The sequence below is a fragment of the Capricornis sumatraensis genome, chromosome 11, assembly GCF_032405125.1.
Source record: "Capricornis sumatraensis isolate serow.1 chromosome 11, serow.2, whole genome shotgun sequence".
NCBI classification, from domain to species: domain Eukaryota; kingdom Metazoa; phylum Chordata; class Mammalia; order Artiodactyla; family Bovidae; genus Capricornis; species Capricornis sumatraensis.
The window spans coordinates 96431121-97007836 of NC_091079.1; the positions used below are offsets into that span (position 1 = coordinate 96431121).

General features: G+C 39.8%; 1 protein-coding gene across 1 annotated transcript; it reads right to left on the minus strand.

The window, feature by feature from the left end:
- Positions 1-52347: 52347 nt before the first annotated feature.
- RALYL (RALY RNA binding protein like) lies at positions 52348-473532 on the minus strand. Its single transcript, XM_068983445.1, has 7 exons — positions 473262-473532; positions 180491-180566; positions 149454-149486; positions 115692-115739; positions 104214-104377; positions 72797-72910; positions 52348-52562 (listed from the first exon to the last, which is right to left on the minus strand). Exons 1-7 carry the CDS (start codon positions 473515-473517, stop codon positions 52348-52350), a joined length of 906 nt encoding a protein of 301 aa, XP_068839546.1. The 5' UTR covers positions 473518-473532.
- Positions 473533-576716: the final 103184 nt, after the last annotated feature.

Genomic DNA, 576716 nt, shown 5'->3' on the forward strand with positions numbered 1-576716 from the left:
ACAGATGACCACTCATTTGTTCTCTATATCTGTGAGTCTATTTCTGTTTTATATGTTCATTTAAAAATTTTACTTTTCAGATTTCACAAAAAAATGTTAATATACAATATTTGCCTTTCTCTGCCTGACTTATTTCACAGAGGAAAATACCTTCCAGCTTCATTCATGTTGTTGCAAATGGCACATTTTGTTCCTTTTCATGGCTGAGTTTTTTTTTTTTTAAATCCATTTGGTTGTTGATGAAGTATTAAGTGTCTTCCATATCTTGGTTATTGTAAATAATGCTGCAATAAACATTGGTATGCATATATATTTTTGAATTAGTATTTCTGTTTTCTCTCAGATATATACTCAGGACTGGAGTTGTTGATCTGATAAAGTGTCTGAAGAACTATGGACAGAGGTTTGTGACATGGTACAGGAGGCAGTGATCAAGTCCATCCCCAAGAAAAAGAAATGCAAAAAGGCAAAATGGTTGTCTGAAGAGGCCTTACAAATAGCTGATAAAAGAAGAGAGCTAAAGGCAAAGGAGAAAAAGAAGAAATACCCAGCTGAATCCAGATTTCTGAAGAATAGCAAGGAGAGAAAAGAAAGCCTTCCTCAGTGATCAGTGCAAAGAAGTAGAGCAAAACAACAGAATGGGAAAGACTGGAGATGTCTTCAAGAAAATTGGAGATACCAAGGGAACATTTCATGCAAAATGGGCACAATAAAGGACAGAAATGGTATGGATCTAAACAGAAGCCGAAGACATTAAGAAGAAAGTGGCAAGAATACACAGAAGAACTGTAAAAAATAGATCTTCATGACCCAGATAATCACAATGGTGTGATCACTCACCTAGAGCCAGACATCCTGGAATGCAAAGTCAAGTGGGCCTTAGGAAGTCACTATGAACAAAGCTAGTGGAGGTGATGAAATTCCAGCTGAGCTATTTCAACTCTTAAAAGATGATGCTGTGAAAGTGCTGCACTCAATATGCCAGCAAATTTGGAAAATGCAGCAGTGTTCACCAGACTGGAAAAAGTCAGTTTTCATTCCATTCCCGAAGAAAGGCAATGCCAAAGAATGCTCAAATGACTACACAATTGCACTCATCTCACATGAGAGCAAAGTAGTGCTCAAAATTCTCCAAGTTAGGCTTCAACAGTACATGAGCTGAGAACTTGCAGATCTTCAAGCTAGATTGAGAAAAGGCAGAGGAACCAGAGATCAAATTGCCAGGAACCATTGGATCATAGAAGAAGCAAGAGAATTCTAGAAAAACATCTACTTCTTCATTGACTATGCTAAAGCCTTTGACTGTCGATCACAATAAACTGTGGAAAACTCTTCAAGAGATGAGACTACCAGACCAACTTACCTGCCTCCTGAGAAACCCATATGCAGGTCAAGAAGCAGCAGTTAGAGCTGGACATGAAACAACAGATTGGTTCCAAACTGGGAAAGGAGTATGTCAAGGCTGTTTATTGTCACACTGCTTATTTAACTTATATGTTGAGTACATCATGAGAAATTCTGGCCTGGATGAAGCACAAGCTGGAATCAAGATTGCCAGGAGAAATATCAATAACATCAGATATGCAGATGATACCACCCTTATGGCAGAAAGTGAAGAAGAACTAAAGAGGCTCTTGATGACAGTGAAAAGAGGAGAGTGAAAGAGCTGGCTTAAAGCTCAGCATTCAGAAAACTAAGATTATGGCATCACTTCATTTCAAATAGATGGGGAAACAATGGAAACAGTGAGAGACTTTATTTTCTTGAACTTCAAAATCACTGCAGGTGGTGACTGCAGGCCATGAAAATAAAAGACACTTGCGCCTTGGAAGAAAAGCTATGACCATCCTAGACAGCATATTAAAAAGCAGAGACATTACTTTGGCAACAAAGGTCTGAACAGTCAAAGCTATGGTTTTTCCAGTAATCATGTATGGATGTGAGAGTTGGACCATAAAGAAAGCTGAGTGCTGAAAAATTGATGTTTTTGAACTGTGATGCTGGAGAAGACTCTTGAGAGTCCCTGGGACTGCAAGGAGATCAAACCAGTCAACCCTAAATTAAATCAATCCTGAATATTCATTGGAAGGACTGATGCTTAGAAGAAATGGAGTAGCCGTCAGAGTTAACAAAAGAGTCCGAAATGCAGTACTTGGATGAAGTCTCAAAAATGACAGAAAGATCAAGGCAAACCATTCAGTATCATGGTAACCCAAGTCTATGCCCGGACCAGTAATGCTGAAGAAGCTGAAGTTGAACGGTTCTATGAAGACCTACAACACCTTGTAGAACCCCCAAAAGATGTCCTTTTCATTATAGGGGACTGGAATGCAAAAGTAGGAAATCAAGAGATACCTGATTAACAGGCAAATTTGGCCTTGGAGTACAGAATGAAGCAGGGCAAAGGCTAATAGAGTTTTGCCAAAAAAACGGACTGGTCATAGCAAACACCCTCTTCCAACAACACAAGAGAACACTACACATGGACATCATCAGATGGTCAATACTGAAATCAGATTGGTTATATTCTTTGCAGAATCTTCTCTCTCAAAGATGGAGAAGCTCTATAGTCAGCAAAAACAAGACCGGGAGCTTCAGTTGTTGCAGGGCGCTTCTGCCAGTCCTCGGGTGGTTTTCAGTTCAATTTATTCCCTGTGACGATGCCCTGTTGATGTGTTTGTGCAGGGAGATGAGCTCGGGGCCATCCTCCCCTGCCGTTTTGATCCCCCTCCCTGTTTCTGCCCATATTTAATGCTAAACTTGTCACCATGTCATTAGAAATTCTACATAATCACAATGGTAGCACAATTTGCCAATGTTCTTGAAACATATTGAGATATATTGTCAAATCCCTTTGCAGAAAGTTTGCAAGTTAATACTCCCACTAGCATTTTATGAGAGTACTTACATATGCGAATTTAAGAGTTTGACCCCCACTGTTTCCTAATCAAAACAGAATATTATATATGTTTTAATATCTGCTATTTTTATAGCTGTTAAACAGGATCTCAATGCTACTTTAATTAGCAATCTTATGTTGATTAGCTGTTTAGTCATAGCAGAATTTCAATTGTGTTTGGATCAGTCAGAAGAAATGACACACACATAATGCTATAAAGCCCCAGTCTGGAAAAACATGCAAAATTTATCAGAAAAGATATGGCTACACAGAGCAGAAGCAGATGAAATGTATATCCATGCAACTTTCTTATTGTTCTCATGCCCTGTGGGGCTGGCAACTTTCCCAAAGGTGAAAAAGAAGCAGAATTATCATTTCACCAGTTTCTGTTCTATTCAGCAGCACATCACCATTGCTAAAGAATAATCCTGACAACTCTCCTATAAGGTCATGTAGACAAAGAAGTCATCCTAGCTCCCGAGCCAACACATTAGTAGGAAGACCATGTCCAGTTCTGGGAGCCAGTGCTCAGGTGACCGCCTTGTCTCCAGCTAGTTGGGATTCAAGGCTGTCAGGTTTTGCAAATTGTTTGTGCCATTTGCCAAGATATCTAGTGATGTGCTTGAAGTCTCTCATCAGTGTAATCTTTTCCTAAAATTGGATATTAATCTTAAATGTTCAAAGCTTCTTACAGTTTATCTGTTTGATAATGTTGACTTACAAATATTCCTTTTTTTTTTTTTTTTTGGTGATAAAATCTTTTCCCCACTGAGTTCTTACTGTTTTTATGCATAGAAAGTTCTTCTGTATCCAGAGAAGGGATAGTGTTAGTTGAGAGCTTAAAGTGTTTTTAAAGTTTGTTTAAAAATACTAACTTCAGATGTAAATGTTTAATTTATTGTGATGAGCAGTGTAAGGATTGGCATTACATTTTATATATATTTTAAGCACCTAATCAACTGCCCCAGATTTATTAATTATTGTATCATTTTTATTGATATAATAAATACTTTTATCAAATATTAAGTTCTTACATATAATGGGGTCTTTCCAGGATGATCTAGTCTATTTAATAATCTGCTGCCATTTTAAAAATTCTTTCCTACTTTTTTGTCTTTGATTTCTTAACATTCTGGTTTAATTATTATTGTAATGGGATACCAAGTTCTCCATCCTTCATTTCTTTCCTTCAGAATTCTTTATCATTAATTTTTTGTTATATATTTTATTTATTGGTCAAAAGGTAGAATTTAAAATAAACAAGATTTCCATTAAAACCCAAATTTCATTGATGCTGTCACTGGTTTTACGCTATTGCAAGGCACTGAGCTAGATGCTGAATGTTGAACAAACAGACCCAGAAGAACCCATTCTTCTCAAGAGCTATAGTTTAGTCGGGAAGACAGACAGTAAAAACATCAACAACAAGCATGTAAATTACAAATCATGAAATGCCACAAAACAAACCATCAAGATGCTTTGGTAAAGAGTAATGGAGTCAGGGCAAAGGATGGGGCAGACTACCTCAGGATGGTGTAAACCCTTAGCTGGTAATGAAGAGGTGGAGGGTCAGCTTTCTGGACAAGAGACTAGCAAAGGCGAGAAGCTGAAGTGTAAGAGACTCCGGTTTGTTGAAGAAAGAGAAGAGGCAGGGAAGGCTGGAAGGGTTTGGCTCTTTGGAGCCTCATGGGGAACGGCAAGGGCTTTGGGTTTACTCTAATGGATTTGAGAAAATATTTAGGCTAATTGAAATAATGTTTAGGCTAATATTGAGGCTAATTGAGAAAATATTTAGGTTTTGAAGTAAAGGTGTAACAATTTACACTGAAATTTTTAAAAAGGTGACTTTTAGATTGGAGCTGTCAGTTCAGTTCAGTGGCTTAGACGTGTTCGACTCTTTGCGATGCCGTGGACTGCAGTGCTTTAGGTGGTGTGGAAACAAGGAGCTAATTTGGGGGGTGATTTCTGGAATATTATATGGAATTGAGAAAAGTAAAAGGACCCAGGGTATATATGAGGATCAGTTTAGTTCAGTTCAATTCAGTCGCTCAGTCGTGTCCGACTCTTTGTGACCCCCATGAATCACAGCACGCCAGGCCTCCCTGTCCATCACCAACTCCCGGAGTTCACTCAGACTCACGTCCTTCGAGCCAGTGATGCCATCCAGCCATCTCATCCTCTGTTGTCCCCTTCTCCTCCTGCCCCCAATCCCTCCCAGCATCAGAGTCTTTTCCAATGAGTCAACTCTTCGCATGAGGTGGCCAAAGTACTGGAGTTTCAGCTTCAGCATCATTCCTTCCAAAGAACACCCAGGGCTAGAAGCAATAAAATACAATGGGAGATTGGAGACAAAAGTGAGAGAAGAAATCTAAGACGACTCCTCGGTTTCTGGTTTAATGGTGAGTAAATGGGCTACTCTGATGGCTTAGCAGTAAAGAATCCACCTGCAATGCAGGAGACATAGATTTAATCCCTGGGTCAGGAAGATCCCCTGGAAGTGGAAATGGCAACTCAATCCAGTATTTTTGCCTGGAAAATCCCATGGGCAGAGGAGCCTGGTGGGCTACAGTCCATAGGGTCACAAAGAGTCAGACACCACTAAGCACATTCACGGTGAGTAGATAGGGCTAACCATTAATAGAGATGGATTCTCTAGAATAGGATTCATTTTGGGTGGAAGATCAGGAGCTGAGTTTGACATGCTTGTGGGGCATCTAAGTGAAACTGTCCAGTGAAAAGTTGGCTGTAGAAAATGAGAGGCCAGGATGATAAGTAAACTTTTGGGATTTATCAGCATATAAAATGGCATGAAAGCAAAGGAGTAGAAAAGATCTTTGAGACTTAGGGAAAATTTTATATTGAATTACTGTACAAGAGATTGATTTATTTAAAACGTCAAAACTTACCAGCTAGTGGCACCTTTTATCTATTCATATACTTGTATCTGTTATTTTATGAATAAAATTTTGTGGTGTGCACTATGTAGCTTAGTGCATTTCTTATTGAGTTTATTCCTCAGTATTTTAAGTGGGTACTTTAACATTATGAAAACAATTATTATTCATTAGATTTTCCACAGTTATTATTTGTATAATATAAAGCTATATTCACCTTTACTTTTTTAAATATTGAAAAAATTAACTCACAATTAAGCCTAATAGTGTTTTTTTCTTACTTTCTTGGGTCTTAAGGTTGACAATCACATCCTGTGCAATCAAAAAATGTTCTCATCTTTCTAATTGTCATACTATTAATTTCTCTTTATTGCTTTACTGCACTAACTTTCCAGAGAAGGCAATGGCACCCCACTCCAGTACTCTTGCCTGGAAAATCCCGTGGAAGGAGAAGCTTGGTAGGCTGCAGTACATGGTGGAGTGTCGGACACGACTGAGCGACTTCACTTTCACTTTTCGCTTTCCTGCATTGGCGAAGGCAATGGCACCCCACTCCAGTGTTCTTGCCTGGAGAATCCCAGGGACCGGGGAGCCTGGTGGGCTGCCATCTATGGGGTTGCACAGAGTCAGACACGACTGAAGCGACTTCGCAGCAGCAGCAGCAGCACTAACTTGCTCATCTAGAACAAGTTAGAAGTACTAAGTAGAGGGTATTCTTGTATTAATGTAAATTTAACTGTGACATCTGTAATGGTAAGAAGTGTAAAGTTATTTTCTGATGCTTGTAAGGGTGTGTGTTTGCAATGGCTGTTGTTGTTTAGTTGCGAGGCCATGTTCCACTCTTTTGCAGCCCCATGGACCTTCCAGGCTTCTCTGTCCATGGGATTTCCCAGGAAAGAATACTGGAATGGGTTACCATTTCCTTCTCCAGTAGGTCTTCCCGACTCAGGGGTCTAACCTCCATCTCCTGCATTGCAGGTAGGTTCTTTCCCACTGAATCACCAGGGAAATGTTTGTGTGGTTGCTCGTGCACAGCATGTACCTGTGTATGAGAGTATGTGGGAATTTTTGTCATGAAATTCTAGTTAATCACAGAGAACCTTTTACATCTTGTTGAATTTTTTGCTTATATTTTGTTTTATTTCAGTTATGTCAATGTTAGAGAGCTATTTATATTTGACTTTGGGGTGTTACCTTTTGATCAAAATTTTATGTGATAGTCATACTGTCTTCATAAAATTAATTACGTAGACTAAACCTTCTTTATGTATCTTAGAATGGATTTCATGGCAGGGAAATGAACTGTTCTTTGAATATTCAGGAATAGCTGGTGATATTTGTGAAACTGCTGAACTTACAGTTCTTTTGAAGATTTATTTCTTCATTTTTAACATTTTAGTGTTATTTTTCTTATGACTCTTCTAAGCAACATATCGCAGATATGGCTAGCCCAATATTGGTTGTTTTTACCACTCAGTAGGGTGATAAAGCAGTTTCATTTATTATTCTAAGTGGTGTTTTCTCATTCTGTATTTCGGCGTGAAAAGTAAAGCTCTGCTTCAGGCTCAAGCGCCTGCCTGCCTCCCTCTGTCCCCCCGCTTCCCTCCCCCGTCCTCTCCCACGTTCCTTTCTCCTCTGGGGGTGCAGACGGCGGCATGCTCGATTTTGTCATTTTTGAGAATTTATGCTCTCTCATTCTGGTAATGATAGCCTCTGTATAAAATATAGACTTGGCACTTGCGATTGTAAATTTCACCAGGGTTGAGGGTTTCATCTCTTTTATTCACTGATGCATTCTAAGAACCTGGGAGAGAGTCTTACACTCTCAATGCACAGTCATTTGTTAAATGGATATAAGATGAGACATCAATATATTTCCTTCTCTTGTCCTCTCCTAATGAACTGCTCTAACTCAGTCTGGAATTATTAACCGGGTTATTATTTTTGTTCATTATTTTTATATTTCATTTTATAAATATCATAGCGGTTATGTATGCACAATTCTCTATGATTTACTGAACGGAGTGATTATCATTACCTATTTGTATTAGAAATGTCTCTCGCAATGTTGTTTTTAGTTTTTGAAATCATATAGTATAATGCTTTCAGGTAAGTTTCTCTGTAATTTTTTTAGAAACTTAATGTGAATGATATGTGTTCTGAGTCTATAGATATCTGAAATATTTCACTGGTGCCTTCACACATTAAGTGCAGGTTTGTAGGTGTAGCATTTTGAACATAAAAGGTTTCTTCTCAGAACTTCACTTTTCCCTGTTTTGGAATGACTGAGAACTTTCTAGGTTTTTTTCTTTATGATGTTGGATTTTCTTTTAAAATTGACATTTCTCAGAATATGGAAAGCCTTTTCAGTCTTTCCAAATTTTCTTCAATGGTGTCTGATTTTCACAACTTTCGTTTTGACCTGTTTTCTTCTTGAGGATCACCTGTGATGTTTATGTTGGATCTTCTTTCTCTGCTCTCAGGGTTTTTTGATTTTTTAATTTATTTTCAATTGAAGGATTACCATCAGCCTTTAATGTCGTCTTTTTCTATGTTCACTTCTTCACTTTTACTCTATACTCTTTGGAAATCTCTTAAATTTGCCCTACAACACAATTACTTGGTTTGATGAAGCAGGAAGTTTGCTTTTGTTTATTTTGTTCTGGGGATTCTTGTATTTTCGTTAAAAATTACTGTGTTTATATCAGTTCTTTTAAAAATGCATCTGTGGTCACATTTTATTACATGTTATAACCCTTTATAAAAAACAGAGCAATTGTTTTAAAAACTTTCTCCTGTTTTATGAAAAAGGTACTTTTAGAAATCTGATCATTCTCTGCATTTTGGCTGAAACATCCCCTCTTCTTTACAGTGCAGCTTGTTTTGGAGATATTTTGTGTTGACTCTCTCTGCTCACACGCCCATCTGTGAATGCAGGGTTGTGTCTCCTGTTTGCAGTCACAGGGCGGGTGCGGGATTTCTTGATTGGCTCTTGCTGCTCGCATGCAGGTCACTTCCCCGGCCAAGATTCAGGCTTCTGTGGCAGGTTTCTTGCCATAGTCTCTGTAGTTTGCAGTACACAGAAAGACTCTGGCTCGTTTGGTTTGTTCTGGGATTAACAGATATTTTTCTCCTATTTTAACTATTTTGCTCTCTGCCATAACAGAGCACCAAAACAGGAAGCTCTTTTTTGACATATATTATTTAGAAACAAAACCCTAAAAACTTTTTCCTCCAATATTCACTACTTCTAATTAGTTTCTTTTTTTTTTTAAACTAACTACAATAATTATTTGGGATTTTTGTCCAGCTGTATTTAACAGAAAACACAACTCTAAGTTATTTGAAATAAGAAACATATTTTTAAACTCACATAGTAAGTCTAGTGGCAGTGTGGATCCAGGCCTTTTCATTTAGTGGCTCAAAGACATTATAATATCCCAGGTATTTTCCTTTTTTTTCTTTTCTCTGCCATTTTTAATATGTTGGCTACTTTCTTCATCATTGAGAGGTGGCTGTAGGAATTCCAGACCTCACATTCTTACACAGCTTGGTTTGCAAGCAAGAACAAAGAACCCAACTCTCTCTCTGTCTTCTGAGGAGGAGACATCCTTTCTGAAGGGAGATCCAGCAGGAACCCCCTCATATCTTGTTAGAAAGAAGTGCGCTGCATGCTTCTTCCTAAATAATAAGTTGTTAGGGAGATAAATTTCTATAACTGGCTTATGCCAGTGGTTCTCAGCCCTTGTTCAGCTGCTAAGTCATGTCCAGCTCTTTGCGATCCCATGAACTGCAGCACATCAGCCTTGCCTGTCCTTCGCTATTTCAGGATCTTGATTCAAAGAAGGGGTGGCTGACAGCCTATCATTTTTATGCTGTTCAGCTACCCGCGATTTTGTGTGATGGGCAGTTAAGTGTCTCCACAGCTGTGGAAAGGATGGAGCTAATGAGTATGCAGGCGTGTTACCACTGGGACTGACTTGGAAGATAGTTTCTTTGAATGTGGGGAATAGCTTTGTTTTCTCAATATTTGAGGAATCAGGGTAGAAAGTTGTGGTGAATCCAAGCTTTGCACTTTATACTTTGGAGCACCTATGCTTCTCTGTTTCAGCAGGTTGAACAAAGTTAAATTAAAAAACACATGTCCGTCCACTTCTGTCGGAGCTGTAAGGAACAGGACTTGGGCAGAGTGCTCTTTTTAATTTGCAGTGCTGTTTAAAAATTTTTTTTATTCTATCTTTATTCAGCTAGTTTCCAATATTATTCCAATTTAATTAGTTTTTGTTGTTGTTTGTTTAATTGCCCAGGTAATTTATATACAGACAGGGTTGAGAACCACTGACCTTCAGTTATATAAATCTCTCTCTCTCTCACAAGTTGTTATTTAGGAAGGAGCACATAACACAAATCTTTCCATCAAGATATGAAGGGATACCTGCTTCATCTCCCTTCAGAAAGGTATGCCTGCTTCTCGGAAGACAGGGGTGAAGGTTGGAATAATGTTGGTATTTTCTTATTCACTAGACTAGGTGCCCTGAGCAAAGGGATTCTGTCACCCCTGCATGCCCACCATCAAGTACACATGTGGGATACAGTAAGGGCTCAACACAGATTTGCTGAACAAGTGAGCAGGCTTCTTTGCTCTGAGCAGACCAGTCTCGGCACAGGCCAGACTCAACAGAGCTGTTGATCAACCTAGAGTGCAGGGACTTGCGGGTTCTTTACTTCTCTAGGGTCTATTCTGGACTTGGCAGCCCAAGTGGTTCTTTTAAGTTGGATCCTATAATTCCTGCGCTCAAAATCTCCGCGTCCAGTGCAGCTGAACGGTCCAGTGAGCTCAGAATCGCGTTTACGGCTCTGCGACCTGAAACCGTGGCTTTTCTTTGGCTTCACCTACTTTCCTGTCCCATGTTTAATTCTAACCCAGCTGTACCGCCCTCCTTGCTTTTCCTGAACCCACCAAGTACATCCCTGCTTCAGGGGGTTTACACCCTGCACCTCCTGCTCAGGACACTTTGCCAGAAATGGCCCACGGTCTGCCCCTTCTCGGACTCCAGGTCCTTGCCAAACACCACCGCAGGGAGCCTTCCCTGATGAGCCTGTGTAGACCCCCATGGAGAACCTCTGCAGCTTTTCCTTCCTCCCAGCTTTTCTAGTCTGTTACCATGACTACCTGCAGCACCATGCATCAGCTTGTTAGCTGGCCTGTTGCGTGTCATCCCCTTAAGAATGTAAGCTTCTCAAGGACAGGCCTTTTCAGTGTCTAGTGTTTATAGCCGGACCCTATCGTTAGGAATAGCGCTCAGCACAGAGTTGGCGCCCAATTAAAACTGACCGATTAACTGATCTACATTCTTGACTTGGAAACTGGAGCTAACCATAGCTCTCCTGCAGCTTTTCTGTGCATTCGTGATAATGCATATAAAGGTATTAATATAGTTCTCAGAACAGAGTAGCTGCTTAACAAATTATAGCTTTAGCTTTTTTTTTTTTTAACAGTAGGTAGAAACTCAGAACATACCCTCTTTCATTTAATTCCACAGACATTTATGGAGAAATGACTAGTTAAGTAAAAGGCATCATTTGTACAGGATACAAAGATAGGGAAGGCATAGTCCTTATCATTAGAGATGCAGCAGGTAAACCCGGGGCCTATGCCACACGCTAGGGCACCCCGAACTCTTGCGTGAACCATGTTTAGGCCCCTAGTGTGGTTCTGAATACCTCAAAGGCTGATGGCAAGTCTTTTCATTAACGAATGAGAAATTCATTTATAAGTTCCTGTCTGCAAGAATGGCTTAGAACATTAGAGTAACTCAGCGCTCTTTCTTTAAGTTTTAGTCTATAGAATCCAAAAGTCTCTAGAAAAGGCAGATCACAAGCTTACAGATTTCTGATTGACTCAAAGATCCAAATTTCTACCTTTAACATGCAATTTATATCACCCATGTCTCTATATCGTCAATATGTATATTTCTATGTACCTATACATAGACGTTTTGAAATAAATCACACTTTTATCATTCTAAGGTATTTTAAGCCTGCAAAAGGATAGAGAAAAGAAATGAACACCAATGTGTCTGTGCGTGTTTGCTCAGTCACGTCTGACTCTTTACAACTTCGTAGGCTGTAGTCTGCCAGGCTCCTCTGTCCCTGGGATTTTCCAGGCATGAATACTGGAGTGGGTTGCCATTTCTACTCCAGGAGCTATTCCTGCATCTCTTGCGTCTCCTGCTTTGGTGGGTGGATTCTTTATCATGGTGCCTGATCTATCTTTCATTCAAACATTTTTCCTAATAAATTAAAAAATGTTACAGATGCTATTAAATACCCTTATTTTATCCTCCATTCTCTTTTTTTTTAAAAAAAAATTAATTATTTAATTGGAGACTACTTTACAAAGAGCACTACAATATTGTAAAGTAATTAGCTTCCCTTCTTTTTCTTAACAGAGATAACCCTGAACTTGTTTCTCATTACTATAGGCTTTTTGAAATTTTTTTTTTAATTTTTCAATTGGAAGGTAATGGATTTAAAATGTTGTTGTGGTTTCTGCCGTACAACAATGCAAATCAGTTATCATCATATGCACATGTCCGCTCCGCCTTGAGCCTCCTCTCCCCTCCCACCCCTCCCCTCCAGGTCGTCACGGAGCAGCAGGCTGGGCTCCCTGTTATACAGCAGTGATCTGTTTTACACATGCTAGCGTATATGTGCCAACTACTTTCTCAATCTGTCCTCCCCCCATACTGTAGAATTCTTTTGCTTTGTTTTGCAACTACTAAATCCTAGGTACGGTTTCATTCATATTCACATTAAAGCAAAACAAAATAGGAAATCTCATTTAGAACTCTGATGTCTGCCTTGTCTGGAAAAATCAGGAAAACGGGTGAATCCAGGTCTGCATTTCTGACTTAGACAGCCACTGGCCTCCTCATCTTCACGGTTGCCTTGAAGATCTACTAACTCACCTCAGGCCTGATTCCCGCATCTGTATTTCTTATCAGGCCTCTGCAGGCATTTGCATTTGTAATTCCTGTTTTCTGAACTTTAATCCATTTAAAATAGTTTCTTCTTACCTTCTGTTTCACTTCTATCATTTTTTGTGTGTATTTCTGCTTTGAAAACTATTCTTTTGTTGAAGCAGGTGGATGCAAAATTGGTATTTTCCCCTTTCCGTTATCTCCAGTGCCCAGTTTGCCTAACTTCCCAAGCAGTGGGCCTATTGTCCCGTCTTTCTTTCTTGAATGCATTGCGAAATGCCACTTTTTTTTCTTTCATGAGACTGACGTTATCTGAGTTAGAAGTCCACTCTCCTCTCCTCATTTATTAAAAGCTTCCTTGTTACTTATTAAACTAAACCTTCAGGGATCATAATCCCCAATAATATATATTTTGTTGATCTGGTGTATATTTTGTTCCATCCTTGTCATCAAAGGAAATTCTTAAGCCAGGAATGGGCAGTGAATAAAGAGAAAGACCCATGGTTTTATATTTCAAAGCCTGGGTGGAGAAAATCAACTCCAACAACAAAGAATTATTTCATACATTTGAATTATTCATTTTACTTTGGGAGCAGTTAATGAATATCTGAGAAAGTGTACTGGCCTTAATTTATAATAATAAATTATAGAGATGCTACACTGTTTATTGACTACTATGAGGACAGACAAATGGTAAATTTGGAAAAATATACACAGGTGTATTTTTCTAGTAGACTATACCTGCAACAGTTCCTTTCTGGAGCATCAGATTATGCCAGAAAAATACAGCTACTTGGCAGCAAACTATGAAATCACTCTGTTGATTTTATGCTCTTACAGAAGTGTGCTGTGCTTAGTCGTTCAGTCATGTCTGACTCTTTGTGACCCCATGGACTGTAGCCCACCAGGCTCCTTTCTCCATGGAATTCTCCAGGTAAGAATACTGGAGTGGGTAGCTATGCCCTCCTCCAGAGGATCTTCCCAACCCAGGGATTGAACCCAGGTCTCCAACCCAGGTCTCCTGTATTGCAGGCAGATTCTTTACTGTCTGAGCCACCAGGAAAGCCCATTACAGAAGCATATACAGGCTCTTTGCAGCTTCAGAATTAAAACACAATTACAAAATCTTCAATACTCATTATGGTTAAAACAAGTATACTACATTGTGGCATTCGCATTTCCTTAAAAAGGAAACACATTTCCTGATCCAGCCTCTAGGTTGTAGTGGGCAAATTGTTGAAGACTTTAAATAGGAAAATGCAATATATTTATTTTCTTTAATAACAGAGTTCCTTTTGTTCTTCAAACTTTTTAAAAAATATTCTTTGTTGGATGAAATTGTGTAAGATTGCATTAGTTTATAATTAAAAGACAGAGAAAGAGGATTACTCACCTTAGTGAAATTAAAGTAGAAAAATAAAAGAAAACGCACAAAGGTGATTTTAGATGCTCAATTTCTTTGTAAAAAGTGGCCTTAAGCCTATAAAGTGCTTTTGGTGAGGTTACATGTTTTCTGTCTGCTCTTTAATGATGAGCTGACAATCATTTGGTAGCAGAGTATTAGTTAGGCAGAGCATCAGTTCAGTTCAGTTCAGTTGCTCAGTCGTGTCCAACTCTTTGCGACCCCATGAATCACAGCACGCCAGGCCTCCCTGTCCATCACCAACTCCCGGAGTTCACTCAGACTCACGTCCATTGAGTCAGTGATGCCATCCAGCCATCTCATCCTCTGTCGTCCCCTTCTCCTGCCCCCAATCCCTCCCAGCATCAGAGTCTTTTCCAATGAGTCAACTCTTTGCATGAGGTGGCCAAAGTACTGGAGTTTCAGCTTTAGCATCATTCCTTCCAAAGAAATCCCAGGGCTGATCTCCTTCAGAATGGACTGGTTGGATCTCCTTGCAGTCCAAGGGACTCTCAAGAGTCTTCTCCAACACCACAGTTCAAAAGCATCAATTCTTTGGCACTCAGCCTTCTTCACAGTCCAACTCTCACATCCATACATGACCACAGGAAAAACCATAGCCTTGACTAGACGGACCTTAGTCGGCAAAGTAATGTCTCTGCTTTAGAATATGCTATCTAGGTTGGTCATAACTTTTCTTCCAAGGAGTAAGCGTTTTTTAATTTCATGGCTGCAGTCACCATCTGCAGTGATTTTGGAGCCCCCAAAAATAAATACCTATATTCAAGTAGTTTTGCCTTCAATACTGTCTCAAAATTCTGTATTTGGATTAAAAATATGCTTTCTAGAAATATAATCCATACTATTCCTTCCGTCATGGGTGAGGGCCCTCTGACTTTCTATTACATACCAAATTAATGTGCTCCAGAATATGTCATCCCATTTAACGTGTAGGCATATAGAACATGTAATCTGCATATTAATAAGGTTATGCTGCTTTCATTATTGCACTGATTTTGTGACATTACAAATGACTTAAAAATTCAAGCTGAGTATTAAAACTAAATGCACCCCAAAAGAAAGATACACACCAACTTTGTTTTAAAAGAAGCCATATTTATTAAGAAATTATACACTTAATTCTCCTAGTCTGTGAAGATGGTTTCTTCCATTTCCACAGCACAAGACAACAGCTAAGGGCATTTGGAAACACTTGCAATGCCAGGGAATGGAGAATCCTTAGTAATAGGAGATGGAATGAAGCGATGTATGCATTAATTTGAACTTTTGGATCCAAAGGCAAAACAATCTTCCTTGCCAATCTAGTTCTCATCTGTATTGGCATTAAAATCCATCCATGGGATCTCCCACCCACACTGAAATATTGGGTATTAATTGGATCATTTCAGTTCAGTCAAGCAGAGGATGCTCAATTTAATTACAGGTCAAACCAACAATCCTTTAACTATTGAATCACATCTGAAATATTTGCATTCTTTATTAATAAAAATGGTGCTTATTGAGGGCAGAAATACAATTTTTCAAATATTTTATCATTATTATCTGAAGTACTTTAAACTATAAGTTAAAAATAAATTATAAAAACTAGCATACAATGTATCTTTTCTTACATGACATTGTTGGAAATAAGTTTAAGTTTATAATTGCAATATCACCTGACTTTTATATATGATCAACAGTAAAACATGCTAATCATAAAAATAGCTTTTACAAATATACATTTGTATACAGTGTCTCCCTTACCATTCATAAATGTCCTTCACATTTTAAGACTTTTAAGACTTAAAAAAAAAACACATAATTAGCAAAGGGAAGAACACATTTACAATCTAAACCATAAAAACCTGACAATTATACAGCTTAGAACATAGAAGAAATGGAATTTCTAAAATTGAACAATACTGTCCATTTTATATTTGGGTTTTTATAAATTGAACCAAAGATGCTGTTATCCTGTAGGAAACCTCCTTTCACATTTCTGGGGGTTTTCACAGTTTCTCTTTTCTGCTTTGATGGCATCATTCATTGCTTTAAATCACTTTATCTGTAGAAACTGAGAAAGAAAAATTATTTAAAATACAGAAATTTTTATTTCATTGCTGATAGCATGCAAAGATATATAAGTTAGATTTTACGGCTTAATGAGGCAAAAGACGAAAAGAGTCTTAGATCTCTAGGATAAAGCTTCTGAGAAGCTTTAAGTTCTCAGATCGTTTGTTATACACAATACTAAAGTTATATGTTTGTAGCATGAAATGATTTTTTTAAATCCAGTTGATTTACTGATTGAGACCAACAATTATTTTTCAATTACTTGTCGCGGTCAGAAGAGAACCACTAGCAGATCTAGGCTGAGAGGTCTGAGATGCTCAGGAACCTTTATTGCCCCTAAAGAGTGAACATGGAGTAGTTTTTCACCTGGAAAAGGCTTTAAGAGCGCATTCCTAAACCTTATATTCCTAGGATAGGAGGAAAAATCAATACAGGGATCTGATCTGAGTTATGCAATGGTTGGTTACAAAAGAAGGAATCTAGAGGCAAGAAGGACAGTGAATGACTCAGGGTGCAACCATGAGCCAGGAAACACCATTTAAGAGGGAAAATTCAATTGGTTGAAGAACTGAATTGAGAATTGAATATGAATATGAAGATAAAATAATGCAAAATTATTTAGACTAGTGGAGAAGGGTAATTATTTATTCTAGAATCCTATCAAGTTTGAGGTCTTTCTGTTCAGGTAAAATATATAACTAAACCCACTATCCATCAACCTCAAAGATTTTTTTGGCATTAGATGGGAAACGTACGCCTCAGAGTCAAAGACAAGTAAACCAATTAGGATGGGAGTTGCTGTTGAGAGGAACATCATACATCTGTTATCAATATACCTAGCAGCGCTCCTGGTTATCAATCCCAGGGGAGAACTCCAAACATTTTTGTCTTGGTATTGTAGTATCAAGGTTGTCAACCAAAACCCGATATGATCAAGCTTTGGATGGGATGACCCCTTTACAGCTCTAACAGTGTGTGCTGGTCCCTACGGTTAGCGGGTCTCCCTGAGAGTGGATGGAGGGTAAGTCATCTACGTGTATCCCCGCTGCTGCCTGAGAAGGACCTGGAGCCCGCTCTCATGGAGTCTGAAATGCTAGAAGATAGATGCATGTCCGAGGACCACTGCTTTACACCTTTAAGCAGAACAAAGGAACACTTATTTAAGTTAAAACCAGAAAAGTATTGGGTTGGCCAAAAAAGTTCATTCTTTTTTTTTTTTACCCCTGTAAGCTGGCTCTTAAAACCAGGAAAGTATTGGGTTGGCCAAAAAGTTCATTCATTCATTTTTTTTTTTTCTTTTTTTTCCCCTGGCTGGCTAAAGCTAGCTCTAGTTGCCTTTAGCTGCCTTTTAACTTCATTGGAAACAATTTTGTTAGACTGTATTGTGACAGCTGGCATATCATTGTGTATTTAAAAAAACTGTATCACAACTGGTGAATTTTTTGTGTAGCCATTTTAATATTGAAGATGAAAAACGAAAGCAGCATTTCTGGCATATTATCCTTTATTGTTGCAAGAATGTTAAAAATGTAACTGAAATGCAAGAAAAAAACTTGTGCAGTGTATGCTGCTGCTAAGTCGCTTCAGTCATGTCCGACTCTGTGCGACCCCAGAGATGGCAGCCTACCAAGCTCTTCTGTCCCTGGGATTCTCCAGGCAAGAACACTGGAGTGGGTTGCCAGTTCCTTCTCCAATGCATGAGAGTGAAAGGTGAAAGTGAAGTTGCTCAGTCGTGTCCGACTTCGCGATCCCATGGACTGCAGCCCACCAGGCTCCTCTATCCATGGGATTTTCCAGGCAAGAGTGCTGGAGTGGGGTGCCATTGCCTTCTCCGTTTGCAGTGTATAGAGAAGGTTCAGTGACTGATCAAACCATGTCAAAAGTGGTTTGTGACGTCTTGTGCTAGAGATTTCTTGCTGGACGATGCTCCAAGGTCAAGGAGACCAGTTGAAGCTGTCAGCGATCAAATTGAGACATTCATTGAGAACAATCAAAGTTACACCACAGGGGAGATAGCCAGCATACTCAAAGTATCCCTGAAAAGCATTTGCATCAGCTTTGTATGTTAATCACTTTGATGTTTGGGTTTCACATAAATTAAGCAAAAAAACCCTTGACAGAATTTCCATACATGATTCTCTATTGAAACGTAAGGAAAATGCTCCATTTTTTAAACTAATTGTGACAGGTGATGAAAAGTGGATACTGTACAATAATGTGGGATGGAAGAGGTCATGGGACAAGCCAAGTGAACCACCACCAACCACACCAAAGGCAGGTTTTCATCCAAAGAAGGTAATGTTGTGAATATGGTGGAATTGGAAGGGAGTCCTCTATTTTAAGCTACTTCCAGAAAGCCAAATAATTAATTCCAACAAGTACACTCCCAATTACACCAACCAAGAACATCACTCCATGAAAAGCGTCCGGAAATAGTCAACAGAAAAGGCATACTCCTCCATCAGGATATCGCAAGACCACATGTTTCTTTGATGACCAGGGAAAAACCGTTACAGCTTGGCTGGGAAGTTCTGATTCATTTGCTGTATCAAGCAGACATGGCGTCTTTGGATGTCCATTTATTTTGGTCTTTGCAAAATTCTCTTAAAGGAAAAGCAATTTCAATTCTCTGGAAGATGATTCTTTGCTCAAAAAGATAAGTTTGGGGAAGAGTTTGGAATTATGAAGTTGGCTGAAAAATGGCAGAAGGTAATGGAACAAAACAAAGTTCTCGATGAAAATGAAAAATGTGTCTCTTATTTTTATTTTGGCCAGTCCAATATTTCTGTATAAAGCTGTGAGGCTGACAAAAGCTTTGTGGGCTCTTTACTTCTCAGTAAGAAAATGTTGCAGACCAAAGCCCTATCTCGTGAGGCTGAGTGAGGGCTGGCAGCTCACGCACACAGGCTGCTTCTCCGGTAGTTACTGACACCTGCGAGTGGCCAGAGAACCCGGGAACTCGACCTTCTGCTGAAGTTTTGAGGCCTGTGATACAGAGATTATGAAGAAGACTGACATAGCAGTTGAGGTGGTGAGAATGGCCCGGGACGTCGGCAGCTCTATGTCACGTGTCCAGTCAAGATCCCAGGCGGAAAGGAGCTCAGGGAGCCTGGAAGGTATTTTCTCTTCTTCTGTGGGCATGTGCCTTTCACACTCAAGGGCAGATGTGCGTCTCAAAGGTTTTAGTTAACTAGATGTCATCTTCCTTAGTGAGTACATACCTTTTAGTTCTAGGAAGACATAGAGTTGACTCGAATATGTTTACAGGAACAGAAATCACAGTACTAATATTTTTGTGTTAAGAAATCTGTGAACATTTGGTATTGTAAATATGTGTTATTTCAAATAATTTAGTCTATTAATGTGACAGCCTTATGATTTTGTCTTAGAGTTTGCACTTAAAAATTGAGACATAATATTTCAGTTTGTGATCTGTCTTATATCCTCATCTTGATAATCAAGTGTGATACTGGACAGTCTAAGAAAACTTTAGGACATCATATATTTAACTTATTAGATTTTAAGAATTATTTCCTTCTCAGAAAGATTTTGTTAAACCAGACAAATAAAGTACTTAAAAACAGAATAAACAATATGTTAAATTTACAAGTGTCATTTACAACATTTAATTAATCAGGGACAATCATTTTTTCAAAGAATTCTTTGAAGTACTTTGTAAAATTTGTTCTACTTATAAATATAATCCTAATAATTAATGCTTAACAATTTTCATTTTAAAACTTTCATAAATTAAACAACTAAAAATAACAAAATATATACCCTTAACAATCTTTTCTCCAGTCAGAGCATAGAAAAAAACTTATATCACCAGGAAAGAAACTGCATGGGTTAGGCTTAAGCGCATTTTAATGTTTTGACATTCTCTCTCTCTCTGCTTCTTTCCCTTAGTCCGCTTTCTTTTTCTTCTTATCTTCTTCCTCACACAATATATATTATATCTTTACTGATAAAATACATATGTATTTAAAAAAAATTAAGACGTCATCCTACGTGTTCTTTATGTAGTTCCAGGCTGTGTGCATTTACGTGAGAAGAGACAATGAGATCTTGAACTTAAGGGTCAAACTCAATGTGCTACTTTTTGTGTGGTGTAAAGAAATTTTGTACATTTCTTATATACATGTATCAGAAATTATCCCTTATAAATGTGGAATGAATACCTTAATAAATAAATTTAAACTTAATGGATGGAGGAGCTTGGTAGGCTACAGTCCATGGGGTCGCAAAGAGTCGGACACGACTGAGTGATTTCACTTTCTTTCTTTCTTACAGAAGGATAAAAGTGAAAAGTGAAAGCTGCTCAGTCCTCTCCGACTCTTTGCGACTGCATGGACTATACAGTCCATGGAATTCTCCAGGCCAGAATACTGGAGTGGGTAGCCTTTCCCTTCTCCAGGGGATCTTCCAGACCCCGGGATGGAACCCAGGTCTCCCACATTGCAGGTGGATTCTTTACCAGCTGAGCCACAAGGGAAGCCCAAGAATACTGGAATGGGTAGCCTATCCCTTCTCCAGGGGATCTTCCTGACCCAGGAATCGAACTGAGGTTTCCTGCATTACAGGCGGATTCTTTTACAACTGGGCTATGACTGACTTGCAAGCATAAGGCATTGTGGTTTGGGGTTTTGATGGATGATTCATGTGTGCACGAGGCTATATGCTTGCATTGCACTCTTTCCTCCAAGACCTCCATTGATCACTTCATTATTACAGATGGAAGTTGCTTAAAATGCTGCAGTAGCTGTGTATACAAAGTTTACTAATCGTGCTTCTTCAGGTTAAGTGATGGCAGATTACATGAAGTGGGTGTTATTAACCATATGGATACAAGGCATGAATATAATTCTCCTTATCTAAACCAACAGCAAAATACATTCACCCTGCTTTCCATAGAACTTGTAGTCTGAGAAAAGACCAGTTGTTGCTTCTAAAGACAAGGGAGAAAGGGAACAACTATGACATTCTTGCTGCCTTTTTCTCAAAAATGACTGTCACATAAAGAGCTGATTTGTTTAGTATAATGTGAAACTAATTGTGCTTTCCTTCTGTTGAATAGTGGGTAATTTATCTACTGGCTGTGTAGGCGCTTGGATGCTTTTAAAATAAATCCTCCCGATGATGAATGCTTTTTCAACTCTTAGTGTCTCCTATTTCTGAAAAACAAGAAGAGCCACTCATATGGGCTTAGTTTGTATTGAACCAAGCAATTTACTTCTATTCAACAAAGTTGAAAAGGAGAGTATTAATCTACAGGGAAAGCACATCTAATTTGGAACCTCATGAATTAATATATTTGAAATAAAATAAGTACAGCAATATATTGAATAAATACACCTTATTTAGAACTCTACCACAAAAACATACTTTAAAGAAATAGTCTTTCTTTCATGTCAGAAATGCTTCTGTTATCTTTTTTGAATTGAGATTTATAATAAATAAATATAGATAATCTATATTTCTATAAAAGCAAAAAAGTTAAGAGAAGAATGTGAGTAATGGAAGCTATATAACATTTTATGGAAAAGCAGTTCTCATGAGCAGGAACAATCTATATTTTTGTCACCACTAATCATGTTTACTGAGTAATTATTCAACCATCCACTTTTTATAAACAATGTGAAGACATCTGGCTTTTACAAATCCCTTATCACAATTGGGATCCAATTCAATCCAAATTTCTAAATAATATAAACAGAATCCCAGCAGTGACTGTTTATTACAAATTAGAAGTTACCTTCTATTGATACACTCTGGGGCCAAAACTGCATTATACTTTGAAGTGAAAGAACCACAGCAGAAGGTCCATAATCATATGACAACCAAGAGGGTAGTGACTCACTGCTGTGTCTACAGATGAACGCAGCTGCTCTACTGTGTGAGTCTTGGCGGCTGACAGCCTCTAATCCTGGCGACGGGGACTGGGTAGGGTAATTAAATAGTCAACTCAGAAATCCCACTAGCGGATTAAAGGCAGAAAGGGAGTTTGAAGGGAGCTTGAGAGATGTTACAAGCTTGTACAGTTGTTCTGGTGGGAGTTCTTCGTCAGCTGTGTAACTACAGTCAAGCATTTCAGTTGGGTGCAACTGATGGCCGACCTACAGCCCACATTAACGCCAGTGCTTCTCGGTGAGTGGGCACTCCGTGGGCCAGCCGTCTTCTGGACGTGCCACCCGGTCCTCTTGCTGCTTCTTTCCTGTCTCCGTCCCACTTCCTTCCTCCTTACTTATTTTCACCTCCAATTCCTAACAGTTCAGCTGTATTTTCCACACTCATTATTCTGTCCGTATTCCTCCGTATTCCTCCGTCTTTCAACATTCATCAAATAATATGACCATGAGACAAAACCCTAGCTGTTTATATTATAGCGGCTCACAAATATCCAGATCCTTGGGCTCTATTTCGGAGAAGGCAATGTCACCCCACTCCAGTACTCTTGCCTGGAGAATCCCATGGATGGAGGAGCCTGGTGGGCTGCAGTCCATGGGGTCACTAAGAGTGGGGCACGACTGAGTGACTTCACTTTCACTTTTCACTTTCATGCATTGGAGAAGGAAATGGCACCCCACTCCAGTGTTCTTGCCTGGAGAATCCCAGGGACAGAGGAGCCTAGTGGGCTGCCGTCTAAGGGGTCGCACAGAGTCGGACACGACTGAAGTGACTTAGCAGCAGTAACAGAAGCAGGCATTATTTCATACCAAATGGAAAGATGAAAAGACTAGGAAAATCAATCATTTTTTATAAAATCATTGGATTTACTACAAAGCTAATGCTCAGATGTTTGATGTCCTCTCTGATAAAATGAAGAAAAATAGAAAGCAATATTATAAAACCATCAGGAAAATAAAAAGAAAACAAAATTAATGTTAATTTAAATTTACCAAATCCAAATAACTTGTGTTCTTACAAATATTATAAAGTGACTGCCACACTTATGACATTCATATTTTAGTTAATGACACTGATGGTATAGATAAAATATAATTTTTGATATTGAATTGAAAATAATGTGCTAATGTAAAATGACGATTAAAAATGCCATTTTCCTTATGGATATTTGGTTTGGGACATGGCTTACCGCATGTGATTTCTAAAAAACTCTTTTCAGAGTTAATTGCATCATTTTGGATCTAATTGCTGCTATCTCTAACAAATACATTAGTGCACTAACGGTTTTTACATCTAGACACACAGATCATTTGTGTTTCTAGAGTCCACGTCATTTAATTGAAATCGCAAATAATGTTCAAATAAGAGGCACATATTGTCTTCTTTTGGATTCATTAATTCATTGTTTACCACAGTAAGCAATTTGTTTAGTGAGATAAAGTGCCACACTGTCAGGAGCCGTACAGTTCTTCTCTATGGTCACCCCAGAAGCATTAGTGAACCAGAGGAACGGAGTGGTTAAGAAAGTGATTCGTGAGTGAAGAAGGACCTGGCCTGACTCCCCAGCCGAGGCAAGAGGGCTTTCCCTGGTAACCACTGCTGACGGGCACAGTTTTGACGGAACCAGCTGAGGCGGGCACACAGCTCGTCACCTCACAAAGACTCCGGCTCCATTTGTGGAAGAGAGTGGGGAGAAGAGAATTTGCTTCTTTGAGTCTAAATCTGCTAATTGGCTGAGCTATATACTGAGAGAAAACCTAGAGAATGCGGTAAGATCGGACAGCCAGACCGAATTTGAGAGGTACAGAGGTACCAGGAGGATCCCATCCATGGGACAGAAATTCAGGTCATTTCTCCAAAACAGTAAGAGAGAGGAGGGCAGAGACCAGCTCTATGGGGGAGTGGATTGGTATTAGACAAAACGTTAGGGCAGGAATCTGTTTTGATTCACTTATTCATTTCTATATGTGGACCCCATTTGTTCCCAGGAAGAAAGTAGGATCCAGCTGCTAGAGTAAACCTAGAGAAATGAATGCACTTACAATAAGAGAAACAAGAATGTCTTACAATCTGTGGCATCTGAATTCTTACCTAAGACTCCCTTAATTTGTCCCAAGCAAGTTGATTATGTTTGGGCTATTCTTAGTATCTGGGACGGGGTTAAGACAGTGGGCATGGACAACAATCAATATAATAAATTTTATGTATATAGTGTGTGAAAGTTCATAAAACACTTTAAGTATGTTCCTGTTTGATTTTAATTACAAACCAGTGAGGTAGGTCACTGGGCAAGAATCATCCTCACAGTAGTCACTTATCCTTGGATCCGACAGTGAGTGTCTTGACTAAATCAAACCCACGGTGCTTTATTTGGGAGCGGTGCTTTCTGTAGCGTTCTATTCTGCCTAGCTGTGAGCCGGACAGTGGGGAGTCAGGCGTGTGCAGGCTCAGTTGTGTCTGACTCTCTGGGACCCTGTGGACTGTAGCCCGCCAAGCTCCTTTGTATGTGGGATCTTCCAGGCAAGAAAATTGGAGTGCCTTGCAGTTTCCTCCTCCAGGGGATCTTCCCAACCCAGGGATCGAACCCAATCTGCATTGCAGGCAGATTCAGACTGGGCACGATATTAATTTTAGCAGAGGTGATCTCAACTGGGATGTGAAAATACACTGGTGTTCTAGTGGTGAGTGGGGTAAAAGAGATGGAAAAAAGAGAAAGTACTAGGATTCGTATATAGCCTACCACCTACCTTTCTCTGTTTGGATTGTTTTAAAAAGTTCTGCCTTGGATTAATTCAAATCATTTAAACTAAAATCTTACTTTAGGCATCTGTCTAAAGATCTTTTATGTTGTAAAAATACGTTTGCTTAAGAAAAAAGAATGTTTAACTTCAGAGCAAAATTATCTAATGCAGGTTACAAGTTTTATTTAAAATGTCTGTGTAAAAATTTAATTAAATACTGAAAAATAATTGCTGAATTATATGATTTACCAGAGCTTGAATGTTCTGTTACACAAAGTAACACATTAATATTTTTCTTAATTCTTTCTGAAGATAATTATGATTGTGTTTTGAGTGTTTTGGGCTCACTGACAATCATATTTGAGTAGCTGAATTGATAGATCATAGTAATCTTATTTGGCCCATAACTTGTATTTGATCATGCACTGATTTCTGATTTCTCATGCTAATTATATAGTGTCTAACAACCATTAGTTACTCTCAATGGTGGTAAAAGATAATGATAATTTTAGGATAATACTTCAAATTGCTTAAGTTAATTCCAGTGCTAGAAGCCAAATGCTGATTAATGCTATGATTATTATGAACTTTGAAATTTTACACATTTTATTGCTTTCTACAGTTCTTTGAGTAACTGCTTTTGGCACACAAGAAAAAATATTTTAAAAATTATTTTATATATAACTGAAATGTGATTTAGAATTGATTGGTTTAGAGGTTCAAATTTAAAAGCCCTTGACAATAATATAGTTAATTCACAACCATTGAGAATAGCTAGGGAAAGGTTTTCATGGTTATTTAACAATTTTCATTTAATTTAATTAAATTTACTATATATACATATCAAATAATTAGAACATAATAAAATATCTTCAATTTTAAAACTGAGCAAAATTAATCTGAGAGAGCAAGTGAAATAGTAAAGTAAAATAAATAATTATACTATTATTTTATTAATAAAGTGTTTTTATCAATATTTGAGAAATTCAGTTAATTAAAAAATCTTAAGGTTTAAAGCTTTGAAATACTGTGAAAATATTCTTGGCACTCAAATTATGCAGGATCTAATACAATCCTGAATAATTCAGAGAGATCTCAGAGTCATTGCCTGATTATTAAAAAATAAATCCCAGAATTGTGAAACAAGAAGGAGGTATTGGAAACTGGACTTTGTCTTATAGGATAAATTTATATCATACTGCCTACTAGTGCCTTTTTGAAATAGGTTTTGGATACCAGCTCACTTACCTCTGTTTTCTTTTTAATACTATCAGAGAATGTAGAATTTAGAAATAGTATCAATTATATGATCATTCTGGTATGGGTCAAGATAAATAAGAGCTTGGAGCATTTTAATTCAATAAATTGATGACATAATTTAAGATAAGCTGAGTTCTGGAAGACTTATGTAAACAAATGTGTCCCCAATTTTTATTGGAAATGATTTTTTTCCTTTATAATTAGATTCCTCTAAGAAATCACACTTTATGGACCCTAACAGAAGGCAGTATCATCATTTGTTCATCGGCTTTGACTTTGGAAATCTAGGAAAGACTCATGACCACTAAGCTGTGCTGTGTGTTGAAGGGGAAGGGCACTGCGTCTGCCTAGCTTTCGGTAATTATCACCTATACCTGGTGTTTATTGCTGAGCCATCCCTCTGTGCTATTACCTGGCACATAAATGCAATATCTCCTACAACTGCTATGTACATGTGGAACTATAAATGATTCTATAGCATTTTACAAATACTCAAATCTTAACAGAGAGAAGTCTGAGGCAATAAGGAAAGAAAGTCACCTACCCGGGGTCTTACTGAAAGGGGTAAAATAAATCCAGTCCAAAATCGCACTGTGGCCCTCGTTTGAAGGCCAAACTGAAATAAATACGTGGTTTGAAATAAACATCAAAGGATAGGTGGCTCATGTCTGAATGTAGGCAACAACGTGCTCTCCACACCAAACATCCTCTAAAAAATGTGTGTTCTCAGTGGGAGGTGCTGGGAGGATAATGGTTCAGATGAAGTTTCAGACAGAATGTCCCCAACGACTTGTTGGTTTCTTCAGGCCTCAGAAGCTGCCTTTTGTCTAATGGGGTTTTGGTAGATGAGTGCTTGGAAGCCAATAGAGAAGGCATTTATGACACTATTCTGCAGAGTCTCTATTTTTCTGCTAACAATGTAGGCAAGTGAGAGAGCACAGGAAGTTGGCTTCTGAGTCACGGAGAAGAATTACGAATATTTACTTATTTGCACATGACCTTAAAACATTTTAAATAAATTAACTTTATTTAATAGGGTCACAGATAATGGTATTTTGTAATTGGGCTTCTGTATCATTTTTATTTTTACAGCACCATCAATGGCCACATAACTATAAGGTGATAAGAGCTACCCATTATTAAATATTTTAGTGTAATTATGTCATTGGCTAAACCCATCTGAGTTGTGAAAAGAAGTAACCAATTTTATCTGAAGAAAATATTCCATAAGAAAATACTATATCTCATATAGGAAAGACATCAATTTTATGGTGAATGTCTTCAACCTAATTTATTTTCCTGCTGGGTTGGATGAAGCTCAGGCTGGAATCAAGATCGCTGGGAGAAATATCAATAACCTCAGGTATGCAGATGACACCACCCTTATGGCAGAAAGCAAAGAAGAACTAAAGAGCCTCTTAGTCAAGGTGAAAAAGGAGAGTGAAAAAGCTGGCCTAAAACTTAGCATTTAAATAACTAAAGACCATGGCATTCAGTCCCATCATTTCACAGCAAATAGATGGGGAAAAACTGGAAACAGTGACAGACTTTATTTTCTTGGGCTCCAAAATCACTGTGAATGGTGACTGTATTCACAAAATTAAAAGATGTTTACTCCTTGGAAGAAAAGCTATGACAAACCTAATCAGTGTATTAAAAAGCAGAGATATCACTTTGCTGACAAAGGTCCTCATAGTCAAAGCTATGGTTTTTCCAGTAGTCATGTATGGATGTGAACGTTGGACCATAAAAAAGGCTAAGCATTGAAGAATTGATGTGTTCAAACTGTGGTGCTGAGAAGACCCTTGAGAGTCCCTTGGACTGCAAGGAGATCAAACCATCCAATCCTAAAGGAAATCAACCCTAAATATTAGTTGGAATAACTGGTGCTGAAGCTAAAGCTCTGATACTTTGGCCACCTGATGTGAAGAGTCAACTCATTTGAAAAGACCCTGATGCTGGGAAAATTTGAGGGCAGAAGCGGGTGACAGAGGATGAGATGGTTGGATGGCATCACTGACTCAATGGACATGAGTCTGAACAAGCTCTGGGAGATGGTGAAGGACAGGGAAGCCTGGTGTGCTGCAGTCCATGGGGTAGCAAAGAGCCGGACATGACTGAGCACTGAACAATTTACTTTTAGAAATAGTTACTCGATTTAGAGATAGTTCAAGGAAAAATGTCCTTGCTTAGCATTAGCATTTACAGAGCTCAAATGTGGCCTCAATGATTAGAAAATGAAATTAATCTTAAATTTTAAGGCTATTTAAAATTCTGGATAAAATTTGAGACTGACTTCATAGTTATTACTTTTTATATAAATACCATGATAATTTAAGCTTTTTCAATTCATACTAACATTTTTCTTTACAGTAAAAATTAAGAAAAAAATTTTAAAAGAGATGACATTGAATGCTTTTTATAGGAACAAAAATTGCAAATTTTGAGCACACAGAAAATCCAGAGGAATGAGATGCATCAAGGTATTTAAATGAGAAGGTATGCATGTGATTAAAAAGAAGTATCAAATTCTGTAAAATTTGGCATACTCTCCTACTGCGAGCTAACAAGTCAATTTGCATGTAAAATTTCTGCCAATTTCAAGTAGGAAACTGCAAGGCAGACGACTGCAGGAGGGTGACGGCCAATCAGAGTGCCATTCAGTCACCCTCTCATCAGTGTGGAGTGCCGGGTGGCACGGCTGAGCTCCCTGTTCTCAGAGAGGAAAGCGAACGGCAGCAGGTGCCCAAGACGCCGTCAGGTGGGAAGGTGCATCGGAGACATTGACTCGCATTGTGAGAAAATTGTCCTGCTCCGTGTTCTTACAGTCCTGACTGCATTAAAGAGAAAGTTTTCTGCTCACGCTTATTCTAACATCTCTCTACTACTGTCTACATTTTTTTGTCTTTGTTTTCCGTGAGAGAGGGGAGGGGGCGAGAGAGAAAAACAGGAATGCCAGATTTTTCAACATATGAACACAACAAACTAAATTTAAAAAGCTGTATCTTTTCATTATATTTATTTAAAATATATTCCTTACTTATGAAAAGGATAATATGGTTTTCCATTTACTGGGCTGAACTATAAGTTTAGTTTTAAAGATATGTTTATTTTACATTAAAAAGATAAGTCAATTTAATTTTAAAATTAAGTTAAATTGTCACCAAGGATCATAAAGGTACAGCACTGATTAAAATTAATAACATCTGTAAACACTAGTCTGTGAAAGTATCTAAGGTCACTGGAATCTTACAGACCCTTACTGAATTTTGAGTAGGCCTTTATTATCAGGATGACCTTAGGGAAGTTACTCTCTAAAACCAGTTACTTATAAAATACCTATTCCCCAATATTATTTTAGGCAATAAATGAAATGACATATATTAAAAAACTCATTATTATTCCTGGAAGGAAATGCAAATGGAAAAAGCAGTTTCCTTTTCCTCTTTTATTTTCTGACTTGGAATGAAATAAAAATCTCTCTCTGTGCATGTGTGTCTCTGCGTATGTATATGTTGAATCACACATTTTCAGTTTTTTGCTTCTGTAAGATAAGCTATTTTTCTACATTTTTGAAATAATTAAGCCCCCAAAGATTGCACACCTTAACCAATTCACAGAGCTTTAAATGGCAGCAGCTATAGATGTTATTTCCAGTAGGCCACGGGTTAGCAAAGTTTGCTTTTAGGAAATGTTACTGCACATTATTAATATGTATTCCTGAAAATGTGGCAAGGTATCCAGAATACTTATCAGGTTCTAGCTGATAAGCATTCTTATCAGTCCTCCAAAGGCCTGAACTTTCATTTCATCCCAGGCTACCCTGAAGCTTGTCATTTTTCCATATTCAGAGCAAGCCGAGAGACCGTGGAGTTTCATAAGGGGAGACTCTGCGGTAGAGCAGGGCTGATGGTGCGGACTGGTTTGCTCTTGCCAGAGTTTTAAGCACGGGGAACAGCGAGACACAGGCCCCTGCTGCTTGGTAATAAAGGCACACGGTGTGGGGGTGAGGGTTTGGGTTGTAGAGGGGGAATGTGAAGTGAAGATGGCCCTTTGCAATTCAAATACAGGCAAATAGATTTAGGAATTCACTTCCAGAATATGGGGCAAGGAGTGTAAAAGGTCGGCACCATTTAGACAATTAATTTCTTTTCCACTGGGACCCTGTCAGTTGAGCTATGAATCAAATTGAAAAAAACCTTTTTTCCCCTTTCTTTCAATTTCTGATCTAATGAAAAGCTTTCACACCTTTTCTCATTTCTTCTGTCACAGATTATTAGATTCAGTGTAGCCTGAAAAGGTATAACATTAGTTCCATCAGAAATACTGCTGTTAATGACTTTCTTAGCTTACTCAAGCACAAGTTTCCGGCTCTGATATTTATCAAATGATCATAGTCATTTAACTACTTTTAAAATTTTTGCTCTGAAGTTTTTTAAGTTTATCATACTCAATATTTTAAAAACTAGCAATAAAAAGTCAGTAAAGTCCTATGTTTACAATACTTGGTAATAGATCAACTGTATTTGGAACATTAAATTCAAAACTTAAAAAAAAAGCACTAGTGATTTGGTGGGTAAAATTCTTAGGCCAATAAATTCAACAACCTTTGTATAAGACAATGGGAGGTTAGTATCTACAATTAACTGTCTCTTTTGGGAAATGTCTATTAACCCATCCAATAGACAAGTGTTGGAACATCATCCTGTGTAATTAAAAACTTTGGATGAATGAATTGCCTGATGTACCTAAGAAATAGTTTCTGATATTTCCAGATAGAATATTACTTGTGAATAACATTTCAGATTTAGAATAAAGAAAACATAACTGAAGTTTTCAGTGTTTTATAGATTTGATATTATGAAAAAGAAATTATTACTAATATACAGATCTGGAAGAATAAAATGATAATTTAAAAAATTTAGTATCATATAGCATTGGTGCCAGAAGAATGAAGGAATATATTAGTATTGTGTCAGGGATCCAACATTCATTATTTAACAGGATGAAATGAATTACTTCTATGGACATCTTTGAATATAAAATAGGTAGGAAAGGTTTAAGACACTAATTTTCACCTGGCTGTTAAACAAATGCAGTCAACGCATTCACATCCACTTCAGTGCCTGGAGTCTTTACTGACACACAATTGTCCATCTGAAAACAGTAAGCAGTGAAAAGGCACAGAGAATTTAATAGAATTTGCATATGATATGCCATGGTGCACACAGGATGCTTTAGATACCAGGACTAAGTCTAGTTAAAATTTTATGACTCTAAAATGATATTTCCATGGTTACAGGGCAATTTTAAAAAGGCCCCTTTACAAGATGCAATTTGTATTCTCTATGTTTCCCCTAAACTGAAAGTAATTCTAGTTAAAATGATCCTTTAAAAGTCAAATGAAGCAAATCTACACCTACTAGGCAATCAGTGAGTTATTTATTTCTCATGAGTGACTGACAGAAAAACTGAAGCATCTTAACAAACATATAATAAGCTTTGTTGAACATACTCATAAGCACATGTGTTCACATATTTCAAAATTATTTTACTGAAATAAAAGCATCAATTTTAATAATCAATAAAATTATTAATAAAATAATAAAATTAATTCTTTTGATTCTCTTATGCTTTACATCATTTCCTCAAACTATTTTTATTTCTTAAGGATTAGTGAAAGTCATTCAGTCGTGTCTGACTCTTTGTGACCCCATGGACTATACAGTCCATGGAATTCTCCAGGCCAGAATACTGGAGTGGGTAGCCTTTCCCTTCTCCAGGGATCTTCCCAACCCAAGGATTGAACCCAGGTCTCCTACACTGTAAGCGGTTTCTTTACCAGCTGAGCCACGAGGGAAGACCAAGAATACTGGAGTGGGTAACCTATCCTTCTCCAGTGGGTCTTCCTGACCCAGAAGTCAAACTGGGGTTTTCTGCATTGCAGGCAGATTCTTTACCAACTGAACTATCAGGTAAGATCTTTATTTCTTAAAAATACTGTATATTTGTTTCAACAGTATCTTATAATTTACAGAAAAAAAGATCTTTTGCCTCATTAGGTAGGTTTAAGATGCTGATGAAAGAAACTGAAGATAACACAAACAGATGGAAAGATATAACAGGCTCTTGGATTGTTAAATGAGCAAGTATCAGTCATTTAAAAATTGTTAAAATGACCGTACTATTCAAGGCAATCTATAGATTAAATGCATTCTTATAAAAATACCAATGGCATTTTTCACAGAACTAGAACAAATAATTTTAAAATTCATATGAAAGTACAAAGGACTCCAAATAGCCAAAGTAATACTGAGAAAGAGCTGGAGAAGTCATGTTCCTTGACTTCAGACTATACTCTAAAGTTACAGCAATCAAAACAGTATGGCACTGGCACAAAAAACAGATACATAGATCAATGGGACGAATAAAGTTCAGAAATAAACCCATGCACTTATGGTCAATTAATCTATGGGAAAGCAGGCAAGAACATACAGTGGAGAAAAGACAATCTCCTCAATAAATGGTGCTGAGAAAACTGGAGAGTTACATGTAACAGAATGAAATTAGAATATTCTCTTACAACACGTACAAAAATAAACTAAAAATGAATTAAAGACCTAAATATAAGACTGGGTACTATAAAGCTCCTAGAGGAAAACATAAGCAGGACACTCTTTGACATAAATTGCAGCAATATGTTTTTGGATCTGTCTCCTAAAATAAAGGAAATAAAAGCAAAAATAAACAAATGGAACCTAATTAAACATAGAACCTTTCACACAGCAAAGAAACCCACTGACAAAACTAAAAGACGGCCTACTGAATGGGAGAAAATATTTGCAAATGATTTTGCAAATTGCGATTTGCAATATGATTAATAAGGGATTAATATTCAACCCATATAAATAGCCTGTTCAACTCAGCATCAAAAACAAATAATTCTATTAAAAAATGAGCAGAACTAAACATTTTTTCTAAAGAGGAAATGTAGAAATGCCAATAGGCATCACTAATCATCAGAGAAAGGCAAATAAAGCCACACCTTTTAGAAAGACTATCATCAAAAAGAACATTAAGAAATGTTGGTACGGATGTGAAGAAAAGGAACTCGTGCACACTGCTGGTGGGAATGTAGATTGGTGCAGTCACTATGTAAGACAGTATGCAGGTTTCTCAAAAACCTAAAACCTGGAACTAGCATATGACCTAGCAATTCCATTCCTGCTTATATATCTGAAAAACACCAAAGACACTAGGTTGAAAAGAAGCATGCACCCCAGTGTTCATAGAAGCGTTATTTACGATTGCCAAGATATGGAAGCAACCTAAGTGCTCATCAACAGATGCATGGATAAAGAACATGCGGCATAATGTATTTAAGAATGCTGCTCAGCCACGTCGCCATCTGCAGCAACGCAGACGGATTTGGAGGGTACTCGTGCTGCGCGCCTGCTGAGGTGCTCAACTGTGTCTGACTCTCTGCTACCCCATGGACAGTAGCCCACCAGGCTTCTCTCTCCATGGAAGTGTCTGAGCGAGAATACCGGACGTGGGTTGCCATTTCTTTCTCCGGGAAATCTTCCTGACCCAGATGTCTCTTGCATCTCCTGCATTGACAGGTAGATTCTTAACCACTGCCTCACCCGAGAAGGTGCTATGCTAAGTGAAATAAGTCAGATAGAGAAAGAAAAACACTGTATGATATCAGTCATATGTGGAATCTAAAAATATACAGCAAACTGTTACCAGTGAGGGGAAGGGTGATACAGGGGTAGTGGGGAGACACAAATTATTTGGCATACGATAAGCTTAATGTAAAGTGAACAGACTTGTGTACACAACAGGGGGAGATAGGGTGGGGCAAACTGAGAGAGTAGCACTGAAACATACATTGCTGCTGCTGCTAAGTCGCCTCAGTCGTGTCCGACCCTGTGAGACCCCATAGACGGCAGCCCACCAGGCTCCCCCGTCCCTGGGATTCTCCAGGCAAGAACACTGGAGTGGGCTGCCATTTCCTTCTCCAGTGCAGGAAAGTGGAAGTGAAGTCTCTCAGCTGTGTCCCACTCTGAGCGACCCCACGGACTGGAGCCCACTAGGCTCCTCCATCCATGGGATTTTCCAGGCAAGAGTACTGGACTGGGGTGCCATTGCCTTCTCTGAAACATATACATTACCACATGTAAAACAGAGAGCCAGTAGGAATTTGATATATAATGCAGGGAGCTCAATCTGGAGTTCTGTGAGAACCTAGAGGGGTGAGATGGGGTGAGGGGGTGAAAGGGAGGTTCAAGAGAGAGTGGACATATGTATGCCTATGGCTGATGTGTTGATGTGCAGCAGAAACCAACACAGTATTGCAAAGAAATTGTCTTCCAATTAGAAAAAAAAGATAGGCTCAGTGATGTTCTGTACAAGAGGGATGCAGCCTAAATGGTAGAGTAACTGTAAAAGGAAAGTAGCACTTTAAGATTGCATAAAAATTTAAAAAAATTGTTTTAAATTAGCAAATTTTAGTAGCTTTAAATAACACATATTTTTCAATACTAGTTTCATTAAAGGTAAAAATTTAGGTGATTACTGGTGGTTAACAGAATTCACTTTGTACTTAAACTTCTATTCACCTTTCACAGGCCTCTATTTAAAGTATCTATCATATTCATTTTCTTCAGAGAATTCCAAGTAGACATTTTAATTGGAAAGTTAAAATTTAAATAATAAAGGAGTGCTTAACAATGAACAGTCAAGTAACCATTAATTGAATCCTCTAGTGATTGTATTAATTTTATGGAGTAGGTTCAGATTGAAGAATATGTTTTAGAATATGTCTCTAACTAGAATGTTAGCCTCATTCTATATAACATCAGATATGCAGATGACACTGCCCTAATGGCAGAAAGCAAAGAGGAACTAGAAGAGCCTCTTGATGGAGGTGAAAGCAGGCAGTGAAAAAGCTGGCTTAAAACTAAACATTCAAAACACCAAGATCATAGCATCCAGTCACTTCATGGCAAATGGATGGGGAAACAGTGGAAACAGTGAGAGACTTTGTTTTTTTGGGGGCTCCAAAATCCCTGCAGATGGTGACTGCAGCCAAGAAATTAAAAGACGCTTGCTCTTTGGAAGAAAAGCTATGACCAACCTAGACAGCATATTAAAAAGCAGAGACATTACTTTGGCAACAAAGGTCTGTCTAGTCAAAGCTGTGGTTTTTCCAGTAGTCATGTATGGATGTGAGAGCTGGACTACAAAGAAAGCTGAGCATGGAAGAATTGATGCCTTTGAACTGTAGTGTTGGAGAAGACTCTTGGGAGTCCCTTGGACTGCAAGGAGATCCAACCAGTCTATCCTAAAGGAGAACAGTCCTGAATATTCATTGGAGGGACTCAGGCTGAGGCTGAAGCCCCAATACTTTGGCCACCTGATGCGAAGAACTGACTTATTAGAAAAGATCCTGATGCTGGGAAAGATTGAAGGTGGGAGGAGAAGGGGACAACAGAGGATGAGACGGTTGTGTTAGGTAGTTAGAGTAGGCAAAAGGAGTCCAAAATAGTGGTGGCTAAGAGACAAAGGGAATAGAACAAAGGAAATAGGACAAATGAAGGACCAAGGACGGGAGTGGGAACCTCAGGTGAAGGAAACAGCCCTCCCGCCTCGCTCAGTTTACAGAGGGCGGGCTCAGGGGGAGGAGAAACACACATAAATAGAGGAGCCAAGATTGAGCCTCTGTCTTCGCTGCTCGTGTTTTGGTCAGCCCACCCTCATGCCTCGAGGATGTATTTTTCTTTGCTTGCGAAATAAAACTGAGCTGTAACCGAGCTGTAACACTGGTCTGCCACTTCAAATTTTAGCTGCGGCAAATTTTAGCTGTGACAGAACCAAGGAAATCACACACTCCCCCAATAGTTGGATGGCCTCACTGACTCAACGGACATGAGTTTGAGCAAACTCCGAAGGACAGGGAGGCCTGGCGTGCTGCGGTCCATGGGGTCACAAAGAGTCAGACACAACTGAGTGACTGAGCCACGGTACCACGCTAGAATACAGGGCTTCGCCCGTGGCCCAGCGGGAAAGGCTCTGCTTGCAATGCAGGAGACACAGGAGACGCAGGTCTGATTCCTGGGTCAGAACGATCTCCTGGAGGAGGAAGTGGCAACCTACTTCAGTGTTCTTGCCTGAGAAATCCCATGGGCAGAGGAGCCTGGTGGGCTGCAGTCCACGGGGTCGCAAAGAGTCGGACACGACTGAGTGTCTGAGCATGAGCACCAGTTAACCAAGGTGTAAACTTCCGCTCAGCTACCTCCCCAAAGAGGTTCTTTCCTTCTTATTCACTTTCTCTTACTGGTGCTTAAAATGGTGCCTGTGCATAATAATCATCTAATAGGTATTTGCTGCTGTTGCTGCTGCTGCTAAATCGCTTCAGTCGTGTCCGACTCTGTGCGACCCCATAGATGGCAGCCCACCAGGCTCCACCATCCCTGGGATTCTCCAGGCAAGAGTACTGGAGTGGGTTGCCATTGCCTTCTCCCAGGTATTTTCTAGCTTTCTGAATTAAAATGGCATGAATGGAAAAACATTTATCTATGCTCAACTGTTTAAGTTTCATAAAGTTCAGTGTCACTGAGGGCCCTCTTTCCAATAGTTTTTGCCCCTTGGGATTTGGGAATAATTTATAGGAAGAGAAAGATAATTTTGCCTCTTCAAATCTTGTAAGAATTTATTGACTTAATGTTTGGCTAGACATTATGAGAATGATAGCATGGGTTTTGTCCTTTTGACATAAAAATAGGCATTATGAGCAGACCACACAGAGAGGCTCCTTTAAGAATCCTATGTTACCCATATGAGTGTGTAGAATCTTACGCATCCTTAATGGAATAATGGTTGTCTCCCAGTTAGCCAGAATAGGATGCTTCTTTTCCATAGATAAAACTTCATTGTGTGTGTGTGTGTGTGTGTGTGTGTGTGTGTGTGTGTTTGATTATTTGGATGGGAGTCTCTGCATTCAGACTGAAGACAGCTACTGCTGTGCTTGGCAACGAGAAGCCGCCACCGCGATGAGAAGCCCTTGGGCCACGACTAGAGAGTCGTCCTCGTTCGCTGCAGCTAGAGAAAGGCCCACGCGCAGAGACCCAGAGCAGACAAAAATAAATAAACAAAACTTACGAACGAATAAAAAGGACAAAGGGACCAAATTCCCCTCACCGCCTTTCTTAGAGTGTCTGTTTACAGGTCAAGTGAATCTGAATCCTTCTTCCAACTTTTGACATAGGAATAAATCTCAACAGGAGTTAACCCTACTCTCGAGCAGCGTAGAGATATCTCCAAAATCATGGGCCAGGTAGCCTCTGAAAGTGGAACTGTTAGTCACTCAGCAGCATCTGACTCTTTCACAACCCCACGGACTGCAATTCCCCAGGCTGAAGCTCCCCTGTCCATGGGATTCTGCAGACAAGAATACTGGAGTGGGGCGCCCTTTCCTTCTCCAGGGGATCTTCCCCACCCGGAGGTCAAACCCGGGAAGAATACTGGAGTGGGGCGCCCTTTCCTTCTCCAGGGGATCTTCCCTACCCAGAGGTCAAACCCGGGTCTCCCACACCGCAAGCAGATTCTTTACTGTCTGAGTAACCAGGGAAGCCTCCATAATAATGTTGAATTTTACTTGAGCCCTGTGATCCTAAGAAACAGTGATGGTCAAGAATCCTGCTTCCCACCCCGACACCTCCCCCACCACCCCCGCCAGCCACTATTTCACCCTTTGTGTTTTGGGAAATGTTTCCTGCAAAGAACCATGATGATTCTGGCAAGATCACTGATGTTTCCTTGTTTACCTGCGACACAGCTAGACACAGAGGGATTCTTATTCTTGAACCCATAAATGACTAGCTAAACTGTTTTATCCTTGTTGATCAATGATAACAAAATTCTCATTAACCAAACTTTGGATAAACTTCTCCCTTCTGGGACACCGAACTTTGGCCCAACATCAACCTGAACCAATATACAGTCTCCCGATGAAAGAATCCCTCCTGGAAAACCAGCCGCTCCCGTTATTGCCATTTACCCCATTTCCTAACATTCAGCTCTTTCTAGTCTTGTTTACTTCTCTCTATTCAAAGAAAAACCCATTTGGCCTGACTCTTGAGATAGTCACAGATCTTATGTTCAAGGCTCTCAGAATAGTTCTATCTTTCCTTGCAATGATTCTTTCAAATAAACCATCTCCTAACCTTAACTCTAACTTAGTAAATCCATAAACATGCAATTTTTCTTTGACATTAACTTTGTGGTCACTCTGGTGCTTGCATGCAAGCAAATGTGTGAGTGTTTACTTAAGAAATTGCGCTTTCTCTTCTATGTTGGTAGCCCAGGTTCTTTTTGTCGCCAGAATTGTTTCATTTCTCCAACAACTTTCGTAACTAGCCTTTTGAAATCTGATGGCATTAATACCTCAGATTGCTCTATTTTCCTCCAGCACATTAGAGCATTACTAGAAAAACAGTGCTTTCCCCATCTTTTTATACACTTAAGACTTATTTTTGGACTGCCTCTCATTTCTAAAGCACTTCAGTACCATTCTCTTCATCTTTTGTCTCCCTCCTCACAGAAGCTCTGGGATTGTGAAAATCTCTAATTTCGTTTGAGTCTGTACTCTAGATTTATTATCCTGCCTCTTCACATTAGTAGAGAGACCATTTGGAAATTGCCTGTCTATCACAATACATTTAACATCTCAAAATTCCTTAACTCTAGAGACCACATTGCCCTCCTGCTGAAGTTGGAATCATAACATCTAGTATACTTATCTGGGCATACTTTAGTTTTGAAATCTCTGAAATTTATTTCCTTATGAACTTGTAATTTTTTTTTTGTATACTTTGGGGACTTAAAAATTGCAGATGGGGAAACTTAGTTTCTGTTTGTTTTAAAGCTTGGTGTTCTAGCTTTCCTAACCAAATTTCAAATTTAACTGAACGTCAGGGCTGTATATTGTCACCCTGCTTATTTAACTCATATGCAGAGTACATCATGAGAAACACTGGACTGGAAGAAGCACAAGCTGGAATTAAGATTGCTGGCAGAAATATCAATAACCTCAGATATGCAGATGACACCACCCTTATGGCAGAAAGTGAAGAGGAACTAAAAAGCCTCTTGATGAAAGTGAAAGAGGAGAGTGAAAAAGTTGGCTTAAAGCTCAACATTCAGAAAATGAAGATGATGGCATCTGATCCCATCACTTCATGGGAAATACTTGGGGAAACAGTGGAAACAGTGTCAGACTTTATTTCTTTGGGCTCCAAAATCACTGCAGATGGTGACTGCAGCCATGAAATTAAAAGACGCTTACTCTTTGGAAGGAAAGTTATGACCAACCTAGATAGCATATTAAAAAGCAAAGACATTACTTTGCCAACAACATTTAGTCTCCTTTAGAATGGACTGGCTGGATCTCCTTGCAGTCCAAGGGACTCTCAAGAGTCTTCTCCAACATCAGTTCTTTGGAAGGACTGATGTTAAAGCTGAAACTCCCATACTCTGGCCACCTCATGCGAAGAGTTGACTCATTGGAAAAGACTCTAATGCTGGGAGGGACTGGGGGCAGGAGGAGAAGGGGACGACAGAAGATGAGATGGCTGGAAGGCATCACTGACCCGATGGACATGAATTTGGGTGAACTCTGGAAGTTGGTGATGGACAGGGAGGCCTGGCATGCTGTGATTCATGAGGTCGCAAAGAGTCAGACATAACTGAGCGACTGAACCGAACTGAACTAAATTTGGGTTACTTAAATTTGCATTTTTATCCCTCACGGGAGGTAATAATACAAAATCACAGAAAACCAACACGACAGAGTCAACAGTGCCGCGCTGACTCTGATGTGCGGTTTTAAGCCTCCTGCTGTTCCTCCTCAGTGCCTTGATGGAGCAGGTTGCTGCCTGAACGACCTAGCGAATAAGTTATAATGAAAACTGTTTGTTCCTCTGCTTTGTATAATATTGCTCTAAATCACAGAGGGCATCACACACAAGTGTTATTTAGAACACAATACATAAGAAAATGTACTTAAAAATGATAAGAGCACTCCCAGTTCATCTGAGGATATGTTTCTCTCTTTCTTTAAGAAATATTCATTAACATTAACACGCGCTAAGCACCACACTAAGGAACAACACCAAAGGAAACAGGCGCTGAGAAATTCACAAATCAGTGAGCCAGAAAGAAAGGAAATCACTAGTCACAATAAAGCAAGTTAAGTGTGAGGAGACACATACACTGGGGTGTAAGAAAAAGCAAGCCCAGTGGTGTCCGGAACAGGCTGGGGACCTTGCGCAGGGAGGATTCATGACATGCAACATCGGTCTTAAAGAGACAGCATGTGCTGACCAGTCAGATGGAAAAAAGAATGGGGAAGGATATTCAAGGAAGGAGGGACAGCGTATACCCAGGAGCGTGATATAATGCATTAGATATTGTCAAGTAATCCAGCACCCCTCTGTTCCACCCACCTCACTCATCCCTATGTCCTGCCAGACGATGAAGGCTGGGTTATGCATGAGAAATCCGAAACCAAAAGAAACCCTCCAGCCTGCAAGGGGTGGAAATGGACATTTTTAAAAAGTAGCAGCAGCAGTGGAGTGAGCGACTGAATAAGGTTCTGCACAGGTTACGGAGGACTCAATCAACTCTGGGAGTATCAGGCAGGTTTCTAGAGGGTATGGCATTAGGAATTTATTTTTATTGAAATAAAAATGGATTTTCACCAGAACAAGGAAGAGAATGCCGTTTCAGGAAAGTCAGTCTCCACTCCTAACTTACATTTCAGGCAACTTCTATTTATATAAAGGCAATCACACACTACTGTCTTGTACAAGGTCTTTTTCACTAAGCATAACGTTTCTAAAATGTTTCACATATTAATGTTAGCTCTCTTTCATTACTGAGTAGTCTCCATTGAGTGAACAGACCCCGCTTTATGTATCCGTTGTCCTATTGATGAATTGGGTCTGGTTTGGGGATACTATGAGTAGAACTGCTAAAAGGTTCTATTCAAGCCCTTCCTAGACACATAGTTCCATTTCCTTTGAATGCTGAGGAGCTGAGCTGCTGCCTCAGTTATGTCTAGTTTTATAAGAAATTCCCAGACATTCTGATATTCTAGATACAGTGCATGGTATCTGCCTAAGCACGTTGGACAGTTTCAGCACGCTGCATCTTTGCCAACATGCCAACATTTGATCCTACCAGTCAATTTTGGCCATTCTGGGGGAGGGCGTTTCATTTTACTTTATTGTTGGCTTAATTTTTATTTTCACGAATACTAATGGGTTTGAGCGAATTCTTACGTGTCTCTGTCTTTGGTTAAGAGCCTGCTCATCTTTCTTCATGTACTGTGTGCTCTACCTCACGGTCCTCAACCCTGGCTACACGTTAAACTATCTTTGGACTTTTGCTTGGGCCCCACCCCCCGAGTTTAATCTGATTTAGTTGTTAACAGCCTGAGCCGCCTGTCACTGGGATTTATAAAGAGGTACTCTTTGTAATTCTATGTGCACCTGGATTTGTAAACTCTGTTGCTGTAGTCCAGTGATTTTCAAACTATAAGTAACAGAGTCACCTAGAGGGCTTGTTAATACACACATTGCCAAGCTTCACCTCAGAGTTTCTGATTCAGGGAGTCGGAGTTAGAGTGAGAATATGCATTCCTGGACATCTGCCTTTCTGAAACATTTCCACATGATATGGTGCTGCGGGTCCTGCGATCACCCACTGAGAACCACATCCCAAGAGACACTAAAGTCAAGCCTTTCCTCTTGGTATTTTCTGTTGGTAACGCCATTTAAGCCTTTGTTTTCCTTGTACAAGCTTTTTCGTTAAGTACCAAACCCCAAATGTGTCTCAACCTTGGTGAATCTGTCCAGAGTCATTTGCTCTGTCATTTCACTTCCCATACACTACTGTCCTGATGCATGGGATAACTGCATTTGTGGCATGGCTTTGCTAATATCTGTTTATTTTTTCTGGTGACAGCACATTCCTCTCCTATCCAGTGAGCGCTCTATGGACTCAGAAGCCACTGTGCCATGTTTTTTGACTGTTCAACAACTAACAATATCTGGTACATTACTGAGTTTCCATTATTTCGCTGAAAAATTTCTTGGTTCTTTTAATGAATGAGTGGCTGGATGACCACAGAAAATGTGATATATAAGGCTTCTCACAGGCTTGAATTCTTCAAAACCACAACTGACCATCTTTTAAATTAAACTGGTGGCCAGGTCACATGAGCCAGCGAACAAATCTATAACAAAAACTAAAATAAAAGCCATATGTCACTGTAGGCTACAGTTAGCATTATCTTTTTTTTAAAGTCATTAAAGGACTTGAAAAGGAATTCTTTTGAATTGAATAAGGCAGCAAGTACAAAATCAAAGAAAAATTTTACAAGATGAAAACAAAGTATAATTCCTCTCAGAATATTACATTTGTTTCCTGAAGGCTTTCTTATCAAATAAGAAGTGCTTTCAAACAAATTTGACTCTCTAGAGACTTTAAAGACACAAACTTTCATATGAAAGACTATGTTGCTAGAAATTCGATAATATTTTATTGAAAGCTTCATTTGCAAAATGAGATGGCAACTATAATATTAATAATGATAACAGCTGCAATTCACTTCTTAAATTATGTTGCAGACTTTGTTACGTGCACTTCATGAATTATCTCATTTAATCCTTCAGTTCTGTTCAGTTCAGTTCTGAGCTTACTAGAGCCTTATGTTGTTCAGTTGCTAAGTCAAATGTGACTCTTTGAGACCCCATGGACTGCAGCACAACAGGCTTCCCTGTCCATCATCTCCCTAACTTTGCTCAAACTCATGTCCATCGAGTCGGTGATGTCATCCAACCATCTCATCCTCTATCGTACCCTTCTCCTTCCGCCTTCAACCTTTCCCAGTATGAGGGTCTTTTCTAATGAGTCACTTCTTCACATCAAGTGGCCAAAGTATTGGAGCTTCAGCATCAGTCCTTCCAATGGATATTCAGGGTTGAATTCCTTTAGGATGGACTGGTTTGCTCTCCTTGCCTTATTTTGTTCAGTCATGTCTGACTCTTGGCAACTCTATGGACTGCGACGTGCAAGGCTCCCCGTTCTTCACCATCTCCCAGAGCTTGCTCAAAGTCCATTGAGTCAGTGAGGCCATCCTACCATCCCATCGTCTGCCGCCCCCTTCTCCTCCTGCCCTTGCCTTATGAGGGGGTGTTATTATTCCACTTTCATAGGTAACAATGAAAATAAGTTAAAAGAACTTAAACAGTGTATTGAAGGCCAGTATTCAGGACTATATCTATGGAGAGTTGCCAGGTAAATTACAGGAAGCTCAGTTGAATTTGAATTTCAGATAAATGGTACTTCTTTTGTTACAAGTATATCTCATGGAATACTGGGAACATGATAATATTAGAAAACTATTCATTGTTTATCTGAAATTAAAAATTAACTGGTATCCTATGTTTTTATTCGCTCAATCTGAACAACCTACTTCTAACTCACTCCAGAAAAATTTGCATCAGACCGCTAGGTTACAGGCACCTTAATTCTCTCTTACTTACGTACAGGTAATTCTTGATTTACTTACATGAAATTGTGGCATAAACTTCAAACATTTAACACAGCCTCAAGAACCATGAACCATGTGGATTCCATTTTGCGGATCTCCACGATCCCGGGCACCCCACATGGGCTGTGGGGCAGGAGCTGGGCGAGGTGTGCGTCTGGGGTGAGTGTGCCTGCTGCAGGCTGAGTGGGGAGAGCTCAGGGCGGACCAGAGGGAGCGGGCAGACGGCGCGGGGTGTGGGGATCGCTGTGGGGACCTCCGGTTCTCCTTGGAGGAGGTGGACAGCTTGCAGAGAGCTTTAAACAGAATGACCGGCTTAAGCTTCAACGGGACCAAACTGACTAAGGCTCGGAGAGCAACGTGAGGGGGACGAGGGTGGAAGGCGAGGAGCAGGGAGCCGCCGCAAACATTCAGGCAGCCGCTCGAGAGGCTGCTTTCCATGGCCTCTCGGCCCTCAAAGGCTTTACGGGCTCAGGCTTCAAGCTCTGGGTGGTAACGTCCACCGGGGAGCGGGAGAGAGGGCTATGGTTCTCCCAGTTTGGTGCGGCTTCAGGCGGAGGCCTGAGGGGATCCGGATCCAGGCGCGCCGTGTGGGTGTTGCATCTTTGGGGCGGACGAGGCAGCCCTGCTGGCAGAGAGCCATATTCTGTCACAAAGGCAGCAGCAGAGGCCGCGGCAAGGCTGTGCTGTCAGGGGAGGGCAGGCGGCAGGAGACGCTCCCGCACGCGGCCGGGATCCCCCCGGGGTCCCGGAAACAACCGGAGATGCTGGGCGGGGGGCGGCGAGGTCCTGCAGCCCTGCGAGGGTTCCTATGATGCTCTTAGACTTCATTGTTAACTTAACCGGCATCTAATTTGCACCTAGATAGGCGTGGAAGCATTCAAGGTCACCAGATTAAATGAATGAAGTTGAACACACAGGCAAAATACAAATGCCCTACAACGGAACTGCGGGGACGTAGCAGACTTTTCACAGGGAGCTCTGGGCTGCGAAAGACATGGATGGCCGGCTTGTCCAAACTCACGAAGGCCCGAACTGCTTCTGTCACACTGGAGACAGAATTCCGTTTTTAACAACCCAGCCATCTAGCCTTCCGGGGAAAATGAAAGTGTACCCTAATGGTCTAAGCAGAGCTCTTCAGCTAAAATAAAAATGATTGAAATCAAAGCGAAGTGAAGAAGTGAAGTGAAGTCACTCAGTCGTGTCCGACTCTTTGCGACCCCATGGACGGTAACCTACCAGGCTCCTCTGTCCATGGGATTCTCCAGGCAAGAGTACTGGAGTGGGTTGCCATTTCCTTCTCCTTGATTGAAATCAAGGGAGATGCCGAACAGACTAGTGTGAGATTGACTCTGAGGAACATTTCTGTAGAAAGGGCAGAGGAAGAGGCTGGATCCCAAGGTGGGATGCCAGAGCAGAAATGTCAGCCTAGCATACCCTTTACCACTGATCAAAGGGTGCAGTGAAGTCGCTCAGTCGTGTCCGACTCTTTGCGACCCCATGGACTGTAGCCTACCAGGCTCCTCTGTCCATGGGATTTTCCAGGCAATAGTACTGGAGTGTAATTGCCATTTCCTTCTCCAGGGGATCTTCCTGACCCAGGGACCGAACCCGGGTCTCCCACATTGTAGACAGACACTTCACCGTCTGAACCAATATTTCCCGTGAGCAGTGCGGGTCACGTAGCTGTCATGGCCCTGGCCCTTTGTACCTCAGAAGCAGGTCATGCGTGCTGTACGCATGCACCAGACTGGTCATCCTATCCCTGACTCCTTCCAAATTATGGGTGGAAACTTACTTTCTATCCTTATTATCTGTGGCAGGAAGATTGGGAAGACAGCCTACGATGGCACGCCAGAGGTTGAGATGAAGGCCTTGAATACAGACTCAAAGCAAAAGGCTGAGTAAACACTTCCTTGCTCCCTTGTGATACATACCACTAACTAACCCACTTGGCACCACCTTTGGGAATGTGCCTCCCAAATTCCTGTTTGCCCTCTAGCTAGTGTTTAGTCCAAATGACAATATTAAAAAGAGACTGCAGCACGGAGGACATGCGGGAGCATTCAGGTGAAGGATTTAATTAGGAAAGAAACAGAAATCTTCAAAAAGAAGGAAAGGTTTTCAGTCCACTTCATAAAGAAAGAACAAGAATATTGATTAAAATGCTTTATGCATTCCAATTTTTCAATGGTATATCAGAATGCCTGCTTTGAGTTCTCTTCAATTACAGCACCGGATTTGCAGTCCACACCTTCCCAAGTGTGCACAGAAATTCAATAGCTTGTAAGCCCAGGTGGCTCTCTGCTTAGTTGAATATTTTGTTAAATGCTGAAAGATGTACTATAATGTAGTACTCAACTTGCATAACCAAGTATGAGACTCGCCAGCTCGGTAATTCTACTGTGGATTCTTACTAGATTTGCCTGATTTGACTACATGTACTCAGCAGGAGTAATTACAAGAAGAATTCACAAAAGCTCAAATTCACTAATGCATTTAAATGTTTGCACTGTCTACAGTTTCCTTTGGGATTTGATGTCACTCTGTCATTTCAAACCTCAGACTGATAAAAATACAGATTCCTGAACTCTTCCCCAGATAGTCTATATTAGCATTTTAAGAAGCACCTTAGGCCTCTGGATATAAGTTGACCAAAAACTTTGCTTTGGAAAACACTCATCAGACTCTCAACATCTCCTGAAGGTAGCTGACAGCTTGTGATGCCCTTGGATGGGCATAGTTGCCTTTCTCATCCATCTTTTCTCATGTACCTGGGAGATTTCATTTGCCCTTTTAAATTAGCAGGGCACAAATCAACTCTCAATATTCAGTGGAAGGACTGATGCTGAAGCTGAAACTCCAATACTTTGGCCACCTGATGCGAAGAGCTGACTCACTGGAAAGGACCCTGATGCTGGGAAAGATTGAAGGCAAGAGGAGAAGGGGACGACAGTGGATGAGATGGTTGGATGGCATCACCGACTCAATGGGCATGAGTTTGAGCAAGCTCCGGGAGACAGTGAAGGACAGGAAAGCCTGGCGTGCTGCAGTCCCTGGGGTGGCAAAGAATCGGACACAACTTAGTGACTGAACAGCAACAAAGCCCTCACTTCTCTATAGAATTTCCATTCGGCACAGATTACTACTTAATGGATGATGTCATTTTATATGAAAGGGGATTACAACTCTGCTGGATATAGAAAAAGGAAGAGTTTGAAAGGCAAGTATTTTATTTGTGAAGTTTGTAGTAGCTTTACAAAAATATCTACTTTGCTATCTGTCTATCCATCCATGCTCCCACCCCCCACATAATATGAAACATCTAATGTATTTTGGGCATTAAATATACTTTCCCTAAAATGATCTGAAAACAATGAAGGGTGATTTGAATATTCTTTCTGCATGTTAGCAGGTGCTGTTCCTTAACTCAGCATCCTTTGAGGTAAATTTCTACTATCTCTTCTGCCAGGAGCCTTTGTTGACTCCCAGGGAAGTGTGATTCCCCAGCTGTAGATTGCATCTTCCATATGGGTCTTATCATGATATACTGCTTAGCATGTTTTTTCTGCAGCCTTTATCCTCAGTTAATTCACAGCCTTCTTGAGGGAAAAAATGTATGATTTCCTTCATTATTCCCATAGCAAAAACCTCATTAGTGGTCAATCAATAAATATTTGCTAATGGATTTATTCAGAAATGAGTATGGTAGCAGTTAGATAATTGTATGCACAATGTATCAATCTAGAGTTCAATTTATAACATATTCAAACCTTAACTTACAGGCACTAATGAAATATATGGGCATAGATTATTGTAGAGTCAAAGATTTTAGCCTTGGCTGACTTCTCATAAATTATCAAGTCCAAGTCTAATACTTTTACATAAGGAAATCAGTCTTTTCTAGGCACTAAGCTACTGGAGTAAAAGAACCATTGACTTAAATATTTCATTTTACAAAAAAGCGATAATTTTAGTTATCTGTACAGCTTTTGTAGCACCTGGTTCACACACAACAGGCCCCTAAATGCAGACTGAATGGATTGTTTAATGGAAATGGAACCCACTAACTGGATATTTAGATCCAGACGATGCACAGAGCCAGTGTTCATGCCGTCAGCTTTTCACAAGCTCTGCAAGGGGGGCCACCACTTACGGCTACTCCTCAAACACATTTTGCTGGATCTCCCTTGCTTATTGTACAGGATACAAGTCTTATTTCCCATTCTTTTTAGATTTTCTCTGAGCAGCTGCCTAAGCACATGGATATCAACTCTTCTTTTTAGTTACAACTGTAGGCACTAAAAACCTAATTATTGATAGACTGCATTCTTGCTGAATCTGTAATCATATCTGCCCTTCAAAAAGAGAAGATATATGTCTTTCCTTTCCAGGAATCAAGGATGACTCAGATCATGTGGTCAGGAAAAGAGAGAACAGTAGAACAGGGAATTTTCTCTCGGCCAGTTCCTAGGAGTGACTCCGCAGTCTCCATTTAGACCACAGGGACTGAATTTACTCAACGCTCACTCATTATTTTCCAAGTCTTAGGAATAAAAGGAGATACTGGAGATCGTGTCCTTACCTCCCATTAGCTAAGTCCCCCAGTTATAAAGCAGAGGTTGAGGGAGAAAAAACCTGAGACCCTCCAGCAGCAAGAGTTCTAATCAGTTACTTCTTGAGCATTTAGAGCATAAACCGAACACCATGGTGTGACTTTGTTCCCCTGGCTGCATGCTAAACCCTTGACCTTCAGAAATGGTGTTCCTGGAACACAGATTCACTCAGAGGAAAGATCAAACAGAATCAGTTTTAGAAATTTTCAATGTAACTTTGCTATTTGCAAATAAGAAAGTTGAGAGAGAAGTTGCAATGAGGGGGAATGGGCTGGATCAGACAGTGACAGGTCTGGGGCTAGAATGGGCCTTGCTATCTTTTTCACGACAGCTGGCCTTGTCTAACTCTTAATGCTAGCTGATCCTCGGAGTGATCTCATGCACGTGTGGATGAGCCCCCTTGCATCCGAGCCTCTCGCTCTCCTGAATTCTTCCTGATTCAGGGGCTTCTCCTCTGGTCCCACTTCCATCAGCCCCTCCCATGGATCTTCTCATCATCTGTCAACACCTCTGAACTAGCTCAGTCTCTGAGGACAGCCATCACTTTTCTCTTGTTTATTTCCTCTTCCTTCCTCTCCTCCTTCACAGTATAGGGGCTTCTGTTCACTCTATGCCTCTGTTTTCTCCTTCTCAGTCCCCAGCTCTGTTCCCTGACTTCCCTGCTCGGGTTCAATTCCATGATTTCTCTAGTCAACCACTCTTTTTTTACTTATGTCCTCAACTCTATTTATTGGTTGTGTTTGATTTATTTGACAACAATCCAACTGATAAAATCTGATGGAGAGAACCCCACAGCTGTGCTGGCTGATGCCTCCGTAACAGCGGTTCTCGAAGAGCTCCCCACACTGCCAGCAGCAGCACAATGCGGGAACCTGTTAGAAATGTGAATTCTCAGACACACTCAGCGTACTGAATCAGAGATGCTTGGAACGGGACACTGCAATCTGCATTTCTAACTATCTGGAATAGGAGTTAACAGGCTCCAGGTACTTCTGATCTACCTTAAAGTTTGCAAAATTAGAGTAGTACGCTAATTCTTGGTCTTTAACCTTAGCTAGCTATGAACATTAACCATCAATCTTTATATATTTTCAAATTAGTGGTCTTCTGTGCTTTTCATATTAGCTTCTTCAAATCTTCTCAATTCTCCTCAAATCTATGATAATGCCCATCTCTCCTCACTCCGTGGAAACAGTGACAGGCCTTATTTTCTTGGTCTCTAAGATCACTGTGGATGGTGGCTGCAGCCACAAAATTCAAAGATGCTTGCTCCTTGAAAGAAAAGCTATGGCCAAGCTAGACAGCATATTAATAAGCAGAGACATCACTTTGCCAACAAAATTCCATAGAGTCAAAGCTATGTTTTTTGCAGTAGTCACGTACGGATGTGAGAGTTGGACCATAAGGAAGCCTGAGCACCAAATAATTGATGCTTTTAAATTGTGTGCTGGAGAAGACTCTTGACAGTCTCTTGGACAGCAAAGAGATCAAACCAGTCAATTCTAAAAGAACTGAACCCTGAATATTCATCAGAAGGACTGAAGCTGAAGCTGAAGCTCCAATACTTTGGCCACCTGATGTGAAGAGCCGACTCATTTGAAAAGACCCTGATGCTGGGAAAGATTGAGATCAGGAGGAGAAGGGGACAAAAGAGAATGAAACGATTGAATGGCATCACTGACTCAATGGACATGAGTTTGAGCACAGTCAGGGAGATAGTGAAGGTCAGGGAAGCCCAGCGTGCTGCAGTCCATGGGATCACGGAGTTGGATGCAATTTAGCGACTGAACAACAACTCACGCTTCAGAGATTATCACCCTCTGACTTATAGTTCGTGCTTGAACTCCCTTAAGGACCTGCCACCACATCCTCAGACTTAATACAGTTTGCTGCAATGAAACAGTGTTCCTCTTCATGTTGAAGGTCAGCCTATACGTACATCTACATCCTAGACTCCTTTCCTATCAGTACCAGGGACTTTCTCCATTTTCCCTCACCAAGTTCTCTCTCTCTCTCTCCTGGCCTCTTCCACCCAACTTCATCATAATTTAAATTCACACACTTGGGGATTTTGATTTGAAATATGATAAAAAGCACTGTAGATGTTTAAGCAAAGGGGCAGCATTGTCTGGGTTACAGTTTAAAATGACTTGTATCCTTCTTGTGCAGAGAATAGATTGCATGGGCTGAAGCAAAAAGATCAGTTCAGCTGTACTGGAGATGTAACTAGCTCTGGGCTACAATTTGGAGGTGGAATTAATGGGGATAGGTGGAACAAATCAGAAGTAATCTCAGTCTCTTTGGTTTTTAACAGCTGTGTGGATGATGATGCTATTTACGAGAATGAGAAAGACTGGAAAGCAATAAGATGGCTGGAAAAATCAAGAATGTTTCTGGCATGTTAAGTTTCAACTGCTTGCCGAAGAGCTCTACTTGAGTCTAGAATTCCAGGAAGAGATAAGTAAGAAGCAGAAATGTAGATTTAGAGGTCTTTGGCCTATAAATAATACTTAAAGCTCTGGTATTTGATGAAGTTCCATTGGTAAAGTGTGTAGAGAGAGAAGGTGACCCACGGCAAAGCCCTGGGCTACTTCAGTATTTAAAGTGGGGATGTGGAGGGCAAGTTTCTAGCACAGCTGGGTGAGAATGAGCAATTGGTATTCCGAGAAATTCTCCTAAGCAGTTTCCAGCCAAATCCCACTGAGGGGTAAATTAAGAACAGAGAGGCAACCATTAGTAATGACGTCATGGAAGCGTCCTGAGACCTCAAGAGCAGTCACACTGAGAGAGCAACAACAAAAGCCGGATGGGAGTGGGCTGAGGGACTTGTGCTGGTCGATTAAAGTCCTGCCTGAGGAGAAGCAGGGAAACTCGCCAGCCTTTCGTTCTAGTCCCTGCTCAGTAGATTCCAGAAATGAAAACAGTCCTAAAAATAGGTACTTAAACCCTTCAAACTGAGGCAGACTTTGGTAGAAATAAGAATGGTTGTTAAAGGCTCCTATCTCAAAAGCTTAAATAAAGGTACCATGCAATTTAAACAGATTTGGAATGTTAAAAAATCAATACAGAATTCCATAGATGAAACAAAGTGTAGTTACCATGCTAAAAAGCAGCCACAGCAAAATTACCACAGTAACAGTGGGTATTCAAACAGATTGGAGTCTGATGTTACCTAGGGTTAAGTCAAGTTTAATATAACCAGTCCATTATATTTGAGAGCTGGCAGCACACACACAGACACAGACACAGACACACACACACACACGCACACACACACACACACTTGCCCTCTCATCATTTGTATTAGTCAGTCCCTTAAAGATAGCATATTTAATTTCATGGCTGATAAAATATGAGAAATAGCATCCTCATCAGCATATATTTACCAATATTACCAGCATATATTTCCCTGATGTGTTTATACAGGAAAGAACATCTGGAAATGAGCAGTATAGTTATTACAACATTGGGAAAATGAAACATGTAACGAATCAGGTCTTAAATCTACAGCTCATAAGAGCTGGTCGTCAAGCCGCACAGACACTGAGGACGATAAACTGGCCTCACGCTAAAGGGCAGCCTTAGTGAACGGAGTGTACAGGGCTGCTGACCATGTAGCTAATACAGGCATCATCAGCGAGTGACCCTGTTAACTGGGAGGGGGCCATGCGGCTCCCAGTAGATGGCGTTTATTGCCAGGATATCATACCCAGGTGATGGCTCAAACGCAAGATTCCTGTTGTGATGAAGCACTTGAGAAAGAGAACTTTTCATCTGAGACTGCGAATATACCCAATTCTCACCTATCATGTTCTTGTTCGTTCATTTATTCCCTCATATTTTAAATTAGCAACAGTATATTGAGCACTTATTATGGGCAGAGCACTGTCCACGTTTGCCTTAAGCAGGCGCCCAGGAGGAAGAAACAGGCCCCGGAGAATTCACCTCTGTCTTAGAACGAACGGGTTGCGGACATGCCGGCACTGTTTCCTACCAGCTCGTGAGCCCCGTCCTCGTCGAAGTCCTCCTCCACGCCGTCGGTCAGCTCCTCCCCGTCGGCGTCGGGCGCTCCCTCTGCGGGCTCCTCCGCGGAGTGGTCCGCGTTCTCCGACACACACTCGTCCTGGATCAGCTCTAGACTCGCTTCCAGCTGCTTCTTCTGAGCTTCTGGAGGAGGGGGAGAAAGCAAACGACTGCTACCTTGGGGTGCTCACGAGCCATTGGATAAACCATGAAAAAGCAGCCTAGGAAGGGTCAATTCTGTACTATGAAGGGTGTGAGAAAGACAAAGTCATGTTAAGCTCCAATTAATTCAGTTGCATAAACTATTTCATATATAGGCATGTGGTTACGTGTAAGCATATTATGTGTTACAGAATTAGAAAAGTTTGGGGAATCCAGAGGGTCTGTGTATACAAAGAAACAAAGATTTACGTAAACAGATTGATCTTTCTGGCTATACATAGTCCTTTCTGATAAGGACATTTTCTCTGAGGAGAAAATACAGCAACAAAAAAGGGGGAAATCAGATAAAACATAGAACTTGTTCACTCAAGGAAGGAGGACGAAGAAAGCTCATTGATAAGTTCAAACCCAAGTGAAAAAGAGGGGAAAAGTGCAAAAGCAGGTATGTTGACTGTCAGCACGTCCATGTGACCAATCCTTTGATATTTTATTCTAAATTTTGTTGGTAGATGTGATTAGCTGCAATGGTTAAAATTCTGGGGTTGGAGAGCTGGGTTCAAGGTCGAGCTTCATCACTTACCAGCTTTGTGATTCTTAAATGATCAACCCTCCTTATGCCTCCGTTTTCTCACCCACACAGTAGGGATAGATACCGCTTCAAGTAGTGAATCCAAGTGCTTAGTAGAGTGATTTGCGAATAATAAGTGCTCAACAAATGAAGCTACATTCTACATAAAGAGAACTCTTTCTAATACCAGGGTGTGCACATTCCATTAACAGAGATTTGCTCAAGTGGGAACTATGCAGACAGCAAAATGATCATTTTCCCTAGTGGCTGGTTTTCATCTTTTGTGAAAATATCAAGAAGCATCGAGTACTGAATAAATGAGACCTTTCTTAGGTACTTCCTTCTTTTATTTCCATGTGTACATAATCATCCCTAAAACTGGCTGCTTTTCACTCATTTTGACTATTATTATTTGATCAGATGGTTACCCCAATATTTGCTTTGAGTTTTAAAAGATGTTACATTTTGAGTGGGTTTATATTTTATAGCAGTAAGGATAGTTTATAGGGCCAAAATATTTTGGGGGTATTCATTCCTGGACTCTTTCATAATATGGGTTAAAAAAGAAATACACATTGTCATATACATTTTGACTCAGAACAAATCTTTGCAAATATGTAAATCAACAAATGGATAAACATTATGTACAAATAAGCAGAGATCTTCTTCTATAAATAATTTAAAATTTCAATAATAGTTACTTATGAAATATGGGTGTAATGTCAAGGAGATATCGTGGGTTCAGTTCGACCACTGCCAAAAAGTAAATATCAAAATAATGCGAGTCACATGAACTTTTTGGCTTTCAGTGCATATAAAAGCTATGCTTACACTATAGTCTGTTAAGGTGACAGCAGCATTATGTCTAAAAACAATGTACATACCTTAATTAAAAAATACTTTATGGCTGAAAAATCGTAATCATCATCTGAAGCTTCAGTGAGTCATAATCATTTTGCTGATGGAGGATTTAAATATTTCAAGAAACACCAAGATGGGACACAAAGACATGATGTAAGCAAATGCTGTAGGGAAAATGGTGATAATGCCTCTAAATGAGTTTTTGCATTTTAAATCTTCAAGTAATAAACTTTATGAATTGAAAAGAAGACAGAAGCGTTGTGCCCTGGCCCTGCTGCACAGGACAGACTACTAGTTCCAGCTTAGTTACTCACCAGTGGGATTATGCATGGAGGATAGAGTCTGTTTTAGCTACTTGGTCAGGCTATACAAACATATTAAGCTGACCTTTCCTCAAGTACAAAAAAGCTTTCAAAATAATATGTAGATTATGAGGATTATGAAGTTTATATTTAGGAAGTGTTTTGCAGACTATGGAGGACAACATACATGCGTATTGTAACATACAAAAAGGAATGCTTCTCATCGTGAAAGTGTCAAGACAACAATAACAAAACTACCAAGTCTGAAACAAGAAGCCTGATAAGACCAGAAAATAACAGTGAAAAAAACCTGTGGGACTGAGGTTGTTCAGAAGAAAAGAACTGACTGATTCAACCAAGGCTAAAAATAATTAGTAGGGGCATTTTAAAATGACAAAACGTTGGCACTTTCTCTTCTCATTTACTTTACATGTATAGATGCAGACCATATATTCCTTGATAGATTTTTAAAACCAATTTGTTAGCTTCAGATTTTTCCGTGTAACAATATAATGATGGAAACTCTGCTTTGAAAGCTATACATTTTATCTTCATTTGCATATCTGAATGTTCTGATGGAAGCAAGAGGCATAAATTCTCCCCTTTTCTCTGACATCTAAATAAATTTTACATAGAAAGTCCTATGATCACTACAAAGTGGTTACTGTTGAAGCTAACCAAGGTTTTCTTTTTTTTTCTAAACCTAGAAAATTATTATTTTATTTCCAAATAGGGAAATAGGTTAAAGAAAAAAGAAGCTTTAATCTAGAGAAAATAACCTAAATATCTGGATTAAAAGAAAGATAAATTAGGCAAGAGATACAACCAAAACCACAGTGAACTTAACTGTTACTGAAAATTGTGAGATTTTATTCGTCCCATCTCTCTAAACATATCATTGCTTTCTGCAGTTCCAGACCGTTAACTGAGGCTGACCAAGCTACACACGTATGACTAGTATCTGCTGAGGAAACACTGTGATGAAAACCAGAGTTACCGTATAATCCACTCCTGATTATATATATAATCCCACTCCTGAACGTATAGCCAGAAAAGATGGAAACTCTAGTTGGAAATGACATGTGCACCCCAATGCTCACAGCAGCGTTACTTTCAATAACCAAGACATGAAGGCAACCTAAGTGTCCATCAACAAATGAATGGATAAAGAAGAAAATGAACGGATAAAGAAGATATGTCTCTCACACACACACACACACACACACTGCAGTATACTCAGCCATAAAAAGAATGAAATAATGCCACGTGCAGCAACATGGATGGACCTAGAGATTATCAGACTAAGTGATGGAGTCGATAAAGAAAGACAAATATCGTACGATATCACTTATATTTGAAATCTAAGAACAGTACAGAGGAACTTATGTACTAGGTTAGACAAAAAGTTTGCTCAGGTTTTCCAGGAACATCTCATGGAAAAACTGGAACTTTTTGTCCAGCCCAATACAAACAGAGAAACAAACTCACAGACAGAAAAATCTGTGGTCTCCAGAAGGGAAGGGAGGCGAGGGATACATCAGGACCAGGGGGTTAGCAGATATAAGTTGTCATATTTAAAACGGATAAACAACCAGGATTTACTGTATGGCACAGAGGACTATATTCAATATCCTGCAATACCCTAGAGTGGAAAAGAATAGAAAAAAGTATGAATCATTTTGCTGTAGACCTGGAGCTAGCACAATATGAAAATAAACTACATTTTAAATTTTAGAAAAAGCTAAGATGGGCAGACTAGTGAGAGCACAGGAAAGCTGGACCCCTCTGGCATCAGTCGTGCCGTATGCTCCACCCTGCTGCGTCTATATCACCATCCCTTGGCGGGCACACGTGTTTGCTACTCTGGATCTCCTACTCTTTCTCCTAAGTTTGTACTATCCCTTGATGCCCTTATTTCTAGCCACTTTTGGTCACTACGATGCTTGTTCCAATGCTCCGGCTCTCCAATCCTGGTGTTGGCATTTTAAGACCAAAGGAAAAAAAAAAGAAAGAAAAAAAATGAAGGTTTGGGATTGGATAACTATTATTTTATTAAAAAATGTTCCCAACCTTACAACTTTTCCAAGTGCCAAACTTTCTTATTTTAAATCACTGTGTTTATTCTTTTGTTATCATACATAAATGGGCTTCTGGTTGCAATTCCCATTCTATTGGAAATTCATTTGATCTGGCATCTCTGTTTCTTCTCTAATGATATCAGAAATATTTGTTCTTTAAGAATCGCCACTTTTTGATATTGAAAGTTTATATATATATATCCCCCCCTCCCCTAGAAAATCTCTGTCACAGAATCTATGCAGGACCAGATCTTGGAGCTGTGTAAGTCTCATTTGGCTTTGCATAACAATATGATTCAGTTATCTTTGGAATCCAAGCTGACTTTCCTGATCTTCTTAGCTGAATACAATCCCTTCTCCTTTGATTAACCAAAGCTTGGATCAAATAGTTCTCCTGTTGTCCTCTCCTTTTCTCATTAGTGTTTAAGCTTCCTTGAAACTTGAGCTATTGCTTCAAAAGGTCATTGTCACACTCTAAGCAGATAATAAAGATATTGATCTTTTGTAAAGTGAAAAATGCAATACCAGTCAGTTATCAAGACATATTTTGATGTGCTCTGCACCCCTCGCTGAATGCCTCAAACACCGAAGAGAGAAGGTGTTAGAGATAATATAGGATTTGAGATCCACACATTTGCTAATTACTAGTTCTAGAATTTTCTTTTCTGAAAGATGAGCATAAAAATAGCATCTTTCAGAGGGTTTCAGTGTACTCAAGTGAGGAAAAAGAAGTGAATATGTTTTTAAATAAAGGCCACACAAACATGTTACCTTAGAAGGTTCCAAATAATTATTGAGTTGAATCTGTATTGATTGCTTAATGGCTATAGATAAATTGTCCATGGCAAAATAATTCATCACTACTGATCATTAAGAATTATAGATTACAAAGACAATTCCGGCTTTGATATGGTCCCTTAATTTCTGTTTAGACAGATGACGTTTTAAATTACTCTGTTTTGTGTACTAATATGCAATATATGTGTAACTCCTCTGATGACCTATTTCAAAGGCAGTTGTGCATTAATATAGCATATTGCAAAAAACACCATAACATCCTCATTCATCCGCTCATTAATTTGAAAGCTAAATGAATGGGAGATATTATCTGAGTTGAGAAAAAAGGCTTAATTGATTCATAGAAGTTCAACAGACATATAATCAATATGTGCTTTAGTAATGTGGTCATCACAAATTTTTGTCATTATCACTGGAAAATGTTATAATCACTAAATGGTGATAGGTTTCATGAAAAAAGCACACATGAAAGCTTATCTTGTTCATTAAACTGCTGGTTCACAATAAGCAGTTTTGATCCAGTTACTATATTGCTGAAATAGAAAGAAAGCAACTTATTTTTTTTTAATAATTATCTAATTTTACTTCTACTAGAAATGAGTAGCTTAGTAGTAGTTGTAGGCTTTTAGTTTATTCTTAATGTCATAGCAGTCTATTTATCTGCAATTCTTTTTCTACTTATTTTTACTTTTTATTATGGTTGTATGTGTATGCACGCGTATGTGCACTTATATCTCTACTCCCGAAGTTTCTTTGGGTCAGAAACATTTTTATAGATTTTTGTAACTTGGAGCCTTATGTGCAAATTAAATATTTCTTGAATATATTCCTGAATTTTTATGTAACTAAAAAATGAAAATAAATGCTTGGGCATCAAATTCTTTTCACAGAGTCAAAGTGATTTTTGAATTTGGCACTGTGGTAGCAACAATATAAATTCTGCAAGAAACTAAAAGAAACCTCCTTGCCACATTTTACACAAGAGCCCCACACCGCTAAGGCAAAGTTAACTGCGGAGTGTGAGAGCGTCTCAGAGAAAAGTTGTTCACGGTTATCCTGACAGGTCTTGAGGAGAAAAATAAACTGTGAAGACTTCAGGTGGAGGCGGGCTGCCTTTGAACACTGGTGTCCGGGAGTCCTCACTGACTTTTCAAGTCAGAGTGGGTGTGACCACAACATTTCTTTTGGGAGAAAAGTGAGTTAGTTTTAGATTTTTTAAAAGAATATGTCAGGAGCCAAAAAGTTCACAGCTTGTGCCTAAAAGGTATCTCTCTCTGCTCTGCTAAGTCGCGTCAGTCGTGTCCGACTCTGTGCGACCCCATAGACGGCAGCCCCCCAGGCTCCCCCGTTCCTGGGATTCTCCAGGCAAGAACACTGGAGTGGGCTGCCATTTCCTTCTCCAATGCATGAAAGTGAAAAGTGAAAGGGAAGTCGCTCAGTCGTGTCCGACTCTTCAAGACCCCATGGACCGAAGCCTACCAGGCTCCTCTGTCCATGGGATTTTCCAGGCAAGAGTACTAGAGTGGGGTGCCATCGCCTTCTCCGAAGGTATCTCTAATATTATATAAATTATGAATTCCAAAAGAATAAAAGTTCATTTTGGCTGCAAGTTAGCAGTCGCTTACAAAGTGCTGACTATGGGACATTCATTACCCTTAGGCACTGAAGCATCCTGAAGGGCAGGCTTATTTCCCATTTCCCAGAGGGAGAAAGTGAGGCATGCAGATGTTCGGGAAGGTGGCCACAATGAGCTGGAGTTCCCATCACAGGTTGTCTGACTCCACAGCCTGGGTTGCTTTCTAACATAGCTCAAGAAAAAGGCCTAATTGAACACACTGGGTGAGTGCTGAATCAAAAGCCAGACAATTTTTTTAGGCTTAATTTTTTTTTAATTTTAAAATCTCTTATTGAAGTATAATTGGTTTGCAATACTGTTAATCACTGCTGTCCGGCAAAGTGATTCAGTTACACACATATAACACAAGTGTGTCAATATACACTCACAGTCTTTTTTAAGAAGCATTCTTTTCTACTAGGGTTTATCATAGGCTGAAAGTTGGCTTAAAGCTCAACATTCAGAAAATGAAGATCATGGTATCCGGTCCCATCACTTCATGGGAAATAGATGAGGAAACAGTAGAAACAGTATCAGACTTTATTTTTGGGGGCTCCAAAATCACGGCAGATGGTGACTGCAGCCATGAAATTACTTACTCCTTGCAAGAAAAGTTATGACCAACCTGGATAGCATATTCAAAAGCAGAGACATTACTTTGCCGACTAAGGTCCATCTAGTCAAGGCTATGGTTTTTCCTGTGGTCATGTATGGATGTGAGAGTTGGACTGTGAAGAAGGCTGAGCGCCGAAGAATTGATGCTTTTGAACTGTGGTGTTGGAGAAGACTCTTGAGAGTCCCTTGGACTGCAAGGAGATCCAACCAGTCCATTCTGAAGGAGGTCAACCCTGGGATTTCTTTGGAAGGAATGATGCTAAGGCTGAAACTCCAGTACTTTGGCCACCTCATGCGAAGAGCTGACTCATTGGAAAAGACTCTGATGCTGGGAGGGTTTGGGGGCAGGAGGAGAAGGGGACGACCGAGGATGAGATGGCATCATGGACTCGATGGACGTGAGTCTGAGTGAACTCTGGGAGATGGTGATGGACAGGGAGGCCTGGTGTGCTGCGGTTCATGGGGTCACAAAGAGTCGGACACGGCTGAGCGATTGAACTAAACTGATTGAATGTCACTCCTGGGGCGGCAGGGACTACTGCAATGAAGCAGAAGCCTGTTTCTTGGTCCTGTATATAAAAGCTGACATCTGCTAACCCCACCCTCCCAGCTCACCCTCCCCCGGCCCCAGTTCCCTTGGCAAGCACAAGTCTGCTCTTTATGTCTCTGTCTGAGTCTGTTTCATAGACAGGTTCCTTTGGGTCATATTTTAGAGTCCACATATAAGTGATACCATCTGTTGTTATCTTTCTTTTTCTGACTTACCTCACTTAATACGAAAATCTCTAGTTGCATCCATGTTGCTGCAAATGACATTATTTCGTTGTTTGTGCAGCTGAGCAGTATTTTATTGTGTGTGTATATATATATATATATATACACCCCATCTTTTTTATCCATTCATCTGTCCATGGACATGCAAGTTGTTTCCACATCTTGGCTATTGTGAATAGTGTGTCTATAAACATGTAGGTGCACGTATCTCTTGGAATTATAGTTTTGTCCAGATATATGCCAAAGAGTGGGATTTCTGGCTCATGTGTTAATTCCGTTTTTAGTTTTCTGAGGAACATCTATGCTGTTTTCCACAGTGGCTGAACCAACTTATGTTCCTATCAACAGTGTAGGAGGGAGGAACCAGGTAATTTTAAATACAAGAATGAAGAAGTCTGCTTAGGGATACATGTTCAAACTAAGCAATGGCTATCAAAGGAAAAGACGTGCAAGTGACAGGTAAATACTTCTGTTTAAGGAAAAATGCCTCAGGCTCTAAAAAGCCTTGAAAGGAAAGAACTTGATACTGAATTTCAATCTTCATACTCAAATACTTTTCCTGTACATCTCATTCTATTTCAAGACACATATATGATCTAGAAAACAAGTTAAAATTGTTGGGATTTATCTTAGAAGCATTTTTATTAAATTCAGTTTGCTGTAGAGCTATTATCATTAATATAACTCTGAAAATTGGTTGAGTTGGCAATTATATTTTTTGAAATGCTGGCTTAATTGCTAGCTAATTGCTAGCTGAATTGTACTTAGCAGATGGTTGGAAAGGATGTTGACATAAAACAGTCACATTACTCATCAGAGTCAGCTAGTATCCTGAAACCATTGTTTTTGCATTGGAGTATAAACTATATTTTTTAAAAATTCTGCAACACCTGTATATAATATGAATTTAACTCAATTATTCCAGTAAATATCAATTAGAAAGATGTACATTTTATGACTGGCATTACTAATAATGACATAAATGAGCATCAAGGAAGTTACTCAAGAGGAATGCTTTTAGATTAAAATATTAGTTACATCAGCACATTCTGGGACAAGATGACCTCAAAGTGTTCACAAGAAGCACCCTTGATGGTAGAGGTAACCAAAAATTTAATAAAATGATTAAAAAAATCACTGAGCTACTGTTTGTTTAAATCCCACTAATTTTAAGGAACAGATATTATTTTACTCATTTTATACATTTTATAAGGACCTTTCCAAATTTTTTGCAGCTAGTAAGTCCTGGAAATAAGTTTCTTCTGGATGCGAATCTGGCTCTGTTAATTTCCAACACTGGGCCCTTGGATGTTTCAGCAGTATAAATCTATGTGTCCCATAGAAGATGAATTAGGGAGGAAACAAACTAGAATTGGAGAGAACAGCTAAAAGTTCTTAAAAAACTAAGAAAAAGGCAACAGAGCATGTCAGTGGGCTTGGGAATTAGCAGTATCATTGGAAAAAAGGACGGAAACCGTATAGACGTAATAGAAGCAGAAGACATGAAGAAGAGGTGGTATAAATGCACGGAAGAATTATACAAAACAGGTCTTCATACCCAGATAACCATGATGGTGTGATCACTAATCTAGAGCCAGACATTTTGGAGTGCAAAATCAAGAGGGCCTTAGGAAGCATCACTACAAACAAAGCTAGTGGAGGTGATGGAATTCTAGCTGAGCTCTTTCTAATACTAAAAGATGATGCTGTGATAGTGCTGCACTCAATATGCAAGCAAATTTGGAAAACTCAGCAGTGGCTACAGGACTGGAAAAGGTCAGTTTTCATTCCAATCCCAAAGAAAAGCAATGCCAAAGAATGTTCAAGCTACTGCACAATTGCACTCATCTCACACGCTAACGAAGTAATGCTCAAAATTCTCCAAGCCAGGCTTCAACAGTACGTGAACTGAGAACTTCCAGATGTTCAAGCTGGATTTAGAAAAGGCAGAGGAACCAGAGATAAAACTGTCAACATTCACTGGATCATAGAAAAAGCAAGAGAATTCCAGAAAAAATTTCTGAGAAAGCAATAGAAATAGTGACAGACTTAATTTTCTTGGGCTCCAATCACTGCAGATGGTGACTGCAGCCAAGAAATAAAAAGATGCTTGCTCCTTGGAAGAAAAGTTATGACCAACTTAGACAACATATTAAAAAGCAGAGACATTACTTTGCCGACAAAGGTTTATATAGTCAAAGCTATTGTTTTTCCAGTAGTCATGTATGGATGTGAGAGTTGGAACCTAAAGAAAGCTGAGCACCGAAGAATTGATGCTTCTGAACTGTGGTGCTGTATAAGACTCTTGAGAGTCCCTTGGACTGCAAGGAGATCCAACAAGTCCATCCTAAAGGATATCATTCCTGAATATTCATTGGAAAGACTGATGCTGAAGCTGAAACTCCAATACATTGGCCACCTGATGCGAAGAGCCGACTCATTAGAAAAGACCCTGATGCTGAGAAAGATTGAAGGCAGGAGGAGAAGGGGACGACAGAGGATGAGATGGTTGGGTGGCATCACTGGCTCAATAGACAAGAGTTTAAGCCAGCTCCAGGAGATGGTGAAGGACAGGGAAGCCTGGCGTGGTGCAGTCCATGGGGTCGCAGAGAGTCAGACACGACTCTCTGAGCGAGTGAACAGCAATCAGACAATAGAAGGTGTTGAGTAAAAAGATGCCAAAGGTCAGATTTTGCAACACTAGTCATAGTAGGGTCAGAAGATGATGCTGAGGTCGGCAGTGTGGATGACAGGATTTGTTACATGGTAATGTGACAGAAGTCGGACATGGAAAGAAGTGTGTATTTAGAGGAGAAAGGAGTCCGCTCTGAAAGGCTATGACTGCGCTGTTACAAAGAAAACCTTGCTGTTAGCCTCGGCGTGACTGCTCTTTGACAGCCTTTATTCTGACTATGGTCCTGACTTCCTTTTTCTTAGAGCATTTACTTTAGAATCCTTCCAACTGTGGATTCTTTCTATGCTTCTTTGAAGTGTACATCTTTTTACAAATCTGGCATGTCTTCTAAAGACCTGGAGGCCCTCCCTTTGAAATGCAATCATCGGAAAAAGATGGGACGACTTCTGTCTCCTGGTCTCCATGGACCAACAGGAGCCTGACTCCCATAGACTCAGTCAGCAAACACAGGTGGCCTCCTCTTATTGATCAGCCTCCCTACTAATATCCTCCAATACATTTTTATCATTGCACTCTTGCATTTAAAAACCCGCCTGCCTTTTGTTTCAGTAGAGCTCAATTTCCATCCCCTATTGCAATAGTCTTTTTTTTTTTTTAATTCCAATAGTTTTGACCCTGACTACAGCAGTCTTGAGTGAAGTCTTCCTTGTCATTTTTAACGTGTCCAGTGACACTTATCTGATGGATGTCACAGGATGTTTCCAAGAAGTAGCTGGGAAAGTCCTGATCCATTTGCTAAAGATAACTCAATCTCATCTCCCTCACCCTGTAAATTGGGCTTCTTGAAAACAACTTTTGTAGTTAAATATTTCCACAAGATTTGTTAAGAAAAATAGCAAGTCCCACTTGCTTCACCATTCTCAGCTCTTTAAGGGCTTTGTATTTGCAAAGCTGTTCTGTTAAAAACTTGGCTTTGTTTCCCAAACAGCATGTTTCTATTGCTACCTCTTGATTAAGTTTTATTCATTGTCTACTGACATCACGCTTGGGAGACTGGAGACTCAGTTCTCTGTCTACAAGTCCCCACTTCCCATCTCCTTAGAGAGCTCTACACGAGATTAGATCAATTTTCAGTTTTTACATAAATTTAACTATGTAAATGCTTTGGGAAGCTAGCTGTTAGTATATAATGAGTAATTTTTTCTTTCCCAAACAGTATTTTACTTTCTTTGGAGGTAAAAGAAACATCCATTTCCTTTGGGTGTTTGCGTGTTGTTAACTTAATTCTCTACGTGCTTCTATGCCTCTTTGACTTGTACAAATGCTTCTGTAAACTTACCTGCTCCTCAACCACAATGTGTGAGTCTCATCTCAATGAATTCACTTCCCCACCTATTAGCCACTGGACCCATTTCACCCTCTTGACAAAGTCTCTCCCAGGACTTCTGAACTGGTCTCCCTGGACTCAGTTACTTCCAGGTCTCTTTCTTAACTCATGCTAGACTCTTCCTCACCATTCTCCTGAGGATTCCCTTTGCCTTCGGATTCCTTGCTTTGGGAAAGTCATGTTTTTCCCTTTTAGAGTTTAACTCCTTGCTTTGGGAATTAGGTATAGAACTGCAGCCTGCAAATACTCTTCTCTCAGAATTTTTAGGGCATGTTTCCATTGCCTTCTAGCTTTTAGTGTGGCTGCTGAAAACCCCGTTGGCATTCCGATTCCTGCTTCTTTATATAAAGCATTTTCTGTCTCTTCTCCTTGCTGTCTCTCTGGGAGCTTGTAGGATCTTCTCTTTGGCCCCATGTTCTGAAATGTCACCATTTCCTGCTTTGATGTGCACCAGTTACAGGCACTCAGGGGATCCTTTCAGTCTTGTTGACTATGTTCTTCAGTTTTGGTTAACTTTTTCCCTGAAAAACTTTTTTTGGATGATCCTTCTCCTCTTTCTTTCCAAAGCCCTGTTTTTTAGATATTTATCCAGTAATTTCCATACCCTTCCCTTCCTATTTCCCATCTGTAGTTTCTTTTGTATTGTCTGGGAGAATTTCCTGAAATTTGTCTTTCAATTCTGTGTTATTGATTTGTGCTATCATATGTTAATTTCTAAAACCACTTTCATCTGCCTTTTAAATACTGAGTTTTAATCTTGTGCTCTTATTTCATGAATGTAATGTCTTCTCTTTCTCTCGGAGGGTGTTAACCAGCGGTTCACTGTTTTATTTGGAAGTTTCATTCTTCCTGCTCAATCTGATTCCTCCGTTTTGTTTTTTTTTGGTTCTTTGTCTCTTCTCTTTTGGTATTTGTTTTTAATGTTAAATGCTTTCTGCCATCTGGTGAACCTTGTCTGCTCATATTAACAGTATTAAAATATGGATGGACAGTTTTGTAAGAATAACAGGATCTTGTTTCTGCAGGGTGATACTGTTTCCTTGGCTTGTACCCATGCCAATGTCTTTAAATCTTTTTTCTTAAGCTGCTCATATCCCAATTAAAACCTCTTCCAGTGGCCTACCAGTAGTCTGGAAGGGGAAAAGAATTCTTGGAATTTCTAGAGTAACTGTGTAAACTTCTATTTTTCTCCCTGTTAAAAACTGCCTTCAAATTTGTTAGTTGTCTATTACATCTGAAATTTGTTGTTTTCACTTTCCTAGAGGAAACTTCTTAGGGCTTCTAGTGGACCAGGAAGAGTTGGGAACGGTGACATAGAAATCTGTTTCCTAACAGATTTTTAGCCATTTATACCCTCTTTTCCATAGGAATATGATAGCTTTGATCCTGAGCCTTTTGGGAGTTCTGTGGTTAAAACTGGATTCATTTCTAGGATGTGTTAAGTCAGGCAGAGTTCTCCATCAGCTTTCCAGCTTCTAAAATTTTGTTCTCATTCTCTTTTACGTCTAAGAGTTTTCTTTTTTCAAACCTAGACATTATTTTAATGCAGTATCAGGAGGGAGCAGAGTTTAATTCACGTGTGCAGTTCAACATCTGTAACCAGACACAAGACCAATGTAATCCAAAGTCTAAGTGATAGCAGTCAGGTATTCAGAACAGAACCAGTAGTCACATTATAGGCTGCAGCAGCAGATTACATCTGGAGCAACATTTTCCACTCTGAGGACCACAGTGTGCAGTTGATAAACTATAGAATGACCAGAGAAGGGGGACGGCAGTGGTTCAAGATCCAAAACTAAAGTACAGGAGAAGCAGCTGAAAAAGTTACTGATATTTATCCAGAGTCGACAAAGGTCCGTCTAGTCAAGGATATGGTTTTTCTAGTGGTCATGTATGGATGTGAGAGTGGGACCATAAACAAAGCTGAGTGCCAATGAATTCACGCTTTTGAACTGCGGTGTTGGAGAAGACTCTTGAGAGTCCCTTGGACCACAAGCAGATCCAACCAGTCCATCCTAAAGGATATCAGCCCTGAATATTCATTGGAAAGACTGATGCTGAAGCTGAAACTCCAATACTTTGGACAACTGATGCAAAATACTGACTAATTAGAAAAGACCCTGATGCCAGGAAAGACTGAAGGCAGGAGGAGAAGGGGATGACAGAGGATGAGATGGTTGATGGCATCACTGACTTGATGGACATGAGTTTGAACAAGCTCCAGGGGTTGGTGATGGACAGGGAAGCCTGGCATGCTGCAGTGCATGGGGGTCACAAAGAGTCGGACACGACTGAGCAACGGAACTAAACTGATTCAGACAATAGAAGGCTTCAAAGTTCTTTGACAAAAATTTGAATGCAACTAAGTTGAGTGTCTCTGGCCACTTATACAGACTTCCTATTCAGAAGTTTTGGAAGAGTTACAATACTACAACTCTTTTATGTATTTAATTGGCTATTATATTCACAAGAAATTAGACACTCAGCTTGGTTTCAGAGGGCATAAAAGGACACATAAACCAAATGCAAACAAAGTTTATTTCAGCTCAGTATAAGGAGCACTGATGCATAAATATGTGGCATTTGTTTGTAATATTCTAATTTTTGGACATTATTTTTTTTAATCTACACTTTTTACCAAATATATTCAGTTCAGTCACTCAGTCATGTCTGACTCTTTGTGACCCCATGGACTGTAGCATGTCAGGGCTCCCTGTCCATCACCAATTTCCAGAGCTTGCTCAAACTCATATCAGTCGAGTCAGTGATGCCATCCAACCATCTCATCCCTGTCGTTCCCTTCTCCTCCTGCCCTCAATATTTCCCATCATGAGGGTCTTTTCAAATGAGTCAGCTCTTCACATAAGGTGGCCAAAGTACTGGAGATTCAGGTTCAACATCAGTCCTTCCAATGAACACCCAGGACTGATTTCTTTTAGGATGGACTGGTTGGATCTCCTTGCAGTCCAAGGGACTCTCAAGAGTCTTCTCCAACACCACAGTTCAAAAGCATCAATTCTTCAGCACTCAGTTTTATTTATAGTCCAATTCTCACATCCATACTTGACTACTGGAAAAACCATACCTTTGACTAGACAGACCTTTTTCGGCAAAGCAATGTCTCTGCTTTGTAATATCCTGTCTAGGTTGGTCATAGTTTTTCTTCCAAGGAGTAAGCGTCTTTTTATTTCATGGCTGCAGTCACCATCTGCAGTGATTTCGGAGCCCCCAAAATAAAGTCTGTCACTGTTTCCATTGTTTCTCCATCTGTTTGCCATGGAGTGATGGGACTGGATGCCATGATCTTAATTTTTTGAATGCTGAGCTTTAAGCCAACTTTTTCAATCTCTTCTTTCACTTTCATCAAGAGGCTCTTTAGTTCCTCTTCACTTTCTGCCATAACGGTGGTGTCAACTCTGTGTCTGAGGTTATTGATATTTCTCCTAGCAATCTTGATTCCAGCTTATGTTTCATCCAGCCCAGAATTTCTCACGACGTATTCTGCATGTAAGTTAAATAAGCAGGGTGACAATATACAGCCTTGACATACTCCTTTCCCAATTTGGAACCAGTTTGTTGTTCCATGTCCAGGTATAACTGTTGCTTCTTGGCATGCATACTGATGTCTTCAGTTCAGTTCAGTTCAGTTCAGTTGCTCAGTTGTGTCCAATTCTTTGCGATCCCATGAATCGCAGCACACCAGGCCTCCCTGTCCATCTCCTGGAGTTCACTCAAACTCACGGCCATTGAGTCAGTGATGCCATCTAGCCATCTCATCCCCTGTCGTCCCCTTCTCCTCTTGCCCCCAATCCCTCCCAGCATCAGGGTCTTTTCCAATGAGTCAATTCTTCGCATGAGGTGGCCAAAGAATTGGAGTTTCAGCTTTAGCATCATTCCTTCCAAAGAAATCCCAGGGGTGATCTCCTTTAGAATGGACTGGTTGGATCTCCTTGCAGACCAAGGGACTCTCAAGAGTCTTCTCCAACACCACAGTTCAAAAGCATCAATTCTTCGGCGCTCAGCTTTCTTTACAGTCCAACTCTCACATCCATACATGACCATTGGAAAACCATAGCCTTGACTACATGGACCTTTGTTGGCAAAGTAATGTTAGGAAGCAAGTAAATTGGTCTGGTATTCCTATCTCTAAGAATTTTCCACAGTTTGTTGTGATCCACATAGTCAAACACTTTAGAGCAGTCAATGAAACAGAGATAGATGTCTTTATGGAACTCTCCTGCTTTTTCTGTGATCCAATGGATGTTGGTAATTTGATCTCTACTTTCTCTGCCTTTCCTAAATCCAGCTTGAACATCTGGAAGTTCACAGTTCACGTACTGTTGAAGCCTGGCTTGGAGAATTTTGAGCATTACCTTACTAGTGTGTGAGATGAGAGCAACTATGTGGTAGTTTGAGCATTCTTTGGCATTGCCTTTCTTTGGGATTGGAATGAAAACTGACCTTTTTCAGTCCTTGGCACTGCTGAGCTTTCCAGATTTGCTGGCATATTAAGTGTAGCACTTTCACAGCATCCTCTTTTAGAACTGAAATAGCTCAACTAGAATTCCATCACCTCCACTAGCTTTGTTCATAAGTGATGCTTCCTAAGGCCCATTTGACTTTGCATTCCAGGATGTCTGGCTCTAGGTGAGTGATCATATCATCTTGATTATCTGGGTCATGAAGATCTTTTTGTATAGTTCTGTGTATTTTTGCCACCTCTTCTTAATATCTCTTGCTTCTGTTAGGCCCATACCATTTCTATCTTTTATCGAGCCTATCTTGCATGAAATGTTCCTTGGTGTCCATAATTTTCTTGAAGAGATCTCTAGTCTTTCCCATTCTATTGTTTTCCTCTATTCCTCTGCATTGATCGCTGAGGAAGGCTTTCTTATTTCTCCTTGCTATTCTCTGGAACTCTGCATTCAAATGGGTGTATCTTTCCTTTCCTCCTTTGTCTTCAGCTTCTTGTCTTTTCTCAGCTATTTGTAAGGCCTCCTCAGACATCCATTTTGCCTTTTTTCATATACCAAATGTACAGGCAGGATGAACTTATCCTACAGGACTGAAGTGTGACCTCTCTAATGGTCAGCTCTAATGGGTAGGACAGGTTAGCTATTTTCATTGGAATTGTCCAAGTGAGTCTGACAGGTCACACATGAGGCCTACCACTGAGAATAAAGTTGAATTAAAGAATGCCTAATTGCCTTTTCATATCAGAGAGTCTTTGCAGGGAATTTGATTTTTTAAAAGAGGTCACTGTCCATTGTATGGTATTGTCTTTAGTTTTACTTCTGTCTCCTTTTACCTTTTATGATCATTTTGCATCACTATGTAAACCACACATAAATTGTACTCTTCGTATCAATTTATGTCAATTAATGACTCTCTTTTAAAAGGATCATCTAAGAAGGACAATTGGAGGCCAAACTGATACGTGTTATTTGTTGTTTATAATAATCCATAGTCACCATATTCCAAAGCAATGTTATTTGAATTATTCAAGTAGGAAAAAATAACACTTGCAGAGTGGATTCATATTAATCATGATTTAAAAGATAGACCATATGTCTGAGGCCATAATCCCTACCTCTAATTTTCATTTGTGGGGCCTGAGACCTAGAGAAGTTAAATGACTTGCTAAATCATGCCTACTGCATAGTACACAGTGTTTGAAGATTTAGAAAAGTTAGTGAAAACATGACCTTGTTCTGAGGAAGTTCATATCTTCAAAGGAAGAGACAGGATACCATGCAAACATCTATTACCAGCAATTTAAGGCACAAAAAATAAAAAATGATGTCATTATAACCTCATTACAATTACTCCTGTTAGCTTAGGATTTCATACAAAAAAGAAAAAAATGATCCTATGAAACTTGAACTCAGGATAAGTTCCATGCTGTGTGGCTTTATCCTGCATGTAACCCTCCATCTCTGCTGCCACTATCCTAAGCTGGAAATTTTCATCATCAGATGGAATAAGTTGGAAATGAGAGGTCTATAAAAGAGCAATAGTGAAGAGTGAATATTAACTACTGAATAACTGGCCTGCAACCAAATAAACAATAAAATGAGTATCCCCTTAAATTCTGTAAGGAGGTAGCAGGCACTTAAAGAGATTTAAAATATTTCTCTCCACTTTCTATCATGTAGTACAGACACCAGGCAACCCTAATTTCTTTTCATGAAGAAAATTTAGAAAGTGATCATCTTAACTCCATATTTATGAATATTGTTCAGGAGACAATTACTAAGAGAATGAAATTACAAATTAAATAATTCCATTTTCTTCCTACATGTTCAAGTAGGAAAGACAGAAATATCAAAGGTTTAAGGCTATCATTTTAAAGATAACTGCCTTGTGACTGGGAAAGTTGAAACACATACAAAAATAAGGTGACAGCCTTTCATGAGAAGAAAATTCAAGCTTTGAATTTTAGTGGCGTGTTTATAGATGATCTTCTAAGAAGATATACGGAAGGTATTTTTCATTGCAGGAAACTGGAAGTTATAATATGATGGAATAAGGATCACATTTTTCTCTTTGAGGTGATTTATATTTAAATGAGTTCTCCATAATCCTTTAAACTGAAGTGCAAATTGGTTATCAAAGTCCTTTGCTGTAAGGGTTGTTTTACATAATAACGAATTTCACAGAAGTTCCTCAAAGGGAAACATTGATTTAGGCAACATCAGGATATTTCAGTTCTGGCAATGGTTTGGATTAGTGCCATAGACAGCAGATAAAAAGCTTTCTGAAATCTAAATTTCTCCATTAAGAAGTATAGGCAGCGCATCTTTTCTCAATAGAAAATGTGACAGAAATTTGTAATAAAAATGATCTTATTTTGTCTATTATTTATCTATCATTTCTCCTCCACACTAACTCAATAAAAGTTAATGAGAGTCTAGGTACATGGCTTATGATTTAAAAAACTGGTGTCAGGGAAGTAAGAAGTATTTGTTTCCCTATATATGCTTACATTTCTATGGACACTAAATGGCTCCAATTATGAAGCATTTATTCTGGGCTAGTAAGTAACTTACATTTGCTACTTGACTCCCTTCTCGCAAGGTCAGGTAGCCATTACTGGCCTCATCTGATAAACGAGAAAACGGAGGCGAGGTGGCGTGTGAGGATTTGAACCACAGTATACGTCTCTCAGCCATTAGGCTCGGCACCCCCTCAACACCGGCTTCATTTCTGAACCCTGCGTCACTAATCACCGGAAGGTCGGTGCTGGTCGCCTGCCCAGTGTCACGGGCAACAAACAGGCTGGATCTCATCACCGGTTGTTACCTCAGGAGCCTCACTGCAGGCAGATCCTGAGCGGAACCTGAGGCTGATACCTCAGAGGAGGCACTCCTTTCCCTCACCAGACCTGGCTTGGAGACTCTAGGTCTATCACGAACCATTCATGTAGTCATGGAAAAGTCACTTTACTTCCTCGGGCCTTCCTTTTCTCATCTGCAAAATGAGAAAGCTGGATTCGATGAGCGGTTTTCAAAACTGTCTTGCTTAATTTTGAAAAGTGAAGCTCTTTCAGCCAATGAAATCTTATGATGAATTTCAACGTATAAAATAGACGCAGGTGGAGCCACACTACTTGGAGAAAGGGCTGGGTTTGGAGGAGTCGTGGGTCCCTCTATCTCCCAGGTCTTCTTTCAGCCCTCAGCTCATTTTCAAGGAGCTCCTGAGACATCAAAGACCTAGCAGAATGCAATTTGCAATGTACGTCTAGCTCATCTCCAAGTTTACGCCAGTTCTGTTTAAAATGTGTAATTTTACAACTCTTGGTTGCCATATTAAAGGGTATTAGACTAGGGAACTCAAATTGGCACTCTGTAGCTACCTAGAGGGGTGGGATGGGGTGGGAGGGGGGTTCCAGAAGGAGGGGACAGATGCGTATGTGTGGCTGATTCATGTTAATGTGTGGCAGAAGCCAGCACAATATTGTAAAGCAATTATCCTCCAGTTAAAAATAAATAAATAAAGAGAATTAGCATGGAACTAGGGTCAGGGCTGATATTTCAAAGAGAAGACATTAAGCTAAAGAATCAAGTCAAATGAAATGGCCTTGGGTGGCCAGGCATATCGTTGATACTGACATCCTGAAACTGAGTTCTGAAGTTTTGTGGAGTTGCAGCAGTTCAAGAGTGGGACTTTACAAACATGGCTTCTGAAATCTGTTCAATTTTGCTGCAGTTAATTTAATGAAATATGAATATAATTTTAGCCCTGATAGACTATTCCATTTGCTGATTTAATTTTCTTAAAGGTCACTTGATATTGAGATATAAACCTTTAATATAATCCAACTGTTACTTATTAGCATCAAAATACTTTTCCTTTCCCTCTCTCTTTTAAAAAATGTGAATTTTAGGCAACTTGGCTCATCTTCTTTAAAAAGGAAAAATCAGATTCCATCATTGCAGTTCTAAGTTTAAAGACGATGTGTGTGTATCTGCTAAACACTGTTAGGCTCAGCCAGCGTGCCTGAACCTGCCGTGTCTTGGTGACTGACAGGGTGTGAGTGGTTTGATTCCCACACGTCTGCGGCCGCAGCTCTTTTCCACTTACCAGCCTCCGCCTTCTGTTGCTTCTCAATCTTCTCCAGGCGCCCTAGCAAGGAGTCAATTTTAGTTTTGATCTGGGTTAATTCTTTCTTGATTGTCTGCAACTCGTCTGATTTCACTGGAGAGGGGAGAAGGGAAAGAATGCAATAGAATATCGAATGCACCATGACCCGAGCAGAGCCTAACCCACAGACACTCTAAGTTTCCTCCACACTCTGTCACATTCCACGACACCTCTCAGTCGTATCTGTTCCTCGTTGCTTCCGGGACCCTGGAATACACAAGCAGTGGTTCTCGGCATTTGACCCTGAATCTTTTCACCAAAGGTTATGCAGTGGGACAGAAGAATCTGGAAATGATTTTTGCAATCACTAAATGATACTGAATTCGGTTCTGGCAAATGATAGGGTAAGTCTGTTCTATCAGATGGATTCAGATTGAGAAATGGTTAAATCATGACAGGTATGTTAATACTGCTTTGAGGAACTATGTTGCAATATATGTTTCAGCAGTCAGTGATAGTTTTAATCCAGTTCCCTGATGATGGACTGAAATCGGGGCATAACATTTATCCTCTAAAGAAAAATCTTTAACGCTAGAGAACTCTCTCCAACTTGCTGGACTTTTGGTATTTTCTTTTTTAAAAATTGCAGCAGTGGGTTGAACATACCTCTTTTTAAGCCCTGTGGCTGGAAGGAAAGGAAATTCACTGAAGTTCCCACTGGTATTTTCTACAGTAGCGGTTCCTCTTCGAGGTTTTGGATGTTTAGTGGGACTAATTAAAAATGGGATTAACACAAGATTGACTATTTTTAATTTTGCCAAGTAAGGATGTTAAAAATAACAGCAAACATTCTACTATCAATGATAATAACAATTATTTTATAAAGAGATAGACTTAAGAAAAGGTCAGTTTCCTATTTAAGGACAATCGTTTCAATGAAAATTGCTTATGTTTATAAAAAATTCACTGCCTTGTTCTTATTTTCTCATTTCTCTGAGAATCACTGGAAACTCTGCCATGAACCCTCAGTAATAAGATCAAAGATTTTTAAAACTATAACTCTAGAAGAGCTATACTTGTCTATGAGCTTTCATTAAGTGAGTTTTTGGGTGCCCATGCCTCAGTGGAGAGCTGGGCTTAAATATCTGGGGTGAGGATTTTGATGTTAGTCTACTATCCATCTCTTTCACTGTTCCTTTCAAGTTTATAATAATCTTGGTTGGATATTCTTAAAGAAATTGAGTGTTTAGTTCGAGTCTTTAGTCTTCAGGAATTTTTGTAAGTAATAAAAAACTAAATGCAATATGTGTTTGCTTGAAACAGAGCTATCTGTCAACTAAGGCATAAGATATAAGCTATATGATAAAGTATGCATCAATGTACATTAATTGCTCACCAGACTTTCTCCAATATAAACATGAAAAAAAACATTTTCTATTGTAAAATAAGAAATTTTCCATAACAAGCAAATTTTTATTTATGATATAAAGTAGTTTACAAAATAAAAACTGTAAGAATAAGTGACCCTGTAGAGAGTTTTTATTATGAAGAACCAGATTGAAAGGAGAACACAGTTTAAAATAGAGAATTACTCCTACGTCAATTATTTCCAAGACATCAAAGTGCCATTGTTGAATCTCAACTAAATTTGAAAATCATCATCTGTCATAATTGCAAATTGACTCTGCTTTGAAGAATGATTTTAATTTCCTTTGATGGAAGCATGTCATGTAGTTTTACTTAAATCTATCAAATGTGATAGAAACTATTTTGTCTTAAAACATTAGATGTTGGGCCAAGAGAAATAGGACTGTGGCTGGAGATTAATAGAATATATATTTTCAGTAAGTGGGGTCACTCCTCAGCCCAGAAATGAGGTTCACTAATTATCTCCCTTAAAAAGACATAAACAAATAAATCACTAATATCCCACTTAATAGAATGTCTTTTAAGATTGGAGTGATATTACTACAAAATTTGGGATTACTTAGTTAAGACGATTCAAGCTTAGATAAAACTAATGATGTAACCTGTCTTCTCCTCCCTGTCCTTATCCGGGAATTCTGAATCAGCCTTCAGCCCTGTGCAAATATCCCAGCTCCACTCTTGGGATGGTGAGCAGCAGATGCTCGTTAAAGTCTTGCAAATTGGGGCCTAGAAAATCTTGGCTGCTTCTTGAGCGACTGGGAAAGCTGTTGGCTTTGTGCCCTTCAGGGCTCTGCTCGGGAGAAAGCTGCCCACTCACCTGGCCTGAAGTCCTGGAGCTTCCTCTTTCAGTGAGGTTATCTGTAGGTGGGGTCTGGGTCTGGGCTGCTGTATCTGGTTTCCACATGATGCTCCTGAGACAAGCCATCTCTGTGTCCAATATGCCTTTATCTGTAATCTTTTCTGCCTTGTTCTACTTTGGGAGGTGGGGCTCCTGTTGAGAATGTTTCTACTGAACCTGGGATTAAGCTCCTGCTTGTTTTTACTTACTCTGCCAAAATAGATGTATATTTTACAACTACAGATTTCCAAACCTAAAATTTTAAAAATTTTGCAACTTAGATGTCAGACATGTTTTGAAAACTTAAAGTCAGTTCAGAATTGAGGAGAGTCTTAGGTGTAAAGCATCCCTGTCCATTTTCCTTTCTTTTTTTACCTCTTTCTTTTCCTGTCCATTTCCATTGAACTCTTAATTGGGTTTCTGCTTTTAGTTCATGTCACCTCTTAAATAGTGACTGCAAAGTCATATATATAAAAGCCATAAATCCTCTCTATTGAAAACTTCCAGAATGTCCCAATTTCTATAGAAGAAAGACCAAAAGCACAAAGAAAGCTGAGCACCAAGGAATTGATGCTTTCGAACTGTAGTATTGGAGAAGGCTCTTGAGAGTCCCTTGGACTGCAAGGAGATCCAACCAGTCCATCCTAAAGGAAATCAGTCCTGAATATTCATTGGAAGGACTGATGCTGCAGCTGAAACTCCAATACTTCGGCCACCTGATGTGAAGAACCAACTCATTGGAAAAGACCCTGATGCTGGGAAAGATTGAAGGCAGGAGGAGAAGGGGATGACAGAGGATGAGATGGTTGGATGACATCACCAACTCAATGGACATGAGTCTGAGTAAAATCCGGGAGTTGGTGATAGACAGGGAGGCCTGGCGCGCTGTGGTTCATGGGGTTGTAAAGAGTCAGACACTACTGACCGACTGAACTGAACTGAACACATTCACCATTCTTCAAACTGGTCTTCAGGGTCTGCTCTAAAGTATGTTTCCAGGTATATATTCCATTGTTTGTGAAAGCAACGTCATTTGAACAGAATAACTTAATGCTTGAGCTAATAGTGTGTGCAACCAGATAGGCTGATTTGCATCTATGTTTACTGGAGAATCACTTGTAATTACTAAGATTCAGGTTCCTTATCTTTAACTTCCACCCTTTACCCTAAAGACTTGTTATAAGAATTTAATGAAACAGTGTACATAAAGCACTTAGCATCATGACCAGAATATCATCAAGCAAAATACCTGATAGAAGCAGAAAATACTATTACTATTATTTACATACCTTTTCCAGCAGAGAGTCTTTCTTTTCTCTATTATGTCTATCTGCTTTTTGGAGCTTAGTTTTAATCTTACCTCCCCTATTAATTCTTCTTAGTTCAGCCCACTGGAAGGTGGATTTCTCATCTGCAGTCTATTTAACAGCATTTCACATTTACTGCTAGACACTGTTAGGACCAAACTGGACCCAGGACAGGCTCTAAGGGGCAGGCTAGGCCTGAGGTTTAGTCTCTAGGAAGGCTGAGGCACTGGGAACTCCCGCAGGCAGTGTAGCTCGACCAATCAGAAAAATCCCCGTAGCCCCTCGCCCATGCCAGACCCGAGCCAATCCAGATAGGGATGTGAGGTTTAAAAGTCCTGCGTGTGCATATGGTTTAACCAATCAGCTATGCTGTTATAGGAACAAAGAACCGTCTGTATAGAAGTATATGTGATTCAGAGCTCGGGGCTCTTGTCGGATTCCACTGTGCTGGATGAGACCTGGGCCCTAACTCGAGTTAGCAATAAACCCCTTTATGCTTTTGCATTGGTGTGGATGTCTTATTCTCTCAGTTTTGGGGACTCGGACTCTGGGCACAACATTTGGGGGCTTGTCCGGGATCCCTTTAACTGGGAAGAATAACACTCTCCCGGTAGAAGGGGTTTCCTCACTAGGAGGAGAGATCTCTGAACACCGGTGTTTTCTGGTTAAGTCCAGCGTAAGGCCGAGGCCCAGCATCGTGCTAGGGAGGCGGCTGGCTCTGTTTTCTGGTTAAGACCGGCGTAACGCCGAGGCCTAGCATTGTGCTGGGGAGGCGGCTGGCTCTGTGGACGTCCTGCCGGTAAGATACTCTCAAGGGGAGAAAAAGGTTAAAAAAAGGGGGCCGGGAAGACCTAGTACTGTGCTTTTGGCCGATGTACATTTGTTGTCTGTTGCGTCTGTGTGAGTGCCGGCACTGTCTCTGCTCTTTGTGTGCTCATTTGGTCTCCTGTGTTTTTCTCTGTAATCATGGGACAAACAACTTCTACTCCTTTGTCTCTTATGACTGACCACTTCTCTGATTTTAAGTCTAGAGCACAGAATCTATCGGTGCTGGTGAAGAAGAAAAAATTAATAACTTTTTGCTGCGCAGAATGGCCGACCTTCCATGTAGGCTGGCCCTCAGAAGGCACCTTTGACTTGGGAACTGTACACCAAGTCCGAGATATGATCTTCCGACTGCGGATCGGACACCCTGACCAAGCCTCCCCCCTTCCTTGGGTAAAACCTTTCTTGCTTCAACAGGGATTTTCTATCCCTCAGGTGTTGGCGACACATGTAAGAAAGAACCCAAAGAATCTCAAGGAGCCTGAACCAACGGCGCCACTATATACCCCATCTTGCAGGGAGAATTGTTAGGGGAAGCACACTGATTGAAACTGCCCCACCCTGGCCAGGCACCATAGTAACCATTTGCATGAGTTGTTTTATGACAGGAGATCCTGATAAAGAATATGGAACTAATAAGCCTCCACCAACCGGAAGAGTTCGGGAAAGCTTTAAAGGAGACACCGCCTGTACATTGTGAGCCACGCAGCAGAGCAGTTCTCCTGGGTTTCCTTACCCTGCTGCTCTCCACCCGGGTGCCCTTTCCCAATAAAATCTCTTGCTTTGTCAGCACATATGTCTCCTCAGACAATTCATTTCCGAGTGTTAGACAAGAGCCCAGTTTTGGGCCCTGGAAGGGGTCCCTCTTCCTGCAACAAATGGTGACTCTGGTGGGATTCTTCTTCGCCGAGACTGACATCCTGACCACTCGGGGTACTCAGGGGCCAGCTTGCCTGACGATGGACCAGACCCAGCAGCCGCAACTGGGACCTTTTTGTCCCTGGTCTCCTCCTGACGCAGACAACTGGCCAGAGTGCCCTGACCGGTAAGAAACAAGAGACTTTATTGATCTCTCTCTCCTTCTCTCTCTCTTTCCTCTCCTTAACCCTTCCTATCCTTCCCTGTTTTTCTAGTCCCCTGGTCCTGGACCCAGGAATCTGGTCGAAGGGCCCTCAGCCTGAGCTGAGGATTGGAGACTGATCACCTCCTTTTGGCAGAAAACTCTTCTGATTTCTGGTAGGGCCGAGTTCCAGTCCCCCCTTCTCTGGAAGCCGAGGGAAAAGTCCCGTAACGCCTGGGTATCTGTAGGTGGCAGGAGACGTCTGTAAGGCCACCCCTTTTGCCCCCTCTCCCGCCTCCTCCCCCTTCTTCTTTCAACCTGGCTTCCTTTCCTCCATTAAAATCTTTGATGTTACAGAAAGCCTTGGTGGGCTACAGTCCACAGGTCGCAAACAGTCTGATACGACTGAGCGACTTCACCTTCACTTTGATGAAGACTGCCGGGTTTATATGTGTGTATTTTAACTCTGTGATCTGTGTTGTGATTTTTGATGGCCATTTTGCTTTGTCTGGCCACCGTGTGGTTTAGACCTGCCGCCATTTGTTAGAACTTGATTTTCTTTCCCTGTGCCTTGAGACCAGGACTCTCAGAAACACTTATCTAGACCATCTCTAACTCTTGACACTGAAAAAAAAAAGGACTTGAAGCTAGATCTTGCACTGTGTCTGTCTAAATATGTCTTGGTATGTCTCTGTCTCTGGGTAATATTTTTGAGGTTAATTTGTATATGGAATCTATTTATCTGGCTTAAAAAAAGGTAAGTGCTTACAAATCAAGTAATTCTAAATTAAACAATAAATTCCAGGTTCAGGTGAACTGGAAAATATTCAATGTTAAATACCTGATATTAATGTTTGTTTGTTGACCTATTTAAAATAGACATGTCTTAGAGTAATTAACGTTAAAAAAACATTTTCATTGTACCTAGGTTTAATATAAGTTAAATATTATATCTGTTACAAGTTTGTCAATAAGAAAATTACCTCAAGTAAAAAAAAAACTTCAAAAAAATGTAAATGAGATATGAGCTTTTAGATAAACTCTATTAAGAATAATTATGCTTTAGGAATGTCTGTCTGAAATAGTCTGTCCAAATTGGGGTAACTTAAGTTGGGTTGTGCTAAACTAAGTGATGGAAGTTCACTGACTAGCTAGCTCATTTCCAAATAGAGTAAGATTTTAAAACATTTATTACTGAACATTAGTTTCCTCTTACAAAGAAGCTAAAGAAATTTGAGACTGTTAATGACTAAAAATAAGCTGGTGCAAAAACTTGAATTTGGCTTTTCTCTCTGTTAAAAGGACACACTTTCTTCAGATGTTGAACTGCATTTGACAATAGATTTAAGTTCATTTGCTTCTTAAATGGTCTGTTCTGTATTTGCCTCTGAAATCCCATATTGTTACTTTGGCTGAGTGAATAGCTATTGTTTCACAGTGACCTATAGTCCCATCTGACTGAGTGCTCGAAACCTTTCTGATATTTGTTGACAAAACTTCCTAAATCATTCTAGGAAGCACTTTTGGCTTCTAGCTAACTTTGGGAGGCTTCAGAGGGCCCCTGAAGCATCCCAAAGAGAGATATTAAACTGTGTTTATTTGGTTGGTTAAATTACATGGAAAAGATTATCAGATGAGTAATAAATCTGCTCATGTTATAATGTATGGTAAAATAACTAATACAGATATCCTAAAAATTATATGGAGTTTTTAACATTCTGATATGTCTGGTATTTTAATGAAAAACCTGATGACTTCACAAAAGTTAGCAAAAGGACTGAATGAACCAGCGAATATGCTTATAACTTTTATGGTTTCTATCTGAAAAATTATGGGTTTAAATTTTATGTTTTCAGGGAGTAAAAAAAAATCTTCCTCTCAAACTAATTATGACAATACTTTGGTAAAATTAAATGTTATAAACAAAACAATTATATTTTCTATCTGACTCCTCCAAAAATTGGAAGTTCTTAGGTTTCCAGTAAGTTTATCAAATGAGTTAGGAAGGTTATCTCACGGATACAAAAATCTCAATAAATGTTTGAGACCTTAAAAAGGAAAAAATTCACCTAGATTTGTTAGGCAAAATCTGTGATAAGACTTTGGTGTGAAATTCCCAGCCTTGTTTTATTTTAAAAGTTCAGTCTGAGACTCTATATATGTTTCAGCAAAATAAAAAGCGTATGATCAATTATGGTTATAAAAATCATCAGACCAAAATCAGTGAGAACAGACCTATTTTGCAAACAAACTAGCCTTAATTTGGTTATATTTAAGAAAAATAAGGGTAACTTAAAAAAAAAAGATATTTCAAAATGTTAAATACCAGTTTGTTAATGGAGGTCTGCATCTAGTAAGACTCATCTCTTAGATAGTTCTTTGCTGTTATGTGATGTTAATGTAAAATTTAATTAAATTCTTGAAAAACACCCTAAGTTTGTTTCTGAAGATCAGATGCCTCATGACCTGCAACCAGGACTGAAAAACGACATAATTTAAGGGACTGTCTCCAACATGGATGGAAGGACTTTTTTTTATCAGGAGAAACTACACTACACCAGGATGAGAAGACGATGACATCAGAGGGAGACAGCTTCCCCAAGATGCTGGACCTGACTCTATGATCATTTATGTTTTCTTGACTTCTTAGACCTTTGCATATAAGTCAAATGCTTTTCTATCATGGGCCTGATCCTATGCTAGTTTCAAAATCAATCCAATTGTTGGGTTTGTGGCCAATTACCTGTGTCTAGTTCTGGGTTACCTTGGTAAATTTCTCTATTACCAGACTCTAACTGGTTGGCCCTGAGAAAATTTACTTAAAATTTATAGTCATTTTCAGGTCACTATGGTATTACTAGATAGGATCCCCTCACCAGGCCAATTAATAATGCCTGCTCTGACTCTGGCTATAAATTTGAGCTTTTTTTCTATTACCCAAGCTCAATCAGAACAAAAAAAGTTTCTGCAAAGGAGGGGAAAATCTCCCACAATTATGAGATGGATTTATATAGATAATACCAGGCTACAGTAATTTAGGTTTAAAGTCTCCCCTATGTTAAAGAAAAAAAAAATTTTTAAATCATACTAAAGATAATCAGTCTAGTAACACTAAAAAACTGGGCTATGTGCCTTATAAATGGTGCCAACATGTAATTTCTCTTAAAGATTAAGATTCTACAGGGCAGACTAAGTCAGTGACCTGAAGATATACTGGGCTACATCTAACGGAAGTTCTTAACATAAGTCTTACTTGTGGCTTTACTAATACTGCTGGCTATGTTATTTGTATTTCACCTGTTTTACAAAATTGCTGTTTCTTACACTGTCCAATATGTGTGTGAGGCCTCTAACAAAACAATATATAGTCCCATATGAGATCAATGATGGTGACAGTGTAACTCTAGATATGGCAAAAAGCAACAAGAGGGAATATTTTCCTGGACCAAAAAGCTAGTAAGTCAGGTGGTCCAAAAAATTTTGGATACTGTTTCATGGCCTAGTCCAGTAACAGCACATTGAGTGGCCTGTTTACCTGAGAATGGACACTCTCAGCACCCTGGGATAAAATGGTCATGAAGTGCCCCCCTCATAATCATGGTCAAGTTTATGAGCAAAAAGGGGCTCTGCCAACTGAAAACTGACACTTGCCATCTGCATCTACGAAGATTAAATCATGGCCGCTGTAACTGCTGACTTTCAACGCCCCTGAAAGGAGTTCAGGGTGAAAAACAGGAATGAGGCACTCTGTGCTCTGAAAAAAACTGGCAGAACAGGGCTTCAGATAGTTAGATCTTTTCAGGAAAAGACTTTATGAGTCCCAATTCTTGCATCTTCTCATACCTAGAGAAACACTGATGTCATTAACGGTGAAATCTGCTTTGGCTGTTAAGGAAAAGTTGACAATTAAAAGTCAAAATAGAGTAGCTATGGTTCAGATATCCTGGAAGATAACTAGGTGATGCTATGGGTGTGCTTTCAGATTAGACCTTGTATTGCTAAACACTTGAGTTTTCTGAGTCGTGTCAGGCTTGGATGCCACCATTTTCAAAACAATGTCTGCTGGAAGCTAGTAACCTTACTTTTTATAAAACTAGGCAACTGGCTACATGGCGACAAGTCTCCCTGAAGTGCCAGGTCCAGACTGGGTTTCAGACCTATTCTTCTAAAAAGAAATGATATTTATTTTGTCTACTAAATTCCAGTTATCACTCCTCCAACTACTTCTAATTGGGTCTGTTAACACCAAAATGGCAGACCAAGGGATTAGGATTTTAATCATACAAGACTCAGATCTAAAACTTGGAACTCAGAAATACTTCCGATTCAGTGTCTATACTCCAAGCTGGGGCAGTCCTATGCCCCATTTTGACAAGAAGTTATCACAGTCATAGTTGCCTAGTTCCCTAAAATTAAAACTGAGCTGGACTCTGTGGGGCTCTGGAGTACAGATCTGTTCTGTGTTCTCCTTTTCTTATCTATAAGATATAGACTTTGTTCAGCCTCCTTGGCCTTCCCTGAATTCCAAAACATGGATTCAAACAATTGCTAATTCGGGAAGGGAGGGGATACAAAAACAGAAACAATCAAAGGTTGGTACAGCCTCCAGACAGAGTCCTGGTTCCTACTCAAAGAAATATGCATAACAATGTCTTTGAGTCCCCACCCAGGTGGAAGATGGTAACTTCAGACTGAACACAAGATTCCTGGAGCACAGCTCTATTCCCTCACCACCAACCCACCAGAAGGGGTCACAAAGCTTGCAACCCTCACCCCAAATGTTGCCGTCTGTTTCCAGGACCAGAGACGACCATCCTGTTAGGTCTCCTGTTTGGCCCTTGTCTATTTCATCTCTGAGAGGGGCCAACTAAATTGCTGTTACTACAAAGGTAAAAGCTGGTTTCAGATGTGAAAAACCCCAACTTAGATCAGGTAGAGAGAGAATTCTGCTCTATTAGGCAGGCCTACGCCCATGCACAGCAGGAAGAAGTTACAGAAGAAAGAGACCTCCACCCCAATTCCCCAAAAATGTCTTGAGTATGAAGTCTCTCAGGGGGCTTATGTACTGCGTTAGGAGAAAAACGTTGTTTTTATGTAAATCACTCAGGGGTAGTAAGAAACTCTATGGCCAAAGTAAGGGAAGGGCTAGCCCAATGCAAAAGAGAGCGAGAGGCCCAACAGGGATGGTTTGAGTCCTGGTTACAACAGTCCCCATGGTTAACAACGCTGATTTCCACCCTGGTGGGCCCTCTCATAGTGCTACTACTGATTCTCACTCTTGGCCCCTGTATCCTAAATAGACTTATCACATTTGTTAAGGAGCACATCAATACAGTCCAGCTGCTAGTACTCAGGCAACAGTATCAGGCCCTGCCCCCAAATAAAGAGGAAGATTCCTCTATGTAGCTGAAGACGGGGGGAATGTTAGGACCAAACTGAAGCCAGGACAGGCTCTAAGGGGCAGGCTAGGCCTGAGGTTTAGTCTCTAGGAAGGCTGAGGCACTGGAAACTCGACCAATCAGAAAAATCCCCATAGCCCCCCGCCCGCGCCAGACCCGAGCCAATCCAGGTAGGGATGTGAGGTTTAAAAGTCCTGCGCGCACATACGGTTTAACCAATCAGCTATGCTGTTATAGGAACAAAGAACCGTCTGTATAAAAGTAGATGTGATTCAGAGCTCGGGGCTCTTATGGGATTCCACTGTGCTGGATGAGACCTGGGCCCTAACTCAAGTTAGCAATAACCCCCTTTATGCTTTCGCATTGCTGTAGACGTCTTATTCTCTCAGTTTTGGGGACTCGGACTCTGGGCACAACAACACCATATGCTTGTTGTTTTTTCCTTTATCTATCTACTTTTCCTATTAAATTGTAAGCTTTTTGAAAATGAAGATCTAATTAGGCATTGAAGAATTTCAGGGGTCATGCTTTTCTCTGTTTAATAAGCTCCTCCTCGTCTTATAAAAAGTTCCTTGGACTTCCTTGGTAGCTCACACGGTAAAGAATCTGCCTGCAGTGTGGGAGGGTTGCATCCTGGGTTAGGAAGATTCCCTGGAGGAGGGAATGGCAACTGACTCCAGTGTTCTTGCTTGGAGAATCCCATGGACAGAGGAGCCTGGTGGGCTATAGTCCATGGGGTTGCAAAGAGCAGACTAACACTTTCACTTTCTTTCTCCTCTTATTGACTAATGAGACTCCTGATGCTTACCATGAGGTCCTGGGCTTTAGCATCTGTCCCCCTTAATTAGAAAAATGACATCAACAGATTTAAGAAGAGATCCTAATCAGACTGGTACCTAATGCCCAGTTTTTGTCTTCTATTATATAACATCCATGGAAAAGTATTTAGATTTTGGTTTAAGTTATTCAGATCTCTCATGACACAACATTTCAAAGAGAAGAAATTTTGGAGAGTTGTCTGAAGCAAGGCATATTAATGGATTTACCCCTTCCTAGGTTCTCTGCAGCCAAACTCTTGGAATGAAGAGAGGACATCCAATTCCTTCCTTCCACTTTCTTTCCTCTTTGTCTCTGCCTCTAGTTCCTTCCTGCCTGCCTTCATCTGTTTGCATTCTTAATAGAACTTAGTTCAGTGTATTAAACACACTTGTTATTCAGTTGCCCAGTCGTTTTTGACTTTTTATGACCCCATGGACTGCAGTGTGTCAGGCCTTCCTGTTCCTCACCATCTCCTGAAGTTCGACCACGTTCACATCCATTGTGTCAGTGATGCCATCCAGCCATCTCACCCTCTGACACCTTCTTTATTCTTCTTCTTCCTCAATCTCTCCCAGTATCAGGGACTTTTCCAGTAAGTCGGCTGTTCACATCAGATGACCAAAATACTCAGCTTCAGCATCAGCCCTTCCATCGAGTATTCAGAGTTGATTTGCGTTAAGATTGATTAGTTTGATCTTCTTGCTATCCAGGGGACTTTCAGAAGCTTTCTCCAGCACCACAGTTTGAAGGTGTCAATTCTTTGGCGTTCTGCTTTCTCTATGGTCCAGTTCTCACAACCGTACTTGACTACTGGGAAGACCATAACCTTGACTATACGAATTTTTGTTGGCAGAGTAACGTCTCTGCTTTTCAACGTACTGTCTAGGTTTGTCATAACTTTCCTGCCAAGAAGTGATCATCTTCTGATTTCATGGCTGCAGTCACTGTCCACTGTGAGTTTAAAGCCCAAGAAGAGGAAATCTGCCACTGCTTCTACATTTTCCCCCTCTATTTGCCATGAAGTAATGGGGCCAAATGCCATAATTTTAGTTTTCTTAACATATAGCTTTAAGACAGCTCTTCCACTCTCCTCCTTCACCCTCATCAAGACGCTCTTCAGCTCCTCTTTGCTTTCTGCCATTAGAGTGGTATCATCCATATGTCTGAGGTTGTTGATGTTTCCGCCACCTGTCTTGATTCCAGCTTGTAACTCATCCAGCCCGGCATGTCTCATGATGTACTCAGCATATAGGTTAAACAAACAGGGTGGCAGCAGACAGCCCTGTGGTATTCCTTTCTCGATCTTAAACCAATCGGTTGTTCCATACAGGGCTCTAACTGTTGCTTCTTGACCCGCATACAGGTTTCTCAGAAGACAGGTAAGACGGTCTGGTATTTCCATCTCTTTTGGAGCTTTCCACAGTTTGTCATGATCCACACAGTCAAAGGCTTTAGCGTCGTCAATGAAACAGAGTTGAATGCTTTTCTGGAATTCCCTAGCTATCTCTATGATCCAGTGAATGTTGGCAATTTGATCTCCGGTTCCTCTTTCTTTTCTAAACCGAGCCTGGACATCTGGATGTTCTCATTTGCATAATGCTGACGCCTAGCATGCAGAATTGTAAGCATGACCTTACTAGCCTGGGAGATGAGTGCAGTCATCTGATGGTTAGCACATTCGTTAGTACTATCCTTCTTGTGAACTGGGATGAGGATTGACTTTTTCCAGACCTGTGGCCACTGTTGGGTATTCCAGGTTTGCTGACATATTGAATGCGGCACCTGGATGGCATCATCTTTTACGGTTCTGAATAGCTCTACTGGAATTCCGTTGCATCTACTGGGTTTATTAACAGCAGTGCTTCCTAAGGCCCACTTGATTTTGCTCTCCAGAATGTCTGGTTCTGGGTGACTGACCACACCATCGTAGTAATCTGGTCCATTAGGATCATTTTTTGTTTGTTTTTTACAATTCCTCTGTGTATTCTTTCCATCTCTTCTTGATCTCTTCAGCATCTGCTAGATCTCTACCATTTCTGCCCTTTCTTGTGCCCATCTCTGGGTGAAATGTTCCCTTGATATCTCCAGTTTTCCTGAAGCCGTCTCCAGGCTTTCCGCTTCTGCTGTTTTCTTCTAGTTTTATGCACCGTTCACTGAAGAAGGCCTTCTTGTCTCTCCTCGCTGTTCTCCAGAACTCTGCGTTTAGTTGGATATACCTGTCCCTTTCTCCCTTGCTTTTTGCTTCTCTTTTTTCTTCATCTATTTGTAAAGCTTCTTTAGAATGGTTTTGTTCATTGCCTTCTGTGCAATATTACGACCTCTATCCATAGTTCTTCAGGTACACTGTTTGCTAGGCCTAAGCCCTTGAATCTATTCACGACCTCCACAGCATATTCATAGGGGATTTGACTTAAGTCGTACCTGGCTGGCCTAGTGATTTTCCCCACTTCCTTTACTTTAAGCCTGAATTTGGCTATGAGCTGCTGATGATTTGAGCTACGGTCAGAATTAGCAAATATCAGAAAATCTGCAGGCATGCTTATGTATTACAGATATGGCCACTTCATGCCAACTTCAAATAGACCAACAAAGTTTATTAAAAGCTTTTTGTAAGTCCTGGCAATACTTTTGGATTGACCATCTAATGGGGGATAGACAGGCAAACAGGCAGTGTGAAAAAAATAAAGGAAAATATGCCTTTTCTCCATCAGAAGCACTGTGATGAGGGAATATGATACTAACCCATGACTTGGGCAAGACTCTTTCCCAGTCCCACCTCTGTACTCTGCATAATATTCATCGTTAAAGATGGGTTGTGGAGGATATAACACCATGAGTTATTTTTCTATAGAGTAGCAGATAACATGAGTCAGGAGTATTTCTTTTACTAAGAATAATATTTTAAATCAACTTGTTGTTATGCAGTTGTTCCCTAATACAGACAAGCTGGAAGCTTGGGAAGATTAGATCTGATTATTAAAGATTATGTCTCTGGAGAAGGAAATGGAAACCCACTTCAGTTTTTTTGCCTGGGAAATCCCATGGACACAGGAGCCTGGCAGGCCATAGTCCATGGAGTCACGAAAGAGTCAGACATGACTTAGAGACTAAACAACAACAACAGCTAAGTAGGATTCTAAAGATGTAGGTCACGGCCGACCATAGCGTGCAGAGAAAAAGCAAAACACAAGAAGCCAGAAGAATACTGCGACACACATTCTGTGAATGTTTGAGAATGTACTTTGTGCAATGCAAAGGTGACTTGAAGGACAAATTTGTAATCTAAAGTGGAATGATGTTCATGGAAATAGCTATAAAGTTAAGCAGAAAGCCTTAAGTATCCTAATTAGGAAGACGAATTACTGGTTTAACTTTAGAGGACAGATGCCTCCTTTGTGCCACAGGACGGTCCAAACCTGTTTCACAAGAATGGCATTACCCGGTTGGATTTGAAAGACAGGTAATTCCATGAATGACACTTATTTGTCTATAAGAGGTAGATAATGTGTTGGTAACACATTTCTTGCATAAAGGAAAGGACTTTCACATGGAGGTACATGAACACAAGTCCAGAGACATTTACATGTTCAATTAAGCTAGGAGAAGAATAGCTGAGAACTGGGAATGGCAGAACCAGGAAGGGGAGACAAGATTTGCCTGGAGAACTACAATGAGGAGCTTGGGCCCTCACCTGCTAAATGGGAGTAATTTTGAATTTTGAGTGAGGAAGTGACAAAGCATTTAGTTTAGAATAATCTTGCAGCTGGTCATGCAATTAATGAGATTGGGGAAGAATACAGAGTCAGGAAAATTAATCTGTAAGAGACTATTAGAGTAGTCAGGGATCTGCTTCTTGGGCCCAGACCTAGGAAAAGAACAGAAGGGGAAGAAACAGAGGCTGGAAATGTTCAGTTTTACTGACTGGACCTAATTAATGCTCACAAACTTTTATAATCCCACTCTGGAACAATGTGCTCAGTCGTGTCCAACTCTTGTGACCCCATGGACTGTAAGCTACCAGGCTTCTCTGTCCATGGGATTTTCCAGGCAAGAGTACTGGAGTGAGTTGCTACTTCCTTCTCCAATTTTCTTTCCTATTCTTTCTAGTTCTAGTTCTATTTTTTCTTATTCTCTCTAATCTAGAACAATTATAACTTTTCTGGTGCTGTTAGTGGAGCACAATGAGAAAACATAAATGCTACAGTGGAACCATATGCCCCAACCACTAGTGCCGAAGAAGCTGAAGTCAAATGGTTCTATGAAGACCTACAAGACCTTCTAGAATTAACACCAAAAGAGATGTCCTTTTCATCATAGAGGACTGGAATGCAAAAGTAGGAAGTCAAGAGATACCTGGAGTGACAGGCAAGTTTGGCCTTGGATTTCACAATGAAGCAGGGCAAAAGCTAACAGAGTTTTATCAAGAGAACGCACTGGGCATAGCAAACACTCTGTTCCGACAACACAAGAGACAACTCTACACATGGACATCACCAGGTGGTCAATGCTGAAATCAGACTGATTATTTTCTTTGCAGCTGAAGATGGAGAAGCTCTATACAGGCAGCAAAAACAAGACTGGAAGCTGACTGTGGCTCACATTTTGAACTCATTGCAAAATTTATACTTAAATTGAAGAAAGTAGAGAAAACCACTAGACCATTTAGATATGACCCAAATCAAATCCTTTATGACTATACAGTGGAAGTGACAAACAGATTCAAGGGATTAGATGTGATAGACAGAGTGCTTGAAGAACTATGGACAGAGGTTTGTGACTTTATACAAGAGGTGATGATCAAAACCATCCCCCAAAAAAGACATGCAAAAAGGTAAAATGGCTGTCTGAGGAGGTCTTACAAATAGCTGAGAAAAGAAGAGAAGTGAAGGTAAAGGTGAAAAGGAAAGATATACCATATGAACGCAGTGTCCCAAAGAATAGTAAGGAGATAAGAAAGGCTTCCTAAGTGAACAATTCAAACAAATAGAGGAAAACAATAGAATGGAAAAGACTAGAGATCTCTTCAAGAAAATTAGAGATACCAAAGGAAACTTTCATTCAAAGATGGGCACAATAAAGGACAGAAAAGGTATGGACCTAACAGAAGCAGAAGATATTAAGAAGAGGTGGCTACAATACAAGAAGAGCTATACAAAAAAGATCTTCACGACCTGGACAACCACGATGGTGTGATCGCTCACCTAAAGCCAGACATCCTGGAGTGTGAAGTCAAGTGGGCCTTAGGAAGCATCACTAGGAATAAAGCTAGTGGAGGTGATGGCATTCCAGTTGAGCTATTTCAAATCCTTAAAGATGATGCTGTGAAAGTGTTGCACTCAATATGCCAGCAAACTTGGAAAACAGCAGTGGCCACAGGACTGGAAAAGGTCAGCTTTCATTCCAATGTTAAAGAAGGGCAAAGCCAAAGAATATTCAAACTACCACACAATTAAATTCATTTCAGTTCAGTAAAGTAATGCTCAAAATTCTCCAGCCTAGGCTTTAACAGTACATGAACCAAGAACTTGCAGATGTTCAAGCTGGTTTTAGGAAAGGCAGAGGAACCAAAGATCAAATTGCCAACATCTGCTGGATCATAGAAAAAGCAAGAGAATTTCAGAAAAAACCCATATCAACTTCAGCTTCATTGACTACACTAAAGCCTTTGACTATGGATCACAACAAATTTTGGAAAATTCTTAGAGATGGGAATACCAGACCACCTTACCTGCCTCCTGAGAAACCTGCATGCAGGTCAAGAAGCAACAGTTAGAACTGGACATGGAACAACACATTCGTTCCAAATTGGGAAAGGAGTATATGAAGGCTGTATACTGTCACCTTGCATATTTAATTTATATGCAGAATACATCATGCAAAAAGCTGGACTGGATGAAGCACAAGCTAATCAAGATTGCCGGGAGAAATAGCAATAACCTCAGATATGCAGAGACACCACCCTTATGGCAGAAAGTGAAGAAGAACTAAAGAGCCTCTTGATGAAAGTGAAAGAGGAGAGTGAAAAAGTTGGCTTAAAACTCAACTTTCAAAAAATGAAGATCATGGCATCCGGTCTCATCACTTCACGCCAAATAGATAGGAAAACAATGGAAACAGTGACAGTCTTTATTTTCTTGGGCTCCAAAATCACTTCAGATGACTGCAGCCGTGAATTTAAGACACTTGCTCCTTGGAAGAAAACCAATGACAAACCTAGACAGTGTGTTAGAAATCAGAGACTACTTTGCTGACAAAGGTCTGTATAGTCAGAGCTACGGTTTTTCCAGTAGTCATGTATGGATGAGAGTGTACCATAAAGAAGGCTGAACGCCAAAGAATTGATGCTTTTGAACTGTGATGCTGGAGAAGACTCTTGAGAGTCTCGTGTACAGCAAGGAGATCAAACCAGTCCATCCTAAAGAAGTCAATCCCGAGCTAGAAGAACTGATGCTGAAGCTGAAGTTCCAATACTTCGGCCACCTGAAGCAAAGAGCTGTCTCATTAGAAAAGGCCCTGATGCTGGGAAAGACTGAAGGCAGGAGGAGAAGGGGATGACAGAGGATGAGATCATTGGATGGCATCACTGTTGCAATGCACATGAGTTTGAGCAAGCTCCGGGAGTTGGTGATGGACAGGGAGGCCTGGTGTGCTGCGGTCCATGGGGTCTCAAAGAGTTGGACACGACTGAGCGATGGAACAAGGACAACAGTAGAACTGAGAAGACCATTTCAAATGCTCAAAGGCTATGTTGATATAAAGATTTTATCGAACATTTTATTTTCTTTCTTTTCTGCCTGTGTTTTAAAATCTGGTTATGTTAAATGAGCCACATTAAAGCCTAGCGGAAAAGCCAAGCACAGATGCTTACAAATGTATTTATTTATTTTAAGCACACTGTAATTGTTTTGGTTTGGCTGCTGTGTATCTAAATATCAGGTGGGGGTTTTAGTAAGGACTTACTACTCTGTTTATATAAAGTGCTCATCAGTGTCCAGACTGTGAAGCCATGTGTGTCTGAGAAATTCAGTGTGTTTACCAGGATGAGCCAAGTAAAACATATCCCAGAAGCTGATTATCAAAATGTAAAGAGCTGAAGTGTATGCTGAGATCTCCACATTTAGATAACCCTGTGTTATGTGATGAATTCTACATCCACCTCAAATCTTATATATGACTGTTCTAGCCCCAGGGCCATCTACAGTGTGAGTCTATTTAGACACAGGGCAATTAAGGAGGTAATCGAGTTAAAAGGAGGTCACCGGACCCAGGAGGCCCTAATCCCATATGACTAGAACCCTAGTAAACACACATACAGAAGGCCGGAGACGTGGAGACTCGGAGAAGACGCCCACCAGCATGCCAAGGACAGGCGGTACCCAGATGCTTCCCTCAGGCCCATCGAAGGAACCAACATGACCGACACCTGGATCTCCAACTCCCAGCCTCCTGAACTCTGAGGAAATAGATTCCTGTTCTCTAAGCCATCCAGTGTGTGGTACTTTGTTACAGCAGCCTCAGCACGTGAACACAACCATCACATAAGTTTCTTAAACTACTAATATCATTTTGATCAGACAGCATCTTTCTGAGAGTCTTTCCCCTCAGCCCTGGATAAAATTTCAATCCTTCAACATTCTCCACAGGTTTTCACTCTCCTGTTAACCGTTCTTTATCTCTTGTTTTGTTTAATCCTTGGCTTGTTAACTGACATTGCTAGTGATAAATCTTTGCTTCGGACAGTAATAATAACAATATTGTTATTACTAAGGCTTATAATTAAGACTTTCATCATGGGGGACACCATTCTAAGAGCTATGCACGGGTTAACTCATTTAATCCTCACACACACTGTATGGAAACAGTGGTGAGATTATCATTCCCATGTTATAGGTAAGGAAACTAAGGCACAGCAAACAAAGAACCTTCCCCCAAAGCACACAGCTTGCAAAGGGCAGAGCCACGACTGGATTCAAGTTACAGCAGTTTCATACCCCACCCTCATCCCTGCTGCACTCTGCTGTGCTACCAACAGAGAGAATAAAACCAGATCACTCGCTGTTTAACAAGACTTGCCTGAGAACGCTATATGCATCAGTCATTTAATTCCCACGATGAAGTGTGATATATAAAGCATTATTATTTCCATTTTACAGATAGAAAATAAATAGAAGCACACGTGGATTAGAGGATTTCCACACGGCCACAGTATTAGTGTTTTGTGCAACACGAATTCCATCCCAGACAATCTGAGAATAAAGCCTTTGCTCTTCTCCACTCAGGGAAACGGAAGTATCTCGTATTTTCTTTCCAAACTCACCTATCCTTCTATGCTCAATTCAGTATTCTCAATACTATTAAGACTTCTCTAACCCTGCTGGCCAAATATTTGAAAGCATAATAAATACCTTGGCCAAAATAATGGATGGAAAGGGATATTTAGTGATACTTTGTTGGATATTAACATTGGTTTCTCTGATTGATGCTTCAACTCTATACTAAAATCATATGGATTTTGGGGGAAAAATCAACACAACACTTCCTTAGTGTTGAGGATAAGTTGTCAACTGTTACTTCTTAAATTTAATTGGACTGCCTTTAATTGCCTCTTAGGTGTTTCAAGGATCTTATGTCGCCGAACACTGCGACAAAGTCATGAAAACAGAACTCCAAAGGCATAAAAACTTATTGGGATTTCTCTTGCTAGACCTTAGGATTTAAATTAATTACTTAAAGAAATTTATTTAATATTATATTTTTTTCAGAAGGCTGATTTTTTTTCTACTAAGAACATCTGCCAAAGCTCATAGATGTTTATGTCTTCTCTTTTATAAAATGTTTATTAGCAACATCACATCTTTATTTTCTGATTCTATGATGTGGAACGGGACAAGCTGGTTATAGTTTTAGCTCAAGTTGATTTGAAAAAGGACAGAAATACCTAGTGGTGATATAATTTTTTAAAAGAGCAATCCATTTAAAAAGCTTATCAGTATTCAACCTTGGCAAATTATAGCACTAATATATTTTCTTTATATAGATTTTCTCCTCAGTAGAATTAAACATTATTAAAAATTCTGAAATAAGAAATGACAAATTGCCTAAGCTATAACATTAATTTCTTCCTCTAAACTTACCAAATCATTTAGTCCTGGGAAATAGCTATTAATAAAAGAGCAAAATATATACCTCAGTAAATAGTCATTAACTTAAGCCAATATTAACATAGTATATTTCACACTTCACTGAAGTTTTTCATGTGTGATTTGAATTTGAAAATTATTGTTCCCACAGACCAGACTAATTGTAAAAGTACTATCAAATAATTAATATTTGTATTCACTCATATATACTTATATACACATACTTCCATATATAATATAGTCTGCTAATATACTTTCAGAGAGAATATGCAACTGTGAGTCTAGTTAATCTTGCCAATTCAGTTCAGTTCAGATCAGTTCAGTCGCTCAGTCATGTCTGACTCTTTGCGACCCCATGAACTGCAGCATGCCAGGCCTCCCTGTCCATCAACAACTCCCGGAGTTCACTCAAACTCACGTGCACCGAGTCGGTGATGCCATCCAACCATCTCATCCTCCTGCCCCCAATCCCTCCCAGCATCAGAGTCTTTTCCAATGAGTTAACTCTTCACATGAGGTGGCCAAAGTATTGGAGTTTCAGCTTTAGCATAATTCCTTCCAAAGAACACCCAGGACTGATCTCCTTTAGGATGGACTGGTTGGATCTCCTTTCAGGCCAAGATCTTGTTTAGATTCATGTTTCACTATAATAACACTAAACTGCATTTTTTGTGAATTGAGTCTTTAAATACATAGAACTGTATGAAACATACACAGAATTATTCAGTCTATTGCCTTAAAATTTTAATAATTTTATTTAAATTAGCATATTTGAGAGTTAATACATCTATAATAAATTTCAAATAATTATTTTACTAGATGGTTTTTACAGAAAGCTAGTTTGGATTATGTTCTCAAGTAGCTGACTTTGGCAGAGAAGGCAATGGCAACCCACTCCAGTACTCTTGCCTGGAAAATCCCATGGATGGAGGAGCCTGGTGGGCTGCAGTCCATGGGGTTGCTAGGAGTTGGACACAACTAAGCGACTTCATTTTCAGTTTTTACTTTCATGCATTGGAGAAGGAAATGGCAACCCACTCCAGTGTTCTTGCCTGGAGAATCCCAGGGATGGGGGAGCCTGGTGAGCTGCCATCTATGGGGTCGCACAGAGTCGGACACAACTGAAGTGACTTAGCAGGAGCAGCAGCTGACTTTGGCAATTTGTGCTTCTGCAAACATCCTTTCATTACTGATTTATTCCAATGTAAGAAAAAAGTCATTAGATTTTTCAGTACTTGGGGATTTCTGAAGGATAGAAACACACTATGCCTGGATGACTTTACCTCCAAAATATAATATTAAATTAAATAATAAAGTAAAATAAACTGTGGCTGACATGGAAATGGGAGGCACATCCACATATACCTGTAAGACCTCATATCCTCTGAAAAAAGGCATGAGATTGGAGTATTTGCACATGCAGGGGCAAGAAAAGACACTAAGTTTATAGATGTTCAGAAAAGGGCTAACTTGCCTCTCCTGGGAGACTGGAAAGAATGTTAATCTTCCCTGAGTGGGTTGGGCAGGAAGAGAGGAGCCCATTATAAATTCTCTTAGAGTGATGAGGACTATACCTAACACCTTGCAGCCTATAGTCCGGGAGAGTCTCAGAGGTCCCATCGACCCTAGAGAAATTCCCTGTGGGGACAGGCACTGTTGAGTTGACAATCAGCTCAGTGTATTCTTGGAAGGAAAGTTATGACCAACCTAGATAGCATATTCAAAAGCAGAGACATTACTTTGCCAACAAAGGCCCGTATAGTCAAGGCTATGGTTTTTCCAGTAGTCATGTATGGATGTGAGAGTTGGACTATAAAGAAAGCTGAGAGCCGAAGAATTGATGCTTTTGAACTGTGGTGCTGGAGAAGATTCTTGTGAGTCCCTTGGACTGCAAGGAGATCCAACGAATCCATTCTAAAGGAAATCAGTCCTGGGTGTTCATTGGAAGGAATGATGCTAAAGCTGAAACTCCACTACTTTGGCCACCTCATGTGAAGAGTTGACTCATTGGAAAAGACCCTGATGCTGGGAGAGATTGAGGGCAGGAGGAGAAGGGGACAACAGAGGATGAGATGGCTGGATGGCATCACTGACTCAATGCATGTGAGTTTGGGTGAACTCTGGGAGTTGTTGATGGACAGGGAGGCCTGGCGTGCTGCAGGGTCGCATGGGGTCGCAAAGAGTCGGACACGACTGAGCGACTGAAGTGAACTGAACTGATACAGGTGAGCAAAGAAGTCTTCTCACATGTCATAAAAGAGGCCCAAGATAGTTACTGGTCAAGGAGATTAGAAATCACATTGACTTTTAGCTTCTCACTGTCTGACGGACCAAAATAGCTTGAGGTGCACAATATCAGGGAATTATACAAAAAAGCAAGTGACTAACAGAGCAGGTTTTTGCAAGAGAGTGCAAGTCTCTCTGTCGTGTCCAACTCTTTGTGACTCCATGGACTATACAGTCCACGGAATTCTTCAGGCCAGAATACTGGAGTGGGTGGCCTTTCCCTTCTGCAGGGGATCTTCACAACCCAGGGATTGAACCCAGGTCTCCCGCATTGCAGGTGGATTCTTTGCCAGCTGAGTCACAAGGAAAGTCCAAGAATACTGGAGTGGGTTGCCTATCCATGCTCCAGGGGATCTTCCTGACCCAGGAATCGAACTGGGGTCTCTTGCATTGCAGGCAGAATCTTTACCAACTGAGCTATCAGGGAAGCCCCGTTTTGCAAGAGAGAGATGAGGCAAATAACTGGAGGAGATGAATACTGAAGAAGCAAAATCAGTGATAGGAAATGTTAATGCCATGGCTTTAACCCTTAATCAGGCTTCTCAGGTGGCGTCATGGTAAAGAATCCACCTGCCAGTGCAGGAGATGCAAGAGACACGAGTTTGATCCCTGGGTCAGGAAGATCCCCTGGAGTAGAAAATGGCAACCTGCTCCAGTATTTTTCCACTATCTTGCCTGAAAATTCCATGTCAGAGGAGCCTAGTGGGCTACAGTCAGACATGACTGAGCAAAGCACAGCAGCAGCAATCTTTAAACAGGAGCAAAGTAAAATAAGAATTTCTAGAACTAAAAACTTGATTTTTGAATAAAAAAGTGTTATTAGTAAAACTGCTAAAAAGCAAAATTAGGAGAGCAAAGGTTGAAAGAAGCTATCACACAATAAAGAGTAAAAATAGAAACAAGCAAAGAAAAAAGAATGATAAGGACACAGGGGACTGAAGTTAGAGCCCACATATGCAAATGTGTGTCAAAAGGAAAAGAGACAGGAAGAAATTTTCCATTGATAACACATGAGAAAGACGAGATTGTTTGTGGAATAAAAAATATAATGAGCAATTCTAAAATTTGTATGGAACCACAAAATGGGACTTTAAAGCAATTTTAAGAAAGCAGAACAAGGCTGGAAAAAGCATAATGCTCCCTGATTTCAAACTATATTCCAAACGTATAAATAATCAAAACAGAATAGTATTGGCACAACAACAGACATGTGGATCAGCAAACAAAATAGAGAGCCCAGAAAACCAACAACCCATACATAAGTGGCCAATTAATTTACGACAAACGAGCAAAAAATGTACAACGGGGAAAGAATAGCCTCCTCAAAAAATGATGTTGGGAACATTGGACAACTACACGCAAAAGAATGAAACTGGGTCACTATTTTTTACCACACCCCAAAATTAACTAAATGAATTAAAGACTTGAATGCAAGACTTAAAACCATAAGCCTCCCAGAAGAAAATGTAGGCAGCAACCTCCACAACACAGGTCCAGGCAATGATATTTTGAATATAATGCCAAAAGCAAAAGCAATAAAAGAAAAACAAGCAAAGGACTATACCAAACATCAAAGCTTCTGTACAGCCAAAAAAAAAAAAAAAAACCCCAACAAAAAGGCAACCTAATAAGTGGGAGAAAATAATTACAAGTCATATCTGATAAGAGGCCAATATGCAAAGAACTCATACAGCTCAATAGCCAAAAAAAAAAAAAAAAAAGTCTGATTAAAATATGGGTGGAGGGTTTGAACAGACATTTTCCCAAAGAAGACATGCAGATGGCTGACAGATACATGAAAAGATGCTCAACATCATTAATCATCAGGGAAATGCAAATCAAAACCACTGTGAAAAACCACAGCCTGTGAGGAACAGATACTGATGCTAACTTTATGTTCATTTCTTATGCTTGTCCCTCATGACAAAGATCTCTTTAGAAGAGGCCTGCTAGTTGAACCTAGTGCTTCCTTGGTGGCTCAGATGGTTAAGGATCCACCTGCAATGTGGGAGACCTGGTTTTGGTCTCTGGGTTGGGAAGATCCCCTGGAGGAGGGCATGGCAACCCATTCCAGTATTCTTGCCTGGAGAATCCCCACGGACAGAGGTGCCTGGCGGGCTTCAGTCCATGGGGTCACAAAGAGTCGGACACGACTGAGAGACTAAGCACAGTTAAGCCTAATATTTAACCTTCTTTTTCTTTGTTCTCCATCTCTAGTTTTTACACATTTCTGCTCTCTGTGTGATAGGTTAGTATACGTCATCTCCATTAAATTCATAGACTATATTTATGTGCTCTGGGTAGTTTCATTTAATGTAAGAACTGCACTTTTATTTTTACCATTTTTTCTTTACACTATAATTGTGAGGTGAAACATTATTGCAGGGAGTTGTTGAATATATATATTTAGAATTTAACAAACATTACTAAAAGCAATGCCTCTGAATCTGCCACTGAGAGAAATACAAAGAATGCAGGCAGGTCTTGAGAAAGAAGAATGGCACTGGAGGAATCAATGTTCCTGACTTCAGACTATACTGCAAAGCTACAGTCATCAAGACAGTATGGTACTGGCACAAAAACCAGAAATATAGACCAATGGAGCAAGATAGAAAGCCCAGAGATAAACACATGCACCTATAGCCACCTTATCTTTGATAAAGGAGGCAAGAGTATACAATGAGAAAAGGCAGTCTCTTCAATAGTTGGTGCTGAGAAAACTGGACAGCTATGTGTAAGAGAACAAATTAAAACACTCCCTAACAAAAAATAAGCTCAAAATGGATTAAAGAACTAATTGTAAGAGCAGAAACTATAACGATCTTAAAGGAAAACATAGGCATAACACTCTGACATAAATCACAGTAAGATCCTCTATGACCCTCTTCCTAGAGTAATGGAAATAAAAACAAAAATAAAAAAAATGGTACCTAAGTAAATGTAAAAACTTTTGCACAGCAAAGGAAACCACAAATAAGATGAAAAGACAATGCTCAGGATGGGAGAATATAATTACAAATGAAGCAACTGACAAAGGATTAATCTCAAAAATATACAGGCAGCTCATGGAGCTCAATATCAGAAAAAAAAAAAAAAAAAACCCAATCAAATAATATGCAGAAGACCTGAACAGACATTTCTCCAAAGAAGACATATAGATGGCCAATAAACATGTGAAAAAATGCTCAACATGGCTCATTATTAGAGAAATTCAAATCAAAACTACAATGAGGTATCACTTCACACCAGTCAGAATGGCCCTCATCAAAAAAAGCTACAAACAATAAATGCTGGAGAGGGTGTGGAGAAAAGGGAACCCTCTTGCACAGTTGGTGGGAATGTAAATTGATACAGCCACTATGGAGGACGGTATAGAGATTCCTTAAAAATCTAGGAATAAAACTACCACATGACCCAGCGGTCCCACTGCTGAGCATATACCCTTTGCTATGTTTAGTCACGTCTGACTCTTTGGGACCCTATGGGCTGTAGCCCGCCAGGCTCCTCTGTCCCTGAGAATTCTCCAGGCAAGAATACTGGAGTGCATTGTCAGGCCCTCCTCCAGGGGGTCTTCCCAACTCAGGGATTCAACTCAGGTCTCCCACACTGCAGGCGGATTCTTTACCATCTAAGCCACCAAGAAAGCCCAAGAATACTGGAGTGGGTAGCTTATCCCATTTCCAGGGGAACTTCCCAACCCAGGAATCAAATCGGAGTGTCCTGCACTGTAGGTGGATTCTTTACCAGCTGAGCTACCTGGGAAGCCCCATATAGCCTGAGAAAACCGTAATTCAAAAGCACAGATGTACCCTTATGCTCACTGAAGCACTACTCACTGTAGCCAGGACACAGAAGCAACCCAGATGTCTGTTGACGGATGAATGGATAAAGTCGTGGTACATACATACAATGCAATATTACTCAGCCATGAAAAGGAGTGCATGTGAGTCAGTTCTGGTGAGGTAGATGAGCGTAGTGCCTGTTATCCAGAGTGCAGTAAGTCAGAAAGAGAAAAACAAATATCAAACATTAATGCATATGCATGAAATCTAGAAAAATGGTACCGAGGATCCTATTTGCAGGCCAGGAATAGAGATGCAACATAAAGAACAGACTTGTGGACACAGTGGGGGCTGGAGAGGATGGGAGGAACTGAGGGAGTGGCGCTGAAAAATATACACGTGCCGTATGCAAAACATAGTTCGTGAGAAGTTGCTGTACAACACAGCTCAACCAGGCACCCTGTGACAACCTATGGGGTGGGACGTGGTGGGGGTTGGGAGGAAGGTTCAAGAGGGAGGGGACATAGGTGGTTTGGGAGTGATGAGGTGAAGTACAAGCTTTCTAAAATTCATGTCTTCAATGCAAGTTAGAATAGGTATTGTTTGATTTTAGGAGAGAAATAGATAAAATAGTTTTATCTATAAAAATGTAATATGTTATTATAGTCGCTAATGAAAAAGAAGGGTGTAGTAGAATATCCAGATTAAGACTGTAGTGAGGGAAGAGACAGAATTAAAAGCAAATTCATTAAACAAGCATAAGGAAAGGAAGAAAAGAGGAAACGAGAATTTAAATACTTGGAGTTAGGATGGACGAAATATAAACTAATCTAACAGGCTAGTGAGTAAAACATACGTAAAATAATTAAGTTTCCCTGTTAAAACAAAGACTTTCATATTGCTTTCAAAAACAAGGTCCAGATATATGTTACTTTAGGAAAAAGTTTATGCAAAAATAAAGTGATAGTGGTGTTGTTTAAAATGTTCTCTCAAAAGATAAGTCCTAATCCCAGTACCTGTAAATGTTACCTATTTGAAAATACATCTTTGTAGAAGTAATTCCAGTGAAGTTATTGAGTGAGTCCTAGTCCAACATGACTAACGTGTTCATAAGAAAAGGAAAAGACACATAGACACGGGAAAAGCGCATGTGATGATGGAGGCGGAGACTGGAGCGTTTGGTCAGTAAACCCAGGCATGCCAAGGACTGCAGCATTCCAGAAGCTAGGAGAAAGGCATGGAGCAGACTGTCCAGAAGACAGTCTCAGACTGCCCGCGGAACTTCCAGAGACAGAGACGAGCTCTGGGACACCTTGATCTCAGACGTTCAACCTCTAAATATTTGTCGTTAAACCATTCAGTTTGTCATAATTTATCACATGTGCCCCGGGAAACTAATGACAAAGAAAGGTGGAAAATAAAGGTAGGCTAGGGAAATGCAGACCAAAAGAGAGTCTTATCAGTAAAGGACCAAAAGCAATGTCTCGAAAAAAGCAAAATTCTAGAGGACAGATAGAAAATGGAGTATTACATAAATGTGAAAGTTACAATTCTCCAAGAAGTTTTAGAGAAGCGTTACTAAAAAGGGCACAGACATAAGATTCTATACTCTAGAAACAGACGCTCTAGAATCAGGCTATAGTTCCGGGCTCTGTTATTAAACAGCTCTGTGACTTTAGGTATATTACTTAACTTTTCTACACTTATAAAATGGGAATGATAACAATACTTCAGTTATTGGCAGTTATGAGAACAAATGAATTAATATGTTTAATTTATACATGAAAATGTATGTATTAATAATGTGTTTAAAACAATAGCCGCCATAGAACAAACATCAAAAAAAATGTTAGCTATTCTTTAACTACAACTGTAAAACACCATATAAATACTAGCCCAGCAACATGGAATATGAAACAAAACCTCAGGAAAAGACCTTCATAAGGTCAGTAATTGGTAGAGAATTTTAAATAATCACTTTCAGAATTTCACTTATCAAGTTGCCACGAAAGAACAAAGTCTACAGAGTATCAATGATACAACCATCAAGCTGAAAGACACACACAGTATTATACCAAAGGCAGAAAATAGATTCTATTTCCCACTCACAAAACCTCATTATTATGAAACCAAGATACTCAAAAAAGATTTTATAATTCACATTCTCTCTCCATGACCCAAGAGGATTAGAAATCAAAAATAAAAGGCCAGAAACAACTTAACCATTTGAAGATCAAGGTATTTGCATAAAAATAACCCCAGGAAACTATCACTGTTCGCTGCATCACTGAGGTTCACGGCAATCAAGTGGCTGAGTTGTACAAAGCTGCACTTGCCCGAGAGTGGCCAGAAACCACTGGTTCTAAACCAGGGTGGTTACATTCCTTAAGGAAAATTTAGAAGTGCATAAGCACACATAGAGTTGTTAAGAAGAGTGAAGAGTGCTGCTGGACTTGAAGGTTTGAATGTCAGGGATGCTGAATGCTCTGCAAAGCTTGGAATATTCTTTCACAATGTAGAACTTCCATGGCCAAAACATCAATAATACTCCCATTGCTAAACAGCATTCTAAGAGTGACTCCAGGGCAAAGCATCTACAGATGCTCAAGATATTTCTATTTAAACTTAACACTACTACGGTAAAAAAAAAAAAAAAAAAAAGTCTTCTATAAACATAGCAGACAATTCAATGCTCAATTTTCCACAGCAAGAACCAAATTCAAGAACTTTCTTTGTTTTTGAAAATAGCATATAAGATTGTTTAGAGATTGTTGCAGAAACTCATTTTCTTTTATTACTAAGACTCAAAAAGGGAATTCACATTTTTTTTATCCATAGAAGAATTAGACAAATAGATGAGTCAGTACATGGGGAAATAAACGTAAATTTACGTAATTTGCTATTTAGTTTAGATTAGCTAATTTAAATTCTGAGTGCACCAAACTTAGTTAACAGAAGCATCCGTGCTGAGTGTAACTATTTTTCACACTTCTTCGTATAAAACAAAGTATCTCAACAGTGCTCTTCCTTAGTATTTCTGATGGTGCTAAGGTACAAGGCAATGTTCTAGAGTAGACAGCGTATACAGGGACGAGAATGAAGGAACATGGCTTTAGTGTTGGCTCTTCCACCTACTAACTATGTACCATTCTCTGTGCTTCAGTTCAGTTCAGTTCAGCCCCTCAGTCGTGTCCAACTCTTTGCGCCCCCATGGGCTGCCGCACGCCAGGCCTCCCTGTCCATCACCATCTCCCAGAGCTTGCTCAAACTCATGTCCATCGAGTTGGTGATGCCATCCAACCATCTCATCCTCTATCGTCCCCTTCTCCTCCTGCCTTCAACCTTTCCCAGCATCAGGGTTTTATCCAATGAGTCAGTTCTTCGCTTGATGATTTAGCTTCTCTGTGCTTACCCATCAGTAAAATTAGGATAAAGGATATGCTCTACTTGTCTTGAAGGACAGATGCAAAGTAACTAGAAACCCCCTACAGGGACCTAACAGGTGGCACTGGAACTTGCCTTGGCGCTGCCTTATTCCCACCACATTTCCTCTTCACTCTGCGGCCCTGGTTTCCTTGTTCCAGGGAAAGGTCTCTGCACCGACCCCTCTCTCTGCCCAGATGGTCTGCCACCGACAGCTTCACGCGCACACTCCTTCCCCTGCTTCCATGGGGTCTCTGCTCAAACAGCACCTTGTCAGAGAGGCGGCCACGCACCATGCCATGAAACACAGCTCTCCTCTTTCTCGGTCGCTTTATTCTGCTTTATTCTTTGACATAGTGATGACCTACCGTGTTAAATCCTCAGATTTTACCTTGCTTGCTATTGTCTGTCTCTTCTCTGTAGACTGTAACCTCAAGAAATGCAAGGAAAACTGCTATCTCTATCTTAGGAATAATACTCTCATAACAAATTATATTTTTCTGGATCTGTCCATAGAAAAACTTAACAATGTGTTTCGTTGGGAAGTTTGTAGCTCTACTTTTTATTAATTCATGTGAGATTATATCAATATTATTTTTTATGACATTACATATGTTTTCAGACACCATTCTCCTGATTTAGAATAGTATGGAAAGTTACCCTTTTTAGCCTTTCTACTATTTCCCTCTTCGTTATCCCAGGGCTCAAATATTCAAAACAGGCACTGATTTTGCATGCTGCTTCTCTGCAAAGATACTCGATGGCTCTTTTTGGAAGTGAAATTTGGTTCTTCACCGAAAGCAGCATGTTATATTTCAAGGCTTGGATGTGTCACAAGCTAGGTGGGCCAAGAGCATGTTCTTCGCTCTAATAAGACACCTTTCTGATCGCTCCCAGGTGTGTGTGAGGCATGTTGGTGTCTGTCTCCACCGCGTTACTCCAGTGGAGTGGAGTGGAAGCAGAGAGCGGTTCTTATCCATTTGAAATTTCGCTCATACATCGGACATAGCAACCCTGCCATAATTCTTGATTAATTTTCTGAGCACAGACATTCATGCAGTGGTACACGCCCCCACCCTTCTTTGCGGGGAAGCGAGGAAGCTTACTTACATTTCGAGCCCGACGAAGAAGACCCGCTGACGGCAGACCTCGATCCTCCTTTCATGGAGAAAACTCCTTTTCCCCTGCGGGTGGTGGTCACTGCCGCTCGGGGCCGCTTCAGCGGGATGACCGCGCGGGGCGGCGGCGGCACGCGGCCGTGGTAGTCAAACAACCTTCACGAAACACAAAGGCGGCTGAGAGCTGGCTTACACCTGCGCGTTCTACCAAATGTCTGAGGTGATTAAGAGAATGGCCTTGCAAAGAATGTCAACAAATTTTTTTAATATTGTAATCAGGAAGATTCATTTTCACTAAAGGAATAGGATGCTAATATAGTCTACGCTTTCTGAACATTAAAATCTGACTCTTCATATAAACCCACTTTTATTAAGGCATGAAAGAACAAAGAACTTTGCAATATGTTGGAGTTATGCTGACCTTCATTCCCAAGTATATTTCTTTGCTTGATTTAACAGATTTATCCTTCTTAGGAACAGGAATCTTCCTTTTCCACATCAGATACTTAGTAAGACGTTAGTTTGAAAGGAGGAAAAGATCATGCAGGATCAGGGACAGAGCAAAGAAAATTAGTGTATAATCAGAAAACAGCTCAGAAGGGGGGAAAAATACAAGTATAACTAGTTTAAAGAGGGCAGCTGTGAGAGAAAAATCAACATGGTTCCTTCCCTCTCACTAAGGACTCTCTTAAACAATGCAAAGTCTTTCTGACCACAGAAAAAAGGGAGCTGAACTTGGATGCAAGGCTGATAGCACGAGCCCAAAGCTTTCTTGACTAAAGAACTGGCAGAAAATGCTTATCAGGATGATATTTTATTTTTCTGACCATTTGATAAATGTGGAAATTGAGACTAGAGATGTTTGTAGTTAGCTATTAAACATTTCTCTAACGAAGAATACCGATAAAACACTGAAGCCTCTGCTTAAAAGTGAAAAATGATATTCACTATAACCAATGTATTTGCATCAGACAATGGAGGGGATAAAGTATAAAAGTATTTACATATTTATATAAATATGTAATTAATGTATTCAAAGCCTCATATTATGCTGCATACACACAACAAATTTTTGTGTGACTAAGCACATCTGAGCAGCATAAAAGGACCAGAGGGAAAAATTATATATATATATGTATGTGTATATACTCATTTATTTTTAGAACTATTTGCCACTGAGCCAGAGGTATTATTGCATCGTCTACTATAAATAAAATAGCATTATTGACTTAGAATAGTGGTTATTATATATTTTATTATGACACTATTATATGGATTCTCATAATTGGTTTAAAACAGTCAATAGAAAATCTAATGGGAAAGACAGAAATGAGAAAATGAAAACAGCTTTAAATTTTAAAACATTTAAAACCTTCTATAATTGGTTATTTTATAAAATTACATCTCATTTGTACATACAGATGGAAATGTGATAATCTCTTTTTGGAAAATAGTATATGAAAGATAATGATTAAGAGAGGCTGGTTTCCAAGTTTTCATTCAGAAACACTGAATACTATGGCACCAGGGGGAAGAAAAGTCGGATGTACACAAACCACATTTGAAGCAGACCTTGGTACTAAGAGTGTCTTTTATATTAGAGAGCTAATGGATCCAAAAACAATGATTTGGGAACCTGCTAGGAAATGCTAAGAGATGTCTGGAAAGGAAAAGAAATGAAAGGAGACGGAGTTCAAGAGAGGGGTCATCCTCTGCGCATAAGCCAAGCCCATTAGAGCCGAGGAGCTGCCAGAAAGAACAGGTCACGGACGCCCACACATTATAGCTGACTTCAAAGGGTAGAGGCCTACGAGGCCGGAAGGCGCTGTGGACCGTATTCATACCACTAGGGGCTCAAAAATCAGAAGGGTCAACTAAGCCTGCCCCTCATTTCAATCACAAAACAGGACCTACATTATTCATTTATACATTGAATTCACAGAGCAACCTAAGTCAGTGAACCAAAATACAAAAGGTGCTTTTCATGAGCTACCACCCGCAAAGTTACTGAAAGAACAGAAATGTGACAATTGACCCATCTCTCCCAGGGTGGAAGTTGCTGCTTGAGACAAGAAAGGGAAGCTCTTTTGGAGGAACCATTTCCCTAGGACATCAAAATGCCATTTAGCAGGTTCAGGAAATAAACTAATCTACACACTGAGTTAAGAAAATCTCTAAAGCACAACTGAAATATAAAAGGGTGTAAGAGTGCTATACTGGATATCAGGTCAAGAGAAGACATCATAGTCACTACTACTTTAATGATAGTGCAATTCAATAATATGTTATACAGAACTGTACTGTTCATCAATATTTCTGTTGTTTCCCCCCAGACAAGGATTACAAAACTTCCAGTGCTGGCCAGGTATGATCTCATGCTGAAAAAACAAAGCTGCATTTGTTCACTATATTTGTGACTTATTTTTAGCATAGGATGTACATTTTAGTAAAGCAGTATATGTTGTGTTCTTTGTTGTAAGTTCTTATAGGGAGAGGTCCTTGTTTTCTGAATATGTGGATGTGTTACTTCAAAGAAAGATGACTCCTTTCCCGTTACAGAATCAGGTAAGGTTTTGTCAATTCATTCTGTCTCTCTGTTGGGAAGATATGCAGCATTAGAACTTGATTTTGATAAAAGTGATGTTGTAACACACAAACAAAGCTAAAAGGGCATTTCATATGAGAGCATGATTTTAAGTTTTAATGGAGCTGGAAGTTTGTTTTTCACTGGGCAAAGTTGAGCTTACCAGAAACCAAGAGAAGGAAGACGGGGAGCTGTTTTCAAGCATGGAAACATATTAATAACAAGATAAGGACGGGAAGCAAGGCCGTTCTCTAGGACTGCAAGATGTAGGAGTTCTTCTAAATAGAGAAGGAAGGAGGTGAAAGGCAGCCTTTGAAGGAGACACAAGCATTGGCTTTCTCATCAGAATCCTGTCTACGGCAAATCAGAGAAAACAGTCCAAGAGATATTTCCATCTGATAGAATTCAATGGAATTCAAATCTCCAAGGTCACTTGAAAACTTAAAATTCTTTCCTTCTTGATTTTTTGTTCTTCTACTCTCAGAATTGTATCCCCTTTCCTTTCCTTTAATGGCCCTTCATTTTCCCTAATACTATTAGAATACCGTTTTTCCCGTTATGTTTACAGGTCAAACATATAACGATTTAAAGTCAAACACATAATTCTCCTTTCTCTAAGGCCTATTTTAAAACAAAAACTTTAAAAGACCTATTCTCAAGCAATAAATAAAGTAAATGTCAGATTTTAATAAAGACAGCAGATTGAGGAAATTTGAGGATCTACTTTGTTTAATAAACATTTCTACTTTTCATGCGACCATTTTCTGTTTGGAATTTTGTTTGCTTTAATAATATCTGAGATGTGTCATTTCATTATCAAACAGAAGCTGAAAAGTGGTAAGCAATTTTAATATTGATTTATTTGATAAAAAATAGACACAGCTTGTGTCTAGAAACAATAAGGATATTATTTTTAACAGTTGCTTTTTGGACAAAGACAATTTAATGGCATACTGATGTATAAAATGAATATAATTTTGAATTCTTGTTTTTACTAAAAGCCTCTTATTATTAAACTTCAACAATAAAAAGTAACATTTTAATGCATTTTCAGAAAATATATATGGAAAAAATAACCTCCTATCTCTTACCCTAAAACAATCACTGTCATTTTCTAATCTTTTTTCTATAAGAATTTGTATTTTTTTACATAACTGAAATCATAATGTATGTACAGTAATATATCCTGGCTAATTTTCTTTGGTTTATATTAAAAACATTTCCCACGTTTGCTAAATGGTCTTCCTAATGTTTATTTTTAGTTCAGTTGGTAAAAAATCTGCCTGCAGTGCAGGAGACCCCAGTTTGATTCTTGGGTAGGGAAAATCTGCTGGAAAAGGGATAGGCTACCCACTCCAGTATTCTTGGGCTTCCCTTGTGGTTCACCTGGTAAAGATTCTTCCCTGGGTTTGATCCCTGGGTTGGGAAGATCCCCTGGAGCAGAGAAATGCTATCCACTCCAATATTCTGTCCTGGAGAATGCCATGGACTGTACAGCCCATGGGGTTGCAAAGAGCTGGACGTGACTGAGCGAACTTAGCTCATTCACAACATTTAAGTTCTGTGGTGCATTTTCACAAGTAGATATACCACAGTCTAATAAATCATCACTTGATTGCTGGACTTTTAATTTGATGCCCATTTTTCACTGTCATTGGAGGGACTGATGTTGAAGCTGAAACTCCAATACTTTGGCCACCTGGTGTGGACATCTGACTCATTTGAACAGACCCTGATGCTGGGAAAGATTGAGGGCGGGAGGAGAAGGGCACGAGAGAAGATGAGATGGTTGGATGGCATCACCGACTCAATGGACATGAGTTTGGGTGGATTCTGGGAGTTGGTGATGGACAGGAAGGCCTGGTGTGCTGTAGTTCATGGGGTTGCAAAGAGTCAGACGTGACTGAGTGAACTGAACTGAACTGAACTTTCACTGTCAACCAATGTGATTTTAAAATTCATGAAAAAAATTGAAAATGTAATATTTGTGTATTATTTTGTCACTGAACACTAGATTATCATTTAGATTAAATAATAACTTATAAATCAGTAATTATCTGTTTTCTTCTAAATTTCCCACATAAAAATATTTTTTATTTTTCTTACTTATGGACCCAAATTTACAGTCACTATGTGATTAAGTGCTACTCAAAAAATGTAGTCTGGACTTTGGGTTAAACATTGGGTTAAACAACTGGCCTGCCCGAACCAAAATCTGACCACCTATTTGGGGCCATGTTCTGCCTGGACCCTTTTAGCAGATTAATGAAGATCAATAACTCTAGGATTGGAGACCTCTGGCTGTGTCTTCATTCAACCTTGTTGAATGACAAGAAGGGTTTCTGTCTTCAGCTTATTTGACTTCTGATAAACAGAATCTATAAAACCACACTAAGATGCCTATTCATTTTTTAAAAAGTCTATATTTGAAATTCACATGAATGATTCTAGCCTATTAGAATATCTGCTTTCTGTACTGTTTGAACTACTTGAAATTCATAAAATCTGTTTATAATTTCTACCTTGACTTCAAATAAGCTTTTGGTTACAGCTGAATCCAAAAAAAATGCTTTTTATAGGCACACTTTACTTGAGACCAGCAAATCAGTAATTTTTATTTCGGTTTTTTTGTCACTAAACTTTTCCATGATTTTCTGTGAAGCCACCCTTGCCAACAGCCCACCCCCTACCAGCAAGCCCCATCCCTGGTCTTGTACAAATTCTTCTTGAACGTGCTTTTAGAGGGTTGACTGTGATCATTAATGATCTATTTTAGCAATATCTTGATCTTAATCTAATCTTTATATTTTATACAATTTTGGTATCTTGTTAAAAAGTGAATGGATTCAAGTAGCAGTTGTGAGGTTATGAATCAATAAACTGATTCTATTTAATTCTTAGAATTCTGTAATGTGTGTATTGTTAAGCCATTTTGCCCATGAAGGAAACTTGTGGGAAATGGTTGAGATAACCCCCCCCCCCCCAAGTTTAATCAGTCAACACACACGCATTGAGGCCTGCAACTCGTCTTCTGACTCGGAATCATATCCTTTGTCAACCATGCCATGCTAAGGCTTCCAAGTGTTTAAAGTGGAATCCCATTCTACCAGATGGTAATTTAAATTTGCATAATGAAACAGACGTTGCTTCTTGCTAATATGTTTTTCCAATATTCATGAATATACACTGTGCTCTATAATCAATGATCTGAGACAAGTACAACTTGACTTAGAGTTGTTTTTCATTAACCGCAACTCTGGTAGCTTCTCCTATGTTAATTTACTCAGTGTCAAAATGGATCCAGAACTGAGCAATGCCCCATGTTGAATCACTGATATGTATGTGTATACACACACACACACACACACACACACACACACACACACACACACACATCATACATATTTAAGGTCAGGCAGCTCCTGCATTTCTTGTTTTTTCCTATCAATAGAAGTTTGCTCATTACTGGAGATTATAAATGCCTCAGTGCCTTTCCTGGTTGGAGAAGGAAATGGCAACCCACTCCAGTGTTCTTGCCTGGAGAATCTCAGGGACGGGGGCTGCCGTCTATGGGGTCGCCCAGAGTCGGACACAACTGAAGCGACTTAGCAGCAGCCTTTCCTGGTACTATTGAAGAAAGGTTGCATTAAAACTGCTGATATCTCAGAAATTGAAAACATTCCTTGTGGGTATTCAGTAGAATTTTAGGTATACTTCTTTTACTTTACTTGGGATAGTACAAATATTTATGTTTCATTTAAATAACGTGTAATGTCCTTCATTTAGAGTCATACTTGACCTTTGAAAGAAAACGGCATTGAATGCTGTAAATTGGGCAGTTTTTGTGTGTGTGTAATTCATGAAGATAACAGTTTAGAATAACCTCTCAAGTCTATTATTAGTGATACTCTTCTCTGGTCACTCAGACAGGAAAGAATCTCCCTGCAATGTGAGAGACCCAGGTTTGACCCCTGGATTAGGAGGACCCCCTGGAGAAGGGAATGGCTCCCCACTCCAGTATTCTTGCCTGGAGAATTCCATGGCCAGAGGAGCCTGGAGGGCTACAGTCCATGGGGTCACAATGAGTTGGACACAACTGCGTGACTAACACTTCACTTTCACTTCATGATTCCCGAAACCATGGAGAAACACCCAATTAGTTTTTGGAAAAGTTACTGTTGGATAAATGTACTGAAACATTCACATTAAGATGGAACTTTGTGTAGAGAAGCTTCCTAAGCTAAAACAATGCAAGAGTTGAAACTCGCCCATTATATGAGAATTCCCAAGCCTGGCAGAAATAGGCTAACAATAGGATTGTAAATGAATGTCAGTTACTGAGACATTATCCCTCAGCATCATGTGAGGCATTTAGTAACAGCTGGAGTTGAGACTCGGTAAACTGCGCTTCTGCCGGGGCCAGCTGGCTCCCTGCTAGGCTCAGCCAGCTAAGGGCTTGAGAAGGAGACTATGATTGGAACAGGAAGAGAGGACTTGACCCTTTCTGTTTTGCCTCCTGGTTTTGTTTCGGCTTCTTGTGTTTTCAGCGTTACTGCAGCCTTGTTTCTCCACCCTGACAGCAGCAATGCATTCCAGTAGTGGCCCCTGGATCCAGTTTGAATACTTTTGCAACATTTGCAGAACAGCCTCCACTCTTCCTCAGAGACCCAGGCATCCGTTGGCTTGCTTCCTTAGAGGTCTGGGTTCCAGCCCCATGGGTTTCTTCGGGTTCAGATACAGTAGCAGCAACTAAGCTGACCTTCCTACTCTCAATGTGAGCTCTGTAAGCCCCCTTTTCTAGAGTGATATCTGATAATCCTACCTTTTCCTGTTTTCCAACCCCAGAGGTGGTAGAGATAGTTTGCTGACTCCATCATATCATTGTGGGTTTTGTGTTTTGTTTATTTGTTTTTGCCTTTTTTAGTTCCTTAATACATAGAAAGTTCTTACAAGCAATTCTCCTTGTTCAGCATAACTATATGATGTCGGTTTTCCTGACAGAAAACCAAGCAGCGTGGAGTGAATGGGAATAGCTGAGTGTTGATGAGAGTGTTCAGCTGCAACTGGAATGCTCAAGGGGGGCAAGAGGAGGGAAAACAATACTAGAAGAATGATCCAGAGGCGTCACAATGGGCTTACTGTGGAAGCACGGCTGATCAGCCAGTGTATTCCTCAGTCACAGGGACGTTGCTACTTGAATATCAGTATAAGGAACGTGTTCTCTATCACTATTAATGGTTACTGTCGGCTACCAGTAGCTAACATTGATTAAGTACAAAACACACACCAGGCAAAATGCAGGTCATAAAAATATGCTACTTCATTGAATCCTCAGAACAATATTATGCGGTAGGCATTAATTTCATGTTCACTTCATCGATGAGACAAGTTTTTGTGGCGTTAAATAAATTGCCCACGCGTGTGCCATTAGTAAAAAGAGCAAAAAGTTAATGATAAACACAAGCAGAATGTAACTAAGGAGGAATTACTGAGGATAAAACCGTTAGCACTGGCCTGTTAGGCTATTTCTCTTGTCCAGCCTCTCCACTCTTTTCCCTTCCTGGGGAATCTATGTTCACAGGGAACTCCTGACTGTGTCTACTACGGCAGATGCTTCTCTCTCTTTTAGCCAAATGCAGCAGATGAAAAATTAACTAATGAGAACGCAGGCTGCTCAGACAGTCTGTTAGCAGCACACCCATTCGGATCTCGGTATACCTATAAACCAAACAGGTTTTATATAAGAGAAGCAAATGATTTCGGAAATTATTCTGTTAGCTTTTTGTGTGTGATGTAGAACCATCTGAAAGATTCAGGCTCTGTAATTACTTGCTGATTAAGGCTCTTGTTCGTTTGCTTGTAAAATATACTTATTTATCATCTATCTACACATGTATCTTACGGTTTTTGAGCTATAATATATGCACAGTAAAATGCAAATATTGGGCGAGTGGTAAGTCGCTTCAGTTGGTGTCTGACTTTTTGTGACCCTGTGGAGTGTAGCCTGCGAGGCTCCTCTGCCAATGGAATTCTCCAGGCAAGAATACTGAAGTGAGTTGCCGTGCCCTCCTCCAGGGGATCTTCCCTACCCAGGGATCGAACCCATGTCTCTTATGTCTCCTGCATTGGCAGGCAGGCTGTTTACCACGAGTGCTGCCTGGGTCGCTGAGAAAACTGTAAACCTGACCCAAAGTTTACAGGTTGATTACCAGAACCTGGGTCTCCTACCATCTAGTCCATTTTAAGTAGAAATTCTTTAAATGTGTAAGGAAGTCACGTGATAGAAAATATTTAAGCAATAACAATGTGAAAACAGTTTACTATTGACAGTCTAACAGACAATGTATATTAGTTGGCAACTTTATTCAGAGCAATGAAGACAGTGTTCTGTATCCTGACACAGAAGAGTATCAGAAAATGTTCTGAAATTGTCAAAAACTGAAATATTCAAATAATTGAAAGACTACTTAAAGTTATCTTTTTTTTTTTTTACAGTGAATGGGATTATTTTAATGCTGCCAGATCGTCACATCATTGTTAGGATGGATTATTACAAGCTGTTACATAGTTAAAATTAAATACTGTATTTTACATAAATTGTAAAAATTATTTGAGAAAGTTGTCCTTAAAGATTTATATTTGGTCATAAAAGGATGACTAGAGAAATCGCTTGCTTAGCTTTGAACACAGTGGTGCTAAAGGTATGGCTGTGGATTTGATTTTGTGTAGATAAGGCTGTTTCCTTTAATGTAAAACCATAGGCCAATATTGCTCCCCTTCTGTTTTGCGAATCTGCACAGTTGGTTACTGAATATAAATGGAGACCTAGTTTATGATTGTAGTGCTGCCACGAATCAACTATGTGACCTTGGAGAAAGCAAAATGTCTCTAAATCTAAGGAAATGAATTAATAACAAAAGTTGAGTTTCCAGTATGTGTGAGACTTAATGATAGTGCCTGAGGATACAATAAGCAGAGCTGAGCATCTTTCCTGCCTTCTGGGAGGAAGGAAAGCAAGCAGAAATAAACCAAATATTGTTCACTGCAGAGAGAAATCTAGCAATAGGAACGAGGAGCAGTACCGTAAAGGAACAGTGACAGGTGCGGAGAGGGAAACAGAAGAACCTCATTCAGCCTAAGAGAGGAGTCCACGCTGAGACCTGAAGAATGGAGTCCTTAACTAGACAGTGGAGAGAGGCAGGAGCAGAAAAAGCACGCAGAGCAAGGTCCCCAGACAGGAAGGAACACGGAGATCTCCTGGGGCTGGAAGAGGACCCGTGCGGCTGAGCAGAGGAGACCCTTATGAGGGATTATGTAGTTTCTTCCTACATAAAATGTTCTGTTTTTCTAGCTTTGCATTTTTATGCCTTGGGATATTTGTTTGTTTGTTTGAATAGAACTTTAAACAATATTTACTTTGTTTTTGTATGTGTGTGTATGGTCCAAAGACCTAACACAGATAATTCTTGTTTCGCATACCTCTTCTACCAGAATTTCATTTGCCAGTCCTAAGTTAAATAGCACCAATCCCCCCAACAGCAAAAGTCAAATTTCAGTTTTACCACGTATATTAACTGTGAGTAATTTCATAAAGTCCAAGCTTTGCTGCTGGCTTTTCAGTCCATGAATCTCTACCTGATTAACAGATGTTCCTGACGATCAGTGACCAATCGCATCACTTCTTTCAAAGTCTGTCTGTGATTTGTCATTGTGTAGTTGTTAGGTCACACACAGATCTTTTTGCTTCCTGGTGATGAACCCACGTGGAGTTTTGTAAGAATGGATAATCAAAAGAGGGAATGGGTACAGTGAAGAACCAAGGAGTGAAACGGGGAGTAAAATTAAAATTATAGGAGAAATAGCTGATTGTAGGGATGCGGACACTCTTCCACTCAAGAGACTCTAGAGATGGAGGCAGAGGAATTTAGGTAAATAAAACATACTGACATAAAGGAGGAAAGGGGCTGTGATGTGCTGAAAAGGGAGGAAGATGTCCCAGAGGAAGTGAAATTGGCAAAGAAAAGGAATCATCGGGAGGAAACCTTAGAGGTAGTTCACAACAGTGATGAAACGTCAAAGCTGATCCAGTACAGTAGTATAACAATTCACTGAGGGGTAAAAGAGGTGCTTGCCTCATATCCTAATAGAAGAAGAAGGCTAGTACCATTTAAATTACTTTTGATAAGTCATTTTTACAAGAAAAAAAGCACACTAACTGTTAGTATTTTTACATTAAAATGTTCCAATTTTAAATTAGTATACTAAATAACCGTTTCACTGTATTTTCCTATATGTATGCATGAGGAATTTCTATATATGTATACATGTATAATAAATACATTTATAACATAGAGTTTTTAATGTTTTGACAAAAATTTTTTAAATGTCATGGAAAATCCTATTTCCCCTATTGATTATTAACATCATTCTGCATGGTTTCTTTTGTGGTCCCACACTACCTTGCAGAGCAAGACTTGTCCATAATTTTTACTGAATTTGTGTGTTGGAAGTAGATGTATTTTAGAAGGTTGGACTCATTGTCTGAATTTATAAATCTCTCAGTCTTGAAGAATTCCAAGTCAAGAATTCCAATTTCAAGATTTGGAAAATAATATTGGTTAATAAATCTTTAGAATATCATCCAAATATCAGAAACCAAATTTTAGGCTTAAGCACCACCAAAGTCTAAAAGTCCAAGATCTTCTATACTGCAGTAGGTACAATTGCAAGATGAAAATCTGTCCATCTTATATTTTATTGAGACTTACTTTTTTACTGTAAAATATCATTTAAATGTATTAATCAATAGTATCTGTGAATGAAAGGTACAGAAGAGTTAAAAGATAATTTAAATCAAACGGAAACAAGGATGAGAAATTTACATACCGATTGTAGAAGTCATCTCTGTAGTAATCATAGTCAAAGACATAACCACTGAGGAGGGAAACAAGAAATTAGTTGTTGACATCACAGTAATTTTGGTATTAATCTATAATGTAAGGTAATAAATTTATATTACTTTTGCAAGTAATTACATTTTTTCCAAAATTACATTACAAAATTTCCAAAAATTACATTATTTTCCAATGTAATTATGTAGCCAAAGGACTTTACAAGATAGTATCCAGTTGGATATACCGCCGTGTCAAACTCTTATTATATGTTTCATAATGTAAACACTGATAATGGATTGAGCTGGTTTGGAATGAAGATGAGAACAGGTAGCAAAATTAATTTTTTTAATACTTGTAATACTTGTAGAACCATTTGTCCCCAGACAAGATATAATATAGCTATTCCTTCTTCCTAAGGTATGTATAATGAGGCTAAATCAACAATAAACAAATGGTATATAAATAATATAAATGAAAAAGGTTAATGTAAGAAAAATAAATACAAAAAGTGGTTTCCTCAGAAATTCATCATTTTCTTGTTATTCTAAAAACTTGCTCTTCAGTACTTGATGTAAAGAAAAATGAACAAAAAAGAAACTTTGAGTCTTACCAACAATAACAATATTGTAGGGCACTTAAAGAAGAGTTAATAAGTACATTTCAAGGATAAGATTATTACTAAGCTTCTTAAATGAGTATATAATAAAAATTTCCCCATCCACATATAATTTTTAGAGCTTACAAAACACTTTATATGCATTATTACTTTTTATTAATAATTTCAAGCTCTCAAAACAGCTGTATTGGTTATTATAACTGGAGAAAATTAAAGTGGCTAGCTCAAATTTTATGTCTAGTAAGTGACAAGACTGAGACTGGAGGAAAAGACTTCTGAATCCATATCTGGAGCTGTTTTTCATCACCATGCAACCCTCTGCAGCCTGGAAGAAATTTAATCTTATGCTAAATGGAATATTGGTATTACAGGGGAGTAATTTTTAATATTCATTTATTTTACTGCTATAAAATATGCATAACTAAATTTACATTTCTAATCACTTTAAGTCAATTTTAAATGTCAAAATTCAATGGCAATGTTGAGCAATTAACCATTTCCAAAAATTTTTTATCATCTAAAACAGAAACTCTGTGCTCATTAGGCAATATTTCTTCATTCCCTCGCTCCCTTCACCAAGCCTCGGTGACCGCTATTCTACTTACTGTGGCTGTGAATTTGTCTACTCTAGGTACCACTCCAGTGTTCTTGCCTGGAACATCCCAGGGATGGGGGAGCCTGGTGGGCTGCTGTCTATGGGGTCGCACAGAGTCGGACACAACTGAGGTGACTTAGCAGCAGGTACCATATGTAAGTGGAAACATACATTGTTTGTCCTTTCTTGCTTGGCTTATTTTACCTAGTGTAATTCTTCAAGCCTTATCTATGTACTAGCACATATCATAATTTCAATCCCTTTTTATGCCTGAATAATTCTCCACTCATGTGCATGTGAATTTTTGTTTATCTGTTCATTTGTTGATAGAATCTGAATTGTTTCCATCTCCTGGCTGTTGTGACTAATCCTACTATGAACTTTGGTGAGCAAAATTTTGGGGGGGCTCCTACTTTCACCCCTTTTGAGTATATATCTAAAAGCAGAATTGCTGAGTTGTGTGGTAATTTTGTATCTAACCACCATACAACAGGCAAGTAATTTTATATTCCCCAAATATCAATTTAATGGTCCTTGATAACTTTTGTTAAGAAAATTGAAAGGACGTATTGAGGAGGGCTTGTCATTCGTGGTTTTCAGGGTAGATTACATATTTGTCCTCCCACTCATTAGGTACAGGGCAGGGGTACTGACCCAGCACAATAGGCTTATCAGATAGGGCTGGTTCCTGTCCAACACAGCCTGACTGAACACACTGAGTTTGAACCGATGTTCTGGAATGTAAAGTGGAGACCTGCTTCATGTGACTGTCTAGGTGGAAGACTGAGCATTGTCTAAGCAAAGCAACACTGCTGTTTATCCGCCTCTGCAAGCCAAAGACGACAAGGAGAGCACTGCCAAAGCAGTAAGATCAAAAGTACCCACTTTGTCCCACAGTTGCAGATTGCTGAAGTTATAAAGATTTGTGCTTCAGTTGATATTACTGGTGTTAGACTCAACTATGGCATCGAGTCAAGGGATTTTAAGGATAACCTATTGGCTATCGTCAAATTCAAGGGATAAATTTCACCTCACAACTTTCCTGATATAGCAGTGCATGTAATTTTGACTGTGAAGAGATATGATGGCACCTTAGCCAAACTGTTGGAAACTCCCGAGTCTGAAGCTGTGCTACTTTCATGCACATTTGTCATGAGTAATCACTGTTCTCTCTTAGGTTTGATTATTTTCAAGACCATGTTGGTAGATCTGCACAACCTACTGACCTTACAACTGAAAGTCTGTGTCCTTTGACCGACACCTCACCATGTCCTTCACCTCCCGTCCCAGCTAGCCACCATTTTACTGTTTCTATGAGTTTGGCCTTTTCAGATTCCACATATAGGTGACACCACATAGGATTTGCCTTTCTCTGACTTATTTCACTTAGCATAATGCTCTCAAGGTCTGCCATGTTTTCATAAATGATGAGATTTCCTTCTTTGTCATGCTGAATGATATTTCATTATATATACACACCACATCTTCTTTATCCATTCAGTTGATGACAGACAGCTTGGGAAGTGACAGTTATGTGTTGTGATGGACCTGTTAACTAACTCTATGATGGTAATAATTTCACAGTATGTGTGTCAAATTAATATCTTGTATACCTTAAACTTGCACAATGTTCTATGTCAATTGTACCTCAACAAAGCTGGGGGAAAAGAATACTTCGGTTGAATACAAATATATGTGTAATAGCATTCATGTTTGGATAACACAAAAGAGTTTCCTACCAGTCAAAGCGAAGGAAAAAGAAAAGATAACTAAAGCAGTATATCATTTTAAGAGTTTTGTTGAGGCATAGTTTATGAAGAATGGTACCTGAGGAGGGAAACATTCTAGTTATTGAAACAATATTCTCAGTGCCTTTCCATACATAAGCTGATTTAGCCTTAACAGTAACCTATAAGATGTAGAATGTTCTTCCAATTTTATAGGACCTTGAAGCCTAGAAATATTAAATACCCTAAATAACACAGATAAGTATTCTAACAGAGATAAGTATTCTGGTATTCTAGCATAGTCATTCATATACTCATTTACCAAAATGTGATTAAGGACCTATGGTCAGTAACTATATTAGGCACTTAGACTTAGAAGTGAAATAGTTACTTTTTTGCTAACAAACCTCACAGTGTAGTGGTGATTATATACAGAGTACATCATGAGAAACGCTGGGCTAGAGGAAGCACAAGCTGGAATCAAGATTGCCGGGAGAAGTATCAATAACCTCAAATATGCAGATGACACCACCCTTACGGCAGAAAATGAAGAACTAAAGAACCTCTTGATGAAAGTGAAAGAGGAGAGTGAAAAAGTTGGCTTAAAGTTCAACATTCAGAAAACTAAGATCATGGCATCTGGTCCCATCACTTCATGGCAAACAGATGGGGAAACAGTGGAAACAGTGGCAGACTTTATTTTGGGGGGCTCCAAAATCACTGCAGATGGTGATTGCAGCCATGAAATTAAATGATGCTTATTCCTTGGAAGGAAAGTTACCTAGACAGCATATTAAAAAGCAGAGACATTACTTCGGCAACAAAGGTTCATCTAGTCAAGGCTGTGGTTTTTCCTGTGGTCATGTATGGATGTGAGAGTTGGACTGTCAAGAAAGCTGAGCCCCGAAGAATTGATGCTTTTGAACTGTGGTATTGGAGAAGACTCTTGAGAGTCCCTTGGACTGCAAGGAGATCCAACCAATCCATCCTAAAGGAGATCAGTCCTGGGTGTTCATTGGAAGGACTGATGCTAAAGCTGAAACTCCAATACTTCGGCCACCTGATGCGAAGAGCTGACTCATTTGAAAAGATCCTGATGCTGGGATAGATTGAGGGCAGGAGGAGAAGGAGACGACAGAGGATGAGATGGTTGGATGGCATCACTGACTCAATGGACATGAGTTTGAGTAAACTCCGGGAGTTGGTGATGGACAGGGAGGCCTGGTGTGCTGTGGTTCATGGGATCACAGAGTCGGACGTGACTGAGTGACTGACCTGACCTGAACTCAAGTGGTGATTAAGATGGTTCTTGATATCTTGTCCATCTTGACGAAAGTATCAGCAGAGTTCTTCCTGAACACAGGCCTCTGACCTCTCTTTTATTAGAGTATTTACTTTAGAACTCTCTGTAAATTGTAGTTGTAAATTCTCTGCCACTCACATGTGTAAATCTTCTGCCAGTCTCATGCCTTGACTTTCTTAAGGACCTGGGAACTATCTTTGAAATTAAATAATACCAGTCATGCTAATGATAATAATTATATAACGTTGAGAAGTTATTTACTTGAATAGATAAAGTTGATATTAACTTAAGTATCATACATGGTGATAGACATTTTAGATGCTTTTAATAGCTATTGTTTGATGGAACAATAGTTTTCACATGGTGAAAATTCTCAATATTTTCTGATGTGACTGAATAGAGAGAATATGTAGCTAAATTGTTTCATCTTTTATTCTGAAACTTTTAAAAAATATTATAATATTAGAATAGAGTAAGATGAAAATATGACATGTTACTAATGTGGATGAGAGTGATGATTCTACTCATAATTCTAATACCTTTAAGAAATACCTCAATAATTTACCAGCCTTCGGGAAATTGAAGAGTACATGAGAGAAAAATGTTCGTTTTTATTTTTCTCATTTGATGCTTAAATTATCTTGTCCAATCTGCTTATTTTTTTGTTCAGTTCTGACTGGTGAGGCATATTTGCAAGGACAAGTTATAGCTAAGCACCCTAAATTGTTTGATCTCCAAGTTGCACTTTCTGCCATCATAAACTCAATTTCACCTGTCAAGTTAAAAATGAAATAAAATGTACAAACAGTTCTGTGTAATCTTGACAAGGCTGCTGTTGCCTTAATGGTTTGGACTTTCTGCAAAATTGCCATGGCTGTAGTTGGTTCAGGGCTTAAGCTGTAAAATCAAGCTGGGTTTCCAAAGAAGAGGAAAAGTTTCAAAGAGATGAAAAGAGATTAGCACAGAGCAAGTCTGATCTGTGCCTGTCAAGTGCTTTCCTTAGTATTCCTCCTGCTCTCAATTCCTTTTTGCCTTTTTGTTTTCTCTCACAGATTCTCCCTCATAAAAATCTCTTCTTTTTTTATTTTTGTGTGAACCTCTATTTGAAATTAACTGTCAAAAAGTGACATTTCCAGGAGTCATATCCAGCGCTGTAAGTATCTTATGTATCCTAGAATTGTGGTGCCAGGAAAAGCTTATCTTTTACATTAGAAAAGATCCTCTTTCCCTGATGCAAGCCAAGAGGGATGATGTTATGCTCATGAGTTAGTCTATTTTGGCTTTGTTTTTGTAAATTAATTAATTTATTTTAATTGGAGGCAGATTACTTTACAATACTGCAGTGGTTTTTGCTGTACATTCACACAAATCAGCCACGGGTGTACATGTGTTCCCCATCCTGAACCCCCTCCCACCTCCCTCCATCCCATCCCTCAGGGTCATCCCAGTGCACCAGCCCTGAGCACCCTGCCTCATGCATCGAACCTGGACTGGCGATCTGTTTCACATATTTTGACTTTTAGAAGAGGAACTTTTGCAAGTTTCATTGTGGTGGTTTTGTGTGACAATCTGATTCTTAGGCCATTGAAATAAAAATGTGAATAAAAGAGATGTTTAGGGCACTTTCCAGGAGGAAGTTAATTCCAGTGATTGAAAATGTTTTTGTCATTTGGGAGTATGGTCAGTGACAAAGAGCAAGTACTTGACTTTCTTGAAAATTGAAACAATAGCTTTGAATTTAACACAGTTTATATTTGAAATTTACAATATTGTACACATTTACAACATTTATTCTACTTTTCAATGTATCTTTACTCTATTTGCTCAGATCCCTTAGAAATTTAATGGGAAATAGGAATTGGCAAAATTATTGATCAGAGTTGCACACTCACACTCTTTCTTTCATTATTGGAGATTAAATGAGATCTAGTAACTTTCCTGGAATTTCACTGAAACTGCTTCATTTATAGAAGAAGAAATCACAATTCACTGGGTTTTGCAATACATGTGGTCCATTTTATATACCCCTTTTGAATTCATAAAAGCAGTTTCATATGAGTAGACTAATACACAGAAGTGCTTTTTATTTTTTATCATAGAATGTCATCAAAATATAATCTTAAGAATATTAATAAATTTCTTAGAACAAGGAGGAAGCATTTTAATTGTTTATTAGCAGACATCCTACAAATAATGATTGAAGCCTTCTCAATGACTATATCTGGATCCATAAATTAAATCAAATTACTGAAATTTGTTTTAAATATAATATTGGGAATTGTGAATAATGATATATCAGCAGAGCATGGCTTCTAACTTCAAGGAATATTAAAGTTTAAGGGACAGGCAAATACACAGATGATCATAATTCAAAGTCAAATTTGACAAATGTTAAAATAAAAATTAAAACTACTCTGAGGGCTTATAGGCAGAAGAAATAGGATGTGGTTGGGACAAGGACTCAGACAAGGTTTCATAAGAGAGATGATGTTTTAATTAGTCCTTGAGAAAGGATATAGGTATTTGACAAGTGAATGTTAAGAGGGAGTCCTTCCAGATGGCAAGATTTAGTGGTAGAAAATGCGGAACAAGTATGGACACAACAATTTATGAATTTATTCCCTCTTTATCACAGCTGCTCTTCAGATACCTGCAGAAGCTGTGAATGCAAAAGTTATAATACTGGACAGCTGAATCTCCAGAGTAAATTTCCCTAGGGTTGAGGTTCCCAGTAAATCAAAAGTCTCCTCAGAGATACATACAGGATTCTACTTCTAACTTACAAAGTCTGATGTGGGTTGCTGACTGTCATAGTATATACAGTTAAACAGACTTATAAATTTTGCTAAGATAATATGTGGACAAAAATCTATTTCATTAAGGAGTACAAATAAATGTGTATATTTACTATGGAGTGTGTGTGTGTGTGTGTGTGTGTGTGTGTGTGTGGTAGATACACATAAACACACAGATTCAAAATGCAAAAACAATGGAATAAGCTATTAAGTCTACACTGCCTTGGCAAAACACTCAGATTGACTACCAAGGATTTTGGAATGGGGAAGGAGGCTGGCAGGGACCCAAGGATTATGGCACATTCATAGAATTTCTGGATAACTGTGAATCAAGACCTGAAGCTTAGAAAGGTGAAGTGACTAGGCAGTTCAAAGATTAAAACAATCCACTCAGCTCATTTAAGAGTTCTGGTCTCTTAGTTGTGAGTCAAACTTACGGTCTCACACATTTAAAGGATGATTACTTATTGAAGGATTGTGTGAAGAGTAAACTCTAGGAACAAGAAAGAGGAGGGGAAAAAAGAAAAATGCCTTTCTATCTCTTGCTGGGTTAACAGAGGAATTCTGATTTTGGAAGTGGCATCTTAAATGGTGTATGATTCTTACCCTTCTCTATACTGTGTTCCCATAGGAAGGATGTTCACAGATGTAATTCCAAAATTGTGTTTACACAATTCTTTTTTTTTTTTACAGACTGTAAAAAATAAACAAAAGAGAACAGCAACAAACCCTCCAATGACTCCCCACAGTCTCCAGGGAATGGTCAGACTCATCCTTTCAGCGCTTTCCACTTGCAGCTCCTTCTTTTGACATTCTTTAACAATTCCTTTAATTCCTCTTTCATTCACTCAGACTTTCCCAGGACCTACTCTCTGGGTGGAAGAACGTAGCTCCTTGATCTCACACACAGGTATTCCTGTATCTCTCCACAATCTTCTGCATTAGCCCAACTGGCAGCTAAACAGAAATTTCCTGTAATGGGACTCTGCTCAAGCTCTCCATTTGCTAACACACGTGTCTTCTTTTCGTTGAATATGTATCCATACTTAGGGCCGAACTCAAACCCTATCTCTTCCCCAATTAAGAAGTTTGTAGACTTAGGCTAAATTCCACTTACTGTGCTATTCTTTGATTACAATTTTTTGTATTTACATCTGACTCATGCTTGTTAGTTCTCTTCTTTCCTTGTCATAGAGCTGATCTAATATATAGATTTGTCTTAGACTTTCACAAACCAATCTCTCTATTCCATTTATCATTCCTGTCTTCCATCTTTGAACTTAATCTAACTTGTCTGATTTTCTTGACACTGAAGCTTTCAGAGTAAAATATTCCAGGATGACCCTTGTCAAAATCCTGTAGCACATTATGCATCTTTTTGTCTTTAGGTGAATTTATTTACAAATGTGTGGACTATATTCTTACAGCTTCTTATGCATGGTTCAGTCTGAACATATTATATTGTAATTAACAATACATGACTCTATCTCACAAGATTGTGAGCTTTGAAAACACAAGGCACATTTTTCTCCTTTTTAGTTGGAGGAAAATTGGTTTATAATGTTGTTTTGGTTTCTGCTGTACAACAGTGTGAATCAGTCATCAGTTCAGTTCAGTTCAGTCACTCAGTCATGTCCGACTCTTTGTGACCCCATGAATCGCAGCACGCCAGGCCTCCCTGTCCATCACCAACTCCCGGAGTTCATTCAGACTCACGTCCATTGAGTCAGGGATGCCATCCAGCCATCTCATCCTCTGTCATCCCCTTCTCCCCCTGCCCCCAATCCCTCCCAGCATCAGAGTCTTTTCCAATGAGTCAACTCTTTGCATGAGGTGGCCAAAGTACTGGAGTTTCAGCTTCAGCATCATTCCTTCCAAAGAAATCCCAGGGTTGATCTCCTTCAGAATGGACTGGTTGGATCTCCTTGCAGTCCAAGGGACTCTCAAGAATCTTCTCCAACACCACAGTTCAAAAGCATCAATTCTTTGGGGCTCAGCCTTCTTCACAGTCCAACTCTCACATCCATACATGACCACAGGAAAAACCATAGCCTTGACTAGACGGACCTTAGTCGGCAAAGTAACGTCTCTGCTTTTGAATATGCTATCTAGGTTGGTCATAACTTTTCTTCCAAGGAGTAAGCGTCTTTTAATTTCATGGCTGCAGTCACCATCTGCAGTGATTTTGGAGCCCAAAAAAATAAAGTCTGACACTGTTTCCACTGTTTCCCCATCTATTTCCCATGAAGTGATGGGACTGGATCCCATGAAGCGATGGGACTGGATCCCATGATCTTCATTTTCTGAATGTTGAGCTTTAAGCCAACTTTTTTACTCTCCTCTTTCACTTTTACCAGTCATAACTACATATATATCCTCTCCCTCTTGACACAGGGTGTTTGTAGCACCCAGTAGATATTTGTTTTTTCAACTGAATATTAGATTTATGTGGAACATTTCACTACAATATTTATTTTTATTGTTCTTTTTAAGGAAATAAAATGTCTGTATTAGAATTTTAAAGGCCTGAAGATTAATATTCGAACATACAGATCATTACAAGTTAAGTTGGGCCATGTCGGGTTAGAACTTTTTTGCCAATAAGAATCAACTTTTTGCCTCTTAGCTCTGATCTACCTCCTTTTTGTTCTTGCTTTGTGATAATGGAGCTGAATCTTGTAGACACTTTTCCTTTGAAAGCTGGCACCACCGCTGAGCGGCTGAGCATACGTGCACCTTGTTAGCGTTTGTCCGTAGAGTTTTTACGGAGGAAAATGGAAAGGCATTGACTAGCAAGGGGCTTCTTTTTCCAAATTCCCGTGTGTTTTCTTCCTTGCTTTTCAGGCACAGCTGTTCACACCACACAGGACACCCACTGCAGCTCACTGGGACCCCAGAAAGAGGGTGCCTACCCATTATCCACAGTCCATTAATACTTCAACAAACCTCTCTGACATGCAGAGGGCTGAGGACACCTCTCTCCAAATAAGATGTGCATCTTAGCCTAGGATGTTCCTTCCTTAGATACTCTCCTTCAGCCACAGAGATATTAATCATTCCCTACGTTTTCTCCTCTCATGTTGCTTTTCAATCTCTTTCATCCTTATGTAGTTAACCATATTTTGCTAGTTAATAATCATTCATACTGGGGGAAAGAGAAGTACTGAAATTGAAACAGTCATTAAAAACCTCCCAACAAACGAAAGTCCAGCAGCAGACAACTTCACAAATTCTGTCAAACATTTAGAGAAGAGTTAACACCTATCCTTCTGAAAGTCTTCCAAAAAATTGTTGAGGAACTCTCCTAAGTTCATTTTACGAGGCCAGCATCATGGTGATAACAAAATCAAACAAAGATACTGCAAAAAAAAAAAAAAAAAAAGAGGATATTATAGGCCAATATCACTAATGAACATAACACAAAAATTCTCAACAAAACACGAGCAAACCTAATCTAACAACACATTACAAGGATCATACACCATGATCAAGTGGGATTTATACTAGTGATGCAGTGTCCTTCAATATCTGCAAATCACTCAGCATGGTATACCACATCAACAAACTAAAGAATAAAAACCATATGATCCTCTCAATGAACGCAGAAAAAGCATTTGACAAATTTCAACAAAAGCTTCTGAAATTGGGCATAAAGGAAACTTATCTCAGCATAATAAAGATCATCTATGATTCCCTGATGGCTCAGATGGTAAAGAGTCTGCCTGCAATGTGGGAGACACAGGTTTGATCCCTGGGTTGGGAAGAGTCCCTGGAGAAGGAAATGGCTACCCACTTCAGTATTCTTGCCTGGAAAATCCCATGGATGGAGGAACATGGCAGGCTACAGCCCATGGGGTTGCAAAGAGTCAGACATGACTGAGTGATTTCACTTTCTTTTTTTTTTTATGAGAAACTTACAGCTAACGTCATTCTCAGTGGTGAAAAGTTGAAAGCATTTTCTCTAAGATCAGGAGTAAAACAAGGATGCCCGTTTTTATTCAACATAGTTTTTGAAGTCCTAGCTGCAGCAATCAGAGCAGAAATAAAAGGAATCAAAATTGGAAACCAAAGTAAAACTGTCACTCTTTGCAGAAGACATGACACTATACATAGAAGGTCATGAAAATGGTACCAGAAAACTACTAGAGCTCATTAGTGAATTTAGTAAAGTTGCAGGATACAAAGTTAATACACAGGAATCTCCACATTTCTATACACTAATAAAGAAAAAGCAGAAAGAAAAATTAAGGAAACAATCTCATTTACCATTGCATCAAAAAAGAATTAAATACCTAGGAATAAACCTACCTAATGAGGCAAATGGAACAATAGACTGGTTCTAAATAGGAAAAGGAGTACGTCCAGGCTGTATATTGTCACCCTGCTTATTTAACTTATATGCAGAGTATGTCATGAGAAACACTGGGCTGGAAGAAGTACAAGCTGGAATCAAGATTGCCGGGAGACATATCAGTAACCTCAGATATGCAGATGACACCACCCTTATGGCAGAAAGTGAAGAGGAATTAAAAAGCCTCTTGATGAAAGTGAAAGAAGAGAATGAAAAAGTTGGTTTAAAGCTCAACATTCAGAAAACGAAGATCATGGCATCCGGTCCCGTCACTTCATGGGAAATATATGGGGAAACAGTGGAAACAGTGTCAGATTTTATTTTTTTAGGCTCCAAAATCACTGCAGATGGTGACTGCAGCCATGAAATTAAAAGACACTTATTCCTTGGAAGGAGGGTTATGACCAACCTAGATAGCATATTGAAAAGCAGAGATATTATTTTGCCAACAAAGGTTCATCTAGTCAAGGCTATGGTTTCTCCAGTAGTCATGTATGGATGTGAGAGTTGGACTATAAAGAAAGCTGAGTGCTGAAGAATTGATGCTTTTGAACTGTGATGTTGGAGAAGACTCTTGAGAGTCCCTTGGACTGCAAGGAGATCAACCAGTCTATCCTAAAGGAGATCAGTCCTGGGATTTCTTGGAAGGAATGATGCTAAAGCTGAAACTCCAGGACTTTAGCCACCTCATGCGAAGAGTTCACTCATTGGAAAAGACTCTGATGCTGGGAGGTATTGGGGGCAGGAGGAGAAGGGGATGACAGAGGATGAGATGGCTGGATGGCATCCCTGACTCGATGGACATGAGTCTGAGTTAACTCTGGGAGATGGTGATGGACAAGGAGGCCTGGTGTGCTGCAATTCATGGGGTCGCAAAGAGTCGGACACGACTGAGTGACTGAACTGGACTGAATAGGGATGGTAATTATACATTTTCAGAGTTTTTGTTGGTTTGGTTAGTTTTCTTTTACACTCTCTATATTTCCTCTATTTCTGTGGAGTTCTGATTTTCTCTGGCGTGTCTTTTGTTTCATGTTAGAATAATTTTTCAAATATATGGTGATCCTTTGTTGGCCATAATTCAGAGCAAGGCATTCAAAACCTGACAGGTAGCTCTTTGTGTGTGTAAGTGCATGTGTGTGTGAGTGCATGTGTGTGTGCACATATGTGTGTGTGCATATGGATGTCTTACCAACTGCTCATGTCATTAGACTGTGATCGCCAATGTCCTAGGAATTTATTAGGGTTGTAAAGTGTCAGTGTCTCCAGGTCTTCTGGAATAGTCAGTTTCCTCAGTGAGGATAAACTGCTAGGTCTTAAACAAAAATTAGTCTTATCCTAGTATAGTGGTGAAAAATAATGGTATTTTGGGTTCACCCTAATTTTTCCATAGGCCATTAAAATAGTGGCAGAATTTTTTTTTTTCTCAATTTTGAAGCTAGGATACAGGTTGGAGTGTTAGCAGTTAATGTGATTTCTGGCACACAGTAAACATCTCACATATACCATCATTCCTTCTAATGGCAAAAGCTGGTTTGAAGCAAAGGCAATAGTTGAGGAGTAGACAAGAAGACTTAAGATCCTGTGGGAGAGCACATATAAATTTTACAAACGAGGAATCTGAAAGAATAAGCAGAAAGGGAAAAAGAGGAGATAAAGCAGAGGTGGAAGTCGAAAATGTGGAGAACTGGGAGGAGAGAGAGGAAGAGTAATGCCTTACACTGCAGATATTTGCTTAGCTCATTTTATAGTCTTTATTTTTTGTTGGAATACAGTTGCTTTACAATGTTGTGTTTCTGCTGTACAGCAAACTCAATCAGCTATACATATATATATGCATATATATGTATATATGCAAAAATCCTCAACAAAATATCAACCAAATCTAACAACACATTAAAAATATCAAACATCACGATCAAGTAGGACTTATCACAAGAATGCAGGGGTTCTTCAATATATGGAAATCAATCAAAACTATATGATCACATTAATAGATGCAGAGCAAACATGATCCCACCAAGAACATGGTATATCTCTCCTTATGCTTGTGTCATTTTGATTTCTTTCATCATCGTCTTATAGTTTTCTGAGTATAGGTCTTTTGCCTCCGTAAGACGGTATATCCCTAGATACTTTTTTATTCTTTTTGAGGCAATAGTACATGGGACTGTTTTCTTATTAACTCTATCTGACCTTTCATTGTTAGTTTACAGGAATGCAATCTATATCTGTATGGTAATTGTGTGTACTGTAACTTTACCCAGTTCATTGAACACCTCTCATAGTTTTCTGGTGGCATCTAGGATTTTCTAGGTATAGTATCATGTTATCTGGAAACAGTAACAGTTCTACCTCTTTTCCAACTTGGATTCCTTTTATATTTTTCTTCTATAATTGACATGGCTAGGACTTTCAAAACTATGTTGAATAATAGTAGGAAGAGTGGAAATCCTTGTCTTGTTGCTGGTCTTAGAGGAAAGGCTTTCAGTTTTTCACAGTTTTCTCAGTTGAGAAAGATGTTCCCGGTGGGTTGTCATATATGACCTTCATCATGTGGAGGTAGGTTCCCTCTATCCTCATTTCCTGGAGAGCTTTCATCATAAATCAGTGTTGAAATTTGTCAAATGATTTCTCTGAATCTACTGATGTAATCATATAGTTTTCATTCTTAAGCTTGTTAATATGGTGTATCACATAGGAAATGTCAACCCACTCTAGTAGTCTTGCCTGGAGAATCCCATGGACAGAGGAGCCTGGCAGGCTACAGTCCATGGGATTGCAGAGTCAGATATGACTAAAGTGACTTACCACATCACATTGATTGATTTGCATATGTTGAAGAATCCTTGCATCCCTGTGATAAATCCCACTTGATCATGGCATATGGTCATCAGTGATACTGGCCTGTAATAATTTTTTTTTGGGGGGGGGTTTGATATCTTTGTCTGGTTTCAGGTGTTGATGGCTTCATAGAATGAACCTGGAAGTCTTCCTCCATCTACAATGTTTTGGAAGAGTTTGAGAAGGATATGTGTCTGCCCTTTTCTAAATGTTGGATAGAATGTCCCTGTGAACCCATCTGGTCCTGGATTTTTGTTCGTTGGACATTTTAAAAGCAATCACTGTTTCGATTTCAGTACTTGTGGTTGATCTGTTCATATTTTCTGTTTATTCCTGGTCCATCTTGGTAGGTTGTACCCTTCTGACAATTTGTTAATTTCTTGTAGGTTGTTCATTTAATTGGCATATAACTGTTTGCAGTAGTTTCTTATGATCCTTTGTATTTCTGTGGTGTCAGTCATATCTTCTCCTTTTTCATTTCTGATTTTATTGATTTGAGTCCTCTCCTTCTTTGTCTTGATGAGTCTAGCTAAAGGTTTATCAATTTTGCTTATTTTCTTAAAGAACCAGCTTTCAGTTTCATTGATCTTTACTATTGTTTTCTTCATTTCTATTTCATTTATTTCTGCTTTGATCTTTATGATTTCTCTCCTCTTACTGACTTTGGGTTTTGTTTGCTCTTCCTCTAGTTGCTTTACATTGAAGGTTAGGTTACTTATTTGAGATTTTTGTTTGTTTGTTTCTTGAAGTAAGACTGTATTGCTATAAACTTCCCTCTTAGAACTCCATTTGCTGCATCTCATAGGCTGTGGATCATCATGTTTTCATTGTTATTTGTTTTTAGGTTTTTTTTTTTTTTGGTCTCCATTTTGATTTCTTCAGTGATACATTGGTTATATAATAGCATACTGTTTAGCCTCCATGTCTTTGTACTTTTGAATTTTTTTTTTTTTGCTTTGTAATTGACATCTAATCTCATAGAAGTGTGATTGGAAAAGATGCTTGATAAGAATTCAATTTTCTCAAATTTACCAAAGCTTTCATTTTTGACCCAAGATGTAATCTATCTTGGAGAATGTTCCATGTACACTTGAAAAGAAAGTATTCTGTAGCTTTCTGATGGTATGCCCCATAAATATCAATTAGGTCTCTCTGGTGTAATGTGTCATTAAAGGCCTGTGTTTCCTTATTAATTTTCTCTCTGGATGACACATCTATCGGTATAACTAGAGTGTTGAAGTCCCTTCCTATTATTGCGGTACTGCTGATGTTCCCTTATATGACTGTTAGTGATTGCCTTTGTTTTGAGGAGCTCTCAGTTCAGTTCAGTCACTCAGTCGTGTCCAACTCTTTGTGACCCCATGGACTGCAGTATGCCAGGCCTCCCTGTCCATCACTAACTCCTGGAGCTTGCTCAAACTCATGTCCATTGAGTCGATGATGCCATACAACTATCTCATCCTCTGTCATCCCCTTCTCCTCTCGCCTTCAATCTTTCCCAACATCAGGGTATTTTCCAATGAGTCAGTTCTTCACATCAGGAGGCCAGAGCATTGGAGTTTCAGCTTCAGCATGAGGAGCTCCTATGTTGGGTTTATAAATATTTACAAATGTTATCTTCTTGGATAAATTCCATTGTCAATATACAGTGTCTTTCCTTGACTGCTTCCTTGGTGGCTCAGAGGTTAAAGCATCTGCCTGGAATACGGGAGACCTGGGTTTGATCCCTGGGTCAGGAAGATCCCCTGGAGAAGGAAAATGGCAACCCACTCCAGTACTCTTGCCTGGAGAATCCCATGGAGGGAGGAGCCTGGTAGGCTACAGTCCATGGGGTCGCAAAGAGTCTGACATGACTGAGCGACTTCACTTTCACTTTTCCTCGACTCTTGTAATATTCTTTATATTAAGGTCTATATTATCTGATAGTGTTGCTATTCCAACTTTCTTTTGATTTCCATTTGCATGGTGTATCATTTTCTATTTCCTCACTTTTCAGTCTGATTTCCTTGTGTATTATCTTTACTTTTCCATTGCTGCTTTTCATTGTATTTTTTTCAGTTTGATCCATATTTGTCTTAATGTGTTTCTCTTCAAAATTATTCTCAATGGGATTCTCTGTGCCTCCTAAACTTGGTTGACTAGATCCTTTCCCATGTTAAAGCAGTTTTTAACTATAAGATTTTCAAATATTTTTCTCAGACCCTTTCTCTTTTTTCCTCTTCTTCTGGGATCCCTATAACTCAAATGTTGGTGCATTTAATGCTATCCCATTGGTCTCTGGGGCTGTCTGCATTTCTTTTCATTCTTATTCTGCTCCATGGTGGTTATTTCCACCATTCTATCTTCCAGAATCTTCCACCATTCTCTGCCTCAGTTACCCTGCTATTGATTGCTTCTAGTGTTTTTTTTTTCAACTATTGTATTATGTGTTACTATTTGTTGTTTATTTCTTCTAGATGCTTATTAAACATTTCTTGTTTCTTCTCCATCTGGGTCTCCATTCTATTTCCAAGGTCTTGAATCATCTGTATTATCCTTACTCTGAATTTTTTTTAAGGTAGATTGTCTATTTCCTCTTCCTTTATTTGGGCTTGTGGATTATTGCCTTGCTCCTTTGTTTGCAAATTATTTCTGTCATCTCATTGCATCTAACTCTCTGTTTTTGGCCTTCTTCCCACACATTACAGGGTTGTAGTTCCTCCTGCTTGGGGTGTCTGCCCCCTGGTGGGTGAATTTAGTCCACCGGCCTGTGAATACTTCCTCCTGGGAGGGACTGGTGCCTGCACTCTGAGTGAAGCTGGGTATTGCCCCTCTGATGAGCAGGGCTGGGTTAGGTCGTGTGGGTTTGGGGTGGGTGTATGGGCTTAGCAGGACTTCAGGCAGCCTGCTGATGGCTGGGGCAGTGTCACAGTGCTCCTATATTCTTGGTTGGTTGGCATGAGCCTCCAGCACTGGAGCCCACAGGCATTTGGGTGTAACCAGGTCAAGATGATTCCATCTTGATACCATGGACAAATATTTCCTGGGGTGAGGGGTGGGAGGGCAGTTCTCTGCAGGTCCAGATCCTGGACTTGGTACTCCCGCCCTGGATACTGTGACCAACTCTTGGCCTGGGAGCCAAGACACTGCAAGTATTGCAGCATGGCAAAAAAAGAAGAAAAAAAGTAAGAAAACAGATAAACACAACTCAGACCAAATGGCAAAAACAAACAAGCAGTAATAACAACAAAAAACAAAGAATGCAGAAAACAAGAGAACAATCAAACAAAAGAACTTTGAAATGAAAACAAACTAAAAAACAAAACAGGGAAAGAAAGCAAACTAAAAAAGGTAAACATAAAGAAAATACACAAAAATGATTTTAAAAAGATCAAAACAAAATAAAGAATAAGAAAAAAACTAAAAAGTTAATGTAGAAAAATAAAAAAATCTATTAAATATTTTTAAAAGAAAAATATTAAATAATAAAAAACAACCACCACCACAACAGAACAAAATGAAACAAACAAAAATAATAGTAATAATAAAATTTTCCTGGGGCCTCTGCCGTCAGTGTCCCTGCCCCCACAGTGAACCACAGCCAACCCCCACCTCCCAGGAGGCACTCCAATACCTCTAGGTAGGCCCCTGGACCAGCAGTGGGTACTGTGGGTGCAACTCAGCCTCTGACCTAGCCCAACTCCCACGTATACATGCTCCCAAAGTCCACAGCTGCTAAAATAGATGAATCTCAGTTGTGGAAGCGTTTGTTGTCCATTCAGATAGTCTTCAGATGCAAGATTTACCAAGCTGATAGTGGGTATTTAATCTGTGGCTTCCCTCCTGGCTCAGATGGTAAAGAATCTGCCTGTAATGGAGGAGACCCAGGTTTGATCCCCGGGCTGGGAAGGTTCCCCTGGAGAATGGAATGGCAACCGACTCTAGTATTCTTGCCTGGAATTTTCCATGGATGGAAGAGACTGGTGGGCTACAGTCCATGGGGTCTCAAAGAGTCAGACACAACTGAGGGACTAAGGCTTCTGCACTTCTGCCATCTGTGGATTGTGGGTCTGCAAGGAAAGATTGCTGTTCCTCTTCCTTAGTCACACAGCCCTTGGGCCTCAACTTTGATTTCAGGCCCAGCTCTGCGTGTGGGCCCCCCTTGGGTGTCTGCCCCCTGCCCCAGTGAGAACGAGTGAAAGCAGCAGCTGATAGGGGCACACTTACTCGCTCAGGCTAGGAGGAATACGGCAGCCACAGCGGCGGCCTGCGTGAAGTGCCCGCAGTGGCAGCGACAGACCGGAAGTTGCAACAGACTGGGGCGCACTGTTTCCGGTGCGAGTCCCTCCCACGACGCTGGAGGCTGTGTGGACTGAGGAGGCCTTGGCCTGGGGTGCGGGTGAGCTTGCTCAGACTGGGGCCTCTCCCGGTGTCTGTGAAGGCAGGGGGCTGCAGGAAGGGAAGGCATTGCAGTGGTGAGCCTGGCCCTTCGACAGTGGCGCCTTGCTTCTCCGGCGTCCTGGGCTTCTTCAGCGAACTTTCCGGGTTGGGGAGCTCCTTCCTTCCGTCCCGTCAGGTTTCCTCTTCACAGCCGACAGCGGTCCTCTCCCGGGGTCTGCTCTCCAAACCCCAGTCTCAGGGCTCAGTCCGCCTCTGCGCCAAGACACACAACTCAGCCTGGGGCGTGCAGGACCGCAGAGCTGACCCCGCGTGCAGTTCTTCCTTTGCCCTGCCCTCCGCAGACCAGCTGCCGCGTTCCCCTCCGACCCCCTGGAGCTCCTTTTCTGCTCCAGCTGGTTTCCCTGCAGAGGGCTTTTCTAAGCGTAGGGATTTCTTTTCGCGTTCAGCTGCCTGTCGGGGTTGATGTCCCCTTCCAATTTTCTTTTCTTTTCTTCCTTTCTTCTGTCCAACCCGGTTGTGTGGGGACTTTTCTTGTGCCTTTAGGCGTTTTCTGCTAGTGTTCAGCTGGTGATCTGTGAGAACTCTTCCACAGATGTACTCTTGATGTACTTGTGAGTAGAAGCAAATTCTGTTTCCTCCTATTTTACCCTATTTTATCTTCTTTAGATTAGAGTTACAAGCAATGTATGACATTAAAGATATCAGCTCATTTGCTTTATCCTCTTTATGAAATAACATCCTTGAAGCAAAGGCTTAGTCTTAGCCAAGGCTTCTTAACTTATTGTGTTGAGGGATTAGGTCTTTAATTTTATAATTAACAATCCATCACACACTGATGATTTCAGAAAATACAAAATCATGCCATTAGATGTCGCAGCATTATCAAAAATGCTATAAAAGTTTCTAAATGCGTACTCCTCTTTTGTACCTTAACTAGCCATACACTGGTCAAGAACAGTTCATGGACTGGCATTGTTTTGCTGAGATGATGGTGAGAAACACTAGACTAGCCTACCTTTTAATCTTGCTTTGCACCTGGCAAGATGACTTTAACAGAATTTTACACTGCATCAATTTCATCCAAGTATAACTGATTTGATATTCAGAACTAAGGATAAAAATCTCGGAAATGAAGTCTTGATTAGAATGAAATGATATTGTAACAAATATCCACTTCTTGTTTTTAACGTTTGCTTTGAAAGTTTAAATGTTAAGCAATTAGCACTGCTCAACAATATGTGAACAGTTGTGAACAATTGTTAACAATATTGTGAACTGCAGAATATTTTCAGCATACTAGATATTTAAATCTAAATAATCTGTCATCATCCTTCACTTGTCTTTGTCAAAAATAAATGTCTAAACATTTTACAAAATTCTCCAGCAATGGTAATTTGGGGTGATCTTTGCCATATGGAAGGAAAGCTCAATATTCAGTCATGACAATAGTAAATTATTCTTGTGTAGTGCCTGGTTTAGAACAGCAGCTGACATTGTTATCCCATAATATTTTGCACACACTCTTACAGTGCCCTTCAAATAATGAATTGATGCACTTATTGGAATTGAATGGCTGTTCATTATACAAAGGGCAGAGATGCTATAAAATCCCTTCTCACCATCTTCAAACCAAAACCTGATGACTAAAGAAAATTAGGATTAGGATGCTCCAATTTATCGGGCAGACCCTTAATCTGTCACCTGGTGGGCCTACACAGAAAGTTGGAGAATTTAGACTCCCATGGGCCTAGTGAGATTAACGTGGATAATCAAGGGCCTGTGATCAAGGAACACAGTTTTAAAATAACTTCTCTAGAGACCCTCACTTTTTAAAAAAGGTTTTCAAAATTGTTACTATCCAGTTGGGCTATAACATATACTTCATTGAAATACCTCCTGCATGTTATGATAATGTAGCCAATTTCTGAGAAAAATGTCTCATCAAGTATTTCATCTTTTATATGCTTTTTATTAAAGCTAAAGAGAGGTTATTATCAAGGGTTGCTCATCACTGAGTCAAACTATAGGCAGCATTATATCATTTTGAAGTTGAACATGGTCTTCAGGTTGTAAACACTGAGTTTTAAATGTGACCTAGTAAAAACTATACAAAAGAAATAATAAGGTTTTTAAAAACATAAGACATTTGGGAGTTGGCTTTTCACTTTAAAATTATACCTTAGTTAGCATGCCAAAATATAGCGGCTCAGTGCATTTCTCTTTCTTTTTTTCCTGTTAAGCTTTAGAGTACAAGAAATGCCAGGCTTTTGCTAATATTACAGTTCAGTTCAGTCGCTCAGTCATGTCCGAAACTTTGCGACCACATGGACTGCAGCACACAAGGCCTCTCCGTCCATCACAAACTCCCGGAGTTTGCTCAAACTCATGTCCGTTGAGTCGGTGATGCCATCCAACCATCTCATCCTCTGTCATCCCCTTCTCTTCCTGCCTTTAATCTTTTCCAGCATCAGAGTCTTTTCAGATTAGTCAGTTCTTCACATCAGGTGGTCAAACTATTGGAGTTTCAGCTTTAGCATCAGTCTTTCCAATGAATGTTCAGCACTGATTTCCTTTAGGTAGACTGGTTGGATTTCCTTGCAGTCCAAGGGACTCGCAAGAGTCTTCTCCAACACCACAGTTCAAAAGCATCAATTCTTCGGTGCTCAGCTTTCTTCACAGTCCAACTCTCACATCCATACATGACTACTGGAAAAACCATAGCTTTAATGAGACGGATCTTTGTTGGCAAAGTAATGTCTCTGCTTTTTAATATGCTATCTAGGTTAGTCATCACTTTTCTTCCAAGGAGCAAGCATCTTTTACTTTCATGGCTTCAGTCACCATCTGCAGTGACTTTGGAGCCCCCAAAATAAAGTCAGCCACTTTTCCCAATCTATTTGCCATGAAGTGATGGGACCAAATGCCATGATCTTCATTTTCTGAATGTTGAGCTTTAGGCCAACTTTTTCACTCTCCTCTTTCACTTTCATCAAGAGGCTCTTTAGTTATTCTTCACTTTCTGCCATAAGGGGAGTGTCATTTGCATTTCAGAGGTTATTCATATTTCTCCTGGCAATCATGATTCCAGCTTGTGCTTCATCCAGTCCAGTTCTTCTCATGATTTGCTCTGCATATAAGTGAAATAAGCAGAGTGATAATATACAGCCTTGATGTACTCCTTTTCCTATTTGGAACCAGTCTGTTGTTCCATGTTCAGTTCTAACCATTGCTTCCTGAACTGCATACAGATTTCTCAGGAGGTAAGTCAGGTGGTCTGGTATTCCCATCTCTTTCAGAATTTTCCACAGTTTGTTGTGATCCACACAGTCAAAGGCTTTGGCATAGTCAATAAAGCAGAAATAGATGTTTTTCTGGAACTCTGTTGCTTTTTTAATGATTCCGCGGATGTTGGCAATTTGATCTCTGGTTCCTCTGCCTTTGCTAAATCCACCTTGAACATCTGGAAGTTCACGGTTCACGCATTGCTGAAGCCTGGTTTGGAGACTTTTGAGCATTACTTTGCTAGTGTGTGAGATAAGTGCAATTGTGCAGTAGTTTCAGAGAAGGCAATGGCACCCCACTCCAGCACTCTTGCCTGGAAAATCCCATGGATGGAGGAGCCTGGTAGGCTGCAATCCATGGGGTCGCTAGGAGTCAGACACGACTGAGTGATTTCACTTTCACTTCTCACTTTCATGCATTGGAGAAGGAAATGGCAACCCACTCCAGTGTTCTTGCCTGGAGAATCCCAGGGACAGGGGAGCCTGGTGGGCTGCAGTCTCTGGGGTGGCACAGAATTGGACACGACTGAAGCAACTTAGCAGCAGCAGCAGTGCAGTAGTTTGAGCATTGTTTGGCATTGCCTTTCTTTGGGATGGGAATGAAACTGACCTTTTCCAGTCCTGTGCCCACTGCTGAGTTTTCTAAATTTGCTGGCATATTGAGTGCAGCACTTTCATAGCATCATCTCTTAGGATTTGAAATAGCTCAACTGGAATTCCATCACCTACACTAGCTTTGTTTGTAGTGATGCTTCCTAAGGCCCACTTGACTTTGCATTCTAGGATGTCTGGCTCTAGGTGAGTGATCACACCATCATGGTTATCCAGGTCATGATGATCTTTTTTGTAGTTCTGTGTATTCTTGCTACCTCTTCTTAATATCTTTTGCTTCTATTAGGTCCATATCATTTCTGTCCTTTATTTTGCCCATTTTTGCATGAAAATTTCCTTTGGTATCTCTAATTTTCTTGAAGATATCGCTAGTCTTTCCCATTCTATTGTTTTCTTCTATTTCTTTGCATTGATCACTGGTAAAGGCTTTCTTATCTCTTATGCTAATATTTGGCCACTATTGATTATGTTGTGATAACTGATTTGTTCTGCAGAGTTAAGCAGGAAATCTTTTGAATCAAAAAGTATTCTGTGTTTTGAAGATGTCATTAAAAATGTTTAAAATGTCACAACTTTGAGATTGAAGAAATAAAGATCAGTCATTCTTGGCTGGATGAACAGGATTTAATTGGAAAGTGAGGCTTTGAAACTTTTGCCAGCGCTTTTATAGTGCAAATCTGGGATTTGTAATGTCTCTGAAAGCAGTAAATAACTTTTTATGTATTTTTCTGAATACTTAAGGGTATTATTTAGGCCTTCATGATGACTCAAATGAATATGAAACTCAGAAGAGAGCATGAAGTGTTAGTCTGCATGAAACTGGCAGCTCTTTAAACAAAAGCCTAAGCTGGATTCCATTCTAATGGCTACTGATATGCTGTATGTCTTTATGGACAGTGCATCATCTTTCCTTCTGTTTTCTTGTATTGAAAAAATTATAGTATCTTTAGTATCTATTTTATCTATATGAGAATTAGTAATGATTCAATGAGCAACAAAAAATAAAAGCTAATCAATACCTTGAGCCCACTATGGAGAGTATTTACTGCTAGGGAATTATTTAGATAATCAAGTATGATTCAGCTAGAAAGCCAGCTTTAGGTATATTTTATGGAGCTAAAAAAATAAAGCAAGAATTTATTCTCTTCAAATAAGCTTAACTAATTTTCTCTCCTTTGAGCTGTGTTGATTTCAGATGAATGAGAGCAAAGCACTTTCTTTTGCATACTTACTTCTAGTGAGTGATTGTGTTCAGGACAGATTCCATAAGCACATAAGACTAAGATTTTATTTCAAATTGGATGAATAGCACTCTCTTCATGCAGTATTTCTACATATGACATCTAAACTATCTGAGCCACCATTTCTATTTTATTCATAAATACATTCAGTAAACATATCTATCTTTAATCAGATTATATGCTTACCCTCTCCAATGTGGCTTCACATTTTAAAAACTAATTCCTCAAAAACAGTATTAGTGGCAATATGGAAACAGTGGTAGTTGTGTTAGTTAACATACCTGTCAAAGCCTTAATTGTTTTGATTTGATTCCATAGTATCACTCAAGATTAGTTCTTCTCATTGTGGAATTTTATGTATGCCAAGTTTAGCAATTTATTTTCTTATATATAGGTATTTGATGTCTATAAATTTGCTTGGATAAGTTAGAATTGTGTGATAAAGACATGATTTTAAATCCTCCACAGATTTTGTAGTCTCATTAGGTTTGCCTTTTAAAAATAATTAAATGGTGAAAATTGTAATGGCTGAGAGTTCAGATGGTACAGTTAGATTGGACAATATTATTTTTACAATTTTAACAACATTTATGTTAAACAGTCATGTAGCCTGTATGATACCAGATTTGTTGCTGGGTTTAATGGACTTCATGACTGAACAGGTGCTTTTTTTCCCTACATGTATTTATATCAAATGATAAATTAATTTTATATGACAATTATGATCAAAGATCTCATCCAAATTTTGGAGAGAGGCTCCCTATGATATATAATGACAACAATTTCAAAATAAAACTGATATGAATTGTGACATTTGGCTTAATGTGACACTTTATTATATGAACAAATTAGATAGTAGTGAAAGTGCTGATAGCACTCTTTTGAAATATCATCAGCTATAAAGTCCTGCACCACTGCTCTCTTTATAAGCAGAACTTGAATAAATCTATTTAATGATCCTATGTATTTTCTTCCCTCCAAGTAACACTATATTCCTGCCTGCTATAATCTGCAATTACTTCCTTTTCCCCAAGGAGAACATTTCACTGAAGCAGTAAAAGCTGTTTCAGTCACAATCAGCCTCTCTGTTTCCTAAGACATTTTTTAAATTGTAAGAATTGAGGAAGACTCTTTGATGACTGTACTGTTTTTTAGTATTGAAGCATAATGATTGCTTCTTAAAAGTGTGTCCTGAAACCCATGCATTCAAGACACCACTGTCAAAATATATACATACATGATTGATTATCCAATTTATTTGTGATATTGTGTATGCTATCATAGTGCAGTTTAAATGATTTTGACAAGTATAGAAGAGTGTCATTGACAAGTGCAGAAACAAATGATGGGTTTAAGCGTTCAAATGTTTTTACAGCATTTTACTGAGTGGCAGGTTGATAAATTAAAATTACAGTTGTAGCATCAGGCCTGAAAGCACAACTGCTTTAGATTACAAAAATAGCACTGTGGAAACTTTGTGTACTCTCCAGAGAAGTAGCCTGGAGGACCTTGGAAAAAATGAAACAAGTGCAGTTGCTAAAAGAATCATTAATTTTGTGGTAGCACAGTGTCTAAAAAAATTAAAAAAATAGATTTTTAGGAGAGGAAAATTGACTTTATCCCCTTATCCCTTTTTCCCTGGAGAACTAGAGAAAATTGGATCCACACCATCAAAAGATAGGTTTTGAATTGGCCATTAGTGGTCCCATGATGTCTGATGGGTGTATTTAAAGCTTACAGGCAGTTTCTTGTTAACTCTTCCTTAGTTTCAATGTTACACCTGGATTTTAGCCTGTCATTCTGTCACCATGATCCTACCAAATTCAGTTGAACTTCCCTAAGACATCACTCAATCACTCACTGATTCTGTTACTATTAAAGAAAACAATATTTCATCAGGCATTTCTTTTCCATTCTTTTTTTTTTCTTTGAGATTTGATTGTTTTTAACAAATGAAAACTGCATACATTTAAGGTATACAACATGATGTTTTGAAATTACGTACACATTATGAAGGGCTTCCCATGTGGCCCTAGTGGTAAAGAACCCATCTGTCAATGAGGAGACATTAGAGATGTGGGTTTGATCCCTGGGTTGGGAAGATCCCTTGGAGGAGGGAATGGCAACCCACTCCAGTATTCTTGCTTGGAGAATCCCATGGACAGAGGAACTGTGGTGTTGGAAAAGAAACTTGAGAGTCCCTTGGACTGCAAGGAGACCCAACCATTCAATCCTAAAGGAAATCAGTCCTGAATATTCATTGGACAGACTGATGCTGAAGCTGAAATGTCAATACTTTGGCCACCTGATGCAAAGAGCCGACTCATCGGAAAAAACCCTGATGCTGGGAAGGATTAAAGGCAGGAGGAGAAGGGGACTACAGAGGATGAGATGGTTGGATGGCATCACCGACTCAACGGACATGAGTTTGAGTAAGCTCCAGGAGTTGGTGAAGGACAGGGAAGCCTTGTGTGCTGCAGTCCCTGGGGTCACAAAGAGTCAGACACGACTGAGCAACTGAACTGAACAGAACTGAATCCTAACAGGTGAGAGTGATGTCATTCTGCTCAAGTTCTGATTCTTTTCAAGTCATGCCTGAGCTACTGCAACAGTGTTCTAAGTGGCTCTGTTACAACCTCACTTTGGAGAACATTCTTCAGTTAAAAGCAAAACAGACAAACAAATACACATAACAATAATTCAAAGTGAAAAGTGAAGGTGCAAGTCTCTCAGTCATGCCCAACTCTTGGTGACCCCATGGAATAGTCCATGGAATTCTCCAGGTCAGAATACTGGAGTGGTTAGCCTTTTGCTTCTCCAGAGAAACATCCCAACCCAAAGATCGAAGCCAGGTCTCCCACATTGCACGCGGATTTTTTTTTCCAGCTGAGCCACCAGGGAAGCCCACAATAATTCAATGACTCTACTAAATCCACAGAAGGTAAAGAAAGTTCTTTGCATTAGTATAATTTCTCTGCCAACAGCCACTAATTTAACCCGCCCCTCTTAATCTCTCCTCTCTTTTCATGAGCCTTCAGGTTTGCTGGACTGGGGTACCTGATGCGCTTGGTGTAGTCAGTTCTCCCTGCTGCCAATTTTTCCTTCCAATTCCTTCTTCCAGGGATCCTATTCTTATTACTTCTCTATTGAATTCTTAGTTCACATGGAGGATAGACTCAAGTTCTACTTTTTGTTTTAAAAATTTTCTGGACAATTTGGCTAATTTCTTTAATGTCTCAATTCCTACATCAAACATTTTAATCCCTAAGTGATTGACCAACACCGATCATTTTACAGTAGTCTATAATTCTCTTGTTTACTTTTTGAAGCTCTTTTATAATTATCCCTAAGGTGGTATTGCTTTACTATTTTCATGCTCTTATGGAAGTTTTAAATACTGTACTTGTTATTTTATATAAATGTAAGCACATTCCAAAATTGTGTCCTGTCTTCATGCTATTTTTTTTTCTTGTCTATCTTCCTCAAAGATCTCCAAGGTAAAGTCCTTGTTCACGACTCTTGATTTCACTCTCTTCTGAGCTGCTTCTCAGAGAATTCAATTCCATTACCACTTTTCTAGAATATTCAGGCCTTTGGATTTAATTAGCTGGAATTTCTGTCATTCAGAACTCACTTCTTTAGGAAAGATTTATAATATAACTTAGTTGTTGCACAAAGTGTTGATGACAAATGATATCTATTTTCTGTTTACTATGTGTCAGATACTGTTCTAAGCACTTTGCAACATTATCTCACTCACAACAGCCCTAATAGTTAGTTATTACCTCAAGGGAGAAAATGGAGGTTCAGAGGACTTAAATTGCCCAAGGCACCTAGCTGGGAAATGACAGAATGGAATTCAAATCAAGGAAATCAATGGCAGAGTTTAGTCTCTGAAAACAGGCAGCTTGGTATAATAATGTAAGTGAAGTGAAGTCGCTTAGTCGTGTCCGACTCTTTGCGACCCCATGGACTGTAGCCTACCAGGCTCCTCCATCCATGGGATTCTCCAGGCAAGAGTACTGGAGTGGGGTGCCGTTTCCTAAAGCACCAGTGAACACAAAGTCTCAAACAAAACATGGATAGAAGTAAACTGATGTAAATCTTTGACCTAATAAGCATGTCAAAGTGTAATAACATCTTTATGGCACCAGCAGAAGTACACTGAAGCTCCAAATTCAGTTCCAAGACTGCACAGAAAAGAGGAAAGTATTCCCCAAGGAAAATTATTTGACAAAATATAGGTGTTGGCAATTATATGAGGAATACTTGTAGCTGCAGAATCCAGAGCTTTGGTTCAGTCCAGAGCTTTGCTCTTTTGAAAGTGTAAGCTCCTTCTCAGCTGGACTTAGTAGAAGAGGTCGGGGACTTGTGAGGGTTGCAGGAACTCCAGGCTTAGCTGGGGCATGATCGACTCTCTCTTAAAGCCAGTGCTTTAACAGATAAATATAATAATTTTGATAATTTTATCCTTGATGTGTTTTTGAATCTCTTTCAGCCAAGCCTGAGAGACGACGCATTCTGAGCTATATCAATAAAAATACTTAAATTCTTCTGAATTACTTAAATTATTCTAAAACAGTAAAAAAAAAGCCTGAAAAATAATTTTACCCATGCAGTAAATAACCATCCTTCTAATAAAGCTGCTGCTGCTGCTAAGTCACTTCAGTCATGTCCGACTCCGTGTGACCCCATAGATGGAAGCCCACCAGGCTCCCCAGTCCCTGAGACTCTCCAGGCAAGATCACTGGAGTGGGTTGCCATTTTCCTCTCCAATGCATGAAAGTGAAAAGTGAAAGCAGAGTTGCTCAGTTGTGTCCGACTCTTAGCGACCCCATGGACTCAGCCTACCAGGCTCCTCCGTCCATGGGATTCTCCAGCCAAGAGTACTGGAGTGGGGTGCCATCACCTTCTCAGCCTAATAAAACTACTTATAGGAAATTCATCAACCAAAAAATTGGTATGATTCAAAATTTCGATTCCGAAATACAACTCATTCATATGAAAAGTTTCTTTGAAAAAGGTTAACTTCATGCTAAAGAGAGAAGAAGAAACAGTTCACAGGGAACTTTTCACTTAGTGCCTCGAGTGTACTTTTAAATGGCTCAGTGTCTGCAAACTGTCGACACAGCCACTTGCTCTTGAAGGGAATTCATGCATCGTCTCGACATGTCCTTTTACTCTATGAATCTCAAATGTCAAGTGAACAGGAGTTTCCTTTCCCCTCATCTCTTTCTTCATTAAAAAGCTGTAAAACTTTTCTAAGGCAAGACGTTTTAAACTAAGATTTATATCTTAGACTCTTAATTGGGACCATCACCGGGTTCTTACTCACTTTGCTGAATGCAAACTTGACGTCTATTCTCTCCCAGTTGATTTCCAAAATCAGAATCTAACTGACGCCATATACAAGAAAACATTTGCCAGAAGAGTTTTCTAAATCACTCTAAAACGTAATGTTTTGAGGATGAACAGACTATCAGCCATCTAGCACTTTTTAGCACTCAAGCTACACTTTGTTCTAAAAAGAGTTGATTTTTCTTTTTTACTATTGAGAGGTGAGTGAGATAGGAAAATGCTTGAATTTTTGACTCTATTATTTAAATTTATTATATTTATAATAAAATGTATTCAATGTGATATATTTTAATCAGTTTACATATGTAAATGCATGTCACATATAAACTACATTAAATGTATCTATGATTTTAAATATAAAGCATTTTATTTTCATATAACAAAATATTTATTAAATACCCCAACCTTAGGTCTAGGACAACAATGGAACAAGCTTCATGCCCCTGAGCACAGGTGCTGTGATCCCTGTGAACCGTGGTGACCTCCAAGGTGCGTCTTCTGGTGTCTTTACATCTGCCCTGGTCTCTGGTGGACAATTCTAGACCAACGTGTCCACCTCCGCCATACACATCCAAGATAGGAAGAGACCCATAGGAAGCTGTGTTTCAAAGATTTTCTGAAGAGATTCCACCGACCTTACACGTCTGCATGAACAACCTGTGAGCCTTGTACAGACAGGACGAGGGAGGCTGTACACAATGTGGACGGTGGTCCCAGGCCTGGCTGGTGCCAGAGCTGCCTGGACAGCTTTGGAAATACTGCATCTATTGACCTCCCTGAGTTGACAGACTCAGACTCTGGGGTGAGCCTTCATGTCTCACTCTAGACTCAAGTTTATTTTTAATTTTTCCTGATGACATTATTTTACTAATATTTCACTGGTGCATGTGAAAGAAAGTTCCTCTCATATCACCACACAGCTGAAGGTCTAAGATCTGAAATTTCATTGAAATTCCTCTCATAATTCCCTAACCTTCTTCCATAAGCAAATATTTCCTTGTGTTATAACTTTCTGTGACAAATTTTTCCACTGGAATCTGTGGGCTTGAATTTATGTTTGTAATATTTAAAATTTTATTCATAATTACTGTAGCACATTTATCAAAGGAATTTTGCTCCCTAATTTACATTAAGAGATGCACATTAAAGTTTTATCAATATTTTTTCCATTAAATATTTAAATAGTAATTATTAGTGTTATCATTGAAATATGAAACAGAATATCTGTACTCATGTTTATTCCATTTACAATTTTTATGTCAGAAAAACAAGGCTGTTTGCTTAACTTATATGCAGAGCACATCATGTGAAATGCCAGGCTGGATAAGTTACAAGGTAGAATCAAGTTTGCAGGGAGAAATATCATCTACCTCAGATATGCAGATGATACTCTAATGACAGAAAGCAAAAAGGAACTAAGGAGCCTCTTGATGAGGGTAAAGAGGAGAGTGAAAACCCTGGCTTAAAACTCGATATTAAAAAGGCAAAGATCACGGCATCCTGTCCCGTTACTGCATGGCAAAGAGAAGAGGAGAACGTGGAAGCAGTGACAGATTTCCTCTGCTTGGGCTCTAAACTCAGGGAAGATGGTGACTGCTGCCATGACATCAGAAGGTGACTGCTTCTTGGAAAAAAAGTTACGAGAAACCTGGAGAGTATAATATTTAGAAGTAAAGATGTTGCTTTGGCGAGAAATATAGCCAAAGCTATAGTCTTTCCACTAGTCATGTACAGATACGAGAGTTGGACCATAAAGACTGCAGAGCGTCGAAGAATTGACGCTTTTGAACTGTGGTGTTGGAGAAGACTCTTGAGAGTCCCTTGGACAGCAAGGAGATCAAACCAGTTCATCCTAAAGGAAATCAGTCCTGAATACTCATTGAAAGGACTGATGCTGAAGCTGAAGCTCCAATACTTTGGCCACCTGATACAAAGAACCAAATCCCTGGAAAAGACCCTGATGCTGGGAAAGACTGAGGGCAGAAGAAGAAGAGGGCAACAAAGGATGAGATGGCTGGATGGCATTCACTGATTCAATGGACATCAGTCAGTTCAGTCACTCAGTCACGTCCGACTCTTTGTGACCCCATGGACTACAGCACACCAGGCCTCCCTGTCCATCACCAGCTCCCAGAACTTGCGCAAACTCATGTCCATCGAGTCAGTGATGCCATCCAACCATCTCATCCTCTGCCGTCCCCTTCTCCTCCTGCTTTCAATCTTTCCCAGCATCTGGGTCTTTTCCAATGAGTCAGTTCTTCACATCAGGTGGCCAAATTATTGGAGTTTCATGAACTAGGGCAAACTCCAGGAGATGGTAAGGGACTCCAGGGAGGCCTGAAGTACTGCAGTCCATGGGGTTGCAAAGATTCAGACAGGACTTGGCGTCTGGACAACAACATAAAAAGTTCTTTTGGTTTCTACATGTAAGTCAAGGGATAATCTGTATAAGTAGAGGTTTATTCTCTGAGCTATTTCAGAGCTCTCTCATTGACAGCTGTGAACAGTGCTAAGAACAATGCTAAATCCTCGATCTGAATTTTCTGTTTTGATCTCCATTTCACAAATTAGGAATCTGAGGCTTGGGAGTTAAAGTAACTGCAGAAACCAATAAAATAGTTTATAAATGTCACAGCCTATGAAGGAAAAAGCAAATCCTGTCTGTACTTCTGTACATATATACATAAAAGTGCTTTCACACTATGTCAGGCAATGGACTGAAACATGCGCTATTTAGTACTGACTTATTCATTAATGTAAGCTTTACTGACTATAGAATTAAAATTAACGTGAGTAAGGTGTGCAGGGCTCCAGAAAAACTCAATCGCATATACTCACATGTCAACTGATACCACAGACAGTACATCAGATTATTCATTCCCTTTGGCAAGTGACTGGATTAATTCAGTCACAGATTTGAATCATGGTTCTTATAGTAGATTGCCTGTTGCCTAGTAGGCTCATAAGTATCCATTATGTTCATTATCACCTCTTACTGAACAGGGTAAGCAGTGAGATTCATGTATACTTTTGAATGGTCTTATTTAAAATCATTTTTTTGGAGGGGAATGGAGACATTTCGCTATAAATCAAAATAGCCAGTCATCAGGACTATTTGGGCGGCTTGTTTCACCCCACTTTATTTTAAGACATATCTAAGGAAAGCAATATATTCTTGCTGCCACACCGGTTTTCCCATTTTGAGTAGTATTTGCGGAGTGATAGATCATTCTTTTCGGGAAACTTTTTCTCAGTCCTCTCATACCGAGTTCTAAACTTCTGAGACGTTTAAAACAAAGATTACTCAGGGTCTGCCCTTGTAAAATAGAAGTTTGCAATAAATGGGTTTTTGTCTTAAAGTACTCGGGAGAACAGGAAACGCAGCCGAACAACTGTGTCAAGTGAGGCGTGAAGAAAAGTGATTTCAGCCTCCGGACTTGAGGGCGGGACGCACATGAATTCAAAATAAAAAGGATCACTTCAGGCTTAAAGGTTTTTAACAATGGGAGCTGATGATGAATGAAGAAGCATGCTCTAAAGATTTTGGGGGCCAGTTCAGCTTGACCTTTCATTTTTCATGAAGTCCTCCAGGAAGGGCCTCTACTCCGTTTTCCTCTCCCAGAAGCCCCAGCAATTACTGTGATTCTTCTGATTCAAATGGCCTCCTGAAACGCTTTTAGGAGGACTAGAAGGACAGAGGGAACCGTGTTGTTCAATGAGTGAGAGAAATATTCAATGGCTGCGAACAAAGTAATAAAACCAATGCCATCATTGAAAAATGTGATGCCACCCCACGTTTCTGGCCTTGGCTGCCGACATGTGATTTTTTTTCCTCCTCATCAAATAACAGCATGATTTCTTCTGAACTAGACGTCACATCTTCCAATGCTTTCTGATATTTTATAACATCCACCCTAATGCTGCAAAAGTCCTTTAGTAAGACATTTTGGTATGTTAGTGAAAGATTACACGGTAGATCAGTGAAAACATCTTTGCAGAGTCTCAATTAGCTAAACGACTAGAAATAGTACATGTGTATTCTTGTCAACAGCATATTATTATTGGAACACGTTCTGTGACTCAGCATGATACTATCAGAGAGGGGAAGCCTTAGTCTTACTTAATCTGCTCCAGGGTTCCTCAGCTTTGTGTTCAAAGAAGCAGTCAGTGTAAGCAGTGGCAAAATAAAAGTGGAATGAGAGCCAGGGGAAAAGGTAAAGATTTTGGAGACAGATTTAGAGGAAAAGGGGAAGAAACACTGACTGGGGTCGATGAAAAGCAACAGTACAAAAATGAGCAGAGTGATTAGGGAGAGTGAAGCTGGGGTTCAGAGGGATTTTTAAAACCATCAAACCATACCTTCATCTGATGAGATAGTCACTGTGAACGTTTCTTTAGCTCTTATAGAGGATACAGGACCTCATATACTGGTTAGTTAAATTTCTGAGATCACAGAACAGTGACCTCAAGGAGCATTTTAGTTGTCGTTTAAAGGTAAATAGCCACATTGCTGAGGAAATGATGCATCAGGGGCAGGTTATGACCTTGAATATGGGGTTTGATGACTGAAAACATTATCTCAGAAGACCTTGTTAATTTGAATTAAAGATGTTAGAGAACTGAGATTTTGAAAATTTAGACATATACTCACCCAACTGACAGGAAAGGCTCCTTTGACTCAAGTCTATGAAAAAAACATGAAAAACTTATTTTAATATAACAATTTTCTATTGTACATGAATGATAGAATTTTGAAAATTTTTCTTTTACTTGAATGACAGGATTATTATACTTGTTTGGAGGAAAATGCACAATTTTGTTCCATTAAAACACCATAAATAATATATTAAGACCTAATCTAGACTAATTCAAATTCTGGCTGGATTAATGCAGAAGCTAAATAAGATGAGAGAGACATGGAATTTGAAATGTAGCATTTAAATGATACATTAAGATAATATTATTGTTCTAATTCTGATTTGTACTTTCTACATTTATTTATTTTCTTTTTTTTTTTTGAAAGTAGAAGAGGATTTTATTTATTATTTTTTTTTCACTTTTTTAAAAATTTTATTTTATTTTTCCTTTTATTTTTATTTATTTTTTTTAATTTTAAAATCTTTAATTCTTACATGTGTTCCCAAACATGAACCCCCCTATCACCTCCCTCCCCATAACATCTCTGTGGGTCATCCCCATGCACCAGCCCCAAGCATGCTGTATCCTGCGTCAGACATGGATTGGCGATTCAATTCTTACATGATAGTATACATGATAGAATGCCATTCTCCCAAATCATCCCACCCTCTCCCTCTCCCTCTGAGTCCAAAAGTCTGTTATACACAGCTGTGTCTTTTTTCCTGTCTTGCATACAGGGTCATCATTGCCATCTTTCTAAATTCCATATATATGTGTTAGTATACTGTATTGGTGTTTTTCTTTCTGGCTTACTTCACTCTGTATAATCTGGTACATATACACAATGGAGTATTACTCAGCCGTTAAAAAGAATTCATCTGAATCAGTTCTGATGAGATGGATGAAACTGGAGCCGATTATTTTCTTTTTTAATAGTAATTTGTGGAAGTTTTAATACATCTGTTGATGGTTGTTGTAGTAGTGAAGCAATCTGTAATGAATTTGGTTAAATATAGACTGAATAATTTGTTCCCAGTGAATATTTTGTAATGAAGACAGAGCAGCATACTGTTCCTGTCCATTTATTAGAAGCAACCCCACTTAGGGCTGGAGGAGGCAGATTAGGGACTCCTGCCTCCTCTGTGTTTCTTAAGAGCTAGTTGTTTTTTTGTGCTTCCTAACACGTTGAAGGAGAATTGTAATCCCGAAGCTTCTGGCTACTTGTGGCATCTTGCACAAGCCGATTAAAAACCTTCTGGGGCTTGCTTTTTCCACTATCATACAGGCTAGGATTTGCTCTTAGCTAATTTTCTGATTCCATAAATTAACTATTTGTGAAAGGTGAAATGAATCAGGAAAGGCTCTACTTCTAAATATTTCCTAATAATAGCTACGGAGACCAGCTACGAGGTGTACACTGACCACTTCATTTTCATGTAAGTTTTTCAACTTATAATTATGGGCTGCTGCTGCTGCTGCTAAGTTGTTTCAGTCGTGTCTGACTCTGTGCGACCCCATAGACGGCAGACCACCAGGCTCCCCCGTCCCTGGGATTCTCCAGGCAAGAACACTGGAGTAGGTTGCCATTTCCTTCTCCAAATTATGGGTTAAATATAGGCAAATATTGAGGACATTTTAATCTAAACCCCAGTGTTAAAATTTTTAATAAACTTTCATCTTTTAAACTATTTTATTCATATATAAATACTTATAAGAAAATGGCAAGACATTTAATTCTGCACGAAAAAGTTACTGATCACCAGATGATTGTATTTTGACACGGCCAACTAAAGGGACTGTTTTAGAATTAAGCCAAATATCTTTACTTTTCTACAAGTCTAAACAGTGAAGACAATAATATCATTTTGGTCTCTATTTCATTCTGTACATATAAAAATGGCTTATTAGAAGTATGCCTTGTCTGCTTACTGGATGAGCTGATATGGCTCTCTGCCTGAAGCCCTGCTGCTTTGGTGAACAATATTATAGCAGGAAGGGACTCTTTTAGGGAGCAGGCACCCTAGACGTCCTTTGAGCAGCAACACTTAGGAAAGAAACGGAGAAAATCAATTGCTGATGTTGAGTTGGAGATGTATATTTATAAAACTTTTTCCCTTACTGAATTCCAATATTATTAAGACTTCCACAAAAATTATTTGTCATATTATATGCTTATTTTCCCCATATATTTATGATATGGATAGGCAAACAGATCTAAGAGAAAAACATTGAGGATAAACAATGAAATATGTTTGTTTGTTTTATAAGACATGGCCAATGACAAATGATCAAAAGAAATTACTTCAAAGAAATAACGGGGATTCTATATTATGTGATTCAGGAGACTGTTTACTTATTTGGGCCATCAAATCATGATATCACAGCTCCCTTATTTTTCCATCTAATAATACTTGAGAAATAGCCAACATGTGGGTATTAATAGAATACCCACCTCCCCGTGTTTGCCAATGATTCAACCTAACGTCAGTCAGACTTCACTTTAAGTGTGTTATTTGCCTGTGTAAAGTGCTCGACCTTACAGAAAAACATCTACTTCTCCTTTATTGACTATGCCAAAGCCTTTGACTGTGGGTCACAAAATTCTGAAAGAGATGGGAATACCAGACCACCTGATCTGCCTCTTGAGAAATCTGTATGCAGGTCAGGAAGCAACAGTTAGAACTGGACGTGGAACAACAGACTGGTTCAAAATTTGGAAAGAAGTACGTCAAGGCTATATATTGTCACCCTGCTTAAACTTATATGCAGAGTGCATCATGAGAAATGCTGGGCTGGATGAAGCACAAGCTGGAATCAAGATTGCTGGGAGAAATATGAATAACCTCAGATACACAGATGGCACCACCCTTATGGCAGAAAGCGAAGAGGAACTAAAAAGCCTCTCAATGAAAGTGAAAGAGGAGAGTGAAAAAGTTGGCTTAAAGCTCAACATTCAGAAAATGAAGATCATGGCATCTGGTCCCATCACTTCATGGCATATAGATGAGGAAACAGTGGAAACAGTGGCAGACTTTTATTTTGGGGGGCTCCAAAATCACTGCAGATGGTGACTGCAGCCATGAAATAAAAAGACACTTACTCCTTGGAAAGTTACGTCCAACCTGGTGGCTCAGATGGTAAAGCGTCTGCCTGTAGTGCGGGAGACCTGGGTTCATTCCCTGGGTCAGGGAGATCCCCTGGAGAAGGAAATGGCAACCCACTCCAGTACTCATGCCAGGAAAACTCCATGGATGGAGAAGCCTGTTGGGCTACAGTCCATGGGATAGCAGAGTCAGACACGACTGACTGACTTCACTTCACTACTCTTTGGAAAGTTATGTCTTATCTAGATAGCATATTCAAAAGCAGAGACATTACTTTGCCAACAAAGGTCTGTCTAGTCAAGGTTATGGTTTTTCCAATGGTCATGTATGGATATGAGAGTTGGACTATAAAGAAAGCTGAGCGCCGAAGATTTGATGCTTTTGAACTGTGGTATTGGAGAAGACTCTTGAGAGTCCCTTGGACTGCAAGGAGATCCAACTAGTCCATCCTAAAGGAGATCAGTCCTGGGTGTTCACTGGAAGGACTGATGCTAAAGCTGAAACTCCAATACTTTGGCCACCTGATGTGAAGAGCTGACTCACTGGAAAAGACTCTAATGCTGGGAAAGGTTGAGGGCAGGAGGAGAAGGGGATGACAGAGAATGAGATGGTTGGATGGCATTGCTGACTTGATGGACATGGGTTTGGGTGAACTCCGGGAGTTGGTGATGAACAGGGAGGCCTGGCGTGCTGTGGAGGTGGAGTCAGACACGACTGAGTGGCTGAACTGAACTGAAGGTGCTTGGCTCCAGTCTCGTCTCTCTCCATTTCCCATGGCCTCAGCCTGCCCAGTGCCCCTCATTGCCGTGTGCTTCTTAGCACTGAGCAATGCAGCGAAAGAATGTGGAAACGCTGACCGTCTGACTGCTCTCTCCCTCTCCACGTCTCACTTAGCAGTGTTCAGTGAGCTTTCCTTTTATGTGCCTCTTATGTCTCTCATCACTCAGTTCCCAGGCTCGTTCTCCTCCCCTGTCCCAGCCTGGCTGGTCTCTCCGTATGAAAGTTCTTTGTTCAGAGCCGCTCCAGCCTGGTGCACGTGACTCACACTAAGGTTCCTTCCATGCTGCTGCCCACCCCACTTGTTTAGGGGCTGCACTGGCCCATTTCCCTTACAGGCGTCCTGTGCATGTTTGTCACTCAGTCGTGTCCGACTCTCTTGTGACCCCATGGACTGTAACCTGCCAGGCTCCTCTGTCCTGCCTGTTCTCCAGGCAGGAATCCTGGAGTGGGTTGCCATTAATAGAAGCAAGACCCACCTCTTGACTTTCCCTGTGTGATTGCTAAAATACTGAATTCAGAATGCGTTTAATTATTGATTGATTCCCCCCCCCCTTTTTTTTTCCTGACGGTTTCGTATAAGTAGCTGGTGGATTGGAGCATATAAGGTACACGTGTTGCCCCCTGACCCCAGTGGTTAACATGGTTAGTCTTACTAGTTATTTACCTCCTTCCACTTTCACCACATCACTCACCGCTTCAACTATCTCCTTCCAAGTTCTCAACCGAAGGTCTCAGAAGAGAATCTAGACTTTTCAAAATGATGCTGCACAGCATTCTGACTGATGCGCTATAAACCAAGGGTGTGCAAATCCTGCTCACCACCTGGTTTTACACAGCCCATAAGCTAAGGGTTTTTTTTTTTTTTTTTAAGTTTAATGGTTGGAAATAGCAAAAGAAGAATAATATTTTGTGAACTTTTGAAAATGCACATAAAATTCCAATTTCAGTGTCCATAAGTAAAGTTTATTGGTACACAGTCATGCTCATTCATTCATATATTGTTTAAGGAGGTTTTGTGCTATAATAGTAAGTTGAGAGTAGTCGCAACAGGGTCTATATCTTAAAATATTTACTATATGATCTTTACAAAAAAAAAAAGCTGCCATTACATGAAAAATGATACTGTTGGAAGGAACTGGAAACAACTCAAAAGTGGCACTCTTTATTTTGATACAAAGTTCAAAATAATTTGCATTTCTTCTCTATAATACCAAGTCCGTCTCTGATCCTACTGTAAGAATAATTCTAAAATACAATTTCATGTTACCACATTTCTTGATAATGTTACTAAGCATAGAAAGACTTTCCAGATTGCCATTTAAAAACTCTTCACAAACATGCCCCATATCAACTTTTCTTGTTCTTTTTTTTAATCATTTCTCTTGCCAACCACATTATTCCAGGAGATTTGTCTATTTATAGCCCAAACAAGTCTGATTTAGCTTTGTTTTGGTGTAATTTTTGCTCCTATACTGGAATACTGGTTTCCCCTTTCTTTCTCCATCACGGTCTATTTATCTTTTGAGTTTATCTAATTTAATAAGCCAGTCTTGACACCTTCATCTTCCAGGGACCATCCTGTCTTAGGCTTCTATTACTTATTATCTCTATCACTATGTCATATTCTCAGGACATTAATCCTGGTTAATAGGCTAACTGAGAGTTTCATTAAGACTGGTAAGAATATTAAACTCGCGTTTCTGCTTGGATAAGAAACACTCTTAACACTCTGTGTTAAGCCTTCCAATGGGCTCACGTGGGACGTGCTTGGCGATGCTATATGAGGTGAGCAGAAAGGCAAGATTATTGCCCATCAGTCACTATTCAGTCATGAAGACAAGGTACCAGGACTCCCAAGCATTTTCAGTGGTGATGGGGAACAGGAAATCTTAGAGGGGAGCCCTGCCAGGAAGTCCTGTCTCATGCCTTATCCTCAAGATGATGACACACAGCAGAGGAAAGGGACAGTTGACCCACACTGGATCCTGCTGTGTTTTGTAACCAACTGTCCAATCCTTGCTCATTACGTGAAGTCAGCGTCTCTCACCTGGAGATGGTTCAGAGAGCCTTACACTGCTCTGGTTAATTTTATAGCAAACATCGTGATCAACTCAAGGGGCCATTGTGAAGAATACAGAAAAGCTAGCACCGTTCCTGGCAGAGAGGGGATCTTGCCAGCCACGACTGCCAGATATTAATAGACAGATATTAATAGTTAACTCTAAGGGATGAAACTGCCTTCAATCTATGAATAGCTCATTTTTGCAATTTTAGTTCTGAAAAGTGAAAAAAAAATGTAAAAGAAAAAAAAAACTATCAAGAGAAATACACCTTTGGAGAAAATTGTTTATCAATTTTACCCTTAGCAACAGGTGATTATGTTGTGATATGCCCAGAGAGAACTTTTCTGAGTGTTTTGTAAGATAATTGTTTTGCGAAGAAGAGGATTGATTTTATCTTTCCTGGGATTTTCTTTGAACATTAAATAGGTAGTGCATTTGGTAATACTTTATTCAGGACTCCCTGGAATTAGGAGTAGAATAAGATAAACAAATGACAGTCCTCAGAAAAATAAGAGCCAGGAGAGACTAAAATGGAATGAGAAATGAAGACCAATGTTTGGGGCTAGAGGACTTATAATACTTTGTATTTAACAACAATGAAGAAACTGAGCTGTCTTTACTAAGGGCCAAGATTACTCAAAATGCTTTATAAACACTGGCTGCTTTATGCATCATGATGCCTCTGAAGCAGATCTTATTTTGCGGAGGAGGACACTGACACCCAGGGATGCTAACTGTCTTGCCCAAGGTCACAGAGCTGAAGAGGGGTGGAGCCTGGATTTGAACTTCGGCATCTGACTCCAAAGTTCTTGTGGGCACGTCTTGCATGGGGTGCTGCCCGGCGCCAGTCTATTTGTTCTGTTGGCTTCGCTTTATTTGCACGTGTGCCTTCTGGCGCCAGCATGTTCCCTCTATACATTCAGTGCTCTGCTGAGAAACCTTGTCTGATTTCAGCTGTCTCCACATGGTGGATATTCATAAACTTATGTCTGCAGCACCATGCTATTTGTTGATGCACGGCTGCATCCACCCACTACATGTCTCCAACTGCAGATGCCTTTGACTTCACATGTTTCAAGCGAAATTCGTCTTCTTCTCTCCCTTTGCTCCTCTTTACCCCTAACTCAGTGTCATGACCGACCACCCAGCTATGCAGACTAGAAAGGCTGGACTCTTTCTCCTTAACTCCTTTCTAGCAACACTCACTTTGAGTAGATTCTCCTGGTTCTGCTGCTTTTATTTCCAAAAGTCCTCTTCATTCTGTTTTTCCTTGTCAGTTATTATCACAGTTCTAGTGATCATCAGCTTTCACATGGGCTAATAAAATGCTGTCCTCAGTGACCCCCCCCCCCCATTTTCCTGTATTTCTTTGGAATAGCTGTATCTACTGGCGAAACTGTCTCTTTACAAAACAAGTGCTATCATGTAATTCCTTTCATTGCAAATATCTGAGTACTTCTGGGAACTATTCCTTTATAAGGCACCATAGGGTGGTTAGGAGTGCTTCATAACCGTTCCCATAGCCCCCTGTAACACTTAACTCATGATGTATTACAAACTGTAGGTGTATTTTCCAAGCTCCTCATTAAGACTGTCTTAGTAAATGATTTGGTCAAATGAATTTTCTGTGCCTGGCTCCTTGACCCCTACTTCCATTATTTGCTTACAGAATAAAGTCCCAATTCTTTAGTATAACTAAAGTTCATTCACAGTCTGGTTCTAGGATGCCTCCCCAGCCTTTGTCTGCTACCACTTCAGATTCTGTATTCCAGCCATGCTGAGCCAACAGCATTGTTGGGTGGCATCTTCTTCCTCAAATCCATGTGTTTTGGCATTTACTGGGTTTTTGCAGAAATGACTTCAACTACCTTGGTTCTTGAGGTAGGATTACAAGGATTGGCTCTTGGAGGAGAATTATAAAACTAGTAATCTTCTATGAAACTAAAGAGACATAAATACGATCCATCACTATATTTATGTGATCTTCTAGTTAAAATTTTGAAGCAACAGCAATTCTTCACTACTATTTAATCTATCTGCTTTAGCAATGATAACCCACACCTGACCGACATTTCAGATGGATGAACCAAAGGATGCAATTTGCATAATCAGACTGCCAGACTCTGGTCCTGACGCCACCACCTTCTGATTGTGTGATCTTGAAAAAGTAAGGTGCTTTTCTTTGTGCCTCAATGATCTCATCTGCAAAATGGAGGTAATACTAAATCTAACTCTTAATGGATGTTGAGATAATTAGAGAAATAACTAAATACAGCACTTACAGGGAGCCCAGGTTTGGGAATAAACTGTTGTAGCAGTTATATATGTTGGGCTATGTTGGTGGGATATGCTGGAGGCAATAGATGAAAATGCAGGCCTGGAACTCATCTGAGGAAACAGATTTAAGAGTCATGTCATCAACCCAGAGTTAGTATGTGACATCGTAGGAGATAATGAGGGTCCCCAGAGGGAGTGTGCAGAATGGGTAAAAAGGGTTCGGAGAGAATGTTTGGGATCACTAGCAGGCTTCCAGAGGTCAATGCAGAGTTCAGAAGAGGGCAGGAGAACTGTGGCCACTGGCCCTCATCTGTAACTGGCATGACACCCAACACAGAGCCAGTGGCCCACCACGTGGGCTGAGGGAGCAGATCTGTTCCTGGGCCTCTCATCAGCCTTCAGTCAGTTCTGTGGGATGGGAGTAAATTCAAAAAGCGAAGGCTTCTCTCTTGAGGTAGCCCACATGTGCTAAGCTAAGAAAGGAGGAGAAATGGAGGAGGGTTTCATTCTTAAATATAGATCAGAGTCTTTATAGGTCAAAGCTAGTACTGAAATCTAGTGACATTCGACATATAATTTTTAATGAATGAATGAATTACTCTATTAAAGGGATGAAAGGCTATTATTTCATTGCATACTTTTTTTTCTTAAAAAAAGACTGATCTTCCTCTACATTTCAAATAGTGTTTTAAATACAAACATGGGTGCAAAGGTTTTGTGCAGAGAATGGTGTGCTGGATTCCTATCTGTTCCATCATTCTCTCCACAAGCCCAGGGAGAGAGTAATAATGATCACCAGAGGCACAGCTAATGATGTGCCAGAACCTACGCTGGGCTCTCTGACACATTTAACTTTGACAAGAGCAGATGAGAAAACTGAAGTACAGAAATGTTAACTAACTTGCTCAAACTCACACAGAAATTTTACAGAGGCTGAATTCAATTGCAGGCCTGTCTCTCATGTCTGTATTTGAGCCTCTGCTCCATCCTCTGAGACATGGGAGAGGACACAGTACACGCTCTGCTGGCTAGACCTCTGGTCTCTCTGGCCCCACACGGGACACAGAGTGGGCCAGGCCACTGCGAGTTAATACTTGTTAACCAACTGTGCCTCACTTATGGAATAATTTGATATGTTACTTTATAAATAGCTTAATTACCTTCTGAAGGATTACAGGAATCTTACGTTGATACTTAAAACTTAGTCTACATTTCGTCCCCCTTCGTGGATCACAGACTGCTGGTGGTGAAGGGGCTTGCATGATTCAACGAAGCTATGAAGCTATGAGGCATGCCATGCAGGGCCACCCAAGAAGGCTGGGTCATAGTGAAGGGTTCTGACTGATCATGGTCCACTGGAGGAGGAAATGGCAACTCACTCCAGTATTCTTGCCATGAGAACACCATGAACATCCTTATGCTCTATAGTCGGAAGGGGTCTAAGATGCTTCTGGGGAAGAGTGGAGGGCAATTACTAATAGCTACAAAAACGATGGAGCGACTGGGCCAACGCAGAAACGATGCTCAGCTGTGGGTGAGGCTAGTGGTGAAAGTCAAGTCCAATTCTGTAAAGAACAATATTGCATAGGAACTTGGACTGTCAGGCCTATGAATCAAGGTAAATTGGGCATAATCAAGCAGGAGATGGCAAGACTGAACTTTGACATCTCAGGAATCAGTGAACTAAAATGGACAGGAATGGGTGAATTTAATTCAGATGACCATTATATCTACTGCTGTGGGCAAGAATCCCTTAGAAGAAATGAAGTAGCCCTCACAGTCAACAAAAGAGTCTGAAATGCAGTAGTTGGGTGCAACCTCATAAAAGACAGAATGATCTTGGTTCATTTCCAAGGCATATCATTCAACATCACAGAAATCTAAGCCTATACCCCAACTACTGATGCCAAAGAAACTAAAGTTGAATGGTTCTATGAAGACCTACAAAACCTTCTAGAACCAACACCAAAAAAAGGTGTCCTTTTCCTCACAGGGGATTGAAATGCAAAAGTAGGAAGATTGGAGGTAGCTGGAGTAGCAGGCAAGTTTGGCCTTGGAGCACAAAATGAAGAAGGCCAAAGGTTTCAGAGTTTTATCAAGAGAACATGCTGGTCATAGCAAATACCCTCTTCCAACAATGTAAGAGAAAAATCTACACATGGACATCACCAGATGATCAAGACTGAAATCAGATTGATTCTGTTCTTTGCAGTCAAAGATGAAGAAACTCTATACAGTCAGCAAAAACAAGATCTGGAGCTGTCTGTGGCTCAAGTAATGAGCTCTGTATTGAAAAATTTAGGCTTAAACTGAAGAAAGTAGGGAAAACTACTAGACCATTCAGATATGACCTAAAGAAAATCTATTATGATTATACAGTGGAGGTAATGAATGGATTCAAGGGATTAGATATGGTAGACAGACCACCTGAAGAACTATGGATGGAAGCTCATAACACTGTGTGGGAGGCAGTGACCAAAACCATTCCAAAGAAAAGGAAATGCAAGAAGGCAGAGTAGTTGTCGGAGAAGGCCTTACAAAGAGCTGAGGAAAGGAAAGAAGTGAAAAGCAAGGGTGAAGGGGAAAGATATACCCAACTGAATGCAGAATTCCAAGGAATGCCAAGGAGAGATAGGAAAGCTTTCTTACATGGATAATACAAAGAAATAGAGGAAACCAATAGAATGGGAAAGACTAAAGAGCTCTTGAAGAAAATTGGAGATATCAAGGAACATTTCATGCAAAGATGGGCACAATAAAGGACAGAAATGCTAAAAGTCTTAACAGAAGCAGAAGAGATTAAGAAGAGGTGACAGGAATATCCAGAAGAATTGTATAGAAAAGGTCTTAATGCTCCAGGAACCATGACGGCTTGGCCATTCGCCTAAAGCTAGACATCCTGGAGTGTGAAGTCAAGTGGGCCTTAGGAAGCACAGAAAACCACAATGTTGTGGTCACTCACGTAGAGCCAGATATCCTGGAGTGTGAAGTCAAGTGGGTCTTAGGAAGCATTACTACGAACAAAGCCAGTAGAAGTGATGGAATTCCAGCTGAGCTGTTTAAAACCCTAAAAGATGATGCTGTGAAAGTGTTGCACTCAATATGTCAGCAAATTTGGAAAACTCAGCAGTGGGCAGAGCACTGGAAAAGGTCAGTTTTCATTCCAATCCCAAAGAGAGACAAAGCCAAAGAATGTTTAAACTGCCATACAATTGCACTCATTTCACATATTAGCAAGGTAACTGAGCAAAATCCTTTGTGAGACCTCGATAGTGTATGAACTGAGAACTTCCAGGTGTACAATCTGGGTTTGAAAGAGGCAGAGGAACCAGAGGTCAGATTGCCAACATTTTTAGATCATGGAGACAGCAAGAGAATTTCAGAAAAAACATCTACTTCTGCTTCGTTGACTACACTAAAGCCTTTGACTGTGTGGATCACAACAGACTGTGGAAGAGAGACAGGAGAACCAGACCATCTGACTTGTCTCCTGAGAGACATGTATGCAGGTCCAAAAGCAACAGAACTGGGCATGGAAAAGAGTACGGCAAGGCTGTATGCTGGCTCCTTGCTCATTTTACTTCTCTGCAGAGTGTATCATGCAAAATGCCAGGCTGGATCAATCACAAGTTGGAATCAAGAGTGCTGGGAGAAATATCAACAACCTCAGATATACAGATGATGCCACTCTAATGGCAGAAAGTAAAGAGGAACTGAAAAGCCTCTTCATGAAGGTGAAAGAGATATGATAATGACAGCCGGTCCCATCACTTCATGGCAAATAGAAGGGGAAAAAGTGGAAGCAGTTAAATATTTTATTTTCTTGGGCTCCAGAATCACTGCAGACAGTGACTGCAGTGACTGCGGCCATGAAATTAAAAGATGCTTGCCCCTTGGAAGGAAAGCAATGACAAACCCAGCTGGCATATTAAAAAACAAAAACATACTGCAGACAGAGGTCCATCTAACAAGGCTATGGTTTTTCCAGTAGTCATGTATAGATGTGAGACTTGGACCAAATAGAAGGCTGAGCAGCAAAAAATTGATGCTTTCAAATTGCACTGTTGGAGAAGACTCTTGAGAGTCCCTTGGACTGCAAGGATATCAAACCAGTCAATCCTAAAGGAAATCAACTTTCAATATTCATCCGAGGGACTGATGCTGAAGCTGAAGCTCCAAAACTTCGGCCACTTAATGCGAAAAGTCAAAAGACCTGATGATAGGAAAGTGTGAAGGCAAGAGGAGAAGTGGATGCCAGAGGAGGAGACGGTTAGATAGCATCAGCGAATCAATGGACATGAATCTGAGCAAACTCTGGAGTTAGAGGAGGAGCCTGATGTGTTGCAGTCCGTGGGGTGGGAAAGATTCAGACACAATTTAGCGACTGAATGACACTTACAGCTACATTTCGTTAGTCGTTGGTAATCTAAACACATCCACATGACATTTTCATCATTCTAAGGTCCTCTTGCTTACCCTCCAGCCAGAATCCTGGAGTGGGTAGCCTTTCCCTTTTCCAGGAGATCTTCCCAACCCAAGGATTGAACTCACGTCTCCCGCATTGCGGGTGGATTCTCTACCCGCTGAGCCACCAGGGAAGCCCAAGAATGGTGGGGTGGGTAGCCTGTCTCTTTTCCAGCGGATCTTCCAGACCCAGGAACTGAACCGGGGTCTCCTGCATTGCAGGTGGATTCTTTACCAACTGAGCTATCAAATTCACCTCAAAGCTGTAGCGAGCCAGGCTCCTCCACTCCTCTGGTGGAATTTGCCTACAATGGATTCCTTTTCTCTGGGAGTTTAAAAACAAAACAGAAAGCTTTCCTTCTTATTTCCTGTGATACTTTTTTCAAGGGTTTTCACACCCAGTTGAAATCTCTGCTTAGGGCTCTCAGGCTCCTTGGAACATTCTATTCACAGTCACCACCATCTGTGTGGTGACCCCGGGGACAAGTTGATGGATGGCTGTGGTGTCAACCAAGAGTCTCAGGGGCAGCTTTGACACTCACAGTGATGACTTTTGCCACCTTGGAAATTGAGTCTGCAGGGCTCATCTCCCTTGGACAGGCATAATATGCTTTCCTAGCTGTACTGAGAGGCTTGAGCCACGGCAAGAGGGATGGAGGTAAAGAATGGAGAGGAATCTCTTGGTAAGAAAGGTCATCAACCATTGGCAGGTTCCCCTGGGAGACTTGAAGTGCTTTCTCCAACAGTGCTACAGTGTTTAGCAAATTGTCCAAACACTGCTCCGCTCTGATTCCAGAATCCACCTCGTCACTCCTCACATTGCAGGGGAAGCCACACACCTCTGGATGTTTCCAGTGAAATAAGAACAATTATTTTCTGAGAAGGGAGACCTTCCAACTCCCTTATTTTCGCACTGGAAGATTTGCTCCTTTCAGTTCCAACCCTACATAGTGAAGGAAAGTTAAATTCAAGAAAAGCTAGCAAGTGGTTGTTCAGCTGCCTCTTTCCATTGTCTTATTTAGTTACTCACTAAAAGCTGTTAAATCCTGCAGAGAAACTGTGCAACTGCCCGGATCACAGACAGGAAGGCAGGTGATCAGTCACAGAGCCACCCAGCTGGCCATCTCGATCCTCAGTCCCGCGCTTTGCAGAATTCTAACGTCATTATCTTTTTCCCTCTATTTTAAATGAACGTATCAGAGCCAACATACTTCTGAGCGGTCTTCTGATCGGCAGCCATCATGAGTTGTTCAGAGTGTGAATGGTGCTAACTGACATGATCCATGGGTTTGCAGGGCTGCCCCACTCGGCCCAGATGTGTGTCCACGTTTGTCCTCACAAGCCTCTCCTGCCCACACACAGCCCCTCTGCCTTCCTCCAGTCCCCCCTGCTCACCTGTGGCCCACATGCTCACACCCACATTGGTCCCAGGTGCAACCTCACCCCTCTCCTCCGCTCTCTCTTCGTAAAACGCGTGAGGCTCCTTCAGCCTAAGTTGCAGCTAATGTCTGATCCAGGCTTGGAGACAGCTCATGTTTACTTGTGGGGCTTAACTCAGCCCCTGCCTCTCCCAGTGACACACTTGTCTGGCTGATAGTCTCCTGGCTGAGTTCTCATCTTGGAAAACTCGGGTTCTTTCAGACACAGTTCCTCAACCCGCTGGTTAAAAAAAAATAAATCAAAATTCTGGCTCTTAATATCAGACTTTAATGAACTTCGTGGTCACAACTGGCACGCATCTGTGCCATGTGGTCACAACTGTGATGCGATTGTCTACCTGGGCTACTCAGTATTACCTCTTCCCGGACTGTGCTGAAAATTCCACCCGGCTGGTGAGGCTGTGTTTCAGGGCGAGGATCCGTGCTAGAGTACCTCTAACTCTCCCGCTGTGGCTGTCTCACAAAAGCACGGCTTTGTGCTTCTAGGGTCCAGCCCCTCCTGGGTTGCTCCCTCTGCAGGATCTGACCGTGACCCCAGGCCTGATGGATACAGTTTTGTTAAAGATTCCAACGCTCCCCAGAATGCTGAGTCCGCTGGTGAGTTATTAGTTAACACGACTTTTGGAGAGCACTGACCCAGTTGACTACTTCTTCCTGAAAATATTTTCTTCTCTGGGTTTCATACCACTTAGCGTAACCACCTCCTTAGTTGTTTCTTTCAAGTCTCCTTTGCTTGTTCTTGACTTCAAATATTAGTGTGTTTTAGAGCCAGGTCCTTGGAATTCTTCTCTGGCCCGTCTTTAATTGCACTTTTGGTGTTTGTTTCCATCCAGCCTCACAGCTTTGAGTACCATCTGCATACTGACGACTCACAGATGTGAACACCCAGTCCAGCCCTCTATCTGAACTCCAGATGGGATACTGAACTACTTACTTGACATCCTCAGTTGGATGTCTGAAAGATACCTCAACTTTAGTATGTCTAAAAGCTGCGCTCCTAATCTCTACCACCCACCTTGGCATTCGCTGACCTCTGCTCTGAGTATTTCTTACCTCTTTTAATTGCAACTTCACGTGTTTGGACGCTCAGTCCAAAAGTCTTGAAAACATCTATAGTAGATAGTCCGGCCGTCATCAGTTCCTTCCATCCGCCCATCAAGAGGTGAAATCTGTACCCTTCAACTTGTACCTGGATGAGCTTTGTCACTTGCTTCGGTGAACTGCATACTTGACAGACGTGACCTTGTGCAGCTTCCAACCTGGATTTTACAAGGCAGCATCTTCTTCCTTCTTGAACTCAGTCTCTAAGTGAAACTCTGATTACCTTGAGCCCACAGTGGTGCGATAAATTCTGAGCTCATCACATGGAAAGACCATGTAGAACAAGATGCTCAGCCACCCCAGCGGTTTGTTCTAGGCGGCTCCAGCTGAGATACCAGATACGTCAGTGAAGAAGCCTTCTTGGACTCCACACAGAGTAGAAGCACTCAACTGAACCCAACTTAGATTGCTGGGTATGCAAATAATACATTTTTTAAGCCAGTAGATTTCCCATAGCAGTGGATAATAATATCCTTGGCTCTGTACCTCCCCTAGCAGTCCACATTCAATCTGCCAGTAAGTCTCTTGGCTCTACTTTCAAAATATAACCCTAACAGAGCTACGGGTTTCATCCCAGATGCTGCCGTTTTATCTGAGTCTCCATAATCTCCTGCCTGTTTTCCCATGTTCCCCCATGACCCTTCATAACCTATTCCCAGCACAAAGCTAAGATGACCCTTTAAAACCAAAGTCCTGTTATGGTACTACTTTGCTTAAAACCTTCCGAAGACCTTCCATTTCTCTCAGAGTAAAAGCCAAATAATTGCAATGGTCTATACGGTTCTAAGGTCTTCCTTGACAGCTCAGTTGGTAAAGAATCCGTCTGCAATTCAGGAGACCTTGGTTCAATTCCTGAGTCAGAAAGATCCCCTGGAGAAGGGATAGGCTACCCACTCCAGTATTCTTGGGCTTCCCTTGTGTCTCAGATTAAAGAATCCACCTGCAATGCAGGAGACCTGGGTTTAATCCCCGGGTTGGGAAGATCCCCTGGAGAAGGGAAAGACTACCCACTCCAGTATTCTTGGGCTTCCCTTGTGTCTCAGATTAAAGAATCCGCCTGCAATGCAGGAGACCTGGGTTTAATCCCCAGGTTGGGAAGCTCCCCTGGAGAAGGGAAAGGCTCCCCACTCCAGTATTCTGGTTGGAGAATCCCACGGTCTGTATAGTCCATGGGGTTGCAAAGAGTCGGACACGACTGAGCAGCTTTCACTTCACTTTCATAAGGCTTTACATGACTTGGTGCTCCCATTAAATCTCTACCATTTGCTTGGAGAAAATCTGCCTCCTTGCTTTCTCTCAAACACATGGACATGCTTCTGCTTTAGTGCCTTCGTGCTGCTAATCCCTCTGCCCAGGATGCTTTTCTTCCAGGCAAATCCTCACCTGCTCATCACCTCCTTCAAGTCTTTGCTCAAATGTTACCTTCTCAGCTATGTCTTCATGGAAAACCTTATTTCAAATCGCAACACTTCTCCCCTTCCTACTCCTTTATCCCTCTTTCCTTGCTTTGCATTTTCCTTCATATTGCCTACCTTCTAACTTATGGTTAATTCAATTGTTGAGTTTTGTTTATCATCACTTACGTCACGCTGGAAGAGGCGAGGACAGGGACAAGAAGCCTAATTAGTTAACAGCTGGTGCTCTCAATTCCCAGAACCAAGTTCAGCCAGTGCATAATAATGATGTCATGAATGATTGTATCAGTGAATCTGTGTTTTCTTCTCCTCCACTAGATCCATTAAGAGTTGCTAATATGGGCTGAATTTGGTCAATCCCTGAGCTAGCCGTGTTTACAGAGGCTGAGAGATAAGTCGTTCTTCCAGGTTGGAGCCTGTGTGAGCCATTTAAAATTGCTGGGATCAGAGGTCCTTCTCCAGGTCTCCATCATTCTGCCGTATACTCTTGAGACTGACCCCCGTGTAAAATTCCTATTTCGTCCTTTATCTCCAACCTCCACCCTCTCTCTCTGTCAGTTTGAGTTGTCTCTAGCATTTGGTTTCTCTTATGGCTCCTAATAGGTTTGGCTTGATTGATTATGCCAAAGCCTTTGACTGTGTGGATCATAATAAACTGTGGAAAATTCTGAAAGAGATGGGAATACCAGACCACCTGACCTGCCTCTTGAGAAACATATATGTAGGTCAGGAAGCAACAGTTAGAACTGGACATGGAACAATAGACTGGTTCCAAACAGGAAAAGGAGTACGTCAAGGCTGTATATTGTCACCCTGCTTATTTAACTTCTATGCAGAGTACATCATGAGAAACACTGGGCTGGAAGAAGCACAGCTGGAATCGAGATTGCTGGGAGAAATATCAATAACCTCAGATATGCAGATGACACCACCCTTATGGCAGAAAGTGAAGAGGAACTGAAAAGCCTCTTGATGAAAGTGAAAGAGGAGAGTGAAAAAGTTGGCTTAAAGTTCAACATTCAGAAAACTATTTGGTCCTATCACTTCATGGGAAATAGATGGAAAATCAGTGGAAACAGTGTCAGACTTTATTTTTTTGGCCTCCAAAATCACTGCAGATGGTGATTGCAGCCATGAAATTAAAAGACACTTACTCCTTGGAAGGAAAGTTATGACCAACCTAGACAGCATATTCAAAAGCAGAGACATTACTTTGCCGACTAAGGTCCGTCTAGTCAAGGCTATGGTCTTTCCAGTGGTCATGTATGGATGTGAGAGTTGGACTGTGAAGAAAGCTGAGCACCGAAGAATTGATGTTTTTGAACTGTAGTGTTGAAGAAGACTCTTGAGAATCCCTTGGACTGCAAAGAGATCCAACCAGTCCATCCTAAAGGAGATCAGTCCTGGATATTCATTGGAAGGACTGATGCTGAGGCTGAAACTCCAATACTTTGGCCACCTCATGAGAAGAGTTGACTCATTGGAAAAAACCCTGATGCTGGGAGGGGCAGGAGGGGAAGGTGACAACAGAGGATGAGATGGCTGGATGGCATCACCACCTCGATGCACATGAGTTTGGGTGAACTCCAGGAGTTGGTGATGGACAGGGAGGCCTGGCATGCTGTGATTCATGGGGTTGCAAAGAGTCGGACACGACTGAGCGACTGATCTGATCTGATCTGAGGTTCCAGCGGTGCCATCTCAAGATCCCTCATGAAGACTGGGCCGCCCTGCCGCCTTCTCATCCCTTTTTGGTCAGTATCCCAGGACTGGGGCTTTATTCTGGCACCGGATTTATGGTTAGTGCTCACAGCTTGGCTACTGGAAGAAACTCTCTCTGGCCAGGCTGAGGATAGAATGTCTGTCTGACAACTGCCTGCCCACATTTTTCTCATCTATACACAAAGCCATTCTTTCTTGTGTTTTATTTCTTCAGCATTATACTTAAAAAATAATATACCTGGTTTTTCAGTTAAAAATGAATGCCTGGTATTACTTATTTCTCTCATACTACCTTTATGGGTTTTTTTCATGCCACATTTCAACTTTTTTTACGCTTAATTTAGTTCTTATTTTAAAATATTGGTTGTGTGATATTTCTTTTCTCAACCCTCTAAACGTGAGCTGTGCTATACTGAGCTTAGGTAATAAGGAGTAAAACAAATGAGAAAAACAGAGTCTTCATCAAATTAAGAAATTAGAAATTCCAATTCTACTTAAGTTTCTCTAGAAACGCCTTCACCCTGATGTTGTGGATAGGTGTAGTAAGGTACCTCTAACAGTTGCTAGGCAATCCAACTCAAAATGCTGTTTTATACACGATCATCCATATTTTCCTTCTGCTTCCTTTTCAAAAATAGCTGTTGGTTGGTGTATTATTTTCCTAAAAGGATATCTAACACGTTGACCCTCTCCGGACTCATTATGACCGGCTGTCCTGCAGTGATAGGTTTTCTCTGTGCAGAGTCGGGAACACAGAACCTCTGCCCTTTCTCTCTGCCACGGAGCGCACGCTGTGCCCTGAGGCTGTCACCTGTGCTTTATTCGGAACTACTCGTTTGCTCTTTGCAGCTCGCTGCACTGTGCCCTTTCAAAGCAGCAGCGAGCGCGGCGGGGGCAAAGTGGCTGAGATACAGCATTAAATGCAAGGGGACGGTTAGTGTCAGACGGTCACCCCTTGCCTCCTGACTGGCTCACTAATTTGTAGTCAGAACTGCCCTCCCCGTGCGTCCCTGATTAGCGATTTTACTGCATCACTTGAAGGGCTCATAAATTTTGACTTTTTTGTTTTTGAAGATCGGATGACTTCAGCGGCATCCCTGCCTGCACGCTACTCCTCTCTGCACTCTGAGCTCCCGACCCTGCGCTTAGCCCCGGCAGGGACCCCTTCTCCACGTGGGGCTGCTGGCCTGAGCTGAACTGTTAGACAAATGTTAATGAAGTTGCCCTTTTAGAAAATTAACTTTTCGAATCACCACAGTGACTGCGAGTCTCGCTATCTGTTGAACTGGTTTCACACGGCACTGTGCACAAGAAGTCCTCATGCTTACTTGCTTGTGTGCTTCTGTGCTTATCATCCACCGCTGGTAAAATCTGCTTTTAAAATCTCTCTCTCTTTGGTTATAAAATTCTCATTAAAGATATTTGCATCAGGTATTAAAGTTGCAATAAAAATATGATCCATATTCTCACTGTCCAAAGACAATTACAGCTAATATTTTGATCTCTATTTTTTCTCTTCATATATTTGTTTCATTGTAAGCAATTTTGTTTTTCTGTGTCTATCATCCGTACTGTTTATATAATCAGATGCTATCATGTATGCCGTCTATATAATTTTTTTTAATTCAACTCTTGAGTCTTTTCGCTCGTTACTTGAATACCTTGTGAGCATTCTATCTGGTGGATGTGTGATATACATTACTGGATAATACTTGGGTTGAATCAGATTATTCAGTATTATAAATAAAACCACAAAGAACATCTTGGGAATAATTTCACTTTTTTATGTTTTCAGATGTTTGGGTTATTCACTTAGACATACTTCTGGAAATGGATTTACTAAATCAAAAGATATGAATATTTTAAGATACTGGGGAGAGTATGAAGGCATAAAAGCATAAACCTGCTAATGAAGAACCTGCCTACGCCTTACTTTACTCTCTGGCTTAGAAAGTAAACAGCAAGCTCCCAGAATGTTACAAATGGGAATAAGTTAAGAAATCAGTACTGATAGCGAGTACACTCCATCTTGTGACCCAGCCAGGGCACTGTCTTTTGGAAGAAAAAATCCAGAAGCAAGTTCCACTCCGGCAGAGGGCACCTCGCTGATGACTGCTGGTGCCCTAACTCTGGATATCTCATCACACAAAGCATGAAAAACGTAGAGTGAGACACGGAGAATTATGTCACACAAAGGCGATAGCACCTGAGTTCTGTTTTCAGGAGGCTTTCGTTCCACAGAAAACCTTGTTTTTTGCAAATGAAAGAAAACAACTATTTTATGACACGCGGGAGATTCTAAAGCCCAGGAAAATCACCAGCGGGAAGAAAAGAGTTGTGTGTCTTCCTCACACCGGCCAATTACGAGGATGGGGTGCCATCTCGACCCCTTCCCTCCCATGCTAGGTCCGTCACTGCTTTCCCCGTTTCTCCCAGTTCCAGGAGAGGAGCGTTAAGTCGCAGGTCAGGAGGCCCCCGTGTCAAGATCATAAACATCCAGGCGCGGTCGTTTTTCTTTCCGTCTCTGGGGCTGGGCAGCCCACTCTCGCTTTCACCTCCTCCCATCAGGCAGCTGTGGGAATGATTTGAACCGGTGCTGGTCTACAGATCTAGCCATCTTGGGACATCACTCTTTTTGAGTTTCATGCGGTCGTCACAGGATAGTAAACTGCTTTGGGAGAAGCAGAAAGGAAGACTGTGTGGCTTGTTGCACTGCCGTTTATCCTTGATTTTTGTTGAGAGACTTCAGGAGAAAACTCCCACTAGTTTAAAAATAGTGTGTGTGTTGCATAACTATTACTGAGGGTTGTAACTGCTATGCTGTTTAGATGATTTCATGTGCAATAGTAATCCTCTCAGAAGAGAGAGTTAGGGGAAAAAAGTCAATTTCTTGTCACAGATTGGAGGACTCTCTTTAATAGATGATTAATAGGTTATCATGCATTCCCTTTTGGCTTGACTGCTAGGAATCTCATAGCTAAGTCTGATGCCCACTTTTAATATCTTATTATTGTATTCATTTTCTAAGTATAATTTTCCTGATCCTATCCACCCCTCCCCCTCAACACTCCCAACTTCTACCTCGTTCTTGGCTTTTACTTCTTAAAACTGATTGCATGATTTTTGCTTCCTTTGATTTTATCATAAGTTGCCTCAAATCAAGCGAATGCAACCATAGTCTTTCAGAAAGTTTTAAAGATGAATTTTCTGCATCAAGGAACTGTACTATTCAGCCTCTCTGTACCAGTACCATGTTTTTCTCTATAAGCAAGAATTTATTCATGGATATTTATGCATTAAGAACATAACAGAAGACTGCAAATAGGTCATCCTTTAACCTAGCAGAGACTGCCTGCAGCAGAACTATTTTAATGGGTATTGTGTCAGCATTTCTTTAAACATTTTACATTAAAAGGTTTATAAATTATATTCGCTTCATGTTGAAATATGAGCTATATACTATAAGTAAGCATAATCATTTATTTTTAAGTCTCCTCTTTAGGCAGTTAAAGGAAATGTTAACCTGTTTAGTTAACTGTGAATTTTAGCAACATTATCATGGCTCACAGCTCATTTTAAATAGCTTCTTAAAATACTTTGTTATAGAACTTAAAAAAAATGATCATAATAATGAGAATAGCTGAGATACGGAGAATATCTATCAGAGGTCCAGGCTCTTTAAACACATATTACCTTTCAGAAAACTTTTCCTCTTCCTTTATGAAGCTGAAAATACTAAAGAATAAGAGCTTCGCTTTGAATTACTGGTGATTTTAGTTTAGTTGAATTACTGGTGATTATGCTCTGCCAGTTTTAGGATGCAGGCCACCTAAAGCTCTCTTCATCAAACATGTGCACAATTTTGAAGCAACCACAAAGTAAGTGTTTGGAACCTATTCCGGCTCAAAAGCATTGCATGTTTGCTTGGGAAGTGTGAATTAAAGAGAAGCCACCCTCAGTTACCCGATATATGGATGTTCAGCTTTGAGTTTTAGAAGTAGACACTGTTTGGTACGTATTTTCTCTCGTGGATATTGGCAACTGCACTTTGCCGTGATAGTAAGTTGGTTGCCCAGGGAAAATTGGATTAGAAGCAAGAAAAAAAGAAAGAGAGAGTGATTTGAGAGATAATGGCGACAACTTGCTTTCAAACTGAAGCTTGTAGGCATATCAAGGCTGGGCCTGTATCCATTTCAGGACAGAATGCCTTAGTACAGGGGGTAAGAATACATTTCCCTGTTCTCCGTACAGTCCATTTAAAAGCCCCAGAGCCCATTTCTGAGTGGGTTCGCCAGACTGGGCAGGTGAAATAGACGCCTCTACCAGTGTAAAAGCGGGCATTGATGCTGGAAGGACTGAGCTTCTGAAAGTGAGTGTGGATTATCCTTGACCTTATACAAGAAGACGTAAAACAAATGATCAATAGCTAACTGGTAAACATCTTTTTAGTACACAGAGCAAATCAATACAGTGGAGATACCCAGACTGCTTTTGCTTCATATTGATTTTTGGTGTTTAGCATTAGCTGAAATTAGCTTCTATTGCCTTCATTTCTATTGTTCAGGTTCTGTGGGACATTGTGGATCCCCCAAGGGTCCCTCTTTGCTGTGATGTGCCAGAGTCACCGTGAGGAATGGCAGTAGAGCTCAATAGGTCAAGTGGGAAGCAAATCACCAGAGATATTCTGCTCCAGAGTCACCTTACTCGGCCCATACTTTGAAAGTTTTTTGATCATTGATTTTCCTTTAATGTAACCTGCATTCGTGACTTTCACCTCTGGTTTTGGTGATCTTAAGATGGTAATACTATAGGCTCCTCTGTGACCATCTTAAGGAGCCTTGAAGGCACTTGAAATGGCAGTCTCGATTTCCACGGTCATGTCTGTGGGGTGGGAAGGTTGGTATGAAAAACAAGTTTATAATAGCAACAAAGCCATATTTAGGAATGATCCTTAGTAATATCCATGTGATGAGTGGAATGACATTTGATGCCTCACGTGTCTTACTGAGCTGTGCTCCTTGTGACCCAGAGAGCTTCCTCTGGGTGTTAAAACCTGTGCTCTTCAGCTTTGATAAATAATATCTTTGTTCTCTAGTTGTCAGCTTTACTCACATCAGAGAGGAAAGGTCTGTCTCCTTTACAAGCAGAAGCAAAACCATCATACAGTTACTCTCCTTTAGCAATTGTTCAGCACTAATTGGAACTTGGCATGCTGGGAAACTCACTTCCTGGGGGAGAGTGATTATTTCAGAGCACCTTGGATACTTTGTAATGTGCATAGCACATGTGAAGCAGCAATTTATGAAAAGTGACAACATTCTTCCTAGAGAATGGATTTGCTATTCATCATTAGGACTAGGTCTGATATTTATGGAGTGTTCGCAAATGATTAATTACATTTCATTTACAAATAGCCTCATTTTAATTATAAGTGTTATTTGAATGAATTGTCTATCTATGCATTCATGGGCAAGACTGAAATAATTTTATTTTTTACTTCTTTTCCCCAACCCCAGACCTGAACTTGGAGAAGGAAATGGCAATCCACTCCAGTGTTCTTGCCTGGAGAATCTCAGGGACAGAGGAGCCTGGTAGGCTGCCGTCTGTGGGGTTGCACAGAGTCGGACACGCCTGACGTGACTCAGCAGCAGCAGCAGCAGCAGAGCCCTGAACTTTCTGCTGCTCACCATGCCTTCCTTATTGCTTTAGTGGAATCAGGTGATCACCCCCCCACACCCCTCAGCTGCCTAAGCTAGAAACCTGGGACATTTCTGTAGCTCACACTCATCCTAACACCCCATTTCCAGTCACTCATCATTTTCAATGGCTCCTTGTTGCTGGCAGAATAAGAGCCGGATTCCTTTGTCTGATCAGCAGTCATAGAGGGATGACTGAGCCACCACGGCATGGTGATCCAAGAGGTGTATCCCCATTCTTGGCATGAGATGCGTCTTCATCTCTGTGACTGTCCCCACGTGTTCTCCGCTTGGCGTGCCTGTCCTCAAGTTCTTTGTCTGTGGAGTGAGCGCCTGCTTCTTCAGAAGTTGGCCTAATTGTCAACCAGGCTTTTCACTTCCTGTCCTCCAGGCGGAACGTATAATTCTCTCATGTATTTCCTCGTAGAACTGTATGTGTCCTTCATGTATGCTCCTTACGTATGGGTATATCTAACTTATATATATGATATAGGGACACTGAAGGCTTACTATGCTTTTTAAGAATAGTATCTCCGTGTTCCGTGATAATCTAGCACAAGTGATATGCTTAGGGAAGCCTGGCTAAGCTGAGAATCCTGTTAGAAGGAACAAATCAAAGCAATGCCTCCATGAATATTCCATTGTAAATACTACTTTGTGGTTGATGACACAGATAAAATGGACAGAAGCGAAGAAAAAAAATCTAATGGCAGATCACTGACATCCCCAGTAGAGGAAATAGACATAGAGACATAGTAGTTTAGGGCACAAAGATCAATCAGCGGTTAGTCATAACCGTGAAGATGGTTTCCTTTTATTTTATTCTGCCGTCTACTTGCCCTGCGGCCTTTGCATTTTCTGGATCATTTGTCCAGAAGGGCAGCTACCTCAGTGCCTAGACCACAGTAGACACAGAATGAATAGGTCTTGCATGAAAGAATGAATGAACAAATGTAATCATTCTAGCTCTTTCATTTTACAGATAAGGAAAGAGACCCGAAGATGCAAAGAGTAGCAAAGGAGAAACCACCCTTTTTCAAGCTGCTACTATATTCCCTCCAATGAACGAAGTGTTTTCATCTCAATTATTCCATTTTATATTATCAAGAAAAATGATACAGCTATTACGTTAGGTAAAGAACTTGAAAGGCAACATCTGTGCCCGATGAGAACACAAGTCAGTGGCAACTCTTGTTCTCATGCTAAGTAGAGTGTATAGGCTTTCCTCTGTCACCTGCTGGCAAGATATTCATGGACAGAAACATAACTGATTATTGGTTTTGGTGGGCAGAAGTCTCTGTGCTTCAGAATTTGCATTGTTTATATGGTAGTAGGTAAGTAAACACAGGAAGTTGTGATCAAGTGGCAAGATCTTTAGACCTGAAGGCTGAAAACCAGAGTTCAATTCCTAATCTTGTTACCTTTCTTCGGCAAAATCCTTTATTGTCTTGGAAACTTAGTTTTCTCACCTATGAAGCAAGGCACATAATACCAACTTGGTCGTGTTCTGCGGTGAACCGATGAATAATGACTGTGAAATCACAGTTGGTCTACATAAAGTAAGGTATTATTATTATTAAGCTTATGTAAGAATGAGGGCATGTGAATAAAAGGGATTTCTGAACTGCACGTTCACGGTCTTTCGTCCCCTCTGTTCTCGATTTTCTTGCAATTTTAGAACGTCTCAGCCTTCTTTTGTGTAAACAGATGAAACGAGGATAAATAAGCATTTCCCCTCTAATGTTTTGTATACAAAATATCAGATTTAAATAAACTTCTGCTTCTAAGTCTTCTGAATTCACAATTCAACATAACTTAGAGAAATAACAGTTAAAAAGACATTTGTTTCTTGTCATAAGCTTCTATTCTCAAAAGAAAACCGAAACTATCCAAGAACAGGGAAAATGCGAAATTAACATCGTTTCACAGACAGTGGAAGTTCTTTGATGAGAAAAAAGCCATTGGCAACTTTTTCTGATAATAATTGAAATTATAACATTTCAAAAATTCTGCATTAGCTGCAATTCTATGCATACATTTTAAAATCTATCTGATTACAAACTATTTGCACTTCTCGGTTTCTTAAATATTGTCCTTTACCTCTAACAGGGTACAGAAAGCATCATTTGGCATTTGTTGATGACTTCATCTCTGAGTTTTCATATCAATACTGCTTTATGACCAATTACCAACATTTGATAAGTCCTGTAGCTTTCTCTTTTTGTATAAAAATGTTTATTAAATTAAATAAAAGGACACAGCCAAAGTGAAAAAGCAATTATGATATATTTTCAGTGTGTCTTTTCAAATTGCTAATGGTCATACCTTAGAGGATCCTGGGGCATTAGACGTGAAAAGGGCCTTAGAACTCATCTAGTTCTGACCCTTTTACTTTGTAGTCCAAGAAAGGAAGCTGTGAGTGGCTGAAAAGGAGATAGGCTAATTTTCAGAGAGGAAAGGCAAGAACACAGCTCCAAGCTATCTTTTGAGGGCTCTTCATGCGATAGTGTATCAGAATATAATCAATTTGGATATGCATAACTCAATTCTCTTTTATTCAAATGATATCAGGAAAAAGGGGCCTCGCTCACCACTTACATTAGTTCTTTGGATGTGGACCCTGACAGAATGAAGATACGTATCTGGGACAGGGCCAGATAAATTGGATGATAAGCGATCTCAACAGCGTGGAACAATTGGCTAAGTCTAACAAAAGGGGATTTAACAGAGATGCAGAGTCAGCACTTAGATTACAAAAAGCAACGGCTACAGCACGTGAAGCGGGACATACAGCTTAGCAGCAGAGCATTTTTTTCCCCCCCAAAGTGGCTGTTTTTAAAGAATCAAAATTTCCATGAGTTTAATCTTGACATCTTCTCCAAATCAGTTGAATTTTACTTAATCAAACAGAAGTCTATGTAGATCATATAGTCTAGTCTAAGTGCGTTCTGCTCCGTCCATCTGAAATGGAGACCATAAGCAATGACACTAAGTCGGGGCATGTAGAGGAGAAAGACCGGAATGTTAAACTGACTCAGATTCAAGTATATTAGCAAAGATTAAAGGAATTAGTTAACATCTCTCTAGAAAAGAGAAGGATTTTGCTTGTTTTTTTCAAGGAAATAGAGGTGAAAGAAACACATACTTTGTAGCAAAGAGGCTGCATGATCTGTTGTAAAGAAGTCAGGGCATGGCATCAGAAAGCATGAGCTTGATTGGTGGCGCCATCATTTACCGACTTCATGGACAGGAGTTTGAGCAAGCTCCAGGAGTTGGTGATGGACAGGGAGGCCTGGTGTGCTGCAGTCCATGGGGTTGCAAAGAGTTACACGTGACTGAGTGACTGAACTGAACCGAACCATTATTTACCAGTAGCATGACCTAGGGAAGATTTCTAAGAAATGACATATCAGGTTCTTGATCTGCAAGATGAGAGTAGCAACTTCTACATTGCAGAATTGCTGTGAAAATTAAATAATATATGTAAAATATGTGCAGTACATGACATGCACTGGTCAGCAAATATTAACCTTCTACCACTTGTTAGGTAGAGTCATGAGAGATTTTTATTAGGTTTTATTAGAGGAATATCTTATAGATATTAGGCATGAAAAGGACCTTAGAACTCATCTAGTTCTGACCCTTTTACTTTATAGTCCTAATAACAGCTGTGAGTGGCTGAAAAGGAGATAGGCTAATTTTCAGAGAACAAAGGCAAGGACACAGCTCCAGGCTATCTTTTGAGGGCTCTTAAGGGTTGCTTAAGTGAAAATGAAAAGGTTAGGCCAGATCCCTACCAATGTTCCTTGATATAGATATACCACCAACATTTTGCTGTACTTTATGCCAATAATGATTTTTCTTCAGAATATTTGATTCTTTATAGGTTATATTCTCTTTTAAAACTGTAAGAATTTTTACTACTACGAATCATAAAATAAACCACTTTGGCATTCCTACCTTGAGAATCCCAGGAACAGCATGAAAGGCAAAGAGATATGGCATTGAAAGATGAACTCCCCAGATCCATAGGTGCCCAATATGTTGCTGGAGAAGAGTGTAGAAATAGCTCAAGAAGGAATGAAGAGGCTGAGTCAAACCAGAAAAGACATCCAGTTGTGGATATATCTGGTGGTGAAAGTAAAATCTGATGGTGTAAAGAGCAATACTGCATAGAAACCTGGAATGTTAGGTCCACGACTCAAGGTAAATTGGAAGAGATCAAACAGGAGATGGCAAGAGTGAACACTGACATCTTAGGAATCAATGAACTAAAAAGGACAAGAAAGGGCGAATTTAATTCAGATGACCATTATATCTACTATTGTGGGCAAAAACCCCTTAGAAGAAACGGAGTAGCCCTCAGTGTCAGCAAAAGGGTCTGAAATGCAGTACTTGGGTGCAGTCTCAAAAATGACAGAATAAACTCTGTTTGTTTCCAAAGAAAACCATTCAACATGACAGTAATTCAAGTCTATGCCCCAACCACTAATGCCAAATAAGCTGAAGTTGAATGGTTCTATGAAGACCTACAAGACCTTCTGGAAATAACACCAAAAAAAAAAAAAAAAAAAAAGATGTCCTTTTCATCATAGGGAACTAGAATGCAAAAGTAGGAAGTTAAGAGATACCTGGAGTAACAGGCCAGTTTGGCCTTGGAGTACAGAATGAAGCAACAAAGGCTACCACAGTTTTGCCAAGAGAACGCACTTGTCACAGCAAACACCTACTTCCAACAACACAACACATGACTCTAGACATGGACATCACCAGATGGTCAACACCGAAATCAGATTGATTATTTTCTTTGCAGCTGAAGATGGAGAAGCTCCATACAGCCAGCAAAAACAAGACCAGGAGCTGACTGTAGGTAAGATCATGAATTCCTTATTGCAAAATTCTGACTTAAATTGAGAAAGTAGGGAAAACCACTAGACCATTCAGGTAGGACCTAAATCAGATCCTTTACGATTATACAGTGGAAGTGACAAATAGATTCAAGAGATTAGATCTGAAAGAGTGCTTGAACGATGCATGGATGTTCATAACATTATACAGGAAGCAGTGATCCAAACCATCTCCGAGAAAAAGAAATGCAAAAAGGCAAAATGGTTGTATGAGGAGGCCTTATAAACAGCTGAGAAAAGAAGAGACGTGAAAGGTGAAGGAGAAAAGGAGAGATATACCCATCTGAATGCAGAGTTGCAAAGAATAGCAAGGAGAGATAAGAAAGCCTTCCTAAGTGATTAATGTGAAGAAATGGAGGAAAAAGACAGAATGGGAAAGACTAGAGATCTTTTCAAGAAAATGAGAGATACCAAGGGAACATTTGATGCAAAGATGGGCTCAATAAAGGACAGAAATGGTATGGATCTAACAGAAGCAGAAGATATTAAGAAGAGGTGGCAAGAATACAGAGAACTGTACAAAAAAGATCTTCATGACCCTGATAATCACGATGATAGTATGATCACTCACCTAGAGCCAGACATCCTGGAATGTGAAGACAAGTGGGCCTTAGGAAGCATTACTATGAACAAAGATAGTGGAGGTGACGGAATTCCAGCTGAGGTATTTCAAATACCAATAGATGATGCTGTTAATACGTTGCATTCATCGTGTCATCAAATTGGGAAAACTCAGCAGTGGCCACAGGACTAGAAAAGGTCAGTTTTCATTCCAGTCTCAAAGAAGGACAATGCCAAAGAATGTTTAAACTACCACACAATTGCACTCATGTCGCATGCTAGTGAGGTAATGCTCAAAATCCTCCAAGCTAGGCTTTAACAGTACACGAACTGAGAACTTCCAGATGTACAAATTATATTTAGAAAAGGCAGAGGAATCAGAGATCAAATTGCCACCATTTGTTGGATCATAGAAAAAGCAAGAGAATTTCAGGAAAACACATACTTCTGCTTCATTGTCTCTGCCAAAGCCCCTTTGACTGTGTGGATCACAACAAACCGGAAAATTCTTCAAGGAATGGGTATACACACCACCTGACCTGCCTCCTGAGAAATCTGTACGCAGTTCAAGAAGAAACAGTTAGAACTGGACTTGAACAGATTTCCAAACTGGGAAAGGAGTACATTAAGGCTGTATATTGTCACCCTGCTTATTTAACTTATACACAGAGTACATCATGGGAAATGATGGGCTGGATGAAGCACAAGCCGGAATCAAGATTCTCAGGAGAAATATCAATAACCTTATGGCAGAAAGTGAAGAGGAACTAAGGAGCTTCTTGATGAAAGTGAAAGAGGAGAGTGAAAAAGCTGGCTTAAAATCCAACATTCAAAAAGCTAAGATCATGGCATCCAGTCCCATCACTTCATAGCAAATAGATGGGGAAAAAAAAAAAAAACAAAACAATGACAGACTTTATTTCCTTGGTCTCCAGAATCACTGCAGAGGGTGACTGCAGCCATGAAATTAAAAGATGCTTACTCCTAGGGAGGAAAGCTATGACAAACTTAGCATATTAAAAAGCAGAGACATCACTTTGCCAACCAAGGTCCATCTAGTCAAAGCTATGGTTTTTCCAGTAGTCATGTACCCACGGTGAGAGTTGAACCATAAAGAAGTCTGAGCACCAAAGAATTGCTGCTTTTGAACTGTGGTGTTGGAGAAGACTCTTGAGAGTCCCTTGGACCACAAGCAGATCCAACCAGTCCATCCTAAAGGAGATCAGTCCTGACTATTCATTGAAGGACTGATGCTGAAGCTGAAACTCTGATACTTTGGCCACCTGATGCGAAGAACTGACTCATTGGAAAAGACCCTGATGCTGGAAAAGATTTAAGGTGGGAAGAGAAGGGGATGACAGAGGATGAGATGTTTGGATGGCATCACAAGAATTTCAGAAAACTCTGGGAGATAGTGAAAGACAGGCAAACCTGGTGTGCTGCAGTCCACGGGGTTCCGATGAGTGGGACATGACGGAGTGACTGAACAACAGAATCAGAAGACAGAGCTTGCTTACTCACCTGTAAAGCGCAGAAATGGGCCTCTTATTTCCAGGCTTTGGTCTGTACGGTTTCGGTTCTCCTGCCATATTGATATCTGAAAACATAAAATAGCACTGATTAAGAAAGTATTAAACCATTTGTGCAAATGAATCATGAAGTTGCATTATTATTATTATTATTATTTTGTCTATGAAGTGTTATATGACATTCATTTATTCACAAGTGTTTTGAGCACCCACTCTAGGCCAGGCTCTGTTTGAGATATTTCATGTACCAAATCTATTAGATCCGTGCCCTTGTGGGACTTGTCTTCTATGGAGAGGGAGGGCATAGATAGTTAACCACACACATAACAAATAGGAAAACGATGTAACATATTAGAAGGTGCAAAGTACAACGAAAAAGCAAATATTGGACAAGGTAGAGGGATCAGGAATGCTCACTAAAACTGGAAAGGAAAAGAGGGAGAATGATTGGAAAGCAAGTATACTCCCATAAAAATTAATTTAAATAAAAGGAAGAGGCAGAATGAGATATCTTACTGATTTGCAGTTTTGCCTGGAATGTCTCTGTATAGACATTTTCATAGAATGAAGCTTTGTTCATGAGAGGAATTGTTGCATCCCGTTTGGTAAGATCTTCTCCACGTAAGCAGAGAAGACGTGTTAGAAGGGTGGAATTATAGAGCATACAAGGTTTACGGAGGGAACAGCAAGATGCATTCGGTAACTGGCACGTTCAATTACAGAGTTCTGGAGTGATCTGAAGGAAAAGACAGCATGTTGCTCACTTTCAAGAACTAAAACTATAGCAGAGTCTCTAAGATAAGACAAGAAGATGCCTAAATTAAGTACATGACAAGAGAGCATTTGCATCAGTTACCAACCTTAATATTTTTAAAAAACGTGTAAAACTGTTATGAAGTTGGGTGATTAAGGTTTGGGAAGTGATATAAACTATTATATTTAATAAAGTTAGCATTTCCAGAGGATGATAAGAAAATCTAAAGGAAGTGAAATTTAAGAAAAGCTTTGAAAGAAGTGAGGGGCATTATTTTGACAGAAAAGAAAGGCAAAGTTCTATTTCTCATAAGGGAAAATCGAAAGTGTTAGTTGCTCAGGTTGTGTCTGACTCTGCAACCCCATGAACTGTAGCCTGCCAGGCTCCTCTGTCCATGGGATTCTCCAGGCAAGAATACTGGAGTGCGTTGCCATTCCCTTCTCCAGGGATCTCCCTGACCCAGGGATCAAACTCAGGTCTCCTGCCTTGCAGGCAGATTCTTTACTGTCTGAGCCAAATACAGGAGGCTACATACACTGTCTGGGGATGGATGGACCACCCATCATTAAAAGCAACCAAAATGTCTAGATGGAAAATAATGGCGCTCTTTTAAAGTAGCTTACACTGGTGTATACATGATTTACAATGCTGTGCTAGTTTCTGCTGTGGAACGAAATGAAACGGTTACGCGTAGACCTCTGTCCACTGCCTGTTTAGGCTGTATTCCCATATAGGCCGTTACAGAGTGTTCAGCGGAGTTCCCTGTTCTGTACAGTAGGTCCTTGTTGTTACTGATTTTATATATAGTAGGGTATAGATGTCAATCCCAGTCTCTCAATTTGCCTGCCCCTCTTCTCCCTCGGTACCCACAAATTTGCCTTCTACACATCTGTGATGCTATTTCTGTTTTGCGAATAGGTTCATTTGTACACATTTTTTAGATTCCACATATAAATGATTTCATATGATATTCATCTTTCTCTGTCTGACTTACTTCACTCAGTATGACAATCTCCAATTCTAATCATGTTGCTTCAAATGGCATAATGTTATCTCTTTTAAAAAACACATTGGGCTAACATCAAAGTAAGGCATTCACAGAAGCCTACATCTGAGTGGACATGGCAAGCCAATGGAGACGGAACACTGAGCCCGGCTTGGTCTTGAAGACGTCTGCTGAAACCAGAACTTGAGCTTTCATTCTCATATCCTTGGGAATCTGAGGGGACAGGAGGCAGGGCTCACACTGAAGGATAGGAAATGCATGCCCATCTAATTCAACAGCCATACATGGGGTAATCCTTAACTAGGAAGAGAAGGAAGCCTCTTCCACCTGCCAAAGAATATCAATATAAAATCCACAGTAAACACCATACTTAATAGTGGGTTGCTGCTGCTGCGAAGTCGCTTCAGTTGTGTCTGACTCTGTGAGACCCCATAGACGGCAGCCCACCAGGCTCCCCTGTCCCTGGGATTCTCCAGGCAAGAACACTGGAGTGGGTTGCCATTTCCTTCTCCAATGCATGAAAGTGAAAAGTGAAAGTGAAGTCACTCAGTCATATCCGACTCTTGGCGACCCCGTGGACTGCAGCCCACCAGGCTCCTCCGTCCATGGGATTTTCCAGGCAAGAGTACTGGAGTGGGGTGCCATTGCCTTCTCCGTGAATAGTGGGTCACTGGGCACATTTTCTTTCAGATCAAGGGATTTACAAAGGCGTTTACTCCCACCATCTGTATATAACACTGTACTGGATATTGTAGAAAGTGAAATGAGACAGGAAAACAATATCAGAAATGGGAAAGAAGAAATGGAATCGTCATAATTGCTGATAACATGTGGGTCCACAAAAAAACTCTGAGGCATCCACAGATTACTACAATTAAAAGAGTTTTTACAAGTTTCTTATATTCAAAGCCAATATACAAAATTTAATTGCATGTTCCTACATGCCAATACATATTTAAATATATGATTTTAAAGGATGCCACTTATGTAACATACAAGTACCAAGGGATAAATACATTATAAAATTTGAAAGATGTTTATGAAGAAAATTATAACTCCGTATTGGGAGATTTTACAGTTATTTTACATAAAAAGAGAATTTGGAAGCCTTGATAAATAAATTTATCAATTCTCCTCAAGCTGATCTATTGATTCTACATATTTACAATAAAATCCCCAAATACTCTTTTCATGTCTGTGGGGCATTTGACATGCTGATTCTAAAATTTATATGATAGAGCAAAACATCAAAATAGCCATAATATACCTGAAAAGAAAAGCTGGCAAATTTGCCTTATCAGGATTTATTTTAAAGCTGTAATAATGAAGAGAGCAGTTTTGATACAGAAAGAGAAAACAAACCAATGGAACAGAGTAGAGACCCCACAAACTGACTTACACATAAATGAAACAAACTATGATAGAGCCGGCTCAGCTGACAAGTGAGTGAAAGATAGACTTTTGACGCTGTAACAATTGGTTATTGGTTGTTATTGTTTACTTTTGGTTACTGGTTATTATAGCAAGGACAAATATGAAATTGGACCTCTAATTTCATCATATATAAAAATAGATTACTTATTAGATTAAAAACCTAAATGTAAGAGGCAAAATATAAAACTTTTAGGAGGAAATACAGCAGAATATCTTTCTGAGATCACAGTATGGAAGGAGAATCTTAAACCAGACATAAAAAGCACTAGCCTTAAAACATAAGAATGATAAATTCTACTACGTTAAAATCAAATGCTTCTGCCCATCCAAGTCACATTAAAAATGAAGAGTCACAAATTAGATAAAGAAATCCCTGATGGATTTGTTTCAGGAATATATAAAGCATTCAAGTAATATGAAAAAGAGACAAACCACCAAATAGAAAATTGGGCAAATATTAGCTAAGGCACTTTACAGAAGGGGAAATATGAACACTGAATAAACACATGAAAATATTCTCAACCTCAGCAAAAGTGATGAATGCAAGTGAAGTCACAATGACATATAGCTGATACTCACTGGATTTACAACAGTTTACAACGCCTGACAATATCAAAAGTTGGTGAGGCTTTGGAGCAAGTCAGACTTGCATACACTGTGACTATAAGTATAAATTAGTGAAACTATTTTAGAAAATAGTTTAGAAGTTTATAATACACATAAAATGCTAAGTCCCGTGAACCAGGAGGCATGCACCTTGGATGTGTGTATCTCGTAAGAGTGTTTATTGCAGCACAGTAAAAAATTCATAGAAAAACACAAACATCCATTGGCAGATAACGGGATAAAAGAATCACACACAGGCTTACTACAAAGAAGGAAGGAGTAGGGGCCAGAGAGAGAGAAACACAGAGCTATTGGCTACAATGCTGATGTACTGATGGAGCTCAGGAACATAACACTGAGCAAAAAGATGATATCCTGGAAAACCAGTGACAGACTGAATCCTTTTATGTTAATAAAAATGCAAATTTAAACAATGCATTGCATAGGAATGAAAATACATGGAATAAAACTAAGAAAAGCAAGCAGAAATAACCAAATGAGTTCAGGATGAAAGTTGCCTCTAAAGGGGTAGATGAGGATACGGGATTTGTGAAGGCTATCTAAAAGACTTCAAAGTTAATCACAATGTGCTATTTCTTAAACTGGATAGAGGAAGTAAGTTTACAATGTAACATCACCCTGTATAACTTAAATGTTATAAATTTTATTTTGAATATAAATTTTATATAAATATTTAATTTTCTTCATACATTTAAAATTAATGTCTATCCAAAAATTTAGTTTTTATAATAATTAATACACAATTACAAAGGAAAATGATAACAAAGGTGGTGAGGTGTGTGTTAATAAATATTCAGGTCAGGGCAGTGGATTTTGGTGAATAAGGATTTCCGTGGAGATGGCGAGTGGGTAAACAGAAAAAAAGAGCTATTGGGAGTATGGATTACTGGATGGGAGAAGATTATTAGAGCCTCCAGCTAGAAATTTTCTTCTGATTTGAGTGGGAAATAACTTTGGATTTGGAGTAAAAAACAGTCCTGAGAATTAATTAGGAAGACACTGACTCACACAATTTGGATTAAGGCCCAATAAAGATCTAGGCTGTCTAACCCTTCACATATGACAGAGTTGGAACAAAAAAGTGAGTGAAACAAATGAAGATTTCTGTTATTTTTATAAGCTCTGTAACGATGGTAGAGGTACAAATCCAGGGACTGTCGTTAGACACACTGCTGCGTTTCTATCTTAGACTTCTTTCCTTTTGAGCTGAAAATAAACACACAAACAAACAAAAAACAATTCTCATAAGTACATTTAAAAAAAGAGACTGAAGACTATCAAAACAAGTACTGTAACATCCATTTTAAACATCATCTGTAGCTAGTGGCTCTGAGTTTGATGGTGGATCTGTATGGTCGGGGAGCTTCCCTGGTGGCTCAGACAGTAAAGAATCCGCCTGCTAAGGCAGGAGACCCGGCTCGATCCCTGGGCAAGGAAGATCCCCTGGAGAAGGGACTGGCTACCCACTCCAGACTCTTGCCTGGAGAATTCCAGGGACAGAGTAGCCTGGTGGGCTACAGTCCGTGGGGTTGCAAAGAGTCAAACATGAATGAGTGACTAACACTAACTAACCACATACACTGGAGTGCTTTCCCGACGGCTCAGTAGGAAAGAATCCGCCTGCCAAGGCAGGAGATGCAGGTTCGACCCCTGTGTTGGGAAGATCCCCTGCAGAAGGAGATGGCCATCTACTCTATTATTCTTGCCTGGAAGATCTCAGGGACGGAAGAGCCTGAGAGGCTACAGCTCATGGGAGAGAGTCCGCCAGGCTCCTCTGTCTGTGGGATTTCCCAGGCAAAAATATTGGAGAGGTTTGCCATTTCCTACTCCAGGGGATCTTCCCAGCCTAGGAATTGAACCTGCAACTGTGGCATTGGCAGGCAGATTCTTTACCACTAGTGCCACCTGGGAAGCCCCAACATACAATGGAAGATGTTTTACGAAAGGTTGTTACACAGCAATTTCAGACATCAGGTGCAAAAAATTTTTTTTTCTTAGAGACACTGGATAGGGTCTGAACACTGAATAGTATTCAAGTGCATCGTTTTCCTTTGAATGTTTATAAATGTATGCTTAAATATGGAAATCTATGTATGTTACACTGCTATAGTAAAGATCACCCATGTCTGGGCGTTAGTGGACAGGGCTGCGTGTGAGAGGGGCTGTATGTAGACAGGGGAGCAGGAACAGTGGGCTCAGGAAATCAGGGGACATGAAGCATGGCCAGGGTCTGGATGAGTGAGCGTTTCCTTTGTGTTTAGCTTTACTGATACAAGATTTCACTGTGTTTTTGGAACAACCCATCATATTTGGAAGGCAAAGTTCAGGTTCGTCTATCTCAAAAGCTGCTGGCCTTGAAGAAAGCCTCCAGACAGTGTAAATAGCCTCTGGACCCTGAACTTAGTGGTCAGCTGCGGAGAGACCTCCCAAGACTTCCTTCCCTGATTGTGTGGGGGCTGTGCAAGTCACCCACAGGAGGGACCAGAGGAAGAATGGCCAAGGTCCAATTTCCTGCCACTCTCACAAGACAGGAACTTCGGAATAAAAGGCTGAGATGAAAAACATGCAGTGGCGTTTCTTAAATTCCCGAGTTTGCGAAGATTCACAGTAAGTATAAACATTAAAAAAATCTTACATTACCCTCAAAAGAGAATGTAGATTTAATCATCGCAACAAATGCTTCTGAAATGGGTCAAAAAAATCCTACTTAAATCCCTACTTGTTATGCAAAAGTACATATTGAGGTACTTATATACCAAGGTGATGGACTGTATTATCGGAGAATTAAAATCATATTCTTGTGAGGCATCGATAAAACTGGACAGGCACTATGAAGCAGAAGTCTCTTGAAGAGTTTCTGTTTGGGCTTGAGACAGGCTGAGACCTGGGCCCTTTGTGGCCAGGTTGCAGTGTTGGTACCTAGACAAATGTCTCCTCAAGCCACAAATTACAGAAAGGATAAGGGGCTGAAAATAACTGCAGAAAGTGAAGAACCAAAGAGCCTCTTGAGGAAAGTGAAAGAGGAGAGTGAAAAAGTTGGCTTAAAGCTCAGCATTCAGAAAACTAAGATCATGGCATCAGTCCCATCACTTCATGGCAGATAGATGAGGAAACAGGGGAAACAGTGGCTGACTTTATTTTTCTGGGCTCCAAAATCACTGCAGATGGTGATTGCAGCCATGAAATTAAAAGATGCTTACTCCTTGGAAGGAAACCTAGACAGCATATTAAAAAGCAGAGACACTACTTTGCCAACAAAGGTCCGTCTAGTCAAGGATATGGTTTTTCCAGTAGTCATATATGGACATGAGAGTTAGACTATAAGGAAAGCTGAGCACCAAAGAATTGATGCTTTTGAACTGTGGTGTTGGAGAAGACTCTTGAGAGTCCCTTGGTCTTCAAGGAGATCCAACCAGTCCATCCTAAAGGAGATCAGTCCTGAGTGTTCATTGGAAGGACTGATGTTGAAGCTGAAACTCCAAATAGTTTGGCCACCTGATGCTAAGAGCTGACTTACTAGAAAAGACCCTGATGCTGGGAAAGATTGAAGGCAGGAGGAGAAAGGGACAAGCCTGACAGAGGATGAGACGGTTGGATGGCATCACCGACTTGATGGACATGAGTTTGAGTAAATTCCAGGAGCTGGTGATGGACAGGGAGGCCTGGCGTGCTGCAATTCATGGGGGCGCAAGGAGTCAGACACGACTGAGCGACTGAACTGAACTGAAAAATAACTGCATGCCTACACGGTTGGGGAAAATTCTGGACAAAAAGATACAAGAAGACCAAAAAAGCCCAAAACCACATTTGAAGAGTAGGGAGCAAAAGCCGGGGGTTGGAAGCAAAAGCAGAGTGCTGCACAGGATCCCTGCACAAACGCCACCAAAGGAGGGGGCAACACACCTAAGCCACCCCTCCAGCCCAACCTCTGAACACACTCCTACCCTCACCCAGTAGAAGGAAGCAACCTGCATCCCCTGAGCAAGAAGGCAAGAAAGCAACAAGAGAACCTGTTCGTTGGTTTTCTCTGCCTCCTGCTGGATCATGGGCCCAATAAAGCCTTGCCTGAATTGCTTGTCTGGTCTCTGATCGATTTGTATTGATTAAAGAGGTCAAAAGCACTGGTCGGTAACAGGTTCACCATATATCACACCTGTGTAGAGACATCCCCCTCCCCCGCAACCCTGTCCAGGCGTAAGGACAGTGCAGCTAAACAGAGTTAAAGCTTTATCTATGCCTGGGAGATGGCTCCCCTGGTGACTCAGATGGTAAAGAAACCACCTGTGATTCAGGAGACCTGGGTTCGAGTCCTGGGTTGGGAAGATCCCCTGGAGAAGGTAATGGCTATCCCTGCCAGTGTTCTTGCCTGGAGAACTACATGGCCAGAGGAGACTGATGGCTACAGTCCACAGCATCACAGAGTCGGACGCGACTGAGTGACTGATGATCGCTTTCTTTCAGGAGATGACTGCAGACTGCAGACCTCTACATGGAGGGAGAAGAGGCATTTGCAGCTTTTCATACGACATTATGAACCTCAGTAAGAACCAACTATGAAGCTGATCGAACAGATCCTGTATCTATTTTGAAGTTTTAATATTTCAAATGAGCATGAAAAAATGTGAAAAAAATTCCAATGAACTTTAAAATCATCCTTCTACTATTAAATTTCAGATTGAAACAATTGAAACATATCCCGTTGGGTTGCTAACTATGTCTTTTCACAGTAAATTGCTTGAAGTATATTAAGGGTTCCAAAATCTGATCAATTTTCTTCTTTATTTTTAAACTAAATAAATGAAGCTAATACCATGAGAGAAATATGCTATAAAGTCACAGAACTGAAAAACGTCAATGAGCTGAACCTATTTTGGTTTGAGGTAAATGAGATGAGGCAAATGGGAGACAGGCACCGTGCCAAAGCACCACCCCTGAAAAGGATGTCCAACACATGCAAATATATTTATTTGGCCAATTCTTGTTAGGGTGCTACTACAGACGATCGTAAGAGCGTTCAATTATTTGATGCTTTGGACTCTTGGGAAGATATCTCCAGTTCCAAATCCAAACAGATGTGACTCTCCTTGGCCCTCCCCGCTTTACTTCATTACATGCTTCTCCCAGATGTCCCAGAACTGACCACTGAGTGTTTGCCCCTTTGACTTTGGACTTCTAAAGCGTAGTCGCAGCTCAGCTTCTCAGGCTCTTCAGTGTCCTGAACAGAGCTGTTGGTGTGGTACGTGCTCTAGGAGTCCACTGGTTAACCAAACTCATACAGGCCACGAGGTGCGTTCTTGTATCAGTTGTGATGTGTCCAGCCAAACACACTTTGTCAGAGCAATTCCTAAAGTGGTATTTATCTAAACAATGTTTTGGAAGGAGTTAATAAGTATGTTGCCAAATAAACAAGTCATGGTAACATAAATTTGGTAAAAATGTGACGATATTTCTCTTTCTCATATATTTGTAACGCATATTAAAGGAAAAAGATTCTGGAAACAAGAAACATCCCATGGTGTTCAGCTCAGTGCAAATGAGAGAGAAAGAGATAAGTTTTTGGACAGCACACTTGTTAACTTCCAGCAGAACAGATGCCTCTGAACACTGGTTTATGAGATACCCTGAAATATATGCAAAAATATTTCCCGTTTATTTATTTGCTGTGTTTTCAATTTGGAATATCCCCTTTTGCAAAGATAATTTAACATTTTAAATTACACTACTACAATAAACAAATACTCGTTACTTATCCCTGCCAACAGTGAACCCTGATGGCATCTGTTATTTCTAGAGAAATTTATGCTTGATATTGAAGTGACCTCTAACTGATAATAAGGCATCCACATTATCAAGGCATTTTTTTTCGTAGATGAGGAAAAATGAAAAGAGATATTTTTCTAAATAAATTAATTAAAAGTAGCATCTTTACTCTTGGGATTGCTTTGTGTTTGTGTCTTTCCTCAGGTTTAAATAAAAGTTTAAATAATTCATCCATGGCATATAGACTGCCAGGAAAAGTCATTCAGAGTCTTTTATTGTTCACATTTAGAAGATTTAGGGATTCATTACCGTTCCATTGAATACAAATTCAGGAGGTAAAGAAAATAGTCTGTTATGTTTGACAAATGAGTGCATAAAACCATACCTTACCCTAGTATAAGCACTATGCCATTGAAAAGTGCCTGTGCAGCTATTATTAGTTTAGCGCCTCAGACCATCCTGGGAAATAAGCAGAGCAGGGGGCTTTATCTCTGTGTCATGTATATAGATGTTTGAGATATCGAGAAACTAAATGGCTTCCCTAACAATATCGTTAGCTCATTTCACTCCCGCCTTTACTACTGAGCAGGGCGCAGGTGCCAGGAACTGAACTAGCAGCAGAGGGGCACCCTGCCCCTGCCCCAGGAGGGATGGCTGAGAGTTGGGCACTGCCCCAGATTCATGTTCTAGAACTTTCTGTCCTATCACATTGCTCTTAACCAGACTTTGGATGCCATATTTTTTAGCCACATAAACCTGGTTTGGCGGTGGAAAGACCTGTAAAATAATACATTCTGAACTCCCAGGAGTTGTGGCATCACTGAGGAAGATGCATGATAAAAGAATGCTGTAGGGAGATTTGGCCGGCAGCAACAGGGAAACAAACCTGACTTTCAGCTGAGCTGCTTGATGTGTCTCGGCCAGGCAGTCTCACAACCTTACGGTTTGATGGAGCTGCCCCAGAGTGCTTTTGCTTTGCGCCCCATGGACTGTAGCCTACCAGGCTCCTCTGTTCATGGGATTCTCCAGGCATGAACACTGGAGTGGGTAGCCTATCCCTTCTCCAGGGGATCTTCCAGACCCAGGAATCAAGCCCGGGTCTCCTGCATCGCAGGCAGATTCTTTACCAAAGTGCTTTTACTCTGAGATAAAAATGTACCAGATTTACAGAAGCAAACGTATGTTCTAAAACATGACCATTTGAAGCATTTTAAGCCTAAATCTGAGAGTGGAAACAATTCCACACAAAAGTAAATGGCTTTCTAATCTTGTTGTTTTTCCCTTCACAGAATCAAAGCTAGTTTTCATACTTGATATATATCCTTAATAGCATGTTAAAATATTCTCTGTTGTGGAAATGAAACGGTAGTCTAATTTTACCAGGCAGTCACTGAATTGTGACCGTTTTAATGAGCCTTTGGATCTAGTTTCATAAATTGGCTGTGACGCTGCTCCATGGCACGCCGGCCTCTGTCACTAGAATGCTAATGCAAAGATCACTGGGGTTGGCCAGATTCCCTTCTGTTACCAGGAAACACCCTGACGCTTCCAGGCCCAGTCTGCAAGGACAAATGAAAATGGAAACTTGAACTTATTACTAATTACCTGGTAAATCTGATCACTGGATGACTTATTCAAACTGCTTTTAACCCCAATAGAAACTGAAGTAAGAAAAAAAAAGTACACATATATGCTGCTGCTGCAGCTAAGTCACTTTAGTTGTGTCTGATTCTATAGGACCCCATAGGCAGCAGCCCACCAGGCTCCCTCATCCCTGGGATTCTCCAGGCAAGAACACTGGAGTGGGTTGCCATTTCCTTCTCCAATGCAGAAAAGTGAAAAGCGAAAGGGAAGTCGCTCAGTCGTGTCCGACTCTTAGCAACCCCATGGAGAGCAGCCCACCAGGTTCCTCCATCCATGGGATTTTCCAGGCAAGAGTGGGGTGCCATTGCCTCCTCCGAGGCATATATACTTGGATGCTTATTTTTATTCATGTCTATTACTTCCAGTGTTTATATTATGAAGAAAATAGGGATGCTATAAATCATTCATTTTCATTTATCAAATAATTATTGAATGTACAGAATGTGCCAGGAACTGTGCTAAGGACTTGGTAAACAGATATAAATATTGTCTTTGTTCCAATTTTAATTGAGAAAATACTTCTATAGGTGTTAAGGGAAATAATATCAGTAATAATTATTAGTGGAAAACAGTCTCAATTCTCACACATATCAATTTTTACATTGATATGTGTAAATATATTAGCCCAAATATTTTCATAGGTACTGTCTTTTTACCATTCAGAGTACTTTTCCTGACATATATTTTTTAATAAGTTAAAACTTCTCCAACATGTCTAATGTCCTTTTAACTGTTCCAGCAAATGTATTTGCCATCCAACCACAAGCATTCTCAATTTTTTTTAATTCTGGTATAAAATACAACTATCTAATTATAAACAGAAGCCCCATCAAAAGGCTTTTCTGCCAAGTTGAGTTATTTCAAAGCACTGTCATAGAAAAATCAAAATTAAATCATGTACATCTTTATAACATTCATTGTTTACCTACTCCAGTCCTTTGCTTCTGTGAGAATTTGTCTTTTCATTTGTAAGGTTTTCTTTTAACATGGAAATTCTTTAAAAGCTCAAAATTTGAATTTTGTGAAACATTCCAATGAGAGGTTTCCAATTACTTTTGAGCAAAATGTAATCAACATTAAAAGGATTGGCAAAGTAGTTTTTTAAAAGCTCAAACATTTCTAAAATTCAACTGATGATAGGTGGTGAAGGGAGACTAAATGGTAACATACTTATGTTGTCTTTTTAGTTCAAAATAAAATTCAACAGAAAAATTTTGTAGTGTGGTTTTCTGACTATATAAACATAGTTCAGTTTGGTTCAGTTGCTCAGTCGTGTTTGACTCTTTGTGACCCCCATGGACTGTAGCACGCCAGGCCTCCCTGTCCCTCACCAACTCCCGGAGTTTACTCAAACTCATGTCCATTGAGTACGTGATGCCATCCAACCATCTCATCCTCTGTCGTCCCCTTCTCCTCCCGCCTTCAGTCTTTCCCAGCATCAGGGTCTTTTCCACTGAGTCAGTTCTTTGCATCAGGTGGTCAAAGTATTGGAGTTTCAGGTTCAGCATCAGTGCTTCCAATGAATATTCAGGACTGATCTCCTCTACGATTGACTGGCTTGATCTCCTTGCAGTCCAAGGGACTCTCAAGGGTCTTATCCAACACCACAGTTCAAAAGCATCAACTCTTCTGTGCTCAGCTTTCTTTAGAGTCCAGCTCTCACATCCATACATGACTACTGGAAAAACCATAGCCTTGACTAGGTGGACCTTAGTCGGCAAAGTACTGTCTCTGCTTTTTAATATGCTGTCTAGTTTGGTCATAACTTTTCTTCCAAGGAGCAAACGTCTTTTAATTTCATGGCTGCAATCACCATCTGCAGCAATTTTGGAGCCCCCCAAAATAAAGTCTGTCAGTGTTTCCATTGTTTCCCCATCTATTTGGGGACTGGATGCCATGATCTTAGTTTTCTGAATGTTCAGCTTTAAGCCAACTTTTTCACTCTCCTCTTTCACTTTCATCAAGAGGCTCTTTCATTCTTCTTTGCTTTCTGCCATAAGGGTGGTGTCATCTGCATATCTGAGGTTATTGATATTTCTCCCAGCAATCTTGATTCTAGTTTGTGCTTCTTCCAGCCTGGCATTTTGCATGATGCACTCTGCATCTAAGTTAAATAAGCAGTGTGATAGTATACAATTCTTCCCCAGTTTTGAACCAGTCTGTTGTTCCATGTCCAGTTCTAACCATTGCTTCTTGACCTACATACAGATTTCTCAGGAGGGAGGTCAGGTGGTCTGGTATTCCCATCTCTTGAAGAATTTTCCATAGTTTGTTGTGATCCACACAGTCAAAGGCTTTGGCATAGTCAATAAAGCAGAAATAGATGCTTTTCTGGAACTCTCTTGCTTTTCCCATGATCCAATAGGTGTTGGCAGTTTGTTCTCTGGTTTCTCTGCCTTTTATAAACCTAGCTTGAACATCTTGAACTTCACGGTTTACGTGTTGTTGAAGCCTGGCTTGGAGAATTTTGAGCATTGCTAGCAAGTGAGATGAGTGAAATTGTGCAGTAGTTTGAGCATTCTTTAGCATTGCCCTTCTTTGGGGTTGGAATGAAAACTAACCTTTTCTAGTCTTGTGGCCACTGCTGAGATTTCCAAATTAGCTGGCATAATGAGTGCAGCACTTTCACAGCATCATCTTTTAGGATTTGAAATAGTTCAACTGGAATTCCATCACCTCCACTAGCTTTGCTTTTAGTGATGCTTGCTAAGGCCCATTTGACTTTGCATTCCATAACTGAGCTTCCCTTGTGTCTTAGCTGGTAAAGAATCTGCCTGCAATGTGGGAGATATGGGTTAGATCCCTGAGTTGGGATTTTCCCCTGGAGAAGTGAAAGGCTACCCACTCCAGTATTCTGGCCTGGAGAATCCCATGGAGTGTATAGTCCGTGAGATTGCAGAGAGCTGGACATGACTGAGAAACTTTCACTAAATAAACATAAAATACTTATAAAATGTGATACAGCTCAGTTTGTGTAAATCAGTAGAAATCATGATTGCATTTGTTCAATGTAATTATGTGTTGTTTATGTAACATAACCAACTCCAAATGTATTTTAATTTGTATGTCTCCTAAATTACTAAGATCATTATTTTTTACCACCATTCTGTATTCCATTCAAAGTTGTATTCAAAGTATCACTACAAAGGTCACATTATTTTATCTTCAATGCTGAATTTTAAAAGTAAATTTAAACCATCATTCACATATAATGTCAGCAATTTCACAGCCATCATTTAGTAATCAAGAATAAGGGTTTTTGTTTTACATATATGTATCTATTATTATAAATTTTTATTGATTTTTTAAAAGATTTTCTTTTCATTCTAAACTTTTGATTTTGTATTGGAATATAGCTGATTAACAATGTTGAGATAGTTTGAAGTGGACAGCAAAGGGACTCAGGCATATATATATGTATATATGTATATGCATATATATATGTGTGTATATATGTATATATATATTATATGTATCTATTCTCCCCCAAATAGTCATGTATAGATGTGGGAGTTGGACCATAACAAAGGCTGATCACCAAAGAATTGATGCTTTCAAACTGTGGTGCTGGAGAAGACTCTTGAGAGTCCCTTGGACTGCAAGGAGATCAAACCAGTCAATCCTAAAGGAAATCAACTCTGAAAACTCATTGGAAGGGCTGATTCTAAAGCTGACTCATTGGAACAGACCCTGATGCTGGGAAAGATTGAGGGCAAGAGGAGAAGGGGGCGACAGAGGATGAGATGGCAGGATGGCATCACCAACTCAGTGGACAAGAGTCTGAGCAGACTCAGGGATACAGTGAAGGACAGGGAAGCCTGGCATGCTGCAGTTCACAGGGTTTCAAAGTGCCAGAGATGACTTAGCAACTGAGCAATTCTCCCGCAAACTCTCCTCCCGTCCAAGATGCCACATAAGCTTCAGCAGGATTTCCAGTGTTATACTACAGGTACTCATTGGCCACCCATTCCAAATATAACTATAAGGGCTTTGGTTTTAAAATAAGTATCTAATGAACATAAGTAAATTAACTTATGGCCTTACAAAAGTTATGAATAAAATAATCAACTGTTGTTATTTAAAAGCCTTTAGACTAATTATTATGGCTAGAAATTGTTCATAGGATGAGAATCCAGGATGATACGTGATTCCTCAAAAAAAAAAAGAAAAATTATTTTTCCCACCAGAACTGGTGAACAGGAGTGGCCCAGTCTCAAGCCCATTCATAGTAACCCCTGCGCCACCAGATCTGACGGATGTGCTCATCCAGGCCTGGAATGGCTTTACTGCAGCCCCCATACCACTGATCTTGGAAGGTGTGTGCATGTCACACAGAGAATCCCACTGAACACCCAGCATTTCTGGGCCCTTCGAGACTGAAACACAGGCAGAACTTGGGACCAAAGCACGGCACAGACAGACCACAGCACACCCCTAGTCTTCCAGTGACTGCTCCTTCAAGACCGGCAGAGACAGCAGCTTCATCTTATAGACGGAAACAAACAAAGAGTCAGGCAACACTGGGAGACAGAGAAATATATTTTGAATGAAAGAACAAGAAAAAACTTCAGAAAAAGACATTAATGAAATGGAGATAAGATAAAGCGGTTAATGTAATGGTCATAAAGATAATGAATTCAGATAAAGAATGAAAAACATGGCAACATTTTCAACAGAGATAGAAAATATAAGAAAGCTCTGAAGTTTTGGAACTAAACTGAAAAATATACTAGGGAGATTCAGCAGCTGACTGGATGAAGCAGCAGAATGAATCACTGGACTGGAAGACAAACCAATGAAAATCACCCTGACAGAGCAGCAAAAAGAAAAAAAAAAAAAGTTAAAATCCTTTAAGGAAACTTTGAGACCACACTAAGTGGAATACATTCTCATTATAGGTTTCTCATGAAAAGAACAGGAAGGGAAAGTGCCAGCAAATGTATTTGAAGAAATAAGAACTGAAAATTTCCCCAACCTGAGGAAAAGTATAGATATTCAGGTGCAGGAAGCCCAAAACATCCCGAATAGAATGAACCCAAAGAAATCCACACAAAAAAGAATTGCAATTAAAATTGGAAGAGTTGAAGAAACATCAAAAATATAAAACGTGATGGGGGAAGTAAAAATGTAAACATTTAGAATGTGTTTAAGTTTAAGTTGCTATCAATTTAAAACAGGAGCAATATGTGAACCTCACAGTAACTACAAACAAAAACTCATAGTAAATACACAAAAGAAAATGAGAAAGGAATCTAAACAGAACAAGGTAGAAAGCCACCAAACCACAAGAGAGGAGACAGGGAAGAAGAAAGAAACAGGAGCGACTAGAGAAACAGACGTCTCTACCATCTGAGCCACCAGGGAAACAAACAGACGTCAAATGTAAACAGAATGTCAGCGATTATTTTAAATGTAAATGGACTAAATTCTCCAATCAAAAGACAGAGTGGTTAGGTGAAGAAAAAAAGGAAAAAAAAAAAAAAGAGAGACTCACGCAAGACTCATCTATCTGCTTTCTATAAGAGATTCTCTTCAAAAGTAAGGACATACAGAATGAAAGTAAAGGGATGCAGAAAGCTATTCCACTCAAATGGAAAGGAAAAGAATGCTGGTGTCGCTATGCTCGTATTAGACAAATAGACAGTGAAACAAACACAGCAATAAAGAACAAAGAAGAGCATTATATTATTGATAAAGGGGAAATCCAGTCATAAAGTATAACATTTATAAATATATATGCACCCACCACAAGAGCACTCAAATATACAAAGCACATATTAATGGACATAGAGGGAGAAACTGGCAGCAATGCAATGAAAGCAGGGTCTTTAACACCCCACTTACATCAATGAATAGATCAAGCAGCTAGAAAATAAATAAGGAAACACAGACCATGGATGACACACTAAACCAGATTGACTTAATAGATATAATCAGAACATTCTGAACTGGAAAAGGTGCAAGTATGTAGAGATTAAAAATATGCTGTGGAATAATCAATGGGTTATCAAAAATCAAAGAAAAAATACAGACTACATAGAGACAATGCAAGCATACAACATCCAAAATCTATGACATGGAGCATAAGTGGTTCTAAGACAAAAATTCATTGCAATTAAAGTCTGTCTCAATAAAGAAGAGAAACTTAAAACAATATAACTCACTCCTAAAGAAATTAGAAAAAGAAAAAGAACAAGGCCTAAAGTCAGTAGAAAGAAAGAAATAGTAAAGGTTAAAGTGAATCAGATGACTTCACTAGTTAATTCTATCAAAAATTGAAAGATTTAAACCCTATACTTTTCAAACTCTTCCAAAGGATTGAAGATGGGAGGGCCTCATTTTATGAGGCCAGCATTACTCTAATATCAAACCCAGACAATGTCACCACAGAAATGTCTTTAATGAATATAGATGCAAAAATTTTCAACAAAATATTAGCAAACTGAATTCAAGAACACATTAAAATGGTCATAAATTATAATCAATGGGGATTTATTCCAAGGATACAAAGAGCATGCAACATCCCCAAATTAAACAATGTGATACACCATATTAACCAGACAAAAGATAAAACTCATATTATCATCCCAACAGATGTAAGAAAACTATTTGACAAAATTCAACATTTATGATAAAAGTTCTCAACAAAGTGAGTATAAAGAGAATGAATCTCAAGATAATGAAGACTATGCATAATAAACCCACAGTTAACATCATAATTGTGAAAAGCCAAAAACTTTTTCTCTAAGATCAGGAACAAGGCAAGGATGCCCACTTGTTACTTTTATTCAACATTGTATAGAAAGTCCTAGCCAAGAAAAGTAAATGAAAAGCATCCAAATGAAAAAGAAGCAAAACCATCACCATCTGCAGATAACATTATACTTTACCTAGAAAACCTTAAAGACTGTCAAAAAAAACTGCTACAACCCTAAAGACTCCACCAAAAAGAAAACCCTGTTATAACTAATAAGGACTTCCCTGGTGGCTCAGATGGTAGAGAATCTGCCTGCAATGCAGGAGACCTGGGTTCAATTCCTGGCTTGGGAAGATCCCCTGGAGAAGGGAAAGGCTTCCCACTCCAGTATTCTTATCTGGAGAATTCCATGGACAGAGGAGCCTGGCAGGCTATAGTCCATGGGGTTTCAGAGAGTCAGACATGACTGAATGACTAACACTTCCATTTCACTTTTCAGAACGAATAAATGAATTCAGTAAAGTTGTGGAATACAAAATCAACCTAAAAATCAGTGGCATTTCTATACACTAATAAAAAGCTGTCAGAAAGTGAAATCAAGAAAGCAGTATCATTTACAATTGCATCAGAAATAATAAAATAGCTGGTAATTCAGTTAAACAGGTAGGTGAAAGACCTATATTCTGAAACCTGTAAGACACTAATGTGGGAAATTAAAGAAAGTGCCAATAAAGGAAAGGTATTCTGTGCTAATGGGTGGGAAAAACTGATACTGCAAAAATGTCCATGATGCCTAAAGTAATCTACAGACTCAGTGCCATCCATTTTAAGAGTCCAGTGGCATTTTTCACAGAACTAGAATAATTCTAAAACTTACATAGAACCACAAAAGAGCCTAAGTAGGCAAAACAATATTAAGGAAAAAGAAAAAAAGCTGGAATTGTCATGTTCCCTGATTTTAAAGTACACTACAAAGCTACAGTAATGGTATCATAACAAAAACCAGCACATAGATCGATGGATCGGAACTGAGATCCCAGAAATAAACTCACAATATGCAGAAAACCAGTTTAGGACAAAGGGTCGGGAACACGCGTGCACTGGAGAAAGGTCAGTCTCTTCCAAAACCGGTGTTTGGAAAATCGGGCAGCCGCAAGCAGAAGAGTAAAACTGGACCACTCTCTTAACACTGCATGAAAACAGTACCTCCAACTGAATTAAAGGCTTGGATGTTGAGATCTGAAACCATAAACCTCCTAGGTGAAAACATAGGGGCTTACCCTTGTGACCCCAAGGTTAGCCATGTTTTTGTGGATCTGATTCCAAAGGCAAGGGCAAGAAAAGCAAAAATAGACAAACGGGTCTACATCAAATTAACAGTGAAGGAAGTCATCATCAAATTTAAAAGGCAACCTACTAAATGGGAGAAGATATCTGCTAACCACATATCTGTCAAGAGGTTAATATCCAAAATATATAAAGAAGTCATGCAACTTAACAATAAAAAAATCAAACAACAGGTTAAAAATGGGCAGAGGATCTGAATAGACATTTTTCAAAAGAAGACATACAGATTGTCAACAGATACATGAAAATATGTTCATTATTACTAATTATTAGGGAAATGCAAATCAAAACCACAGGTGTGAGATACCACCTCACACATATTAGAATGGCTATCATTGAAAAGATAGGAAATAACAAGTGTTGGAGAGGATGTGGAGAAAAGGAAACCACCAGACAATGCTGGTGGAAATATAAATTGCTGCAGCCGCTGTGAGAAACATGTGAGAATCCTCCAAAGGTTAAGAATACATCCACCATGTGGTCCAGCTATTCTACCTCTAGGTACTTAACCAAAGAACAGAAAAGAAAAACTTTAATTTGAAAATATGTATGTTCACAGACACTTTATTTATAATAGCCAAGCTATGAAGTGTCCATTGATGTATGAAGAGATGAAGAAGGTGTTGTGTATATACACAATGGAATAATTCTCAGCCATAAAAAAGAACGGAATCTTGACATTTTTAACAACATGAGTAGATTTGATGGTATTATATTAAGTGAATTACATTTAAAAGGTGAAAGGAAAAAATTATAGGATTTCACTCCTGGAGTCTGAAAAAAGTAAACAGAAAAGCAATATAAAACACAGACTCACAGACACAGACATGGCTTAGTGGTTACTGGACTGGAAAGGGGACTGGAGGAAGCAGAAAGGCGGAAGGGAGTCCGGAACCTGGAGAGGGGCGGTGACTAGGCTTCGGGTGATGCCCAGTTTATAAGGAACACACACGGCTCATCATAGCATTGAGCACCTGAAACTTATATAGTGCATATACCAACTTTATCTTAAAACAGAAATAAATCAAGATTATTTTAAGGGCTCCGCTGGTTGCTCAGTTGGTAAAGAATCTGCCTCCAGTGCAGGAGACCTGGGTTCAGTCCTTGGGTCTGGAAGATCCCCTGGAGAAGGAAATGGAAACTCACTTCAATATTCTTGCCTGGAGAATCCTATGGGCAGAGGAGCCTGGCAAGCTACAGTCCATGGAGTCGCAACAGTTGGACATGACTTAGCGACTAAACAACCGCCAAAATTATTTTAGGGGAGGGAGGTGGGAGGGATGATCTAGTGGGAGGTTTACCTATGGCTGATTTATGTGGACATTTGGTAGAAGCCAACACAATCCTGTAAAGCAATTATCCTTCAATTAAAAAAATTTTTTTTAATTAAAAAAATCATTTTGATATATAACTGACATATAACATTACAGTAGTCTCAGGCGTACAATATAATCATTTGATATATGCATATATTGCAAAAGTACCATCACAATAAGTTTAGCTAACATCTATCACCAGTTCAGTTCAGTCGCTCAGTCGTGTCTGACTCTTTGTGACCCCATGAATTGCAGTACGCCAGGCCTCCCTGTCCATCATCAACTCCCGGAGTTCACCCAAACCCATGTCCATTGAGTCCGTGATCCCATCCAGCCACCTCATCCTCTTTTGTCCCCTTCTCCTCCTGCCCCCAAAACACATACAAATTATTATTATTGTTGATGATAACTTTTACAATCGACTCTCTAAGCAACTCTTAAGTATATAATACGCATTATTAACTACAATCCCCATGCTGTACATTACATTCCCGTGTCTTATTTATTTTATAATGGCTCAGACGGTAAAGCGTCTGTCTACAATGCAGGAGACCCAGGTTTGATCCCTGGGTTGGGAAGATCCCCTGGAGAAGGAAATGGCAATCCACTCCAGCACGCTTGCCTGGAAAAATCCCATGGACAGAGGAGCCTGGTGGGCTGCAGTCCATGGGGTTACAAAGACTCGGACATGACTGAGCGACTTCACTTTCACTTTCACTTTCACCCTCTTCACCTATTTCACCCACCCTCCACCACACCAACCCCCGCTCTGCAACTCTATTGCTAAGTCACTTCAGTTGTGTCCGATTCTGTGCAACCCCAGAGACGGCAGCCCACCAGGCTCCCCCGTCCCTGGGATTCTCCAGGCAAGAACACTGGAGTGGGTTGCCGTTTCCTTCTCCAATGCATGAAAGGAAAGGTGAAAGTGAAGTCGCTCAGTCATCTCCAACTTAGTGACCCCCTGCACTGCAGCCCACCAGGCTCCTCCATCCATGGGATTCTCCAGGCAAGAGTACTGGAGTGGGGTGCAACTCTGACAACCTCCAATCTGTTATCTGTATCAGCGATACAGAGATCTATGAACACAATGCCATCACAGTACATCCATGTTGTCACAAATGGCAAAATTTCCTTCCCCGTTTTTTTATCCATTTACTCATCGAGGGACACAAAGTTTGTTTCACACTAAGTTAGCTGGTTTCTTAGCAACTATAAAAATGCTGCGTGAAATAAGCCTGCAGATATCTTTTCAGGTTAACATTTTTATTTCCTTGAATACATACCCAGAAGTGGAATTGCTGGGTCATATGATAGTTCCTAATTTTAATTTTTTCCTCAAAAGGAATTCTTGATGTCCAGGTTAGGCCATCTCATGCAGAGAGTTGACTCATTGGAAAAGACTCTGATGCTGGGAGGGATTGGGGGCAGGAGGAGAAGGGGACGACAGAGGATGAGATGGCTGGATGGCATCACTGACTCGATGGACCTGAATCTGAGTGAACTCGGGGAGTTGATGATGGACAGGGAGGCCTGGCGTGCTGTGATTCATGGGGTCGCAAAGAGTGGGACACTACTGAGTGACTGAACTGAACTGAACTGAGGTTAGGTACTTGTCTCAAGGCTCAGTATTACAAATAATTGGTGGAATGTCTAGAATTTGGCTTTAAATAAACTCTTCTTATTAGTGACTTAGGGCACTAAAGGAAAAATTTAATGTCACAGATATGTAGTGGGGTTAATAGTAACCATTTAATAAAAATATATTAGATTTTGGACAATAAGAATGCTAAATAATAAGTTTCTGAATTATAAACTAAACTGCACAATATCTATGCAATGTTCTATATTGTTTTCACCATTTTACAGGTAATTAAATTTTAGGCAAGAGAGAAAAATAGCTTGCATAAGGCTACTCAGGTAATGTTCTTGCAAAATCCACATTTAAATTAGATTCTTTCTGAATCCGAAGGTACAGTCTTCAAACTATACCCCAATTATCTGTTCTGGCTTTATGGGTAGAAATTTTATGCTATTGCTCTTGGCAATCACAAAAGCTTGAGAAAAAGAAAGGAAGAGATATTTATCTCCACTGGATATTGAATGACCAGTGCAGGCGGCTCGTTGCATGAGTTATTAGTGTCTGATGAAGATCTTTAACGGACAGGATCTTGAGCGCAGGCATTTGTGAAGGAGACAGATTCTAGGGACTTTATATGATAGTGATTGATTGTGATTGATTACTGTGGTAACTTAAAATATGTCCATGTCCATGTCCACAAACTCTTTCAAACATGTAGTAAGCTGAATAATCATCCCCCAAAGACATGCATGCCCTGAGTTCCAGAACCTGTGACTGTGTTACAATACAGAGCAAAGGGTAACTAAGGTAACATTGAAATAGGGAGATTAGCCTAACTTATCTGGGTGGACGCAGTGTAATAACAATGACCCTTAAATACGGAAGAAGTAGGAAGGTCAGAATGACTCAGGGTGAGAAGGAATCAGTCCACTATTTTTGGCTTTGAAGATGGAAGAAGGGGACCATGAGCAAAGGAGCATGGGAACCTGTAGAAGCTAGAAAAGACAAGGAGACAGAGTCTTCCTAAGTGCCCCAGAAAGGAACACGCCCAGCTGACACCTTTGCTTTTACCCAGCGAGACCTGGGCTGGATTTTTGACCTACAGAACTCTAAGAAATTCATATTAATTCTCTAAATTTATGGTCCAGGCATGCTTAGGAGATAATGCAGATTCAGTTCCAGACTTTCACAATAAAATGAGTCACATGAACTTCTGGGTTCCCCAGTGCATACAAAACTTATGCTCAGCTGGTAAAGAACATGCCTGCCAATGCAAGAGACACAAGAGACACAGGTTCAATCCCTGGGCCAGGAAGATCCCGTGGAGAAGGAAATAGCAACCCACTCCAGTTTTCTTGCCTGGAAAATTCCGTGGAGGGAGGAGCCTGGCGGGCTACAGTCCATGGGGTCGCAAAGAGTTGGACTCAACTGAGCGTGTGTGTGCACGCACACACACACACACATAGTATAGTTTAGTAAGTGTGCAATAGCTGTATGCCTAAAAATGTACATTCCTTAATTCAAAAATACTTTATCATTAAAAAATGTTAACCACCATTTGAGCCTTCAGGGAGTAGTAATCTTTTTGCTTGGCTTGATATTGCTGACTGCTGACTGATTAGGGTGGTGGTTGGTGAAGGGTGGAGTGGCTGAGGCAATCTCTTAAAATAAGAGAACAACACAGTTTGCTGCCTTGACTGACTCTTCCCGTAGCGTGCAACGCTGTTCAATAGCATTTTACCCATGGTAGAACTTCTTTCAAAACAAGTCAGGCCTCTCAGATCTTGCTGCTTCATCAGGTTTTGGTGATATTCTCCTTTACTGTCATGTCAGCAATTTCCACGGCATCTTTATCAGAGGCAGATTCCATTTCAAGAAACCGCCTTCTTTGCTCATCCATAAGAAGCAATTCTTCATCATTACAACTTTATCATGGACTTGCAGCACTTCAGTCACATATTCAGAATCCACTTCTAATTCCAGTTTTCTTGCTAGTTACACATCTGCAGTTACTTCCTTCACTGAAGTCTTAAATCTCTCCAGGTCATCCTTGAAAGCTGGCATCAACTTTTTCCAAACTCCCTGTTAATGTTGAGATTTGACCTCCTCCCGTGAATCAGGAATGTTCTTAATGGCATCTAGAATGATAAATTTTTTCCACAAAATTTTCAATTGACTTGAAAAGTGAAAAATTGACTTGATATATCCCCAGATATATCAGGGGAATCGCTATCTATGGCACCGATAGCTTTAAAAAATATATTTCTTAAATAATAAGACTCAGAATTCAAAATTACTCCTTGATCCATGGACAGCAGAATGGATGTTGGGTTAGCAAGCATGAAAACGTGAATCTCATAGTACATCTCCATCAGAGCTCTTGAGTGACCAGGTGCATTTGTCCATGAGTAGTAATAGTTTGAAAGAAATCTTTTTTTTTTTTTTTCTGAGCAGCAGGTCTCAACAGTGGGTTTAAAATATTCGGGAAATCACACTGTAAACACACGTGCGGTCATGCAGGCTTTGTTGTTTCATTTACAGACCACAGACAGAGTAGACTGAGCAAAATTCTTAAGATGCCCAGGACTTTTGGAATAGTACATGAGCTTTGGCTCCAACTTCAAGTAGCCAGCTGCATTAGCCGCTGACAAGAGGCTCAGCTTGTCCTCGGAAGCTTTGAAGTCAGGCATTGATGTCAGCTCTTGCTATGAAAGTCCTAAATGACTTCTTTCAACAGAAGTCTGTTTTATCTATATTGAAAATCTGCTGCTGTGTGTAGCCACTTTCATTAAGTGTCTTAGCTGGAAATTCTGGATATCTCGCGGCAACTCTTACTTTATCACTTGCTGCTTCACCTTGTGCTTTGGTATTACGGAAATGACTTCTTTCCTTAAACTCCGTGAACCGATCTCTGCTCATATCAAACTTTATTTTTTCCTGCAGCTTCCTCACCTCTCTCAGCCTTCACAGAATTGAAGAAAGTTAAAGCCTCGCTCTAGGTTGGGCTTTGATTTTAGGGAATATTGTGGCTGATTGATCATCTGTTTGGACCATGAATACGTCCTCCGTATCAGCAACAAGGCTGCTTTGCTTTCTTATCATCTGTGTGTCCACTGGAGCAGCGCTTTTCATTTCCTTCAAGAATGTCCCCTTTACATACACGACTTGGCTAACTGCTTAATGTGAGAGGCCTAGCTTTCAGCCTTCGACATGCCTTCCTCACTAGCCTAATCATTTCTAGCTTTTGATTTGAACTGAAAGACATGTGACTCTTCCTTTCACTTGAACACTCAGAGACCATTATAGGGTTATTAAGTGACTTAATTTTAATATCGTTCTGTCTCAGGGAATAGGGAGGCCTGAGGAGGAGTGGAGAGAGGGGTGAACAGGTGGTCGGTGAAGCAGTTAAAAGGCCCACAACAATGACTAATCAGATTTGTCATCTTATACAGGCACAGTTCCTGGTAACCCCAAATAGGTACAATACTGATATCAAAGATCACTGATCATATAGAGCCAGAACAAATATCATAATAATGGAAAAGTTAGAAATATTATGAGACTACCGAAATGCGACATACACACAAAGTGAACAAACGCTGTTGGGAAAGTGGCTCTCAGAGACTTGCTTGATGCAGGATTGCCACAAACCTTCAATTTGCCGAAAAAAAAAAAAAAAAACACTATCTGCAAAGTGAAGTGCAATAAAATGGAGTACGCCTATCATTTGTTAAAGCAGCAATATAAATGTGAAACAATGCTCTCTTCTTCAGCAAGTAGAGTGTGATTCACCTCTGGGTGAGTGTGGGCTGGACTTACATCTAATGAGTAGAATGTGAGACCCACTTCTAATAAACAGAACTTGGCAGGAGACGGAATGGGCTTCCCTGGGGGCTCAGCTGGTGAAGAATCTGCCTGCAATATGGGAGAACTGGCTCGATCGCTGGGTTGGGAAGATCCCCTGAAGAAGGGAACTGCTATCCCCTCCGATATTCCTGTCTGGAGAATTCCATGGACTGTATGCTGAGCGACTTTTGTTTTCACTTTCACAGCAGAAAATGGAATATTACTTCCTAGATTAGGTTTTTAAAAGATGGTGCCTCCCGTCTCGGGTACACTCACTTTTTCTTGGATTTCTTCTACATTTCCCAGGTACCTGGCTGCACATCATCAGTCACTCTGTGAAGAAGCCGCATGGTGCAGAGAGGGGTAAACAAGCACCCTCAGCAACCACATGAATGAACTAGGAAGAATGTCTTCCCCGGTCAAACCCTAAAATGACTGTAGCCCCAGGTGACACCTGGGCGGAAGCCTTGCGAGAGACTGAATCAGAACCGCCCAGGTGAGCTGCTCTAACCTCTTTTCCCACAGAAATAATGAAATAGTCAGTGCTTGTTATTTTAGATTGAGGCTTTATGATAGCTTGTTATGTGGTTATAGATGACGAATGGTGGTGGTGGTTTAGCCGCTGAGTCGTGTCCGCCCCTTGCGACCCCACAGACTGTGCAGCCTGCCCGTCTTCTCTGACCATGAGATTCTCCAGGCAAGAATACGTGAGTGGGTGGCCATTTCCTTCTTCAATAGGTAATTAATACAGTTTCTCTAATGTTCTTTCCCCCCCTAATCTTCTTATTTACCTATTAAAAGAGGAAACAAGTAGAAAAGAAAAATAAAATGCAACTTAGGTAAATATTCCACATTTTCTACAAATAAAGTGATGTGAATGTGCTTATTTCATTGGTAAGTTATAAGAAAAACATGCAATATTTTAAATGTAAGAATGTATACATACAAAAGCTGACATTTTTATAAGTGTAATTTATTCAGCTTTTATTCAGATTATCCAGGCAAGAGTACTGGAGTGGGTTGCCATTTCCTTCTCCAGGAGATCTTCCCAACTCAGGGATTGAACCCAGGTCTCCCATATTGTAGGCAGATGCTTTACCATCTGAGCCACCAGGGAAGTCCTATTCAGATTATAAATGGAATTAAAACACTAGTATTTGAATAAAATTTCTCAAAACACAGTTTTACTAAAAATACAATCATCCATTTTTACACATATTTTAATGGATCAGAGCTGTCAAAACTACTGTGATAAACGAAGGCAATTAACCTCTGATTTTTTTCCTCTATTCTTTCTTCTTTTGTATTTTGCTTTTCCCTTGAAGTCCATACTCAATAGAACAAAGCACATCATAAACTGAGATTAATTAATAGGCTTTTCTAATTTTCTATATAGAAATATTCTGTAGGCTGTAATTTATAAAGTTTAATGATTTCCAGCCAAAAATATATATGAAAGTGAAAGTGAAACTCAGTCGTGTTCAACTCTTTGCGACCTGTGGACTGTAGCCCACCAAGCTCCTCCGTCCATGGGATTCTCCAGGCAAGAATACTGGAGTGGGTTGTCATTTCCTTCTCCAGGGGATCTTCCCGACCCAGGGATCGAACCCAGGTCTCCCACATTGCAGGGAGATGCTTTAACCTCTGCACCACCAGGGATACGCATATATACATCAGCTAAAGAAAATAGACATTAACTTCATGATACTCCTAAGTTGAATTTCAAATTGAATACGATTATTCAAACAGAGCATCTTTTTTTCCTATTATAAGTGTAATTTGTCTCAACTAGACAAATCCACACTACACTTATCACATAAAAAGTAGCCAACTTCTCTCCATCCTCTTTTCTAATTTGACTAACATTCAGATCACAAATTCAGCACTCATAATTTCTTTTAAATGGAAATGTTATTTAATCAAATCCACTGCTCTTGTATGTTAAAATATAATTCCCCAAATTCAGTTTAAATATTGACTTACATGTTAATCAGCTAATGTTCAAATATAAAGGAGACGCACGAGACGCACAAGCTGCACACTGGGGATTTGTCTGCATGAGGTTTAATGAATTTCCCTAATTAAATGTTGCATTAGGGAAAATCATTATGTTATATAAGTCAGTATCTGTTATTGATTACTCTGTGAAATCAGCATTAGTTTTACCTTTCGAAACTAACTCCTAAGGACATTTCTAGTGGATAAAGATTATGTAGACAGCCAAGCTTCTCTATCCATGGGATTTTGCCAGGCAAGGATACTGGAGTGTGTTGCCATTTCCTTCTCCAAGGGATCGTTTGATCTCTCCAGAGATCAAACCCTCATTTCCGGCACTGGCAGGCAGATTTTCACTGCTAAGCCACCAGGGAAGCCCAATGTTCTCTACTGCTACAGTAATATTTGATATTAGATCTGATCTGAGCTTAATTTATAGCATATAGCCACATATTCATGCTATCACGAATATTTATAAATTCTACTAATACTCAGTTCAGTTGCTCAGTCATGTCCGACTCTTTGTGACCCCATGAACTGCAACATCACCAACTCCTGGACTTTATTTAAACTCATGTCCATCGAGTCAGTGATGCCATCCAACCATTTCATCCTCTGTCGTCCCCTTCTCCTCCTGCCTTCAATCTTTCCCAGCATCAGAATCTTTTCAAATGAGTCAGTTCTTCACATCAGGTGACCAAAGTATTGGAGCTTCAGCTTCAGCATCAATCCTTCCAATGAATATTCAGGACTGATTTCCTTTAGGATGGATTGGTTGGATCTCCTTGCAGTCCAAGGAACTCTCAAGAGTCTTCTCCAACACCACAGTTTAAAAGCATCAATTCTTCAGCACTCAGCTTTCTTTATAGTCCAACTCTCACATCCATACATGATCACAGGAAAAACCATAGCCTTGACTAGACGGACCTTTGTTGGCAAAGTAATGTCTCTGCTTTTGAATATGCTGTCTAGGTTGGTCATAACTTTTCTTCCAAGGAGTAAGCATCTTTTAACTTCATGGCTGCAATCACTATCTGCAGTGATTTTGGAGCCCAGAAAAATAAAGTCAGCCACTGTTGCCACTGTTTCCCCATCTATCTGCCAGGAAGTGATGGGACCGGATGCCATGATCTTTGTTTTCTGAATGTTGAGCTTTAAGCCAACTTCTTCACTCTCCTCTTTCACTTTCATCAAGAGAGTCTTTATTTCTCCTTCACTTTCTGCCATAAGGGTGGTGTCATCTGCATATCTGAGGTCATTGATATTTCTTCCAGCAATCTTGATGCCAGTTTGTGCTTCATCTAGCCCAGCATTTCTCACTGATGTACTCTGCATATAAATTAAATAAGCAGGGTACTAATATTCAGTAACAACAAATTAGCTCCACATCTCTACATAGAAGATGTGGAGTTCTATTTCTCAGAAGTAATTTTTCTCCTTATTTTAAATTTTCTTTGTTAGTGAATCAACATATATATTTTTACTGCTAAATTTAAGAGGGGGACAAGGTATAGTACCACAGAAAATTTCAAATAAGAATGGTAGACTTCGTGGTTGTTGTCCCTACATCAAGTAAGAAATTGATAAATGAGACAAATAATTTATGTATATTTTAAAAAGGGAAAAGTAATCGTGATGTTATTCACAGTGTAATCAAAATGGGCTTCCATTAAGTAAAGGAAAACGTGCTCATCTACAAATCAATTAGTTCTGCTAACAAAAAGTAGAATAGCTTTTTTATTATGCCTTTGCCCTGCATATAAAGCTTGGATAATAAATCATGGCCAGCAATATGAATATTAAAATGTGAATATAATTAATTATACACAACTGCATTCCTCCTCAGAGTGGAGCTCCACTATCAGCAGGTGACGCTGTATAAATTATTATGTTAACAAGGGAATTCTTGGGAAGAGAGTCACATTATGAGTGGGTTCCTAAAATATGCACAAAAATAAAATGACATGAAACCATCAGTATTTTATCTTAGAAATGCGACAATTCAATGCTGGCAAAGCCAACATTTTCAATTGTAGGTGTGGCTTGTGAAGATGATGTAACTGTTACTAGACTGTATTAGCGTGTTTAAACTTCTATCTGTAGGAAAGAATAGGAAACTACCACTGTGTTATGTGCCATCTGTGATTTTACGGAAGTTCTTCAGGTATTTTTGCTGTCCCCATAATCTCTTCCCTTCATCTTGAGTGCTGCCTATTAATAAATTTGTATCACGCAGGCTTCTCATTTACCTCTCTTTTTTGCTTTACTGTTTCTTTTCTTGTTTACGTAGAAATTAGGCATCTACAGTGTCTGAAACATTTTATCGCTTCATATTTCAATATTCCTGCTGTTTTTGGTGGGGAGAAGGTTGTAGATGCTATATGGGCAATAAAATCCATGGTACGTTGGTATAGATAATGCATGTCCCTTATACTTTATGGGTATATAAGTAAAATTCAAAAAGCTGTGGGTTACCTTTGTTTGTTGGTGGCAATAAATTATAACAATGTTTCTATAAATCTTTTTGGAAATACTCAGGTTAATCATAGCTCACATGATTTAGAACTCTGACTTCTGTACTTTTAACTTCTAGGTACTGTCAGGTGTCCAGGGGACTTCCCGGGGGGCTCAGTGGTAAAGGAATCCGATGCCCGCCAACGCAGGAGACGCAGGAGATGCAGGATATCTTATGGATAGACTAGCCTGGAGGGTTACAGTCCATTGGGTCACAAAAAGTCAGACACAACTGAGCCACCGTGCACACACACACACACACACACACACACACGCACACATAACTGTTAAGACCACTCAGTAAAATGTTGATTTTTTTTTACAATATGCCACATTTTACCTTTCTTATAACAGCTGTCAAGCCATAAAACATTTGCAATAATGGATTAAGTGGATTACAAATTTAGTGACAATATTATATAATTAACATCTTGAATTTCTACTGTGACTGTATAATTCTATTATTATGTTTGCATTAGTATGTAAAATATGTGCATTTGAATATTGTAAAGCAACATAAGATAGGTAATTTCCTATTTCTTAAAGAGGCAGCTTTATAAAGACACAGCAGTCATACACATACAAAGTCAACCATGTTGAAAAATCTACGAATTCAGTAAAAGCAACAGTTCACCAGTTCTAACTAGAAAATCTTTAAATGTTTCAATTTTGCCTTTGCAAAACTGAAATAAAGTCCACTCTATTCATGGTTACAGCATTTGTTAGATGTGTGGGCATACTGAAACAGTACAAAAGAAGCCTCAATAGTCATTGAGATTTTAAGTACCTGCTTTACATCGGCGTCCTTGAAGCCTCAAGAAGGTTATTCTGTTGACAGCTTGTTGCTCATGTGTGCAGCTGTGACAGAAAAGACTGATAGGGGTCAAAACTGATTTTTAACATCCCTTCAAAAAACTGTTACCTGGTTTAGGGAACGTAGCATCTCTCCACAGGAGATATGACTGCTTTTTTGACCACACCAGAGTCTTATTCTGACTCATCTCCCCTCTCATAGCTTTAGAGCAAACACATGACATTTACCCATGTTTCAATAGTTCCTTTAAATGGTAGATATGCACTCTCCCCGTTATCCTGACAGGTGAACCTCAAGGTCCCATGGTGCCTAAGTATCAATATATTTGTAGCTGATCATAGCACCAGGCTCAGGAGCAAGACTGCTTGGGATCAAATTCTAGTTTGATACTCACTAGACTGGAAATGAGAAAGTTATCTAGCCTGATGCCTCAAAAAAAAAAAAAAATCTACTACCTCAAAATGCTTAGGGGAGTAATTATGTGAAAGAGTACATGAAAAGCTTTCAGAGAGAAGTTGGCAGATCATTATATGACACTCAATGGTTAGCTGTTGTGGTGGTTATTTTTATTTCCATTCTTCTTCCTATTATTATTATCATCCACCTCCCATGCCTATTGTTGTTCTTCAGTCGCTCAGTCTTGTCCAACTCCTTGCAGCCCCAGAGACTGCAGCACACCAGGCCTCCCTGTCCATCACCAACTCCCGGAGCTTGCTCAAACTCATGTCTGTTGAGTCAGTGATGCCATCCAACCATCTCATCCTATGTTGTCCCCTTCTCCCACTTTCAATCTTTCTCAGCATCAGGGTCTTTTCCAGTGAGCTGGCTCTTCACATCAGGTGGCCAAAGTATTGGTGTTTCAGCTTCAGCATCAGTTCTTCTAATGAATATTCAGGATTGATTTCCTTTATGATTGACTGGCTTAATCTCCCTGCAGTCCAAAGGACTCTCAAGAGTCTTCTCCAACACCACAGTTCAAAAGCATCAATTCTTTGGCAATCAGCTTTCTTTATGGTCCAACTCTCACATCCACACATGACTACTGGAAAAACCATAGCTTTGACTAAGCAGAACTTTGTTGGCAAAGTCATAGCTTTCCTTCCAAGGAGCAAGCGCCTTTTAATTTCATGGCTACAGTCACAATCTGTAGTGACTCAGTAGCCCAAGAAAATAAAGTCTGTCACTGTTTCCACTGTTTCCCAATCTATTTGCCATGAAGTGATGGAGCCAGATGCCATGATCTTCATTTTCTGAGTGTTGACCTTTAAGCCAGCTTTTTCACTCTTCTCTTTCAAATTCAGCAAGAGACTCTTTAGTTCCTCTTTATTTTCTGCCAGAAGGGTGGTGTCATCTGCGTATCTGAGGTTATTGATATTTCTCCCAGCAATGCTGATTCCAGCTAGTGCTTTATTCAGCCCAGCATTTCGCATGATGTACTCTGCATATAAGTTAAACAAGCAGGGTGACAATATACAGCCTGATGTACTCCTTTCCCAAATTGGAACCAGTCTGTTGTTTCATGCCTGGTTTTAACTGTTGCTTCTTGACCTAAATACAGGTTTCTCAGGAGGCAGGTAAGGTGGTCTGGTATTGTCATCTCTTAAAGAATTTTCCATAGTTTGTTGTGATCCACACAAAAGCTTTAGCATAGTCAATGAAGCAGAAGTAGATGTTTTTCTGGAATTTTCTTGATTTTTCTATGATCTAACAGATGCTGGCAGTTTGAACTCTGGTTCCTCTGCCTTTTCTAAATCCAGCTTGAACATCTCAAAATTCTCAGTTCACATACTGTTGAAGTCCAACTTCTAGAATTTTGAGCATTACTTCGCTAGTATGTGAAATGAGTGCAATTGTGCAGTAATCTGAACATTCTTTGGCCTTGCCTTTCTTAAGGATTGGAATGAAAACTGACCTTTTCCAGTCCTGTGGCCATTGCTGAGTTTTCCAAATTTGCTGGCATATTGAGTGCAGCACTTTCACAGCATCATCTCTTAGGATTTGAAATAACTCAGCTGGAATTCTGTCTCCTCCACTAGCTTTGTTCATAGTGATGCTTCCTAAGGCCCACTTGACTTCGTATTCCAGGATGTCTTGCTCTAGGCGAGTGATCACATCATCATAGTTATCTGGGTCACTAAGATTTTCTTTGTACAGTCCTCGTTGTATCCTGGCCTCCCCTTCTTAAAATCTTCTGCCTCTGCTAAATCTATACCATTTCTGTCCTTTATTGTGCCCATATTTGCATGAAATACCCTTGGTGTCTCTAATTTTCTTGAGGATATCGCTAATATTTCCCATTCTATTTTTTTCCTTTATTTCTTTGCATTGTTCACTTAGGAAGGCTTTCTCACTTTCCTTGCTATTCTTTGTAACTCTGAATTCAGATAGATATATCTTACCTTTTCTCCTTTGCCTTTTGCTTCTATTTTTCTCAGCTGTTTGCAAGGCCTCCTCAGACAACCATTTTGCCTTTTTTGCATTTCTTTTTCTTGGGGATTATTTTGATCACCATCTCCAGTACAATGCCACATACCTCTGTCCTTAGTTCTTCAGGCACTCTGTCTGTAAGATCTAATCCCATGTATCCATTTTTCACTTCCACTGTATAATCATAAAGGGGTTGGATTTAGGTCATACCTGAATGGTCTAGTGGTTTTCCCTACTTTCTTCAGTTTAAGTCTGAATTTGGCAATAAGGAGTTCATGATCTGAGCCACAGTCAGCTCCCAGTCTTGTTTCTGCTGACTGTATAGAACTTCTCCATCTTCAGCTGCAAAGAATAGAATCAATCTGATTTTGGTGTTGACCATCTGGTGATGTCTATGTGTAGAGTCTTCTCTTGTGTTACTGGAAGAAGGTGTTTGCTATGACCAATGTGTTCTCTTGGCAAAACTCTGTTAGCCTTTGCCCTGCTTCATTCTGTACTCCAAGGCCAAATTTGCCTGTTACTCCAGGTGTTTCTTGACTTCCTACTTTTGCATTCCAGTCCCCTATGATGAAAAGGACATCTTTTGGGGGGTGTTAGTCCTAGAAAGTCTTGTAGGTATTCATAGAACCATTCAACTTCAGTTTCTTCAGCATTACTGGTTGGGGCATAGACTTGGATTACTGTGATACTGAATGGTTTGCCTTGGAAATGAACAGAGATCATTGTGCTGCTTTTGAGACTGCATCCAAGTACTGTATTTTGGACTCTTATTGACTATGATGGCTACTCCATTTCTTCTAAGGGATTCTTTCCCACTGTAGCAGATATAATGGTCATCTGAGTTAAATTCACCCATTCCAGTCCATTTTAGCTCGTTGATTCCTAAAATGTCAATGTTCACTCTTGCCATCTCCTGTTTGACCACTTCCAATTTGCCTTGATTCATGGACCTGACATTCCAGGTTCCTATGCAGTATTGCTCTTTGCAGCATCAGACTTTCCTTCCATCACCAGTCACATCCGCAGCTGGGTGCTGTTTTGCTTTGGCTCCGTCTCTTCCTTCGTTTTGGAGTTATTTCTCCATTCTTCTCCAGTAGCATACTGGGCACCTACTGACCTGGGGAGTTCCTCTTTTGGTGTCATAACTTTTTCGTTTTCATACTGTTCATGGGGTTCTCAAAGCAAGAATCCTGAAGTGGTTTGCCATTCCCTTCTCCAGTGGGCCACATTTTGTTGGAACTCTCCACCATGACCCATGCATCTCAGGTAACCTTACACCACATGGCTCATAGTTTCATTGAGTTAGACAACTTTGTGATCCATGTGAGCAGTTTGATTAGTTTTCTGTGATTGTGGTTTTCATTCTGTCCACCCTTCGATGGATGAGGATAAGAGGCTTGTGGAAGCTTCCTGGTGGGAGTGGGTAAAACTGGGTCTTGCGCTGGTAGACACAGCCATGCTCAGTTCAGTTCAGTTCAGTCATGTCTGACTCTTTGTGACCCCATGGACTGCAGCACGCCAGGCTTCCCTGTCCATCACCAACTCCCGGAGCTTGCTCAAACTCATGTCCATTGAGTCGATGATGCCAGCCAACCATCTCATCTTCTGTTGTCCCCTTTTCCTCCCATCTTCAATCTTTCCCAGAATCAGGGTCTTTTCCAGTGAGTCAGTTCTTCACATCAGATGGCCAAAATATTGGAGTTTCAGCTTCAGGATCAGTCCTTCCAATGCATATTCAGGACTGATTTCCTTTGGGATTGACTGGTTTGATCTCCTTACAGTCCAAGGGACTCTCAAGAGTCTTCTCCAACACCACAGGGCCATGCTCAATAAATCTTTAATATAATTTTCTTCTGATAGGTGGGGCTGTGTTTCCTACCTTCAAAAGCACTGATGCCAGCATGCTTCGGCTCCCAGGACCATTGCAGTTAGTACCGCTGACCCCCAGTAGGCCACTGTCAACCCACACCTCCACCAAAGACTCCCAGACAGTCACAGACAATATGGCTCACTCTCTTGTGAGGTCACCGCTCCTTTCTCTGGGTCCTGGGGCACTTAGTTATGCCCTCCCAGAGTCTGTTTCCCTGGGGGTTCTCAGTGCTTTTGCTGGATCCCCAGGTTGGGAAATCTTTGTGGGCCCTAGAACCTTTGCAACAGTGCAAGAACTTCTTTGATATAATTGTTCTCCAGTTTGGGGGTCATCTGCTCTGTGGCTCTGTAGTAGGGATAATGGCACCTCCTCCAAGAGGACCTAGGCCACACACTGTACCTCCCAGGTCCGCGGGGCAGGTCACTGGGACCCATGCCTCTGCAGGAGACACTCAAACACTCAAAGACAGTCTGGCTCAGTCTCTTGTGGGGGTCGCTGCTCCTTTCCCTCGGTCCTGGAGCACACAAGGTTTTGTTTGAGCCCTCCAATTGTCTCTGGCAGGTCTGAGATTTGATTTAAAACGTAGATTGTGCTCCTCCTACCATCTTGCTGGGGCTTCTCCTTTGCCCTTGGATGCAGGGTATCTCTTTTTTGGCGGGGCCCAACATTCTCCTGCTGATGGTTGTTCAGCAGCTAGCTACGATTTTGGTGTTCTCACAGGAGAATATGAGCATGTCCTTATACTCCACCATCTTATATGTGGGTTGTATAATAATGCCTATTGGGTGGTGTTATCCATCACTTCTCTTTCCTCCTTATCTTTCTGAACTTTATTTAATAAAAGAGGAGGTGTTGTGATGGGTAGAGTTGCCTAGTCGGAAGGTGCAGTACTTATGAACCATCCTTTCCTTTCTTCTTCACATTGAGAAAGGTGAGGGTGGTACCCAACTTGAGTACCCCTCTAAAGATTTCAAGAAAATCACTCATAAAATGCAATTATTTTAACATGAAAGGACTACTGATAGCTTTGTCATTGGATGTTTACCTAATCTTTTAGCTTATCTATCTTCCTGGAGCTACCTCCAAAGGAAAAGGGGAACTTGGGAGAAGGTAAGTTGGGACAGCCTACTCATTGGAAAAACACCTTGATGCTGGTAAAGACTGAGGGCAAGAGGAGAAGGGGCAACAGAGGATGAGATGATTGATTGGCATCACCGACTCAATGGACATGAGTTTGAGCAAACTCTGGGAGCTAGTGAAGGACAGGGAAAGCAGACGCACTGCAGTCCATAGGGTCACAAAGAGTCAGACACGACGTAGTGTCTGAACAGCAATAAGAAAGGTGGGATGGTAGATTAGCAGGGGGCAAGGATCACCATTTTGATTTCATAATTCAAATCAGGATTCTGTTCTGTCGCTGACATACAAGTATGAGTTATCCATGGAGGGTAATTGCTATTTGCAACCATAGACTTGCCTGAAATTGCCTCAACCTGGGGACAACAAGTAGCAGATGTCAGAACTTGTTGGAGTGATGGCCACTAATTGGATATCAGACTGATACCTGGACTCTCTAGAGATCGAACTCCTTGCCAAAGGAGCCTGTTTAGGCCATCACTCATACTCATGATCACATAAAATAGGCTCAACGCAAGCTGACGTGCCCACAAAAGGACTGACACATTTCCAGAGTCAGACACTTAAAAAGATAATGTCTAGAGTCCCTTCATCTCCTCTCGTCCATGTAGGAGCAAAGTCAGTGCAGGGAAGAAACAGGGGGCATCAGAGCCGATGGACCACAGCCACTCCCACTGGCTGGACTGGCTGGTTGACCATCTTCAACCGAGAGCAGAAAGACAACATGGCCGGTGTAAAATCATAATAAGATAGAAAAAGTCTGAGTCCTATCACAAGCTACCACATCAGTCACAGGTAGCCTGTGTTCAGACATTAATGTGTGAAATGGATTTCCAGCTTGTTAAAAGCTCTGCATTTTGCTACAGTGCCTAATACCCATCTAACTAATACAGTATTAATGCATCATTTCTTAAATGATTATTTTAACTATTTAATGAGCAACTAGTCTTGGTCATATGGGATAAAAAGCTTTTTATGTACTATACGGTAGATGCCCAAAGATGCTATGTCTTTTTTCTTACCAATTTACACCCTGTGAATTTTTGCCTGACTGGTTTAAAATTCAGCTTAGCTGTCATTTTCCCAGGACAATTCTTCCTTGACTCCTTGGTAAAGCTCCTTTCTCCAAGTGTTCAAGTGTACGTCTTTCATAGTATCTAGAATATATTTATTAGTGACTTTCTCTAAAATACAGTGCCTAACAGTTCCTCAGAACATAATCAGTGTTTAAAAATGGTTTGTAAGATACATGAACACAGGACTCAAAAGAAGGATAATTAGAAGTTGTGCTCTAGACAAAATGATATGACCACACGTCTGTAGAAAAGTGTTAGCAGCAAATGCATCAGACAGTGAGATCAGTTAACACATTATTAAAATGATGTGGATGAAAAATTATAAAAAGGCCGTAAACAATGTTAGTGGTTGGGGTAAGAATACTGCAAAAAGTTAGTAACATTTATTTTCTCACAGCTCCCATTATGTGTCACAGAAAGATTCTCAAATCTACGCTTTATACTTCCTTGAACATTTGGCATATAATTTTCTTTCAACTTCACTACCTCACTTAACTAGTTATTGGACAGTGGGGAGGTTAACTTATCATTCAGTTCAATTCTTAGAACAATGCCACTGCCATTATGGAGAATTCTCTCTTCAGAAAGTGTCGAAAACAGAAATGATTGAGTTAATTGCAGAGAACAGATGTTAGGGCAAGTGAAGATGGCCAAGGGAAATAGTAAGGAGACAAAGGAGATAAAAGACCTGAGAGAAAACGGCAGAAAATGCCTGCTCATTGATACTTTGTACTGTATGAAAACCTACATCAAAATATAATCAATAGGTTAAAGAGCACTGGCTTGTATTCATAATGGTATTTGGGAAACTTCGGTGTGATTACACAGTTCTAGGTTATTTAACAAATATTAGGGCCCCCCTGCTGGCTCAGACAGTAAAGATCTGCCTGCAGTGCAGGAGACCCGTGCTCGATCCCTGGCTCAGGAAGACCCCCCTGGAGAAGGGAATGGCAACCCACTCCAGTACTCTTGCCTGGAGAATCCCAAGGACAGAGGAGTCTGGAGGGCTGCAGTCCATGGGGCTGCACAAACCTGGACACCACTGAGTATGCATACTCACATAAACAAATACTAAACATTTGCATTCAACCAGTCAGCAGACTCCAGACTCTGATCAAAGGACCAAACACTGCATAGTTTGAAGTCAGGATGCAAAGTCAGTGTATTTGAAGTGATCCATTCATGTAGAATGCTAACACAAGGACGCAATGCTTTACTATAAGCTATATATATATATATATATATTTTTTTTTGCTACAGTAGCTTTGGGTTCAAAGTCTTTCCAGACAATATACCACTTCCTTTGTTTTTTATGTCACTGAAAGAGTTTCAGGTATAGAAACCTGAGGCGCAATTATAATAGACCATCTTTTTCTCAGTGATTTTCAAAGATTAGATACGAGGGTCAGGCTAGCAGTAGACCTTATCATTTTCCATTTGAGCTGCTTCTCTCCTGTCTTACTCATCTTCCATCCATATTATCCACATACTCTTCAAGCTTGTACTGTGATGACTGAAAGGTGCATATTTTATTTGACATTTGGGTAAACTATGCTTAATATTTCACTCCAGACCTACCTACTATTTCTACCTGTAAAGATACGCTGGAGCTAATAAACTTTCTGTTGAATTACGGCCAAGACTTAGAGGGAAAAAAAAATAAGAAAAGAATTCAGAATCATCTCAAGCAGTGAGAAGATTAGATGAATTCCTTTAACAAGTGCTGGAAGCTTCCTGTCACTTCAGTGCGTTACAAAATTATACTTCCCCTTCCAATGAGCTAAAAACAGACTCAAGAGATCATGATGAAGTGGAAAAGTGATTCACTAAGTTACAAAACCAAATTCTCAGCTGAAATATGTGGACTTGTCTTTTATTTGTGACCAAGCATATGGAATTAACTCCAAGAAAAATTTCAAGGCATTTATCTGTACCTTGCTTAGAACCTGAGAGAATATATAGGGTCCAATGTTTTCCTTTGGGCTCAAATATGTGATAAAGAGATACATATCTGTATGATGATCTTGGATTCTGTCTGAGTACAGTGGAAACTCTATTCTCCCTAAGTATCTTTAAACTCTGAAAAGATGAAAAAATAAGTAGAGAAAAGACAAATTAAATTAATTTTTAAATTATTATAATTTTTCTGTTAACTTTTAAAATATTTAGCATGATCTATCAAACTTTGTTACTTGTTACTTGAAATAATAATTATAGCTTAATTAATATTTATATCATCTACTTAGAAAAAGAGTGTATGCTATATTTGTATCTTCCCTTTTAGGCATTTAAAATATTAAGGGAATCAGAGGTACTAAAGTTATATATTGAGTTTCATGAATGTTTAAGACATTACAATTGTTTGTAAACTGGATTAGTTTTATAGAGAAATTCAGTTTCTTAGAAAAGAATTAACTTAAATTTCAATCAAAGAATATATTAAGAATAAGCACCTATTTAAAAGACAATTACCAAAAGTATAAGCATAACTTAAAGTTATATCAGGCTCATGAACTTAAATCTTCAGAAAATTAAGACTTGAATGTGTAATTTAATAAGTTAAAAGTTAACTTAAATAAAAATTAACTTAAATAAGCAAAAATGAACTTACTTAAATAAATTTAACTTACTTACATATCTATATATTTAACATTATACATGTGTATATAACATTACACATGAAGTATCTGAGACGTGGAGATGTGGGTTCAATTCCTGGATAAGGAAGATCCCCTGAAGGAAGAAATGGCAACCCACTCCAGGATTCTTGCCTGAGAAAAAGCCCATGAACAGAGGAGCCTGGCGGGCTACAGTCCACGGGGTCTCAAAAGAATCAGACACTAAACAACAATATTAAATTGTAGCCCATTATTCGGTTTTTAAGTAAATCTTATTAATTATTTTGAAGGACCATAAAAGCCTTTGGCTGTGTGGAACACAGCAAACTGTGAAAAATTCTTAAAGAGATGGGAATACCAGACCAGTTTATCTGTCTCCTGAGAAATCTGTATGCAGGTTAAGAAGAAACAGATGTGGACATATAAAAATGGTCAGATTCAAAATTGGGAAAGGAGTATGTCGAAGCTGTATATTGTCACCTGCTGGAATCAAGATTTCTGGAGAAATATCAACAACCTCAGACATGCAGATGATGCCACTCTAATGCTCAAAAGCAAAGAGGAACTAAAGCGCCAATTGATGAAGGTGAAAGAGAAGAGTGAAAAAGCTGGCTTAAAACTCAACATTCAAATAGCTAAGATTATGGCATCTGGTCCCATCACTTCATGGTAAATAGAAGGGGAAAAAGTAGAAACAGTGACAGATTTTATTTTTTGGGGCTCCAAAATCACTGCAGGTGGTGACTGCAGCCATGAAATTAAAAGACTTGCTCTTGTAAGAAAAGCTATGACAAACCTAGACAGCATATTAAAAGCAGAGACATTACTTTGTTGACAAAGGTCCATTTGGTCAAAGCTATGGTTTTTCCAGTAGTTAGGTACAGATGTGAGATCTGGACCATAAAGAAGACTGAGGCTGAAGAATTGATGCTTTTGAATTGTGTTGTTGGAGAAGACTCTTGTGAGTCCCTTGAACTGCAAGGAGAACAAACCAGCCCATCCTAAAGGAAATTAGTTCTGAATATTCACTGGAAGGACTGATGCTGAAGCTGAAGCTCCAATCCTTTGGCCACTTGATTGGAAGAACCGACCCATTGGAAAAGACCCTAATGCTGGAAAAGATTGAGGGCAGGAGGAGAAGGGGGTGATAGAGGATGAGATGGTTGGATGGCATCACTGACTCAACAGACAGGAGTTTGGGGAAAGTCTGGGAGATAATGAAGGACAGGGAAGTCTGGCAGGCTGAAGTCTATGGGGTTGCAAAGTGTTAGACACCACTTAGTGACTGAACAACAATTATTTTTTAATGTTTGACATTCAGGTAAGTTGCCAGATTTCTCTATATTCTTTCAGTTTTATGCATGGAGCTAGTTTCTTATTGAGCTAGCTTAGCGAGTACTAGACCATTTCAATGCAAGATCTTATCAGGTTATAAATGTAATTTATTTTTCTCCCTACAAAATGCCTTCCATGAGAAAAAATGCCTTCCAAGAGCTGTGTTTGGTGGCATAGTCCAATAAAATTAAAAGTCCACAAGACTCCAGTTTATGGACCATAACTGATCCCCTGATTGTCTCTTCATTATATATTCCACCTTAGTTATGTTCTGATGAAGAAACTGCTGTGCCCTTTCTGAAGTAGAAACTTACTCTTTGCCAAATTGTCTGAGAATTTTAAAAAGTATGAATTTTTTGAAAGGACTCAAAGCATGATTAGAGTTTCACATTCTAGATGTTTTTAAATAGCTTTTTCTTTCTGCCTATGTCAATCTAAGATCATGGAACCCGGTCCCATCACTTCACGGCAAATAGATGGGGAAACAGTGGAAACAGTGTCAGACTTGTTTGGGGCTCCAAAATTACTGCAGATGGTGATTGCAACCATGAAATTAAAAGACGTTTATTCCTTGGAAGGAAAGTTATGACCAACCTAGATAGCATATTAAAAAGCAGAGACATTACTTTGCCGACAAAGGTCTGTCTAGTCAAGGCTATGGTTTTTCCTGTGGTCATGTATGGATGTGAGAGTTGGACTATGAAGAAGGCTGAGTGCCGAAGAATTGATGCTTTTGAACTGTGGTGTTGGAGAAGACTCTTGAGAGTCCCTTGGGCAGCAAGAAGATCCAACCAGTCCACCCTAAAGGAGATCAGTCCTGGGTGTTCATTGGAAGGACTGATGCTGAAGCTGAAACTCCAGTACTTTGGCCACCTAATGCAAAGATCTGACTCATTGGAAAAGACCCTGATGTTGGGAGGGATTGGGGGCAGGAGGAGAAGGGTACGACAGAGGATGAGATGGTTGGATGGCATCACCAACTTGATGAACCTGAGTTTGAGAGAACTCTGGGAGTTGGTGATGGACAGGGAGGCCTGGCATGCTGCAGTTCATGGGGTCACAAAGAGTCGGACATGACTGAGTGACTGAACTGAACTGAACTGATGTCAGTCTAAATAGGTTATATACTTGTGACAGAACTAATATTTGTTGAAAAAAATTTCATTATTATTATTATGTCATGTTTTTTTGTGGAGGGGGGTGTGATTTCCCCCCATCCTGTGGGAGGTGGTAAGGGTCTACTGCCTTGGATTCAAATTGTTATCACAGAATGAAAAGAAAAAAACAAAACAAAACTTTTTTTTTTTTTAGAAAAAAACTTTAAAATGTTGATATCCAGAGGGGGGTTTTTTGATTTGGAAACTAGAAAACAATCTTGAAAGCCAGGCTTTGTTGAGAGATAAAAGAATTTCTATTCCTTTACTCTTTCTTAGTAAATATCAAGAAACTCCCTGTAGACCCAACCTTAGGTTCTTCCATTGCCTAAAGAAGTTAGTGCTTCAACTAATCTGCCTGAACCATGAGGCTAGTTGCCTCAGGAAGAAACATAACATGTAAGAGAAGTCCAAGCCAAAAACTATAGAAATGGAAACCGAACACTTTTAACTGCAAGGGGTATAGGAAGAAGGAGACAGGAACAGACGTAGGAGATAGGCAGTGCGATCTATACATCAAAAATGCAGTGATTGGATTGAAAGAAAAGATGACATTATAGGATTTTTAGCCAGTTTCTGTGTGGGATTCTGAAGGACAGTTTCCAGACTGACATAACTTGCCTAAATCAGATATACCTCATGAGTGTAAACTTCTATATGCTACCTATGAAGTGGGAGCCTCATGAAGAAAACTGAGTAGCTGCGGACAAATAGAGAAGCCACGGTTTCTTTGCATTACTGAACCAAGGAGAGTAACCCTGTGACACCAGCTTACCCGAGAGAGCCACTTCTGTTAAAACGTGTGCCTACAAACACCAGACTCTGCCCAATAGAAACCACAGGGTTTATGGGGAAACATGGGTCATCGTTCAGCACTCAGACACTCCATCAGCGACACATTTGAAAAAAGAGGATCCTAATACAAACAGTAGCAGTTCTACACATGCTAAGCTGTTGAGAAACACATAAACATTGCAAGAAATATAGCACTTGATCTTGAAAAAAAAAACCTGACACTTGCTTGTGGAAACGTTGTGACTTGCGAGTCAAGGTGAGTTGGTGGAAGGCGGTGGGGGTAGGGGGGTGCCCTGAAATCGCAGGGGAGCCTGGCGCAACAGGTACGGAAGGACTACGGTGACTGGTGCATTTTTACTGTAGGTGTTGAGGGTGTGTTTCTGTGTATATGTTTGGGGGTAAGCGGCTGTGTGCACATCCTTGGCTAGGTTCAACTGGGTGAATGTTTTATGCTCAGTTAATGTTTCTCCTAGATAAACTTTCAGACACAAAGAGACAATTCCTCTTTAGTAGATGAATTACTTTGGAACAGATTCACAGTTTCAGAATAACTGCCTGCACTTCAAGGGTGAATATCATCATCTGTTGTTTATCATCTCCAGGGCAGATGAAATGGTTTAAAACGGAAGCACCATTCTGATACCAGTCCCAGATCTCTGCTTCTCTAAACAAAATGATTCCCTCTAATTTTAGGATCAGCAAAACAGAAGGCAATTCGGGGCCTTCTATGAGGGATCCTCCCTTAAGAAATCTTGAATGACCCTGACCTTTCGTGAGCAGATTAAGTTGGCGATTTTCAAAGTGTGGTTCACAAAAAAACAGCTGACCCCTACACAGGCTACGTTGTGTTTTAAACGAGCCCACGTGACTAAATGGGGTCTAGTTTCTTCCCAAAGAGGCCAAGCAGTTGGCGCTCTGAGCCTGCTGGGGTAGGTTCAGATTTCTTGTCTCTTTTAAGGGTGTGACTTGCTGCTTTATTTTGTTGGGACCCAAAGAGACAAAGGTAAGGGCAAGAGAATGCCTGGCTCAGTCCAGCAGCACTTTTAGGCAAACCGGAGCAACGCTGGGTTTGTGGGTGGGCCTCACAGTGGGGCTCCCATGCCTCCCTTTACCCCTCCAGCCAGAGCCAGCAGCGTCTGTGGGTCAGGGGTGTTTCCGGGAGCTTTGAGCTTAGCATTAAGGATATAGCTGAGTAAGGAGTAACTAAAAAACTATTTGCTTTTTATTCCATCCCTCTCATAATTCTCCAGTATTTCCTCCTTATTTCCTTTCATTTTTTTAAGTGGTGGTAAAATATAACACAATTCACCGTTTTAACCATTTTTAGGAGCACAGTTCAGTGGTGTTAACACTGCTGTGTGACCATTACGACATCCATCTCTAGAACTGTCTGCTGCTGCTGCTGCTGCTGCTGCTAAGTCGCTTCAGTCGTGTCCAACTCTGTGAGACCCCAGAGACAGCAGCCCACAAGGCTCCCCCGTCCCTGGGATTCTCCAGGCAAGAACACTGGAGGGGGTTGCCATTTCCTTCTCCAATGCATGAAAGTGAAAAGTGAAAGTGAAGTTGCTCAGTTGTGTCTGACTCCTAGTGACCCCATGGACTGCAGCCTACCAGGTTCCTCCATCCATGGGATTTTCCAGGCAAGAGTACTGGAGTGGGGTGCCATTGCCTTCTCCACTAGAACTGTCTAGTCTTCCCAAAATGAAACCGCCTACTCATTGAACAGCAACGTCTCACCTCCCCGTGCCCCCAAACCCTGACACCCACCATTCTGTTTTCTCTTACTGTGAGTCTGACCACTCTAGCTACCTTGTATAAGTGGAATCAAACAACATTTGCCTGGTTTGATTCCTTTAGTGTGACGTCTTCAAGGTTCATTCACATAGTAACATGTGTCAGAATTTATTTCCTTTTAAGACTGAATAATATTCCTCTCTAACTTTCTTTTGATGTTGACCAAAAAAAAGCACTAAGCGTTTATTTCTAGACCTTCTGTCTTGGGCTTTTTTGTGACAGTGCTTAGGATAGTGTGACCAGATCTTCATGGCTGACACCATAGGCTTGAAAATACTGTTACTCCTCAGGCTTTTTTTCTTCAGACTGAAGAATTCGAGCTTTGAAAACAGTGAGTCCTATCCAATAACTCTCCAGCTAGGAATAAAATTGGTGACTGAAACACTGAAACCACTTTCTTTGACCCATCTGTTTTAAAACATGGAGCCCAACTTGACCATGTTTCCACAAGAGGTACGTTCAGCTTGGTGAGAGCAAGACAAGCAAGAGCGCTAGGTGGCATTTCCTGGGCCAGCACCTTCTATTTTCTGATACTCACTGTGGCTGAACTGTTTCAGATGAAGGAGTAAAGCTGCTGCTGCTGCTGCTGCTGCTGCTAAGTCGCTTCAGTCGTGTCCGACTCTGTGCGACCTCATAGACGGCAGCCCACCAGGGTCCCCTGTCCCTGGGATTCTCCAGGCAAGAACACTGGAGTGGGTTGCCATTTCCTTCTCCAATGCATGAAAGTGAAAAGTGAAAGTGAAGTAACTCAGTGAAGAGTCACACTCAAAGGCAAAGTGACCTTTGAAGCAGAGGAAAGAGCAAAGAGTAGAAAACTTCTTCATTGAGCTGTATCCCATGTCAGGGAATCACGACCTTATTTTAGAAGGCTGTCATTTTAAAGCTTTGAAATGCTTTCTATAGAAATGATTACATTTCTGCAGTCAATTTGTCTGAAGTTAGCAAGTGTTACAGCTATCAAAAGTGATACAAAAATAATTGAATACATTTTTAAAACTAGTAGATAGTGTGACTGTAATTTATTTTCTTGGGATTGCCAGGAAATAGCAGGAGAGAAATAACTCTATCAGGTATCAGACAAGGGAGAGATAAATTGAATAATGCCAAGCTTAATGTTACGCAGTGATCTCACTTGGTCAATAAGTAGCCTTAATTTCTGCTTTCAATTATTTTTCCCCTTAGGAGCACACAAAATTTAGGACAACTATTCTTTCCTGATTTAAACTATGAGTGCCCAAGTCAGCCTGATGGATAACCTAATCCGATCGCTGAAGGACAAGCTGATTCTCTGCAACACTTCACCAAGACCAACGTGTAACGTATTACCCTACGAAAGGTATTGTTTTCCCTTGGGGGATGTTCCATTATATCTGTCTTTCCTTGCTTTAAATGCTTGATGCACTTCACAGTCATTGGCCTGTAGGAACTGATGTACCTCTCTTAATTTTCTGTAGATCTTTCTTACGCCTGGAGTCACAGCTGTGACACGTGTAACTGAAGCAGACAGCTGATAAAACTTGAAACAGGAAGTAACAGTTATTTGGGCATATCCCCATCTCTTCTTCTTTTGCATAGAGTCAACTTTTGGGGATTGATATTTTTTTGAACAAATATTCTTGTTCCAATTAACTTCCTGGACTCTATTGTTTTCATGAATTGATCAGTTACCCCTTGCTTGTAATTGTATATTATCTGCTGAGGAAATATTTTTCAGGAAAACTAAAATTGCGTGATGGAGAAGGAAATGGCAACCCACTCCAGTATTCTTGCCTGGAGAACACCATGGACTGAGGAGCCCAGCGGGCTACAGTCCACGGGATTGCAAAGAGTCGGACACAACTGAGAGATTAACACACAAATACAAAATTGCATGATAGTTCCAATTATCACACAAAAAAATTTTAAGTACTGTATTATCAGAACACAAACTCCTTTTGTTGGCAGAAACTTTTGCTATTATATATAAAATGCTAACCAATTGTCCATGAAGGTATTTGATGTTATACTGGATATTTATCCATTAAATTCATAAGGCTATAGTCCAATGCCTGCCTAGAGCCTTGCCAGGGTTTTTCTACCTAAACTCGTAACAGACAAGGTTATCAAGGACATTTGAACCTTTAAAAATTAATCCTGATTTGACTATCAACCTCTCATTTATAAGTTTTCATCTTTTCTTTGTCTTTACGTCAACTCCATTCTGCACCCAACCTCAGACACGAGGGGGAAGTTCAATTAAAAAAATACAGCCTTGGAAATAAATGGCCAGTCTAATTTCCAAACCTTGGATAATATTGGTTCACATTTTTAATCAGCTACCAACTTAAAGAATATGAAGTACAGACAATGGTGAAAATTAAATCTCATTAAACTAAGCAAGGTTCTTACAGGAAGGGTTGTATATGTGCTATTTATGTCTGTCTGTCTGTTGTTGATATTGTTCAGTTGCTAAGTCATGTCTGACTCTTTGCAATCCCATGGACTGCATCACACCAGACTTCCCAGCCCTTCACTATCTCCAGGAGTTTTCTCAAACTCATGTCCATTGAGTCGGAGATGCCATCCAACCATCTCATCCTCTATCATGCCTTTCTCCTCCTGCCTTCAATCTTTCCCAGCATCAGGGTCTTTTCCAATGAGTTGGCTCTTTGCATCAGGGGACCAAAGTATTGGAGCTTCAGCTTCAGCATCAGTACTTCCAATGAAAATCGGGGTTGATTTCCTTTAGGATCAACAGGTCCTCCTTGCAGTACAAGGGATTCTCAAGACTTTTCTCCAGCAACAGTTTGAAGCATCAGTTCTTTGGTGCTCAGCCTTCTTTATGGTCCAATTCTCACATCTGTACATGACTACTGGAAAAATCATGGCTTTGACTAAAAGACCTTTGTTGCAAAGTAATGTCTCTGCTTTTTAATATTCTGTCTAGGTTGGTCATGGGTTTTCTTCCAAGAAGAAAGAGTCTTTTAATTTTGTGGCTGCAGTCACCATCGTCAGAGATTTTGGAGTCCAAGAAAGTAAAAGCTGTCACTACTTCTATTTTTTCCCCTTCTATTTGCCATGAAGTTAAAGGACCAGATGCCATGATCTTAGTTTTTTGAATGTGGAGTTTTAAGCCAGCTTTTTCACTCTCCTCTTTCACCTTCATTAAGAGGCTCTTTAGTTCCTCTTCACTTTCTGCCACTAGAGTGGCATCATCTGCATAACTGAGGTTGCTGAAATTTGTCCCAGCAGTCTTAATTCCGTCCTGTGACTCATCCAGACTGGAATTTTGCATGACGTACACTGCATAGAAGTTAAATAAGCAGGGTGACAATATATAGACAATATATAGCCTTCCCCAATTTGGTACCAATCCATTGTCCCATGTCTGGTTGTAACTGCTGCCTCTTGATTTGCATACAGGTTTCTAAGGAGGCAGGTAAGGTGGTCTGATATTCTCATCTCTTGAAGAATTTTCCACTGTTTGTTGTGATCCACACAGTCAAAAGCTTTAGCAAAGTCAATGAAGCAGGAGTAGGTGTTTTTCTGGAATTCCCTTTATTTTCCTATGATCCAGTGGGTGTTGGCAGTTTGATCTCTGGTTCCTCTGACTTTTTCTAAATCCAGCTTGTACATCTGGAAGTTCTCAATTCAAGCGCCGTTGAAGCCTGGCTGGAAGGATTTTGAGCGTGACCTTGCTAGCATATGAAATGAGTCCAATTCTATGGCAGTTTGAACATTCTTTGGCATTTCCTTTCTTTTGAATTGGAATGAAAACTGACCTTTTCCCGTCTATATGCATTCCATGACACAAATTGTTTCTTTTCAAAGTGACATTTTCTCCTGTAAATTACCTAGATTTTCTGCATATCACTTTCCAGGAGCAGACAGCAGTGGTGGAGCAATGGCTCGTGAGCCTGGAAGAGACTTGCCCCAGAGGCTAACCGCGCTGCCGTCATCTTTTCCACTCTCTGTATGAGGCGGTGTTCTTTCTCCTCAAGGTTTCTGCCCGGGTCTCGTCTAGAGCATGACATTAAAGCAGTACACCCTTAGGGGCGGGGTCAGATCCCTTTAGCCCCTCCTCCAAGCCCATTTCAGGGACTGGCTTGATAAACCACGGCTCCTTTTCTGATGGCTCTCTAGTTCAAGACACGGACCCTCCCTCCTTCTTTCTCTCTCATCTGCCTTCTTTTACGTTTCTTGCAAGACTCTTCAGGCCTCGGAAGACATAACCTATTAGTGTGCAACTACAATATTAACACAAAGAGGTGTCATCTGGCAGTTTGGTTACATTAGGAGCATAATCCTTTCATTATATTTGCATTTCCAGGTGTTTTCTCATCACTGAACCCTCCTGTTAAGACTAGGATAGCTTTCAATTACTGAAAGCTTTTGGCAGAACAACACAGAAACTTCTCAGCCACTTGTGAGAGCCATCAACCTTATGCCCTATATACTGTAAACCTCTGGACTTATACTGCAAGTTCAGAAATTATTACTGTGCTTTGGGCATCTCAGTGCATCCTTAAATCTTTTCTTTAAATTACAGGCTCTCTTTTTAGAATAAATCATACTCTGTTATATAATTTCTCTGTCACTGGTTGCTTTTACTCTACAAGTGAGAGAAAACTTTGTGCCTCTTTTTTTCTCTCCTGAATTTTAACAGTAACACCCAGGACTTAGTCTTTTTGTCTTTTTCCTCAGCAATTCATCCTACTTAGAGAAACTAACTCTTTAAATTTCAAAGCTATCTTCCCATGGATGACTCTAGATCTCTTAAAATCTTTTCACTTCATTTTTGAAGTCTTCTGTTTCCACAGGAAAATGATATATAGCTAACATGTAACATAGAAACCTAAACTGGTGATCTTCCTTTCCTAAGGAAATCTGTTCCATCAGCTCTTTCCTACACACGGACAGTATTGCCTTTCTCCAATTTTTTTCATACCACTAGACCACGATTCTTAATTATTCTTTGGCTTTGTTTATTCACAACATTCACCATAGAACTAAGCCTGCATGATGCAATGATTCTTTTCAGTTGCTGTAGCTACTCCCCTCAAACAAACCCATCAAACACATACACCTGGGCGAATACTTGGCTTTCTCGTTCTGTTCATTTTACACATGTTTATTTAATTTTTTATATAATTTCATTTTGTTGTTGCTGTTTTAAGGCATCTTAGTTATTTTTGACTCTTTTATATTGAGGTTTCACTTTAAAGACTCCCATTAAATCCTACTCAATTAATAGTTCTCAGCTGCATTTCTCCAGTGACCTTTCACTGTTATGAAAAATGATTCATCTGCTTCCTGCAACTGAACCACTTTCATCCATCCTCTAGATGTCTTGCTAATTGTTTCCTTTATAATTTTGCTCAAATGTTTTTTCTACATGAAATGTATTTTCACTCTTTCCTGCTCAATAATTTTCATTATTTTCCTCAAGACACCGAGCATAGCATTTCTCTTTGAAAATTTCGAGCTCATAGCTCTTTGTGTCTATACTTCTCATTTCCTTGGTTTTTACCCAGTTGTTTATTTGGGGAGATCATAGAGGAGACTTGACTACCAATTTGGCCCACGAGCAGGACCCAGGCAGTTGGAGACACCTCTTCCCCTAACCTGTCCTTGGCTTGCATGTCCTCATGGCACCCCTTATTCCCCAAAGCTGCCCCAAAGACACAGCTTGAGGTGTTGATGGGATGATGAACCAACATGGGCAGTACAGGTGACTGAACCCAGTGAGGTCTTCTATAGAAACTTCTAAGATTCTGGTTAGCAGGTGCAGAAATCTACTTGTCTTGTGGCTGCCCAAGACAACTCTCACAAGTAAGTTCCTTTGCTTATTGAAACTGCCACGTGCGAGTCCCACTTCTGGGCGTATATCTGGAGAAGACTGTAATTTTAAAATATACATGCACCTCAATGTCCATCACAGCTCTATTTACAACAGCCAACCTAAAAGTCCATGGACAGATGAAATAGCTAGAGAAGATGCAGGGTGTGTGTGTGTGTGTGTGTGTGTGTGTGTGTGTGTGTGTGTGTGTGTGTGTGTGTGTGTAGTGGAATATTACTCAGCCATAAAAAAGAATGAAACAATGCCATCTGCAGCAACATGGGCCTAGAGATGATCCTACTGAGTGAAGTAAGCCAGACAGAGAAAGACGATCATGTAACACTTATACACGGAATCTAAAAAAAGGTTACAAATGAACTTGTAAATAAAACAGAAACAGACCCACAGACAGAGAAAACAAACTTGTGGTTACAAGTGGGGAGGGATATATTAGAAGCTTGGGATTAACATATGCATACTATTATATGTAAAATAGATAACAAAACAAGACCTACTATATAGATCAAAGAAACATACTGAATATTGTGCAATAATTTATAAGGGAAAAATCTGAAAAAAAAAGATATATATCTATGTATAACTGGATCAATTGGCTGTACACTTGAAAGTAACATAGGTAAATCAACTTTACTCCAATTAAAAAACAGAAACAACAAAAATACCTGCCACTTTCCAAACTGGAGTGGTTTGTGTTTTTCTTAGGTCTTTCCTTGCCCTCCTTGTAAGGAGATGGAGGTTTCAGATTATGCCAGGAGGCGCCTGAGATTGTGAACCAACAGTTCATTTACATTGTTCTGTTTCCATGTTTCTATCTGATCTTAAGCTTTTCTAGTTTCTTTTATACTAAAGTGTTTAATTTAACTGGTTAACTGATAACTGAGAGAGTTCTCTTTCCAGTGATAATACAACGTGAGTGAAGTGAAGTCACTCAGTCGTGTCTGATTCTTTGCCACCCCATGGACTGTAGCCCGCCAGGCTCCTCTGTCCATGGGATTCTCCAGGCAAGAATACTGGAGTGGGTTGCCATTTCCTTCTCCAGGGGATCTTCCCAACCCAGGGATTGAACCCAGGTCTCCTGCATTGCGGGCAGACACTTTAACCTCTCAGCCACCAGGGAAGCCGTAATACAATGTGAAGCACTTGATAATTGTCTATGAATCGACAGAGGCACTTGATAATTGTTTATGAACCTAAAAAAGAAAACCATAGCCTCAGCGTGAATATTTTCAATCTAAATTTAGCCATACTAATGAACTTAATTTTCAATGAGAACTATGGAAGTAGCAATATACAAATTTAAACATTCACAGTAAAAACTGTATCTTAAAAATGGATAAATACATTAATTAACTTTAAAATATACATTATTTATGTTTTTGCTGGTAATTCCAATGTCACCTTCAAAAAACAATAAGTATTTATATATTAAAAATGGTTCTTATTTAATGAGCCATTTATCTCTTAATCAGCTTCATACCAAATGGTCAGTGTGTGAATAAATGTTTAATTTAAAAATTAAGCTTCATCAGTTAAGAAAATAATCAATCTTAAATCTCCAAACAATTGCAAAGTTTAAACCCTTACAAATAGGTTTAGAAAGTTACTGTTTAAATGATTCCGTTAAGCTTCACTACATTTATTATAACATTACAGTCATTTCAAAAACCATATGCCCCAAAATATCAAGACATTCAGAGATGTGGTTCATAGTATACTAAAGTATGTTTAGTTACTACAGAATAATGTTCCATTATCCATGATGCTCACATTAGTAATTATATACGTGTATACGCCATGCTCAAGATGTACCTGCAAAGGTGGTTTTTATTTATATTTTCCCAGAGGATTTGCTATTTAGGGAGAAGGTTAAAATATACAAAATATCAAAGGGTATTAAAAATATCTGTACGAGTTTTGCTGACAATGAGGCAAATCCAGGTTTTAAGAGTCTCTAAAAGATATAACCTCACATGTGGCTAACAGTCCTGCAATGACGCCTCATAGATTTTAGGAGAGCATTTAAGCCTTTAGGTTGGCACATGAGTAAGTCATAGCTTGGCTCTAGTCTCGTCTTAACCACGTCTCTTGAGGACTTCTTGACGCTGTTCCTCCATTTTCTCCACCCGCAATGTCAACTTCTTTTGAATTCCTACTTTTCAAACTCAACTCAAGTTGCACTTCCCCCACCTTCCCTAAATTACACCATCTGATTTGAATGGTGTTCCTCTGGCTCCCATGGGAATCTCTGCTTCCCTTTATCATAGAACTTAGTAAAATTATTGATTTGTTTACCTGAATATCTGGCTGCAATTTCACCAAGGGAAGGAACATATATAATTTGATCGCATGTCAATACCTAGCTCAAGGTCTGACATATAGTAAGTAACCAGTATATTTTTAATGAAAAAACATGATTGATTTGTATTACCTGATCTGAAAACATCTAATTATCCTGGAATTATGCTTACACATGAGGAGAAATATCAATAACCTCAGTGAAGAAGAACTAAAGAGCCTCTTGATGAAAGTGAAATAGGAGAGTGAAAAAGTTGACTTAAAGCTCAACATTCCCATTACTTGATGGCAAATAGATGAGGAAACAGTGGAAACAGTGTCAGACTTTATCTTTTTGGGCTCCAAAATCACTGCAGGTGGGGACTGCAGCCATGAAATTAAAAGACGCTTACTCCTTGGAAGCAAAGTTATGATCAACCTAGACAGCTTATTGAAAAGCAGAGACATTACTTTGTCAACAGAGGTCTGTCTAGTCAATGCTGTGGTTTTTCCAGTAGTCATGTATGGATGTGAGAGTTGGACTATAAAGAAAGCTGAGAGCCGAAGAATTGATGCTTTTGAACTGTGGTGTTGGAGAAGACCCTTGAGAGTCCCTTGGACAGCAAGGAGATCAAACCAGTCAATCCTAAAGGAAATCAATCCTGAATATTCATTGGAAGGCTGTTGCTGAAGCTGAAGCTCCAATACTTTGGCCACCTGATGCGAAGAACCAACTCACTGGAAAAGACCCTGATGCTAGGAAAGATTGAAGGCAGGAGGAGAAGGGGACGACAGAGGACGAGATGTTTGGATGTCATCATTGACTCAATGGACATGAGTTTGAGCAAGCTCTGGGAGATGGTGGAGGACAGGGAAGCCTGGCGTGCTGCAGTCCGTAGGGTTGCAAAGAGTTGGACACGACTGAGAGAGTGAACAACAATACAAAAAAATCATTGTTTTAGTCAATTACAATATTTTTAAATGAGAAGAAATATTTTGCTCTAAAAACAATTTCATTTAGTGAATTAGTTTTTCAGAGATTTAAATTGAGTGATGATAGGCGGAACAGAAATAGAAAATGAATTAACAGCAAGATATTCAAGGATAAGCAGAAATAAATCTGACTGCCCACTTGCTGATTCAAATAGACTGTGTAGAATTTGTATATTGCAATCTGTGTGCATAAATCATGCAGTTCATACACATAAAGCAAGACTCATTTTCAACAGTATCCCCAAGTATAATGATTGTGTGCATTTTCAAACAGAAAGAATACTTTGTAAGTAGGTCAACACTCACATTTATTTTGCAGCAACAGCAAACATTGTTCTGCCTTTTTAATAGCTTCATTAGCCTCATTTGTACATTTAATCCAGAGGTGTGATTGTCTGTATGTGTGTATGCTAAGTCACTTCAGTCGTGTGTGATTCTTTGTGACCCCATGGACTATAGCCCATGGGATTCTGTAGGCAAGAACACAGGAGCGGGTTGCTGTGTCCTCCTCCAGGAGATCTTCCCTACTAAGGGACTGAACCCATGTCTCTCACTTCTCCTGCATGGGCAGGGGGGCTCTTTACGACTCGCGCCACCTGAGAAGGCCCATCCAGAGGCAGATGGCACACTTGTGCTACAAATCTCTCCCATCTCTGCACTTGACTGGCTGTGACAGGACCGTGTTTCAGTGCTGACTACCGTGCATCCAGGGCTCGCTGTGGCCTGTGCACAGGGCTAAGGCTTTTGAGGAAACCTTCCTACTTCCTAACAACCATATGATGTAAATCCTACTCACACAGATGAGCAAACAGGCTAGTGTGGCAAGGAAACGTGCTAACTTTGGCCACTTTGATTCCAAGCAAAGTGCTTCTTTGTTCACTGAAGCATAGTCGATTCACAAAGTCACGTTCGTTCCAGGGGTACAGCACAGAGATTTGGTTGTACACAGGTATTTCTATTCTTTTCAGAGTCTCTTCCTTCGTAGGTCATTACAAACTGTTGAGTATGGCTCCCTGTGTATGCAGTAGGTGCTTGTTGGTTACCTGTTTTATATATAGAAGTGTATATGCTAACCCCCTTCTCCTCAATTATCCCTCCCCCACCACTTCGCTCTGGTAACCATAAGTTCGTTTTCTGTAAAGCTTAGACTAAAATCCAGTTCTCTCATAAACGCCGCTGTATTGTTCCCCCGTTCCCTCCACCGTCGGGACTAACTGCATCTTCCTGTTTCCGGTACTAGCACGAGGATGACACACTTCTTCACTCTGTGTACTCACATAAAGCATTGTGCGCCTCAGTTCACAACGATGGGCAGTTCAGGGAGAAACCATGCAGTGTCGGAACGAAAAGAAATCCCAAAGTTTCAGGTTAGTTTAATTTTTAAATTTGGTAATATGAGGACATTTGTGTTTTGTACACGTGAATAAGAAAGTATATCTTAGGGATCTGAAAGTAACGACGTATGGATGCCAGTTGACAATGCATCTCCTGCGTTGGCAGGTGGATTCTTAACACTGAGCCTCCAGGGAAGCTCTTTTCACTCTAAACCTGTGTCCTATTTGTGCATTTAAACACTCTTCATAATCTCCATGTACCTGATAGCAGTAAATACTAGCATATCAAAAAGGTACCATGACAGTATGGTGGGTCACAGTTTCGATTTTTTGTTATGGAATGACCAGTGACATGACTTTCCCCAAACTAATATCTGACTCTAAGCCCCAAAAGGGTCAGGATAAAAAGCATATTGATTTTTAAATTAAGTATTTAAAATTATGATTATAAAAATAGTCTTGTTAAACAGACTCACAGACATAGGGAACAGACTTGTGGCAAGGGAGGGATGGAGTAGGGACAGACTGGGAGCTTGGGATTAGCAGAGGCAAACTAGTGGAAAAACAACAAGGTCTTACTATATAGCACAGGGAACTATATTTAATATCTCACGACAAGTCATAATAGAAAAGAACATGAACAAGCATATATATACATATCTGAGTCACTTTGCTCTACAGAAGAAATGGACACGTTGCAAATCTATACTTCAATAAATTAAAAAAAATTAAACATAGTCTTGTCAAATAAGCTGTAAGTACATCTTTTTTTAGATGCTGGTAAAAAATTAAAAAGTATTTTTATTTAATTTATATGAAAAGACATTTTCCCTCCAATTAATATTAATGTTGTCCTTTGAGATCTCTGATGTCTGATATTTTTACAGTATAATAATAGCGTTTTTTTAGTACTATATATATATATGTTAAGAGTTTTGCATGAATAACCTTACTCATTGGATTGTGACTATCCCTTTTCATCTAATAGGGAAAGAAAAGTTTCTGGAATTTAAGAAAATTATCCAAGGCCTTGCATTTAGTAAATGGAGGAGCTAGTATATAAACACAGATGGGGCTATTAATCATTCATGGTTCAGTTGAACAAATATTTACTAAACACCTACTTTGTCTTGGTGTAGGTTCTAGGTATAAAACAATGAACACGACATGTGATTTCTTTTTTGGGTGCTTCTAGACACATGGAAGGAACAGATAGTAAACAAAACACATTTGTGAGTCCATATGTCCCAACAGAGGTGAGGGTTACACAGAAAAGCAGGGTGAGCTTGTGTGTGTGTGCTCAGTTGCTCCATCGTGTCCAACTCTTTGTGACTTAATGGACTGCAGCCCTCCAGGCCCCTCTGTCCATGGACTTTCCCAGGCGATTCTGGAGTGGATTGCCATTTCCTCCTCCAGGGGGTCTTCCTGACCCAGGGATCGAACCTGCGTCTGGAGTCTCCTGCGTTGGCAGGCAGATTCTTTACCCCTTGACCATCTGCGAAGCTCTATAGAGAGCTTGAGAGCCCCATAAAAGGGAGACCTTCTCAATATGGGAGATAAAGGAAGATTCATTTGACCTGAGGTTTCAAGGACACAAAATGTGTGTCACATAAAGAAAATGTGGGCGTGAGGATTTAAGAATGGTTTATGAAAGAAAACATCACGAATGGAGTCCCAGCTCGCTGAAGGATGGGAAATGATGGCAGGGTGGCTGAGATGACAGAATATGATGACATGGAATATAGGCTGAAGGTACTGGGGTGGTCCTGGCAGCCTGGCTGTGACCTTGTTGGTGGCTGAAGGACTTCGGTCTTGTACGAAGGGCAATAGGAAGCCATCAAAGATGTTTTGTATCAGTATTTTATTTTTATTTTGGGGAGCTAAATGTGAAGATTAGATTTGAGTTTTTACATCACCCTGGCTAGAGTATAAAAAATAAACTGCAGCATGGAACTAACAGATGTGGGAAGCACCACTTTAGAGGTTATTGCAATGCTTGCTCGGTAGGTGTGAAGATGGAGAGAAGTGGATGGGCTACAGGACAATTTAAGAGATACAGTCAGTGAGGTTCAGGGATGGAGTAAAGACGGAGGATAAAGGAAAAAGAGACTCAAGGATGATTATCAGATAAATTGCTTGCATGATCATTACGCATGCCGCTTCTCTTTATTCCGAAAGAGAGGGAGGTTTTTAAAGCAGAAAATCCCACCCTATGCTTTCAGGTAAAATGCTTCTCTGAGCTTTATCCTCCAAAGAAGGCTAACAAACCCATCCTGCTCACTTCACAGAGTCACTGGAAGGTCAAGGGATCCTGAGCTCTGCCCCCCAGTTCTGTTTCCTCTGTTACAGGCTCTGTGGCCCCAGGCAAGAGACGTTATCCCAGCCTTCATTTCCCCGGTACAAATCAGAGACAATGCTATCTGACTGTATAAAGTTGTCATAAAAAGCAAATAAATGTTCCATGTGGCCTACTTGTTTGGTCTACTTCTTGTCAAATGGGGCTTTTCAGGGAATAAATGCTCCTGTTCCTGCTTTTCAGGTTTCCCTCTCCTCCACCCCTGTTTCTCCTGTGCCTTCCCCTCTTGTATCTCCATTTTCTCCCCTTCCTCCTCCACCCACCCACCGGAGTTAGCATTTTTCTCTTTCTCCTCCTCCCATCTCTTCTTACTCATTAACATATTCATTCACCTCAGCCTGACTTTTCCTTCCCTTTGTGTATTAGCCCTTTTATTTCCATCCTCGTTACCACTTCTGGCTATTGGACTTTATTCCTTCATCCCTCTCCTAAGATGGACTGCATCATTGCTTCTGGACTTGCCACCTCCAGATCATGGGATAGCCCACAGCCCACCCCCCACGCCCTGTCAGATTAGTCTTCCTAAACTTTTTACCACATCTCATTATGCTGCTCAGAACCTTTTGTAGCTTTTCATTGATGAGTGTGTGAAATCGAAATCTGATGAGGATTTATTTAGATCTTTGGAGTCAGAAAGGGTTGCTCTGTTGTATTTTTCGGTTTGAGTTTTGGCTCAGGCACTCACCCGTTCAGAGGGAACGTCTCTAGGGTTAGAGGCATGTCTCTAGGGCTTGACTCCTCTTCCAAAACTGGAGACACTGACTCCTTATGGGCTTGTTCTGAGGATCACTGAGATAATGGATTCAGATGCTTGGAATCATGCCTCATACATGTCAGGAGATATTTAATCATTGATGTCATTATCATCACAGAATGAATGTCACACTTCCAAAGTAAACTGTTGGAGATCTTCCAATCCAAAGTCTATTCATACTTACATCTCATAACTCCCTTTCCAGCAGACTTGTTCAAGAGGACTTCCATCTTGGGGATAAACTTAACCCCTCTTCATTCTCTAAACCACCAACTTCCAAGTCTCCATTTCCGTTTCATTGTATAACCTCCCTACTTCCAATCACCAAGAGTCTACCTGCCCTTCAAAATTTAAATATCACAGCAGGAAGAATCTTATCTTCTCAAGATGACAAGTGAATTTCGAGAACAGTTTGTGTTGTATTTGTGCAAACTTCTTTACTACCTTATATCTATTTACAGCCCCTCGTATAGCTTATCATCAAATAAACATTTGCTAAATATGTGAATCAATTTAATGTTTTTATCACTTAAAATATCCATATATATTTTATGGATATTTTATATGATATTGCATATTTTGTTTCCAACATGGATTTAAGCCAATTTATGTTTTATAAATATTGCTGTTAAAAATGGCATATGCCGTTTTCTCTCTTTTGAAAGTCTAAATAGAGTTTAAATCATATTATGTTAATGATTATCCTTTAGTTATAGCCCAGAAACACCACGTAAACTGCTAGGTGGTAACTAAAACATCTCTTTCGGACTTTCTCTTATTTTCTGAAAATTATCTGCAAAAAAGATATAACATATGACTCCACTCCCAGAAAAAAGTTATGTAAATGTAACCTGGATCAATTATGCTGCCTCTTAGCAGGTTTGTCTATTATGAAGCTATTCAAAATGATAGTTATTTAAGGCTTTCTTGATTTTATGCATTCAACTTGCTTTAAGGTCATTTTAAATACCTAAATTCATTTTATAGTTTTGTTCTCTTAAAATTTTGTGAAGTAGTAATAATTTATTGTTTTATATCCAATGAACATACAAAGCTCCTTGCTTGGAAAGAGTAATTATTTTCATAATCTTCATTTAAAATGTAAAGGAGACCAGTGATTTCCAACTAGATTGCTCAATGTTATTAAACTGTTTGCTAGTCCTGTATGCATCCAGAAAAGAGAAAAACATAAAATGCATTTATGCAGGTTGTTTACAACTAGATTAAGCTTTTCATCATTTCCAGTGTTTATGAGTAGAGTATATAGAAATCTGTATCATTCATTATGAGATTCACGTATCTGGGTTCTGGCAGTTTTATTATCTCTCTCACAGTAACTCATATTTCTAAATTGAAGGACTCTTAGACATATACTACATAATGTTCACACTCAACTAGAACATGGGGAATATAAAAATTATTATTAAAGGAACAGAAAATCACGTTTTTTTAAAGAAACATCATTTTTTAAAGCGTGTACAGATGTGTTTTCTACTAAAGGACACTACAACACTTTTTGATTAAAGCATGCATCAAACTAATTAATCTATTTTAGTAGTCCATTCTAATCTTATCAAACTTCTTATTTAATGCTATCCTTTTTCCTTGCTAAACTGACTAGATTGATTGGATTCATTGTTCAAAATAATTAACTATCATTATCACAAAGCAAATTTCTACAGCAATGGGGAAAGAAACCAGTGTGGCCTATATCCTTTCTTGGTTGGTTTTTTGTCATGACAATATATCCTCATATATAATTTAATGACCCTGGCAATTAAGTTATATCTAGAAAGAAAAAAAAAACTGTAATTAAGCCATTTCTCAAAAGAGGAAAATAACATTTTGACATAATGCATTTGAATAACACTGGTGCCCAGATGATTAAAAAAAATAATACTGGTTTAGGAAGATCTTAAGCAGAGGGAAATTTAGAGACTATTCATTAAATACATACAACTAAAGTATATACAATGTTTTTACCTGCTGTTAAATTCAGACCATGATAAATAGCAGGATGATTGCACATCATGGAAAAGAATGAAGGAAGCTATGCTCATAATTAATATGTGATTGCAGAAGAGAATATTCTTAAAACTCATAATACTATCCTATTATGAAAATAATACTGAAATGTTCCATTGGGGGAGATTAATTAGGCATTGTGAAAAATACAGAGTACTTCTACTTAGAGTTTGATTATGGACTATTGATTTGATGGTTATCTGGTGAAGTTCCAAGCACAAATTTCAGGGAAATGAGGGACTCGCCTAGAAAATATCAAACGGTGTAATGTGCACAGTGTCAGGGGAGATGATGAAGTAAGATCCAGAGGAGTAGTTGAGAATTTTGGTAATCACATAGACAAAATATAGAGGAGGATTTTATTTTTTTTGGGGGGGGGGTGGAACTTGGTTATATAATGATTTGGTAAGTAATAGGGCAGAGGCTAGAACAAGCTGCTTTTGAAGTCTTCAGTCAAAGCCTGTGGCTCTGGGCCAGAAAAGACAGAAAAGATGGATTGTAAATGAGCGTCAAAGATGATACTTTTCAAGTTTGCCAGAAATTGGAACAGTAGGTCGAGAGTCTTGTTCTTATACCACAGATAAACAAATGGCTAACTGAATATCTATAATAAAGGTGCCTAGCACTCTAAAGGGGTGAACAAATTATGATGAAATATCTTTAATTCAGATGTGAAACCTGTCCTTATATTGTTACTGAAATACGGACACTGACATTTTCAGATTATTAATTTGGAATAATTATTAGATTGCCAACCATGAGGAGGAGTTGAGGTTTAAAACTTTGTAATCTTGCACATGTAAAAACCTGCCAAGAGGGACTTCTCTGGTGGTGCAGTGGTAAAGAATCTGTCTTCCAATGAAGGGGACACAGTTTCAATCCCTTGTCAGGAACTAAGATCCCACATGCCAAGGGCAAACTAAACCTGCGGGCTGCGAGCTACCCAGCCCAGGCACCAGAGAGAAGCCACGTGCTGCAGCGAAGATCCCATGTGCTCAGCTAAGGCCTGACGCAGCCGAAAATAAATAAATATTTTAAAAACTGCAAAGAATACTATGGCTGCCTCAGGGACAATTTCATTAGAAGGTAAATATATGTGTTAGTTTATGTTACTGAATGTAATCATGTAAGTTAAAAAATACAATAAAAGTGAAAAGTGAAAGTGAAGTCGCTCAGTCGTGTCCGACTCTTTGCGACCCCGTGGACTATAGCCCACCAGGTTCCTCCATCCATGGGATTCTCCAGGCAAGAATACTGGAGTGAGTTGCCATTGCCTTCTCCAGGGGATCTTCCCGACCCAGAGATTGAACCCAGGTCTCCCACATTGCAGGCAGACGCTTTACCCTCTGAGCCATCAGGAGAAGATAAAATTGAAGTCAAAGACTTAACTATATTAGTGAAATCATTCATTTACTCATCAAATAATCATCAGGCTCCTATCATGAGCAGGGTACAGAGTCAGGTAAAGTGCAAGATACAAAGGTTAAAAATAAATCTAGACCTGTGCAAAGAAATAGACAGAATTTGCAGTATGGTGAGTATTTCACTAGATATTATAAAGGATAGTGGAAGAGCATGGAGGGAGAAGTCACGTGGCAAAATAGTGAGTTTAGAAAAGGTGGCTGTACATAGGAAGATAGATGATTGTAATAATAAAAAGAACTACTTGAAAGCTGAAGATCCCCTGGAGAAGGGAATGACAGCCCACTCCAGTATTCTAGCCTGGAGAATCCCATGGACAGAGACGAGCGATAGTCCATGGGGTCGCAGAGAGTCAGACACAGCTGAGCCACTAACACTTTCACTTTCTTTCATTTGAATATAAGAAAAGAATATTATCACATGTATTTCTATTAGACCTTAGCTTTTCAGTAACAATGTTATTTTTAATGCAATAACTAGAGCTGAATAAGCCTCTAATCCCCCACTTATTGGTCACAATAAATGCTGATGAGTAATGGAATAAATCCGCTTCTCTTCTGTGAAATTGAAGACATTAGCAGAAATAACTTTGCAGTCTTTTGCAGTCTTTTTGCTTGCTTCTATGTCATTGTTGGGTAACATTTATAGAAAATGGAGCATGAATCAAATGAAAGTCCTGACAATTCTGTCCAACCAGACCCGTCTGTGGAGCGTGTGGTGAACATGGTGACTTTAGGTTCAAACTGGAAGAAAATCAGTATTCTGTCATCTACACTGCTAACGGAGGTGTAAGGTGTGTGGTTATAAAAAGACTGTCATCTTAACTAGATAAAATTGGAAATTTCACTACTAATTTTACTTAAAGCAGGACCTGAACCCATCCTAATTCTTCCTCAATGAAACAAATCTTAGATTCTTTCAGGATCAGCAAAGTACATTTTCTTAGAGGAATTTAGTCACGCTCCTCTGAAGCCTTGAAGGAACAGATAATAGAATACTTTATTAGTTTAGTGTCCTTCAAAATATCTAAAATTTAACTTATGCCTGCTAAAATGAAAAGACTATAATGAAAAATATTATTTGAAATTAACTTCACATCCTTCTATGAAGCAAGCCTTTTTGGAAAGTGTACATGTTTGTATTCTGTGAAATTCCAAGTGTATACACTTGATACTCGATCAAAAAGAAGATTCAGGTGGTTGAATTTTAAGTTTACTGGCTTTATAAGGCAAAATAAAACCAAATAACTGTTCATTCGAACAGAGGTGTACTCCATTGTGTATGTGAAGGTGTCACAAGCAATGTGGCACAAATATTACATATATAAAAGCATGTGAAAGAGACATTGTGGTTCTGATGGCTGTATTTTGGCCCTAGCCTGGTCTGTCTTCCTCATTGCATTTGTGTTATCTTGCAAGGAGGTCATTCTTTGAAGGATGGCTGGGCAGGGTGACCACAGTGGTCCCTGATCCAGTAAAGGGATTAAGCCATCTAAGCCATAGAAAGCTCAAATCTGTGACCTTGGAACCTTTAACTCAGTGTTCTAACCAACTCAGGTAAGACATTTGAAATACACTTATCAAGCACATAATATTTTACTTTCTTTATTGAATTCCTTATTGCTCCTCTAACAATTTTATCCTTTTTTCAGTTACCAAGTCCAGAAAGTAAAATGACTTGTCAGTAAAAATTCTTAGAAATCTCGATTATACTTTAAAAATAAAAAAACATGTAGCATCTTTTCAGGGTCTCTGCACTACTCTAATAGCTTCTTTTCAGCTCTTCCATTCTAAGCATTTATGTCAGAAATTTGCCAATGCTGAGAAAAAAATTTGTGCTCTAACCATTCAGGTCAATTTAATGTGCAGTCTTCATTATTGACACAGATTGTACATCCACATATTTGAAATATTGAAAGCCCTTGAGAGAGCTTTTACCTGCAATAACTAAATGCTTTGGAAATAAGGTCACTTTTACTTACAATTCAAGAATTTCTAGTTGATATCACTATTGAGTAGTGAGGATAATAGAAAGGACATTGAAAGAAAAGAATAAAAAAAGCCAGCAGTGAAATAATTTTATATGATCATTCTAATTATATCCCCAAGTTGAAAAGTAACATCACCGCTGAGTAACACAGATGTATTATGTATGACATGAAGTCTCAACTTTCATAGATTCAGTGGGTAGGTCCTAGACTTGGTTCAAGTTACTCTTTCTAGTCTCTCTCTGTGATGCTGAGGTCTGAAAAAAATCAGTCACTGAGTTACTGCTGAGATTAATAGCTACAAATCTGTGGAGAAACAAACAATTTTTTCTCCTAACTGATGCAAAATTGATTTAACAAATAATGAAAACTAGAAATAGAGCCAACCCTGGATAGAGGAAAAAACTGAGAATGTACAGAAGCAAGTTTTAATTCTGAAAGTGTTATCAGCCTTAAGTCTTCAATTCTTGTAATGATCCAAACATCTGGAAACTTTAACTAAAAACTAGCCCAATGATTGGAGAAGGCAATGGCACCCCACTCCAGTACTCTTGCCTGGAAAATACCATGGACCGAAGAGCCTGGTAGGCTGCAGTCCATGGGGTCGCGAAGAGTCGGACACTTACTGAGCGACTTCACTTTTACTTTTCACTTTCATGCATTGGAGAAGGAAATGGCAACCCACTCCAGTGTTCCTGCTTGGAGAATCCCAGGGACGGCGGAGCCTGGTGGGCTGCCATCTATGGGGTCGCACAGAGTCGGACATCACTGAAGCGACTTAGCAGCAGCAGCAGAGGCATCCCAATAATTAGTGCAACAGATGTCCTTGGGAGAAAGCTATTATTTCATATCACTTTCAAAGTGTGCCTTTAATTTGGGGTAAGCAATATTAAATTATCCAAGACATAATATAACTGGTTTTAGATTCCTCTTAATACTGCTGCTGCTGCTAAGTCGCTTCAGTCATGTCCGACTCTGAGCGACCCCATAGACGGCAGCCCACCAGGCTCCCCCATCCCTGGGATTCTCCAGGCGAGAATACTAGAGTGGGTTGCCATTTCCTTTTCCAATGCATGAAAGTGAAAAGTCAAAGTGAAGTCGCTCAGTCATGTCTGACTCTTAGCGACCCCATGGACTGCAGCCTACCAGGCTCCTCCATCCATGGGATTTTCCAGGCAAGAGTACTGGAGTGGGGTGTCATTGCCTTCTCCGTCCTCTTAATACATCTTCCTTTAATTCCTGTTAGATATATTAGAGTTGTTGATAGAGACAAACAACTCTAAAAGCTGAGGCTCAAAAGGACTTAGTACATGAACATCATTCACAGATAATTTTGAATTTAAAAAAGAAAAGATATTTCATCGATAGACTATCACAGTGATTTTTTGAGGGGGGAGTAACTGTAGTTTCTATTCTGTGAAGCAAGTGCATAAGTAAAGCAATCTATTCCTTTAATCCTTCAACAACTATTGATTGAGGGCCTCCCAATGCCAGACCATGCTAGGATGTAGCAGTGAAGAAAGGGGTCTAGTCTCTGTCCTCAGGGGCTGTAGTTAAATGACTGGATACGTTATAATTTACACACAGGCATACATCAGTACACAGGGATACACGTAAAGCTCAACTCTACTAGTCATGTGGAGCTTAGAGAAATTCATGAGCAGGGGGTGATTGTCTAAACTGGCCCCTGAAGGATAAGTAGGAATTAACTAAGATGGGGGTTAGGGTGTTCAAAATATAAGAAGCAATACAAGGAAGTCATAATGGAAAGAATTCTTCACAAAACAGAAGAATCATACACAGAACAGCTTTACACACCACACCGGACTATGCAAAATGGGATGGCCTGGAATGAATTCATACACAAAGTAAGGTAATATCTGGTCAGGAAATGAATACCTTGTAAGTCTTTTTAAAGTCATAAAATTAAGCAATGCTCTCTTAACATATATTTTAATGGAATGATTGAAAAGTCTGTTCACTATAACACCTATGCAACAAAGTTTAGATGGACAAGTAATAAGAAGACTTTTAATATTGATGTAGACATTTACTCAGAATAACTGAAAGAGTAACCCACAAAACTTTTGGTTGATAACAGAGTGATGATGCTTGCTTGTCAACTGAAATGACCTCTAGACTTACATAGGTTTTAAGGAAACTTGGCAGTTAAAGTTTATTTAAATTAGAACAAGTAAAAGTATGGTAAAGTGTAAAAATTGTCCACTATACCAGAAAGTCTCCAAGAACCAAGAGTTGTTTGGCAGTCATATTCTAAGTATCAGACTGCACCCAGTGACTGAAATCTTAGTCAAGAAATGACACACATGAACTTATTTAAAGAACAGAAATAGAGTCAAAAATGTAAAACAAATAAAACGACTTAGAGTTACCAGAAGCAAAGGAGGGGAGAGAAAAACTGGGAGGCTGGGGTTGACACAGACACACTGTGAGTGTGCGTGCTCAGCTGAGTCTGACTCTTTGCAACCCCATGAACTGTAGCCCGCCAGGCTCCTCTGTCCATGGGATTTCCAGGCAAGAATACCGGAATAGGTTGCCATTTCCTCCTCCAGGGGATCTTCCCAACCCAGGGATCGAACCTGTGTCTCTTGCATCTCCTGCACTGGCAGGCAGACTCTTTACCACTGCGTCACCTGGGAAGCACATGTACACCCTACTATATATGTAAATGGGCTTCCCTGGTGGCGCAGAGGTTAAAGCGTCTGCCTGCAACGTGGGAGACCTGGGTGTGCTGGTGGCTCAGATGGTAAAGTGTCTGCCTATAATGCTTATCACGTGGGAGACCCAGGTTCAAACCCTCGGTCGGGAAGATCTCCGGGAGAAGGGAGTGGCAACCCACTCCAGTATTCTTGCCTGGAAAATCCCATGGATGGTGGAACCTGGTAGGCTACAGTCCATGGGGTCCCAAAGAGTTGGACACGACTGAGCGACTTCAGTTTCTATATATAAAATAGATAACTAATAAGACCTACTATATAGCATACATACTATATTTCAATACTCTATAATGACATATATGGAAAAATAATTTTAAAAGAGTGGATATGTGTATGTGTTTAACTTTTTTGGACCCCATGGACTGTAGCATGTCCGGCTCCTCTGTCCTCCACTATCTCCTGGAGTTTGCTCAGATTTCCATGGAGTTGGTGTTGCTGTCTAACCACCTCATCCTCTGCAGCCCCCTTCTCCTTTTGCCTTCAATCATTCCCCATCAACTATACTCCAATAAAATTTTTAAAATTACAAAAAATCTCCAAAGATTAGTGGGATACAGTCATCATTACAACATTCTTTATATATTTCCAGGCTTTTAATTATCCTGGTCCCAAAATAAAGTTATATTGTCACAATGATGTTGCATTGAATTACAATATTTAGAGCATGCTTTGGGGAAAAAATATTACATTAGATATTTCTTCAACCAATTCCTAGGTTAACACTGATATAATTCAACAATGTGGGCAACTTACTGAGAATTTCAGTCTCCAAGCCACCTGATCCTTTAACATTCAGATAAACAAGGCAACATTTACTTAATTGGGCTTAAAGTATATGGAAAATTAATACAACTGTGGATTTTAAGTACTGTCAGTGGTAATCTAGGAGAAATCGTATTACTTATGTTGACTCAAAGAAAATATGCGTAATCTAAAAGTTAGTTTTTATTCAGCCAGAATGTTAGGACTTGAGCCTGGGAGACAGTGTCCCAGGTGACCTCAAGAGAGTGACTCCGAGGAGGTGAGAGAGAAGCCAGGCTATGTACAAGTTTGCAGCAAGCAGCAGGTAATCTGGATATCAAAAGATTACTGTTAATTCAGAAAACTCAGATCTCTCATGTGAAGAGGTCTGGTGATCTCTGTACAGGAAGAGGCAAGTGTCCCGGCTTGCTGAATTCTCTTTCACATGCATCTAGCTGCGTGGGGCCGATCCTGCTTTGCTCACAACCTAATTCCTTGTTGACCATCAGGGACGGCAGGTATGGTGGATGGCCGCCCCTCACAGCCCCCCAGCTCCTCAGCTGACGTAGCTGATGGCCTCAGAATAGCTGGCTTTATTTCACTTGGACTCAGGAATTTTTATTTGGAGAAGGCTTGTTTACAGGTAGAGCATAGAGCAGAAACATTCAATTTCACACTTATGTCTAACGGCTTCCCCAACTAAGTACATTAGATGACTGTTTCCACTGGACAAAAACAACTTAAAGGCATCTTCAACCTGATAGATTACTAGTTAACTTAGTAAGTTCCCAATTTCCAAAGCCCCATTTCCATAGACTCAAGAAAATCACAGCAGCAGCCCTATCTATGATCTCCATGACACAATTTCTTATATCTTGTTCCTGTGCTGGCTTATTAACTTCTTCCCTAAATATTCAAGTAACCAAGAACATTTTTTAAAGAATTTTAAATGACTTGTTTTTCTCTCAATTTCAAATAAATTTTTCATGTCCATTCAAATAGCCTCCTCCCTCCAAATCAAGCTTGGCTTCTGGAGAACTGGCATGGTGAATCATCTGAAGATGTTTTATGTCTAAATTGTGAATAAACAAGCAATCCTAGAAACCTTCATGGAGCATCACTGCTACAGCCTCTTTGGAAGACTCTGTACCCATTAATCAAAACTGAGTGTACAATCTTGTTAGAAATAATCATTAGAAAAAGGCTACTTTCACATAAAAAATTCTCTGGGGACAAATCCAGTGCTGAGAAATGTTTTCAGACCACTTTTAAAATCCCAGTGTCCATTTTTCCCTTGCTACCTTAGCAAAGCCAAAGTGAAAAAGTAAATGAAATTTTCCTTTCACTCCAAATAAAAATGACTGTTTTCTGAATTTTTGTATGTGAATTCCTATTTAATTCTGAACTAATCTCTCATTAATTACTGACACTCTAAATTAAGTGGAATGAAATATTCCAGGGAGTCTGTACCTTTACTGGTTGTAGTATATTTTTGATATTGTATTTAGGTTATGTTTGATATCATATAAAATAAAACACCAAAAATATTATAACCCCAAAGTACAGGTAAAGGTTAAGTTATGACTATACGCTGTTGTCATACAGTTTATTTAAAAATATACTTGAGTTGAAAGACACTGTTCAATTATGGAAGCAAAAAGGTATAAAGTAGCCAGACACCTACATGAACCCAGCAGAGGTGACTTCAAAGTCAATATTCCCATTGCCTGTGGAGACTATTAAGAAGACAGATACTAGCAATTTAAAGAACAATGTGTGTTTATTTAAGGAAATACATCCAGCTGTTCCTCTAAGGCATTTTCAAGTTCACCGAGGGTCAAAAGAATCATATAATATAAAAATATACTTTCCAATGATAAGCAGCCTAAGGCATGAAACATTGCAAAAATATATGACACAGACTCTATAAGGAGTTCAAGGAAATAGATATGGATTTTATCTTTATTTTAAAATACAAATGAAGTTCTAGGGATAATATAGCGTCAGTGGTAAGAGACCATTAAAACCTTGAATCAACATGAATACATATATAATGTAGCTCTGTAAAACTAAAGGTGTCTGAGATGCCACAGTCAGAATGAGAGTGCAATTCAGTAAATACTGCCAAGAAAATCAATAACTGCAAAAAGGAAAATGAATCAAAAGGTTATGCCAAACAATTTAGGTGTTCTAAAACAAGACTCTCAATGAATTACTGAATCACTGCAAAGCACTTTGCTTTCATTAAGTCCTGAAATCTTTACTCTGTTTGCAGAAAAGATAGCACACAAAGTCAATGCATTATATGTGAACATTTCATTGAGTATATACCTATGTAAAACTTTTCCTCAGGATATTTTTTTTTTCTGTTTCTATATGACTCAAAGAATAGGGATATTGATCAAACACTATATTGTGCCTTTTTAAAGTTAATTTCTTAGTTTCCTTGGGGGACATATAAGCTTTTCTTTCACTCTAGTCAATAGGTATTTTAATTTAACTTTGGGCATACAATTTCCTAAAGATTAGATATCAAAATTATAAATAACATTTTGAAAGTGCAAAAAAAATCGAAAGTGCCATGGATTACTATATTATTGCTTTTATATGTTCAATTATTGTTCTATTACATAAATTACATTAGCCAGAGGTACCAAAACGCTTAAAACAATACTTGGCCTATGGCAAGAATTCAATAAATGTCTAATGTTATTTTTATTGTTTTTGGTGTTATTTTTAATTCATTTAGAGAAGTCCCATTTTTCATTTGGATGAAAGCAAAGTTCTAACATTAAAATCATATAAAAGTAGAAATCAAAATTTTAAAATAAACATTTTAAGTTTGGTGGAAGAATGGCAAAAATTTCGATACTGTTCGAAGCCCAGTAGGATGTTTCACTTGCAAATGAAAGGTCATCTTAATTAACCTCTGTGGAGAAGGCTGAATACACTTTCTTTGGGGAAGGTTAAATTTACTTACCATAAAGAACAATGAATACATTGTCTTACTTAAATCTTCTCTTATAGCATATGAAATACTCATCCTTAGCTTAGGGCTTCCCTGGTAGCTCAGCTGGTATAGAACCTGCCTGCCGTGCAGGAGACTGGGGTTCGATCCCTGGGTTGGGAAGATCCTCTTGAGAAGGAAATGGCAAACCACTCAAGTGTACTTGCCTGGAAAATCCCATGGGCAGAGGAGCCTGGTGGGCTGCAGTCCATGGGGTCACAAAGAGTCGGGCACGACTGAGCGACTAACACCTTCATGCTTAGCTATAAATGTCCTTGACCTTTATAATGTCAACTTGTGTTGATGTTTTAGCTACCTGGCTCCATCTATTTTGGGCCAGCTTCTGTCATATTTGGTATTTGCATTTAACAATGTGAAACTGCCGGTTTTTTTACTTACAAAAAATGACAATTTAAAATGGCTCAACCAAATGCATAGATTGTCCAAAAAACATAATTATACTAGATTATGGTTTTTAAGAAAGTGTCCCCCAAGTGGGACAAAGACTTCCTATATTTTTCCACTATCCATCAATGCTTTTGAATGGTCATCTTTTCATGCTGCTGCTAAGTCACTTCAGTCCTGTCCGACTCTGTGTGACCCCATAGACGGCAGCCCATCAGGCTCCCCCGTCCCTGGGATTCTCCAGGCAAGGACACTGGAGTGGGTTGCCATTTCCTTCTCCAGTGCATGAAAGTGAAAAGTGAAAGGGAAGTCGCTCAGTCGTGTCTGACTCTTAGCGACCCCATGGACTGCAGCCCACCAGGCTCCTCCATCCATGGGATTTGCCAGGCAAGAGCACTGGAGTGGGGTGCCATCGTTAGGTAAAACACCCCTGCATTCATGACAATATGTTAAAAAGGTGTGTTGATCTAGTTTAACAGCAGTCTTATTTTGCTAAGAGCCTAGTTGCCACACGTGTATCTTCTGTGCTCAATAAATACAAATCTACAGCGTATTTTCTAACTATAACATTCTTTGAGAGAGAAATGGCATTTGTAGAGAACATTTACCTGAACATCTTGAGGCAGAGGCAATGCCATGGGTTTTATGCCGGTCTAGATAAAAATGCAGCGGAGATTGTTAGACTAGAGAACCTAAGAGAACAGGTGATAGATGAGAGACACATTGTTTTCTGAATGTAGATCAGCTAAAAGAAAATGTACAAATGCTCACAAAGTGACCTTTACTTTTGCAGAGCATTGTTAGACTGAAAAATGCACGGAGTAGATTGAGAGAGAGAGAAATGAGTAAGTATTCCCACAGACAGAATCAGTCGCAGGCTGGAGCCGGTAAAGGCAAAGCAGATGATTAAGGTACGCGGGGCAGACCAACAGGCATTTCCATATAAGGTCAATTTGTATCGAGAGTGTCATCAGTCAGCCTTTGTGCATCTGTGCTCTCAAACTGGCGGCTATGGTCCCATTGAGCATGCTCAATCAGATCATCCTGATTCTATCCATGCAGACATGGTTCCAAAGAGGAACGTACAAAGTCGCAAATTATCAGTCCATACCAGTCATAGAATTCATATTAAGAACTTGAGAGAAAAAAAAGATTTGAGGAATTTCAGATGTCAAAGCAGAATTCCCAATAAGCATCAATAACAGAAAAATCAAGGATTGAATTTAATAGTGTACTCCAGAGAGTACAGTGATCTCGTGTCTTTCTGCCCAAGCCGTAAGAAGTCTAATAGCAATTCTAGCAAACTATAAACTTATTTTTTCTCATAACAAGATTTTTAAAGAGAGTGTTAACATATCAAGAATATAAGGGTATTTATAAGAAGATAAATCAGAAAATATTCTTGTTTAAATAATATCTTTCTGACCTCTGGATGACCACTGTTTGACTGTCATTCAATTAATGATTGGACACCTTGCCTAGTATAAAGTGTAACGAAATTAAAGCATTCTCACAATTGTCATTTTAATCAAAGCATTGAATGAATCACTTAAAAGTTAATACATATATTTTATATCTCAATTTAATTATACATAGAATATACCATTCCATTTAATTCTATGATTTGGTCTACCCAGTCAGTGTTCCCAATGCTTTTTATTTCAAAGTTGTTTTTTTTTTTTTTAGTATAATTTATTTACAATGGAGTGTTAGTTTCAGGTATACAGCAATGTGATTCAGTTAAATATAAATATATATATATTATCTTTGAGATTAGTTTTGATTATAGGTTATTATAAGACATTGAATACAGTAGGCCATGCTGTGCTGTGCTAAGTCATATCTCTTTGTGACCCCATGGACTGTAGCCCATAAGGCTCCTCCTTCCATGGAATTCTCCAGGCAAAACACTGGACTGGGCTGTCATTGCCTTCTCCAGGGGGTCTTCCCAACCCAGGAATCAAACTGGGGTCTCCTGCACTGCAGGCGGATCCTTTACCAGCTGAGTACCAGGGAAGCCTACAGTGGGCCACGGCTCTTATCTATTTCATATAGAGTAGTGTGCATCTGTTAATCTCAGGCTCACGTCTTTTCATTAACTCCACTTATTACCTCCTTTGTGGTCCTCCAATATCCCAAGTACCCTAGGAACCTTGCTCATGCCGTTTCTTCCTGAACTATCCAGGAATAGAGCCAACAACGGAAAAGGAGTTTCAGAAGATGGGGTGGGAGATAGGGGGCTTCTCTGGTGGCTCAGATGGGAAAGAATCTGTCTGCAATGCAGGAGGCCCTGGTTCAACCCCTGCCTTGGAAAGATCCCCTGGAGAAGGGGATGGCCACCCACTCTGGTGTTCCTGCCTGTAAAACCCCATGGACAGTGGGGCCTGGAGGGCTATAGGACATGACTGAGCGGCTCTCACTTTTCAGTGGGGTAGTCAGGAAAAGCCAGTGTGATTAAGGTGACACGTAATCAGACACCCACGGGAAACGAAGGAGCAAACCCTGCTCCCTGGATGGCAGAGATGCTTTCTATACATTAAGATGCAAGTGAGGCCTCCCATTAACAGGAAGACGTATGGGCAGAGACACACAGACGAGACAGCACCTGATGGATTTGGGGATAATGGTGCAGCCCGATAAAGGCTAGAATATAGTCACCAGGAAGGAAGTATGCCGTGACAATGAAGCCAAGGTCTGTGTTATAAGGTTATGGTTGTGCTTCATTTTCTAGTTCAGCAACTCCCAACATTTGAGAATATGAAAACACCTTCTGAAACATTGAAACCTGAGATCCCTGTGTGATATAGTTGTCTTTCTTAAATATAAAATACATGACATTAAAAGCCTTTAAAAATTCAGTACAACCTTTTAAATATATTAGTTTTCATTAGAACCAAAAACTGTGGGCATATGTGTATATATGTACGTGTATACAATATACATATACATGTTTTTATCATTATATGGGCAGAGATTGATATCCGTACGGATACTAGAGTCTCTCACAGTAAAACCACAGTCACATGGACAGGAAGCCCACGAGACAAAGCCAGGGCATAGGGGATGAGAATTTACACCTGTCTTTCGGTAGGAAGCTTACATGAGAGGCCTATGTTGGGGAAGACTGAGGATTAGAGATGAAAAACACCATGGAAAACATCTCTGTACAGTCTGCTGAAGTTACAGAAGAAATTCCAACCCACAGAGATAACAGGTATCAGCCGAGACTGTGAGCAGAGACCTATAACTAGGATTCCGATTCCTGAAGTGATCTCATCACCTATTTCCATAATACGATGGATAAGATCCCCCAAACATATCATTAGCAATCAAAAACCTGGTCCTAGTTAGTAAAACAAAACGCTATACCCTTAAAATTCAATGTACACAGTTCTGTCTTCCATGGTACAAGGATTGTAATATTTTTCAAATTCTATATCTAATATCATATGGATCCTACTATAGTTTTTCTCTTAAGTCTCTATTTCAAAAACATATTCATCTTTAAGAATGTATCTCTATATCTCTTTTAAAAACCAAAAATTATTTTCTCAAGGTCATCTGGAATTTCAGCAAAGGAGATTACAGGTGTACCTTATCTTATGCATAATAAAGATTTTTGAAAATTAAACATAAGCCACACACTTCAGTAAATGGATTGATTCAATATGTATAAAAATTAAATATTTAAATGCTAAAAGAAAAATTTATACTGGTGCTGATTACCGCCCCAACCTAATTTGTACAAACAGGCTTATATATGCTAAGAGTTCCTTAAAGTGGTCTCTGCCTGCTTGGCTATGACAAAACACATCTCTGACACAGGGAAATGTTTCTAATACCACTTGAAAAATCCTGTATCTAATTAAAAGCCCTCGTGCAGTTACGCACAGGTAAGGTCTGCCATCTGAATGAACACTGAAGCAGCTTCCTTTTCTGAAACAATTGTTCCATTTTGATGGAGCGAGGAAAGGGGAGACTCTTCCCTCTCTCTCCTTCTCTACCAGGAATTATAAACAACCAATCTAAACATGATTAAGGAGTGGGTTTCACAGTCCCCCATGGATTTCCAAGGAGATGTTATGTTACTTTTTTTTATGTTGAGATGTTACTTTAAAATGTTTTTTCCAGGATTTTCACTCTCCTGCTTCTTCTCAAACCCCTGGCATAACCTTCTGCACCTTTCCTATTTCTCCTCTTGGAGCTTCTAAAAGAAAGTTGCATTATTTTTACTAAAGGACATTATATTAGATTGCTGGGGAATGAGGACATTAGAAACTTTACTTATGTAATGTTTCAATTCAAAAAAAAATCATAAGAACACTTTCTTTACCACATTGAAATTTGTTAAGTGTGCAATTATTGCTTTAATTGGATTACAATTGCCTCTAGGTTAGTTTATGTTCTTCACATGATCAAAAACATGATAAAAGACATGATTTAAGATGGAAATGCACTGTATTTTGGTGATAGGATAATTCAGATATTTTCAGATAGCAAATAATTGTATTACATTCCACTTTGGCAAATGTTATTAGTATAAGAAACAACTTCATCGAAGGATTCCATTTGCTTTTATTGCTAAGCTTCCTATACATTTTATTATATTCTTGCCCTCCAATATTTTATATGGTTAGAATATAGAAAGTTAATTCAATATAGTACAACTAACTGATACAATTAAACATAAGTAACGCATTAGTTTTGTTTTTTTAAAACTAAACCATTCAGTACACCCTACTGTGTTCAACCTGTATAATTATATATCTTCTAACTTGTCTCATGTAATTCACAGTTTCTTCCTGCTGCTTAACCGCAGACTTCAGCAAGCACATTTTAGGGGGAGAGATTCAGTATGATTTTCCTGTGAATCTTTCATTTGTCATGGGCATTAAGGCAATGATTACTCCCATGGAAAGAAATGAGGGGGTGTAGAAAAGACACAGGAGTAAAGGTGCAAGGTGGTTTTCAAATACATGCACAATTGAGATTCATTCTTGTGGGAGGGAATCACAAGGGAATTAATCAGCAATGTATTTGCAGATTTCACACCAATCACTTCTATAAGAAAAAAGGTAGCAAATTATTGCATGTTGTTTCTCAATCAATCACAAGAAAGAAATAGTATCAAAAGGCAATCAGACATAGAACATCAGACTGGTAGTCCTGTCCCTCAGAGCCTTCTGTGCTGCGTAAAACTTTGAGCAAGAGAAATGTCAATGCTCATTTCTTAAATTAACAATGAGAAAAAAAAAAAAATCACTCAAAAAGATCATGTCTATCATAGTTTGGTCTTTTGATGGAGTGATTAATGTTAATGGTGCTCCTATATTTTAAAATATTTGATAACGTAAAGGCATCATAGGGATCATGAAAAGTGCCGACTTGGGCTGTAGAGCAAGTTGTAGTCACCTGTCTAAGATGGCAAATAGAGTCGGTGACAGAACACACCGGGCTCACCATGGTGATAATTACTTTAGGCAACGCAGGAGCGCAAGGGATCCGGAGTTGTGCTCCCTGGAGACAGATGTGCCTGGAGAGCTTTCCATGACAGGCATGTTGCTTTACCATAAAACACAGCTTTACTGTAAGACTTCTGATTTTTAGCTGCATCCTAAAGGCTTTCAGTTCCGTAATCATCTTTGTTCTGGACTTTAGGCCAGGGTGATGGTGCTGCTCTTTTCCCGTCAGAATCAGTCCCTTTAGGTTAGATTACAGGTGACTCCTTTTAACCCTTGGAAACGGTGCCTGTAGTGAATTATGTTACAAACATAATTGGACCAAGAAGTTTGGCAGTGAAGATCCTGTTACATGTTCAGCTTGCCATTCACAATTAATTCTCTCCCCTCCATTCAGATCTGTGTTGTTTCCCCTGAGAGTTATGACTGAAATTGAATGAATACATAGAAGTTTTTTTTTTTTTCAAAGGAGGGAGAGAGAGAGAAAGAGGGAGAGAGAACTGTCCAGTTACCATGCCTGTATGAAGGATGCTGAGCTAGACTGAAATTGCATTTGATCTGTTTCTCTGTTGATTTTGTAAACCTTTCCAAAGGTTTCCATAGTAACAAGTGAATCAGTCCGATTCCCCCCAACATCTTTCAAGCATGTAACAGGGATAAAGATGAAGGTTAGGGTGAAAAAAAGCTACCATATCTTTTCTACTCCCAGGATAAATCTGAAGTCATGATTAGTCTTTTAAGAAATCGAGTATGTTTTTCCCACCACAGCCATATGAAAAAGTTGGTTCCGAATTTACTTACATCTCTGATGTCTGCGTTTGCTCCTGTACATGGTCATTCTGAAAAAAAAAATCCGACTTTCTAAGAAGTAATTGCTTTGACCACGGAGACAAAGAGACGGGTTGTGCTCCTGCTTTGCAGTAAGACTGTTGCTCACTGACAGAAGGTAACCAGCAGTCACACAGTGAAAGCCAGGGTAATACCATTCTCATAAAATTACAGGGGAGACGCCACAGCCTGTAACTACTCTCTCTAATGCAAATCTTCTGGAGCAAACTGTAGTTCCTTCAACCCCCCCAACCGATATCAGTTAAGTTCTCTAATGAAATCTCTGCTGCTAAAGTGCTGTGCTCGAAGCAATGTTGGATTAAGAAAGGATTCATATATTTAGCAAGAATAGTAAACCTGAAAAATCTAAATGTGAAATACCAGAACCTCTGTTTGATATTCACAGAAATTAAACACCAGCCTGTGGGTTCCCATGTTTTTCAGCCACTCTAGAATGTTTAGATTTGCCTTTTATTCGGAAACGACTAAATTCTTTCCCTCTCTGAGCTCCCAAAGCACTTTGTGGGTTCAATGATGAAAGCCATTATCGCTTTCAGTTTTGTCTAATTCTCCAACCAGACCGTTTCTCGGGCAAAGCAAGAATTGCGCGTTTCCACGTTATATCCTCAGGCCTAGTGCAGACCACACACCACGGTCTCAGGCTTGGGGGGTGCCTACTCTGGGCTCCACGCTTGGTATCCTCCAGAAAGAAGCCTGTCATGAAGCTCCCTCATGCCCTCACCCTGCCACCTCGGGAGAGTCCGCAAACCTCTATTTCCACAGCACATTGTCTCAGGATCTTGGGCACAGCCTTGTCTGAACACCGTCACTCAGCTGAGGAAGCTTTGTCTTTGCACGTGTGGCCCTCTCCCCTCTGACAGCTGCGCCTGGCGCCCAGCTGAAGCCCAGGGCCTACCCCCTCTCCACTCCTGCACGGGAACGTCAGACTTCAAGTCGCCTTCGCGTGCTCGTTGGGGTGTCTGCAGTGCAGTTTTTATTTAAAATACGGAAGAATTTACACTAGTAAAGAATTTCTGTGCGCTGTGACTCGACTATGCAGAAACCTTCATCTTCCAGCCAGAACCAGGAAACACCTTCAACTGACGAAATTCTTTTTTAGTGTTAGCGAACTCAAGCTACTTATTAATAGGAGGAGGTATCATTCCCACAACTCTTCATAATAGAAGGACTCTTTCAGTGTCATTAATACTTTTGTATGTAAGTAATTGCTACAGTTTGTACTCCCAGATACCAAGAATAGCATTTTTAAGGTTTTAGTGGAATTCTTCTCTAGTTCTCTTGATTTCAGACTAACAAACTGCACTGTTTAGCAAGACTCCGTCAAAGACCACGGTGGGTACTTCTTAATAAGGCACTGTCAGTGTCTGTATTTATCTACATAAAATGTGAAACCCTAGGAGGATTTTCCTCGGGTTTTCCAAAATAGTGAGATAAAAATATTTCAAAAAGAAGGCGGGCCTTTTCTGAATGACATGTAACCCACCTTATGGTCCCCAACCTTACTTGCTTAATTTTTCTCCGTAGCACTTTGTGACCACCCGACATGATCTTTATTCACTTGCTTATTTCCTTCCTGTCTGTCTCTGTCTATTGGAACATAAGCTTCCAGAAGATGGAGCTTGCTTCTCTACAGAGATGCATCGCCAGACAGTACATCAATGCTGGACATAAAGTAGGCTCTCAGTAAACGTTTGCTGAATAAATGACCTTTATGAGCAAACTTAAATTACAAAAACTGTATGATCACAGATTATTTTATGATAAATTAGTACAATAGCCAAATTTATACTTGTTAACTAGAATTACTTTTTTACTTAAGGCAAGGACTTGTCATTTCACAGATATCTTTTGGTCCCAGATTGATCTGAAGAAATTCACTGATTGAGATGAAATTGTTTATATTCAGAGATTTGTGTGTGTGTGTGTGTGTGTTGTGTGTTAGTCACTCAATCATGTGTGACTCTTTAAGACCCTATGGACTGTATTCCACCAGGCTCCTCTGTCCATGGGATTCTCCAGGCAAGAACACTGGAGTGGGTTGCCATTCCCTTGTCCATGGGATCTTCCTGACCCAGGGATTGAACCTGTGTCTCCTGCATTGCAGGCATATTCTTTACAATCTGGGCCACCAGGGAAGAGATGTGAAGATATATTTTTAAATGTATTTTAAAATAAGCAAAGTTACAACCAATAAGCAATTGGCTGTCCTTCATTAAACCGATAAGTTCTCCTTTATAAAAATTGCTCATTCCATAAGACCAATAAACATAAAACGTATCATCATCAAACAAAATTAAAACAGGGTTTGTCTGAGAATTATGGTATATATATTTTTCATATAAAATACCATGTCATTACTGATTATTAGAGATAGTCTAGTTACATAGTGGCACAAATGCTATTAATTTTAATAATATTTCATGGTACAATCAAATCGGTAGTTTTTCTTTATGTCATTTTTAATTCTTCATCATCTATAATTAACATCCACCTGAACACTCTTTTCAAGGATCATGTAGTAATGTAATTAACTTCATTCACATATACAACAATCCCTCCATTCACCTATACAATCATTAACTTCATTCACCTATGCATCACACACACAAGAATCCCTCATGTAGCCTCATTCATCATGACACATACACACAGATACATGTTAAAGGAAATATCCTGACTCATGACTGCCAATATTTGACACATCTTGTACCAAAGCTGACTTTCTTAGGTTCTATATAGGGTTATTTTTATCCCATCAAGTCCTTTCTACATCACTTTTCTCACCTCAGGGTATATAGAGCATCTACTCCTAAATCTTATATCTGGGGCCAGTGGCTTCAATCCTGTTTTAAAGCACAAAACGTGGATGTCAGATATACATGACTGGGTAAGGCCGCATTGATGAGTCCCACGATGCAGTCCAGGTAGGAAGACAAGAGAGAGCAGGAACGGGGGCTGGGGAGAGGAAGCGCTTCAGCAAAAGCAGGACCAGAACCGGGAACCTTTCAGCCAAGAGAATGGAGCGGAAGGATGCAGAGTCAGCGAGATAAGAGATCATTAGCGAGAGGACCTGTATGGGTGTGTCCCTCTTTTTTCCCACCCTCTTAAAAAATCCAGATTGAATAGAGGTGTTTTGACTTCAAGCTCAGCTTTATGCCTATCGTGGACAGAGGTCAAAGCTCACTTGCTTTATAAAATATCTTCCCGCCTGTTCCCCTGAAGTATGATTTCCTTTAACGGGATCAATCTTTTTACTTTGTAGTTAAACATAAATTCAATGAATGTTGATTAATGAGGAAGGATGAGTTCCCATCTAAAATCAAACGATTATATCAACAGTGTTTCCTTTGTGGATGGTAGGAATCAGTTTGAAATAAAAGTACCTGGCAAAGAGAAGGATATGTCTTTTAACAGCAAGTGAATAACACATATGGAAAGAAAAGGAAGAGAAAGAAAGAGAAAGAGGAAAAGAAGAGGGAAGAAACAAGCCTGTGTGTGTGTGTGTGTGTGTGCATGCCTGTGTGTGTGTGTGTCTGTGTGTGTGTGTGTCTGTGTGTGTGCGTGTGTCTGAGTGTGTGTGTGAATGAAAGAGAGACCTACTGTGTGCCATGTGTGGAGCACTAGGCTAGTGATGTACTGTGTTACTAATCTTCACTAGAACCCTGTTCCCTCGGTATCCTTAACTCTGATTTAGAAATAAGTAATCCCATGGACGGAGGAGCCTAGTGGGCTACAGTCCATGGGGTTGCAAAGAGTGGGACACGACTGAGCGAGTTCACTTTCACTTTCAAACTTTAACCAAATGAGGACAAGGACAGGTAACATTCAGGGACATGAGAACATGTAACTGGGAACTAAACCTAAATGATTTTAGGACTGAATGAGGGGGCACTGCACGGGGCAGTGGCCGGAGACGACTTATATAAAAGGGCCACCATAATGTCAGTGGCAATGCCCTGAAATCAACAAAATGACCTTTGCTGGAGCCCGTCACAGGGAGTGAACACTCTACGGTCTGATAAGAGCTAACACTCCCTTAGGGAGTGCACATCAGGTGCTAGGCTCATTCCCACAAGTCTTACATGCCTTACTCCGTGCATCCTGAAAACAGTTCTGTGATGGATTTATTATCATTGTTATCATCATCTTCACATTATTTATTATTATCATCATCGTCATCATTTTCAGAGCAGTTCAGTTCAGTCGCTCAGTCGTGTCCAACTCTTTGCGACCCCATGAATTGCAGCATGCCAGGCCTCCCTGTCTATCACCAACTCCCGGAGTTCACTCAGACTCATGTCCATCGAGTCAGTGATGCCATCCAGCCATCTCATCCTCTGTCGTCCCCTTCTCCTCCTGCCCCAAATCCCTTTCAGCATCAGAGTCTTTTCCAATGAGTCAACTCTTTGCATGAGGTGGCCAAAATATTGGGGTTTCAGCTTTAGCATCATTCCTTCCAAAGAACACCCAGGACTGGTCTCCTTTAGAATGGACTGGTTGGACCTCACTGCAGTCCAAGGGACTCTCAAGAGTCTTCTCCAACAGATCAAAAGCATCAATTCTTTGGTGCTCAGCTTTCTTTATAGTCCAACTCTCACATCCATACATGACTACTGGAAAAACCATAGCCTTGACTAGACAGACCTTTGTTGGCAAAGTAATGTCTCTGCTTTCTAATATGCTATCTAGGTTGGTCATAACTTTCCTTCCAAGGAGTAAGCGTCTTTTAATTTCATGGCTGCAATCACCATCTGCAGTGATTTTGGAGCCCCCCAAAATTAAGTCTGACAGTGTTTCCACTGTTTACCCATCTAATTCCCATGAAGTGATGGGACCAGATGCCATGATCTTTGTTTTCTGAATGTTGAGCTTTAAGCCAACTTTTTCACTCTCCTCTTTCACTTTCCTCAAGAAGGTTTATAGTTCCTCTTCACTTTCTGCCATAAGGGTGGTGTCATCTGCATATCTGAGGTTATTGATATTTCTCCCGGCAATCTTGATTCCAGCTTGTGCTTCTTCCAGCCCAGCGTTTCTCATGATATACTCTGCATATAAGTTAAATAAGCAGGGTGACAATATACAGCCTTGACATACTCCTTTTCCTATTTGGAACCAGTCTGTTGGTGCACATGAGGCTGAGCGCAAAAACGTTCCAACTAAAGTCTTCCAGAGAACAAGAGATCGTGCCCTGCTTTGAAGTGGCTGGCATATTTCCAGAACCGGTTCACTAGAACACGCCGTGTGAGGCTGAATGGACACTTTCGGTAGCTAGTTAGGTGGTGGCAGATGAGGACTCACGAGGGACGTGTTTCCATAACAACAAGTGGTGTCACACTATGTTCTAAGCTGGGTGGATATAATGAACTGCAGAGTTCTGGCTTCTGGCAGGGACAGCCACGTTCAGATGCACAGCAGACCACTCGGGACAGGACAGGTCTGCTCACCTCCGCGGCAGTGGTGGCTCCCCTTTGTAGATGGTCACCTCCCTACCTCTTCTCCCCAGGCCCAATCTTAACCCTTTCCTCCAAATAAAACACCAGAAGGACATTTAAAGAATCTAAAGAGTATCGAATTATTAGCACACCCAGAGTTCTAACATCCTTATCTGTTTTTCTGGATAAAACTTTTAAGAATTTTACCAGGACATCACATGCAGCCCAAATAGAAACATTTCATTTGAATTGCATGATGCTTATATTTCAGATAAATACTTGTATTACTGACAAAGGTCCATCTAGTCAAAGCTATGGTTTTTCCAGTAGTCATGTATGGATGGGCCATAAAGAAGTGAGAGGTGGACCATAAAGAAAGCTGAGCACAGAAGAACTGAAGCTTTTGAACTGTGGTGTTGGAGAAGACTCTTGAGAGTCCCTTGGACTGCAAGGAGATCCAACCAGTCCATCCTAAAGGAAATCAGTCCTGGGTGTTCATTGGAAGGACTGATTGTTGGAGCTGAACCTCCAATACTTTGACCACCTGATGCGAGGAACTGACTCATTGGAAAAGACCCTGATGCTGGGAAAGATTGAAGGCGGGAGGAGAAGGGGACGACAGAGGATGAGATGGTTGGATGGCATCACCGACTCAATGGAAATGAATTTGACCAAGGCCCGGGAGTTGAGGCCTGGTGTGCTGCAGTCAGTGGGGTCACCAAGAGTCGGACACGACTGAGCAAATGAACTGAAGTATATTTCAGAGTATTATTAGGATAATAAAGTGTTGAAACTGAAAAAGTGTAATGAAGTTATGCTGCCCAAATCCCTCATTTATAGATATCTGGCCCATCACGGACAGCTCTGTGGTGAAGGATGGAAAATGGAAGGTGCCCGTGAAGATGACATCAAGCCTTGAGATGCCGGCACTTCCAGCAGTGACTTCAGCCAGTCCTTGAGAGTGAGCCCACCGCTCCTCCCTCTGAAGGCACTGGTCCTGAAACTACAGCCTTAAGTGACGTACGTGATAGCTCAGCTCTCCTTTGGTCTGTTTTCCTCCAGTTTGGATACAGAGCTAAGCTCTCTCCTACGACCTTCTTATCCCTCAGCAGCCGGTGTTCGGACGTGGGCGTTCTGGGTCCTTCTGCAGCCACCGGGCCAGCTGGCTCTATGGGAGCTCTGCCGCTTTCCTCTCAGAAACGCTGTCTTCTTTCTTAAAATCTATGTTATTGGAGTATAGTTGATTTGTAACGTGACAGTTTCTGCTGTACAGCAGTGATTCGGTTATGCATATATTCTGTTTCACACTCTCCCATCACGGCTTTTACAGGGTGATGAACAGAGTTCCCTGTGCTGTGCAGCAGGGTTTTGTTATTTGTTGATTTTATACGTGAGATTTTGCACGGGCTGATCTCAAACGGCCAATCCAACCCTCCCTCTCAAATCCTCCTTGGCAACCACGAATCGCTTCTCTAGATCTGTGAGTCTGTTTCTGTTTCATGGGTAACTTCAGTTATGTTATATTTTAGATTCCATGAAAGCTATTTTCTTTACTGAAACATCTCCTTACTAGCGAGGTGCCTGTACATTTTTGACAGAAGTCCTTTCCTCGGATTCTTTCAGGGGTAACATCCAATAATTTTCTGCCCCGGCACAATCACCAATCCCTCTTTTTAACAGTTTAAGAAAATATATCTACATTTTCTGCACATGTCTACACTAAATGGTTTTCTGTCTTGCCTAATACCTCTGAAACTGTCCCCATGGCTATTTGTCCAGAGTCAAGTGCTCTCCTGTAAGTGGATAATCTGAAAATAGTTACTAATTAAAATACTGAGTGGCTAGCATACAAAAAAATCTTTTCATTATACCTAGCACCTCATATTACTAATATATTTGTCACTGTTCTTTTTAAATCAGAAGAAACATAAAACTTCTCAATGTTTGATGCAAGTTTTCATTTGAAATATTGGTTCAAATGAAGGAAAAACTTTCCTGAATGATATTTCTTTATACTTGACCATTGTTGAAAGTGAAACAGTGAACAAACATCTCAGTTTTGTGTTCCTCATTTTGGTTCATTAAACATTGTTAGGTATCTGGAAAAGACTTTTCTAAGATTTTTGTAAACTATAATTGGATTTAATTATTGTCTTCATTTATTTCTTTGGACTTCCTCCAATTTCTTATGCTCTGATATCAGACAAGTCTTTGAAATCATTAATTTTTTTGAAACATTTACTACTTAGGCGTATCAAATACAGTTAAAATATTTCTCCTCTATAACTTACATTAGAAATGACTTTATTTTCATTGACTCTCTTGAGTGGTGATTGTTTTTGAGCATTTTCACATTTGCTTGCTACCCTTTCTTTGTATGGTTTCCATTGCATATTATCTCAGTTTTCATGTTTCCTTTTAGCTGAAATTTGATTATTTAGACTTAGTTCTATCTTCTTCATTGTCTTATTTGCCCATTTTTATTTGGATACATTTGCATCATCTCAAGGATGATGGCATTCTACCTTTTTAATCACATGCTTTTGTTGTTCAGCCACTCAGTCGTGTCCACCTCTTTGCAACCCCGTGGACTGCAGCACACCAGGCTTCCCTGTCCTTCACTGACTCCCGGAGTTTGCTCAAACTCATGTCCACTGAGTTGATGATACCATTCAACCATGTGCAAAGTGCAGTCGCTCACTTGTGACCAGCTCTTTGTGACCCCATGGACGGTAGCCTACCAGCCTCCTCCATCCATGGGATTTTCCAGGCAAGAGTACTGGAGTGGGTTGCCATTTCCTTCTCCAGGGGATCTTCCCAACCCAGGAATTGAACTTGAGTCTCCCGCATTTCAAGCAGATGCTTTACTATCTGAGCCACCACGTGGATGGGGCCAAATACCAAATGGTTACTAAAAAAAAAAAAAAAAAAAAAAAACGTTTAAAGAAGACTAAAACATATACTTAAATCAACCTTGACTTTCTCAGAGTATGAAGTGAATTATGTATATCTGTGTAAATAGTTTACCTCACTTCAACATATCTTAATAAATGTTGTTAACAAATTACCCAAGAGAGATGGAATAATCCTGCTTCTGCTGCTGCTGCTGCTAAGTCTAATAATCCTAGACCTAAATAAACCATCTCTTTGAGATCATAGGAGCTTCCCCGATGGCTCAGCAGGTAAAGGATCCACCTGCAATGCAGGAGGCTCAGGAGATGTGGGTTTGATCCCTGGGTCAGGAAAATCCCCCTGAGAAGAAAACAGCAACCCACTCCAGCATTTTGCCTGAAAAAATCCCATGGACAGAGGAGCCTGGAAGGCTACAGTCCATGGGGTTGCAAAGAGTTGGACACGACTGAACGACTAACACTTTCACTTTCACTTTGAGATCACAACCACATAAAAGGTGCTATCCTATGACAAGTTACCTCGCAGACATGGGAACACAGTAATATAATTCACTGGAGGCGGGCATGATGTGGGAGAATTGCTGTGCCATGTTCCTGCCAGGTGTTTTATTTATGAAAAACACGTGCTCAGCAGTTCCCAGTTCTGTCTCAGAAACACTATATCCACTGTGTCATCAGATGGAGGGACACTAAGGCATCTTTACAAGGCATAGTGATGAGAAAGCATCATATTCCTCAAGTCATAATGGTTTCTGTGATTATGAAAATGATGCATAGAATTTCGCATATACTCTATTATCTATCTCTTTTATTTATTTATTTATTTATTTTTTTTATTTTTTTTTTATTAAATTTTAAAATCTTTAATTCTTACATGTGTTCCCAAACATGAAACCCCCTCCCACCTCCCTCCCCATAACATCTCTGTGGGTGATCCCCATGCACCAGCCCCAAGCATGCTGTATCCTGCGTCAGACATAGACTGGCTATACTTTCTATCTCTTTATCTGCCTATCTATCTTAAAAGCCAGTTGTGAGTTATAGAACTACCTAGCAGAAGGGCTTCCAGGGTGCTTGGAGTATGTCATACTCCAGTGGCTGGAATGTAACTGGAGAGGATGCTTTAAAAGGCGGAGAAGATGCTTTCAAAGGCAGAGAAGATGCTTTAAAAGGCAGAGAAGATGCAGGCCAGCGTGGTGACCACTAAGCGACATTCAGGCAGTGGAACACAAGACGAAGCAAAGCTCCAGAGAGAAGTGAAGTGCGAGAAGTCTTGTTGCCCCAACTGTGGATTTCTCAGGCCCTGCCTTCCTCTTTTTCTGGCGGATTCTTCCTCTGTTCGCTCCTTTCCTCAAACATCTGGTCTTGTCGTTCTTGCTGTCATTTTCCCTTCTTGCTGTCTCTTGTCTCTATAAAACTATGCTTCATTGTGAAGCCGTATAGTGGAGTAAACTGAGGTTAATTACCTCAGATTCTTACTGGTATTAGGCAAGGAAGAAGTACATGATACAAAGAAGGCTGACCCATGAGGTTTATCACTTTACCGTTACTGTTTGATTCATTGTATTGATCGCTTTAAACAGCATACCTTATTATGGTTAGGACCAAATATTACAATTTCACATCACCATCTCTAGAGTCCACCAATATTAGTTTCATAACATAAGCAATGTAAATACACATGAGATACTTCAATTAAGAACTGTTCACTAATTATAAAATTTGAATGGAATCATATATACAATTATTAAGTGCTTCCTTTGTGCCAGAACACAATTCAGCATTTTATTTCAATTGGAATTGCTGGGCTTATGGCTATTATTTTATAAAATACACTTGTGCTACTTTATCTAACCTTAAAGCAGCTGTGTGAGGAAGGAGTGGTCACCTCATTTTACAGATAAGGGAATGGAGGTTCAGGGGTCAAGTTCACAGAGCTGGCAAGAAGTAGAGCTGGAATCTGAATCCAAGTTGGGGCTGCAAAATCCATGATACTGCTACCTTACACACTGAACAAGTAAATGTTAGACAATAAGAGAAAACTCAGAAAACAGCAGATAACAGAAAACACTGTCCAGGATTTTGCTTCTGTTTGAATTGCTAGGGGTTACTGCAATTATTTTGGAAAATAAACCTGATTTTAATGTGTGATACAATGGGAAAATAATTTTGATATACAGAATTTCAGTATAGAATTCCTGCTGATACTCATCCATCCTAGTACTCCAAATAAAGGATTCTAGAGATGCATATATGAGAATTCTAAAGATATTCATATATGGCAGAATAGGAGCTATCCAATACACATGATATATTTGTATTAACCTAAGGTCTAGAACAGGGGCTTCCCTTCTTCCTGGGTGGCGCTGGTGATAAAGAATCTGCCTGCCAATGCAGGAGATGCAAGAGACGCAAGTTTGATCTGTGGGCCAGGAAGGTCCCCTGGAGTAGAAAATGACAACCCGCTCCAGTATTCTCGCCTGGGAAAGGGGTCGCAAAGAGTTGGACACGAATGATCGCAAATGCATGAAAGCCTAGTATGGACTTTTAAAATATTCTTCAGGAAAATGAACTAAGTAATTCAGAAGGACCCAGAAAAAGTTTTCAATTAAAAGTGGATAAAATTAGGTCAAAAAGTTAAGTACACATACACACAAAATATTGAAAATATTAGGCTAGACATTAAAATAGTTTTCATTGTTTAAAATATAATATTTTAAATAGGCAAAGAGACTAGGTATGTGATTATGAACTCTTAAAACATATTAGCAAAAACAAATTTCTATTTATGGATCGCATTCAGCACATTTTGGTTTCTAATGATAAAATCAAAATTGTTACTTCAAAATGTCTAAGCATTTCCAATGTAAAATATGCATAAAGTATCTTAAGTATATACTAATAGAATTCATTTCAGCCTGTCTATAAAGCAGTATACACAGCAGTCCTGTTCTCCTAATTCCTTTCCTGTTCATATTTAGTTATAATTATCACATTGATGAGCTACTTCAGCCTGCTGAGTTGAATAGATTGAATTTTCAGGTATAATTTAGCATTACACAGCCCAAGGGTATTTCAGGAATCCAACTCCAACCCTCATTTTGTGTATTTGTGTCTGCTAAAGGGCTCAGAGCCACCTGGATAGTCTTTGACCTCGCATGTGTGTTCAAAGACAACTATTTTCATAAATTCTGCATTTGCCATTACCAGCACAGCAGTATGTGAAGAGTAAATATGTAAATGAAATTCTCTTTTCTCTTACTGTCATAAAAACCATTCTTAGATGTTCACTTAAATGGGTTTAGATACAGAAACAGGAGCTATAGATGGAAAAAAAGAGGCTCCACTTTTGTTTCCCAAACTGTCTCCTTTAGCTCCGTGAATGCTAAATTGCATGTTGTCTTTAAATTATACTTCAAAAGCTTTAGAAAGCCCACCTGAATTGTGCAACACAAGTCATTAAGAGGCTTGCAAAATATGAAGACAAATACGGCGTGTGAAAGGTGATTATTCAAGTTAAAAAACCTTTGGTTCCCAACTTCTAAGACCAACTAGGGAAATGATTGTAAGAAAATAGTATAACGGAGAAGGAAGGGGGATTTCCGCGTGTAACTACCTGGATTTGTTGTTATCGTTCAGTCTCTAAGTCATGTCCGCCTCTGCGACCCCCCGGACCTCACCACGCCAGACTCCTTCACTGTATCCCGGAGTCTGCTCAAACTCACGTCCACTGAGTTGCTGATTCCACTCAACCATCTCATCCTCTGTTGTCCCCTTCTCCTCCTGCCCTCACTCTTTCCCAGCATCAGGTCTTTTCCAGTGAGCTGGCTCTCCACATCACGTGGCCAAAGGATTGGAGCTTCAGCTTCAGTATCAGTCCTTCCAATGAATATTCAGAGTTAATTTCCTTTAGGATTGACTGTTTTGATCTCCTTGCAGTCCAAGGGACTCTCAAGAGTCTTCTCCTGCATCACAGTTCAAAAGCATCAGTTTTTCAGCGCTCAGCCTTTTTTATGGTCCAACTCTCACATCCATATGTGACTACTGGGAAAACAATATTTTTGACTATACAGACCTTTGTTGGCAGAATGATGTCTCTGTTTTTTAATAAGCTGTCTAGGTTTGTCATAGCTTTTCTTCCAAGGAGCAAGCATCTTTTAATTTTGTGGCTGCAGTCACTGTCTGCAGTGATTTTGGAGCCAAAGAAAATAAAATCTGCCACTGTTTCCACTTTTTCTCCATCTATTCGACATGAAATGATGGAGCCAGATGCCATAATCTTAGTTTTTTGAATGTTGAGATTTATGCCAGCCTTTTCACTCTCTTCTTTCATCCTCATCAAGAGACTCTTTAGTTGCTGTTTGCTTTTTGCCACTAGAGTAGTATCTGCATATCTGAGTTTGTTGGTATTTCTCCAGACAATCTTGATTCTACCCTGTGATTCATCCAGCCCAGCATTTCACATGAAGAACTGATGCTGAAAGTCCAATACTTTGGCCAACTTATGTGAAGAACTGACTCCTTGGAAAAGACTCTGATGGTGGGAAAGACTGAAAGCAGGAGGAGAAGGGGACAACAGAGAATGAGATATTGGATGGCATCACCGTGAATTTGAGTAAACTCTGGGAGTTGCTGATGGACAGGGAGGCCTGGCATGCTGCAGGCCACAGGGTCGCAAAGAGTTGGACACAACTGAGCGACTGAACTGAACTGAGCTCTGCAGAGAAGTTGAATAAGCGGGGTGGCAATATCCAGCCTCGATGTACTCCTTTCCTGATTTTGAACCAGCCCATTGTTTCATGTCAGGTTCTCACTGCTGCTTCTTGACCTGCACACAAATTTCTCAGCAGGCAGGTAAAGTGGCCTGGTATTTCCACCTCTTTAAGAATTTTCCACAATTTGTTGTGATCCACGCAGTCAAAGGCTTTAGCATAGTCAGTGAAGAAGAAGTGGATGTTTTTATGGTTAATTTTATACAGAAAAACTACTTTGATAAAATGAAAAAAAATTATGTTTTGCTTTTTCTATTTTCTGGAGGAACTGTACAAGTTTTTGATAGCATAACTACCCATGTTCCCACCTGGATCAGGTTAACCTGATTCTTTATTATTTTAATATTAAGCCTTTTTTTTTTTTGAAGAGCAGAAGTTGTCATGAATTTATTATTTACATGGTGGTTAAGGACACAAATACAGTGGTCATACAAAAGCACAGTTCAGAGACTGGCCACTGATACACAGGTTGACACAGACATTCCAACTATGCTTCCTGCAAGTCAGGATGGGGACTTCAATATGGGAGGTTGGTGGGGTGGGGAGGGGCACAACTGTCCACAACCACACTGCTGAGGACATCTGGCAATTTCAAGTGAAAACCTGGATGCAGAACATCAGGGGCCACAGCTGCTAACAGCTCTCCAGCAAGGGGATGCCCACCTCTGAGGAAGGCGCTGGGCCACGATGAAAGCCCCCAGCTCACGCCGGCCAGCCCAAGACCCTTCTACACTCCCAGAGACACAGCCCCACCTGGCCAAATGTCCACACCCCAAAACATTTACAGAGCAGCCAGCTCAGGATTCAGAAAGAAGCAACCAGCTGCATTCTGCGCCATCAACACAGCAGTCAGGGCCTCCTGGATCAGCGTCCCTGTGCGAAACACTTACAGAGCAGCCAGCTCAGGATTCAGAAAGAAGCAACCAGCTGCATTCTGTGCCATCAACACAGCAGTTGGGGCCTCCACCTGAACCAGCATCCCTGTGCTGGGACTTTGCAGGCAGGAAGGGAAAACACAGATGTGGACCCCTCTTGGGTCCCTAGCTTCCTACCAGGGCCTGTTTCTAAGCAGAACACGCTGCAGGGCAATGATGGGGAGAGATGTGAAAGTCCCTGTGAACACGTATACTGCACCGCACTTCCAGAGACGGAGGCGCCTGCCCACCCACCACCGCCACCACCCGGTGCCTCTGTTCAGTCGCCCAGTCGTGTCTGCCTCTGGGCTGTTCCTGCTACTGCAAAGTGAGGGAGAGTGTCTCAAGAACCCACCTGGAGCCTGGCTGCCCCAGAGGTTCTTTCTGGGGAGACTCGGCCCTGCTCTGCCTCTTGGCCTCTGTGGGGTCACTACGTCCCAGGAAGGTCACAAAAGCGCGTGATCGAAATTCACTCTCCTGGACATCAGGTCATCAGAGTCACCTGCTTCTTGGCACTTCAGGGTGGATTCCCTTGGACCTGCTGGCCTTTCTGGGAAATATTAATATTGCCCAGATATTAATTTAATATCCAGATATGCACCTTCATTGAATTTAAATTAACCTGTTTTCCTCCATATACCTAACAAATGCACTTTGTGCACTTTGGAGCTCTGAGCTAAAGCAGATGTGATTGTTTATGCAGCTTTTATTTTAGTGTGGAATATAGACATAAATGAGTAATAAATTGAGTGATAGGAAAGAATATATTCTATAGGTTCAGAATAGGTATTCTGAACGTAGATGTGTAGTCAGTCCTATACAGAATGTATAAAAAAAAATAATCTTTGACAGTAATTGGGTCCATTCCGTCTCCTCTGAGGTTACATGGAGCAGTGCCATGGATGGTATGCTGAAAGAGCAGTCATGGGTGATCATAAAGTGTTAGCGAGAGAATTACTGAGATGAGTCGAAAGCTTCTAGGAAACACACGTGTTGATATAGAAAGTCAGTGATTATATACCACTGGTATTCAACCAATAATGTTGATAAAATTTATTGTTTGTTTCCAATTGTCATAATATTCCACATAATCATTCATTAGTTAAATTAAGACAGTAGTTCAGTTCAGTTCAGTCGCTCAGTCGTGTCTGACTCTTTGAGACCCCATGAATCGCAGCACGCCAGGCCTCCCTGTCCATCACCAACTCCCGGACTTCACTCAGACTCACGTCCATTGAGTCAGTGATGCCATCCAGCCATCTCATCCTCTGTCGTCCCCTTCTCCTCCTGCCCCCAATCCCTCCCAGTATCAGAGTCTTTTCCAATGAGTCAACTCTTCGCATGAGGTGGCCAAAGTATTGGAGTTTCAGCTTTAGCATCATTCCTTCCGAAGAAATCCCAGGGCTGATCTCCCTCAGAATGGACTGGTTGGACCTCACTGCAGTCCAAGGAACTCTCAAGAGTCTTCTCCAACACCACAGTTCAAAAGCATCAATTCTTCGGTGCTCAGCCTTCTTCACAGTCCAACTCTCACATCCATACATGACCACTGGAAAAACCACAGCCTTGACTAGATGGACCTTAGTTGGCAAAGTAACGTCTCTGCTTTTGAATATGCTATCTAGGTTGGTCATAACTTTCCTTCCAAGGAGTAAGCGTCTTTTAATTTCATGGCTGCAATCACCATCTGCAGTGATTTTGGAGCCCCAAAAGATAAAGTCTGACACAGTTTCTACTGTTTCCCCATCTATTTCCCATGATGTGATGCGACCAGATGCCATGATCTTCGTTTTCTGAATGTTGAGCTTTAAGCCAACTTTTTCACTCTCCACTTTCACTTTCATCAAGAGGCTTTTTAGCTCCTCTTCACTTTCTGCCATAAGGGTGGTGTCATCTGCATATCTGAGGTTATTGATATTTCTCCCGGCAATCTTGATTCCAGCTTGTGTTTCTTCCAGTCCAGCATTTCTCAATAGTAGTCAATAGAATTCTATTCCTCATTACTCCATCCCACAGAAACTTGTTAAGTGTATACTTGTATAAGATATAAAAGGCAGAGGAAGACAGTAAAATGGTTATGATCTTAATCTTAAACTTTTATTTAATAATAGTAGGGGAGTCTAAAGGCTTTAAAAATTATGTTTTAATGAAGATATATGTCTGTATCAAAGAGAATAAATGTATCCAGAATACTGACATTCTAAACGCTGCTTCTAGTTTTGCAAAAGTGGCAGTGAGTGGTGATAGAAATTTGTGTAGTAAGTCAGTAAGTATCTGACAAGAGCTCATTCCATGCAGATCATTGGACAAGATATTTTGGGAAATTTCAAAGGAAGTAGAAGACATAATATCCGTCCTAGAGGACATCGCAGAAATGTAAGCCACGATACATGTATGTGAGTTGGTGACCATCACGTGAATGGGTTAGTGGCAGCTGCCTATATACACTGAAACAGATGAAACAAATAAATTGCTAAAAACTATGTGCAAAGACCTGACATGTTACTGAGAAATAGTGACTAATAAATATAAATGTAGAAAATGGTAATGAGCAAAGTTTATGGAAAGAATACCAAATCAAAGCATTTCTGCTTAATCTTCATTCGATTCGATATTAATTAATGAAAGGAAATTTATTACCAACCTAGATAGCATATTCAAAAGCAGAGACATTACTTTGCCAACAAAGGTCCGTCTAGTCAAGGCTATGGTTTTTCCTGTGGTCATGTATGGATGTGAGAGTTGGACTGTGAAGAAGGCTGAGCACCGAAGAATTGATGCTTTTGAACTGTGGTGAAAAGACTCTTGAGATTCCCTTGGACTGCAAGGAGATCCAACCAATCCATCCTAAAGGAAATCAGTTCTGAGTGTTCTTTAGAAGGAATGATGCTAAAGCTGAAACTCCAATACTTTGGCCACCTCATGCAAAGAGTTGATTCATTAGAAAAGACTCTGATGCTGGGAGGGATTTGGGGCAGGAGGAGAAGGGGACGACAGAGGATGAGATCACCGACTCCGTGGACGTGAGTCTGAGTGAACTCCGGGAATTGGTGATGGATAGGGAGGCTTGGCATGCTGCAATTCATGGGGTCACAAAGAGTCGGACATGACTGAGCGATTGAACTGAACTGAACTGAATCAATATTTGACAATATTAACTGTTACTTTTTCCTTGAAAACTCCATCTCTTGGCTTATATGCCATTGTTGTTTCTTGTTTTCTTTACCATAAAATTTTCAATATGAATATTAATTAATTTTTAATATTCAATGTGTTAATATTTATAGATCCAACTATACAGAATTATAGATTCAAATTCTATGTTTGCTAAAAGTGCTTTCAAGCTCAAGATTCTGAGCCAGACTGACCTGGTTTATTTGAATACCAGTTCTGCCACTCACCAGCGTTGTGATCTTGGGCGAGTTGCTCTGTATATACATATCAGTTTCTTCATCTGCAAAAGTTTCCTCATCTATCACATCTTCATATTATTATTTATAATTAATATAGTTATAAGAATTAAGCATGTTAATAAATAAAAAAATGTTTAGAACAGTGACCAGCCTAATAGGTATTATTGCTAAATATATATTCATGTAGATGTTTAAAAGTCATATCAAATCCAACATAGTGCAAAAAAAAGAGTGCTTCTTTTTCATTGTTTCTGGACCGATTACAACATACCATAAAGTTATAATACTATAATCTACCATGTCTATCTCATTTTCTACTATATCCCTGACATCCCACTCAGTATCTGAGATATACTAGTTGCCCCACAGTTATTTATTTATAAATTATTATATTGATTTTCTATTTTTGCTGCAAAAATTACCACAGATTTTCTGACTCAAAATAGCACAAATTTATTCTCATAATTTGGGAAGTCAGAAATTGAAAATATGGTGTTAGCTAGGCTATATTTTTTCTGAAGAATTCAGAGGAGACTCTGTTGTTTTCTTTTTTTCCAACTTCTAGAGGCTGTCTGTCTTCCTTGGCTCACGCCCCATTCTTCCACCTTAAAAATTCATTATTCCAGTCACTTATTTCATCACCATATTTCCTTCTTGCTTTGACCCTCTTACCTGTCTCTTTTAAAGATTCTTACATTTGCACTGGCCCACTCAGATAATTCCAGTATTTTAAGATCCTTAATTTATTCATACCTGCCAAATCCATCTGTCATATATGGTAACATACACACAAATTCTGGAGACTGGGATGTGGACATATTAGGAAAGCTGTTATTCTTTCCACTTCAGTCTTCCTTCTAGCTCCCAAAGAATTATGTCTATCCCACGTACAGCATGCATCCTGTGAGGTCTCAGACCATCACATCATCCACTTAAAGCTCAAAATTTCATTTTATCTCATCGACTCAAAAGTCCAAAATCCAACTGGGAAATTTCCATCATGATTCAAGGCCTGGGAAGAATCCTACATGTTTCTTGGTTCTTCCCTCGAGGACCAGAGCTCTGGGTCCTTGGTTTTGTCCTCTGAGCCTGAAGCTCCACCCTCAGAGACATTCTGATTCCTTCTTGAAGGTAGCAAATGTTTGCAATAGAGAAACTGTATCATACTGTCTCCTTTTCACAAAGGAAAGTATTTCCAAAATACCGCAGAATTTGGGGAGCTCAGTGGCCTCTGTTTATTTTGTCCTTTCTCTGTCCCTTCAGTTCGAGCTGGCAGCATCTCTGCCTGTATAAGGCCCTTAAGAACCTTGTGGATCTCCCACGAAGGGTATGGGGTATGACTCCATCAGACAAGATCATCCACGGTTCTCTTGTGGATAATCCTGCCTCTATTTCTGGATTCTGCAGAGATAACTGAGAAATCCATGAGACACATGCTAATTATCTCTTCAAAGAGCTCTCTGTGCGACTGAACACACAGACTATACTTATCCTCTCAAAGCACTAGCAAAAAATCGTCCAGTCACACACTTTGCAATATCTCCATAACAAGCATTCCTGACTGTGAACTTTATTATTATTTATGTTAGTACTTTTTGCAGTCTTCATAGACTGGGGATTTCCCACATCAACAAATCCTGGTTCCTTTTGGCTTAACAGTACTTTCTTGAACTTATCTCTTTCTTTTTGCATTTTATTACAAACAGCAAGAAGATAATAGGTCATACCTTCAATTTATTACTTGGAAATTTTCTCACCTAAATATCCAAGCTCATCATTTACTACACAGCTATATTATATGTTCATATAACAATTCATCTGCTTTCCACAAAACTGCAGAACACAGCTTTATACCGTTATATGAAAAGGATCCTTTTTCCTCCTGTTTCCAATAACATGTTCCTTTTTTCCTTTTGAATCCTCACCAGCATTCCTCATTTCAGATTTAATGTCCTGTTTCTATAAATGTTCTGCTTAATGAGTTAAGTGTTCTCCACAGATGGTGATTGCAGCCATGAAATTAAAAGATGCTTACTCCTTGGAAGGAAAGTTATGACCAACCTAGATAGCATATTCAAAAGCAGAGACATTACTTTGCCAACAAAGGTCCGTCTAGTCAAGGCTATGGTTTTTCCTGTGGTCATGTATGGATGTGAGAGTTGGACTATCAAGAAAGCTAAGCACCAAAGAATTAATGCTTTTGAACTGTGGTGTTGGAGAAGACTCTTGAGAGTCCCTTGGACTGCAAGGAGATCCAACCAGTCCATTCTAAAGGAGATCGGTCCTGGGTATTCACTGGAAGGACTCAAGCTAAAGCTGAAATTCCAATACTTTGGCCACCTCATGCGAAGAGTTGACTCATTGGAAAAGACTCTGATGCTGGGAGGGATTGGGGGCAGGAGGAGAAGGGGACGACAGAGGATGAGATGGCTGGATGGCATCACCGACTCAATGGACATGAGTTTGGGTCAACTCCGAGAGTTGGTGATGGACAGGGAGGCCTGGCGTGCTGAAATTCACAGGGTCGCAGAATTGGACATGACTGAGCGACTGAACTGAACTGAAGACAATATAGATTTTCTCTATCATGCTACCCACTTCCTTTTGAGTCCTGTCTAGCAACAACTTTAACATCCATATCCTTAACAACAATTTGTTTAATGCAATCTAGGATTTTTATCATGCTCAAAATTTCTTCCAACCTCTAGTCCTTACAATACCCAATTTGAAAGCCACTGCCAAGTGTTTAGATATTTGTTACAACTACACCCCACTTCTAGGTACCAAAATCTTTTATTAGTTTCATTTTGCTGCTGTAGCAATTTGTCATAATAATAGTGGCTTAAAACAACCAAATTTTATCAAGTCTGGAGGTGGAAAATCTAACACTGTAGGCAGAGTTGCATTCCATCTAGATGCTTCAGGGTAGAGTCGGCAGAATCCATTTCCTCGCCATTTCCCGCTTCTAGAGGCTGTTGGCATTTCTTGATTTATGGCCTTTTCCTCTATCTTCAAAAGTGCAGATCATACTGTGGGTCTTATAAGAGCACTTCTGATTATAAAGCCAATCCAGATAATAGAGGGTAATCTGTTCCCATCTCAAGCTCTTTAATTTAACCACATTTTCAAAGTCTTATTTGCCATTTACGTTAATGTATTCATAGGTTCTGGGGACAAGGACGTGGATATTCTAAGAACACTATTCTGTCTTCCACACTGAGTGAGTGGTATACCATACTTAAGCTACTGTTTTACTCATATTCTAAGGCTCCTTCTCGTATAACTAGTCATGTTATTACTGATTTACCAACATATCCCTTTCATGTGGATCTCTTTACCCCATTTATACTATTGCCACATTTTCCCACTCAGGTCTTTCCACTAGCAAATCTTTCAGTTGGCCAATCTAGCTATCACATTGCTACCGGGAATGTGTTTCCTTACCCCCTCCCATTTTGGTGCCTTGTGTAAGTGGCTTCCAAATAACTAGGGAATACCGTCTAAGATTCTTGGCATGACATTTATGATCTGCCATAATCAAGACTCACCAATTTTTCTTTCATATTCTTAGCTTCCCCCATCTTCCATGAAATAGGCAAAGTACATGGATTTAAGCTGTTTCATAAACTTAACTGTCGATTAGTAGTATTTTCAGTATGTCTATTTTCTGAAAGGTTCTCCCTTCTACCTTAGTTAATTCATAGAGAACATCTGTTTTGAAGCTTTCTCCAAATACCCTCATCTGGGTATTTGCTTCTCCTTCTTTTATGTCAACATAATTAATTATTTACTGTATTGATCACAATCTACTATAATAGACTATAGTGGGATTTGTTTTATAATTAAATGTAAATATTTCTGTCTGCTTCTTCCAAAAAGCCCAGACTAATACCTCTGTATGCAATATTCATGTGAGAAAAATTTGTATTGAAAGATAATATACACACAGAGAAGTGAACACAGAATACATGAGGAGTTTGGTACATTTTGACAAAATGAGCACACTATGTGACTCAGCATTCACATCAGGAAATTCTCTCCATCCTGTGCTTTCCCAGCGACCTCTTTTCAAAGTTAACCACCATACCAAGTAATAATACCACGAATTATTTGTGCTTTTAAATTGCTTACAAATGGAATTATACCCTCTACCCACTCCAGTATTCTTGGGCTTCCCTTGTGGCTCAGCTGGTAAAGAATCTGCCCGCAATGTGGGAGAGCTGGGTTCGATCCCTGGGTCGGTAGGATCTTCTGGAGAAAGGAACAGCTCCCTACTCCAGTATTCTGGCCTGGAGAATTCCATGGACTGTACAGTTCATGGGGGGGCAAAGAATCGGACACGACTGAGGGACTTTCACTTTCACTCTATACATTTGGCTTCTTGTGCCCTAAATTATGTTTGGGATATTTAAACATATGGCTGCCATATATTCTATCAATTGTCATTAGTATTGTAGTGGTTGATTGTATCAGTTAAAACAACTTTTTTTGTCCATTCTACTATCAATGAACTTTTAGGTACTTTCAGTTTGGGGTTTTTAGAATTAACAGTATTATGAATATATTTGAATGAGTCTTTTGGTAAACATGTATATTTTCTTAAGGGACATATATTTATATTTAGGAATAGAATTACTAATTCATAAGGTAATGCACAATCAGGTGTTAATAGATATGTCTAATAAGTTGCTTTAATTATTGTAGCTTTATAATGTTTTCCAAAGTGCTTATACTAATTTACATTCTTACCAGATATGCAAAGCAGTTCAAGATGTTCCAAACCTTTGCCAACATTTGTCAGTATATTTATTTTAATCATTTTGGTGGCTATGTACTAGAACATCACAGTACTTTCAATTTGCATTTCCCTGGTGATTAAGTGAGGTTGAAAACCATTATATGTTGTTGATTTGCATATCTTCTTTTTTAAAGTGCTATTTCAAGCTTTTCTTCATTTCTCTGTTGAGTTTTCAGTGTTTTTTCCTTGAATTTGATTTGTAGGAATTGTTTACAAATTCTGGATAAGAGTCCTTTGTATATACATATATATAGAGAAACGTAGAGCATTCAAAAGAAGCGATGCAGTGGAAAAATATAGTCTAAGCTTTCTCATGTTCACAGATGCAGAAATCTAAACCAGAGCAAAATATCAGCAAATCATATGTGGTGATCCATAGAAAAGATAGCATATCATGATCATATTGGGTTTGTTCTAGAAATGCAAGTCTGATACAGCACTTAAAATCAATCAGATATTTCAGAATAAATGAGAAAAAATCATGCAGCAGTAGAAAAAAACATTAAATTTCTTCTGCACTGTGGCTCACTTTTCACTCTCCAAAGAGAAGTTCTAATTTTAAAAAAGATCTAAATTTTCAATTCTTTCCTGTTGTAGTTATTATGTCTGTTATTCTTAAGAAATCTTTGTACCCACCACAATAATGAAAATATGCTATTATGGTTACTTGTATATGTATTATTATTTTCATCTTTCGATCTCTAATTATTTCTTGTATGGTGTGAGGTAGGGCATCGAGATTTAGAGCTATTATTTAATAGAGATCCAATTTATTGCACATCATTTAAACAGACTATTATTTTCCTACTGAAATGTAGAGTCACCTTTGTTATGAACTAATTGACCATATATGGGTAAATCCACTTCTGGAGTTTATATACCCGTTTCCTCTAGTCTGTTGATTTATCCTTGTACCACACACATGGGCTCAGCTACTGTAACTTTATATTGAGTTTAGATATCTAATGGCATATGCCTACCAATTTTTTTTGTTTCATTTCATGAGTGTTTAATATTCTTAGTCTTTTGCATTTCCATATTGAATTTTAGCATAAGATTGTCAGTCTTTATTTAAAAATTTTGGGGGTTTTCATTAAGTTTGCATTGAATCTAAGGATTAATTTGGTTAGAAATGATATCTTAATAGCAAGTATTCAAATCCATGAACAGGTCTTGAAAGTTTCAGTCCACACGTTCAATTAGATTTGTTCTGAAATACTGGGATTTTTAAGAAAAATTTTAAATACTGTATTTAGAGTTTCATTTTCATGTTTGCTGCCTTTGATGGTATAGAGAAAAAATGTTGAATTTGTATATTGACCTTCTGGAATTGCTAAACTAATTGATTGTAATAGTCTATATTATTTTAATTTCTTATATATCAATCACATTATCTGTAAATAAGGATAGTTTTTATTCCTTTCTACAAAGGCTATGACCTCCAGTGTAATGCTAAATATTAATGGTGAGAGTGGGCATTCTTTTGTCACTCTTGATTTCAGGACAAAAAGTTTCAGTAATTACCAGCAAGTATGATTTAGCTCTTTTTACGTATATTTTTATTTTCAGAAACACCTAAGCACATTAAAGACATTTTCCTTTATTTCCAAGAGTTTCTTTAAAATCATGATTACATGTTGAATTTTGCCAAATTTTTTCATCTACTGATGCATGTGATTTTTTCTCATTTATTCTGAAATATTTTTATTGATTTGTAAATGTTACACCAGACTTGCTTCTACAACAAACTCAATGCAATTAATGCTATTGATTATCAACATTATTGATCAACGTTAAATGTTACCTTTCCTATGGATTACTGCATTTGACTTACTAATATTTCACTCTTGTTTAGATTTTTGCACTTACGCACATGAGAAAAGTCAGGCTAGAGTTTCCCACTCCACTGAGTGTAGCATTGCTTCTTTTGCATGTACTTGCTTTCTGAGAGGATACCCTTTCCCTGCCTTTCCTTCGGGAGAGATGGAGCCATTCTCTTCTGTGGTTTTCGCAGCACCTAGAGCATTCTTCTGTGATAGGCCTGGCCATTGCCACACCAGACTCAGGAGAAACAGAATGCCAGTGTTTGCCGCTAAGAGGCACACCACTGATCTTTCTTAAATCAAACGGGACGGTGATTCATCCCTTAGGAACACAAGCAGATAATAATCTGGAGATTTCACTCTTCCTCTTTGATTCTTATTGTGCCTTTTCTTTGGGCTTCCCTCGTAGCGCAGTCGGTAAAGAGTAGGCCTGCAGTGCAGGAGTCCTGGGTCGGAAAATCCCCTGGTGGAGGAAATGGCAACCCCCTTCAGTAGTCTTGCTTGGAGAATCCCACGAGCCTGGCAGGCTACGGTCTATGGGGTCGCAAGAGTCGGACACGACTGAGCACACAGCACACGGTACCTGTTCTCAATTACTCTCACTCCAACTGCATAGTGATGAAAATAAACTGCTCTTATTAAAACATGCGATTTAATTTTCCTCTGGCAAATAGACTCAGAAACCTAAAAAATAATCTGTACTTTCAACTAGCCAGAGACGGCTAGAATGTCCCGGATTCTATCTCAGGAGAGACATGTAGACAGAGATAACCCTCCTTGTAATGCGGAATGCCACACTTCACGTGTGACAGGAGCCGAAGTCCCCTTGGCTTTCCCCAGTAGTGGTTCATCACCAGCCTATCTATCATTTCTAGATCGTTTATAAAGTTATCCTGACAAACAATACAAAACGCACAGCAATAAAACTGAAGAAAGTAAGTTTAACTTTTAGGTTTAATAAATACCAGCCATGTGGAAATCCTCCAAACAGTGCTTGAACTTGCCTGTGAAAATGTTATAAGAGTAAAATGCTTACAGATGCTAGATTTCTTTTCCTTTTAACCTCAAAAATCACTTTTACAAGGACAAGAATTTTGGCAATCACACTAAAGTGGTTATTATTTTTTTCTTTTTTGCCTGCAGATTCACGTTTCTCTGACTTAGTTTCATTGATAAACTTATAGAAATATATGAACTGGCATACGCTGCGTCCAAAAACTGGGTGATCACACTCCAGCTCCTGAGACTTTGTCATCCACTTCTCTTCATTCTCCTGCCTTAATTATTTAATATTTGGTCATAAAACTGAAAGATTGATGCTCTCCTTTATATTATTTGCATATGATTATGAAAGTAATTTTAAGCTGTCAGTGTTCTTTGATATTTTACATTAGTAATTTCTAATTTACTTTATTTGCATATTATCCATGGACACATCTGTGACTGTATTTGTGCGTTGTCATTTTGCTGCCTAACATCCTTGAATGATAAGACTCCAAAGCGTGTGTGCATGCTCAGTCGTGTCTCTCTCTGAGAGTCGTGTCTCACTCTTTGCGACCTCATGGACTGTAGCCCACCAGGCTCCTCTGTTCATGGAATTTTCTAGGCAAGAATGCTGGAGTGGGTTGCCATTTCCTCCTCCAAGGGATCTTCCTGACCCAAGGATTGAACCCACGTCTCACATGTCTCCTGCACTGAGCAGGCTGATTCTTTACCAACTACACCAACTGGGAAGCCCTAGGACTCCAAATAAATTTTATACTGATGAATAAGACATATTATTTAAAACACACAGCTAACTTACCCACAATTGTTTTATATTACAAATATTCATCCAAAGTTAAACAAAAAGAGAAGTAAAACAATGAAGAATAGAGAAATAGCCTATTAATGGATGGTATTTGGAGAAAAAAGCTAAATAAAGTGAATATTTAGAGTTCTCATTAGTCCATTATAATCTTTTACTTCGATTTATCCCAATAAACAGTAGTAAAATTAACTGGTACTAAGTTTATTAAGCCATACTATTTCTAGCTGCAAAATATCTAAAGTAAAGTGAATTAAGTGAAATCAACAAAAGGTCAGGAAGGGTCAAGGGAAAAAAAAAAAAGAATCTGCATAACAGTTCTTAGATAATAAGAGTCACTACAGTAACCATCTCTGAGATTTGAGTAAAACAAACATCCTCAAAATGTGCTGGGAGAGTTAATGAATACCCAGAACACTAAAGTACTAAAGATCTTTTGTGGAAAATAAAAGAAGTATTTAGAATATTTCATAAACCAATTCAGAGCACCCTGAAGGGAACTGTGTACCACACAGCTTGAATGGGTTCGATGATCTTGCTGATAATGTGATGTTTTTTCATTGCTACAATACCAGTTTCTCAAGTGACTGCTTCATCTAAAAAGATATTTACCAGTATGAAGTAGTAAGTTATGGAGAAACTTAGATTCCAGTCTAATCTTCAAAGGATTAGACTCTAAAACAAATTTGATCATCCATGTGGAAAAACAAGGACCATGTCTATCAGGAAATCAATTAACACAATCATTTGAGTGAATGAAATAATATTGCTGTATTTTACTGAAATATTTCTTCTCATTCAGCATGCTTCCTTCAAAAGTGTTGTTAAAATATATCCATGATACTCAGTGTAGGAGGGAGCAGTGGAAGTCTTATGATGTATGAATTGAAATGAAATAGAATCATAGACCAAAGATGGTATCACACATATGGCAGGCATTTAATAAGCTATTGTTAATTAATTTAATGAATCCATGCAATGTAAGAACACATCTTCTGTCTTGTTAACTTGTAATAGACTTTGAACTGTGGTGTTGGAGAAGATTCCTGAGAGTCTTGGACTTCAAGGAGATCCAACCAGTCCATTCTAAAGGAGATCAGTCCTGAATATACATTGGAAGGACTGATGTTGAAGCTGAAACTCCAATACTTTGGCCACCTGATGGGAAGAGCTGACTCACTGGCAAAGACCCTGATGCTGGGAAAGATTGAGGGCAGGAGGAGAAGGGGACGACAGAGGATGAGATGGTTGGATGGCATTACTGACTCAATGGACATGAGTTTGAGTAAGCTCCAGGAGTTGGTGATGGACAGGGAGGCCTGGCGTGCTGCAGTCCATGGGGCTGCAAAGAGTCAGATACGACTGAGCCACTGAACTGAACTGAATACACTAAGTAAATTAAACCCTTGGGAGCAATATTTCTTTAACTGAATTAAAAAGTCTAACAGTAATTTTAGTCACTACATTTGCAATATTTGAGAATACAGATAAAATAAAAACATGATTATCCCTGGATTAGAATTCATAAAGTTGCAGTTTTACTCATTGCAAGTATTTAAATGGAATTAATTTTACTCATTCCAAGAATGTAAATCCCCCTTAATTCAGGACCTGGAAGGACTGTCTGTGATATTTGACACCAAGGCAAAGCCAGCTCAGTTGTTAAGATGAAGGCATTTGAAATGTGCACAAAGTTGTCATATTATCTGGCGAATTACACAGAAACAAAAACACACATGAGATGCTTTTTAGATATCAAATGAAGGCAAATAATTTCCCCCAATATTATAAACAATAACAAATGAAGTGTTGGAAAAGAAGGCAAATTAGAACAGCTACTACGAGGAAGAAAGAATTTCCAAAACAATAAAAAATATGCATAAGGGATGAAGATAAGAAATTCACACACTGAGAAAATTGCCAAGGGTGAAATTCCCTTTCACACGTGGCCCCCTGAGCATGCACACTGCTCTTTTCGCCTAGCTTTCTTCCCTCTTTTCTGCTGGTTCACACATTTTCACGTCACCACCTCTAGGGCGATTTTCCCATCAGCTCCAGGCACAATTACACTCAGTTCTGCTCTGATGCTTATTTTGAAAACGTGAATTTGCTCCAGAACAATTGATAGAAGGGAACAATTTGAGCTTGCTTAAGTGTGATTTCCTCAATGAGAAACAGGGGGTGAATACAAAAATGGCATCGGCTGAACTTAAGTTGATAGAAATACATAAAATGCACCGTACACACCCCTCAGACATGCTGCCGGTTCACTGCACGCGTTAGCCACGTCCGTCTGCATGAGCTACACCCTTCCCTCTGATTTCAGCTCTCCGTTCCTTCTGTCCCTCACAAAGACGCACAGCTACAACTCTTCCAACGGCAAATGCAAGCTTCAGGTTTTAAGGTAAAAGTAGCCTATATGTTGCGTTATTTATGTATTCGATAGCAATCCACTCCAGCATTATTGCCTGGAGAATCCCATGGACAGGGGAACCTGGCAGTTCATGAAGTTGTGCAGAGTCAGACAGGACTGAGCAACTAACACACACACACACACACACACACTCTCTCTCTCTCTCTCTCTCTATATATATATATATATCACAGTCATATATTGATATCAATATATTAATATATATAATAGCAGAGGATGAAATGATTGGATAGCATCACTGATTCAATGGACAGAAACTTGGGCAAACTCTGGGAAATAGTGAGGGACAGGGAAGCTTGGCGTGCTGCAGTCCATGCGGTTGCAGAGTCAGACACGACTTAGCAACTGAACAACAGCAATATATATAAACAGTGCTATAATTTTATTAGATTCTTATCGATGTAAAACCTGTGTCACTAATGAAATGTTTTAATGTTATGCTTCAAGCCCAGATCTTCTCATTAGCCCTGTATTTGTTTTAACTGCACAGGCTTTCATAGTGTGGTGGCCTCTAGGAAAGCGTATGCTGTATTATAGCAGAGCTGGCCTCTAGGAAAGCATATGCTGTATTATAGCAGGGCTGGCCTCTAGGAAAGCGTATGCTGTATTATAGCAGAGCTGGCTGTACCTCCCTTAGCCGCCTCCTCTTCTGTGCTCCAGTAGTACTTAGCATGCGGGGCTGCATTGCTTTGCATACTTATCTATTTCGTTCACCGTAATATGCAGAGAATCTGGGACTTGAAGCACGCTGTTCGGAGTCACTTTGTACCCAGGAGGGCGGGTGAAGGACCGCACTGGAAATGATGGGTGGGTACTGGGTGATACGTGATGTGCAGGAGGGAATCCAGGGTAAAGGCTAAGCAGCAGCCTCACTGGTGTCTTGGAGTGGATGGATGACAATGAAGACGGAAAACGTGGCCTGCCTTTTGTCCCAAGGCTCCAAACAATCAATTGCCAAAACCCACTGATTTCATCTCATAGCTGCTCTTTCATTCCTCTCCGTGAAGGCTTCGTTATCCTAGCCCCTTACCACGATGACAACCATTTGCTCTCCTGATAACATAATGTTCGCATCCTCCCCAAATTCCCGTGTGGAAGTCTTAACCCCAAAGGTGATGTGATTTGAAGATGGGGCCTCTAGGAGGTAATTAACGTGACGTCATGAGGGTACGGTCCTCGTGATGGGGTTAGTGTCCTCAGGAGAAGAGATAGCACAGAGCTGTCTCTCCCCGTCTCCCTCTGTTCAAGCACAAAGAAGCAATCGTGTGAGCACACAGCTACATAATGGCGACCTAAAAGCCAGGGGAAGAAGCCTCAGAATGAAACCCTCCTTACAGCACCTTGATCTTGGACTTACCAGCCTCCAGAAATGTGAAAAAAGTAAATTTCTATTGTTTAAGTTGCCTGAACGTGAACATGAAAGTCACTCAGTTGTGTCTGACTCTTTGTGACCTGATGGATTATACAGCCCATGGAATTCTCCAGGCCAGAATACTGGAGTGGGTAGGCTTTCCCTTCTCCAGGGGATCTTCCCAACCCAGGGATTGAACCCAGGTCTCGTGCATTGCAGGTGGATTCTTTACCAGCTGAGCCACAAGGGAAGGCCAAGAACACTAGAATGGGTAGGCTTTCCCTTCTCCAGGGGGTCTTCCCAACCCAGGGATCGAACTCAGATCTCCCGCGTTGAAGGTGGATTCTTTACCAGCTGAGTTATCATGGAAGCCTAGTCTATGATAATTAAGCTGCCTAGTCTATGATAATTTATTTCTGCAGTTAATAGATCCCCATAAATGCAAACTCTTTGAAATATGTGTAAGATATGTATATAAGCAATGAAGAACCTTGGAAACTCTTGATTGGCTTCTCAAAGCTGCAGGATAAAGTTTAAATATCTTTGGATGTCACACCAGTTCATGAGTTTAACTATACATACTCTCCCAGCCTTACCTCTCATCAGTCTAAAGCTTCTCAATACCAAAATCTCAGTAGCTCCCTAAGCACATAGAGTTTTCCCATTAATACTTTTGTTTATACTTTTCTGTTTAGAATGTCACTTTGCTTGGCCTGTATGTGAAAATCTTCTAATTTATCATTTAATATTTGGCTCTTCCCTCAACTCCTCTAGAAAACTTTGCTAAGGGCAAGTCTATTCTCCCCTAATAACTCCCATAGCCTATCTTTATCATTGCTTTAAAGACATCTATTTCAATATTTGATTATAAGTTCTTTGAGGACAGCGGTAACTTCTCTTATTTTAATTTTTCCGTATTACCAGATGTATAGCGGATACTCCATAAATATGTATCAAATAAACAAACAGATGTGCTCAGCACAGAGACTTGGCAGAGTGTCATGTTCGCAATAAATGGCTGTTGTTACCAATACTTACGTTATGCTCTGATGCTCAATCAGCATTAGCTTTCTTTGGGAAATGTGAAAATAAGAAAGAGACTTGAGAAACAACATTATGTTGAAGTAGATTCAAATAATTTTTCTGACCTTTTGCAGCCTCTTGAAAAAAATTTTTATCACACAGTTATTGTTGTCTGTGTTAAAAAATGCTGCAGGAGGTTCTTCGAATAGTAGGTAATCCACAAAGCTGACAATTCAGCTCTAATAATCAGTCATTGTCCATTCTCATATAGACAATATTTTTTTAAAAAGTGAAAAAAGTAAAATATTCCTGTATTACTTACAATATAGGTGGAATTCGAAATTTAGATCTAATTTTTTTTCAGTTGACTGATAATTTGAGAGAAAAGTAATATCGCTTCACTTTGAAACACACATCCTGAAAAGTCTATAGCTCCAGCAACCCAAAGAAGTTCAACCTCCTATAAAGAGTGAAAGAGAAAGTGGTTTTATTTTCCATTTGTGCTACATGTATTTATTCCTTTAAAAATGCTATCTGAGTGGGTAAAGGGAAAGTAGTCCAAGCTAATAATTTAGACTAGGAGCACGTGCATCGAAGGCACATTGAGAATGTCATAAAAAAGTCATCTCATGTGGGCGCCAGTTTAGCCATAGCTCTAAGAAGTTTTCCTTAAAAAACTGCTTTAACTGAGAAAGCAGTTGAAGTAATTGCATCTTTTATTTTCTTTTATTGCACAAGATATCAATAAATACTGCTGGTCTTAAGCATTTTCCATTCAGAAGCAATCTTTGTTCTTTTCTATTTCCAGGTTTATCACCAGTTTAAATTGTTAGATAGAGGATGTTGTAGGTACATTTTTCTGATTCACAAAGTCTCTGAAAAACACATTTTGTTGTGATCATTGAGGAATAGGCAAATTATTTATTCTTAATATTATAATATGACATTTAAAATAGGTAATCTATTCTTAGTCCCATTTACCATACGTTCTTTTACTTCTTTTTAAAGTTACAAGAAGAGCCGTGACCAAGTTTTAATTGTTCATATCATCTCCAGTCTATGTTTAGAACTGTCTGAAAATAGCTGAACCATCTCCTTGCACTGTATTTTAACTGTTTACTATCTTACTTTGCAAGGACAAACCAAGGTCAAATTCCATTTCATCCAGGACTTTGACAATTGGAAAAAACCAAGCTAAGTCTTTAAGGCTTAATTCAAATGGTCCCATTTTGATGAAATTTTTCTGCGTCTTCTTTCCTTTAATTCCCAGTTTATCCCTCCAAAGTGTATGTAACGAAGCTTAAGCAACAGAAAACATTTTTAGAAGATTATAAGCTCTTCGTTCATTCTATTCATTCTGGTGTTCCTCATAAATGCTGAACACAGAATGCCCTTGATAATCATTTGGTTGGTCATAACTACGGCATAACTAGCTATTATTTAGCTGAGTGGAATCCATAACATTTTTATAGGATTGGGTGGGGATCTTAAATTGTCATCTGCTCTTACACATAACACACTGAATCCATGGAGACAGATTTAGACACCTCATGGCTTACAGTTTTACAGAAAACTGTAAGATCAGTTTTCTCTCCTGATTATATGCTATTTGAGACATGGGATTTTGGAGCACATTAAGAATATTAGGCCATGGTTTTGATTAGAGCAGCTTCCTAAGAAATCCACAGGTAGAAGTGCCATGTCTGCAATCAAGCTTTGTATTAATACATTTACATGCAAGTCACAAACTAAGATCTATTTCTGCCATATGGACAGCTACAAAATCTCACAGATTATTTGAAGAAAGGGATAAAATGCACTTTTAATATAATCATAGGATAAGCAATCCTGATTTAACACTTTTATTTCTAGATCAGCAATTCCTTCACTTTGGGATTTCATGAATCAGACTATATCTCCAAGAGGGAAAACTTCTTTCAAGTAAAGACATTAAAAAAAAAAATAGTATATCCTGTGATCATCATTTCATAAAGAAAAGATAACCCAATATCTGTAAGTTATTATTAGAAGACATGCAGTGTAGCATCTATGGAAAATGGAGGACTAAAAAATACAGACTTTTATGTGTCTGTATCATGAAGGAATCTGACAAAGAAAAAAAAGTTGGCCTTCCAGAAGAAAAGATATGTTTGAATTTGATAATATTTTGGTTTGAGGCATGAATACCATCAAATATCTTTCCCTAAATTAAATATCATCTTCTAAAATTTCAGTTAGTAATTTAGCTTTGAAAATATTCCCCAAGTTTTGGATGGCAGTTTTTGTACTTTTGAAGCAAATTTTAAACTATTGGTTGGGGAATCAGGCAATTACCTATAATTTCCCTATGATCTGTATTTAAAGAGTATTTTGTAAGGTTTTATTTCAGATAAATTAGGTAAAAACATTTGTGGGGGAAAAACAATTGAAAGGGTAAATTGGTTATGCTTATATACATTTTTGAAAAAAGAAATTCCTGGAACTGCTCTCTGAAACATATTATACAAAGTTACATTTAATAAACATATCTAAGAAAGTCCTGCTGATGGGTGGGGCTGTGCTTCCTCCCTGTTGGTTGCTTGGCCCGAGGCGGTCCAGTCCTGGAGTCCACAGGCTAGATGGTAGGGCAAAAGGCTAGCTTCAGAAGGACTTAGGCCAACACACACTCCAGGACTGCTGCTTGCCAATGCCTCCATCCCCACGGCAGGCTGCTGCCAACCCTCAGCTCTTCAAGGGGCCCTCAAACACCTCCAGGGAGGTTGGCCTCAGTCTCCTGGGGGGTCACTGCTCCTTCCCATGGCTCCTGGTGTGCACAACGTTTTGTTTGTGCCCTCTAAGAGTCTGTGTGTCCCCCAGTCTTGTGGAAGTTCTGTATCAAATCTTGCTGTCCTTTAAAGTCAGATTCACTGGGGATTCCCAGTCCCTTTTCCGGATCACCAGGTTGAGCAGTCTAACGTGGGGCCTAGAACTTTGCAACAGTGTGAAAACTTCTTTGGGATTGTTGATTTCCTAATCAGGGTCCTGCCCACCAGAGCAAGACCCAGTTTTCCCCAGAGCCAGGGCCTCCCATCTGGAAGCTCGCACAGACCTTTGATCCTCATCCATGAGAGGGCAGACAGGAGAAGGAAGAACTATAATTGCACAGCTTCCATGGAGAAAAACAGAATTGCAAAAGCTAACCGAAATGATCACAGGGATCACAGTCTTGCGTGACTCAGTGAGGATGTGAACCGTGCTGCGTAGGGTCACCCAAAATGAACAGGTCATGGTGGAGAGTTCTGACACAACGTGGTCCACAGAGAAGGGAATGGCAAACCACTTCAGTGTTCTTGCCTTGAGAACCCCGTGAACAGTATGAAAAGGCAAAAAGATAGGACACTGAAAGATGAACTCCCCAGGTCAGTAGGTGTCCAATATGCTACTAGGGAAGAGCAGAGAAATAGCTCCAGAAAGAATGAAGTGGCTGGGCCAAAGTGAGAACCAGGCTCCGTTGCGGATGTGTCTAGTGGTCGAAGTCAAGTCTGATGCCGTAAAGAACAACATCGCATAGGAACCTGGAATGTTAGGTCCATGAATCAAGGCAAACTGGACATGGTCAAGCAGGGGATATCAAGAGTAAACATTGACATGTTAGGAATCAGTGAACTAAAATGGACTGGAATGGGCAAATTTAACTTAGATGACCATTATATCTACTACCATAGGCAAGAACCCTTTAGAAGAAATGGAGTAGCCTTCATAGTCAACAAAAGAGTTCAAATGCAGTACTTGGATGCAATCACAAAAACAACAGAATGATCTTGGTTCATTTATACAGCACATTGTTCAATATCACAGTAATCCAAGTCTATGCCCCAACCAGTAATGCTGAAGAAGAGGAAGTTCAACGGTTCTATGAAGATCTACAAGGCCTTCTAGAACTAACACCAAAAAAAGATGCGCTTTTCATCATAGGGGACTGGAATGCAAAAGTAGGAAGTCAAGAGATACCTGGATTAACAAGTAAGTTTGGCCTTGGAGTACAAAATGAAGCAGGACAAAGGATAACAGAGTTTTTTTCCAAGAGAATGTACTGGTCATAGCAAGTATTCTCTTCCAACAACACAAGACATGACTCTACACATGGATATCACCAAATAGTCAGTACTGAAATCTGACTAATTATATACTTGCAGCCACAGATGGAGAAGCTCTATACAGTCAGCAAAACAAGACCAGGAGCTGACTGTGGCTCAGATCATGAGCACCTTATTGCAAAATTCAGGCTTAAATCTAAGAGATTAGGGAAAATGACTAGGCCATTCAGGTATGACCTAAGTCAAATCCCATCTGATTATACAGTGGCAATAACACATATATTCAAGGAATTAGATCTGGTAGACAGAGTGCCTGAAGAACTATGGGCAGAGCCTCATAACACTGTACAAGAGGCTGTAACCAAAACCATCCATAAGAAACAGAGATGCAACAAGGCAAAATGGTTGTCTAAGGAGGCCTTACAAATAGCTGAGAAGAGCAGAAAAGTGAAAGGCAAAGGAGAAGAGAAAAGAAAGATATACCCAATTGAAAGCAGAGTTCCAGAGAAAAGCAAGGAGAGATAAGAAAGCAATCTTAAGAGAAACGATGCAAAGAAATAGAGGAAAACAGTAGAAGAGTAGAAAGTCTAGAGATCTCTTTAAGAAAATTGGAGATACCAGGGGAACATTTCATGTGCAAATGGACACAATAAAGGACAGAAAATGCAAGGACCTAACAGAATCAGAAGAGATTAAGAAGAGGTGGCAAGAATACACAGAACTATATAAAAAAGGTCTTAATGATCCAGAAAACCACAATGTTGTGGTCACTCACCTAGAGCCAGATATCCTATAGTGTGAAGTGGGCCTTAGGAAGAATTACTACAAACAAAGCTACTGGAGGTGATGAAATTCCAGCTGAGCTATTTAAAATCCTAAAAGATGATGCTGTTAAAGTGCTGCACTCAGAAAAGTGAAAGTGTCAGTCACTCAGTTGTGCCCAACTCTTTGCGACCCCATGGAGTGTAGCCCACCAGGCTCCTCTGTCTATGGGATTCTCCAGGCAAGACTACTGGAGTGGGTAGCCATTTCCTTCTCCATGGGATTTTCCTGATCCAGGGATCAAACCCAGGTCTCCTGAATTGCAGGCAGATTGTTTATTATCTGAGCCCACAGGGAAGCTCATGCTGCAGTTAATACACCAGCAAACTTAGAAAACTCAGAAGTAGACACAGGACTGGAAAAGGTCAGTTTTCATTTCAATCATAAAGAAAGGCAATGCCAAAGAATGCTGAAACTACTGAAGTATTGTGCTCATTCCACATGGTAGCAACGTAATGCTCAAAATCTTTCAAGCTAGGCTTCAACAGTATGTGATCTGAGATGCACAGACTGGATTCAGAAGAGGGAGAGGAACCAGAGATCATATTGCCAACATCCGCTGGATCATAGGAAAAGCAAGGGGATTCCAGAAAAGCATTCACTTCTGCTTCACTGACTATGACTGTGGATCACAACAAACTGGAAAATTCTTAACGACATGGGAATATGAGACCACCTTATCTGCCTCCTAAGAAATCTGTATGCAGATAAAGAAGCAACAGTTAGAACCAGACATGGAACAATGGACTGGTTCAAAATTGGGAAAGGAGTACGTCAAGACTTACTGGTGCCCTGCTTATTTAACTTACATGCAGAGTACATCATGTAAAATGCTGGCCCGGATGAATCAAACACTGGAATCAAGACTGCTGTAAGAAATATCAACAACCTGGGATATGCAGATGATACCACCCTCATAGCAGAAGGTGAAGAGGCGCTAAAGAGCTTCTTTACGAAGATGAAAAAGAGGAGTAAAAAGCTTGGCTTAAAATTCAACACTCAGAAAACTAAGATCATGGCATCCAGTCTTATCACTTCATGGCAAACAGATGGGGAAACAATGGAAACAGTGGAAGATTTTATTTTCTTTGGCTCCAAAATCATTGCAGATTATAATCACAGCTATGAAATTAAAAGACAGTTGCTCCTTGGAAGAAACCTATGACAAATCTAGACAGCATATTAAAAAGCAGAGAAATCACTTTGCTGACAAAGGTCCATATAGCCAAAGGATGGTTTTTTCAGTAGTCATGGACAGATGTGAAAGGTGGACTGTAAAGTAGGATGAGTGCCCAAGAACTGATGTTTTCAAACTGTGGCGTTGGAAAAGACTCTTGAGAGTCCCTTGGACTGCAAGGAGATCAAACCAGTCAATCCTAATTGAAACAACCTTGAATATTCATTGGAAGGACTGATGCTAAAGCTGAAGCTGCAATACTCTGGCCACTTGATGCTAAGAGCAGATTGATTGGAAAAGACCCTGATGCTGAGAAAGACTGAGGGCTTGAGGAGAAGGGGGTGACAGAGGATGAGATGGTTGGATGGCATCACTGACTTAATGGACATATGTTTGAGCAAACTCTGTGAGATACTGCAGGACAGGGAAGCCTGGTACGCTGCATCCATGGGGTCACAAATATGTGGACACGACTTAGCGACTGAACTCGGAGGAGGCGATGGCGCCCCACTCCAGTCCTCTTGCCTGGAAAATCCCATGGATGGAGGAGCCTGGTGGGCTGCAGTCCACGGGGTTGCTGAGGGTTGGACACGACTGAGTGACTTCACTTTCACTTTTCCCTTTCATGCATTGGAGAAGGAAATGGCAACCCACTCCAGTGTTGTTGCCTAAAGAATCCCAGGGACGGGGGATCCTGGTGGGCTGCCGTCTATGGGGTCCCACAGAGTCAGACAGGACTGAAGTGACTTAGCAGTAGCAGTAGCGACTGAACTACAAGAGCAAACAAATTTCATGGAAAAATACAAGCAATTTTCAATTGATATATTTGTTAACCTTTCAGAATAACATATTTATCAAACAATTTGGAACTGGCAGTACAGAAAATCTTGTTGATTATGGGTTTTATGTTTGAAAAATCCTTTATTTTAGTTCTTTAAGCATATTTATATTTTAAGAACTCTAAGCAACTTAATAGATAAAACTGAATTTTGTCTTTTTTTCTGTCGCACCAAAAACATTGGTATATGCCCTCTTATAATCAAATTTAATGTAAAAGTAAGTAAGATCAAATATAAGGACCACATATAAGTCAACCTGTGTTTCCTTTGAAGGGATTACTCTAAAATATTCTATAAGGTTGTACTTCTTGCATTACTTAGTAAGCAAGAATGGACCACACTAATACGCATATAAGAGTTGTTTTGTACAATGGATTTTTATTGAGTGTCCAGTATATGCTAAAATATGCTAAAGCATAAAGAAAATTATCCTGTCTACCAGGATTATTCAGTCTTGAAGATATAAGAAAAACTACTTTTTTGATACTTATAAAGTCCTGTATAATCATCCTGACTATACAAAGGGGTCTGTGCAAGAAGAGGCCAGAGGATCCCCCGAGAGGAGCTGACTCCTCTTCAGGAGTGATGCTGAACAGTGTGATGAGCAGAGAGAGCGGGCGGGGGCAGGAAGTACAGGCCTAACCTGGTCCTCCTGAAGCCTGCAGAATCTAGCAGTGCCCACTTTTCTCTGGGCCTCGGGGCAATCACCCGAAAAATGAGAGCGTGAAACTCAACCCTCTACCATCTCTTCCAATTCTGAAAATTCAGTAACTATTTTTTTTTTAAACCATAGTCAAGTTAGTAAAGCAAAATCATTGTAAATTTGTTGAACACAATTAGAAGAATACATTTTTAGAAATCAGGATTTCTTGATGAGAGGAGCTGAAATTATTATGAGATTATTAAAATTCTCACATTTTTGGCAATCATCTCACGAAGAAAGGTAAGTAATCCATGATGTTTCTTTCCCAGAGTGTCTTCTAAAGGAACAGTACACTGAGACATTCTTAATAGGTTTATAAGCACTGTGGACAAAACGCACTGAAGGCTTGGCAGAAAGAGTTACGAGTAATTCCTTATACAGGAAAAGAATAAAGGCAAAACTTATCTTTGAAGTTATTTAGGTGTCTCCTCAGGGGAAAAAGTTAGAACTGATCCTGAGCAGAAAGTTCATAACCAGGATCCCAGCAGCAGGAGGAAATCAGGGCAATAGACGGAAGAAGATGGGTTTTCTTTTCTGTAGGTGTGAAATAGTTAGAGAAGCTCTCTTAGAGTGAAAAAAGTTAAACCCTGCGACGGAGGAACAAGCTTTCAAGAATTTTGACGTCAAATAAGTAAAAGTCAACTTCAACTGCCTAGGGGTGTTTTGAGACTAAATTAAGGAAGATGAATATAAGAAAAGAGTGGAAAGCCTGGGCGTCATTTTCGAGGCACACTATTAGAGGTGAGCTGCTCTATTTACCGAGATGTATTGAGAAGTAAAATATTTCTTTAAAGTTAGTTTGATGAAAATGAAAGGAGATCCAACCAGTCCATCCTAAAGGAGGTCAGTCTTGGGTGTTCATTGGAGGGACTGATGTTGAGGCTCCAATACTTTGGCCACCTGATGAGAAGAACTGAGCCCCTGATGCTGGGAAAGATTGAAGGCAGGAGGAGAAGGGGATGACAGATGATAAGATTGTTGGATAGTGTCACTGACTCAACGGACATGAGTTTGAGTAAGCTCCAGGAGTTGGTGATGGACAGAGAGGCCTGGTGTGCTGCGGTCCATGGGGTTGCAAAGTGTCGGACACGACTGAGCGACTGAGCAGACAGCACAACCTAATATACCACTGTTGCTATTTATTTGCTCAGTCGTGTCTGACTCTTTTGTGACTCCATGGACTGTAGCCCACCAGGCTCATCTTATCCATGGGATTTTCCAGGCAAGAATACAGGAGTGGGTTGCCATTTCCTTCTCCAGGAGATCCTCCCAACCCAGGGATCAAATCTGCAGCTCCTGAATAGGCAGGCAGATTCTTTTCCATTGAGCCACTAGGGAAGCCTAATCTAATACATAGAAGCAGGGTAAAAGACACAACTCCACTAGTGATAGAAGCATGCCCTTAACTCGAGGCCTGAACAGTAAGGTGAACTGTCACACTGCACTGAAGAGGGATTATGACTCCTTAACATGTGGTCTGGACAGAGTCGATCATAAACATACTCAGATTCACAAACACACTCACGCGAGGGTTCTGAAGTGGGAATCCACACATGGCCCTGCCCGAGCACAGAGGCTCTTCACGATCAGGTGTAATGTCAACGTGGAGCGAAAATGGGCAAACGTGACGTTGCCTTCGCCATAAAATATTGAGTCAAAGCGCGAAGAGCAGACACAAGTGAGATAGGACAGGTTAGAGGCGCCGTGATGAAACGAACACTAGGTTATTTCATGCTTCTATCACCGGCTAGCTATAACTTACCTCTATACTGTAACAGATCGAAGGGCAGGACCATATTTATTTCTCTGCCTCTTGAACATAGCAAGTTACAATGAACAGTGCCTTCAAAGTTGAAAGGGTAGCTGATAGGTGTGTTTGCAGTATAAAGTACCTCTGCGGACATCTGGGTACTATGCTGAGAAGATAATTCTGGGCAGAGAGAATGTGAATGAGTAAATATGATCATTCATGCATGTAAATGAATAAATAAACGAATGAGGTGTTGAGCAAGTCAATAAACCCCGATTCTGCTAAATAACTCACTTATTAGTGAATCTCTATGATTCTTGCTTACTTGACTTCTTTACGGTGTTTGATTTTTTTAAGTTCTTTAATATTTTTATCCTGTTTGGTTGTTTTCGAGCTTTAACTACCCTGGGATGGTCTCACTGCATTATCAACCAAATAATACTGTCGTCAAAACAAAATTATTTTGGTATCTTTTTTTTTTTATTACTATGTTTTGGTTGTGCTGGGTCTTAGTTGCAGCATGTGGGATCAAATTCCGTGATCAGGGGTTGAACCCCGGTCCCCTGTGTTGGGAATGTGGAGTCTCAGCCACTGGACAGCCAAGGAGCCCCTGTTTGTCTTCTTTAAATTCCGCCCCCCCCCATATTCATTCACTAAGATGACTGCTCTGTCTCTACAGGGTCTTAGCAATCTGTTTCTCTCTTTACTTCTCACAGCAATGACCTAAGTTTAGATAGTATCTTTTAAGGGATCCCTCTGCCTTAACAAACTAACCCAAGTATCTCAGCGTAATAGTCAAACTTCCACTGAGGCTCTCTATGTGATAACCGCGTGGATCAGCCACTCGTTGGAAATTCCTAGCTCTTACTCCCGATGTCCCAGTTGTTTTAAATAATATCTTACATTCTATTCTCCATCTCCTGTCCGCATCCCTAAAACCAAAGTTTTACTCCTTTCCAGACCTTTACTCAAAACCATCTTCCTAAGAAAACAAACAAACAAAAAAAACTTGATTCTTGTCAAGAGAATGCTTGTCTCTTTCGCTCAGGGAGATTTCATCACTTCTCACTTCCTCCTCTGGGCTCCCACAGTAGCATTTAGCACCATTTAAGTGAGCTGAAGGACGAGGTGAAATAAAGTATTAATCATGTTCGAGCCCTTATAGCTAGTATAGTTACTCTTCAGTCAACATTTTCTGCTCATCATCAAACCTGGACAGATACACAGTTCCATGAGATGTAACGGTAGTCCTCTATAAGAGAATTACCTGCTATTATCACTTGGCTTTTCTTATCCAAGGAGATAAGCCATGGGGGAAAGGGGACACAGCCTACAAATATTTGCCTGAAAGTTTTACTGAGAACGCTTAGGGGAAAAAGCTTGTCAGGAGGGCAGTATTTTCTCACTCCATGCTACATGGAAATACCCATTCCTCATGTTCACTCTCAGAAAATCACCAGCATCCTCTCCAGTTTATACAAATTCAGGTTAAAGGCTGCAAAAGTGGGTCCCTATCGGTCATTTTTGACTAATGTACTTGAAGACTGGCTAACTCTGGCTATGGAAAAGGAAAGGCAGAATACAGCTGATTACATTCTATCACACCAGAAGCAGAGATGCTCTCAGAGATAACTCTGCTTCAGATTTCTCTGGAGCCAATCTGAAGTGATTCACATTGACTAAAGTTGCGGAGATTGGAGGAACAAAAGAGAATCTCTGTAATGAATTGAAAACATTAAATATTTAAGCACATGAGTTTCTAATGATAGAGAAATGCTTCATCAATCACATTTAAATGATACTAGCTAATTCATTGTTCTGAAAACTGATAAGGAATAGAGCATTTATCTTGATTTTCCTATACATACTATACTGCAGCATAACTAAAGAGTTGATCAGAAGTTCTTTTCACATAAATATTACAGCAAATAAGTTAAGAAGAAATCACCACTTTGGAGTCCTTGATGAAATACCAGATTTTAGGTAATGATCATAAATGGTCACTAAAATCCAAGAAGAGGGATGAGAGGATACCTTTGGCCTCTTGATGGAAGTACTCAAACTTTATCTATGAAGTATTCCTGTCAAAACTTGAACCAGAATCAGATCCATCTTTAGATTTAACTTGCAGTTTATAGGAAATACAGGCCAGTGGAAACAAATATTTAAAAAATTAGAAGATTAAAGTTAAAAATACCATGGGACAAGCTGCCCATTTTTTCTCCCACAAATGAATTAAGTGGAAAAACAGAAAAGACAGAGGCAGACCTCTTTCCTCTGTTTCAGTAGAGCCACTCCACTTCCTCACTTTCACCTGGATAACTGAAATTTATCTTACAACTCAGCACTTATCATTAGGATTCATAATCAGATTTTTTACTTGTCTTTCCCAGTAGACAGAACAAGCTCAATGTTTAACTAATTTTATATTACTAGCAACTACCAGACTGTCCAGCATACGGTGCATAACAAGTGCTCAATAACTTTTTGCAGAATAAATAAGTGACTAAATTCCAAGCACCATCTAACTGCCATTTCTCCTGTCTTTATAACTCATTTTCCCTCTTACCAGATCTGAGAGTAAACAATGGAAGGCAAGGTGGCAAAAAAGCTTTGCCTCTGACCTCAGAAAAAGGCTCGCAAAACTTTCTGTTTATCAGTGTTCTAAGTATTTGCTACATGTTAATATTATCTGGAAAAATTTTTTAAATACCTATAGTTGGTCCCAACTCCAGAGATTCTGATTGATTTCATTTTGGCGGGAACCAAGGTATATTATTATTTTTTAAATCTCTTGAGGAGATATAATTGTGGGGTTGGATGAAAAACTGTAACTGTTTGTAATATCTTTCCACCCTATTTTGGGCCTTCCCTGGTGGCTCAGATGGTAAAGCGACTGCTTGTAATGTGGGAGACCTGGATTCAATCCCTGGGTCAGAAAGATCCCCTGGAGGAGGAAATGGCAACCCACTGCAGTACTCTTGCCTGGAAAATTCCATGGATGGAGGAGCCTGGTAGGTTACAGTCCATGGGGCCAGAAAGAGTCGAACACGACTGAGCAGCTTCACTTACCCTATCTTGTCTCCAAACTTTATCCTCCCGTAAGTACAGCCTTCATTGTTATACCTGGATCCTGATTCAGAGCCTGGTTTGTACTGTTAACGTGTTAATGATATAACTATGTTTGCACATATGCCTACTTCTTCCATCTTTTGGTCGTGTGAATGTATAAGAAAACTTTTTTAAGAGAATGCCCTCATTTTGGTGTTCCTGCTACAGGCCATGAAGTCAACATGGGTTTTTCATAGCAATGCAAAATACGTTATGCTGGTTGGATATTTGTGTTAGAGCTACTTCCTAAGGCAAGGGTAGAGTCAACCATGGCTAACAGAATCAAAGTTCTGCCATCTTTGTTTTAAATGTAGCTCATACAGATTCAGGAGTCTGTCAATGCACATGCCATCAAGTGGCTGCCGGTTCTCAATGTGCCAAGACCAAATATCCATGTTCCAGAAAATACTAGATTCAGCAGAAACTGGCCCAGTGTTGCTTCCATTCCTGTTGCCAGATGGTTCCTTTCAGCATGATTTATCCATTTGATGATATGAGAAAGCTGAAAAATAACTTACATCAGATGGTTTAGTCAAGACTGTTTTTTGTTTATTTTTTTTATGGAAAGTTTCAAACATATACAGAAGTCAAAAGACTAGTGTAATGAAAGTACGCACCCATCATCCAGCTTAATAATTGTCAGTTCAAAAGAACTTTATCTACTATCCAATTTCAGGTTATTTGGAATCAAATCTAGACATTACATCATGTTTTTCATTAAGTATCTCAGCATAACTAAAGGATAAGGTTTATTTAAATAAAAACACAAAGCAATCACCACATCTATAAACCTAAACAATAATTTCTTAATATCATCAAAAATCCAATTAGCAGTCAAATTTCTTTGTCCCGAAAATGTATTTCTTTATGTATGATTCAAATATAGATCCAAATTAGATTCATGAATTAATAATTGAGCTAAAATGTTTGTTAGTGTGATTGTAGCATAGAGTGCAAGAAGTTTTAAGAAGCAAGATAGGGAACAAAAATACATTCTTATCAGGAAAACATGATAAGTTAACATGAAGGAGTTTGGCATTATCTTGAAAACAAGAGAAGCCTTTGAATTATTTTAAGGATTTGAAGTGAAGTGAAAGTCGCTCAGTCGTGTTCGAATCTTTGCAACCCCATGGACTATACAGTTCATGGAATTCTCCAGGCCAGAATACTGGAGTGGGTAGCCTTCTATGGGGTCACTGAGGGTCAGACACGACTGAGCAACTTCACTTTCACTTTTCATTTTCATGCATTGGAGAAGGAAATGGCAACCCACTCCAGTGTTCTTGCCTGGAGAATCCCAGGGACGGGGGAGCCTGGTGGGCTGCCGTCTATGGGGTTGCACAGAGTCGGACATGGCTGAAGTGACTTAGCAGCAGCAGCAGCAGCAGCCTTTCCCTTCTCCAGGGGATCTTCCCAACCCAGGGATTGAACCCAGGTTTCCTGCATTGCAGGCAGATTCTTTACCAGCTGAGCCACAAGGGAAGCCCAAGCGTTTAAAGATGTGCATATATTTAAAAGTAGAAGAAATTGACTAAAGTTAAGGGAGCTGGAAAAACGGTTGTGTGTTGAATCATGAGTTTCAGAGTCTGCAAACTTCTGGACTGACTTTAAATTTTCTATGAGAACTGAACTTGCAGGTCTTGTAAGATCATGAGAAAAGCAACTTTCCAATTTGGACAACTGTCATTAGTATGGGTCCATGAGGAGAGAACAAAATAAAAATGTTAATATGAAGAGCTGCTTCAACTCAAGGAAAAGAGAAAAAGCACTCTGCAGAATTTCTTCTAGATTGGCCAGGCAGGTTTACCTGGGAAGAAATGGAGCAACATCAAATGAGCATACAATTAGGTGAAGTCCCCTGCTGTGTCTCAAAAAACATGCACAAGAAAAGACAAATATGTAAAAATAATTATTGCTATAAACAAAAGGCTTGCCTATAACAAAATAACTCAGAGTCTATAAATTAAATCTTGATACATACAAAGGAAAGGAATGGAGATATTATTATAATGGTAAAAGTTATGTTTGACTTGAAGGTCAAATCCCTAAAGAAGACAAGATTGTGTATATTGTATAATTCAAAATAAAGATTTTTCACTCAACATGTATAAAGCAAAAATGGAAACAGAATACTTGGAGAATGACGTAGATATGAGAAAACTGGGTGACTTTATGGTTTTTAATCTATGGCTTATCAAGTAGGGTAAAATGGTAAGAATTTATAGACGATAGGTTTAAAATATAATTCATATGTAAGGCATTTTAGCTGTATATGATATATTGAATGCTATACCCTGAAAAGGGTTCGAGCCCTGGGTTGGGACGATCCCCTGGAGAAGGAAATGGCAATCCACTCCAGCACTATTGCCTGGAAAATCCCATGGACAGAGGAGCTTGGTAGGCTACAGTCAATGGGGTTGCAAAGAGTCGGTCATGACCGAGTAACTTCACTTTCACTTTTCATACCCTAAAAACAGAAAATACACTTTCTTTCAAATTCTCTTGGATATATATTCAAAATTTGCTACCTTTTAGGCTCCAATTATTCTTTAGGGAATTCTACAATTTATGAATTATATATACCTAGATTTCTAGTGACAATTTCAAATAAAAATATGGAACCTAATGAAAGCAAAAACAAAATTATAGGATGTCTTAATATAATGATTTGCTGTTGCTGTTGTTCAGTCACTCACTCATGTCCAGCTCTTCGTAACCCCGTGGATTGCAGTAAGCCAGGCTTCCCTGTCCTTTACTATCTCCTGGAGTTTGTTCAATCTCACTAAAAACCACCAAAAAACAGTACCTATAATACAGGTTACATTTGCCACTACTGCAAAATTTACAGTCTTAAATACATACCAAAATTAGAAAATATAAATTGAATTAATTACCTAATTAAAAAAACTAAAAATAAATGAAATAAATCTAAAGAAACAGATGAGAAAATCTAATAAATACAGAAACTAACAACATTGCTGTTGTTCAGTTGTTGTTCAATCTTTCCCAGCATCAGGGTCTTTCCCAGCATCAGGGTCTTTTCAAATGAGTCAGTTCTTTGCTTCACGTGGCCAAAGTATTGGAGCTTCAGCTTCAGCATCAGTCCTTCCAATGAATAATCAGGACTGATTTCCTTTAAGATGGACTGGTTGGATTTCCTTGCTATCCAAAGGATTCTCAAGAGTCTTCTCCAATACCACTGTTTAAAAGCATCATTTCTTCGGCACTCAGCTTTCTTTATAGTCCGACTCTCACATCCATACATGACCACTGGAAAAACCATAGCTCTGACTAGACAGACCTTTGTTGGCAAAGTGATGTCTCTGCTTTTTAATATGTTGTGTAGGTTTGTCATAGCTTTTCTTCCAAAGAGGAAGCATCTTTTAATTTCGTGATTAGTCACCATCTGCAGTGATTTTGGAGCCCATGAAAATAAAGTCTGTCACTGTTCCCATTGTTTCCCCATCTATTTACCCTGAAGTGATGGGACCAAATGCCATGATCTTAGTTTTCTGAATGTAGAGTTTTAAGCCAGCTTTTTCACTCTCCTCTTTCATTTTCATCAAGAAGCTTTTTAGTTCTTCTTTACTTTCTGCCATAAGGGTGGTGTTATCTGCATATCTGAAGTTGTTGATATTTCTCCAGAAATCTTGATTCCAGCTTGTGCTTCATCCAGCACAGCATTTCACATGATGTACCCTACATGTAAGTTAAATAATCAGGGTGACAATATACAGCCTTGACGTACTCCTTTCCCAATTTTGAACCAGTCAGTTGTTCCATGTCTGCTTCTAATTGTTGCTTCTTGATCTGCATGCAGATTTCTCAGGAGGCAGGTAAGGTGTTCTGGTATTCCCATCTCTTAAGAATTTTCCACAATTTGAAGTGATCCACACAGTCAAAGGTTTTAGCATAGTCAATGCAGCAGAAGTACATATCTTTCTGGAATTCTCTTGCTTTTTCTATGATCCAACGGATGTTGGCAATTTGATCTCTCATTCCTCTGACTTTTCTAAATCCAGACTGAATATCTGGAAGTTCTCAGTTCATGTACTGTTGAAACCTAGCTTGAAGGATTTTAAGCATTACTTCACTAGCAGTGAAATGAGTGTAATTGTGTGGTAATTTGAACATCATTTGGAACTGACTTTCTTTGGAACTGTAATGAAAACTGACATTTTCCTAATGACATTAGGAAGCTGAAAATACAGTACAGCTAATATATAAATCCAACAGGTAGTTCTTTGAAGGAAATATTAAGATAGACAAACTTTTATTAAGCAAACTAAGAATCAAATGGACAAATCACAAAGTTATAAAACTTAATTGGAAAAATAAATAAAGAAAATATTAAATTAATTCTCAATTTTCAAATCTATATCCATAGTTATCCATGAGTTATCTTTTCTTTCTACTAAACACTAATGGATCAACTATAATAGAGGAAGTTGAGACATTTGTAAAATGTTGTGCTGATATGATTTCAAAGGTGCAACCAACCAAACATCAATGGAATATATATATTTTACTATTACCAATTCAAAGTTCATTAAGACTAGTAAAAAATTTTTAACGCCAAATCTCTTTTAAAAATTCCATATATCATTGGAATGAATCCTGATAAAGATATAGTCACAAAACAAAACTATGGCCTGATCACATTTATGATCAATTCAGTTCAGTCAATCAGTTATGTCCAACTCCTTGTGACCCCATGAACTGCAGTGACGCAAAAATTGCATACTATAACCCCAAGTGAATAAATGTCCTATATACTTTATTCTTGGATAAGCAAACAAATTGGAAAGGTGGTGATTCTTCCACATTAATTTGAAAATTCAATATAGTATACTCTTTCCCCCAAAAGCAAACAAATAATAAAATTCCAAACATCATTTTGGGAGACTTGAAATGTGATCCAGAAAGAATAAACATCTAAGAACAGATATAATTTGGGGTGAATGGGGAAGAGGGGTAGAAATAAAATAAATATTGGAAGGGAATAGCCATATCAGATGTTAGAAAATATAAACCCATCATAAAGCAGGGTTTGGTAGTTGATACTGGTATTTATATGTATATATGTATTTATCAGTTCAGTTCAGTTCAGTTTAGTTGCTCAGTCGTGTCCAACTCTTTGCGACTGCAGCACACCAGGCCTCCCTGTCCCTCACCAACTCCCGGAGTCCATCCAAACCCATGTCCATCGAGTCGCTGATGCCATCCAACCATCTCATCGTCTCTCATCCCCTTCTCCTCCTGTCCTCAATCTTTCCCAGCATCAGGGTCTTTTCATATGAGTCAGCTCTTTGCATCAGGTGGCCAAAGTATTGGAGTTTCAGCTTCAGCATCAGTCCTTCCAAAGAACACCTAGGACTGATTTCCTTTACGACGGACTGGTTGGATCTCCTTGTAGTCCAAGGGACTCTCAAGAGTCTTCTCCAACACCACTGTTCAAAAGCATCAATTCTTTGGCACTCAGCTTTCTTCATAGTCCAACTCTCACATCTCTACATGACTACTGGAAAAACCATAACCTTGACTAGATGGACTTTTGTTGGCTATATATATATATATATATATATATATATATAAAGTCGCTCAGTTGTGTCTGGCTCTTTGTGACCCCATGGCCTGTAGCCTACCAGGCTTCTCTGTCCATGGGATTTTCCAGGCAATAGTCCTGGAGTGGATTGCCATTTCCTTCTCCAGGGGATCTTTCCAACCCAGGGATCAAACCCAGGTCTCCCGCATTATAGACAGACACTTTACCGTCTGAGCCACCAGGGAAGCCATATTTATATATATATACATACATATATGTGTGTGTATATATATACATATTAATATATACACATGTTGTTGTTGTTGTTTAGTTTCTAAGTCATGTCCAACTCCTTTGCAACCCCTTGGACTGTACCCTGCCAGACTCCCCTGTCCATGGGATTTTCCAGGTAAGAATAATGGAGTGGGTTGCTATTTCCTTTTCCGGGGATCTTTCTGACCCAGGCATCAAACCCAACCCGTGTGTCCTGCATTGGCAGATGGATCCTTTATACTAAGTCACCAGGGAAACCTATATATACATATGCTGCTGCTGCTAAGTCGCTTCAGTCGTGTCCAACTCTGTGCAACCCCACAGACGTCAGCCCACCAGGCTCCCCCCACTCTGGGATTCTCCAGGCAAGAGCACTGGAATGGGTTGCCATTTCCTTCTCCAATATATATACATATATATATACATATATATGAAATGCTAAAGATACTCCAGAAATTGCTTCAAGATAACTAATATCATGAATTACCATTTCATATCAGTAGGTAAAATATGTTTTATTCAAAGTAGTGATATTGAGACAACTAAATTGACACAGGAAAAATACCTTATTTCTTACTCTAAAATATTTTCAAGTGGGTCACAGTCTTAATGACAAAAATATAAATATAATCACAAAATTTCTAGAATAAACATTTTCTAAGAAACTTGTTTAGGAAAGAGCTTCTAGGATTTCCTTGGTGCTCCAGTGATTAAGATTCTATGCTACCAATGCAGGGGGCTTGGGTGCGATTCCTGGTTGGGGAACTAAGATCTCACATGCTGCACAGCAAGGCCCAAAAATTTTAAAAAGAAGAAGAAAAAAAGAACCTCCTAGGAAGTATACAGAGAAAGAAACATTTTAAAGTTTGATTTATTTGATTGAATATCAATACTATATAGACTACAAAGCTTTTTTTTCTAGATATGATTTTAAAAGTAAAAATTAAAAAATGGTCATGATGCAAATAAAAATTTAAAATGATGATAATGCAATTGCTTTTATCATGAAAATATGTTTTGCAAATAAGTTAAAAAATCTAATACTTAAGTATATAACAATAAATATTAATATGTGCATCACAGGAAAAGCTTATGAATATGAACTAATTTCATTTATAGTTAAGGAAATGCACATAAATCAACAAGAATATATATTTTACCCATGACGTTAATAAATGTAAAAAGTTTTATAAGACACATTTTAAACATGGGGCAAAAGATGAAACAGGCATTCTCACACACCATTTGTGTGAGGAGATATGGATTCAACATCTTTGGAAAACCTGTACTGTGTCTACAATTCCCTATTGGGCACTAGTTATATAAACAATGAAATATTTATTCACTAGAATACTATCGCAAACAAATAAGCTAATAAGGAAAAACACTCACCATAACATAATAAGATGCAGAACAACAAGACTGATCCTAGGTCTCTAAAAAGCCCACAGAAACTTTTTAGAAATATACAACAGAAATCTTTCAAAATTTAAAAATATTTTGTATACCTAAATACATAGGTATAGAAATACTGTGGAAACTTATAAGTAAAGCAGTCATTCTCTGCCTCAGTTCCCTCTACTTATGTTATTTCCCTGCGAGTATTTAACTTTCAATAGCTCTAAAAAATCCTCCAGCTAGTTTCTTATATTTCTCTAAATGATTCCTGCTCTCATATTACAAGATAGCTTATTTACACTATCATTATTTTCCCGTGTCATTTCTTGAAATATAATCACATCACTGTTTTAATTTCACTATTGGTAACCATGCAAGTTTGAATAATTTACTTAAACCTCCACTTCTTGTGCCATTAACATATTTGATATTTGCCACTTTGCCTTGTAACCCTGCTCTTTCTGTCTCCACTTTCTACTCGCAAACACCAATTCTCTATAATTTTAAATTTTGATTACTGGTGTGAAGAACAAATGCATTTTGGTTCATAACTATCAGTCTTCTGAATTTAAGCAGGTTGAATATAAAATCAAAGAAATAAATGATGCTGAGGCTACTGTGGCTCTGTAAAGACAAATGGTTATTATACTGACTTCCTGAACAATTTTACCTTGACTGTGTCCTTCCTGCTCGTCCACTCACAGATTTTAAAATAGTCCTTTCCTTTTCTACTTTTTCCCTTGCCTTTGTCACTGTCTAGCTTTTCTGATGTCTCAAGCATATTATGACACTACTTGGCTCCCCTTTAAGGAAGAGCCTGCCTTAGCAGTTGAAAATGCTGCCAGCAAGCTGCCTTTTCTCGGCTGACAGTCCTCGCCAGATTGCCTCACATGAAGAGCTGCACTGACCAAGGACACACACTTGAGGGCGGCTCTCAGGAGACAGCTGATCCAGGCAGGGGGATAAAGCTCTCCCGTTTAGGGCTCAGTGGAGACCGGCTCGACGGTATTCACTCCCGCGCTTTCCTGGGCTCGCCTGACGCTGTTGAGACCGCATCACAGGCGCACTTCTCCCTCCGCCCAATGCTGTTTCCTCCCAGCCTTTCACAAAGGTCTTGATCCCTATTACAGTCAATCCCTGGTGCTAATTTCATCCCAGAGTCTGCTTCCTGGAGAACCCATTGGCAACCATGAGGGCTGTTCCCATGTGACTAGCACTTTGCTCAGTGACCTGGAGACAGGCCAATGAACAGAACGCTGCTGCTGCTAAGTCGCTTCAGTCGTGTCCGACTCTGTGCGACCCCATAGACGGCAGCCCACCAGGCTCCTCCGTCCCTGGGATTCTCCAGGCAAGAACGCTGGAGTGGGCTGCCATTTCCTTCTCCAGTGCATGAAAGTGAAAAGTGAAAGTGAAGTCGCTCGGTCGTGTCCGACTCTTTGCGACCCTGTGGACTGCAGCACGCCAGGCTTCCCTGTCTATCACCAACTCCCCAAGTTTCCTCAAACTCATGTCCACTGAGTCGGTGATGCCATGCAACCCAAAACGACTGGTGCTAAAGAAAAATCCCCCAGGTGTCCTTTCTCCGCCATCCCATTTGTGGTAAACTGTCCTCGCTGGGAGCAAGTCAGAGTCCATCCAGCAAGACCTCTCTTCATCCTTTTTCTAGTGAGGCATGCTTACCTCTTGAGGGATCCCATATCCAGCTGCCAACTGGGACGTAAAGCCAGAAGGAGAACCCGGTTAAACACAAGTCCAAGATTCAGTCTTCTCTCTCCCTCTCTCATTCTCTCCTTCCCTCTCTTTCTTCCCTCAACTCCTCTCCTGATGCCTCCCCTTTCCTGTGTCAGAAGAATCCTAGACAGAGAAGGTCCATCATCTTCAGTTTTCTGTTTGTCTTAGTTTGAGCTGCTGTAACAAAATACCACAGACTGGATGCCTTGGGTACAACAGAAATGTATCCCCTGCACCTCTGGAGGCTGTAAGTCTGAGATCAGATTGCCAGCATGGTGGTCCTCCTGAGAACCCTTTGCAGATTTCCGACTTTTCATTGTATCCTCACATGGTGGAAACAGGGCAAAGGAATTCTCTGGGATCCATTTTCTAAGAGCACGAATCCCATTTCTGAGAATGGAGCCCTCAGGGTGCAATCATCTTTCAGAGGCCCTACTTCCTAATACTATCACAATGGGGTTAGGATTCAGCAGATATATTTTGAGGAAACACATTCAATCCATAACACTATTTAGTTCACGTTTCCTATTTATATCTTTTTATAACTCTGACAGCCACACAGAAAAACCTCATCTTCCAGCAGACAGGCCATCAGCTCTGAGGGGTCATTTCTCCTCTTGGGCTATTGACTAATCCAACATCTTTTAATACAATGTCCAAACCTTTTCCTATGTGGTCACCAGTACCAGTGACTCTGTCTTTGGCACACTTCCTGCTGTTTCTGAAACTGTGGCTTATCCACGGTTTCACATGTATACATTTTCATAATAATAGTGAGAAGGAAAAAGAATGAAAATCTCTGCTTTTACAAAGAAATGTTATCCATACTTTAAAAAGAGATATGAACTTAAAAGGGAGAAGAGCACCCTATGTTAAAGGAAGGATGCTCTTTCTTTCTGAGATACTCTTCTCCTATATTCCTTCTCTCCAGTTGCCCCTCCACTTGGTGGGGCCAGGTTCCACCGGGACTGCCCGCTCTCTAGTCCCGCTGCACGGTCTCATCTGGGATTTGATGCAGGGTCTCCTGAACTTCTCTTCTTCCTTCTTGATTTGTTCCCCCATTTGTAGGAAAGACACCCTCGAGTGACCCCTTGCCCCAGCCTTACAGTGTTGCTTCACTTTGGGACCTTCTCTCTTGTGTTTCCTCATTTGGCTTTCTTCTGTCAAAATCGGTCTCCTTGGAATCGTTGAAGGTATTTGTTTGCAGATGACCACCATTCTGTTCTTTTAAAACTTGCTAGTGTACATTGTTTTAAGTCCTTTTATTAATATAGTATCATGAGGGAAAAGGTATCAATACAAATGCTCTCTGTCAGCTAGAAGTCTTCCAGGAAACTTGGATGACGTTCATCTGGCAATAAGACTGGGATTCTAGGAAGGAAAGGACACTTTCCTTTGATTGCAATTATTTTGAGCTATTGGAAGTTTTTACTGTGAAAGCATATTCATTTGTTTTTCAATAAAAGAAAACTAATTTGGCAAATGGACAAACATTTGAAAAACAACTACTATGTACCAGGCACTGCTCTGGACAGTTTTTGAGGGTACAAGAGATTGAAGACAATTCAACACCAATTAAACAATTTGAAAAAGAAATTATCACTAAAGCAGCACAGCAACTTCTGGCTTTGTCACTATGTGGTAAGTCAGTTGAAGCCTATAGATTTTTGGTATGCTTTATAAAAGTACAATGAAAGCAATCTTTATAGTGTCAGCAGCTGAAATTCCTTTCACTTGCATAATGTGATCACTAAAACAATCTTTAGCATCATGTAAAATCTGAATCAGCATCTTAAAGTGAGCTCATTCTGCCATGTAAAAGATTTTTCCATTGTCTTATGTGTTTGAGAATGATATTAGCTATAAAATTATGATCAAAGTCAAGCAAAATGAAAGAAAAAACCTCCCAAGCTACTTTAGATATTTAATGGGAGAACAGAGAATTGATTATCCTCATATGGCTCCTTAAACTTAATGCATTTTAAGACATAATGAGTTTTACTCATTTTATATGCATTTAAGGGATATTTACAAATATATAGGTAATGCTTCCTTTAATTTTCACAATTTCTCTAATTTCTAGGAAATCTATACTCAATTTTGGATAAGTTCATATATTTACATTCAGTTTTCAAATACAAGGGAACTTCAAGGGCTGGTGAAGAAAATAAAAGGCACTAACACTTTCAGAATATTTATTGGTACCAAGCATTGTGAAGCTAGTTTAGGACTCTGTTTTTTCTTTTAAATTACTATATCAGAATAGTAATATTTCATCTTGACCTCTGGAGCAATATTAAACACACCAACATTCACATTATAGGGGTCTCAGGAAAAGAGAAAGAGTAACAGTCTGAGAAAATACTTGAGTAGATTGAATCTGAGAAAATTCCCTAACATGAGAAAGGAAGCACTCACCCAAGTCCAGGAAGCAGAGTCCCATATAGGATGAACTCAAAGAGGAATATGCCAACACACATATTAATCAAACTGGCAAAAATTAAAGAAGAAAAAAATATCAAAAGCTAATGACCTACAAGGTCATCAGCTGATTTTTCAGCAGAAACCTTCCAGACCACAAGGGAGTGGTGAGATATATTTCAAGTTATAAAAGGGAAAAGTCTACCACTAAGAATACTCTACCCAGCAAAATTGTCCTTCAGATTTGACAGAGAAATAAAAAACTTTACAGTCAAGTGGAATCTAGGAGAATTCAGCACCACTAAACTAGGTGAAAAAGAGAACAGCAATTTAAAACAACCTTATACATTTATAGGCTGCTAAATCAAAATGGTTGAATGGCATCACAGACTCAATGGACATGAGTTTGGGTGGACTCCGGGAGTTGGTGATGGACAGGGAGGCCTGGCGTGCTGTGGTTCATGAGGTCGCAAAGAGTCGGACACGACTGAGCGACTGAACGGAACTGAACTGAAATAAAAATCTCATGGGAACAGCAAACTCAAAAACTACAATAAATACACACATGAAAAGGAAAAAGCAACCCAAATGCAACACTAAAGATGGTTATCAAACCATCAGAGAAGAGAACAAAACAGTAAAGGAAGAAAAAAGACCTACAAAAATAGACCCAAAGCAGTTAAGAAAATGGCAATAAGAACATTAATATCGATGCCATGGCTTCCTCCAGGGTATCTTCCCAAGTCAGGGATCGAACCCAGGTATCCTGCATTGCTTGCAGATTCTTTACCATCTGAGCCACCAGGGAAGCCCATTCATATTGACAATTACCTTTAATGTAAATGAACTGGATGTTCCAAACAAAAGACACAGACTGGCTGACTGGATACAAAAACAAGACCCATATATATGCTGTCTACAAAAGACTCACTTCAGACCTAGGGACACATGCAGACTGAAAGCGAGGGGACGGAAAAAACTATTCCATGCATATGGAAATCAAAAGAAAGCTGGAATAGCGATACTCATATCAGACAAAATAGACTTTAAAGATTGTTGCAAGACACAAGGAAGGACGCTACATAGTCATCAATGATCAATCTAAGAAGATATAAAGGCTGTAGATATTTATGCATCCAGCATGGGAGCACTGCAATATATATGGCAAATAAACAGAACAATAAAAGGGAGACTCCTTAGCAACAGTGGGGGACTTTAACACCCCACTTACACCAATGGACAGATGATCAAGGCAGAAAATTAATGAGGAAACACAAGTCTTAATTGACTCAATAAATCAGACAGACTTTATTGATGCTTATAAGACATTCCATCTGAAAGCAGCAGAATACACTTTCTTTTCAAGTGCACGTGGAGCATTCTCCAGGGATAAATCACATCATGGGTCACAAATCAAACTTTGGTAAGTTTAAGAAAATTGAAATTGTTTCAAACATTATTTTTTTTGACTGAGACACTATGAGATTAGAAATCAATTAGAGGTAAAAAACCTGTAAAAAGCACAAACACATGGGGACCAAACAATCTATTATTAAACAACCAATGGATCACTGAATAAATCAAGAGAAAATAAAGAAGTACCTAGAGAAAAATGACAACAAAACACAATGATCCAAAACCTATGGGATGCAACAAAAGCCGTTCTAAGGGGAGCATTTAGGGTAATATAATGTTACCTCAGGAAGCAGGAAAAACTCAAGTTATCAGTGTAAACTTACACCTGAAGCAATCAGAGAAAGAACAAGCAACACCTACAATTAGTAGAAGGAGAGAAATCATAAATATCAGAGCACCAATAAATGCAGTAGAGACAAAGAAAATAACAAAGTTCATGCAAACTAAAAGTTGGATCTTTAAGATGAACAAAATTAATAAAGCTTTAGCCAGACTCCTCCAGACCTAAAGGGAGAGGATTCAAACCAATGAAAATAGAAAGGTAAAAGAAGTTATGACTGACACCTCAGAAATACAAAGTGTCATGAAAGACTAGTACAAGCAACGATATGACCAGAAAATGAGCAACCTGGAAGAAGGGGACAACTTCTTAGAAAAGTAAAATCTTCCAAGACTGAACCAGGAAAAACTAAAACGTATGAGAAGACCAGTCACAAGTGTTGCAATTGAAGCCGTGATTAAAGATCTCCCAACAAACAAAAGTCCAGGATCACATGGCTTCACAGGTGAATTCAGGAAACATTTAATGAAGAGTTAACACCTATCCTTCTCTACTTCTTCTAAAAAATTGCAGGAGGAATACTCTCAAGCTCATCCTATGAGACCACCGTCACGCTGGTACCAAAATCAGACGAAGAAATCATGAAAAAAGAAAAATTACAGGTCTATATTACTGATGAACATAGATGCTAAAATTATCAGCAGAATACTAGTAAACAGAATTCAAAAACACATTAAAAAAATCATATACCATGATCAAGAAAGATTTATCCCAAGGATGCAAGAATTTTTAAATACACACAAATCAATAATGTGATACACCACATTAAAAAACTGAAGAATAAAAGCCATATTATATTCTCAAAAGATGCAGGAAAAGTTTTTGACAAAATTCAACACACATTTATGATAAAAACTCTCCAGAAAGTGGGCATACAGGGAATATACCTCAATGCAAGTTAAGACCACATATGACAAAATGACAGCAAACATCATTCACAACAGTGAATATCTGAAAGCACTTCATCTAAGATCAAGAACAAGATAAGGATGTTTACTCTCACCAGTATTATTTGACATAGTTTTGGAAGTCATACTCACAGCAATCAGAGAAGAAAATGAAGTAAAAAAGAATCCAGATTGCAAAAGAAGAAGTAAAGTTGTCGCTGTTTGCAGATGACATGATACTATACATAGGAAGCCCTAAAGATACTTCCAAAAACCACTAGAGCTCCTCAGTGGATTTTCAAAGTATCAGGACACAAAATAAATACACAGAAGTTTTTTTCTTCTCTATACACCGACTCTGAAAGATCAGAAAGAGAAATTAAGGAAACAATTTCATTTGCCATAGAATCAAAAAGAACAAAATACCTAGGTATAAACCTACCTATGGAGAGATATACTATGTTTTTGGATTGGAAAAACCAGTATTGTGAAAATAATTGCACTACCCAAAGGAAACTACAAATTCAATAAAGTTCCTGTAAATTATCAATGACAGTCTTCACAGAATTCAAAAAAGAAATTTTACAATTTGTATGGAAATACAGAAGACCCCAAATAGCTAAAATAATCTTGAGGAAGAACAGAATTGGAGGAAACCGGCTCCCTGACATCAGACTATACTATAAAGCTATAGTCACCAAAGCAGTGTGGCACTGGCACAAAAACAGAAGTAGAGATAAATGTCACAGGATAGAAAGACCAGAAATTAACCCCAACACCTATGGTCACCTCATCTATGGCAAAGGAGGCAAGAACACACAACAGAGCTAAAACAGTCACTTCAATCATTCGTGCTAGGAAGTCTGGACAGCTAAATGTGAAAAGGTTCAAGTTGAAACATTCTCTAACACTATACCGAAAAAAAAAAAGAAAAAAAACACTTCAAAAAGGATCAAAGACCTAAGTGTAAGGCTGGCCACTATAAAACTCATATAAAACTCTGGAAACATAGCCAGAATACTTTTTGACCTAAATTACAGCAATATCTATTTTGATCCACCTCCTAGAGTAATGAAAGTAAAAACAGAAATAAACAAATGGTACCTAGTTATACTTTAAAAAGTTTTGCATCAGAAAGGAAACCATAAACAATGCAAAAAGACAACCCAAAGAATGGAAGAAAATATTTGCAAATGAAGCAACTGATGAGGGATTAATCTCTAAAATAAATAGCTCATGCAGCCCTATGTCAGAAATACAATCCTCCCGCCTAAAAAAGTGGGCAGAAAATCTAAATAGGCATTTCTTCAAGGAAGTCATACAGATAGCCAAAAAGAACTTTAAAAGATGCTTAACATCACTAATTATCAGAGAAATGCAAATTAAAACTACAATGAGGTATCACCTCACACTATTCAAAATGGCCATCCTAAAAAAGTCTGTAAACAATAAAGGCTGGAGAGGGTGTAGAGAAAAGAGAACCCGCCTGCATTTTTGGTGGGAATGTAAATTGCTACAGCCACTATGGAGACCAGTATGAGACTCCTTAAAAAACTAAAAATTGAGCTACCATATAACCCAGGAATCCCACTCCTATCTATCTATTTATCTGGAGAAAACCATAATTCAAAATGATACATGCATCCTCATTTTGCTCATTGCAGAACTATTTCCAACAGTTAGGACCTGGAAGCACCTAAATGTCCATCATCAGAGGAACAGATAAAGAAGATACTGTACATGTATACAATGGGATATTACTCAGCCATAAGAAAGAATGAAACTATTCCATTGCAACAATATGATGGCCCTAAAGATAAGCATACTGAATGAAGTCAGGCAGACAGAGGAAGATAAATATATCACTTATATGTTGAATCTAAAAAAAAATGCTACAAGTGAGCCTATTTACACAACAGAAATTGAATCACAAACCAAAGATGTAGAAAACTTCTGGCTACCAAGGCGGGAGGGGAGTGGAGGGATAAACTGGAAAACTGAGCGTGACTTACACACACTGCTGTGCTCAGTCGCTCAGTCACGCCCGACTCTTTGTGACCTCTTGGATTGTAGCCCGCCAAGCTCCTCTGTGCATGGGATTCTCCAGGCAAGAATACTGGAGAGGGTCCCCATGCCCTCCTCCAGGGGATCCTCCCAATCCAGGGATTGAACCCAGGTTTTCTGCATTGCAGTGGATTCTTTACCAACTGAGCCACCAGGGAAGTCCAAGAATACTGGAGAGGGTAACCGATCCTTTCTCCAGGGGATCTTCCCGACTCAGGAATTGAACCAGGGTCTCCTGCATTGTAGGTGGATTATTTACCAGCTGAGCTACCAGGGAAGCCCCCAATACACACTATTATGTATAAAATAAATAAATAATAAAAACCTATGTACAGCACAGGAAATTCTATTCAATGCTCTGTAATGGCCTATATGGGAACAGAACCTAAAAAAAGAGTGGATATGTGTAACTAATTCACTTTGCTGCACAGCAGAAACTCACACACAATTGTAAATCAACTGTGCTCCAATAAAAAAAATAATTAAAAATATAACCTTGTAAAATTCAAATGATGACTGGGTTTGCCTAGCATATAGTCAGTAGTCAGTCAGTGATGTTATTTTTCTTTCTTGTCCCATCTTCATGAGTTAATCTAAATGAGATTGGTCATATTACTTTGAATGGAAAAAGCTATTTCAAGGAAACAACTGTTTTTCATGGTTGCCCATAGAATCACTGATTAATATGTGCCTATCGAATAGGAACCTCAGTACTATCAGAAAGAAAGCTCTCTTGGGCCCTCGGGAATCAGCTCTTCAGTATGGTGTAACTACAAGGAAATGAGGCTGGATTCACAATCCAAGAAAGAACATCAGTCTTAAACTTTGTGTTCAATCACACTGCAAAAATGTCCCATTGCTATAGGAAAAACAAAATGAACAAACAAGCACACCAAAAAAAAAAAAAAAAACTGGTTATGCATAGAACCCCTGTCTTTCGATAACTATAAGAAAGTCATATTACTTAATTTCATATCCATCATGTAGTATTTTTGTGAGTTTTGGTACTATGTATGCACAAAAGATGTAACCAGTGTTGGTTCTCAGAGATGGCTAATATCCGAGTAACCAAAGGAAGCTGCTGTTCCCGTGAATCACCATGTTAATCTCTGAAACATGCTTCCAACAAGAGTGTCAGAGCATTCATCTCTAAGCTGAAATTCAGCATATTCAGAATCTATGTCTTCATTCTTTTCATCAACAAATATTTGTTGAAGACCTACAATATGTCAGACATTATGTTATACATTGCAAGAATATTAGTGAAAGAAACAGACAATAAAAAACGAAGCAAAGCAAAATAAAAACCTGTTCTCAGTGGGGTAGCATTTTGTGTGTGTTAGCGGCTCAGTCGTGTCCGACTCTTTGCGACCCGTGGACTGTAGCCCACCAGGCTCCTCTGTCCGTGGGATTCTCCAGGCAAGAATACTGGAGTGGGTTGCCATTCCCTCCTCCATTTCAGAGGGGTGGGTAAAGAGTCAGAAATACGTAAACGATACAGTATGTTAGAAAGCACGAGTGAGAGTCAAGCAGGGAAAAAAATAAGGTGTGTGGAGAATGAGGCGAGTGCTGCTTTAGTCCAGTTACACAGGTTTGCATTAGAAGATGACCTTTGAGCAAAGACCTGATGGAGAAGAAGCAAGCAACGAGAATCTCAAAAGGAAAAAAATTTCCCAGTACAGGGAATGCCAACTGCCAAGGCTCCGGGGGTCATTCAAAAACTGACCAGATGCTCAGCTCGTCTGTATCTACGTATAGATGATTGTTTGGATGATAATACTTTTAGAACTCTGTTGGCTGAAAACATAACCTGTTTTGTCGTAAGTCACTTAGAAAAATAGTGGCGGGAAATTATTACAGAAGCACTTGAAGAAGAGCGCCCTTTATTAATAAATTTTAGTCAGGGACAGATTCTTTCCACAAATCATGTTTGCAGCACACAAGTTTCTAATACTAATCCCTAGTACTCACCCCCATGTTTCATATCGTTTTGATTTTTTAGTGTTAGGCTACCTGGTGTACACACTGATACTCATGCAAATATCTGTTAGACACTGACTTGAATAGATGCTTGGATTCTCTTTTTAAATTTTTTAAAGCTCTTAAGTAGAAACCACATTTCTAGCTTTCCAGTGAATTGATTCTGTGTCTGGATCTTGATTAAGTAATTCTGGTTTCTTAGCGTGGTCTAGAGTGACCGTCCAATCTATCATCTAAAGTAGGACACTTTGGTGGAGGACAAATGCCGGACTGGAAGGACATAAATCAGAACTGTCCCAGACATGCGGACCATATGGGCCCTGGAGATAGACTGAACAAGATTCTCGAAGTTATCACTATGTCTAGAATTGAAAAACAGCCTTACCTCTTATGGACACTTACCCAGGCTGTGTTAGACCCATAATATGGAGTTAGGAAACCTAACTTGGTTGCTGAGGAGAATTTATTCAGATGAAAATACAAACATGTTCAGGACAAGACCATTTTAAAGAGTCAGATCAAAGCACAAATGGGAAGTCTGAAAGAATTATATTCAATTATTATAGAAATTATTGAAAGAGGATTATTATAAAAGTTTCCTGGGCTAAGTTTCAGGCCCTGCTGCTGCTGCTGCTGCTGCTAAGTTGCTTCAGTCGTGTCCAACTCTGTGCAACCCCAGAGACGGCAGCCCACCAGGCTCCCCCGTCCCTGGGATTCTCCAGGCAAGAACACTGGAGTGGGTTGGCATTTCCTTCTTCAATGCATGAAAGTGAAAAGTGAAAGTGAAGTTGCTCAGTCGTGTCCGACTCTTAACGACCCCATGGACTGCAGCCTGCCAGACTCCTCTGTCCATGAGATTTTCCAGGCAAGAGTACTGGAGTGGGGTGCCACTGCGTTCTCCGAAGACCCTAGTAGTGTAGAACTATAATTACTCAGTGAGGAACAAAGTACCCAGTAGTGTTTATGAGTGTACTCTGTCATGAATAATACTGCAGCCCTTATTTCTCTAGCTGAAATCACAATAATGGAAGTGATGGAATCATGAAACACGGTATCCATAGTCTTAATGTCAGCATAATGAACCTCATGATAGAGTAACAATTTTTAAGTTTTTAGGTATCAGATTATTGATTTCAAATGGGGAGTTATGGTAATAAGTGTCTCTTTGGTAAAGAGATTTACGGTTTTCCCTCCTCTTAAAATTGCAGTCCGGTGCCGTATCCAGTGTTGAAACACGTTTGACACTCCCTGTCCATCACCAACTCCCGGAGTTCACTCACACTCACGTCCATCGAGTCCGTGATGCCATCCAGCCATCTCATCCTCTGTCATCCCCTTCTCCTCCTGCCCCCAATCCCTCCCAGCATCAGGGTCTTTTCCAATGAGTCAGCTCTTCGCATGAAGTGGCCAAAGTACTGGAGTTTCAGCTTTAGCATTATTCCTTCCAAAGAAATCCCAGGACTGATCTCCTTCAGAATGGACTGGTTGGATCTCCTTGCAGTCCAAGGGAGTCTCAAGAGTCTTCTCCAACACCACAGTTCAAAAGCATCAATTCTTCGGTGCTCAGCTTTCTTCACAGTCCAACTCTCACATCCATACATGACCACAGGAAAAACCATAACCTTGACTAGACAGACCTTTGTTGGAAAAGTAATGTCTCTGCTTTTCAATATGCTCTCTAGGTTGGTCATAACTTTTCTTCCAAGGAGTAAGTGTCTTTTAATTTCATGGCTGCAATCACCATCTGCAGTGATTTTGCAAAAAAATAAAGTCTGACACTGTTTCCCCATCTATTTCCCATGAAGTGATGGGACCAGATGCCATGATATTCTTTTTCAGAATGTTGAGCTTTAAGCCAACTTTTTCACTCTCCTCTTTCACTTTCATCAAGAGGCTTTTTAGTTCCTCTTCACTTTCTGCCATAAGGGTGGTGTCATCTGCATATCTGAGGTTATTGATATTTCTCCCGGCAATCTTGATTCCAGCTTGTGCTTCTTCCAACCCAGTGTTTCTCATGATGTACTCTGCATAGAAGTTAAATAAGCAGGGTGACAATATACAGCCTTGATGTACTCCTTGTCCTATTTGGAATCAGTCTGTTGTTCCATGTCAAATTCGAACTGTTGCTTCCTGACCTGCATAGAGGTTTCTCAAGAGGCAGGTCAGGTGGTCTGGTATTCCCATCTCTTTCAGAATTTTCCCCAGTTTATTGTGATCCACACAGTCAAAGGCTTTGACGTAGTCAATAAAGCAGAAATAGATGTTTTTCTGGAACTCTCTTGCTTTTTCCATGATCCAGCGGATATTGGCAATTTGATCTCTGGTTCCTCTGCCTTTCCTAAAACCAGCTTGAACATCTGTAAGTTCATGGTTCATGTATTGCTGAAGCCTGGCTTGGAGAATTTTGAGCATTGCTTTACTAGCATGTGAGGTGAGTGCAACTGTGTGGTAGTTTGAGCATTCTTTGGCATTGCCCTTCTTTGGGATTGGAATGAAAACTGACCTTTTCTAGTCCTGTGGCAACTGCTGAGTTTTCCAAATTTGTTGGCATAATGAGTGCAGCACTTTTACAGCATCATCTTTCAGGATTTGAAACGACTCAACTGAAATTCCATCACCTCCACTAGCTTTGTTCATAGTGATGCTTTCTAAGGCCCACTTGACTTCACATTCCAGGATGTCTGGCTCTGGATGAGTGATCACACCATCGTGATTATCTGGGTTGTGAAGATCTTTCTTGTATAAGTCTTCTGTGTATTCTTGCCACCTCTTCTTAATATCTTCTGCTTCAGTTAGTTAATTAAGACAATGTTTTATAAAAATAATATAGAAGGTGGGAGGTCTTGAAAACAAAGTATCACTATGTGAGATTTTAATTCAAACAATATTTGCTGAATGAATGAAACTATGTAATGTCATTACGATCAAAAGCCTAGTGGGTGGGTAGGACATGGGGCCTTTCATCCAGAAGAACGCACTTCAGTGAGAAATAATTTGGTGAGAAAACCTCCAGAGATAGGTGGAGAGCATCATCATGTATTCCGTGCATAATTTGTGTTAAACTGTTCCGGCATTATTAAAATATATACATATGTGTGTGTATACAAACACACACACATACATATTCATAGTTCAATACATTGAATATATATTCAAGTCATGCGTGTAACATTTTTACTAAAATGCTGAAGTTGTTTAATTATGATTATGAAACATTAGAATTAACTTTTTCCTTTCTAACTCATTTGAAATTTCTAATTTTAAATAATTGTTGAACAGATTTATAAGTATTCACTCCATGAATATATGAGAATCTAACAAAGTTCTAGATTTTTCTTATGTTGACAATTCTTCAAATATGAGAAATGCTTAACGTGGTCAGAGAATAAGTCACAATCCCAGAAAACACTTATTTTGGCCTCACAGTGAGAAGCAACTCTCTGGCACCATCTATTGGCTGAGTTGCTTTATTTTTCTGCATCAAGATATATGCAAATTAGTACTGAATGAATGAAACATCATCTTTCTTTCTTATTTTTTGTTGATGATGAGTAGCCTGAGCCATCGACGCTGACAGTCGTTGATGCCGTCAGAAGTGTCGGTAAATGTATGCTGCGCCCTTGGAATCCAAGGTTGCCTTCTAATCACGAATGAAAACTTGCTTTAATGTGGTCTGCAGGGGCCCATCTCCACAGGTGACATTCATGCTGAAATGTCTAATCAAAGGCCAAAATAATCTTTACCAGCATGAACTGGCTCTCTTGTGTGTCTTTTTTTCCTTTAAAGCACTTAAACCCTTGCTGGCAAACCGCTGACACCACCCTCTGTGGTGCTTGCTGAGTTTGAGCCTGGGCATCAGAAGGACAGCTGTGTAGAAAGCATCGGTTAGGTGTCGTTACTCAGCTATTTCCTTTGGCAGAAATGATTCAGTTTAATCCTAACCCAAATTATGGATGAGGAAACTAAGTGCAGAGAGATTAAACATCTTGCCCCTCGAGTCCCAGGTAGTTCATTAAAATGTCACGTTTTCCAGTGAGCACTTCTCCAGCAATTGTGCCGGAAATTTTGAACACCAGACCCTTCACATTTCTTTTTCCTTCCGTTGTTTAGTAATTACTACTATAGCACCTATTGCATGTATCTTGCTTCCCGTCTGTCTCCCTCCACGGAATGTGAATTGCATGAAGCTAGGAATTTTACCTGTTTTTGATCATGACTGCCATCTCAGCCCCAAAACAGGCCCTGGCACAGAGTAGATGCTCAGTAAACATATGTTAATTAAATGAGTAAATTAATGAAAGCCTAGTCGAGGGTAACACTAGGATATGAATCCATGATTCTTTAAATGGTCTTTCTACTGCCGCAGCTGGGATCCTTTCACCCTGCTCACAACAACAGTGTGGCCAGTGTCTCATTAACCTAAGCCATTCAAGAGTTTTACTTTTCAACTCCTCTGAATTAACCAGAAAAAGGGCACACCTCAAGTGACCACTCATTTCTCCAGGATTTAACATATTCCTGGAGAGCGGCTTCCATGTACCAGGCATGCAGTAGGAATGCTGTCTCTCATGGGCCTGTGCAAATACCTGCATGCTTGACACTTCTCTACAGGGCCTTCCTGAAGATGCAGAGAGTGGGCCGCAGACCAACATTCTGCTGATAGACCACGGCGGGCTAGGAGGGTCAGGACGCCCTGGCTTCTCTTGTTTGACGAAAGATCATGGGTCTTCTCTCTGACCTTCTCTATTTACAGCACCCACTGCCCTGTGCTTTTATGATCAGTTTATAATTGTACCCATCCTTGTAACCCCATGCATTCGTTTGTTTGAGTTTGCTTCCTGACTCTCAGAAGCAAGTGACACAGTTACTTGACTATATAGTTTTGAATGGGGAGGGCTTAAAAGGAGTAGACTTGTTAAAAAGGCTTCTTCATGCCTCTTTCGTTTTGGATACTCCCAGTGCTCCTGATGAGAAAGCGTGTATCTAACGAACTGGAAGACAACACAAAAGGGACATCAGACTCAACTATCTTTTTCAATAAACCCAGTAACGAATTAGACACAAAGATATTTGAAATGCACAAAGAAATTTAAGACACAGAAGAGAGACAATACAATCTCTGCTAGGTCATTTTAAAGACAGCCATGCCCTTACCCCAGTTTATTTCCAGTAAAAGTGGTATGAAATTTATTTCTTTGTGGTTAAAAGGGAAGGACATATCCCTTTGCTAAGGAAGTAGAGTCATATGAGAAAGAGATAACAGCCTTGTGTCAATTATCTGGGAATGACAGCAAGAGAGAAATACAGAGATAGGAAAAGGCAGCTAGAAGGAAGGACTCAACCTTTCTCTAAGAGTTCAATAGATTTTTGTAGAGATAATGTACTTGAGCTTGTGCAGAGAGATGATTCTATAAGCCAGATCAGCTAAATTCCATGGGCAGACTTGGGGAAGCTGCTTAACTGTGCCTCAATTTCTTCATCTTTAAACTAGAATTGACAATATACTTAGTTCTTAGGATTAAGAATTAATGATTGAATATATATAATGGAATTACGGTAGTTCCTAGCACATAATAGGCAGTACATAATGTCAGTATTTCAGGTTTTGTTTTTTCATTGTTTCCTCTCTGCTTCTAATAGATATTTGGCTTATTGTCTCAGCTGCTATATTTACTATATTTTAAAAAGATTTACAAAGGTATGAGGCAAAGGATTGTCTGAATAGCATGTTAAAAGGGTTCAATTATTTCCTAGAACTGTGTGCAGGGATGGCAGGGGAAATGTCTAGCTGGCTCAGGGGAAGGGCAAAGACCAGAGATAAATTGGGTCCCCAATGATACTTCCACACCAGAACATTATTGTACCAATCCAAAAATTGGAGAGTCTGGGTTATAGCTTTAATTTGGGTGAACTTCATAAAATTCTTCGTGAAGAGCCTATTGTGCAAGGAACACAGGTTGCAGGCAGATTCAGATTTGAATATCAGCTCCACCAACTGGAAACCTCAGACCAGTTAATTCAGCCCGTGCAGTGCCCCACATCTCCTTACCCCTCTGACCTCCCACCAGACCCTTTCTCCACATCTACAGCCGTGTCTGCAGCCACAGTCAGCTCCAGCCCGCTCCGCATCCGCCCATTTATTTCCTCAAACATCGCAGACAGGAGCAAAGGTTGTGCAAAATTTGCCTATTTGGAGTCCTTGAGGAAGAAAAGTAAAACCTTGGAACAGAACTGACACTTACAACTATAATCCAAGACAACTTTCCATAAAATAAACTTAAATCAGTATATCAAAAGGGCCAAAAGCTTATCAGAAAAAACTGAACTAGAACAAGCAACTCCAAAATATATCTGATTAAAACTATTAGACCTTGAAGAAAATTAACATTCTCAGGACCCCCAAAGATGACAAAGGCATGAATAGTAAACAGGCAATCAGACTTCTCAAAAATGAAATATAAAGCAATGCAACATGAAGAAGCATTTCCAGAAGAAAAAAAAAAGTCCTGACATGAGCTTTTTCAAGTGTAAAAATAATATAAAATCAGGTTTTTGAAAATTTTATTTTTTAATGAAAATATAGTTGATTTACAATACTGTGTTAATTTCTATTATGTAGTAAAGCGATTCAGTTACACACACACATATATATTTACATTCTTTTATATTGCTTTCTATTATGGTTTATCAGAGTATATTGAATATAGCTCCCTGTGCTCTATAGTAAGACCTTGTTATTCACCCATTCCATCCATGCTAGTTTGCACCTGCCAACCCTGAACTCCCATCCCATCTCTCCCCCACTCCCCTTCCACGGCAATCACATGTCTGTCTCTATGCCTGTGAGTCTATTTCTGCTTTCTAGATAAATTCATTTGCATCATATTTTAGGTCCCACTTATAAATGGTGTCATATGCTAGAAATCAGTTTTGGATGTGCAAAATCTCAAAGAACACACCTGCCTTTCTGAAGGAATCCACTAGAGGATGAGCTTTTCCCAGTCAAAAGCTAACAGGAAAAACTGATAAAGGGACGTGAACTTGGGTGAACTCCAGGAGATGGTGAGGGACAGGGAAGCCTGGCGTGCTGCAGGCCGCGGGATCATAAAGAGTCAGACATGACTTGGCGACTGAACAACAGCAACAAAAACAACAAAAATTCTAATTTTTAATTATAAAACTAAGAATTGTAGAAGAAGGATATGTAAATACAATATACTCTGACAAATAAAATAATGAAACAAAGAAAAAGTGAGGGGATAAGAAAGGAGGGTTAGTGCATTAACTATTGCATCTATATTGGGTTGGAGTCAAATTAAAAAACCAACAGAAGAGATATAAGTGCTTAAAAGAGAGAGTAAAGTAAAGGAGAATTAAATCACTGTAAACAGGTGGCGTTAATGGTAAAGAACCTGACTGCCAGTGCAGAAGATGTGAGACCCGGGTTCAGTCCCTGGGTCGGGAAGATCCCCTGGAGGAGGGCATGGCAACCCACTCCAGTATTCTTGCCTGGAGAATCCCATGGACAGAGGGCCTGGCGGGCTACAGTCCATGGGGTCACAAAGAGTGAGACACAAATGAAGTGTCTTGGCACCCACACAAAAGCATAATAACATAGAAACAACTAGAACAAAGATAGAAACCTTCATATGCTGCTGCTGCTGCTAAGTCGCTTCACCATGTCCGACTCTTTGCTACCTCATAGCCCACCAGGCTCCTCTGTCCCTGGAACTCTTCAGGCAAGATCACTGGAGTAGAGTGCCATTCCACTCGCCAAGGGATCTTCTGGACCCAGGGATTGAACCTGGGTCTCCTGCATTGCAGGCAGACTTTTTGCTATCTGAGCCAGCAGGGAAGCCTGACAGGTAAATAGGAGATTCAATACAGAAACAGAAAGAGGACAATAAGCATAATTCTGCTGCTGCTGCTGCTGCTGCTGCTGCTGCTGTCGCTTCAGTCGTGTCCGACTCTGTGCGACCCCATAGACGGCAGCCCACCAGGCTCCCCCATCCCTGGGATTCTCCAGGCAAGAACACTGGAGTAGGGTGCCATCTCCTTCTCCAAAACTTTTATATAATAAATACCAACATATAGTATAAAATTTATATCAAAATATAGTATAAAATACCAAAGTATAGTTATACTTTGGTGTATACATATATACAAATATATAAGTATATATATATTAAAATACTTATAAACACATATATAAGTACATACCAAAATATAGTATAAAATTTATATCAAAATATAGTATAAAATTTATATCAAAATATAGTATAAAATACCAAAGTATAGTATAAAAATTTAAAGAAATAAGTGATATTAACAACAAAGAGGATATAAAAAAGAGTGAAAATAGAGTAAAAGTATGATAATAATACACATGGTAATTATAACATACGACAGTATGACAGAACTGAGATCCAACATATTAGTAATCTAACAAATGTCATTAGAGATGCTCATTTAATGAGAAAACATTTCAAATTGGCTCATAAAGCACAATCAGTCCCTACCCTGTTTACAAGAGATGCCTGAAACAGAGTGATTCAAGTTCTAAACACCAAAGAAGAGGGCACAGTTTAATAGACAAGATGAAGCGTAAGCGTGCAGAGACCACAGTCCTGATGTCGGATGCAGCAGGATTTAAGCCAAAAGCTGTAACGGGGGGCAGGGTGACTCTACCGTCCCAGACTCCCTGCGTCACTCCAGCAATCGGATCCTCCTCACCTCTCTGCTCGTTCGGTTTTTTATTTTCTAAAGAACGTATCCACTTCTAACATACAGGCTACCTCCTTTATTGCGTCTGGTAATGTGAGTGAATGTATGGTCAGCACGTCAGCCCATGAGGGCACATGTTTCACCTGCTTTTGAATGGGTGTGCACCGACTTTCCAGAATTTTGGGGTGGGCTGTTTTCAGAGCTCCCTCTCTGGTCTCCCAGCTTGTCTGGCCCATAGCCTTTGGGGGTTCAGAGTGGGTGTGGAGGGGCTGGCAGTGCCCTGTAGGACCCCTGGGGCCATGCCTGCCTTTCTCTTCCCACCATCCCCCAGCTGCCCATGAGGGACCCTCTCAGCCGGCTGGGCATGTTGGCCTATCAGAGCCACGGCCACAGCCAGAAGAAGGGCATCGCTTGCTCATCTTACCTGTTTGGGTGAAATAAAAACAAGCCTCTGGGGTCAAAAAAAGAGAAAAAAAAACTGCTCAGTAAATATCGGTTAAATGAATGAATATATAAACTTAATCTGTTTTTCTCACCTGTGATGTGAAAACAAGAGAAAATGCATTAAAATCTTTAAAAAAGGCTCACCTGACCTCTGGATGCCTTCAATAATAATAATACTAATAGTATCAATAGTAAACATTTCAAATCTAGCTCCTTATGTCCTTAAAAGCCTTGGAATATTGTTTTGAAAGACCAAAATCATCTTACAGGAAACAAAAACTGAACTGACAGAGTCTTATCTACTTGTTGCTATTAGATGAAACGGCTGAAATTTGGTCTTCCAACTTTCTCTACACCATCTTCTTCATTGACAGAAAAACTTTTCTATTGTGTAGCAGTAAAATTTAATGAAGGAATAAACATATTTTAATTCAACAGAATTTAATTACTATGGTACACATGATACACCAAGTCCTGCTGTTATGCCCAGAGTCTGAGCCCCCAAAACTGAGAGAATAAGATGTCCACAGCAATGCAGAAGCATGAAGGGGTTTTATTTCTAGCTCGAGCTAGGGCTCCCGCCACAAGTGTTCCTGAGAGCCCTGGTCTCAAGGCACAGGGAAAGAAAATCAAGTTCTAACAAAATGGCGGCAGGTCTAAACCACATGGTTGCCAGGCAAAGCAAAATTTCCTTCTCCAGGGGATCTTCTCGCCCCAGGCATCAAACCCAAGTCTCCCACATTGCAGGCAGACGCTTTAACCTCGGCTCCACCAGGGAAGCCCTTAAATACAAAAATACAGTCTCTCAGAAAACCTCCTTAGAGACACAGAACTTCAGATCTAAGTACTAACATCAAAGATTTCAAGGGAGGAAAGGAAGCCAGGTTGAAAAAGGGAGAGGAGGCGGGAGAGGGGGGCAAAAGGGGTGGCCTTACAGACGTCTCCTGCCACCTACAGATACGCAGGCGTTACGGGACTTTTCCCTGGGCCTCCAGAGAAGCGGGGACTGGAACTTGGCCCTACCAGAAATCAGAACCAGAATCCGAGTTCTCTGCCAAGAGGAGGTGATCAGTCTCTAATCCTCAGCTCAGGCTGAGGGCCCTTCGACCAGATTCCTGCGTCCAGGACCGGGGGAACACACAAAGAGCAGAGACAATGCCGGCACTCACACAGACACGACAGACAGATAACGAATACTCATCGGCCGAGAACACAGCACTAGGTCTTCCTGGGCCCCCCTGAAACTTTCTTTCCCTCGAGGTTATCTTACCAACAAGGCGTCCACAGAGCCAGCCGCCTCCCCAGCACGATGCCGGGCCTCGGCCTTACACTGGAGTTAACCAGACTTAACACCGGTGTTCAAATGTCTTTCCTCCTCTTGAGGAAACCCCTTCTACCGGGAGAGTGTTATTCTTCCCAGTTAAAGGGATCCTGGACGAGCCCCCAGATGTTATGCCCAGAGTCCGAGTCCCCAAAACTGAGAGAATAAGACATCCACAGCAATGCAAAAGCATGAAGGGGTTTTGTTTCTAGCTCGAGCTAAGGCTCCCACCACATCCAATGCAGTGGAGTGGAGCAAGGAGCCCCGAGCCCAGACTTACAGCAGTATTTATAGGTTTTAGAACAGAGAGTTGGCAAGGGCTGATTGGCTGCAGGAGTTTCCTAGTATTTACTAATTGGCTATTGGCTGCAGGGGGATGTCTTTTACGTCCTGATAAACTCAAACCAGGTTATGGGGAGTATGCTGATTAGACAAGTCCTGGCATCCGCGGGGATGACCTCACTGGGCAATGACAGCCTTTCCCGTGAGTCCTACCTTAGTCCCTGAAGCCTATCATGGTATTTGTTAGGCCCCAACACTGCCTTCAATATCCACCCATCACAAACTCATTGAATGAATTAACATGCAAGAAAACACAAGTGGTAAGCAACCACAAGATATATGAGCTACAGATATTAAGACATATGGTTCTTTTTTAGCCTTGATTTTCTTCCATTTCCCCATTTTCTCTGTGTATAAGTCTAACGAAAAGGAAATATTGAAAACAATTTTAGGGTGTTTAGGTGTACATTTAGGACCATCTGTAATGTGAATTATTGATAGCTATAATAACATCAAGTGAAGTAACAATTTGTGTGTCTCACATGCATGTAGAATCATAAACTCACAGAATTTTGGAACATGAAGTATAGTAAGCTTTGATACTATAATTAAACATAGCTCTATTATATAGAGCTCTACATATATGTAGCTCTATGTGTATTTTCTGAAAAGTAAAGAAGTTTGACTACATTCTTATTTTAATTTTCATATATGAGCAACAGTGCAATAGTTAGAAGTCAAATAAAGCGCCCTCCTGGTTGGGTGAAATGGAGAAAAGTAAGCAGTGACGGTGTTTTTTTCCTGCAAGGAACGCAAGATATTATCTTATCCTTAAATGGATTTGAAGATGTACTTTAATATGCTATATATTTTTCTTCTTCTCACAGTCTAAAAAAATCAATGTCACTGTGAGTGATAGGTTTTCTTAGGGCTGTGGAAGGCTTTCCTGGTTAAAAAGAAAACAGGCTAAAATGTAAGCATGGAACAGGCCTGTTTGTCAACAAGAAAAACGGTAGTAAAAGAATCAGTGCTTGTGGGGACTTTCCTGGTGATCCAGTGGCTGAGACTGTGTGCTTTCAATGCAGGAGGCACAGGTTTGATTCCTGGTCAGGAAACTAAGATCCCAAATGAAACATTTGGGTGTTGATGAAAGGAAAAAAAAAAAAAAAGGCAAAGTGCTAATCTTGCGGGAATGTGTTCCACACAGGCTGGCCAGCTGGACAGAGGGCATGGCGACTTGATCCTGCTACGGGTCACCCAGCTGACCTGTAGCAACACGTCACAGGAGAGAGCTCTTATTGGAGGTTTCTTCTGGGTTCCTTTACTCTTATAAATGAAATGTGTATAGCTCTTAACTTGTCCCACTTACAAGTCTCACAGGAAGCGTTCTTCCCTAATAATAAAGAGAGTTGCTTCAGCTTAACAAAGTACAGAGAAAGAAGTGTATGTTTCCAACTTTGAATTTATACCCTCCAGAAGGGAAGCACTGATAAGGGTCATGATTCCACAGTTTAGGAGTGCGATGCAGAAATTTTAGAGCAAATATAAGAATAACTTCAAAGAGTGATGTTAGAAAGGAAGGTGGCTTTTTCTGAACATGTACAAAATTAAATTCTGGTAAAACAACCAGATTTCTGGCAAGAAAAGGATTCAGAAGCTCTAAAGAAAGTGTATGGTGCTACCAGACTCTCAAAGGGGCTCTTGATGGAAACGTGTACTTTACAGAAGCAGATCAAGACATGGAGTGAATGAGGGCGGGAGGGCTGAAAAATACATGGTGCCTGAAGGCCTCGAGTCAGGAATAAGCAGAGTTCACGAGCCTAAGGTGGTCTTTGTTATTTTCAGAATGAGAAAACCAAAGGTTCCCTAAATCCATATATTGGGTTAAAAGACCCAATAAAATTGTTTGTTAAGAGTGAGAAACCTAAACCATTCAGTTTCCTCATCTCTAGAACAAAACAATGATAGCAACAGGCCCTAGAATTTATTGAGTGTGCGTATTCCTGGCATCACAAGAAGAGCCTCGTGTGGAATAAGATCCCTTTCAATGCCATTTTATCTACTAGAACTAAAGAAACAATGACCCCCAAATTATTCATATCCAAGGACAAGGTGACATAATTTCACTATATATGAAAAGAATGACAGGTTTTTATGACTTTTGCTTAAATCTCTTGACAGCGTATAACTGCAGAAAAGCTGGCTATAAAATAATGTCAGGAGACCTGGGGTTTATACAATGAAAGAGATAATTATCCCACTGTGTTTAAAAGACTACACCCAACAAGGCTGTAGAAGAGGTCACTGTGCCCAGTTAGAATATCTTGATAAATTTATCTAAGAAGACAACAAGCTTGAAAATTTTGTCATAAAAGGAATAGCTCTTCTGTAAAAGGCAGTACTTACAGAACATGGCAGCTGCTACAAAAGTTGGAAAGGGTGTCAAATAAAAGATAACTGGACTTATTTCATCTTCTCCCAATGTAGCAGAGCAATTAAAATTTCTTTCACTTTTTGTCTTCATTAAGTACAGGTTATAATATGATAGCCTCCCTCACAGAATCATTGTAAGAATCAAATGAGAAAACACGCAGAGAATACTTAGCGTATTAATTAATTCACTGTGAATGTTCAACAAGCACCGCCCTTACTAACTAGGATGTACCCTTCATAGTGGCAAGAATCAGGAATCACAGACTACCTTTGCATACCCATATATCTCCATTATCCGGCAGATAGCAGGTGCCCCTAACCACAAGGTGAATATATAGATGTGACTTTCTGGGCTGAGAAATAGAACTGGGAGTGTGACTTTCAGCATAAAAGGCTTCAACTCAATAAAGAAAGTGGAACCAACCTAGTGGAACAAAGTGGTTTATCACTTTCCCAGCACTTGCCTATCAGAGGACACGTTCGTGAAGACCGGAGTGGCTGTCAGTTCCCCACGCTGGCCTCCTCCAGCCCCTGGTGTTCTCGGTCACACGCTGCACAGTGGTTTCCCTCTGACCTCGCTGACCATTCCTTCTGCTTCTTCACTGAACCTTCTCCACTGTTCAAACTTCAGTCCTAGAAGATTCGCTGCCTTCACACTGTGTTCACTCTATCTGGTGATATGTGTACCTAATTCTGTGGTTTCAACTATAATTTGTATGCTGATGACTTCAAATCCTTGAAATGATTAGCTCAACCGTCTAATCGGCTCTTGATTAAACACTGCAATTTCAGTTTGATCACAGCTAATCTAAAGCCAGTATCTCCTAGGTGTTTCTCTGGTGGCTCTCTCCCGAACTGATGGGTTCTATCCCTCAGTTGGAAAGATCCCCTAGAGAAGGGAATGGCTACCCACTCCAGTATTCTTGACTGGAGAATCCCATGGACAGAGGAGCCTGGCGGGCTACAGTCCCTGGCGTTGCAAAGAGTCGGACACCACTGAGAGAACAGAGCTAAATTCTTCCAGGAAGCCAGATAAATGATAGTCCTCTCCTCATTTCACGTCACAATATCAATTCCAAGCTCAACAGATGATACAATCTAAAATTAGATACTTTGGAATACGCCTGAGAACTAACTGCTCCTCTCACTGTTCTTGCTGCATGCCTAGCCAAGTTAATCTATCATCCATCCAACTGATGTTTAAATCAACCTCAGTCTTGACTAGCTGGATTTCCTCAATATATGGACTATGTCTTTTAATTACCTGTGAGACACTATTTAGGAAAATTTTATCCACTAATGAAAAAGTCCTTTTAAATAGTTGCAGAATACTTGTTTTGGTAAAGATAGCTTACAAACATTTGAGTCTGCGCTCCCGCTGGACACACGGCCGTGACCACCAGGGCCTGTGTAAGCCCCTGGGGTTCACTGTCCGCAGCCCCTGCTGGTTTCTATAGCCGTTTGTTATGGTGAGTGCATTCATCTCTGCGGATGCTGAATCATTTTATAGCTCCAAACTGCTGTTTGTCGGAGGCATGCTTATCCCTGGTGATAAACACTTTATTTTTACTCTGTAGGAACCTTCACAGTCTATTGACATAAGTAGAGTTGGCTGCTCTCCCACTAAAAGGTCCAGTTTGCCATTCTTATAATGATTCTATATCATTCCTCACCATTGACACTCTATGAGGCTGTCACTGATTGTGCCCCAAGTGATTCCCTTCCATTCCTGATTATACTCTATGGTACTCGGACTTAGGATTTAATGGTTGCCAGTGGAAACCAGGTAACTGATATATGAATCCCTTAGTTTAATTTTATATATATATATATATATATATATATATATATATATATATATAGTTAAGTCAGTACACTCTGATCTGAGTACTGAGAAACCTACGGAGTAAGCTATAGGCTTTAGGAGAATTGTATTCATTAGTATTTAGAAGCATCTCCCCCACCCCCTGCCTTTTAAAAAAATCTTAGATCTACACCTGTGTTCTTGACAGCAGAGTCTACCAGAAACGTGACAGCTGGACAAGTCAAATCCTTAGCACAAAGCACACACTGTTATCGCTTACTATCATGGAAGTTTTATACTCCTTCAGTGGCTTACAAATTGAAACAGCTAGAAAATTTTGTGGTAAACAAATAAATGTATTGAGTACACAAGGCTGTGTTACAAGCAGCAGAGAATATAGAACTGAATACGTGCATATTTTGGTCTATGGGGCAGACGAATATTTCATAAATAGCTGCAAAAGTTGAACATAATAGATACTATGGGAATGGCAGAGAAGGATAGGTTTATTCAAATTGCAATATCTGAAAAGACTTCAAGGAAGATAGAACTGTTCAGTTGGGTTTTCACTAATGTGTATGTCTTTGAACAGCAGGTATAAAGGCAAGGGAAGGCTTTGCTGGCCACAAACATGAAGGAAAGAAGCGTAAATGAGGACACGTTTAAGGACAGCACATAAACTGTGTAACTAGAACGTTCTGTTTGTATGCACTCTCATTTCAGTTTGGAACTCACCCACAAAGAATAAGCTTATAAAATTCAATTCTAGTCTAATGTAAAAATTAATCTGGTTGAATCTTAATCTCATCTGTAATTCTTACAACTGTGAAGACAACTACTAATTAATGAGGATTTTGTCTGACAGGAACTGTGCTTAGTTCATTCAATATATCATTTGTTTGTTAGTTAACCCTTCTTAATCTACACACTTATAATTCCATTTGGAAGACAGGTTTAAAATAGCTGAGTACTTCGCCCCAGATTAAACCAATTGCAAGATGCAGAAGTATTCATTGCTAGCTTTGACTGACGGAGGAGCCTGGCAGGCTACAGTCCTTGGGGTCGCAAACAGTCAGACACGGCTGAGCAACTTCACTTTCTTTTTATTTCTCTTATCTTAACTTAAAAAGGAATAACATGTTTATAAAAAGGAATAATAATCAGGACTCTATTTTATAAAGTTTCTGTATTGCAGTTGAATAGCAAATCCATTTTAAAATGTTATTTTTATTGAAACAGCTATCTTTTGGCATCTCAGATTTTGTGGATCAAAAGAAAAAGAAAAAAAAAGACAGTGGAGATCCAATTTCCACTTTATTTACTTGATATCACAAGTAGTTATCTCTTAACCATCCATGATGTGTTTGGGCATCATCAGTTTGTGATCATATCTAGCTGTAAATTTTATTACTGAGAAACAGGGTATTTTAAAGTAATACAGTTTTTAGCGTTATCTCTGGAAAAATGCAATAAATGGAGATATACTCAAGAACAAGTCTTCAGAATTCTAATAACCACAGGCAATATTGGGGGGGGTGTGCACTAAGTCACTTCAGTCATGTCTGAATTTTGGAAAAATGTTCAATTCTGTCAGCTGTGGTAAACAAACTCATTTATCCCAAGTCTAAATCTGTGGCTAACTCTCCAATTTTATGGCCAGTAAAAAGTAGTCAATTGCAGTTACTATCATAAACATTTGTGAGATAGATATTTAAACTAAACCGCATTCATTCTGGTCAGAAATGTGATATACACAGCATAAAGTCATTATAGAGATGTGCTCTGAAAAATAGTGCGCAGTGAGAATTCAATATTGCTGAGAAAAACACTGTATTCCTCTGGGAAAAGCTCTACTTCATTTCCTATTCAAAATAATGCTTGTTTGGAGATATTCAAAAGGCTTTCCACAAAACTATCTTCCAGACAGTCTCTGTGCAGTACTTTACAGAATAATAGCATTTAAAGAATTGCTTTCAGAGGGAGTAAGTCAAGGTCACTACTACACTGGGATATATTAAATGTTCAGACAGAAGGATACTGGAAAGACTGGAAGACACGCGTCTGTGTGCATGTATGTGCATGCATGCGTGCAGATAGACATGCACGCAGTGTGTGTATGTTTATGTGTACATGGATCTTACTGCATTTTCGGTAATTAAAAAAGAGGGCTTTGCTAAAGTTTGGAGACGCTGCAAAGGCATTTATTGAGCTCATCCCCCCACTGATGCACCAGAACAGGAGATGAAGCTGGGGCTTGTTAGCAGTCACATGCTGTCCTCTCGTGATCACCACTTTTTTTTCTAGAATGTGCCTAAAACAAGTGCATGCCTTCCAGAATTGTACCCGGAATTATTCTCAACCTCATCAGTCTGTTGTTTACGACATATTTTTTACTGTGGTAGGAACACTTAACATGAGATCCACCCTTTTCACAAAATTTTAAGTGTCCAATATCATGCTAACTACAAACCCAAGGGAGAAAATTAGCTCTCCAGAAGCTTGATCCCACTGAGCAGCAGTTCACATCCCCTGCTTCCCCTGCTCCCGGCAACCACCGCTGAACTCGGTTTATGTGTCTGACTATTTCAGATTCCTCATCTAAGTGGAATCAAGTAGGCTTTGTCTTTCTATGTCTGACTTATCTCAGCATAACGTCCTCCAAGCTCATCCAGATTGCCACATACGGCAAGACTTTTTTTTTATAAGGTTGAGTAATATTTCATTGTATTTTTATTTATCCATTCATTTGCTGATGGACAGTAAACTTATTTCTACAGCTTGAATCTTGTGAGTGAATGCTCCAATGAACGCAGGATTGCAAATATCTTTTTGAGATCAGATTTCAATTATTTTGGATAATTACCCAGGAATGGGATTGCTGGATCATATGACAACTCTGTTTTTAATCTTTCTAGGAACCTCCATACTATTTTTTTCAATGGCTGGATCATTTTACATTGCCACCAATGGTGTACAAGGGCTCCAACTTCTCCATATCCTCATGGGCACTTGCTATCTTTTGTTTGATAAAGCCATCCTGACAGGTATGTGAGCTGATACTTCATCGTGGTTTTGATTTGCATTTTCCTGGTGATTAGTGTTGCTAAATGTCTTTTCACGTGCCTGTTGGCTACTTGTGTCCTTTGGAAAATGGCTATTGTTTCTCTGCCCATTTTTAAGTTAATTCTTTTTTTTTTTTTTTTTTGCTATTGAGTTAAAGGAATTCCTGTTGGAGAAGACTCTTGAGAGTCCCTTGGGCTGCAAGGAGATCCAATCCGTCCATTCTGAAGGAGATCAGCCCTGGGGTTTCTCTGGAAGGAATGATGCTAAAGCTGAAACTCCAGTACTTTGGCCACCTCATGCGAAGAGTTGACTCATTGGAAAAGACTTTGATGCTGGGAGGGATTGGGGGCAGGAGGAGAAGGGGACGACCTAGGATGAGATGGCTGGATGGCAGCACAGATTTGATGGACGCGAGTCTGAGTGAACTCCGGGAGATGGTGATGGACAGGGAGGCCTGGCGTGCTGCGATTCATGGGGTCGCAAAGAGTCGGACACGACTGAGCGACTGAACTGAACTGAACTGAACCTGTCTCCTACACTAATGCCTTATCAGATATCTTATTTGCCAGTGTTTTCTCAGTTCAGTTGAATGAGACATTGTCTCTTCTCTGTTGGTTTCCATTCCTTTACCTCTTGTCTCCTTTGCCAGGCACACCCTTGTTTAGTTCGATGCCATCCTCATTATTTATTTTCACTGCTGCTGCCTGTGCTCTTGGTGTCATATCCAAGAAATAATTGCCAAGATCAAAGTTACGAAGTTTTTCTTATGTTTTCTTCTAGGGATTTTGTAGATTCAGGTCGTATGTTTAAGTCTTTAATTCATTGTGGGTTCCTTTTTTGTGTGTATAAGATTAGAGTCTAAATTCCCCCTTAGTTTTTGTATGCAGATAGGAAGTTTCCCAACACTATTTGCTGACCCCGTTGTATGTTCTTGGCATCCTTGCTGAAGAGTAACTGACTGCATAGGCATGACCTTATTTCTGGAGTCTCTATTCTGTATCAGTCTACATGCTTGTCTCCCTGCTAGCCTCATTTTTATGTATTTACAACAATCTATCTAGAAAGAGAAACTAAGAAAACAAACATTTTTACTACAGTCTCAAAATAATAAAATACACAGGCAGAAACTTAACCAAGGGAATGAAAGAACTATACACTGAAAACTATAAAACACTGATTAAAGAAATTAAACAGACACAAACAAATGGAAAGACATATCACGCTTATATGTTGGAACAATTAACATTGTTATACTGTCCAGTATGATCTATAGATTCAATGAAATGCCGTCAAAATCCCAAATGGACAGAAATATAAACAGTTTTAAAACACACTTGGAACTACAAAAGTCTGCAAATAGCCAAAACAATCTCTAGAAAGAAGAACCAAGCTGGAACTATCATCATTTCTTCTTTCAAAATATATTATTAAGCTATAGTATAAAGCAGTACACAGTACATTTTAATTTTAGCTCTTGATAATTATGTTTTATTCACCTAATACTATCCAAAGTTCCCTGACTTTTACAAAATCAAATTTCATGATCAAGCTTTTCTTCTTGTATTATAGGATTTAATCCCTTGGAAATGCAGATGGATTTATTAAAATGTTTATCTTTCGCTGAAATTCTGAGCAATTATGCTGTACTCCGAATATTTCCTGACGCAACAGTCATTGAGTTATGCACTGAAAATACAGTTTTTATCACTCTTACTAAAATACTTTCCAGTTTAGCTATGCCAAAAAAAAGTTCTGATCTTTAATTTTCTCAACATCAAATTCTTATAGTTCCTAATTTGAAATTGAGCTTTACTGAGGAAAAACATCAAAGAAAAAGGGAAACTGCATCAGTCATTCTCCCCATGTTTAACATCTGACAAAGTGATAATACACACGCCAATGCTTGGAAGAATTATCTGACTTATTCATTCCTCTCAAATGCACGCCCAGCCGTGTCTGACTCTTTGCGACCCCATGGACTGTAGCTTTCCAGGATTCTCTGCTCATGCAATTCTCTAGGTAAGAATACTGGAGTGGATTGCCATTCCTTTCGCCAGGGGAAGTTCTGGCCCCAGGGATTGAACCTGGGTCTCCTGTATCACAGGCAGATTCTTTACCATCGGAGCTATCAGGAAAACCCCATCTGACTCATAAAAGTTTCCAAAAGTTCCTTTTAAACCCATGTGCACTCTAAGCAATCAAGTTTACTCACCATAGTTCTTTCTGTTTGAGCATAGGTCTTTTTCATCTTAAAAGCAAACTTTTCTTTATTAAAAAGGCCAATATTTTACTGAAAATGCAGTTCGAACAATTCGTAATCTAAGCATTTACTGCATTTGCTCAAAGACTCAGCTTCAGGGAAAGAATAGTCCACTTCGTTGTGGAGGTTTTGCTAAAGCTTTATGGCCAAGCTGTCCACGCTGCTGGTCTTTATTTTCCCCTCTCTACTGGGTTTTTCAAAGTGTATTATAAAGATAAGCCTCATGTTGGGCAAAGTTAATATACCACAAAATGAGAACTGTGGTCAGAGAAATCAGCAATTAGGCTTAGAGTAGAATAATCTGTATGCTACTGGGGAAGAGTGGACAAAAATTACTATTAGCTCCAGTAAGAACCCAGTGGCTGGGTCACAGTGGGAATGACGCTTAGCTGTGGCTGTATCTAGCGGTGGAAGTAAATCCACTGCTGTAAAGAACAATATTGCCTGGGAGCCTGGAATGAATTAAGGTAAACCAGACACGGTCAAGCAGGAGATGGCAAGATTGAGCATCATCATTTTAGGAATCAGTGAACTACAGTGGCCGAGAATGGGTGACTTTAACTCAGACGACCATTATATCTACTACTGCGGGCAAGAATCCCTTAGAAAAAATGGAGTAAAAGAGTCTGAAATGCAGTACTTGGGTACAATCTCAAAAACAACAGAATAATTTTCATTCATTTCTAAAGCAAGCATTTCGACATCACGGTAATGCAAGTCTATGCCCCAACCGCTGATGCTTAAAAAGCTGAAGTTGACCAGTTCTATGAAGATGGACAGCACCTAGAACTAACACCAAAAAATAAACAAAACAAACAGATGTCCTTTTCATTATAGGGGACTGGAACGCAAAAGTAGGAGGTCAGGAGACACCTGGAGTAACAGGCAAGTTTGGCCTTGGAGTACAGAATGAAGCAGGGCAAAGGCCAACATAGAGTTTTGTCAAGTGTTCCTTTTCCAACAACCCAAGAAATGTCTTTACACATGGGCATCACCAATTGGTCTGAAATTAGATTGATCATGTTCTTTGTAGTCAAAGATGAAGAAGCTTTATACAGCCAGTAAAAGCAAGACCTGGAGCTGACTCATTGGAAAAGACTCTGATGAAGGGAAAGACTGAAGGCAGGAGGAGAAGGGGGTGACAGAGGATGAGATGGTTGGATGGCATCACTGACTCGATGGACGTGAGTCTGAGCAAGCTCTGGGATAGTAAGGGACGGGGAAGCCTGGTGTGCTGCAGTCTATGGGGCTGCAAAGAGTCAGACGTGCCTGAGTGATTGAACAACAATACCTATTTTTACTAAAATATTAATGCTGAAAATTTTCATGCCCTTTCTCTTCACTGATACTTCAATTTGAGATTGTGAATTCTCTTGCAAAAGGCTTCTATTCTTTCTGTCCCACCTCTCAATCTACCCTTATTCTCACTTATTTTTTAAAGCTCAGTGATTCTCATTGACCCTGGCTCAGTGATCAGCACTCTATCCCAACACTTTCATCAATAAGATTTCATGATCCTGCTTGTCATTTCCCACAGTCATTTCTTCAGAATTTAACTACCATGTCAGTTGGTAAGCAATAAATTTACTCAATTCTTTTAGTGAATATTAACAAACCACCTACTGTTTAGGATTTACTTTAATTTTTAAAAATTTTCCTGTAGTGAGTGAGCAAAAGCAAGTTGGTTTATCTCCAAAGATGCTTATATTGTAACAAAGGATGAAGACGGACGTCCACAAAGGAAAAAGCAATGGAAAGAACACAGACAACATGTAATGGGGATAGAGTGGGACAAGCTAGTGAGGAAGCTTTTCTCAGGTGTTGCTACTCAATTTGTAACTTGAAAGATGAGAAAAGACATAAGACATGAATCCTAATACATCCTGTGCTGAAAAGAAATACCTAATAAGTTAAGAAGACGCATCAGGGCTGGTGGCTGCAGGATAATGAGAAGAGAAAAAAGTGACTCTGAATACTGGAGGAGAGGTAAGCGCCCGTCAAACCAGACCAGGTAGGCTAACAGAATTTTATTGAACAAAAATAATTCACTGAATTGTCTCACACAATGAGTAACAAGCTTATTTCTAAGATTACTTTGACTGAGGCTCTAGAGAATAGACTGAAAAAAGGAAAAGAAAGAAAAATACGACACGGATTAGAAGGTTAATAGCATAGTCTGGGTGGGACATGATGGTCTATTTCGGCTGATGGCGATAGGAACAGAAAGAAATAGGAGTAAATTAAGCTGGGTACTTGACTTGGAATAAGTTGCATAAAGTCTGCTTATGGTCGGCACTGGGGACAGACTCAGGCATCAGCTTCCTGACTTGCACGAGCGCGGGAATGGACGATCACGCCACTCATTGCAGTGGGCTGGCGGAACACATCAAGAATTCAACTTTAGCTACATGGCATGAGCTTAGAGAAGAGGTCTGACCTAGAGAAACAAGTCTGGAGTTTATCAGAATATAGAGTCAGAAGTGAAGGAAATAGGGGGGAAAAAAACTGAGAAAGAGTGGCCAGTAACGCAGCAAGAAACCCGGAATCACAGAGCATCCCAGGAAGAGAGGCATGTGTACCACTGAGAGACCCGGAGCACTGGGAGCTACCCACAATGTCCTGATACAAAGACAGACAGGAATTTCAGAGACCCTGATTCTGAACAGAGAATTGGGAAAGTATCACAGTAGAAAAGGGAATCATTCCAAAAGAATTGCACTACCTAATGGGAAAAATAGGATTCTGAACTGGGGAGAGGAATACTAAATTTTAAGATTTTAGGAGCTTTTTTTTTTTTTAGGTCATTTGGTTCAGTTCAGTTCAGTCGTTCAGTCATGTCCGACTCTTGGCGACCCCGTGAATTGCAGCACGCCAGGCCTCCCTGTCCATCACCAACTCCCAGAGTTCACCCAAACTCATGTCCATTGAGTCGGTGATGCCATCCAGCCATCTCATCCTCTGTCTTCCCCTTCTCCTCCTGCCCCCAATCCCTCCCAGCATCAGAGTCTTTTCCAATGAGTCAACTCTTCGCACAAGGTGGCCAAAGTATTGGAGTTTCAGCTTTAGCATCATTCCTTCCAAAGAACACCCAGGACTGATCTCCTTTAGGATGGACTGGTTGGATCTCCTTGCAGTCCAAGGGACTCTCAAGAGTCTTCTCCAACACCACAGTTCAAAAGCATCAATTCTTCGGCACTGATTAGGTCATTCAGTCCCGTCCAAAAATGACATGAACCATGTCCTTTTATTGTTGCAATAATTTAAAGCTACCTAGCATGTCAAATTAAAGATAGGCTGTTAAAGAACAAAAGCATACTGATGGTGGTATAAATATTTAAGATGGAGGGAAGTAATGGTACCAATTTTACTTTTTCCAGAATCCGTCAGGGCTTTAAATTTTCTTTGAAATAGAGATTTGATTGGTCCTTCAGCATCACATGAAATAAAGCCTATGAACACACAGTAAACTGTAAGCTTCTCCACCAACACCAGATATTCAGTCACTCAGTCATGTCTGACTCTTTGCGACCCCATGGACCGCAGTACGCCAGGCCTCCCTGTCCATCACCATCTCCCATTGAGTTGGTGATGGCATCCAAACATGTCATGGTGGTGTTGCTGCTGCTGTTGCTGCTAAGTCGCTTCAGTCGTGTCCGACTCTGTGTGACTCCATAGACGGCAGCCCACCAGGCTCCCCCATCCCTGGGAGTCTCCAGGCAAGAACACTGGAGTGGGTTGCCATTTCCTTTTCCACTGCATGGAAGTGAAAAGTGAAAGTGAAGTTGCTCAGTCGTGTCCGACTCTTTGCGATCCCATAGACTGCAGCACGCCAGGCTCCTCCGTCCATGGGATTTGCCAGGCAAGAGTACTGGAGTGGGGTGCCATTGCATGGTGGGGTTACTCTATTCTAAATTATCTAAATCATTATCTAGATTATTTGATTAATAACTACTCTAAAACATTATTAATCAAAGATCAAAGGCAGATAATCTCTGGTAATACATGCTAAATCTGGCAGAAACAGACATACAATGGAATGTAATAATGATGATATACTTCTGTACAAGTACTCAGTGATGTTTAATAACTGTAACACTTGGTTCAGGCCGTTAAGGATATTAAATGGAAGTCCTCTGTTCAGGCTTCAGAGAAAAGCAGGCACAGAGGCTTCTGACCTGCCGGGACACTTACCTGAAGGTTTCCTTGCTGTGACAGCAAGACAAGGAGCACCATAGATAAGAAAGGAGCCACGTTTTGGAATTGTTGAGCCCCTAGAGGGGGTCTGGCCCACTGAAACTAGGGCTTAACAACACTCCAAGACAAAGCAAACAGCATTGTAAGAAAGATTAACATAAAACCAGAGAGCAGTTTGTGAGCAAACTGATGATCCTTTCAGTTTAAGGCCTGAGATTTTAAGTGGGAACCTTCAAACTACAAAGATGGGAAAAATAAGGTACAAAATGGTATGGACATAATAGAAGAAGATACTAAAAAGAGGTGGCAAGAATACAGAGAAGAACTACACAAAAAATATCTTCATGACCCCGTTTACCATGACGGTGTGATCACTCACCCACGCCAGACAGCCTGGAATGCGAAGTCAAGTGGGCCTTAGGAAGCATCACTACAAACAAAGCTAGTGGAGGTGATGGAATTCCAGTTGAGCTATTTCGAATCCTGAAAGATGATGCTGTGAAACTGTTGTGCTCAATAGGCCAGCAGATTTGGAAAACTCAGCAGTGGCCACAGGACTGGAAAAGGTCAGTTTTCATTCCAGTCCCTCCAATCCCAAAGAAAGGCAATGCCAAAGAATGCTCAAACTACAGCACAATTGCTCTCATCTCACATGCTCATAAAGGAATGCTCCAAATTCTCCAAGCCAGGCTTCAGCAGTAAGTGAACTGTGAACTTCCAGATGTTCAAGCTGCATTTAGACAAGGCAGAGGAACCAGAGATCAAATTGCCAACATCTGCTGGATCATGGAAAAAGCAAGAGAGTTCCAGAAAAACACTTATTCCACTTCTTTGACTACACTAAAGCCTTTGACTGTGTGGATCACAAGAAACTGTGGAAAATACTTAAAGGGATAGGAATACCAGGCCACCTTACCTGCCCCCTGAGAAACCCATATGCAGGTCAAGAAGCAACAGTTAGAACCAGACATGGAACAACGGACTGATTCCAAATTAGAAAAGGAGTTTGTCAAGGCTGTATATTGTCACCCTGCTTATTTAACTTCTATGCAGAGAACACCATGAGAAATGCTGGGCTGGAAGAAGCACAAGCTGGAATCAAGATTGCCGGGAGAAATATCAATAACCTCAGATATGCAGATGACACCACATTTATGGCAGAAAGTGAAGAGGAACTAAAGAGCCTCTTGATGAAAGTGAAAGAGGAGCATGAAAAAGCTGGCTTAAAGTTCAACATTCAAAAAAACTAAGGTCATGGCATCTGATCCTATCACTTCATGATGAACAGATGGGAAAATAATGGAAACAATGACAGATTTTATTTTCCTGGGCTCCAAAATCACTGCAGACGGTGACTGTAGTCATGAAATTAAAAAATGCTTGCTCCTTGGAAGATAAGCTATGACCAACCTAGACAGCATATTAAAAAGCAGAGACATTACTTTGCCAACAAAGGTCCATCTAATCAAAGCTATGGTTTTTCCTGTGGTCATGTATGGATGTGAGAGTTGGACTGTGAAGAAGGCTGAGCGCCAAAGAATTGATGCTTTTGAACTGTGGTGTTGGAGAAGACTCTTGAGAGTCCCTTGGACTGCAAGGAGGTCCAACCAGTCCATTCTGAAGGAGATCAGCCCTGGGTGTTCATTGGGAGGAATGATGCTAAAGCTGAAGCTCCAGTACTTTGGCCACCTCATGCGAAGAGTTGACTCACTGGAAAAGACTCTGGTGCTGGGAGGGATTGGGGGCAGGAGGAGAAGGGGATGACAGAGGATGAGATGGCTGGATGGCATCACTGACTCAATGGACATGAGTTTGGGTGAACTCTGGGAGTTGGTGATGGACAGGGAGGTCTGGCGTGCTGCAGTCCATGTGGTCTCAAAGAGTCAGACACAATGGAGGGACTGAACAATAACAACTCAAACTGCAATTCTGAAGTTCCACCAGTGGAACAGATACACTCCAGTGACCTTTTTCCAACTGGGACTCCAGATTGCTAATATACAGGACTTCCAAGTGTGGTTTGAATCTGCCTGTCACTCAAAACCCAATTTGGACATGTATGCACTGTTATTCCCCTTTACTATTCTATTTCTCTTTCCATTTAATGATTGCTTATTGAAAGAAAGATAGATAACTCTTTATTAAATATTGGAATTATTTATTTGTGTATAAGTAGTGTTTTTGTTGTTGTTAACAGATCCTTCTAACCTAAGATGAAAGTTGAAACTTTCGGCGAAACGTTGACAAAATTTGCATTCAATCAATCACAATGAAATAGCATTCTATTCTGAAGTAGTTATATATATATTTTTTTCCACTGTCTCTTCTAAGAAATATTAAAATGAATGTTCCTGAATTGATTTTTTCCAGCCATCTGAAATTTCATCTGAAACAATCTGTGGCTGGTTGTGAATACTTATTTAATTAACTTCCCTTGTCAAAAGGAAAGTAAAATTTTCAGAGGAATATTCTGGTAAGTTTAAACGTCTTTTATTACATTTAGTACTTAACCTGCATGGATTTGCTTCAAAAATAGTATGAGGAAAAATGGAGAAAGGGCGCCATCGTGTGGTTAATGCTGAGTAGTACACCAACAGTAGAGTGTGTCAGTGAATTTTCTCTAAGGTCCTCTATTCTGATATTCAGAATCTTAGTGACCGTTTAGAGCGTAAAGCAGGCAGAGCGAACAGAGCCCAGACCGGAATCCGGGCCCCGCCTGGAATCCGGGGACTCAGGGTCAGGGCGCTCACACTTCCCTGTCTTATGCCCGGGGGTCCTCGCTCCGACTTGCGTGGGTACAAGTCGCTCAGTCGTGTCCGACTCTGCGACCCCACGGACTTAGCCCCTCAGGCTCCTCTCTGCATGGGATTCTCCAGGCAACATCACTGGAGCGGGCTGCACGCCCTCCTCCGGCTTCTTCCCACCCGGGAGTGAAGCCCGAGTGTCCTGCGTGTCCAGAACCAGCGGGCGGGTTCCTGACCATGAGCGCCCCCTGGGCAGCTGTCCTCTAACTGACTGCAAACCTTCCTTCCAAGAGTTTGTAATTCTTGATTCCATGTGCCCACCTTGCGCCCTCTGCTTAATGCACCCAACTGAAAACTCCCTGCCCACACTTCCCCAAGAGAACTTTTATGAAGGTCAGTGACGATCTCAGTATTAAGAGAATACAAATTCAATTCTGCTGCTGTTGGCGGTTTACCACTGGAAAAAGTGAAACTTAAGGGTGTTTTGCAAAATACTAATTGGGAGATTTATTAATTTCACAAACGCATCTGTTCTAATCACTATACTTCCCATACATAACAAGCAATGCTTTTAAAACGGAATATGATAGTAGTTATTTTGTGTGGTGAATTAGATCAAGCTATTGTTTCATGCTTTTGAACTAATATTATAATTTAACTCATCAATTCTTTGCCTAATGCACAACCTGTTCCTACTGAAATTTTAAACAATAAAATAACAAATACAACTGCATGTCATAACTGAGGAACAGAACTGATCTAATATTTGGAAATGGAATCAAACTAAGAACAAGTTCTTCATACAGGGCCACATTCAAATTTCTGTTAGGCTTATCACTATTATTATTATTTGTTACTAAGAACTTTGTATATTGCAATCATGACTAATTTTTAGTTAGCCACACAGCTTGAATTTTGAGCACATGTGATGGGTACAAAGCCTTCAAAAGAGATAGTCACTTAAAAATTTACAAGACTATCTCATAAAACCGTGGAATCTATCTAATTCTCACTTTAAACAAGACTTCAGATCCATCATCTAACAGTTTATGCCCATACAGGTAACAACTTGGGGTTTTTCCTCCAAATCTTATTCCTTGAAATAAGAACGGGTCTGTTTTTCAAACCCCAAAATACTTTTTCTTGCTTTATTTCCCGTTATATACTACATAAGCTTTTCATGATCCACAGGACTTTATGTTGGCAGAGTTTACACACCACGTAGATGCTTGGATCCTTCTCATAGGATAGTAAGGAAATCAGGGGTTTATTCTACGAGCTTTAAAGGACATTTCTAGAAAAATTATACCAGTGCCCATGAGATTCTGTGGAGCACATGGCCTGTCTTCTCACCCAGGCACACTCGCCCTCAGGGAATTCTTTCTGAACATTTGTGGCTGCTGTTTTTCTGGGAAATTCTGACCACCTCTGTAAAAACCTGCCCAAAGTTCAATGGCTCCAATTAGGCTATAAAGATGGTTCAGTGCCTGGGATATGGTCTGGCCAGTAAATAATGAGTGTTCAGGTCTGAGACTGAATTTTGAGTTGGAAGAAAATCACTCTTCAGATTTATCTGACATTGTCAATAAAGCAAACACTTCTATATTTTCCCTAGAATAAAATTTGAAGAAGGCTTTCATGCTGAAATACAACTGGGGACTAGCTTTTCGCTTGCATCTCTCTAGGCTATTACCACCCACTGCCGTCTCCGCTTTGAGGCATCAGACGCTCTGTCCTCTCATGTCTATCGAAGCACAGGTCCAATCCTCACTCACTGCTACTTCTGCCTTGAATGGTTCCCTCCACAGTTCCATCATGGACATAGCATCCGTCTTCTGTGGCTTCTCCTGATTCACTTCATACATTCGAGATTTTAACTCAAATATTTAAACTATCTATATTATTAAAGTAATTATACAGATATAGTTTCATGAATAATGAGTGCTATGTCTAGAGAAGCCTGTGCTAAAGGGCAAATTCGCTTCACAAAAAAGGGACCTAAAGTAATGCCCGAATTCACACACCCTAGATTTAGGAATCTGCATAAGGTCGGCATCACGCACATTCAAAATAGTCACTTTTCAGAGGGTGGGTTGAAATGTAGAACCCACCCTTTACAGTCTGTCTTAGCGTCCTTGAGGTTATTGCCACCCACAGTGAAAATTAATACAACAAATGCTGGACTGCACTGACGCTGGTTTTGTTCTTAATGAAGGCTCTGTAGTCAAGTTATCATGGAACCTGTTGACTTAGATGTAGTCGATTGTTTAAAGCTGACTAATCAAACTTAATTCGACTCTGCAATCCTTTTGTTGAGAGACTCGGTGGTTGAAATTCTTTTATGGAATGAGGGAGCACATAGCCTAATGCCAGCACTGACCCCATGTTCTGTGCAAAAGCCCGAACGAAGTGCTGAAACTCTGCCTGGTTTTCCTTTTTTTTTTTTTCATAATTTTTACATGATAGTGGAAAAAGAAGGCTAACTGCTAAAAGCTGATATAGTTGGGAAATAAGATTTAATAGGAGAGAAAGATTCCATCACTCTTCTCTGAAACTAGTTAAATTGGGTGAACTAAACTCAATTTAGTAAAAAGAGTATAGCAAAAAAGTGATAATGCATTTCAGAAAAATTTCCATAGAATATCACAAAGCATCTTAAAGTGGAACTTTATGAGATGGTTCTACTTAAAAGGAAACATGCCTAGGTTTACTTATTAAATATTTTTGAGATACCCATTAGCCATTCATACTGTAAAAAATATATATGATGAAAATATAAAAAAGGAAATATGATGGCACACAAGGAAATAAGTGGCTTCTGCTTAATTGTCTAATTTTACAGTAATTTATGCTATCATTCCCCAAGGGCAGGGGTCAGGAAGATGTTTTCCTGAAGTCAGGAAATGCCGTGTGCAACATGGACGAGGCATCCTCCTCACCATCCAAAATATGCACGTGTTTTCAAAAGAATACGTTGGAAAAAAGGGAAGAAACATTTGACTGTGGTACCAGCATTTTATCAGCTAGCACACTCATTTTACAGACCCCGGTAGAAACAAAAGAGTTGAATTCAATGACATCCAGGGTCCCTTCCAACCTCAAACACCGAAGGATCTGCACAGTGTCCCACAGGCAAGTTAAGGAACCTATTTTAGAGGAAGAGTGAAGAGCTAGGCCCCGAGTCCACTGGAGAGGCAGGGAGGTGGAGGTTGATTATACCCTTATAGCTTCAGCATGGAATCCCGGCACAGAGGGAAGAACTTCTCCCCTGTTCTTGAAAGATCAATGCTGACACCAGCACTGAAACCTGCCCTGCACGTACTACTAATCCCACTAATAACAGGGACAGCGAAACTTACTCAGTCCTTACTAAGGACTAAGCAGGCAGAGAGATGGTGCTTACAGTTGTTCTATTTGAAAATTAATCTTAACAGTAATGCTTATATCAATTCTATGACGTAGCTACTACTTTTATAATTGCAAAATGGAATTTAATAAAATATTAAGAAAAACATTATGCCAGGATTTCAAACTGAATCCCAAACAAGGATATTGGTAAAAAGCTAGTATATGCCACGTCTAACTACACATAGAAGAATGTCACCGGGGAAGTTCCTATTAATGGATCTCATTTCCAGATGAGGACATGAAGGCTTACCTACTTAATCTTGGGTGGCTCAGCTGGTAAAGAATTTGCCTGCAATGCAGGACACCCCAGTTCAATTCCTGGGTCGGGAAGATCCCCTGGAGAAGGAAATGGCAACCCATTCCAGTATCCTTGCCTGGAGAATCCCATGGACAGAGGAGCCTGGTGGGCTACAGTCCATGGGGCCGCAGAGTCAGACCCGACTGAGTGCCTAAGCACAGCACAGAGCTTATAAACTGTAGAGTTCTAACTTGAAAGGGCAGACACCTTGCCTCAAAATACTATATGATGAAGCCCAAAGATGGAAGGTGGCTTGTCAGCCTCAAATTCTGTAACTTTTGATGTAGGAGTGGAAAAGTTTCTATATGGAATTTCTCAAGCTATATGAAGTAAATTATTTTGAATAAAAGCTACAGAGAAAATTTGTATTTTAAGAAATGATTCACTGTCAGTTCAGTTCAGTTTTTGCTCTGTTGTGTCCGACTCTCTGCAGCCCCATGGACTACAGCATGCCAGGCCTCCCTGTCCATCACCAGCTCCCGAAGTTTACTTAAACTCATCTCCATCGAGTCGATGATGTCATCCAACCATCTCATCCTCTGTCATCCCCTTCCCCTCCTGCCCTCAGTCTTTCCCAGCATCAGGGTCTTTTAAAATGAGTCAGCTCTTCCCATCAGGTGGCCAAAGTATTGGTGTTTCAGCTTCAGCATCAGTCCTTCCAGTGAACACCCAGGACTGATCTCCTTTAGGATGGACTGGTTGGATCTCCTTGCAGTCCAAGGGACTCTCAAGAGTCTTCTCCAACATCACAGTTCAGAAGCATCAGTTCTTCAGCACTCAGCTTTCTTGATAGTCCAGCTGTCACATCCATACATGACCACTGGTAAAACCATAGCTTTGAATAGATGGACCTTTGTTGGCAAAGTAATGTCTCTGTTCTTTAATACGCTGTCTAGGTTGGTCATAACTTTTCTTTCAAAGATCAAGTATAATACAGTGTAAATTAGGAAAATGTTTGAGAGATTGCAAAATATTTGAGAGATGATAATATTGATCCTTTAATTGAGTAAGGCAGAGTAATTTTTCACAGTGTAAAATGAGGAAAATGGTGCTCAAAAAGGTTTTTTTTATTTAAAAAAAAAAAAAAACTTCTGAAGATCTCAAAAGAATCTACATTAGACTGAGTGACTTCTATGTGCCAAGCACAATAGGAACCTAAACTTGAGAAATTCTCACGTCAGGAGAAGCATGGGAATGAGTTCTTTCTAATGTAGAGTTAAACTTAGAGGAGAATTTATCAGAGAGATTACTGATGTCCCACGACAGCCCAGCATTTACACAAAGCACTAGCTCTCCGTGGACAAGACAGCGTACGTCACGGTGACTCCGCAGCCCGCTGTGGGGGTGGCCTGTGACACTGTGACCTGCACAGCTGCCCTAAGAGAACCTGAACTTGACCTGCACTCTGCCTTTCAGAAGTGCTGACCAGAGGCTCCCCGTGCATTTTGCTTTGTTGCTGCTATTTAGTAGCTCAGTCGTGTCTGACTCTGCAACCCCTGGTCTGTGGCCCGCCAGGCTCCTCCATCCGTGGGATTCTGCAGGCAAGAATGCTGGAGTGCCTTGCCATTTCCTTCTCCAGGGGATCTTCCCAACCCAGGAATCGAACCCACGTCTCCTGTGTCTCCTGCCTTGGCAGGTGGGTTCTTTACCCACTGAGCCATCGTAGCCAGCTCTGACCTGAAGCACTGGCATCATTTGAGAGGTTTTTAGAAATATGGCCTCTCAGCCTGCACTCAGGTCTTCTGGGTCAGAAGCTGCGCCACCAACAGGATCCCTGGGGGGCAGGTGTGCACGTTAGCTTTGACGAGCACTGATGCACCGAGGCCAGGACTGGGTCTGCGTCTTCACTTTGCTGACTACCTTGTGAGTTTGGGCAGATCACATAACTTCTCTAAGTCCCAGAACCTTCACTTGCAAGATGTGGAAAAGAGCAGTTACTAAATTAAATATCGCAGCATGATACTTAGTGTGGTGACACGCGCATGGGAAGAGCTGGTCAATGTTAGCTCCATGTTACCATTGTTATTACATTATGGCCTCACTATATACTTATAAAGCTATATAAATAGCTTTGCTGCTTCCGCAGTTATTGCAAAGATATTCAGGGGCTTAAAGCTTTGCCTAACTCCTTCTCAAACGCATTACTTTATTTTAATGGATTCCTGTGTGTGAAGTCACTTCGGTCATGTCCAACTCTTGGCGACCTATGGACCAAAGCTTTAGGGCCAGCCAGGCTCCTCTGTCCCTGGGATCCTCCAGGCGAGAATACTGGAGTGGGTTGCTATTTCCTCCTCCAAGGGATCTTCCCGATCCAGGAATTAAAGCCATGTCTCTTGTGTCTCCTGCGTTGCCAAGCGGATTCTTTACCACTGAGCCACTCTTAAGAGTCAGTGTCTTGCACTTGGCAAGTAAGTATTCAGTACATCCTAACTACTGTTTTCAGGATTATTATTAAAAGTCAGGAAAATGTTATGTGAGCTTTCTGCCAAAATTTTATGATTCCATTTAGAATCAATTATTTCTTGAAAGGATGAATACATGGTAAAACATCTTTAGGGCTGTATATTTTTAAATAAGTAAACCTTTTATGTTTCTACTCTTTGCAACTAAACTTACTGTGCTAACATTTATTTTTTTAAAGGATTCATTCTTTGGTCTTATGAAAACAGAGACTCAGTTTTCTGATTGTAATTCTATAAGACAAGCATAATTCTTTCCATTTAAAATCTTTTACATTGAAATTCTGTGCTTACCTATATATTTTATATTTTCCAGCATTTGATTTACTTAATCAAAGTAATACATAAATCCCTAATCTTTTCAAGAGCTTTTGCACTCCATGAACTTGGATCATAAGTAAACACTCTGCAACCACCTTCAAAGGAAGGAGTGAAGATAATCCATTCTGCACAGTGTATTTTGCTACCATAACTAAATTATATTTACTGGAAAATATAAGCAGTTTACATGCAGTGACAATATTCTCCTTTGCACGATGTCACTATGGGTTCACTTTAAACTTACATTAGCAATGCTGTTCTAAGCACATTGAACAAAGTTGTCATATTCTTTTAATCCCTTGTTTACTCAGAGCACATTTAAATGACTTTTGTAATTTTCCATCTTACACCGAACCACACGAAACAGCCCTCCCAAAGTAACACAGCGATGTACATTTTTCAAAATTCTCATATTGCTCTAACGAAAAGCAAAGAAAATGTGATACCTCAAATGAAAGAATCATATGCTCTCCGAAAAGAATATTGAAGCTTATTAATTTTTATTGTGTCTTGTTCTGGAGCACAGCAATAGGCTAGATCTATTTTCTTTTTCATAGTTACTTCCCAAAGCAGGTAACAGCTGCTTATTGGCTTTACAAAATGCATTAGAAGTCTTGTTCTGGCTCAGAGATAAGCACCGTAGGTACTGCTAACAAAGCCCACAAATGTGAGATTCTGTCATAGGCACAGCATTTTTCTGCTGTGCTTTTGCGACATCTGCCTTCTGGTAATGGATATGACCAGGTATTCATGACTGGAGTTACACACTGAAAACCGCACGAGCCACTTTTGATACTGATTTTGTAATAAATAACTTTTTTTCTTTTTAGGTCTCACAGATGACACCAGAGCCAGAAATCCTAAATAAAAATATTTGACCATGAGAAACAAAGATTCTCTAGATAGAAAACTTCTATATGGCAAGCAGACAAACCACAATCCAAGAGAAAAAGTTCAGCCTATATTAGAAAACGGGCTAATAGAATTACTAAGAAAGAGGTCTGATTAGTAAGACAAATATACAAGTAAACATTGCCAAAAAACAGGAATAGTGAATTCATAAGAAAACAAAGACAAATGATCGAAAACATAGGAAAAAACTGAAGCTCAAGAAAAGAGAATCCCATATTTTATCCATCAAAACGATAACTCTGTGTTATGGGGTTGTGCAGCCACCGCAGCTGTGGCTGTAACCGTACAATTTCTAAACTATTCTCAAGATCACAACATATCTCTAGGCGAGAGGAAATACCGATCAATGAACTATGATGAAAAGAAAGCTGATGGGAAATATTTCTGACAGAAATGTGATAAGTAACTGCCTAACAGAAGGCCTGGCCACATAATTATTGCGTGAATGAAACATGCTACAGATACACATGATCGATCATTCGTTTAACTTACAAATATTTATTGAGTGCCTACTGTGAGTCGGGCATCTCTGGTGCCTCAGATGGTAATGAATCCGCCTGCAATGCAAGAGACCTGGATTCGATCCTGGGGTCGAGAAGATCCCCTGGAGAAGGAAACGGCAGCCCACTCCAGTATTCTTGCCTGGGGAATGCCGTGGACAGAGGAGCCTGGCGGGATACAGTCCATGGGGTCACAAAAGAGTTGGACATGATTTAACAGCTAACACGACTGTGAGCCAGGCATTAAGCAAGGGATAATGTGATGAAAATACCCAGATAAAATCCCAACTTTCATATGTGCTTGTGAACATACACACACACACACATGAACACATAAACACAGAGACCTCTGCGTCCCTACCTGAGGCCACGCCTAACACCCAATGGCCACGGTTATAGGAGCTCTGGATGGGGGGCCATCTAGACAGTGCTTGCTAAAGCTCTCCTGGTTTTAAAAATCAGGGTACTGCATTCTGGGAACTCCCTCAGGCCCAGGAAAACTGGGATGTCTTCACCCTTGGAAGAAAAAGTTTTAGCAAAATAGAAAATGTTAGCAGTATATCACTGTTAATTTTTATAAAAATAATTACCTCTTTGATATATATAATAATTTCTAGGATGTTAATGACCTCTATGCATTAACCCATGAGTTTACTTACTGGAAAACCCAATTGACTAAGATATTTACAAAAAGCACGCAGTGGCCTAGTCATAGAACACCACTTCTAGATTTCTGCAAGGTAAGATAAACCATGATAAAACAACACTGTGGATGTGGACGCTGAGATCCGAATGCCTGAGAGAAACCGCACGCCAGGGGCAGCAGTACGCCCAGTGCTGGGATCTTAGTTTCTAAAGTCGTTCTCCACTGAGCAACATCATGAGCTCCCTGGAGAAGGGCGGATTCTGGGACTGGGACGGGGGAACACAACACAAGCCTGGAACATCCTGGAATATCCACCAGAGTCAGAAAGTTCTGCAGCACACACACACACACATGCACATGCACGCACACATGCACACACACGCACACGCACGCATGCACGCACACACACACACACACACACACACACTGAAGGGGCTATGTCGAAAAGCACAGGGCCCACTTGAAAGAGCTCCAGATGGTCAAAGCTGGAACAACGTGAGCAACTGTTCAGTTCAGGCGCTCAGTCGTGTCTGACTCTTTGCGACCCCATGGACTGCAGCACGCCAGGCTTCCCTGTCCATCACCAACTCCCGGAGCTTGCTCAAACTCATGCCCTTTGAGTCGGTGATGCCACGCAACCATTGAACTGTAGCTGTAACTATACACAGTTATGTGTATGTATGTATGTGTGTGTGTAAGTCGCTTTAGCCATGTCTGACTCTTTGCGACCCTATGGACTATAGCCCTCCAGGCTCCTCTGTTCAAGGGAGTCTCCAGGCAAGAATCCTGGAGTGGGTTGCCTTGCCCTCCTCCAGGGGAATTTTCCCAACCCAGGATCGAACTTGTGTCTTTTATGTTGCCGGCATTAGGAGGAGGATTCTTTACCACTAGCACCACCTGGGGAGCCTCATATTTGTGTGTACATGTTTATGTGATATACGTATGTATATAGATATATCCACATATACATTTATATATTTATATATGCATATCCATGACTTCGTGGTGATATAAATGGTTGAGTAAGTTTACAAATACACGAGAAAAATTCCAAATGAATTGTGTAATGTGCTGGGCTATGCTAAGCCACTTCAGTGGTGTCTGACTCTGTGACCCTCTGGACTGTAGCCCGCCAGGCTCCTTTGTCCATGGGGATTCTCCACGTAAGAAGACTGGAGCGGGTTGCCAGGCCCTCCTCTGGGGGATCTTCCCGACCCAGAGACTGAACCCCATCTGGCAAGTGGGTGCTCCTCCACCAGCGCCACCTGGGAGCCCCAAATTATGCAATGCTCTACCCTAAAGGAGGGGAGCCATGACTCACCACTTCTAAGCGTGACTTGTGCACGATGACTTCCTTCCAAAGCAGAGAGCAAGGGAAGGAAAGTACCCAGTGTAGAAACCTAACCAACACCACTTCAGCCAGGTGACCAAGGTCAGCATCAACCGTTGTACATAAATTGAGTGTGAACCTGCAATATGATGTGATGAAACTGATGCTCTCTCTCTCTCGTCTCCCTTCCAAAAATCTATAATCCCTGTTTATCACAACAAAAGCATCACACAGAGTTCATTAGCAGAGCATTTTACAATACATTTGATCAGTATTTCTGAAAACTATCAAGGTCATTAAAAACAAGGAAAGTCTAAGAAAATGTCACAGCTAAGAGAATCCTAAGGAGACACGACAACCTGCTATCCTGGATGGGATCCCAGAACAGAAAAAAGACATGAGGAGAAAACTAAGGAAATATGAACGAGCTGGGAGTTTTGGTTAATAACTCTGCGTCAATATTGATTCATTAATTGGAGCAAACGTATCAGATGTTAACAGTAGGGTAAGCTAAAGGAGGCGGCTGGGATTTCCACATCCTCTTCAGTATCTGCTCAGTTTTTTCCTGTAAATCTAAATCTAATCTCCCATAATAGTATATTGAGAAACATCCAGTATTGAACCATGCATCAGTTATAATGAATTTATACCTCTTACTTAATATTGTTAACATGCACAATTATATCTAATAGCCCCCAAGTGTTTGGATTCAAGAAATGGACTAGAAAAGGGAAGGAATTCTCATTTGCTGAATTCCTAATATGACACAGCACGGGGGACAAGTACTTACATATATATCATTATCTCAAATTTTCATATGAACTCAGTGAAGTAAGCAAATCCCCATTTCATAGGCGGGAACTGAGGTTGGGGGATGAAGCTGATCAGGAGGACAGCGTCAGTAAATGTGTTCGGTTTGAATCTGAGAGTGTGAACCTGTAACACTTTTGAGTCCCCAGCACCTTACTATCCCACGCCTCCTACAAACTGGAAGAATTTAACAGACGCAGTAGAAACTCCTGCTTACACAGTTTCTTGGACCTATACCGTATGCAGCGAAGATGGACAAAACTCCCACTGGCTTGACTCAGATATGTGAGGAAGAAGGATAACCGGAAAGGCCCCTGGACTCAGCTGAGGGCCTGCGGGGAGGGTCCTCCCTTAGGCCGCGCACGGGCTGAGATTTGAGTAACGGCCTAAACTCTCTGGACTTCGGATCCCACATCTGTTCAGAAAGGCCACGGGGCCGTGCACTGCTGAGCGGATGGGCTCGGGTTTCCATGGCCTGAGGCTCTCAGCACGCCTGTGGGCCCCACGTCTCTGCTGAATTAAACCGAGCGGAGGAGTCACGGTAGAGCCGGGGCCATGGACCAGAGTTCCTAACACAGATTTCAGGGGCAGCTTGGCAAAGAGGTGTTAAAGCCGCCCGAGTTCAGAAACTCCGCGGCACTCTGAACAGCATCGTGGGAGTCTGTGCATTTAGGAAATGCACTCTTTCCCTTCGCGTGCGCTGTGCTCCTTCATGTCCGACTCTTTGCGACCCCGTGGACTGTAGCCCACCAGGCTCCACCGTCCATGGGATTCTCCAGGCAAGAATGGTGGGGTGGGTTGCCATTCCCTCCTCCATTAATTATTTCCCTTTAAGAACCTGCTAATAGCTTACAAGATCATTCTCAAAAAAAAGGAGCAAGAAGAACCCTGGATGGGACTATAAAACAGCTACGCAAAAAAACGAAAACCAGCGCGAAGAGCCACTGAGGAGGCAGGCAGGAGCTCAGGATGGGTCCCGCACGGGTGGGGAGACCGGACTCCAGGGGCAGCGGCGCTGGGCGGCACCAGGACCTCCGGGGAGAGAAGCATCCACAGAGCAGCGAAGCCCTCCCAGCCCAGCTTCAGCAGTGGCGGGCGGCGAGGCAGGAAGGCAACGGAAGGCGCTGCGGGGCCTGGGTCCCCTCTTCCCATCCCAGACCTGGTCCTTCATGGGGGGCTGTGACCGCACTTGAGGACACCTGGGTGCACGTGCTCGAGGGCCAGCATCGTCCACAGCCTTGGCCAACCGCGGTCCCGGGGCCACCGCAGCCCTTGGGGTTCCTCGCCCCCTCGGGGAGAGCGAACCTGGAGGGGAGGCTCCAGGCCGTTGGAGCTGGCTTGGAGCCTCTGGATAGGAAACGTGAAGGTCTCCAGTACTGAGGCTGCAATTTAGAACAAACGACTCACGGAGTGTCTGTGGACAGCCGCTACCTGTAAACCCTCTGCTATTAGAACTCAAGGTGGTATCTGCAAAAATTGCGAGTAAGAGCTTAAGAACTTAGCGACAACTTGATGGAGTAATTTTATGTCTGTTGAAACTAAGAATTAATAAAAAAAAAAACAATTGGAGGTTTACAATTTGTATAGCTCTTAAAATAAAATTTATCCTTCTAGGAATTTATTTTTATTGTATTTTTTTTTTTTCAAAAATACTGATGCTATCCTTCCCCCACAGGGTCCGGAAGTCTGTTCTCTATGTCTGCATCTCCTTTGTTGCCCTACAAATAGGACCATCTTTACCATCTTTCTAGATTCATATATATGCATTAATATATGATATTTGTCTCTTTGGGACGATTTGAGAGAGTAGAATTGAAACATATACATTGCCATATGTAAAATAGATAGCCAGTGGGAATTCAGTGTATGATGCAATGGGGCAGGATGGGGAGGGAGGTGGGAAGAAGGTCAAGAGGGAGGGGGGATATGCATACCCAGGGCCGATTCTTGTGGATGTACAGCAGAGACCATCGCAAGATCGCAACGGGATTACCCCACAATTAAACAGAAAATAAATTTTAAAATATATTGATCTTGGTGTTCATGCTAAGTCGTTTCAGTACACATGCATGCTCGCTGTTTAGGATCAACATATTTTTAAATTTTATTTCATTTTTTTTATTGGAGGATAATCCAGTCCTAAATAAAATGAGGGACAAAACTGGGTCCTTCCCCCAAGAGTTTGAGAAACACTGTTGAGAAGAAGGATGCAAATTCAGATGCATACACACCCTTGGACCTACAGATTCCTCACCACGTGAGGAGAAAAACAGGTGGAAGACAGCGTGGAGCTTTTAAAGATCAGGGTCCAGTCGGCAAAATATTGCTCAATCTGACCGAACCGCCCTGCTTTCTACAGTTTCACAATGGATGAGAGCAGAGTTTAAGCTCTGATTAGGATTTCTGTCTAACTATGAGCTCAGGTATGTTGGAACGAATTTGAGAAAATTGTGGATATCTGATCTGATCTTAGATTTTGAGTGAAAAAGCTGATTATTGAAACAGGCTTTGTAAACCAGAACATTTTTTTCACATGATGAGTGAAAATTAATTTGTCAAGTATGTGTGAATGAATCGGCTTCATTCACAACCATGTGTGTTAGTCACTCAGCCGTGTCCTACTCTTTGAGACCCCACGGACTGTAGCCCACAAGGCTCCTGTGTCCATGGGATTCTCCAGGCAAGAATACTGGAGTGGGTTGCCATGACCTCCTCCAGGGGATCTTCCAGACCCAGGCATCAAACCCAGATCTCCTGCATTGCAGGCAAATTCTGTACCATCTGAGCCACCAGGGAAGCCCTTCCATGACCATAATAGAGAAAAAAAGTTTCAAACTATAAGGCTTAATATGATGTCCCTCAAACACTCCTTTTGGATACACGAAGTGCCTCAGCATTAAACAACAGCAAACGTTTACAGATGGTCCCCTGCTTTTGATAGTTTGACTTGGTATTTCTTGCTTTAAGATGGTGCTGAAGCGATACAGATCCAGCGGGAACCATACTGTGAATTTTGATCTTTTTTTCAGGCTAATAATATCTGGTCCCGGGCTCTGTCATGACACTGCCATCAAGCTGCGGCTCCCAATCAGCCATGTGGTCACGAGGTTAAACTCCTGATGCCTGTATTAATACGACCAGCTGGACCCACACAGCTGCTCTTAACTGTCATCACAGTATTCAACACATTGTATGAGATATCCAACACTTTATTATAGAATAGGCTTTGGGTTAGAAGGCTAATGTAAGTTTTCTAAGCATGTTTCAAGCTGACTAGACTACACTATGATGTTCAGTAGGTGAGGTGTGTAAAATGCATTTCTGATTTACAGTATTTTCAATGAATGATGGCTTTGGTCAGGATGCAACCCCATTATAAGTGGCAGAGGCTCTGTACAGTGTTATGTCTCTTAAAAAGATCTGCTACATCATTTCAAACAATTTGAATTTCTTATGTTGGCTCTTTTGCTTTCAAATTTTGGAGTCTTGATGCTGTCGTCAACTGTCTGCCGATTTAAAATTCAATTTTGACTTCAAACTTATTTAATAAATACTTTTTTATCCTTTATGTGGATTTTATATTTGTATTTGTATATATGCATATAATTTTTATATATATATTAAAAAGTGAAAGTATTAGAGGCTCAGTTGTGTCTGACTCTTTGCGACCCCATGAACTGAAGCCTACCAGGCTCCTCTGTCCATGGGATTCTCCAGGCAAGAATACTGGAGTGGGTTGCCATGCCCTCCTCCAGGGGATTTTCTCAACCCAGGCATCCAACCCAGGTCTCCCGCATTGCAGGCTAATTCTTTACCATTTGAGCCACCTGTATATAAATTATATTTCCTTAAAACTGGTCTATCACCAAAGTTTCAATCTTTCAGCATAAATTACTTTTATGGTTTTTAATGAGGTTAATTACTTAGTCATATAGTCATTAGCAAAGTGTGTATTTAAATAGGAATTAAACAGTCTTAGGAGGCCTATTTCTTTTTGATGTAAAATGGATTTTGTTTTTTATTTAAAAAATCTTGAAAATAGACATATTTTCATACTCTCTGGTAAATGAAATTTTAGGAGCAGGGATAGATTTCATGTTAATTATAAAATAGCATCAGATGAAGGTTTCAAAGTTGTATGTGTTAGGGAAAAAGGAAAGAAAATATATATATTGAGAAGATAATTATATTGAGAATAAATATATTCTAAATCATACTCTTCTCAACACTTCCATAAATAATCATATTGTTAGAGCACTAAGTGGTTTCTACAGATCTGTGTTCGTCTCAGTTTACTCTCACGGTAACTGCATCAGAGAGGCAGAGCAAAAAGCTCACACCCTGTTTTATGTGTTTTGGAAGCATGAGAAACGTGTGGGGCGGCCCACTCAGCCCATGACCCACCCAGCACCGCACCCAGGCTTGCTAACCTGCCAGGGTCCTTTCTCCACTGCTGGGTGATCATTGCTGAGCCAAACTTTGTTAATTTTCTCTAACCTGGAACATGAAATGTATTCCTGCAATTTAAAATCCATTTTAGGGTCTGAATTCATATTTAATGCCTCTCCAACCAAGATTACTTTTATAAATGTTCCTAAATTTAGTATTGAATGGTTGCAAATTCTATCTATACTGTGGCTGGAGAGGGTCAAAGGAAATGAAGCAAGCGACCAGTAAAAACTAACACATATTGCTTCTTTTTCCACCTTCTACTGCTTTTTCAGGAGAAAGGAGAGGGAAGGAAAGATAAGCAGAAGAAAACAAGAAGGGACGGGAAGGAACAAAAAACGAGAGAGAGAAATGCTGTTTTAATTTTATTAAAATTAAAAAAAGATTAAACAACTAAAGTATAGCAATCACCTGTACAACAACGTCTATTTATCATCTGGAATCACAACGCACGCACACACACACACACACACAACCACACACACAAATATGCCACTTCTAGAAGGACAGCATTACTTTCTCAGTGAACATGAACATTTTTCACTGAAATGGAATGCTGAGAAGTCATTAAGGCACGAGCAGAATTAGAACTCAGTTCTGTGACTCCGTGTCTTACCTGTATACCACAGCGTTTTTTGCTCCATATAATGACCTTAAGCATGTTTAGTTACAGTATATTATTCTTTAATGACTAGACATTTTATAGTCCTCTTGCCAAAAAAAAAAAAAAATCCATTATCACAAGACAACATCTATTAACTAAGAAAACCCCCAGGGCCATGAATAAGGTCCCTAGAACAGAAACATCAGGCTGGATAAACATTTGGAAGCTTACACCCGTCACATCTGAGTTATGTGCGTGCAGGGGCAAGATCCTCCGCTTCTGTATAGAAACACTTAAAATACACAGCTATCTTTAAAGAAGCATCAAAGTAAATAATATTCAATGAAGTGATTCAGGACACCATGCTATTTTCTGTATACACAGAATGACATCAGGCTCTAGAGCTATGTTCTTGCGCATTTAAGTAAAATAACATAAAATACGCCTTCAGTCTTTCTCAGTCCCAAGATTTCAGACACAAATGCAACCACCCCACTAAACGCAGAGCAAGGTCACGAGTGCTTTTGGCATGTTCCTGCTCAAACATTGGAGGGACAGATAGTTTGCTGACAATGATACATATTCTATCCAATGACTGAAGAAACTGCCCAATTCCGTCCTTCAGGTCAACTTACTAGAGAAAACTTCATGAAAAAGGAAGGTCAGCAGTGCTTTTTTTAAAAAAAGGAAGGTGTTTACTGTGTGTGTGAGGGTGCAGGGGCGTCCCAGGAATAGGGACGGGCCAGGAGCAAGTGGGGCATCAGGCGTCAGAGAGCAGCGTGGAAGACTGGGCCTGTGGAATATGCAGCGCTCAGTGTGCTCTTGATAAGAGAACACGCTGGGGGCGAGCTGGGAGGCAGTTAGGGCTACGGGAATGGACGCCAGTGCGAGGCAGGCTTGAACGAGCTTGTGCGTAACAGCATGAGTGCCTGCTAAGTCACTTCAGTTGTGTTTGACTCTTTGTGACCCCATGGACTGCAGCCACCAGGCTCCTCTGTCCATGGGAGTCTCCAGGCAAGAACACTGGAGTGAGTTGCCATGCCCTCCTCCAGGGGATCTTCCGGACCCAGGGATGGAAATCTGCGTGTCTTGTCTCTTAACCTGGCAGGCAGATTCTTTACCTCTAGCACCGCCTCACCTGCAGACAAATTCATTTGTCCCTGGTCCCCGGTAGGTCTGACCCAGCAGTGATGGCGTTTCATTAGGAAGACCACCCTCAACGAGCCGCAGGCTCATATCACAGCCCCATTACTTAAAGAAGGTCAGAATTCAAGGTAGTGTTCTTCACTCGGGAGTAAGGGATGTGTTCGGATACTGCGGCAGGAGCTCATGCTAGCTGGACCCACAGGATAGGGAGAAAGCATGATGGACCTCCAGGGGGCCTGAGCGTCTGCAGGGCTCATTCCACGCACAGCAGAGTCTAGGGCTAGGAACGGCTCCCACGCACGGGAGGCCGCTACGGCTGCTGACACGGACCCCCCGCCCCTGAGCAACCGGACAGGGCCGAGCCTGCAGGCTGGGAGCCCTGCCCGCAGCTGAGAGCCTCCGCGGAGGTTGGAGACTGGTGGGGATGAGCAGTGGGCCCCCCGCGGGCGGTGGAGACGGGGCTCTGGGCCGTCGGCCCACACAGGCGTGGGGACCGCGGACACGACAGCAAAGGCTGGAGTGACGGCGCTTACTGCAAAAGGCCCGCGAAAGGCTGAATGTTAGTTCTGGCGGACTGCTTACAACAGTGCCGAGGCTCTAGTAAGCCGTTTTAAAGAGTCACAGGGTTGATGCTCTTTTAATTGGAGCGCAGATATACCCCTGCTTGATATTGCGCACTAACAGGGAAACGCAAGTGAGACGCATTGATTTAGTTGAAAGATAATGGTCTTTTTTTTTTTCTTCTTTATTTAAATGCTTAACTGAAGCTTGTGAGTTAAGACTTACTCCGCATTTTACATTAAAGAAAAAAACACATAGAGAAAAAATACTTTGGGTGAAAAGTTAAATGCTTTTCAAATCAATCTCTGACACTTCTTTGATTTACTTTATAATTTTTTTTAAATCACCTTTTCAGGGATAATGAAAGGATTTTAGGAAGATAATGTGTGTACAAATAGATTGAGGAAGCCAGTATCTGAAAATAGTTGAAAAATACCACGTCATTACCACAAGGTGGCACCAAGGGGCTTTTCAAAGAGAACCTTCCAGCCTACACATCTGTTGCATTCCCTGGTCGCCTTCATCTATCACATATAACAACTAAAAGCTACAGAGCGTTCTTCATCTTCTGAAAGGGGGCAGGAAGTCTGGCAGTGAAGTTTCTCTCGGTAGCGAATCCCAAATGAGACACGTCGATGAATTTCAAATTGATCTAAGGTTAAGGTAAGGAATAAGAAAACAACCCTATTAAAATGTCCCCCAATTTCAGAAACAACAAACGTCTTAAAGAATGCGTGGCTATTCTTCCTATATGTTCAATTTGTGGAAACAGTCTAAAGGCCTTGCATAAATTATTCAAATTAAGAGTGTGTGGGAATTTTTGCAGAGAAACACAGTGCGCCCTGCCGCCGGCAGAAGCAGGAAAACACGAAGATGTTTTTGACACTCGGAGCACAGGCGGTCCTCAGTGTATTTCTCATCAATCTCACGTGGACGTGGAGGGTACTCAGACCCACCTAATTCCATGTGTTAGCATGTGCCCCTTTTGTAGGCAGCAGAGGTTTAAGATAAAAGTTGTTAAGATCAACAAAAAGGAAGCCAAACGAAGATTCTGTGTTGACAGACAGTAAGCCCCATGTTATTTAGAATAGTTTCCCACTGTTCACAGCTTGCAGGCAGCCAAAATTAAATATTTTCAGTGAGTAAGACATGGAAATTTATTATTTATCATTTGAGGTTTGAATAGATTAGTCTAAAGCCGTTCTCTTCAGTGAAGGACCCTGATTTTAAAAGAGAAAAATATTCATCTTATTTCGAATTGATCTGAGCAACCTTGTTGAGAAGGAAAAGCTAGGCTTTAGCTTTCTCACTCAAGTTGCTGGCTCCATACAGGCCCTGTTCTCATAAAAATTAGGCCAATGAATAGAAAATGCCTGATAGGGACAAGTGTTATTTACAAAATAGCAAGGAAAGGAAAAAAAAAACAAACCAGAACTGAGAAAGAAGGTCTAGAGCAAGAATAGTGAGATTTCCCTTAAACGAGGCTCTGGGAAAGCACTTCTCAAGAAGTGTTACTTTAGCAGACTTGAGTAAACTGACAATGAGCTACACAGATGCTGCGGCTGCTGCTGCTGCTAAGCCGCTTCAGTTGTGTCCAACTCTGTGCGACCCCATAGACAGCAGCCCACCAGGCTCCCCCGTCCATGAGATTCTCCAGGCAAGAACACTGGAGTGGGTTGCCATTTCCTTCTCCACTCTAGGGAAAGTTTGTTTACTGACTAGACTCTGATGGAAGAAGGTGGGCGGCGGTGGACTTCCAGTTTAGAACACAGATACTAGATTTAATCAAATCAAACCCACAAGGACATATCTGTAGCCTACGGTGCAAACGTCCGTGTTTGTTACAGAAAGTGTTACTTATAAGGGTAGCACTTGCTTTTCAGCCAGACAGGTTAGGGTCTCATCCGAGCTCTTTTACTTACTCAGGTACCAAATTTGGGGAAGGTACCTGACCTCTTTCTCCGCTGTTCTTTTGTTCTAGAGTGGAGAGAATGATAACCCTCTCTGCATCTTGTTCTGTGAAGTCCAGTGAAATTTCAAACCTAATTCAGAGTCCTTTCTTTTTTCCCCTCTTCTCTTTTTCCTGATTCTTAAGATATTTTCTCAGTTATCACACAGTAGCAATACTACAATGGTACAATTATTTATGCATTCCTTTATCCAATAAGCATTCATTAGGTTCTAATTATACACTAGGTTCTCTGCTAGCTACTGTTGACTTAAAGATGAATAAATCCCAGCATAAGCCTATAAAGAATTTAGTCTGAGGGGAGAAACAAGGATGTAATTATACTGGAATGTGATCATTACTATCAGAGTTATTCACAGTGTGAGATGAGAAGATAGGAAGGGATACCTAACTCTTGTTCCCTAGAGGAATTTGAAAAAAAAAAAAACATAAAGACCAGAATTGAACCGACAAAGGTAAAAGGAGGAAGCCTTTTAGGTACTACTAATTAAAATAAAGTAATAACAACAATAATGTCATTGAAATTATAAAAACACGCATAGAGAAGAGATACTAGAGAGCATGCCATTTTGTGGGGAGATTAAACATAGTTTCTTGCTTTGGCTCCATCCCTTCATTCTTTCTGGAGTTATTTCTCCACTGATCTCCAGTAGCATATTGGGCACCTACTGACCTCGGGAGTTCCTCTTTCAGTATCCTATCATTTTGCCTTTTCATACTGTTCATGGGGTTCTCAAGGCAAGAATATTGAAGTGGTTTGCCATTCCCTTCTCCAGTGGACCACATTCTGTCAGACCTCTCCACCATGACCCTCCCGTCTTGGGTGGCCCCACATGGCATGGCTTAGTTTCATTGAGTTAGACAAGGCTGTGGTCCCTGTGATCAGATTGACTGGCTGTGACAGATCACACAGAAGCACGCCAGCTGCGATGGACCGAGCAGAAGCATGGCCGAGAGGAGCTACCCCTCACCCGAGGTCAGGGTGGCGGCCAAGATGAGCTACCCCATGCCAGAGGTTAGGGGCGGTGGGGTAACAGGCAAATTGCCTTGGAATATGGAATGAAGCAGGGCAAAGGCTAATAGAGTTTTGCCAAGAGAACACACTGGTCATTGCAAATACCCTCTTCCAACAACACAAGAGAAAACTCTACAGATGGACATCACCAGATGGTCAACACTGAAATCAGATTGATTATATTCTTTGCAGCCAAAGATGGAGAAGCTCTATACAGTCAGCAAAAACAAGACAGGGAGCTGACTGGTTCAGATCATGAACTCCTTATTGCCAAATTCAGACTGAAATTGAAGAAAGTAGGGAAAACCACTAGACCATTCAGGTGTGACCTAAATCAAATCCCTTATGATTATACAGGGGAAGTGAGAAATAGATTTAAGGGACTAGATATGATACATAGAGTGCCTGATGAACTATGGATGGAGGTTTGTGACATTGTACAGGAGACAGGGATCAAGACCATCCCTATGGAAAAGAAATGCAAAAAAGCAAAATGGCTGTGTGGGGAGGCCTTACAAATAGCTGTGAAAAGAAAAGAGGCAAAAAGGAAAGGAGAAAAGGAAAGATACAAGCATCTGAATACAGAGTTCCAAAGAATTGCAAGGAGAGATAAAGCCTTCCTCAGTGATCAATGCAAAGAAATAGAGGAAAATAACAGAATGTGAAAGACTAGAGATCTCTTCAAGAATATTAGAGATATCAAGGGAACATTTCATGTAAAGATGGGCTCGATAAAGGACAGAAATGGTATTAAGACAGAAGATATTAAGAAGACGTGGCAAGAATACACAGAAGAAGAGTACAAAAAAGATCTTCATGACCAAGATAATCACGATGGTATGATAACTCACCCAGAGCCAGACATCCTGGAATGTGAAGTCAAGTGGGCCTTAGAAAGCATCACTATGAACAAAGCTAGTGGAGGTGATGGAATTCCAGTCGAGCTATTTCAAATCCTGAAAGATGATGCTGTGAAAGGGCTAAACTCAATATGCCAGCAAATTTGGAAAACTCAGCAGTGGCCACAGGACTGAAAAAGGTCAGTTTTCATTCCAATCCCAGAGAAAGGCAATGCCAAAGAATGTTCAAACTATTGCACAATTGTACTCATCTCACAGGCTAGTAAAGTAATGCTCAAAATTCTCCAAGCCAGGCTTCAGCAATATGTGAACCGTGAACTTCCAGATGTTCAAGCTGGTTTTAGATAAGGCAGAGGAACCAAAGATTAAATTGCCAACATCCGTTGGATCATCGAAAAAGGAAGAGTTCCAGAAAAACATCTATTTCTGCTTTATTGACTACGCCAAAGCCTTTGACTGTGTGGATCACAATAAACCGTGGAAAATTCTGAAAGAGATGGGAATACCAGACCACCTGACCTGCCTCTTGAGAAACCTATATGCAGGTCAGGAAGTAACAGTTAGAACTGGACATGGAACAACAGACTGGTTCCAAATAGGAAAAGGAGTCTGTCAAGGCTGTATATTGTCACGGGGCTTATTTAACTTATATGCAGAGTACATCATGAGAAATGCTGGGCTGGATGAAGCACAAGCTGGAATCAAGATTGCCAGGAGAAATATCAATGACCTCAGATATGCAAATGACACCACCCTTATGGCAGAAAGTGAAGAGGAACTAAAAAGCCTCTTGATGAAAGTGAAAGAGGAGAGTGAAACAGTTGGCTTAAAGATCAACATTCAGAAAACGAAGATTATGGCATCTGGTCCCATCACTTCCTGGCAAATAGATGGGGAAACAGTGGAAACAGTGTCAGACTTTACTTCTTTGGGCTCCAAAATCACTGCTGATGGTAACTGCAGCCATGAAATTAAAAGATGCTTATTCCTTGGAAGAAAAGTTATGACCAACCTAGATAGCATATTCAAAAGTAGAGACATTACTTTGCCAACAAAGGTCCGTCTAGTCAAGGCTATGGTTTTTCCAGTGGTCATGTATGGATGTGAGAGTTGGACTGTGAAGAAGGCTGAGCGCCAAAGAATTAATGCTTTTGAACTGTGGTGTTGGAGAAGACTCTTGAGAGTCCCTTGGACTGCAAGGAGATCCAACCAGTCCATCCTAAAGGAGAGCAGTCCTGGGTATTCATTAGAAGGACTGATGCTAAAGCTGAAACTCCAATACTTTGGCCACCTCATGCGAAGAGTTGACTCATTGGAAAAGACTCTGATACTGGGAGGGATTGGGGGCAGGAGGAGAAGGGGACTCCAGAGGATGAAATGGCTGGATGGCATCTCCAACTTGATGGACATGAGTAAACTCCGGGAGTTGGTGATGGACAGGGAGGCCTGGTGTGCTGCGATTCATGGGGTCCCAAGGAATCGGATACGACTGAGCGACTGAACTGAACTGAGACAAAGTTTTAATATCTTTTTCATTGCTTATTCTCCATCATAGGCCTTCTGCCAATTTATAGAATGTTCCAGCCTCTACCTTTTTGAGACATTTAATAATTCCCGATCCTCATGCTTAGGATATCATTACTTTCAACACCTCATGTGGCTGAGTCCTTCTTATCCTAAGTCTTAACTTCAAGGCTGTCTTTTCAGTGTGACCTTTTCAGATCATCCATTATAGATTATTGTCCCCATCATTGTTTTCAATGATAGAATTCTATTTTATTTTACTCATCACAAGTTGATCTCCTGTCACTGACTTTTAAAACTGTCTGCTTCCCTTACTCAACTGTAAGCACAGTGAAGGTCAGGAGAAGTCTTCAACTCCAGCAGTTAGGCTGGTTCTCACACACATCACGTGCTCAGTAACTGCTTCTTTAGTGGATAAACGGACGTGAGTACAGGGGCAGGACAGCTAGGGAACAGGTCACATAACCAAGCAAAGGGCAGGAAGTGCCATGCTGAAAGCATGCACTAAATCCTAAAAGCTCTGGAAACTCCTGGAAGGATCTTAGTGAACACATGGAACCAATGCGTGTTTTAGTATAGAAAATTCCTTGGGAGAAAACGAGGGGGAACTGATTGAAGTCAGGACAGGCTTAATTCAGGGAGATCTATCTGGGGCCTGCTGCAGGAATTCAGGTGATGAACGCTGCAAGCGTGTAGGCTGAGTGAGCAGCTCTAAGGGTGGCCTGACTAGATTCATGGGTTATCACAAACAGAGGTTGGTGCATGACTAGAAATGAAAAGAGAATGCAGAGAAATCTAAAAGGACTTCTAGGCTCCTGACGTGGACAACTGAGACGATAACAAAACAGAATTTGTGCGTGAAGATGAGAAGTAGGTATTGAGCGGTTTGAGCTTAAAGTGCTTTTGGATGTGCTTTGGTCTGGAGTGCAGGTGAAAGGTCTAGGATCTGGACTGGAGAGTCTGATGCATATGATGTCAGGAGCAGGGTGCTTTGACGGCGAGGGCGCACGGCTACTTGGCAGACAGCCGGGGATGGATGAACTCACGGAGAGCGTCTGTGGTGAGGATATTAGGGGGAACGGGACGGGAGTGACACCAGCTTCGGCCGATCAAACATCCATTGATTTTGTCCCCCCTCCCCCGCCCCGCCGGCCTGCGCTAACAACCGTAACGTTTCAGCGTCTGTCCGCAAAGTGCCTGGGCTGGGCGGTGAGATACGGCAACAAGTGTCCAAGGGCCCAGGATGAGTCTCCCAGCCCAGGTGCCAGCTCGGGCGCTGAGCACACAAACCCCGCTGCTGGCGGCGGCCCCTGCCGGGCCCTCCGGGCTGCACCTGGAGGCTCAGCCTGTCCGCCCAGCGCCCCGGCGAGAGCCCCTCCGCGGAAGTCCCCGTTCCCGAGGAGTCCCAGCGCCCCACTGGGCCCCCAAAGGCAGCTTAGATGCCCTGGGGAGGGTAAGGGGAGCAGCTCGGCTGTGCCCGCAGCGCGCTGCCCTCGCCGCGCACTGCCCAGGCGGCCGGCTGAGGACCCGGCTCAGCGCTCGGCCTGCCCCGCGGCCGCCGGCGGCGCTGCCCCAGCGGCTGTCCCCGCCCGCCTCCTCCCGAGGCCGGGGAGAGGCTGGCAGAGCCTCAGCGGGCCTGACGGGCGGGGACGCCGCCGACGGAGCCGCAGGCTCCACCAGCAGCCCCACCTGGGTGCCCCTGGGGGCACCGGGACCGCAGAGCCCCACAGCCGGCCGGGGCGCCCCCGGGCACGTCTCACTGGTGCCCGCCCGCAGCCAGGCGCCAGCTCCCCGGACACTCCCCCAGTGGGGCAGGAGAGAGCCTTGGCACAGGGCGAGTGAGCACACACTGGCGCGAGTGCCGCCTTTCAGAGAAACGAAAGGATGGCTGCTCTCCCCCAGCCTGGAGCACGTCAGGATGCAGAAAAGACACCGCAGCTTAGGAACTCCGCCACGGGAAGGAGCAAGGCCACCGGGGGAGCGCCGCAGGCAGGCAGGTCAGCGGGCTGCGAGAAGGCATGGCTCTCCACCGGCAGGAAGGACCTCGTAAGAAAGACGGCAGTGCAAAACTTCAAAGACCGTAACAAAATCAACAAACTATGACATCAGCAAAAAAAAAAAAAAAAAAAAGTCACAATAATTTTTTGGTAACCTATCCCAAACACACGGAGACTTAGATCCCCCTGACAAAGAATTCAAGATAATCGTTTTTTAAGGAAACCCACTGAGCAACAAGACAACACTGAAAAGCAATTTAATGAGACTAGAAAAGTGATACCTGAACAAAATGAGAATGCTAGCAGAGATCGAAACTATAAGAAAATGATAAAGACACTCTGGAGCAGAAGAATACAATGAATGAAGCAAAACAAATAAAAAAGTAGAGACCATCAGTGTATGAAAAGAACAGAACAAGACTTGTGGATTAGAAGACATGGCCCTTTTAAATTACACAGAGGAGAAAAAAGAAAAGAATTAAAAAGAGTGAAGAAAGTCTATGCGGTCTAGGGGATGCCTTCAAAAGAACCAATTTGCAAATTATTGGAGTTCCCAGAAAGAGAAGAGTGGGGGAAGGAGGCAGAAAGCTTATTTAAAGAAATAATGGCTTAATACTTCCCAAACATATGGGAAAATTTGGAAATCCCTATAGCATATGGTGTTCAGAACATTGGATAATCACATAATACAGAAGAATGAAATTGGGCCCCTTTTTTACACTACTCACAAAAGTAACTCAAAATGTATTAAAGTCTTAAACATTAGACTTGAAACCATAAAACCCTTTGAAGAAGATCTAGGGAGAAAGCTCCTTAACAACAGTCTCAGGAACAAGTTTTTGGGTACGACATCAAAAACACAAGAACAAAAGCAAACGTTCTTAAGTGGAACCATGTCACACTAACACGCTTTTGCACAATAAAAAAATCAACAAAATGAAAAAGCAACCAGCAGAATGGGACACTATATGTGAAAATCATATATCTGATAAAGGGTTAGTATGCAGAATATATAAGGAACACTAGAACTCAATAGCAAAAACAGAACCAACCCAATCAATATTAGAGGAGCTAGACTTTTGTTTCTCCAAAGAAGACACAGAAAAGGCCAACAAGTATACGAAAAAATGCTCATCTTTAATCATCAGAGAAATGCAAATGAAAACCATAGTGAGATATCACCTCACACCTGTCAGAATAGCTGTAGTCCAAAAGATGAGAGACTGCGTGCTGGTGAGAATGTGGTGAAAGAGAACCTCTGTGAACTGCTGGTGAGAATGTAAGGGGCACAGCCATTATGGAAAAAGTAAGGCGTTCTCTAGGATATTAAGAAATGGAAGTAACTTATGATCCAGCAAACCCACTTCCAGTTACATATCCAGAAGAAATGAAATCACTGCATTGAAGAGAGAGTCGTTATTCCATGTTTCTTGCAACATCAGACACAATAGTCAAGATATGGAAAATAACCTTGTGCCCACCAATGGATATGTGGACAAAGAAAACATGGCCTATATATATGCCTTACTGGCATATACGAAACTATGAAATTGGCATGTGAAAATACGGCACATATATATGAAATGAAAAACGAGGGACTCCTCACTTTGCAGCAGCACTGATGGATCTCAAGAGCATTGTGCTACACAAAACAGGCCAGACAGAGAAAGGCAAGCACTGTATGATGTCACTTGTATGTGGAATCTTAGAAAGCAAAGCTCATGGTAACAGAGTGGAGTGGTTGTGGTTGCCACAAGCTGGGGGAAATGGGGCCTTGCTGGTCAAAGGGAACAAACTTTCAGTTACAAGATAAATTCTTGAGATCTAATGGATAGTGTGAAGAATATAATTAATAACGCTGTATTTTATACTTACAAGTTGGTAAGAGAGTCAACCATAAACATTTTCATCACAAAGAAGAAATGATAATTATGTGAGATCATATAATCATTTTGCAATATATAAATGTATAAAATCATGTATTTTAAACTTAAGGTTACGTATCATTTATAGTTCAATAAACCTGGGGGTTGAGGGGTGGGGGAGAATGGAACCTTGAGGAATAGTGGGAATAGGACAGAGACAGGAAGTGAAAGTATCTACAGAAGAAATGTATTATGGCTCACCAGACAGTTATCCTGACAGCAAGAATAAGTAAAGCTGTGAAAATCAATGAAAGCAACAATGTCCAAAAGGAAGAAGATAATAGCATTATAGCCTCAATGTGCTTGCGTCTCAGTCACTTCAGTCGTGCCTGACTCTTTGTGACCCCTTGGACTGTATAGCCTGCCAGGCTCCTCTGTCCATGGGCTTCTCTGGCAAGAATACTGGAATGGGTTGCCAAGCCCTCCTCCAGGGCATCTTCCCAACCCAGGGATGGAACCCCTGTCTCTGTGCCTCTTGCATTGCAGGTGGACTCTTTACCCAGTGAGCCACCTTAGGTTAAAGGTGGATTTTGTTACTTAAATTTGCTCAGCTGCAAATATCAGAAAACCTGCTGTTCAATGGCTTCAAGCAGCAGGGCATTCTTTTTCTCACGAAACAACAGTGTTGAGGAGGGCAGCTGCTAGAAATGCTCTTCCACTCCTCAGAGCCAAGGTCTGTAGAATCTCTTGCATTTTTTCCCCACATTGCAAGATATTGGCAGCAACGCTGGCCATTGAACCTACGTTTAAGGCAGGAAGACAGGGTAGGGCGAAGAGAAGCGATACCAGCCTCATCTGATGTACTTAGGAGCTCATCAGTAGACTTTGGGCAGGATCTGTTCCAAGGTCATTATTTCAGGAAGGCTGGTAAAAATGGGGCCTTTTTTTTATACCATTTCTAACGGAGGTCTGCCGGGGCATTGAGCACATTGCTGGCTTCCTCTTCTCTGTCATCTCTTTCTCTAGGCATTTTTGCTTATTGCTAAATATCTTAGGCTAAGACAGGCTCCACTCCTGATGACCTGCGGGACATGAGGCCACAGCCCCGTGTCTTCAGTTTTCACCCTTGTAAACGGAAGATCACTTGTCATAAGATTAAATTATTAAATGCAATAATATATATCATACTTTAGTGGAGTAAAAATATATAATAGTAAGATATGTTATCAACATTAATACTATCCTACCTGTATATATAAACTGTATCTATATTTCTCTCTAAGTGCATCTTAGCTCTGGCATTTGGGGACCTTCTTGAGAGAAGGAACCACATCTTAGGTATCTTTGCACATCTAAGATTTCTCTAACCTTGCTTTATGCTTTATAGGAACTCACTGTTTCCTGAACCTCTTTCTGAGTTTAATTAATTCCTGATGGTAACTAACAGCACAATAATACAAACTGTTAAGCAGAAATACACAAAATCTTAAATCTAATGCCTTTCCCAACATACACAGACATTCTGACAGGCTCTCATTGATGTTTATTTCTGATGATGGTGCCAGTTTTTTCAGGATGGTGGAATTGTGTTTCTTCTAACAATGGGGCTTTGCATTAAAAGAAAAACAAATCACTATAACAACAACTTTTTCCAGCTCCCTCTTCCTTCTCCTCAGTCATATCCAAACCATCTTGGCTTAGGGTTGCCTCACCAGCTGTGCTGTGCATGGAGCCCCAGGGCCTGCAAACTCAGACTGGCTGATCTGCAAGGAAAGAAAAGGTCAGTGACGAGCAGCCTCCTGGAAACACATTTTGACTCAAATACCAACCTCTCTTTACCTATTAACGTCTTAAAGAGAAGACCTTTCTATCCAGTGTGTGAAAGAAAGAGTGCGCGCTCAGCAGGCAAACAACACAGAGTGGATGGCCACAAGATAAGCTGAAGAAGTCAAGCTGGGAGAAAGCTCTAACATAAACCAAAAATGCAGGAAAACAGCTCACGATCAGCCTGTGACTTGTCTGTACAGAAAAGAACGAACACTTCAGCTCATCCCCGGGAGAGGCGTTATTATTTTACATGCTTTAAGAAAGCAGTTAGGTAGGGAGTTTGGGACTGCCAAGGACACAGTGCAATATCTAAAACGGAGAGCCAATAAGGACCTTCTGTATAGTTCAGGGAATGTTTATAAATGACCTAAAAGGGAAAAGAATTTGAAAAAGAATAGATACATGTCTATGCATAACTGAATCATTTTGCTGTACACCTGAAACCAATACAGCATTAATCAACTATACTCCAATATAAAATAACAAAAGTTAAAGAAAAGATTATATTTGGTGAACTGAGGATGAGCCCCACTTAAGGGTCAGAGTATAAGACTGAAAGTGCAAGTGAAGTCGCTCAGTTGTGTCTGACTCTTTGGGACCCCACGGACTGTAGCCCACCAGGTTCCTCCATCCATGGGATTTCCCAGGCAAGAATACTGGAGTGGGTTGCCATTTCCTTCTCCAGGGGATTTTCCCGACCCAGGGATCGAACCCGGGGCTCTGGCATTGCAGGCAGATGCTTTACTGTCTGAGCCACCAGGGAATCCCAATATAAGATTACATCAGCTATTTTGCTTTTGTGAAAATACAAAACAAAATAATAAAACCAATATAAAGGCAAAAAATAACAACAAGTTTTCAAATTGAAAGTTCAGGATTGAATAAGTCAAACAATGACTGAAAACCCACCAGTGTCTGTGCTTAGGATATTACCCATCAATTTGGCAAACAGTGGCAGTGTAAAAATTACATTAAAAACAGAACATGATCCTATCCTCAGATTAGATCAGGGGAAGAGAATGGATATTTTGATCCTCTTAAACCTCAGTAAAGAACCTGCCTGCCAGTGCAAGGGACCTAAAAGATGTGAGTTCGATCCCTGGGTTGGGAAGATCCCCTGGAGAAGGATATGGCAACCCACTCCAGGACTCTTGCCTGGAGAATCCCATGGACAGAAGAGCCTGGCAGGCTACAGTCCAGGGGTCCCACAGAGTCAGCCACCACTGAAGCGATTTAGCGAGCGCTGAAACCCTGAACGAATTTCTCATATTACTCTGCAATTACAAAAGCAGAGTGTCCTTTTTTGGAACAATTAGTGTGAAGGAAAATAGCTTTTTTTTAAATCTCAGAAATGAAGCTTCCCTTGTTTGAAACACACACATCCCTTTCCGTATAATTGAATAAATCAAAATGCTCTTTTAAAGGGAGGGGATAAAAGGACTGAATGATAAACTACTTAAAACACTAGATTTTCACCCCCCCCCCAGAAATGTCAAAGAAAGTAATTCCTTTTCCTATGTCAATAATTTCAAGTAAATTTTAGCCATAGTAAGTTCACTAGATAAATACTGCCTTAAATTTTTAAAATAACATTTCACTACTATTTAAACCACACTAAATATATTTAGTGTGGTTATTTCATTAACTCCTGTAGGAGGAAGCAGCTTATTTTGCTATACAGTTTGTTGATGTGCAAAATATACGCCAAATATCATCTAGAAATTTAATGCCACCACACTAAATCTTTTCTTCTAGCCATGATTGCGTACATGAAATATTTCAGCTACATGAGGTTTTAATTTTCTCTATTTATAACCAGTACATTTTTGACATTTTTAATGGTCAATGATACATGTAAATAAGGAATAATGGCAAGCTTAGTTGTTTAAATATTTATTAAATGTGTTATCCAGCCCTACGATAGAAATTTATTTTTGCATGTAAAAAAGTAGCTTAAGTGTATATATTTTTGGTGTAATATTCCCAAACTGAAGATCATATTTTTTGTAATGATATCTAAAAATTGAATGTTTGGAAATAATTTTATGTTATTAATGCATTTGTGTGACAGAATGATTTCTTATAATTACGCAAAAGGTTCTCTTTCAAACTTAACTTATTGCTAATTAGCTCATGCGCCAGATATTTTAAATTATTCAACAAACACTACTTGAGCTAATATGAAGTGAAAGGCATTGTGATCTTCACCGGAGATAGAAGAGTAAACAAGACTCTTTCTCAGCTAGTGAACTAACATCCAGGACTTGCTCTTTGGACAGCATGAGTCAGTGCCCATGTGGCACCTGAGATGTCAGGTGGACACACCGCTCTGGAGGGAAGTCTCGGTAGCCCCCTGGAGGAGATGGCCTCAGTACTCCCAAAGGAAGGAGAAATAGGAAGCTTCCAAAGGGAGGCACGGGGCATCCCAGGAAGAAAAGCGCAGGGCCCCAGGCAGAGGTGGGCTGAACCACGCAGAGCCCTGCTGAGTATCACGCTCTGGAGGCTGGTTTGTCCTGTAGGTGACGAGGCATCAGAAAAAGACTTTGAGCAGAAGAATCACGGGGTCATCTCTGTGCTTCAGAGCAGGGCTGGGCAGACTCTTGCTGTGAAGGGCCAGTAAGTATTTCAGACTTCATGGATCCTACGGTCCCTATTGCACCTACTCACATCTACTGTTAAAAGTGCAAGAACACCCACAGGCAATAACTTAAACAAAGACGTGTGGCCCTGTTCCAATCAAGCTTTAGTCATGGATCCTGAAATCTGAACTTGATATGATTTTCATGTGTCTCAGAATATTACTGGCTTGATTTTTTTCAAAGCCATTTAAACATGTGAAAATCATTTTTTGGTTTGCGGGTTGTACAAAAGTAGACAGCAGGTCAGATTTGACATACAAGCTGTAGTTCGCTCATCCTCGTTTAGATGTATCACTATGATCCCTACGGCCAAATCTGCGGAGCCTGGGGCTTGAAAAAGACACGGCTGGAGTCACGGAGACCTCAGTGAGTGACGTGAATGAGTGCAAGTTGCTCAGCTGTGTGAGACTTGTTGCGAAACCGTGGACTGTAGCCCGCCAGACTCCTTTGTTCTTGAAATTCTCCAGGCCAGAATACTGGAGGGGGTTACCATTTCCTTCTCCAGGGGATCTTCCCTGCCCAGGGATCAAACCTGAGTCTCCTGCATTGCAGGCGGATTCTCTACCGTCTGAGCCATGGTGGAAGCCCCAGAGATGTGTTATTAAGAGACTGTTCTATACATCTGTGTCTCTTTTGCTGTCTCGCATACAGGGTTATTGTTACCATCTTTCTAAATTCCGTATATATGTGTTAGTATACTGTATTGGTGTTTTGCTTTCTGGCTTACTTCACTCTGTATAATCGGCTCCAGTTTCATCCACCTCATTAGAACGCATTCAAATGTATTCTTTTTAATGGCTGAGTAATGCTCCATTGTGTATATGTACCACAGCTTTCTTATCCATTCATCTGCTGATGGACATCTAGGTTGCTTCCATGTCCTGGCTGGTGCACTGGGATGACCCAGAGAGATGGCATGGGGAGGGAGGTGGGAGGGGGGTTCAGGATTGGGAACACGTGTACACCTGTGGCGGATTCATGTTGATGTATGGCAAAACCAATACAGTATTGTAAAGTAAAATAAAGTAAAAAAAAAAAAATAGAGACTGTTTGTTTCAGGCAGTCAGTAAATAATTATGTGAGACTGAACAGGGATATTGATCACAGAAATTGAAAGGAAGGGAGAAAAGTCTGGAATATGCGGGCAATAAATCAGCAGAATTGGGCAATTAAGAAATTAACCTAAAGGAAGGAATCATAAAATGCAAATAGGTTTCTGGAGTAAAGGAGCAGGTGGTGGCATCAGATATGATAGAGGAGTCAGGGAGGGCGGATCTGGGTCAGGGCAAACAGTGATAGAAAGTTCTGAGGAGTCAGGGAGGGCGGGTCTAGGCTAGGGCAAACAGTGACAGACTTAGAGAGTTCTGAGAAACTTAAAATCCACAGTGATCAAGCTCACTGGATGGACTAACTGACCATATTTCATTACTTTAGAAAGACTTGCCTGTCCTCTCTGCTTTTACGTTTATGAACACACTTCACTGCTCTGAACACCTTGCATTATTTCAAATTTTCATATTTCAGAGAAGCTAGCTTTTAAAATCGGAGAAGGCATTGGCACTCCACTCCAGTACTCTTGCCTGGAAAATCCCATGGACAGAGGAGCCTGGTAGGCTGCAGTCCATGGGGTCACTAAGAGTTGGGCATGAATGAGCAACTTCACTTTCACTTTTCACTTTCATGCATTGGAGAAGGAAATGACAACCCACTCCAGTATTCTTGCCTGGAGAATCCCAGGGACAGGGGAGCCTGGTAGGCTGCTGTCTATGGGGTCGCACAGAGTTGGACACGACTGAAGCGACTTAGCAGCAGCAGCAGCAGCTTTTAAAATGGTTCATTTTCCTGTTGAAGCTTATATATAGTTTATCGAATCTGTAGCCTCTTGGATTTTTGTTTGTTTGTTAATTCGTTTTCTGTTATTTACTTTATATTACCTTAAGCTTGCATGCCACTTCTTTAAGGAGCAGGGAGAATCTGCCAATTTCTTCTTTTCTGCTCCATTGATCAATACAAATTCCTCTAGTTGCTAGACACAAGTCACTGGATTTTTAGTAGAATCTGTGAGTCTGCCTTAGTAGAAACTTTAAGCAAGTCCTTGACCCATACAGAAGGTCAGTGTTAGAAAAGATATGTGTCTTATGAAACAAAATGAAACCTGTGAAGAAATAGTTTGGTAATTGGAAAACAAATTTATAAAAACAAATAACTATAAGTGTCACTATCATCTGAACATCAAAAACTAAAAATCTTACAAAATGTTCTTATCTGAACACAGTGTATTAGTTGGAAATAAAGAAAAATACATGAATGGTAATCATCTATTTTTTTAAACTCCCAGTTGGGATTTCTGTTGCTGGACAACAAAGGTAACTTTGAACACTGCAAGAGGCCTGGGAGGTGCCAAGCTCACTGATGTGTGTCTATACTGGATTAGCTACCGGATCTTCCTAACTCCCCCCGAGAGCCCAGCTGAGCACACTGGTCATTGCTGAAAAGCTGGAAGAAGGAAGCTAGGGCAAGAGCATATCAAGGAAAATCAATGAAAGAAAAAAATAAAAGGCTTGTAAACCCAGGAAGTCCTTTCTTCTGTATACCCTCACCTGGGTAATTGAGAATTCTTCAAGGGAGTTGGCACTGGGAAAAATTTGTCCCTAGGAATCAGCAAGCAGGCTGGAAAGAAAACTAGAGACAGGAGAAGTAAACCCACTTTTGTTTCTGTAATTGGGTTGCCTTCATTGTAACCCTTGCTCCCACCAGACTGTTCCCAGCAGGAAAAATAACAATAAAGCAGATAAGGCCACGGATGTTTAGGTTAGAGTCAGCCCTCGGGATCTGCGGGGTGTGCATCTTCAGAATACTAACCTGGATGGGAAATATTTGAGAAAAAGAATGCAAGAAAGTTCCCAAAAGCAAAACTTGAATTTGCTGTACCCTGACAACTATTTCATAGCATTGATCGCATTGGGTATTATAGGAAGAGGTTCCTTGGTGGCTCACGGGTGAAGAATCCGCCTGGAATGCAGGAGTCGCAGGAGACACAGGTTCGATCCCTGGGTCAGGAAGATCCCTTGGAGGAGGGCACAGCAACCCACTCCAGTATTCTTGCCTGGAGAATCCCATGGACAGAGGAGCCTGGTGGGCTACCGTCCATGGGGACGCAAAGAGTCAGACACGACTGAAGCCACTTAGCACACACGTGAGTAACCTAGACACGATGCAAAGCATACTGCGGTATGTGCATGGGTCATATGCAAACGCTGCACCGTTTTGCAGGACAGACTTGACATCCACGGCTTCTGGAATCCCTGGGGGTCCTGGACCCAACCCCCTGAGGAAATGTAGGCGTGACAGTAGATGAATTGCCAACAGGCACAGCTTAACAAAAACGGATGAGGAAATAGGTGTTCTCTGCTGAGTAAGACTGCTTTTTCTAACCCTGGAAAACTGATGGCACCTTCCCAAACCCTCTTGGGAATTTAGAACCGAGTGTCAGAGGAGCATTCAAAATGGGACTTTGCCAGAAAGGAGAGACAGATGGCTTTAGAATCCTTGTAGTCACTGAGGGTGGGGGGAACCTATTGAAAGAGCGAAAATGTGGAGCAAATAAAATACAGTAAGTTATATGAATACAAAGCAACTCAAGACTGCCAACAGCAATAATGACAACAACCGGACAATGTAACAAAACAGTGGGCTGCCCTTGTGGCTCAGCTGGTAAAGAATCTGCCTGCAATGTGGGAGACCTGGGTTCAATTCCCCAGGTTGGGAAGATCCCCTGGAGAAGGGAAAGGTTTTCTAGACCTGTTTGAAAGAGTCAGTGTATTTGATGAACCATAATACCCTGAGTTTTCTTGTCTTTACACTGGGGCCAAGTAAACAAGATGGTGTCTTAGATGTCACAATTTTAGAGCTGTTTTATCTTTTGGTCCGTTTGATAGTAAACTAATAAGATGTCTAAGAAATGCTTAGCTGAACAACTTCTCTTGTCCCACCTAAGGAACGTGTATGTCACTTGAAGTGTGGTAACTGGATGGAGAGAGGGAGAGGTTTGTGAAGCAGGTGTTTGAGTTTCTGTAAAACTTTGTAAAACTGTGGAACATTCTTAAAGAGGTGGGAATAGCAGACCACATTACCTGCCTCCTGAGAAACCTGTATGCAGGTCAAGAATCAGCAGTCAGAACTGGACATGGAACAACAGACTGGTTCCAAATAGGAAAAGGAGTACATCTAGGCTGTATATGGTCACCCTGATTATTTAATTTATATGCAGAGTACATCATGAGAAACACTGGGCTGAATGAAGCACAAGCTGGAATCAAGATTGCCAGGAGAAATATCAATAAACTCAGATATGCAGATGACACCATCCTATGGAAGAAAGCAAAGAGGAACTAAAGAGCCTCTTGATGAAAGTGAAAGAGGAAAGCAAAAAAGTTGGCTTAAAGCTCAACATTCAGAAAACTAAGATCATGGCATCCAGTCCCTCCACTTCATGGCAAATAGATGGGGAAATAGTGGAAACAGTGGCTGACTTTATTTTTCTGGTCTCCAAAATCACTGCAGATGGTGACTGCAGCCTTGAAATTAAAAGACGCTTACTCCTTGGCAGAAAAGTTATGACCAACCTAGATAGTATATTCAAAAGCAGAGACATTACTTTGCCAACAAATATCCGTCTAGTCAAAGTTATCGTTTTTCCAGTGGTCATGTATGGATGTGAGAGTTGGACTGTGAAGAAGGCTGAGTGCTGAAGAATTGATGCTTTTGGAGTGGGTGTTGGAGAAGACTCTGAAAGTCCCTTGGACTGCAAGGAGATCCAACCAGTCCATTCTAAAGGAGATCAGCCCTGGGTGTTCACTGGAAGGACTGATGCTGAAGCTGCAACTCCAATACTTTGGCCACCTCATGGGAAGTGTTGACTCATTGGAAAAGACTCTGATGCTGGGAGGGACTGGGGGCAGAAGGAGAAGGGGACAACAAAGGATGAGATGGTTGGATGGCATCACCGACTCAATGGACATGAGTCTGGGTAAACTCTGGGAGTTGGTGATGGACAGGGAGGTCTGGCGTGCTGCAGTCCATGGGGTGGCAAAGAGTCGGACACGACTGAGCGACTGAACTGAATGGAACTGAACTCTGTTCCCTGGAAAGATTAACCTCACTGAAGTTCATGCCTGATCAGTTTTCATGAAGTGGTTTGTTTTTTTTTGGACATGCACATCTTAAACATCAGGCTCATGCACAAACCCTTCACCCTTCTTGCTCTGATTTCTTGCACTCTAAAAAACAAAACAAAACAAAAAAACTTTTCTGACTTCAATTTCACTCCCTATGATTTTCTACAGAGGGAAAAATGCTTTTGCCAGAAGATGGGATTTTTCTATGGCCCTTGGTGGTTATGTTTCATATTTTATTGCCACTATCTATAGAGTGGCTGCATTTGAGAAGTCACAATTACAGATACTTTGTCTAACATGCAAATTTATGGAAGCACATGTTACCCAAACTAAAAGGGCTATTGGAAATTAAGAAGCTTACCCAGAGATGTGTAACTTCAAGCACAGCTGCCAGGGTCAAACCTAGTTCTGCTGGACTCCAAACCTTCGTGCTCGCTGCTCCACCAAACGGTCTCCTTATAAATCAGTTTTCCAGGAAGTATTCCTTATAAATCAGTTTTCCAGGAAGTATTCGAATGCTCTGTGAGCTACTTAGATTGAGAGAGTCACCTTGTGTCCATTTCATTCTGGGCACCAAACTCTGTAGACCCAGGCATATCGCATCCCAACAATTCCTCCTAATGAGTCAAGAGGCAAGTTGTATAGCTTGTTCAAGGACACTTTAAACTGTTTATAAATATGGCTCAGTAATTTATTGGCTTATTCTCATAATTTGATGCATGGAAGTTATCACTGAGGAATGATTACTTTTACTGGAGTTTTTTTCTTTTTTAGAATTACCAGCGTGCACTGTGTCCGCACAGCTCTGTCGTGATCCTTCCTTCCACTGTCCCACAGGTCATCCAGCTTGCATATTCAAACATGTGCACTATTCACGCAGCTTGCGTGTGGGGAGGTTATTATAACAAAGTTACTTAGCCCTAATGTCCCTCTTCTAGCACTGACTCAGACTTGTCAATGATGTAAAATATTACTGGAGAAGAGTTCTTGCTTGCCCACTCTCTCTCTTTAAAAGCAACCATGCTCTAAAAATTCAAGGTTAATAAAAGTGTGACTGGACGATCAATTTTCTAAATGGAGGTGGCTCATTCAAGCTGAAACCCCAACTTGATAGACTTCTCTGGTTTAAATATTCCATTTAACGAAATGAATCAGTTTTATTTGAAGACGTGGGTGCAGGATCAATAGGTTGGAATCATTTAAGGTAAAAGAACCTCAGGACTGTCAACCTGAAAATGTCTCCTCTCCTCTGGTAGCCAAAAGCACATTTGGTTTTAACTGAAATAAAGATTGTGGAGACAAGAGGAATAATGATTTGTACTATGATAATAAAACATATTCTCTGTTTAAAAAGATGGGCTGATTGTGGTTTGCCCCTGTTTTAAAAGTAGAATGCATCAGTTATTTTCTCCTCAGTGCTATTTATAACAATGTATTCTGAAAATTGAAATTATTTATAACTGCTGCTGCTGCTAAGTTGCTTCAGTCGTGTCTGACTCTGTGCGACCCCTTAGACAGGGGCCCACTGTCTCTGGGATTCTCCAGGCAAGAACACTGGAGTGGGTTGCCATTTCCTTCTCCAATGCATGAAAGTGAAAAGTGAAAGTGAAGTTGTTCAGTCGTGCCCGACTCTTAGCGACCCCATGGACTGCAGCCTACCAGGCTCCTCTGTCCATGGGATTTTCCAGGCAAGAGTACTGGAGTGGAGTGCCATTGCCTTCTCCATATTTATAACTAATTATATTCATTATTACATATAGATATATAATATAGTATTGATAATAAACTAAACCTTTTAAAAGTTTTCACTGTGGACCAAAAAAGGAAGACTTTTTTGTCTTACGATGAGTAATTTAATCATTTAGAAGATTTTTTAGTATTCCATTAAATGCCCACCCACGCACGCTTCTCTCTCTAGGGCTTCCCTGGAGGCTCACAGTGAAGAATTTGCCTGCAATGCAGGAGACCTGGATTCAACTCCTGGCTTGGGAAGTTCCCCTTGAGAAGGGAATGGCTACCCACTCCAGTATGCCTGCCTGGAGAATTACATGGACAGAGGAGCCTGGTGGGCTACAGTCCGTGAGGTCACCAAGGGTAGGACAGGACTGAGTGAGTGACAAATGAACCACAACACGGCTATATTGCCTAAGATGTCCTATTTTGTCTAATTTTTGCAGACTGTTCCATGATTCTTCTCATTTCTGACAAAAGGTTAAATTATTAAAGAAGCATAAATAGTTCAGAGATATTAATTGTTTTGAGGTATTGGGGCTGAATGATAGATTATATTGAAAGTGAGCTGGGAAATTAGAAGCCACATATATAAACTGAATGAGGATTGCAGCAGAGATATGGATGCATAGGAATCTAAGTGGAAAATGTTGAGATCTGTAAGAAAATGTGGTGGGAATTGATGTAGAAAGAGCTATAACAGGCATTAAAATGGGCACAATGCTACCATGATGAGACAGAATAGTGAGTCATGAGGTATAGTCACGTGGGAAGTGAATTTAAGCCAGCAGCTGGGAAGGACCTAAGAAAGACTGGTGTTTGCATGGCTATCTAGGAAAAAGAAGACAGACTAGAGCTAAACTGAGGCAGCTAGGAAGGCGGGTGTTCACCTTGCAAAGGAAAAATTATACCTCAAACAAAAGGAATAAGTGCAGTATTCCCCTAGGCCTAAGGCGAATAATCCCTAAGCTATTCTCACCTCTGATTTAAGTGAATCAGCATGATGACAAAAAAAAAGAAAAACCAATCTATGAAATTACAAATGGTCTGTATGTACAGAGATTTATACTGGGCACATAAATCCCAAAGTACTTAAGTACCTGAAGCTTTCCTTGTAACATTTGTATCACTTCTGTTCTCTTAAAAGGCACATTGTTGTTGTTCAGTCGCTCAGTCGTGTCCAACTCTTTGTGACTTCGTGGACTGCAGCATGCCAGGCCTCCCTGTCCATCACCAGTTCCCAGAGCTTTCTCAAACTCATGTCCATTGAGTCGGTGATGCCATCCAGCCATCTCATCCTCTGTTGTCCTCTTCTCCTCCCGCTTTCAATCTATCCCAACATCAGGGTCTTTTCAAATGAGTCAGCTCTTCGAATCAGGTGCCCAAAGTATTGGTGTTTCAGCTTCAGCATTAGTTCTTCCAATGAATATCCAGGACTGATTTCCTTTAGGATGGACTGGTTGGATCTCCTTGCAGTCCAAGGGACTCTCAAGAGTCTTATCTAACACTGCAGTTCAAAAGCATCAATTCTTCAGTGCTCAGCCTTCTTTACGGTCCAACTCTCACATCCATACATGACTACTGGAAACACCATAGCTTTGACTATCTGTATAGTCAAAGCTTATCTGTAAAGTCAAAGCTTTTTTGGTAAAATAATGTCTCTGCTTCTGTTTTTCAATATGCTGTCTAGGTTCATAGATTTTCTTTCAAGGAGCAAGCGTCCTTTAATTTCACGGCTAAGTTAAAAGGCACATAGCTACATATTCTTTAGTATACTGTGTCCACATGCTGTTTCATATGATTGCATATATGAGGGCAGATGCAAAAAAAAATATGTGCATTACTAGATTAAAAATCAGCTGATAAGCTGCTAGGGAGATTTTTCAAAAGTTCTGCCCAAGTTGAGATCCTGGTGTTTAGTGTTAGCTAGATTTTCTTTTTCAAGATTCTCAACTAGAGATTAGAGATACATGTAGAAAGTTTATCAGTTGATACATTGGAAGCCAAGAGTCTTTAAGAAAGAGTAAATAATATGAAAGCTTGAGTTGCAGAAACTACGAGTAATTAGAAGTTATGAGTTGCACAATCAAGAGGTAGAAAAGATCAAATATACAGGGGAGAGTTTAAATCAGGTTGTAGGTAAAAGATGTTCAAGCTGGTTTTAGAAAAGGCAGAGGAACCAGAGATCAAATTGCCAACATCTGCTGGATCATGGAGAAAGCAAGAGAGTTCCAGAAAAACATCTATTTCTGCTTTATTGACTATGCCAAAGCCTTTGACTGTGTGGATCACAATAAACTGTGGAAAGTTCTGAAATAGATGGGAATACCAGACCACCTGACCTGCCTCCTGAGAATCCTATATGCAGGTCAGGAAGTAACAGTTAGAACTGGACATGAAACAACAGACTGGTTCCAAATAGGAAAAGGAATATGTCAAGGCTGTATATTGTCACCCTGCTTATTTAACTTCTATGCAGAGTACATCATGTGAAACGCTGGGCTGGAATCAAGAATGCCAGGAGAAATATCAATAACCTCAGATATGCAGATAATACCACCCTTATGGCAGAAAGTGAAGAGGAACTAAAAAGCCTCTTGATGAAAGTGAAAGAGGAGAGTGAAAAAGTTGGCTTAAAGCTCAACATTCAGAAAACTAAGATCATGGCATCTGGTCCCATCTCTTCATGGCAAAAAGATGGGGAAACAGTGGAAACAGTGTCAGACTTTATTTTGGGGGGACTTCAAAATCACTGCAGATGGTGATTGCAGCAATGAAAGACACTTACTCCTTGGAAGGAAAGTTATGACCCACCTAGATACTATATTGAAAAGCAGAGACATTACTTTGCCAACAAAGGTCCGTCTAGTCAGGGCTATGGTTTTTCCTATGGTCATGTATGGATGTGAGAGTTGGACTATGAAGAAGGCTGAGTGCCAAAGAATTGATGCTTTTGAACTGTGGTGTTCGAGAAGACTCTTGAGAGTCCCTTGGAATGCAAAGAGATCCAACCAGTCCATCATAAAGGAGATCAGTCCTGGGTGTTCATTGGAAGGACTGATGCTAAAGCTGAAAGTCCAATACTTTGGCTACCTCACACAAAGAGCTGACTCATTGGAAAAGACTCTGATGTTGGGAGGGATTGAGGGCAGGAGGAGAAGGGGACGACAGAGGATGAGATGGCTGGATGGCATCACTGACTCAATGGACATGGGTTTGGGTGAACTCCGGGAATTGGTGACAGACAGGGAGGCTGGGCATGCTGCGATTCATGGGGTCGCAAAGAGTTGTACACGACTGAGCTGCTGAACTGAACTGAACTGAAACTAAGAACTACAGAAGCAGAAAAAAAAAAAAAAAGAATTTAAAGAATTTGAACCTCTACTTCAAACCGTATACAAAAGTCAGCTCAAGTGGAGCAAGAGGTAAATGTAAGAGCTAAAATTATAAAACTATTAGAAGAAAACATAGATGTAAATTTTCGTTATCTTGGATTAATATCAATCTTCTTCAGCATTTAGATATGACACTTTAAGCACAAGAAACCAAAGAAAAAATACATACATTGGACTTCATCAAAATTAAAAAAAAAAACAACAACAAAACTTTGTGTTTGAAACGATAGTCTAGGAAGTGAAAAAAATAAAACACCAAAAAAACTGCAGAATAAGGGATAATTCTTATAAATCATATATTTGTTAAAATAAATATTTCTCCAAAGAAGATATGCAAATAGCTACTAATTGCATTAAAAGATGCTCAACATCATTAGATAGCCAAGAGGAAAATTCAAATTAAAATAATAGTGAGATTCCACTTCACATCCACAAGGATGGCTATAATCACAGGCAGAGAAGAGTGTTGGCCTGGGAGAGGGACAGTCAAAAGCTTACAGTGCTGGTGGGAATGTAAAATGGTAACACTTTGGAAAACAGTATTGCAGTTCCTCCAAAGGTTAAACATAAAGTTACCATATGACTGAGCGATTCCACTCCTAAGTGTATACCCAAGAAAAAAGAAAGCCACTGTGCACACAAATATTCACAGCAACATTATTCATAATATGCAAAGAGGAGAAAAATCCAAATTTACATCAACTGACGAATACATAAAATGAGGTATATCCACATGGCACTTCAGGAATGAATCTTGAAAATATTAGGCTAAAGGAAAAAAGCCAGTCACAAAAGACCCCATTCTGTATGATGCCAGTTATAAGAAGTGTCCAGAATAGGCAGATACATAAAGACAGAAAGTAGGTTAGTCATTGGCTCAGGCTCGGGTGGAGAGGGACATGGAAGGGGTGGTGTTAAAGGGCATGAGGTCTCTTTTTCTGGGTGATTGAAATGTTCTAAAATGGACTCTGGTAATCATACAACTTTGTGAATATCCTAAAAATCCATTAATTTTTAAATTAATGGATTGTATATATGTGAAACAGCTTAACAAGCTGCTATCAAAAAGACAGATTCTATCAGTTTACTAATAGTTTTTCAAGGTCCATGAATTATAGTGCATATCTCTTGCTGTTCCCTTGTATTCTAGCTGTGTGTCACACGTACCTATCTGCCCATTTCCACATTTTCTATTGCATGAATCACCCTTGTTACTATATAATGCAAGTTTGACTCTTCTATATGAATTCAGAAAATGCTGACAGATGAAGTCACATGAAGATGTCTTCAATTTCAGTCTCCCCTGTCTTAAGTGTGTGCTGTGAAGCTAAGGGATTATGAGAAAGATCTTTATTCAAAGGAAAAATCCCTGAATCTAATGAGCAGAAACCATTCTTTGCTTCGGTGTTTAGAATGAGTGTCACATATAAAAATCCCACAGGTTTATCTGGGGGAGGCCTTGGTTCAATAGAGACTTTTTTGTTTTTAGGCAATTTCAAAATTTTACCTAAGAAAAACCAGTGTGTCAATATGTATTATAAGCATCTTGCAATTTTTTTTTCACAAATTAAACTTTAGAATTCATAGAAGGAGGTGAAGAGACTAGCCTAGGTTTTAATATTCATACTGTCATAACCTCTTATACTGCCTAATCAGGTGTCTAGATTACAAGCTTGATGTCCTTCCTATTCTAACCTATCAATTTATTTAACAGTTATTTTGTGTGTCTTTCATATATACTGTGTCCAATTGTTTTCCTAGTATAGAACTGATATACCGGTGCACGGAGAAGACAATGGCACCCCACTCCAGTACTCTTGCCTGGGAAATCCCATGGACGGTGGGGCCTGGTGGGCTACAGTCCATGGGGTCGCTAAAAGTCGGACACGACAGAGCAACTTCACTTTCGCTTTTCACTTTCACGCATTGGAGGAGGCAATGGCACCCCACTCCAGTGTTCTTGCCTGGAGAACCCCAGGGACGGGGGAGCCTGGTGGGCTGCCGTCCATGGGGTTGCACAGAGTCGGACACGACTGAGCGACTTAGAAGCAGCAGCCGCAGCATACTAGTGCACACAGACATAAGACCCCAAAACACCCAATAGTGTTTGTTAGTATATGTAAAGCTGCAAATTGCCTTCATTTTTCTAGTGCTGGAATTACAAACCCTGACTCAACTGTGCTTGTCAGATGCCGAATAGTAAGCATATATTTTTGAATGAGCAGCTGTGTTTGATATAATAAACACATACGTATCTGATATGAATAGGTAAGTTGGAGTCCTAGCCCCTAGTACCTGTGAATGTGACCAGATATGGAAAGAGGATTTTTGCAGATGTAATCAGTTTAAAATGAGCTCATTAGGGTGAGCCCCAATCCAATACGACTAAAGAAACTGTAAGAAGCGGCAAAGACAGACAAGGAGAACACCGGGGACAGAGAGACGGACACGCCTGCATACCCAGGAAGGCCAAGGAGTTCTGGTCAGCCCCAGAAGTGCAGAAGGAACCAACTCCCAAACCTTAATTTCAGACTTCTAACTTCCAGAACCGAGAGTGAATTTCTTTTGCGTGAAGCCACCCGATTTGGTATTTTGTTACAGTCACCCTTGGAAACTAACACAGTGCCCAAAGGGGACCCATCTAACACACCAAGTAAATCCACTATGACCTCAGCTTTCTTTCCAGGAACCCCGTTCACCTCAGGAACCCTGAGATTTATAGGATCACAGCGCTTTTTTTTAAACTATGGTACTAAATATCTCACAGGAAAAAGTCTTTTTCTTGCAATATTGTACCTTATGTCAACATTCTGAAAGGAATAAAGTAACAAACAATGAATGTTCGTTCCCTGTACACTATTTCTGTGCCAGGCACATAGAAATTATTTAAAATGCACAGAGAATTTTTTTATTTATGTATCATGGTGAAGGACACATATTTTTAGAAGTAGATATATTCCACAACCTCATCTAATTCTACAACCTCATCTATACCAATCAACTGATTCTGAGATGAGCAAAAATATTTCTTTCTCTTGAGAATAATACAGGGAATGTTAACAGAGGAGCTGGTTCATTGCAAATGATGCTTTGTAGGTCATAATTTTAAAGTATTCTGTTCAGTTCCTTCTCATTTGGGCTGGATATAAGTGACTGCAAGACATCTTGTGTACTGTCCTTGGCATGTTCTGGACTTGATACGCTCAGCGTATGGGACTCAAGGAGGGCACCCTCGTGATGACATAACTAGGAGATGCTGATTGTTTGCAGCGGGAGGCAATCCACAGTTTAACAGAGGAGACAAAGATAACACACTACCATACAAGGTGATGACTGTTACAATGAGTGTTTACAAAGCACTGCTAGCTTAGAGAGAACACTCCAACTAACCATGTCCAGGGGATTTCAGGAGAACCTCAAGGAGGCAGGACCATTCTGCAAGGCTCATGAGGGAGGAAGTGCCTTGCCCACATTGTATTAGTAGAGCGGTGGGCTAGCTTATTTCTGTTATAACACTGAACTGCTGAGACAGAAGATTCTCTCAAGGAATTCTGTCTGGAGGAGACAAGCCCTGATGCTATTCAAATGAACTCTGTACATTTCACCTTGGAAGACCATGGAAGACCCTCTGGAAAAGCCAAACCAGCATGTCTATGAGCAAAAATGCATAAGATTTACAGAAGTATTTTAAGAGACATTAAGTTGTTCATTTAAGAGATATTCGGTTGATTTAATTTTTTTTACCTTTTAGAAACTGAAATATAGTTGATTTACAATGGTGCATTTCAGGTGTATAATAAAGCGATTCATTTATACATGCACACATATAAAGCATATATTCTTTTTTTCCGTTATCTTCCATTATAGGCTATCGCAAGGTATTAGTGTAGCGCTCTGCACTGCACAGTATGTCCTTGTTGGTGACCTATTCATATAAAAGAGTGTATGCATTTTAATCACAAACTCCTAGCTTACTCCTCTTCCTTCTCCTCCCCTTCGGTAACCATATAGTTGTCCACATCTGTGAAATTTTTAGATCAAAAGAGAAAAGTTCAGTGTTCAACTTCGTGCTGTTTCAACATGCATTTCTTCAGGGGCAGAGACGGCGGCATTTTCTGCGTCTTGGTGTTGTATCAATGACTAACACGTAGTCCTTTAGCTGCTTGCAGTCCAGGGAAAAAGAAGGCTATATCAGATATACCAACAATGATCTGAATGGTATACCAGCAAGTCCTAAATCTGTAATTACACTGGTAGACAAAAGAAAGCCCGTTTGGACTTTTGCGTAGTACAGCGGCCATGAGGTCTCTAGCAAGTTATTTATATGTATGTTTGTGATTTGCTGTTGCTGTTTAGACACTCAGTTAATCTTTGCAATCCCATGGACTGTAGCCCGCCGGGATCCTCTGGGCTTCCCCTCCACGGTTCATGTCCGTGGGGTTCTCCAGACAAGAATACTGGAGTGAGTTGCCATGCCCTCCTCCAGGGGATCTTCCTGATCCAGGAACTGAACCTGCATCTTGCATGTAACCTGCATGCCTTGTATGTAACCTGCATTGGCAGCTGGGTCCTTAACCACTAGTGCCACCTGGGAAGCTTCATGTGTGTGACTGTCCCCTCTTAAAAATTAAAACATCTACAGTTACAACTTCAAAGAAAGTGGGTCATTTTTTTCTGCAAATAGGCAACTGTTAAGTCAGACAGTAAAGAATCTGCCTGCAACGCAGGAGACCCAGGTTTGATCCTTGGATTGGGAAGATCCCCTGGAGAAGGAAATGGCAACCCAAGCCAGTATTCTTGCCTGGAAAATTCCATGGACAGAGAAGCCTGGTGGCCTACAGTCCATAGGGTTGCGAAGAGTTGGATACGACTCAGAGACTAACACGCTTTCACTCCGCTCAGTCCCATAAAAGATATTAGAGACCCTGCTTTACTGCTATTTTTCATGCTGAAGAAATTTTTAAACTTAAAAAAAAATTAAACTACTTTAAAATATCTAATGTAGTATCAGATAATATCTAGACCTTCGGAAAAAACTGAGCTGTCTAACAACACTGTATCAATTGGCCTTTACAAACATAAGGCTCATTTCTGCATGTCAAGAGCTGTTCTCAGTGAAAACCGGCCTTATGTCCTGGAACTTGAATTCTGTTGGACACTTATGGTCTCTGTCATGCCCTGTCCCTCCTTCTTTTTAATCCTAATCTGGGGAGTATTCAGGTTGTGGAATCCACAGCATGCTCAATCTACCCCCGATTTCTGCCTTGGTTCCTCTTTCCCTTGCTCCCTGTCTCTCTCTCTTGTCCTTATCAATGATTTGGTTATCAAAGGGGAACCAGGGCTAGAAAAGGAGCAAGACTATGGATGAAAAATACTCACATGTCATGTCTGACTGTTAGATGTCTGTCATGATGGTCTGGAATATATGATCACACGTTTGTATTCTAGTCTCTAGGTCCTACATACTCAGTGGCAGGGGATAAAAACAAATGAACAAAAATTGTCCTAAAAAGATAATAAAAGCAGGAAGAACCATATGCAATAGTAAATGAAGAACCTTAGGCAAAAACAAACAAACAAACAAACAAAACCCGATACAGTTAGAGCCGGAAATGCCTTAGGGATCATATAGTCCGATCTTATTTTTAGAGATAAAGAAAGTGAGACCCAGACAAGCTGAAATAACACAGCTGAATATGTGCAAAGGATTGCGCTCAGTCCTCTGCATATATATCACCTCATTTGATATGCAAGACCCTAGCCTGGTAGGAACGGTCACTATTAAACAGGAGGCACCTGAGGGTTCAGTCGGTGATTAAGGAGAGAGTGAAGGCGGCAGAGTTGAGGGTAGAGTGGAGAGCCCACCCAGCTCTCTTTTCCGCCTGTGCTCAGCATCACTTTGTCAAACAGAAACGATAAGCGTCTCAGTCTAACCTTTAGAGACACTGTCTTCTCTTTGAAAACAAATAAGATAGGCATCTCATTATTCGTCTGCTAAAGTAAAAGAACAAGATCCAAACAGGAACATTTTAAAGTTTACTGTAAGAACATAACGTGCAAAAGCACGTCTAAAGTCGATGCTCTTGATGCAGGTTTAGAGTCTAAGTGCATTCTATCTACCCAGGAAGCACGTCTCGGGGACTTTCAAACAGCCTGCTGGCTAAAAATGCACCTATTAAATGTGACAATGCAAATCTATTAGTGGATGCATCCTTAGCCTTGTACATAAATCAGACAGTGATGAAAGCAGAAATGACAAATTTAATAAAGAAAATGATATTCAGTTCATTTTATAATTATTGAAACATTTTATGAAAATTGCGACTTATTCTTTGTCCTCGAAAACTCAGCGTGCTCAGTTCAACTATAAGCTGTGGAGTACTTCCTCTGTTCCAGGCACTATTGTGAGAAAGTATGTATCTCATTATAATCATCTACTTGATTTCATATGCATTAATTATCATTGTTCAATACTATTCAAAGGCCCCCATTCAAGTAAGTCCTTCATAAATAGCAGCTGATGTTCATGATGAGAATCCATGAAATTAAAATTAGTAATTATTTATAGCAAAAAGTTGCACAGAATTTAAAGAAATGTAAAACGTACATTCCAGGCATCCTAAATAGACATATCTGTATAATTTACAAACCTTACCTATCTACAGAAGGAAAAAAAAGAAAGCAAAGAGAATGAAGGCCTCGTTTATTCCTGAGTAGAGTGAACACTGTTATTTTGGAAAGGGAACTTGTTAGCTCTCAAACTTTTAAAGTAAAAAAAGGATCTTGTTCCTGTATATTTTCATGATAATATCTACTGTCATCTTCCTATCTCTTTAAATGGAATTGCTGGTCTCTGAAGTATGAAAACCAACCAAGTTACAGAAATGTTTATAGAGGATGTGGCTTTTTGGAGATTGTGCTTTTATAGTGTCCCACCCTGGTTAGGGCCACCATCTCCCCCAAAATGATATGCTAGCTGCTCACGCATGTGACCAGTGAAATAAGAGCTAGAGTACAGACTAACAAAGGTTCAAAAGTAACATCTGAACCACAAAGAAGAAACAAACTATCGTGAAGATAAAATCAGAGGTGTTCTAGCAATAAAAATAGCTACAACTATCGTGGGTCCATAGCTAGCCACTGCTCTCTGTACACTGCACAGATTATTGTTTTCGAGTTTAAATTTCTTTAATTTGAAGATAATTGCTTAACAATGTTGTGTTGGTTTCTGGCTTAAAGCGACGTGAATCAGCCATCGGTATACATGTGTCCCCTCCTCCTTGAACCTCTCTTCCACCTCATCCCATCCCGCTAGGCTACCAAAGATCACCAGATTTGAGCTCCCTGCATCATGCAGAAAATTTCTGCGATCCAGTTTTACAGACGGGGATGTGTATGTCTCCAGCCTACTCTCTCCGTCCATCCCACCCTCTCCTTCACCCGCTGTGCCCACACATCTGTTCTCTCTGAGTCTCCACTGCTGAGCTGCAGATAGGTCCCTCAGCATCATCTTGCTAGATGCCATATATATGCACTAATGTATGCCATTTGCATTTCTCTTTCTGACTTACTTCACTCTGTATAATAAGCTCTAGGCTCATCCACCTTATTAGGTCTGAGTCAGATGTGTGCTAATTATTTATCTAAAGGCAATTTTCCCAGTCTTGAGGTCATTTCTAGCACAATGCATTTATGAAATTCACGCTCCATGGTTTCTTACTCCCTCCCCATCATTACTGCAAAGTGTTGCATCCAAGTCTGGATCAGACACTTCTCTGTTCACAACGCAGAAACATTTTATGAGTTTGAGGCAATTCTTCACGAGTCTCTCGCATTTGTAGATGTCTTGTGAGAAGCACCAACTAAACTTTCTTTGAACTAGCTTTTCATCCAAATGTAGTCAAATAACAAACAGCCTAGGAAGATAAAGATATTTTCTCCCCCTGGAGCAGGGGGAAAATATGATTACTATCCATTATAAAACATTTGGCGTTCTAAAGCTCAAATTTATTTTCCACAGTGCAGCCCACTGGGTCCATCCATTGCCATCTTCTCCCATATGCATTACTGAGGCACATACGCTGATGATCGTGTTCTTCGCTGTACTGTAATAAATTCCTGTCTCTAACCCAGGAGTCTCGGGTCCTCTGTTAACATTCTCTGACCCAAGAATCTTGGGTCGTTCAGTCAGCATCTATAAAACTGAGATAGAGCCAACCTCTCAGCACGTATATTGGGTGCATATTCTCTCAAGCCCATAGTTCTTGAGAGCTCTGTCTCATGAAAATGGTATTTTAATACTACACTGAGTATTTCTCTTATATGTTGCTCAGGAAAGCACTATGACACATTAACTTTATAATATACCCAAATATTTATGGTGTGCTTTTATGTTCAAGGGCTTCCCTAGTGGCTGAGACAGTAAAGCGTCTGTCTGCAATGCAGGAGGCCCGGGTTTGATCCCTGGGTTGGGAAGATCCCCTGGAGAAGGAAATGGCAGCCCACTCCAGTATTCTGGCCTGGAAAATCCCATGGACGGTGGAGCCTGGTAGGCTGCTGTCCATGGGGTTGCAAAGAGTCGGACACGACTGAGCGACTTCACTTTTATGTTCAAGGCTTCTCAAGCTCCTTCAGGACAGAAGATTATACATAAAGTGCAGTTACTAGTCTTATGCAGGGCTTCCCAGGCGGCGCTGGTGGTAAAGAACCAGACAGCCAAAGCAGGAGACGTAAGAGAGGCGGGTGCGATCCCTGGGCTGGGAAGATCCCCTGGAGGAGGGCATGGGAACCCAGTCCACCATTCTGGCCTGGAGAATCCTATGGACAGAGGAGCCTGGTGGGTTACCGTCCATAGGCTTACAGAGTCAAACACAACTGCAGCGACTTAGCACTAAATATATATAAAATCTAGCATGAAACTAGACACTTACATAAGTAGCCATGGTTTAGTAAGACAATATAAACGCCAGTGAGAGAGCTGATGAGTTACACAAGCGAACAAATACAATCCAGGAATCTTAAAACCAAAGAGACTTTACAAGTGACATAATCATGTCTTCCAGATTTGATTGCAGAAATGCCTTTTATATAATCAGACTTCCTGACGTAGTTGTACAGTCATTGCTTGGAAACGTCCAATGACGCTAGAGACAAAGCGCTCCCCATCTCGCACTGCAGTCATTTCCATAGCTGATATTCTGGCTGCTAACATGTTATTTCTTGAATTTAAAACTGCCTCAAGAGTAAATCCCACAGTTTCACCTGCCTACAGCTCTACCCCTTCCACCAGAGTGTCCTTCTTGTGCGATGCTCTCACTCCTACCTGGGCTCTCATGCAGCAGCTCGTTTGCCCACATATGTCTCCATATACTACATTCGCACAAATGATCACTAACACCCACACACATGTGTTTCCATAGCTCCTGTGGAATTTCGTCTCACAGATTTTGACTTTAAATTCCAGACAGTTGAAATAATTCTGAGTCTTGATTTTGTTTTATATCTAGAGCAAGGTGACAACATAATTTGATGGTCAGATATGCTGCGGCAATTACTAAATGAGTTTAACAATTATATTCTGAACCAATGATTATGCATAAACTTTATGTTAGTTACCCACGGAAGTTTAACAAGGGCTGGAAATTAAAATCGCAAGTGCAAAACTTCTGGTCATTATTGCTTGAACTTCATGTGATATTTTCCCTTGCTATTTTACAGAGGAGGATAAATTAATTATCTGACTTGTCTCTAAAGAAATGAATTAGGAAGATTATGTGCTCCAAAACAGACAGGACAGAGGAATTAAACCACACAGGGTTCAGTGTTCTTAGTGATAATATATGGCCACTGGAGCTAAAGAGCTCTCATATGTCCTCTTCATTTCTCTAAGTAATTAGGTCCTCTCATTGGAACACAATCAATTCATCATGTCCAATGTACAGATAATATGATGACTGATGTCTTTGCCACCAGCTACATGACACAGAGACATTATATATGACTTTTAAAATAATTTTACAAAACCAAATGTCTGAATTTATTTCACACTCCTATGCTCCTTTTCCCCTTTCGGCATTCTTATTGTTCTTCTCCTAAAGTGTGACACAGATGGTTAATCTAAGATGCCAAGAGCCCCCTTGTTCTGACAGTGTTAGATACGATCAGCAGAATATGATTAATACAATAACTGGGCTTTGAGCTATGAATTAGGGTAACAGAACACAATATTAGCTGTTTTAAAGCATTTTCCTGATACAAAGTCTGATGTTCTAAAATATGTATTTTCACCATGGATTACACTCATTATCTCATTAGCTATTATCCTATAAATTACATATCTGTATATGAAATATATGCTACTTCCTAGATGGTTACATCGGTAACCTCATCTGAAGTTAGTAAATTTATATTATTTTTAACGATTAAAACTTGATAATTCAACATAAAATCAATTTCAAGGAAATTAAGCATAATGTCTGAAACTGGCATATTAGGTAAGCAGAGTCTAATAGGAAACGATTCAGAAAAGAAGCTTTAAAAATAAAGAAAATAAAGTCTTTAAAAATAAAGACTTGAGAAAAACTCAAGTCTATGTGCTCAATGTGCTCTTTGGGGCATCCTTGGAGCTCTAGAATATATCTCATGTGATGGCTTTACAGTCACTATCATTAATTAGAAAAACTCCTGTTATCAGGCGATGGGGGAAACGACAAAAACAAAAAACAAAAACTCTTATTTATTAAGCGCCCCGGTCCTAAATACATCCGAAATTCACCCTGACAGCCGGTTAAACGTTCTTCTCCCCTCTTCATCTGGGTCCGAAGCGTGGTTCTGGAGATCCCAGCGGGGAATGAGCGCGGCTTAGTCATCCGCAGTCCTGGCACCTGCACCTCCTGCATTTTCCAAGGTTCAGTGCACGTGAAGGGGAATTTCAGGCAGACACGCGGACGTCTCAGCTCCCCGGCAGGTCTCATCTGGCTAACAGGCTGGCCATACCAGGCCCTCCACTGCGGCACGTCTGCAAATAAGAGCTTTTTGGGAGGCAGACTTGTGATTCCCTAGAGGCATCCTCAGGGACGCTGCCCTCCACCTCACTGCCAGCGCAGACTTCTGCACCACGCCTTGGTGAGTCGGCGGCTCTCACACGTCTCCCACCAAAGCTTCTTTCTGCCTTCTCAGTGGCCGCCGTGGTTTGGTAATCGCTCGGGTCACTTGGTCCGCCTTAAACTCATACCTTCTACACACTCTGGACATGCAGAAGCAGAGACCTCCTTCCTCCTTCCTTCGTGTAAACCATAACTCCCCACAGCTTGAAAAATCGGAGGCATGACACTGGTACTCGTCTCCATGTTCATGGACATTCCTAATTTATTGACCTAAAAGCAAGTTCTTTGAAGAGTCATTTTGCTACAGGCACATGTGAGTTCTGCCCATTTCTTCGGCTCAGCACTTCACCAGCTGAGAAGAGTGAAGCAGCGAGCCGCAACGCTGTGCACTAGTTCCTCTGGCTGAGAGAGGCAGTCGTGTTCACCACTCCTGTGTGTGTGTGCACGCGCGCGTGTGCATGTGTGTGTACGTGTGTGCGTGTGCGCGTAGGAATGACACGGGCGCAGAAGGGAAGTAGGCACATGGGATGACATTTCCGTCGATAGTGAGGCTGACGACTCTACTCCCAAGGCTTTGGGCCACCATCCTGTTGAATGTGTGGCCTGTCTTCCATGGGTTGAATAAGACCTAAAGCTGCCGAGCACCCCTGCCTTTACTCAGTTGTAATGAATGCGCCTTCCCGTTCTAAGCAGGTTGTGGACTAGCATCAGTTGTCCTCAGTTTTGGAGCTTCAACAATAATCTGAGATATCTAGAAATTTCCACTGAACTGGCTCTTAATTTACATATGTATGCTCCATTCAAGTATATATACACATGCTTAATTTAAAATTTCAGCTGATGAAAACAGTATATTATTCCTATTGCGGTATTTTGCCTGGGAAACACTTAACTTTAGTTCCTAAGGATAAAATATTTCTTACTTAAATAAGTTGGGAAGTGCTGCATTCTGTAACTCTTTTCTGGGAGATGAAAAGCTCTAAAAAGTATTATAGAGAAAATGTACTTATTTAATTATTTTTTAAGCAACATAACTTTTCTGCATAAACTGCTCTTCTATCTTGTGGAATGAGTATCTTAGGAACACCATTTATGGAACAGATATTTTAAAAATAACATTTAAAACTAATAGTTCTGAAGCAGGAATGGATTGTAGGTTAACGCCAATTATCAATGCCTAAAGAAGTGGGTGATTCTCTGGGACTTAGTCTCTTGCAATTCCATCTCAAGAAATTTGTAGCCCCATGTAGGTCTAGAAATTAATAGAAAATAGAGTTTGACACTATAACATTTAGTCAGAAAGGCTGTATCTCAATGTTGCCATCATAAGCAGGGAATGAAATGGCCACTTTTAATATATGTTTATTTCATAACCTTTTGTTCCACAAATAGATGAATGGCAGCACCAAGAAAACAAACCTGAATTTGCCAGGGCTATGTCTGTAGCTTTTGCTCCTCAAGAGTTAGTACTGCTACTTGAAGCTGGTGCTGAGGTCGCTGACTATTGTATGTAATGATACATATGCGAAGAGTTGACTCATTGGAAAAGACTCTGATGCTCGGAGGGATTGGGGGCAGGAGGAGAAGGGGACGACAGAGGATGAGATGGCTGGATGGCATCACCAACTCGATGAATGTGATTTTGAGTGAACTCTGGGAGTTGGTGATGGACAGGGAGGCCTGGCGTGCTGCGATTCATGGGGTCGCAAGGAGTCGGACACGACTGAGCGACTGAACTGAACTGAACTGAATTGTAAACATTCATTTTTCAGGCTTGGACACATATGTTGCTTTTTAACCAAAGTGAATCAAATGAGCCATATAATTTTTGTGCCATGTCATGGGTATCACAAAAATATATCATATGGTACTCTGACATTGGGTTTCTCTGGTGGCACGTGGTAAAGAATCTGCCTCCCAGTGCAGGAGATGCAAGAGACGTGGGTTCGATCCTTGCATCAGGAAGATTCCCTGGAGTAGGAAATGGCAACCCACTCCAGTATTCTTGCCTGGAAAATTCCATGGAGAGAGGAGCCTGGTGGGCTACAGTCTGTGGGGTTGCAAAGAATCAGACACAACTGAGTGTGCACACATTTGCACGTGTGCATGTGCATACACACACACATACACACACACTAGCATTACTGAGTCAAAGTGTAAGAAAATGTGCATCTCCCGTAAGTACAGAGTATTATCAGGTCAAGAGACATATTTTTGAATAGTAAGAATAATATTAAATTTACCTTTAACCCTAAGGACATATAGAAATCTTCTTTGTGTTTTTTTTAAAACAATGCTAGTATTATTTTCTAGTTTAATTTTATAGCATTAGCTTGATAGTGAGCATTTAAATATTATTTATCATTCTTCTATGGATAGTATCTGTTAATAATTCAAACCATAGGTTCATTATGCATCCATAAGTAGATCGAATGAAGGAAGGCTTCCTAATTTTCTAAGTGCTTGGATCTGAGAGCTTTATAAAGGGGTCATTAAGTAGACAGAGTCTTGGCCTCATGTGTGGCCAGCCTGAATCCAAATCTCTACGCTGAGACTTTGGACAAGTTAATCACAACTATCACTAAATTGCAGTTTTCTCACATGGAAATGGAAATGCAATACCTCCTACGGTTCTTCTGAAGCTTAACTTTGGCTAGTCCATGATAATGCTTAACAAGGCCCCCTCTCAGAATACAGAAAGATGTATAGAAGGTAAGTTTCCTAAGGGACACTTAGATTAAATTTCCACCCTGACCCGTCTCCGCATTTAGCACCCGGAACTGCAAGTGTCTGCTTACTCCAATGTACCCTGCTTGACGGGCAAATTGAAGAGAGACCATCTCTTGTGCCTCCTTTGTCTTCAACATGTAGCAGAGTATTTTGTACATTTGACAAATAAGTTAATGTGTAAACAAAATGTGTTTACTGAATTAACTCAAATGCCTGCTATATTTAGATATATGCTGCCTACTTCCATTGTCATTTTAAAGTATACTTAAATGAAGTGTATAACAGTCCTCCAAGAAACATTTTCTGTGGATATGGAAAACAATCATTGTTAAGCATACATCTATCTATCTATATATATACATGCACACACACACAACTGTATTTTAATCATTAAGAAAACAGGTCTATCTACTTCCAGTAACAATCAATGCATATTATTATCACTACTAGGAATCAATAACATCCACTACCAATGTTGACAATTACACTCATTGATAAACATTTACTTAGCTCATGCAGTGACTTTAGAATGTGCACAGCACCACATTAGACTTTTCCCAGAGAGTTTTAATTCCAAATTAGACAGGCAGACTGGACACAAACACAGAAAATGAAGGTTAAGGCATGCAGGAAAAGAATGAGTGACATCACGGCACAGACATCAATGCCTGATGCTTAAGGGGAAGGCGAGATTCTAAACTGCATAACGCAGTTCAAGGCCGTTATCAAAAATACCCATAACCACCACAAAGACTTAAGCACACATTCTGGGTGAAGGTTGACTTAACTGTCTCAAGTCAAAGAAGGACCCCAGATATATTCCTCATTAAACAATCAGGGAGGCAGAAACAAGGGTCGCATTTCCCTAGATGCTAGTAACATGACATACTACAGAGTCGCTCTAGGAAATTCCATTCACAAAACATAAACAAAAACAAAAAACAAGTGGAAGTGAGAACCATCTGTTCAGCAGTTTCTTCGTGATCCTGCTATTAGAAGGTGGAAGGTGTGTTTTAGTGGCTCTGTTACCCCCGTGTGATACTTGATTTTTTTCTCAGCTCACAATCTCAGCTCTTTAACATACCCGTCATCAAGTTTCTCTTGCTTCTATCTCAGGTGATTACAAAATAATATTACTTGATGGAAAAAGAAACTTGAAATAAAATACATGTAAATATTAATAATTTTTTCAGAGAATAGGAAAAAAATAATCAGAGTATTAAATCCTTGTTAAATTTAATCCATTTAATCCTTGTTGCTGTTCAGTCACCAGCCGCGTCTGATTCTTTGTGACCCCGTGGACTGCAGCACTCCAGGCCTCCCTGTCCCTCACCAGCTCCTGGAGTCTGCCCAGTTCACGACCACTGCCTCAGTGAGGCCATGCAGCCATCTCATTTCATCCTTTAATCCTAAAGGTGTATAGTAAAGAGCAAATCCCTGAAGGTGTTTAAGAAAGGTAAGAAATTGTGGAAATATGCTGTATTTGTTTGCATAAGCTTTCTGTATATATTCTTCCATACAATCTGTTCTGATATCATCCAATTCTTTTCCAGTTAAAAATATCCTCAGATGTGTGGCTACCCAAAATTTTGGGATCATGGGTTATATGCACGCTCTAAACTTTCCCAGGTGAATTAAATGTAGCTAATAACTTCACTATTTTTTAAGCTTCTATTTTCTCAACTTTTCAATAATAACTTCCATCCTTGTTGCAAGGATTTAATGATACAATATATTTTAGGTTGGCATGTAGTATGTCATGATGGTAAGGTTTATATTGTTGGCTAAGTTTTATAATTATGCAGAGATGTTTCCTTCACTCTTCCGGAAATTTAAAACAATCCAAAGATCATCTTAAGGTCTGAAAGTAGATAGGAAGAAAGCCTAATGTATACAGACATGGTTTTCATCAATTAAATTTATTAGCCATATTCCGGAATTCAACATTTAATTTAGAAAAACTTCAAACTCAACAATCTGGAAGTATTCTTACCCTAACTAGCCACAAGACTGATTTTAGTAAGTTCACATGTGAACTAAAGATTGAAAAGTCTATAAAGTTATTTCATTTCACGGAAAGAGCACTGTTATTTATCAGAAGATCAAGAAAACAGAGAACCAGTTTTTACTGGAAAAATAAAACACTGAACAAGGAAATGAAAGACCAAATCACTGTTACTGATTTGTTATTAAGGCAGCTCAACATCTTTTAGTATGCAGATAGATTCGAGTCAGGAAGAGAGCCAAGAATGTCGTTGATTACTTAGGAATAAAGGAAATTTAAATTAGTATTTCATCCCAAACTCTATATAGATTTTAGTGTATAAAATTGTATATTTAATATTGCTTGTTACAATGAGACACAAATCTGTGTGTAGTTTATGAAATCAAAGAACATTTGTAGGTAAATGTTCTCATATTTGGGCTTCCCCTTGGCTCAGCAGTAAAAAATCTGTCTGCAATGCAGGAGTCCCAGGAGTGTGTTTGATACCTGGGAAGGGATGATCCCCTGGAGGAGGAAATGGCAGCTCACTCCAGTATTCTTGCTTGGAAAATCCCGTGGACAGAGGAGACTGGTGGGCTACAATCCATAGGGTGGCAAAGAGTCAGACACGATTGGAGTGACTTAGCACAGCCTTCATATTTGCTAAATCATACCAACCATTATATCCCAAACCAGCCCAGAAGCAACAAAACCATTTAATTTGTTAGCAACTGAGAGAAGACTATAACCCGGGTCTCCTAACTCTCATCTTAGCAATGTTTTTACTGAGTAACTTCACCTACATTTTAAAGCGGTTTTCTTATCATTATATGTAAACTATCAACCGGAGGGTAAAAACAGTGTTTCAGAAAATATTATGCGTTTGTAGTAATATCACTCAAATGGGTCATGTAGAAAATGGCACATCCTTTAACAACTTAAGTAGGATGCCTGGCACTTTTTCAGTTACATTGTAAAGTGGGTAAGAGCTGCAGCTAACTCACCAGCCCAAAGTACTATTTTCAAAAAGATGTGATTCTTTATGGATTTATATGTTTCTGTTTAGGAAATAAAAGTAAAATTTGAACAAACATCCAAGTTATATTTGCTGTAACAGTAGTTATTTTTGTAATTCAATAACTCTTCAATGTTCATTGATAAAATTAACCAGCTTTAAACTCTATTAGTCATGATTGGACAATGAAGCTATGGTTGAACACATATGAAGAGCAACTCTTAGCCACTGAGGAAGTACTGGATATACCAAAATATATAGAATGGGAAACCATAATGAAATATTGTTTGGAGCTCTTTTACTTAATGTTCTACAGAAGCATAAGAATCAATCATGTGAGAAGACACCTAATTATCCTAATTTTATTTAATTATAAATGTTTTCAATTCTCTGTATTATTAAGATCAATCTGGAAATTCACTTTGATTTGATTAGTCTTAGACTATGTCAAGGACACAAATGTATTATGTGATAAAATATATCATCATTAAACTGCCCCAGATTTGCCCCTATACTGATTCTAGTAAATAACTACCTCTTCCTCTGAATTGTTGATTAAAAGTTCTTTCTCCATGGAGTAATCTATAGAGAAATTTGTTGGAGTTAAAAACTTCTGGACAAATTTTCATAAAAGATTTTGCTTACTGTGTACCAGATATTATAATAAGCATTTATATGAATTATTCCTAAAATCCTGTAAAATTGACTATTATTATTATCCTTGTACAAAAGGGAAAAAGAGGCTTAGAGAACTGAAGCAATTTAATGAAGGCAAAACATGTAGAAGGCAGTGGACCTGGAACTGAAACAAAGATTTACAATTATGGTCATAGCTCTCTAGGACACTTAAAGCTAACAGTTACTGAGTACATAGAGCGTGCCAAGCCTCTGCAGAACAGTTACCGTGTGATCAGTTAAGGTAACCCTCACAAGTCCATAAATTATGTGTGCAGTAAGGTGGCACTGTATCAGACTCTGGGTGTGCAGAAATGAGATCTCTGCTGAAAACTCTGAACACAGGCATTATCTGGAGTTACAACAGATGAAGACGGAGGGGAACTCAGAGCACACACGACTGTGGGCATGGGGAAGCAAAGTCTTCAGAAGGAAAAATTATGCGATGACTGTAAAACATGTTCTCAAATTCCCTGACACGCGAATGGAGAGCTGAGGTCTAGGTCACCTCTTTTTGAATATGGACTGAACCTCAACGACCAGCACCTAATCAATCCAAAGGAGCGAAAATGCCACGGTGGGAGTTATACGCCATGCACCGTGGGTCTCAGCCGGGACACTTACACTCACGGCCCTGAGCCTCGGGGGGAACGTCCAGCCACCTCGGGGCGCCCTGCTGTCAGAGGCAGGGCCGCAGGGCGGCTCATGTCTCCCGGTGCTCCCAGATTAGACACCCGGTAAAGGAACGAACAAAGAGTCCAGAGGATTCCGGCTCCCAGAGACTGCGCCATTCTTCAGACTTCCGGAATCACATTCAAGGCCCTAGAACTTGGGTATCATAGACATGTCACTCCTGCTGTGCCTCTTTAAATACTGACCGTAGAACCTGTGAGCGTGATAAAATGGTTGTCTTACCCTGATAAAATGTGGGAAACTTACTATGCAGCAATAGCGACTGGAACAATTTTTTTTTTAAATAATTTTAACAATATTCATAATGATAAGATATACCTGAGAAAAACCTCTAACAGTGGATATTTTTTAGCAGTGAAAGTGAAAGTCGCTCAGTCGTGTCCGATTCTTTGCGACCTCATGGACTATACAGTCCATGGAATTCTCCAGGCCACAATACTGGAGTGGGTAGCCTTTCCCTTCTCCAGGGGATCTTCCCAACCCAGGGATGGAACCCAGGTCTCCCGAATTGCAGGCGGATTCTTTACCAGCTGAGCCACAAGGGAAGCCCAAGAATACTGGAGTGGGTAGCCTATCCCTTTCTCCAGCGGATCTTCCCAACCCAGGAATCGAACTGGGGTCTCCTGCATTGCAGGCCGATTCTTTACCAACTGAGCTATCAGGGAAGCCCATTTTTTAGCAGAATGTAAAATATTACTCAAAAGAACTTGAAAATATAGTTTAGTATGTAATTTAGAATATAAAATACACCTAGCATTAACAATATCACATTTATGACTGTTAAGCACACAGTGAATGAATAAAGGTAAATTGTCTAAATCAGTGAGATCGGTCATGGTTTGCAGCCACTAGACACCTGTGGCTATTGATCAAATTGAGAAGTGTCGCAAGTAGAACATACACATCAGGGTTTGAAAACTTAGTATGAAAAATGATGTAAAAAATCGCATTAATAATTTTATATTGCTTAACCACTTAAGAAATACTTTGGACATTATCTCAATAGTTTCTATATTGATTGTGTGTGTATGTGCTACGTGGCTTCAGTCGTGTCTGATTCCGTGCGGCCCATGGACTGCAGCTCTCCAGCCTCCTCTGTCCACGGGATTCTCCAGGCAAAGATACTGGAGTGGGTTGCCATTTCCTCCTCCAGGGCATCTTCCCGACCCAGTTTCTCTTACGTTTCCTGCATTGGCAGGCGGGTTCTTTACCACTAGTGCTACCTGCGAAGCCCAAGGTGAAATATATGTTGAAATAATATTTTGAACAGTAGGTTAAATAAAATATATTGCAAATTAATTCCCTCTGTTTCTTTTTCTCATTTCTAGAAAATTTTAAATTTAACTGTGTTTCATATTGTATGTCTATTGGACAGAACTGGATAACCATAATTCTTTCTTGAAAACTTATTAGATACTTAACTAATAAAAAAGTCAAACAGAATCTAATTAATAAATCTCATCTTGTCACAATTTTCTTCAATTCTGAAAAGCAAGAAGACTGGTTTTAATTTATCCGATGACTTCTCTAAACCAACTCATTAATATATGAATTTTAATTGTCTCTCACTTCAAAAAAAGGGGGGGGAAGAGCTAATATTAGAAACACACATACAGCTAATGGTGTTATATTAGATGCTGAGTTTTATTAAAGCAAGAATGCTTTATTTACTATTTTGTTGTACTATTTAAAATTCTAATTGTTTTAAAATATTTTCTTTATTTTTACACAGAAATACCATAAATCAAGATTTTCACATTTTATTTTCTTATTAACTTTAAATTTAGTTTCTCTACTCTCTGCCATCTTATCAATGTAATTTATTTATATTTTCCTAGATTTTCACCTCCCTTAAAGCAGAGACCAGCATAATAAAAATGTAATAAATACATAAAATGATCTTTACGCAGAATCTCACTATACTGTTGAAAAGGAGGAATTTATACTATCTTTTTTTTTTAAGTAAAGAGATTGAAAGCTTGATTCTACGAAAATTGTAGATGTTTCTCTTTTGAATGGTGAGATAATTGTGCAGGCATAAAGCAGTATACATTCTAGGCTTTGTACCGCTAATCAAACCCCACAGATGCTCTAAGCACAGGCTGGCTTTTTTCCAGCGAGCACAGTCTCCCGTCACCGCCCGCCTCCCCGCTGCCACTCTTCATTCCAGACGTCACTCGACCTGCCAGGCTGCGAGAGAGCTGCACAGGCTCCATCGTAAAAGCCTGACATTTAGCCTTTCCTCCTCAGCTTCAGTCAATCAACTGCTCGGACTCTGTGGATGCACCTTGCAAAACAGGGGGAGAGTGCCAGCCTTGACTAAAGGCTGAGAGGCTGGCGGTTTCCTTCCCCGGGAAGGTGTAGCTGCGCCGCGCGCCGCCCTGGGCCTGGCCTGCTCGTCTGATGGCCTTCCTGCCCTGCGCCCTGCTCAGGGGCACCCGGCGCCGTCAGATAGCAGCTGCGTGCGGCAGCTGGTGTCAGCCCCGCGGAGACACCTGCCAGCTTCCTCCTGCAGTGGCCAGTTCAGCGAGCAGCAGGACCTCACGGCGCGGGAATGCCACGGAAAGCAGGGATGCTGTGGGCTGGAAAGCAGCCTGGCCCCGCGTTCTGCCAGTCACTGGGTCACTCACTTCTGGGGCCGGGCAGGACTCACGGAGGTTTAGAGCTTCTGTTACAAGCTCAGATGTTTTCGGAGCCAAGCGGGCAAAATATTAGTGGGAAGGCCAGATATTATTATTATTGCTACCAGCGTCATTGCTATGGTCGCTGGTTTTATTATACGTCAGATATAGCTTCAAGCGATATCTATATACATTCACTTAACTGTCACAAAAGTGATATAAGGTACAGTGTAATTCTCCTCATTTTCAGTTCAGTTCAGTTCAGTCCCTCGGTCGTGTCCGACTCTTTGCGAACCCATGAATCGCAGCATGCCCGGCCTCCCTGTCCATCACTAACTTGTGGAGTCCACCCAAACCCATGTCCATTGAGTTGGTGATGGCATCCAACCATTTCATCATCTGTCATCCCCTTCTCCTCCTGCCCTCAATCTTTCCCAGCATCAGTGTCTTTTCCAATGAGTCAGCTCTTCCCATCAGGTGGCCAAAGTATTGGAGTTTCAGCTTTAGCATCAGTCCTTCCAATGAATACCCAGGACTGATCTCCTTTAGGATGGACTGGTTGGATCTCCTTGCAGTCTAAGGGACTCTCAAGAGTCTTGTCTAATACCACAGTTCAAAAGCATCAATTCTTCAGCGTTCAGCTTTCTTCATAGTCCAACTCTCACATTTATACGTGACCACTGGGAAAACCATAGCCTTGACTAGACGGACCTTTGTTGACAAAGTAATGTCTCTGCTTTTTAATATGCTGTCTAGGTTGGTCATCACTTTCCTTCCAAGGAGTAAGAGTCTTTTAATTTCATGGCTGCAATCACCATCTGCAGCGATTCTGGAGCCCAGAAAAATAAAGTCTGACATTGTTTTCACTGTTTCCCCATCTATTTCCCATGACATGATGGGACCAGATGCCATGATCTTCGTTTTCTGAATGTTGAACTTTAAGCCAACTTTTTCACTCTCCTCTTTCACTTTCATCAAGTGGCTCTTTAGTTCTCCTTCACTTTCTGCCATGAAGGCCTGGAGTAGTGTTGTGAAGGTCACACTCTGCAAGCCAGTGTGGGATTCAGTTTCAAACTTGCCACTTCTGGAGCCCGCCGTCTCCATCTCAAGCTACCCTGATACTCGGAGTGGTGGCACCTGTGTCAACCCAAAAAACAAACGTGTTGCCTGCAGGCATTCACTTTTGGGGGCAAAAATACCCAACCTGCCATTCAGTTTGGCAACTGATTTATCTGCAGTCACAGACAAAATAAACATTGGCACAATTTTCCTAAATTCTGGCCACGTGTTTTCATGCAATCCAAAATTAAATATAAATATCTAACTGTGAAACAGTTTGATTTGTAACAAACGACATGCTTTAAAAAGCCTTTACTATACTTATATTCCTTAATATTTGGAAGGAAAGTTATGACCAACCTAGACAGCATAGTAAAAAGCAGAGACATTACTTTGCCAACAAAAGTCCATCTAGTCAAGGCTATGGTTTTTCCACTAGTCATGTATGGATCTAAGAGTTAGACAATAAAGAAAGCTGAGTGCCAAAGAATTGATGCTTTAAAACTGTGGTATTAGACAAGACTCTTGAGAGTCCCTTGGACTGCAAGGAGATCCAACCCGTCCATCCTAAAGGAAATCAGTCCTGAGTGTTCACTAGAAGGACTGATGTTGAAACTCCAATAGTTTGGCCACCTGATGTGAAGAGCTGACTAATTGGAAAAGATCCTGATGCTGGGAAAGACTGAAGGCGGGAGGAGAAGGGGATGATACATGATGAGATGGTTGGATGGCATCACTGACTCGATGGACATGAGTCTGAGTAAACTCCAGGAGTTGGTGACTGACAGGGAGGCCTGGCGTGTCCATGGAGTTGCAAAGAGTTGGACACGACTAAGCGACTGAACTGAACTGATTTCTTAATATTTAAGTTCACTGCTTGTTTGTTTTTTTAAATAGCTGAACTATTGTTTTGATTTATTTTATTGAAGTACAGTTGATTTATAATGTGTTTTTTTTAAATTGGGGTATAGAGGATTAACAAACAATGTTGTGATAGTTTCAGGTGAACAGCATTTATTTATATTTCTACAGTAGAGAAGAAACTAACACTAAAAACTTCACACTGCATATAAAAGAAAGGTGCTCATTTTCACAGTGTAAAATATAGAATTAATGTCTTTTTTTTTCTCACTAACAAGTAAGTGGTTGAAGAAAATATACACTGCTCAATGTTATATGCCAGCCTGGATCAGAGGAGGGTTTAGGGGAGAATGGATGCATGTACATGTGTGGCTGAGTCTCTTCACTGTTCACCTGAAACCATCACAACGTAGTTTATCAGCTATATCCCAATACAAAATAAAAAGTTTAAAGCTGAAAAACAAACAACAAAACAGAAGATATACACTGGTTATCCCAAATGGTAGATAATTTTATGATCAAATAAATGACTGATAATTTCCTCCTTAATATTAACTATTAGACACACTATTATAAAGTATTCTTTCTGTTTTAAAGTTAAGGGGGGATGTGCTATAATAAACACCTGCTTCACATCCAGGTGTTTATTCTATCTCTTTCAGAGAAGGCAGTGGCACCCCACTCCAGTACTCTTGCCTGGAAAATCCCATGGACGGAGGAGCCTGGTAGGTTGCAGACCATGGGGTTGCGAAGAGTTGGACATGACTGAGCAAATTCACTTTCACATCCAGTATTGCAGTTGCTAGACTGTAGGGTAATCAAAGTTGGGACTGTCTTTAATTGCTGTCTCAAAACAAACCATCAAATTTAGGTGATTGACATAGCTTCTGTTAATTTTCAAATACAGACTCTTGGCTATACAATAACAGAATTCTCTCTTGTTACCTTGACCTGATTAAGAAAAAAAAGGGAGCAGGCCAGTCTGCATTCATTAAGACACACCCATTCTCACTGATGGCCCTGTGCGTTAGGAATGAGCTTTTGCTGTGTCAGCAAGATAAGCCGCACAAGAATAATCCTTTATTGACTGAACTGTCCTTCTCAGTCTTGTGAGGGAGACCATCTCCATGCTGCACTGGACAATTATTGACCAGCACAAATGCCTAAAAATGTAAAGCAAATTGTTTCATGGAGAAAACTGTTCTCAAACTAAACTAAAGCAAACAATTGTCCTCTCCTAGGATTTTATGGAAGGAGGCAAGTCTTTCAAACTATCTTTAGTTACCTTTTTAGGATTTTTAAAAAATCAGCTTTCCCTACTTTATATAAAAATATCTCAGATATAATATTTTATGTTTATATTTCTTATAGACAAACAATAGACACACACATTTTGTTTTGACTTGTAGACCAGCAACAGACATATGTCAGATCTTAATGGGAGAGTAAATGAGAGACTCAGCAACACTGAACTACATAGAGAGATTTTACATTTCTGCTGCAGAATAAAAATGTAATGTTATTATAAGTCATAGTCAATTATTTTTTCCATTTTAATTCACAAATCTGAGGCTGGAGACTTACATCATCATCGTAACAAAATGAAAGGAAAATTGCACTGTAATTATTGTGACATGGGGTGAACATAGTCAGAATTTTCTACATCCCAGGGATTTTTACCTTATATGCCACATAAACAACAACTGCCCAATTAGGGACACAAAAGAAAAGAATATGATGAGGATTCTTAAACAGTTTTGTATGATGACAGAAGAATGGAGACATAATCAAATAGTTAGCTTTATGTATGGCTTAAAAATGCAAGGTAAAGCATTATTGACTCCCACTTTCAGCCATGACAGAATTACGGAAATCATCTTGCCCTAGTGCCATAAATCTAAAAAATACAGATAAAGCAAGCATGTTCAGACTCTGAACAGCAGACAGCACGAGAGTGAAATAACAGAGAAGAAGGAAACACGTGAAATGAATCCTGTGATAACAATCCCAGCGTTTTGCCAGGAGGCTTTTTCCAGATCAAGGTGCTGGAGAGGAAGGTAGAAGAGGGCGGAGATAAGGAGATACAGTGGCCTTTCTCAGTTGAGGGGGCAGATATATGTTTGGTAAAATGGAAGTAACTGGAATATCTAGGGTAAAGGACCAAAGGATGGGGAGCTATGAGAACACGGAGAAAGAGAGTCAGGGGGTCTGCATAGTGGTCTGCCTGAGACTGTTCCATATTCTAATAGGTGTATAGCAGTATCTCTCATACTCTATATATTAATTAATAAATTGATTTATTAAAGCATTTATTTATTTAGTAGTTAAAGTATTTTATTTATTATTAAATATAAGAGGGAAGGCGCGAGCAGCGAAATGAGTTGAAATACTGGGTCTTAATTTGGTTAATACCAGTGCACAGATACTCTCCAAAGAATCAACAAAATGAATGTGTGTGTAATTTTAAGACACAGGCTCACACAACTGCAGGAGCAGGCACACCCAGAGTCAAGAGGGCAGTCCATAAGGGAGCAGACTCAGGCAAAAGTTGGTGTTACCGTCTTGAATCCACAATCTGCAGGTCAAGTTGAAGTGTCAGAAAGGATTTCTATGTTATGCTTTTCAATCAGGATTACGTCTTCTCCAGGAAACCTCAGTGTATGTAAGGCTTTTAATTTAATGGATGAGGTCCATCAATTTTATCAAGGGTACTATCCTTTACATGAAAGGCAAATAAGCGTCAAAGTTCACCACATGTACACCTGTCTTCAGAACCACGTCTACACTAGTGTCTGACCACATGACTAGACACTATAGCCTGGCCAGTTTGACAACATTTAATAATCACAAACAGTAAACATTTCTGGACATCCAGCTCTGCAAGTGGTCCTGCTCATGACTGGGGTTGGACTTCTCAGGGGCTTAGCGGTAAAGAACCTATCTGCCACCGCAGGAGACGTGGGTTGATCCCTGGGTCTGGAAGATTCCCTGGAGAAGGAAATGGCAAGCCACTCCAGTATTCTTGCCTGGAAAATCTCATGAACAGAGGAGCCTGGCGGGCTACAGTCCATGGAGTTAGAAAGAATCAGACACAACTGAGCTACTAAAGAACAAAAGGCTGATTACAATCTTTGTGTGTGTGTGTGTGTTCCTTTTAGAATCATTCTTCTCTTATTTAACCCAAAAGCCACCTCTTTCTCTTTGTGTTTACTAAAAACTCCCTTCTCACAAGTAAATGCATTCAATATTGATTTTTTCCCTCTAAGTCTTTTTTGTACAGCATGCATTTCAGTTTTCTTCTGCTTATAACCTATTTCTGCTCATGTGTATGACTCTATTTTTATTTATTTGATTATAAATTGAGCAGGGCAAAGTCCATATGATCAATCTTTTAAAATCTTTCTGTAAAGCCCAACTTACTAAAAAAGAAATCTCCACATATGTTTCCATAATACTTAAAAGAGTTGATTTAATAAGATTGAGACGAGACAGGTTGTGATTTGCTATTCATATTGTTTTCAGAAACCTTCGTTATCCTCAAAGCAATTTATTTTTGTACCATGTAGACAAGTAATATGAGTTTTGACAGGGGGAGGTTAAAGGAAAGTATTACAGTGTAAAACAGCATGTAAACTGATTCAAAAAGATGTTACTTGCTCTTTACACAAGAGGAAGTAAGCTTTTCAATCTCTTTAAAAATTTTTAAGTACTGGTTTTGGTTTGCTTCAAAAGCCCTATCCTTTGTACTGACATAATTATTAAAGAAAGCCCTCTTTCACTCTCAAATGAATCCTCATTCAGAGAATTTATTATATGACCACGCAAGTAGGAAGACATGCCAATATTCAGGCCTTAAACACTTGTTATGACAAAGGGTTAATTTTGATGCACTGCTGCTGCTGCTGCTGCTAAGTCACTTCAGGCGTGTCCGACTCTGTGCGACCCCAGAGATGGCAACCCACCAGGCTCCCCCATCCCTGGGATTCTCCAGGCAAGAACACTGGAGTGGGTTGCCATTTCCTTCTCCAATGCATGAAAGTGAAAAGTCAAAGTGAAGTCGCTCAGTCGTGTCCGACTCAGCGACCCCATGGACTGCAGCCCACCAGGTTCCTCCGTCCATGGGATTTTCCAGGCAAGAGTGCTGGAGTGGGGTGCCATTGCCTTCTCCGTTGATGCATTAGAATCCCATTAAAAATATAGCTGTCTACATTCCTCAATCTTATTCTCTTCACCCCAATAAATCTGGGGCAGGACTTGAACCTTTAAAATTTAACATGTTTGAAACAATCCAAATTTTGAGAACCACTAATCTCTAGATTCCAATACACTTTCAATTATTACACCTAGTGCAAATCCCAATGTACATTTCTTTGTGCAGAAAGCATCACAGTTTACTACTGCAGGTCATTTGAGGGATCCTTACGGCTTAAGTTGTTATTTTTTTCCTTTTATAGTCTGCATTCCAGAAAGACCTCAGAAGGCCTCTGAAACTATACCACTAATATTCTTTGTCCTCGAGAAGCCATGAGGGAGAATGACGGCAAGAAATGATGAAGGCTGATAATTTAAATGACTCGAAGATGCGATTCAGTCCACATTCAATGAAAATGAGGAATAGGAAGAAGTTGTTCCAGGATATAGGAGAAGCTTAAAAAGAAACTGTCAAAGAAGAAAATCATATTCAAATGTATAATTTGAATATAATCAGTCTGGAACACAGTCAGTCTGGAAAAACTAATATAATCACAGACTAAAGAATATTCTGGTTGTACAAAACAGTGTAACAAGGCATAGAGCATTTCAATAATTTAAATAACTTCCCTCAATATAATAATTGGTTTTAGAAAAACTGCCTGTCTCATTTCAGCTTTTTTAAAACACTACATTACCCAGTAAAGTTTGGATTATGTACTCTCAAGATTAGCTGTCTGACTCTATTTGTTCATTAACTTAAATAATTGAACCATAAATGTCTGCAACATCTGAAAAAAATCATGGATATGATGTCTCATTTAGTTACATTAGTTTTGAACAGACATTCACAAGGTCAATATGCATTTGCAGTACATAAGTAAAATAACTGCGGAAAGCAAATAATAAATGCAGTTTATATACATACAGGAAACATAAATGCAGTTATATAATAAATAGATGTAAATCAAAGAGAAAAACAAACAGCTCAGCATATATAAAGGAAAAGAAATCATCTGTTGTGCTGTAGCTTTCTAAACTCTTTAGTCACTTCATCTATAATTGTTTCTAAGTCAGAAACACATCCCCATTGTTTTGACTGTTTTTTTTCATAGTCTCCATACTTACTCCACCGATTTTTTCACACTGTGAATTTATTTGGGTATTTGTAATTTTTATCCAGCATAGTGCCATATCATCAGGATATAGGTTTTCAACTCTCTTGCTGCACAAGGACTTCTCTTAAAAAGGCAAACAGTAGAGGACACAGCATGAGAAAGCACGGACTGTTCTACGCAATTCAAGACCATCAGTCTTTCTCCTAAAGACATTCAAACGGCCTACAGTCTAATGGCTGCTATGAAAACACACACCGTAATACATCCATTATGGATGGATACTAGTAGCCAGATGACTGAAATCCTCCCTGACCTAATTCAAATGAATTGGTTTGTGTTCAATGTATTAAGGCACAAGGCCATTAATCCTTTTCATTTTCAGTTACTGGGGGGAAGAATGGGATAAAGAAATGAAGAGAACTAACAATTTTGTGCTGTTCTGTCCACTGCATTCAATTTTTAAAAAAATTTTTATTGTGATATAAGTGAAATATCATTATATTTCACTTCAGGTGTATAATTAACTGCTTTAATATTTGTATATATTGCAAAATGATCACCACAATAAACCTAGTTAAGATGGGTCACCATACAGAGCTGTAATTTTTTTTTTTTACAACGAGAAATTTTAATCCTCTTCCTTAGCTACTTTCAAATATGAAATCCAGTATCATTAACTATAATCACCAGCCTCTACATCACAGCCCCAGGACTTAGTCATTTCATAACTGGTAATTCATATAAAGGCATTTAACCTTTTGACCCCTTCACTCATTTGCCTCCTCCTAACCCCTACCTCCAACTTGGGTGGCCCCACACGGCATGACTTAGTTTCACTGACTTAGACAAGGCTGTGGTCCATGTGATCAGATTGCCTAGTTTTCTGTGATCGTGGTTTCAGTCTGTCTGCCCTCTGATGCCCTCTCTCAGCACCTACCATCATGGCGGAGAGGTCTGACAGAATGTGGTCCACTGGAGAAGGGAATGGCAAACCACTTCAGTATTCTTACCTTGAAAACCCCATGAACAGTATGAAAAGGCAAAAAGATAGGATGCTAAAAGATGAACTCCCCAGGTCAGTAGGTGCCCAATATGCTACTGGAGATCAGTGGAGAAATAACTCCAGAAAAAATGAAGGGATGGAGCCAAAGCAAAAACAACACCCAGTTTTGGATGTGACTGGTCATAGAAGCAAGGTCCAATGACGTAAAGAGCAATATTGCATAGGAACCTGGAATGTCAGGTCCATGAATCAAGGCAAATTGGAAGTGGTCAAACAGGAGATGGCAAGAGTGAACATTGACATTCTAGGAATCACTGAACTAAAATGGACTGAAATGGGTGAATTTAACTCAGATGACCATTATATCTACTACTGCGGGCAAGAATCCCTTAGAAGAAATGGAGTAGCCATCATGGTCAACAAAAGAGTTCAAAATGAAGTACCTGGATGCAATCTCTGAAACAACAGAATGATCTCTGTTCGTTTCCAAGGCAAACCATTCAATATCACGGTAATCCAAGTCTATGCCCCAACCAGTAATGCTGAAGAAGCTGAAGTTGGACATTTCTATGAAGATCTACAAGACCTTCTAGAACTAACACCTAAAAAAATGTCCTTTTCATTATAGGGGACTGGAATGCAAAATTAGGAAGTCAAGAAGCACCTGGGGTAACAGGCAAATTTGGCCTTGGAGTACAGAATGAAGCAGGGCAAAGGCTAATAGAGTTTTGCCAAGGGAAAACATTGGTCATAGAAAACACCCTCTTCCAACACACAAGAGAAGACTTTACACATGGACATCACCAGATGGTCAACACTGAAATCAGACTGATTATATTCCTTGCAGCCAAAGATGGAGAAGCTCTATGCAGTAGGAAAAAACAAGACCGGCAGCTGACTGTGGCTCAGATCATGAACTCCTTATTGCCAAATTCAGACTTATATTGAAGAAAGTAGGGAAAACCACTAGATCATTCAGGTATGACCTAAATCAAATCCCTTATGACTATACAGTAGAAGTGAGAAATAAATTTAACAGACTAGATCTGATAGAGTGCCTGATGAACTATGGACAGAACTTCATGACATTGTACAGAAGACAGGGATCAAGATGAAAAAGAAATGCAAAAAAGCAAAGTGGCTGTCTGAGGAGGCCTTACAAATAGTTGGGAAAAGAAGAGAAGTGAAAAGCAGGGGAGAAAAGGAAAAATATACCCATTTGAATGCGAGTTCCAAAGAATAGGAGAGATAAGAAGGCCTTTCTCAGTGATCAACGCAAAAAAATAGAGGAAAACAACAGAATGGGAAAGACTAGAGATCTCTTCAAGAAAATTAGAGATACCAAGGGAACATTTCATGTAAAGATGAGCTCAATAAAGGACAGAAATGGTATGGACCTAACAGAAGCAGAAGATATTAAGAAGAGGTGGCAAGAATACACGGAAGAACTGTACAAAAAAGATCTTCACAACCAAGATAATCACGATGGCATGATCACTCACCTAGAGCCAGACATCCTGGAATGTGAAGTCAAGTGGGCCTTAGGAAGCATCACTACGAACAAAGCTAGTGGAGGTGATGGAATTTCACTTGACCTATTTCAAATCCTAAAAAGATGATTCTCTGAAAGTGCTGCACTCTGTATGCCTACAAACTTGGAAAACTCAGCAGTTGCCACAGGACTGGAAAAGGTCAGTTTTCATTCCAATCCCAAAGAAAGGCAATGCCAAAGAATGCTCAAACTACCGCACAATTGCACTCATCTCACATGCTAGTAAATTAATGCTCAAAATTCTCCAAGCCAGGCTTCAGCAATACATGAACCATGAACTTTAAGATGTTCAAGCTGGTTTTAGAAAAGGCAGAGGAACCAGAGATCAAATTGCCAACATCTGCTGGATCATGGAAAAAGCAGGAGAGTTCCAGAAAAACATCTCTTTCTGCTTTATTGACAATGCCAAAGCCTTTGACTGTGTGGATCACAATAAACCGTGGAAAATTCTGAAAGACATGGGAATACCAGACCACCTGACCTGCCTCTTGAGAAATTTGTATGCAGGTCAGGAAGCAACAGTTAGAACTGGACATGGAACAACAGACTGGTTCCAAATAGGAAAAGGAGTACGTCAAGGCTGTATATTGTCACCCTGTTTATTTAACTTATATGCAGAGTATATCATGAGAAATGCTGGGCTGGAAGAAGCACAAGCTGGAATCAAGATGGCTGGGAAAAATATCAATAACCTCAGATATGCAGATGACCCCACCCTTATGGCAGCAAGTGAAGAAGAACTAAAGAGCCTCTTGGTGAAAGTGAAAGACGAGAGTGAAAATGTTGGCTTAAAGCTCAACATTCAGAAAACTAAGATCATGGCATCCAGTCCCATCTCTTCCTGGCAAATAGATGGGGAAACTGTGGAAACAGTGGCTGACTTTATTTTGGGGGGCTCCAAAATCACTGCAGATGGTGATTGCAGCCATGAAATTAAAAGATGCTTACTCCTCGGAAGGAAAGTTATGACCAACCTAGGTAGCATATTAAAAAGCAGAGACATTACTCTGTCAACAAAGGTCCATCTAGTCAAGGCTATGATCTTTCCAGTAGTCATGTATGAATGTGAGAGTTGGACTATAAAGAAAGCTGAGCGCCAAAGAATTGAAGCTTTTGAACTGTGGTGTTAGAGAAGACTCTTGAGAGTCCCTGGACTGCAAGGAGATCCAACCAGTCCATCCTAAGGGAGATCAGTCCTGGGTGTGCATTGTAAGGACTGATGCTGAAGCTGAAAGTCCAATACTTTGGCCACCTGATGCGAAGAGCTGACTCATTTGAAAAGACCCTGATGCTGGGAAAGATTGAGGGCAGAACAAGAAGGGGACGGCAGAGGATGAGATGGTTGTATGGCATCATCAACTCAATGGACATGAGTTTGGGTAAACTCTGGGAGTTGTTGATGGACAGGGAGGCCTGGCGTGCTGCAGTTCATGGGGTCTCAGAGTCGGACATGACTGAGCAACTGAACTGCACTGAAAGGCATGCGTGCAGGCTCCGTTGCTCAGTCATGTCCAACTCTTACAAAACAATGGACTATAGCCGACCAGGCTTCTCTGTTCATGGGATTTTCCTGGCAACGGAGTGGGTTGCCACTTCCTACTCCAGGGAATCTTCCTGACCCAGGGATCGAACGTGTGTCTCTTGTATTGACAGGCCGGTTCTTGACCACTGCACCACTTGGGAAGTGCTAGTACTACCACCATGGTGTCCAGTAACTTTTAGTCAATGAGCCAAGTAATCTTTCAGAGTCATCTCCAGCTGCAGAGCTAGTTCATGAGAACAGAATCTCCAGCAGGTGCATCCGTATAGCTGACTCAGCCAGACTTCATTTTTCATTCCACTCTTCTTGGTTGAACACCCTTAGAATCCATTCTCATTCATTCTTCAGGTTTCTGTTGATATATATTTACAAAGATTTGCAATTCTTTTGCTCTTGAAGCTATTTTCTCTGAGGTAATATTATATATATCTGTCTCTCTTGGATATTTTATTCCAATTATGAGTATAGTAGCAAGAGGAAGTAGTAGGTTTTGCAGATTGGATTCCTTTTTCAGATGTTCATCCAAAGTGAGGCTGTCACAAGGTTTCAAACAAAAGAAAATGAGTGTCCTCAGATACTGGAGGGAAAGTTACTTCCACTGGGATGGGCGTCTCAAAGTGATCTGGGGGCTCAACATTGTCAGTTTCATCTGTGTCGAACAACAGAAGTTCACTTTCCAAGATTCGGGGTCCCATTCTTTATCAATCAATGCTCTGAGTCATGCGAGACATTTGCTGAGACTGTTAATTCAACTGGAATTGTAATACAAGCATCCACACAATTACATTTTGTGTTTCAGTTTCGGCTACGTCAACCCTGTAGCTACCAGAAATAAGAGCTTTGTTTAGGACTACTATGGAAGCTCTCTAACTCTCAGATAGTCATTTGAACTCTTTAGAAACTAGCTTGAGTGTAGTAAAACTAAATGATACTGAAATGCTGCTGCTGCTGCTGCTAAGTCACTTCAGTCGTGTCCGACTCTGTGCGACCCCATAGACAGCAGCCCATCAGGCTCCCCCATTCCTGGGATTCTCCAGGCAAGAACACTGGAGTGAGTTGCCATTTCCTTCTCCAGTGCATCAAAGTGAAAAGTGAAAGTGAAGTTGCTCAGTCGTGTCCGACTCTTAGCGACCCCATGGGCTGCAGCCTACCAGGCTCCTCCGTCCATGGGATTTTCCAGGCAAGAGTACTAGAGTATAATCTAAAATAAATATTTGCTAATTGAACACTAGAAATAGTATATAAAATAAAAGCTACAGCAATTGAAAAGCTTAACTTTGGCAAGATACGTCATAAATTTTCCTGGGCTAGTCCAGTAGGCAGCATTACAGAAGTATGGTTAGATAAACAGCTTGGCAAATTTGTGTCTTTGAAATTCTGCACTCAGATAGTATTAGATAATTTTCTTATTTTATCATCATCTACCTAGGTCATTTATATAGTTCTGAAAAGTTTGTCTAAGATATCATTTTATACCACCCCATTCATTAGCAAAGTTCCTCGCTGGCACAGTGGTAGAAGAATCTGCCTGCCAATGCTGGAGACACAAAAACGTGGGTTTGATCCCTGGGTCAGGAAGATCCTCTGGAGTAGGAAATGGCAACCTGCTCCAGTATTCTTGCCTAGAAAATTTCATAGACCAAGGAGCTTACAGTCCATGCAGCTTCAGAGTCGGACACAACTGAATATATACACATACATTCACTAGTCACTGAAAGATAGGTAATAGAAGTCTGCGAGTGATTGCTAATATATTAGAAAATACAATTTCTAAAAATTAAAACAATTTCCTAATGGGAAATTATGAAGCACAGTTAATAAAGTGAATGCTAACGGTGGTAAATATAATGCCTTTGTATTACACTGAGATAAATAATTGCATGAACACATCATGAAAGAGCATTTTCCTAAATAGCATTTTATATGAACAAGATTTTAATATCTTTTTGATTCAAAAATCATTACAACGTAAAATAAAGCATTGCTAAGTAAGAAATCCATTAAATTTGGGCCATATTTGCATAGATATGGTAAAGTATAGCCTAAGAAATTTGGACCTAGGAAAAGTTTCTCATGTTCAGACAATAATTGAATAAGTCTGTATACAATTAAAATCCCCATTATTCACAAAAGTTACCAACAATTTGGGTAGGAACTGGGTAAGGACAAGCAGGTAAATAAAAACACTAGAAACCATCCATGGGAAGAATCTTGAAGGGATTTGGACTATTTAGCACAGAGAAAATATGACTTTCGTAGGACAGTGATAGCAGTGGTTACATATCTGAATGGAATGTTGTATGGATAAAGGCTTAAGCTTCTCTACAGATACAGATGGAGACCTTGGGATACTGGGACATATTTATTGTCCCATATTAGGACAATATTAAACATCATAAAAATGCAGACTTAGATTTAATCCAAAAGATATTTTGTAACACTATTAATAACTCTTGAAAGCATTCAAGAGAAGGCAAATTAGCATCTGTAACAGATAATATCAAGGGGCACTTCTACACTGACTACGACACTGAGCAAGGGATAGCTACTGTCACCCTATGTCCTAAGATTCATTATTCTGAGTATATACAAGCATCTACCAAAAGGAGATATATATCAAGAGATAATAGAGAGAGGCAGGGCTATTTAACTCATATTTTTGGATCAATTTTTTCATCAATTATATTGATCTTCAGGCTAGAATTGACCGAACAAACATGGTTAGAAGAATTACATCTGAGAGAAGTAAGAAAACATAATATCCAGCCACCTGGAATAGTTTATATAAATACATCTTTTGTATAGACATATATTGTCAATTCTTCTATGGAAATTTTCTAATATGCTTTCACATAAGTGTAAAAATCTAGGAAATCCTGAATTAATACTGAAATTTTTTAACTATTAAAATTATGGTCCTCAGAAAAAAAAAGAAATTTGGCAAAACCTGGAGCAAGACTGGTTCCAAATTGGGAAAGGAGTACATGAAGGCTGCATGCTATCACCCTGCTTATTTAACTTCTATGCAGAGTACATCATGAGAAATGCTGGGATGGGTGAAGCACAAGCTGGAATCAAGATTGCTGGGAAAAATATCAATAACCTCAGATACACAGATGACACCACCCTTATGGCAGAAAGTGAAGAAGACCTAAAGAGCCTCTTGATGAAAGTGAAAGAGGAGAGTAAAAAATTTGGCTTAAAGCTCAACATTCAGAAAATTAAGATCATGGCATGTGGTCCCATCACTTCATGGCAAATAGATGAAGAAATAGTGGAAACAGTGACAGACTTTATTTTTCTGGGCTCCAAAAGCACTGCAGTTGGTGACTGCAGCCATAAATTAAAAGACGCTTGCTCCTTGGAAGAAAAGTTATGACCAACCTAGGTAGCATATTCAAAAGCAGAGACATTACTTTGCCAGCAATGGTCCCTCTAGTCAAGGCTATAGTTTTTCCAGTAGTCATATATGGATGTGAGAGTCAGACTATAAAGAAAGCTGAGCACCAAAGAATTGATGCTTTTGAATGTGGTGTTGGAGAAGACTCTTGAGAGTCTCTTGGACTGCAGTGAGGTCCAACCAGTCCATCCTAAAGGAAATCAGTCCTGAATATTCATTGGAAGGACTGATGCTGAAGCTGAAACTCCAATACTTTGGCCACTGATGCAAAGAGCTGACTCAGTTGAAAAGACTCTGATGCCAGGAAAGATTGAAGGCGGGAGGAGAAGAGTACGACAGAAGATGAGATGGTTGGATGGCATCACCGACTTGATGGACATGAGTTTGAGTAAACTCTGGGAGTTGGTGATGGACAAGGAGGCCTGGCGTGCTGCAATGCATGGGGTCAAAAAGAGTTGGACACGACTGAGTGACTGAACTGAACTGAACCATAAAGTATATCTGCCAGACATATATAGAATCTTATTATTAAAATAAGCAACAGATTCATACTATCATAAACTTTTAAGGTTAAATAACAAAGAAACATTCCTTTCAAACATTATCTTTAGCCACAGTTTAACGAAAAGTTTTATTTCTAGCAATGCAATTCCCTGCACATAAAAACAACAAAGAAAAAATCTAAGTTCACTGCAACATAGCGACTTCTGGGAATTCGGGAAAAAAAAAGGGAAGAGTTCCCGAATTTAATCACTCTGTTTCTGCTTATACTAAAGACTCTAAATCTGTCCCAAACTTCTGGTGTTTCTAAGATAAAGCACAGAGCTTTCCCTGAGGTCCCCTTGGTACCCAAAATTACACCTCTGCAGAAAATTGTTCAAAAAGTCACACCAAATATAGAAAGAGAGCACCTATCCATGTGCTTAAGTATTAAAAAAATATCAAATCAAAGAACACATAATGTATATATGATATACATTAATCATATATAACCATGTTCTGTATCTAATATCAGTTTCCATGAGATTAGAATTTTATTTCATATTTTTAGGTACTTGAATTCCATAGTAATTTTGTGGGGTTGCTAGGTGCAATTGCTATGATAATTATGGTAACCGTGGAGTAAGAACAAGATCTTCTCTTTTTTTTTTTTTAAATCAACTCTCTACCGCATGCTAATCCTCAGCCCCAACCCTGTGGTTGTGTGATTTAAGGTAAGTTTGTGGATAAATAGATACATTCACTATTCTTAGGTTTTCTCCAACAGAGGTATCTCTTCCTGTTTCTCTTTTTGAAGATATGCAACCCCTGCTACTGCTAAGTCGCTTCAGTTGTGTCCAACTCTGTGCGACCCCATAGATGGCAGCCCACCAGGCTCCCCCAGCCCTGGGATTCTTCAGGCAAGAACACTGGAGTGGGCTGCCATTTGCTTCTCCAATGCATGAAAGTGAAAACTCAAAGTGAAGTCGCTCAGTCGTGTCCGACCCTAGACTAGCCTAAAGTAGGCTAGATTTAACATGTCATGACCCTGACACAGTCCTGCTGAAGAGACTGCCTATTTTGAGATGCAGAGAAGTGGGGCGGTGGGAGGCAGAAAGGGCCTCAGAAATGAGGACGCAGGTTGACTCAGATTGCCCAGGGCTGTGCGCAGTTAAAACATTATCCCCATTTTACAGATGATAAAGAAATTGTCATCATGTATAGCTATATCATGTTGGTATGCTTACTCTTTACTTTCTGAAATATATTTCAGTTTGAGTTAAATATAATCTCTTGACTAGTCAGGTTAAACTTCAGATATACATTTACATTGTTAAATCGCATAGAACAACAAGTTATCATTTGCAAAGAAAATTTGAACAAGCTCATGAAAAGTTTGGGATCAGTTCAGACGTTCAGTGAACGTTCAGACATGCATTCAAAGATTCCAACTATAAATATGAGCAAGTATCCCTCGCAGATAAGTCATCTGATAACTTCCCCTTCTAAAAAAGGCTATTTTTGATATTTTTTCACGTTAATGATGACTGATAACAATAACTTGCTCCTACTCCAGAATCTGGACAGTAAGGAACTTCAGATTTCCACATGTTGCTGGAAAAATATAAAAACAGCATTCATGATGAGTTCACTTTTACAATTCTAAAGATATAAAGTGACTATTAGGTCATTAAATATTAAATGGCATCAACAGTAAAACTGACGCTAAACATTAGCCTCCACTGTCAACTCTGAAGAAATCTAAGTAATTCTAACAACACTCTGACTCTTAGCTTTAAATCTTTCTATATTCTGCTTCTGTCCTACTCAGGATAACTGGATTTTTAACCATGGCCTCTTACAGAGGGGCTGGTCTGATGACTGCTAACTGTCCATTTCCCTGTTTCCTTTCCCATTCAGGAGAGGTTTGCTCTCCACTTCCACAATTGTAGTCAACCACGTGTTTCTCTATCGCATCAAAGTAACACGAAAGCTCTATCCGTCCTCCCCGGCTGGGCCACTCCCCCACCTCCGTCTCCTCGCTTCCCTTCGGTTTGATGCCTTTAAATTGCTTTCGCTCTTCACGGCCCGCCCCGCCCCGCTTCCTCCAGGAGAAGCGTTCCCTCCACTGAGTGCCCTCCCCCGCCACCTTGGCTCTGCTGAGACGGTCTAAAAAGCTTGATCCCAAGCAATTATTAGGTTTTTCTCTAAGCACCGTTCTATTACAAAAATCTTTATTTTATTACAAATGCCGAGTCACTCCAACACTGTTCATGTAGATCCATACACACGCGCACACAACGGGGCTTGGCAAGCTTCGCTGCTCACTGTTGCTTCCTTATCAAGTTCCCTACTCCTTTCTTGAGGTTTCTGTTTTGATTCATTGAGAGTACTTTAAACAAAGTGATCTTAGTATTTTTGACAGAGTATAAAATGGATATAATCCCTGAGTCCTTGTGCTCTTGCAATTTTTTTTTTTTTTTTTCCTGACAGATGAATGGTGTTTTGGCTGGGTATATATTTCTTCGGCGGTACACTTTCTCCTTCGGTAGTCATCTGTCAAATTTGTTTCTATTGTCTTCAAGTTTATAGTGTTGTAAATGATAAGTCTGATAATAGACTATTCCAAGTTATTCTTGTTTTGCATGAAAACTTGTATTTTTTTTCTTGTTTAGGCCTAGATTTTGAGGATTTTAGCAAGATATGTCTAAGTAATTTTTTTTGTCATCAAGCTTTCCCATAGTCCTTTCAATACGTACTCTCAGGAAAATGCCTCTCTATTATGTTTTACTTATTGATTTTCCTCCATCTCTAACTTTTTTCTTTTATAATTCCGATAAAGCACTACTTTGAAATGCTTTATCTCATTTCAACCTTTTCCTTCATGGTTTCCGCCTTTTTGCATCTTGTCTATACATTTTTAAATGTTTCTTATTCTAGATATTCTAGGATAATAATCAAATTCTCAGCAGTAACCCTCCTCTTCTTTAATTCATTTATTTAATTTTTAGAGTCAAACGTTTCTGTTATCACAGTGTAAATTTTCATGAGTAGATTCCCTTGGTTGCTTTTGTTTTCATTTTTGTTTGGTGAAAGTAAGGGTCTGTCTCCTCCAATTTGTACTTCCTTCCTAGCAGATGTCGATGGTGATTATTTTCCTCAATCTTCTTCTGTATAATGTCTCTGTGTGCTCAGGGACATTTCATTGTTATTGTTTTGTTTGTTTTCTCATGAACCTATTTTCTATTTTCTTAATCAGGTCAAGATGCTATAGAATTTTATGGAGAAGCAATCTTATGCAATTTTATGCAGAAGCAATCTTATGCAATTTTATGCAGTAGAATCTTTTATTCTATAGGTCTTTGATATACCAGCTGGGAAGCAACCAGTCCTCGACTAAAGGCATCAGGCGGTATCTCTACTCCTGAGTGTCCTTGCTGTCAAGACCAGTATTGTGTAGTTGATCTGTTTCAAAAGAAGACAGCTACCCTCAGCACTACCACCAATTCACCTGTTTCAAAGAAATCATTAACTATGTACTCTTAGAACTGCCCATGTACAACTGATTGCAATTCATTTCCAAAAACTTAACTTCACTGTAGGCCAAGCGAGTTCCAAGTATTCTGAACTCATAGCCTGTGAACTCCGTTTCACAGAACTACAGGCTCCTACACTACGTCTATGGCAATTAAGTCTTATCCTCAGGGCCTCTCTGCTTGGTCTCTGATTAATCTTTGCTCATCTCAGGAGCTTAATGTGATGCTTCCAACTTTCATGTGTGCAAAAAGGTAAAAAAAAAAAAAAAACCTAGAAATTTTATTACAATAGAAGTTCCGATTCAGTAGCTCTCCATTTGGGCTCAAATGTCTCCCAGGTGAGGTAGGCGTTTCTGAGTCTGCAGACCACACTTTGTATAAGAAGGAGGTAGCTGATGTAGTTAGTAGTAATTTGTACAGAAAAAAGTGCCAACAAAGTCTATTCTTATTTCCATATTCCTAATCTTCCTTTAAGTGTCCTGTCTGCTGGTGCTCTTATGTGCAGAATATAGAGATACCCCTGGGTCAGGAGTCCAGCTCAATGAATGAATGATGCTCAGTGCTAAAGCTGAATGCTGTTTGTTTCATTTTCGAGAACCTTTTCCTATGAAATTCCTGTTATACTCATTTGCCCTCTTGCTGGAGTCCCTAGTTCCAACAGGTTGGAATTCATTTTTTCATAACATTTTGATATTATTCTTGGCTTCTTTGACTCCATTCGCCACTGCAGTTCCAGGTCCTGACCTTGAATAGTTTACAATCTGCTCTGATGGTTGGGCCATGGCCTAACACAGAACAATAAGTAGAGATAGGAGAAGTGCTCGGTTCAAGTCAGGTCAGTCGCTCAGTCGTGTCCGACTCTGTGCGACCCCATGAACCGCAGCACGCCAGGCCTCCCTGTCCATCACCAACTCCCGGAGGTCACTCAGACTCACGCCCATTGAGTCAGTGATGCCATCCCGCCATCTCATCCTCGGTCATCCCCTTCTCCTCCTGCCCCCAATCCCTCCCAGCATCAGATTCTTTTCCAATGAGTCAGCTCTTCGCATGAGGTGGCCGAAGTACTGGAGCTTCAGCTTTAGCATCATTCCTTCCAAAGAAATCCCAGGATCGATCTCCTTCAGAATGGACTGGTTGGATCTCCTTGCAGTCCAAGGGACTCTCAAGAGTCTTCTCCAACACCACAGCTCAAAAGCATCAATTCTTTGGTGCTCAGCCTTCTTCACAGTCCAGCTCTCACATCCATACATGACCACAGGAAAAACCATAGCCTTGACTAGACGAACCTTAGTCGGCAAAGTAATGTCTCTGTTTTCAATATGCTATCTAGGTTGGTCATAACTTTTCTTCCAAGGAGTAAGCGTCGTTTAACTTCATGGCTGCAATCACCATCTGCAGTGATTTTGGAGCCCTCCAAAATAAAGTCTGACACTGTTTCCACTGTTTCCCCATCTATTTCCCATGAAGTGATGGGACCAGATGCCATGATCTTCGTTTTCTGAATGTTGAACTTTAAGACAACTTTTTCACTCTCCTCTTTCACTTTCATCATGAGGCTTTTGAGTTCCTCTTCACTTTCTGCCATAAAGGTGGTGTCATCTGCATATCAGAGGTTATTGATATTCCTCCGAGCAATCCTGATTCCAGCTTGTGTTTCTTCCAGTCCAGCGTTTCTCATGATATACTCTGCATATAAGTTAAATAAGCAGGGTGACAATATACAGCCTTGACGTACTCCTTTACCTATTTGGAACCAGTCTGTTGTTCCATGTCCAGTTCTAACTGTTGCGTCCTGACCTGCTTATAGGTTTCTCAAGAGGCAGGTCAGGTGGTCTGGTATTCCCATCTCTTGAAGAATTTTCCAGTTTCTTGTGATCCACACAATCAAAGGCTTTGGCATAGTCAATAAATCAGAAATAGATGTTTTTCTGGAACTCTCTTGCTTTTTCAATGACCCAGCAGATGTTGGCAATTTGATCTCTGGTTCCTCTGCCTTTCCTAAAACCAGCTTGAACATCTGGAACTTCACAGTTTACGTATTGCTGAAGCCTGGCTTGGAGAATTTTGAGCATTACTTTACTAGCATGTGAGATGAGTACAATTTTGCGGTAGTTTGAGCATTCTTTGGCATTGCCTTTCTTTGGGATTGGAATGAAAACTGACCTTTTCCAATCCTGTGGCCACTGCTGAGTTTTCCATATTTTCTGGCATATTGAGTGCAGCACTTTCACAGCATCATCTTTCAGGATTTGAAACAGCTCAATTAGAATTCCATCACCTCCACTAGCTTTGTTTGTGGTGATGCTTTCCAAGGCCCAGCTGACTTCACTTTCCAAGATGTCTGGCTCTAGACTAGTGATCACACCATCATGATTATCTGGGTCGTGAAGATCTTTTTTGTACAGTTCTGTGTATTCTTGCCACCTCTTCTTAATATCTTCTGCTTCTGTTAGGTCCATACCATTTCTGTCCTTTTTCGAGCCCATCTTTGCATGAAATGTTCCCTTGGTATCTCTAATTTTCTTGAAGAGATCTCTAGTCTTTCCCATTCTATTTTTTTCCTCTATTTCTTTGCATTGATAGCTGAGGAAGGCTTTCTTATCTCTTCTTGCTATTCTTTGGAACTGTCCATTCAGATGCTTATATCTCTGCTTTTCTCCTTTGCTTTTCACTTCTCTTCTTTTCACAGCTATTTGTAAGCCCTCCTCAGACAGCCATTTTGCTTTTTTGCATTTCTTTTCCATGGGGATGGTCTTGATCCCTGTCTCCTATAGAATTGCTGGGGACAATCAATTAAGACAATTGGCATGGATGCCTCAAGTGTTTATTTATTTGCTTATTTAAATAGGTTCCATTAAATTAAATAATTACCTGATAAAGTAATCAATATTTATGCTCTAAATATTGCTGTATCCCAAAGCCTATAGGCATCCTCATATTCTAGAAAAAATGGTTGTTTGATTCATTCATTCAACTAACATATATTGAAAATCTATTATGTGCCAAAGTCCCTGCGAAGTGACTGTGATTTAAGAGTAAACAAAGCAGGCATTGCAAGCAATCCTTAATGGTCATCACTGATTAGAGAGAATTATAAATGGGCTTTAGCAGCTTAAGGAACCTCATTAGATTGTACAATCTGCATATGAACTGAATTTGGTTCAAGATCATGTAGAAGAATAATCTCATAATTCTGCTTGCCTTTAAATGATTTGTGGATTATATCAATATAAATCTATTCATATAAACATTAAAGTGGTGAATTTTTAGTGTAGAAAGTGAAAGTGAAAGTTGCTCAGTGGTGTCTGACTCATTGCAACCCCATGGACTACACAGTCCATGGAATTCTCCAGGCCAGAAATCTGGAGTGGGTACCCTTTCCCTCCTCCAGGGGATCGTCCCAGCCAGGGATCAAACCCAGTTCTCCCACATTGCAGGCAGATTCTTTACCAGCTCAGCCATAAGGGAAGCCCAAGAATAGTGGAGTGGGTAGTCTATCCCTTCTCCAGCAGATCTTCCCCACCCAGGAATCGAACTGGGTTCTCTTGCATTGCAGGTGGATTCTTTACCAACTGAGCTATCAGGGAAGCCCCCTTTTTTTTTTTTTCCAATGTATCTGTTCATATATGAAGACGTGGATAAGTTCTGCTTCTAGATTTTTGATACCATTAAAAATGGAGGGCGTCAATGTTATGGCAGAAGTTAACCACAGGAAGGCAGAAAGGACTGTGCAAGCTCTAACTGTGATGGACAACTACCGTTCACTCTCCATACACAAATTACATTGTAATGAGGAAAATCACAGGCAAATAAAAAATGATCAATCAGGGATGGGTTCATATGATAGCTGGCAAGCTCCCCTCTGGTGGAAGGAATTGGGCAGATGTGGGTGGGGAATCGGAGAGGAGAGCTTAGGGGAAGGGCTTAGAGAGTAAACAGGAGATGCTGGAGAGGACTGGAGCTGCAGGGCAGCCTGATACGCGCCTGGGCTCTGTACACGAGGCTTAGAGGACACGGACCAGGTGTGTCAGGACGGCCTCCAGTGTTCTGACTTCTGCACTGCTGCACTGTCGAACTCTTCTGCTAGGAAACGCGGCCGCTCATTCCTTTCGCACGTTTTCTGAGTTGGTATGATTATGGACTGTTGTGCCAGGATAGAATTTTTAAATTAAATAATTAATTATCATTTTAGGCTAATTACTTTAGAATATTGTGGTGGTTTTTGCCATACATTGACATGAATCAGCCATGGGTGTACATGTGTCCCTCCCCGTCCTGAATCCTGAACCCCCCACCCACCTCCCTCCCCATCCCATCCCTCAGGGTCATCCCAGTGTACCGGCTTTGAGTGCCCTCTTTCATGCATTGAACCTGGACTGGTGATCTATCTCACATATGATAATATACATGTTTCAGTGCTATTCTCTCAAACCATCCCACCCTTGCCTTCTCCCTCAGAGTCCAAAAGTCTGTTCTTTACATCTGCGTCTCTTTTGTTGTCTTGCATACAGGGTCAGCGTTACCATCTTTCTAAATTCCATATATATGCGTTTAATATATTGTATTGGTGTTTTTCTTTCTGACTTACTTCACTCTGTATAATAGGCTCCAGTTGCACCCACCTCATTAGAACTGACTCAAATGTGTTCTTTTCAATGGCTGAGTAATATTCCATTGTGTATATGTACCGCAGCTTTCTTATCCATTCTTCTGCTGATGAACTTCTATGCCAGGATGTAATTTTTATTGCTTTCCCTAGCGTTTGTTACTGAGAGTCAAGCCCATCTGGGGTTGGGTCATAATATGTAAATTAGAATAATTAGTCTATGCCATCTTCGAGCTTACAGTCTGTATTGTAAACATGTGAATCATTCCCAGCTCTAAAGGATGGCAAGAGTACATAGAAACCTGTGTCAGGAAAACTATATGCAAAGGCAATGTGCTTCACGCATTATGGGGAATGCTGCTTTTATATTGTATGATTATGCTCCTAATTATCAAACAATAGAAGACAATTAAAAAGTAGGACTGCTAGGTCAAAATACAAACAAAACTAAGGAGATGATTGTAACCAGTCTTCTAGAGGGTTTTTACTGAAGGTAAATAACAACACGCATCAGCTTTCTATAACTGCCCAGCTGATCAAAACCCAAACAAGGGTCACTCAGATGGAATTCTTCCAGAATGTCTCTGTAAAAAAAGAAGCCCAGTGAACTGAACAACGATATAGAAACAGATAATATCATTTGAGTGCTAGTTATAGACCAGTACCTGATTCACTGTTTTACATGAACATGGCAGGCATTTTGATCAGGATTTAAATCCAGAAGCGTTTGGCTACTGAGTTTGGACATTTATTCACTCCTATGTCCGTGAATTTTCCAGGGAAGAATACTGGAGTAGGCTGTCACTGCCTACTACTCCAAGGGATCTTCATGACCCGGGGGCTTGAACCCTGCGTCTCTTGTGTCTCCTGCATTGGTAGGCGGATTCTTTACCACTGGCACCACCTGGGAAGCCCTAATATAAGCAGGACAGATAAGTGAACCCTTGACAGTTAAGCTGAACCACAGCTTCTGAAGCTTGGCATGGCTGTGAACCCCTTCACGGTGACAGTAGATAAAACCAGCTTCCATGCTGAAAATAGAGAAAGACTGCTGAGTTAAATCTGAAAGGCATAGTTGAAAACAGTTCAGAGACACAGGCTTCAGCCATACTTCAAAGTGCGTGGATGACCTTAACCAAAGCAGTTCCTTTAACCATCAGATTTGCAAAGAGAAACAGAACATTTACATGCTTGCCAATTTTGTTTTCTTTCTTCTTCCAGAGCCAATACTTAGACATTATTCTTTAGAATTCTTTTTTCAATTTAAAAAGTAGATTAACTGACATGCTTTATCTTTGGTATTTTTGATGAGAGGTTTTTTTTTTTTTTTATGAGAGTTTTTCATAGCCTTTTTAGGGAAGAAAACCATTGCTACAACTAGTAATCACAATTATGAAACTGAAATAGTGATTGTGATGGATCCTTAATAAAAATATTATTATATTTTATGTTATGGTTTTTCCAGTGGTCATGTATCGATATGAGAGTTGGACTATAAAGAAAGCTGAGCACCGAAGAACTGATGCTTTTGAACTGTGGTGTTGGAGAAGACTCTTGAGAGTCCCTTGGACTGCAAGGAGATCCAACCAGTCCATCCTAAAGGAGATCAGTCCTGGGTGTTCACTGAAAGGACTGATGCTGAGGCTGAAAATCCAATACTTTGGCCACGTGATGGGAAGGGCTGACTCATTTGAAAAGACCCTGATGCTAGGAAAGATTGAGGGCAGGAGGAGAAGGGGATGACAGAGGATGAGATGGTTGGATGGCATAATCGACTCGATGGACATGGGTTTGGGCAGACTCCGGCAGTTGGTGATGGAAAGGGAGGCCTGGCGTGCTGCAATTCATGGGGTCGCAAAGAGTCGGACACGACTGAGCGACTGAACTGAACTGAACTGAATGGTACTTCTACTTCTGTTGTGTTGTTCCTTCAAAAGTTGCTAGGTGTCTATAGAATTATCCGTGGCATTAGACAGTTTCGGTCTTTTGCTGCTGTTATAATTATTAATAGTTGTTGTATAGCATCCATTTCACCCTCTTTGGGTAATTCTTCTTTTGAGAATTTGTCTCCTCTCCTACTGTTTGCAGCCCAGGAAAGCCTTACGTAAGCTGTATTGCCCTTCTCTAGCCAAGAGGTAGCTGGATAACCCGAGCCTGGCATTTGCACCCTCTCCTTACAATTTGAATCATACATAAGAACAAAAACTGAAAATGTGCCCCCATGAGCCTAGGATGCACTCATCCTTTTTAGACCCTAAAGTCACTTGGGTTTTATTGTTTTCCATGTCTGGCTCTCTAATCTTCTGCTGGATGCTGTAAGCTCTCACATAGTCTTTCAATAAATTCTGTGTTTTTGCTTACGCTAGCTAGAGTTAGTATCTCTCTCTGTGAAGTTTAAAAACCTGAATGCATTGCTTGGACGTGCATTACTCTTGACGTGCAACACTCTCACGATGCCCCCGTAGCTCCCTTGGAACTTGTCCCCTGACCCTCACTGTCTCCGAACATCCTCCTTTCCTCCCATCTCTCACTCATTCATAGCTGACTTGTGTTAGTTCTCTGCTCTCACTTGATCTCGTCTACTTTAAAAACTTGACCACAGACCACTCATATCCTGAGAAGTCTAACTTTCCCCAACATGTGCCCCATATATTCTGAAATAAGTTCTCACTGTCATTAACAGTAATATTTATCAGCCAGACCTTGGCCTTGTTACTCTTTATTTGGTAATCATATACTAATCTTCCCCATTCTACTAAACCATTTCTAACGCTCTCATGATTATTCAAAATAATAGTTCAATACAGTAAGTCAAAATCATGATCGTCTACATGAAATGAATCGGCATGAAATAAAAATTTAAGTCCATCAAAGATAAATATTTTTTCAAACTGTCCAGAGGGTTATAGCAAAGACTGTATTAATGACTTAAAAATTTTTTTTTAAAAAGCAAAGAACAAGGGAGTCTCATTTCTGCTTTTTTAGGATATCCTTAGATGTATTTTGTAGTTGGTTGCAGTGGAGGTTAAACAAAAGTCTAGTCTGTTTCTAAGGAAATTCTGCTCCTACTTCCATAAACACAGTTACTTCTATGTCATCACACTGTGCATTTTTATGATTTCAAAATAAGTCTTGCATTAAATACTGATAAATTTGCTATAAAAATACTTCATTAATCAAACTACTAATATGAAGACAAAAATACCATTTTATCATCTCTTCTTCCCAAATAAAGAGCAAATATCACTCAATAATTTCAACAGAAATGTTACAGAAAGAATCATATGAATGAATGTAAAGTACTACTTTGAGCAAAGGGAACAAACAATTAATGACTTTTCAGAAAAAAATATAATTACATGAAAATGTGATTAAAGTTTAATGTGCTATTGGATTATTTATAGCATAATGTTATTGTTGGTTGCTACTGTGTTCTCTCACAGTCTCAGGACAGTTGAAGCTGCAGAGGGCAAAGGCTAGTGACCTCCTTCAGAAGAAAGAGAATTGATGTGTTTCAGCTGCCGCTGAACTCAACGCGTGGTGCCAAGGACAAAATCAGAAAGTGCTAAAAGCAATTACAGAGGACAGTCCTCACTGAAATTTACAGCACATGTTGAAAACCTACATCCATACTGCCTAATTATCTCTGTGGGGGAACTTTCATCTCTGGCGACCAGAAATTTTAAATTCAAATTTTAGTATATATAGGTCAGCATAAACCCAGAAAGAAAAAAAGAGAAAACTGATAATTGCAAAACTGGGAAATAAATTAAGCCCACAGAAGTGATTTCAGCTAAAAGAAATAGTACAGAAGTGAGTGCTGCTAGCAGAAATAGTAACTACCATTCCAGACCAAATTTTAAAAAAGCATTCTTTAATGTAATACGAGAAATAGTCTAATCTTTTAAAAGAGAAAGTCTGTAAGTGACAGTTCAGAAATAGTGACTCCTCACCTCTTAAAGGTCAGTTTTGCAGAGTTGTATCTTTTCACCAGGAATCTATACCTTCAGATGGATCATAAATGTCAGTTGAAAGGAAGAGAAAGAGTTTGATGCATTTTTTTCAATGGAAAAAGGCTTTCATCATTCAGAATCAAAGGGAATTTGGCCAGAAACACAGGTGCATTGGCTGGATCAGTTTCAAGGAAGAAATTTCTGTGCATGAAATTTCTGAATCTAATATTACTTTGAGGAACAAATCAACATTTGAGTTGTTGAGGAACTCAACATTTGAGTTTAAAATGATCACACCAAGAAACTGGGCCACTTTACTCCCCAAATACTCAGATATTCCAGTGAACAACCTACATATTCCAGGAAGAGGAGGGCTGTTCAAGGAACTTTCACGCACTGAGATCTCTGGGGTGTTGGGTTATATAGTTGAAAGAACTACAGGGCATCTAAAGGGCACCTTGTTGTGTAGGAGAGCATCTGAAAATGCCAATCTGGGTTGATGAGTGCAACATCTGGATGCGTAAGAAGCCAAGGAGAGCAGCAGTTAAGGATGGACTGAGTTTAGGACTCATAATTCCTTCTTCACCTTGGATGCCTGTCAACATTTGCAAAACCTGGCATAAAGATGCTAGTGTCTATGAATGAAGCTTTTCACTGCTGTTGTTACATCAAACAACAATTGCCTTTAAAGGATTCTAAATTTTGTCAGTAGAGATTACTGGACTTCAAACAAAAAATACTCTTTCATATCGCATTATGTTAGCTGCAAATATAGCTATCATATGTCACATAAAATTAAAATCGGGCTCTTTCAGGAGCAGGCTTTGTCACAACCATTTCCCAAACTTCCTTGCAGTAGAGTAGATTATGAACTCAAGACTTCCAATCCCATTCTCTCTAAATATTCATTCACCCGATACAGATTTTCTATCCCGTGCCCTGCTGAGTAGAATAATTTTTTATAAAGCAAAATCATTTGTGAATCTTAACTGCAAACTTCATAGTTTGCTCTCTTTGTAAGTTTAAGAATGGACATTATATATATATATATATATATATATATATATATATATATATATATACTCCCTTGGAGAAGGAAATGGCACCCCACTCCAGTACTCTTGCATGGAAAATCCTATGGACAGAGGAGCCTGTAGGTTACAGTCCATGGGGTTACAGAATTGGGCACGACTGAGTAATATACATATATGTGTATATATATATATACTTGGAGAATAGGATTTCTTTAATGAGTAGAAAGCTATAAAGAGAAAAACAAAATTCGTGCAAACCTCAGTGTTGTTAGATTCTATTTATTACAGTACTTAAAAATAGATAAACATGAAACTAAGAATAAACTATTTATATCAATATATAAATCAGGTATAGAATTAACAGATAAACTAGACATATAAAATTAAACTCACACAAATTAAAAAGAAAGCCATAATATCAATAAACTCAAACTATCAATATAAACTTAACCTGGTGGATAAGGTTGTGTCACAAACTAAATTGTAGCTGACACAATGAACACACAACTTAGCTGTGTGATGCAGGTTTTCTAGATTTCTGCTTTGTGGAAAACCCCAGGGCTATGCGCTTAATGACAGCATTCTATGGCTTTTCTTGTTAACCTATTGCAACATCTTCCTTCGGGCAGTGTGACTGGAAGTCTTGTAACTTTCTTCTTCACTCAGATGTATCAGTGGCCTATTACATCAGCCTTTGTTCTCTTCCCATTGGTTCAGGAAATCATAGCTGTGACATTTGGTGTCACCTCTATTGCAAACACATACTTGTGTAAGCTTCTGGCACCAAGATTGTGCAGGCTACACATTTAAAAGAGGGTCATTCAGATACTTCAGATGATGGGGCATCGTTCTCACCCACAAACCATGATACACATATTAGAACGTTTAAAGAGAAAGTGTCAGCTCCAATAATATATTTCCTTATGCCAGCTTGTGTTATAAAGTGATCACGGTGATATAAAGGAAGTCACGATATTCCTCTTATTCTTGGGCCTGTGCCTCTTTTCCCTCTGCTTTTAGGCTTCCATCCTTTCCTCCCCAACCAGTGAATGCTGATCACTCAGGATCCACCCGAGATCTATCCAGCCAGAGAGAAAATCATGCATAGGAGAGCACTGCTGTAATAATGAGCAAACACTCCCAGGATTATTTATAGGACAGCATCTATGCAGAGAAACCACGCTGATACACAATGAACGATTTCTGTCCCCTGCCATTGTAAGGATATGTATTTTTACAGAAGTCCTTTCTTGGTATCAGGTAAACAAAACTACGCTGGCAAACTGTATCCTGTCTATGTCAACAGAATTAGATTAAATTTAACCAGTGCTATCTACATACGGCTTCCCAGATGGCACAGTGAGAAGGAATCCTCCTGCCAATGAAGGAGACGCAAGAGACAAGGGTTTGATCCCCTGGGTTGGGAAGATGCCCTGAAGTATCAAATGGCAGCCCACTCCAGTATTCTGCCTAGAAAATTCCACGGAGGAGGAGCCTGGCAGGCTGCAGTCCAGGGTGTCACAAACAGTCAGATACAACTGAGCACAGCACACAGACATCTCCATAGGATGAATATATTTTTCTAGAACAACTTCCTGTTTTCAATAAAAATTAAAAGAGGACTGTGACAAGTTAGGTTTTCTACTGTAAAATGCTACCAATGATCAATTTAGATTGATTTGGATTATTTCATTGGAGAAAGGCATGGCGACACACTCCAGTATTCTTAGACAGAGGGGCCTGGTGGGCTACAGTCCAGAGGATTGCAAAGAGTCAAGACACAACTGAAACAGCTTAGCAGAGCATTTCATAGATGCTTGGTACATGAATTATTCAGATTTCTCTAAGTTAGGCTGAAGATTCACTAAACCTCAAATACCAGTGACTTTAATACTTATCTCCCGTTCAAATCACATGGGTTACGTCTGTGCATCAGACTGTGGTCCATGTGGTCAGTGTTCAGATCCGTACCACTGTCTTCTCAGAGACTCAGGCTAAAGCACCTCCCCTGACATAGTCATGTTGTTAAACTTTCAGTGGTCAGAAACAGACTGAACAATGTGAGCAAAGAAAGTCTAGAAGCAACACGCTTCACGTCCATTCATCTCGTATTAGTCCCCAAATGAGTTTCACCAGCAGGATGAATAAATATTCTGCCTACAACAAGTCACTGCAAGAGTCTGGGAGAAGTCCAAAACTGAGCCCAATGTTGCAAAACTTACCACTCTAAATAATGTGTCAGGACTCTGATTAAGCAATATAGCCAGTTTTCTTATATTTTACAAATTCCTTATGGTGGCCAGGAGCTCAGTCTTTCGAGTCAAGTAGCCTTGATATGAGTCCAACTCTGACACTCACTAGCTGTTTGGATAAAACTGTCTCTGCCTCCATTTTCTCATCTAAAACATTAATAATAACTGTCTCACAGGTTTATTCTCAGTATTAAATGACGTGGTGTAAAAATCTTAATATCCTTTTAGAAAATTTAAGCTACTTTGTATATTAATATGCTTTCCACTGCTCCCTCATCCATCATCTCTACCTCGTATATCACTTTAATTCTGAAAAGTACAGGCAATGTGCAATTTAAATAGTCATTTTTAATACTATTTTGCATGAATCACTCTTGTCCTGAATGAAATAAAATGACCTTATTTTGTTTTTATCATTTGTCACATTGTTCCTGCAAATGTATATAAGTGCAATCGATCTTCTAAGAGAGTACAAAAATTACATTAAAAAAATATTCTGGAGAAGTAAGCGCAAGTGAGCATCAGGTCATTTTAAGTTCTGACATTCTTTCTAATGTTCCTGACTTTTTACAAAAGCAAATTATCCAAAACAGTGAAAATTTTATACACCGCCCTATTCTTTCTGGTGTAAATTGTTGTTCAGTCGCTAAGTCACGTCTGACTCTCCGGATCCCACGGATGGCAGCACGCCAGGCTCCTCTGTCCGCCACTATCTGCGGTAGTTTGCTCAGATTCATGTCCGTTGGTTCGGTGATACTATTTAACCAACTCACCTTTTACCACCCCCTTCTTTTATTTTTTAATAATTTTATTTATTTATCTCTTTTGGCTGTGCTGGGCCTTTGTTGCTGCACTGACCATTCTCCAGCTGCAGAGAATGGGGGCTGCTCTCTCGCCGAGGTGTGTGGGCTTCTCTTATGGCGGAGGGCAGGCTCTAGCTGGCACAGACTTCATTAGTTCTGGCACTTGGGCTCAGCACTTGCGGCTCCCAGACTCTGGAGCACAGGCTCAATAGCTGCGGTGCACAGGCGTAGTTATTCCCGAGGCACGTGGGATCTTCCCCGACCAGGGATCGAACCCGCGTCTCCTGCATTGGCAGGCGGATTCTTTACCACTAAGCCACCAGGGAAGCTCCCTTCTCCTTTCGCCTTCAATCATTTCCAGTATCTAGCGTAAGTATCTACGTGCTATATTTACTTCACACCAAACTCTGAGCCAGTATCTTCATGGTTATGTGTTACTGTCAGAATTTTAAATGATGACACATAGCCTACCATGATCTTCATACACTTAGGAAATGTTCTACATGTTGAGCATGGGGCTGTTTCCAAAAGATGGGAGGTCAGATTTTAGAAGCTAAACCTATTTCCAAAAAAAGAGAAAGCTTCAGTGAACCAAATATAACCTTGGAACACATTAAATGAAAATTTCTAACCAAAACCTTAGCATTACGTCAACTCATTCAAGTGTTCATTGGTTAGGAAAATGGTTCTTGGAGTAGAGATACACCGTTTATGAAAAGAGAAGGGAGCAATCTGCTGCAGGGAGTCTGCGGCATGGGACAACCTTATGAGGGTCTCCAGGGCCAATCAGGAGCCCAAAACATGCCAACAGATTACCTGCCAGGCACTGGGAATGTGCTGGGGTATGTAGCAGCAATTTGGCCCCAGAGCCATGGAGATCACAATTTAGATAAGGAAGGAACCATATATAATTGTGGGGGAGTAAACACATCACACAAACTTAGGAGCTAGAGATAGCATATGAAGCCAAAAAAAAAAAAAAACAGACTCAAAATTATCCTAGAAAAATTCCTTAAATAGACCCAACATGTAAGACTCATTCTGAAGGCTGATACTTTGCCATACTCCTTATTTTTTCAGAAGAAATAATTTATGAAAAATTCTATATTAGACCTAAAGAATGCTTCAGGCATGTAACTTTTACTCACTTGGGTTTATCTAGGATTGCTTATCTTAGGGAACCAGATGTTGTAGTCCATGCAAACGTTGAAGAGGAAGTAGTGAAATAAGGGTGGAGGTGACTGACATTTGGTTTGTGATTTTTAAAAATGGAATATATTATGGGCAAAAGGGTTTTTCTGAGGCAGGAGAACAAGACTCCCAAGAAGTACCAGTCGTTGAAGAAAACAGTAGGTCAGAGGGGTGGAACAATTATTGGAACAACATGCCTAGAATCTCTTTAGCATTTTTTGATTGATACCAACACTTACTGGAATATAATTTGGCAAGTTTTATATTTTTGCTTTGTTCAACTGTGTTTATTTATAAGTGTTCCTTGCAAAGACAGAAAACCCTGTGAATTTGCAATAGAAACCTGTGTGTGTGCTAAGCTGCTCCAGTCATGTTTGACTGTACTCCTCTGTCCGTGGGATTCTCCAGGCAAGAAACCTGGAGTGGGCCACCATCTCCTCCCCCAGGAGATCTTCCCAACTTAGGGATCAAACCTACACCTTTTATGTCTCCTGCCTTGGCAGGGGGGTTCTTTACTACTAGCACCACCTGGGAAGCCCACTGAACAACAATTAAATCACTTTGCTATTTTGTCTTCAAAAGATACAAACTCAAATTTTTCTTTTTTAGATTAAAAAAATATGTATGGATATGGGAGTTGGACTGTGAAGAAAGCTGAGTTACGAAGAATTGATGCTTTTGAACTGTATGTTGGAGAAGACTCTTGAGAGTCCTTTGGACTGCAAGGAGATCCAATGAGTCCATTCTAAAGGAGATCAGTCCTGGGTGTTCTTTGGAAGGGATGATGCTAAAGCTGAAACTCCAGTACTTTGGCCACCTCATGCGAAGAGTTGACTCACTGGAAAAGACTCTGATGCTGGGAGGGATTGGGGGCAGGAGGAGAAGGGGATGACAGCAGATGAGATGGCTGGATGGCCTCACTGACTCAATGGACATGAGTCTGAGTGAACTCCAGGAGTTGGTGATGGGCACGGAGGCCTGGTGTGCTGTGAATCATGGAGTTGCAAAGAGTCGGACACAACTGAGCAGCTGAACTGACTGATGGGGGTATAGTTGATTTACAATGTTGTGTTAGTTTCAAGCATACGGAAAAGTGAATCAGTTATGCATTTGCATATATCCACCATTTTTTTAGATTCTATTTCCATATAGATCATTACAGAGTATTGAATAGAGGTCTCTGTGCCACATGGAAGGTTCTTATTAATATCTCTTTTATACAGACTAGTGTGTATATGTCAGTCCCGTCTTCCAATGTGTCTGCCCCTCCTTAACCCCTTTGATAACCAGGTTTGTTTTCCACATCTCTGTGACTATTTCTGTTTTGTAAATTAGTATTTGCACACTTTTTTTAGGATTCCACATATAACCAGTATCATATAGCATTTGCTTTCTGTGTCTGATATAGAGATTGTCAAGATACTGAGTGAAATAAGTCAGACGCACTCACATTTGACTGAGCTCATTCTGATGGAAAAGCAAAACACAATGAATTGCCAGAAATTGCAATAAATTGTTACATTTATTACATTTTCAGTTTCTTAAATGTGTGATAGTCTAATTAACTTAAAGTGAAATATACTGAGATGATTTTGGCTAATGATAAAACATTGTTGCCTACAAACATGAATAAATGTCTTTCAGCCATGATTGGTTAACTTTGCAAGGAATTTTGTTATTATAAAACTACTATTACATCACAATAACCACGTTTCCAAAAGAAACCTATTAAACTTCAATTCAGTAAGAGAATTAAAGGAATATGAGAAAATAAAACTCCATTAAGAATGTGATTATGTCACATTAATTCTTTGTTCTAAAGGTTTTCAGAGGTCAATTTAGCATTCTAAATTATCTTAAAATAGTTATGTGTATGGAAAGATGATTCATCTCACAGCAAATGTTTGTACAATAGCTACTTGTTCTGTCTGCACCACTTCATATCAGTAGGCTAATATAAGTATCTACTAACATAGATACACGTGTAAATGGGAAATAGGCAGCAAAGGCCAAGAACATTAATTTTCTTAAAGGCCCACTGTCACCTATAGCTTGATTTTACTTGGGTTTATGACCTGATTTCATTAAATTCTCATTCATATTTTTTCCAGGCAGAGAGGCCAGGAAGTTACTAATTTTCATGGTGTTCTGCATACCTACAGAAAAGGTTACTCTAGTTCTTTTTAGAGGTTACTAAATAATTTACAAGGCACTCTTACAGGAACACTTCTAATGTTCAGTGTTATATTTTTGCCTTGAAACAGTTTGAGGTACAGAGCTCAGCTCCCTAAACTTGCCTCACTCAAGGGGTGATGCAAAGCTCCTAGGTGAAATCTGCAAAAAATAACTTGCTCAGTCCCAGAATATTCTGTTGGCCTCGCCTCCATGCTTGGGAACAAGGAGTGGGGTTGTTTCCTTAGCAAATTTTGATTTGATTGTGTATTTGGTGTATGTGAATCTGAAATGGTTCAAAATATGCAGATTTTGACATTTAATTATTTTGAATGATAACATAAGATTTCTTTCTTCCTCATACAGATCATTTATGTGTGTCTGTGTGAGTCTCTGTGTGTGTGTGTGTGTGTGTCTGTCTGTCTGTTTATATCTGTGTGTGGACTTTTTCCTCTCTAATGCCTTTTGACTTTCAGTCCAGCATCTTAAACTCCTTTACTGAATAGCCACCTCTCTGTTATCATTCTGTTTCATGCTGAAGACTCTTTAAATATAATAACTTTATTTCAACAGTTACTTCTTACATGTTATGATTTGATGGAAGTATTTTAAATGCAAGGCTGGTAAATTGGATAGAATTAATATGAGCGCTCCACTCCATGAAGCTATATCGAGACGTCAGCAGTTGGAATATGAAGAACAAAGTAGGTCTAATCAGGAAGCCATAGCCAAAACAAAGATCCAAAATCATAGCACCAGTTTTAAACAACAGCATGATTATAAACCCAGGCTATATCAAGAAAGGACCACATATAATCTGAAGAGGATTGTTTGTTTTTGCTTATAAGTATAGTTCTTCTCATCAGAAAGTTGGGCTAATTTGCTTTATCCCGTAAGAACAAGACGTGTATATGGATGAGACCACATAGGCAGACAGACAGACAACAATGACCCCACTGTGACAGTTAGCATTGCTATATCCCCATTTTCCCAAACAAATACACATCTCACTAAAATTCACATGACAGATAAAACAAAAATCTATGCATGTCCTAAATTTAATTGGAAGTATATAGCTATCTTATTACTTTCACCGAACTTTTCTGAAACCACATTGCTCCAAGTTCAGCACAACTTTGGAGTTATTTTCAAATTTGTTTTCTCTCTTTTTTTTTCATTTTCCATATCTGATAACCAAGTCATGAAATTTCCTCCCCTAAAAGATTCTGACAGAGTTATTCCTACTTTATTCATCACAATACTTTTGAACTTATCAAAATGTACTGAAATTATATATATATTCCTGTCATTCTGTAGCCTCCAGGAAAACGTGAAGATCTGTAGAACCAGGGCAATGTTTTATTCCCTTTGTGGTAGGCATTCAAAGCAGAGTTGAAGATGAATGATTAAATGAATCCCCTTCATTTACAGTTACTATTTTGGTCCAACCATGTAAGAAATGACAGGGATCTATTTCAACAAATATTTATTCAGCACCATTCATTAGCCTAGGAAATGGGGATACAAGCCTGAACAACTTGATGTGGACCTCTGTCCCCCAAAGTACTTATCTTTTGTCATTATTTTTCCTTACCCTCCAGTGTAGTCAGTCACTGCTTTTAAGTACCTCAGCAAAGAAAGAATTTTCTTTCCTTACAGCTTTTTGTAAAGTTGCTCCTCTTAACAGGAATGTTGTTACCTACACAACTACCAAGTCATTAACGACAATGTTTCAACCGAAAAGTCACCTTGTAGAAAAGAAAGCTTTACCTACTTACTCCTATCACAATTTCCTTTCTTCTTACACCACGTTCACCTAGAAAGTATATATAAAGTAATCTGTTCATTCTATGAACTATAGGTGATTCTAGACTCGAAAGATTCTGAGGTATGAACTGAGTCCTATATTATTCTCATTTTCAAACCAGAAGCAAAATGCTCATCAATAAACCGTTTTTAAAAAAGCTTATTTACTGAAAATATAAAAGTCATATTGTGAAAAATGCTTGCTGTTTCTGGTATAATTATTTTAAAAGGCTGATTTTGTGGACCATTTGTATGTTTGCAAGGAAGAAATGAAGAACCGCAGGGTTAGTAGAAGAGATCTTAAAAATTAGGGCAGAAATAAATGCAAAAGAAATAAAAGAGACCATAGCAAAAATCAACAAAGCCAAAAGCTGGTTCTTTGAAAGTATAAATATACTTGACAAACCATTAGCCAGACTCATCAAGAACAAAGGGAGAAAAATTAAATGAATAAAATTAGAAATGAAAAAGGAGAGATCACAACCGACAACACAGAAATACAAAGGATCATAAAAGACTACTATCAGCAATTATATGCCAATAAAATGGACAATGAGGAAGAAATGGACAAATTCTTAGAAAAGCACAACTTTCCAAAACTGAACCAGGAAGACATAGAAAATCTTAACAGACCCATCACAAGCATGGAAATTGAAACTGTAATCAGAAATCTTCCAGCAAACAAAAGCCCAGGTCCAGATGGCTTCACGGCTGAATTCTACCAAAAACTTAGAGAAGAGCTAACACCTATCCTACTCAAATTCTTCCAGAAAATTGCAGAGGAAGGTAAACTTCCAAACTCATTCTATGAGGCCACCATCACCCTAACACCAAAACCTGACAAAGATGCCACAAAAAAAGAAAACTACAGGCCAATATCACTGATGAACATAGATGCAAAAATCCTCAACAAAATTCTAGCAATCAGAATCCAACAACACATTAAAAAGATCATACATTATGACCAAGTGGGCTTTATCCCAGGGATGCAAGGATTCTTCAATATCTGCAAATCAATCAATGTAATATACCACATTAACAAATTGAAAAATAAAAGCCATATGATTATCTCAATAGATGCAGAGAACGCCTTTGACAAAATTCAACATCCATTTATGATAAAAACTCTCCAGAAAGCAGGAATAGAAGGAACATACCTCAACATAATAAAAGCTATATATGACAAACCCACAGTAAACATTATCCTCAATGGTGAAAAACTGAAAGCATTTCCCCTAAAGTCAGGAACAAGACAAGGGTGCCCACTCTTACCACTACTATTCAACATAGTTCTGGAAGTTTTGGGCACAGCAACCAGAGCAGGAAAAATTGGAAAAGAAGAAGTAAAACTCTCACTGTTTGCAGATGACATAATCCTCTACATAGAAAACCCTAAAGACTCCACCAGAAAATTACTAGAGCTGATCAATGAATACAGTAAAGTTGCAGGATATAAATTCAACACACAGAAATTGCTTGCATTCCTATACACTAATAATGAGAAAATAGAAAGAGAAATTAAAGAAATAATTCCATTCACCATTGCAATGAAAAGAATAAAATACTTAGGAATATATCTACCTAAAGAAACTAAAGACCTATATATAGAAAACTATAAAACACTGGTGAAAGAAACCAAAGGGGACACTAATAGATGAAGAAATATACCATATTCATGGAAGAATATGTATAGGAAGAATCAATATAGTGAAAATGAGTATACTACCCAAGCAATTTATAGATTCAATGCAATCCCTATTAAGCTACCAATGGCATTTTTCACAGAGCTAGAACAAACAATTTCATAATTTGTATGGAAATTAAAAAAACCTCGAATAGCCAAAGCAATCTTGAGAAAGAAGAATGGAACTGGAGGAATCAACTTGCCTGACTTCAGGCTCTACTACAAAGCCACAGTTATCAAGACAGTATGGTACTGGCACAAAGACAGAAATATAGATCAATGGAACAAAATAGAAAAGCCCAGAGATAAATCCACACAGCTATGGACACCTTATCTTTGACAAAGGAGGCAAGAATATACAATGGATTAAAGACAATCTCTTTAACAAGTGGTGCTGGGAAAACTGGTCAACCACTTGTGAAAGAATGAAACTAGTACACTTTCTAACACTGCACACGAAAATAAACTCAAAATGGATTAAAGATCTAAACGTAAGACCAGAAACTATAAAACTCCTAGAGGAGAACATAGGGAAAACACTCTCCGACATACATCACAGCAGGATCCTCTATGACCCACTTCCCAGAATATTGGAAATAAAAGCAAAAATAAACAAATTGGACCTAGTTAAACTTAAAACTTTCTGCACAACAAAGGAAACTATAAGCAAGGTGAAAAGACAGCCTTCAGAATGGGAGAAAATAATAGCAAATGAAGCAACTGACAAACAACTAATCTCAAAAATATACAAGCAACTCCTACAGCTCAATTCCAGAAAAATAAATGACCCAATGAAAAAATGGGCCAAAGAACTAAATAGACATTTCTCCAAAGAAGACATACAGATGGCTAACAAACACATGAAAAGATGCTCAACATCACTCATTATCAGAGAAATGCAAATCAAAACCACAATGAGGTACCATTTCATGCCAGTCAGAATGGCTGCGATCCAAAAGTCTACCAGCAATAAATGCTGGAGAGGGTGTGGAGAAAAGGGAACCCTCCTACACTGTTGGTGGGAATGCAAACTAGTACAGCCACTATGGAGAACACTGTGGAGAGTCCTTAAAAAACTGGAAATAGAACTGCCTTACAACCCAGCAATCCCACTGTTGGGCATACACACCAAGGAAACCAGAATTGAAAGAGACACATGTACCCCAATGTTCATTGCAGCACTGTTTATAATATCCAGGACATGGAAGCAACCCAGATGTCCATCAGCAGATGAATGGATAAGAAAGCTGTGGTACATATACACAATGGAGTATTACTCAGCCATTAAAAAGAATACATTTGAATTAGTTCTAATGAGGTGGATGAAACTGGAGCCTATTATACAGCGTGAAGTAAGCCAGAAAGAAAAACACCAAGACAGTATACTAATGCATATATATGGAATTTAGAAAGATGGTAACGATAACCATGTATGTGAGACAGCAAAAGAGACACAGATGTATAGAACAGTCTTTTGGACTCTGTGGGAGAGGGAAAGGGTGGGATGATTTGGGAGAATGGCATTGAAACATGTATAATATCATAAATGAAATGACTCGCCAGTCCAGGTTTGATGCATGAGACAGGATGTTTGGGGCTGGTGCACTGAGACGACCCAGAGGGATGGTACAGGGAGGGAAGAGGGATGGGGGTTCAGGATGGGGAACACATGTATACCTGTGGTGGATTCATGTTGATGTATGGCAAAACTAAAAAAATATTGTAAAGTAATTAACCCCCAATTAAAATAAATAAATTTATATTACCGAAAAGAAAAAAAGAGTATGTCTAAATAAATAAATAAATAAATTTGAATAAAAAAGAACCCAGGAAATTATAACAAATACAGTAAATTTAACTTTAAAACTAGGAAGATTTGCCATTTTCTCTGGTTCCAAATAGGAAAAGGAGTATGTCAAGCCTGTATATTGTCACCCCACTTATTTAACTTATACATAGAGTACATTATGAGAAATGCTGGGCTGGAGGAAGCACAAGCTGGAATCAAGATTGCTGGGAGAAATACCAATAACCTCAGATATGCAGATGACATCACCCTTATGGCAGAAAGTGAAGAGGAACTAAAAAGCCTCTTGATGAAAGTGAAAGAGGAGAGTGAAAAAGTTGGCTTAAAACTCAACATTCAGAAAACAAAGATCATGGCATCTGGTCCCATCACTTCATGGGAAATAGATGGGGAAACAGTAGAAACAGTGTCAGACTTTAGTTTTTGGGCTCCAAAATCACTGCAGATGGTGATTGCAGCCATGAAATTAAAAGATGCTTACTCCTTGGAAGGAAAGTTATGACTAACCTAGATAGCATATTGAAAAGCAGAAACATTAGTTTGCCGACTAAGGTCCGTCTAGTGAAGGCTATGGTTTTTCCAGTGGTCATGTATGGATGTGAGAGTTGGACTGTGAAGAAAGCTGAGTGCTGAAGAACTGATGCTTTTGAATTGGTATTGGAGGAGACTCTTGAGAGTCCCTTGGATTGCAAGGAGATCCAATCAATCAGTCCCTTCTAAAGGAGATCAGTCCAGGGTGTTCTTTGGAAGGAATGATGCTAAAGTTGAAACTCCAGCAGTTTGGCCACCTCATGCGAAGAGCTGACTCACTGGAAAAGACTGTGATGGTGGGAGGGATTGGGGGCAGGAGGAGAAGGGGACGACAGCGGATGAGATGGCTGGATGGCATCATCGACTCGATGGACGTGAGTTTGAGTGAACTCTGGGAGATGGTGATGGACAGGGAGGCCTGGGGTGCTGCAATGCATGGGGTCACAAACAGTCAGACATGACTGAGCGACTGAACTGAACTGAACTTGTTAATGCCTCCTGGGTTTGCATCTAAATGTCTATAGCTTTGAAAATTCTTATTGTACTTAATTTTCCTTGATTTTTTAAAATGTTAGATTATATTTATAACATGAGTAATAGTTATAGAACTAAAATTCAATTGCCATGGAGTAATTATTTTCTTAACTTGAAAAATAATTTGTTTCTATGTTTCTTATGGTATTTTATAGCTAGTAAACAAAATTTTTAAAATTCACTAAGACATTTGGAAAGTCTATTTTTTACTGTAAATCCTTATTTTCAATAGCAGAGAAACATTTCAGAATAATAGCATTTGTAGAAATTTTGTTTATAGCTTTTATATTCTGAAATAATGAGACTATCTTATAAGGTTCTGAAGGGCTACAATATTTTTGCTATAATATAAACCTCCTTTTGCTTTGGCAAACTAAGGTAGAAAGCCATATAATAAAAAGAATATATTTTTAGAAATGATTAGGCATTAACTAAATCTCCATGGGCAGATTTTCAATTCACTCAGGGACTAAGTGGTTAAGCAAGGAATGCTATAATACAATTTGAAGTCTAAATACACAGTGAATATCATGGAAGAAACATAAAGCAAATAATTTTGTTCACATATTTTGATTAAACTTTAATTGCTGTGTTTATCAAGGCTGTTCAATTTTTAGAAAATATCTCTATTATTTCCCCTAGTACTTCTCTGGACTCTTTAAAGAGACGAAACAAAATAACTGCCAACCCAGTTTCTATAACTTGTGAAAACAACCTTCTCCGTGTAGATTACTACGGACAGGTGGTACTGGCAGCGTGGATCCTAACACAGCAACTCGGACGGGTGCGGTACAAATCCAAATATGACATGTGCAACAAATATCAGTGAGGAGGTTGAAAAGTTCAGCTCCCAGCCAGAAATGTTCTGCGATGCTTCGGGCCTCAGCATACGATACGGCAAGGCTTGACCTGGCAGGCCTCATGGCGGAAAGCTGCGCGCCTCGCCCCGGGAGTGCTGCAGAGCCGCTGCATGGCGGTCTCTGCGCGGAGCTGCAGAGCTGTGGTCGAGCCCTCAGGGGGCCCTCCCCAGCCATGCTCTTCTGCATTACTAGCCCAGGCACCTCTGTTCTAAACTCTCTTCGTGTGGAGCCTTTTCCAAGATATTTTCCTCGGAGTCTCTGCCAAGACCTGCTAGTTGCGCGAGGCAGGAAACCTTGAAGACACTCTTTTCCACTCTGCCTCAGTACTCAGGACTTTTCCACACCAAGCCCTGCTCTTCGCTCTTCCCTTAGCGTCACATTCATAAAACGGCAGGATCCTTTTGTTCATGTCTCCTTCAGCAATGAGAAGACAGAGATGAGCCCGGTATCTCTTCCGATCTACCTGACCCTCAACCAGTGTGCAACACTCGGGGAAAAAGCGAACAGGGAGGATTTGGCCCTTTCCTCAGTTTAGTATCTTCCTTATAACCTTTCATCACAGTAAATGATGAAAGGCTTGGCCGTTATTTTCACTTTGGCTTCTTGTTTTAATCAGCTTCGCTGATATCTGGCAGCTCGGCTTTTCCCGGCTCAGCTGATCCTGACAAAAGTGTGCCCATGAACCTCCAAGGGTTAGAAAGTGCATGGAGCAAAATCATCACCTGTGAAAAGACCTATATGGGATCACTGTGTCTGTGTGGGAGAGAGAGGAGTGAAAATAACTGGTCCAGCATTACCAGCAGTCACTCCCTGCAAATGTAATAGGCTCTGTGGAAATAGCAGTCAAAACCTTAAGATGTCTTTTATTGTACAATTTGTTGAAAAGAGGGGTCTGAATTTTCAGTAAACCTTTTTGTTCCAGAGAAGCTTTGACCTTTAAACTCTTAACCAACAACTAGCAATGCTATTCCAAGTAAAATCTCTCCCTAAAACGGAACAAAAACATTCTAAATTTAACAGAAAGCCTGCAAAAGGGAAAAATAAAGAAAATTAAAAGTTCAGGTAAAATCGAATAAAGGAGCACAGGAAAGAAATCTCAAATTGTAAGATGACATATTTTAAAGACACTTATGAAAACAAGGTATGAATTTTAAAGTTGTGAAACTACAAAACCTATTCTGACCTCTCTTCTGAAAACATTAGATAATGAATTTAATTCAAAAATTGTAAGCAAATACAAGTGATACACAAGTATCAAAATAAATTTTAAGAGAAAATAAAGTAAGGAAGACAAAAAATACTCATATAGGCAACAAAAGTACACCAGAAATACATGGCCACGAAAAGAACAAAATTATAGCTTATGATTTTTTAATTAGTTTAAAAATATAAAGAAAGTGTAGAAGCGTACAAAACAACTACACTAATTCAAATAAGGAAATCTCTGAAATAAAGTGAGTGGAGGGGACTTCCCTCGTGGTCCTGTGGTTAAGATTCTGTGCTTCCACCGCAGGGGACACAGGTTAGATCTCTAACTAACACCCTGCATGTTCTGTGGTGTAGCCAAAAAGAAAAAAAAAATTGAATGGAAGATATCTGTAAATACATAATAGAACTTGGAAGTTTTGAAAATCATAGAAAAATATTTTCTCAAAGAAAATCTAACACACTGAACAAATAAACACATCAGATGTCTTAGGAGAAATAGGGACAGAAAGGAGGCAAATTTTAAAAATGAAAATTAAGTGAAGAAAAAAGAGAAAAAGAGCTTGAGAAAAGTCATATATATATAGAAGACAGCAAAAAACCTCAAATGAGGTAAAAACTATAAATTATAATTAAGGAACACTTTCCTAAAATCAAACTTTAAAATATATACTGAAAGAACACATCGCATGCCTGAGGATATTGACCGAAAATAGCCAACACGAACAGTCTAAACAAAGTGTCTTTTAAAACATACTTTAAAAATCCTTAATCCACAGTTTAAAAATTCCTTCAAAAATATCAAGTCACTTATAATGGCGAGAAAATCAGTTATCACAGCCCTACAGCAAAGCTTTATAGCAGAAAACCATCCAGAAATGTATTTAAGAATCAAGGAAAGCAACAGATACACACTATATGAATAAAATAGATAAGCAATGGTGATTTACTGTATAGCTCAGGGAATTTTATTCAATACCTTATAATAACTTATAATGAGAAAGAATCCAAAAGAGAACACACACACACATGAATCACTTTTCTGTGTACCTAAAAGTGATTTGTTTGTATCTATCAAAATATTGTAAATCAACTATGCTGCTGTTGCTGCTGCTGCTGCTAAGTCGCTTTAGTCATGTCCGACTCTGTGTGACCCCATGGACGGCAGCCCACCAGGCTCCCCCGTCCCTGGGATTCTCCAGGCAAGAACACTGGAGTGGGTTGCCATTTCCTTCTCCAGTGCATGAAAGTGAAAAGTAAAAGTGAAGTTGCTCAGTCGTGTCCGACTCTTAGTGACCCCATGGACTGCAGCCCACCAGGCCCCTCCGCCCATGGGATTTTCCAGGCAAGAGTACTGGAGTGGGGTGCCATTGCCTGATTTAAGAAAAAAAAGAATCAAGTAAAGCAAAAGTAAGACATGGATTCCATATCAATTCAAATTGACTTTCAAAAATAAAGACTAGAACTTTGAGGAAAAATGCAAAAACTCGGGGACTATTATTTTCATGAGCCTTCCTGAGGAATCTGCTTAAATCAGGCTTAAGACAAAACCATTAAGTATTTGTGGTGAGCATTTAAAATATACAACACAATCAGTAAGATAGTTATTACAGTATATTAAATTATAAAAAATAATAATAGAGACTTCACTTCTTGAAGTTAATATGGAATCCTCACATGAATATTCACCAAAGCTTGGCTCCATCATAGACTATAATGAAAATCTCAATAAGACAAGAAACTAATTTAAAAAAATGGTATTCTTAGTGGTAAAAGAAAAATACTATTAAGTAACTGGGATCAAAATGTAGATAAAAATAAAATTACAGAATTAAAAAAATAAGAATGTAAGCATAAGATATCAAATGCCACAAATAATGCTAATAATCAATATCAATTACAAAATCACCATTAATAATAAAAGCAGCACACATTCAGAAATCTAGAAAAGAAAAATTATTAAAAATATTGAAGATAAAAACAGAGCTAACACATAAAAATAATAAATTGATTATTTATTGGAACTATTTTTTTTTAAGTTCAACAGACTAGACAAAGAACCATCATAATGAAAATTAAATGAATGGGGAGAGGTAAGATATCACAAATATTATTGAAGATATAAACGAGGTAGCTTAAAAACCTAAACACAGATAGTTATCCAGGAGTATTCTACCAAATCTTTAAATGATCAGATAACCTCAAACCTACTTAACATACACCAAGCATAGAAAAAGAAGGAAAACTTCCAAACTAACTCATATAATGAAGAGATTATAATATTATTGTCAAAATCTGACCAAAATTTCTTCAAAAAATAAACCGATCAAATTCACTTTAAAAATCAAGGTAAAATACTAAATTCTAAAATGTATCTAACAGAATATAGTAGCATAATAACAAACACACTGTGATCAAGAGAGGCCCATTCTAGTAACGTAAGGATGGTTGATCATCTCAACAGATGTTAAAATAATGTCTGATGGCATTCAGCACACAGGCACATTAAAATCCCCCCTTACACACACATACACACACCAACAGAAACACACAGGTCAAAGAAAGACAGAGTCACAAAAAAGATGAATCCCTAGGTTCACACCAATATACATTATAATTAAAATGGCAAAAAAGAAAGATAGAGATTCTTAAAAGCAATAAGAGAAAGCAACTATTTACATATAAGAGAACTCCCTAAGGCTATTAGCAGCCTTTTCCACAGAAACTTTGCAGGCAAGAAAGGGGTTATACAATGTATTAAAGGGTGCCAAAATAAAAAATGAAAGAAAGAAAGAAGAGCAAGAATTGAAGGAGAAAAATGAATTTTACATACAGGCAAAAGCTAAAAAAATTACCATTAAATCGGCATTACAAGGAATATTAAAGGGACACCTTTAAGCAGAAAAGAAACAGCTACAACTAGAAATTTATAAAAAAGAAAGAAAGTAAAAAAAATCTCACCAGTAAAGGCAAATAGTAAAGCTACTGGTTCAACCATATATATACCTAGTAATAAAGGTAAAAGCCAAAAGTAGCAAATCATCTGCATCTAAAACAAGTAGTTAAAGGAGACACAAGATAAAAATATAGAAAATATAAAACGTTGTAGGAAAAGTAAAAATTCAGGACTTTTATATGCATTTAAAATTAAGAGATAATCAACTTAAAATAGACAGATATATGTAACTCATTATATACAAACTTCAAAGTGACCACAACTGAAAATCTATGATAGATACACAAAAAACACAGAGAAATAAATCCCAATATAATACTAAAGACAGTTACTATAGAGGAAGTGAGCAAAAGAGAACTACTGCAAATGGGAACACTTAACAAGATGGCAAAAAGGATATAGGTATCAATAATTACTTTAAATGTAAGTAGAAAAGAGGCTCAAAGAAAGGGCATAGGGTGGCTGCTTGAATAAAAAAGTAAGACCCATGTATAACGTGCACACAAGAGACTCACTTTAGATCTAAAGACAGTCACAGGCTGGAAGTGAACGGATGGAAAAAGATATTCCATGTAAGTGGAAACAAAAAGGAGGTTTTAGAAGCAGTACTTGTATCAGACAAATTAGATTTTGCAACAAAGCCTGTAACAAGAGATAAAGAATGATAAAGGGAACATAATGATGAAGGGAACAATTCCACAAGAAAACACAACACTTGCAAATATAGATGCTCCCAACATAGGAGCACTTAATACCTAAAGCCAACATAACAAATATAAAAGGAGAAATTAACAGAATTACAATAGCAGTAGGGAGCTTGACCACCCGGCTTACATCAATCAATAGATCAGGCAGGAAATCAACATGGAGACACTGGCCTTGAACAGAGCATTAGTTCAGATGAACTTACTAGATGTATAAAGAACGTTCCATCCAAAAAAGGAAGAACAGATATTCCATTTGAATTTATATGAAACATTCTCCAAGAAAGATCACAGGCCAGCCTACAAAACAAGTCTCAATAAATTTGACCAGACTAAAATCATAAAGTACCTTATATGACCACAAGGTAAGTGGATTCAGAAGACATGTGAGTATGTCAATACATGTGCCAGTGATGAACTTTCTTGGTGACTCAAACAGTGAAGAATCTGCCTGCAACGCAGGAGACTTGGGATCTTCCCTGGGTGGGAAGATCCCCTGGAAAAGGGACTGGCAACCCACTCCAGTATTTTTGCCAGGACAATCCCATGGCCAGAGGAGCCTGGGAGGCTACAGTCCATGGGGTCACTACTGAGTGACTAACTCCTAATGAACAATTAGGAGATGAAATATCTAAAAGGATGACATTTACATTAATATCAGTACTATTTACCATACAGTATCTACAGCACAAATGTAACTATATACATACATTGATACTAAATAAAATTCTATGTCTAATTACATATATAATATACTCTGTATTATATGCATGTATTTACATATTTGTTCTATAGTCAGATTGACATCCCAAGGCAGTAGGGAAAGAATAAATTCTTCAAAAATGTAAGTAGTTGAATATTTGTATGGGAATAAATAAGTGAATATGTTCACTGACAGGCAACATAAAAAAAATTCAGTTCCAAATGCACAGTGATAAGGTCTAAATGTAAATGGTAAAATTAAAAAGTCTCCTTGGAAGGAAACCTGGAGAATACATTCAGGAGAACTGAGTAAACAGACACTTCTTGGACAGAACATAAACAGCAGGAGCCGAATGAACGTGAGTCCTTCTGGGGGACTCATAGCCCATGCTCTGCTCATTCATGACTAAGGCAGAACATGTAAACTCATGAATAGGCTCAACGCCTCCAGAAAGCCCAAAGTAAAGACCTGGGCTCCAACCTTCTAAATTCAGTGTTAGGAGGGTTTCAAAGCATTAAACAATAGGACTTAATCAGATGTCTGAAAGTGAAAGTGTTAGTCACTCAGTCGTGTCTGACTGTTTGTGACCCCCATGGACTGCAGTCCACCAGGCTCCTCTGTCCATGGGATTTTCCAGGCAAGAATATTGGAGTGAGTAACCATTCCCTTCTCCAGGGGATATTCCGGGCCCAGAGAGGGAGTCTGGGTCTCCTGCACTGCAGACAGACCACTGCCTGAGTCACCGGGGACGCCTAATAAGATGTCTAGCCTTTCACTTTCCTTTGTTTTTTTTTTTATAGCAAGTTGTATATCCTGGGTGATATTTTAAGCATTTTACAAATATGGAAGCATTAATCTTGAAAACAAATCAGTGAGGTGGACTTTCTTAAGATTATCTCTTTTACAGACAAGGACCAACACTAAGACCTTTAGTAACTTGCCCCAAATTTTCCAACTGGTCTGTGGAAAGCTAGAATTCTAACCTAGGAAGGCTGAATCCAGAACCTATGCTCTCAATCACTATCTTTCACAAACAATGGAAAGCTTAATTTCAATTTCTGTGTTTTAATTTCAATTCATTTAAAATCAGAATTGCAGTATCTATATTTTTTCAAGTTAGTACTCTAATATTTAGCACCTGTTTTAGATATTTCTAAGCTATTTTAATTGAAATCTACATTTCCCGAAAGACCTTCTCCAACAGTCTCAAATATCGCAATCCTTTCAAAAAATTCCCATAATACTCAATGTGCATTACAACATGTCAAACCTTTATAGTTTCTACCTTCTATTGTGTGTTATGTCTTACCTGTATATTTTACTCCACAGTGGCCCGAATAAACTTATAATACTTAATTTTTATGGTACTTGACATGCATTATGACAAGCTTTATCTTGCATTTGCCGTCTTCATTTGCAGACTATTTCACATGAACATAATTTACTACACAGTGTACTTTCTAAGGGCAGTCTGTTTTATTTTCTGAGGGCATTGTTTTCCTTTATATGTTACTGTATGTTACTTCCCTTTATTTGGGTGAGGCATTGAGTTTCCGTTTCTATGTTCCTTCAGTGCTTCATAGGAGCTGACTGCTGCTGCTGCTGCTGCTGCTAAGTCGGTTCCGTCGTGTCCGACTCTGTGCGACCCCACAGACGGCAGCCCACCAGGCTCCCCCCTCCCTGGGATTCTCCAGGCACGAACACTGGAGTGGGTTGCCATTGCCTTCTCCATCATATGGGCTGACTAGCATCTAACAATTACAAAAATCCTGGTGAAAGAATAAATTCTTTTATTAGTACGGTACTTTGGGATCAATTCCCAAGTGACTTTCAGATATTTTAAGACTGAAGGATAGCAAGGCATTTTATTTTATCTATTAGTGTGTCTAGGTTTGTTCTAGGGAAGAAATTAGGATAGGTTCGAGCTAATAAGGTCCTTCTAACTGTTGCTTAGGAGTTTACAGTGAGAATATTAAATGAAAAATTGCTCAGCAACAGTATCTAGCAGTGCTTTCACTAATCTAGGTTCAGTGATTGAGTCAAATACACAATTTTAGAAGTAGAAAAGGTGAGGAAGTGGTCCAGCGGTTAAGGGTCTGCCTGCCAGTGCAGGAGACATGGGTTTCATCCCTCGTTCGCGAAGGTCCCACCTGCTGCAGCGCAACGAGGCCCATGCCCCACGGCTCCTGAGCCTGCACTCTGCAGCCCGCGAGCCGCAACTGCTGAGCCCACGTGCCGCGGTTCGTTAGGCCAAGTGCTCTAGAGCCCATGCTTTGCAAGAGAAGCCTCCGCAGTGAGAAGGCTGCCCACGCCAACCAGAGAGTAGCCCGTGTGTGCAGCCATGGAGACCCAGCACAGTCAAAAGAATAAAAAAGGAAATATAATGAAAATCCCCCAGGCTTTCTGCTGTATGTGGGGGCATGTATCTCCTGGGCTGACATCGTTAACTCTGCAATTCACTTTATTCTGGGATTTTGCTAATTAGCATTTGTTTAGAGAGCATGGAATATTGTAGCTCTGTTTACTGAAACTCTGAAAAGTCGTTTGTGCCCTGCAGTCTACAGAGTATTGTTTCTAATACTTGCTATCTGAGAACAGTGAACAATGAAGATGGAGATGGAAGGAGGAAGAGGAGGAAGACTTCTTAAACAATTACCAGAGGTTATATGTATAGTTCGGAGAGTAGAATTAAGAATAACCTACAATAATCTCGAAAAACACTAGAAGGAAATTCTAAGACTTCTGTCTTCATGAAAAGATGCTCTCTATAACATTGATCACACTGTAAGATTTGCTGTTTGTCAAATGGGGTCAATGAAACCAACAATCTAGAATCCATGACAGATGTTGGGAAGATAAGGTTTTTTAATGTAACAAAGTGAATCTTGAATTTCTTTGAGAATTTTGGTGAGTGAAATAATGTAGAGCTGATAATGTTCTCACTAAAGCCTACTATTTTAAAATAGTAGCATATTTCTGTCAATTACAGAAAAGATAAAATAAAAATGACATATTGAATACCACCCTATAAGCATTTCACTTGTGCATAACACTCAAGAGCCTTCACCCTGTTGTGAATAAAATTTTGAAAACAAATATAATGGTCATTTAAATACAACATTTTGTAACTGGCGACCATTTTGTATGTCTGGATAATATAAAATTGTTGGAAAATTGGTTGCTTAAAATATAGAGATGTATTGGACATCAGGGGAGAAAGAAAGGTGGAGAGGTAAATAGATTCAAATATTTACTAATAATTCAATGTTCATATTCTTATTGCAGCCAGTGTTCAAATTAACAGAAAGATTAGCATATAATTTATGTCTTGGGAAATAAAAACTGTCAAACTATCAAGTTGATAATGTCTGTTAATAAAACACTCTAGATACTGAGGCAAGCAAAAACTAATTTCTTATCAGTAAAAATTGCAATAGGTTTATATAATGATGCCTTACTAAAAAATGCTCCTTATTACTAGCAGTACTCTGGAAGTACTGCTTGTCTACAAGATTTTCATGACTCAGAAGCCCCTACAAGGATTGAGTATGTTTCAAGGCATTCTGCAACAGTCTGCTGCTGCTGCTGCTACTAAGTCGCTTCAGTTGTGTCCAACTCTGTGCGACCCCACGGATGGTAGCCCACCAGGCTCCCCCGGTCCCTGGGATTCTCCAGGCAAGAGTACTGGGGTGGGGTGCCATTGCCTTCTCCTCTGCAACTGTCTAGCTTGTCCAAAATAATCATCTGTACTCATCATTTTGGCTGAGGTTATCTGACTGTCTGTCCTTACTGTATGTTTGGACATCACATCTAATTTTGTACCTGAAGACATATGAAGGAGAGTAACTCTCACCGAAATGGCGGAGGACAGACGCAATGGGAGAACCAATGTATTTGTTAGAGAAAACACCACCTAGGGATGCTGCACTTCTAATCTCTTTGTTTAACAAGCTTTTAGAGCTACTATTGAATAACATATATTTGAGCATCTGAACAGTCTCAACACTCAATATTTTTTGCTTGCCACTTTTACAAGGCTTGTTCGTCACAATTTCTAGTGGTGGTTGGGAATGCTTGAATGGAAAGATCGAATGAAAGAAATCATGTCTCTGCAAGGTACTATATTAAAGATGTGAAGAGAAAGAGAGCTTTTAAAACTGTTTAAATCAATAAACTTATGAACCTGTCAACTGTGCAGATGGATTAATTTGTTTCTGGTCTTTGTGTTTTTAAGGATTAAAACAAACTGGTGATACAAGTGGTAAGCTATGGCCATAAACACCCTATAATAATTTCTCTGAAATGCACCTACTGAGTAGTCTTTTTCTGGACAAACAGAAAAGATCTACCAATATTATAAATAATGGTATTGCCAAAATAATGACAAGGCGCTATGTGTTTTCACCTAGTTTATCTTATTTGAAACCATCAAACATTTTCTAAATGAATGGAGTTTATTTTGCTATGATTACTTTAAAAGAGTGCTAGTGATTGTAATCAGGAGTGGTTTTGCCCCTCTGGGGACTTTTTCATTATCACCACTGGGATTGGGTACCACGAGTGTCGAGCAGGTAGAAGTCAGGGTTTCTTCTAAACATTATACGATGCACAGAGCAAGCCCGCAAAACAAAGACCCCAAATTTAAACAGTACCAAGGTTAGGAAATATTGCTCTAAAGATGTCTATGGCCATATACAGTCCACCAGAGATTTCAAAGTGCAGACACCATGTTACTTAATGACAGATAACTATAACAACAAAGAATAAAAATGAAATCCCCAGTAAACAGCATGTACAAGGGCACTAAATCTGAGTGTAATCTTCATGTCCGGCAGACCTCACCATAGCTGATGTCCTGGCTGGTACAGACCATTAATAATTCTTTCACAAATGAAGGAAGAAGTGAATGAATATTTCAACAGTACAAGGAAGTCAATATGCATATTAAATAATAGATTACATAACTAAAATGTAACAGCAACTTAAATGATAGTTAACAAATATAAGATATTCTTTTGAAGTCAATCTTCATTAGAGTGAATACAATCTCATAAATATTTCTATATAATTAGATTCAATAATATATCTTGCAAGATCCTGCACAGCCTGGCATCAATCTAATCTCTCTTTAGTCTTACGAGACTATTCTTCACCCACAGGCCTTTATTCACCTCTGCCTGAATTAGGACTCCAGATATAATGCTTCAGCCATGGAGAATTACCTCTCCATATCCACCCATCCTTCCATTTATGATTCTAAGTATCTGCTTTTATAGAGTCATCTCTCATCACACTTGCAGTCACCTGAATTAATTTCTTATTCTCAGCAATTACTGACTCCTCTTAGGGACTGTCTATACTATCTATTCAAAATCTGCCCAGATTGATGCAGCCAAAAAACACCCAAACAAACAAAAAAGCCCACAAACAAACAAACAAAAACAGAATATGGAGGATTTTTCACAGCACTAGAATGATTTCAGAGGCTGAAATTACCATGTGCAAATTTTTATCACAAGGTTTGTACCATATGCAAGTAAGGTTCTTAGCCCTTCGCAAACATATGAGTTCTGTATTACACACTGGACTGAACAGTATTATTTCCACTTTACAGATTAGGAAATGGATTCTGAACGAATACCTTCTTCAAGTTACTTTAGCAGATGTGGCAAGGCAGTATCTGCCGGCTAAAGATTTACTGGTTGTCGGGGGCAGTGGCAGCCCCATGTACGCCAAGGTGCACGCATGCTAAGTTGCTTCAGTCGTGTCCAGCTCTTTGAGATGCTACGGACTGTAGCCCACCAGGCTCCTTGTCCATGGGATTCTCCAGGCAAGAGCACTCGAGTGGGTTGCCATGCCCTCCTCCAGGGGATCTTCCCGACCCAGGGATCGAACCTATATCTCTTACATCTCCTGCATGGGCAGGCAGGTTCTTTACCACTAGCACCACCTGGGAAGCCACTAGCATCAAGGTGTGGGCAATGAAATAGAAGCAGTCAGATGAGCACTATTTAGAGGACTGAAATGCAAGGCTTCCAGGGCGCCGCCCTCTTTCCCCACTAGTCCACTGGTTTGACATCTTTCTGGATCCATGCTAGTTACGGGGGTTCAGGAGATGCCAAAATATTCCACTTTGGCATATTTAGTATTATATTATTTAGAATTAGAGTTACTTGAGAGATAACCAATGCAAGAAGGACACTCTGACCCTTTTTGTCCCCCTGAATCGAGAAATAAATCTCTCATGGAAAAGGTACTCTCTCTGCACCATGAGTTAGAGAGACATCCTTACCAGAAATCAGGAATTTTGAGGCTCTGAAGACTATATAAACATACTCTGTTACTTCTTAAATAATTCACTACCCCAAGGCCAAACCACTTTACCTTGTCAACTCTTCACAAATTTATTGTTTCTTTGTCTAAAAGCTATAAAAGCTGCCTGCTTTGGTCACTTCTTTGAGTTTAGTATTTCTGATAAGCTCCTGTATATACAAAGCAAATTTGTTTCTCTCCAGTTACTCTCTCTCTTACATCAATTTAATAATTAGATCCGCTAGCGAACCCTGACGAGAAGAAAGAAAAGTTTCATCTTCCTTACAGCATGCACTAACCGCAAAATGTAAGAACAGCCTACAGCCTGGTCCCTGGATTAAAGAGGGGCAGAGCGCTCATCCTCACCCATCTCCTCCTTAGGACGCTGGTTGTATTTTATGTGAGAAAGGAATACATTTCTCCTGGGTTAACTATTAAAATGCTGGGGATTATCTGGCGCTACTATAACTAAAATACTGTGCACCGACTGTCCTGTAAGAAATAACAAGCCAGTTGGCAAGTCCACCTTCAGTAAAGGTGCAGTAGGTAATGAAGACCTTGCCTTCAAGGTGCCTGGTGTCAGCCTGGGATCGCAGCACAATCGTTAATAGCATCCCTTCTCACTCTCAGAAGCATCCTGGTTTGGAAGATACAATGTGCAGTAGCTTTAATGATATATTCAGATGAAGAAAAATTGCTGGCAGGAATGAAGAGGGGAGTTTCCCTGGTGGCCCAGTGGCAAAGAATCTCCTTGCCTATGCCAGAGATGTGGGTTCGAACCCTGGTCCGGGAGGATCCTGGGTGTGGCAGAGCAGCTAAGCCCAGGTGCAACAGCGGTTGAGCCTCTGCTCTGGAGCCCAAGAACGGCAGCTCCCGTAGCCTATGTGCTCCGGAGGCCGAGCTCCTCACCAAGGAAGCCTCCACAATCAGAAGCACATGCGCCCTGACTAGACAGCAGCTCTTGCTCTCTGCAACTAGAGGAAGCCCGTGCAGCAGCTAAGACCCAGCACAGCCAAGCAGAGATAAATAAATAATCTTTTCTTGGAGAAAGAATAAATAGTGAAAATAATTAGAATGAGATTATGTGAGTTTGACATCCAGCAGCAGCATCTGTGTGCTACGAGGCTAGTTTCTTCCTCTGAGCTTCAGTTCCTATCAAGCAGAATAGACATGACTACTCATATTACATCCCTCTCAGTATTGGTGTGAGAATCAAATAAGATAATCTGTGCTGGTGACGCTTTGACAATGATGAGGTACTGTGAAAATACCTAGCCACTAATGATAATAAAAAAGCTACTAATGGGTGCCATTTTAAGGACTGGAACGGAAGCATTCCATGAATGAAATCTCTCTTTAAACCCACCTATCATTTACTACAACCTTTGGACAAAACCTGTATATGTTGATATTTGATGCTTATTAAAGACTGGGCTATATTTAGCAAAATAAAGTCAGGACTATTGAATAGCTTGGGCTTCCCAGGTGGCATTAGTGGTGAAGAACCTGCCTGCCAACGCAGAAGACATAAAAGACGCAGGTTCGACCCCTGGGTCCAAAAGATCCCCTGGAGGAGGACGTGGCAACAGAGCCCGGTGTCCTTGGCTGGAGACTCCCACGCACAGAGGAGCCTGGCGGGCTGCAGTCCACAGGGTTGCAAAGAGTCGGACAGGACTGCAGCCACTTGGCATGCATTGCATCGTGGTTTCTGGGGTGTCTGACTTTGAGAGACTGAACCCCCTCTCAAGGGGGCCACAGAGCCTTCTCTTTACACCAACCTCACTATAATTACTTCCTTCCTTGGGACCCTGCAACCGCACCTTTTCCTTTCTCTGCCTTCTCTTCCTCCTCTTTCTCCTTCTTTCCCTGTCTTTCTTTTTCTGTGTTCCACTTTTCAATGGGGGTAAAAGGCCCTTTGGGACTTCTCTAATGGCTCAGTGGTCAAGAATCCCCCTGCAGCACAGGACAAGCAGGAGAGGCGGGTTGGATCCCCGGGTCAGGAAGATCCCCTGGAGGAAGGCATGCCAGCACGCCCAGGATTCCTGCATGGAGAATCCTGAGGACGGAGGAGCCTGGTGGGCTGCAGTCCATGGGGTCGCAGAGTCAGACACGACTGAAGCAACTGGGCACAAAAGGGCCTGTAGTGAAACCCACCTGTTCCTCTAAATGTTCATTCATTCGCCCAGAACACATGGAACATTTATCATGAAAGTGTCAGCACACGGCAAGGTGCCAGAAAGACGCATTTTAACAGGCATAGTCCATGCTCTCAAGGAACGAACCTATGGGGAGAAGGAACAGGCACCAATCGCAAAATAGCCAGTATAAAGATAGAACTGAAAAGAAGATATGTGCTAGAAAGGGATACTGATAGCTTTCAGGTATCAAACTAGGTTTCCTTAAACATTTGACCTGAGATCTGAAGGACAGCCAACTGAAGGGAGTGTTAAAGTGGAGAAGGGAGATGGGATGGCGGGGAGCTTGGCAGGGAAGGATACTCCACAAGCTCAAACAGCATGTGCAAAAGTCCTGGTGAGGGAGAGAAGGTGGCTTGTTCAAAGAATAAGCCGACTTAGATGGAGCACCAAGAAAGGCTGAGAGGGCAATGTGGTAAGCCCACAGATGAGCAGAAAACAAATTGCATGGAAAGTTGAAGGCCGCAGGAACGGTCTCAGTCTCTTTTCTGAGAACCATGAGGAATCACTGATAATTTTCTATCAAAGGGTGATATGGTTAAATTTGTCTTTTGAAAAGCTCACTCCGAATGCAAAATAGTGGCTGAGAATAAAAGCACTTTTGAAAGCTATTACCCACAGGACATGCCTGGAGTATTACCGGCATGGAGCAATACTGGTGTATTACCAGCCATTTGTTGCCTTACTGCTTTGTCCATATTCAGGATTGGTCTCCAATATCTTTCTTCTTATCAGTTAACTTTCCATCACTTCTCTCATGGTCAGGATTAAAATTATTCACCAGAATTACTTTAAAATTAGCAATCCTTATTCATGCACTTTCTTTGAATGCCTCAAGCAATTTCAAGAGATTTATAGTGTAAGTACAAATTAATCTAATTATCTATCTTATGTTCTTTCTTTTGACTTTGAACCTCAACCACAGGAACCTGTATACAGGTGTTACAGCAGAATGGTTTCCACTGATAAGTGATTTTTTTAGAGTTGGATTTCTCCTACTATTAATAACTGACTTCCTAAGTTCATAACTTGTGCTCTTGCAACCATCATGAGTGAAATTATCTAAAAATAAAGACATTACAAATGTTTATTTATAGCCTGTGTGTAATCAAGCCAACTGTAATCAGTGCAAATTGGAACTGATCTAGAGTTAGTCTCCAACCTCTGCATGATATTTTGGTACAAGATGATACTTTATGTGTGACCTCTCATATAAAAATTGTCAGTATTCGACATTTCAAATGTCTATTTCACCTCTCACATAATGTGTTTGAGAAAAAGTAGTTCCACTGGCCAAATGTGGATTAAAAATATGATAAATATTTCTAACATTAACAAAACCTAGAATTCAATTTCAATGAAATACTAAGAAGAGGAGTCTCCTTTAAATTTTTTAATTTAAATTATGTTAAATAACCAAATTGAAATGCAGTTTTGTAAAGAGGTGTGCATTATAAAAATTACGCTTTTTTAATAAAACATATTCAGAATAACTTCACAGTTATATTCTGATTTTTTAAAATCCCCAAGTACTGTGGATGAAATGCAATTAATTGCTTTTTTCCACAGTTCAGCAATCATTCATTACATATCAAAGGCAGGACACCAGGGATAAAAAAGGGACATCACTTTTTCAACTATAGGGCAAAAGATGTGTGGAAGAACTAAAGATGTATACACCAAGAAAATTAAATTTTTTCCAAATTTCCTCTTCCTTATCATACCCACAAGGTATGCTTTCATGGGCACTAGGAAGACAGCAGTACACAAAATCCATCTCTCCACCCAGTTTATTTATTTAAAATCCTTGTGTTCAAATATCACTTCTCCCAGCAAAGGATAAAGAGTATTTATCAGGTAAATTTTTTCAGACTGTCAACTTTGCTCTGGGAATAAGAAGAGATCTCAGTGGAGAAAGGAAGAAAGGATTGTTCTGAAGCATGTCACAGACTGTGGTCACAGCTGGCATGATGCCATATGCCACACAAATTTGAATGAGTGAACTGTGAACTGAAAAACAAAGGCATAACCTTCCAGTAGCACAGGAAAGGGGAGAAGGCTCCCTAATAAACACGTCAAATTCACGGTCACGTTTGGGACATGACTTGATCACAGATTTAAAAAAGAATGGAGGCATTCAGTGCAGTTTGGGGAACTAGATATTTTTCTTTGCTTTTTGTTTAATCATTCTGGAGGAACAAATATATAGAAGTCTAATCACGAGGGAGACATATCACCTTAATTGCTAGTTTACGTGCTATAAGCCTTTAAGGGAAACAACTTCAGCAAACAAACTATGTCTTCCATAAAATAGTCCTTGGGTTCATTTTCCTGTTGGTAAAATGGCTAGACCATGGAACTGATTCAAGGTGCCTTTTCATGAGTTATGGTATAAAATTTAGGAATGTTGTCAGCATAGTATGAATAAAAAATCCAAGGGAGAAAAGCTAATCAAAACATTAGACTGTGGCCTACTTTCAAAATTCGAAGTAGTGTTCCAATATTTTGAGCTCTAATTTCTGAGCTCCCTTAGTACTCTGTGCACTATAATTTTTTTTTGGGTAGAATCCAGCAATTTTAAAAATAATTTCTCATTTTATGTGAATTTCAGAAGAATGTAAAATATATACTTGCTTAAAATTTCAAATGAGAACTTGATGATAATTTCATGGTTAAAAGATGTTTTCACCAGAAAGATACAGAATATTTTATAATACAGGTATACGGAGTTCTGGTTCTTAACTGTTCAGGTATACTAATGTAGTCAAGTAAGTAAAATCATCTTGACTGGGTCTGCAGTGATTGACTTGCAATTGGTTGAAAGATATTTATGTCAATGGCTTTATCAAAGACAGACACTGACCTTTGGCAAGCTGGATGAAGTTTTCTCTGCTACTCAGCTGAGCAGATGACTTTGAGTATAGAAGACAATGACATGGAAAGAAGCTTAAGCTTTGAAGATAATAGGCTTAAGCTCTCCGAAATGAGACTTTTAAATATTAGAATAAATAAGAATACTTGCACTCGTGGCCTTGGGAGTTTGGAAATCATTAGTATTGATTATGTAATGAAACTGACATAAGGATCAATCACTAAGAAAGTGAAAGTGAAGTTGCTCAGTCGTGCCTGACTCTTAGCGACCCCATGGACTGCAGCCTACCAGGCTCCTCTGTCCATGGGATTTTCCAGGCAAGAGCACCGGAGTGGGGTGCCATTGCCTTCTCCAAATCACTGAGAAAGCAGTCATCAATACAGGAAGTTTAGGAAGGGCACAGTAACTGCAATTTAGAATTGGGAGAGCAAAGAGCTGTGCAAATGCAGTTCAGATGGAGATTTTCAGAAGGCTTATTAGAAAGACTCTTCTAGTTATTTGGATTCAAAGATTTCTCCACAGATCCATCTTCAGCCAATACTCTTTTCACGCTATACTTCCCCGGGTGAGCTTATCCATCTCCATAGTGATAACACTGTGTTGATGACACACATTTTTCACTTTTAGTCTAAATCTCTCCTCTTAGGTTGAACTTGCAAGATTCTAGGAGATACATATACCTGGATATCCTGAAGCATGTACATCAATCTCAATACATCTATTCAATCCTGAACTCACTCTCCTACGCAAAAATCTTTCTTCCCTTTGGAAATCATTCTCCACCATCCTCGTGATCCACAAGGCAATTCAACAGAGAACTCAACCAGAAATATGGGAATCATTCTTGATTCTCGTTTCTTTCTGGCTTACCCATTTTGAAAACTAGCCATTAAGTCTTATTGATTCTACATCATTTTCCTAGTTTTTCCCTCTTCATTTCTATAATTTCAAACCTGGACTCTTTCAATAGTCTCCCAACACATGTCCTTGTTTCTAGTTTTATATCACATTAATTCACCCATCAAACTGCTAATGGATTATTCTTTCAATAAAAAATTTTCAACAACTTAAAACACTTCAGTGTCCCCTTACTTGTAGACACAAAATGGCTGTTAATATTTTCCACTTGATAAAAGCTAGGTTTCATCACATGCATAATCAATTCTCAGTTTAAGGGTATATCTATAATTCCATAGAACTATGAGAACTCACATTAAGATGTTTAATTTTTTTCTGATGCTACTGAAGTTTAATTTCTAAATTGCATTATAAAAAATTTAAACACATTGTGATGTGAAGATTATTTCTACTTAGAAGTTACTTGAATATGCACTGAGATAAGATAATATAGGTAAAGTACTAGCCCAGTGCCTGCCTTAATATTAATTTTCTTCCCATTCTAAAGAAAAAGAAAAATGTTTATATAGGTTGAGGTACATGAAGTTAATATCAATTTTATGTGACAGGGGTCTATTATTTGATCCATATTCAATTCACTTCAAATTAAGAGCTTATAATGTTTAGTGGGAGCTGCAAATCAGAAACAATCTTATTGAGAGTCTAAAATTTCAAGAAGCAAGTGATTTTACCCACACCTAAGTGTCCAGTACTTTGGCCACCTCATGCGAAGAGCTGACTCATTGGAAAAGACTCTGATGCTGGGAGGGATTGGGGGCAGGAGGAGAAGGGGACAACCCAGGATGAGGTGGCTGGATGGCATCACGGACTTGATGGACGTGAGTCTGAGTGAACTCTGGGAGTTGGTGATGGACAGGGAGGCCTGGCGTGCTGCGATTCATGGGGTCGCAAAGAGTCGGACACGACTGAGCGACTGAACTGAACTGAACTGAAGGTTTAGTGGGAGCTGCAAATCAGAAACAGTCTCATTGAGAGTCTAAAATTTCAAGAAGCAAGTGATTGTACCTATACCTAAGTATCCCCATCACCAAAAACAAAATATATAAAGCCGGAAGGGGGTATACCTGCTGGAAAGCTAAGCATTTTCTTCAGGAACCAGCTTCCTATAAGGAACATCTGGAAGCCAAGCCTTTGCCTGAGTCTCTAGCGATAGGGTTTAAGACAAGGTTGGTATATTGAAACATGAGTCCTGAAAAGCAAGGTTACGAAGCTATAGAACACCTACTTTGTATGAAAACGAATTCTGATTAGACACAAGGAATGAGAGACTAGGTTTCAATTATAGTAAAGGAATAAAGTCTTTGACTTGGATTGAGGCAGAAAGGGTGATTGAGACTGATTAAGTTATGTGTTCCAGAGATTAAATGGAGGCCGCATCTGAGACAGGATTCCAGAATGACTGAAAAGGAAAAAATGGCCTCTTATCAGAAGCATGGATTAATTCTGTGGCTCTCAAAGCACAGTGATTTGGCGTCATCATTCTTCCCCCTTGGGTTTTTCTCAGTAAGCCGCTAAATTTTTAGTGTGGCTATTGCTCTTCGCCACTGCATTTTTCTCTGATAAGGGCTGGTGACGGGTGTTTGGACCAAGGATAGGTGGCCCCAAAGGATGCCTCACTGGCATATGGATTATTTTGAAATAAAGTGACTTAAACAGTTGATGCAAGAAGGTTGCTGAACCTCTTTTCTGTCTCTCTAAAGTCAGGAAATAAATCTCTCTCATGTGAAAGGTGCCTTCCTTACAATGGGGGGAAGAAGGACAGCGTTATTTTCAGAGATAGGGAATTAGGGCAGAAAAACCTGTATGAAAGCAACTCTTCTAACTTCTTTACTAATGTACTACCCAAGCTCAAACTTTGTTTAAATTCCTTACTAATTAAGTTCCAAAGCCTGTTGCTTTGTCCCATCAATTCTTTTCAAATTTATTGTTTTATTTATTTATTTCCTTTGTCTAAAAAGTATAAAAGCTGCCTGCTTTGGTCATTTCTCAGGCAATTCTGTGAGACCTCCACGTGACTGAATTACAATTTGTTTCTTTTTCTCCTGTTAATCTGAGCTGTGTCGATTTTATTATTAGCCCACTCACAAGAACTCAGGATGGGTAGAGGAGGAAATGGCCCCCTCCCCAACATAGGAAAAGGGACTCTTGGAAATTAGCTATAGTTCATTAACACATGAACTGACTTTTAACTGACATTATATTGGCAATTATTTTTTTTAATTAGTAATTAAATGCATTTCTACAAATATGTACTAGTTTTATAATAATCAGGATACAGGTAATAAATGGTTATTACTCTGATACTTGGCTCAGATGTAGCCCTGAAGTAGAGATTTCAATTTAGAAGGTAAGACATAATTGGTCCAAAAATTCTGATATCAAGGTAAAGGAGTAGAATGGCAACACTGAAAACCAAGGACAGATATAAAAACTGACCACTAGATTTTGGAAGGCTTTATTTTTCTTTAAAATACAGAAAAGTTAATTGGAGAAATACAAATAAAACTATATTCCTATATGGTAATGGTATTCTGCGGCTTTATTGCAAGCACTTACATAAAACTGCTCTTATTCCCTCAAAACTGTTACCTCAGACTTCTCACTGTATTGAATTCCACACCTTCTCCCCAATTTTTGATAATTACATTATATAACTTTAATGCAACATTCTTTACACTCAGCTTGATTTGTCTATGCATTTTTATCTTGTTTCTTTTATACGCACCTTCATCTTTACATCTGTGGACATGTTAGAAGTAACATCATAAATTAAAATACATAATTGCAGGGAGTTCCCTGGTGGCCTAGTGGTTAGGATTCTGAGCTTTCACTTCTTAGCCTGTTTGCAGTCCCAGGCAGGAGCACTGAGATCATGCAAGTCTCACGCATGGACACAAACTATTAAAAAAATGTAATTCCAGATACATGAGGGCTATGAAAAAAAAAGTATAATAATCCAATAGACAATGCAGATAAGAGGGCAGAACACTATTTTATTTTAGATAAGCCGGTCAGAAAACCCTTTAGAGAAAGTAGAATTTGAGACTGGCATACAATAAAGCAGGAAAAAATAATTAGCAAAGACCTGTCTTCCGAGCAGAGGGAATAGTGAATGCAAAGCCTCTGAGCTAGGAACAGTTTTGGAATGTCTGAGGCATATACATCAAGACAGCCCGTGGCACTGAAGTGGTACAAGAAGGCAGGGAGAAGGAGCTGAAGAGGTGGTAGCATCACGGCTGTGGCATAGAATATAAACTTTATTCTGGGAGCAATGGAAATGTATTAGAGACGGAAGAGAAAATTAAAGGCATAATCTCACTTATGTTTTTAAAGGGATATTCTGGCAGGAGTGGAACGAGACAGACCAATAAAGGGTTATTTCAGGAATCCCCCTGAGACAATGGTGGCCTGTATAAGATGGCTATTGGTACAGATGTAAAAGCCGACTGGGTTTGGGATATAGTAATGGTGAGAAACATGATGATGGATTATATTAGAGTGTGAGGGGAAGAGAAGAACCAAGGTGGACGCTCCGGATTTTATTTGAAAACCGGATAAATGAAGGTTCCACTTATTACATGGAGAAGCGTGAGGGTGGAGGAAGCTGTGATGCAGAAAATCGGGAGTACTGCTCTGTGCTCTAGGCATATGAAGCCGACACGCCTGTTGAATATCCAAAAGGAGACAACGTATAATCAGTTTAATGTAAGAATCTGAACGTGACAAGGGACACAAATTAGAGAATCACTGAGGTATTAATTCTACTTTTTCCTCAAGTAGAAAAAAGACGGTCTAATTTTTTATTTTTATCTGCATACTGACTACAAAATATTTTCTCCTAAGAATATTCTTTTTACTTCAGACTGTATGCTCCTTTCTTTGAAAAAAGAGTTATCTTATTTTCTGGATATGAGACATAAATCTGATTACTGCACATGACTGAAAAGGCATGATGGACAAGACAAGAAAGGGTAGTTTACACTCCTTTTCCAGTTCTCAAGATTTACTTCTTCTTGTTATTTTCTATCCCTTCTCCTCCCAAAATAAAAACAATAAGTGAGGGAAACACATTAGCCTCTCGGAATAAGTACTGTAAGTATAAAAAGTAATTATTGTGATTCTTTTGCTTCATATAGTATTTCCTGGAAGATAAGACATTAATCAAGTCAAATAAAGTTAAATGTGACGCATATCTTTCATTTGCCTGTTAAGACTGGTGGTGGTACTAAGCACTACAAATCAGTCTTGATCTCAAGCTTATAACTTGTAGAGAAAATGAGACACTTATCATTAGTGTAATACGAGAATAAGAAAACAATATGCTAGAAATGTAAGGGCACTCCGACTGGTTAGGAAATGCATGCCACGGTGGCGCTGGCTCTTAAAGAGCACCGTTCGGCCCAGGTGCGCTTGGAGAGCAGAACTCTAACGTGACCCGCAGGCGGCAGGACTCACCCAGCGGCTGGCCCGCGATGACCCTGGCGTTCTCCCCAGCCACCGCCGCTCGTGCGTGGCGCTCACTCATGTACTGCACGAACGCGTAGCCTTTGTGAACGGAGCAGCCCACTATCTTCCCATACTTTGAGAAGATCGCTTCAATGTCGACCTTCTTGACGATGGCCGTGTTCAGGTTGCCAATGAAGACGCGGGAGTTGATGGACTTGGGGTCGTTCTTATTGGTGACGTTGCTGGTCTGTGTTTTGCCAGTCATGGTTGGCTCAGCTTGTTCCAATCCTTAAACAAAAGCAAGATCAGAAGGAAAACAATTAGATTGAATGGATACCCCTGGCTTTTAGCAATTTTTCAGTAGTTTCAGCAGTTACCAGGTAACCTCAAATCCCCAAGTACTATTAATTGTTAATGAGAAGAAAATTTGGTAATATGAAAGATGAATATTGCATTGCAAAATGAAGTGGAAAAATAATGATAACAGTTACAAATGCATTCCTGATTAATTTATCTAAAATTCAGGCCTACACAGCAATTAAACATCTTGTAGTGGTTTTTATTTTTACATCTAGAAGTATTTCAGAAGCAAGTTTGAGGAGCAAGCCACATTTTCTATTACTGAAAAAGAAAATCCAATATGACTATAGTCCGATGATGGAATATAGTACTGTAATTTATTGTTGAAAGCTTCCATTTTTATTTCTACATTTTCTATAATAGTAAACATATTGGCTGTTCCATTACCAAAATCCTTCTATCAGAAGCTAGCAATTCATTTTAATAAATATTGTAGAAGAGAAAAAAGGTATTAAAAATTAAAAAAAATTAATTAGAAAATTTAACATAAAAAACATAATTTTGAAAGTAAATTATTTAACCAGAATTAGTTCTGTATATTCTCTTTAGCAGAACCAACATCAAAAATCATTTAAAAAGAAACAGCGTGTACAGCTAGTTTTCATCAATGATCAACAAATAGCAGACACTGGGTATCTGTGCGGAAACATCCATTCTCAACCTCATTTTTAATTCATTTAACTGTCAGCTCATACGTTGCCTAAGGACTGCTAGTATTTCTAAAAACTGCTTTCTGAGGTTGGCAGAGTGTTTAATTATACTTAATTAAACTTAATGAAACTTTTATTTCCAAGTACTCCAGCACTTACAATTTATTTTTTAAGCTTTTAAAAACTCATCCATTCATCCAACAATATTTATTAAGCATGATATATTTTTTTGGACATATCTCATCTTCTAAAGTGCCAAACAATTTAAAGGAACTAGTATGGTGAAAATAAAATTTCAGCAAGGATATAATCTCTAACGTTGATGATCATTGTTGAATACTAGCTAATTGATAAATTTTATCAGCAACATTATATTTCTTACAAATAATCTCAAAATATTACAGCTATAAAATAATTAACAAGTGCATTTTATTTTTAAAAATAATTTAAAATGGCATTTCTAATCTGAGCACTAAAGATGTGGAAATTTTAAAGGCATGTAAACTGGATATTTACATGAAATTGAAAATTTACTCACTACCTATTTAAACTAGCTAATTCTAAAATCAAGAGCAACTGGGTATCATGAAATGTTTCAAATTAAGTTATTAATTATGAATTCTTAGTTTACTGAAATTTTACTAAATATTGGGCACATTATATATATCTGCTTTATAATGAAGCTTGACTTCATAAACAGTAATTCACATAAAAACTAAAAGTATGGCATCAGTAAAAACAGGGACTATATTGTTGCCTTGTTTTATCTTAGCTACATTTAAGAGCTTCCTTTAACAATTATTCAAGGTTAGGGCTGAAGGAAAGGAAAGCTAAGTTTTTTTTTTTTCTTCCTTAGTTTTGCAACTGGAGGTATTGCATGAGTGAGTGAGTGTGTGTGCCTGCTCAGTCACGTCCGACTCTTTTGTGACCCCGTGGACTTTAGCCCGCCAGGCTGTTCTGTCCATGGAATTTTCCAGATAAGAATACTGGAGTGGGTTGCCACTTCCTTCTCCAGGGGATCTACCCAGATCAGGCATCGAACCGGGGTCTCTTGTGTCTCCTGCATCGGCAGGCGGGTTCTTCAACCAACTGAGCAACCAGGGAAGCCCATGCCTCAAGCTAATGCTCTGAGAATCAGTTCAAACAAAAAATAATTAAGGTGCACACATGTATTTTAAACATTTAGCTTCTTCATATAATTTAGTAGATTTTAAACACACTGAGGAGAAAAAATAAACTAAATGCCCGGTCTGTGGCTCCAGAACGTATTAAGGATTATTTTTCTTACAACTCTAAATCAACATCAGTAATGCAACACGTAGAAGTAATGTTATTACTTTTTGCTCTTATATGATGCATATTTTTAGAAATACCATAAAATTATTTTCAAGAATTAATGATTCTTATAGCTGATGTTTTCTTTCTTGGGCAGGAACAAATTGGTCAAAATTCAAACACAAGAATTGTTAAATTAAGTTGTAAACATGGCTTACAGATCCCAGTGGTCTGTCTTTGACAGTAAGCCTGGGTCAAATTTAAAAAGGGGGCACAGTTGCACTCTGAATTTTCACTGTGTCAACATGCTTTCTCTGAGACCATCCTTATACTTTATGCAGATGACTCTCACAACTGTAAATCCAAGCTGCCATTTGTATAATTCCATTTAATGACTTTTGATCACCTTAAATCTGTATGTATTTAATCTCTCACGAGAAGACTGACTTGCTAGTTTCTATTAGGCTTTAACGACAGATTTTTTGTCATTGTGTTGTACATTATCAACATTCTCTGCAAAATTAAGTTTTAACATGATGTAATATTTAGCTTGAGATTCCTTGTTACATGAATCTTCATCAGTTGAAGAAAGACTTCCACTTTCAGCCATGATGGAATAACAAGGGTTAAAGTAACTCTCTGACTCAAACAATTAAAAAATAAGGCTAATGTACATGCAACAATTTTTTTTTTTTTCCTGACATAAAGCCGTAGGCAGTGTCAAACGATGGTATCTGGGCAAAACAAACAGAAAACAAAGGAAGTTCTAGGATAGCCTTAGAATTTTGTCTGGAAAGTATATTTCATGTCATAAAGTTGGTCTGTGTGTGCATGTGTTTGTGTTTGTGTGTTTGAGTGTGTGTCTGTGAGTGTGAGTCTGTGTGTGTGTGTGTCTGTGTGTGCACGCATGCATGTGTGTGCATGTGTGTGTGAGTGTGTGTGCGTGCATGTGAGTGGGAGTATGTGTGTGTCTGTGTGTGTCTGTGTGTGTGTGAGTGCATGAGTGTTTGTATGTGCATGTGACTGTGAGTGTGTGTGAGCATGCATGTGTGCGTGTGGGTGTGTGGGTGTGTGCATGTGTGTGTGCAAGCACGGGTGTGTGCATGAGTGCATGTACACGAGTGTGCGTGTAAGTGGGAGTGTGCATGAGTGTGTGTGTGCATTAGTGGGAGTGTGTTTGTGTGTGTGTGTGCGTGAGCATGTGTGTGTGCATGTGTGCGAGTGTGTGCATGTGTGAGTGTATGCATGTGTGTGTGTGCATGCGCACACGTGTGTGTGAGTGCGTGTTTGTGTGTGTGTGCATGTGGGGGGGCGAGTGTGTGTGTGTTCGAGCACGTGCGTGTGTGTGCACGTGTGTGAGTGTGCACGTCTGTGTATGAGTGTGTGAGCATGTGTGAGGGCATACATGTACATCAATAAAAGCAGATAGCGGCCTTACTGAATTTAGGTGATCGATCAGCGTTTAAGGCAGGAAACTGTGATGCAGATCTCTGGAGAGGAGAGAGCTGCACAGAGAAGCAATCCCGCACACTGTCTACAGACCCTTGAATCTATGCTGAGTCCAGGACATGCATGCAGTGGGTGAATTTCTATGAGGCGGCTTACAAAGTTCTTGGAAAGCTGTGAGCTGAATGCCTCCCAGAACCGCAACAGGCTGCGAATCATTCAGCTCCTACCAGCGGCAGTGGAAAGTCCACAGTCATCTTGAAGCATTAAATTTAGACATCCGGAGGGTCAGGACTTAGTGATGGGGATAAACAATTCTTGCATCCCAACTCAAGGACCACCCCAACACAATTTAAAAACAGCTCTCAAGATGATCAAGCTAAACCAGAAGCAACTCACTGTCTATGAGGGCAAAGCATAATATTCCTTTTTGAAAACTAGAACCCAGACACAAGGAGTAAAACACAAAATCTTTAGAATCTAATTAAAACCTCCTAGATGTCCAAAGATCAGAAAACATGACCGATAATCAGGAAAGAAGGTAAAGGCAGAAAAGTAATCAAGTGGAACATCTGAAGACAAAACCTATAATATCCAAAATCAAAAATTATACTTGATAGTTGTTATACCTTAAAAGACTCTAGAACAGATTTGTGAACTTGAAGTTGTAGAAAAAGTGAGTATCCAAAATGTATCAAAGAGATGAAACACTGGGACTTCTCTGGTGGCTCAGCGGTAAAGAATCCTCCTGCCAACGCAGGAGACACCGGTTTGATCCCTGGTCGGGGAAGATCCCACATGCCAGGGGGCAGCTGAGTCTGTGTGCCCCCACTAATGAGGCTGTTTCGTAGAGCCTGGGGGCCATAACTACCGGGGCCACATACTGCAACTACAGTGTGCACGCTCTAGAGCCCGCTCTCTGAAAAAGACCACTGCAGAGAGAAACCCGGGCACCGCACCTAGAGAGGAGCCCCTGATCACAGCAACCAGAGGAAGGCCTGTGCAGCAGCAAAGGCCCAGCAGAGCCAAAAATAAATAAGCAAATATTTTTTTGAAGAGAAATTAAACACCAGAAAATAAATAGAGACGCAGTGAATCATACAATAGTATCAATTATTTAACAGACATATATCTGGAGTGCTGGAGAAACAGAAATATTAAAATAGTGGCCAAAAACCTGCAAGATTTGATAAAATTATATGATCCCATTGATTCCAGAATTTCACTGGACCCTAAGCAGTATAAACAGAAACAAAACCACACCCAGACAGACACATCATACTCAAGCTACAGAAAACCAGTGATAAAGAGGAAAACCAAGGAGTTCTCAGGAACTGGGAAAATGCCTACATTCTAAAGGGAAAAAAACAATAATAAAGGACAACAGTAAAGCAATGTTATAACTTCAAAAAAATTGATAAGGTGAAAATGAACCAAAATGTATTTAGTTGAAAATACACATAAACCCAAAATTTGTCTCTTTATTTTTAAGTTGAAGTTTGAATGGAGTTAGTGTTCAGTGTCTATGAAAACTGTAAACCACCAGTGCCTCACAGAACTTTCTGTAGTGATGGAAGAATTCCATATCTGCACTATCCAAAACGGTAGTCAGTATCCCCAGGTGACTTTCCAGGACTTAAAATGTTGCTTCTGAGATTAAGGTACTGAGATTTTAATTTTACTCAAATAAAATTAAAGTAAAATTTAATGGTTTTCTCTACCCAAAAGGCTAACAAATCTCTGGTCTTTTAAAAACATAAAGTGAATATAAATAAGAAAAAATTTAGCTATTTGTATATTTTGTGGTATGATATTGGTGCTGGAAACTTATGAAAAGTTATGGTTTTAGACATATTTTAGAAGGAAAACAAGAAGTCAAATAGCTGCCACATGAGGACTAATTTAAGAGTAGGATTTTCATTCTGGAAATATCAGACTGAGTTGGTGACTGTTCTGTAAAATCTTAAAGAATATGTTTAGAAAAAGATGTTTATTTGTATTTGAAAGAGATTTCTACTCTCTAATCTAAAATATATATAAATTATGAATTAAAGGCAATGTTACAATGTACCTAAGAGAAAATATTTTTGGAACAGGCAAAATTAACAGGTCAGTAAACTATACCCTTCGTTTCATTTTATGGTCCTGAATTTACAATCTAAATTTTAGATTCATTCAGACACTCCTGAGAAATACCCAGGTATTCAAAAAAGTCAGCCAACAATATTCACACACACTGTATTCAAGAACTTGAGAAGAGATTAAAGGGATCCAAAAATGAATGTATAAGACCAAATCATACCATAAAAGTCATCATCTGCTGAAATTTAAAGCTAGTACTCAAAAAAAAATCATAAAAAATAAGGTAAAACCTAGCAAATGCTGCAAGAAATAAAACTAAAGTTGTGATATCTGAAAAACAAGAGAGCATCTGAAGAGCAAAGATAACTTCTTGAAGCAAATTATATGAATTAACCATTAAATGATACTAAGAATTCACTGGGCATCTATTTAACTTCTCCGTATTCACAGAAAGATGTTTTTCACATATTTTAACTCATATACACATTCTTGATTTTTTTCATAAAAAGCATTGCTATAAATTACTTCGATTTATAAAAATAAAATAACTGAAATGTATGTATTCCAATGTATACATTCTAACTAATGTATTTAAGTATCTCTTCTGGACAAAATAAACCAAAAGAAAGTCAGAATTTATTCTTCAGAAAACCATCCCCAATTCAGAAAAATATAACTTAGATCCATCATCAGCACAGTGACAATTCTTCAATAGATCTTAAGCATCATAAACATCATTATGTGAAAATAGGACAATCACCATGTATATTTGGTGATACCTTTACCATTCTTAAAGACAAATATCATGATTACAATTAAGATTCAATTTTTAAACCTCAAACTGCTCCCTACTTTGAAATAAATCAGAGCAACTTTTCAAAAGTAAAGATTTTTAGGGGATATGTGCAATGTAGGAAAAAAAAATATAACTCCAACCTGAAAAGATACTTATTGTTAAAACTTTGATGTATTTTTCGTTTCATTCTACCATTTAATAAAAATTGCAAATTATAAAAAAGTCATCATAATTTACTTGCAGTAATTTACATCCAAGTGCCATTACTTATTACTGCAATACCCATTTTATTATGTCATTAAATAACCTTACTGGGTTTAACAAATAGTTGCATGGTAATAAAGTTATAGCATAATACTGTTCATTCTCTTAATGAATATTAAGCTTGTTTCCAATTTTTCAGATCACAAAAAATCTCAGATGGACACTTTGGCAAATTCTGGGTTAAAAAAATGATAGAAAAAGATGTTTTTAAAGTTGTTTAATTATCAATGTTCAGGCATTCTCCAGAAATACTTCACACTGCTCCTTTCTCCCAGCAGTGGCTATTTTAGGACACTCAAAGCAGTTTTGTTAGGGCCAAGTTCTTTGTCCCATGAACAGGGAGTCCAAACAAACTGAACCATCCACGTCTGGAGCAGAGAAAGTTTTACTGCAGGGCCACGCAAGGACATGGGGGCTCATGCCGTAAAGGCCCCAGCCTCCTAAAGCGATTCTGCAAAGCATTTTTAAAAGCCAGGTGAGGGAGGCGGGTCAGGCGGCATGTGGTCGCTCAGGCACGATTCTCTGATTGGCTGATGGTGAGGACACAGGATGGGGCGACAGGGAATAACATTATCAGTCCTTCCGCTCCAGGAGGCCTGAGGCTAGATGCTCCAGGTCAGCAAGTAGTAAACGTTTTCCATCTTTTCATATCTGTCTTCCTATCATATCTGTGTTTTCATATCACAAGCGCTTCCCTGGTGGCTCAGATGGTAAAGAATCTGCCTGCAGTGTGGGAGACCCAGGTTCAATTCCTGGGTCGGGAAGACCCCCTGGAGAAGGGCAAGGCTACCCACTCCAGTATTCTTGCCTGGAGAATCCACGGACTGTAGTCCACGGGGTCACAAAGAGTGGGACACAACTGAGCGGCCTTCACACTTGCATATCTGTAAAGATAACTCAGTAATGTGCCTCAAACAGCTCTCTAGGCACTGCAGAGAGGAGCCAGAGCAGAGGACTTGGGAAGGCCTGTCCTGGGGAGGCCCAGGGGTCCTGCTCGGTGACAGTTTGATGCCTGCTGGCTCCTCCCCACGTATTCGAGCCTGACTCCGGAGGTTGTGGGGCAGAGTGGGCAGACCATGAGCTAAGTGAGAGCGGGATAATCTGATCTCTGCAATGAAGGAAAGGAAGTTTGTCTAAGAGCTTAGCTAGACAGGCTAATAATAGAAGCAGCAAAATTTTCCTGGTCTCGGGGAACAGGGATTAATATTTGGAGCTTACCAGGCACATCATCAAAGTCCTGAGTATTAAAAAATGTAATAAAATTTATTCTGATTTCATTTGATAAATGCATACTTAAAGTCCACATATTGTGTTTTAAAATATTGGTGAAAGAGCATGCGTTCAATGTTTATTTAAAAATTTAATTGTTAATACAGAAATTAAAAATTACATATTAAAATATTTGATAAGACAGCCCTTCTATCTTAATATTGCAATTGAATTGCCACAGCTATGAAAGACATTCAGAAAAAAAAAAATTTCTACTTATACAGATCTTGAAAGCATATTGCTTATATTTACAGCAAATTATTTTTTATAACTTTCTTAAACTATGCCCCTCAGAAATTGAGTGTAATATTGTGGCATTAGCACCATATAAGAAACTAGAAATCCAATTTTCATTTCCTTTTATAACTACTAATCTGTATGTAAAAATATTTAAAAATGTAAAATAGCTTTCTTTTAATAAGGACTCACTAACAATAAAGATATGATACATTTCAAAAAAATGGATTAATATGACATACTATTGAAAGAAAAGTGTTTTAAAATGACAATATGATATAGGAAGGTTTAAAAATGAGACAACTAATTCAATAGCTTGAGGCAGAATATAAATATTTAATAAAATTGTGTAAGAAATTGAAAAATTACTATACATAAATAAGAATGGCATTAATTTTGTAAGTCGGTATTAGCTAATATAACTTCATAGTGAAGTGAAGTGAAGTCGCTCAGTCGTGTCCGACTCTTTGTGACCCCATGGACTGTAGCCAATCAGGCTTGTTCATCCATGGGATTTTCCAGGCAAGAGTGCTGGAGTGGATTGCCGTTTCCTTCTCCAGGGGATCTTCCCGACCCAGGAATCGAACCTGGGTCTCCTGCACTGCAGGCAGACACTTTACCGTCTGAGGGGATTCATTAACTACTAAGAAATAAACATTTTTCATCTTAGAGTTCAAGTAGTTGACTTGAGAGCAAAAATAAATGTATAATTATAAATAAGGTAACAATTATAAGGAGTTAATGATTTTTATTATTGTGACTATAAAGTTAGAAAGCAATGAATATTGGTAAGACAACATTTCAAACTTAGTTAAGAATTTGGAATATTAATCAGTTTTTTGTTATGCACACATGTGTGCTAAGCCCCTCAGTCGTTCGTGTCCGACTCTCTTGCGACCCCATGGCCGGTAGCCCGCCAGGCTCCTCTGTCTATCGGCTTCTCTAGGTAACATTACTGGAGTGGGTTGCCACGCCTTCCTCCAGGGGATCTTCCCAACCCAGGGGCTGAGCTCGCATCTGTTATGTGTCCTGCACTGGCAGGAATGGTTGGTAAATTTGGTCAACAGAGGCAGGAGAAGTGTTAAACCATCTACTGGGAAATGTTTAATGAGTTGCTGCATAACCAATCATTACTGTGCAGAGGGTCACATCTCTAAGAGACCGACCATCACCTAGGTTTGTGTGAGGTCAGACAGGTCCATGTGGAAATCCTGACCAATCCAACAGAATACTGGCTGGGCAGGCCCAGCATTAAACATGAAGTAGGAGACAAACGGGGCTCCCCTGATACTCAGCTGGCAAAGAATCTGTCTGCGGTGCAGGAGACCCTGGTTCGATTCCTGGGTTGGAAAGATGCCCTGGAGAAGGGATAGGCTACCCACTCCAATATACTTGTGTTTCCCTTGTGGCTCAGCTGGTAAAGAATCCACCTGCAATACGGGAGACCTGGGTTCGATCCCTGGGTTAGGAAGATCCCCTGGAGAAGGGAAAGGCTACCCACTCCAGTATTCTGGCTTGGAGAATTCCAGGGCCTGTATAGCCCATGGGGTCAAAAAGAGTCAGACACGACTGAGTGACTTTCACTTTCAGGAAACAGGTAATAAGTGTAACGTTTTTTTTTTTTTTTTTTTTTTGCTCACACATTAGTCATCCTGGAGCGCTATTAATAGGACAAATTACCAGAGGCTGGGTGGCTGAAACAGCACACGTCTGCTTCTCTTGGTTCTGAAGCCTGAAATCCAAGATCAAGGTGCCAACCCATTCATTTCCCGGCAATATCTCTCTTCCTGGCTTTCAGATGCCACCTTCTCCTGTCCTCACGTGGTGGAGAGAGCACTCTGGCCTCTCTTCCTCTTCTTATAAGGTGCTGATCCCACCGTGGGACCCCTATTTCATGACCTCATCTAAACCTCATTACTTCCCAAAGGCTCTTCCTCCCAACAACATCACACTGGAGGGGACGACTTCAATGCATGAGTTTCTGAGGGGAATATGGTTTAGTTCTTACACGCTCACATCACCCAAGGTTAAGAACCTATTTGTGTTTGGAACTTTCTGGAATTCCAGAAAACTTCCTTTGAATCACTAGAGATGTTGTGATTGATGTGCCTATTCTTTCAGGGATCATGTAAACATTGCCTATGTATCTCATCACCATACTCAATGTAAAATATTCCAGTGAAATGTATATAATTAAGAAAAATCAACTTTAAAATTGGAAGATTCAAAGAGATAAAAGTTATATGGTATTTGAGTTACTGTAAAAATAAAAAATATGTACTTCATACACTTATGAGTCCTTAGATACACTCATATCCTGCAGAATATGAACAAACTGGATATAATTCTAGGAGAAAGTGAAAGTCACCCGGTCATGTCCAACTCCTTTCAACCCCATGGATATACAGTCCTTGGAATTCTCTAGGCCAGAATACTGGAGTGGGTAGCCCTTCCCTTCTCCAGGGGATCTTCCCAACCCAGGGATCGAGCCCCTGTCTCCCTCACTGCAGGCGGATCCTTTACCAGCTGAGCCTTTACTACATACGACAGTCTACTCTTCAAAACAGAGCCTTTAGTCACGCAAATTGTCTAGGATGATGCCTGTGATTGTGCTTCCAGGATAACTTTCCACTGGTCGACATGACCTAGGCAGAAGATTGTTTTGAGTTATGCATGGAAGTCAAATCAACAATAATTAGATGCTTTCTACTTGACTGGCGGGAATGGTTCAGTCAGGTTTAGTACCCGCTTGAGACATAAGGGTTTTGCAAACGGAAATGATTGAGAAACAAGCTTCCTCTGAACTACCGAAGATGCTGAAATTGGCGCTCCATCTGTATTATCAGGGATCCCGAGCCCAGGACAGACAGTCTCAGGGCACTCACTGCTGTCTGAACCCTTAACGGTCAGAGTGCCACGGACCATGAGACCCGGTACCTCAGTCTGTGACTAGTTAACCACACCCGTGCAGAAACCGAGAGCTATTTGAAAAGATTGCTTAGCGGACTGGTGCCGCGCAGTCAGAATAAGACGCAGAACAAGCATGCAGGACCACTGCATTACTTGTCACACACCTCTGTTTTTAAAATGTCTGTTAACAAGCATTGCTGAAGGGGCTCCATTTAGAAATTTCTGAATTTGGAAAGATGGCCTTTACATTATCAAACCTGTCTCAAAAGCAGTGTTACAACAATACTGTATATTTAACAAGCATTTCCCTGGTAGCTCAGACTGTAAAGAATCTGCCTGCAATGCTGGGGACCTGGGTTCGATCCCTGGGTTGGGAAGATCCCCTGGAGAAGGGAACAGGTACTCACTCCAGTATTCTGGCCTGGAAAAGTCCATGGACAGAGGCGCCTGGCAGGCTGTAGTCCATGGGGTCACAAGGAGTTAGACAGGACTCAGAGACTTTCACTAACAAACACAGGGCACTTATTATATACCTGCTCTTGGTTTAAGTGCTTACAAAATATTCACTCACATACAGTAGTAAGGAGACGGTGCTACCCTTTACCCTCATTTTCTCTGAGATCTTGAGTATTTCCAGAGAAGAGTTTCAAGTTACTTAAGGAAGACACTGAACACTATAGTGGCCAAGAGTTCTTTACCGAGAAGCCTCTTCACCATCAAAACTACTCACTTTATGAGGAAGCACAAACTGCTAAGACTTCATCTGTGATTTATATTAAACACTGTATTAAGAACGACAGGTAACATGTACTTTAAGAATGCCGGAATTATTTTGATATTTTTTTCTCAGAATATATAAGACCCATCTATTTACCAACTCCAACTTTGTATTTGCCTTCTATCAGTCCGTGGGCCACAAAGAGATGGACACGACTGGGCAACTGAACAGCAACAACGTGAATCACACAGGGAGGCCTCGTGGCTCAGATGGTAAAGAATCTGCCTGCAAGGCAGGAGACCTGGGCTCTGTCCTTGGGTGGGGAAGACACCCTGGAGGAGGAAACGGCAACCCCCTCCAGCGAGTCACAGAGGAGTACATGGTACGGCATAGCTCACTTAATCAAGTCTAACAAGGAAAATGTGGCAATTCAAAGGAAAAGCATCGTAACCTTCATTTGCATGACGCCGGATATGAAGCCAGCAATGGAGAAATACTAAGAGGATTATTCTTGTGTATTCACTGAAATAAAATCCTGCTCTACCCCTATGTGCCTCCACTGAATAAAACATCCTTTTTTCCATTTTAAGACTCTCAGGTCATTTAAAGGTAAATTGCAGGAGGCAAACATTGTCATGCCCAAAGGAGAAGTTCACTCACTCCTACTTAACAGGCCCATTCCGCTCTTGTCTTCTTTGTTCAAACTGTCAATCATGACCGTTCCCGCAAGAGTTAGATTCAGACCACTGAGTGATTCCAGGTAGGCTACCAGACTGCCCTCAGAGATGAACAATTTTCAGTCATTATTGATGTGGCTTTGGAAGACTGGCCCTAGAGTAAAAGGTCTTAAATCCCACAGCCGATCCCCTAAAATTTCTGTACTCTCTTAAAATATGAATAAAATGCCCTACTATAAGTGCAACGGTGAATTTCCCTCCACAAACTTGAATGTTTCGGGGTTGTATCAAGTAGAAACAAAAATGATATAGTGTAAATGCCTACTGTTTGTCTAGATCAGATAAAATTGTTGTTTACAAATTCCTTAAAATCAACAGCTATGAAGGCAGACGCAGTGTTATTCATGATAGCAGCTCACAATCCATATATCACAAATAAACAAAAACAAATTGGTTCCAGAACATGCTTTCTCTTTGGTGGAATAAATCCCAGCCCTGTAGATATAATTTTCTATCATGACAAACCAGACGTCACAATCCTCCCCTCTCTTTAGCTATGTAATGCAGAATCTCCACAAAACATTAGAAAATCCATGGGATGTAGAAATCAAAAATTACGGTCGCTCTTTTTGGAATGAAATATATAAAGTTATTATTAATGATCACACATTCATAAGCTTAGTAAAATTTAACATTTGTTAAGGTTTTACTTCAGAAATAATTGTTAAGGGGAGGATAGACTCTAGGTCAGAAAATTATGCCGCCTAAGTGTCCTAAGTCACTTGTATTCCCCACATATAATAAGGAAGTACAAACGTGACTCCATATGAGATCTGTTTCTTTTACTTCAACCACCATTTTATATTGCTTTTGCTACAAGTTAATCACTAAAAGTTGACTTAAAACTCAACATTCAGAAAACGAAGATCATGGCATCTGGTCCCATCACTTCATGGCAAATAGATGGGGAAACAATGGAAACAGTGACAGACTATTTTTGGGGGGCTCCATAATCACCACAGATGGTGACTGCAGCCATGAAATTAAAAGACGCTTGCTCCTTGGAAGGAAAGTTATGACCAACCTAGACAGCATATTCAAAAGCAGAGACATTACTTTGCTGACTAAGGTCCGTCTAGTCAAGGCTATGGTTTTTCCTGTGGTCATGTATGGATGTGAGAGTTGGACTGTGAAGAAGGTTAAGCACCGAAGAATTGATGCTTTTGAACTGTGGTGTTGGAGAAGACTCTTGAGAGTCCCTTGGACGCCAAGGAGATCCAACCAGTCCATTCTGAAGAAAATCAATCCTGAACATTCATTGGAAGGACTGATGCTGAAGCTGAAACGCCAGTACTTTGGCCGTCTGATGCGAAGAGCTGACTCATTGGAAAAGACCCTGATGCTGGGAAAGACTGAAGGCAGGAGGAGAAGGGGACGACAGAGGATGAGATGGTTGGATGGCATCACTGACTGGGTGGACATGAGTTTGAGCAAGCTCTGGGAGTTGGTGATGGACAGGGAGGCCTGGCATGCTTCAGTCCATGGGGTCACAGTCGGACAGTGTCTGAACTGAGTCACTAAATGGATGTTATCTGTAATTTAAAGTGTACATATCGGCCCATCTCTGGGAACCTCGCCTCCTACTCCTGAACTGCATGCTGACCTCCTTGCATTCAGCTCCCAAGAAGTATTCTGACCAGACCTGTGTGTGCGTGGTTGCCAGAAAGAAGAAAGTAACACATCCAAAACCAAGAACTTGCAACAACTAACGCCTTTATTATTTTATTGCCTCCCTTCCTTCTTTTTTTCTATAAAAGAAACTAGCATCCAGCCCTGGGCAAGATGCTTCTTTGGGACATTGGTGCACCATCTTCTCCCCCTGCCGGCTTTCCGAGTTAGGTTCCCACTACTTCCCCAGCAGCTTATCTCTTTATTTATTGACCTCTTGTGTGGCAGGCAGTGCAAGCCCGAACGTGGCGGATCACACGGCCTAGGTTGTAATATTAGCATAACTGGTACAACTCACACTTGAGGAGTGAACCTCCCTTTGAAAGAATGCTGTTACTAGATTTATGCAAACAAGGCTTCCAGCCTTAACTTGGCTTCCTTGTGGATGAGTAACTTGGAGTGCTTATGTAACCTCCAGTGCTCATTTCCTATCCGAAATTTAGAAATAACAATACCAACTACTGATAACGACTCTTAGGAGACTTAAGCGTAGTAAAACACTCAATGCAACATTTGCCACATAGGAACTGACTAAAAGATGTTAGCTGAGTTATTCTCCTGAATATACAGATAGGTTAGAAATCGTGCCCTGGACTATTTTCTTTTCAGTGAATATAGTATTTATCCATTTTCAGGTACATAGAGTCGAGTCAAGGATAATTTATACCTCCGCTTTGAATGCTTCCAGATTATCAGGCAATGTTCTGGTAATCTGATAACTTCTCTGAGGCTGGATTTGAACTCTGACTTCTAATGCTTTACACCAAGTGTTTCCCAAAGTGCTTTTGTAGGGCACTCTAGAGAGATGACACAGCTTCAGATAATATTGCATCTAAGATCATTGCAATATTAAAGTCGCATGTTGCTCTCAAAAGGTTGTCTTGTGAATCAACATACTGGAGATGTTTTCATGAATAAATGCCACACCACAGCCTTGGTGGATATTTATCATGTATTCTTGAGCAGTTGTGATTGGACAGGTATCTTGCCTTTGTTATTATGACCTAGCCCTTAAACATCTCTGGCATATACATAAGGACCTGGTGCTCTAGAAGTTCTGGCATTTTGGTCTGTACATACACTTTCAGAAATGACTTTCATGTTTTATGTGTCTTCTCCTTGAGTCCTTGATTTTGCAAGCAAAGTCTGCAAAAGCCTGCAGAGGAACCACAGAGACTACGCAGATCCAACTTTCATCCGAAGTGTCATTTCATGTACTCAAGTAATAGCGTTGGTCAGGGCTCTTTTTGAACACATACATTGGAAATTTCTACAAATCTGAGATGTATGAAAGTGAAAGTGTTAGTTGCTTAGTCATCTCCAACTCTTTGCGACCGCATGGACTGTAGCCTGCCAGGCTCCTCTGTCCATGGGATTCTCCAGGCAAGAATACTGGAGTGGGTTGCCATTTCCTTCTCCATGGGATCTTCCCAACCCAGGGATCAAACCCGTATCTTTTATGTCTCCTGAATTGGCATACGGATTCTTTACCACTAGCCCCACCTGGGAAGCCCGTATTACACACACACACACACACACACACATATATACACAGAATTTTCAACTGAAAATTTATTCCATATATAAATGTCCTACACATACAAAGAGTGATTACTGTCTTTTTTGGCATTAGCAAAGCATCTAAATCAAATAGAAGAGCCTAGATAAATTAAATACATACGTAAACTAGATTGAAATACACAATATGGCAGGGATTATCATGCTTTTGAGAGAAAAAGCACAATTCTGAGAATCAGAGATATGTAAGAAATGGTTGAGATTATTATTGTTAGTGATATGTTTTTAAACATCTTCACAATTTTTGTGAACAGTGTTGAAAGGAATATGTACTCAGTCTGGATCAAGGGACATGCAATTCTATATTTGGAATGGATCTCATTATTTTAAAATGGTGTGTAAACACATTCCTCTCTATGAAAACACTTTTAACATCCACAATACACAATAGATTCAAACAGGAGAGAAGCTCTATTAAAAAAAAATTGGCCAGGGACTGGTTCCCTCCATTGTATAAAGAAAAAGCCTGCATTTTACTAAAGTATATTTAGAAGTAATAGCTATCGCTATGTAGCTATTGTTTAGATGATAACTGTAGTTTATTCAGTAAAATAAAATTGAATGTCACTTAGGGTCATAAACACAAGCAGTAAGGTGCAGAACTTCGCAAAGATTTGTACAGAAAAACATAGATATTGTAATACATGAGTAGATTTTATAGGCTTGAGAGTCCAGAAGCCAGAATGACTTTTAAAAGCGTGCTGATACATTCTTACCTATTGCATATTCATTGGGCGTTCACTGTAGGGCTATCTGATTATCTCTGACTTCTATAACACACTTTACATGTAACAGCCACTTCCAGAGGACCATCTGCTAGAATTCTAGGGGCTCTCCAGAGAACACCCTCATCTATAATAATGTAAACATATTCAAAACCCTGTGTATTTTCTGGGGTAGCCCACATCTGTAGACTGCAATCCACACACAGCACGAAGGCTGCTTAAAATTTGGATAAAGGCTCATAATACCTATTCTTAGAGTCAGGAAAGTGATGTCCACTGTTAACCTTTAAAAACACTAGGAGATCGAACAAAATCAGACAGTCAGAAGACAGCACATTATGAGTGCTCATGTTAGTGCTTATGACACGGCAATGATAGTAAATGATGCTGTTATTTTTAGATGCACATTGGATTTCCTTATTTGTAAAGCTACAGTTAAGGCGGGAGATATAGGTGGGTGTGACACACTGGTGACTCTGATCTTCAAAGAAGGAGTTTATATTAGACGTGTGAATGTGTGTTCTGTGTCACTTAAGGCATGTCCGACTCTGTGCAACCCTATGGAGCCCGCCGGGCTCCTCTGTCCATGGAATTCTCCAGGCAAGAATTACTGGAGTGGGTGGCCACACCTTCCTCCAGGGGATCTTTCTCACCCAGGGATCGAACCCACATCTCATACATCTCCTGCATTGGCAGGCGGGTCCTTTACCACTAGTACCATCTGGGAAGCCCAATATGCTTTCATCAATATTAATCTTCTTCCATATTTTACATTTGATGAAACAACTAATTTATATCTATTATGTGATTATCAATAAGAAAGTTAATTTAATATATGCATCATTTAAAAAAAACTATCGAAAACCTTGTCTAAACGTAACAAGATATTACATTTCCTGATTTCAAACCTCAGAGAAGGGTGTTCAAGAAACTGTTCAAGATCGTGAGTTTGTGCATGGTGCAGCACAGACCTCAGCGAGTCACTAGTTACACCCCCCATAGACATTCACCACTTGTCAATCACTCTCTTCTGGCTGTAAGTCTCTTCACTAATAAGGCATTGATATAAGGACTGAAAGTCAGTGCAAAACGAATCCTTATTACGTTCAGTCATTATGCACATTTTAAACACTTAAAAAAGTAACACTTCAACAATACTAGCGCTTACATATGTTTTGCTGTGTACATGTAGACAGTAGACAGAGAAGGGGCACCATCGAAGTTGGATGTGTGGGTCATAAGTAATGACCTCTAAGCAGAGAAATGAGACAAACCAACGAAAAACTAAGACACAGGAGAAAAGCTTTTTCGTGACTGCAAATTAAGAAGGGAGAGAGATAAAAAAAGAATCACCAAGGGGGGGAAAAAAACCAAACAGAACCAAATGAACATCAAGGTTTTAGCTAGATTTCATCCTGTCGGTCTCTGTTGAGTTACCGTTTGGTGGGCCCAACCTGTGTCAGAGACGGTTCCAGGCAGTCAGCAAACTACTCCAAAGTTGAACAAGCATAGCAAGCAAGCAGTACTGCTCCCATTTCACTGATCAACGAAGTGAGGCACCTGAAGGCGACCTTGTCTGAAGTGACACAACCTCAAAACGGTGGAATCCGAATTCAGAGCAGCGTGGGCCTCACCGCAGTCCCTTACGGATCGTGCCTCCTTCAGCAGCACAGCTCACCGCGAACATGTCAGTACTGGGGGACTGAGAAGGAGGCAGAGCAGCTCAAATGCACGCAACCCCCTCTTACCCTTAGGTTTGGAGTACCAGCATGTGCGTGCACGCTCAGTTGCTCAGTTGTGCAGGTCTCCGTGAGCCCATGAACTGCAGCCAGGCTCCTCTGTCCCTGGGATCTTCCAGGCAAGAATACTGGAGTGGGTTGTCATTTCCTAAGCCAGGGGATTTATCCAACCCAGGAATCAAACCCACAACTCCCGCGTTTCTTATGTTGTCAGGTGGATTCTTTACTACTGTCCCACCTGGGAAGGTATGGCATCAACACTAGTGACCTGTACACCAAACGGTGTGTCCATCCCTGCAGATAACCCCCTACCTCTTTAAACTGTGGCATAAAATACATTGTTTTTATAAATTTCTCTTTCTCCAAACAAATGCCTATTGCAATGTAATATATATATGTGTAATCAACATGCTATGTATGATTTTTTTTAATTCTAAAAAATTTTGGCAAACAAATGTGTACTCAGAAAAACAATTTTTTTGTTCTAAAATTTTTGCCAAGCAAATGTGTAAGTAGAAGAGTATTTTTGGAATCCAAAATTTATTTATCAACCAGAATCACATTCATGTTCATCTAACATGTTTATGGATATTTATCCTTCTTATAACTGATTCTAAGATTTTATAAAACATGTCTTATTTCAGTTCAGCCACTCAGTCGTGTCCCACTCTTTGCGACCCCATGAACCGCAGCACACCAGGCCTCCCTGCCAATTACCAACCCCCAGAGTTTACCCAAACTCATATCCATTGAGTCGGTGATGACATCTAACCATCTCATCCCCTTCTCCTCCTGCTTTCAATCTTTCCCAACATCAGGATCTTTTCAAATGCATTTGTATAATGCATCATCAACCTGGTACAAAAGAAGTAACAGTGGCTTAAGAAACATAATCTAAAGCAAATGGATAACTTCTTTGCATTTTTGGTTTCCTCTGAGTAAAAAGGCTCATATTTTTTACTAGCTAAAACTCAAAACTTAATCACAAAGACTTTGAAAAATCCAGTTTAAAAATATTACAGATAATTTGTGCAGTACTCGGCATATTGTACTAATTAATAAATGTTAATGATCAGCATATGTGTCATACTACAGCTCCCTTCAATTTTTATTTAAACAAAACAAAACGCTTAATTATTATTATCTCATTGATTCTTAAACTTCGTGAAATATATGGGACTTGTAGCTCTGGTGCTGCTACATGGAAGCCAACTAAGGTTCAAATATCCAGTGATACTGATCATATAGCTACACAGTTGAGTACTAGGGGCCAGTTAAACACCTAACTGAGCATTTACGTTATACAACACTCTTTCTGTTGTGATGCATTTTAGTATAAACCACTGGACTAAGTCATTCACTGTAACTTCAGTGGAGGTCTCAAACACTTGCAGAAGTGTTTACCTTGTTCACAAATTTGAGGATCTTGCTTTCTTCTCAAGGTGTGCAAACCTGAACAACACATTGTATGAGAATTCCATTCTGATGGATAATAGGTTTTAAAAGTAATGTTTCTGAAGTTCTATAAGCTCTTTTCTATGGGTCTAACATACCTTCCTTTAATTTTTTTTCTCTGAATCATTTCACTTTACAATGATAGTAACAAAAGCACGTGGACTCTAACGCATCATGTTAGTAAGCGTTTATTCAAATTCTTTGATAAAGAGTCTTGGAAATACGAGACATCAATGTACTGTCGGGTATCAACTATGAAATATGTCCTTAATTTCCCTGCTTTAAAAAGGATTAGCTTTGTATCCAAGGCCTTCCAGAGGAAAACCCTGCCATTCTCTTTTGGCTAACAGTGAAGTAGACTGTTATCTGGGACTTAATATATTACTGTGTGAAACACAAACCCAAGGAAATGTCTTGTAATTGTCTATGCCAGGGTCCAAAGTTGTCGGCTAGAACTCATCTCTATGAACACAGGGCAAGGCCTTCTCTGTGCCATACATGTGCCCTGCCATTGGAGGGAAAAATAAACCTCTGTTAGCTGTAAAGTCACTGGGGCTCATCTCCTGGGTCACAGAGCAACAAAGGGGCAAAGAAAAGCCCTATGTGTTTAATGAGACTTGACCATCCATCCTTGATGGCAAATTAATATGCTTTGTACACGGCGGAGCTTTGTGTGTCCTCCTAATTGCAAGATCCTAACCAGATGCCAAGCCTGCGGCTCAGACTGGAAAGCTATTAGCTTACTCTGCCCAGCCAGAGGTTCTACATACTGCTTTCCTGAGAACTCACATTTGAAGAACTCATAATTAGATTTCAGTGTCTGATAATTAATAATTAATTAGAGTAAAATGGGCCATGCATGGACCAATGACACCCGTGTCTCATGAACTGAGATTTAATTTAATTCAGTATACTTGAGGTTAGTAAGAATCAATCAAAACAGAACCTTAAGCTTAAATAATTATATTTCTAGATTTAATGGATAAATAGCTTTGGGGGACACTAGTTTAGGAATTCTAGAACATTTCTGTTTTTCTTTAGGAAAAAAAGAGATGGAACAGAGGAACTGTAGAGGAGAAATAGTGAAGGACAATACCAACAGCACTGTCATTAATTTACCAGGTCAATGGAAAGAAGAAAAAAAACAGTTCTACTGTATATTTCAGACACTGTTTTCAGAGAACAGTGGTTTCTAAATAAATACCAGTTACATGACAGCTTTTCTCTGATTATATAAGTATATACAATTTTTGGTTAAATTGAGCTTTGCCTTGTGACAGATTTTGGATATGGAGACATATTTCCTTTGTTACCTTCAGAAAAAAAAACCAAAAAATATCAGATATCATGAAAGTTTAAACAGCAGATTGATTTAGGTTGAAAGGATTCAATCTAAAAATAATATTTCAACCAGGTAAATTTTTACCTGTATTCTAACTCAACTAAACTACTTAAAAGTCACAAATAGTATGGATATCTTATGCGTGTAGATTCATTTTTTGTGCATTTATCTTTTTTGGGGGGGCAAATACAAAGTAACTGGAAATTAGTCTACCGTGACTAAATCTATTATTTAACCTAAATTTCAAGACCATTTTTAATTCGAATTAGATTTAGAAAAGCTACTTAACATCCTTGTCATATGAAAAATCACTATTTCATTTAGCACAACTAAATATGTCCTCAAATCTGAGAAAATCCAACAACCTCATACTTCACAAAATATTTTGATTACTAGTGCTTTAGAAAATGATATTGTGAATTATAAACATGTCTTCACAATGGTAAAGAATCCACTTGCCAGTTCAGGAGACACAAGAGATGCGGGTTTCATCCTTGGGTCGAGAAGATCCCCAGAACAGGGCATGGCAACCATTCCCGTATTCTTACCTGGAAAATTCCAAGGCTGGCGGGTCACAAAGAGTTGGACAGACTGAGCATGCACGCATATATATAATAATTAATGAGAGAGATAACACTTGGAAAACTCCAATTTACTGTGAATCAGGTTATAAACATGGAGGCAATAAGAGGACTCACAGCAGTAAACCTGAAGTCAGAGGGCCTCGGTTCAGATGGAGACGGCTGCCTCTCACTCGCATGACTTTGAGGAAGATATTTACCTTCCTTCACCTCTGTTTACCGTTTCTGTAAAACTGGAATAATGATACCACTTTCCTCATAAACCTGGAAAGGAGGTGAAGGCAATTATTACAATCCCTGGGCACACAGTAAACACTTAGGATATTAGAGACAGCAGGATGATGTAGCTGGAACAGGGTCGGTCATAACAGGAAAAGAACAACGATGCAGAGAAACAAATCACAAGTTGCAGAGAACAGTATCATTCTAATGTCACGGTCAATTTAATCAGTGCTAGCTTTGTCACCACCATGACTTAAAATACTAATCGTGGAGTTCTATATTATGATACACTAACAAATATAAAGAAGATACACAAAATAGGAAAACAAACACATCATGGTAATTATACATGAGCGAAAATGGCAAAACAAAAGTAGTCACCATACATTCAGTGATTCCCATGCGTAATGTATTATTGCCAACATTTTTATAACCTTTGCCTTTTAAACCTTACTACCAAGCAACTGTTGTTGAAATTTTAATGAATTCCCCTTATGGTTTCTGTTTATTCTATTTCAAGCTTAACACTTAAAAGTCTTTCTAATCTCACGCAATTTAGATTTGTTTCATTTAATATTAAATCACCCAAAATTCTCTACTTCTCTTCTTTGACTGGCTACATTTGAAACAATACAGCTTTACTTGGTGTGGAAGTATGCAGGCATGCATCTGTTTGTCTCTGTACATGCTGCTGCTGCTGTTAAGTTGCGTCAGTCGTGTCTGACTCTGTGTGACCGCATGGACTGCAGCGCACGAGGCTCCCCGTCCCCGGGATTCTCCAGGCAAGAACACTGGAGTGGGTTGCCATTTCCTTCTCCAATGCGTGAAAGGGAAAAGTGAAAGTGAAGTCGCTCAGTCGTGTCCGACTCCGAGATCCCATGGACTGCAGCCCACCAGGCTCCTCCGTCCATGGGGTTTTCCAGGCAAGAGTACTGGAGTGGGGTGCCATTGCCTTCTCCACTGTACACGCTATAACTCACCTAACACATTTGAGCGTCATATTACACACATTATTTGCAACTTGTTTACGCTGCTTACCAATACAATATGGACATCTTTTCAGGTTAGTACAAACATCAGGTCAGTTATTCATTCTTTTTAAATCTTGCATACTATTTTCTACAACAAATTAAATGTTAATATATGTTGTTCAAACTTATACAATTACCAGGCAAATACTTCTTGATTTTTGCCATATAAGTAAATAATTTAAAAATATTTGATGCCTGTAAGTGCTACTGTCTACAGGGTCATGAAGAGTTGGGCACAACTGAAGCGACTTAGCACACATATACGTGCATGCTTACTATATCAGCATTTTTGTTTATGTAGAAAAATTATCAAAAGTGACTACTGAGCAAAATTATATTTGCTTTTTAATTTTTATTAGAGATGATGATATTAACTTCCACATTTATTATTTATAGTAACTCACAGTTCCAAAAACATTTGAGGTTTGAGGGTGCCAATTCTTCCATTCCCACAAAAGCATTGATTATTAAAAGTTTCCTTTTTACCAATGTGAAAGGTGAAATGGGTTATTTCCCTTTACTAAACTGTTATTTCCCTTTACTAACAGATTGTTAGCATCATTTCCTATATTTGTTACCCATACGCTTTGCCTTCCTTTGAATTGCTTGCTAACGCTATTTGTCTATTTCTTTTCAAAAATATTTATTTACTTATTTTAATTGGAGGATAATTACTTTACAACATTTTGATGTTTTTTTCCCTTCATCAACTATTTCTTTAAACCAAATTAGTTTTCTTTTTCTTATAATTTTTACTTGCTCTTTGTACAAGAACCATAGTAATTCTTTATTTTATTTAAGTATCTTATAGGATTCTCTTTGTATCTTGGTTCTATGGTGACTTTCATCAGCAAGGCATTTTTATTCCTATGAAATCAGATAATACATTAATATTTTTCATTAAGCCATTTGGATTTCATGTCTCCATTAATTTAAATTCCTCTATATTTTTAAAATGTTATTAATTAGCCTTTTAATACTTGAATAATTAATCTTCACTAAATTTTTACAGTCTTCTGGTTTGTTTTCATTACTTTTTTAGAGATAAAATTTGCTCTCTTACATTTCCAAAGAAATGGTTGTTTCAGGAAGCTGTCTGAGGGGCTTTGCAAATAGCTGAGAAAAGAAGAGAAGTGAAAGGCAAGAGAGAAAGGGAAAGAGTGAAAGAGAAGTCGCTCAGTTGTGTCCAACTCTTTGTGACCCCATGGATGGTAGCCTTGCCATTTCTTTCCCCAAGAAAGGGAAAGATATACCCAACTGAATGCAGAGTTCCAAGGAGAGAATACCAGGGAGAGATAAGAAGGCCTTCTTAAATGAACAATTCAAAGAAATAGGGAAAACAATAGAATGAGAAACACTAGATCTCTTCAAGAAAATTGGAGATACCAAGGGAACATTTCATGCAAAGACGGGCTCAATAAAGGACAGAAATGGTATGGACCTAACAGAAGCAGCAGAGATTAAGAATAGGTGGCAAGATTACACAGAAATGCTATAGAAAAAATGTCTTAACGACCCTGATAATCACAATGGTGTGATCACTCACCTAGAGTCAAACACCCTGGAGTGTGAAGCCAAGTGGGCCTTAGGAAGCATCACTACAAACAGCTAGTAGAGGCGACAAAATTCCAGTTGAGCTCTTTAAAATCCTAAAAGATGATGCTATTAAAGCGCTGTACTCAGTATGCCAGCAAATTTGAAAACCTTAGCAGTGGCCACAGAACTAAAAAAGATCACTTTTTATTCCAGTCCCAAAGAAAGACAGTGTCAAAGAATGTTCATACCATTGTACAACTGTGCTCATCTCGTATGCTAGCAAGGTTATGCTCAAAATTCTTCAAGCTAGGCTCCAGCAGTATGTGAACTGAGAACTTCCAGATGTAAAGGCTGGGTTTAGAAAAGGCAGAACTTGAGATCAAATTGCCAACATTTGTTTGATCACAGGGAAAACAAGAGAATTCCAGAAAGACATATACTTCTACTTCATTGACTACACTGAAGCCTTTGACTGTGTGGATCACAACAAACTGTGGACAATTCTTTAAGAGACGGGAGTACCAGACCACCTTACCTGTCTCCTGAGAAACCTGTGTGTGAGTGAAGTAACAGAACCAGACACTGAACAACAGACTGGTTCCTAGTAGGAAAAGGAGTACGTCAAGGCTGTGTATTGTCATCCTGCTTATTTAAACTGTATGCAGAGTACATCATGCAAAATTCTGGGCTGGAGGAAGCACAAGCTGGAATCAAGACTGCCAAGAGAAATATCAATAACCTCAGGTATGCAGATGATACCACTCTAATGGCAGAAAGTGAAAAAGAACTAAAGAGCCTCTCAATGAAGGTGAAAGAGGAGCAGGAAAAAGCTGGCTTAAAACTCAACATTCAGAAAAAGATCATGGCATCTGGTCCCAGCACTTCATGGCAAATAGCAGGGGAAAAAGAAGAAGCAGTGACAGATTTTATTTTCTGGGGCTACAAAGCACTGCAGATGGTGACTGCAGCCATGAAATTAAAAAAAAAAAAAAACTAGCTCCTTAGAAGGAGAGCTATGAGAAACCTACACAGTATATTAAAAAGCAGAGACATCACTTGTCGACACAGGTATGTATACTCAAAGCTAGGTGTGGATGTGAGTGTTGGACCATAAAGAAGGCTGACCACTGAAGAACTGGGACATTCAAGTTGTAGTGCTGGAAAAGACTCCTGAAAAGTCCCTTGGAAAGCAAAGAGATCAAACTAGTTGGTCCTAAAGGATATCAACTCTGAATACTCATTGGAAGGACTGATGCAGAAGCTGAAGCTCCAATACTTTGGCCACCTGGCTCATTGGAAAAGACCTTGATGCTGGGAAAGATTGAAGGCAAAAGGAGGAGGGTGGGGCAGAGGACGAGACGGTTAGCATCACTGACTCAATGGACATAAATCTGAGCAAATTCCGGGAGATAGTGAAGGACAGGGGAGCCTGGAATGCTGCAGTCCATGGGGTCACACAAAGTCAGAGATGACTTTGTCACTGAATACTAACAACAGAATTGTAGACCTGACCTTTTATAGATGGATGGCCCAATATATCAATATTATTTATTTACTATACAATTTTGCTGTATGGGCAGACTTAACATTAAAATACCCTTCCTAAAATTTAATCTGTATGTTTAATTCAGATTCCATCAAAGGCACTTTTATTTTTTTAATTGGTTGATACTTCTAGTGCCATGCTGAATAGAAGCAGTCATGGGAAATATACTTGAATTTATTTTTTAATATTGAGGGAAGAACTGTAAGTCCTCATAGCAACAAATGAGGCCTCTTTATATAAAGTCTCACAATAATTAAATACTTTTCATATTTTCTCTATTGCAATGCCAACATTTCTCATTTTGGTATTAGATTTTTTTTTCTCTCAACTTCATTCTTCAAAATAAACTCTAAGTCACTTTTCCAGTTCTTAAAAAGTGTGGATTTTTATAAACATGTTTCAAATCATCATACTGTACATCTTAAAGGGACTTACACTATGGTAAATGTCAATGAAATCTCAAGAAAGCAGAGAAAAGAAAAAACACCAGACATCATTTTAAAGATGAGAACTTGAAGCTCTTCCCTCAATGATTAAAAAAAATCCAAGTATATTTCCCATGACTACATCTATTCAGCATGGGACTGGAGGTATCAACCAAAAAAAAAAAAAAATTATATGTCTTTGGTGGAATTTGAATTAAATATACACATTAAATTTTAGGAAGCATATTTTAGTGTTAAATCTGACTATACAGCAACATTTGCAGTCATTTTTAGGGCAGTTTTGGTCAAGAAATGTATGGGACTTAAAAACCCTCATTGAATTCTTCCCTGCCTAGGAAAAGCCAATTATTCCAATGCCACATACTGAACAAACATTTGATTAGCCAGTGGTTGCAATAAATTTCTGTAGGATATGACACAATCTTATACACACCTGCTGCTGCTGCTAAGTCGCGTCAGTCGTGTCCGACTCTGTGCGACCCCATAGAGGGCAGCCCACCAGGCTCCCCCATCCCTGGGATTCTCCAGGCAAGAACACTGGAGTGGGTTGCCATTTCCATCTCCAAAGCGTGAAAGTGAAAACTGAAAGAGAAGTCGCTCAGTCGTGTCTGACTCTTAGAGACCCCACGGACTGCAGCCCACCAGGCTCCTCCGTCCATGGGATTTTCCAGGCAAGAGTACTGGAGTGGGGCGCCATTGCCTTCTCCTTATACACATCAGGATTATGCTAAGTATTGTATGTACAGATGTATATTATGTGAATATCTAATAGTGCTGATCTTACTACACTTAATTCAAATATATATAGAAATGTAACTACTTTTAGATATGAACTTTAGATTAATATGCCACTTCCTAAATTGTTTTAAGAAATTGGCATCTGTTTGGATTACTGCACAAACTATAAATTAATTTGAAAAAAATCTATATCTTACAATAGTCAATCCTGCCTTCTAGAAACACGGCTGGTATATTTTCATTTACTTAAAGTTTCATTTACTTAATTTATTTTCATTTACTTAAAGTTTTAAACTCTGAGTACAATTCTAATTTTTAAAATACTGATCAACAGGCCCCAGTCCTGGAAGTACAAAAGAACCTCGCAAGGAGTTTCTGAAAAATGTACCTGGGAGCCATCCCCAGAGATTATGATTTTATGAGACTGAGAGAGAGCCAGAAATGCTCATTTAAAAATAGACAGATTAATAAATCAATATAATCTAACTTTGACCAACACTGATGTTTATTATCGTGATATTGTTTGGTTTATATAAATGGTTTTTATGTAATCTGTAGGAAATGATAATTTCAATTACATTTGTCTTATTGCATTGACTTACAGAGTAATATTAAATAGGAAGTTTTTTGATGATTTTAATTGTAGGATCACAAACTTTCACAGTTTTATAAAGAACTATGTTGGCAAGTAAATTGTCTGTAAGTGTGTATATAAGACGTGATGTATTATTCCTGGCATTCTAAAATATCTATGAGGAAAGTTAAATTGGATGTGCAAATGACATTTGAAAGGTAAACAGTATGTGTTTTAAATGTTACTTAATTTTGAAAAGCAAAATAAACAATTTATATAACTATCATTTTAAGGAGTTCTAGAAAACAGTATATTAAAATTGGGAATATTGGCTTAGAACTTATCTCCTTATTAACTGCAGTATTTTGTAAAAACAGTCAATTTCTATACACACACAAAGCAAATTTGATGACTACAATGAATATTCCATATGTAATGGCACTATAGATGACGACTTATATGTTACATTCAAGGTTATTAACATGAGCTTCAGTACTAAAATAAATGACCTGATCAAGTTTGACAGCCAGAATTGAAGATTATTGTTTAATATCATCTTGTCATTCCAAATAATTATAATATATGTGAGGAAGGTTGAAAATTCTCAACTTAGTCCTGTCAACAACATTAATTACTTGACAGAACTAATTACTTTGAGAAAAAAAATCTACTCAGTGAGGATAGAAGTTGCACTGTTACATGCAAACCTCGCTCCCAGGCCATGCTGTCAGAACCCCCAGCATCACATTTAATTTTCATTAGTGAGGCCAGTCATTATTTTAATATGATTAAAAGTGTTGTAAAATGTTCTTCTTTATGAAAAGCAATTAATTTTCATTTAGTAATATTTTGGATGCCAAGTATTTAGAAGTGACTCCTCAGAAGCCAGTTTTCCTACAGATACCTGAATTAATCCCCAAATCAGCATCGGATTGAAGATAAGGACAAACCAAGAAAAGCATGAAGACCAGGATTTTAATTGCCATCATTAACACCACATTAATTTTGAATATTTCCATTCATATCAGGACATCAATAACAAAAAGAACTTTTCTAGTTCTAGCACTTCAGTAAAAGGCATTAAATAGCAGCACTTAAAAATAGTTACTTAAAAAATATATATATATATATACCTATATATATATGAATGAAATAAGCATGTGTAAATGCTTTTTTCATCAGATTTGATTACATACTGATTATAGATGTTATAAGTTATTCAGCCTTGATTATCAGTAAAGTTTACCAGATGGCATGAAGTAAAAGGCCAGAAAAAGGTTGCAAAATAAACACTGCAGCTCTGGACGTCACTGAAAAGCAACCGCTTGCAATAGTTGGAAAACTGCATTTAAAAAAAATCATATTTCCACTTTATAGTTAGTGTTCCGTATATGATGTTAAATTTATACTGCTTCAGATTATGTTGGCTATAGAAAATAATTTACAAATCAGCTTGTCGATAAACTCTCAAACAAGAGAATAGGTTTTTGCTCAAGAAATGCTAGTGAGTTTAATGACCCTTCAATTAAGTAGATCTTAATTGAAAGTAGAAAGTTAGATCTTCTCACTGGGAAGGTAAGGAAGCACCATGATTTTTTTCTTGACTACCTTGCCTGAGAGTTCCCTAAATTAAACTGTAAAAGCGTAAGACACAACAGGTCTCCACCGTCTGTGATCGGTGCTTAAAAAAACACAACTGCTTAGCTGGTTGAAAGGTAGTGAAATAGGTAAATAAAGTTTAAATAAAATAACTGTCAATTGACTGATGAACAGATAAAGAAGGTGTGAGATATATGTATCTCACAATTAACTAACGTAATACACACACACATATATAAATATATATAAACATATATGTGATATATATGTAGGGAACGACAGAGGATGAGATGGTTGGATGGCATCACCGACCTGATGGACATGACTTTGTGCAAGCTTCGGGAATTGGTGATGGACAGGGAAGCTTGGCGTGCTGCAGTTCAGGGGGTCGCAAAGAGTCAGACATGACTGAGCAACTGATTTGAACTGAACTGAATTGAACTGAATCATGTCCAACTCTTTGCGACCTTAAGATTCCACATATAAACGATCAATATACCATGATATTTTTCTTTGTCTGGCTCACTTCATTTGGTATGACAATTTCTAGGTCCATGTTGCTGAAAATAGCATTATTTCATTATTTTTATGGCTGAGTAATATTACACTGTGTATATAGACAGCATATTTGTAAACTATATTTTAATACAAGTTTAAAAATAATTCTCAGATCTTATTAATGATTTCCAATGTTTCTCATTTTGTTTTTTTTCAGCTTTACAGGACTAATATGGGCAAGTAAAAATTATATATATTTAAGGTGTGCAAGTTGATTTTTTAACATATGTAAACATTGTGAAATGATCTCACTTACATAAAGAATCTTAAATAGTCAAATTCATAAGAGCAGGGAGTGAAATTGTTATTTTCAGTGCTGGAGGGAGGGGGAAAGGGAGAGATGTTTCCAAATAGTACAAAGTTTCAGTTTTATATAAGTCCTGAAGACCCAAAGAACAGGTGATCCTGCAGCGAGCAATAATGTGTGTATATAACTGAGGTGTGCTCAAAGCGTTGATAAGCACCCTGGTGAGGACGTGCGCTTGGTGGTGGAGAATGCTTAAGCTATGAGGCGATGGATATGGCATGCTAGCTCATGACTGTGGGGAACATTTTGTTTCTTTAAGGTTTGCTAAGATTTGCTAAGACTTAATATTTACTCCTATTTTCCCCAGATCAGTATTTTATTGATAACAAGGAAGAACATGAGCTTGAAAAGCAATTTAAAAAATTCATTATAAGCTCTTCCACCACAATATAAGCTACTGAAGAAAGATGGTTGCATATTCTCAGTATTGTATTTCTACTTTTTATTCACAAGACTATTTCAATAGTAAATACTTAATGAAGTTTTGCCTAATGAAACATGTCTTAAGGCAGCATAGAAAGAGAAAAGTATCAGCAAAAAATCTTTTATATCCTGAATAAACAGGAGTTCTCCAATCATAGCTAGGTGAAAGCAAAAAAAAAAAAAAAAACAGCTATGAACATAATTATCATGCTGGATATTATTTGGACTTGCTCCTTATGGAATCATAAAATATCTTTCCTATCATCTCAGGAAAGAAAGCATTTCAACTTAATATGTTGAAAAGTATGTAATCATTATCCTGTTCTTCCTAAAAGAATATATTAGAAAAAAAGCCGTTTCATTGGGATATGAATAAGAACAAAACATATACAGAGCTCCATGGAAGCTTTGAAGATTGAACTTAAATGTATATCAATTTGAGCATCTCCAACATCCCTCACTAGAGGTTAAAAGTCCTGTTAATGGGAAGCTTCAATACTAGGAAGAAGCACATACTTCTATCAAGCATTGAGTGCTTTATTCAAGGTGCCATGTTAAAAAATCCTAAAAGAGATCCATTAGTAGTTACAATGAGGCTTTTTAGTCAAAGTAAGTAATTAATGGAATTATGAATAATGGTTATTATTCAATTCAATCACAGAAAATGACACTGAATATAAAAAGGACTTGATATTGCTCAATAAAGTGGTTAGAATTTTGAAGAGCTAATCACATAATGGAAATAATATCCTAGAGTGATGATGCTCAGTCTACAAAATGCAAACTCAAGAGAGCTTATTCGTTTGGAATATGAAACTCTTTTATGAATTTCTAGTGTATAAACCTGGGTATTATATTAGCTTCTACAGGACACATGATAATCATGTTGCTCTCTGTGATTAACAATTACAGTAAAGTTACACTGGCTTCCAGAAAATAGGAATGGGGTAGTTTCTTTACTGCTGCTGCTAAGTTGTTTCAGTCATGTCCGACTGTGCGACCCCACAGATGGCAGCCCACCAGGCTCCCCAGTCCCTGGGATTCTCCAGGCGAGAGCACTGGAGTGGGCTGCCATTTCCTTCTCCAGTTTCTTTACTACACAAAATAAAAGGCAACTTAAAAGTCATTCATTTCTTCTTCTGAAGTTGATTTCTTCTTTTTAATTACTACTTAGATGAAAGAAAACACCGTTAATAATGTACACAGTTTTTTCCTGTGTATACAGTCTTAAGTGTCTAGTATATCATGAAAGGGGAGAAAGTTAACTTTCTCACCCAAAGGTCGCTCTTTCCATTCTGCACATATGTACAAATTAGGAAGCAGGAGTTAATTGTTAGTTGATTTTGCGTCATCTAATAAACTGCAGTGCCCAGCAGGTGTAGTCACCATGAGTTCAAGGTAGTAATCCATACTTTGCTCCCTGTCTTAGAGAACTCGGTCAGCAGGCTGACTCAGGCAGCAGGCTGATTCAAGAGGCTCTACCAGCTCCCTTTCTCCAGTTCCTTCTCCACACAGACGTATGAATACAGATCAGAAGGACATGCTTCTAAACCATGCCGCAGTGCTGACCAGTTCTCTATCTATTATCGGACGGCAGTAGGACCCCAAGATCTGGATGAAGGTTTTAACGGGTAGAAAGAGGTCCCTTACTAGACCGCTACTAGATCACAAGCCCAGATGGTGTCATGATCCAGTTTTTCCAGAGTTTGAATTAGCATATCAAGTCTTCCAGCAGCTATTAAGGCACATTTGGGTTCTTATCCATTATTCTTTATCTATTTAGTCTCACTGGGAATTTCAGTAAGAAGGAGAGGAAGGTTTCCATTTTTTTTGTTTGTTTTTGTTTAGAGGCCATAATACCATGGGAAAAACATCAAAACTGCCCTAACATTTTACTGATTACTTAGGATAAACACTACAACGTGGGAGGACGTTGAACACAAACGCCAATTACATTCCTCTGGGTCTGACTGACTGGGGTTTGACATGTTCTTGGGAAGTTAAGTCAGGGCTTAACTATATGTACCTAACTGCATACGTATATATTTGTCTAACTATATATATATGTGTGTGTGTGTGTATCTATAGTTAAGTTAGTTAAGTATTGCATCTAACTGTGTGCATACATAGTTATCTACATACACAAACACATGTGAATATAGCTAGATACACAGAGATCTATCTAGATAAATATTCCCAGATACTATATAGGAATGACACTTATGCCTTGAAAGGATTTGAGCATTCATTCAGCAGTTTCCTTTGCTTGGTCAGAGAACTGTGCCAATGAAGGCATGGTTATGAGTTGACAGTTACTTAGAGGTAAGCGCCTAAGCACACCTGAAGGGGCAGACACCTGGTAACCCCGTCACACTTCCCTTTGAGGGAACCTACAGTTTTCCACATGTACTTATCCAGTGCAAGCCTGAGCCCCTAGTGGCAGTACTAACAGGTCTGCACACTGTGGACCATAACTATCTTTGGTATCCCATATATAAACGGTCCTTGCACTACCTTGCTTTTTTACATGGAAAAGAGGCTGCGGTCTAAACGGCCCATAACACTATGCTTAAACTTACAAACTGTAAGGAATCATAAATTCAGAATAGTCTTCCTTTGTGCTGACATTAGTATTCTTGCCTGGGGACTGCCACGGACAGACGAGCCTGGCCGACTGACTGCAGCCCGTGGGGTCGAGGGGTCGGGTGCCACTGAGCCCAAGCGCAGCGCAGCGACCAGTGGGTCGGACATGCCGCGGCTTCCCCATCGTTGCTCCTTCCGAGGAGCCGCCCTGTGCGTTCACTTCTAATCATATTGTGAAAAGAGCCAAAAGCCAGAGAGAAGAGAAAACCTAAAACTCTTTAATTTTAAGGTTGTAAAAGGTAAGACAAGGAAAGGTGAGTATCTACCTAAAGTTTTCAGAGTAGAGATAAATAGAGATGAAAGGTCCGTAAGAGAGTTAAAACAACTTTTGAATACCATGTGCTTTATATAAATAAATTAGTTACCTGCTCCTATGCGGGGTAAAAATGGAAAATTATGACATTTCATGGTTTCATATCGTTATACTTCTTTAAAAGATCATCATCTAATGAATAGTTTTAAAATATTAAAGAATAAGCACTAAAAACAGAAAATAAAAAATTAAAGAGTTTCAAACAAGCCATCACAAACTCAGCATGACACTTTTTAAATTGACGTCTCAAACTTTCTCACATCTCTCTGACACTGCGCTATTGTAAAAGAAGAATCCATGTACCACTGTAGGCACATCTAAGGGCACATAAAGTATTCACCATTTACTAATTTGCAGGTGATTTTTTTTAATAGAAAATTTGTCCCCAAGGAAGAGCTGAAGTGAAGATCTTAGTCTTTATTGTGTATATCAAAGATTAATGTATGTTTTGTCTGCTCTAATTGGTGCTCTCGTATGGAAAATACGTAATACTGGGATGCTTCTGAGAGTTTATACTCTATTAAAGGGCAAATACAACCATAAATACAAATATAACTATAACACAAGAAACTAGTATGTGTGATGCCTTGTCAAAGATGTATTCATTCACTTTATAAAGTATACCCATTTGTATTATGGATATTCATAGTAGGTAAAAACAGTCTTCTATGGTATCCACTATACATTAGGAAGCTTGAGGCATTTTGATGGTTAGTTAAAGAGAAAGGTTTTCAACAGATTAAAAAAACATGAATAGCTTCATAGAATATTCAGTTTGATGAGTGCATTGCATACATATAAAAAGCAGTTTGGAGATCTGCTGAAAAGACAAATTAAGGTCAGACTGTAGAGATTTCGAATGCTAAGCAAAGGAGTTTAAATGTAATTTAGAGAGCAAAGAGGATTTATTGAAGCATTTGTTTGCTTGTTTTTGGAGCAGAGATATAAAATAGTTATCTAAATATTTGCAAAAAATATTTTCTAATCAAATCTCTTTTAAAAGCTCTGCTTTAACTTATACTATTGAGTTATATAAATGGATTTCTTCTAAGAGCAGGAATTATTGTACTGGGTTTGGGATGGAAAGTAATTTTGATTATATATCATTTATTTTTTAAAACCATGGGTCTGAATTACCTTCACATTGAATTTAAATAGAAGAAACAGAAAAGAAGTGGAAAAAAGCCTCATTACATTATGCGATATATTTGAATCTTTCATTGCCTCAAATAAAGTTTTGTTATTGTCAACTGGCAATGTACCAAATAACTTAGTTATTTATAGTTCTAAGTTAAATATTGATTCTATAATTATTGTATGACTTCTAAGAAATTTGTATGAAAAATTTTGCCTTTAAAACTAGGATAGCACAAATTGCCATTCACCTATTAATTTCCATAATTTTACCAAAAAGTACAATGACAAGTATCTAGGGAGTAAGAATAAAGGGCTGGATCTAATGCACCAGTAGAAACATAAGACTAGAAAGGAATCTGTAAGAGTTATAAGGCTCCTTGCTTCTTAATATAGGAATTGATTCTGTAGCATCAATGAAAAATCACTTTGAGAAAATTATAAGACAGTTCTTAGAATAGTCAAAATCCAGAACACTGACATCACCAAATGCAGGTGAAGGTATGGAGCAACAGGAATTCTCGTTTACCGCTGGTGGGAGTGCCAATGCTGCCGTCATTATGGAAGGTAGTTCGGTGGTGTCTTACAAACTAAACATTGTCCTTATTGTTCAGTCACTCAGTCGTGTCTGACTCTTTGTGACCTCGTGGACTGTAGTGTGCAAGGCTCCTCTGTCCTCCACTATCTCCCAGAGTCTGCTCAAATTTATGTCTACTGAGTCAGTGATGCCGCCCACCCATCTCACCCTCCACTTCTCCCCAGCAGCATATTGGACACCTGACCTGAGGGGCTCATCTTCCAGTGTCCCACTGTTTTGCCTTTTCATACTGTTCATGGAGCTCTGAGCAAGGATACTTCAGGGAGTTGCCATCTCCTCCTCCAGGGGACCTCGCTTGGTCAGAACTCTTCACTATGACCCGCCTGTCTTGGGTGGCCCTGCGTGGCATGGCTCATAGCTTCACTGAGTTACATAAGGCCCTTCGTCATGACGATGCTGTGATCTGTGAAGAGGAAAACTAAACATGCTCTTACTGTATGCAGCCATCACTCTCCTTGATATTTACCCAAAGGAGTTAAATATCCATATCCACACAAAAACTTTCACCGGCATATTTATAGCAGTTTCACTCATAACTGCCAATCTTAGAAGAAACTATTATCTTTTAGTAGGAAAGTGGTAATAAACTCTAGTACATCCAGATGATGAAATATTATTCAACATTAAAAAGAAATGCGCTATTCAAGTTATGAAAAGACATGGAGAAACCATAAATACATATTATTAAGTGAAAGAGGTGACTCGTAGGAAAAGAAGATCCTGATTCTCAGAAAGACTGAGCGCAGGAGGAGAAGGGAGCGGCAGAGGATGAGATGGTTGGATGGCATCCCCGACTCAGTGGACGTGAGTTTGAGCAAATTCTGGGAGATGGTGAAGAGCAGGGAAGCCTGGCGTGCTGCAGTCCATGGGTTCGCAAAGAGTTGGACATGACTTAGCAACTAAACAATGAGTGGAAGAAGTCATTCTAAAAAAGCTACATCCAACTATATGATAATCCAGAAAAGGCAAAACTATAGATACAATAAACAATAAATACCCGGCCCCAGTTATTAGGGGCTGGGAAGATGGTGAATAGACTGAGGACGGAGGATTTATAGGGCAGCAACAATATTCTCTATGATACTAAAATGATAGCTCAATGTCATAGCTTATCATTCCAAACCCATAGAATGCACAACACCGAGAGTGAACCAACTATGGATCTGGGTAATGCAAAAATGCAGGTTCACCAATGGTAACATGTTGTTTGGGGGCTAGGGTATACGGAAAATTTCTCCATCTTTCTCTCAGTTCTCTTGTGAATCTAAAACTTCTCTAAAGTTATCAGAAAGGGTCGGTAAGATCAATTTAAATAATAGGTTAACTACTTATTTTATGACATTCAAAATCATTTTCAAAAAATATTACTTGGTAGTAGAAAGATTTGTCCTGGAGCTTTCATCTTTAATTTTTGTTAAAGCATTAAGAAACACTGAGAAAATGTTAGGGCCACTTTTCAGAGCCCCCAGCCCGACTCCATAGACTGAATCTAGCAAACTCTCCTGAGAGACTTAGTTTAGCACTCACAGAAGGGCTGGCTCTGTCTGTGGGAGGATTTGCACTCTGCCAGGTACAGTGAGAGGGAATGGCTTGTCTGTGGACTGCACTGAAGCAGCATGGTGGTGAAGGGAAGATTCCACCCTCCCTGGTCGTGGTGCAGGGCTGCAGCATTCTAGATGCATCGTCATGATAGCCTAGGGGCACGGTGGCCCTGAACTGGAGCCGTGCACACCCCACATGGCCAGGCCAGGCAGCTCACTCCTCGAAAGGAGCACCTACTAAGTCTCCCTGGCTTAGTAAGACCTGCTTTGAAAGCTATCCAAGTAGGCTGACTTCTGTCTTATCCCTGCATCTGAAACTTGGCCTTGAGACCATAAAGAATTGGGATCCAAGAGTCTTCTCAATGGAGGATAGAGAGCTTCAGAGTTGATACATAGCCAGCCAGCAGAGGACACTGTTGCCCCTCACTTCATCTGCTGGTTTGTTTTCTCTTGAGACATCCCACTAACCTGACCTGCTCCAAGCTTCACCAAAGACATGAGAAGATAAAAGAGAGTAATGAAGCACTTCAGATCCCAGAATGAGGGAAAACGGGGGAAACAGTACTAGAATAGATGGCTCCTAGGACACGACTGAGCGACTTCACTTTCACTTTTCACTTTCATGCATTGGAGAAGGAAATGGCAACCCACTCCAGTGTTCTTGCCTGGAGAATCCCAGGGACGGGGGAGCCTCATGGGCTGCCATCTATGGGGTCACACAGAGTCAGACACGACTGAAACGACACAGCAGCAGCACCAGCAGCAGGGCTTCCCTTAGAGAAGGCGATGGCACCCCACTCCAGTACTCTTGCCTGGAAAATCCCATGGATGGAGGAGCCTGGTGGGCTGCAGTCCATGGGGTCGCTAAGAGTCGGACACAACTGAGCGACTTCACTTTCACTTTTCACTTTCATGCATTGGAGAAGGAAATGGCAACCCACTCCAGTGTTCTTGCCTGGAGAATCCCAGGGATGGGGGAGCCTGGTGGGCTACAGTCCATGCGGTCGCAAAGAGTCAGATTCAACTGAGTGACTTTTACTTTCACTTCACTTTCACAGTGACATAACTGCTCAACAAGAAAGCAATTTTCCCGAACAGGGAAATGAAGGAAAGGAGAAAGGAAGAAAAGAAGGTGAAAAAGAGGAAAGAAAGGAGGAAAGACAAACCGTTTCTATAATTTTCCTTTCCAGAATGTCATATGGCTGGCCCCCTACAGTATGTAACCATCTCAGATTGGTTTCTGTCACTTAGAATCATGCATTTAAGCTTCATCCCTGTCTTTTCATAGAAGAAAGAAAGGAGAAAGAAAAGAAAGAAGAAAAAGGAGCCCCCTAATGAGAAATTCAGCCTAAAGACTTGAGAACGTCAGGAACTAAAAGGCAAAATATTGTTCACTCCTGAAAAGCAAAATATATTTTGAAACATAGAGAAAACATGCAAAAAGATAAAGATAGCCAGGGAAATATAATAATGAGGAGGTTATTACAAAACTGGGAGAAAGAAAATGCAAACTCAACTCATAGAAGAAGGAAAAATATTAACTCATGGAGAAGCTGCTGCTGCTGCTAAGTCGCTTCAGTCGTGTCTGACTCTTTGCGACCCCAGGAACAGCAGCCCACCAGGCTCCTCTGTCCCTGGGATTCTCCAGGCAAGAACACTGGAGTGGTTGCCATTTCCTTCTCCAGTGAGTGCATGCATGCATGCTAAATTGCTTCAGTTGTGTCTGACTCTGTGCGACCCCACTGACAGCAGCCCAGCAGTCTCCTCCATCCACGGAATTCTACAGGCAAGAATACTGGAGAAGCAACAGAAATTTTAAAAATAATAATACAAAAGTTCCCTAGTTTAAAGGAAGATTTAATTATGCATCACAAAAAGGCTAATTCCAAACAAAATTTTTTAAAATACACTATATAGCCACATAAAGTGTCAAAGGAAATTTTATGACTTCTAGACAAAAGAAAATTACAGGGAAATAGATAAAATCAGATTTTCTTACTTATATACTAGGAAACTAGAAATACAACAGAAAAAACACTATCAGTTCAGTTCAGTCACTCAGTCGTGTCCGACTCTTTGCAACCCCATGAATCGCAGCACGCCAGGCCTCCCTGTCCATCACCAACTCCCGGAGTTCACTTAGACTCACGGCCATTGAGTCAGTGATGCCATCCAGCCATCTCATCCTCGGTCGTCCCCTTCTCCTCCTGCCCCCAATCTCTCCCAGCGTCAGAGTCTTTTTCAATGAGTCAACTCTTCGCATGAGGTGGCCAAAGTACTGGAGTTCCAGCTTTAGCATCATTCCTTCCAAAGAAATCCCAGGGCTGATCTCCTTCAGAATGGACTGGTTGGATCTCCTTGCAGTTCAAGGGACTCTCAAGAGTTTGCTCCAACACCACAGTTCAAAAGCATCAATTCTTCGGTGCTCAAATTATAGATTAATATACAATATAATTAGCTATGGTTATCTGAGTTGAAGACACATAATGTTAGAGAGTATAAAGAGAAAAGGGGCAAAAGAAAAGAGAATCATACTTTTAAAACTATTTTTAAAAATCACCCCTGATGAAGATACTGTGTGTCATATAATTCTATTTTCATCAACTCTATATGTAAGGATATTTATAGAGAAAGTAGTATGAAAAATACTTAGTAAAAAGAGTTTTTTGTAATGGAACTTCAGATTTTTTTTTCATTTTCTTATCCATGCTTTTCTCCATTCTTAAAAATTATTGTCATGCGTTACTTATATTATCAGAGGAAACAATAAATCTATTCTTGTTTTGCGGAAAAAAAAAAGTTTTTCCAAGTTTCGACTCCTCCCAGAGGTCTTCAAATCTGTTTACAAAATTCCACAATGTAAATGAAATTCTTCCTCTATATGAAGGATGTCTAAAAATATGAATGAATATGTGAAATGTATACGAAGGTAAATTTAAATCATTTTGAATGATCCCTCCAGAATTCCATATGTGCTTTAGAAATCCTTGCTTCCTTCCCAGAGAACTTCTACCACCAACTGCTATACTTAAAACTGAACTATTCCCTCTGAGTTCACCCTCAGCATAAGTTGAGCTCAAATCTTTTTCTTCCTGGAGACATGCATTTCCTTCCCATAATAAATATGTATTCTCTTCTCACACTTTCGTCTAGCCCCAGTCTTCCTTTTCTCCCCGCTCCTACTGTCAAATGTCTCAATGGATTTATTTGTCTCATCGGCCCCTGTTCTTACTTGACAGTTCCAGCCTTCATTGTCTAGAGGTAACTTTCAAACACCAACACCCGGAAGCTGCTTGGCTCCAGGAACCTTTCTGGGTAACACTGGGAGGCAGATGTTAAACATTATTTTAGAAACAGGAAGTTATATACAGTCCATTTATTTCCAAGGTGGGCCCAGAATTACCCTGGAAATGATCTTTATAGGAGTCAACTAACTGCCTCTGAGCTATGCAAATGTCTGGCAAGTAATCACCTTTCAGAAAACAGGGAGCTGGGGGCAATGTGACCTTCCAGTCTAACACTGCAGCAGCCAGCGTTCTCTGGTGATAAGAAATGAATGTGAAAGAGGAAACAGATCAGTTAGAAGAGTCCAAGGAGCCTCCTGGGAAGAAAAGGAGCAGAACTCAGAGGTTCAGCCCAGGGCCCAGAGAAGACTGAAGTGTTATGTTTAGGAGCAGTTTGTAGCAAGGAAACAGGGGCAACAAGAAGGACCAGGGGTGTGTGAAAATGGGATTCTCTTGGGTACTGCCTGGGGTCCAAACTACTGGTATGTATTTTCGACTAGGAAACCTCAAACCCACTGCAATTCTGGATTGACGAGGCCTCTAAAAGCTGGTTCAATTGGTAAAGAATCCACCTGCAATGCGGGAGACCAGGGTTTGACCCCTAGGTCGGAAAGATCCCCTGGAGGAGGGCTAACAACCCACTCCAGTATTCTTGCCTGGAGAATCCCCATGGACAGAGGAGCCTGGTGGGCTGCAGTCCATGGGGTCACAAAAAGCTGGACACAACTGAGTGACTAAGGACATGCTTTTTAGACTATGAAACCTCAATTCCACTGCAATTCTGGATTGACGAGGCCTCTGAAAGTTAATATTAAGCCCTTTGCTAAACCCTATAGGTGATAACTCATGCAATTAATTGGACAAGTACAGCATTCAATCATATTTGTACCACCAAACTTGTGAAGCAAGTCATACAACTTAAGCTGAAGGGGGAAAAAATCACATTTGTTATGATCTTTTCCAAATACAAAGTGGTTGTACCATGAAAATAACTGTCTCTATAAAGTGAAGTTATAAATTATCTCATGATAAATTATTTCCTGTTACTCTACCATGCACAGATGCTAACACTTCAATCATTCTTTCTCTGTAATGCTATTTTGGTTCCAATATTACTGCAAAAGCAGAGTTAATGTTTCATAATCTCACTCTATGGAAACAAACATCTTTCCTCTGTTGAATTCACAGCCCTGTTACAAACACTTGCCTCAATAACATTTTTCTCTGATAGTAAATCCTTACTGCATACATCTTTGCCAAAGTAGATCAATTTTATTTGCTTTTCTGTTTCTCATTAACAGAGTTCAATAAATAAATTAATTATAAAGTAAACTTTAACACCTAATTTGTTCACAAATGTAATAGAAAAGGTGTTCACAGCCTTCTTATAAATGGGCAGAAAGTATAAGTTTTAGGCTTTGCAGGCCATTTGATATCTATTTCAAATACTCAATTCTGCCACTGTAGCTTAAAGCAGTCATCAGTTCAGTTCAGTCGCTCAGTCCTGTCCGACTCTTTGCGACCCCATGAATCACAGCACACCAGGCCTCTGTGTCCATCACCAACCCCTGGAGTTCACTCAAACTCATGTCCATCGAGTCGGTGATGCCATCCAGCCATCTCATGCTCTGTCGTCCCCTTCTCCTCCTGCCCCCAATCCCTCCCAGCATCAGAGTCTTTTCCTTTGAGTCAACTCTTCACATGAGGTGGCCAAAGCACTGGAGTTTCAGCTTCAGCATCAGTCCTTCCAATGAACACCCAGGACTGGTCTCCTTTAGGATGGACGGGTTGGATCTCCTTGCAGTCACAGACAAATGTAAAAGAATGAGCATGACTATGTTCCAGTAAAACTGGTGGCAGACAAGATCTGATCTCTGGGCCATAATTTGTTGACCTCTGCCCTATATTAAAAAATTAGGTAATAATTTCATACATAAAAGGGTTTTTTTTTTCTTCATTTATTAGCCAACTACCAGTTCCAAAGTGTATTTATTGTATATCAAAGATTCAGCCAAAGTGAAGCAGAGCTTGATTTCTGCGAATGTATCTGCTACTGCTAAGCTGCTAAGTTGCTTCAGTCGTGTCCGACTCTGTTTGACCCCATAGACGGCAGCCCACCAGGCTCCCCCGTCCCTGGGATTCTCCAGGCGAGAACACTGGAGTGGGTTGCATTTCCTTCTCCAATGCATGAAAGTGAAAAGTGAAAGTGAAGTTGTTCAGTCATGTCTAACTCTTAGCGACCCCATGGACTGCATCCTACCAGGCTCCTCCATCCATGGGATTTTCCAGGCAAGAGTACTGGAGTGGGGTGCCATTGCCTTCTCCACAAATGTATCTAAATAAGTTCATTAAAGTATATTTACCAAATTTAACTCATTACTGTCATCCCATAATCCATTAGCTTACCAAGGGTGGGCAGTAGGAATAATACACCAGTGTGCAGGCAATTTTAACTAGTATCAGTGAAAAAAAATCCTTTCCCTGAAAAATATTATTGACCAGCCTAAAATCTACACAACTGTTTTCGTAATTTTAAAATTTTAATGCTTTATTCGTAAGTTTCAAATTGTTCCATTTTTATTATTTATCTTAAAAAAAAACACATTCTACATGGACATTAATTTAGGCAACTTTGTTAAACAGTTCTGAGACATGCATGAGTATTTCTTTCAAGAGTAAATTTGTGACGTTCTGGATCATTTGAACTCACTTTTGGCACAATCTGTATTTCTAACCCCTGAGCTGCTTCATATCCCTGCACTTAAACAGCAGGCTAGGTATAAACGAGAATGATACGGTGACTATAGGCAGGGAGAAACCGAACGTGAGGTACTTCATCCCCGTCATTTGATGTAATTACTTGCTGTTTTATGTATTTATAAATTTTCTGGAGTTTATTGTGAAATGGCAATGTTTTCGCAACTACTTTAGTCTTATATTAAGAATATGCCTTCAGGCTTGTGGATATCTTCTGCTTCCTGTGGAAAAGCTTTTTAAAATCAAAGCTAATAGAAGGCTTCTTCAACCAGCTACCAGCATAGATAGATCAATAAATCTACTTATACTGTCTATTAAACATGAAGAGACAAAGAAGAGTAATTTGGACAAAGTCATTGAAAAGTTGCAGAAGCGAAAGCTTGAAAACAAAATGTTAGCATTTATTTTTTGCAACTAACTAAAACATAGGTATGTTTGCCCTTTATTTTCCAAAAAATGTATTAATATAATTTTCCCACCCTGGACTATCAATAAAAGAAAAATTTGACTGTAATCCTTTTCTGGCTATTATATTTACTTGTTTCATTGCATGATTATTATAGAATAAATATATTTTGTCTAGAGGAGGGAAGTCTTAAGCAAGAGTCCTTTACGAGTGTTAACTATAGCAGGCAAAGAGTTAAGGGGCAGATCATGTGGGCCCAAAAAGCCATTGCCAGAATTTTGATGCTTAGAGAAAAATAAGCTCCAGGCCCATCCATGTTGCTGCAGCTGGCATTATTTCATTACTTTTCATGGCTGATTAATATTCCATTATCTACTCATCTGTCAATGGACCTGGAGATTATCATACTAAGTGAAATAAGTCAGACAGAGAAAAACAAATATGATATATCATTCATATACAGAATCTAAAAAAAAATGATGCAAACGAACTTATTTACAAAACAGAAACAGGATTCCCAGGCGGCCTAGTGGTAAAGAATCTTCCTGCCAATTCAGGAGATGCAAGAGATGTGGGTGCAATCCCTGGGTCGGGAAAACTCCCTGGAATAGGAAATGACAACGAGTATTCTTACCTGGAAAAGTCCATGGACAGAGGAGCCTGGCAAGCTACAGCCCATGGGATTGCAGAGAGTCGGGTACAACTGAGCAACTGAGCACACTCACACAGAACAGAGCTGGACAACAGCCTCAGCCTTGGAGAAAAGACTCAGGGACACTGGGGAAGAGGGGTAGGGGCAGACTGGGAGTTTGGGACTGATGTTAATACATGATTATATTTAAAACAGATGATCATCTAGGACCTACTGTACAGCACAAGGCATTCTGTTCATGTTCTCTAATAACCTAGATGGGAAAAGAATTTGAAAAAAAACATACATGTGTTCAGTTCTAACTGAATTATGTTGCTATACAAAAACTAACACACTGTTAACAAATTGTTAACAAACTATGGTCCAATATAAAATAAAATAAAAATTAAAAGTTTAGATATATATATTTTTTAAATTAGAAGAGTGACATGATATAACTCATATTATAAAATAACCAAACTGGCAGCTTTTTTCAGAACACATTGCAATGGATTATAGGAGTGTAAGCAAAGCCTTTGACTGTGAGGATCACAATAAACTGTGGAAAATTCTTCAAGAGATGGGGATACCAGACCACACCTGACCTGCCTCTTGAGAAACCTGTATGCAGGTCAAGAAGCAACAGTTAGAACTGGACATGGAACAACAGACTGGTTCCGGATAGGAAAAGGAGTACGTCAAGGCTGTATATCGTCACCCTGCTTATTTAATTTATATGCGGAGTACATCATGAGAAACGCTGGACTGGAAGAAGCACAAGCTGGATCACAATCGCTGCGAGAAATAACAATAACGTCAGATATGCAGATGACACCACCCTTATGGCAGAAAGTGAAGAGGAACTAAAAAGCGTCTTGATGAAAGTGAAAGAGGAGAGTGAAAAAGTTGGCTTAAAGCTCCACATTCAGAAAACAAAGATCATGGCATCCAGTCCCATCACTTCATGGGAAATAGATGGGGAAACAGTGGAAACAGTGTCAGACTTTATTTTTGGGGGCTCCAAAATCATGGCAGATGGTGACTGCAGCCGTGAAATTAAAAGACGCTTACTCCTTGGAAGGAAAGTTATGACCAACCTAGATAGCATATTCAAAAGCAGAGACATTACTTTGCTGACTAAGGTCCGTCTAGTCAAGGCTATGGTTTTTCCTGTGGTCATGTATGGATGTGAGAGTTGGACTGTGAAGAAGGCTGAGCACGAAGAACTGATGCTTTTGAACTGTGGTGTTGGAGAAGACTCTTGAGAGTCCCTTGGACTGCAAGGAGTTCCAACCAGTCCATCATTAAGGAGATCAGCCTTGGGATTTCTTTGGAAGGACTGATGCTGAAGCTGAAACTCCAGTACTTTGGCCACCTCATGCGAAGAGCTGACTCATTGGAAAAGACTCTGATGCTGGGAGGGATTGGGGGCAGGAGTAGAAGGGGACAACCCAGGATGAGATGGCTGGATGGCATCACGGACTCGATGGACATGCGTTTGAGTGAACTCCGGGAGTTGGTGATGGACAGGGAGGCCTGGCGTGCTGTGATTCATGGGGTCCCAAAGAGTCAGACATGACTGAGTGACTCGAGTGAAGTGAACTGAAACACAGAAATAAGGAGACTGATCAGGAGACTCTACTGCAAAAAATAACAGATAACATAATAGTTGGTAGTGGTAACGAGGAAGGTTGTGATAGCGTGCTTCATTCTGGATATATTTTGACAGCTAAGGACATTTTGCTTCGTGGACAATTTGGAATTTGAGATGAGAGGAAAAACATAACTCAAGAAGAACTCCAAGATACATAACTCAAGAAGAACTCCAAGTTATTGGTTTTCTTGCTGGTTTGTTTGTTTTACTTTTTGTGCTGAACAATTGTAAACATGGGCTTCCCAGGTGGCTCAGTGGTAAAGAATTCGCCTGTCAATACGGGAGGTATAGGTCTGATGCCTGGGTTAGGAAGATTCCCTGGAGAGGGAGATGGCAACCCACTCCAGTATTCCTGCCAGGAAAATCCCATGGGCAGAGGAGCTGGGTAGGCTACAGTCCTTGGGGTTGCAAAGAGTCAGACATGACTTAGAAATTAAACAAGAAAAACAACTATAAAAATAGAACTGTTATCAACTGACAAGATGAAGGCTGTAAAGGAGACAGGCTTGGTGAGAAGATCAGGAATCCAAATTTGGATGTGCTGGGTACGGGATGTCTATTTGCCCCCCAAGTGGTGATGTCAAGTAAGTAGTCTAGTATATGAGTTTGTAGTATGGGCAAGGAGTGCAACCATATTCAGAGCCATGGGCTGCATATAGCAACAATCACATTTCCATATCCAACCGGCTAGCTGTGATTGTTGTATGGTGATTGTCACTAGGATAGAGAAGGATGTGAAATCCACGGCACTGAACAAGATTACCAAAGAACTGTGTATATATGGAACCAAGGATGGAACCCTTAATTACTACAGCAATAGAGGTTTAGAAGAAAAGTATCAATCAGCAAAGTTGCCTGAGCGGGGTAACCAAGAGGAAGAACACATCCATAAGATATACATGAAGCAATGCCTGAAAGCAAAAAAGAAAAAAAGTGCAGGGTATGGCAAATAATGTTCACTCAATAAAACTAACCATTGCTCAGTTCAGTTCAATCACTCGCTCAGTCGTGTCCGACTCTTTGCGACCCCATGAATCGCAGCACGCTAGGCCTCCCTGTCCATCACCAACTCCTGGAGTTCACTCAAACTCACGTTCATCGAGTCGATAATGCCATCCAGCCACCTCATCCTCTGTCGTCCCCTTCTACTCCTGCCCCCAATTCCTCCCAGCATCAGTCTTTTCCAATGACTCAACTCTTCGCATGAAGTGGCCAAAGTATTGGAGTTTCAGCTTCAGCATCAGTCCTTCCAATGAATATTCAGGACTGATCTCCCTTAGGATGGACTGGTTGGATCTCCTTGCAGTCCAAGGGACTCTCAAGAGTCTTCTCCAACACCACAGTTCAAAAGCATCAATTCTTCGGAGCTCAGCTTTCTTCACAGTCCAACTCTTACATCCCTACATGACCACTGGGAAAACCATAGCCTTGACTAGATGGACCTTAGTTGGCAAAGTAATGTCTCTGCTTTTGAATATGCTATCTAAGTTGGTCATAACTTTCCTTCCAAGTAGTAAGCGTCTTTTAATTTCATGGCTGCAATCTCCATCTGTAGTGATTTTGGAGCCCAAAAAATTGAAGTCTGACACTGTTTCCACTGTTTCCCCATCTATTTCCCATGAAGTGATGGGACCAGACGCCATGATCTTCGTTTTCTGAATGTTGATCTTTAAGCCAACTTTTTCGCTCTCCTCTTTCATTTTCATCAAGAGGCTTTTTAGGTCCTCTTCTGTTGGGAGCCAGCGTGAGGAACTCCGCCCATGGCAAAGGCCATGAGGAAGGAAGCTTGGCATACGCAAAGGTGTGATCAAGCCTCAGGAAACCCCCTGTTCCCGAGCATCTACCCCAAAACCAGAGTACTTTACGGGGAGCTCTCCCCCATAACCATTTCTCTCAGAGAAGGAGTTAACTTGCAGCTCCAGTTAATAAAAATTCCTGGGCGTAACAAGAGTGTTTCAACTTAAGAACTCTGGAGGTTCTCTGGCCTGCCTGATCAGGCTCGTCCGGCCGCATGTGATTGTTTACAGCCTCTCAACTGTGAGAGGCACGGGATGTTTTAAAACTTTCTAAATACAGACTCTCTTGAGAAGTTAGAAGATTATTAGTATAGCATTAGTAGGAATTATATTGGTGAAGGGTTTTTTCATTTGTCCTGCCAATAATTACTGCTAATTCCCTGCCCTGGGTGTGACAAGGATGTCTCAGGTCAAACCTCTCTGCTGACAGACTAGCTTGTGTGACAACCTCTCAACCATAAACAGCACAGAGAGTTTGGAGTATTAGCATAGGTAGGGCTTTTTTTCATTGATGAGTCAATGATTGCCATCAGGCCTCCATATCCTTAGGCACCTGGGAATATATTAATCAATGTATTTGGAATATAGAAAAGGAAATATAGTAGTTTTTGATGTTAGCAATACTAGACTTTTTGAGTTAATGAATCTTCTCTTTTGTTATAAGATCACTGTACTTTGTTATAAATCACTATAAATCACTGTGTCCTTGCTATGCCAAAATGTGACTTTATCTCTATCGTAAAACAAAATAGATCTTAAGGGAAACATTGGTGAAGGGTTTACATTTGTTGAGCCAATATTTGCTGCTAAATCTCCATATTCCTGCCCTTATAATGAATATAACTAGCATATAGGAGAAATAAGTATTAATCTTTAAGATTAATTATGTTAAACCTTAGGTTAAGTAAATTTCTTTCTTGATTGTAACTCACTACACCCTCACCCTATAGGAATGCAACTTTATTTGGAGGGTGGCACCTGATTTAAAAAAAAAAAAAAATCACCCCTGGAAAAATAAGTTTTCTGGTTAACTGACCAGTATCAGAAAGGGCCATAAAATGTCAGCAGACCTCATGGCTAAAAGATGATGAAACTCATAAGACCTTTGTATAATTTTATATGAAGCACCTGATTGTGACAAGGGTCAGGTCTGCTGACCCCCACGTGACTCTGTATTCATCCCTATGTATAACAAAAAGGTATATAAACAAACCTGAAAAATGAAGAAATCGGATCAGTTTCTGGAAAGACTGATTCCCCCATGTCGTTTCTTTCTTGCTCTCCACTTTCCTGGCTGAATTCCCATCTGAAATGTGGGTACTCACCAAGCCTGCTAATTCTGCCTGGGCTTCTGAGATCAGACCGGGGAGGCCTCAGTGCCTCCTCTCCTTTGGGAAAATGGAAAGACGCCTGTGGCCTACGTAGATGGTGATTGGGATTCCATGTAAACCAGTTATTCAGCCTCTTTTCTCCACTAATTCTCCTCCTACACTATCTGTTTCTAATCTTCCTCCATATCTGTAATTAAGTAAGTTTCTTCCAGGACGCCGACTCCGTCCCCACCTTCGAATCACCCTGGATCCACCGGGGCTGGACCCCGGCACTCTTCACTTTCTGCCATAAGGGTGGTGTCATCTGCATATCTGGAATTATTGATATTTTGCCTGGCAATCTTGATTCCAGCTTGTACTTCTTCCAGCCCAGTGTTTCTCATGACATACTCTGCATATAAGTTAAATAAGCAGGGTGACAATATACAGCCTTGACGTACTCCTTTTTCTACTTGGAATCAGTCTGTTGTTCCATGTCCAGTTCTAACTGTTGCTTCCTGGCCTGCATACAGATTTCTCAAGAGGCAGGTCAGGTGGTCTGGTATTCCCATCTCTTTCAGAATTTTCCACAGTTGATTGTGATCCACACAGTCAAAGGCTTGGGCATAGTCAATAAAGCAGAAATAGATGCTTCTCTGGAACTCTCTTGCTTTTCCCATGATCCAGCGGATGTTTGCAATTTGATCTCTGGTTCCTCGGCCTTTTCTAAAACCAGCTTGAACATCTGGAAATTCATGGTTCACATATTGCTGAAGCCTGGCTTGGAGAATTTTGAGCATTACTTTACTAGCATGTGAGATGAGTGCAATTGTTAGTTTTAATTATAATAAGTATAATTTGTGATATACTTAAATTGACTGATCTGTATCTAATTCACAGGTCAGTGAAAAAAAAAAACTAGTTCAGAAACTAGTTCACAGCTTAATTGGAGCTCACAGGGCTCCAAAATGAAACTCACACATCACTTTAATGTTGATAATTAGATTGTAATTGGTTTTGTGATTCTGTTCATATTTAATGAATAAGTACATTTGGAACTTTACTGTTGCACAATGAAATAAATATTACAGATTTGAAATAACGTAGTAAAAAATTTGAGTCAGCACTGCAGACAGGCAAGCTATTTCTCTCCTCTGGTCGTGCTCTGCTCATTACTCATGTTGAAGAGAATTGGCCCTAGACTGCGGTCCTTCTAGCCTGCTCATCATTCTCTGTGCACACCCTGACATTACACACCTGCCTGCCTTTGCTTATGTTCTTTTCCCCGCCTGGATCCTTTCACTTGATGCGTTCTTTCCCCTCTGAATAGCACATCCAGAGTGATTAACTCCCTCTTTGGTTTTCCTATGGCATTATGAACACATCCACATTATGCTGCAGTGATAATTTACTAGTTTTTATTCTATTTAATTTCTTACATATTTATTTTACCTTCTAAAACTCTAAGAAAATTGAAATTTTGTCCGCCCTTGCTGCAACTTTCTTAGCATCTAGCTTTATTTCTGGTAGTGGGGGCACTCAATATTCGTTAAATGAACGATTTTATTGAATGACCCATTTTTTCTTGATTTTCAAGGTGGTATCTATGCCAAGAAAACCTGTAGACTTAGTAAAAGATTTTCCAGAAAGAGAATCTGTATTAAACATATGCCAGTTTAAAAGTGCAACTTAATTTCAGAAATATTACATGGAAAGGTTATTTACATGTATGGATTGATGCAATTCAGTAGTGTCTATCTTAAAGGAGATCTAAACATTTTAACAGGAACAGAATGTACATAAGTAGATAAGAAAGAAGACGTGAAGTATTTTACAGTATAACTATATTCTGTCTTAGAAAATGACATGGCTTAAAAAAATGGCTTTCAATTTAATTCAGTCTGTTTTGCCTCTTAATAGCTTTGCAAAAATATGATAATTCTATCTCTCTGTTCTTTCTTGATAATAACTGCCTTCCCAATTAATCACCTCATCCTTTCATCAATTATCACATTTACCACCCTTCAGTTGATGATGTCCTTGCTTGGTTGCATGTAGGTGGAATTAAGCTTGAGGCCAAAGGTACCTCATTGAAATGATTTACAATCATTTGTGTTATTATTAAACAGAGAATAGAGGACTGTTAAGGGGTTGTTAAAATGTTCAGAGTATCAGCTTCCTAAGAAAGTTATTAATCAGTTACAGCCTCATAGCCTGATTGACCCCAAGCACTCAGAGGTCCTCAGTGACTTCACAGGGTCGACGCTGCAGCAGCAACTAATACTCTCCAACTCAGGAGAAGATGAAGAAGAAAAAAACAAGTACCCATTCTAGTATCTAAGAATATGATGTCTCCTCTCCAGAGGAAAAATGCTAAGCTCTGCCTTTTCAGAGTATTAGCAAAGCACCACAGCATGGTACGAGCATGCTCAGTTGCATCTCTTTGCCACCTCATGGGCTGCAGCCTGCCAGGCCCCTCTGTTCATGGGATTGTCCCAGCAGAAATACTGCAGGGGGCTGCTGTTTCCTCCTCCAGGAGATCTTCCTGAGGACCCACGGATCCAACTCAAGCAGGTCTCTTATCGCTCCTGTATTGTAGGTGGACTCTTTACAGCTGAGCCACCAGGAAAGTTCTGTCATGTTACACAGGCATGCAAATTAGAAGAATATAATTTCGTGTTTAGACGTAAACCTGAAATTTTCAATTAGAAATTTGAACAAACAATTTTAATTTTATTTTAAATGTTAAATCTTCATGAATGCTGCGTTTCATGTTGATTTTACTCTAATTCTCTGCTTTGTGTATTGTCAAGATCATTTAAGTATATGCTGTACAGCAAAGAATCACGAAAGCATAAATATGGAGGTTGATTGAGACAGAATATAGAAAAATAATTTCAAATATAGTTCTTATATTGAGCGTCTTAGCAATCTAGGGATAAAATCAAAAGTGCTATTTTTACTGTGTCTGCTTATGACTTTTATTTATCAATAGTGAATCAGTGACCTACAAGTGTGTCACTATTTCTCACGAAAGTGCAAATATCATTTCACTTATGCCACCACACCAAATTATTTGGTTATAATGAAATTCTTTTAATGATGGGTGCATTAGTGGAGGTCATCTGGTATCTATAAGAGCAGGAAACGAAACACACAGCTCCCTATAGCAACTGTTAAAATAAAAGCAAGTACCACTGTGAACCACTGTTGAATAATGCACCTTGTCACACACACATCGTTGTATTGCATGTCTGTGTTCTGTTGGTCTTTCTTCAAGAGCATTTTTAGCAACTTAAGGGTAGGTAATTGCAGACTGATGGAGGTTTTGAGATTGCTATACGTTGAATGGGATTTAAGACTAGCTAAATTCTTACAGACGTGTACGGTTAAATAGCTCAATCATTTAACAGAAAAAATGAACAAATAAACAAACCTATTCTTTGAGTGTAAAAAAGCACACAAAAAATTCAGAAACAAAATAAAATTAGTGTTCTAAGTATTCATTCTAACCAGACCAGCAAAGTAGTTTTATTACAGACCATGAGATTAAAAACAAAAATGATTCTGTTATACAGGATATATTTTAAAATGCCACATAATATGGGATACTATTTTTATCCATATTTGGAAAATTAAAAAAAAAAGAACTAAAAGATGTATTCCTCTGTTTTCAATAATGTGGTTCTGCCAGTTTTTTATGTATTCTTTTATTATTCTGTTTTTAAGTACTAAATTAAAGCATAAGCATATATTAACTGAAGAAAACCCACTACTAAATATATTTATCCATTTTCTTAACATGGTTTTGCATGTAAGTTTCTAGAACAATATTAGAACACAGTTTATTTTTCAACTTTCAATTTTTTATTCCTTTTAAAAATTAGTTGTTATAAAATTAGCATTTAAATATTCAATTTTATGAAGCCTAACAACTGGGCATGTTTATACAGTATTGGCCAAACAAGCTATAGTGCATTTCTATGACCCCAGGATATTTTCTTGTCCTTTTCTTTCTTTTAATGGAAACCAACAAGGGACTAGATTGTGACCAATATCTGGGTTCTCAGTGGAAAAGTATGTGCTTCTTTCAGGGGGTGTGTCCTAAAACAACCAAGAAAAACTAGATTCTGGTCCCTTGTTTTTGCTGTGATGTCTATAGTTTAGCCAGTTGTACATATGTGTCTGCTCTGTACAGGCAATAACAAAACAGTCCTTGCCTTTTTGAATCAAAGGAACAATTTTATTTACGGGATCTATTTTGTGGCTAACATATGCAGAGCAAAGATTTTAAGCCCTAGATTCAAACTTCACCATGGGAACTAATGCTGAGGAATTATAATGTTTAAAACATGCAAAACAAAAATTATCTAAGGATATGCAATTGTATTAGCTTAAAATTTAAACATTAATAAATTGAACTAAAACAGCAGTGCCAAATTCTGGTTCTTAAAATTCTTCTTTAAAAAATTCAGCAGACTTACAATTAGAACCTGAAATTTTAAGAAGGTACTAATTCTGACAATTAGGACCTAACTTGAGAATCACTGGGAATTTGGGTCAATCAAGCAAGGAAGGAGGTGTCAAGAAGGCAGAGTAGAAAGATCCTAAATTCACCTCCCTAGGGCACACCTAAATTACAGATATTTACAGAAAATCTGTATCCCTGGGTTGGGAAGATCCCCAGGATTCTTGCCTGGAGAATCCCATGGACAGAGGAGCCTGGCGGGCTACAGTCCATGTGGTCGCAAAGAGTCGGACACGGCTGAAGTGACTTAGCAGACAGCTAAAGCAGCTATTAATAAGCAATGCTGGGAGACCAGCAGAAAAGATATTCTACAACCAACAGTAGAAAGTGGGAACAAGGCGGTGGAAGGGGCAGAGATGCATCAGAGTTAAGACCCAGGCGTAAGGAGGGGAGGGAGCAAGTCGCAGAGGTTCTCCCCTGGCAGCGCGGAGACCCAGCGCTGAGCTGGGGTCAGAGACTGGGACAAAGGATCCCCCAGGACTTTCGGCTTTGAAGGCCGGGAGGACCTACTTTAGGGAAAGCCAGAGGGCTGTGGGAAATAGACTCGACACCTAAAGGACGCACAAAACCTCACACACTCTGTTGCGGCTGTCCTTAGTCACTCAGTCCTGCCTGACTCTTCGCAGCCCCGTGGACTGTGGCCCGCCAGGCTCCTCTGTCCACGGGATCCTCAGGCAGGAACACTGGAGTGGGTTGCCCTCTGAGAACCAGGGAAGAAGCAGCAATTTGAAAAGATCCTGGGTCAGATCCACGTGCTGATCTTTGAAAGCCTTTCGGACAGGCAGGCACGAAGTGGCGCTCACCCTGGGACATAAGACACCGGCATCAGCCAACTCTGAGTGCTCGTTTACTGTTAGATCACTGGAGCTGACAAGAACCATTTTGGAATCCTCCTTCTCCCTTATTACCCTGGGGACCTGGCCATGCCCAGAAGCTGGCACTGGGTCACATCAGGCCAAGCAACTAGGCAGGAGGGCACCCGGCCCCATGCACCAGCAGGCCAGCTGCCTGAGGACCCCTGACCACACAGCCTTCCTAGAAATTGACCCCGTATACTAAAGATCTTATGACTCACCCTGCACACCAGTGTGCCAACTAGTAGCCCCCAGGACTCTCAAAGCCCTGCCGCCAGGGACCCCAGGACCAGGCTGTTCCTACAGGCAGACTGCCGATCACTCCAGCACCGTCCTCCCTCACCTGCAGTGACACTCGCAAGATCCTCCTGGGCCCTGGCCTCACCCACTAACAGGGAGATGCCAGTTCCAGAACGCCCACTGTCCTTCACCCAGACACCCTGGGACCAGGCTCTGTATGCCACAGCGCTGGCACTAGTCCGAGGACCCTTGGGCCCTGGCCCCGCTCACCAGCAGGCCAGCCTCAGCTTCAAGGCAAGTTGAACCCCTCAGTCAGCTTCCCCGGGACCCAGCCCCACCAGCCAGCAGGCCGCATGCACTTTGGACCCTTCAGGTGGCTCAGCCAGCAGTGTCAGGAACTGGCCCCACCTGTCACCAAGTCAAAAACAGACCTGGGTCCCAAAGCCCCAGTCACCCACCCCAGATCCCCACTTCTCCAACCAGTGGGCCAGGCATCCTCCCCGCAAAGGCTTTGCAGAAAGTCACCTTGTGACCCAACCTAGCTACCAGGCACCAGTAGCCTCCACACAAGAGAGAGCCTGGCAATAACTAGGCCAGGGTTAGCCACGCCTGCCAGACTGCTCACAGGTATTAGCTTTGCCAAAAGAGAAAGACCTATGCAGTGCACATAGGGGCATCCTCAGAGCACAGAGTTCTGGTCACCAGACGGGAGACCCATAAGGTGTTTCCTACAAAAGGCCACTGCCCCAAAGTTTGGCAACAAAACCAACTTACCAAGGCGGTACGCAGAAGGAAAAACGGCAAATTAGGGGAAATGAGGCACAAAGAAACATGTTCCAAACAAATACGTGGAAGATAAAACCACAGAAGAACTAAGGGAAGTGGAGATAAATGATCTACCTGATAAGGAGTTCAAGTTCATGATCTTAAAGATGTTCAAAGAACTCAAGATAAATTGGGTGAATAGAGTTGAGAAGTTAAAAGTTTTTAACAAAGAGTTAAACAAATTAGACCAGAGAGACTTAGACAGACAGATACATAGAGAAAATATTCCACTCAAAGTAGCAGAATGTATATTCTTTTTAAGCACACATGGAACATTCTTCAGATAGATCACATGCTAAGCTACAAAACAAGTTCCAGTAAATTTAAGAAGTTTGAAATCATATCAAACTTATTTTCCAATGAAAATTCTATGAGTCTAGTAATACACTGCAGGCAAAAATTTCAAAATAAAGAAACACCAACACTCACACAGAGGCTAAACAATTTGCTACACTATTATCAATGAATTACTTAAGAAATTAAAAAGAAATACCTGGAGACTAATAAAAATAATTATTCTTTATTTAAATTTAAGGTTTTGGAAGTCACTGACTTTATTTTTTATTATTTATTTTATTTAAACTAAACATAAAACAACTTACCAGTATCTTGTCTATTCATTATCAAACCATACTATCTAGTCTCCAGCAATCATCATTTTAACTTCTAATCCCAAATATTAGTTTAACTTTTCTATGTCCTCATACAAATGAAATGCAACATAAGCTATCTTCTGTCTGGCTTCTTATGTTTTGCAAAATGGCTATAAGATTTATCCATGTGTTAGCTGTTGCTTTCCTTTTTATTGCTGAATATGAATATATTGCTATGTTTAAAATCCACTCAAGTATTTTACCCATTCTCTTACAGATGAACATTTGGATTGATTTCAGGTTTTGCTGATTATAAATACTGTGCTCCAGGATTTCTGTGAGCACAAGTGAAAATATATTTTTGATAAAATTCAAGATAAGAAGAGAACTTAGTCTGATAAAGGGCATCTCGGAAAAGTTCTACAGTAAACACCTTACATAATCATGAAATACCAAACTTAGTTCCCTTAGGAGAAGGAACCCAGGAAAAAATGTCTCCTATTACCACTTTATTTCAATGCTGGAATTTCTAGCCAGTGCAATACTCCAGAAATGCACTGGAAAGGAAGAAGCAGAATGGTCAGTGTCCTTAAACAACATCCTTGTTTGTGGAAAATATCCTTACAAATGTTACAAAAACATCCAGAAGATCAATACCTCAGTTTTGTAACACTGTAGGATGTAGTCAGTATACAAAAAGAATTTTTATTTGTATATAATCTAGTGAACATTTGGAAAATGAGATTTAGAAAAATATAATTTATAATAACCATAAATCTTTTTAAGCAATGTCACTAAGATATTATAGACAAAAAGGCTGTGCATATTTAATGTATATAACTAAATGAGTTTGGAGACAAAAACAGTAAATAAGGAGAACAGGAGGAAACCTTCAAACGTGATGAATGTTTACAGCACAAATAATCCCTTAAAAACAGACTGTTCTCAAATTCTGGTTTTCCTTTATATCCTGCCCTGGCCAAGACTTCTTCACCTCCTTCCGCTACCACGCTGTACCCCATTTCTCCTCTTATTATAATAACTAGCTATGGTAACAAAGTATGTATTGTGTAGCTAATACATTCAGAGATCTGTAAACTCGGAAGATACTAAGCATTACATTAATATAAAAACATTAAAGGAATAGTCAATTATTTGCTTCATTTTAAAACTTTCCATGGGCCACTTTCACTAGCTCTTTTCGTTAGAAGGCCACCACCCCTCAGCTACAGAGCAAACTAATTACAACCAAGATTATTAAATGTACCTTGGGCACACATTCATACCTCTGCTTTATTGCTCAGAATCAGTAATCTGCAGGGATTTAAAAAAAAAAGTCATTTCCACTATCACTGGTCCTTCTGCTTTCTGCCTGGAGCTCTAGAAAGTGACTTCTCTTTTCTACCCGAGGAATGACAACACTACTCCGAACCCCAGCCTTTGAACTGCACCGCTTTACCCTCTTCTCTCCATCTCCTCTCTGACTTCCTTGTCTACCTTGTCCAAAATTCTCTGTATATCTCACTGCAGAGCAGTTCCTCTCACCAAGCTTTTAAGCTATCTGTGTTTCCTCCTCTATCCAATTTAGGCTGCGCACAGAAGTCTTTAATTACAAAGCTAAAGGCACTCATTAAGATGCCTTGCTAAAAAAGACAGTTGTCTTCCTAAGGGAATCCTATAGACAAGCTCTTAAACTAAGCATTTTTCCCCTCAGTGAGTCAAGATCATTAGAACCACAAATGTACAGTCAAACTCAAGATCACTAATGCACTTTAGTTTTCTTTTGATAATGAAGATGAGTCACAGTCATGAGTCACAATTGAAGTGTATTTTCTATCTTATAGTCTCGTTATGCATCATAATATTCCGAATGTGTATTATATATTAGATGAATATCTCTTGAAGGCTTTGACTAATATTTTTTTATGTTCACTTTTAAATATAATTAATAACCAAAGCCTATTTATTTGACAACAGTAGGAGCAAGGAAGGATTCAAGATTGGGCCCCACGGGTCCACTAGGTTATTATGTATTAGAGGATTTAAAAAGGAAAATGCTTAATTATATCAAGCAGGGCATAACTTAAGCTCTTAGTAAATACCTGGGAATTAATTGATATCAGTTCCTTTGGAAACAAAAATAGTTCCCAGTATTCTCTCTCTCTCTTTCTCTCTCTTTCAGTAAGAGTAGTCTATGATGTTATTATGGATAAAAATCGATTTGCCTAGATCAGTTCTGAACGCAAAATCTCAGGATGTAATTTCCAACTTCAGTCAAAATAGACTGTAACAATTGCTGGACATTAAAATATGCTCTGATGATCGGAAGTGGTTAACGTTTCCAAATTCTCAGCAGATTAAGTAATGTACGCTGGGAAGACTGACTCAAATGGAAAACAGTTGGACTTTAATTAATAGACTACTGTGTACCAACGTGGCTAGAATTGCAGGGCATTATGCTAAGTGAAATAAGCCAGGGAGAGAGAAATACTCTGTGATATCATTACACATGGAATCTAACAATACACAGCACTCACAGATGAAGAGTCGGACTCGTCTCAGAGCCTTTCACCTTCACAGAGAACAAACTAGTGGTTACCAGTGGGGACAGGTAATTGGGGCGGGGGACGATATAGGGGTTGAAAGTCAGAGGTAGGGACTCTTAGGTACAAAATAAGCTGGAAGGATATAGTGCACAACGGGGGTATATAGCCAACATTTTATATTAACTATAATCGGAGCATAATCTTTAAAAATTACGAATCACACAATACTGTACACATGTAACATATCATATTAGACAGAAGCTGTACTTCATTTTTAAAGCGAGGATACCTTAGGACTACAATAAAGTGTGTGTGTGTGTCAGTCACTCAGTCGCGTCTGACTCTTTGTGACCCCATGGACTGTTATCTGCCAGGCTCCTCTGTCCGTGGAATTCTCCAGGCAAGAGTACTGGAGCGGGGTGCCATTTCCTTCTCCATAGGACTACGATAAAAGTTGTTTCTAACGTATAGGAACCAGACAAGGAAGGAGGCAGCAACAGTACAAGTAGTAGCCGTGAGCTGCAAAGTGAGCTTCCTGCTGCGCTGCAAATTTCCCCTCCCATAAGAATAACCATTGTTAGGATATAAGAATATACCGACTAACAATATGCCGACGTTTCCAGAACAAAGCTCCCACAGTGTCAGTGACTGACTAATTTGAAGATATGAACCAAAACAATCTGAAAATAACTATTCATTGTTTCCAAGGTGAAATTGATCCTTAGTTTTGGAATGTCATACACTATTTGAATGCTAAACACAGGTTCCAGTCATTTTGGGGGGAAAAATCTTGCACCATTTTTGTGGCTAACAAAATGATTGACCCAAATGTTCCTTGGTGCTTATTCTACGCTGCCCACCTTCACTTACAACATTTACGGGTGGGGAGAGGCAGGAGAGACTGATTTCTGTATTCGAAACAGGCGCTTTGTGTTAAGCATCCAATTGTCATGTTGTATTTGTGCATAGTGAAAAAGAGTCAGGGTCTTTGGGAAAATGAAGTGCACTGAATGAAGGGTGATTTAGGAGATTTTAATAAAGGAATTGTTTACAAAATGTGTGAGATTGAGGGGAATGTACAAGAGGCATGCAGAGTCCTGTGTGTAGCATCTGAATGGATACAGCAAGGTGGTGATACAGAGCCCGAGGAGGACACCTCTGGATAGAAACGATGAGAGAGAGACAGACAGAACGGCTGCTCACATGGTAGTGCGTGGAGGCTGAGACTGTCCGGGGCAAACAAGATGCACTATCATCCTACTTCTGCTGCTGCTGCTGAGTCGCTTCAGTCGTGTCTGACTCTGTGCAACCCCATAGACGGCAGCCCACCAGGCTCCGCCGTCCCTGGGATTCTCCAGGCAAGAACACTGGAGTGGATTGCCATTTCCTTGTCCAATGCATGAAAGTGAAACGTGAAAGTGAAGTCGCTCTAGAGCTCATTAAATAACACCTAGAGCTTCTTCAAATGCTGAGAGAAGCAGCTTACATCCCCAAATATTCTGATTCAATTTATTTAGGGTAGGGTGAGACGTCTGTAATTTTTAAGGCCAAAATAGATGATTCTGCTATATAGACAATATTGACAGACTGTTTAGTATTTTGCTTATGTAAAAAGCGATTATCATAGAAATATGGACATTGTAGTTATTTTCATGTAGACACAGACCACGTTTTCTTTCCTCTCTCCTATACCCTTCAGTTGCTTCCCATCTTCAGAACATGTTCTAATGATTTGCACTTATTTATCTTTTTGTCTTTCCTCCATTTGGCAATAAGCTTTTACCTCTCTGACCTGGATACATTTGTGGTCCTGTGTGTGTGTGTTCAATCACATCTGACTCTTTTTGACCTCATTGACCATAGTCTGCTGGGCTCCTCTGTTCATGGGATTTTCCAGGCAAGAATACTGGAATGGGTTGCTATTTCCTTCTCCATTTATGATCTTTTAGTAGGCTAAATCAGTAATATTCTGAACAAAGGTAGAGATAGATGTTGTTAAGGCATAAGTAAAAGGCACAAATAAGTGACACCTGTATCAACATACATAAAAACATTGGATTTAAAACTATTCTAATCCACAGTAACACATACTCTGTATCACACTTTTACTGATAATTTCACACTGAGAATTCATGCTTGAAAGAAATAGGAACAGAACTTTAAAGGAAGAAAAATTAAAATGTTATTTGAGCAGTTAAATGTTAAAAACTGTTTCATTTATTCAACAATTATTTAGTTGGAGACATTACCAAAATTAATGAAAACTTCCTCACGATGAAAACAAAGGAGGTTCTGTTCTGATACTCTCATACTTTACTTGTTTGGTCTGATGCAATTATTGTTTAAGTCTATTTGACAGGAATCATATCTTTCCTATGAATCCTGAACGGAGTTAAAGATATCACGGGTAGTCATTATATGACAAATAATGCTAAAATACTATTGTTTCCGCTCTGAGAATCAAGATGAAATGTTAAAAGTCACTTTCTATGAAGCGATAATCCAATTCTTTTGTCTGAACTGCAAGTTTCAAAAACTGCTGAGTATTTTTTACCTTTGCATAAAGTGATTATGAAAGGGAACTGGGACTTATATTGAATTTCAACAAATAGAGAGAATGCTGGTGGTGAGACAGACACAGGGTTGGATGCTAAAGAAGAAATTCAAACATCCAACACTTACACATGCTGAATAACATTTAGACAAAGATGTTCAGTTCAGTTCAGTCGCTCATTCGTGTCCGACTCTGCGACCCCATAAATTGCAGCACGCCAGGCCTCCCTGTCCATCACCAACTTCTAGAGTTCACTCAAACTCACGTCCATCGCATCGGTGATGCCATCCAGCCATCTCATCCTCTGTCATCCCCTTCTCCTCCTGCCCCCAATCTCTCCCAGCATCAGAGTCTTTTCCAATGAGTCAACGCTTCGCATGAGGTGGCCAAAGTACTGGAGTTTCGGCTTTAGCATCATTCCTTCCAAAGAAATCCCAGGGCTGATCTCCTTCAGAATGGACTGGTTAGACCTCCTTGATGTAAAGAAGTGCAAAGCCACCTGTGAGTTAGGTCAAAATGACCAGTGCAGGTTAGTGGGATAATAAGATCAGAAAGATTAGAGATTTTAATGTAGAGAATAAAGTAAGGATGAAATTTGCGTTATACTTTATAAAGGGATAAGTGGGTCAAACAGAAACAAAGTGGCATACTATGACCCCAAATTTTCTTTCACAACATTTTTGCCCCGTGTGAAGACTCCAGAAGCATTCCCTGTGTTCCTGTTGCTCTATGCTATCTCTCTGATTCACCTCACCTTCCAAAACTGTGCCTTAATTACCACATACAAATCGAATGCTACGGGTGCAATTACACCTGAGTGCCAGGTATAGCTGGAGAAGGCAATGGCAACCCACCCCAGTACTCTTGCCTGGAAAATCCCATGGACGGAGGAGCCCGGTAGGCTGCAGTCCATGGGGTCACAGAGTCGGACACGACTGAAACGACTTAGCAGCACCAGCAGCCAGATATAGTTACTGCAGTTATCTGCCGAACCTCTTCAAAATAAAAACATTCACAGTTGAATTAAAACTTTCTAATGCTGTACCCTTTCTGCAGCATTTTAGAGCTCCAACACTGCTCCCAAATTAGTGAGACACAAGCCTGGGAGAGGGTGGAAAGGTGTTTGCTCTGGTTCCATGGATATCTTTATAAATAGAGTGAATGTATTTAAGAAATGTAGCAATGAGGTGGAAAAGATACTACTGTGATAGACATGGGTTGGAAGAGATAGTCATTATGAGCCAAGGACCTCCAGGTATGAAGAGGAAAAAGACAGATCTTTAGAGATTATCAGTGAGCAAACCTCTGTTAGTTAACCTCAAAGGATAATGATGAGTTGAAGAAAAACCATTTTGATAAGATTTCTCTTTTTTTAAAAAAGATGAAGGATACTTCAATTTTCTTGATTTTGATCTTTTTAGAAAGCAAGACAGATTTTCCACAGAGTTAAGGTGTTGGGTATGGAAGTAGAAGCTTGAGTTATTTTTTGATATTTAATAGGTTGTTTGTGGAACATGAAAGTTTTATCCAGAGGTAATTCCAAGTTAGCTTTCCTTTGATGTAAATAATCAATTGGATATATGAAATAGGATTACATTCATCTCTCATTTTAATGAGGTGACTCAGACGGGAAAGAATCTGCTTGCAATGTAGGAGACCCGAGTTCAATCCCTGGGTCAGGAAGATCCCCTGGAGAAGGCAATGGCAATGCACCCCAGTATTGTTGCCTGGAGAATCTCATGGACAGAGGAGCCTGGCGGGGTCCATGATGTCTCAAAGAGTCAGACACCACTGAGTGACTAACACTTTCACCTCCCATTTTCACCTTGCAGTTCATAGCGTCTGATCTCACCATCTTGCAGACAGGCTCCTCTCTACCTTCCTCGTCTTAATGGTGATTTTCTGTATGGATGCCACGGCAAACTGTATGTCAGATTATAAGGCTCAGAAAAGTCCGGAGCTGTATTCATTTTCAGTCACCATTTTATCCATGACACATGGTAATAACTCACATATTTGTTGAATGAATGCTTGCTATTAGTATAATCCTCTGGACCTCTTACCTTCTTTATGTTTCACCTCATATCATTCAGTAATCTTAAAGCTAAATTGAAAAATTTCCCGTACTGTCATTCCTCTAAGTAATATTTTTAATTATCATGCATTCAACCAAAATATGCCAATTTAATGTTTTCTCAAACGTGTTCATTAGTGCAACAGATTTGGTCCACTCCAAAGTGACAAGGTAGGACAACGGCAAAAATAAAATAGCAGTCATAGATGGCTCAGACGGCAAAGCGTCTGCCTGCAGTGCGGGAGACCCGGGTTCGATCCCTGGGTTGGGAAGATCTCCTGGAGAAGGAAATGGCAACCCACTCCAGTACTCTTGCCTGGAGAATCCCATGGACGGAGGTACCTGGTAGGCTACAGTCCACCGGGTCGCAAAGAGTCGGACACGACTGAGCTAGTGCTTTGCCTTTTTTACTGCCAATAATTTCTATAGCCATTAGGTACCAAAAACATCTTCTTTATTAGAAGCCTCTTTTAACATCGCCTAATGAATCCGCTAGCAACTTTTCACAATCCACATGAAAGAAACTATAGTCCCCTCTCTTTAGTATATATCTAAACCTATTTTTCTATTTTTCTGGTCCTTCACTAAGCTAGGGCTGTTTGCTCTCAGAAATTTTGCAGTAGAGATTTTCCCCATCCATCCAAACTTGTTTTATACATTTTAAAATACCTTTAGAAAGGAGTTTACATTTGTGATTTTTCTGTTTCGTTATTTCAAAGAAATAGCAGAGTACAGAGTATACTCACCAAACAAAACTTAATCAAAGATACTTCTAAAAGCATAAAAGTTTCCTCAGCAAAAGCACTTCCAGAAGTACGTGTACAGGGATGGCTTTTTACAATGCCATAGAACGGGAGTTTCCATCTTCAGGACAAAGTCAAGGTAAGGCCTAAGAAATTACTACATACTATAATTGCAAATATATTTCTTAAATGGTGACCCATGGAGCTTGAAACTCCACTGGAGGAACTTATTCCACTTATACAATGCTTTTAAGAGCTAGAAAATTTACTGAAGCACCAAGCAATTTGCTCATGAACTTACACTTCTCCCATTTCCTGGTTATAAGAATATTTTATAACTAATTAACACACATTTCTAGCCAGGAGAAATAATTAGAAATTTACTTTACCTGAACGGTTTAACTTTAATTAAACATATTTTTTTAAACTCAACCATTTCCAGAGATTTCCAAAATTTGGGGCAAATGAAAATAAGACCCTTTACAGAAACAAGCATGAAACTACTAAAGTGGAAATTACGTTATTAACATTTTGTATTCAGCTAATTTAGCATTCTACTTTAAAATAATCTTCAGTCAACAGTGCATTTTACTAGGAAGCCTCCTTTTCTTTCCCATGTTAAGTTCTGTAGCAAAGATGGTGCCAGCAGTGGTGAACCTGACAATAAACCCATTATTGAAACAGCAAATAAGCTCAATTTATATTTCATCCTTTGCCTTACGATGACAAGAATCTCATGGGTTACTTGATAAATCAGAAAGGTAAAGTCCCTGAATTAGAAGGCACTTCAACAGAAACAAGAATTTCACATTGATAAACCATATTCCATTTTATTAATATTCTTCGAGGCAGGGATTTCTACCTATAGATTTTATGCATAACAGCCCTAATAATATCTATAATAACAATAGCAATAACACAGACTACTTCATATAGAACTTATCTGCATGATATGCAGGTTTCAAAGCCAGACCAAGGTAATAAACTTAGCATAAATAATTACAGCTCAATACCTATAAATGTATGGAAATTTTCATTTCCTGAATTGACATGGTCTTTATCTAACAGGTTAGAATATTAAGATTTTCTCAACTTACAATGATTTCTAGTAACTAATGAAAACTCAAAGCACAGTTTTAAAATAAGAAATGTACATAAAATACACAACAATGTGAGATACACAGAATAATGCATATTATATTTAAAATATTTGATCATATGAGGATTATTTTTAAAAGCAAAAAAAGATCAAATAAAGAAGATTTCATTCTTCAAAGCATCCAAACTTTGAAAAATAATTAATAAAGGAGATTTTTAATAAAAGTAATAAGTAAATCTGAATATTTTGCACTAAATGTTAATTGCATAAATTTACATTAAATTTTTCACTTGTCTCTAGGTAAAACTATTTTAAAGGTTATTAAATATTTTCAAGATGATAATGATGATAGTAAGAGCCTATAAAATCTAACATATCCCTTCTGAACAGAGTTGTGTATTCTAATATTATTTACCTAACTGGATTATCTGCTCAATCTAAAATGTTTCCTTTGACATTCCTTTGTTTTCAAATATATAATTTAAGTTAAGGACGTCTTAAGAATTTGTTGCACAAATATTCTATTACATATGAGAGTTTGATTCTTTAAGAAAATCTGAATAAGTCAGTTGAAAAGATGAAAGGGAGGCAAAATAAACCATGCTATTAGTATATGAATTAGTCAAAGAACCACTCCCTGCCTCAAAGATACGTACAGAAATGTACAGGACAGCAATAAATCCATTCAAAGCTTTCTAACTGGTTCACTTTTTCTTAGCTTTTGTCTGATAGAATTTTAAAGCTGTGGGCCCCCAAGGTCAAGGATTTGGTCTCACAGTTGCCATAAGAAGAGTCTTATGGCACAATTTCAAAGAGAATTCCATTAAAATAAATCTTTGTAAGGGAGTAAGTCAGTAGGTAATCCACAAAGAACAGTTTTCAGAAGAAAATAATATTTTTGGAGTTGTGAGAACAAAGGAGAGCTTTCAGAAAAGTAAAAATAAATAAGTCAAACTGTATTTTTCATCCTCATTAAATCTCTAAATAGTATCCAGTTTGATTTCATTAAAAGATATGAACTCATCCAGCATTTTCCAGGTTTGAGTGCACACTTTCTGCACAAAGATCTCATTTGCATTCATAGCCCTCTGTGATCTGATGCAGCTATATTTCCAATTTTATCTCCCCATTCCTTCTTTATGTACTTGCTGTGTTCCAACCACACCACTGGGACTAGGTTCCAGATACTAACAGAGTGTATGATGCTTGACCGCTGGTTCTACAGTTTTATTTGCCCGGAATTCTCTCTTTGCTTGTCCCAAAGTGTTTCTTCACCTCGATTTCAAGTTTTACCCAGTCTCTCAGAGAGAATCAATAGTGCCACAATTATGAACTCCCTTGGGACTTTTCATCTTTTTTCTGCCACTCAAAAACTTTCTGTAATAGGAAAGAAAAAAATCGGACTCCATATTAGATTTACTCATTTTCCTGTGCTTAGTCATGCTGGCTCTGTGTCTTAAAGAATGTTATCTACAGCCTGAAATATACCGGACAGCCTATTCTCAAGGCTCTGGCCTTTAGAAGTCCATTCATATACATATTAAAAGGTTACAGAATACAGATTAACATTTGTCTTGGTGGAGGTTCATCATGACACAGGTTCACAGGTACATCTTGACCTGACCAACATGGACAGCTGCAAACACAAAGGCTTCCAACACCAAGAAGTTGGCCGTAACTCATCACGCCTCTCCCTCACTTTGTCTCAACTGTTTTGCTGAAATCTTTCAGGGAGCTTGGGATTCTTGGGATACGTGCCACCTGTCTCCTTGCATGGTCCTGCAATAAACCTTTCTCTGCCCCGAACCCCCACATCTTGTTTTCCTTGGCTCTATAGTCAGTAGAGCACACTTGTGTTCGGTAACATTTTTCCCTCATGTATTACAGAAATTCACATATTTATCTCCCTTGAAAGAGTAAAGGAGAGGTCAAACACTTTATACATACAGATATGCATAGCCAGGGACGCAGTAGGTTCTAATAAATGGCAAATGAGTGAATGAGTGCTGAATGTCGTATGAAGGAATGAACTGAAAAAAAAATTTACAGGTTGTACATCAGTGCATGTCTACCGGATTAGCAGCAGATGAGAAAATAGCCAATCCGAGACAATTATTAGGATGTTTTATATAAAATGACAAATATTAAAGTACTCATTGTGAATAGGTCATAAGTGCATTTTAACTGAGAAGTTTGTCATGTAATGGACAACCTCTGAGCCCCTAATCTGAATGCAGAGTTCCAAAGAACAGCAAGGAGAGATAAGAAAGCCTTCCTCAGCAATCAATGCAAAGAAATAGAGGAAAACAACAGAATGGGAAAGACTAGAGATCTCTTCAAGAAAACTAGAGATACCAAGGGAACATTTCATGCAAAGATGGGCTCAATAAAGGACAGAAATGGTCTGGACCTAACAGAAGCAGAAGATATTAAGAAGAGGTGGCAAAATACATGGAAGAACTGTACAAAAAAGATCTTCACGACCCAGATAATCACGATGGTGTGCTCACTGACCCCAGATAATCACGATGGTGTGCTCACTCACCTAGAGCCAGACATCCTGGAATATGAAGTCAAGTGGGCCTTAGAAAGCATCACTACGAACAAAGCTAGTGGAGGTGATGGAATTCCAGTTGAGCTGTTTCAAATCCTGAAAGATGATGCTGTGAAAGTGCTGCACTCAATATGACAGTAAATTTGGAAAACTCAGCAGTGGCCACAGGACTGGAAAAGGTCAGTTTTCATTCCAATCCCAAAGAAAGGCAATGCCAAAGAATGTTCAAACTACTGCACAATTGCACTCATCTCACATGCTAGTAAAGTAATGCTCAAAATTCTCCAAGCCAGGCTTCAGCAATATGTGAACTGTGAACTCCCTGATGTTCAAGCTGGTTTTAGAAAAGGCAGAGGAAGTAGAGATCAAATTGCCAACATCCGCTGGATCATCAAAAAAGCAAGAGAGTACCAGAAAAACATCTATTTCTGCTTTATGGACTATGCCAAAGCCTTTGACTGTGTGGATCACAATAAACTGTAGAAAATTCTGAGAGAGATGGGAATACCAGACCACCTGACCTGCCTCTTGAGAAACCTATATGCAGGTCAGGAAGCAACAGTTAGAACTGAACATGGAACAACAGACTGGTTCCAAATAGGAAAAGGAGTACGTCAAGGCTGTATATTGTCACCCTGCTTGTTTAACTTCTATGCAGTGTATATCATGAGAAACACTAGGCTGGAGAAAGCACAAGCTGGAATCAAGATTGCTGGGAGAAATATCAATAACCTCAGATATGCAGATAATACCACCCTTATGGCAGAAAGTGAAGAGGAACTAAAAAGCCTCTTGATGAAAGTGAAAGAGGAGAGTGAAAAAGCTGGCTTAAAACTCAACATTCAGAAAATGAAGATCATGGCATCCGGTCCCATCATTTCATGGGAAATAGATGGGGAAACAGTGGAAACAGTGTCAGACTTTATTTTTGGGGGGCTCCAAAATCACTGCAGATGGTGACTGCAGCCATGAAATTAAAAGACGCTTACTCCTTGGAAGGAAAGTTATGACCAACCTAGATAGCATATTCAAAAGCAGAGACATTACTTTGCCAACAAAGATCTGTCTAGTCACGGCTATGGTTTTCCCAGTTGTCATGTAATCACGTGAGAGTTGGACTGTGAAGAAAGTTGAGAATTGAAGAATTGATGCTCTTGAACTGTGGTGTTGGAGAAGACTCTTGAGAGCCCCTTGGACTGCAAGGAGATCCAACCAGTCCATCCTAAAGGAGACCAGTCCTGGGTGTTCATTGGAAGGACTGATGCTGAAGCTGAAACTCTAGTACTTTGGCCACCTCATGCGAAGAGTTGACTCATTGGAATAGACCCTGATGCTGGGAAAGAATGAGGGCGGGAGGAGAAGGGGATAACAGAGGATGAGATGGCTGGATGGCATCACTGACTCAATGGACATGAGTTTGAGTGAACTCCGGGAGTTGGTGATGGACAGGGAGGCCTGGCGTGCTGTGATTCATGGGGTTGGAAAGAGTCAGACACGACTGAGCGACGGAACTGAACTGAACTGAACCCCTAATTTCTATGTGTCCAAAGTATTGTAATTCAATATACTGCCAAGATTACTAGATTTATTTCTCTTATATAATAAACAATCCTCTATTTTATGAGCCAACTAAATGTCCCAAGAACTTTACCAATATAATTCATTTTTTCCTCATAAAACTCCTTGCAAGGTTAGTACTCTCATTTTATAGATTCAGAACTGATGCTCACAAGGTTAGAAGATTTGCTCAAAGTCACAGTGAGGATACATAGTCTATACTATATCTTTCAAGTGTGGTGTGCTCTGCAAAATGCTTTTGGCTGTATGATAATTCTATATGTATTAATTTATGGTAATGCGACATTTGAGAGACTGGGAATCTTTTAATCCTTGTTGTCTTCTATCTACTTTAAAAAGTCTCAAATCACAAACTTTATTTTAGAAATCCATTATTTCCATTCAGAGCAGTAACGTGGAAATACACAAACTCAATATATTTCCCACTAGGTGTGGTACAATTTGATTTTCTAAGACACTTTTGAGAAGAAATCCTACTTCTGATACCAGGTCTGTGTACTGATTGCAGTCTTAGCAATCTCAAAGCCAAGAAGCAACGTCCCATGTTATACAAAAGTGACCTGCTGAATGGGACACGGACACGGTCTTCCTGAGACATCAAGAGTCTGATTTGCTGGAGTGTCAAGGAGAGAGATGTGGTATCTGCATCTCAGGGAGAGGGAGCTCCTGCCTAAATAATTGTGATTGACCACCAAAGCTCTGTATGCTTACAAGCCAAGTTTGATTGTAATTCGTTTGTGTAATCATCCCTCCAACCTATAATTACACACATGGCCAATGAATTAGGAACAAACAAAACAAAAAAAAGGAAATGGAATAACTTTCAGATCTAAAGAGGCAGGCTCTGGAACACAAGCTGGCGTTCAGCCGGCACGCTGCTGTGGTAAGAGCGACTCCACAAGATCATTCAGAGTCACCGGGAACAATAAACTGCACTCACACGCGGTGTACCCCACCCCGTGCCGGCAGGCCACGACGTCTGTAAAACAGCAAACTGCCTGCAAGATTTCACGTTGCTAGTAAATCTAAAGTGTGCAATTACTTTAATTTTATACCTGTCTTGTTCAGCTCAAAAAAGCTTTTTTTGGCAACTGGAAAAAAGAATCCTACACAATCAGTCACATCTTGGCCTTTCAGGCTCACGTGTTTCAAGAAAACCACCTCCTGTTTGTAATTTCATTTCAAACTACACATCTAAAAACATGACCAAGTTATATTTTCTGAAAACTATGCCCTTGGGAATTCAATTTTCATCTGAAAGAAGGAGATACATATACTTCCGAAATAATGGTACAGGGCTTAGGAGAGCTATTAAATTGCCATTGTTTTATTTTATGGTAATTGGTGTGTTATATATTTTTATACAATTCAGTAACTTCATAAGAAAAATTCATAAAAGAAATACTTTCTAATCTTTTTCTCAAAATATATTAATTGGATTTAGATACAATTAAAGATACCTTTTCTTCATATACCAACAAAGAGGAAGAAAGTACAGATAAATATGGTAGCACGGGTAAGTATCAAAGAATATGATCAAAAGTCAAGAAAGTCACATTCGGTGATTCCACTTATAAGACATTCTGGAAAAGGCAAAACTATTAGGACACTTAGAATATTCGTGGTTATTAAGGTGGGCTACAAAGAGGCTGCTGGGATGTGTAGTCAACAAAGCGGAAGTTGATGTTTTCCTGGAATTCCCTTGCTTTTTCTATGATCCAGTGGATGTTAGTAATTTGATCGCCAGTTCCCCTTTTTTAAACCCCATTTGTACATTCAGAAGTTCCAAGTTCATGTACTGCTGAAGTCCAGCTTGAAGGATTTTGAGCACAACCATACCAGCATGAGAAATGAGTGCATATTTCCCAAAGCTCACTAGAAGATAGATGGGGCAAGTATTGCTATCTTCACTGTTTCACAGAGAAGTGCTTGGTGCTCAAAAAATTTAAATTACTCACTTGAGAACAGCTAATATATATATCAGAAACAAGCTTAATTTGGGTCTTCCAATGCCAAATCCAGCATTTTTCCTATTATAGTATGTTGCCTCTTCAGATAATTTTGTATAGTCCTTGATTCAATTAAAATTAATCCCCCACTCCTAAATTCACTCAAGGCATCTCACAGTGAGATTTTCCATATTTAAAAACAATATTGGGCATGACCACCGGGCAAACGCTAACTTCATAGTGAATTTAATATAATGGTGTATTATGATATTTTGGCTGCAAACATATCAAAGATTTAATTCTTCATAGAGATTTCATTCAGGTCACAGAAAATAAACAGACGCACCGCACTATACCAGACAGACGACTTCTAGAGCAGGACATCTATCTGAGTCAATAACGTTTTGAGAGGAGCACAGAGAAATGACATTTCGTTCTGATTAAGGTCCGTCTCTGTCACATCAGCAATGCCTGAAAGAACAGGAGAGTGTTCAACTGAAAGACAGAAAGAGGGGCATTCTAACATCTATCGGAATCTGCATAAAAGAGGGCATCAATGTTTGTATATTGCTCAAGAGAGCTAGACCAAAATCTTATAATTTTAGGTTCGGTATAGTTCTTAGTTCAATATCTGGTATCTGATACACAGTGAGTAAGAAATGTATTTTGAATGAATGAATGAATTACAACTTGGGTTATCCAACCCAGTGATGAGTTGTGTTATGAAGTCGTCACCTACCTATTAATAAGGACTTGATGATAAGGCGCAGGGATGCTATGATAGACATTACATCATTAGACAAGGGGTTGGTAGAAAGGTGGAAGGCTTCTTCTAAAGGTATAGTATTCTGGGGAGAAAACTTGAGGTACAGAGTAGAAATGAATTTGAATCCCTGCAATTTGTGGATGGAAATAGAAAGTCAGTGGATGAAACTGAAAAAAAAAAAATCAAACCATTTTTGATGAAAGCTTTTCAACAAATGATGTTGGAACAACTACACATCCACATGCAAGAATGTGAATGGAGACACAGACCTTTCATTCTTCACAACAATTGCTCAAAATGGATTAGACACCTAAATGTAAAATGCAAAGATATAAAACCCCTAGAAGATGGCATAGTTGGACATTTCGGTGCCCTAACATTTAGTGATGATTCTCTAGATATAAAACCATTTTAATCTCTGAAAGAAAAAATAAACTAGACTTCATTATAATAAAAACGTAGACTGTATGAAAGACTCTGTTTAGGGAATGGAACAAGTCTCCAACTGAGAGAAAATGTTCACAAAATATACATCTGAGGAAGAACTGGTAACCAAAATATACAAGGAACATTTATAATTCAGCAATATGAAAAACAATACAGCTAAATATGGGCTAAGCATCTAAACAGTCACCTCACTGATAATAAATAAACAGACAAAAAGTAAGAATATGAAACTACGCTCAACACCATAAGTTAACAGAGGATTGCAGATTAAAACAATAGCTATCACTACTAGCTATTGGGACTGTTAAAATCCGAAACACTGACAGCACCGAATGCTAGCAAGGAAGTGGACCAACAGGAACTTTCATTCCTTGCTGACAGGGATAGGAAACGGCATTGCAGTTTGTGCAAATGCAATACTTGGCCAGTGAAAGCAGTCTATGTCATAACATGATAGTGGATACTTGCCATTATACATTTGTCAGAACTCACGTACCACATAGGATGAAGCCTAAGGTGAACTATGAACCTTAATAAACTGCAATACATCAATATTGGTTCATTAATTATAACACATGTGCCACTGTTAATACAAGATGTTAACAACAGTGGTGATGAGGAGGAAAGGTAAAAGCTAACATAATGTCAGAGCTTGAGAATTTGCAAAAGTTTCTATTACAACTCAGTTAGAGGATATTTCAAAGACTAACTGTAATTATAATGGATACATTAAATATAAATTTTTAAAAATAATTATTCTGTCCTATGAATGAGTCTAATATCTCTTTGGTCTCTTTCATGACTACATATTTAATAGCCTTGTAAATTAGCAAATGAAAAAATACAGTGGTATTTGAGATTTTATTTTACAGTTTTACTAAAATTCTTAGCTTCTGCCTGAAACCAAAATTTTTCAGAGGCTGTACTTTTAAGATAGGCTCCTCTGAATGTTTAATGTAAGTTATTTCTTTATTGTCAATTATGTTGAAGATATAAAACAAAACAGCCATTCATTTCAGTTATGAGTTATGAGGGCCTTCTAAAAATCTGTATTATTCTTCATTAGATTTTTCTTGGAGACTTATTCTTGCAACTTTTTCTTAATTTATATCAATGAATATACTTTACTTATGATAACAGATAAAAGTCCTTCACAGGTATATCTGTCACACAAGGCTGATCTTCTATTCAAATGAAAGATGTAATAGAAGAATCACACTTCATTAAATTTTATTGTGATCTGAAATACCATTTCCACATTTGAAAGGATGGAGTTTCAGGAATTATTGAAAAGTATTTTTAAAATGACTTTCCAATTTACCCAAATGTAAACAATGTATATGCATTGAGATATATACACAATTGTTCTCTAACAAAAAGTACAGAATAAACATTGCTTGAAATGCAATCCTACCACTTGTTATATCCACGCTATTTTGGATGTACTTTATCTTACTATGCCTGCTATATGTAGCTTTATCATTTGAATTTTCTCTACTGTATCTCCAAGAAAATTATTTTGAATGTATTTACAAATCACTAAAATAAAAATTTACAATAACTTTTATGTTTAGATTTATTATATAACTTGGGGTTTAAAATTTCCAAATAGAAATACATTTTTATGATTCAAAATTCACAGAATGAGAAAGATCTATAATAAAATAGCTATGAGAGTTTTTCCAATTCTGTTTTCCTCACCCTCTAAAATCTCTTCTCATCGCTGACTAAACTTATCTGAAACTGATTCGGACACATATACATATGTATGTAAATACATGTATGAACTTTTCCCTTTCAATATAAGATGGCATTATACCACATACTCTGTTCTGAACGTGTTTTTTACTTTTCCAATTAACAATGTATCTTGGAGAACATTTCACATTAGGAAAGAGTTTTCAGTTTAATTTTTATAGCTTCATAATATCCCATTAAATGGCTGTACCAGGGAGTTCTCTACCTAGGGGCATTTTACTCTTACCAACAATGCAGCTACAAACTGCCTTTTCATTTTGCATATATGTAAATATCATATGTAAATATATCTCTAGGGCAAATCTGTAGAAGTGGAATTCCCGATTGAATGACATTTGCATTTGAAATTGATGGACAAGACTGAATCGCTTCTATAAAGGCTCTTCCAATTAATACTTCTGCAGATATTGTTTGTCATAATTCAGTTAAACTCTTCTCTGTTATTGCAGGATCCCTGGGTCAGGGAAGATCCTCTGGAGGAGGAAATGGCAACCCACTCCACTATTCTTTCCTGGGGAATCCCATGGACAGGAGGGCCTGGCAGACTACAGTCCATGAAGTCCCAAAGAGATGGACATGACTGAGATATTGAGTGTGCACGCACACACACACTCACTTTTTTGTAATAATTTGGTATTATTTACAAAGCTCTAGTGAATAACTTTGGAGAAGGCAATGGCAGCCCACTCCAGTACTCTTGCCTGGAAAATCCCATGGACGGAGGAGCCTGGAGGGCTGCAGTCCATCGGGTTGCTAGGAGTTGGATACGAATGAGTGACTTAACGTTCACTTTTCACTTTCATGCATTGGAGAAGGAAATGGCAACCCGCTCCAGTATTCTTGCCTGGAGAATCCCAGGGATGGGGGAGCCTGGTGGGCTGCCGTCTATGGGGTCACACAGAGTCGGACACGACTGAAGTGACTTAGCAGCAGCAGCAGCAGCAGCAGCAGTGAATATCTTAGGTTATTAATAATATTTGTGCCATCTTGAATTATTTCCTGGCAAATAATCATAGAGATAATAATGATAGGATCCTTTAAGATTGTTTAAATACATTTTCATTTCATTCGTTTACAAAACTGCATCGTTTCTGAAAGTTTTTAAGGTGAATCTCTTGAACTTTCCCAGAATTCCTCCACCTTTAAAACTGTAAACTCCAATACTCTACACTTTCAACATGATCATATACCCTTTCAAGATTCTCATACCCTTGTGTTTTCTAAACATGATCTAGACTGAAGTGAAGTTGCTCAGTCGTGTCTGACTCTTTGCAACCCCATGGACTGTAGACTACCAGGCTTCTCTGTCCATGGAATTTTCCAGGCAAGAATACTGGAGTGGGTTGCCATTTCCTTCTCCAGGAGATCTTCCCAACCCGGGGATTGAACCCGGGTCTCAAGCACTGTAGGCAGACGCTTTACCATCTAGAAGGCATCAATTTCTAATCTGTTGCTCCATCCTGTCTTCACTCCCATCTATATCTGGTCAAGACTCTTAAGCTTATCACTTTGGCTGCCTTCCCATATCCTTAGCCTCTGTTCCTGCTTCTTATGCTTTTTAAAGCCCAAATCTCAAGTCAACCTAAACTCAGGTGTCTGTGCCTTAGGGACTAAGGTGCAATGTTTCCTGGCCTTTCTTGGATGGGGACCAGTGCCGTGGCAAACTGAAAGGAAAGTCTGACAGTGTGTACCAATCACTTCTTACAACTTCGTGGGTCAGTTCTCTGCCCCGTTTCCCCACAGATGATAGAGTCAAGTCTTCAGCACATTCCATAAACAGGCTCCTCCGCGCTCCTCATCCTCACACACAGGGGACGACTTCAGCAATTTACTCCTAGAGAAAATAGAGGCTATCCAAGGAGAAACACTCTCCTTTCTCTCCAGACTCCCTCTCCTCTTTGATTACCAACATCTCTGGCTGCAGAAAAAAGGGTTTCAGACTGACACTGGCACTCCTGCTTCAGTTCAGGTCAGTCACTCAGGCGTGTCTGACTCTGCGACCCCATGGACCACAGCACGCCAGGCCTCCCTGTCCATCACCAGCTCTCAGAGTTCACTCAGACTCACGTCCATCGAGTCGGTGATGCCAGCCATCTCATCCTCTGTCGTCCCCTTCTCCTCCTGCCTTCAGTCTCTCCTAGCATCAGGGTATTTTCCAAGGAGCCACCCCTGCTTAACTTCTTTCAATAACTCTCCATTGCCTTTAAGATAAACTCCCTAATGTGACCTAAACAGTCCTTATGGATTTGAACACTTCCCGCCTCCTCATTTTTACGTCTCCACTTCCACGTACAGCTTAAACTTACTCACAGTTCCCTAATCTGCCATGTTTGCCCTAATCTCTTACCTGTTGAAATGTATTTCACTTTCCTTACTGTTTTCATAGTTATGCATCGTACTTTTTCAAGACTCAACCCAAATGTGACATTTTCTAGAAAAATCTAGACCCCCTTGGTTTTGATCAGATGTCACTTCTAGATGGTCTCAAGGTCAATTTGTAGACTTTAATCACAGCATTTATCGTATCATATACAATGATCTATTACGTATATCAATTGCATTAGATGAACATACAGAGCAGAAGGAAAAGAAAATGTTATAAAGTATTTTTACATAAATTGACTTCGATTTTTACTTAACTTCTTATCCTTTTTTACACTTAACTACTAAGTCTTATGAGTATCTAATGCCAGATACTTTTATTTAAAAATAAAATCAAATTAATTGGATCATTATGGTTTTGTTTCCATGAGAAAACTATATTCTTGTGCTTCTCACTTAATTTTTTTTAAAAAAATGTACTTCATTTGGGGTAGAGAGTGATCAAGTAAAAATCATCCACTTATAACAGCTTTATAAAGATCCATTTATAACTATATATTTTCTGATTTTATATTTTAAGGCCATAATAAATAAAATCTTAAAAAACTTTTCAAATTAACCAAAATTCTCTTTATGTGCTATTTCATTCTTTTTCTCAGTCATAAACTTAAGGTAACATTATAAATACTAGTAGGTTCCAACCTAGATCTATCTTTTCTTTTAACATGTTTTTGAAACATATTTTATGTTGAATTTTTCTCATTCATTTCAATGTATGTTTTTAATTAAGAAGAGAGAAAGGCAAGATAATGGATTAGCACTATACTAGGAGAAAGCATGTAACAGTGTCTGTGAAGAAAATTTTGAAAAGAGAAATGAATTCCTGTCCCAAGACTCAAGACTTGATATAACCAACATTGTTATCTCGTTATATCATATATAATGTTGTAACATTACAACAATTTTAGATATAGTATGAAACTTTAAACAATGTCCTTTAAAATGATTGGTGGAAAGATTTAATTTTGAGTCATGTCTGGAAATTTAGAATTGTACTTTTGTGATGTCATGATTTTACCTATATGGAAATTTCTACAACTATCTATGCTTGACCTGGATATGAAGAGTCCAGACTACATGTCGGTCATATTTGACGTTAGTTATATCATTAAAATAGCAAAGAAGCAACTGCTGTGTCTAAGGAACTAGTAAAGAAAAGTGTAGGTGAGGCTGATCATTTCAACATTATTTCCTGACAATTAATCTGAAGTTAAGATATTGATTTATTTGACTGCAAGAATAAATTTTTGCACAGATGCCTAAGGTCTTTTATAATGTAAACTTTTCAGAAGTCTAAAAATACTTATTGAGGATCTGCCCTATCCTTGGCAGTAGGGCTAAAAGCATAAATAAGATAGAGCTTAATATCTTGCAGATCAGTTCAGTTCAGTTCAATTCAGTCCCTCAGTCGTGTCCGACTCCTTTCGACCCCATGAATTACAGCACACCAGGCCTCCCTGTCCATCACCAACTCCTGGAGTTCACTCAAACTCACGTCCATCGAGTGGGTGATGGCATCCAGCCATCTCATCCTCTGTCATCCCCTTTTCCTCCTGCCCCCAGGATATCATCATATAAATCAGAAGACAGTTAACTACATATAAGGAGGTAACTGGTCATAATATAAGAAAGCTAAAAGAGTTATAGAAACACCAAGGAAAAGAAATATAACTTTTTCTGACCTAATATTCAGTTCAAAAGGGTGAGTAATTCAAGTTCATTTCTTCAAGATGAATGAAAAGGAGAAAAGCATCTGGGAAGAACCATTAGGCTTAAAAAGAACACAAATTTAGGTAATTTTAGCTACTATCTATTGTTTTCTAAATCCAGGCACTGTGGTACAAGCCTTATCTAACAATGATATTACTCATTTCCTTAGGAAGGTGAGATCCATTGGTAGACAGATATCTCAGAAGCTAAAAAGAGTTAAAGTGATTTCTGAGAACAGCACAAATATACTCATCAATCATATTTGCAACAGTAAAAATCTGAACAAAGCATTAAATCTTCTTTGTTAGTCATCACCTATAATTTCCAAATATAACCCTTTGGTCACCATTAGTAATTATTTCCATCAGTGCTTTAAAAGACTACCCTGACACACTCAAAGCTCTCTTTTAGAGGATTTACTTTAAAATATTTTTTTTTCTTAAAAGATTGAATAATTAGTAAATTTTTGAAGAATTATCATTATTGTACTTTAGCATAAAATTATGTTTGTTATCAATATAAGAATGAGTAGAATTAAAGTTGAAACAGAAAGGCATTAATAATAAGCAATAGCTCAGTGACTCCCATATCTGGGGTAACGAAATAGACAAGGCAAAAAATGTAACAGAATGCAATAAATATACACAAACCACAAAGTTTTCTAAATTTAAAACGGTGTCATACAACAGCACAATTATAAAGTGATTCTTTTCCTTGGAAGGAATGTTCCTAAACATGGAAACACTGTGGTATGCCCCTTTTCTATAATGCTGCAAAACAACATGCTATATGTGGAGAGCCGCAAGACATTTTGCAAAAAGTGAAATGGCCTACTAGGACTATGGTTAAATCGGGAAAGGAAAATGCTATCAATAAACACAAAAATGAAAGCCACTCCTGCCATCAAAGAGTATTTAAGAATTTTAAAGTATATGCAAGCTTTTATATTATCCATTGCCAGGTTTAGAAAAGTGCCTGTGAAAATGACATCTTGTAATATCCCTTATCTGCTCTATGAGTCATTGCTGCAAAATTCAGGGATGGGAGAAAACAGCTTTTATTGCTTTTTATTCATGCAAAGCAAATATAACTTCCAAACTCTATATTCCACTTCTTCTTCAGAATGACAGTTGGAAAGAAAACTAAGATGTGAGAAGTGTTAAAGTTGTGCTTGGTTATGAACAGAGAATAAAATTTAAAAAATTTAGATAAGCATTTTCATTGTCAGTGAAAAATAAAGTAGAGATACTTAATTTTAGATTAGGCTTTTTATTTTCTGATAGTTTTGTAAACTGTGTATTGCAGAGAAATGTTTTTATTTTCTGATAGTTTGTGAATTGCAGAGAAATGTATAGATACAAACAAACTCTTAAAATTGAGCAGCTATGGAAAGCAATTATGATAATTCACTACAAAATGTACTCTAATATCTTTGTCAGAGTCAAATGTCTACCTGGTAGAAGATAAATTTTTCAGCGTTTCTGAAAATTGTCATTGCGCTTATTCTAAAATGAAGTAATGTAGGACAAACGTTCCTAGGACACAATGTTAACAAAATGCAAAATGTTATAAAACATTTTGCTTTTATGAGTCTCAGTCATCTGTAGTCAGTGTATATTTATTCATTTGTATATCCCCAGTGCATGCCTCAGGGTAGGGATGCAATAAATATTTATTGAATTAGTGATGAGATTGAGGTTAATAAGTACTTTGAGCAGGCATATGAGCAATAAATCATTCATCATTTTCTTGGGAACAAGGTCAATCATCCAGTACTTTCAAAGATATATCAGGTGAGGAAAAGGAGATATTCAGGACAGTGTGCTCTGCAGCAGAGGCCTAGGGTCGTTACCACAATTATCGTGATTATTCTATTATAGCGACTACTGCACCACTTACTAGCTGTCTGACCTCAGAAAAGCGGCTTAATCTCTCTCTTAGTTTTCTCTGCCTTCTTCTTTGGTGTAAGACAGACAGCAAGATCAGATGCATGTTGTACTTAATGAATTAATAACTGTGAAGTGCTTAGAATGGCTGTAAGATTGGAGCTTGAAAGGTCATCCATTAATGTACTGCAAAATGTTTCAGAACTTGCCACAGTCCAACATCTGCTGGGCACTAGTCAGTAACCTCTTGCACAGCTTCGGTCTCCAAAAGCCAAAGTAGGGCAGAGACAAAGGTATTTTGGAGTTGTGTACACTGCACTCAAAGCACAGAGAGGAAACAGCGAAAAATGCCAGAAGGTAGACTTGAGCTGAATTCTAAAAGATAAGCAAGGGCTAAAGAGTCATCAGATAAAACTGAGATTGGATTTAGGGTTATAGGCAGGAAAAAATGGCAAAGATGAAGACAGCTGGGAACTGAGAGGCTACCAGAAAGATTTTAAGCTATTAGACTAGATAAACGAACATGGGTAAGGTTTTGTGTAAAATGTTTGGAGAATACGTTTGTATTCTCAAGTACAATGACAAAACAGATGTGAAAATGTATATGCAAGCTGACATACAGGTGATTTCAGTCCAGTTAACTTAGAAGTTCCTCACAGCAAGAGACTGAATAACTGAAATTATTTACTAATGTTTAGGAAAATATGTAAATATAAGGAAGCTCTTGATATTTGATTATTGTAGGTTTTTTTTAATTTTTATTTTTACTTTATTTTACTTTACAATACTGTACTGGTTTTGCCATACATTGACATGAATCCACCACGATTTTTGAGATTTATTTTGTGTTCTATCAGGTTTAGGTTAAACCTATTTTTTGATATTTAAGTCCTGAATGAGATAATTCTTTGAAACTAAGAACATGGTCCAGAGTCCTATAAAATTATATATTTTCTCTACAAATACAAACATCAGTGATTTGGGGTGCTTATTTGAACAAAGGCTAGTAATTTTGGAAGACAGCTAAATCAGATTTATCCTACTGTATTTGAACTTGTTTTCCCTACTCTAATTCAAAATCTCTTCTCTCATAATAAACTTTATTTTTTTCCTTGTTGGAGGAAAATAATCCCACTTTTCTGGTTTTATATTCCACAGTGAATGCCTTATCTTTTATACCAGACTCAAGGTATGCCTGTCCTGAAGCCTTGAGATATTTCAATAAGAAAAAAGGGTTAACGTGAAGAAAGCACAGTCTGTTTGGAAGCGCCAGCTGAACAATCAGGGGAGACAGATTAACACCCAGAGATTTGCTTACATAATAGACCTCTACTTCAGAACTGCTCACCAGTCAGTGTTCCCAAATGCTGTGCTATGCTTGGCTCATTTCTGTTCCCCTGTGTGTGGCAGTGCATTTCACATTATACTGTGTACGTGCATCCCAGTTCAATCCATATAAACAAGCTCATTGCAGATTACATGAAATTTTCTATGCATTGATTTAGTTTCTGAAGCTGTGAAAAGTATCCTAGTTCCTAGCACAGGGCAAAACTTTCTGTACACCATATAGCAGTTGGCTTTTATTCATTCACAAGACAAAGATTTTCTCCCACGTGCCTGTCACTGTGCTGGAAACAGAGGTTCAGAAATAAATAAGACACAGTTTGCTCTCCCCCAAAGCTGCGACTTTATTACCGAAGAGAATTATGAGATTAAAAAAGGTACTGAACCAAGAATGGTAAGGGCGAGCTTCCCAAAGGATTAAATGTATAAATTGGTTCTTAAATTAGATGACAAAGAATAGGATAAGTGAGAGAGAGCACAGAGAGCTGCCACCAAAGACCCCGCCAAAGCACACGACCAGGTCAGCCAAGCGACTTCTAGCCGCAGACCTCCACATCGTGGTTTTAATGCCAGTGTCCATGAGGGAGGGCTCGCCTGGTGGGTCAGACTGTAAAGAATCTGCCTGTAATGTGGAAGACCCAGCTTGACCCCTGGGTTGGAAAGATCCCCTGGAGAAGGGGAAGGCAACCCACTCCAGTATTCTTGACTGGAGAATTCCATGGACAGAAGAGCCTGGCAGGCTACAGTCCATGAGATCGCAAAGAGACAAGGATGTTATATTGAACACCCATCAGGTGATCTGAGATGTAAGGTTCTTTAGCAAATGAAGGAAAATGCCCTCCTTCCATTATCCCTGACTCCACTTACCCACTAGTCCTTAACCTGATAAAGCTTTCACATAGTCTATGACGTCCGCGAAATTACGTAACGGCAGTTTGTGCAATTTTCTTGGAAGAATTCAAAAGCTCACACCAGAGTTTCAATAACGTGTGCCCCACCTTCCCAAACAAACACAGCTTCTAGATGTCTGTCTGTCTACATGATGCGAGCTACCACTGCCCCCACCCTGCATCTGTGGAATGACTCTGGTTTGGAAAGGTATTCTATCCATTTTTGTTGTTCAGTTGCTAAGCTGTGTCTGACTGTTTGCAACCCTGTGGACCGCAGCACACCAGGCTTCCCTGTCCATCACTGTTTCCCGAAGTTTGCTCAGATTCATGTCCATTGAGTTGGTGATGCTGTCCAACCATCTCTTGCTCTGCTTCCCTCTTCTTTTGCCTTCAATCTTTCCCAGCATCAGGGTCTCTTCCAATGAATCGGCTCTTTGCATCAGGTGGCCAGAACATTGGACCGTCAACTTCAGCATTAGTCCTTCCAGTGAACATTGAGGGTTGATTTCCTTTAGAGTGACTGCTTTGATCTCCTTGGAGTCTGAAGGACTCACAAGAGTCTTCTCCACCTGTCTGCCTTACCTGAAAGAGGCTCCGCCCCGCTCTTGCTGGTACCCCGCTGTGGGACACTCACCTTACACTATACTAATTTTGTTCTTGGTGGAAGTATCCAGTCTACCTTGAAATCAGAGGTGTGCTACTTCTGATACTGGAATTCTGGAGGTGCAGGAGGTCCTCTATTATATCTAACCCTGCTGCTGCTGCTGCTAAGTCGCTTCAGTCATGTCCAACTCTGTACGGCCCCATGCACTGCAGGTTTTCCAGGCAAGAGTACTGGAGTGGGTTGCCATTGCCTTCTCCATCTAATCCTAGCCATGCCTTTCTACCAGACTGTAACTTCTGCTAGCCTTTTAAGTTTGAGACTGAGTTAGCCTACCCCTGGGTTTGGCAAATAACATACATACATATATACATACATATATAAAATGGTACAAAATTTTGCAAATATAGAAAGGAAGTCAAAGTTTCATTTTCTCTTAAGGCTCTCAACTGTTTTCTTTATGTCTGCTTATACTGATATGCTCCCAAAGTATACAATATCTTTAAAAACCTGTGAATCTTGTTTGAAATAACACTGACGAAACTCATGTCGGTGACACTGTGACCCCGAATGAGGACAATGCCAGCATCAGTCTGAGACAACTGTCCAAGGCTAAATTAATAGCCCTTTCCTCTTGCAGGGTCAGAGCATCACTCTCAGTCTGTTTCTCTGATTGCCGTCTCTCGCTTTGACTGTAAATTATGTGTGCTCATTTATCTCTCTTGTTAGATTTTAAACTCGTTGCAGGCATGGAGTCTGGCTTGTTCCTGTTTACATTCCTGTTTGTATTCTTGGCATGTGGCTCACTAAGCATAACCAAACAAATAAATAACGTGTATGCTAAAACATTGCTTCCTCATCAGTCATTACGTCCACGCTCACTCACTCTCCTTCACCCCCTTGCTTTCAGAGATATCATGTCTAAAGTGACTACACACGAATCTATACAGACTATTAAGCACCTCGAAAGGCTGAACTCGGAAAGAGCCAAGAGTTCCAATTGTATTTCTATTATATGTGTCTGTACACAAACACACACAGACATCCACACATGTATTTGTGAGGGTGTGAGTCTACAAATATTGTTTATTCATATAAAATTATTTGATGCAACATAACATCATTTATCATGAGTAAAAAGTTCTTAGCTCTTAGAACTATCAAATTCTATGTCAAGCTAATTAATTCTTTAAAAGCACTGATGAGACACAGTAGGAAATACCGCACTGAAACTATTTAAACAGTGTACTCAAATAAGATAAAAACGACCGCTCTAAATAAAGTTTATAAGATCAGAAAATGAACTGATTTTTCTTCTGAAGAATAATGTTCAAAAATATCTTAATTATAGGTAATATACATATATGGAAATGTAAAGAACATTTTCCTTTTTTTTTAGATGTTTTTATCTCATGATCTATTATATTTTGCATTTAGAAAATTAAAGGTCAAGGAAGAAGTGTAAAAAATACATTAAAAGTTCAGCACCAAAGAAAATAATGTTTTGTGAACAATGCATTTTTGAAAATTGTGATGTAAATATAGGGAAAGAAAAAAAAAGATATTTCTCTAACTCTTGAAAAAATTTTGAGTTGGCTAAGACTCATAACACACGATTTAGTATTTTCCTTCTAAAGAGTTTTATAAACAATCCAATTAATAATATAATATATCAATATTGATAACCAATGCTTTCTCTATTTTTTTTACCAGTGGGAGGAGAATCAAAATAATATTATAATATAGACTAAAATGTAATATATTATTGGGCTTTATAATTCAGCAGAATCTATGTGTACATTTTGTGCTTAACGTAACTGACACATATACATTTTCTAACAGCTGTGTTCTATTTTAGATTACCTACAATTAGAACTGAAATAAGCAAAGAATGAGCTATACACCTGAACATAGTTGACTGGCTTCAGACTCTAGTGGCATACCGTTCTGCTGGCTCTCTAGTTAGCGACTTAGGAAAAAAGAAGCATCAACAAACACTGTCACCCTGATCAGAGTTGGGAAGGTCAAGATTATGCTTTGATGGTTAGACAGACTGCCTTATGGGTAAGAGATGTTTTTAAAGCCATCTTGAGAAAACGGAAGAGTTGCACAGCGCCCTGTCTGTGGGAGCCATTTATTAAATGGGTCAAGGAACACATATTTCAAGTCAGACTGTTGGCAATAAAGGGCGTTGATTCAGTCTGTAATAAACACCAGCCTGATGTTCACTGAAATAACACTGTCAGGACTGCCCTTTAGAACGTTGATTCCTCACTGGTAAATATCAGGGACAAGAACAATAGGGAAAGTACAAACCTTGGGCATTTTGAATTGTGTTACAGTTAAATGCAAAGCGCCAAGTAGAAAGCAAAGAGCAGAAGCAAGCAAAGCCAGATATTCTTAATTTTGAGATGCTAGATTAAAAAGTCTTAGCCATAAGGCAAATGTGTCTGGGGTATTGTGAACTAATATTCAGAACACTCATTTGGATATAGTGGGGATGGCAAAACCAAATGCTTAATACGATTTTAAAAATTTGTTATTCTAAGATGTTGCTCCCTTTCATTGTGAAAATTACCCAGCCTTAATTACACTGATTTTAAGTCACAACTTTTCTATCAGCTACTCAGAATTCAGGCCCTCATCCAAAATCTAAGTAAGGCATATTTTAAGTCAGTAATTTACACTATTATTCAACAGTTTGCAAATGCGTCCACTATGTACACAAATAAAGAAAATAAACATATAACAAAGTTGAAACCGTCATGTGAATTTAACTGATCAATGCTGCCTTTGGGCCAAAGACCTGACATTATTTTGAAGTCAGAATTTTTTAGCTCACCACTGGAACACCAGGGCACTCCCGCAGACGTAGATTTTTAGCACTACCTGAATTTGGGAAGCAATCTATAAGTTGATGGGAATGTTGAACTGAAACTAGGTGTTTATGAATAGTGATAAAATATTTCTTAAAATGAAATGACCATTACCTCCACTACAATGCCCCTCAGTGTAGGTTCAGTATTGAAGGAACCAGTCCAAGACCAAAATGTACCCAGAGTGACTCAGTTCTACTTTCTTTGGCTAGAATTAATCACATTTACTCAAACGAGAATAGAGGACGATATTAGAACCCACCTGTCCAGTTCTGTACTCATTTGTGCACCACACCGAACTCGGGTGCCAATGGGGCACAGCTGTCTGCCAGTTCTTGGTTTTGAGAGAAGATATCCAGGCATGAACAGAACCCATGCCTGTAATACAAATTTATAAAACGCGAAGTGCGTGCATGCAAAGTCGCTTTAGAGGTGTCCTAGTTGTTACGACCCCGTGGACTGTAGCCCACCAGGCTCCTCTGTCCACGGGATTCTCCTGGCAGAACACTGGAGTGGGTTGCCAAGCCCTCCTCCAGGGATCTTCCCCACCCAGGGATCAGCCCATGTCTCCTGCATCTCCTGTGTTGCCGGTGGGCTCTTCACCACTAGCGCCGCCTAGGAAGTCCTATAAAAAGGAGAACGTGAAGTATCTAAAGTTCAGTCTTTCTGGACCATAAAATTTGGCAGCAGTTAAATTAAGTCACTTATAGACTCTTCTAAAATATTTCACCCCTTTTGTCCACAAAATTGGGACAACTAAGCATAATGAAACAGGACTCAATAAGATGTTATTTTCCTGCAGTTTAAAGTTAAATAAAATTCCATCAAGTGTCTAACATTTGCATGAAATACACGTGGGAAAAAAATGCAAGGATTTTTGCTCTTTTATAGGCTTTCAACAAAGCAATTTAAAATTGAATAAAAAAGAAAGATATTATCTGAACTGTAGGTATTGTGAAAGTTGTGCTTCAAAAATTAAAATACTAGTTTGCGCAGCAGCCATAAATTACTAAACTAATTATCTAGTAGCAGGCATAACTGAATCATTCAAAGGGGTAATTAGCAATCAGACATAATGAGTACTGCTACTATTTCTTGTCATACTGTATTTAGCTTCCATGCAGGCTGGAGGAACTGAATTATTTCCTATCCTTCTCAGAGGGCATTACTGCTATATTGAGTGCATCAGCCCATATTATTACTCCCAGTAGTTTAATTCTTCACTGGACTGCACATTTCTGATTTCCCCTGTCAACAGTTTCCCAGTCCTCCCAGGTCCTTTAAAAGTAGTCATTTCCCTGGTAATCATTCTTTAATGTATACGTAAACTGCACCAGAACCAAATGATGTATTTTTCCTTATTAGTTTCACTGAATTCTGACCCAGACCCTTAGGCGGTATCATTTTAAACAGCATTTTTGGAGTAATGGCATAGGTTTTAATACATGCTTAAATTAAAGTACTTCTAGAACTTTTCATGTATATTTTAAACAAATATCTGAACGATGCTACAACTCATCCAGCCATTCATTTTTTTCTACTAAACACCTTCTGCAAATTCAGCCATGAGTCTGCGTCCTGGGTCATGAAAATGAGGAAGATATGGTCCCTTCAGCAAGGATCACAAACTCTACTCTACGTAGACAGGTACTTAAATTTTTGCACTAGAATGTGGGGAAAGCAATAATGAGGCCGTTACCTGAGCAGCTGAATATATTAACACCCTGCCAGACACCACTTCCCCTTACTGCCTCCACATATTAGGAGCAAACTGAAAAGACTGGATGGAAGAATAAAATTAATAATGCAAATCAATTAGGGGAGAGAGGATAGCTTTGAGAAAAAATAAAAATTTAATTAAGTCCATTGTTTTATTCAGTTGAGATTTATTAAACACCCATGATATGAAAATGCACTGCCTCTGAACCTTAGCTTCACACAACTAACATTCTGAGTTACGATTCAGAAACTCTCTCAGGCAGCCCGGGCTGGGAAGCATTGCACACGGGCGTTGAAGAGTTAAAAGCAGCAAATCCCTCTCTCAGCCGGTAGTTTAGCCAAAGAACTTTTGGAGACATTTATGGTGGAAGAGAGACTACAGCTATAAAGGAAAGGCTTTTGAGTAATGGGAAAGAGCTTTGCAGGCCGCACTCAAATAGGATCGTGAGCTTTTTCCTGCCCCAAATCCATCAAGGAACACCGCATCCCTTCTCTCCTTGGTGCTGAAGGTGCTAGCGCGCCTCAGAGCCCCAGCTTCTGCCTTTGGCTGAGGGCACACTGCGCCCCGTCCTGATGTGTCCTGGATGACAGCAGCTGTTTGAAAAGATAAAAAGGTACAGCTACATACAGACAGACATGTTCTGTCCTTTAAGGATTTACCTTTTAATCTCTTGAGATCATTCTGTAATTAGCCTAGAAGCTGAAGCTAAGAAGAAAAGCAGACAGTCCACAGGCCCTGTACTCTGAGCTTAATGCCTTGGTTCCATTATTTGGACGGCACTGGATCTCATATTTGCTCTATACTTTCATATCTTCCTCATACATGGGGATAAACACCACCCTTATAGCCCTTGATATTCTGAATTTCTTTGGGGAGAATGTAAGGCAGAGAGGATGAAAGTGAAAGAGGAGAGTGAAAAACTGGCTTAAAACTCAGCATTCAGAAAACTAAGATCATGGCATCCGGTCCAAACACATCATGGCAAGTAGATGGGGAAACAACGGAAACAGTGAGAGACTTTGTTTTGGGGGGCTCCAAAATCACTGCAGATGGTAACTGCAGCCATGAAATTAAAAGACACTTGCTCCTTGAAAGAAAAATTATGACCAACCTAGAAAGCATATTAAAAAGCAGAGAAATTAACTTTGCCAAAAAAGGTCCGTCTAATATGGTTTTTCCAGTGGTCATGTATGGATGTGAGAGTTGGACCATAAAGAAAGCTGAGCACCGAAGAATTGATGCTTTTGAACTGTGGTGTTGGAGAAGACTCTTGACAGTCCCTTGGACTGCAAGGAGATCCAACCAGTCCATCGTAAAGGAGATCAGTCCTGGGTGTTCATGAGAAGGACTGATGTTGAAGCTGGAACTCCAATATTTTGGCTACCTCATGCGAAGAGCTGACTCATTTGAAACGACCCTGATGCTGGGAAAGATTGAGGGCAGGAGGAGAAGGAGACGACAGAGGATGAGATGGTTGGATGGCATCACTGACTCGATGGACATGGGTTTGGGGGAACTCCAGGAGTTGGTGATGGACAGGGAGGCCTAGTGTGCTGTGGTTCATGGGGTTGCAAAGAGCTGGACACAACTGAGCAACTGAACTGAACTGAAAGCAGAGAGAAAGAGAAAGAAACTATTATGACCCAAACATCCATTCTGCATCAAGTATCACACTGAGAGTTTTAAATGTGAAACTCATATATCCTTTCACCTGAAGGAGATCCCTAGTCCCTGTTTTGAGCATGATGTCTGTTCCCTTTAATCTTCATTTTGGGCTTTCATCTATTACCTACCTAGGGTCACGGATTCCCCAGTTCAGAGTCACAGAGGAGTTTTCCCCCATCCTGTACAAAATGTTTGAAATCTGATGTGTATTTGACACTTTCAGCACTTCCTAGTTGGTGCAAAATTTCTTTTTATTTTTTAATACCAAAAGCATTTTGTATTGGGGTACAGCCAATTAACAATGCTGTGGTAGTTTCAGGTGACCAGTGAAGGGACCTAGCCTTACTTATTTCAAAACTCACTTATTTTAAAATACCCATTACATGATAAACAATGCTTTAGATGTGGTTATTTAAATAAGCATATTATTAACATTTAAAAAAACCAGAGTCACAGAGGAAATATTCTGACATTATTTCTCTGTTGCAGAAAAATAAAAGAAGACACGTTTCTACCAGCTTGTCAAGGCAGCACAGATTCTAGACTGTGACTAGTCCTGCATGAAATCCTGTATGCTGTTCAGCATCCCTCTTCATAAACTCTGCACTATCTGGAGACCGAGAAACTGAACTGAGGCAAAAAATTGTCACCTTTTCAGAATTGACATTTTTAACAAGTCATCAAATGGAAATTGTCCATGAATTGTTCATCAGTTCAGACATGTCAACAACCAAACAAGGAAACCTCTAAACTCTGCCTACAGCAAACACACACACACACACACACACACACACACACACACACACATATGCACAAGAACACGAGTCATATAATGCTTAGGAAAAGAAACTAGGTCTGTGTGAATGGACGGTAGGGTGGTTGGGCTGGACGGCGGTTGCTAAGAAATGGAAGGTTCTTCCTCCCACCTATGCAGCCGCTCCTAGCAATTTATCTCTTTCAATAACTGCAACAAAAATGATATTGACTCTGGTCACTTATATATAAACTCATATACTAAGCCATAGGACTTCCCTGGTGGCTCAGACGGTTAAGCGTCTGTCTACAATGTGGGAGACCTGGGTTTGATCCCCGGGTCAGGAAGATCTCCTGGAGAAGGAAATGGCAATCCACTCCAGTACTATTGCCTGGAAAATCCCATGGACAGAGGAGCCTGGTAGGCTACAGCCCATGGGGTTGCAAAGAGTCGGACACGACTGAGCGACTTTACCTTACTAAGCCATACGAAAGTCCTCTTAGTTCGAGAGCTCCCAGACAGAATGAGGGTTCACACGGTGTTTATGTACAATATTTGGTATGTGAGCTCTCCCACTGTCCACTGCATAATGTACACTGTCATGTATTCCCTTCCTTCATATCTATGTTTCTCAGTGGAATCTTAAAATAGTATTCAACACATAGAAGGCAAAAAAGAGATGTCTTTGTAGAGAACAGACTTACGGATATGGGGAGAGGGGAGGAAAGCGTGGGATGTATGAAGGGATGTATGGAAACTTACATTACCATATGTAAATAGATAGCCAGCGGGAAATTGCTGTATGACTCAGGAAACTCAAACGGGGGCTCTGTATCAACCTAGAGGGGTGGGATGGGGAAGGGAGGGAGGTTCAAGAGGGAGGGGATGTATGTGTACCTATTGATTCTTGTTAGTGTTTGACAGAAAACAACAAAATTCTATAAAGCAATTATCCTTCAATTAAAAAATTAATAAATTAAGAAAGATAAAAACAAACAAACAATAGATGTCTTTGAATAAACAAAAATAATATGCATTTGTAGCTCTGGCTGTCCACATAAAGATATTCATGTCCATCTTATTTTTTCATATCTCTCTGAAGGATCAGAAACAGGTCCCTGAGCTTCCCACAAAAGGTTTTCATCTGGTACCAAATTTTATAACGCAAAAGGAAGCTAATTACTACATTGGAGCCATTCAGTAAATGTGTTTAGCTTAAATTACGAGTAGATGAATGACTGTGTTAAATATCCAGCTACCCATTGCTGTGGCTCGTTTTAACTGATCTCAGATGACAAAGTACAAAGTACAGGGAAAAAAAGGAAGAACTGGTCTACGAGCCACAGACTGTGCATAATCTGAGATATGTGGCCTAGGAGTCAAGGAGACTCAAGGGCAAGGCACGCAGTCCACATGGGTGTCACTCAGAAAGGAGCAGAGTCTAGGGGTATGACACTGAGAATGTAGGGATCCAGACAAGACGGCTCAGAAGTGAAGTGCACTCCTGAGCAGGTGGGAACCTGGAGATCCCTAGGAAGTCTGAGGCTCAACCCGAGGAGTTGCTGGTGACACAGAAGTTCTTGAGGCAAACCAAAGGCAACACCAGGGACACGGGTAGTGGACGCCAGGTCCTGATACACCATTTCAGAACACAAATGCCAAGGCCTCCTGGAGCCTCACAAGTACCATAAATGACTGAATCAGGCTGTGGGGGAAAAAAAAAATAGCAGACTGACAGAGCTTGGGGTGGAGAGAAAGCCCATGCCCCGAATTTAAGGCTTTGAAACTGATGGGCAATGTGCCACCTATAGTTCACGACTCCAGCACAGCACTGGGCCATGTGTGAATTACAGATTTTAAAACAGAAAAAGGACTACATTGGTAGGAGAGTAAAATCCCAGTCCTGGTTCTCATACCACCTATCGGAATGGCAATGCCAACATGGTTTAGCCATTACAGAATTTAAAATATAAAACTGGGACTCCAGCTTGTTGTGATTAACCAGGGGGGGATGGCTCTTACGTGGCACCGCTGTCAGCTCCAGAACACCGTGTTCATCTCGGGCTGCTGTTTTACAGCCCTCACTCAAGTCTTTCCACTCACAAGCTGCCAAAGTCCCTATTCTATACATCCCATGGACAGTGCCTCTACGCTTAATAGACAAGTGAGTCATGGAAATACGCTATTTCCCACAGATGTGTTCCTGTAGATTAGAATAAGTTGAAAAGCACTGATTTGGTTTAATTATCTTATTATACAGGTGAGAAAATACACATTTCAAGAAGGAAAATGACTTGCCTAAGGTTATGCAACTAGTTCATAACAGGGCCAAGATTAAATCTAGTTATTTTATTTCACAGCTTGGTACTGAAATGATCTTGAAAGACCCTTTCAGAGCTGGGTCCATAAAATTAACCATGAAGCAATTTCTTCGCCCGCTACATTCTCACATGCAAACACACCGGCAGAGACACACAACATATAGTCTTTCCTTTTAACAACAGCTGTAGTTTTAATTCCTCCTTGTTAGGCTTTCTCATTATGGACGTTCTTAATAGCTCACAGTGCACACTGCTTCCTTGAGGAATGTAGAAACAATAAGTGTGGACAGACTGCAGAGCAAACTGAAGAGAAATCCCACACATCAGGGGAAATACAAGCACACATCTGTCACACGGGAACATTCAAAATATAAAGTAAATAGTAGGCATACCTGGGAGTGCAATCAGCCAAAATATTACAAGGATTAATTTAATTTCTCCAAAAAGTTTTCAAAAAACCTAGTAATACTGCTACATACAAAATGCAAAAGAAGAAGGAAAATTTGTTCTTTCCTCTTTTCCTTGGTATTTTCAACATAACTGTTAATATATTAAAATATACACTGTTAATATATTAAATATAACTGTTATATATTATATATATTATAATATAACTGTTAATATATTAAAATATCAGAATCTAATATTGGTCTCTTTTTCAAAAACCTGGAAGAATTAACAAAGAAAATTATACTATTAAATTATAAAATAATTTTATACATAATATTATTAGGAAACAGTTAAAGGACATAGATGACTGATTTAGTTTGGCACAGAAAAATGTTAAAAATAACTTATTTTGTCACAAGAGGGAGCCCATGTTTTTCAACTAATTCAAACACACTGCAAATAAATCAAATGAAGGTAATTTGATCCTGATCAAATACAAAGTTTTAAATATTATAGTATAACCTATTATTGATAGGAAGATATAAATTAATATTAAATATCAGCAGACATCTCCCTTTCATTTGACTTTATCTGGTTAAAAGATGAGGGAAAATTTTTTAATTTTGAGTTTTATTTCCTAAACAGAACTAGAAGATGATATGATCTTCTTGATATGCAAGAAGCAAATGAAACACGTAAAACAGTTTTAATAGAAAAATTAAAAACTCAAATACACTGCTCAAATGTATAGTGCTCTAAAGAAAAAAGTAAAGACTATCTCCTGTTTCATAATTATGTACTCACTATCCTGCTGCTGCTGCTGCTAAGTTGCTTCAGTCGTGTCTGACTCTGTGCGACCCCATAGACGGCAGCCCACCAGGCTCCGCCATCCCTGGGATTCTCCAGGCAAGAACACTGGAGTGGGTTGCCATTTCCTTCTCCAATGCGTGAAAGTGAAAAGTGACAGTGAAGTCGCTCAGTATGTGTCCGACTCTTCGTGACCCAATGGACTACAGCCTACCAGGCTCCTCCGTTCATGGGATTTTCCAGGTGAGAGTACTGGAGTGGGTTGCCATTGCCTTCTCCAACTATCCTTCTAAATGAACCTAAATCTTTCTAGAACAGCCATTGGATGAATATCTAACAAAAGGAAAAATACTGATTGTAAAGTCATATATTTTCCTGAAAAATATGTAACTACTATGAAACTAAGTTTCCCACACCTATAACAGAAGGATGTTTAGCTATCATTCAGCAGAGTTAGGAGAATTAATGAGATAATCTAAAAACATGTGGAGCTGGCACTTGCTAATTGTTAATAAAAAGTCATCTCCTCCTAGACAGGTGGGATGGGGAGGGAAGTTTAAAAGGGAGAGGACATATGTATGCCAGTGGCTGATTCATGTTGATATTTGGCAGAAAACAACAAAATTCTGTTGAAGCATTTATTCTTCAATTAAAATAAATAACTAAATAAAATTGGGGAAAAAGGTAGCTTCCTTCCCCTTTTGAGTAAGCATTGTAGAAATTTCCCTGGCAATAAATATTTTTAAGTCCATTTCATAAATACAAACTCCCTCCTAATAGCTAATTCCCCTTTTCCTTAGACACCTATTCTTCCCTTCGGGGTCGACATTTCTCAAAAGAGTAGCATACGGTGCCCATGATGATTCTTTGTCTACCAAAAATCCTTGGATTTATTTCCCAGCAAATTCAAAGTCTTTATTGCGCTGGCTATTTTGGAAGCATATGATGTTTCCTTCTTCTAAACTTGTTCCTCTTCTCTGATCATTTCTTCTGTTTCTTCCTTTTTTTATTTTATATTGGAGTATAGTTGATTGCTGCTACTGCTGCTAAGTCGCTTCAGTCGTGTCCGACTCTGTGAGACCCCATAAACGGGAGCCCACCGGGCTCCCTCATCCCTGGGATTCTCCAGGCAAGAATACTGGAGTGGGTTGCCATTTCCTTCTCCAATGCATGAAAGTGAATTTGCTCAGTCGTGTCCGACTCTTAGTGACCCCATGGACTGCAGCCTACCAGGCTCCTCTGTCTTAATAATGTATTAATTTCAGGTGTACAGGAGAGTGATTCAGTGATACATATGTGCTGTGCTCAATCATGTCCGACTCTTTGTAACCCCATGGACTGCAGCCCACAAGGCACCTCTGTCCATGGGATTCTCCAGCCAAGAATACTGGAGTGGGTTGCCATGCCCTCCCCTGGGGGATCTTCCCAAGCCAGGGACGGAACCCAGATGTCCCACAGTGCAGGCGATTCTTTACTCTCTGAGCCACCAGGGAGTTTCAAATTATTTTCCCATTTAGGTCATTACAGAGTATGGAACAGAATTCCTTGTTCTATTCAGTAGGCCCTTACCGAGTATTTTAAAAACAGCACTCTGTACATGCCAGTCCCAAACTCCCCATCTATCCTTCCCCCACTCTTAGCCTCTGTTAACAGTAAGGTTGTTCTCTAAGTCTGTAAGACCCTGTCTATTTGGTAAATAAGTTCATCTGTGCTATCATTTTTTAGATTACACATATAAGCAAGCATACATTTGTCTTTCTCTGTCTTACTTCACACCGTAGGATAATCTCCAACTCCATCCATATCCCTGCAAACGGCATTATGCGTTCTTTTTAACGGCCAGGTAATACTCCACTGTGTACCGCTTCTGCACGCCCTTCTCTCATTACCTGTTATGCCCAGGGTTCAACCATGGGCTCTTAGACTGTTCCATTTTATCCAGCTCTCTGGAAATCTTACATTCTTTCATGGTTTCACTACACCGTTGGGGATGATATCACAGGCAGACCGGTGGATCTGCTGCTGAATACCCTCCCGATATTCTCCTCACCTAGACAGCGACATCTGACTGCAAGGGCACACAAAGTGTTTGGGCTGGCTCTATACTGTTGGCCCGTGCAATGTTTTGTTCTGCCTTTTTGTTTTTATTACTTATCCACAAACACAAAAATAAAACATGAGATTCCACTACTCTAGCTTTCCCTGAAAAATGGAGAAAAATTGAAAATACGGGGGCTTCATCCATCTGCAGTGAGGCAGAGCTGTGTAATACGATTGCTTAGGTGTGGCGTGTTTTCCTCAGTTCATTAGCATCCTTGCTGTACGTCACCACTTTACTGGCATTGGCCATCCTTATTCATCATTAAGTTTGTGTTTATTTATTTACTAGGACATAAACAAAAGGATAGTGAAGTACTTTTTCTACCCAAGTCAATATCAAAAAACGGGAAAATTAAAAGCTAAAAAAAAAAGGGCTGCATGCTTCAAGAAAAATTCAAAGAAAATGTTCTGCAGTGAAAGAATTAACTTAAGAAATTATGACAGAATTAAACCTGCTGCCTTCCTCAGAGTGTGCCTGTTCCCGGAGGCACTGAGATTGTGATCACAGCACAGGACCCAAGTACCCACTCTGTGCCAGCAGGAACTAAGAGCTTCGTAGGCAAAGATCGAGTAAACAAACAGGAAACTCACATTCCCAGTCCACGCTCTCACCACAAGGCAACCAACCAGGCTCGCTGGTGGATTAGACAGAAACCCCAGGCTGTGAGAGAAGGATTTCCACACACTAACTGAAAATAAAAATATCCAGGACATAGCAGTTATTCTCCTTGCCTTCATCTTGGGCCTTTTAACCTAACTAGTGTCAGTGAGTCCCTAATTTCTAGAATCACAGAGGCGCAGCTCCCTGAAGATATTTTACACTTGCAGAGACCATCTCCAGTGGTGCTTTGTTAGGTGCCATTTACTTCCTGTGTGATGTTTGTCTTGTCAGTTAACCTCCCTGAGCATGAGTTTCTCTTCTGCGAAGTAGGGCACTTATATATTCATCTCATAAAAACTGTGGGTGCAATTCACCAGCCCATGTAGCAATGTGATAATGCTAGGTGGACCTTAGTTAAATACTAAACACCTAACAATGTCCACGATCTTCTCATCTTTACAGGCACTGATACTATCAGCTCTCACAGCAGCCTTGTAAGGTTTCTCTGTATCACCTCCTCCGATTACAGATCAGGAAACTGATGGATAGAGGGCAGTTGCAGAGCAGAGGACTGTCAGAGCCAGAGGTGGAAGCCAGGCATGTTGACTGTACAAACCAAAGAACACACTTGACCCACATAACGTGCTGGCTCCTTCTCAGTAAATGGGAGATAAATAGATAGAAGTCTCCAGCATGATAAGAAAATTCTTTCATGACCAAATCCTGGTTGTTTCCTGTTATTCACTGTCTTAATCTTTACAGTCAATGAAGTAGAAATGCACGTTTTTCTGAAAAAAAAAAATGTATTTCTGACTATGCTAAAGCCTTTGATTGTGCAGACTACAACAAACTGTGGAAAATTATTATAAGAGACAGAAATACCAGACCACCTTACCTGCCTCCTACAAAACCTGTATGCAGGTCAAGAAGCAATAGTTAGAACTGGACATGGAACAACTGACTGGTTCAAAATTGGGAAAGGAGTACATCAAGGCTGTATATTGTCAACCTGTTTGTTTAATTTATATGCAGAGTACATCATGCAAAATGCTGGACAGGATGAAGCACAATCTGGAAGCAAGATTGTCAGGAGAAATATCAGCAACATTAGATGAGGAGATAACACCACCCTTACGGCAAAAAGCAAACAGGAACTTGATGAAGGTGAATTAGGAGAGTGAAAACGTTGGCTTAAAACTCAGCATTCAGAAAACGAAGATCATGGCATCTGGTCCCATCACTTCATGGCAAATAGATGGGGAAACAATGGAAACAGAGACAAACTTTATTTTCTTGGGCTCCAAAATCACTGCAGATGGTGACTGAAGCCATGAAATTTAAAAAAAAAAAAAAAAAGTTTGCTCCTTGGAAGAAAAGCTATAACCAACCTAGACAGCATATTAAAAAGCAGAGACATTACTTTGCCAACAAGGTCCGTCTAGTCAAAGCTATGGTTTTTTCATGTATGGATGTGAGAGCTGGACCATAAAGAAGGCTGAGCACCAAAGAACTGATGCTTTTGAACTATGGTGTTGAAGACTCTTGAGAGTCCCTTGGACTGCAAGGATATCCAACCAGTCCATCCTAAGGGAGTTCAGTCCTGGGTGTACATTGGAAGGACTGATGCTGAAGCTCCAATACTTTGGCCACCTGATCTGAAGAACTGACTCATTTGAAACGACCCTGATGCTGGGAAAGATCGAGGGCAGGAGGAGAAGGAGACGACAGAAGATGAGATGGTTTGATGGCATCACCAACTCAATGGACATGGGTTTGGGTGGACTCCGTAAGTTGGTAATGGACGGGGAGGCCGGGCGTGCTGCAGCCCATGGGGTTGCAAAGAGTTGGACACGACTGAGCAACTGAACACCAGTCCTCACAGTACAAAGGCCTGCATAGAACTCCTGCTTCCCTGAGACTGCAGTCCAACATGCAGCCAAATGCTTCCTCATCTACTTGAATGCTGTCTTCCATGACAGGAAAGTCTTCCTGTTTATCCTTCAATGTAGCCCAGACAGGACTGAGTCAAAATCTGTCTATTCCTTCCATAGGCGTTTCCATGGAAACTCTGAGCAAGCTCAGGGAGTTGATGGACAGGGAGGCCTGGCATGCTGCTGTCCATGAGGTCGCAAACAGTCAGACAGGACTGAGTGAACTGAACTGAACTGATGGAAACTTCATCCCACATTTGAGTTAAGCACCTTGAGGTAGGAAGGAGATATTACTCACTTGTGTGCTTTAAACTTTTTTATAGTTTTTGATATGTAGAAGACAAGCATCATACGATGAATGAGGGAATGAACAAACAATAAAAACACTATAAAGGTTTTGAAACTGAGGAAAATAGATTCTATATGCAACTTTTAAATTTGAAGCATTTAATTAGAATCAGATTGCAAGTGCTAAAATAAACTGATCCTAGTTTAAAAACAGAGCATCCATAAAAAATTCTGTTACCACTTAAAGTTAGCTGTGTCATCACAATGATGTATATTTATAGCCTTTTTCATATTTATACATAAATGAGTATGGCAAGAAAACTTAAAGTTTAGAAGAGTTTGTAAAACAGAACCACTCCGTAACTATTAGACGCAATCCTGATAAAATGAAATAATGCCCCAAATGTCAAGCAGTTAAAACTCTCCTTAATTTCTGGTGAGAATGCAAAATGGCAAACTCTCAACAGGTGATGGATAAGCAAACTGTGACACCCACACAATGGAATACTACCCAGCATGGAAAGGAACTGATTACTGATACATGGAACAGAGTGGACGAGTGTCCAACGCTAAGCGAAAAAAGCAGCGAGACTTTAAAAGACTATATACAGTGTGTCTATATTCATAATGACACTCTTGCAAAGGTAAAACTATAAGGACAAAAACCTGATTTGTCTTCACCAGGGACAGGAGAATACAGCAGGTTAACTCTAAGAGTACAGTGAGTCACCTACACATGAACCTTCAAGTCGCAAATTTTCAGAGTGGACGTGGAGCTTACTAATGAAAACCGGATGGAAGTGGAGGCCCAGAGAAAGGACAAAAAGAAACAAGAGGAAGAAGTAACTGAAGGACTGAAGAGATTCAGGACGCCGGAGATGGCAAGGGAATCTGAGGAGGTGCTGTTAGCCTTTGAGGCACAGGACCCAGAGGTAGAAGGTGCGGGAAGGTTGCAGGAGCTGCTCAGAATGCAATCCAGGGCTGATATGTCATCTATGTCCAGGAAAATATAGCTACCACCCAACGTCACCGCATCGCTTCTTTAAGTGCTTAGATAGAACTGAATCCGGCAAAAAAAAAAAAAACAGAACTTGTGCCGTTACCCTCAGGCACGAGTGAAGCTGCAGCTGGCCCTCCATCTCCTGTGGTTGGTGAAACCTCGGCTACACCGTCTCCCACCCCCTTCCTTCCCGCAGTGGGTAAACTCTTCAAGAGGGTGCGCCTGATGCCTGCCCCTGGGTGCCAGTTGCTGTACCATCCGACTGTATTTTTCAGAACTGCGCTTACTGTACCATAAGATTGAAACAGTTTTATTTTTTTGTTTTATATGTCTTATTTGTGTAGAAATTATTGCAAACATATCACAGTGCAGTAGTATATAGCTGATTGTGCTAGTTGGATACCTAGAGTAACTTTTTGGATGTACAAACATGCTCTCAAAATGGAACTCATTCATAGGTGGGGGAATTGCCGCAGCTTCATTCCTGCGTGCTTGCCAAGTATGTACCATTATCTTATTCAAGCTCTCCAATATAACCCTATACAAAGCAGAAACTATCTTTTATCTCTTCTCAGAAGACAACGAATTTTTTTAAAAAAGAATTTGAACTCAGGTTTTATTTTTAACCATTTTTCTATTCTGTCTCAGAGTTTTTAGGGCCATGTCAAAATTTTATTCATAGATACCATGAAAGAGATGATTTTTACCATTAACAAATATATACTTTTTCAGTTCTTTAAGAAAGCTTGCATTCAAAATCCTGAAAATAAATATCACTAGTGTTGGTCAATAAATATTCCAAATTATTACCTTTCTAAAACTCTAATATGGAAAGTCATTTGCATATGAAATGCTCTAAGTTTTTTCTCTCTCATAATATTTCATGATAAGTTCCTATATTCTGCCTTAATTATAATGATTTAAAAATATAAAATAACATAACATGGAGATAATATGAGTTAATCATCCCTCTATAATATACTGTACTGTTTTAAAATGTGTTTCTAATAGTAACTACAAATGCACACATCATCATGTATTATGTTACTTTAAATAATTTGAAGTTAAAAGTAAAGGCTATTGGTATGCACATATGAAGGATGATCAAGTATAAATCCAGCATAGCAAATCAACTGATTTTCTAAATGCAAAGAAACTAACACATTTTCAAAAACATTTACCTTAAGTAAAACCATAAGAATCAGCCATGTTATAAATTTTAACTGAAGAAGATATTAATACTTGTATAATTATCTGTGCCTTAATTATTAAAATTAAGAACATTTCACACACACACACACACACACACACACGTGCATGTTCTGTGTGTATTCAGTCACTTCAATCATGTCTAGCTCTCTGTGATCCCATGGACGATAGCCCACCAGTCTCCTCTGTCCCTGGGATTCTACAGGCAAGAACACTGCTGTGGGTTGCCATTTTCCACTCCAGGGGATCTTCCCAACCCAGGGATTAAACTGGCATCTCCTGCACTGCGGGCAGATTCTTTACTGCGTGAGCCATCAGGGAAGCATAGACACACTCATACATAGAAACAAAACATCAATCACAATTAATCTAGTCCCCATAATAAAGAAAGAAAAGGCCATATCAAAAAACTCATATCCTGCAAAACTGCTTCTATTATGCATACCTAGGCCTGAAATTCGCATTTGATCTAATCTAGTTGGCAACTTCTAGATACGCCCCCTAGGCCACATGAAATAAGAGCGTCTCTACAAGGATAGTGGAGAGAACACATCAGAAGAAAGGGAGAAAACTGGAATAAAAATTGCTCCTTTGAGTCTGCTGGCAGGAGATAATCAATCCACCATGGCTGTGCTTCCGGAGAAGGAACATCCTCTCTCTCCAATCCTGAGTCTCCCTTAGAAAGACAGCCAGAAGGGCGTGATCTGGGGAAACTGTGCTAAAAAGAGTAGGAGAGACTCGATCCTGACCATAAAACACGGTGTGCTGCCTCGTCTGAGGGGTGAAAGAAAAGGCAGTTCTAGGAGTAAGTAAGGGCGCGGGGGCTTCAGGGAAGACAGGCTGGCCTCAGTCTCTCTGGTGAGCATGGGAGTGGCTGCTTTGAACATCTGATTCCTGGAGAAAAGGAAGCGGTAGGATCTATGATATTTTCAGATAAAAATGACAAAATCTAAGCAAAGCACCTCACATGACTCGATCTTTTTATTTAGTGGGTACATACAGAGTAGTTGTCAAGGTTGTATATTGTCAGCCTGCTTATTTAACTTATATGCAGAGTACATCATGCAAAATGCCAGGCTGGATGAAGCACAAGCTGGAATCAAGATTGCCAGGAGAAATATCAGTAACCTCAGATATGCAGATGACACCACCCTTATGGCAGAAAGTGAAGGACAACTAAAGAGCCTCTTAATGAAAGTGAAAGAGGAGAGTAAAAAAGTTGGCTTAAAACTTAACATTCAAAAAACTACGATCATGGCATCTGGTCCCATCATTTCATGGGAAGTAGATGGGGAAACAGTGGAAACAGTGGCTGACTATTTTCTTGGGCTCCAAAATCACTGCAGATGCTGACTGCAGCCATGAAATTAAAAGATGCTTGCTCCTTCAAAGAAAAGCTATGACAAACCTAGACAGCATATTAAGCAGAGACATTACTTTGCCTACAAAGATCTGTCTAGTCAAAGCTATGGTTTTTCCAGTAGTCAGGTATGGATGTGAGAATTGGACCATAAAGAAAATTGAACACCAAAAAACTGACACTTTTGAATTTTGGTGCTGGAGAAGACTCTTGAGAGTCCCCTGGACTGCAAGATCAAACCAGTCAATCCTAAAGGAAATCAGTCCTGAATATTCATTGGAAGGACTGGTGTTGAAGCTGAAACTTCAATACTTTGGCCACCTGATGCGAAGAACTAACTCATTAGAAAAGACTCTGATTGTGGGAAAGGTTGAAGGCAGGAGGAGAAGGGGATGACAGAGGATGAGATGGTTGGATGGCATCAATGACTTGATGGACTTGAGTTTGAGCAAGCTCCGGGAGCTGGTGATGGACAGGGAGGCCTGGCATGCTGCAGTCCCTGGGGTCGCAAAGAGTCGGACATGACTGAGCGAGTGAACTGACTGATGAAGGGGCTGTACATGCGTGCCCAGTCCTATCTGACTCTTTACGACCCCATGTACTGTGGCCCACTGGGATCCTCTGTCCAGGGGATTCTCCAGGCAAGAATACTGCAGTGGGTAGTCAGTTTCTCCTCCAGGGGATCTTCCTGACCCAAGGACTGACCCCGCATCTCCTGTGGCTCCCGCATTGGCAGGCAGGTGCTTCACCACTGTGCCACCTAGGAAGCCCATAAAGTAACTGTAGCACATGCTTAACTTCATTACATTAATGTATGCTCCTGGAGTCAAATTAAAAGCCCCTATTTCCTCTTATTCTGTGACTCTTCTGCAAACCACAAATTATTACTTAATGTTCTTCTTTTCAGGACATGCCTGAATGAGAGTCAATACTCTTGGCACCATAAATTTGTACTTTGAGAAAAAATTTTCATCCAAGATTTGTACCATCTCTACCAATAACAGCGACAATGTTATGTCTATTCTAGATGTTTTTTAGAAAAGAGAATCACATCTCTTCTCACATACAGAAATAAATTTGAGTTACATAAAACTATAAATTGTAATCTCTGTTTCGGCTACTAAGCTCTGGTACGGAGTGAAATAATCACAGATTCCTAGAATCACAGAATCCAACACATCAAAGAATGTAAAAGCTTCCTTTTTTCCACACTAGCTATTTTCCTTACTCTTCAAAGTTCCTCAGACTGAAACCTTACATCCTTTAAAAGACCAGTGCCGTTTTATTCCATCTAAAACCAATGGGTGCAAGTGAATAGGTCATGTTATATTTTTTAGAATAGTTGTATTAGTATCTTCAGAATATTAATAAAATTAATAAATATTCATTACTTCCTAGAGATATTATTACTTGAAATATTAGGAAAAAACTATACAAAATCAAAACATATATTGCCAGTTTGAGCAAGTATTTTTAACAAAATAAATATCAACAAAAATGAAATCTCAAATTAAATACACTTATTTTTCTTACCTGAAGAAAATTACCAGGTTGAGAAACAATTCTATTACTATTAAACATTGATGCTTGCTTACATGGTACTAAATCCTTTAAAGTAAAATAACTAGCCATATGGATTCTA

Coding starts and splice junctions, on each gene's coding strand:
- RALYL (XM_068983445.1), bottom strand. CDS start 473,517: ATGACTGGCAAAACACAGACCAGCAACGTCACCAATAAGAACGACCCC. Junction 115,740..149,453: donor GAGCCTTTCCTGTCAGTTGG/GTGAGTATATGT, acceptor TTCCCTCCTCAG/TGGTTATGTCTTTGACTATG. Junction 104,378..115,691: donor AGAGATGACTTCTACAATCG/GTATGTAAATTT, acceptor TGTTTCGTGAAG/GTTGTTTGACTACCACGGCC.